The 536,095-nt window shown below is 34.1% G+C and overlaps 24 protein-coding genes, 1 long non-coding RNA gene and 1 other non-coding gene across 35 annotated transcripts; 14 read left to right on the forward strand and 12 right to left on the reverse strand.

Annotated features, from left to right (window-relative positions):
- Window positions 1-14,156: 14,156 nt before the first annotated feature.
- spri (Src homology 2 domain-containing protein sprint) lies at window positions 14,157-134,654 on the forward strand. Its single transcript, XM_077446544.1, has 24 exons — window positions 14,157-14,411; window positions 27,611-28,131; window positions 98,633-99,080; window positions 114,810-115,016; window positions 115,105-115,289; window positions 115,390-115,649; window positions 115,727-115,986; window positions 116,752-117,102; window positions 118,485-119,069; window positions 119,821-120,046; window positions 120,127-120,557; window positions 120,630-120,768; window positions 120,844-120,996; window positions 121,167-121,341; window positions 121,684-121,831; window positions 121,910-122,020; window positions 122,099-122,222; window positions 130,736-130,920; window positions 131,028-131,132; window positions 131,215-131,406; window positions 131,491-131,622; window positions 132,894-133,127; window positions 133,203-133,437; window positions 133,517-134,654. The coding sequence occupies exons 2-24, from the start codon at window positions 27,722-27,724 to the stop codon at window positions 133,642-133,644; spliced, it is 5,424 nt and encodes a 1,807-aa protein (XP_077302670.1). The 5' UTR covers window positions 14,157-14,411; window positions 27,611-27,721; the 3' UTR covers window positions 133,645-134,654.
- Window positions 134,655-144,688: 10,034 nt separating this feature from the next.
- On the forward strand, window positions 144,689-156,740 carry LOC143909100 (uncharacterized). Its single transcript, XM_077427002.1, has 17 exons — window positions 144,689-144,724; window positions 144,769-144,861; window positions 144,942-145,121; window positions 145,186-145,296; window positions 146,353-146,523; window positions 146,604-146,743; window positions 146,823-146,922; window positions 147,638-147,809; window positions 153,563-153,633; window positions 154,144-154,227; window positions 154,302-154,393; window positions 154,611-154,681; window positions 154,757-154,873; window positions 154,945-155,053; window positions 155,124-155,305; window positions 155,438-155,721; window positions 156,627-156,740. The coding sequence occupies exons 1-17, from the start codon at window positions 144,689-144,691 to the stop codon at window positions 156,738-156,740; spliced, it is 2,127 nt and encodes a 708-aa protein (XP_077283128.1).
- A 1,467-nt stretch (window positions 156,741-158,207) lies between these two features.
- Window positions 158,208-160,604, forward strand: LOC143923056 (uncharacterized). The gene is made up of 4 exons (XM_077446545.1): window positions 158,208-158,466; window positions 158,639-158,737; window positions 159,530-159,684; window positions 159,756-160,604. The coding sequence occupies exons 1-4, from the start codon at window positions 158,328-158,330 to the stop codon at window positions 160,299-160,301; spliced, it is 939 nt and encodes a 312-aa protein (XP_077302671.1). The 5' UTR covers window positions 158,208-158,327; the 3' UTR covers window positions 160,302-160,604.
- Window positions 160,605-160,620: 16 nt separating this feature from the next.
- On the reverse strand, window positions 160,621-189,597 carry LOC143923057 (interference hedgehog-like). Of its 2 annotated transcripts, none has more exons than XM_077446546.1 (16): window positions 189,392-189,597; window positions 169,037-169,141; window positions 167,870-168,141; window positions 167,610-167,788; window positions 165,871-166,059; window positions 165,607-165,793; window positions 165,305-165,533; window positions 163,723-163,853; window positions 163,554-163,638; window positions 163,349-163,476; window positions 163,158-163,273; window positions 162,650-162,812; window positions 162,336-162,564; window positions 162,073-162,255; window positions 161,844-161,992; window positions 160,621-161,713 (listed from the first exon to the last, which is right to left on the reverse strand). In XM_077446546.1, exons 2-16 carry the CDS (start codon window positions 169,101-169,103, stop codon window positions 161,543-161,545), a joined length of 2,478 nt encoding a protein of 825 aa, XP_077302672.1. In that variant the 5' UTR covers window positions 169,104-169,141; window positions 189,392-189,597; the 3' UTR covers window positions 160,621-161,542. The 2 variants fall into 2 exon arrangements, with proteins under 2 accessions (XP_077302672.1, XP_077302673.1); XM_077446547.1 differs by having other exon boundaries at window positions 161,363-161,713; window positions 161,839-161,992.
- An 11,347-nt stretch (window positions 189,598-200,944) lies between these two features.
- LOC143923059 (uncharacterized) lies at window positions 200,945-227,178 on the reverse strand. 2 transcript variants are annotated; one of them, XM_077446552.1, is made up of 11 exons: window positions 226,890-227,178; window positions 204,899-204,982; window positions 204,502-204,802; window positions 204,341-204,405; window positions 204,072-204,252; window positions 203,737-203,999; window positions 203,482-203,639; window positions 203,269-203,382; window positions 203,053-203,192; window positions 202,868-202,971; window positions 200,945-202,741 (listed from the first exon to the last, which is right to left on the reverse strand). In XM_077446552.1, exons 2-11 carry the CDS (start codon window positions 204,965-204,967, stop codon window positions 202,577-202,579), a joined length of 1,560 nt encoding a protein of 519 aa, XP_077302678.1. In that variant the 5' UTR covers window positions 204,968-204,982; window positions 226,890-227,178; the 3' UTR covers window positions 200,945-202,576. The 2 variants fall into 2 exon arrangements, with proteins under 2 accessions (XP_077302678.1, XP_077302677.1); XM_077446551.1 differs by having other exon boundaries at window positions 203,269-203,391.
- Window positions 227,179-229,042: 1,864 nt separating this feature from the next.
- Window positions 229,043-235,919, reverse strand: LOC143923058 (zinc finger FYVE domain-containing protein 1-like). 2 transcript variants are annotated; one of them, XM_077446549.1, is made up of 16 exons: window positions 235,573-235,919; window positions 232,085-232,494; window positions 231,855-232,007; window positions 231,651-231,761; window positions 231,467-231,578; window positions 231,216-231,393; window positions 231,020-231,124; window positions 230,887-230,949; window positions 230,751-230,805; window positions 230,572-230,672; window positions 230,409-230,487; window positions 230,193-230,327; window positions 229,929-230,106; window positions 229,759-229,857; window positions 229,417-229,576; window positions 229,043-229,337 (listed from the first exon to the last, which is right to left on the reverse strand). In XM_077446549.1, exons 2-16 carry the CDS (start codon window positions 232,445-232,447, stop codon window positions 229,268-229,270), a joined length of 1,962 nt encoding a protein of 653 aa, XP_077302675.1. In that variant the 5' UTR covers window positions 232,448-232,494; window positions 235,573-235,919; the 3' UTR covers window positions 229,043-229,267. The 2 variants fall into 2 exon arrangements, with proteins under 2 accessions (XP_077302675.1, XP_077302674.1); XM_077446548.1 differs by having other exon boundaries at window positions 229,044-229,337; window positions 230,193-230,330; window positions 235,573-235,806.
- Window positions 235,920-239,896: 3,977 nt separating this feature from the next.
- Window positions 239,897-244,128, reverse strand: LOC143909057 (kelch-like protein 4). Its single transcript, XM_077426948.1, has 10 exons — window positions 243,553-244,128; window positions 243,287-243,450; window positions 243,009-243,211; window positions 242,737-242,934; window positions 242,488-242,664; window positions 242,107-242,259; window positions 241,873-242,027; window positions 240,484-240,691; window positions 240,230-240,407; window positions 239,897-240,144 (listed from the first exon to the last, which is right to left on the reverse strand). The coding sequence occupies exons 1-10, from the start codon at window positions 243,684-243,686 to the stop codon at window positions 240,005-240,007; spliced, it is 1,710 nt and encodes a 569-aa protein (XP_077283074.1). The 5' UTR covers window positions 243,687-244,128; the 3' UTR covers window positions 239,897-240,004.
- A 1,288-nt stretch (window positions 244,129-245,416) lies between these two features.
- Window positions 245,417-247,570, forward strand: LOC143909693 (uncharacterized). Its single transcript, XM_077427792.1, has 3 exons — window positions 245,417-245,484; window positions 246,783-246,892; window positions 246,967-247,570. The coding sequence occupies exons 2-3, from the start codon at window positions 246,890-246,892 to the stop codon at window positions 247,501-247,503; spliced, it is 540 nt and encodes a 179-aa protein (XP_077283918.1). The 5' UTR covers window positions 245,417-245,484; window positions 246,783-246,889; the 3' UTR covers window positions 247,504-247,570.
- A 3,679-nt stretch (window positions 247,571-251,249) lies between these two features.
- On the reverse strand, window positions 251,250-264,614 carry XNP (ATRX chromatin remodeler XNP). The gene is made up of 29 exons (XM_077428110.1): window positions 263,172-264,614; window positions 262,580-263,111; window positions 261,304-261,353; window positions 261,152-261,231; window positions 260,827-260,999; window positions 260,724-260,749; window positions 260,413-260,649; window positions 260,091-260,316; window positions 259,867-260,010; window positions 259,671-259,787; window positions 259,269-259,435; window positions 259,024-259,184; window positions 258,800-258,937; window positions 257,604-257,779; window positions 257,400-257,521; window positions 257,193-257,319; window positions 257,042-257,113; window positions 256,843-256,969; window positions 256,602-256,773; window positions 256,417-256,529; window positions 256,226-256,334; window positions 255,971-256,142; window positions 255,678-255,890; window positions 255,472-255,598; window positions 253,164-253,318; window positions 252,797-252,887; window positions 252,626-252,714; window positions 252,278-252,557; window positions 251,250-252,195 (listed from the first exon to the last, which is right to left on the reverse strand). The coding sequence occupies exons 1-28, from the start codon at window positions 264,515-264,517 to the stop codon at window positions 252,315-252,317; spliced, it is 5,505 nt and encodes a 1,834-aa protein (XP_077284236.1). The 5' UTR covers window positions 264,518-264,614; the 3' UTR covers window positions 251,250-252,195; window positions 252,278-252,314.
- A 6,025-nt stretch (window positions 264,615-270,639) lies between these two features.
- Phb2 (prohibitin 2) lies at window positions 270,640-271,716 on the forward strand. The gene has a single exon (XM_077428111.1). It carries the CDS (start codon window positions 270,820-270,822, stop codon window positions 271,714-271,716), a length of 897 nt encoding a protein of 298 aa, XP_077284237.1. The 5' UTR covers window positions 270,640-270,819.
- A 521-nt stretch (window positions 271,717-272,237) lies between these two features.
- Window positions 272,238-272,614, reverse strand: NdufV3 (NADH:ubiquinone oxidoreductase subunit V3). Its single transcript, XM_077428112.1, has one exon. The coding sequence runs from the start codon at window positions 272,541-272,543 to the stop codon at window positions 272,238-272,240; it is 306 nt and encodes a 101-aa protein (XP_077284238.1). The 5' UTR covers window positions 272,544-272,614.
- An 885-nt stretch (window positions 272,615-273,499) lies between these two features.
- Window positions 273,500-276,915, forward strand: Rpn2 (Regulatory particle non-ATPase 2). Its single transcript, XM_077428076.1, has 2 exons — window positions 273,500-273,625; window positions 273,800-276,915. The coding sequence occupies exon 2, from the start codon at window positions 273,809-273,811 to the stop codon at window positions 276,800-276,802; it is 2,994 nt and encodes a 997-aa protein (XP_077284202.1). The 5' UTR covers window positions 273,500-273,625; window positions 273,800-273,808; the 3' UTR covers window positions 276,803-276,915.
- A 396-nt stretch (window positions 276,916-277,311) lies between these two features.
- LOC143909101 (protein maelstrom homolog) lies at window positions 277,312-283,470 on the reverse strand. Its single transcript, XM_077427003.1, has 10 exons — window positions 283,201-283,470; window positions 281,576-281,774; window positions 281,356-281,499; window positions 281,025-281,267; window positions 280,682-280,839; window positions 280,451-280,594; window positions 280,314-280,361; window positions 280,190-280,226; window positions 279,093-279,191; window positions 277,312-279,011 (listed from the first exon to the last, which is right to left on the reverse strand). The coding sequence occupies exons 1-10, from the start codon at window positions 283,468-283,470 to the stop codon at window positions 278,986-278,988; spliced, it is 1,368 nt and encodes a 455-aa protein (XP_077283129.1). The 3' UTR covers window positions 277,312-278,985.
- A 6,518-nt stretch (window positions 283,471-289,988) lies between these two features.
- Window positions 289,989-293,033, forward strand: LOC143909558 (uncharacterized). The gene has a single exon (XM_077427601.1). It carries the CDS (start codon window positions 290,132-290,134, stop codon window positions 290,486-290,488), a length of 357 nt encoding a protein of 118 aa, XP_077283727.1. The 5' UTR covers window positions 289,989-290,131; the 3' UTR covers window positions 290,489-293,033.
- Window positions 293,034-325,635: 32,602 nt separating this feature from the next.
- Window positions 325,636-325,707, reverse strand: TRNAE-CUC (transfer RNA glutamic acid (anticodon CUC)). Its single transcript has one exon. It is a non-coding gene; the product is annotated as a tRNA-Glu (tRNA).
- Window positions 325,708-349,532: 23,825 nt separating this feature from the next.
- LOC143909102 (uncharacterized) lies at window positions 349,533-351,278 on the forward strand. The gene is made up of 2 exons (XM_077427004.1): window positions 349,533-349,538; window positions 349,635-351,278. Exons 1-2 carry the CDS (start codon window positions 349,533-349,535, stop codon window positions 351,276-351,278), a joined length of 1,650 nt encoding a protein of 549 aa, XP_077283130.1.
- A 404-nt stretch (window positions 351,279-351,682) lies between these two features.
- On the reverse strand, window positions 351,683-354,203 carry LOC143923152 (nonsense-mediated mRNA decay factor SMG9). The gene is made up of 7 exons (XM_077446685.1): window positions 354,051-354,203; window positions 353,708-353,975; window positions 353,504-353,638; window positions 353,123-353,416; window positions 352,748-352,949; window positions 352,291-352,670; window positions 351,683-352,216 (listed from the first exon to the last, which is right to left on the reverse strand). The coding sequence occupies exons 1-7, from the start codon at window positions 354,102-354,104 to the stop codon at window positions 352,020-352,022; spliced, it is 1,530 nt and encodes a 509-aa protein (XP_077302811.1). The 5' UTR covers window positions 354,105-354,203; the 3' UTR covers window positions 351,683-352,019.
- A 5,477-nt stretch (window positions 354,204-359,680) lies between these two features.
- Window positions 359,681-363,814, forward strand: LOC143909071 (uncharacterized). 3 transcript variants are annotated; one of them, XM_077426966.1, is made up of 6 exons: window positions 359,681-360,090; window positions 360,175-360,320; window positions 360,595-360,673; window positions 360,746-360,958; window positions 361,033-361,181; window positions 361,927-363,814. In XM_077426966.1, exons 1-5 carry the CDS (start codon window positions 359,794-359,796, stop codon window positions 361,132-361,134), a joined length of 837 nt encoding a protein of 278 aa, XP_077283092.1. In that variant the 5' UTR covers window positions 359,681-359,793; the 3' UTR covers window positions 361,135-361,181; window positions 361,927-363,814. The 3 variants fall into 3 exon arrangements, with proteins under 3 accessions (XP_077283092.1, XP_077283094.1, XP_077283093.1); XM_077426968.1 differs by having other exon boundaries at window positions 361,033-361,148; window positions 361,927-362,308; XM_077426967.1 differs by having other exon boundaries at window positions 361,033-361,177; window positions 361,927-362,052.
- Window positions 363,815-366,414: 2,600 nt separating this feature from the next.
- LOC143909104 (rotatin-like) lies at window positions 366,415-374,980 on the forward strand. Its single transcript, XM_077427005.1, has 20 exons — window positions 366,415-366,558; window positions 367,724-367,911; window positions 367,989-368,155; window positions 368,236-368,328; window positions 368,410-368,602; window positions 368,676-368,801; window positions 368,884-369,090; window positions 369,172-369,335; window positions 369,443-369,653; window positions 370,896-371,372; window positions 371,456-371,600; window positions 372,217-372,378; window positions 372,464-372,585; window positions 372,656-372,852; window positions 372,927-373,072; window positions 373,143-373,370; window positions 373,447-373,717; window positions 373,799-373,971; window positions 374,340-374,615; window positions 374,691-374,980. The coding sequence occupies exons 1-20, from the start codon at window positions 366,522-366,524 to the stop codon at window positions 374,978-374,980; spliced, it is 3,873 nt and encodes a 1,290-aa protein (XP_077283131.1). The 5' UTR covers window positions 366,415-366,521.
- Window positions 374,981-375,427: 447 nt separating this feature from the next.
- Window positions 375,428-378,250, forward strand: LOC143923060 (rotatin-like). The gene is made up of 9 exons (XM_077446553.1): window positions 375,428-375,539; window positions 375,618-375,843; window positions 375,918-376,276; window positions 376,398-376,754; window positions 376,829-377,206; window positions 377,273-377,451; window positions 377,534-377,786; window positions 377,861-377,967; window positions 378,042-378,250. The coding sequence occupies exons 2-9, from the start codon at window positions 375,683-375,685 to the stop codon at window positions 378,177-378,179; spliced, it is 1,932 nt and encodes a 643-aa protein (XP_077302679.1). The 5' UTR covers window positions 375,428-375,539; window positions 375,618-375,682; the 3' UTR covers window positions 378,180-378,250.
- Window positions 378,251-383,308: 5,058 nt separating this feature from the next.
- On the forward strand, window positions 383,309-439,491 carry IP3K1 (inositol-trisphosphate 3-kinase-like protein). 4 transcript variants are annotated; one of them, XM_077446554.1, is made up of 6 exons: window positions 383,309-384,476; window positions 386,016-386,096; window positions 437,818-437,991; window positions 438,079-438,351; window positions 438,476-439,051; window positions 439,139-439,480. In XM_077446554.1, exons 1-6 carry the CDS (start codon window positions 384,402-384,404, stop codon window positions 439,199-439,201), a joined length of 1,242 nt encoding a protein of 413 aa, XP_077302680.1. In that variant the 5' UTR covers window positions 383,309-384,401; the 3' UTR covers window positions 439,202-439,480. The 4 variants fall into 4 exon arrangements, with proteins under 4 accessions (XP_077302680.1, XP_077302681.1, XP_077302683.1 ...); XM_077446555.1 differs by lacking the exons at window positions 383,309-384,476; window positions 386,016-386,096 and adding an exon at window positions 423,880-425,141 and having other exon boundaries at window positions 439,139-439,491; XM_077446557.1 differs by lacking the exons at window positions 383,309-384,476; window positions 386,016-386,096 and adding an exon at window positions 436,224-436,500 and having other exon boundaries at window positions 439,139-439,489.
- Window positions 424,786-426,610, reverse strand: LOC143923062 (uncharacterized). The gene is made up of 3 exons (XR_013261692.1): window positions 426,549-426,610; window positions 426,310-426,486; window positions 424,786-426,242 (listed from the first exon to the last, which is right to left on the reverse strand). It is a non-coding gene; the product is annotated as an uncharacterized LOC143923062 (long non-coding RNA).
- Window positions 439,492-443,081: 3,590 nt separating the features above from the next.
- LOC143909689 (CD63 antigen-like) lies at window positions 443,082-448,600 on the forward strand. The gene is made up of 5 exons (XM_077427786.1): window positions 443,082-443,389; window positions 446,095-446,283; window positions 446,404-446,580; window positions 447,258-447,485; window positions 447,913-448,600. The coding sequence occupies exons 1-5, from the start codon at window positions 443,315-443,317 to the stop codon at window positions 447,973-447,975; spliced, it is 732 nt and encodes a 243-aa protein (XP_077283912.1). The 5' UTR covers window positions 443,082-443,314; the 3' UTR covers window positions 447,976-448,600.
- A 1,312-nt stretch (window positions 448,601-449,912) lies between these two features.
- Tsp29Fb (Tetraspanin 29Fb) lies at window positions 449,913-452,116 on the forward strand. The gene is made up of 5 exons (XM_077427790.1): window positions 449,913-450,664; window positions 450,768-450,956; window positions 451,024-451,194; window positions 451,259-451,486; window positions 451,618-452,116. Exons 1-5 carry the CDS (start codon window positions 450,596-450,598, stop codon window positions 451,810-451,812), a joined length of 852 nt encoding a protein of 283 aa, XP_077283916.1. The 5' UTR covers window positions 449,913-450,595; the 3' UTR covers window positions 451,813-452,116.
- Window positions 451,863-453,828, reverse strand: LOC143909690 (alpha-ketoglutarate-dependent dioxygenase alkB homolog 4). 2 transcript variants are annotated; one of them, XM_077427789.1, is made up of 4 exons: window positions 453,372-453,828; window positions 453,080-453,298; window positions 452,400-452,821; window positions 451,863-452,325 (listed from the first exon to the last, which is right to left on the reverse strand). In XM_077427789.1, the coding sequence occupies exons 1-4, from the start codon at window positions 453,513-453,515 to the stop codon at window positions 452,112-452,114; spliced, it is 999 nt and encodes a 332-aa protein (XP_077283915.1). In that variant the 5' UTR covers window positions 453,516-453,828; the 3' UTR covers window positions 451,863-452,111. The 2 variants fall into 2 exon arrangements, with proteins under 2 accessions (XP_077283915.1, XP_077283914.1); XM_077427788.1 differs by having other exon boundaries at window positions 453,080-453,292; window positions 453,339-453,556.
- A 4,188-nt stretch (window positions 453,829-458,016) lies between these two features.
- DCX-EMAP (Doublecortin-domain-containing echinoderm-microtubule-associated protein) lies at window positions 458,017-493,277 on the reverse strand. The gene is made up of 18 exons (XM_077427006.1): window positions 493,248-493,277; window positions 492,638-493,186; window positions 464,586-464,807; window positions 464,359-464,475; window positions 463,234-463,489; window positions 462,571-462,709; window positions 462,325-462,474; window positions 462,081-462,252; window positions 460,614-460,709; window positions 460,401-460,538; window positions 459,697-459,828; window positions 459,489-459,617; window positions 459,291-459,419; window positions 458,915-459,206; window positions 458,655-458,837; window positions 458,480-458,575; window positions 458,298-458,412; window positions 458,017-458,170 (listed from the first exon to the last, which is right to left on the reverse strand). The coding sequence occupies exons 1-18, from the start codon at window positions 493,275-493,277 to the stop codon at window positions 458,017-458,019; spliced, it is 3,099 nt and encodes a 1,032-aa protein (XP_077283132.1).
- Window positions 493,278-536,095: the final 42,818 nt, after the last annotated feature.

Below are 536,095 nucleotides of genomic sequence, written 5' to 3' on the forward strand. Positions count from 1 at the left end.
AAAAAATAAGAGAAAAAAATAGAGAACGGCACGAAATTTCGCTCTTAAAGTGCTCTACCTTTCCGTGGATAATCAACGGTGGATGAAAAATGGGCAAAATTTTCCCTATGAATAATTGTTGGAGAATTTTCAAGACAATTATTGCCGTTTCCACTTGTATGCATTTCACAGCAGATTTAAAAACGCTTGAAATTCCCCCGATGGGAACGTTTCGAAATTACTTTCCAATTTGCATTCGAAAATCCCGACACAAGATTGCCTTTTTATTCCGGAGGCCGAACTTAAATTAATATAAAATCGCTGCAGATACGACTATAATTCAAAATATCGATCGTATACTCGAATATGTGGCTAGTTTCCAAATGTGAAGTTAATCTAACAACTATCCAACAAACTATCCGCAAAGTTAAAGCGAAGGGTTCACGTTTCTAAGTCTTCGTTTATTTCCATGAAAATTATCTTCAAATACTACGTACGTAGTTTCAATAACGTTTTACCCATTAAATAAATCAAAATGACTGAAAACATATATCAAAACTTCCTACGCTTTTCTTTTTTGGTGCTAAACATATATTATGCTATGTAAATAGCATACAACAATAAAAATAAAACACTTTCTAAACATTCATAAAAAATAATTCACATAAATCTACTTATAATTTGATGCATATATTAATTAAATTATATTTATTGTTTCAGGTAAATGTCTTCTTACTGTTATGGAAATTCCATCATTTGTATTTATGCATGAAATACTATTATAAGGTATGCTAATCTTTTTATATTATATATGTACATATACATACGTGAATGATTTTAAAAGGATGTTGTTGAGCACATTTTGGAATTGACTTAATTTTTAGATATCACAAGGTTGAGAATAAATTTTTTTGTAACATGATAAAATCAAGATTCCATTAGAATGCTACGCCAAACATTTATTTATTCAGTTGATGGAATGGTTTTATTTTTTGGCAACCGAATCTTAATAAAAAATATCTTTGTGTCTTATCTTTGTGGAATCCCGCTTTATCTACTCTCAGTCTTGACAGACTTCTTTCATTACAATTTTTTGTGTTAAGTCAAGGTCGTTTCGATATCTCATACTTCGGCTAGGATCGTATTTGAAAATCATATATTAGACATATGTACGTATGTATGTCTGATCCAGTGGCGTACTGTCATTAAACTAGAGGGACCAGGTTCGTTCCCTAAATTCTTTTACCTAAAATTAAAAAATATCAACAATCCAATTACAAAAAATTCAAATCGCTCTACATATTGATACTGTTCACTCTGATTAGCGAAGTTCAGAAACCGGAATCGGCCCAACCTTAGGTAGAGGTAATGGTAGTGGTAGTTAATTGTTATGGTGTGGTCCGCTGCGTCGTTCTCTTGCACGTCTCAATTCTATTCCCTTCGTGGTACTGACGATTTGTTATGTCTGGGAGTGCCGTCGAAGACAAAATATTTTTTAATGTACTCGTATCTTCTAGCATTTATGGAATTTTCACTAAGAATGTTCTGATTTGTGTGAAACAAATATGGCAAGGGATTCCCTCAGAAATCAGTGCAGATCGCGCGGAAACAAATAACGAGTCCTTGGAATATTGCATTCTCGATCGATTATTCGACAAATCATCAGAAGATTAAGTTTTGAAGACAAACAAGATGTTATTAAGAAATTTTGGCTACTTTGGATATTTCTGTTAGCACAATGATGGAATTTTATATTCATCACAAGACAGATTATTATAATTGAAAATTTTTTTTTTGTCCATACTTAGTCCCCTGTTTTAAAATTCACGGCAAGCCACTGGTCTGATCATATGGTAACAGAAAACGACTGAAGTCGCCATAATACGCATAATGAGTAAGGGCAATTCCAAATAACAATACACGTTCCAATATTACTTTAACAAGAAAGTATTGAAGAAAAGGTTTTCTATGAAATTAACAATAGCTAGCCACAACGGCAAAAAACCATATTGCCCTATAATCATTCTCCGCTGTTTCATGAGTAGTGGCCGGATCCACAGCGCGCCGTTTAATGTTCAATTGTTGTAAATGCTATTGTTCAAGTGTTGTAAAAGGTTTGCCCAATCTTTTTTTTTTGTACTCTAGCTTTGTAAATAGAGCCAAACGGTCCCGATTCCTGGAAAAAGCACGGTCTCTATCCGCAGTCTAATCATGAGTCCGAATTTCGATGTAATTTTACCAGTTTTAGCCCTGGTTCTAATAAACCTTTACGTTTAATCACTTGTAGGCTTACGAAAGATGCAAACTTTGAGAAAAAACATGTTTGATTTGCAGACGAAATTACTCTTAAAATCATCCATTATTTAAGTCTCTGTTTTTAAAAACATGAGCAGTTTATAAAAATGATCATTATTTAAGTTTATCTTTAGCTATTCATTCGAACGTTTATATTTTAAAACTAGTGTACATATATGTATTTCTATCATTATCTTCTTTATGGTATGTCCGGTGAATGGATTATTCCGCACAAGTATTGCCTGTAGTTTTCCATGAGTTTTATTTTTATTTATTATTGGTCACATGAGTCATTTAACCTATAGAAGGTAACATAAAAGAATAGTAAAATATCATGGTCTTTTTAAACACACTACTTTGTAGAGAGCAGCAAAAAACTATGGTTTAAATTTGAAAAGGCACCTTTTTAAATCAACCACATCACTTATACATATGTACAATACATACATATATAAACAGCATCCGCTTTAAATTTAAAATTGCTCAATTTCCACATACATAAGAACTATGTATTGCATTCTTCATTTTGTAAGGACAATGTAAAGCATGAGAACCATTCAACACACAATCATTAATAAATGAAACATTGTACACGTGTAATATAATATCTTAGTCGAAATTAAAACATACATGCAGGTAGGTGGTCCACACTAATGACTATACCTCAGCGTAATCTACACGTATCTCAACCGCTGATGCGTAATTGCCGTGATTAATGAGACCGTGCATTGGAGTAGGCGGTCTACGGCGGATGCGTGCGAAAAATTCGAGAAATCGCGGTCCACATAAATCTCGGAATCTATTCGATCACACAATATTGACGACCTCGTTCGTTGCAATTTATGTGTCACCGTCGATTCGATTTATAAAATATCATCTCTCGTGGGCAGACTGATCGGCAAGGTCGCCCATCGACTCCAATTACGACTTCAGAAGCTGAGACGAACGAAACTGGCATTAATTAGTGTGACGTCTCGCGTTCAATTTGCTCCCCGGAGGGTGCTTAACCCTCTCCAAGCCAGAGAGTAAAAGGACCGAAGATCTGCATACACTATTATAACCGGTTATTATTACTATGACGTGGGGACTCTTCTGTGCCCCTCTTCTGGTTGAATATATTCAATTATGTCTAATAAAGACAAGTTGCGCGTTGCACATTTGATGTCAAAGTCTATAGTGGTTGGGTGTTGTGGGGGTGGTAATTAACCCCCCCCCCCCTCTCATTCCCGGTGGGGTTGTGTCTGACTTTTATCGCCAGCTTCTGCAATTATATATTTGCTAATTGATTATTGCTGTAGGTAGGTTGGTGTATCATGCAAATTAGTTGAACAGTTTTCAGTTGAATACCCTTCATGTTCGACGTGAATATAACATTTGCATCATTTATCAATATATACGTAGACACCCATTTAAAATTTGATAATAGAAGTCACCAATATATTAGATCTATTTCTATACATATGTATGTATGTATGTATGTACATTATATCTATTTCGTTGCTGATGCAAGTTAATTTTTACGTAGTAAATTAGGGTTCATCGAAAATGACGAATTTTGGAATTAGGAAGCAGTTCGAGTCAAAAAAACTAATCTATATATGTATATAAAAAAAACACCTACATATATGTATATAAAAAAAAGTTTTTTAAAAACATACCTCTTCTATAATTTGTATATAAAATTATTATTTTGAATAAAAATATCAATAATTTTATTTTACTACCGCCATCTATGTTTAAAACTAATAAACAAACGGTGGATAAACGTCAACAACTATTTCGCCGGGCAGATTTAAAACGCGTCTTACGCGATATTTTTGCACCATAGTAATGGCGGAGGATCCATTTACTTATATTGATGACCAAAATGAGCAATATGGCAAAGTATGAAAACGATCGGATAAGAGGCAAACTTTTTCCTGAATTGTAATCGGAAGTGAAACGTAAAGGAGGTATATAAAAAGATGTTTTGTTTATATAAAAATAATATAAACATTCTAAAATATATATTTGCAGGCATTTACACCATTTTTAGGTTTTTATTTTAATTTAAGCTTGGTTTTAGTAGTTTTAGTAGAATAATTTTACATAAAAAACTTAACATGGGATGTTTCGTTACATTGCTAAGATACGTAAAATAGTCTGAAACTTTATCACGGGTACCATAAACGTCAGTATTGGCGCGTCTCCAGACCATTATTGGTGTTCTTTAAACATAATTTCTTACGTCTTATTAAAAATTAACGAAGCTTGATAATTGGAAAATACAATGATGTCTTATTTGCAAAAAGTTTCACGTTAAAAATTACCATCGTAGGACCACGCGAGCTTTTCAAAAATCGGAGAATCGTCTATTAATATTACTCCTATTAATCCTACTCGAGTGCAAAAAGAATTGTGAAATTAGTTTGTTTTAAAATTTAAAATTAATAATAGTTAGTTTCGGACTATTATTAATGCCTACATACTAATACAATTGATGTTACGAGTTCGATTCCCCGCTAAGTCTAGTTGCTGGCCAGCCCTTGATTTGTCTAGGTCGATCGTTTCTTATCAGAATTTGCCAATTTTTCTGATTTTCATTGAAACGATTTCTGTAAAATTGGCGTTTCCTTCCCAATTTTCTGTTGCGAACCTTTAGTTATTGTTATATCTTAGGTTTCGCCATATTGCTCACCATAGATGTCTCTGTGGTTGTTTATCGAATATAAAATTCGTATTGTTACATGAAAGTTATTCATCGTTATTTATCGTATTAATACGATGTTTGTAATATATGTATACTGACCATAGATGTCAGATATTTAGATTTACTTGTATCTATGTAATAATTATGTGGACCAGGAAGGCGCATTTGGGGTTTACCTGTTACGCCTTCCTGGTATATTTGTATATATGTATGTATGTAAAAAATAAAAATAAAATAAAAAATAAAGGCTTAACAGAAACAGTAAGCTGATTGCAATCATTTGTGTAGAAGCGGAACGAGTTTTCAATTTAATGAATTTAATAGTTACAAAGTAAGAAATAGTCTCACTGTGGTATTAAGTTTATATCAAATATAATCAAACGAAAGGAAATCGTTAAAATAAATATGTACATACATGCATTTGAATTCAATAAATTTAATGCACTTGTTTATTTTTATTTATTTTATTTAAGTCGACGCATATCGGACGAGACTCACTGGGCAAAAATTGTACGCGAATATTTCACGTTTCAATTAGTTAGTTTCAATATCGATCAACACAATGATATCGTTCGCGAATAAGATCAAAATTTTGAAGAAAATCAATCGCAAGTGTAGACTATAGTTTTTTTTAATATTATCGACCGTTGAATGCGTACATACTTCGTACACAGCATCCGATAATCTCATTTTGCTCAGATAATCATCATTCGCAACAGTTACTAGTGACTATTAGCTACGTATTGTGATTTCAGTGCGTGTTTTTCGTAATAATTTTAATTGTTTAATTGTGTTGAAATTTTCTTTCGCGTGTGAAAAATAAATTCATTTGTTTTTGTATGAAGTGAATTTGAATTTTAAAAATAATTAATTTAATTCGAAATGATATCAAAAGTAAATATCAGTGTGTGTTAAATTCTGTGCAATCTTTTCAAATGTATGCTGCAGAAGAATATTGACAAAGATGCTTAAAATATTGTCTTGGAGACTATATACAGCTGGTGAATATTCATTTTGTTTTGTATTGCTGTGCAACTTCACTTAATAATACAAGTATGTTGATTTTAATTATTATATTATACTTTTTAGGGTGCATTGGAGATGTATTTACATACCTGTAAGCATGTTTTATTTATTTTTATTGATACATGCATACATATTTGTACTGTTTACATTTTGATTTGAATATTTCAAAGTGACGTTGTTTTAGCCTGGTCAAATAAGAATTAGAAGAAAGTGTCGTCCCGTTTTAATTCGAAATACGCTTAATTGCGTCAAAACCATTTCGCTCGCACGTCACGCGTCACGACCTTGTGTCCCCGGTGTCGAACGTGTTAAAACGTTCCAATTGAGTAATGAAAGCAATTTTCTTGGCCAATTCGTATCGATGGGTCGACATTAAACGGAGGAGGATGGGGAGGTAGGCCGAGAACACGGCTCCGATTAATTCAATTTGTGCCCCGATACCCAGAACTGGAATGGGACGGGTGACTACCCCCCCCCCGGATCCGCCCCTTCTCGGACCCCTAGGTCTCCCTCCCATCCCGCAGGACTCGCCCTGTCGAAATTGGATATCTCAATCCAGACGAAGACGAAAGTTTCGTGACTTTTGGGAAACTCGTACGGACGTTTGTATTTTGGAGCTCGACGGATGTGTAGTAATTTCGGGATGGTTTTCGCGGTCTCTGTATATGTACGTACATACGTATGTGTATGTGTACGAATGAGTGTAACGATAACGATAAGTGTCGATGCAATGACGGTGGTGTTAAAACTGTGTTTCGCGACAGTTGAGTATAGTTGAAGTTGAATAGTATATATCCGCGAGTCGCGTTTATTGCCGCCATATCCACGGGGCAATTCGGTTTTATTACAGCGACGTTACGCACCCCGCTAAAGCGACCGGCTTCTGAAATATTACGCTTATTTTTATTACTGAATAAAAATTTATTTAAGTTTTTATTATTATTTCGAAGTAGAAATGTTGTGTATTTTTATTTGCGAAAATTTAAATCATCGACATCTTGGCGTATTTCGGTCTGTAGGTTGATTAAATACTAGTACGTCTTCAATTGCTTATATGTATGTATAGTTAGCCAGCAGTATAGCTCAGTGTTTGCGTTTATGTTTAACACCAAGAGATTATTGGGTTCCATCCCGGGCTCATTTTTATTACACTGCTGGTTAGACTTGGATGTTTGTGAGTCCAAGTCAATCGTTTATTATCAGAGTTCGCCAATTTTATCTGATCATTGTTGAAACGGTTCCTTAAAATTGTCAAAAAAATCATCCTACCTCCTGTCACAAATCTTCTGTATTAATGTATGTACAATTTGTAAAAATTTATGTTTAAGTCTAAAAGTCCATAGATGTCCCAATGGATTAATTAATTAATTAATTATTGATGTAATTAAATGGTGCATTGGTTGTCATTAATTGTCCAAGACGGCGCATTAGGGTGTTTTTGCCAAGCCTTCCTGGTATATATGTACATATCTATGTAAAAAAAATAAAAAATAATAAAATAAAATGTATGTATGTATGATTCAATTTTGGAGTGTGTATATTGGATCTTGATGGTAGATCAATAGAGATAGGACCGGAAGCGTGCTTTTTACAGGAAACAGGTCGTTTTGGGTCTATTTACCAGGAAATAGAGCAAACTACAAAGCTCAAGTGCAAAAAAAAGGTTAATCATAAAAATGAACAATGCACGGCGAACAATAAACAAAGAACGGCGCAATCTTGGTCCGCTCTTTACTGATTAGAGTTGCAAGAATCATTTCGACTCTAGATTCCTACTCCGTCTTTGTCTCTTTTTATCCAATTTTGCTTCGACTTATATATTTCTCTTTTTCAAAGCTAAAATCCACGCAGGGATTTCCATTTACCGTCAAATTACGAATTTTTAGCTCGAAATTTTACTGATTTAAAATTCAGCACACTTCCAATTAACCGTTTTAAACGAAAACAAAAAATAGTGTGGCTAGAACACTATTCCAATCAACATGATTCAATAGAAATTACTCAATATAAAATAGTATTAACAGTGGGAAAAAATTCCAAGTGAAAATACGTACTTTTGACTTTTGATTTGAACTGGACGATTACTTAGAGAGATTTAAAAGCAGAAAAGTACTACAAAAGAAAGATAAAATACCCGTATATAGAATCCAATATTCATTTTGAACAGAAAATTGTCAGATTTTAAGACATCGACCGAACAACACCAAGATATAGAAAAATCGCGCGATTTAAAAAACATATATGTACATATATCTCCGAATCTCGAGCCAATCAACATTTTTTATTACCAGATTCGTATTTACTGGGCATATATCTATAAGAAAAGTCATATCTCGTCTCTACAACATTTTTCGTGTCGAACAGTGTTATTAATCATATATTTTTTATGGCTCCAAATGCATCGCCCCGCTACAAATCGCTGCAAAAAATGCAGCTGCATGCTCATCCCGATTTCGGTATTTTTCGTCTCGACGAAATTCGCGACTGTTTAGCCGCATGTTCACTCGAACTTGTATCGATGTCGAACGTATGGATGCCTCTTTCGCACGCATATATTTAGCCGCGAGTACTGCTCGCACTTATGCGAACTCCAAGTCAGATTCCCAATACATACATATATGCACCTCTCCACTCGTCTTATGATCCTGATACTTTCGTCTCGACTTTTGCCTTTTTAAACTTACCAGAAAGATCCAACTCAATTTTAATAATTGCCAATCATTAATGCACATGTCATCTGCGCGACCCAATGAATATCTCGTCTTTCGTACATGCTTAAATTCAAACAGTTGCGAATTTTATCGAGACGTCAAATAACGAAATGGAAATGAGCATACAGCCGCGTGGCTTGCAGCGATTTGTAGCAAACATGTACGTATTTATGTACATGTAAACGGTTCGGTTATAAGCTTATCCGATGTGACTGACTATATTCATATAATATCTTCATGTTTTGAGGAAAATGAACATTGACCTATTTAAAATTTAACTACATACATAATGTTTTTAGAGTGACAGCCACTATGTTTGTTCAAAGTATTACTTTCGATACCAAAATACATACCGAACGTGTAAATTGTCAAGTTCAATTAAAACTAATGCGTTATTAACTATCAGCATTGTTTACACGTTACGACTAAATAACCGTCCGTTCGGTAATTCGGTAAAATTTAGCCTCATTGCGTTGTGTACTGACTGGTATGCGGGTACTCCTATTGACTTTCTAAACTATGTACGTACGTATTTCGATCTTAGATATCCTGTGGATAGAATTGAATTTGAAACTTTGAGATGCTCCCATAGTGTTACAGTCGCCCGTTTGCAATTTACCCTATACGAGAAGATCGCTTTTATTACTTTACGACTTTATGGTCTTTGCGACGTTTTATTGCTGAAAACTAACGCTCAGATGCGCTGAAAACGTCCCCGTATTTTTTTTCTGCAAATTCGACACTATTATTATTCGCGTACAAAACTTATCAACCGGTCGGAATGTTGCACGGAACCGTATATTGAGGAAATTTAGGGAATTCGGTATTTTGCATGACAATTTCGGCAATCGATCCGTCGAAAAATGCACCGAGTTGCGCAACGACTATTGCACCATATGTTCGACACACATAACTATTCCACAAATTGATAACAACTTAATAGGAGTTATCTTATTGAGTTCACGATTCAAAAGCAAAGGCGATTTTCGACTCGTTATCTTAATATGTAGGTATGAAATTCCAAAAATAATTCGATACGGAAAATTTCGGATGAAAGTGCTAGAGATAAGCGGCTAGATTGATTCGGCGAAATATATTTGCTATTTCTACTAGGAACAATATTGTCATCATCATCATCATCATTTACAGCCATTCGCCATCCACTGCTGGATGAAGGCCTCTCCAACACGCTTCCACTCGTCTCTGTTTTGCGCAACACTCATCCATCTCATTCCGCACATTTTCCTAATTTCGTTCACCTATCTTCCTTGCGGTCTTCCTTTTACTCTTTTGCTTTCTCTCGGGTACCATTCAAGCACTTCTTTTGCCCACCTTTCGTCCATCCTCCTAGCTACGTGACCCGCCCATTGCCATTTCAATCTCTTCACTCTATCCACTATGTCCACTACCCTTGTCATATTTTTCACCCACGTGTTCCGCTTTCTGTCTTTCCTCGTTATGCCAAGCATACAGCGTTCCATACTTCTTTGAGTGCATTGGATTTTATTTAGCATCTTGGCGTTCAGTGTCCAAGTTTCACATCCATACGTCATCACTGGCAAAACGCATTGATCAAAGATCCTTTTCTTCAGGCAGAGTGGCATTTTTGATTTAAAAACAGCATTCATCCGTCCAAATGCACTCCATCCTAATTTCATACGTCTCTTTATCTCTTCATTTTTACTACCAGACATGTCAATTATTTGACCTAAATATAAATAATTATTTACTACTTCTACTGGTTTATCATCTAAGGGGATGCTATCAGGCATGCAATAACTATTGAACATTAGTTTAGTCTTATCTACGAACAATATTGTATCGCGACGAAAATACAATTACTGCACCGATGCGTATCTATCGAGCGGATGCTGTCGTTTTCAGTGTTTAACTTCGATCATAATAATAAACGAGTTTGGTGGTGAGTTAAATTTGCGAATTAACGAAATACGATTCATGTACGTACGCAAAACCGGATACGGTGGTCCAGCGGTAATTGCATTCGCATGTGCAATATTAATTCGGTGACAATCGACGTGGTTTTGCGAGCCGTTAAAACGTGCGCTTTTTATAGAGTTGCATTTTGTTGGCCAGGATACGCTCTTTAAATAGAAATTTCGTTTAATGAATGCACGTTACACGAGATCGTTATTTGTTTTACGAATATATGTATGTATGTATGTTAATATAAATATTTGAATGTACAATGTATGTGGTTATTTTTTCACAGTACAATTTATATATGTAATTTAATTCGCCTTTCTGTGTTTTTCTTTTGTGTTTTGTAGTCTTTGATTTGTTATTCGGTGGATTTATTAGATTTTCTTGAATGATAAACGAAGGGTTCGTATGTACATATGTATATATGTATGTATGTATGTACCTATATGTTCGTGTGTAAGTACGTAAGAGAGGTTCTTCAAAAGGATTCAAATCTCTGTTTAACGAGCTACTCAATGGAAATCCGTGTGTATTTTATATGTATTACATATGTACATATGAACGTATATATAATATATCATCAAGCCTATTTGGATGTGAATAAAATTATTGGAAATGTTTTGAAATGAATTAAATTCCGCTGTAAATATTTAATACCTTATATTCTAGTATTTTTCATAGCAGCTGCATTGTATTTATTGTACTAATATTTTTGATCTGGGACTAAATTAATTTACGTACATACATATGTACATATTTCGTTCATCATTAGTAATGATCAAATTTTATCTTGCGACATCTATTGATTAAAATAAAAACTTTTTTTATATAATAATAATGAATACTTTATATAAATATAGATACGTAATAGTATTTTTCTGACAATCTTTAAAGGTTAATACATTCTAATAGATGCATGTTTTTAGACATTAGTACATATATATTCTTATGATTGATATCTACCGCTTTGTTAAATTCATTTTATTCATTTTTATTATATGTACATACATACATACACTTTCGGATGTATTCATAATATTAATATTTAGAAGTTTTGGTTCCAAAAAAATATCTCAAAGATTTAATATTTATATATTATGTACATATGTACATACATAGGTACTGAAACATTTTACGTTTATTGTACATACGAAAACATTTTCGGTTTTTTGTCATATGTAGATCCCGTTCATAATCGACAAAAATTTTGTTTGCTTTCGTCATTTATTATCTCCACGAAAAATATGAAATAAATTAAGCTAGATTTTAACTCATCATGGACCGCCCGAATTTTCCGAAAACTCGGCGTAAACAATAAAAATAGTTGGTTTTGTAAATTAAGCAACTCCTAAACCTTTCTATCAATTAAATGGATAATAATTAGAATACAGTTTCTTTACAGTTGTATGAATTATCAGATCAGTATTTCTCAAACTGTGGTGATTGCTGTTTTCAGTTGTGTATAAAATTTATATATATATATATATATATATATATATATATATATATATATATATATATATATATATTTTTATATACATAGATCAACATGTTATTCATTCTAATGAAAGATTCAATTTGAAAAGTATGTATGCCAAGCGAGAAAAAACTAGTGAATTTCGATAACTGAATACATACATATATTATTTTGGCATACAATCGATACATTTCTTGAAGAAAAAATATATGTTTTTAATATTTTTTATCGATATTTTGGATAAAAGTATTCTGGTATGATATCTATGAATGGAGTTTTAAAACAAAATCTTTTAATAACACCTTTTTTAATGAAGTTTTGAAGATTTAAAAACACACTCTGTGTTGACGGCCTTTCAGTGAAGTTTTATTAAAAACCCAGTTTATCTGTTTACGGCCCCATATTGAGTTAACACTAATGTAATTTTTTTCAAATGCTTAAATTTATACTTTCTTTTAACAATAAATCGGAAACTTTCTATATAGCACGTGGTAGGTACATTGGTACCATGTCGACAACTTGATGCTTGTATTTTGATTGTAAAATACAACGGATAATCATGTTTACAATTACAAAACATTATATATTTAAATGGGATTAACCAAATATGATTTACATATATTTTGATACTATTCGATAAAATAAACGAAATAAGTACTTGGAATGTTCCAAGTAAAATAAAGAAAAAACAGAGTTTTCCAACACAAATTGTAATTTTCGGTTATTAAGGCGACTTACATAATTATTTACTAACCTCTTCTTAGTTCAGAATCAATTTTGTCGTCTGACGAAGTTTGGGTTCTCATCCGATCGTTTTCAAAATTTGCCATTTTACTCGGTTTGGTCATCAATATAAGTGGAAATGACATCCGCCCATTACCATGGTGATAAATAATCGTAATAGACACGTTTGAAAATACGGCATCTTCCTTCACGATGACTTCTATCGTCCACACTGTCCCATTTGTCCACACTGTTCTTTTTTTCCCTTTTCACCCCCCTCTCGCTATGGCAGATTGAGCGCTTTGCCATACTCATGATCAAAGTTTACGGAGAGAATTGGTGATTTCTCAATTAGGTTTTTTAAGCAGCAAAATATACTAGTGGTTAGCATATAATGCTTTGAACAGAGTGGTCACGGGTTCAAATCCCACTGATGTCTGCTGGCCAGACCTCGGATTTGTGACTCCAGGTCAATTGTTTCCTATCAGAGTTTGCCAATTTATCTGATTTTCATTGAAACAGTTCCAACAAATTGGCAACCTTACCCATTTTCTCGCAAAATCTCAAGTTTTCAGCAATCTCGATTTTCGCTGAATTGTTTAAAATGCTGCAAATTTACAAATTTGACCATAGATGTCTCTGTGGATATTAATTGATATATATTTATGTACTTTGTTTGATACCAATAGTATTTGTATCAAATGTACAATGTTTCTGGCCAGGAAGGCGCATTAGGGCTACCTGTTAGACCTTCCTGGTATAAATTATAGATAAAATAAAATATATTGTCTTAATTTTATAAACAAAATATAGAAGAGGTTAGTTTTCAAAAAATATTTATTTTATATATATATATATTTGTATTTTGGATTTGTTTTATTTTTGCAGCTTCATACTTTTAAGAAAAATAATTAAAAATTAAGAATGTGGTCCGCAGAAAATGCATTATTACATTTTTATATTTTTTTAATATCTACCCATTCATTCATTGCATCAGATAACAACTTTCAGATATAATAATACACGCATATAAATGTGACATAAAATTTTAGATAACAAACAACAATAAAACAAATCACGCACATAGACATAATTTCCACCTGCAAAAACCGACCGCATTATAAAATGCAATAAAATTGCACCGAATTTTCCTCACACGTACACACACCAAGCGCATCGAACATGCACCGGCGTCTCTCATCTCCCTCGCACACCTCACACGCCGCATACAACCGCCTCTACGCGCACCATATCTCCGTCTCTCTCTTCTGAAGTCGTGCGCAATCGGCGCACATGCAACTCTTGACAGAAGGACAGTCGAGTTCCGGTTATCGCGTTGGGAGGTCGCTTCGTTCTCTCGCCGAAAATACAAGTTCGAAACGGTCAGTTCGTAATATCGGAAACCGCCACTAATTCCCAACATGTCCACGTCGAATCCTATTTAAATTATTCGCACGTTCTCGACTCGTTCGCGCGTCGCTCTTGCTATGTAATTTTATTTTTTTAAATTTCGGTTGAAATTTGTTGTGTGTGTGTGTGTGTGCGTGTTGTTTCGTAAAGTGTCGTACAGGTAAATATTAGGATGTGTTTTATATACATGTACATATGTATGCATATTCGAGATGGTTTTTTTTTCGACTTGTTGCAATGCCTTATCTAATCGAACACGTCGGTTTCGATTTGACAGATATTGTTTTGTACATTATATGCCTATAGATTGAGAAATGTTTACTATTGTGCAATACTTTATTTGTTGATTTTAATTGGTTTGTTGTTTGAAGATTGTTCTTGATGAGTAAATTGTGTGTATGGTGTAATTTTTGTTTTGAGTTTTCACATATAGTTATGGTGGCTGTATTTTTTTGGAGAAAATAAAGGACATATTGCCCTAGCAATACTAGATTTTGAGTTAAATGCGGCAAAAGTCAAAAAACTGTAAAAGTTGAGCATTTTTTTAAACAAAAACATTGTCATATTCGAATTCAGTGGGTCAAATTTAGTTTGATTAGTCTCCGCTCCGGTTATTATTTTTTTGTTGCAATCAATACAGGTTTGATCAAATGTATGAATTGCATCTTTAAATATTTCGACGATAGTATTTTTAGCGATATTCGATATTATAAAATAATAGTCAATTTTAGAATATAAATTAATCTAAGGGACATAAAGGACTGTTCGCTTAAATAAAGGACGTATGGCCAGTGAATGTACGTATGTATAGTGGATATCACTCGTCTTGATGTGTCAGATTCAATGAAAATCACATAATTACTATTCATTCAAATGTTAAGAATTTGATTTCGGTGACTCAATATTGATTTGCATATGTATGAATGAAAAAAATACGTTTATTTTATTTTATTAGTATTATTATTCTTGAAAAATTATGCGTGTCTGTTGATGTTTTGTTGAGATATTTAAAAACAGCGTGTATGTAATTTCTAATATGTTACGTGAGAATTCTACAAATGTATTTTGTATGTACATATATGTATGTAATAAAGTTCTGCGAGTAAGTTTTGATTAATGGACCGTTCTAAAAATTTGCTTTACTAATTTAATATACAGTTTATTCCATGTAATTTTCAACACATTATTGAATAATTTAAATAACATCATAAATGGAAATGTATGTAAATCCGAGGCGAAACGCTCACATGATCATTGAAATCGCCTTTTTGTATTGGATATGTGGTTATATGCACTTGCGAAATAATGTGATATACAATATTGTACATTTATGTACATATGTGTGTATACTGCACGTCAATCGAATTGTCGCTTTGACTCGAACGAAAGCGTTAAAGCAAGGTCAAATTCTTAGACATTTCGCAAAGTGTGGACAATTAGGGTTTACGTAATGCGACTATTAGCGAACATCTGTCCACCATATTGTGTATCTGTGCGTGACATCGCTACCGAAGTCCTTGGTATCCGAGTAGAAGGAAAAAATTTGGGACACGAATTTTGCCGGCCGACGAAATTTGATATGTGTATTCTTCTATATTTTGCGGATATGTACGTGACGCGATTTTGTGCCGATTTTGAAAGTTTTCACATTACGAATACGAAATTTTCACTGAATTTTTCCCGTGTGGATTTCCCGATGCTTCATCGGAAAGTCTTCATGAGACTCATTCATTTATCATACGATGGGTCGTAACGAATCGGATCACACTCTGAAACAACTACCGAACCTGTTTGTGGTGTATTTGTTACGTTAACGGCAATGACGATAGTTCTCAATAAATCGATAATCAGATGAGTGCTGGAAAACTTATCTGATTTACATACGTTCACACTGGGGAGTCCATTAACGGTAAATGGGCCGAAAAATAACTCGGTAATCTATCGGTAAATTATTACTTTTACCGGTAAACGAACAAGACATGTTCGCTGCATTTTATCACATGACCCTTTTTTATTTTATATTCTTACTCTGTTATTGTAACACTGGTCAGACCCAGTGCTTCATCCAGGGGAAAAAATATGCAATAATAAAAAAAATGTTGAAGTTATAGAACGGATTTATAAGGAAGATGTAGTAATCAGTTTCAGATTCCGATTATGATATTGCAGTAGTTCCATCTACGACTAAATGTATGTTATCAGTAAAAGAAAGGTTTCAGTTGGCTATTAAAAATAAAACTGAAATCAGTTTGTTAAGTTTTGAAGTCAGAAAAAATAAACCTTGTAAAAAAATAGAGAAATTGTGAGAAATTAAATAAGAGTTCACGACTATGACATCACAAAAAGATCATAACATCGGACGATAGTGTGAATACATTATGCATTAGCGAAGAAAACTTCGCTGCTATTTTCTTAAATGATTAATAAAAAAATGAATATTTTTGAGCCCTTTATGAATCATCGTTATTATAAAGAAATCATTACCATTCATACCTTTTTTTTTGGGCAGAATATTTTAGTATATAATAAATAATTATATACTAAATTATTAACGTAATTATATACTATTTTATTAACGTTTGGTTAAATATATTTAGTACAAAAAATAGTTTATGTTAGAGATTGAAAATCTGGTCATTTATCGGTAAACCGAAAATTCATAAAAAAAATCATCGGATTACCGGTAAATTGGACTCCCTAATACACACGTACATATTTATACATACAAAATAGTTAAATATTTGTGTATTTTTCATGGAAAATAAATGCTATTTTTTTAATTTCTCATATTATACAAGATTTACCGTTTTTCTTAGCTTTATGTGTCTAGACATTTTATAGGTTCTGAGATTATAAACATTTCCGGTAACATATATGTATGTATATATTTTAGCGTTTTGTCACAGTCTGTTTGCTGTGCGTAACGAATGCTTCGTCTGTTCGAGCTGACAACGCGATCGAACAAGAAAGAAGAGAAAAAAAATCAGATAAAATAAAGAAGAAGTACTCAGAAGCGAAGACAGACAACCGATCAGTATGCCATCGTTGTTATTGCACGCCAAAACGTGATTCGAATCTGCCAAACTCGACTCCAATTGATCTCGCGTGTATCTATGTGGTACTCCCAAGTCTTGGGTCTATGCATGTCGAACAGGTCTTTCAACCCATGCGACTCTCTGATTACACCGTGCGTGGGTATCCAGTACCTTACAACACGGATGGTATTCCCTTATCAAGGTCGTACAACTTTCAAACATCGTCCTAACTGTTCAGAATTGATTCGAGATGGTTTCAGTGCAGGAACCGCGTCATAAATCAACTCCAACGTTGATATTCTCGTCTAGATTCATATCTCGTAATAATATCTTGTTCAAACACGCTTAAGAGAAATTTTATGATCGTAACCGTATCTTTCGTCGAAAATGTTATATTTGTTCTTAACTTTTGTCCACTTTAGTGTTGCTGTTTTGATTGTTTCGTCGAAACTTGTTTTACATCAAATCCATTTATCATACCAACTGTTTCGCAATATTCCATTCAAGCTTTACATGAATTAAAGTTCGAACTTCAGTAGAGGACCAGTCACAACTTTCAGTGCTCCAATTGTCATTTACTTTTAATTCCAAGCTCGGCTCCAATACCTTGTTAGCTCATTTAAAACTTAAATTGATAATTTTGAAGAGCTTTCTTCTTATTGTTTTTTTTTCTCACGAAGATCGGCAACCATTTAGTCTGTGTTAGATTTTGAAATCGCAAATATGAATAGTTAAAATACTGAAAATCTTAAAATACTGCCACAGGCTATTTCTGCATATTATATGTATGCCTTATCTTCCACATAATCATGTTTTTTATACGTTCCTTAATTTTCCATTGTATTGTACATATTATCTGTTTTATTGATCTGTATTACTTTTGTTGATATTCCCTGGTCAGACTGTGATATTATCAATTCAAATGTACTCAAATAAAAATAAAAATAAATGATCTGATTCAGAATCAATACTACATATATGTATGTATGTAGTCAAGTACACACACTTAGAAGAAGAATGGACAAGTTCGATTGAAATAATCAATAATGCACCCACAATTGCCGTACAAAAGATTAAGCTTGAGAAGGAAGCGTTTTCCCTAACAAAACAAACGCGAAACGAAAACCAAATATTGTCTTTTCTCATCACGGCCACTTTCCTTTCTTTTCCTCGTTTTATTTTGATCTTTTTTTTTGTTCCTGAGAATGTATCCATCGTCGCTTCCGCAACCCACCCTCCTAAGCAAATATATCTCTTCATTGTTTCGTGCCTTTAGCGGCCTGTTGAGCAACTCCATTACCGTTTCGCTCGCAATTTATTAGTTGATTTGAACTGTTCTTTTCGTATGAATCATTCGCATTTGGCGCAGTATTGTGTTTGTGAATCGGTACGTAGTGGTTTGTAACCTACTGCGACTAAAGATACATTCTGAATTTGCTCTCGTAGATACTCTGCGTAGCTAGCTGTTTGTAAATAAAATGTGAGTATACACACATATAAGGTATGTATGTATAATATCGGCAAAAAACAAACCTGTCGAACCGCTATTCAAATTCGAGCCGATCAACAATTCGCACGAGATGAATCCGTACCATATGTTATCCAATACCATTTTTATCGTTGAATGTGCACATCGATAACCGCGCAGTGTGTAATCACTGTAATCAGTCATCTTCTTTGACGCTAATGGATTCCTGTGTAATTATCCCTTATTCACCTCCTCGAAGGGGAAGTTCTGTATTTTTTTTACATATATCTTGTTCTACCCCTAACCTTCATATGTACTATTACATTACTCAGAAATTCGTTTTATTTTCTTTTGTATGTAATTTCAAGGATTTTCTTGAGGTTTTGATACAATTTTTCGCATATGCTCTTCTTTTTCTTGATGATTTATTACGCATTCTCCAAACAAGTTTAATAAACTTTAGATGAATCTTCTTGGGACTTTGTGCCTCTTTAGATTTGATACTCCTTCCTTTTTTATTTTACCCATTGTCGAGAGAAGGCGTTAATTGCACTATTGTTAAAGGGCATTCACATCGGTGGACATTGGCATGAAAATCTATCTTGATATTATACAAAAATTGATTAAAGTTTTACTTGAACATTCCAAATTAGTACTTAGAAGTGGTTTGTCACTGGCTTTTCAGAAAGGTGCTTTAAATCTTTTATTTTAATAATTTCGTCTTCATTATTTGGACTAAATTTTAATCTATTATTTTGATTCAGTATTTTCTATAATAGTTGCTTCCTTGATTTTACATAATTCATATAACAAAGAGCAAAATACATATGAATAGACATTTAATTTATACATAAAGAATATTCTCCTTGCGACTTATCTGAAATGAACTAACTAAAATGAGCAATATTGGTATACATCTTCTACTTATTTAAACTTTTGACGAACACCATCGAGTCGACGATTAATCATTTCCTCTCCATCCAACTACATTTTCAATATTCTCTCCACTTGTGTCAGACAATAAAAACAATTCTTCTCTAACATAATGCTGATTTGACCTTTGAATGTGGTTTAAATGCGACCTTGAACTGAAATATTTTCAAATACAACAAAATCATTCTGTTTCTTCAATGCAGTCGTACCATAAGCATTCTCCGATTCACTGACCGCATATCAGCACTTTGTTTGTAATTTATTACTCTTATCTCATTTGTATTTTAATTGGGATATTATGATTCACACAATGAGCGGAATTGTAGAGACAGAGCGGCGGAAGTCGAACGATAGCAATATGTAATGTAAGTTCGTTATAGGTCGCCAAATCCGGATTCTAAATCGAAATAGTATCTCGTTACTTTGAAATGACCTTGCGTTGCCCAAAAAATATATGTATGTATGTATATATTTCTGATTCTCATTCATTCAGAGTCTGAAGTGTGAAAAAATTCTATAATAATTTTGATCGCGTCTAGGCGCTATGGGGCATGATGGACAAAAAGAAAAGTGCAAAAAGTCCACATGTTTTATATTATACTTGGCGATCGGATTCCGAGACCATATACGAGTTTCAATGTCCTGAAGAGAGACATGTTAAAAAATAAATAAATAAAAACGCTTCAAGGTATTCTGGTCTTGGAGTATCGACGATACGAAGATGGCGATAGGATATTAAAATACCTGTAGTTCAAGATCACATTATCTTCGAATTAGACATTTGGAATGGTCACATGAAAATGATCCAAAAAAATTGTTCGAATACGTTTTTCAATATATGCTAGATATTTATAGAGAAACACGACCAAGATTGGCGCACATAGCCAGAACAAGCAAACAGACAAAACGTCAGCGATGACAGTTAATAAGGTCTCATTGTAAAACTGACAGATTGTTATTACATGTATGATAAATCGGACCCATTTTATCCGCCGTTTACCGATCATTTAAAAATTGAAGACGTGCGAAATAATTAATTCGACCGTCTTCGGTTAACATACGATCGGTAATCAGTTGATGGATTGAATCCGAATTACCATTTATAATTGAGCTCGATAATAGCATTAGTACCGCGACGGCCTCTCTCGGATAATATCGATATGAAAACTCAAAACATATGTATGTATGTAGTAATATTGCATATTGATTCATCTTATCACAAAAGCATGTTATCAACGGCTTTTAATCGTTGTATGTAGTATAATATGTTCATATGTACATACATTCTATGAGTAATGTTGATTCTCGCCCTTAATTCAAATTTTAATTTAGTGTTTCGTGCAAGTTTCCAGTTCAAGATCGTTTCGCATTACAAAACCTATAGGTTAATACGTTCCCAATGCGATCGAACCGGTCCATTGCATTCGTATCTATCTATCTCAAGATATGATAAGAGCAAAAGCCGACGCCGCTGTTGAAGATTATGATAATTGGTCCCGTCTTTCCAAATAGGGGCAAATGCGGTTTATCCCCGTCGTATGTCGGTTGACTTCTTTGCCGCCCTGTATACTATATGTATATGCATGTATGTATGTATGTGGGGAGATATAATCTAATATTGACCCGCCCACAGTTCCTCGGGGGCCTTCAGTGCCTTGAACTTGGGCGATATATTGCATTTCGGTTCGTCGTGGTCTAAGGCCTCACGATCACGTAACAGTACATTTTTGCGGTCTTGAAAAAAACGCCATTAAGTCATATGCTCTTCTAATGTGTAATTGAACATGTTCTAGTCGAAAATACACGAAGAACCGTAAAAAAAGTCGACATTGATTAAAATCTTCACGATTCAAGATACGTGTGATGCTAACTTTAATTGAATATTGCACCGCGTCCAAAGTTGAGTCATTGAACTAGAAGTACTAGGCTAGTACCCAGAAATATTTTACCTAAAATTAAATGTATCAACGATTCAAATCATTGTTTATATTGATATTGTTCATTCGGATTAGCGAAGCTTAGAAACTGAAATCGGCCCTGCCAGAGGTAGTAGATTGTTATGGTATGGTCCGTCGCGTCGTTCACTTGCACGTTGCACGGACTCGCCGACTCAATACTGTTCCCTTCACGGTACTGGCAAATTGTTATGTATAGGCGTTTTGTCGAAGACAAAATATGTTTTAATTTACTTGTCTCTTCATGCATTTATGTAATTTTCACTAAGAATGTTTTTATTTGTGTCTATCAACCATATTTCTGAACTATTTTTCTGTTTTTAAAATAACACATTTATACAAAACTTCTTGAGTACAAATATGACAAGGGACTCGGCTCTCGAAACGATTTCCTCAGAACAAATCAGGGCGCAGCGCGTGGAAACAAATTTCGAGGTCTTGGAATGTTGCATTCTCGATCGATTATTCAACAATTCATTCATAAGATTAAGTTTTGAAGACAAACAAGATGTTATTAAGAAGTGGGCTACTTAGGATATTTTTGCTAGCACAAAAATTAAAAATTAAACTCATTACTTCCAAGACAGATAATTAAAATTCAAAATATATTTTTTCCATACCTAGTTCTGACGGCACGCCACTGGTCTAAATTAAGAGACACTGAAATGGAGATAGGATAGGAGGACAAGATTCGTGTGTGGCCTAATTTGGACGCTGCCATTATTTAATTATTCGATTGTTCATCTCGTATAATTTGTAAGGAAGTGAGCATTCGTTATTCTACGTATTTGCGTTGAAGATTTGACGGAAACTTGGGAATTTTGAAGTATCATTGAATGTAATGCGTCATTTTCGTTCGCGCATTTTCGAAATAACTCTCAAAAGTAAACGGCGAAACGGGATGAAATTTCGCATTTGAGGTGTTCGTTATACTGAGAGACGATTTTGGCGGAAATCTCGAGACCGGAAGTGAACGTTTTCTCCACGTCGATTTCGAAAACGGTCCATCATTATGTTCATCTTCGTAAAATCGACAGGAAATCGAGTCGTAAATGATTTTTTTATTTAATATTTATGAATCGAAATCATTACCGGATATCGATTTGCGTATTTTGAATGTTGCATATGTGTGTAGTATTGATGATTGTCTGATATATTATCATTCAAATTCTATCTGTATGTATATTTTGAACAATGCTCATGTATTGTTATGTATTTTTTATTAAAATTATTATCAATATACATATCTACCTATTCATATAATAGTTGATATCCGTAAAAATTGACGACCTAAATTCACTTCTATATACAATTTCAAAGATAATATTTGATTTATAAGGCATACGTTTCGTTTTATTAAAATTACACAGTTTCAATCTACATATTTTAAATTAAAATTTAATTAATCGTTCAGTATTTTAACCCAGCTTCTTTGGGTGAATTCAGTGAGCCAAATTGTACATAAGAGGAAGTGGTTTCGACTCTTACATCTGGCAAACACAAACAGTTAGACAGTGAAAAGTTGCCACTTTGCCCATTGTCTGATCGAACCAAAAGTGCTTCTGTCGTCTTATCACGAGCTTTTATTGCACATAACGTCCTGCATACGAATTAAATAACCAGTTCGAAGTCCTTTCCTCAATAAAAAACCGACTACCTACCGTTTTTAGTATTCATACTCGTAAAAGACAAAGTTTTCAACAAAACGACCGTGTGTTTGTTTCATTAGTGCAAACGAGATTTTCCGCACACGCACCTCTCTGTATACGTTGAGAATATCACTTTTCCGATAATGCGATGTGCGTAAACGGGTCAAACACGTTTCGTAGTAGACTTTCTTGAAAATTTCACCGTTTTAAATGCTTCATTCAAGGCACAGATAGCGCACGAAAAAAGTACCATATTCGTTCTAACAATAATAAACAAAGAGCAGTAATGCTAATAACGTATGTGACCGGCGTACAACTTACAACGTTCACAAGTCAGGTGTGTGACCTTCACCAGGTGCATCAACCGATTCTACGTGTATATGTTTGTTTAGTCATACATTCCTGAACCGCATTACGTATCATATATTTAAAGTTTGACTAAACTAATTCAGCTCGAGGTATTAAATTACAATATGTACAATATACCATATGTATGTGTGTATGTAAGATACAGATTTGAGGCGCATTCTTCACCCGGGAACTTCCGTACAATAACGGGTTCCTTACACAATTGAATTCTTTGTCGGCGCAAATGAACCATTGAGTCACATTTGTAATATGTCTGACTATGTGTGTGTCTAATTTTTTTTTAATCCACTGAGTGGTTTTTGAAAAAAATCATGTTTTTTTGAAATGTGATTCATCTTTAGAAAGTAGACTGAAAAACTTTGATTTTATTTCAATTTACTTATGTTGATTTATCGTTGGTATTAAATTACGAATATAGGTATACGAATATACATATGTAGTTTAGGGCTGTTATTTTTTGTCGAGATGCCAACCGGGAAGGGACATTCAACTGATGAGGGTTACTGAAAAATTCTAAATACTATCTTAATTTTTTTTTTATTTGCTGTTGAATATTTGCTGTCGAATCAATCATGCACACTCGTCTTTACAGATTTCTGCAAAGCCACGAGTGTGGTATACAGATTAATTATACATATATGTAATACGTAATACGTATATACAGATTTAAACCCATATATTTACATTAAACCCGACATCTATGGTCAAAAATTGTACAGAAGTATTGTAACTCAATTAATAACTTCAATTAATTACCATCGATTAATCATTAAACATCGATCCACAGAGACATGTATTGACCAATTTGCAGCATTTACACAAATAAGCGAAATTCGAGATGCTGAAAATCTCGAAATTTTGCGAGAAAATGCGTAAAGGTTGCCAATCTGTTAGAACCGTTTCAATGAAAATCAAATAAATTGGCAAACTCTGATAGGAAACGGTCGACCTCGAGTCATATATTCAAGGTCTAGCCAGCAGCAACCCCGTGACCACTTTGATCGAAAGCATTATATACTAAGCACTAATCTATGCTGCTGGTAACTTAAATGTACAAAAAAATTAAATCTATCGATTTATACAATAACTTCAAAATGATAATTTTTTTAATGTTTTCATTCAATGCATGGACGATATCTTTGTATTTATTTTTTCACTTGAAAATTCGGGAATTTGTTACGTTCATTAAAAAATTTGTGACAATGATCTTGGCGCCCCTAGATTTTGAATCCCGGGACCGTTGCTCCCTTCGCACGGCTAATGTGTATACGACTTAGTAATTACATGACCAAGCTTAGAAACGAGGTTTGCTTTGGCCACTCACATTAGACTTAAAATTCGCACTTGTCCTTTAACCCTTGTGGCCCTTTCACCTTTTATTCTCACATTTACTTGTTTATCTTTAGTTGTATTTGTCTGAATAACTAGATACATAGAATACCGGGGCAATTGACTCGTGGAATGGGACACGGGGACTTAGATCTTTAAACCGGGACATGTGGCAGCCTTAATTTAGTGCCTATTTTAATGTTTCTACAATTTTAGATTCAATCTTCCAAGCTCGTTAAGTGGATCACTTGCTGAATCATTTCAATTTCACGATCTCGTGACGTTCTTCCGCCTAATTAATTGACCGCAATGAAAATGTTTATTAAACATGTGTATCTATTTATACTTATTGATAAAAGGTCGCAAGTCAAGATGCGCAACAGTCGGTTATATAATAAGCACATACAATAGTGAAAGTAGGGAAATCACACATATCGATGATAGACATGCGCGTGCCTATTGTTTCCGTCGTTAGAACATCACTGTCCGGAAAGCGATTTGAATGAATAATTAATGAATTAATTACGTTTTATTAACCCTTTGCGCGTCATGCTCCGGCCGGCTAGTGTGACGACATGAACGCGTCGTTGCACATTTGACCCAGATTTTCCGACATTTTCGCATTTTTTTCGTACTGGGTGCGCGTGCGCACAACTAACCGGTGCTTCCAGTATTAGTGACTCATTTACACCAGATTTCTATTGAATAGCTGCGCTTTCCTACTAACTGAGAACTCGGCATTGCAATGCATCGAGTCTGCTTCGCATTTGCTGGAAGATTTCATCTCGACAAATTTTCGACAAACTCTCCGGAAAAAGTATCCTCAATAACGGATGTCGTACATACCTTCAGAAGAAATAAAATGGAAGAAAGCGAAAACCGCGCATTAAAAGTAATGGTTTCCTGTCGACGCACGGCATCGTTGTTTTTGTGTATATGTATGTTCGAAATTGTTTCTAGAAAATTCGACGGAAAATTTCTTTCTCGCATTTCCGGCTCTCGGGTGTTCTAGTAAGATTTGGATACGAGGAAAATGCAAATTCGTTGGGTTTCGGTTATGACCCACTATTTTGGCGTGTTGACATGAATAATCGTATGCAACAGTGAAACCGCACTTGGGAAGTGTTTTTGCAAAAGTAGGCAAATGTTTAGTTTATCAATCCCGATAAAACTTTATCGATATGCTATAAAAACCCGTGCAAAAATATAAATCAGGCTTGAACGAATTTTTATAGGCTATATAATACCTATCATATTATACATATAATATAATGTATGTATATGTATACGAATGGATTGATGTATGATTTATTTTTAAAATTTGTTTAACTCAATGTTTAGTATTAATTAACTCATTATGGACCGCCTGAATTTTCCGAAAACTCGTATCCGCGTATTTTTTGTAAAGTTACGCTACGAGTAATAAGTTTTATAAATTAAACGTAGCTCCTAAACCTTTCAACCATTTATATTATATATAGGAATACAGCTTCTTTTTACGTTTGTGTTCGATCGTATGAATTATCAGTTCATTATTACTCAAATTGTAGTGATTAGTGTATTGAATTTTGTATAAAATCTATATCATAATACATTTCAATATATTTTCACGTAATAAACGATATCTTATTAATCATTGTGTAAGTCATTTGAATGAACTATTCAATTTTTTGAAATATGTATGCTGCTCGAAAAAAAAACACAGTCAAATTTAATTTCTGGACATTGGAAGTCTTTTCTGAATATTATTGATCAATTCCTTGGAAAAAAAGATAAATACATGTTTTTAATATGTATATAAATGAAGGTTTGAAACAAAATCTTTGAAAAAATACTTTTTTTTACGAAGTTTGGAGGATTTAATAAAAACTTTTTAGTGTTGTTTGTTTGACGGCTTTTGAATGAAGTTTTACTTAAAACACAGCGCATGTGTTTACGGCCCATAGTGAGCTAATTCAGTATTTTATACCAGTTTTGAATATTAACTTATTATATGGACAAAAAACATAAAATCTTTGTTCATAAAAACATAAACCTGTTTACAAGCATTTACTGCATACGTCAGGTATCATACATATATTCTTCTAAATAGGACTTAAATAGACATTTCTGGTCAATTAAATATCCAATTTTATTCATAGGGCTATTGAGAATGACTGAAATGTTTGATCTTGATAAATCGAAGTACAGGAATGTGTTTTAATAGGATGAACAAACATGTTTCCAATACTTACAATTTTTATCTAGTTAGTTATGTAACAACTATAGAAATGTCCTTGTGTTCTAAAATTATCTCAAATATTTTATATAATATAAAATACATTACCTTAAAATAATGAAGAAACATTTTCATGATGTAAACCGCACAGTCATATTTCAACCGATAGGCAATATCATGTTTTAGCCTTTTGCATACATATGTACATATGTTCATCTAATCAGCCAGTCTTAACTAGACAAGGTCTCTGCAACACACTTCCACTCAATCATATCATGAACAAGTTGCATCCACGTGACCCAATTCAGTTAATACTTGTATCGTATAAACCACACACACACACACACACACACAAATATAAAAACCGAAAGTTACATAGCTACATTACGTCGTGTTCAATTAGTAATATTGTGTTTCCAGTGCTACCCATAATAAAATGTGAACAACGGTGCATTTATAAAAGCATGAGTGAGTGTTGAATTCATTAATATAAATTTATAAAAACAAGGCAGAAATGTCTTTGGGTCAACCGGCGCTGGTGGCGATCACGCCCCAGAATCCTCACCAAGGACCGACGACCTTTGTCAAGAACATCACGACGAGGAGTAGCTTCTGCGGAACTCCCACCAACACCAGCCGGTCCTTCTTGAGCAATCGCAAGAGCTGGAACGGCACCGGCACTCTGCCTCTCCAGGTGACGCCCATCGAGGACTCAACTCCATCCCTGGCCACGTTCAGGTCCAGGATCGGCGGTGTCCTGTCGCCTCAAATCGAGGACAGGGCCATGCCCAACCATCAGAGGGACTCGTACGAGGGCGCAGATGAGTTATTGAGCCCCAACGGTAGGGCAGGAAATGAGACGAGAAGGAGCCCCGGAAATGGCCACGGCAGGAGGTACGCTGAAATCGGAAACTGGGCCGCTAGGTGAGTTCGCAAAATGATATTGTTTTCAACCCTCGAATCTCAATTTTAGCTCAAATTTGCATACTTTAATCATGTCAAACAAAGCGCGCTCCGGGCGATTTTCGAACGTACCGTTTGAAACTCCGACAGCATGCTATTGTATAACCTTTGAGCTTCAATAATGTTAAAATGCTATTATACATACGTAATTACGACCGAGCTTCCCGTTGATTTTGCGATAGCTAAATTCATTTTGTAATATTTCTGAAATTACTAAAAATTATTATTCAAAATTGAACAAGCATTTATAATGTATAAACAAATCCTAAAAAAATAGCGTGTTGTATGCTAATTTTCTTATATCGATTTCGTATTCAAATATTTTTCTGTAATTTTGACTGATTGTAAGATAAATATCAGATATTTAAATAGCTATTGTTTGATTAATTTTTGCATCGTGTATAAATATAATATATCAAAAAAACTTGTTTTCGTCACATACGTACTACGTTCTTTGTGAGATGTATTTTCAATAGAGTCTTCTTATTACCTTGTTGATTTACTGCTTTGCTATATTGAAAACTTAATTTATTCATAAATTACAAGCATAGAGTTTTGCTGTTTTATTATAGCGTACTTATGTATTTTTATACGATTTCATGCAAGAGAAAATTCTCCCAGTTTATATTCAATTTTGAGACTAAGATTATGGTAAATTTTCTATCATTATTTTGATACAAATTGGCACGTAGATTTATACGAATACTGTAGAAAGTTTTATTATTAAAAAAAAAATTGTGTTTGAAAATTTCATTTTTAGGTTCATTTTTGACGCAACGGTGTTCGCCTTATCTAATATTGCCCAATAATTAAGCATTATTCATGGTTATTTGCAATAGAAGCCTTATCTACGAGACACCATTAATATTGCCCATATAGGTAAAATAGCTCACGTGTGTATATTAATATAGGTATAAGCTGAAGAATAATATACGACCGTGATAAATTGAAGTTGTTAAGAAGTGGATTGTTTTGCATAATTTGTGGACACTAATAAAGACAAATGTCCCCTAGAGCGGGCGAGCGTTTCAATCCGAAATAATTATTTGTCAAACGTTATTATAAAATTAATAATAAGGCACTTTGGACATTAATTTGAATTAATTTCCAAGCTGGAAAATATGACGTCGACGACGTTCAATTAATTTGCATAAATTTGATATTTTATATACAAAGTCAACGAGTACAAGTCGACTTACGACATTTAATTAAATATCGGTGGTGATTATTTTATACATTTTCTTTCGAATATCAATACCAGGCATGTCAAACCTTTTATGTCTATACAAAAAATTTAACAAAATTTGTTTATATATGTAAATCTGCTTGTTATTTAAATTCGTCGATTTTTAAATCTATTTTTTTAAATAATTTATTCTTATAATTAGGCACAATTATGTATGTTATATTTAAAAGGGATCGAATTTAATTTGACTACATGATTCTCACAATTTCAACTGGATTTTTTACATTGACCTTTCAAACCTAAATCTGCAGTGTCTCGGTTATAATCACTAACCAAGATTAGATTTAATACAGTATCGTTTATGTACACACTCGAATTAAGTCATCAAAGACTTTCGACATTAAGTCGAATACATTCGTATATGTTCTTTAAATGCACATGCGTTATATCCAAGACTGCGACCTACACTCTGAGGTTGTTGAAACTCAAGAGCCTCAGTTGTTATGTGAGCTAACGTACATACATACATATGTACTTGTGGAGAGGTTCGTCGTCCCCGATTGAGTCATCCTATCCACACTAATTTGGTACTGTTCAATTTGCACAACAATGACATTGGCACATCTAGCGTGCCAACAGGGTCGAGTGTTGCAATAGAATCACTCGAGTTCAAGCTGGACAACGTTCGTCGGCTATTTTCGGACTCGGGGTGGAAACCAGTGGCGCCAGAGCAACTCCCCCCCTCTTGTATTTATGGCCATTATATTTTATCCTCTTCCAGATGCCTCCGGTGTCCCGCTTATAGCCAGCTCTAGTTAGTCTCCCGTATCTCTTATCTCGTTAGCCGGCGCAAACTTGTTACCCCAGACTGCTTGCTCGTCTTGCTCGTTTTGCTCTGTCTCTCGTTTGCGGTAGCCTACGTTTGCTCCAATCAAGAGCGACACAATATTCTCTCAAACTGTCCGATTTTTATCGATTTTTTGTCCTCGGCACTTCTATATTGACTCGTTATATTCCCTGAATAGTTGACTTTGATTAAGTGGACGCTTTCCCCGTTCGTGACAATGGCCACTGTTTATATTATTATGATACGTTTGTCGGAAATACGATGAAGATAACACGATTGAAGCATCCTTCGTTAGTGCAATGTCACATTTCCAACATCTCCCCTTATTGTCGTCTTGAGAGTTTGGGGGGGTTCAAGTGTCAGTGCAACGTTGATGGTTTCGTCGTTGGGTGTTTGCGGGGCAATATCGTACTCCGCGTCGTACATTTAAGCCTTTTTGCCCTTCATATCTCATTATAGATCCTCGTCTTTCTGTTTATATATTACATACATACATATATGAGGTGTATTTATGTGGTACATATCGGAAAAACTTCGTGCACAAACAGCGAGCGTCTAGTCTCGTTTTCCCCTCTGCGACGACATTATCGCGACGAACGAACTTTTCCGAAGCTCTCGGTGAAAAATAGCCAACCATTAATAACTGAGACGATGTACTATGAAATTCAAAGAAAGTGCAATTTATATTCTTAATTAACTTTGACTAATTTTATTTTATTCGATTTCTCAAAATTTAATACTTGATACTTAGTATTTGATTAAAATGAATTTTCTTATGTAAATTTGCAAGTCTGGTTTCAATTATTAAAAAATAAGTTTCGTTTAATATCAATAGCACTTTTGTTATCAAAACTACATCGTCTGTTTATTATTCTTAAAATGGTGTGCTTGGAGCAAGCATTGCCACTTGACTTTTTGGCAACTCGTACTGTCTGTAATAAAAAAACAACAACAACTCTCTTGAGATTTTATACAGCATGCTTTTCCTCGCATCATTAAGTAAACAGCAATTAAGATAAAAATTTAATTTTAAATTATGAATTATCATTTTAGTCATTGAGACATAAATACATACATACATAGCTTTTATAAAAAGCATAAAGAAAACAGACACGTACCAATTTAAACCAACCCTCTTAGTTCAGATTAATAATAAATTCTTCAGTGCATTTTAAAATAGAGGTTTGGAGACTCTTCAAAATCTATCAACTCCGACTCCGACTCTGACTTCTACCTTATGCTTCGTCTCCCACTCCGACTCTAACTTCGACTCTGATTTGAACGATTTTATTGACGTCGATTTTTCTTGCGAATGTTTAAAATTGTTGATTTTTAAAATATAAGAAATTAAAGGTATTTTAAAAAATCAATAAAAATTGACATGTAAACTTATTTATTGAATTATTTGAAATGTAATGGGTATAAATAAAAAGTAAGTACAGCATAGTGTATGTGTTTGAACTTCATATACAGACAATTCATTGAATAAAAAAATACGTGCAATTCAACGCTTTTATTGATAATATAATTCATGATTTTTATAAATACATTATTAAATTTCAATTATTATTGGATTTATGTACTTCAATAAAATCGGAAACTCTAATAATAAATCTAGTAATAATATATGAGAGATAGTCGGAGTCGGTTGTTTTTTTACGACTCTGACTCCGACTCCACAGCTCTGCTTTTAATCGAATTTTAAGTCACAGCAAATACATATGCAAATCACGGAACAATCTTGTTCGTCTGGAAAACTTTGCAATATATGTACATATGTACATATGTTTTTACAACTGCAAAAACCCAAAGTAACATTTCATCGGGATACATTCTCGTATGTGAAGTTTAAACGTTTCATTGTGGGACTTTATTTACTTTTGGTTGTTTCATAATAATAAAAATTTCCCATCAAAAGAGACAAGCATAAAAATTGCACACTATGTCGCCGAACGTGTATAAACTACTGCACATTATTCACACCATAAATACAATTTATCCTTGAAAACGGAAAACTTTTTTCATTTTACAACGTGAATAATTTTCGGCTCATTTTCATATTTTAGCACGCAGTTATGATTTTTTTTGTTCATATTCTTAAATTTTCGCTCCCGGTATTCATTCACCTACACTGGTTGGTATTCATACTGGATAATTTATCGCCTTTTTAATGAAAGTTTCGAACTCGTAAAAACTTTCGCGCGCACTATTAATCACGACCATTATAACGAATACTATACGTATTTTTTAATGTCATTATGTCACATATTCTTATAAATTGAATCTCTGTGAGATACAAGTACTTGTTGTATCAAATGGGACGTACCTTGCCGAACTGTTGCATTTTGTCATCTGTGTATGTTCGTACTCAAAATTATGATTTTGAAATATGTATTTATATGATGTGTTCGTTTTGAAATCATCTCTGATAACAATACCCGATTATTGTTATTATCCAAAACTATTCGAAATTCGGCCGTGGACTAATCGGACGTTCAGGCGTTATTAAAAGTCCATTACGTCCCCACAGTAATGTCCCCTAATGGTGGCCATTTAAGGCAGATACTGATTTAAAACGTTTCTGTTGTAATCTGTCGTGCTACTTGCGTAACATTTTACATCCCCTTCCCTCCCCCCCCTTCATTTTTTCATCCGATTCCCCTCTTCGTACCACCTGCATGCGAGTGTAAAGTTCGTGTGAGATATTGTGACGTTTGACAATATATTGGGGAAATAAATAGAAACTTTTGAAAAGTCTCCCAATATTAACTGCATTATAGCCTGTCATATTTTTATTTAATTTTTTTTATATATACACATCATATAAATATATGTGTCATGATAGGAATTACCCCAAGGCGATTATTTTTGTACGTGCGTACTAAAAAATTTTCAAACATAACAGTACATATACAAATAGAGACATCTATGGACAGTCAAAAACTTTTTGATAGACATAAAATTTGCCAGAAATACATTTTGTCGATAGCATTTATAAGATTCAACAAATTCGATATGCTAATAACCCGAATGATACCGATTTTTGGGTAAGTTATAACAATTAAGCCAGAAAAATCGGGAAATTCTAACAGGAGACTGTCGATCTGTGTTTTTTTTTAATAATTACAAGATCTCGTCAGCAGCGTATTTGGTCGGAACTTGAACTCACGACCTCTCTACTGGTATACAATAGCTCTATCTATGCACTACGTTTTGGCTCATTTCTATAATGAACTTATTGTATGTATACTAAATCTTTAAATGCCAATATATGTACATATTAATGCTGATGATTATAGTTGTATTTGACTTTTACTGATTTCTTATCAGCATCGGTCCGCAATCATATTTTTATGGTTTTTAAAAAAATATGTTTTTTTGTGTGTATCTTTTTCGTGTGCTTCATTGTAGTTCTGAAAACTTTTTTTCGGTTTTGCAAATAACATGGATGTACATGTTCAGAGTCTCGTACATATAGGAATTCATTTATTTAATAATAGCGAATATATAAATATAACAAAAATGCCTTACTTCCTTCTGCCATACGTTCTTTTTGGTATCTCTTTGAGCATCTACATTATGCATATTCCATCCAATCGAGTAGATACATACATACATACATATCCCATCTCATTTCCATTTCAACCTATCTTTCTTCGTTGTATTCCGTATCTGCTACCTTGTTATACTTATTACCAAGTGTTTCTCTTTTAACATTTTCTCGCTACGCAAAACGTGCATATTCTTCGGGATATTCTCGTACCTATGGAATGATTCGTATTTCATACATACATATAATATACTAGAAATTTTATATTGTGTGGGAAATTAATTCAAATCAAATAATAATTTTGTCGAAAACCTGACTGTTTGACGCATACTTCATACAATTTATATTTCACATTGTACGTCATGGTAAATTAATCCCCTATTCGTTGTGCTCGTTTCCAATTGGCTGTTTGCGAGACTTTTCGTGTATGCGTGTCGCTCACGCACAAAGTGCTAATGTATAACACTTTTCAGCCAAATTTTTATTGTTTTCAATGGGAACTCACATTAATAGGGTTGATGTTCGTTTGAAGGGGCTTCCCAGCTCTCGAAGCACAATGGAAATCGATCGATACTGGACCACCCCCCCATTAGTAATCCATAATTGAAAATTCGCCAAAGATTCACGAGCAATTACCGAATACGAGTGGGGTCGTTTTTGCGTAAAGACCCTTCTACTCTGGGGGGGGGGGGGGGTGTTTCTGGTGTGTAGGGGGCTAGTAAGGGACGTGCCCTTAAACCGATAGCTCTCAAATGTCCCTTTTTTAGCTGCGCCACATCCGAATGAGGGATTGCGCGTAACGAGGAAAATTCACTCCCGGTTCAAAAAGAGAGGAAGCCCGCGATTATTTTTTCCTGTGGAAAGCGCGTCGAGGGGTGGAAAACGCGTTATTAAAGATCGAGACTGCAGATAAAACCGGGGGGGGGGGGGGGGGGGGTGAACGAACCAAGAGCACGCGAACTTGTGAAAAATCACAACAATCACAATAACATATTTCTTCGGTGTTTAATATTGATATTTTCACTTCCCCCATGTTATAATATAATATTTGTAGAAAATTTTGCGCCATTTTAGCATATTGAAAATTATTTTTTATACAAGGTTACACAGTATACCTTACCTAAAATTAGATGAATATTTCATGTTGGAAATTTACTCATTTTTACCAGCGACATATTGTTTGAGCTATGTATATACTTTACCACGTCAAAATTAAAAGTGTTATTTCTTTATTTATACGGTATATAAATCAAACATATCCATCTCATTACCCAGTCTGTGCAATCTTGAAATGGCTGAGTTCGAAGAATAATTGTTGGTAAACTATCAAGAAGATAGTTCTAATTATCTAATTGATTTGCTCGGTACATGGAATCTGATTAAGCCCACCAATTCAGAGCAATCGACGATGCCATTAAGAATTCCAAATAAACCTATCAATTTTTCTTCTGTCACACAATTTTGATAATCTCATTTGTTTATAAATGATAATGCTACTGACATGATTGTTATATATTGAAAAAAAATTGAACTTAACAAATTTTATGAACTTTTTTGGACAGACTCTATTAAATTAATATATTTTAGTGAATGAGATCAAACGGTAGAATTGATTTCTTACTATAACAGTGTATACAATTTTTACTGTATTTATATATTTATAGTGGGTAGAGTTTCTTATTAGGAAGTACGGTGATTTGATTGAATTTTTTGTAATATGATTTATATGAGAGTCGAATGTTAATTTTTCATTAAAAACAGCTCTCGGATCTTTGATTTGCGATGATATCGGTAAAGTTTCATTACTTATATTATAATTACATAACTATCATGATATGCCGTGTGATATTTTGGAAAGGAATCAGCAAGTTATTTAAAATTGAGTTGATGCTATTGAACTGTTTTTCTTCGTTAGAAAAAATCACGTACTATCAATAATATTGGAGCGTGGACATGTAGAGGAGTTTCCGAGATCGGAATGAAATACGCAGCAGTGTAGTGATCGAGGTAGCGTATTGTTCTTGATCGGTCGGCTTGCCAGCTTCAAATGAAGCACGGAACAAAACCGCTGAGTATTTATAGCCATCGGGTACTCTCCGCACAGAGATCATTGGTCGATGGTCGCGAGATCTCATTGGTCGATAGGTCGCGATAACAATCTCATTGGTTGTTATATGCGATTCGATTATACGCTGAGTCCTTTTTGGCACGAACGCGAGATCAGGTAATAAACGTTAGTAAACCAGTGATCGACGAGCACCAACCACCCAATCTCTACATACGTTACAATATTAATACCGCAATGGGAACTAAAAATATACATACATCGATGGCGATAATATTGGTTGTATGGATTTTTTCTTTTAATAGACCCAAAAATTTAATTGAAAAAGTATTAACATACATACATGTATAAGCAAATATTATAAAAATTCATACAAATGTGCTATGCTTATTTTCTCCATATTATTAATTGCATGTATTTTATCTAGTTTGAATTAAAACACATATACATATGTATTTTTTTCCAACTAAATATTACACTGAATCCATTATATTATACATATGTATGTATATATGTACATAGGTATTTTCTAATGGGAGAATTCCGATAGAGCTTTACCTCTAATCTAAATGGCAGTCATTCGAATCAACGATTCAAGTTAATTAAGATAAACCCAACAACAACAAACACCTTACGTTTACGACCACACTGAATCTTCATTTGGCGTTGCGTTTCGCGCTAACCGAACAGTTAACCCATTCGCCGCCATTGTTACCGAGAGTCAAGTTCGAGTGTTTCGTGTAGTTTTTCCTTTTAATTAACCCAGATTTTCGCGAGCAAACGACCGTGAAAGTCAACTTTTTCGTTGTTCGCTTTTATTATTATTATTGTGAGCCCGTGACCCGCGCTTCGGTTTCACTCGCTTTCTTTAATTTGTCCCCACACTTTTTGGGCCGCACGATTGTTAGTACCTTTGACATTGTTATATTATTATTGTACCGTATAATCAGACGTGGCACATACGACGCTTCTCAAATGCACACCGAAACGCTTGAGCGTCGGTTCGTCACCTTAATTGATCAATTTTCCGAGACCCACTTGCAGCATCTACGATGTTCAATTTGGTATATAATAACCTCGTATACTGTTTCATGACCCGATGAAAAACTAGCTTGACTGATTGAAGGTCTTTTTTCAAATTAAATAACAATAATATGTAACAATAATATTTCGCTTCAGTTTTATCGATTGACTGACTATATGTGAATATGGAAGAGTAGTTAAATTAAACTACATACATATTGTATACCTTAATGTAATAAATTATTGACCAATACGTGTGGCTTCTTCGACAATTGGTTCTACATATATGAAATTTATCGAAGACGTGACCCACTTTCAGTCTTTCATGTATTGAATATCAATTAATGTATACAATTGTGATACTTCAATATATGTATGTAATATGTATAGCTAATATCAAATCTAAAGTACATACACGTTTATTACTTACAATATGCGTGATATTCGAATGGAAATTCGCTTACTTACTTAAGCTTCAGGCTTTGTGTTTGACATGTGATATATTGTATAAAGTATTATTTACATTTTGCTTACTAAAATGAAAACGGCTTAGTCTCTTACATAGTTACAATGCTGCTATATTATCTAATTGAGTTACTGATTCACAATTCTGAATACTGTGCCAAATTAATAGTAATTATAATTATAATAATTTTTTATTTCGGATGATAGGGAGAATAGTACAATCCCTATTGTATATACATATAAACAATATCTCGATAATATAAATGATAAAACAAATATAATAATATAATTTAATAGTAATAAATAACTAATTAATCAATTGACGAATAATGTATGGTGGTAGGTAAAGCTGTTCCATCCATCGAATATACTGGAATGAACGATAATGAGTAGTCGCGGCTGCAGGAATATACTTAATTTGACGATACAGAGACACGATAACGTAGGGAGGCCGCTCTCATCCTTAAAATGGCAAAGTGAGGCACGTAGCGTAAACAGTAGCCTAAAGAGAGCATGATAATAGTTGGTGTATTGTACCCTTATCCCCTTCGTTGTCTCCTGTTTGTATTTTGACCATAGTTCCCCAGTATAGAGAATAGTACAACAGGTATAGTACCAGTGGGCCTGGTTTCACCAATTCTCGTTAAACGTACTCTTCCTTGCTATACTTATTCAAGCCAGCGTGATAAGTAGAGGTAGGATAGTCACAGTGCTATCTATTGTTCCATTGTTGTAAATCCTTTGTAAAAAGGTTCGGCAAACCTTTAACAATGCATTTACAACCTTTGAACAATACGCGGCACCTTCTGGGTCCGGTGACTAGTGATAAGTATAGAAACGGAGAGTTCATTTAACAAGAATTGATGATTCGATTCATTTGATTGTATTACATACTATCTAATCTTACCGCTAATTCAAGTATCTAGACTCTTTCTTACATATATTATCCAAAAAACGGCAAAAAGTTCCTTATTAGTATCGTTTGTTTAATTGTAATAAACATTTAAAAAGTTCTTCCAAAATGAAAATCACCCAAAGCATCTGATCAGCAATTTATTTTCTCTTTTATAACCTTTTCAACAAGTGAGTAGAATGTTGTCTAAAGATTGTTTTCTTGGGGATTTCACTTTGGAAAAGAATAATGAAAATACAGCACGCAAACCATTCTATAAAATTTGTATAGAAACATTAAATTGTAACTCAATTGCATCGTAAAAAATCTTCAATAAAAAATATCGTATCAAAACGTTCACACATCGAGCAGTTAACTTGTCAGTCACGACTGCCGAGCAAAATAGGATCAGAACACAGACAATGATGATGATTCCTAGAGATACTGCCAATCGAATAACGACACGTCCATATCAAAAGACACGTGTCTCGTTGTCAGATGGCAACGTAGTGCTAAACCCTTACGCGACCGACTCGGGGCACTTTCCACCCCGGATACTTTTAACGCCGCGTTTCCTTTCAGCCATGGGGTGGGTTCGAAAGACGTGTTGCGCACTTATTTTTAGCTTTTCGCCACTCCGTGGGTATGCCCATAGCTGGAGGCTGGATTGGGATTGTTTCCCTTGAACGTAATCTCGCCTATCCACCCCCTGGCCGTCCACCCGCCCTCCCACCGCGCCGAACTTAATCCCCATCCTCTGACAGGCTGTAATCCCATCCCGATCCCTGCGAGACGCGGTACGAACAGGGAGGGATGGGGAGGAATGGCAGAAGCAACAAATAACGGCCACCCTCTACAGGAAACACCTGAACGCACCTGACCTTTTCCGAAATCGCCGCTACCATGTCGAAACTTTCCCTTCTGTATCGACGTTCAGTTTTTTTTTTTTTTTAAGTTATTGCTTTTTACTTTGAAAAGCGTATCTCTTCATACATTTTGCAATTGAATAAGTTCACGTTAGTTACTTACATACATATGCATTTAGTACGTGAATGTAGGAAGCGAGCGTTTATTAATGTTTGTCTTGTGGTTCGATGCTGAAATTTAAGTATATAAAATTATCAAGATGAAGTTCAGTTGTTAATGATACATATATCTATGACACAGCAAGCAGTATAACTCGGTGATTGCGGTAATGCTAACCGCCGAGAGGTTCACGAATTTAAGCCCTGGGTTGACCTTGATTAAAAAGAATTTATTCGGAAGTATTTCTGTAGTTCTTTTGGTCAGACTTTTCCATCAGAGTTTGCTAATTTATCTGACTTCATTGTTGAAACGGTTCCTCATAATTTTGGTAAAATCATCCTACCTACTATTTGAATACGATTTCAAATTTATAATTTATAAATTTACATATGTAGAAGTTTGTAGCATATGTGTCGCTCAGGGGCAACACCTAGTGGAATCATGGGAAAACACAAAATTTAACTAAACCAAACTACAAAATATTGAATAATATATAACAAGTTTTAAATCAATATTAAGATGAAACTTTTTTTGGTGTGAATGCGTTATTTTTATTTGATTAAATTTCCACTAGGTTTTTACATTTAAATAGACATATACAATATATGTATGTTATAAAATGGTGGATCTCATTTTGCATATTATGTATGCCTCTCTGTTCATATATCGTCTCCCCAAACTTGTATCCCTACTGTTGGCCAAAAACATTATTTTTATGTTTTCTTTTATAACTGTTCCGAACCCACCTCTGCGTTGAGCTTTTTGAATCATAAAAATGAGGTTAAAAAAGTGCGATGAAAGTGATGCAATATAATGTTCGAACTCAAAAAAAATGTAACTTTGGATTTACAAAATTTACAAAAGTTGGTTTCACAATACAAATTGTTTTGCATAATATTTATATAAGAATACCGCTTTTACATATAAATATGAGCCGTTATATTTGAAAATGTCATACATATTTAAAAACCCTGGTGGCATGTAATACGTTTATTCTGCTTTTCCAAGATTCTGGACATATCGAATTAAAATAAGTGATAACAATTTATGAATTCAGTCAAACAGAACGTGTTTTTGGAACTGAAAATTGGACTCCCGCCACTTTCAAATATAACGGCTCATATATGTATGTCCGTTTGTATACAAAAAGGAAACACTATCGAGGATGTTGAGTGTGAACGGTACTTGCAGGGATAACCGTTATGCACTTTAGCCAATTGCACTTCTTAATCTGCAGATTGTACGAACACTTTCCGGCGAATTAATCTCTGATAGGAAATTGTACGTAGGATAGAATGACATGTTCAAACACAACGTAATGAATCAATCGAATTTATCACATTATTAATTAAAAAGCTACTAATGGTGCGCATTACGTATTTTTTACGAACCGGAACATCGTTTTACGCTTATCTAAACGGCAAACGTTTTAATAAACGACCGCGTATATCGAAACGTGGGCCGTGACCGACCAGAAAAGGTAAAATTAACTTACCATAAAAATTACATTGTAATTGATCCGATGACCGGTTACACAATTTCAACTCGAAACTAATGCACGAGACTTGTTTTCCGTATGAGATTAACGTCAAGTATCCCACGCGCATTATATAAATAATTGTAATGATAAAATGAAATAAAAAGCGGTAAAAATAATAATGGAATGAAATTCACTTTTCATTGCATCGCCTTGTATGCATGCCTATACTATACTTGTACATATGTATGTATGTATGTAGATACATATAATATTTACGTACATACATATGTACGTATACTGGTTCGATTTGCAACTTGTAATTGAATTACTTCTTTTTGTTTTTTTACGGTGTCTATTATTTTTAATCAACGTATTTTTTCGCATGTGTGTTGTGAGAGTTTCTTTTTTACTAAAAAAAGAGGTGAGCAATAAAAACACTAATGGCCAATATAGAAATGCCGACACAAAGGAAAAACTAAATTATACCATTAAGGGTATTGGAGCAGTGGAGCGAATCCTTACTGTTTTCCAAGACGTATCCCAAGATTTCAGAGGTCGCCAACCTCAATGTTTTGAATGGAGAAAGCAACTATGTATGTATGTAGATGAATAGAATGTGACATAAGGATAATGTAGCTATGACTATGCTAAATAAATTCATACATATCCAATACCAATGCATTTTCTATTCAATATTTAGCTCAATGCACTTAAGCTGATAACAATAAGTGTTCATAAAAATGTAGGAAATGGATTATTGGATGGAATGATAAGAACACAGATACAAAAATACTCAAACACACATACGTACATATGTACACATGCCTTTTTAAGCTCCATTTATACTATCTAGCAGTTCACGGCAACAGCACAGCATAGCAACTCACGTAAACGACAGCTTCTATTCATACTATATTCAGTAGCACACGTTTCGAAACGTTTAGTGCCAGGCAAAATCGCCTTACATATGCATTATAGATCGCGCAATATTGCTCGCGTCACTATTGTCACAGTATGTTCCCGTAAATATTCATATGCTAATAAATGCAAATAAAATACAAATAGGGAATGTCACGAAGAGAGAAGATCAAAATTCCGCTCATACATCTCATTCATTTATGAAAATAATGATGAGCGCAGGCTAACAGACAAATTGGTTCAAATAATCTCCGATAACCTGCGATCATAAGTGGAAAATATCACATTCAGGCTCAGCAGCCACGATTTCATTGAGAAGTCGGATAGATCTTGGAATAGGAGCCATTCGATAAAGCACTGTGCGAGCTGGAGGTACAACTGATGATGTCTACCACGCACATAATTACGTGGTACCCATATATTATACATATTTACTTTATCTATTCACGTGGTAACATTAGATGAAGTTTTGTGATCATGCAAAAATTTGAAAGATTTTGACTGATTTGAACTCAGAATCGATCTCTGATCACGTTTTCCTGATCTAAAAAAAATGTGTGAATGTCTGTGTGTCTTGTGTATTTTGGGGATTTTTTGAACACCGTTAGTCCTATCGAACTGAAACTTAGTACTGAAATTCTTATCGATACGACGTCAATTTTTAAGTTCACTGGAAATGGTGCCTCTCCTTATAGGTGTCCTCTTTTTTAAGTTTTTGAATTAAATCATCTCCCAAACCGCTAACCAAATCAGACTGAAATTTCTTTCATGTAATAGAAATTATAATTTTTTTTATCTGAACCGAAAGTAGTACTTTTACTCTAGAGAATCGGGTTTTTTTATGTTTTTCTCAGAAACCTTTTAGTTTATTGAACTGAAATTTCATATCTAGTTTTTTTAATATTACTTATCTTTGTTACAATCTTCTAGAGATCAAGATTATCTGTCATAGAGGTACTGCACACATACATAAATCTGCAGTAGATATGCACTATCTGAAAATCTCACCATGACACATCAGTTGTTATCGCGAACTGCATTCTAAAATAAATCAAAACAAACTTCGATATAGCGTAAATCGAACACACCTATTATTACAAGCAGAAAACGCACAAATAAACAAAACAGGTAAGTTCGAACCGAACGAGACCGGTTCCGAACCTACAACTACCATATAATTAATTCGTACGTGCGAACTGGTTCAATTTCACAATGAGCAACCAGTCTCCTTTGTTATCGAAAAAAATCCCATACTTTTCAGCGGAATTGGTTTCACTTTTGATACTATCCCATTAAATACCTGCCAGGTGATCGTTTTTTTACAGTTTTTCCGACGTTTTCATTCCCCCCCCTCCCCACCCACCCCCTACATCTCACTTTCCACTGTCGAATAATGTATACCGGCAGTGCTTAACCCCCTCGGTGCCAACAATGGGTCCTGCGATGCCATAACTCGCCGAGACTGTCACCAGCCACAAAAGGAAGAGTAATAATATCTAAACTCGGCATCGATAGCCTGAGCCCTAAGCCCTGCACCTTTTGTCGACCCTTAAGCCTTCGAGGGTCCGCGACACCCCCTCGCCTTCTTCGGATTCCAATATTGAAAATCGATCGAACTTTCAAATGCGAAGTCGTATATTGTGTGGGTCACACATACAGTACCGCCGTGCGAAATTATTGCGACATTTGAAATTTTCCCAATAATTGTTATTTAATTGCGCAATTGTTGAAATTAACGCTGGAACTATCGGCGGCGATGATATCTCGTTCGTTTTGAGTAATTGTTGCGCTTGTGAATTGTATGGGTGTGTTTACAAATTTTCTATGATTAATCGGTCGATTTGACAGTTGTGTAGTGTGTGTGTAAAAATGGTGTAATGATAATTTTGATACGTTACAAAAAATTATCTAAAAATCGAATGTGTATATCCTAACCTAGTGCGTTCTGTTTGTTTAACGTTTCGGTAATAAGTGAAAGTGTGTTTTTATATAAGTATCAATCTATTATAATGTAAATATATCAATCTGATTAAATTAAGTGGTGTTTTTATTGGTATGATCTTTTGATATGTATTTATGTATATTTTCTTAGTCATTATGTAACCCATGTACATATGTATATATATATATATATATATATATATATATATATATATATATATATATGTGTATATATATATATATATATATATATATATATATATATATATATATATATATATATATATATATATGTATATGTACATATGTACAAACATATTTATATATGTGGGTATATGAGTATATAAAAATGTGTTGTATCATCTAAATATTTTTATTGTAATTATTGTCTCTTTATTACCTACGTGATCATAACTATTTTTCAATATAAATAATTAAAAAATATATACATAATTTATATCCGGATCACTAATAATTAATTTTGCATATATTTATATATTATTGTATGTATGTTAATTTGTATGTACGAGTATATCAGTATTGTTATCAATTGATACTATCCTAAGATAACGTGAATAATTATTCTATGTATGTATGTACGTACATATGATGTCCCATTACTGACCCTGGCTATTAAACTATGTACATAAATGTGAAATTATGTACATAAATGCGTGAAATTATGTACATAAATGCGTGAAGTTATGTACGTAAATGCATGTCTCGACACTTCATCGCAGGACCATTTCATCGCGGCGGCTTTTAGTCGCACTACCATTTCATCGTGCGAATGTTTCATCGCGGGAACAACTCGCTGACAGATTTCATGGAAATATTTTTTAACTATGTATATTATACGACAGTAAGTTTCAAACAAAGTATTTTAATTTATTCCGTTTTGTTGATAAAAGAATGTTTGGAAGTTTTTAATTATTTTTGTTTAAAAATAATTATAATTCAGAACATTGCTTCAAATATTTGAATAACGGTCAGAGATCTCAATACGCGGTGAAACGGTCATGCGATGAAAAGCCATCCCGATGAAAGCCACTGCGATGAAATGCTCGAGCGATGAAATGCCTCTGCGATGAATTTGTCCACTATGTAATGCCGTGCGATTAATTGTCATGAAATGTCGTTAAATCCATAAAACCTTCAAACTTGCCCGGTCTTTATGAGCAGAGATCGGCGTTGGGACGATGGTTTTTGCACAAACATATATTCAGCCTTGCTTTTTTGCACTCTTACTTTGTTAACTAATGGAACGGTCTATTGTTATTTGACAAGCACCCAGCCAACGCCGAAAACTCTATGAGAAATTTGAGAAAATTCTTTAGAAATTAACCGAAGTAAAGAATTTATTATTTTCCTCAGATTTTTTTCAATATGTTATAAATAGGCATTGATATGATGTGCATTCATATTTCAATCGCTTCTTAAAGTAGCTATGGAAAAATAGTTTACGACATTCGCCATTCTTCGCGCTTGACCGACGACGTTCGCTCTATAAAATGTGAAATTTCCATCGACTGCACTTTAATGCACTCTATTATCTGTCTCCGGGTGCATCCGCTGCAGTTTTCTTCTATTTCTGTCTGCACGGGCCTCGGTTCGACCGCGTATATTCCAAACTTGCGAATTTTCATCCAATTAACAATAAATATCAGTATTTAGACCCAGATATACATATAAATACTTAAACGCTAGAGCAGCCACTTGGTATACAGTTACTGTTTTTTTTTCAAATGTGCATTAAAATCAATACAAAATTGGGAAGCTGCGAGCCATGTTTATATACGCGTGGGAATATAATCAGTACGTGGTTACCCTTAAATAAATCCCGACCGGTTAATTTGCGAGTGCATCGATAGATGCAACGATGCACCGCACTGCACTGTGTGTGAATAATATTACCGAAAGCGGGGAAATGCGATCGGCAAACAGTACTGTGTGTACGCATTGAATATTTGAAATACATTGGTATAATACATGTGATGTATAAAAGCTCGATCGTCAACCCTTAACGACCCAACGATCATTTCGCGTAGCGTTGAAAAGGGTTAGGATTTGCATGACAATACTGGGAACGTTTATCCCTTCGATTGAAATGTCCGATTCAATAGTCGTTATCGTTGTTGAATAGATTGTTGTCAAACTGGTGTATAAATTTTGTTGGGTGCATTTTAAGTTAATTTTCGTGTATTGAGAAAGTCTATTCGTAGCAAGTTTAGTTAAGAAGTATTAAATTTAACCCAAATGTAATATTCGAACTTTGTGGATTAAGCTTAGTGCTGCGCGATTAAGCAAGATGAATCTTGAATAAATGTTTACATAAAACGACGATGTTACATTTATATTACTATTTTGTGTATTGCATGTGGCTTAAAACGATTTTTCAATCGAAAAATCTCGAACTAAAATTTTTGCATGATGTCAAAACTTCATCTATTGTTACTACGTGTGTACATATGTATGTATGTAGATAAAGTCAACATTTGTATCAATGAATGTATATTTGTACTTATAATATAAATCGGCCATTGACGTTATTGACTCGATTTTTTTTAAATAATGCATTATTGTTTAAACAAATCAGTTAGATTGCTTGGTATCAATTCTATATACATAACAACATTGAACAACTATTGACAACAATAACCATCTTTTTGATTTTTCTTCAAGTACATATGTATGCATGTATATACAGCCGTGTACAAATATATTAGGCCACTTATAAAAAATGATTTTAACCTGGGTTGCTTCCATAAGACGTCAGACAAAATTTTATATTTAATTGCCTTTTAAATTTTCTCGCTAGCTCGAAAGGTCCGTTTTTGGAATTTTGAAAGATATAGTCGCTAAAGAGAGATCATGACACAGTGTTTTCTTCCTTATTTTTCCTGTTTTTCATCTTTTTTTTTCGAGTTTTTGTGGAACCAATCTTACTGTATCATTTTAATGTCGTTTGAACCGCACATCGCATAATTTAAGTTATTTGAGATTTTTATCTATTTTTGATATAACCCTTGAAAACGTATTCAAATAATCTGAGCCCTGTTTCCTTCACTCGATTCCCGTGGTTTTAGCATTATTCTCAATTCTAACTGAAACCAAAACGATAAAAACAACGCAAAAAACTACACTTGAAACACTGATTTGCGTAAAATGGACAATTTTGTTGTTTTTTTTTAATACTAAGGAACCCAAAGAAGAAAACCTATGGCCAAACAATGGAGGAATTTGCTTGTAAGATGCAATGCAGGTAGTGATTGTTTCAATATAAGTATTTTCGGTTAAAACCATTTTTTACGAGTGGCCTTATACATTTGTCCGCGGCTGTATATGTCATACATAATTTAACAATAATAACAACCATAAAATTGACTGGCGGATCATTTGTGTATTTATAGGCATTTACTTTTAATTAATGGCATGGACGAACGGTCATTGATGTCAACTTCCATTATTTCCATTCAAAGAAATCAATTTTCGGAATTGTTTTACCTGGAAGTCGTGTACATTAAATTCGCGCTTTACGTACATTCGGATCATAACAAGAAGTTCGAGGAAACACAGCGCTTCGGAATTTTCGCGATAACTTCACAATCGCTATTCCAATTACTACAAAGTTAAGGAATTCAACTAAATGAGATTTCGAGAATGTGCGACAAAAATATTAAGATTTTCGTTCAAAGCTTTCCCGAGTTGGAAAACTCGAAAGTTTCATATGTACGTGGTTAGGTTACACCGCGCGGTGCGGTCACAAAGGTACAAGACTGAATGTCGGTGATTAATGGTTCGGACGATAGTCCAGGGCCCCGCGCTGGCCATTGTCCCCGTCAATCGGGGGCCCTAATTGCATTGTGATCCGACAGACTGGAAATATTTGATAATTGTAATGAACGCGCGCCATTTTGTATGTAGGTGGTAGGTAGTACAAGCCGGGGCTGTCGCCAGGGCCCGATAGACCCGTCAAAACCGATCCGAATGACGTTAACAAAAATGGCACGTGTACATGTGTGTATTTTTTAGTTGTAATTAATCATTGTCATTGAGTATCCCATTCACACCCCTTTCCATTCATCGTACATCGTGCATCATTGAGTTGGACTCACTTTATACCAGTCGAGTAGACGCTTCAAAGGAACAATGAGACATATGCTTAATACAAAAATATATTTCAACATTATTTTTTAATAAAATAAAATTACTCTCACATTTTTGAAGTGTCACTTTCTATTGGGTGGAGTCGAATTAGAGATCTGAAAAATACCGAATTTGTCAGTATCGATACTACCGTTTTTGTGTCAGTATTGATTTATTTAAAAAAAATAGTTAAATAAAATTTAATCAACTACCAATAAGATATTTATTAATTAATTATAATCTTATCGAAAAATTGTCAAGTGAAAAAATAGATTTCCAAAAAAATCGGAAGGCATTATTAACAGTCAGTCATAAATCAATATATGTATGTATTCGGCAATAGTTTCGAGTATAAGTCTGATATTTTCGCAACACTTTATCTTTGATTTAAAATTTATGATACACTTAACGTCTCCTTTGAATAGCAGGTCACAAAGAAGGTGACCCGATATTGCCGCGCCGACAAATCCACGTACATATTTACATATATCTATTCCGCGCAAAACAAAACTACAAATTTTAATTTAATTTATCATTATAAAGTAAATTCTCATAGGATAGGAGAATAATGGTCTATTTGAAAAAAATTTGAGAAGCACAGCACAGATACGGGAGATTCGTTATCTTTAACTTTTTGCAAAAATGTAACTATTTTAAGAAATTAAAATATTCAACGAAGCATTAAAAATACTGGGCTAAATCTGCAAACGTCATAAAGCTTTATGACGTTCTCGCGGAAGTTCATTTTTACTAGCCTCTTATTTTACCTTTTGTCGGCATTTACTTTATATTCCGTATTGTTCGGCGTATTTGATACCCTTGAAAAAAAATATTTTTAATTATTTTCATTTCAATTGGCGACTTCCCCAAAATAAATATTATTTTATAATTTTCTGAAATGTATGAAGCTTCCACTTAGGCAAAAACTTTTTTTATTATGATGTTACGTGACTGATGTCTAATTATGAGTATATTTTAATTTTTATTTGATAATAACATATGATATATAGTATTTTACTTTTTGCTCTATGCGGCAATGGCTGCGCGGAATTGTCGTTCGTGGCGTTGTCTGCGCTATATTGTCATGCGCGACTTTGTCGAGATGCCCAAAAATAATGTTGGGTGTTGATTCATTCTTCGACTAATCCATACAAACTAGCCGATTCAACATTTTCTTCCAAATTCAAAACTATTCAACCAACATAAAATTGGAATTATCATATGAAGGTTGAATTTTGACCTACACCCGCTAGAACTGGTTTCTGTAGTACCGGTATTTAAATCCCTAAATCGTATGAATACAATGAGGTAAAAACATTTTTATTATATTGTTAATGTCAAACATTCGTGCAGCTTTCTTACTTCTAATTCTGAACTTCTGTATCACAACTCGGTCAATATTTACCGGTTTCAACTTGAATAAGAAGCCAGAGTGAGCAAAGAGTCGTTTTAGGGGGGGAGGGGGGGGGAGGGTTGTAGGTGGGTTAGGTTAGTGGTCTCTCTGCACAGCACCCTTGATGAAAGCATGAATAATTGATGTCATTTGTGATGAAGCACCCCGAAGTTGGTCTTCGGCGAGCTGTTTGCCAGGAGCCCGGGGTGAGTTTTACCCCGCGCGTTTCAAATTAACCGGTCGCTTTTCGTGTGCCCAACCCTCTAATTTTCCGACCGCTCGCTAATAATTTAATATCGTATCGCCAAAACGGACGATCGTAGCCGAGGACAAATATTCCCTTGTTGTCGTATGACTGAACACGCTTCTGTCATTTCGGGGTTTGAACTCTTCAACGAAACCTTGCATCCATCATCCGATTCAGACTTACGGTGCAATTGAATATCTGTATTTTTTTTAAATGGCATTCATTGATATTAATAATTGCTTCTGAATTTTTCTTAATTAATTGTTTTTTTCATCGGATATATGTTTATCTTTGTATGAAAATTGTTATTTAAAACTAATATAAGAAATCGATATCATTTCGATGATTCATATTCATACAAAAAGCCAGACTTCAAAATAGGAATGGTCGTATAATTTTAACAGGTTATATGACTGCCCACGCTAGTAAGTGGGAATGTTTCCATTGCCTCACTCACTGATGGTCAGAGCAAATATATTAAATGGACAGTCATATAGCATCTCAAAACTAATATGATGCTTTGTATATGTTGTTCGTAAAAGTCCATATTTGATCTGTTATTAATTTTTGTTTTGTTTTTTTATTGTTTCAGGTATGTATCTTCTTCATTCTTCAGAAAACTTCTCATCCTAAGAGTACAAGTATGTTTATTATAGAACTTTTCTTTATTTTGCTTAGACTGGAAAGTTTACGTCTGAGCATACCGATGTTGGCTTTCTCGTTATTTTTAATCGAATCGTTAAACGTGACGTTAAAAGCTAGAATAAGTTTAAGCTGTCATTCGACAACTAGGAAGCGATCTTCGACTCAAATAATAAAAAACACAGTTTTGTTTCAAAAGCGACGTTAAAGTTAACCAAACACACTTCAGCTCCATTGTAACACAGGATTATCGATTTGGGTCGTGTTAATGCCATTAAGCTTTATCTTATCACACTTTCACGCGTGTTTCAAGTAAAATATAAAAAAAAATTATCTAGTGCATGAGAAATAATAGCCTGGATTAATATTATCTTATTGAAAATTTTTGAAGAGATATTATTGATTGTATTTGATGTTAGCTCATTATAATTTGTTAACTTGATTGATAGTAAAAATAGCAACTTCCTCTTTTGCGTTATCCGTTATCGAAGGTTTGCTTGGAGTTCCAACATTTTGATAATGTTCCATGAATGGATCCTTTTCGTGTTGGTGGAGAATTCACGCTTCTCTGGTTTATTTTTCATTGAATAAAACTAACTTAATCTCTCTTTCAATAGAAAGTATCTCTTAGATTCATGTGTGGATCTAAGGGGGGTGCCATGCCCCATATTGGACGAATTTAATTTCGTTTATATATACATATATTACTAGCGTTGTGCTCGTTGATATTTCAACTGGTGCTTTCTGAAAAATAATTGATGCATAAAGTTATATATATAATAATAATAACAAACAACAACAACTATTGGAATCTAAACTGAAATCGGAACCGGAAATCAGTACTGAAATAGGAACCGGGAATCGGAACTGAAATCGGAATCCGTAATCAGAACTGAAATAGGAATCGGGAATCGGAATTTAAATCAATATCGCATCATAGAAAATGTCAAAATTTGCATACAAAATCTCTTTCGAGAGTATGTATCACATAATTTTTCACATTTTTTATTTTTCACTACATATTTCGATTTTTATAAATATACTATTGGTGCTACCTGGCTTTGCTCGGTTCCACTTTTGAGAAATTCTTCCGTTTGAGCACGGATATAATAAAAGTAACTTGAAATAGAAATGCAGTCTAGTAGTGAGAATACCGTCAAACCATAAAAAAATCTTCATTTTTTTTTTATTCAATTATTTGGATCGAAAAGAAATCTCATTATTATATAACGACAATCATAAGCGACTTTGACGTCAGCCAATAAGAAACGAATTACAGACGTCATTTCGGTTTTACATATATGTAGGTATATATAAGATATATGTATATCTACATACATACATATATATAAGATTTTAGTTCCGTCTAGATCTTTAATTTTATATATGTAGTTGTACGATTGTTTTTATGCAGGATGAAAGTGACCGTTCGCGCAAGTATCAAAAAATAATTCCTTATATTTTGTTTTTGTGTATTATTTTTTCAATTTGAATTGGCTCCTCCCTTGACCATTTTCTGGATCTGCTATTGCTTACATCATATAATCAAATTTATGCAAGGACAGATCAGATAAACCCCTCAGGGTGATCTCCTTACCACTGATCCAAAACACAAATGTGATTTCTGTTTCAATTTATTTGAAAGTAGTATTCCGTATGGTCATCAAAGGGCTGATTTTTGCTTGATGCTTACGATGAATATTATATGTATGTACTTTGTGATTCGAACTTCTCCTTTTGTTCTGAAATGTTGCTACCATAGTTATCGCTATGGCTTGATTTATACGTAATGTACATGCATACATATACATATCTAACAATGTATAATAAATTAGGGGCTTTCGTACACGAAACACTTTGTACTATAAATTTACGATAAATACTTTCACCGACGTGATTATTTTGGTCGGCATCATTATTATTTAGTTGGAAAATAACATCAACAACAACAACAACATCCCAAAAATTCCAAGGTCTCGCTTTATTATCTAGGGCGTTTTTCTTAACGATCAAAGTTTGCCTATATAGAGAGCTCGAACGATACAAAAGTGAAACTTGAAACAATACGAACATACAGCTCGCTTTCCTCAAGGGGTTGAACAGTTTTCCTTCCGCGTCAAAGTTTTTTCATTTTTCCCAAGTGTTTTGATGGCTTCGGGTCAATAGAGCGTTCATCCCCCTCCCCCCTATCCCGGTGTTCTGCGGTGATAAACGATTTTTGTGACGCGCTTTTCAACCCTCTCGCTGTCTTCCACGCGTCAGAATTGAATTCGCACCGTCGTTAAATTTAACGGTGTTTATCGCTGAATAGACACTTTATCGTCTAGCAGGAAACGGTCTTGGCCGATGATGACCAAAGCCACGGTCGACCGGCTCCATCATCAGCGCCAACTGTTACTTTCGTGCGGAGGCTGTTGAACTCGTCGTTTTTATTTCGGCCTCTCTTGTTCCAACCGGACAGAACCTTCAAGATCTGTCGAATTGGCCGTTTTATAACAATGCCTCAATCGATCGAACAATTTTAACTTTCTCGAATTCCAACACGGTTTATATGATCGAAAGCGTAGATATATGTATGTATACATACATACAGCAGACATTCTTTATATATTTTTTTTATTATTTATAACTATTACTGCAGTTTTGTATTGAATTTTAATCAAAATAAACCAGACCTGTTGGTAGAGCTGTCAAATTATAAATCATATGATAAATCGGACGTGCTCCATCAGCTGATGGCCGATCAGATGGTAACCGGAACTTTAGAACATGCACATAAAGCAGCGATTTATACAGTGGCGTAAATACCTCATAGCAAAGTCATGCAAATCATGAGCCCAGATTGACAAGGGGTCCAAATTTATATATACATTGGTAAATTCAATATAATTTAACATCGTCGAAAATATCGAAATATCGATAGTAAGAAAAAATGACTCAAGTCGATTTTGCTTCACCTTTATTTTACGACGCAGAAATGTGAAAACGTCCAAAGCAACTATGTATTTGGGCTTGTATCGTTGCAGACCATAAAAATCCAATGGGGTATATTACTTTATCAACATCATCACGCGTTGAATGCGTATCGCAATCCCTATTGATAGTGTTGTAGGTCAGTATCGTGCTAATCAGTAGCAAATCCAGGTTGTTTGAAATCCGTGTTACTAGAATCATGATGTGTATTGATAGTGTAATACCCCCCCATATGAGTCCAAGTGAGATAATTAATCACGTAACGCCATTATAAAAAAAAAAACTTTATTGGGAACATATCCATAAGACTCATCATAAAATTTTAAATTGATAAAGATGAATTTATAAAATCAGTGAGCTTAGTTAAATTTTTTTTGTAGAATTATACTAATAGTCATATGTATCAACAAAAAAATGTAATGATTTCATTTCATAATTTAAAAAATCAGGTTAAGGTTAAGGGGGGGTGAGGGGTTTTGGATAAATTTTGCACGAAGGAACAAAATTTCTAGCTACGCCACTGAAGTTCTATATGTACCATCTTCCGTTATCAAATGATCAGCAATCAGATAGTGGAAGGAGGGCGTATATTCTTTCAGCCTATTCATTTACTGTTCTTTCTTTGTTCTGATTAATATGATATTCGATGAAAATGAAGACGACATCATATTGAAGACCATTCGCAATCAAATATTAAGTTTGTGTGTACTTTGCGATATAGTGACTCGATTTAAAAGACAAACGGTTTCAATTTCCATACACAATCTTTTGCTGTCGTCTCGCAATGTTGACTTCATTATGCTCCGTGAATTTATTCAGCTGAAATGACGAGGCGGCAACTCGGAACGATATTTCTGCACGCTTTGACAGTATCCGTTTGCGCTCCGACAATTCGACAGCTCGAACGGATGACAGATATCGCCTTCAATTTCCATCCTTTTGTGTAACGAAGTGCGTCGTTTTCGAAATTGATTTCCGAAATACAAACGTGGACCACTCGGTGAATCTTTGTCCTGATTATACATACATATATCACACATAAGTACAATTGCCTTTCTTGGCCATTTTAACCCACTTCAATTTACGCTCACGGTTTGGGGTGAGGAAGTTTCTAATTATTTTAAATTCAAAGGGGTGAAAACACCGAGTTAAAACACTCACCTCACTAAATGTACCCCAAAATTTCAATTCCAAATTTATTACTCCACTTAATTTTTTTCCGGACCATTGCCTTATGTTGATGTCTTTTCGAACCCTCAATTTGTATTGTATAGAAAGGGTCAACTTGATGAATCAGACACTCAATCGAATTCAGTGTGATCATTCTTACTCAAAATGGAATTGTTTGATCATCATTATTATCATCATCTACAGCCATTCGCCATCCACTGCTGGATGAAGGCCTCTCCAACACGCTTCCACTCATCTCTGTTTTACGCAACTCTCATCCATCTCTCCCCACACCTTTTCCTAATTTTGCTCTTTTGCTCTTTTGCATTCTTTCGAGTACCATTCTAGCACTTCTTTCGTCCACCTTTCGTTCATTCTTCGAGCCAAGTAGCCCGCCCATTTCAAATATTTTCACTCTATCCATGATATTCACCACCTTTGTCATATTTCTCACCCACGTATTCCGTTTCCTGTCTTTCCTCGTTATGCTAAGCATACAACGTTCCATACTTCTTTGAGTGCATTGTACTTTGTGTGGCAACTTGGCTTTCAATGTCCAAGTTTCACACCCATACGTCGTAACTGGTAAAACACATTGATTGAAGATCTTTTTCTTCTGATATGATCTACTTTTTGATATGATCCAAAAATTATATTATCACATCGGCAAAGATTCGATGACAGGCAGGAGGAGACCGAATAATTTGTACAGCCGCTCGCTTTCGGAAAGGTCACGCTTCGTTAAACGACCCTAAAACTGGGATCGGATTGTGGGGATTCGAACTGGAAGCGCTTAAAAGGTCAAACTATAGTATGGAAAGGGAAAAGGGAGCGAGAGAGAGGGAAGGGGAGGATCGTGTAAAACAGGGACAAGAGTAGAACTGTTAAAACGGTTTAGTGCCGCCAACTTCCTTTTGATGTTTGCCCGCCGGCACGCTAAGTGAATTCCCTGAATTTCATACGCTTTCTATAACTAAATGTAATACAAGTTCTTCCATAATATCTACATATACATACATACATACATATATACGCACAATGCATACAATGCGTCATTTTGGTTCCAAAACTTTATAATAGAGGAGAAATCATCAAAACCAGCCACGATGAAAACATTCCTATTCATTCATCCCTTCCATTCATTCATTTTTTGAAGCATAAATACATACATATACTAATATTTCGTGGCCATCGTTTTTTTTTTACTAGGTCTGATTGTAGATGATAATCATATAATGAATCGTGACTTGGTATCTTTTCCCTATACTATTATTCATCTGACACCTTTACGACCAGATAGATACATACATAGATATACCTAATTGTCAATCTAATTCCGCAACTTTTATTTCATCAGCCCACCTTCTTCATTGAGTGTATTTATTTACATTCTCTTGAGTACTATTTAAGTGTCTTCTTCATTCATGTTGCATCTATCGTTCATCCTAATTTCACTCATTTATGTATGATACTTCAAACAAAGTGCTTTAACCCTTTGATCAGTATGAACGTACCGGTACGTCGCGTGTCCACTGAGTCGCGAGCGTCGTCTTGACTCTTTCGATCACTTAAAATGTTCTACTTCTTTTGTTTTTTAAACAATTTGCATCTCGTTTTGTTTCATATATAGCTGGGAGTTTTCCTTTACTCTTATGTATATTTTTTTCTGCATTCGAAGAACGAAACATAGTTTTATGAAGCGTGAAAGTCAATAAAAATTTTACAACTGGTATATGAAGACTAGTGTTTTTCAAAAATATTTCTTTCCATATATCAACATTGTAAAACATGTTCCAAGCTAATAACATTGAAATTTGGACTAAAATTAGTTCATATAAATATCAAATAGTTACTTCTCAAGAATGTCGATTTTTTCAAAGGGTCCTAAAATCAATCATAATGCGTACGAAATATATCAATTTTATGACTTCCCACTCAGAAAATCAGTATATATGTAAATAAAAAATTGAGAACCACAGACATTCAAAAAAAAATTGAGAACTTCAAACCAAAAAACAAATTCTGGATTTGAAGCAACAGAACTTACAGACAATCAAATAGCTTGCTGGGTTTGCAATACGTACTACGCTATCGAATTGTTTTCTCTTCTATCTTTCATTCTTGTTTCAAGCTTAATGCTTTCCATACTTCCCTGTCTTATTTTCTAGAATTTAATGTCCAATTATAGAAGAATATAAAAAATCCGAAGTAAAATTCGAACGATTCTCTCCGGTCGTGACGCGAAGGGCACATAACGAACGGAACAAATCGGGATAGTTAATGGGTCAAAAGGTGTCCATTACACGTACGTTAACGACGGAATTAAGTGGGCAAACAATCTTGCTTTCGGCCCAGACACGACCCAACCCAACCCCGGTAAACAACTAATTAGCTTTAATTACAGGTGTGTGCTTGGAACGCGCGCACGCATCGTGATTTGAACGACACGAACCCAACAAGGGACCACTTTTTATTTTCACGTCTCATACGACAGTTGCATGTGTATTCTGATTACTTTTAGATTGGACACCAATTAATATTATGTTTACCTACAGCACAGATGAATCAAGACATTGATTCGGTGCTGTTTGATCAATTAAATTTCGAAGGTTAGCTCTCGTTGCCGCTGGCAAGGTTTAAGTGTTTGAGGCCACAAAATTGGCCAGTTCGGAGTTCAAACTATGCTTATCGTAATAAATATGTAGGATTGTGTAGCATTTTTAGCTCTTCTATAATATTTTAAATTTTATACGTAATATGGGTTGTAGGATGCATCTACGTACATATATTCATACATACTCTAGATGCGTATCTCTAAGCATACATATACAAAACCTATTATTTTCATTTGTAAATGAAAGCTAGTATATTAAGCTTAACTATGAACTAATAAACACCTTGTAAACAATGCCTAATTGCCGAAATCAAGCTTTACGAAGAATTAGCTCTCGACTTTTTTCACCTCTTTTTTAAACTTTTAACTTCCTTATATATGTTGTGGGTTTGTCCATACTAAACTTCCAAATTTGAATTTTTAATACTTATATATGTATATACATAGGTCCAGTGCACTCAAAGAAGTATAGAACGCTGTATGCTTCGCATAACGAAGAAATATAGGAAACGGAGTAGGTGGGTTAGAACTTGTAACCCACGTATTCCGTTTCCTAACTTAGAAGTATGACAAGGTGGTTGATAAAATGGTGAGAGTAAAGAATTTGAAATTGTATTGGGCAGGTCACGTAGCTAGAATAACAGACGAAAGTAGTGCTCGAAAGGTACCCGAAAGAATGTAAAAAGATGCAAGGAAGGCCACAGGAGAGATGGGTACATGAAATCAAAAATGTGTTTGGGATGAGATGGATGAGAGTTGCTCAAAACAAAGTGAAAACGAAAGTATAACGTATCGAATTTGTACAGTTAATATACATTTATATAATCATTATTAATGGAAATTATAAAAATTTCCCCATCACTATTTTTGTTATTGATATGGTTCCATATATGTATTATAAAATTAGTTAATCCATCATTATTTTCTCTCCTTTCGAAAAGACAACGAGATAACACTGGGTAGTGTCAATATTTCCCAAGAGGTAAAAACATTCTTCAAATGAATGGGCAGCGCTCGAAATCAAGTAGTCCACTTGAAGTTGAATGATCGTTTACTGTTGCTCGAAAATGTATTCAAAAAGTTCTAAGAAAAAACGTATCGAGTTGATACGCGTTTCTAGTAAACATATGTACGTATCTTCGTTTTGTTTACAACTGCATTTTATGATATAGCTCGTTAAAAGCTTTACTATTATTTTATCGCAGTATCTTTTCGACGTGCATGGCTGCACTGGGACCCTCGTGACCCATTTCCAAGTTTACATTCTGGATTTTTTCCTCCAACGACGACGTATAAAAACAAACCCGAGAAGATACACACACACACACATCGCTAGTTTAGCAACGTGCAGTTGTTTGATCAAGCCAACTAAACTACATATGTACACAATCTAGGCGCGACGTAAACATTTACATAGCTCTCTGACTTACCAGCTAGATTTCACACATTGTTCAAATGGTAAATCTAAATTTATGCGCTGCGCTATTTGTGAACGCAATTAATCGCATTATTAAAATCCAAATCAGTTCTGTTCCTCGTTCTTTCGCTGCGGAGTTTTAAGACAAATTTTAGTTGTCTGGTAGGAATTAGTATATCTTTGTGTATTATGTGCTGTAATATTTCTCATTTCTGTCTATTTTTTGGTGAGATACTACTCTTCATCTGCGCGGAGGGGTCGCTTGATTAATGCGAGCGGTCCGCAAACGACCCGCAAATCCCTCCCCGCAAAACCAGCATACGCCCACTGGTCAATGTCAAAGTCAGCGAAGGGTTAACAAATAAGAAGAAGAGGTCGAAACGACAAAGGATTGCAACCGCGTATATATCCTTAGGACGAAACTCCAACGAACTGAAAACGATTCGTACAGCTCGACGCACACTAAACTTGGCGACTCCGAGAATCCGATTCCTTCCCATTTAATATTTTTATTTGAATACTTACGAGATTCTATTTGCCGTGGGTCGTTTTAGTTCCTTCGCTTTTGATCTCGATTGTATCTCGTCTGCTGAGTAAAAAAATTACGTCGGATTTAACCGACGTTTTAATGTCTTCAAAGCAGTTTGCGAGTTTAATTTAAATTTACTCAGAGATTTACCATTAGCCTTAGTCTGGCAAAACCCATTTTCAACTCGAAACCGCCTCATTTTAATTTTCGCTCGAATCAACTGTTGAAACTCTGCAAGTGCTAGAATGTGCTAATTATAATAATTATTATTTACGTAATTACTTCGTTAAGGCACTTTAATTATGACGAAAATATTGTTATTACAATTTTCCATTACTTTGAGAATTTCTTATATAATTTCTATGATGGTACAAAAAATAATAAATGTCAAAAATTAGCATTTAGAGTAAGATTATTTTTTATTGAAAATATGCGATGCTGTCGCAATGATATGTACTATTAAGTACCATGCTGGGGATAGATCTATCTAGTTTTGTGATCATATGATTTTTGATGACCTTCGTGATGATTTTATATTACTTTCTCACTCGCTATGTTAACATACATACATATGTATCATCATCATCATCATCATTTACAGCCATTCGCCATCCACTGCTGGATGAAGGCCTCTCCAACACGCTTCCACTCGTCTCTGTTTTGCGCAACACTCATCCATCTCATTCCGCACATTTTCCTAATTTCGTTCACCCATCTTCCTTGCGGTCTTCCTTTTACTCTTTTGCCTTCTCTCGGGTACCATTCAAGCACTTCTTTTGTCCACCTTTCGTCCATCCTCCTAGCTACGTGACCCGCCCATTGCCATTTCAATCTCTTCACTCTATCCACTATGTCCACTACCCTTGTCATATTTCTCACCCACGTGTTCCGCTTCCTGTCTTTCCTCGTTATGCCAAGCATACAGCGTTCCATACTTCTTTGAGTGCATTGGATTTTATTTTGCATCTTGGCGTTCAGTGTCCAAGTTTCACATCCATACGTCATCACTGGCAAAACGCATTGATCAAAGATCCTTTTCTTCAGGCAGAGTGGCATTTTTGATTTAAAAACAGCATTCATCCGTCCAAATGCACTCCACCCCAATTTCATACGTCTCTTTATCTCTTCATTTTTACTACCAGACATGTCAATTATTTGACCTAAATATAAATAATTATTTACTACTTCTACTGGTTTATCATCTAAGGGGATGCTATCAGGCATGCAATAACTATTGAACATTAGTTTAGTCTTATCTACGTTAATTTTTAATCCTACTTTTCTACTTTCCCTGTCCAGCTGTGTTAGTCTGATAAGTAGGTCAGCTGAATCACGAGCTACTAAAACTATATCGTCTGCGAACCGAAGGTGACTCAAAAAGCGACCATTGATGCTTACTCCGGCTGTATCCCAATCCAATTTCCTGAAAACTCCCTCAAGCACCGCATTGAATAACTTGGGCGAGATTGTATCTCCTTGTCTTACTCCTTTTCCTATGCTAAATCTATCTGTACCTGAAAAAATTTTAACTGAAGCTGTGGCATTTTTATATATTGTAGCTAACAGTCCCACATAGGGTTCCGGCACTCCCTGTGTTTTTAGAGCGTTAAGTACTGCATTATGACTAACTGTATCGAAGGCTTTCTCATAATCGACGAAACCTAGGCACAGTGGCCGTTGATATTCGTTGGCGCGCTCGATTAGTTCGCCAACTACTTGGAGGTGGTCCATTGTGCTGAAATTTGCCCTAAACCCTGCCTGCTCTATAGGTTGGTTCTCGTCGAGGATATTCTTCAGCCTTTCTGTAATAACCTTCGTGAAGAGCTTGTAGACCGCTGAAAGTAGACTAATGGGTCGGTAGTTCTTGATATCGCTTTTGTCGCCTTTTTTGTGTATTAAAATGATAGTTGCGTTATTCCATCCTTCTGGTATAGCTTGGTTCTGGATGCATTTGCTGAAAAGCCTAGCTAAGATATTAATTAGGGGGGGGCCGCCACATTTTAGTAAGTCGATGGGAATATTATCTTCCCCTGGGGTTTTACCATTCTTTGCAGTTTTTAGCGCGGCCTCTACTTCGCTAGGCAATACTGCAGGAACCCTTTGGCCGTGTGTCGATTCCAGAGTGGGGAATTGGCCGTTGTCGTTTTCGTATAGTTTTGCATAGAACGTGTAAACTCTGTCTATGATTTCTTCTCTATTCCTAATTATTACTCCGCTCTCTGATCTGATTGCGATCATTTGGTTTTTGCCTAAGAAAAGATCCTGTTTGCACTTTTTCAGGCTACGGTTATTCTTAATGGTATTTTCTATTAGCTTGCTGTTAAAATCCCTGACATCCCTGACTATTCTCTTCTTAATTTCCTTATTTACTAGATTGTATTCTTGCTTATTATTATCCCTATCTAAATTCCTTTTATGCTTAATTAGGTTTTTTGTTTCCGCTGAAATTTTGCTTAATTTAATCTGTTTCCTGAAACCACCTAATTTCTTACCTGTTGAGGTTAGAACCGAACTAATTACAGTGTTCAATTCCTCGATGTCTGCTTCTGGGTTTAATTTCCCGTATCGATTTCCAAGTTCGAGTTCGAATTCCTTTTTCCTAGACCTTAGTTGAGCGAAATCTGGAGAGTTACTGCATCCTTTTATTAATTTCCTACGTTCGCAATTTATATTAATGGCCATCTTGGCACGGACTAATCTGTGATCGCTGCCTATATCTACTTTACTTAAAACACTAACGTCTTTAACGGAGTGCAGGGCATTTGTTAGGATGAAATCGATCTCGTTTCTGTCTCCTTTAGGACTCTCCCAAGTCCACTTATTGTTGGTGTTTTTCCTGAAAAATGAATTAGTGATGAAGAGCCTGTTGTGTTCTGCGAATTCTATGAGGCGATCGCCTCTGTCGTTTCTTTGGCCGGTACCAAAATTGCCTACTGCTCTTTCTGTGTTTGCCTTTTGTCCTATTTTTGCGTTAAAGTCGCCCATGATTATTTTAAAGTGGTGGCGGCTATTATCGTATGCGCCCTGTAGTTTTTCGTAGAAGTCTTCTATTTCCTCGTCTGGGTGGCTAGATGTGGGGGCGTACACTTGGAAGATTTGACAAGTGTACCTGCTCGAGATTCTTAATACTACATAGCATATACGTTCCGATATGTCGTTTATTTCTATAATATTTCTTTCTATTCTCTTATTGATAAGAAACCCTACTCCTCCTATTCTACCATTTGGTAGCCCTCTCCAGTAGAGACAGTTACCACTTTTTAGGATTATTTGGTTTTCCTGTTTTCGTCTTACTTCGCTAAGTCCTACTAAATCCCATTTGATACTTTCTAGTTCATTCTCTAATGCAAGCACACTTCCTTCACTCGATAACGTTCTTACATTGTACGTGGCTAAATACAGGTTTCTATTAGCTAAGCTATCATCCATCGTCACTCTTACCTTGTTGGAGGTTTGGATATTATTTTTCTCGCATTTATCCAAGATGTGTTGAGAAAAAGGCGGTACTTGAGAGAGATTTCCATTCAAGGAGTGAGTTCTTACCGCCATAAACTCTTCTCTGTGGTCAGCTTTGACATATAGTCATCCTAGGTATCACTTGGATCACTTATGAGTTACTACATGCCATTTAACAGGGTTACTTTGTAAGTGAAAGTAGTTAGTTATGATAATAATAGATTAGCAATTGTTATACTACTTTTTTACAGATCTTTATCGTGAGACGCCTCTTTGGAGACAACGGATTTATATATGTGAGTGCGGTTTGCAATTTAATATTTTAATAATAACTTTAGTAAAGTATATAAAATTACACGAATTACTTTAATATAATTTAAATATGAAAAAGAACTGATAGACAGTTGGGAAACACCGTTTCTGTTTGCTATTATTCTATTAAGTAAAGTTCGTTAAAGATTTTTGGCTGGAAGCAATTATGTGGAAGATTTATTGCTTCTGTGGGGCCGACTTGGCTGGCGAAGGACCCTTTTTTTGTATTCAGGTAGGGAGATGTATCTCGTTTGACACCGATTTGACACAAAAATTAGCACAAAATTTTTCGAAATAACTGATATAAAACCGCTTTTTACGACCGATTTGCTGTTTATTTTTACACTTAAATTATTAAATTATACTAGGATGCAATTAGTAAAATAAGTGATTAGATGGTTAAGTTAAATTTCGTGCAATAGCCGGGTTTAAGCGAGTAATAGCGGGAGGAACGCAGAAGCACGTCCTCCTCACATGACACGAAAGACCGAACTCCATACATATGTATAAGACACCGGAAATACATACTATTATTTGTTGACGTGGGCTGTCCTATGACCTCCCCTTATCACTCACTCTGGCTCATTTTTTTTTAGTCGGTTTTCGAAAGAATGTCTGATGACGGCATAAATGAAATTCGTTTTGGTAGAAATTCTGCTTACGTATTTTTCATTCGCAAAATATCATTGTTGCACTTTCGTTTGGATGATTTGAATTCGCCGATCAATTTCCAATATCGTTTAAATTTTGCATATCATACCTCCGTGCGTAATTATGTATTTCTAAAGTGGTATAGTAATAGCGAGCGAAAGTGAAGAAAGTCGCAATTGTGAAGAAAGTGGTCGGTTGAAGTAAAGATTGATAACCACTGGATGCACAGTAATCGTTCAATGTCGCTCTTGATTCGCACTTAGAAATTTACACTATCATCTCAAAATGATTATTTACACCACTTTCCATTGTGACTTTTCAAACTCCAATTCATCACTCGAACTGAGAAATTCGATTTTAATTGGACCTCGACATCGATCGATGAATTTCCCTGATATTTTATGACATTCGAAATGAAGTTTTATCGGTTTAATATTATTTTCGGCATGTATTTTGGTGTGCCGGAACTCGCGCTAATAATATTACAGTGCTGTGTCAACGGTGGGAACTAAATGGGCGCGCCTCTTATATTTAGAAACACTTGGACTGTAGCCAAACACAACGTGACTAAACCGTTCTTTTATCGACCAAGTTGACAGATTTTTTTTGTCAGTGTCACTAAAACTATGGTCCGAACGACTTTTTACTTTTAATTTTATACCACACTTTCGAATTAACCTAAAATAAAACAAAAAAAAAATAATGAAATACATCTATATTACGAATGGCTAAGATTTTACACATTTGACATTATTTATATTCTATATAATATATTTCAACAATATTTAAAAAAAAAAGTTCGATCAAAATTTGAAAGGATATAGAGTAAGAGCAAAATCCTTGAATGAAACGACTTTTTTTACTCTATAGACTTTTCTGTTCCTCACTCCACAGAGGATACAGGATTCAAAAATCATGAAAACCATTAGTAATTTGTCATATTAGAATTTTACACTTTTAGTATTCTAATATTCTTAAACATGTGAGCCAAAGAAAGCAAGATGCAGTATTACTGTGTTGGAGTGAATCCTTGTGACTGTTGTCGTAAAAGAAATAAGGGGAATAGACAACACCCAATATGCTCGACTTGTTTTTCATAATATACACATGTGTATGAATGTTGTGTGCTAAAAAAATTCATAGAAAATTAAGACCCCACCTTCAGAAATCTTGATAATCGCTCGTTTTACACAATTAAAAAAATGTATAAGTATGTACATACATATGTCATACCAGTGTCGTGCTGAGATTTTTAAAACTTGGTATGGACAGAAATATGTATATTTTTAATTTTTAAATTATAATACTTTATCTTGAAATGATCAGTATAATTTTACATTTTTGTGCTAACAGAAATATCTTGAGTAGCTTAACTCTCTTAATAGCATCTTGTTTGTCTTCAAAACATAATCTTCCGAATGATTCGTCGATTAATCGATCGAGAATGCTACATTCCAAGACCACGTTATTTGTTTCCGCGCGCTCCGCACTGATCTGTTCTGAGGGAATCGTTTCGCGAGTCAACTACCTTGTCATATTTGTAATGAAAAACTTGTGTGTATGTTTTATTTTAACAAAAACAAAATAGTTCAGAATGATGTTTGATGGACATAAATCAGAATATTCCATAAATGCTTGAAGAAACGAGTAAATCAAAAAATGTTTTGTCTTCGACGGAACGCCTATATGTACATACATAACAATAACTGCAAAGGGAAGAGAATTGAGACAGCGAGTCCTTGCAAGCGAACGACGCGGCGGACCATACCATAACAATCCACTACCTCTGGTAGGGCCGATTCCGGTTTCTGAACTTCGCTAATCCGAATGAACAATATCAATATGGACAGCGAATTGTTGATATTTTGAAATTTTAGGGTACTTGTCTAGTCCAATGACGGCATGTATGTATGTACATTCTTTCTATTTTCTTCTTTTGCTTAGCCATGTTAACGACTTGGAATTACACACTATGTAATGTCGCTACGGCAAAATTGCATTAAATAAATACATACATCGAGTGAGAATGACTACTTCAATATACATACATAGTTGTGCTAATAACTTGTTTCTTTTGCTTTTCTACTTTATTTTCTCTTCAGAAAGCATTAACGGCATTACAATATTCTCCGTAAATAATATGTTGGTCCACAATAAGTGATTTGACGCGTCTATTGCATCAAACAAATATGAAAAATCATACAGAATATTTAAAGCCATCATTTAATGCATATGTATTTTAAATGAACATAATACTTTTTTTTTTCTCCAAAGCCCCTAAAGAGCTATTTTTCCTTTTTCGTGAAAAGTCTATTCGCGTTGCGGTTAAGTCGTCGACGCGGTTGCCATAGCAACACCGATTTCCGCGTTGCACCTATTGCAGTCTCTCTCGCACTCGTACGTTTATTCGCTTCTCGCGTCTCTGTCTGCCGGCGTGCATCCCTTTATTAATTCACAACACTGCGATCTAAAACGGAAAACGTCTTAACGCTTCAGCTGTAAATAATGAAAATCTTTCGTTACATTGTTGTATTTGTTCCCAGCTTTGAGTCGATAAGAACCAAATGCACTCTCGTCTCTATATCTCTAAATAGAATTTTCAGATACCGACGTCGCCGTCTTCTAGTTACGTCGGCGAATTTTCCGACTCTTCTGGGACGTGTTTACATCCCCGGTGAATGGAGAAGAATGAAAGGAAACAAGCGGGAGCACTCCCGACCCCATTACGCCTCATCTTATATGTATTTTTCTCGGAGTTCACTACATATTTATATCCATTTATATGTATACGTAAATGTCGTGTTAGTTCTTATAATTTTCCGCTTCGGTGAACGCGTCATATGGTTTTCCAATGTCAAATGAAATCTATTGTTGGTGTTTGTATGTATATATGTGTGTACATACGTGTATGCGATGGTTCGGATTAATATTCACGAATCGCTAATTCAAAGTGGGTCAATTGTGTCGATTCAACTGAAACGTTACCTTTGATGTTGTCATTGGACAGATGAAATCGTACTAGAATGCTATTTTTGCATCAATAATTATTCGATAAAAGTGTATAATACAGTAATGGAAACGATCAGTACTATCATATCAAGATCACTACGATATCAAGATCAGCTTAATTTTTCTGTTTTTTTTTTTTTCAAAAAATTTTGCATTGTGCATTTTCCGATGGCCATTTTATATTTGTATGTTTGGTACAATTTATTCGATACAAAGCGTTTGACAGTCACGCGTGGATGAACGCGCACCGAACCGCGAGGCCCTATTTTATGACCGTAGTTTATAAACATACATCTATGATATGGTTATTTATTTATCAATTTTGTTCTTTTTTATTGAATGCATCGTATTTAGTTATTTACGTGTATTGCAATCACTTTACAAAATTACCCATTGATTTGTTTAAAGTTTGGACCATTGTGACATTATAAATGTAGGTATTCCTAATGCGCCACAATGGTCGGAAATATAACAGAGAAAAACGTACATATGTATATGTATATGCAGAAAAAAACACAATTTTACATCAAAATATTACATATACATCAAAAATAATAAGCAGCAAAAGTTCAAACAATAATATAAGTAGTAATAAAACATATAATAATGGTTTAATATAAGGAGAAAATTACGGAATGTCTTGCATCAACAGTCAGCACCAATATACTCGTATGTACATAAAAGAACCAACCGTGAATACAAAACATCCCCGTGAGGCCCGAATGGAAGAGAGACGATCAAAATCCACTCATTCATCACATCCAGTTATGAAAATAGTGATGAGCGCAGGCTAACAGACAAATAGGTTAAATTAATCTCTGATAACCTACGCTTACTAAGGTGTAAAATATCACATTCGGGCACGGCAGCAACGATTTCATTAAGAAGTTGGATAACTCTTGGTACCTCGAGTTGAGTGCAAGAGACAAAAGTGCCCCATCGTAATCACCCCGACATAACCGCGAGACGATTATTTTAATATTTTCATATATTACGGCACATTTCAGGTATTGTTTCCTAACGCATGCGCGCTTTATGTGTTCATGCGTTGTTGTTAATTTTGTACTTGGTTATGTACAGTGTGGTTTTTTATTAGAACAGTGATGTGCGGTTGTTCTTGTGCGATATTCATGAACAACCGTCTCGTTCTCCGACGAAAGGGTCTCTTGGACTGTATTCGTTGGGGGGTGGCCTCATGTTGAGGGCTTTAAGGGTCAAATTCCGTGACCTTTAAAGCGGGCTTAGAATATTATGGCGCGGTTTTGTCGCCGAGTGCTTTTTACTGGAGCGGTTTTGTCGGCGCTCGGTTTTGAATGCTTCGCGGTTATGTCGGGGCAGTTACGTTGGAGCGCTTTTATACCGAACGATTTTGTCTGGATACCCTTGGGGGTAGGAGCCGATAAATAACTGTGTGTGCAGGATACACAACCATCAAATGATGATATCACCACGCATATATTATTGTTATATCAACGGACACCACACTTTAGATTTTTTAAATATATTCTTTGATAAGGAGGTGTTTAATATTTCCATTTTAAATTTATGAGTATGATTACATATGTAGACACTTAGAACAAACTTCTTCCTACTAATTCTTCTCGTATTTTTAGAACATATTTTACTTTTCCTTTTAAAGCATTATCTTTTATGTATAGAGATGTAACAAAGTGAATGAAAAGCTTCACAGTTGTATAAAATTCTAAAGGCTTGTTCTGATCCAAGTGTATTTAGCGAATTTTCATAAATTTGATGAGCACATTCAACTGCAGACTAAAACAGGCTCCTCTGAATACATCAACGCTCCTCTCTAGGATAAATGGTCCTTAATTCAACCGTCAACGACCGACTCCAGGCCGCATTGCAACGTCACTGAAATCCGCTTTCGACAACACCTAGCATTACAATGCGCCAAAATAATGCGACGGAATTGTGATTTGATCCCCTTTCGGCGTACGTTTAATATCCTCTCCATTTCCGTGCGTATGCAAATGTCCTTTTGGCGCCCTCGAACTTGCTCCTTCCAGCACAAAGCCCCATCCTAGCGAAGACTTCGACTCCTGGCCGTCTCGTCGTCAAGTTCTCCAATAAATCAAAAGTGCCTTTAAACACCCAGAGGCGCCTAGACCGACCCCTCCACACCGATATCGCGCTAGTCATTTATTAAACTGCAATACTTTCTTAATTAAAACCAGGGAGGTCTAAATCTAAAGGATGTAGAGGGGGGGGGAGCTCTTAATCGCACCGATAATTCACTTGTCCCATTGTGTATATGCTCAAAAGGGGGCCATGTCTCAATTTTATCAAGTTATCGCATGAAGTCAATTCGCGCTGCTAAAACTAAAGCCAAAGATTATACCTCCCCTATTCCAGAGATATGATCGATTGTTCGAGCTCATGGTATTTTACACTATCCTACTATCAATATCCGTAATCCACCATAACCAATCGATGGCTATGTGAATTATATTCCCCGTTGTCGTTGTACCCTAGCCTAGGTTGTCGCTAAGTTTTGCCCTTCGTGCGAATTGAATGAGCTCGAATGGGTTTTTACACATCAAAAGGGTCCCGGAAGGGGAGACGACTCTGGCGATTGAAACGCCCTCTTTTATGCAATATATTATATGTGTTATGTTTATGTATTATAATGCCTGTGTACAAAGAGTGAACCCTTCTTAAACGATAATTAAGAAAACACGGTGCTATGGGTATTTAATTTTCTCGGACAAGGCAACGTTCACTCTTTTCAGTCAGCACTTCAACCCTTTGAGTGAGTCAATCTGTTCTATCATAATAGAAGGGCTTTGGAATACATATGTATGTATATAATCATAGAAGCATTGAAAAATCAATGCTAAACATGGGCTAGACTGTTAGAGTATGAATAAATAAATAAAGCTATCCAAAATCAACTTGATTTGTGCAATTTGAGACGAATTATTAATTATGTATTTATTTGTACAGGTAAAAACCCATTTAATTTATCCTAATATAAAACTGTCATCCAATAGAAAAATCTATGTACGCTTATTACTTCTCCAAAATAACAGATTTAAGCAGATACGTCAAACCCTTCGAATAAAGGTCTATTCATACTGGAACACCACAGACCGGCAACTGCACGTAAACAGCCGCACGAAAAGTATTATTAGTTCCATTTTATATAGGCGCGTAGACGTATCAGCAGTAGCCGACAAAATCTAATCATACTAACAGTAGTACATGTCACAGTAACATATCAAGCAAAACTGTTTTCTTTAGCCACTGTGGAAATATTCACACAACGTGACGTCATAGTAGTGGGTGCACGCGTACTGACGAAAGTACGCATGCGCATATAAATATTTTCAGAAAAGTCATATTGTGACAATGTTTACTCAATGATACGACGCAAGCAATATTGCGCCGTGTCGTCGTAAGCAATATTGCGCCGTGTCGTCGCACTGTGTAATATATATGTAAGCCGATTTTGCCTTACACTCGTCTATGAAAAGTATGAACATGTTGAAAACGGGTGGTGCTGTATATTATGAATAGAATTAGTCTTTGCCGTGCACTACTGTGACGTACTGTTGCCTTGCAGTGTTTGGAAAAGACTATTTCGACCCATAAAGCCCTCAATATGCAGCCTCCCCAACGAAATTCTTTTCGTCAGAGAACGAGACGGTTGTCCAAGATAGTATAGATAGTATAGACCTTTAAGAGTATATCGTAGGTCCATTACTAAGCATTCTCGCTTGACCCAATTGATAAGGAGTATTATCGCAAGACTGGTGCACCACTATCCTAGGAACGATCTTCTAGTCCCCTAGGGAAGACGTCTGCAAAAAGTCCCTTCTCAACTAGGAGGAGAGTGGTCCTTTCGAACAATGAAAAGAGAGACCCCTCCGACTTCACCCAGCGAATGCGATGAAAAGGGGCCAACAACGGCTACAGGAGAGGAGAAAAAACATACACAGAGCCTAATGATGACTCACTCCGAAGACTTCCCGTCTTCGTCATGACATTCCCCTCTACTTCATACTTGGACAAATTTATGACCGCACACAATAATCCTAAAGCCCTTGCATTCAATAGGCGTTCGGTCGATATCAAAATCCTTGTATATATACGTATGTTTGTGTTAGCGAACGAATATTGGGTATTTATGTTTTTTTATAAACTTGTCCATAAATTGTCAACACTCGAGAAAAACCCCAATGATATATACATATACACAGATGAAAGGACGTGAACCCCAATTTCATTTTTTATTCCTCCTCATTCATCATCATCGCCGCATCAAAAGAATATATGTATTTTTCTGCTCTGTTGACAAGACCAAACAAACACATCACTCAAAACTTAAGATAATAAAAAAAAACAAACACTGCAAGAGTCATTTAAAAATTAAATATACAAAACGATAATATTAATCGCGCGACATGTATTGACGATTTGGTACACACAGCAGCATTTCTCAAACTGTAATATACTGAATAATAAACTACAATATTTATCATTAAAAATGTATATTTACCATGGTGCCAATACGGGCTTAACTCCAAAGCGGCACCTATGGCCAAATTTGTATATATCTACTTTTTATACATTTACATAAAACATTATTATTTTAAATTTGAAATTATATTCAAATAATAGTAACAAATAGTAATAAATTACCAATTCATTGGGAACCGTTTTAATAGTGAAACCAGATAAATTGGCAGACTGTGATAGGAAGCAATCGACCTAATATGATTATGTTAGTTTTTATATACTTACATATATGTATGTACATATGTATATACCAGAAGGCCTAACAGGTGCGCCTACCTGGCCAATTATAAATATAGATAAACAGTGTATAGAGTATCATAGAGACATCTATCTATACAGTTTTGCAGCATTTTATATAACACCAAATTCAAGATGCTGAAAACTCAAATTTTGCGAGAAACAGGACAAGGTTGCCGATTTGTTGGAACAGTTTCAATGAAATCAGATAAATTGGCAAACTCTGATTGGAAACGATCTACCTGAAGTCACATATCCAAGGTCTGGCCAGCAGCACCGGGACAGGTATTGAACCCGTGATCACTCTTTACGAGCTATCCACTGATCTATGCTGCAGATTATACCTATACATATGCAAACCTGGCAAGAAAAAAATTGAGAAACATTTTATATAAAATTTTATTTAATTTATAAAACTATTTATTTTGAATAAATAGTATTCCAGTCAGAAAAGTGTTCATCTCAAAGCTATTCTAATTTAAATTTATAACCAACCGTAATCAGCAAATATTTAAACTGAGAATTGTGGTGAACCATTGAAATCTTTCACATTAGTAGGATTTAAAATAAGAATATATCTTTATAGTTTTTAATACAAGTTGTTTATGTATTGTTTTTTTTGTGCATTCATGTGCAACGCCTGCAAAACGTTACATTTATTTTTTATTGTTGAAATTAGAACACTGTACCATAATATCAAAATTCAATTTGCTCGCTTATCTGGTGGTTATGATCAGTTTTTATGAGTTCAAATCTCAATTCTCAAGCACCGGATAGATACGTCGGCGACGTGACGTGAAATTTTAAACGGCGCAAAAACACATCCAATTCTCTTCCTCTAACCACAAACCCCCGAAAGAAAACCCCTCAAACCTCAAAAGTAATTTCTTAAACCGGGAACGTTACGCATGAACAGAGCAAAGGGGGGGAGTGGAAACGATTTGACGAACCGTTAAAAAATAAATTTCCCTCGCATACAAAAAGTTTTATCTCTCTCGCTTTTGCTAAATGTAACCCTTGTATTAGGCATCCTTTGAGCACGTCAAATCTCTCGAGGATCACGCTTGGGTTATTTTAATTTCTTTCTAAATTTTTCGTATGTCGCTTTTGGGGGGAGGGGGGATTTCTTCTGAGCCGAATGTACATACATACATATGTTATGTACATAAAACAGTTTCGCAAACACTCGCTTCGTTTCGACTTTGCTGATCTTTTAGGACACTCTCCACATACGACAGTAGTTGGAGCAATCGGACTGAATGACAATGGATGGTGTTAACCCACGTGGAAGTAATGCAGTCGCGACTGCCTCATATCGAATGCAGCTCGCTCGCACTGGGCAAACAATTCGCTCACAGCTCGACAACTCCTAGTCGACTAAATGAACCATTGACTGATTTTGTTTTGTACTTTTGACAGAATCGGATTATGTAGAATTTGTCAAAACCTACTCGCATCCACGCTTCAAGTCCAAAAGGACTGATGAACCGTTTAGGGTGGCTTGGGCAAAAAACTTGTGGGTATCTACATACTTATTAGGATAAATATGTCTACAATATTTTAAAGTAATTGCTATTTTGCACTTGATTTCTCCATAAAGGACTATTCATACTATCACAGCACAGCAGCTCACGTAAACGACAGGCACGTTCATACAAGTTTTTGGTTACTACAAATTTGAATACATAAACATATTACCACTAAAAGTCTTTTCATACTATCCAGCACTGCAAAGGAACACCAAGTCACAGTAGTGCACGGAAAAGACTACTACTATTCACACTATATAGCAGCGCACGTTTCGGCACGTTTAGACTTATTTTGCCGAGTACAAGGCAAAATCGGCTTACATATACCTTACAAAGCGGGACGATACGGCGCAATATTGCTTGCGTCGAGTCAACATTGTCACAATATGACGTTTCCGAAAATATTCATATGCGCATGCGCACTTTCGTTAGTACGCGTAAATTCACTACTATGACCACTGTGAATATTTCCACAGTGGCTAAATAAAATCAGTTTTGCTTGATACGTTACTGTGACAGGTATTTACTGCTGTATAGTATGAATAGATTTTGTCAGCTACTGCTGTTACTTGCTGTTACGTCTACGCCACGTTAGACATGAATGTGTCTATGTTACAGTGAAAGCATATTTCAAGTGAAAATATATTTTCACTAGTAAAAATATATTTTCACCAATTCAAGCAGGGAAAATGTATCAAACAATGAATTTACAACGTTTAACTCTATAAATTTAACCCTAACAACCCAATCTTAAATGAATAGGGTCAACCCTTACTTAACCTAACCTATCCTAACCCTTAAATAATACCAACACTGACAATCTAATCTTAAATGAATAACATCAACCCTGAAAATGTAACTGGTTATGATTTCACTGAAACGTCAGTGAAAATATATTTTCACTTAAAATATAATTTCACTGTGACATCTTTACAAAATGCATCAAAGAATGATTTTCGTACTGCTGCTTACGCGCTGTGCTAGTATAAATAGACCTTAATACAACTACCAAATTTTCGTAAAAATATATATATCAAATTAAAATGCCCTATCCAACTAACCTGTATAAGCATGATTTCGATCTCTATTTTAACATCAGTCCTTAATACCCAGCCACCACATCATTAGAGCAGAATTGAGCTAGCGGTAGTTGATACATTCTCATATTGACTTAACTACCAGCAAACCTCGTTTGGATCCTGTGTACTATGCATGCTCTCTCGTAGCACTAATTGCTTCAATGTATGGAGTAAGTATACCATCAAATTATGAAAACGTTTATGCACCCACGTATCTCCACAACGGCTTTTATTTGTACACAATGTGTGGCGGTGAATACAAATTTCAACGAGCACCTGATTATCGTATCACTCTATAATTTCGCCCAGACTGGGTAGAGACGGAAAATTTACGGAGCGTCTTTGATCTCGAACGTACGTATAGATTATGCACCGAGTATGGGTTGTCTGTGCTGGGTCAAAATTGGCAATGGGAGGTTTAATTTGAACAATTGCCAGTGTGCTGCCGTAGTGAAATATCTCGGCAACTGCTGCAGCTAGCACTCTTGGGTGGTGCAAAAAGGGTGATTCGAGGGGAGGGTGTTTTGGAGCTGTTCCAAGACGTGCAGTTTCCCTTTCGTCCGACTGTAGTGTTGTAGGTGTGTGTGTGTGTGTGTGTGTGTGTGTGGTGAAAGCGAAACCTCTTTTACGATTTTCCCGGTTGCCGTATTAAATTTTCAGACCGCTTTCCATACCGAATCCCCGAGCGAAACGCATTTTTCTTTTTATTTTTATTAAAAAAAGAATAAAATAAAAAAAATAGGCGAAAGGGAATTGCAGGCAGCGTGGATATATGCGGATGCGTTTACACACAAAGCCGTCTTGCAGCTTATTGCTCTCTATTAATCATTCATTTTTGCTTTCAAGTAGATGAAATTTCTTATGCAAAACTAATTTTCAAACTTTTTCTAAGGCGATTTAAGTGCTGGACTGTATTCAACTTATTAGTTTTTTGATTAATTGACTTTTTATTTAATCTTCCTTCTTCCTGACATTCTTTCATTTTTTTGCTACTTCTAACTACATAGTTATATATTTTCATTCTTCATTTATGAACTTCTTTTACCAAAAATGTAGTCGATTATCATAAATCTTAACAACCTACATACACATACATATGTACATATGAGCCGCTATATTTGAAAGTGTCAAAAACACTATTTCAATTTGACTTAATTACAAATTTTTATCACTACTTTTAATTCGATATGACCAGAATATCGGAAAAGAAGAACTTTTTACAAGTCACCATTATTTTTAAATATTGTTAAACGTAAAACATTATATTATATTTAATGTTTTACGAGATATTTCTTGAAATGAAGAAAAGTGGACTTATGCCACTTACAAATATAACAGCTCATATGTGCATACATATCTACATACACACAAACTTGAATCTAACATGCATATATGAATATTGCCTATATTGAATATTGAATATTGCCTATGAAATATGAATATTGCTTATTTTGCATTACCATTATCGCTCAATGTTTCTTTACCCCATTGTGCTTTAATCTGTCGTTAAGCACTCTTAGGCGGTCGATGGATGCTTTTCGCACGAAAAATGGTTCACTATTGTCAATTTCTTCGAAAAGCCTGGCTTTCTTTCTTAGAACACTAATGGTCTATGATTGTTTGAAAATCATCCTTACAACGTCGATCCTTTATCACGAGTATCGTTCAATATGAAGTTTTCGTGTAGATTAATATAATTTTTCTAAATTTCACTTGTTTCTAAAAATTGGTAGATGACTTTCGTCACGTTCGACATTTTGACATAATATGTATTATAGCGTAGACGTGAAGAGGAGTGAAAGACGAAATGAGTAGAGGTTTGCTTAAAGTTGATTCGTCGACCACCCAGCTCCAAATAAATGCACGGAACAAATCCAAATATTTATTACAGCGTGTACTCTCAGCACATAGAGATCATTGGTTCATGAATCGCGAGACCTTATTGGCTGTTATATACAGTTTACAGATACAGCGAGGCCTTTTTGGTGCAATCGCGTGATCAGGCGATCAGTGCTGATCAAGCAGTGGTCAACATGCATAAATTACCCAATCTTTAAGTTACAAAATTTACAAAATTTTTAAAAGTTAAAGTTTAAACATTTAATTATAATTTCCGCGGTCTTTCGGGGTCTCCCTTCCCCCCCCCCCCTACCCATTCCTGGGGGGCCCTAGAATAGTGCCTAGTGCGCTTTTTGCTATTATTACAATATTAATAATTTTTATTATGCATATAATAATAAAACAAGGTTTAAGATAAATGTATCGATACATTGTCATTATCTAGGTTTATCATACATATTTATTTAACGCTACTGACGTATTTACTTGCCATAGTTGCTAGTAATTCATTTACATACATACATTAACAAATAATACCGTTTATGTTTTAACTATATGTAATTATATGTAGTAGAGAAAATATAGAAAAAGAGTGTATACTTTCAACGTTCACCATTTTTCTATTTTGTATATAACGGATCTGTACGTATAGTACACTTACGGAACAATCAACTTAATTAAATGATCATAACGATATTCAAAATATATTGTTCGAACATTTCATCCGTATCAACTATCAAACCATGAACTACCAAATCATCAATTCGGTACTTCGCCCACTTAAATATTCAATGAATATCAAAACCTTAAGCAAAATTAAACGATACATAACAAAATCAAATACATTTCTGGCTTTTCTCGAAATGAAATTAAACATTAAACGTATTGCACAGACTTCCAAGTACCGTCTACTTAAAACTGTATCGTTTCTTAAGCACAGACCCACTCTAGTTGACAAATTTCCCATCGACCAGTGGAAGATAGACGAAAATCTTCATTTTATTGAGACAAATGCTCTCGTTATTCCCGGCAGTAAAGGATTAAAACGGTTCTACGATCGTGGACTTAATCCGAGGATTAAATCCTTGGCCCTACACCGCAATAAAAGTCCCATTAAATGGAACAAACATACGCGGTATTTATTACACACATTTGTCACTCACTAATTGGATGTATCGCATATACAGACCCATACATACCCCGAAGCTTTTCGATCGATTTCTTGGGACTTTTCCGGCTTTTTTCCGAAGGATTTTCCCGCACCATGTGCAGGTGCAGTAAATTGCAGTCATTGATATGCAAAGCGAATCTGTCGGCTCAAACTCATCGGCTCATTCCACCCCTTGTTTGACGAGGTGCATAACCACCCACCTATGTACCTACACTCTTTGCCGTTCAGATTACCAATTTTTTACCGCTTTTTACCCGCCTATTTTCCGGGTAATATTCCGCACATGCCCCCCTCTCTCCAGAGTTTTCTTAAGTGCTCAAAATACACGTACATACATTACACCAGTGGCGTCTCTAGATTATTTGGCAAACAGATCTGATCCTCATTTTGACGAACCCAAGCAATCTCTCCCACCTTACAAAAATACAACCCTAACAATTTACATATGCACACCAACTTTTTAAATTTCAACTATTATATAAATGTAGGAGTAGCTTAACGTCGGGCAAGTGTCTACTTCACACCATACACGTTCGCTTACCACACACTCGTACATTCAAAAATCTTTCATACATATGTATATAAATATATGATTTTCATTATTTCAGATAATTAACCTCTAAACATAGTTCAGAGCCACATAAAGATAGTTGTAAACATAGGTTACTTACCACATAAAGATAGTTGCTTTATCAATTCAGAGATTTGTCAGCAAACAGACTCGTTTGATTTGTCAACAGACTAATAGAAATCGCGTATTTTTTCTCACTATTGCAAACAGCCATAAAAAATAAATTATAGAATCATCTTACCAATTGTCTTGTATTGTGATCAAAATCTTTCTATTGGCTGAAAATTTGATAAGTCTTTGAAAAATTGCTATGACGGACAAATTGCCACAATTGACAAATTGACTTATCTGCAAACTAATCTCTACCTTAACAATCATACTACTTAAGAATTCAAAAATTCACCTGAACTTTTCAACAAACTCCATAATCTTTTCAACTTGTTTTCTGCGTGTATTATTTCAAAGATCTAAAAAATCATACTTGAAGAGTGATTCTAAACAATTGATTTTAATTTATTTTCACGATTTGATACTATGTACATATGTTACATCCGACTGTTGAATATTTGATAGCCGTTCTTGCAAGATGGTAGCCACCCTTACGACGCCACTGTACGACCCAGAAAGTGCATACTTGATTCAGAAGCAAGGTGCACGTGCTGCTTACGCGTTCCGGATTTAATTTACGCGCTCGGTCGTTCGCCCGCGTCCAGATTGCCGCTTTATTCCAATTTTTTTTCAGGTAATATCTGGCAATGGCGGAGAGGTTGATGGGTGGGAGGGTGGGTTAGTTCGGATGGGGAGTTGGAACATTGCGCATCCCCAGGGCTGTAGGTAGCCCTCGGCGAAATCCCTTTATGGCTAATTCATGCTAAGTGTCCACGCGGCGAGTCGATTTTTTCCCCGGCGCACTTATGTAAATTTACAGATTTAATAAGCTGATTTACATCGGCTTATTAAAATTTATATGCCGCCGAGAGAGCATCTTGTCTACTGCTTGCTGCCAGCTGCTTATTCACCTTCCGTTTCGTTTCAGGACGCTTCTCTGAAACGCCACTTCCGTTTGTGGAAATTTATCTTTCTCCATATTTTCCTAGCATACATATGTATGGTTTATTCAAATGCTAGATTCGTTCAGTCATTAGATTTCAAGAAAAGATTCGACAACGCAAATATTTATTTATTTATTTTATTTTATTCTAAACAGACCATTGTGGCATAACAGGAATTCCTAAAGCGCCACAATGGTCAAAAAATATAACACAAAAAAAAACAAAATAACAATTAATACATAACGAAAATAATATACTCATCAATTATACATAAAAAAATACATTTGAACATAAACATAAATATGTGACAATTTTTATTATTCTTGGTAAAATAGGACAACTCAATTTTGATTTGTTTTAGGTTTGGTTTTGTAATCATGAAAATAAAAATTTGTATAAATATACATCACCTTACAAAGAAATTTCATATTGCCTTCAACTACCTTATGAAATTTACATATAACACTATTCTTATCTGTACTCTTGTTTCTTTTACGGATTTCATCTAGTAAAGTGTCTTTTCGGATTCAACAACTCATGTACATATCAGCGGCGTGGACTAGTAGTTAGCATATTATGCTTTCGAGCAGAGTGATCACGGATTCGAGTGCTACACCTTAGTTTGTGACTCCAGGTCCATCGTATCTATCAGAGTTTGCCAATTTTTCTGATTTTAATCGAAACGGTTTCTTTTAAAATTTGCGTTTCTTTTCGTTTCCTTTGCTATCTTTCTTTCTAATCTCAAGTTATTAAGCGTCTTGAGGTTCGCCAATTGTATTATAAAATGCTGCAAAAATTTCTCCATGGATGACACTCTGGATGTTTGTATGAATTCGCATTGTATAAAATGCTTATGTACATACATACTATATTGACTATATTATATCTGTTAACTCGCCGCTTTGGAGCGATATGCGAGTGTTCATGTTCATGTTTTATGAAATAAATAAATATGCTGTATGATCATTTTTAGAATTCTTCAAATATTGATTCCGAAAGAAATATAATAATTCAGTTTCATTTATATGGCAGAAGTGCATACATAGTTTGAAGACTCTAAACAAATTGATAAAAATTAAATTTTATATAATAGATATGTACATAGTATGTATTATCAAAATTCAAATATGACCGTATCATATTCTCATACGTATAACTGGATTAATTAAACTTAAGATTTCACACATCGTTTTTGAGGATTCTTTCAATCTTATTAGTAGAATGAGATTATAATGGTAGTTTTTGGCAAGAAACTCAAATTCTTATTCTTTTCTCGAATATACTACTATTTTCGCTTTTTTTTAAATAAATGTGTACGAAAACGGGAAAAATAGTAAACAAACATAAGCAATGCCAATACAAGCATAATATTATATTAAATTTCATGACAATATATAATATTACATATATTATACATGTTAAGCCAGCAACATCATTGCATTATTGCTAACCACCGAGAGGTTGCCGGGTTCGACGCCGTGGGTTGACCTCAATTGAAAATAATTTATTCCGACTATTATCTGTAGTGCTGCTGGTCAGACTTGGATATTTGCGACTCCAAATCGATCGTTTAATATCGTAGTTGGCCAATTTATCTGATTTTATTGTTTTAAGGGTTCCTTATTAAATTGGCAAAGCCATCCTACCCACTACATCACCACTATTAGAATATGATTTCAAAATTTATAATCTATAAATTTATATACGCATAAGTTTAATACCGCTCGGGGGCAACCCGATAACGGCATCATGGGAAAATATAAAATTCGATCCATCAGCTATGTTGGCTTTCCCAAAGTATAAATAAATATGTATAATACAACGAAATTGAAAACGTAAATATAAATATGTTGGTTTTACGCTTAGCTTTTATCATATCAACCAGAAGTGATATAAATGTTTGTAACACGTTTCAGTACATATGTATGTATACATACATACATATTTAAGAGAATGCTACGTTGTTTGCACAGATTTAAACATGCAAAATGTCACTCTTCGGTCGTTCTGGGACTTTTCGTATTTTTTTCCATCGGTGGCGATATTACATACATGCGCGAAATTTAAGCGCAACATCTCGTAAATTATTCGCATACACTGAATGTGCATATCGCACATTGCAACGAGTACTCCCCGGCGTTCGCTATTTCATCACCGGAACGGTTTTAGTAGCGCACGGAGACACCGGCTCGTGTATGTATACATACATATGTACATATGCTTAACCCTAAACGACCCGACAAATAATGCGAATTTTCGCAAAAATATAAGGCCGAGGATGTCACGCGGCATATTTATCGCTAGGGAGGGAAGCCTACGGGATTTATTTGAATGGCTTCATCGCAACCGCAGACATTGATTTAAAGTTTCGTTTCTTAAATTTTATCCTAATGAAAATACATTAAATAAACGTTGCACTTAAAAGGTTGCGTGCTAAGTGGATCATTCATTATCGGACAAAATGCCGATAAACCGTATTCTATGAATTTTTATGTTATTTTTTAAGTTTTTCCTTTTTGTAGTAAGGGGAGTGTGTGAGTCAAGGCGGAATGTGAAACGTGACGATTTGAGTTAGTGAGTCGCATTGGCGATGCCTATCGGTTGTTTTTCCATTTGGCCTCTGATGTTTCGATGCGCATGCTGTATTCATGTGTTGCTCTCTTGTGGCGGGTAAGGATTGTTCTGTGTCGTAAAGGAGGAGGAAGGTCTCGATATGGGGAACACACGTGTACATTAATGGGCTAACTAGAGTTTTTATAACTTAATACTTAAAATAATTTAATACTGAAACTAATTTCTGGGCCAATGCCGCGTGTAAATATGCTGGAGAAAATTGAAACTGATCAAAGTAATCAGAATCTGTAAAAACAGATCGATTTACAAATTTGAGGTTATGTATTCACCGATGACTGTCAAACGAAATCGATGACACAATATTAAAAATAATTCCTGGGTCTGGTTTGGATAGCATTTTTTTGTACATATGGTTGTTATTGATTTTATCAACTATAAATGTCAAGCACGTACATATGTTTTAAATACCTTTATTTGTGTTGTGATTGTGTAATGTCACTGTGGCTATGTTAAAAATAAAATTACTATATAATGTATCAGTGAAGTAAAAATATATATGAGACATAATGAGAGCCTATAATGTAATTAAAATTTACATCATAAATTTTAGAGAGTCAAACATGTATGGGCAATCACCCGAACTTAGTCGACAGTTGTCATCGGCTCGAAAATTTTTGAATTTTTAAACATGTTTATGACGATTATATTTCACTATCGACTAAGCGGAAACAGTTGAAATCTCTTTCGGGGGCCAAACTTCGCAAAATGGCAAAGTTTCAAAGCGATCGGAAGTGTTTAGGGAGGGACCACGTACATATATTTGAACGAAGTGAAACTAATACGAACATTGTAAAAATGATGGCAAGAATTCTGCCCCTCTCAGCAGATTTATCATGTTTTATAAAATATTTATAAATGTGTACATCTATTATCATATTCGTACCAGTGGGGATACACATATCTAAGAGATTTGAATCCGTATTTTTGAGTTTACTATCTAGTCCAGATTCATGTCGTAAATTTGATTTTTAATAAAATAAGCTGAAGAGGGTTTTCCGAGGGATTCGGTTGGGACGAGCCGCTTATAAAAACAAATCCGGCAGACCGCGAACCTTTGATCTTCACCCCTGACGTACAAATATTTGTACAAAACACATCCTCTATATGCGTGTATGCACGTCGGACCATTTGGAAAATATTTTATGTTATTTTTTCCGGTGAAAAGTTTGTCGGAATGCAGTTGAAACATTTTCACGTTGAAAACTTCCACTTTTGCTGTTCACTGTATTATATTTATTACAGACTACAACAGCTAGCTGTTGTCTGGTTGCTGCGTTAGTAAAGCTATTATGCTGTCAGGAAGATGTTTTTTTTTTCTATAGAAAAGCTCTAAAGTTCTCATCTCGATTAATTTTATATCCGATTTTTATAAAAGTGCATACATTTTGTGGAAAAGTTGGAAATTCCATAAATAAAAATATATATATTCACACTTACAGGTATATAATCTGTCATGTTTTACAACCCAACTATTTTTCAATCATGGCCTACCTTACCCAATTTATCGAATCCAACTCCTGATTTTGAAAGAATGTAATGTCGTGTGATTTATTTACTACAAACCCTCTTCCCAACACAAAAAACAGAATCTTTTTAAATGAAAGACAGTAGATTTGAAAAAAATGAAATCTCAGATTAATTTGTCATCAATTTTGAATAAGTTTACTACAGCTAACTGCACGTGTATATCGTATGTATGTACATATTATGTATTTAATTCATTTCAATTAATTAAACATTTTAAACATTAAACATAAATTTCACATTTCAAATAAATATTGTATATAAATAATATAGAAAATAATTGAGAGTGAAAAAAAAAAATATATATATACATATATATATATGTACATATATACATATGTACATATGTACATACATATTTGACTATCAATTAAATTTGACGTTGAATTATAAATGTAAGTGTTGCGACTAGAAAATATGCGTAAATACATAACTGAATATTGAGATTTGTATAAATAATTGAAATATTTAATATATTTCATTCTTATTACATATAAAAAACAAGAGTGAAAAAAGTAACTTTTACCACTGTTTAATTGAGTTGCTAAGTGGTGGTAGAAAGCCGCGTATAAATTAGCTAGCTGTCATCGGTGCGATCTGATATAAGATTCCGATATAAATTTTTATATTTGCTTTGATGATTAAACACCTCTAGCATCATGTTGGAAACAATAGCCTACTGTAATGCTAGTTAACCCCGTATGTCGGTAAAATATAAAGCGACCTAAAGTGGTTCAAAAACAGATCAAAATTTTGACGGGTAGGAAATTCACTGAACTAACAGAGTAAAAGCTTGTAAAAATAGTCCGAACTCAACGCCAGGTCGATCGAGCTAAGTCTTTACAAGTTCGTTAAATTATAAAAAATAATAATATACATACATATATAATACATGGTGACATAAAATATTGTTCGAAAAAATGTTTGAAGTATCGCCTTCGTAAATTTTTCAATAACAATATAAAATGTATGGTTGTAAATTAAAATAAGCAGTCATACAACGTCAAAACTAATTTATTTTAATCACATTCATTGTTAATTGATAACAATGCATAAATTACATACACTTGCAAGTCTGACGTACCAAAAAGCATCCATCAAAATGACACACGACGGATGCAGTTCTGACCGAGCGAGCGGCTTTCCAACTTTAACCAAAGCCGGGCACATTGGATAGTTTTTCACCATTTTCCACCACGTATCCAACATGTAAAACGTATACTCGTATATGTGCGGGAATATTTCATGAATAAATATGGAGTGGTGTTTGCAACGGGAAGCCTTTCGTAGCTGTCGGTCGCATACCGCGCCGGATTAACGTTTCGGCATGGGGCAACCAACCAACCCCATCCCTTAGTCAGGGGCTCGTAACTCACAATAACGCCACGAAGCCCTCCTCGTTGTCCTGCCAATGACTACCCCTGCTATGATATCCACCTTCCATTTAAATATGCATTTTTCATCCGTGAAATCCGCTTGAAAATTTCCAAAATGAAAATCACAGGTATCGAATACTCATATGAAATGTGTTGGTACAATTTTAATTTATTTTTTCGATAAACATACATACATGTGTGTGTTGTGAATGTGCTTCGCAACCAGATGGAGGTATTGCGTATTTTTTTATTTTTTTTTACTTCATCAATCAGTTTTTTGCTCTCTCCCTAATACGTCTCTGTCTACCGGAAAACTCTCGTTCTTTTGCTAGTCTTTGTATGCATGTATGTTCGTTTACGGGCACTATTCGTTTTTCGAGATTAAAAGCGAATAAAACATAGAATACGTACGATTCGTACGCGTCGTCAGTCTTTGAACGGTCTGACAGTTATTGTCAATCGGCGTCACGTTTTCAATTTTTTATTATATGCGTAAAATTCTTCAAATAAGTCCAAAATTTTATATAACACTGGCGTTATTCAAGCGAATTTTAGTTCGAAAAAAACCTTTTCAAGGTCTCCAACTTGTGCCAAAACTCGTAGACGATCTAAGTTAAGATACTGTGAAATTTTACATCCCAAATCTGGTGGTCCCGAGTTGAATTTGGTCTGATTTTCATAACAGACAAATAAAAAAAATCAGCCTCACGATCTTTTGAAATGAAAATCAAATCACCATTAAATGAGATGAAATTGCATTTTTCATGTCAATTTTTTTCTAAAAAAAAAGTGCAGTTACTTTCATTAATATCATTAAGGGCGAAAACACAATGAATCAAACGGCACGGGCACGTTCTTGGACTCCCGTTGTGAAAAATCCGCATGAGTTCTTTTTTTTCGACAAGTTTCACACACATTTCTTCAAATATGGAATCTACCGTTATCGATCACTGTCAAACATACATATGTATGTTAATACAAGGATTTAAGCCTGGGTGCCATTACATGTGCCTCACGCCTCTGTGTGTCTGCGCCCTAACTGTCTCTGATATTGATGAAGTATACGTAAAATTGATCCATGATACTTTTCATTGATTTGTTACTGATTTGCCTTTTTTATTTATAGCCAAATAACGTAGAACACGACACACTCCAAATAAAGTAAACATTAATCGAAAATGTCCTCTCAGCTTAAAATCTCATATTCTATCCTTGTGTTGACATACATACATATATAGGTTTGACAGTGGCCGATAACGGTGATTCCCATATTTGAAGAAATGTAGGAGAAACTCGTCGAAATAATAAGATCGTACGAATTAACAATGATGTATATAACGACTATCACAGCTTGAGTAAGTTCCACTTCAAAACGCATATTGTACAATATTTAACCTCTTTAGGTTAAGATTTACGATTGCATAGGAAACTTTAATCCATACACTAGTACTATTTGAATCAACCCCGTGAGAAATAATGTTCATTATACAAATCTTGTATAGTAATAAATTATATGAGGATACGCCCATCACAGCTGGAGTCTACTTAGACAAGCTATGCCGTACGGTTCAACAACAATTACAACAAATCTTCTTTTCTCACGCCTTTCTCTTGTGTGCTTTAAGTTCTAGTCGAACCTATTACAGCAATTTTGGCGACTGTGACGTGCTGTGCCGTACGATTCAGTGTATCTGCTCCTTAAAAAGTTAGACCACACATGTTGCTCCTACCGCCAATTCACTTTAGAATTGTTCTACAAACCAACTGTAGTAATGAATGTTGATAATGAACACCATTGATAACGACACTGGCGTATATGATTGACGATGCACTAAATTGCACTGAATAGTGGCGCAGTTTCGAGAAGTCATAATTTAAAAGGCGCTCAAACTGAACTTGCGCAATAGAATTCCACAAAAAAAGGGTTAGCACCCTCGGATAACACCCAAATACCCCTTGTCGCTTTTTTATGGAATTCTATTGCGTTAGTTCTCCTTAAACATCTTTGAAAGTTTGGATGTCTCGAGAGTGCAACTAACTCGAGTGCATTTTTCCGGTCACCATGACTAACATGGCTAAAATGGCAATTTGAAAGGTACCGAATTGGGGGACCGATTTTAAGTTTCTACGCAACATAATTATATTTATAGACTCTACAGAGATATATGTATAATACATTATTCAAAATTATATATAAAACCCTTTTTAAATAGTCAATGTGTATTATCTGTTGTTCTGTTATACTAAGTTCCTGTTTGTTTTGTTTCAGGTGAGTCAAACCCCGGCCATCAATTTGAAAGCTTCACCGGTGTAAATATCTTTCAAGTTCCGCAGTATATGTATACATACATACACAAGTACCTGTATTAGATAGATAATATACATTGTGCGGTATAGTGACACATGACACCGCAACGGTCGGTTTCGAATCCGGCCTCAGACAGGATCCGTTCCTTCTGCCACCCTTCCCCCCACATCCCCATTGGTTCTATCCTCCCTTTGGCATCATGATCCCCGTGTAGGGTCTTTCCAAGGACCGACCATCGATCTGCGGGCCCCGGCTTGCAAATACCTGACCGCTCGGACCGCCCACTTCATAACAAGTGTCAAAAACAGCTGGCCGCCGACCCGTCGCTATTATTATTCCGTATGCCGACACGGATTTTCCCAAAACGGGGTTGAAGAGTTAGGATGGGAGGGAAATAGCACGCATTCCGATCTGAATATTTTGCAAAAATTGTATAATTTTTTTTTTATATTTTGAGATTGAACTAGAGTTGAATCTTTATTTACATATGTATGTTTATGTATCCACATATTTGAAATATTTAATGGTGAGAAGTCACGTCCAATTTTAAGTATTTCATGCCAGCCGAATTAGGTGTATTCATACTATCCAGTAGTTCACGGCTACAGCACAACACTGCAGTTCACGTAAACGACAATTTATATTTATACTACTATAGAGCAGCGCACGTTTAGACAAGTTTTGGCCGAGTGCAAAGCAAAATTGGATTATTTATACATTACAGAGCGCAATAGTACATATTGATGGCTTGGTGCACAAATAGTGTATGTCCATTTTTGAATTTGTATCAAATTTTAAGTTTAAAAAAATTCGATACACATTCAAATATGTATCGAATGTACAAAGCTGGCCAAAGGTATCGTCTTGAGGCTACCTCGTAATGATATTATGGTGAAAATTAAAAAATAAAATTTATATGTATGTACGTACATATGTACATACAAACATCCATTTATATTAACTTTACTCTGTTTGTTCGGTGACATTCCTGCCCGTCAAAAATTCGTGATCTGATTTTGAACTACTTTCACTATTTATATCTTTGATATTTTACCGACATACGGTTAGCTAACATTGAAGTAAGCTCATGTCTAGTCTCAGTTATTTCTACAAATCTCGATATTCAGTTATGCATTTATGCATGTGTTCTAGTCGCAATACTTACATGCATTTATAATCAAACGTCAATTTTAATTGATAATTAAATATATACATATGTCCAATATACCGAATGGTTTTTATATTAACAGCTCTGTCATTGTTAATTTGTCACCACAACTTTTTAGTCGAATTTAATCGTTTAGAAGTAATAAACTTTTATGCAACTGCGCCAATTCATACCTAGTGATTATGTACGTGCTTCAAAGCGATACATTGCCATTTTACCAGTCGATTTTACGAGCCGTGACGTTCATAAATTAATTGCTATAAATTGTTACCGAGCTTTTGATATTGTTTTCATAAAATTAAATCTGTCGCGCCGTCCCTGAACGTCCAGTCTGCGGTCAGGGGCGCCCCGCGGGGCCTAATCGATTTATGCGAATCCTACTATATATGTAGTATATTGGTCCGGCTTAAAAGCGCCGCCACTGGACTCAACCCTTTGGACGCCTCGTGTTTATTTACGAGTCCGCAAATGCACCTGCACTAGCGTAATAGACCAGACTGCAGTCTCCATCATTCCCCACCCCCCCCCCCCCCACCTCCCCCCTACAATCGCATATGAAACGCACCGTGTTTATTTTCAAATCAAATTGTCTGTTTAGTCGGTGGCAATACAATGACCGTCATCTGATTTAATAGTGTCGCTCTAATTCACCTGCTTCCCATTAGCGGTTTTTCTACTTCTCTTCCTGTGCACTTCTTCTTGCCGTGGTTCTTTTGTCGTCGAAACGAGGTCGGGTAATAAATGAGTGCCATTTGAATAATTATCACTTGGGCAAATGCATCCGTCCCCTCAGTGGCTGATGGCTCTAGTATCAGGGGTTCTCAATGCCAGACACACCATTTGCAATCTCAACTGACTCGTAATGCATGTGCCGTCAAGCGATAGTGAAACAGGTGCTCCCAATGCACTTGCGTAGCTGGAAATATTTTTTAAATTACCCTATCCATGTGGATAACTGCTATAGACGTCGTGCGAATAATACCAGTAGCGCGTATGGCGTGACTCACTATGTACACAAAATACTTCAGACGTGATTCACAATTTAAAAAAATACTTAATAAAATATATAGGTGTCAATTGACATATTTGGTCAATATATAAGTATGGTAAATACAGAATTTTTTCAACTTTTTTAGAAGTAAAAATGTTGATGATGTCTTGTGAAGACACCGAAATTAATTTAGCTTCATTTGAGGTGTAGTGACATGTGCCCACGGGCGGGTGCTTGGTGATTTCGAACCTAGCTTAAGAGGTCTGGACAGCAGCGCCTTGTCCATACAAACGTACTATACTTCTCCCTTCCTCAATTATGGCACTAGAGAAATTATTTTTTAATATGCTATGGATATTCACCATTGGGGTGCATCTATCGTTTTATTTTTTTGATTAATTATTTTTTATAGGAGCTAGGAGCCGCCAAACATCTATAAAATCGCCTCTTTTTTACACCCACGAAACGAGTCCAGCGTGCTTATTTAGCGGTCGATTTTAAAAAAGATACGCCGATAGATGCACAGAAAGTATCTTTCTCATACCGATGATGAAATTTTTTTAAAAATTGGTCAAGTTTTGGAGGAGAAAATAGGAGAATACGAAACCTCGATTTTGTCAATTTAAAATACGTTTTATCTGGTCGAAGCGCAACTGTCGCATTCACTCAATATATATATATTGATATAATTTGTCGCATTCACTCAATATATACATACACTTAATATATATATCGAAGAAAGGAACGGTAACAAAATTAAGGTTTCGGCTGTACAGCCCTCTTAAGCGCCCACCGGTGGTCACACGTCAACCAAGTCGTTAAGTGTAAAACTAGATGAATGGTACGGAAACTAAGATGAAAAAATGCAATTGAAGTATAAATATCTAAATTGTTCATGTAATTCACTGTAAATAAAATAGTTTGCAGATGTGTTACTGACATTAAGAGAAAAATTGAGTGGATGTGATTTGTAACTATGGTGCTTATGGTGATGGGACAGATATGTTATTAATTTAAAGGATGTTTAAAAGCAACACTACTACAATGATACCCAAAAAAAGATCCTTTTACTTTTTCCAAGGAAGCTTTTTTTCTAACAAGTCTTTCATTCAAAATTTGATAGTAAATGATTGCCAATGATGACCAAAGATCCATGTTGGGACGATGCTTTTTGCACAAAAATGGTTCACTATTGTTAATTACTACTGTCAACAATTATTTTTTGCTCTCTTGCTTTGTATACTAATGGAGCGGTCTATTGGTATTTAACGAGCACCCAGCTAACGCCAAAGATTAATGATGACTTTATAATTAGGCCGTCTTAGTTGAACATCTTACTTAGAAATTAGAATCGATGGAATCAAAGTGTATGCCGTGAACAATATACTGCATATAAACAACTCTACTGTATGTAATAATATTATTATACTACGAAAAAAGAGAACATTTGCAAGAAAATGTCGTGAAATACGTTAAATCATTTATTTATTTAGATATATATTTCAATGGACTGTTAGAACAAGTGCCACTTTGTATGTATACCGCAAATCAGTTGAGCATCCCTTTACCGTCCATCCCTCGCCACGTCATCCCCCAACTACGGTGGTCCACGGCCGCAGACCCGCCTTATCTACCCCTTACTCCGTTATCTGCATGCCTCCGATTCAATTAATACCCACTCCGGCACCATTATTGGCCATTTCGTCGTCGCTGTTAACTTTCTGCAGCTAACTGACCCCATCCAGACGCTTTCGAACGGCTTCTCTCTGCAAAGAACATTTTTAACCGCATTCGAGCTGTCCGATATATGTATATCCCCAACCAGTTAAACTGCCCCAGTATATACTTACATATCTCCTTCGAGAGTGTCGCTTAATTTGCATGCAACTCAACCCACGCATGTCCCATCCCTTGTTTTCATCCCCCATCCCCTCGCCGAAGACGTGACTTTCATATTTATATGGACCCTATTAAAAATTGTAAGCGGATCAAGTGTAAGCCAACAAAAGCTTATCTGCACTTTATCGCTGCATACAATACATTTGTATTAATACTCCAGTAAGTACTTACATAATTTAGAATTCGATTGCAATTTATATGAAAAGTGCTACCCACTATTAAACTGTAGTATAAATACGAACAAATCGCTTACTCGACTCAAGTAATCTATTCAAGTTTTTATATTTTTTTGGAAACATCATGAGCATTTATTATGACAACTGAAAACGGACCATTTGCATGTATGGATATTTGATGTACAAATCATGTGCACATCTCACAAGAAACATTTCCCGCAAATTTTATTTTATTTCAATCGAAGTACATATGTATGTACACTCGCCATTACAAATCGCTCCAAAGCGATAAGTATACTAATACAGAAACAAAACAATTAATACAAGCATTTTATACAATGCGAATTCATACAAACATCATCCACAGTGTCATTTCTGGAGAAATTTTGCAGCATTTTATTATAAAAATCGGCGAACCTCAAGACGCTGAATAAATTGATATTTGCAAAAGAGATTGGAGAAGAGATGCCAAAAATTGATAGGAAACGATCGGCCTGGAGACACAAACCAAGGTCTGGCCAACAGCTACTAGTAGTAGAATTTCTGAAATAATCCGGCGACGCACAGACACACAGGGATCGACGCGTGGAGGAATTACGCTGTGAACAGCCATGAGGGGTCGAAAGGGTTTGCAAAGTATACAAGGTCACTACCCCAACCCGATCAGTGGGTACAAATTCATCACTATCATAACGTCGACCTCTGTTTGTTTGTGCCTTAATTTAAAAAAAATATATATGTTCATATTTATATTTTCCATGATGCCATTACCTGAGTGATATTAAATGATATTAAACTTGAACATACATATGTATATAAATTTGAAATCATATTCAAATAATAGGTAGGATGGTTTTGCCAATGTTATGCAAAACTCTGATAGGAAACTATTAACTTGAAGTCACAATTATCCAACTGACAAGTCTGACCAGCAGCTCTGTAGAAATATACTCGGAATAAATTAATTTTAATTGAGGTTAACTCAGCGTTCGAACCTGGAAACCTCACGGTGGTTAGCATTAACGCAACCACCGAGATATTCTGCTGGCTAAATAAATAAATTGTCTATTATTTTTCAAAACACTCGTTGATATATCAATGTTAGAATCACTAGTATAATATAATGTTTTATTTACAAATTAAACTTTTGTACTAAAATCCTCTACTTTGTTTGCAAAATGTTAAAGGAGGCGTATTTAATTTGAGCACGGAACCGCTTTTTTACCGAATAATTTGTTTCGAACCTTAAAAAAATAAATAAATATACGATTAAAGAGAAAAACGGTCTCGGGGAGTGTGAGGTCGATGTTTATTTCCATTTTTTGCTAATAAAAAGAGCCGATGGATTAATGAGCGCCGACCGTGATGTATGGCTCGAATCCCGAGGGTCGAAATTAAAACTAGGAAAGATCGCGTTTCACCCCCCCCTCCCCATTCCATCCACCCATCCCTGAAAAAACCACCCCCCCTGTTCACGACCGTAAAAAACGCGGACGAAATCCGGATTTAATTAATTATTGTCGGCATTTTCGGATGTGACGCGCCGCAGAGTTTTAATTCGCACATTATGGCAAACCCTCTGCCGATTTTAAATTCGTCAGTATTCGTGCATCCTCCCCCTTCGGCGAAATCCTTTCCTGAGGACTAGAAGAGGGTCCTTTCAATATTTTTATCTGTCCGTGGCAGGCTACTGTCATCGTTCGCGGCAATTAGAGCGTTAAATTATAAGAGGATTAATTTTTCGCAGCAATGCGTTCGATTTTCGACTGCCGGCTACTAAAGATTAAAAATTGAATTGGTTTTAAATCGGCGCAAATTTATATTTGTCAGTGTTTTATTTAATTCGCCGAATATGTTCGTATTTAATAGCGTTTTAAATGGAATTTTTATTGAGCTATTAAACTTTGTGTGGGTGCACGTTGTCACGTTTGTAAACAAACGGGTGCCTCAAACTGACAGTCTAAGAATTATTATAAGATTAAAATTCCGCAAAGTCCTTGTCGTTCGCAATCTAAATTTCAAATTAACGTAATTTATGCACACTTAAAATTAACCCATTCAAATCCGACCTAATTCCTTATACAATATACTTATAATACGACTGTGGTTCAGAAATGTCATTAAATTTGCAATATAGGCAATTTGACTCGATATTATGTGCATACATAGATGTATTTGAACGATACATATATACCAGTGGCGTGCGGTGACTTTTCAAACAAGGGATGCTGTCTCTTGTTTGAAAAAAAAAACCGACCAATTTATTTTTTTAAATTTTATTTTATTCTTCGTTCCTTTTTACAAAATTCATCGATAACCGCATCATAGAATTTTTTATTGTTTTTTAAATTTGACATTATTTTCTTTTCGATTGCAATTTTAGTAAGACCAGAGAGTCTTTCTTCACTTTGACTACTTCTGGTGAACGTTTTAATTCTTTTCATAGTCGAAAATGATCGTTCAGCCGATGCGCTCGTGGAAGGTATCGTACAAATTAATTGTATTAAACTAAATACTTGTTCCAAAACTTCTATTAGATCATCTTTCACAATTAATTCCTTTACGTCATTTATAGATTTCAAATGAAAATCTTGCGTTGAGTACATGTAAATTAATTCGCTTTTTAATTTCATCAAATCAAATTATTTTCCATAAGTTAGGTGGAGTGATTTAAATAGGATATCTGGAAAATTATTTTCATATTCTTTAAATTTTTTGACGTTAAAAAAAATTAAAAGAAATTTTAAATTTTCGATATCTCGAAATCGATTGGTTGTATTTACTGAAAGAGTTTCTAAAATTTCAGAATAGTGAAGTTTATACGTTGTTTTCACATCTTCTTCACATTCAGCATATTTTCTGTTTCTATTAAAATTTTTAGTTATTACTTTGTTCCACAATGAATCAAAATCGTCTTTTTTGTTATCTAAATATTTTACAAATTTTTTAATTTCACTTACGCAATACGATATGTCAAAGGTTTTTTTTTGTAAAATTTCAAATAAAAAATCTGCCGAATTAAATATTGCAGAAAATAAATGCAAATTGAAATTGAATTCAAACTCTTTTAAATAACGATGAAGGACTTCAGCATTTATGACAGCATCAGTATCCCATTCGTCTTCATCATTAATTATTTGATTAAATATTTCCATTAATTCTGTTTGATATTATAATACCATATTTAAAATTTTGCTATTGTAGTTCCATCGTGTAGGGGCAGCAGTGGGAAATCGTTTTTTTATTTGACAATCGAGAAGGGAAATTCTTCTTGAAGACTTACAAAAAAAAGTTGAAAATGACAACATACGGCTGAAAAAACGTTTGCATCCGGATATATGGTTAACAGATTGCGACAAAACTAAATTCAATCTCTGAGCGTAACAATGGACAAATAAAGAATTAGGACAAATATCTCGAATTTTTCGTTGCACTCCATTATGCTCCCCGGACATTACAGCCGCTCCATCATACGTTTGTGCAATTAATTTGTCCAAACAACCAAATTCTTCCAAGGTCTCACGTATGTGCTGAAAAAGAGAATTAGCTGTTCTATTGGGACTAACATCGACAAATCCAACTAATCTCTCCTGAATTTCATTGTTTTCATCTACATATCTAAAAATAGTAGATAGCTGAGCTTTGCGACTGATATCTGTAGATTCGTCCACAATTATGGAAACAAATTTTGGTGCACGTATTTCAGTTTTAATCTCATCTAGCAAGACTTTTGATATTGCGGATACCAAGTCATTTTGTATATGGTTCGATAATCCAGTAAACACCGTAGAGTTATCTAAATGAGTTTTCAATTTTATGTCTGATTCACTCAACAGATACAGCAATTCAATATAATTCCCTCTATTTTACGATTCCTGGTGTTCAAAATGTCCTCGTAAAGGTTGTTCTTGTTTTGCTAAAAAACAGATCGCGCTTATTAATTTCGACAAAATGTATCTATTTGCAGTAACTTCTTTGTTGTGCATTTCAATATTTGCTTTAAATTGAGCACTTAAAAAATTTTCTATACGAGGTCCCTTTCCAAATTTTTTAAATTGAGCAGCAGAACATATGTGAGCTTGAGAACATTCATGTCTCTTGCGCGATTTACTTAAATTGTTTAGGTCAGAAAATCCAAATTTACTCCAGACATTCACTTCTTGAGAAAATAAAATACATGGCCAACAGAATAATTTCGTTAAGTGAGCACATCCACAAATCCATGAAATTTTTTCGTATGTTTCTGTGTTAAAATACCTTTTAAATGTTTTTGTTTTAGACTGAATATTTAATATTGGTGTGGGTTTGGGGCTCTTAACAATAATCTCCTTTTCATTAAATGGGAGAGAAGCAAATCTTCTTTTCAGCACATTTTCAATTAAACAATTGCAATTATTATTGATCTCGACGACAAGTCCACTCTCATTGTTATTTTCGATATCCATATTAAAGGCAATAATGAAAACTCGCAAGTAGTGGAACAGTAAACTAAAAATAAAGTTAGACGAAACTAATTAAAATGAAAACTTAATTCAAAAGTAAAAAATAACCAACTTACAGTATAAATGATTAACTTCGTCTAAAGAAATGAATCGGCTAGCTTTTTGATAAATAACTTGGGGCGTAGCGTGCGGAAATATCGATCAACAGCGGCTTCCAAGTGAAACTCAATAGATAAGCAAACAGAGAAACCGAATCCACCGTAGAGGTTAAACAAGTGTCAACGCGTCCGCGCGAATAAGACAGCCTCATAGTGCGCATGCGCAAATGGGATCGGTATCGACTCCGAATCCATGACGCGGGCGCACTTCACTCAGCGTCTACTCGCCAGCGTCACTCGCCTGTGGCCGGCCGGCCGCCCGCCCGCCTATGCGAATCCTTAATAAAAATTATCAAAAGATCCTATATAATGCATCATGTAACAAAAAACACGTGATATGTGAAATATATATATATATATATACTCATAAACTACATCATAATCACGTACATCACTAAGAATACATCGAAGCGAAATTCAAATATTTATTAAAAATACTCTTGGCTTTTTAAAGTTATAGGGGATGCGCCGCATCCACCGCATCCATGGACCGCACGCCACTGATATATACATACATAGTTTAATTAAGGTCTCATTTCATTTATTTTCCTTTCTACATAATTATTTATTTATTTATCCATTTAGTCAGCAGCGTGGCTCGGTTTTTGCGTTGATATTAAGTACCGAGAGGGCGCTGGGTACGATCCCGTGAGCTGACCTCGATTGAAAAGAATTTATTTTCAGTATAATCTTAAATGTTGCTGTTCAGACCTGAATATTTGTGACTCCAAGTCGATCTTTTTCTATCAGAGTTTGCCAATTTATTTTATTTCACTGTTGAAAAGGTTCCTCCATCAAATTGACAAAAACCATCCTACCCACCATGTCACCACTACTTGAATATGATTTCAAAAATTTATTTATCTATACATAGATGTCTCTCTAATTCTTATATATATATATACATATAGTATTTGTATTATGCTTATTAAAATCAAAAAATTAATTAATCAAAAAAAAATAGAACCATGCCTACATATGGTGGATATCCATAGCATATTAAAAAAGTTGTGGCTATTTGCAGGTATACGTTGTATATGATAATAATTTTCTAAGAATTAATAATATTAACTAATTTGGATTATATTTTTTACTCTACGTCACTTTACGAGTTCGAACTAAATTTTAAGAGGTTTAAAACAAAATTTTAACAGTAAACACGCTGACAGTGACAGTTCACGCGCATGTGCAGAAGGCTTTGCGCCTGCCGCAGATATAGTACCTGCAAATAGCCACAACCTAATAAAAAATAATTTTTCTAGTGCCGTAATTGAGGAAGGGAGAAGTCTAATAAGTTTGTATGGACAAGGCGCTGGGGTCCAGCCCTCTTAAGGTCTGAATTTGATAGTGTTTGACTTCACGCATCACTCATTTCTTATCAGAATTTTCAGACTATTCGCGTTCTCTCTTCGTAACTTTCCTCCCTTCCAAATATAAAACCAATAAAATAAAAGTACTAAAAACAATATTCTATCCGAATTACTTCATGGCTTGAAATTCTTCAACAAACCAAAAACATAAATGAAAATTTATATCAAAATTTTCATAACACAAAGTTGTTCGAATATGTACACATGTATGTCTCATGTTGCATACCTAAGCGTTCTCCAGTGAGAGTTATCCAAGCACAAAGTACTCCGCAAAGAGTTTCCGTTAGTGCCCGATTGAATTTTAATTCGTACCGCAGTTCACAATCAAAGTACTTTTATGTATTTGTACATTCGAATCGTTTCTCCAATTATTATTATCGTTCTATATTTACGAACCTTTCTGCCCCGGGGGGGCTGTGAACTAATACTACACATGTGTAATATGCGCATAGATTTTGCAGATACTATGCATACTAGGTACCTATGCGAAATACCATTTTGTTTCAAGTAGCTGCGCTTCGGCGCATTCGGGTACGTTAACCGAAACACCCGCGAAGTTCGCTTAACAACGTTTCACGGTAACTTGGCCGAGCGTTAACGCGATTACGTCGCTCTCGGAGTACGTATCCCAAGGTACTTTATACGAATAAATATGCAAAGCACCTTGTTTCCTTTGCAATTTCACGATTTGTAATTTTTGTAAACGCATCACAAAAACCAAATGTATGAAATTATGATGACGTCACATTTATGTGGGTACCTATGTATATTTCAAACTGCCGTATTTTTCATTCAAACTAAGTATTGTCACGACTGATAATAAGTAGTATATGTGCAGTCAAGTTGAGCTTTATATAACACAAAGTTAACATTGATACCAGTTTGACAGGATACGAGTACACTTGGACCGAGTCCGGCAGTTTGGTCACTCGGACGTTACTCGTACCTTACGCGGACGTTGCCACGTTACTCGTACCTAATGCGGACATTGCCACGTTACTCGTATCTCAAAGCGAAAACACACTTAAGGGAACGGCACGGCACGTCTTTGTAGCTTCCAGCCAAGGAAAGGCATTCTCAACTCATTGTAAATTGTCATTGACAATTTTCTCCTACATTTGTACAAATATGGAAATCACCCTTATCGATACAACGATAAAATATCATCGAAAACACTCCAGGGTGTGATTTTGAGACTGTGTGCCTCAGAATGGATATGCGTGCTTACGTTTTATTTACACGTACAAAAGTATCTAAAACTTGTGCCACGTGCCACTCAGTGTATTTTCGCCCTTACGCGGATGTTGCCACGTTACAATTAACATACGAGTGACGTGGCAATGTTCGCGTAAGGTACAAATAACGTGCAAATGACCAAATTGGCGGACTTGGTCCGAGTGCACTCGTATTGTGTCAATCTGGTATAAGTTTTCTTCGCACATACGCCACCTTAAAAAGACAACTGGAAACATTAAAATGAACCAGTGATTATTATTTTCAAAATTCAAATGCACATATGTATGTACATACATACATACATACATGTACAATAGGAAAGGTTAAGCTTAAGTCGTATCCGCAATTTATCCAATTTTCCACAAAAGATCCTACTTATAAAATTTTGAAGTGCATATACCTAGTTAAATCCTCATTCTACTTGTATTAAGGCTCATTTATCTCAGAAAGCAGAATTTAAAATGGTGAGGGAAAGCTTATTTTCATCCGGTACAAAATGAAATTTCCATGGCGTTCTACTTGGGGGTGCTTAGAATTTTCAGGAAATTCTGAAATTGAGCTGGCGCATTGCACAAATGCAGTTAGGCTTTTGAGCATGACCGGCACAACTTTGATCCGGTAAAACTTTCTCACCCCCAGACTCCTTCTTCTTTCCTTTCCCCACTCCCCCTTTCCACCCTTCGCATTACTTACGCACGACGGGACAATGCACTCCTCCAGCCAGACGATCTGTAGTCTACTTTTGGGTAGGTAATTTGCTAAACAGCCTCTTAGTGCCGTTGATGCCGCTAACCAGGGGTGGTAAATACTCAGCCCGCTTACCTCCCGTGACGTTCAGGGGTTGACAATATTCCAAAAAAAAAAAAATCAAATACACACATACATATACACAGCTCACAGTTTTTTAACTTACTGAACGGTGCTTTGAGCGTCGAGCTTAGAATACCTTAGAGGCATTGCATTGCTCCTAGTAAACGCGATATGCAGTAATTAATTTTGCCGGCTATCTCTGGTGAATTCCTGTAATTGCATCGACATCCTCCAGTGTCTACCCCTGTCTATCCTACGAAAGCGAGTACCACTTTATCAAACTGTGTGCGTCTCATTATACGGTAGCTTGTCTGGATTTATACTGCAGCTACCACTAACTGCTTTAATACCCGTCGTTACTTTCCTTCATTTGTTAAGTTCAGTTTGTTTTATTTTTTCAGGAGCTCGACTTTCTTGGAGCCGCACATCCAAGGAGTCGGCTGGAGGACTGCTCCAGACTCGGACAGGGGTCAAGATGATCATAGTACTGAAGACGATGAGCAGAGTCTCATAAGGGAAGAAAGAACTTCCCTGTCGTTTAGAAAGTCGAACGTATTCCAGAAGGACGCTGTAACTACCGAAAAATCTAGGACCGAACAGCTGAGGGAAAAGTTTGAGATAAAACAAGCGCGTAGGGATGAGATCGATGCTAAGAAGAATCCCGAAAATGAACGACTCATCAAGTCTAAGGATTTCTTTGAGAATCTTCAGGACGACAGCCGAAGGAGCGACGAGAGCAATCAGAGGAGTTCCGGAGGGAAATTTGAAGGGGAGGTACCACTTCCGGCCCCCGAGCAGAGGGAGGACTTCCACTTCCCGACCGCCGGATATCGGGACAGCCTCAGTCAAGTTTGTATTATACTTCTTTCTGTTTCCTCATTATCGTGTGTTTGCACTCTCGCTTCCTCATTATACATACTTTGTATATGGGGTGTGGGTGTAAACACGGCCAATAATAATGCAGTCGAATAATTCCGTTAGTTCCAAATTTAATTGAATTCTATATCAAAAGTATAAAAAAATGGATAAGTAGTGTGTGTTTTTTCTCTTGAAAAAAACTAGGGGTGGTGAGCTATGATTTGTTTGCGGAGACAATGGGAGGGTTGGGTGAGGTTCATACATCAAGTTCACATTTTTCTAACAAAGTCTTTTTCGATATATACCTATGTACTCTCTCTTTTTCTCTCTGCCTACTTTTATGCGTATTGTTCACTTCGAAAGGGGGTGTAAAATCGGCGGAGGGATGCTGGAACGGTTCATAATATTATTGTGTCACATATAAAATCCATGCCTTCTCAGACTGCAAATGAAATCACATGTTTTTAATATTATAATTACATAAATTATCAATATTCTACATATATGTATATATTTAAAATTGAACTTAGATAAGCTAAGGCTAAGACAAACATTCTCGTAATGACCAGTTTCCAGGCCATAATATCACTGGTAGTTTGATAACCATATTAAATACTATGTATATTTTCAAACATTGCAGCATTTATAAAAATCAGCGACAAATTAAGATGCTAAATAACTCTATTTTTTGCGAGATAGGACAGTAATGCCAATTTATAGAAACCGTTCCGATAAAAACCAGATAAATTGGCAAATTCTGATAGGAAACGATTGACTTGGAGTCACATATCTAAGGTCTGGCTATTAGGAACCAGTGGGACTCGAACCTGTGACCATTTTGTTCGAAAGCATTATATGCTAACCACTAGTCAATTCAGTTGTTGACTGGAAGGGCTAAATTTAATTATAATAATCAACGAATACAGTGCTGAATATCGATACTATTGGCTTTGACTTATATTATAGAACTAACTGATTTGTTGATAGGATGACCAATCGAGTATATATTTGTACATGTTACAGTTTCTAAAATCATTAAATGATTCTTTGAATAAAAACACTTCAACTTAAAAAAAACATCTGGGATTTTTACGATGGTAAATTTTAACCTAAAAAAAAGGCAAACAACTTCCTTCGATTCATCTGAATTACACACACATTGAATGTGCCACTTTAAGACCTCTTCATAATATCAAAGTTCAAACACGATCTTCCAGAGACGAGCAGAAGATGAACGACGCACGTCCGGTCGATGTCAACTTCAGCAATATGCTAATACACCCAAAACGTTTACAAGTACATTAAGCTAATGTTTTTCAAGGCTTAAAAGAGGCCCCCGAGTTCGAGTATTTTCTTTTCTTTTGGGTATTGATCCAACGCGATACATTGTGAGCAACGTTTGATATGACTCCGAGTCTCGATTAGTCCTGTACGATCAAAGGAACATTGAGATAGACATGGAAAGGATGGGGGGGGAGGGTGAGAATGCTTTTGCATATCACCCCTTGAGATGTGACCATCTAAAGATCGTTATCACCCCTCTGTATCGGGCTCGCATACACCCTCTCTCCAGTATCCGATATCAATAAACCCACCCACACATACACAATCGACCAGACGCGGATGTAAAAGTAACGAATTAAATTAATTTTTGGCAACGACACTAATCCTGGCCATGTGCAACGCAACAAAATCGATGTGTGCAACCTACAAGATGTGGGTATGGGGGGGGAGGGATGGTGGGCTAGTTTTGGCCGACACCATAACAAATTTCAGAGGAGAGGGTGAACCCAACAGTGACTCATCACTTCTGGATTGTGCTCAGTTCTAGTAACCGGCATCTGCGAGGGGAGATCAGACATCGTCTCGATAAATGCTGACTACTACGATATTCTTTTACTTGCTATATTATTGTCTCTTCGGCACTTTTGCTGTGATGAATTTATTAAATTGACACCCCTTACTAATTTAATTGTTTCGCACTTGTTTACCGACCTAAAATATCTTATGATTTTAAATTATTCATATTTAAAAATCAGGGTTGTGGAATTACAATTAAATAAATATTGTAACGTAGAGATTAGGTGATTGGTACTAATCGACTACTGGTTTACTATACCTTATCATCTGATCTCGCATTCGCGCCAAAAAGGCATCGACGTATGAACAAGCTGTATACAACAGCCAATAAGGTCTCGCGACCCATCGACCAATGAAATATCTGTGTTGAGAGCCCGATATTAATATGGCTTGTATTTTATTGCTAAGTGTTTTAGTATATTTTCGTCAGTATTTAATTATGAAAGGTCAGTATTTATTTTAAGTGGCCAGTATTTATTTTAAACGTCAGTATCCATCGTTTAATACACAAATAGTCAGTATAAATAATACATAAAGTCCAGTATTTATATTAAATTGTATTATTTATACTAAATAGTCAGTATTAGTATAAAATTATAAGTTTTATTTTGATGAATGGCCAGTATATGTTAGGCACATATGAGGCGAAATGTGTTAAAAAAGTTGAAGAATTAGTAAATATTGACATACTTCAGTTATCTTCAAAACACATATTTTGTCCGACTGGCGGGAAACCGGGAAACAATATTATTGACAACAATCAAAATAGAAAATAAAATTTCAAACATTTTAAAAATAAAGCATTCAAAATGTAGATAGCAATATGGCTTTGTCAGATTGAACAAGTTGTCGGGTGCACCTGTTTAAAGCATTTTTGAAATAATTATATATGGGGCTATGAGTCTATTATAAAATGGGTTTAATACGTTTATTGTTTATACTGGCCCTTAATTATTTTATACTGACTATTTACTATTTATATACTGTCCATCCGTTACTTATACTGACATTTAATAATATAATACTGACCATTTTGTTAATAAAATATTTACCGAAAACTGATATATCTACACATATATATGTTCTTACCAAAAATTGATTAAAACACTGGCCATTTAATTTGGTTTTGTCCGTGCTTCATTCGGAACTGGCAGGCTGACAGATCAAGAGCAACAAATTATGTACCTTTACCACGAATCTCAGAAACCCATCTACACGTCCACGCTACAATATTGCACAGTGGAAGCGACTCCATATAACAAATTATGCATTTTACGTCAATCTTACAAGCCGTATTACATTTTGGCGAATAGGGGTGGGTAATATCGTAGCAATAAGTCGATTTACCCGAAATGTAAATAAAATTTCCATCGATTCTAAACTTATCCTACTCCTAGAGATCAGTTTAGAAACCATTAATCCAAATCAAACTAGTGGCATCCTACACTAGGTATGTTTTCATCTTGGATATAGCCTGGTATTGTACTGTCCTGGTACTGAACTGTCCTCAACAGACCCTTTTAAAAACATGACAACATACTTCTACTATATTAAACATACTAGGCTTATATTGTATCCATTATTTACCATAGCAACCAATACAATCGGATTACTTGTACTCGTACGTACTCTTCAAATCCCAATAGGTAACCACTCGATTTACAAGTGACGAAATATTATACATCTCAGTTTCGCATCTTGCATAGCGTCTCACTAATTGCGACAATGTTTCCAATCTCACCGTCATTTACATGAAGGCGATTTGAACGTTTATAAAGACCCTATTTCCGTATGAACCTGTTTCCTTCCCACGTCGAGTGTACAGCTCACCCCTCGTCAAAACAGTAATGATCCAAACACAAATAAGCGGTGACTAACGAACCCGTCAAACCCACCCACAATGCCCACCCCATCACTATCCACATCAAATTCCCCAAATCCCCCGGACATAGTAAGTATATTCGCCTGAAATTTAAGCTGTGCCAAGAAAGAATCCGCATTTAACTTTTCGCCGTTATATTATTAATTATGATTACACACACACACACTCAGGGCGTGACTTATCTGTCGGTAGTCGGCTCAGTGGATTATTATTAGCGGCTTCGTAATCAATATGTGCCAAGGGAGATTAATCTCCTTTCTTCTTAGCTACGTGTAGTCCTATCTATCACCAATAACGCCCTTAACACGCTAACGTCCACGTCAATCTGGACGATGGAACGGCATCAGCTTAAGCACGTGTCTAAGATCCACTTCATTTAACACGTTTTAAAATTGATCGAGGGACCCTTGGAAGTACAGAAATACACTCTCATTATGAAATCCATCAAAGCAACTATCGGATTAGTTAATAATTTGGATCTACTGGCTCAACAGTCGCCAAAGAGGTTCAACTAGAACTTAAGCATACAAGAAAATATAAAGTGGTGAGAAAAGAAGAAATGTTGTAATTGTTGAACCGTACGGCACGGCACGGCTTGCGTAGGTAGACTCCAGTTGTTATGGGCGTAATGTAATTTACAAGATTTGTATAATGAATATTATTTATCACGGGGTTGATTCCAATAGTACTAGTGTATGGATTTACCTCTCCCTAAAAGGCGCGATTTGTACAATATGTACAAAATTTTGTACAAAATCTAACCACGTACTACGTTAACCGTCACATGGATAGTAAGAACACAATCAAACGTGCGGCACGGGATGCGCTCGTGGACTCCAGTTGTGAATTGATGTGTCTTGTTTCATTGTTAATTCGTGCGATCTTATTATTTCAACAAGTTTCTCCTATATTCCTTCAAATATGGGAAACACCGTTATCGATCACTTCAAACCTTTCACAGAACAAGAATAACATATCACCAAAAACACTCCAGAGAGTGACTTTTGGCCTAGATTCCATAGCATAAATCAGGCGTGCTAGGGTTTTTTTTACATGTGTAAAACTATCTTTAAAAACACGTACCGCGTACCATTTTGTGTGTCTGCGCCCTAATCCGAGTGATCCTTATTCAAAATGGCGATTGATAAGGTTATAAAGTAAGTGTGAATATACATAGTACTTTAGGAAGATTAACAAATTGAGAATTCCACGTCTATAAATCATACCATTGATCAGATGGTATGATTTATAGACGCATCAATTAATCATAATAAAAGTGTATACATATCTACATATGTATGTATATATACGGCAAGGCCAAGTCCAAGCCGAACTTTCACAACACAATGAGTACTCATTCAGACAAAAACTTAAAACTTTTCCATTCATATTTAGGAAACTTAATAATTCGAACTTTCAAAAGCTCAAACGCAACGATCATGATGTTTTATTTTAATTTTTAGGGAAAATCTATTATGACCTTGTATTTTATTTTATTTTTATACATATGCACATATGTATATATCTAGAAGGCCTAACAGATAAACCCCAATACGCTTTCGTAGCCAATTTCAAACATCGATAAACAATTATGTTTATATACAGTACATAGAGACATCTATTGACAAATTTGATGATATTTCGATAATTTTACAGAAAAGGTAGCATATTTATAACATCAGCAAATTCTAGATACTATAAACTCGAATTCGCGAGAGACAGGAAATAATCGTTTCAATGAAATCAAATAAATTGACAAACTCTGATAGGAAACGTACGACCCGATGTCACATACACATATTTAAGATTTGGCCAGCAACACTGGGACAGGGAATGAACCCATGATCGATCAGTTGAAAGCATTATACGCTAACCACTGAGCTACATATGTATGTTGCTGGTTAATAGTACTCAATGTATGTACATAAAATAACTTATTATAATTGCTTTGAAACTTATAGCTATGTTTAAAAAAAAAATAGCCGCAATTGCAACTAGCATAGAGAAACTACAGAACGATTTCAAAAGTTTTTGACGTCACGTTGCAGTTGCATCTAACGAGCGTTGCGCTCACGTACCTGCAAAGTGCGCCAGTGAACTTTTATTACGATCCCAGTTTACTACGCGTTGCGTGGAAAATATATAAAAAATACCACGAAACCATCAGATCGTACAGTGCTAGATTTTGAGATTATTTTTTTTATTTTAGATATACAGATGTACGCATGCGTTCGCTTGCATATTTATGGTGCAGCGAGCGAGTGCCACCGTATGCATTTTACGTGTCGCACTCCGCGTACGTGACGCGTTTAACAATCGAATTTTTCCGAGGCATTTTCATAAAGCCAACGTATGCCATTTTAATAACGCGAAAAGCTCTCCACGCCAAATATACAAATTTAACGCGGCTAGTGCATGTGCACGTATACACGTCTGACAGTCGTTGTCTATTGAAATGCTTAATATATTTTAGTGTCGTGGAGGAAAATCCACGCTGAAAATACTTAAATTCCATTTTTATATGAAACCTCCAGCTTAATGGTGATAAATTTGAAACTAGACCTGCAAATATGATATGAATCACAATATCTGAATGTTATTGATATTTGTTTCGAGCATTCTCTGGTGATTATATGCTTGCACAAAGGCCTACCCCCACTCCTCGGAAAAGGTGCGCAAAAGCATCAATTTGCACACGATTCTAGCTCTGCGCATCTTTTCCGTGCAGTAGATGTGAGCCTTTGTGATATTTTGCGACCTTGCTTTTGTTAAAATCGCCATAACTAGAAGTGAGTTCAAATTATCAAAGTTTGGCTTTCAAATTTTGACGCTTTTTTGATGACAATTAGAATTTCTCTCTGTGTGTCGTTACTTCCTATAAGCCCACATCATTTTTTGATATGTAGAAGCAGGGCTGTGGAGTCGGATCAAAATTTACCGACCCCAACTTTTGTCTATGATTCGACTCCGTCTCCGACTCTTTTGAACTTGAATGATTTTAGTGAGGTCGACTTTTCTTGCTCACGTAAATTAAAATAATTGCGATATTCAAAATATACTAAAAATTCGGAATTAAAAAAATACACTAAAAATTACTTGGCTAATCAGTCAAACATTATTTCCTACATTCTTCCGATCGCTTTAAAACTTTGCCATTTTGCGAGGTTTGGCCGCGAATAGATATTTAAATTTCTTCCGTTATTTCGATGGTGAAATATAATCGTAATAAACACGTTGAAGAATCCGAAAATTTTGGCGACCAGGATTAGACTTATGTATATGTACATATGTTTGACATATGTCAAATTTTAATTATTTAAACGCCTATTAACTTCATCTTTTTCACACTATATCTGATAAAATTTATATTATAGGCTCTCATTAATATATTTTCTTTACTAATAGATTATTTCAATAAAATTGGGAATGGAATCGAAAGAAAATAATATGAAGGAGTCGGAGTCGGTTGATTTTTTATGACTCCGACTCCAATTCTACAGCCCTGCATAGAAGAGCGTTTTGTAATGTGTCAGTCACTTCAATTGCAAAACAACGGCATTTCGTATGATAGATTGTCTTGTGTCGGCAACCTTTTCAATTATTTTTATTTGATATAATCAATTATAAAGCATATAGCACTCGTCGCCAACGGACCGAAGCGCCCCACTGGAATACCCTAGTGAGGGTTTTTTGTTACTTATTTTATTATTTTTAAGAACAAAGACAAAAGAAAGAAGAGAAAGCTCCCTACGCCCTAGTCTCGAGGGACATTTCACACTTAAAACTTTTGTGTTTAAATTATTTTTTATGTAGTCACTTTGCGAAATTGTGCATTATATCCGCGAAACGGGAGGAAGAGAGATGGGAGGAGGGTTTGGGGGTAGAGTGGCACGCGGAGCACCCACCCCTCCCCATTTTTATTCTCTGGTGCGGTTATTTTTTTCCTCTGTGGATATGATTTATAATGGCCTCGGGCTTATTTAAAGCCTTATCCTCGCAGGAGTCTCCTGTGCGTTATCATCCTTGCTTCGGTGTTTTCGTTTAAGAGATGAAAGCGCCATATCTTCATTATGTTCTAGCGAAACGTCACAGCGACATCTAGCGTTTAAAGCTTTAAAAATTTTCATATTATTTATCGCTTATGTGGTAACCATAAAATATGATTCATTTGAGAACAGCTCGGTGTTGACTTGCAACCACCTTACTCGTTAACACCAAATCTTAACTGTCTATGAAGTTGATATTCCATTTCACATTACTGTAAAAACTTTATAGACCTCGCTAGTTGTTTTACCCGGCTTCGCTCAGTATTTGTAATATAAACAGCTTAAACATGGCGAATCTAATAGCAAATATTCATTTTGATTGTGTTAACATATCGATGCAACTTAACAGCTCCAATACAGGAAATCGGTATATTTACCGTTTACTGTATAATAGTAAACTTATACACTTTTCGTACTATTAAAGTGAGCGTATTTTCTTTTCTCATAAAAAGCGTCCATAAATTTACTCAGTACCTATGTATATAAAATATGTATATTTACAATTATTGATCACTACATAATGCAGTTATAATGTACACAAGTTTGCTTTTAAATTTTGATTTGATAATAAAGTGATGATTTGATTGAAAAATATAGACTATATTTTAGACCCACATCGAAGCCTCAAAAATTTCCTTGCGCCTCTATCTTATAGTTGATTCGTCCTTTTGTATTGAGAATTTTTTTTTTTTTACATCCTTAGCCATCTAGTGTTTTTATTTTATTTTATTTTTACTCAATCAATCATGCACACTCGTCACAGATTACACCAATGCGACGAATGTGCTATACATATTAAGAATGATTATTATTTATATATAAGGTACATAATTATTAATTATATCTATCTATTAATATATATACATATGGTCAAACATTGTACAAAAGTATTGTAAGTATTATACAAGGCAAATACAAACAACGATTAACATCCACAGATACATATATGGACAAATTAGCAGCATTAACACAAATCACCGAAAATCAACATGCTGAATAACTCGTATTTTTCGAGAGAGATAGGACCGGGATGCCAATTTGTTGGAACTCTGATAGGAAATGATTGACCCTAGAGTTACATAGCCAAGATCTGGCCAGCAGCACACACCAGGGATAGAACCCGTGACCACAAAATTGAAAGCATTACATGCTTAACCTTTGATCTATGCTGATGGTTCTATATTCTATATATTGCATTTCGAACATTATTATTGCTCAGTGGCACTTGTTCCAGAAGAATTGATACATGTGTAGGTTTAAGTTAATCCTCCCCTATAGTACGATTTTTTCCAAATTTAGATATGAAAAGAGAAATATCATAACTAGCTTCAAGATTACGATTTTTGCTAGCATTTTGTAGAACAATGAAATTACTGTTGATCCTTCTTCAAATTTCTTAAATTGATTCAAAATATGGTTCTACATTTCGTCTTGAATTGCTTTTCAAGATGATCTTTTTTCATAGATTCGTTGGTGAAACAGTATTCGCTCAACAGACAGAATGGTAAACGAACATCATGATTAGTAAACGAAATGAATGATTTGTTAATTGTCCCCCGGTGGGGCGTGCGTCCCACGTTGGGAACCACTGTTTTAGATTATATGCTTGGGATTAAAATTTAAGTGATATTCCTTCGATTTTGTTCCATTAAACAAATATTTAGTAATCTGACAAAGCTTTCTAAAACGCATTCTTCCTCTCCCCGTATTATGTAGCAGTTTACTTTTCTCTTCTGGGAACAAAAAAAATGGTTAAAGGAATAAAAAAGACCCGGATTGCGGTGTTGAAATGGAATGTGGCACCATTAACCTCTCACCGGTTAGAAATAAAACAAAATAAAAACCACAAAGTAGAAGAAAATAGAGAGAACGAATGTGGTGCGTGCTATGTTGAAGAAAAGCGACAAAAAATGTATCGCCCATAAAAGGTTACCGAACCTGAAGAATTGTTACGTTACAAGAAACGCTTCCCTGAAAATCAATTACGCGCCTGAAATAATATTACCCACACAACACCTTTCAGCGGCTCTCAAACGGTACTTCTCAAAACTGCATTATCGTTGTGTGAATACAGAACAGTTGTCAGACGGCAACAGTCTCTTCCGGGAATTCCGAGAGTCCGATTTCAGTAACGTCTGAAAGCATACCCAGTTATACAACATTCGAAATAGCCGGGAACGTCTCGTTCCAAAATCGTGTCACCAGTGAAAACTCTACTTTAGTAGTCTCCATTTGAAAACGACGCAACTATTTTTAACCTCAAGAACCCGAGGTTTAATTTAACACCTTCGTTGCCATTTGTCAAAACGCTGTGCTGTTTTGGGCACCTAAGGGAGAACCACTCGAAAATAACTCACATTACGTACAAACACTCTTTAGCTTTATTATGACAAATATTTAGTACACATATGAGATTTCATAAACCAATCATACTTAATATCGTGGGAAGTGTCTTCTCTCAGAATGTCGCAGGTCAAAGAAGACAGTCACATCAACTTATATTTTATTTTATTTTAAAAACTAACAGTCTTAAACGTATGAAGAGTAAATCTAATAGCTATTTCTCCACTTGTTAATTTTTCGTGCAACTTCAGGCGCATGCGCTTGTCGAACGTATCGCATCCGCTTTAGAGTTGAACGGACACGTTTTTACATACCTCTTTTACGTTTCACTTACGATTACAATTCAGGAAAAAGTTTGCCTCTTAGTCGATCGTTTTCATACTTTGCCATATTGCTCATTTTGGTCATCAATATAAGTAAATGAATCCTCCACCATTACGATGTTGCAAAAATATCGTGTAAGACGCGTTTGATATCTGCCCAACGAGATAGTCGTTGACGTTTATCTATCGTTTGTTTATTAGTTTTAAACATAGATGGCGGTAGTAAAATAAAATTATTGTTTTTATTCAAAATAATAATTTTATATACAAATTATAGAGGTATGTTTATAAAAAACTTTTTTTAAATGAATTTTTATCAGATTGCACGGGAAAGCGCATGCACTCCTGAGCCAGTCGGGTGTTCTTGCAACTTTGCAACTTTTCGTGCGTCAAGTTTAGTCTTCGGCTGGATGCTCGTCAAATAACAGTAGACAGCTACAAAGTAAGAGAGCGAAAAATCATGGTTGACAATAATGAACCATTTTTTGTGCATCCCTTTAGTCATGTCACAAACTCAAGTCCGAGGAAATAATAAATTTTATAGACGCTTTAAAAGTTTTGGTAACAAAATATAATATAACCCCCGAAGAAGTCAAGAAAAAATTACATAACTGTCTTCGGTCATATTATTGTGAAGAGATAACAAAGACAGTATAAACAAAAAAGTGGCATTAGCACTAATGAAACATTCAATGTTCAGTCCACGATATTGAACAAGTGTGGACGGTTGATTGCAGCGCACGTAGGAATACGCCCGTTGAAATGAAAATTGAAAGCGAACGTTGAAGACGAAAACGACAAGCAGAGACTTAGCTAATGACTGTTTTCATGTCATTAACAACACTGATATACAAAAATGTTTAAATGAATCTCATGAACTGATTGGAACGAATTGGAAATAGTAATGTGCTCCAATGTTAGCTCAGTTGATGCTCGTACCTTGCGTGGTATGCACATTGCAAATCTTTCATTCAATTATTTTAACGTTTAATACTTATTAAAATGTCTAATTTTTTATTTATTACAATCGAAACCCCATACTTGCAATTTAACCTGTTTTCAGAACCATTTTCCGACTATTTCACGCCATTGTTGAATAATTTACAACCCGCTCTTTTGTAATTGGAACTATTGTCTAAAATAGGAACCCCTATTCGAACTGAATTCCGAACACTTTCACACCAAGAATTTCGAACTGTGACCCTCTTTCACACCACTGTAACTCATCTTTCCTCCGTTTATGAATATTATTATTATTTGAATGTGAAAAAAGCAGCCTCCATTTAAGGTTCCATTGTGCGCCCATTGGGATTTCGAATGAGTCACACGAATGCACGGTTTTGAAAACGCAGTTTCCTCATCTTCGCAGAATTGTGAATAAACCTACTCGATGAGGAAAATCGTAAATATAACATTTCATCACAGCTAACCTCGTATATTCGTATGCTACGTATACGTATGTAATTTCGATGATTAATTGACGCAGTTTGAGAGTGCATGTACCGTCCATAATCGACGAAATGCCCGGAATGGATCCGAAAGGGAGGATGGGAAATGGGGAACGTCGATTTATAGTCGCTGATATTATTGCGCAAATTATTATCATCGACGGTGTCGTATGCAGTCTACCCCAACCCATTCACCGCCACGATTACCCCTAAATATAACCCATAATGACATATAATGCGTTAATGCCAACCACCGAGAAGTTGCCGGATTCAAGCCCTCGGTGGACCTCAATTGAAAATATATTTATTTATTTAAGCTTGAACCATTGTTTCATTACAGGAATCCCTAATGAACCACAATGGTCAAAAATACAGATAGACATTTATACATAATCATAAAAAAAAAACTTAAGTATTATAATAATAGCAGATAAAGTAAAAATATTTAAAAAAAATAAAATACAAAGTATGGAATGTCTTGCACCTACAGGCAGTGCCAATAAATAAGAAACCAGCTGTAAATACAAAACATCCCTGTGAGCCACAAATGGAAGAGAGAAGATCAAAATTCCACTCAAACATCAAATTCAATTATGAAAATAGGGGTGAGCACAGGCTACCAGACGGATAGGTTAAAATAATCTCCGATAATGTATGCTCACTAAATATCACAATCAGGCTCAGGAGCAATGATTTCATTGAGAAGTCGGATAGCTCGTGGAATAGAAGCCATTCGATAAAGAATTGTGCGAGCAGGAGGTACAAACATCAAATGATAATGTCCACCACGCACGTAATTATTAGGGACATAAACTCTCAACTGTTCCAGCAACGACGGGCATGACATAATATCACGTAGAAGCTGGAGAACAAAACAAAAGTTCTCCGAATTTCAAGGGAATTTACTCAATAATTTTACAAAATAATTTTATTTCGAGTATTTCTACAGTGCTGATGGTTATATTTGGATATTTGTGACTCCAAATTGGTTGTTTCCTATCAGAGTTTGCCAATTTATCTGATTTCATTGTTGAAACGACTCCTCATCAAATTGGAAAAACCATCCTACCTATATTTAAATTTAGTTTAATATTTCGTAGATCACAACACAACCATACAAATCAATCACACAAATCGATCGTTTCTCTATCAGAGTTTGCCAATTTTATCTGATCATTGTTGAAACGGTTCCTGAAAAATTGATATTAGATCATTTCCTGTTGTCACAAAATCTGTGTGTATAATTTGTAAAAATTATGCACAGTAATCTGAAATCTATAGACATCTCTATAATTTTGTGTTTATTATGCGTATAAAAATTGTAATAATAATTGTGCACAAAATCTAAAAATAATAATACATAGATGTCTCTATGATTATTATTTCTGTACTGATTAATTGTTATATGCTATATATTCTGATTGTATTCTATGTATTATTGTATTTCTGACCGTCATCGTACACTCGTCGCATTGGAGCGATCTGTAATGACGAGTGTACATTGATTGTAACAATAAAATAAAAATAAAATACCCATCAGTGCTGGGCCAGCACTAAAAAACATTACACTAGTTAATTTAAATAATTCAATATGCACTCAGACGACACTATTTTACTCTATGTGCTGTGTAAAGTACTGCGGCGGGGAATCTCGCTGTTAACCCGTCAAGTGCCCTTTAATTAGAAACCAGCATAGTCCTAGAGATTCCGGTGCTCATCCGGAATTCCGGCTATCCCCAGGAATGCCAATCGTCCACATTGATACGAGCCATTGCAACACATTATAAATATAACAAAAATCAACGCAGACAGCGCTTCTGGCGTCAACTTACAATGATAAACTCTATTTTCCGTATTAATAATATAATACTAGCGTATATTTGAAAGCGTTCGCTTCTTGTATATCGTATCTAAAATCGTCTGGCATGGCTGTAGCCCTCCAGCTGTCACGGTTTGTCCACCGAGCTGGTCTCCGGGCCATCGACGGTCATCAATCTTGTCAGCCAGACCGGTGGACAGACGCTATCACCGATGCTTTCCATCGCCATTGGAATTTCATCGTTTAATCTGATCACAAAAATACGCTTTAGAAGTTGAGGCACAAACGTGCCGAGCATTCTACATCATCGCTTCCTTTAAACCTTGAAATCTCGTGAATGGTTCCATGTCTGTATCGTGCTACTTTTTTCACTCCCGTCATTCAATTTAAATGTGAACAAAAAATGGTTAATCCGTATTTCATATGCATTATGATATTTGTGCACGCGGATGCATTCGCAGTTTGTCAACGCATCGTCTCGACACGTTCGCAAACAAACGAACGAACGCAGACGCGACAAGCATTAATTCCCTCCCCTTCAGTGTTTTTTTTTTTATGTTCGTTTTGTCTCTTTTATTTGGGTGGAAATTAGTTTTTAAAAAATGGCGAGAAAATGAATTATTTCCCGCCAACTCTGTGTTGCTATTATGCATTATTCATGTGCCATTTTAACGCATTGCCTCCCCTGTCTCAATGTCGTTGTGCATGTAAATGATTACTTGTTTTTTATTATTATTTTAATCACGGTTGTTATCTGTTGTAAAATATATTATACTGAGTGTTGAAAGTTTGACAGATGACATTTAAATTCGGTTGTATTAGATTTTTTTCTAGTCATTTTTGTTGTCATCCAAATTGAGGAACGCTACGTGTTTTCCCCATCAAGCAATTAAGTGTAATGAATCACGTTTAAGGTCTTTCATACGTACGCCGATTTAATTTCGAAAAATTACAATTTATATCCCTGTCGTTATGACTCAAATTGAACGATGGGTCGTAAAGGGTAATCGCTGCTTGGCAAAAGTGTGACATTTTGGCGTTCGAAGTTTTAATGACATAACTCGTCCAATTTAATGATGATTTCGATTTCATTTATAATGTTTGTTCTTTTATGTATTATTTATGGGATTCAATTTTATTTTTAACAACGCTCACCCATTTCAATGCTGTCTTATTTTGTTTAAATTCAATAATAATTTTATGACTTTTTTGTTCAATGCTCGTAAATTTGGCGTTTACGAATCAAAATATTTTGACAGTTGTTGAGGTCTGCGCATGCGCACTTTAAATTGACAGTTGGTCTCCGTATTTAAACATACGTATTCTAATTCAACTGCTACAATTCCTAAATTTGATTTTAACATATTAATGGTACGTATTAAAATTTTTACACATGGATTAAATCACGTGAAACATTATCTTAATTTTATACTTGATTCATTTTTATCTATGAATCTATATTTTTGAACTCTAACCGTACCAGAATATATGTGTATATAATATTGACAGTGTTCTACGATTATCACGGGTTTTTAAGAACAGAACCTGATTTCTATCACAATAACTTAAAATTTTTGTTACAACGAAACTCATTACGGAATTTGGGCAATATATGCATATACATAATATACTAGTGATTTTACCCGGCTTCGCTTAGTATTTAATAGTAAACATTGATTTGTTTTTTTATTAAATTTATTTCGATCGAAAAATCCTGATACAGAACTGAAACAGGAATCTGGATCCGGAACTGAAAAAGAAATCCGGATCCGGAACTGAAACAAGAATCCGATCTGGAACTGAAAAAGGAATCGGGATCCGGAATTGAAACGTGAATCGGAATCGAAATCGATATCGATATTGTCGTAATAGAAAACTAAATGATTTCGATAACGTCACAGATTCTACCACCCAAACCTTACAAAGTCCCTTTCGAAAGATGTATGTATCAAGAAATTATTCTATAATATATTAAAAGTAAATTCTGTATCTTCAACAGAGCCGTGAAAGCCTATCATCCTGTGAAACTGATGCCAGTGACGGTGAAGGTGCACGTGGAGACTGCGAAGGCAGTGGAAGCTCATCGGAGAGTATACCTTGTCAAGTTGGTCTTCTAGAACGTCTCGTTCGGACTCATCCAGTATGGTTCTTGCCCGGTATACAACGAGCTGGTGCCTTTCATTTACTCCAAGGAAAAGAAGAAGGGGTATTTATTCCTTATGAATTGATAAAATCACTTTAACTGTTTTAACAACCAAAACTGTTTTATTCAATATATCTTGTTGTCTTTTCAGAACTTTGTAGTGAGACAATCAAGTCAAACCGATACGATGGCTCTAAGTGTGAGACTTCCGCCTCATGCCGGTCCTTATATAGAACACTACCTCATCCATGCCGGCGGTGGGCGTATAGGTCTAGAGACCTCTCAGAACAAATTCGATAACATACCTGATCTGATTGCTCACTACTCTCAGTGTTGGTAAGACCTCCGTACATATTACATTAATCAACTTATAGTACGTGTATATATGTCATTATACTTTAATTTATTTTTCAATATATTTTACTTATATTCTCAGCGACGAACTTCCCGTTCAGCTCACTTTGCCTCGTGCTCTACGCGAAGCTAAGAACCGGCAGCAGCTCTCATCGTTGGCATTACTCGGACAAGAGTTTTGGCGCTATCCAATGGCGAACCCAAAACAGATTCCGAACTTAAACGGTGACATCATCAATCAAGCGAAAACTAATTTACCAAATCAACAATGCACTCCTACACCACTGTCGCAAACTCCGTCCGATACTGGATCGAGCTTTGGCAGTTTTAGCATAAACGGTGGTCTGTAATTTTATATGAACAAGTTATTAAACACTATCTTTACTCAATGTGTAAATATTTCATGTCGTAATTTTCAGGCAATCCACTCAATACGCAGTCTACGATGAGCCCTGATATGGCCGAGGCTAATATTGTACTTAATCTGACACCGTTAGACGGCAGTTCAACGGCGCAACCTTCCAACTGCACTATGAGCACTTTCAAAGGCATTGGACCACCATCACCACCGAGCTTATCAAACACAAAGGTTTCAGGATCAATCCATACAGATTTTGGCAATTTTATTAGAGCACCAAGGCCTACACCGCCAAATACACTTAACCTTGCTTCGAGCACTGTAAGTTGTTCTAACACCTAATCACGCTGCAGCTTCTATATTGGCACAAATTAATAATGTAAAATAGTACTAATTTTGTTTAAGTCTTAAAAAAATTATAATTGTACATAAATTTAATAAATTGTACCAATATAGTAGCTGATAAACATTACATATTATATATACTATCCTTATGATGTGTGTAGAATTGTTTGGCTAAGTAATGGTCAAATTAGCAAAATCTCTTCTTTGACTAGTCTGCATATCTAAAATTAGATACTGGAACCAACACTTCTGCCATAAGTATTATATTTAAATTTGATATAATAATACTTACATTAAATCACACATCATAATGATTTATATATGTATGTAGTTTGTAATTCTATACTAATTTTCCTTATAATATTCATTTAAATATTGCTTTATTCATTCAATGTAATATTACATTAAATCATATCATAACATTTTGATTACCAAACCAATATATACATATAACATTGTAATGATTTAATTATATTTATTAATAAATGTATTAATTTTATATCATAAATTTGTAAGCACTGTAAAATTCACACTAATGCTATCATACCCGTTAATCAATGCCACCAATGTTTGAGTGAGCTGTTTTTAATTTGAATTTAAACTAATCCAAGTACATATTAGCGTATTTTAAAAGCGTTGAATGAAACTGACGTCACACGCCATTCATCATCGACGGACCGTCGATTGAATCGAAAATTTTGTGTTGATTATTTCATTTCAAGAGTTTATTGTGTATTGCAGGCGCATATCACACAACAGCAAGTGTGTCCGGTACAATCTCAAACGCCGCAATCTCAATCTGGCAAAAACGTACCACCACCGCCTCCTCCGAGATGGGCCAAACCGCCGTTTTCCAATTCCTCTAATGAAATTCAATGCTTGAGTCCACTCGGTGTGCTGGCCAACAAGTCTGGCAGCGCTAATATCACAGTGACGACCACCGTCACTTTCAGTGTCAATAACCAATCGAGTCATCAACTAACCGATGAGGACTCGGCGTCGCAATGCGGCAATCACAGCGTCAAAAGCGACAGTTGCATTAACAAAATTCATAGCAACAGTTTTGATGGGTCTTCCACTAACACTTGCCAGGTGATAATATACTATATTGTACTACATATATACGCATTTTGTTCGCTAATGTGAGTTAATAAGTAACCAATGTATGAACTAAGTGATTAAAATTATATTAAAAAAAATACATATACAGCTATGGACAAATATATTAGGCCACTTGTAAAAAATGTCTATGATCGAAAATACTCGGGTATTTAAAACAGTCACTACCTGCAACGCATCTTATTAGGAATCCCTCTATTGTTTAATCCTACTTTCTCTTCCTTGGGTTACTTATTATTTATGAAAATACGAATTTGTCCATTTTACACAAATCAGTGTTTCGAGAGTAGTGACTTTGTAGCGTTGTTTTTATCGTTTCCATTATTTATTTTTTGTTTTTTTTTTAAGTTAAGTGCATCTTCTTTTATTGATAAGTGCCAAAAATACGGAAATCAAGTGAAGAGGTTCAGATTATTTTAATACGTTTTCAAGGGTCGGTATACATAGATAAAATTTTCAAACAACTTAAATTATTGCGATGTATGATCCAAACAACATTAAAAGGATACTATGAGATTGGTTCTATAAAAACTCGATCAAAAACGGAAAGAATAAGGAAGAGGGCACTGTGTCATGATCAAAGATCAGCATTCGATGGATACTTCTCGCACAAAAAATGGTTCACTGTTGCAATTTTTTTAAAAAAACCCATGCTTTTTTGCTGTCTCCACTAATGGAGCGGTATATTTTTATTTGAAAAGCATCCATCAACCGTCTAAGACTAGTCATGATCTCATTTTAGTGACTGTGTCTTTCAAAATCCCAAATACGGACCTTCTGAATTAGCTGGAAAATTGAAAAGGGAATTAGATATAAAATTTTCTTCGCGAATCGTAGGACGTCTTATGGAAACAACCCGAGGAAGAGAAAGTAGAATTATAAAATAGAGAAACTTCTAGTAAGATACGTTGAAAGCAGTGACTGTTTCAAACACCACCAGAGTATTTTCATTCAAAAGCATTTTTTACAATGACCTAATAAATTTGTCCATGGCTGTATGTAACTACATAGACAAAATCATGAAAACCAAATTGATTGCCTGTCATATGAATGTAATTATTCCTAGTCATACTTACACACATATACACATTTAAAACTAACAAAAAGTAAGCAAGTGAGACAATATTACATGATGGCAAAATTAATATATGTATATGTAGATCAAATATTCCTTTTTGTAATATATGAGCTTGTTGATTTTATTATACATTGAAAATAATTATTGACTCACTTCCATATCATCATCATCCTGACTAATATGATAGTTACAACTAACTCACTTTATAACTTGCTTCATGTTATATTATGTTTTTAAAGTCAAATTAAAATAATAATCGTATAAAATATAATTTCAGGATTCTTCCTCAAAACGACTCTCACCAGATGGTGAATGTATGAATACGCCATCTTCGATCCACGGAAGCCTGCGCAAACGAAACCACGCAGACCCGTCGCTCGACCTCATGTCTCCGTCGAGTCAAATCTCCCCCTTTTCCCCCGAAGCTATAATAACGAACTTTTCTTCCAAGGGTGGGGTCTTTTCACCGACAAATCAAGCACCCTCGCCGGCCGGCTCCAACTCAATCACTAGTGGCATATTTTCACCGAGTCAAATCAACTCGCCGCTCTCCAACACAACGATGTCGTCGAAGAGTGGTGTGTTTTCTCCAGTCAGTCAAGTCACCAGTCCGGCTATGAACAAGAGCGATATGTTCTCGCCACTCAGCCGAAGCTCCCCCGTGTCAGGGAAGAGTTCAGTGTTTTCGCCGGTGTCAAACCAAAGTAGTTTTGCAAACAATTCCGCTCTCAACTCTCCTTTGATTGGAAAAGAGCATGACAAAATACTATCACCCACCTCTAATTCTAATAGTATGACGCCTTCGACTGGAAGATCAAAACGTAGCAAACATTCCCAGCGAAAAGAATCTAGGCATTATCAGGTAATTTGATATTTTTTTATATTATATGTATAACTTAATTTAATTAATAAAATATAATAAGCGATAACTCATTTGATGTAGTTATTGACTCATAGCTGTAGTAAAAGTCAAAGAACTTTTTGATTTTCTTGATAATACGAAAAGTGTTCTACCATTAGAATTTGTAAATTTTATCTAATTTTGTTATGACAGTTTCAAATACTCATTCTAGTAACCAAATCCATTGTTTAATTCATTTTTTCCCTTCTTGGAAGCTATCAAAAAAACTTCTGAAATTATACTCGTACCAGATGCTTTACTACTATTCAAAAAAATAGTTAAATTTACACAAAAGAGATGGAAAATTTTGTTAAGTACAAATAACATGTAATACATACGTTACAGCTACATTTTCAGTGTTTTGTTATTTAGATAGAGAGCATGGCTTTGAGCCAAATACACATACTAAAAAAATATATATAATATGTGCCAAACAAACATGAGTTCCTTTTTGCTAAATTTACAGAACAAAGTGGTATTTCTTAGCTTTCATTTCGCACTGTTTGCTCGTAGTATACATTGTTGTTTTAAAGTCATGGATCTTTTTCAAGATCTGTTACTTCAAATAAAATTTGCCGATGGTTCGTCAATTTCAGAAATCGTCGTAAGTAATAATACTGAGTGGTTATATGTCTATGTGCTTACTATTCACTTCACACGGATTAGGTTATGTTTTCCAAACGCTTTATTTGATTTCTTTGAATATTTTTAGGAGAGTGATATATTGGAATCTCCGGGAGTCTATTACCGAAGCTCTCTCGGCGATAAAGTATCCGATTATGAAGACATATGGGGTCCAGATCATGTTAGCGGAAGATCCAATCCTCCATCTTCCACGTGTTCGACATTTAAACCTATTCACAGCCGTCAAGACCGTGACGCTTTAGGTAGTGGAATATTGATAAGTAAAAGACCCGATCTCTTGCCGGATACACTTCGTAAGTCTCATCAATGATTTTACTTAAACTTTAAACATAAACAGCACAAAGTGATGATTATTTTCATTGTATCGTTTCAGCAAAAGTGACTTCCCTCAATGGAAACGTTCTCAGTCCTAGTTCGCCCACTGCAGATATCGATTCCGACAAAGACCTTAAACATAAAAAGCATCAATACATTGATAATAAATCGTCGGAAAAGATCAATATGATCATTGCAACTACGAACAGTAGGGGAGAAACTGTAGCTAAACGACCTGACAAACTAAACCTGCTCAGAAACGTAAACGAACAGATGACGCTAGAAAATAACGAAAGACTAAAAGTGAAAGATTCGCCCGCTCTCAACAGAATTACAGACGAAGAAATCGAAAGAGAAAATCATAAAAAAAATATGATTCACGATGAATGTTCATTGCTCACTAGTGATTTTTGTAATAATACAGATGAAGAACAGGCCGACAAACAAGGCAGTCCATTTTACGCCGATCCTGTGGACGCCATTAAAGAAGTGCTTACATTTTTCACTTATAAATGTATTTCTTCCGATGAGAATGCTTACTATGTCCTGTTTTAATTTCAGGCTGTGGCTCCTCTAGTACAACGAAGACGCATCAACCGAGTTCCAGGTGTTTCAGTAGCTCAACGATATTCGGAGCCTCCTGGACACTCTCATCCGTACTATCCACTGCGCGATATGCACAGCATAGAAGAATTATCTCGTAAGACATATTATTAAGTTATATTTTTATGTATGAAATAAAAGGCATTGCTTTATGAGACCACTTTTATAATAGCATCGTCGCCAAACACTTCTAATTCCGTGGACAATTTGGCTGTGCTGAAATCTGGTCGACTACGAGGAAAAGCCGTACAACCCCCAAGAATCAAACAAACACCAGCTAAACAAGATCAAACTTGGACTGTAGATTCCAGTTGGGAGTTTATAAGTATGAACCTGTGTGCATCGTATTACTTTTAGTAGTCGGCTAAATATAAGGACGAATTTTACAATTCGAGATTGTGATAAACTAGGCTAAAAATTTTTTACGAATAAAACCCAAAAGTATCCCAACTTGAATGAAAATCTGTATAATGCTCAATTTATGATTTATTTCAGGTAAGCAAGTTGAAAATGGATCATGCGGTGAGAGTCGTTTGAAAAGTGATACAACAACACCTGTCAATAATTCTGGTGGTGCTTTTCCATCACTCGCCGAACAGCAATCAAAACTTGAAGCATCGACATCTCTACCGAATGATACTTTAACCATTCATCAAATTTTAGCTCAAAAGTAAAACACCCTTCCTTTACTCTACATATGAGCCGTTGTATTTGAAAGTAGTGGGAGTCCAATTTTCAGTTCCAAAAACACTTTCTCTTTGACTTAATTCACAAATTGTTATCTCTTATTTTAATTCGATATGTCCAAAATCTCGTAAAAGCACAATAAACGTATTACAGAGCACCAGTAATTTTTTAAATATTGTTAAACGCTTGACATTATATTTAATGCGAGATATTTATCGAAGAAAAGTGGAATTATGCCACTTTCAATTATAACGGCTCATGTGTGCCATTTACTTATATATGTATGTATGGCTTTTTTGCATGTTGTATTCATATGTATTTTTAGATTCCCAGAATTGAACTTGTCTCCATATCCAACGCTATTAAGAACTGAAGGCCCCGTAAATTCCACTATCGATCCTCTCGATGAATCTAAAGGTTGCCGAACATCATGTTACGACAATGTAGAAGCAAGACTAGGAATCAGTTCACAAGTATTGAATCATTTCATCGTTTCAACCATAGGAAGTTTAACTTATTTATATTATTAATGTCTTCTATGCATTTTGCAGGAAAGTGATGACGGTACAGTTTTCAGCGAACCATGGGACAGCTCAAATTGGGACAGTCTATTGCCCAGTGATGAACCTCTATCTTTACAATCGTGTCAAACCTACGACGCTGTTAGTATTTCATTTATTTTTTGAATGTTCTGTAATTTCTGTATTGAAATGATTTAAATTGTTGAATATCTATAACAGGAGGATGATGATAGTTCAACCGCCCGAGAACAGTCAATGACACCACCGCCAGGTGAACCTCCATTACGGCTGGCTACTATATCGAGAGCTAAAAGCTTTCGAGATCGACTTGATCCCTTACTAGGTGAGATATTTTATCAGAATAATAATTTTCAATCATAAATATGTACATATATCCCTTGATGAAGATTTATTTGATTTTCTGGCTAATTTTGAATGTTATACTTTGTTATCTATCATATTGTAACGTAAAAACTGGGTGATCGCTGGCTTACCATCACTAATCGCCTGATTTTGCGTTCGTGCCAAAAAGGCGTCGACGTATGAACAAGCTGTATACAACAGCCAATACGGTATCGCGACCCATCGACCAATGAGAGTACACGCTGTATATAAATTTCTGGCGGTTTTGTTTCGTGCTTCATTCGGAGCTGGCTGATCGACGATTCAAGAACAATAAGGGCAAAAACACACTTAGTAGTGTGGGACGTCATGTGTCCTTGACTTCCCGCTGTGACTGTAGACAGTGGGTGTTCCCCAAACCGAATTCGAGTTTTTTTTTTTTTAAAGAAATTTATTCATTTTAAACACACATATTACAAATATATAAATAAATCCGCCAAACTATAACAAATAGTGTGTGGCGGAGTGTACTTGCACGTGCAGAATGCATATGTTTGGGAACTCATATACAACTGACAAGTTTCTCCCACATTTCTTCAAATATGGGATTCACTGTTATCGATCACTGTCAAGCAAGGATAAATACAACGATAAAATATCACCGAAAACACTCCAGGGGGTGATTTTTGGGACCATTTGAGCCCATGTATATGGGCTAGGGGTGCTGTGTTTTTCTCGCATGCTTAAAGTATCTAAAAAAAAACACGTCCCACTCAGTTTGTTTTCGCCCTAAACGATATCTACCACTTACATACTGTGTCTTTCACTCCGATCTCGGAAACCCCTCTACACGTCCCCACAATAGTATCAAAATTTACAAAAATCACATGCATTACATAAACGCAATTTCCAAATTATAAATTTAGGTAAATAGTATTTTATTTTATAGATTCGTATTCTACCATCATGCACTTTACATATTTTGTCTTAAAAAACAAGCGTTTCACTTTTTGTTACGCTTCCATTTCATATAATGAAAACTTACACTATTGTAACTAAACAAGTCACACTTCAAAATTTTGTATTATAGATAGGAATTATTCTAGTTTAATTATCATTTTTGCTATACATACTTATATAATACTATATATATTTTAATATTACTCTTATAATATTTACATTTGCATAATAGATGGCCTTTAAAGAGTATTTGCCGTTCTCAGAATCGATTTTAATCGTCTACTTCTATTTACATGCATACATGTAATGACATAATTGTATTGTTTATGATTATTTAATACCTCTCGTTGTATTGAGCATTCTCAATACATTTTCAAAGTTCTTTATTGGATTTGAATTATGTATCCTTGATGTTTCACTGCATTTCTTTATTAAAAATAAAAATAGTGCAATTCGATGCATTTTAACAATCTACATATGTATGTATGTATTTTGAGACCTTCCATCAAATTGAATTGAAATAATACGCATAAATACCTCACCTAACAACAGGTCAACGCTTATCTAACAATCCTTTTGGTGTCGCACAATCTACGATGACATATTTTCGATACTTTCATTTTCACCAGTTTGGTACAATTAGGAAGTTCGATTACAAATCAATTTGCATCCAGTAAAAAAGCTGTATATGTGCATAACTATGAATGAACAAACGCAATAATAAATTAAATTTAGAATAATAATAATGCACTTTTAAAATTGTAGAGCAAAGTCCCGCAGACGATAAATACCTATCTGGTTTAGTTTGATTTTATATAAAATTTATAACTGGATTGTACCAGTATAATGTGCGATGTAGACAAACAATTAATTCCCAGCACACTTCTTAGAGCGTCATCTGTCATGTTTTGAATTATCATCACACTGTCAACAATGCAGCTCCAAAATCATAATGAAATATTTGAAGTACTGTCCGTAGGAGGAAAAATAAGTCGCAAATTTCAACTTGTTATTTCAAAACAAATCAATCGTTTCTTTAAATCATATCGATAATTGAACTCTACTTAATCTACACAAATCGTTCATCTTGATTTGCACACATAATTAACCTTTATATCAATTTAAATCAATCCGATTAATATTATAAGTTTTATTTTGAGATACACCAATTGCTCAACTACTATACATATTATGTTTACATTTTATATTAGCTCAATTATATATGTACTACAACTTTTCATTGTTCAAATATGATATCATAATGATGTAATCCTAATGTTATTACAACCTAAATGTATTTTAAAAAGCTTGTCAAATCATTGACATGCATTCTATTCAACTTAATATTATATTAATTTCAAACGGAGACAGCCATGACCCAAGTCAGGTTTTCGCGCTGATGATGATACTTACATATGCTAATATTTCGATCATACATAATCATGTCGTTAAATAAATTTATTATGATTTCAAATACTAGTTTATTACAGATAACCATTTTTATTAATACTTAACGTTTGAACTGCCGTTTACTGCATTGCCTTTGATTTTCAATTGAAAACTTACCGCCTTATTTACTTAATCGTTGCTGCTGAGCCTGAATGTGATATTTTCCACCTACGTGTAGATTATCGGAGATTATTTTAACCTATCTGTCTGGTAGCCTGCGCTCATCCTTATTTTCATAATTGAATGTGATGTATGAGTGGAATTTTGATCTTCTCTCTTCCATTTGTGGCTCACAGGGATGTTTTGTATTTACAGCTGGTTTCTTATTTATTGGCACTGCCTGTAGGTGCAAGACATTCCATACTTTGTATTTTATTACTTGAAATTTTTATTTTATCTGCTACTATTATAATACATACATTGGTTTTTTTTATGTTTGTGTATACGTTTATATTTTTATTTTTCTCATCTCTGTGTATTTTTTCGACTATTGTGGTGCATTAGGGGTTTCTGTAATGCCACAACAGTCCAAACATAAATAAATTTACATCTATTATACAAGGAAACGTGTAATATTGTTTATTGATTATTATTAAATTCATTCAATAATAGTATTTGCACACTAAAGATCGATCGCGAGGACTGTTAAAATGTTGTGAATTAATTTTAAATAGTTACGTTTGTAAATTGTGTTCTAAATGATAAATTCGGTACACATGTTCTTTGTTTCCACTATATAAATTGTATATGTACATTGCGATAAAAGACATTCAAATTTCCTGTGCAGATAAATTGCATTACGTATTGGATAAGCAAATATAATTCATGGCCGATTTGGTTCACGAACCACATATACATATTTGATATGTAATTATTTTTTAACATTTAAAAAAAACTTTGGAAATATAAACAAACGTGATAATATATGTATTTATTGGATCTGAAAAGATATTATTTTACAAAATGTACGCCGCATTTACTTTTACTCATCTTGACCTGTTTGACAGTCGCGTCAATTGATTGATTTGTATATAATATTACGACTTGACATTGGCATACATATATGACTGTATTCAAAATCTGTAGATTTAAATAAATAGATGATAACTAGAGCTATAAAACATATGAATGCAATATTGCCTACATATATATTTATACGTATATATCAAGTGTTCCAAAAAGTTAAATTATATCATTGAAAGGTCTAAAAAATAATTACCATCGTCTTCGATATGTTGAAAATCTCAGATTTGCCTCAAATAGGTCATAAAAACTGGATAGACAGATTCAGATGGCCTCAAATTAAAAGATGATGAAACTTCAATTCCAGTTGCGCCAGCTATGACTTTTATATGATTGTTGATAATATCAATGTACATAGGTGCAATTTTGCAACCCTTTAATAACATAACAACAATGAAAAATTATACTTGAAACTTTCTATAATAATATAATAGATGTTGTGTTTTTTTATGTATCTAATTTCACTTTTAATGTTCGTCTCCAAATTGTACTTGAATATTGTCAAACTATCGACAGCTATCAATTACTTTATTTACATATATACGAAGTATTAATAGATAAAGTATCGTGATCGTGAGAAAATTCGACCTTGTGATTCTTTTTATTATCGTCTAATATGACACACAACGTCATCAAATTTATATCAATGTCCAAAACAATGTCTAATAAATATCACATATAAATATTATTCACAATCCAAATATTTTTAACTTCAAATTTGAAAGTTGATGCAATCACAAATTACAATTGCGTTTTTCGATAAATAGTTTTATCAATTTGTATTTGTTGTTAAATATTTTATCTGATGAAACAGCGTTAGACGTTCATCAGACATTGGGTGACAATTTCATCTAAATAATACACAAATGCATGGAACAATAGGTGATTAATTCGACTTGTGCAATGTCTTATTTGAATAAATTAACAGTGCATTAATTTGAGAAACAATATTTGTACTTAATTCATAATAGGGCTGTGTCAAATCAACTTCATTTGTTTTTTTAAACATTTCAAAGAATTATTTGGTATAAAATTAGAATTTGAAGATAAAACTAAATTTAATCAAAATATAATATTTATTAAAAATTATTATAAAATTTTGAATTTGTAGATTTATTTTCGACATACATACATATGTACATAGGTCCATTTTTCGACAATGACACTGCTTTTGAATATCATATCCAATCAGAATACATAACTATTGGGCGTGTCCCATAGCTTGCTCAGTATTTTCTTTTTTAAACTATTGTATATGAAATTTCAAATCAATTTATCTTAATAACACTGAGCAACAAAAAAAAATACCAGAGCGGAGACTAGCCAATCTTTACTAAGTTTGACCCACTGAATTCGAATATGATATTGATTTTTGTTGGTGGGCGATCGTTTACGAGATATGAGCCCTCACGTGCTTATACTTGTCTCCCTTTTGGCGCATGCAAAATACATGGCGCATGCACAGTTTCTCTTAGTAAGTCGGTACCGATGCGTCGTAGGGAAAAAAACCCAACTTCCCCGGTAGTTAAACCCCCCGCACCCCTCAGTTAGTGAAGACAAGATCTCCGACCAAAATAACACGTCTGGGCCCATCTAGTGTATTATACATCAATGTATGTATGTCAATAAGTATGTACATTTGTACACAGACGAGAACAGAAAAAATAGTCACATAATAATCCGCAGGAATCACAGTTATTAAAATATATTGATTAGATGCAATTACAGAAATTACATTTTGATTTAAATGAAAAAATATATACAAACATAACAGTTTTATTAAAATTATATTTCCGAGTTTTTAGCTTGTAATCAAAATTTTGTTTGATTATAAATTCAGCTTCTACGTTTTTTAATAATAATCTGTTTCTCTCCTTACTACAGGCTGCACTCGTTAAATTAAATATTCTTTCTCAAATTATATTGGAATGTGGAATTGAGAGTACATGGGCTGGAATTTTATACAAATTATTGCAAGTCTTCCTATAGAATTATAGAATATTAATTAATTTCGGATTCACTCGGATTCAGCTGATTCGATCACTTTCAGCCAACGTTGACAATTTCAAATTTTATTCATAAAAGGTACGCTAGGCTGTCTACAAAAATTAAGCGAGCCTCTTTAACTAAATGTGTAAATTTTTGTACATATAAAAAAAGTCGGGATTTTCAGAGGCATGCATGACTCGGGATTTGTCTTTTGAACTCGGGACAGTCCCGCTCAAATAGGGCCGTCTGACAATATGACCCTGTCTGTTACCCAAATGTGCCGCTAGGCGCATTTACAAAATTTTGCCAAAAGCAAAAGATTTGAAACCGCATGCAAACAATTTAGAAAGGCCTTCTTGTATTTTTTGTTAAGAAAATGAAATTGCTAAACTAACAAATTTCTAACGTCCTTTTTTTCCATCAAAGTCATTGATTTTACCAATTCGGCGCCCTATAATCGAGTATTCAAACGATGAAAATTAGAAAACATGTAATATTTATAGTTGATCATTGTTTCGAGATCGATGAACTGCGTATTCAAGGTGTTCGGCCTTTTATTTAATATGCGCATCAAAACCCCGCTTTTCTTCTTTATCTAAATAGTCGGTTCGATTCGTTTGTCTGACAATTCAATATCACTGTGATGACATGTGCTAGTCTCGAACTTTTGACCCGATCAACGTGATGCAACAATTTCAATTTCCATACTGATTTAATACTACAACGACTTTTATCCCTGAACTTAATTTGGCACAAGACTTACATATACTCCAACTTTTGACTTAAAATTTAAATTTGTTGGCACGATTTTTTCTGCAAGGTTTTTCATATGAAATAAGACTTCTAAACTATCAAAATTGATCTATTTTCCCCACAATCGATTTTACTTTCTATAATGATTTGTTGGGTATTTATTTTATGTAAATGTTTTGTACAAGTGCCAAAGTATCATAAAAAATTTGTACTAAATGTTTTCGCTCTTTATCCCAATGCTAACTTAATTGTTTTTACTATAAATAAAATATTTTTATAAATGTGCAGACCCTACTATACGCTTCCACTAGAATTATCAAAGGCGCGTGTCTCATTTCCGAAAACTACATTTATCATCTTTTGTCCCACTCGCACACATTGCGAATTATACCCGTTTTAATGTAAGAGTATATCGCATGGTTTTGATTTGACACAGTTTATGATATGTACTGGGGTGATATATATACGTCCCAATTGAAGGAGTGCTAACTTCAGCTTTGATCTTGATATCAGTATAAGAAAAATAAGTCTATAAATAGTCATCAGGAGTAGCGTAGCTACTATGACGCGGGGATATGCGGTGCATGCGAGCCCTTTGGGTCGGGAGGCCCTTCGGGAGAATCCCCAAATATTAATACATATGAGCCGTTATATATGAAAGTGGCAGAAGTCCAATTTTCAGTTCCAGAAACACTTTCTCCTTGACTTAATTCACAAGTTGTTATCACTTATTTTAATTCGATATGTCCAGAATCTCGGACAAGCAGAATAAACGTATTACAGGCCACCAGTATTTTTAAATATTGTTAAACGCAAAACATTATATTTAATGTTTTGCGAAATATTTCTCGAAATGAAGAAAAGTGGACTTAAACCACTTTCAAATATATCGGCTTATATATCAAAAAAATATAAAAGAAAATCAATTAACACTAACTGAAAATTGTCAAAAGTATGTATAAAAAATTCTGACCTGGCGAACTTGCAATATTAACATGAAGAAGTTCAGAAAATGTATTTAAAATGGTAAACGGATTATTTGCGCAAATTGCGATTGCGCGCATGACAATCGTTACGAATACGCAATATCTGGCACTCGAGTTCTCGTTAGTACTAAATTTGATGGAGTTTTTGGGTGCCAGATGTTCCGTGATCGAGATGTGCGAATCACCGAAACTTTTAAATGTGTTAATTTCAATTAATAAACATGTAGGCTAAGAAGGAAATTTGAAGGCAAGTTTATTAATTTCATTGAAAAAAACAAAGCATGCGTACCAAATTTTTCTAGTTACATCACTGGTCATCAGTCACACTACTGTTGTGCATACTGTACTTATCGTGGAGTGGGTATAGTTTATAGTTCACTACCATTATCCGATATTTCCGTATATAAATATGTCGGACATTGCTTGACTAATCAGTCGTTCTCTATCTGCCGGACCATTTTGTCTTCCGTGACGCGTTGGGGTTTCAAGTCGCAAGCCGCATGTCGGCTCCCAAACCAATATTTTAGCAGTTGCTCGTGTTCTTGTTGAATGAGAAACTTCCGATTCAAGACATTCATCCACGCGGGCAAGAACCGCAAAGCAATTAGTCACGATGTGGTCCAGAAAGTCGTGCAACAAAAACCTCGCGAACCCCCCACGTGAAATGAAAACCTTCTGTGCCCACGAATCCGTGGAAAGCTTACTCAAAACCCACGAGAAGCTGTCGAAGCAAGCCGACCTGCTGGAAAGATTGATAGACCCTCTACTCAACCAACCAGCAAGGTTCGTCTCCAGAACGGAGCGCTTGCTGGGCGAAGACTACGTAATCGTAGACGACCAGCGCGAAACACCCGACAATTATAAAAAAGCAACATGTGTAGACGTGCCGAGACGCATGACAAAGTCCTCGCCGTTGCAGCTAGCATTTCCCAAGATAGAAATGGGTATAAAATGCCCCAAAAAGTCACGTTTAGAATTCCAGCACTTTTCCACCGACAGTTCTATTGGATACCGATCGTTGCGAAGTTACTTCGGACTTACGGAAGCCGAGGACATCATCATCAGGTTCAATATAGTCGAACATCACGAGACGGAATTCCATCCCAGATTCACAAGAAGCGTAAGCTTGCTAGGCAGAAGACTTCATAAACCCAAGCCCATCTCACACGGAGTGGAGGCTAAAGAAGTGATACCCGGGTCTTTCATCACGTTCATGGAATGCGTCTGCGATCGCATTAAATGGATGTTCGAATCAGCCAAATATAATTTTACTGGTACTATTACCAAAATGCTCACTGCTAGTTCGGGTGAATTTTGAAGTGTATGCTTACATATTGTCCTCGGATTGTTTCAGCTCCGCCGAGACTTCAAGCTCTTCGTGGTGCAAGAAGAAACGGCCATGCCGGAGGAGCTAACACTCCTGGTGAAGGCGTCCGAGCTTATGCCTTACTTCTAGCCAGCGATAAGACGACGACGTTTGCCCAAAATGTTGATAATTTCATCGCTTGTACCACTGAATCCAAAGAAACGTGTCCTCACGTATGTACATATATCACAATTATCATAGTTTTTACTGATGTTTTTTTTAACTTTAAAATAAGTATTAAATACTCTACTAAATTTAATATTTACATATTTCTTTATAGATTGTAATGAGGAATATGAGACAATTCATGTCTGGCATGAAAAATTATCTTGTAAAGCACGGAGAAAGAGAATTTGAAAAGGAAGTTGAAAAAGAACGATTGAAGGTACATTAATATTACTTAATAGTACTCTGCTAAGATGTGTTTAATGAAAGTGTTTTTTAATGATTATTGTCTTTCGTTTCAGTTGAGATCCAATGAATTTCTGAATTTAGACACCATATTGGAAGGTGTGTTGCACGGAGCCGTGGTTACACCATTGCGTTCACACGTGTATGGACTCTTAGCCAATAAGTTTGCTCGTCGTGGTGATGTAGCACTGCTGGCTTCGGGCATGCGGATTGCTCGTACGTTACCGCCGTTGCGTCTTGGAATCAGGGTACTTACATATATTGATTGTTAAATGTTTAGTGTGTATACGTATACATATATATAATTAAAGTGTTTTTTTCATTTTTCGCAGCCATCTGTAAGAGTTCCTTCAGATTCAGATATGACAATTATTTCTCAGTATTTAGTCAAAATGCAGGAAGCTGACTCGCCGTTGGATAAATTAGAAAATTTACTATCAGCCATATCAGCAATATTCAATGCGGTAAATTTAATCAATATGCGTATTTATGATATACATATGTGTAGAGAAGGTTAACTTATTTAATATTTTAATTTGTTTGATCTATCCACCTGTAAGATGTATTAATTTTAGAAATTTCAAAAAAATTGTTATATAAACAAAATCAAAAAAAAATGCCTAAACAATCTATTCATATATAATAACACTGAGCAACAAAAAAAAATTTAACAGAGCGGAGACTATTCAATCTATACCAAATTTGACTCATTCAATACGAATATGACAATGATGTTTGTTGGCTTTACCGTTTAAAAAAATTGAGCAAATTCTACAGATGTTTTTAGTGTTGATTGTGATTTTTTTATTGCTTTAAAATACTTATAATTAATTATCTAGTCAAAACAAGTCAAAAACTTACTTTTTTTATACCTTTCTTCCGTAATATTGTGAGACTTTTTTTTTTCAGTTTATCGCGTTTATAAGGATTAGTTTCTTATGTCAATATTTTTTGTTTTACCGAAACGTACTAATTCTAGTGGTAAATGATTTTAAATTGAGTTAAAAATGCTGTTGTATAGGATGATGCAAAGCGCGATAAAGAATGGAGAGCGCATCACTCCATCTCACTCGCTCACTTTCGATCGATGCGCTCCCGCTTCGCCTAGAACACTTCATAATGTAATTTAAAATCATTTACCACTCGAATCAATAAGTTCAGATAAAATAAAAAAATATTGTGATTGAAAACCAACCCTTATCAACGTGGAAAAGTCAAAAATTAGCGAAATTAGTTCATAATACTTCGAAAACAAAATATTTTTGTCTTTGAAAATTTGCTAGATACGTATTTTGAAGCATTTAAAAATTACAATCAATAGAATAAACATCTGACTATTGATTTCAATACTCACATTTGATACGGCAATACTAGATTTTGAATTAAAGACCGCAAAAGCCAAAAATTTGTAAAAAAAATGCACATTTTACTAAACGCTTATATCTCTTAAACGAGAGGAAGTCAACAAAAATCATTGTCATATTCGAATTCATTGATTCAAACTTAGTAAAGATTGATTAGTCTCTGCTCCGGTAAGTAAAAAACGTGATTTTTTTTTTGTTGCTCAGTATATTAAGTCACTTTTGTTTAGGTAATTATTTCAGATAATCGATATATGTATAAAAAAAAATCATTTTGCTTTCACATACCTATACATATGTACTAGTAATGGTTATATATAAAATTGGATATTTGATTAGTTATCAAATTGTAATACTATTTTTAATGTGTACAGATGAAAAGCAACGGATCGACCGGACCTTTAGGCGCTGACGACTTCTTGCCCGTTTTAGTTTTGACGTTAGCTCGTTGCTCGGTCGCTGGTGCCGAGCTCGAGGCAGAACTGATGGCCGGTTTGTTACCACCACCTCTTCTCGCTGGCGAAGGAGGCTACTATCTCACTACTCTCTTCGGTGCCGTAGCGGTATTGAAGAAACTAGCATCGTCGGAGCAGGATAAGACATTAGACGTAAGCTACCACTCAATATTATAACCATTTATTTGCTGAAAGAAACAACTTCTAAAAGTATTTGATGCTTTACAGTGGCGTACTGGATCATTGTCTTCAGCTACAAACTCGAACGGATCCAGCACTAATTTGGGAGCCGGGGGTGTGGCTCGGGTGCTCGTGCCCGACGAGGCAGCCGGCGCATTGAGGAGAGTCACACTTCCATGGCGATCTGGAGCTCGCGCTCGAGATCTCTGCAGAGCCATAGCTCACAGGGCTCGCATCACGAATCCTCAAGACTATGCACTATTCGCTCTACGAGACGGCGAAGGTCAGTTTCTCAGTTGTCGGCTTTATTCAATACGACTTGTCTGTGTGCTTTTTATTAAGGGCTTCCTTTTAATTTACAGAAACTTTACTCGGAGACGGTGATTGTCCGCAAGACTTCGTCACGGATAATAAAAATTGTATGCTGGCATACAAACGTATCGACGCTAAGATAGCTTGGCCGAAACAAGCACTCCAATCTTTTCCGTAAACAAAATCGTAATGATGACTTAATCTAACATGACATTTTTTTTTTTTGTTTTTTGTTCATTGTAATATTTTTTTCGAAGACTGTAAATTTTATTGTAAAGATTATTTTAATATTTATTTCATAGATCTGATCTGATTTGCGTGACGTTTTAATTTATTCATTGTAATTTGTAATCAAGCCGTTCAAATGCCGTTCGAACTATCGCTTTAACGCCAAAGATTTGTGCACCTTGCGTTTTTATTCGAAAGCAAAATCTGATGTTGAGATATTTCAACCGCAAATGCATCTACGGTTGACCATGCTAACGATGCAAGTGGTGTGATAGCTCTTGAATTGCATTTGGACGGTTCATTCGAATTCGTATCATCGCGACATTTAATCTAGTGCATAATTGCATATATATTATTTATTAAAATAGTATTAAACATAGGCGATCGTTCTTAAATTCATCGTCGTATACAAATAGTGCATTCAAAAAAACCATATTCTATTCAGTATTACATTGTATCCTTTTTGTACTAATCAACTATAATATTTTTATATATTGAATAATACTCAAATTTCATTATTTATATTTATACGATCAGTATCTTACGACAATATATTTCCTTAAAGTATTATACGGCAACGAACTGTGCATCAATTTTAATTATTCTTCATGTTAAATATATTCTAAATCAAATGGCTTATAGGATAGCTAAATATTTAATCTTTTTCTTGTGCCTACATAATAATTAATACTATATATTATTACATATATGCGATATTTAGTGGAAAACATTTTTTTTTATGTAAGTTTTTACTTCATAATAGATGCATATCACCATGTAAATTAATTACATTGAATATTTCATCATTGTTTATGGATTTAATGCCTGTGCAAATACATAATTAGCATTACTTGTTGCCTAAATGATGGATCTCATAATTGTATCATTTTTTTATAGTAACTTCTTTTCAACTTGTATTATGAAAAGAAATGTCAAATTTTTCAAATTAAACGTAATATCTACGTTCTATTGTTTTTAATACTACAAATACATAGCATATTAGCATCGTGCTTACAATTTGAATTTTGTATTGTTTATATTATTTGTCATCACACACTGCAGAATCAATAATTGGAATCTTTAACCCGGGAAACGAAAGATCAATAGGTGAGACTCGTGTATATGTAATGATTGTCAATTGATGAAAGTAGCGTGTATGATATTAAAAACAGCTATGATACTTTCGTATTATGATATGATTGATATTGTTTTCTTATTTTGGTTTTTATAAATTACTATTTTTATATACAATGAGTATTTTTCCACAAATGCACTATGAAATTTTGTATTTGTAAAATGAATTATTGACGCAACGATAGTGATCGTTAAATGTACACCATTGTAATGATGCAATCGCATTTTTCGTACGTAGAATGCGATACTATGTAGTATGAATTAATACATCAGTATTAATTTGAACGCATTAACGATAACCCAATTGTGATTATACATACATAATATTACTATAAAATTTAATTAGAAGATCTTGAAACATCCTGAATGAGTATTTTTAATATTAAATCTTTTCTATTAATATTTTAAATTTTTAACATACACACATAGGGTAACGATTTATTACATTAGATGCAATTAAAATGTATGATATAGTTTTATATGTTTTTTGTACTATGTGTCGCGTAGATTGTTATCACCTTTCTTGCATATGTATGTATATCGTAACATGAATGTATAAAGTGTACAAGATTTTTTTTCTAAAGAAGCTTCTTTCAACGTAGACTTTATCGAATAAGAAAGAATCATAGTCATTAATTGTAAAACTTATTTTTATTCACAGAACCATTTTATTATTAAATGTAACCGATACGCAAACGGGCGGCGTATAGTGTGGCAATTACCATGTATTGGATAATTAGCGCATAAGACTAATTAATTGTAATCACCTATGTTAATTTATTATTATTTTTTAACTATGTGATGTTTTATATTTACATATATATATAAATATTGTAATGCGCTTTCCCCCCACCCTATCCCCGTTCCCTCATCCTACCGCATTAATTATTGCTAGTTTGTATTTTGCTAGTCCTCAATTTTACTAATTTTTATTATTATTATAAATTTTTAATATATTATATTATATATCGATATCGTGTGTTATGAATACTTTGTACTTACTCCGAACTCGGGTACGACACATTGTATGTTTATTCATCGAGGATATTTATTTCCTCGTCAATCAATTAAAATAAATGAAAAAAGCATTTTATATTACAATTTTAGTTTTATTCATTCTTGTTTGACCTCTTTAAAAATTTTTTTCGTATATTTTATACCTATGTATGTATATGCCATAGTGACGTGACAGGTCACCCTAAATCAAATTTAACTAGGTGTGTACATATCTAAACGCATAAAGGTTTATGCATACTATCCAGCACTGCAAGGCAACAGCACGGCACAGCAGTGCACGGAAAAGACTATTCATACAATACAGCAGCTCACGCTCAGACTAGTTTTGACCGAGTGCAAGGCAAAATCGGCTTACATATAGATTACAGAGTGAGACGATACAGTGCAATATTGCTTGCGTCGTTTCGTCGAGGGGTTTGGTGCAAACGATCGACAAGCGCCAGACAGACTGAACAACAGATTAACTAGATGGCTGCTTTAAACGCAATTCTCGTCTTCACGAATGATAGATTGCACATCAGATGACGAATAACCTTTCGATGTGCACAGATGCAATTATTAAAATTGAGTTGGGTCTTTCTAGCGAGATTAATAAGGCAAAATTCGGAACTAAAGTATCAGAAGCACAGAACGTATACAGGGTAGGTATGTCGGGACTTCGGGTAGACTTCGCTTAGTGTAAGTGCGAGCAGTGCGCACGCATAAGGTACACGTGTCGTTAATCTGAGGTTCAGTCTGTCTGGCGCTTGTCGATCGTTTGCACCGCATCTACATTCTACATATATGGATACATTCATATGTTCCGTTATGTGTACGATGCGTAAACGATCGAAAAGCGCCAGACAGACTGAACCACAGATTAACGACACGTGGACCTTATGCGTGCGCACTGCTCGCACTTACACTAAGCGAAATCTACCCGAAGTCCTGACATACCTACCCTGTATACGTTCTGTGCTTCTGATACTTAAGTTCCGAATTTTTCCTTATTAAATTATTAAAAACTCGCCAGAAAGATCCAACTCAATTTTAATAATTACCATTTTAATAATTGCATCTGTGCTCATCGAAAGGTTACTCGTCATCTGATGTGCAATTTTTCATTCGTGAAGTCGAGAATTGCGTTTAAAGCAGCCATCCAGTTAATCTGAGGTTCAATCTGTCTGGCGCTTTTCGATCGTTTGCACCAAACCCGTAGAATGTGCCAAAGAATACTTTTCCTACTGCTGTTTGTCCAGTTGCCGGTCTGTGCTGTGGTAATGAGTAGACCTTTATATATGCATTCACTGTAGGTATACAGATATTAATTAGGGGTCTACCTGACGAGCCCGAATTAGTTCTTAGTGAATGTTAAATGCCTGAAAAAGGCGTGGTCAGGGGCGTTATCATCGGTGGAGTCAACGAATCCCCCCTCATACCCCAATACCCCCCCCCCCCCCCAGTTCGAAAATTAATTAATTAATTCGAAAAATATTTTCCATTCTCCTAGGACAGTGTTTCTTAACCTGGGTTCGATCGAACCCCAGGGGTTCGGTAAATTAGTCTCAGGGGTTCGGCGGAAGTCAAGACACACACCCGAATCATATGATTCGGGTGCCAATTAAGAAGGATTCCAATTAAGAAGGGTTCGGTGAATGCGCATATGTTGGGTTCAGTACCTCCAGCAAGTTTAAGAACCACTGTCCTAGGAGTACACGTAAAGGAAAGAGATGGATACGATAGCGAGAAAAATACTACGTGTAGTATTTAAACTACGCATTCAACATTCGAAATTCGTTGTGAATGTATCCGGATCGCAGAATAGTAGAAGAGATAAATAACTCGGATATTCTCTTCGCACGCATGTCGTGAGCTCAAATCGGTTATTTATCTCTTCTACTATTCTGCGATCCGGATACATTCACAACGAATTTCGAATGTTAAAATACTGTTAAAAAATATGTAAATAATATTCGAATGTTAAAAATTCTACACGTAGTATTTTTCTCGTTATCGTATCCATCTCTTTCCTTTACGTGTACTCCTAGGAGAATGGAAAATAATTTTCAAAATGATTAATTAATTTTCGAACTGGGGGGGGGGTTTGAGGGGGAATACTATATATAAAAACGGACTGTCGCTAAATATAATATATATAAAAACGGACTGTCGCTAAATATATTTGTATATTTGTATGTGACGGACGATCAACCATCAACCAGTATGGGGAACAAAATTTTTTTTTTTCATATTTTTCATTTTTTTCATATTTTTCATTTTTTTCATTTTTTCAGTTTTTTCATTTTTTTCATTTTTTCAGTTTTTTCATTTTTTTCAGTTTTTCAGTTTTTTCATTTTTTTCATTTTTTTCATTTTTTTCATTTTTTCAGTTTTTTCATTTTTTCAGTTTTTTCATTTTTTTTATTTTTTCAGTTTTTTCATTTTTTTCATTTTTTTCATTTTTTCAGTTTTTTCATTTTTTCAGTTTTTTCATTTTTTTCATTTTTTCATTTTTTTCATTTTTTTCATTTTTTCAGTTTTTTCATTTTTTCAGTTTTTTCATTTTTTTCATTTTTTCAGTTTTTTCATTTTTTTCATTTTTTCAGTTTTTTCATTTTTTTCATTTTTTCAGTTTTTTCATTTTTTTCATTTTTGCATCGGGGCGCTGGGGGCGAAGCCCTCGGGATGCCGAAGGCATCGGGGGCGCTGGGGGCGAAGCCCCCAGGGTGCCGAAGGCATCCGGGGTGCTGGGGGCGCCGGAGGCGTCGGCGGCGCTGGGGGCGAAGCCCCCGGGGTGCCGAAGGCATCGGGGGCGCTGGGGGCGCCGGAGGCGTCGGCGGCGCTGGGGGCGAAGCCCCCGGGGTGCCGAAGGCATCGGGGCGCTGGGGGCGAAGCCCCCGGGATGCCGAAGGCATCGGGGGCGCTGGGGGCGAAGCCCCCGGGGTGCCGAAGGCATCGGGGACGCTGGGGGCGAAGCCCCCGGGGTGCCGAAGGCATCGGGGGGGCTGGGGGCGCCGGAGGCGTCGGCGGCGCTGGGGGCGAAGCCCCCGGGGTGCCGAAGGCATCGGGGGTGCTGGGGGCGCCGGAGGCGTCGGCGGCGCTGGGGGCGAAGCCCCCGGGGTGCCGAAGGCGTCGGGGGCGCCGGAGGCGCCGGCGGCGCTGGGGCCGAAGGCCCCGGAGCGACGGAGGCATCGGGGGCAAAGGCGTCAGGAGGTCGGCGATGCACAAAACGTAGTTCGTAATTCGTAATCACTTCGTAATTCGTGCATCAATTTCTTTCCGAAACCAGTCGATTCAATATCTTTAACTTTATTTTTATTCGAGTTTCAATTCCTTTTCGAAACCACCCGTTGAAATCAACGGGTCCAACACTAGTATTTGTATATTTGTATATTTGTATATTTGTATATTTGTATGTGACGGACGATCAACCATCAACCAGTATGGGGAACAAATTTTTTTTTTTTTTCATATTTTTCAGTTTTTTAATTTTTTTCATTTTTTCAGTTTTTTCATTTTTTTCATTTTTTCAGTTTTTTCATTTTTTTCATTTTTGCATCGGGGCGCTGGGGGCGAAGCCCTCGGGATGCCGAAGGCATCGGGGGCGCTGGGGGCGAAGCCCCCAGGGTGCCGAAGGCATCCGGGGTGCTGGGGGCGCCGGAGGCGTCGGCGGCGCTGGGGGCGAAGCCCCCGGGGTGCCGAAGGCATCGGGGGCGCTGGGGGCGCCGGAGGCGTCGGCGGCGCTGGGGGCGAAGCCCCCGGGGTGCCGAAGGCATCGGGGCGCTGGGGGCGAAGCCCCCGGGATGCCGAAGGCATCGGGGGCGCTGGGGGCGAAGCCCCCGGGGTGCCGAAGGCATCGGGGACGCTGGGGGCGAAGCCCCCGGGGTGCCGAAGGCATCGGGGGGGCTGGGGGCGCCGGAGGCGTCGGCGGCGCTGGGGGCGAAGCCCCCGGGGTGCCGAAGGCATCGGGGGTGCTGGGGGCGCCGGAGGCGTCGGCGGCGCTGGGGGCGAAGCCCCCGGGGTGCCGAAGGCGTCGGGGGCGCCGGAGGCGCCGGCGGCGCTGGGGCCGAAGGCCCCGGAGCGACGGAGGCATCGGGGGCAAAGGCGTCAGGAGGTCGGCGATGCACAAAACGTAGTTCGTAATTCGTAATCACTTCGTAATTCGTGCATCAATTTCTTTCCGAAACCAGTCGATTCAATATCTTTAACTTTATTTTTATTCGAGTTTCAATTCCTTTTCGAAACCACCCGTTGAAATCAACGGGTCCAACACTAGTATTTGTATATTTGTATATTTGTATATTTGTATATTTGTATGTGACGGACGATCAACCATCAACCAGTATGGGGAACAAAATTTTTTTTTTTCATATTTTTCATTTTTTTCATATTTTTCATTTTTTTCATTTTTTCAGTTTTTTCATTTTTTTCATTTTTTCAGTTTTTTCATTTTTTTCAGTTTTTCAGTTTTTTCATTTTTTTCATTTTTTTCATTTTTTTCATTTTTTCAGTTTTTTCATTTTTTCAGTTTTTTCATTTTTTTTATTTTTTCAGTTTTTTCATTTTTTTCATTTTTTTCATTTTTTCAGTTTTTTCATTTTTTCAGTTTTCATTTTTTTCATTTTTTCATTTTTTTCATTTTTTTCATTTTTTCAGTTTTTTCATTTTTTCAGTTTTTTCATTTTTTTCATTTTTTCAGTTTTTTCATTTTTTTCATTTTTTCAGTTTTTTCATTTTTTTCATTTTTTCAGTTTTTTCATTTTTTTCATTTTTGCATCGGGGCGCTGGGGGCGAAGCCCTCGGGATGCCGAAGGCATCGGGGGCGCTGGGGGCGAAGCCCCCAGGGTGCCGAAGGCATCCGGGGTGCTGGGGGCGCCGGAGGCGTCGGCGGCGCTGGGGGCGAAGCCCCCGGGGTGCCGAAGGCATCGGGGGCGCTGGGGGCGCCGGAGGCGTCGGCGGCGCTGGGGGCGAAGCCCCCGGGGTGCCGAAGGCATCGGGGCGCTGGGGGCGAAGCCCCCGGGATGCCGAAGGCATCGGGGGCGCTGGGGGCGAAGCCCCCGGGGTGCCGAAGGCATCGGGGACGCTGGGGGCGAAGCCCCCGGGGTGCCGAAGGCATCGGGGGGGCTGGGGGCGCCGGAGGCGTCGGCGGCGCTGGGGGCGAAGCCCCCGGGGTGCCGAAGGCATCGGGGGTGCTGGGGGCGCCGGAGGCGTCGGCGGCGCTGGGGGCGAAGCCCCCGGGGTGCCGAAGGCGTCGGGGGCGCCGGAGGCGCCGGCGGCGCTGGGGCCGAAGGCCCCGGAGCGACGGAGGCATCGGGGGCAAAGGCGTCAGGAGGTCGGCGATGCACAAAACGTAGTTCGTAATTCGTAATCACTTCGTAATTCGTGCATCAATTTCTTTCCGAAACCAGTCGATTCAATATCTTTAACTTTATTTTTATTCGAGTTTCAATTCCTTTTCGAAACCACCCGTTGAAATCAACGGGTCCAACACTAGTATTTGTATATTTGTATATTTGTATATTTGTATATTTGTATGTGACGGACGATCAACCATCAACCAGTATGGGGAACAAATTTTTTTTTTTTTTCATATTTTTCAGTTTTTTAATTTTTTTCATTTTTTCAGTTTTTTCATTTTTTTCATTTTTTCAGTTTTTTCATTTTTTTCATTTTTTCAGTTTTTTCATTTTTTTCATTTTTTTCATTTTTTCAGTTTTTTCATTTTTTTCATTTTTTCAGTTTTTTCATTTTTTTCATTTTTTTCATTTTTTCAGTTTTTTCATTTTTTTCATTTTTTCAGTTTTTTCATTTTTTTCATTTTTTTCATTTTTTCAGTTTTTTCATTTTTTTCATTTTTTCAGTTTTTTCATTTTTTTCATTTTTTCAGTTTTTTCATTTTTTTCATTTTTTCAGTTTTTTCATTTTTTCAGTTTTTTCATTTTTTTCATTGTCGGGGGCACTGGCGGCGCCGAAGGCGTCAGCGGCGCTGGAGGCGAAGCCCCCGGGGTGCCGAAGGCATCGGGGCGCTGGGGGCGCCGGAGGCGTCGGCGGCGCTGGGGGCGAAGCCCCCGGGATGCCGAAGGCATCGGGGACGCTGGGGGCGAAGCCCCCGGGGTGCCGAAGGCATCGGGGCGCTGGGGGCGCCGGAGGCGTCGGCGGCGCTGGGGGCGAAGCCCCCGGGATGCCGAAGGCATCGGGGACGCTGGGGGCGAAGCCCCCGGGGTGCCGAAGGCATCGGGGGGGCTGGGGGCGCCGGAGGCGTCGGCGGCGCTGGGGGCGAAGCCCCCGGGGTGCCGAAGGCATCGGGGACGCTGGGGGCGAAGCCCCCGGGGTGCCGAAGGCATCGGGGGGGCTGGGGGCGCCGGAGGCGTCGGCGGCGCTGGGGGCGAAGCCCCCGGGGTGCCGAAGGCATCGGGGACGCTGGGGGCGAAGCCCCCGGGGTGCCGAAGGCATCGGGGGGGCTGGGGGCGCCGGAGGCGTCGGCGGCGCTGGGGGCGAAGCCCCCGGGGTGCCGAAGGCATCGGGGACGCTGGGGGCGAAGCCCCCGGGGTGCCGAAGGCATCGGGGGTCTGGGGGCGCCGGAGGCGTCGGCGGCGCTGGGGGCGAAGCCCCCGGGGTGCCGAAGGCATCGGGGACGCTGGGGGCGAAGCCCCCGGGGTGCCGAAGGCATCGGGGGTCTGGGGGCGCCGGAGGCGTCGGCGGCGCTGGGGGCGAAGCCCCCGGGGTGCCGAAGGCATCGGGGACGCTGGGGGCGAAGCCCCCGGGGTGCCGAAGGCATCGGGGGGGCTGGGGGCGCCGGAGGCGTCGGCGGCGCTGGGGCCGAAGGCCCCGGAGCGACGGAGGCATCGGGGGCAAAGGCGTCAGGAGGTCGGCGATGCACAAAACGTAGTTCGTAATTCGTAATCACTTCGTAATTCGTGCATCTATTTCTTTCCGAAACCAGTCGATTCAATATCTTTAACTTTATTTTTATTCGAGTTTCAATTCCTTTTCGAAACCACCCGTTGAAATCAACGGGTCCAACACTAGTACTATATATAAAAACGGACTGTCGCTAAATATATATATTTGTATATTTGTATATATGTGACGGACGATCAACCGTCAACCAGTATGGGGAACAAAAATTTTTTTTTTTCATATTTTTCATTTTTTTCATATTTTTCATTTTTTCAGTTTTTTCATTTTTTTCATTTTTTCAGTTTTTTCATTTTTTTCAGTTTTTCAGTTTTTTCATTTTTTTCATTTTTTCAGTTTTTTCATTTTTTTCATTTTTTTCATTTTATTCAGTTTTTTTATTTTTTCAGTTTTTTCATTTTTTTCATTTTTTCAGTTTTTTCGTTTTTTTTCATTTTTTCAGTTTTTTCATTTTTTTCAGTTTTTTCATTTTTTTCATTTTTTTAGTTTTTTCATTTTTTCCATTTTTTTAGTTTTTTCATTTTTTCCATTTTTTCAGTTTTTTCAGGCCCCGGGGTGCCGAAGGCATCGGGGGCGTTAGGGGCCCCGGAGCGATGGAAGCGCCGGGGGCGAAGGCCCCGCGGTGCCGGAGGCGTCGGCGATGCACAAAACGTAATTCGTAATCACTTCGTAATTTGTCATTCGTAATTCGTGCATCAATTTCTTTCCGAAACCAGTCGATTCAATATCTTTAACTTTATTTTTATTCGAGTTTCAATTCCTTTTCGAAACCACCCGTTGAAATCAACGGGTCCAACACTAGTAAAAATATAAACACAGATTACCTAAACACAATCTGCTTTAGGTCATCGTCTTTAGAGAGTCTTTAATTAATATTATGTATTAGATGTATTATGAGCATTTATAAGGATTTTAAATAGGTTTTTGAGCTATTTTTCTTATTATGCTGCCATTAACATTAGAATTATATAATACTATGATTACTAGAGGTAGGATAGCCAAGGTGCCGCTTATTGTTCCATTGTTGTAAATCCTTTGTAAAAAAGGTTCGGCAAACCTTTAACAATGCATTTACAACATTTGAACAATACGCGGCACCTTCTGGGTCCGGGCTTTAATGATTACTAACCAAATTAAATCAAATTGTAAAATTAGATTTTTTGATTTTGATTTTTAAATGCTTTTTATTATTACGAAATTATGTTCACAATACATCTTATATCTATTTTAATAGCTACTGATCTACTGATGATTTTCTATTTTACAATTTAATTTAATTTGGTTAGTAATCATAGAATTATATTATTCTAATGTTAATCTACCGCATAATAGGAAAAAGAGCTCAAAAACCTATTTACATTCCTTATAAATGTTCATAATACATCTAATACATAATATTAATTAAAGAGTTTCTAAAGTCGATGACTTAAAAATTGTAAAATAGAAAATGATCAGTAGATCAGTAGCTATTAAAATAGATATAAGATGTATTGTGAACATAATTTCGTAATAATAAAAAGCATTTAAAAATCAAAATCAAACCAGTTACCAATCCTATGACTATATTTTATACCTTAATATAAATGTTTATTTGTTGGAATCCGCAGCAAATTTAATGATCTTTTTTAATTATACCTTGTATCTACATATATGTGTTGTAATATTTAACTAATCCATTACAAACTAGGACAATATTACATTCAATAATGATCAGCTGCCCCAGTTACTTCTACCATACGTACCCATATGCATACATACACATTTATGTAAATACATATGTACAATCAATACCTATCTATGTAAATCAAAGCTGACACAAATGTTTCCTTCCTTGTGAAATATGGACATATCATGTCATATGTATGTTATTCAAAAAATCGGACACATTCGACCAAACAAATTAATTCAAAAAAACTGCTCAGAACTGTTTGCACATTTTTTTTAGTATGAATAAGGAACCACTTGGAAACCCTGTGTTTAGAGTGGGTTACCATAACGATCACTTACTTGAATAACACTTTTCGAGGTGAATCAAACCGAATGGAAGATGTTGGACAGCTCCACCTCTTACCGTGTAGCCCACAGATACACCGTGGCCCACCGTCGACCATGTATACGAGTGAGTAGCTATTACAAACACATCAATCACACCGGAGATTACCTGTTTGGTGTAATATTATACATGTACAATCCACGTAGAAGCCAAACGTGACTGCCCCGAGGTCTCTTATGGGTACAGAGCATACTGTGACCAGTCAGACGTATCGAACATCATCAGCTGTACATGCTAAGCTGCCTCGTTCCAGACCGTTTTCCAGTTTCTATCAACTGCATCCTAGCAGCTCTGGTGTGCATTATATGGCACACGTTGACGAATCTGTAAGTGTGTAACTGACGTTCAATTCAATTTTTTATATATTGTCAGTAAAATGCATTGCTATAGATGGAGTCGCACTCTCATGGAGCTAGAAGACAGCCAGTTTCAGAAACTAAAAGCAATTATAACCATCGAATTGGAGTACAACCTCGTCGATTAGCTCGTTCTGCAGTCGAGGTATGAAACGTAACTTGAAATATGTCATATTTAAGCACTTCAGACATCAACAATTGACCTCGAAATAAAAAAAAATAGTTCATTAACCCATTGCATTTCGAATTAATAAAGTTTATCCCAATCGAAAGCTTTAATCCAACAGAATACACTAGTGGTTAGCATATAATGCTTTTGAACAAAAGTGATCACGGGTTCGATCCCACTGGTTTCTGTTTGCCAGATCTTGAATTTGTGACTCCAGGTCGATCGTTTCCTATCAGAGTTTGCCAATTTATCTGATTTTCATTGAAACGGTTCCAACAAATTGGCAACCCAACCCATTTCGTCGCAAATTTCGAGTTTTCAACAATCTGGAATTTCGCTGAATTGTATAAAATGCTGCAAATTTGACCATAAATGTCTCTGTGGATGTTAATTGATATGTATTTACTGACCATAGATGTCTCTGTGAATACTTTGTATACTTGTATCAACGTACAATGTTTCGGGCAAGGAAGGCGCATTGGGATTACCTGTTAGACCTTGCTGGTATAAATTAGAAGAAAAATAAATAAATTATATGTTGATGTTAACCAAAGGCAATAAAATAAAATCTATGTTTATATTTACATACATATGTACATAATTCTAATGTATTTCGGCTTTCGAATTGCTTCTCTTCGATATGAAATCAACGACAAAGTCTGAATTTATTTTGCTAAATACTTCTTCCTAAAACTACGCATATAGAGACTTTTCATTATCTGAAATTTACATATGTACATCGCAGCTTAGAAAGATCTATACTCAAATAATTGATTTTTTTGGAAATATTGCAAGCTTAATCATAATAAAACAGTATCAGATTTAATATCAAACATAATACAAATTGCAGTTTGTATTTAAATACGGGCAATTTTCCTTTGGAAATCGCTTGAAATCATCCTTGGTCACGACAAAATGACATGAACGCTTAGGGTTAGACACATTCTCAAATAAGGAATACATAATATACACACCTGAAACTGATTTAATACATAAATATATGGAACAACTTAAAATATTGTTAAATTTCAGCATGTGGGAAGATATTCTGATCAAAGAGAAACACATCATCAAGCCAATAATTATACATGTGCCACCGATGACCCATATCGTAGTACAATGAAGTGTACACATATAAATTTTCCTTGTGACGCATCATCTTCTAATGATGTTACTTTCTGGTCTAAAAATACTTATCCTAAGGTGGCATTTTATAATATTCGTAACTATGTATGTGTGTATTAAGTGTAATAGTGAATTAATATGATATGCTAATTACATAGATTGTTGGATTTGATTCCTACAAACGAAATGCTTGGATGCCTTTGACTGTCGATATTAAGCACTCATTTTGGGGCGATGAACGATATAATATTCAAAAGCATGATAAATATGTGCCAAAACCTCAATATGTATTTCCAAGGTATGAATTTTATCACTTTGATTAAATGCTCAAAATCTGGCGTGCACGTTATATCAATAATAATTTGAATCTTTTCCAGAAATTTCTTATCGGAGACTAAGAAAGCTTTTGTACCCCAATGCTCAGCATATATGACTCCTATACCAAGAAACTTGTCTTGTGCATCAAACCTTTTCCCAGTTTGTGTCTAAAGATATGTAAATTCTTATTTTAATGTATTATATTGTATACTAGATAGATTAAAATATGATCTCATTGATATTAAAAATATTTATTTTAATTAAATTATTTGTTAATATGCGATTGTTTGCATTAAAACTTTGAATTTCCAATACACATATGTAATTGCTGTGACCTCTGATTTTGAATTTCAATATTGAAGGTCTCGTCAACGATCCGTTAAATGACATATTCTCGGTACACATTTCCAAATTTGAATAATATTCTAATATGATCCGACAGTAATGACTGCACTATAAATACGAAATATAAAATGCATCATTACAATAGGCATACATATGTATATTTACATACAAATTATACACAATGATAACAATAGATGCATGATTACGTCACGTGTAATTTTTCCCAGTTATTCCAATGGATATTATCAATATAAATAGACCTACATGTGTGCGCGTGATTATCAAATCAGGGTTGTCAGAAATCATTGATATATTTTGAGCGGTCAACATTTAAATAAAGACTTATCCGATTAACTACCGTCAATACCTAATAATTTTATACCAATTTATTACTAGGTTGCTATGTATTTAAGATAAATCACACCTGAAAATTTATCATTTATTGATCATCGAATTGCACAATTGTATCAATTTTTTTTATATTAAAAAAATGATATGAACTAGTCCAATGTTTTTATTTTATATGTAGTTTAGGTATTGTGCATCAACAATTATTGTGTTCGGTCATTATGGTGGATTTGACAATGAGAATGGTGACAATGGAGAACGATTATCCGGCTCTCCGGATGTAGTCACGACGGAAAATGTGCAAATTTATAGGCATTCGTTGACAGGCAAGCGATCGACTCACGCTACATCCGGTTTTCCGAGCTTTTCCTGCACGCAATACTATTCATAATTTTCTCATTTCTTTCTACCTGTATATTTCCTGAAATGAAAAGAATAAAATTGCTCTTGAAGTATTCTGAATAATTTCTTATTAATTGAATATACATACAAGTGAATTTATTTCTTATTTAAAATGCTATATAATGAAGCATAAAATAAATAATAATTTTAAATATATATAACATTTTCAAAATAAATTCTCCAACATTATTAAAGCCTGTGAATTTGTGAAAGTTTAACATGCAACTGATCGCCTTCTCTTTATTGCTAATATTACCAAAATGCTGCCATTCTATAAACAGAACATCAAGTCAAAAGGGTGAGTTCACTATTTATTTTATTTTTGATTTTGGTTTTTAAATGCTATTACTAAATTATGTTCACAACTCATCTTATATCTATTTTAATAGCTACTGATCTACTGATCATTTTCGATTTTACAATTTTGTTTTATTTGTGTTAGTAATTAAACTATTATAATCTTAATGTACAGCATAATAGGAAAAAGAGCTCAAAAACCAATTCTTATCAGTGGCGTATATTGGGTGTGTGCTAGGTGTGCGGCGCACACCCGTGAAAACCAAAGACCACATAAAGTAGTATTTTAATACAAAATAATGTGTTGTTGTATAAACAGGCATTGATGTGTATGGTGTATTTACCGCGTGCGCTAAATGTATGGTGTGGTGTATGGTGTGGTGTGCAGTCTGCAGCGTGTTGTGTGTATGTAGTTTGTGCGCCGCGACGAGAGAATACCTATGCCGTGCAGCAAATTGGTGGGTTTGGTTGGAGTGTGCAGGCGGATATTCGCTTGTATAGGTTTGTTCGCGATATTAAGACGTACGGTGTGCTACGACTTCAGAGCACCGCGCACCGCACCGCACCGCACCGCACCGCACCGCACCGCACCGCACCGCACCGCACCGCACCGCACCGCACCGCACCGCACCGCACCGCACCGCACCGCACCGCACCGCACCGCACCGCACCGCACCGCACCGCACCGCACCGCACCGCACCGCACCGCACCGCACCGCACCGCACCGCACCGCACCGCACCGCACCGCACCGCACCGCACCGCACCGCACCGCACCACTCGGCAATTGACCGAATGCGATGCGACACGTGGTCTCGTACTTTTTCGCACATTCGTATTTTTATGGTCATATCTCAGTCATACCTCTAATAACTAATAATGGCTAACAGTGTTCAAGACATTTTAACTATTCCGTTTTCAAATAGAAGTTTTGAGATAAAATTAAAAATAATTAAAGATGGGAAACCGTGTCCGTCTCTTCCAAATTTATCCAGTTTGCATAAAGAAAAAACAAAAGTTTACACTAGACATTTTTGCGTTTCAAATTATAAAAAATTCGAATGGATTACAGGCTGTGAAATTCGATCCAAACTTTTCTGCTGGCCATGTTTATTGTTCTCCAAAGATATTAATGTGTGGAACAAAGAAGGATTTGCTGATCTCAACCATTTGACAGCAGCACTGAAGAAACACGAAGGATCGCAGGCACACGTTCAATCATTTCTTTCCATACAAATGTTTGGCAAACAACGAATCGACGTATTAATTGACAGTCAACGTAAAGCCGAAATAAGTCGACATAATGGCGTTCCCCAAGGATCTCACATGGGACCAGTCCTATTCAATATTTTTATAAATGATATTATAAATATATTTAATGATGTTAAAGTGCTCTTATTTGCAGACGATTTAAAAATATTTAAATGTATAAAAGACACTAACGATTGTGCTACTTTACAAACTAATTTAAACTCATTAAACGATTGGTGTTCTTTTAATAAATTATATTTAAACATTAAGAAGTGTTCTGTTGTCAGGTTCAGTAGGTCAAATAACAAAATTATTTATAATTATCATATAAATAATGAATCATTACCATCATCATCGCTAATTATAGATCTAGGAGTTATTTTTGACGACAAATTAACTTTTAATTCTCATATAAATTTTATCACAAAAAATGCCATCAAAACACTTGGTTTCTTAATAAGAAATAGTACTCACTTCAAAAATGTAAATACGATTAAAATTTTATACACCACTCTGGTTAGAAACCAATTAGAGTACAATTCTACCATTTGGTCTCCTTATTTAATGAAACAAATTAACATAATAGAGTCAGTGCAAATAAAGTTCACTAGATTCATCAAATTTAAATTTTTTAAAAGTCATAATCACTATGTCAGTAACGTTATTATTTATAGGAAACTTAATTTGCTAAAATTATATGACAGAAGGAAAATTAACGATATTTCAGTTCTGTGTGGTCTTCTTAATGGCACTATTAAATGCTCTGACTTGGTGAGTTTAGTGTGCTTCCATGTGCCGGGTAGATCAATTAGATGTAACCATCTTTTTGATATGCCCAGATTTACCACTAATTACTCATTGAACTCAGCTATGTTGAGACTGCACAGAGTTGGAAACGAATTATCCATGGTCGATTTATTCATTGTTAGTAAATATAACATGAAATCTATTTTATTTAAATATTTTTTTAATATAATGTAATTTATTTTGTAGTATATGAATGTATGTGTATTTTTCTTTTATATTTCATTTTAATTTTTTTTTCTTTTTCTTTCTCTATTTCCAACATGTAAAATGGTCAATTTTTTCTTGACCGTAAAATAAAATAAAATAAAATAAAATAAAAAAATAAAAAAATAATGAACAAGTAATTAAAAATAGAGATGTTTTAAAACGAATTATTAACGCAATAATCTATCTAGGAAAACAAGAACTGTCCCTGCGAGGTCACGACGAGTCATGTAATTCCGTAAACAAAGGCAATTACATTGAATATCTAAATGCTCTTCGAGAATATGATTCTGTTTTAGATACTCATTTAAATACTGCTACTACCTTTCGTGGTACTTCTCCAAGTATACAAAATGACATAATCGAAGCAATCGCTCATGTTATTAAAGTTCATATAAAAAATGAAGTAGAGTCAGCAAGTTTTGTTGCTATTATTCTCGATGAAACTTCAGATATAATGACAAAATCACAGCTCTCAACAGTTTTACGTTTTGTATGTAAAGGCAATGTACATGAACGGTTTATTAGTTTTACAGACGTTAGTGCTGATAAAACATCTAATGGTCTATTCCGTCACGTGGTGAACATAGTTGAAGAATTTAAAATTCAAGACAAATTGGTTGGACAGACTTATGATGGAGCAAGTGTAATGAGTGGACACGTAAATGGTTTGCAATCCAAAGTCCTCAATGCTTATCCTTTTGCTCTTTTTACACACTGTTATGCTCATGTATTGAATTTAGTATTGCAGCAAGGTCTTTCTGATATTAAAGAAAGTAAATCATTTTTTCAAACTTTAAATGGATTGTCTACATACTTTTCAAAATCTTCCAAAAGAGTATTCGCTTTACAGGAATTTGTGACAAAAAGACTTCCCTCTGTAGCACCCACAAGGTGGAATTTTACATCTCGTTTAAGTAGCACAGTACAACAATACAGAAGTCAATTTACAGATTTTTTTCGACATGTTATAGAAAATTGTGAATTATGGGACACAGATACTGTTATAAAAGCACGAGGGTTTTTAGGCTTTTTAGAGGATTTTCAAACAATTAAACTTCTTCAAATTTTTTCAAAACTGTTTGGAATAACTGATGTTTTGTATAACATTCTTCAATCTAAATCTTCGGACGTTTTATATTGTTGTAAAAAAATTAATGATGTTTTGCAGCAACTGAAATACGAAAGGGATAATAATTTTGAAATGTTATGGAATAATTATTTAAATGAAAAAAATGATGATCATGATCGTAGGCCACAAAGATTAAAAAATTATTCAGAAGTAGAAGATAAAACTTCATTTCGTCAATTATATTTCAAAATAGTTGATAGCATAATCGCACAAGTCGAACGTAGATATTCTTCACTTTCCAAATTAGAATATTTCCACCTTCTTTGTAATGATAAATATGACGAATATAAAGAAAATTTTCCAAATGTTTTAATTAATAAATTAAAAGATTTTTATGGATCACTGTTTGATTATATTCGATTGAAAAACGAACTCATTGTGCTATATTCCAGCTCTGAATTTCCAGAGAAACCTGTTCATGAATTAATACAATTCATGACAAAAAATAACCTCGAATCTGGTTTTAAAGAGGTGTTTAAGCTGGGAGAATTAATATTAACGATACCAAGCAGTACAGCTTCAGCAGAACGTTCTTTTTCGGCGCTGAAAAGAATAAAAACTTGCTATAGAGGTACGCAAGGTCAAGATAGATTATGTGGCCTTAGCTTAATTTCAATAGAAAAAAAGTTATTGGTGGAATTAAAACAGAAAGACACATTCTATGCAGACGTGATTGAAAAGTTTATGTCTCAGAAACGTCGCATTGAACTTATGTATAAATAACTAATAAATTAAACATTTTTGTAATGCAAAACGAGTATTTTTTTTTAATTGCTAATTTTATACCCTACGCCCTACGGCATACACAGCACACCCGGTATTAACACCCACCGTCCGCCACTGATTCTTATAAATGCTCAAATAAATTTTTATAAATCTTATACATAATAACAACTAAAGACTCTCCAAAGTCAACAATCTAAAGCAGATTGTGTTTAGGTAATCTGTGTTTATACCTGACATTTTGTTGTAATCACCGAGACTCTTTACAAATGTGTTAGTATGGTTATTACTGATTCTATCATAGAATCTACTGGTTAGTTTGTTAGTCTGTGACTAACGGAATATTATTTATGGCATACAGTTTTTTCAGGTTAGTGGGTGTGTTATAAATTATTTTAAGGGATTTATTATTTATTTTATTTAATTAATGTCCGTTTTAAATAAATTTAACTACACGATTCAAAAAAACTGAAATATAAACTTAATTTAGTTATTAAAAATACAATTATACTAAAGCACCTGCTTCTTTTGAAAGCTGTTTTTCGCTAATATCTCAATACAAATGTATTCTATCATCCTCTATTTTATTCCAATAAAATTTCAAGCACTTCAATAACCAGATTTCTAAATTGTACATATATTGTTTATTTTGACCATACCACATATACCTCATAGTAGCTTTTGCTGTTTAAATTCAAATAAAATTGAGGTTTCTCATTTATAAATGTATCTACATCCTCATCATGCCATACATCTCGTACTACTTTTCTATTTAACTAATGTTTTTTAATTAATTGTTTGTAACAAGCATTCGCATATTTCCTAATCAACGTCAATTGTCATGTTAATCAGAGCGCATTTCGAAACAGTACGCTCTCTGGCAGAAAAAATCAAGTTCAAACAAACAAATCCTCTTTTTTTTTTGGCAAAGAACAAAAGTGTAGCGCCATTGTTGAAACCAACCCAACCAGAAAATTCAGTCGGATTAGCAAACAACTATAATTTTTTTAATTGTATATATTTTTACGTGGGAATAACGAACGGAAGGGGGTTGATTCACATCGTCGATTGTCGCAAAGTCACATTGCCCTTTACAATTGTTTCGAATTGCATTTAGATCATCAGGGCAACGATTCAGATGAGTTCATGTATACTAAATTTATTTAAATCAGAATGCTTAGTTACATAAGAATATATACAACATTTTAATAAACAATACGGGATAAATTTATAAGAACAATTTTATTTAATTTGCATTATTAATTTAATTCAAAATGTATGTTTATTTCAGAAGCACTCATTGTATTAGAAGAGAGTGAAGTAGAAGAAACTAGACCGGAGAATAGAGCCGGCTTTGAAGAAGTATGCCTTTTTAATCATCCATTTAAAAAACTTTATTCATATTAATACTTATATTTCCTTGGTGCATTATTATGCATCGTGTATAGAAATGATCACAAAACTTCATCTATTGTTACTATGTACATAGATAAAGTAAAAAGTATTAAAAAATACGTATTTCAATCTATATATGATATTATATTATATATAATTCAATTTATATGTCTACATCAATAAAAAGAATCGTTTTTTACTGTTAGTTTCTGCTAATGGTGAGATTCCAATATAAAAACAACAAATTATTTCTGTTCAAATTTTTTTAGAAACTTTATATTAACTTAATCTTAAATATGACTTTTCCATTATCATTTATTTATAGTAATTATATTTGTGCAAATATGATGTAATACAATTTTACGCTCATATTCTACATCCATATGCGAGTGAATCCATCTCATAAAATTTAATAATCTAAATATGTACATACTACGCACTCTCAATATTTTATGTTTGAAATATTCTTATATTTAGACTCAACATAAGCAACTTAGTTCCCTAAAAAGGAGACATAGCCGCTCAAAAAGCAGCCCCGAGGGTCTAACTGTTCTATATTATGTATTTCCCATATGAAATTTAATTGTGTATGTAGAATGTATCTATAATATAATAAAGCTAAATATAATTTTCAGGATGTCTGCGCTCCTCAAAGTATATGTATGCCAATCACTTCATGTCCTCTCCTGGATGATTTGCTAGACAAGTCTTGCCTAGCCTCAGACAAGTAATATTTTCATAAATTCATAGCACAAACTTGTTCGTTGGTTGAAGCCTGTCTGTCATACATTTATATTCAATTCCTTCATTCAGTATTGATTTATATATTCTTTCATTTCAGTCAATGACATTTACATTTCAATTCATTGACACTCAGATACATTTCCATTCCATTATACCAGTACCATTAATCAGTTGATCAGTTAAAAATCAACATTGTTCAGGTACTTCCGTAGGTTGACGGCACTCACATGCGGATGGACCAACGGAGAAGCTCGCATCTGTTGTCCCCCTGGTGGAATGACTTCTATAGGATCTCCCAGATATCCAGGGGGACAAGGATCTCCTCCAGGAGTCCAGTCAGATGAAGGAGACACTGGTTCCAATCCCCAGCCAAGAGCTGAATCGTGTGGCAGACCCATGGTGCAAGCCCGAAACTATGATGGAATCGGCTCACATCCTTGGGTTGTCAGAATCGGCTTTAAAAGTAAATATTTAAAGAGAAATAAATTAATAATATCATCGCAAACTTTATAAGAAACGATATGTATGTTTTAGACCAAGCGTCAGGTCAAATGAGATATCCGTGTAGTGGATCTATAATTTCCAGGAGAGTTGTGCTTACAGCTGCGCATTGTGCGCTTGCCAAAGCAGATGGTTTCAAACTGTGAGATGCAATTTTTAATTGGAATGAAATTCATTATACTTGTGGAAAAATAATTTGAACTGTGCTCCAGGTCCTCGGTTTCCATAGGGGAGTGGAACACAGAAGCTGACCCCGACTGTGGAGACATGTTCTGCGGTAACTCTGTTCAGGTTGTACCGATCAGTCATGTTATCGTCCATCCAGGATATGATAAAAAGATTTATCGTCATGATATTGCTCTTGTGGTGCTCCGAGAAGACATGAAATACACCTGTACGTTCGAAAAAATTTACTTTTAGTATATGTATATGTACATCCTAATTTCTGTATGATTTTTACGTTTTGTAAGAATCATTTTACAATACTTAAAAAAAATGCTAAAATACAACAATCATTATATTGTAGTGACAAGTCTTCCGGTGTGCGTGACGGAGTCGTCCCCTCCAGCAGAAGGAACTCGCGCTCTTCTATCAGGTTGGGGACGTTTACCAGGACAAAGGGTAGCAAGATCGGAGCGCCAACTGTTATCAGTTCCACTATTATCACTAAGAGATTGTGCCGCAATTTATTCAGCGGCTGCACCCCTTTCCACGGCACAACTGTGCGCCGGTGCTGAAGCTGGACAGGATGCTTGTGCCGGCTTTGGTGGAGCACCCCTTGTTGTTCTCGTGGACGGCAAATATACCCAAGTACCCAATTAATGTGCATTATTAAAATTTCCATAAACTACTGTAACATAGAGATTAGGTGGGTGGCGCTCGTGGACCGATGGCTTACGAGCGCTAATCACCTGATCTCTTTTTCGCGCCAAAATGTCCTCGCCGAATGATTGAGCCATATGCAACGGCCAATGGGATCGCCCCACTCATCGACCAATAGTTTACATGTGTATGTATGTATGTATGTGTGTTGTGCCCAACGGGTATAAATATGGGGCACTCTCAGCCTGGAGACCATTCCGACCTGGAGCTCCGACGGGAGCACACGAATAAACACCTTCTACAACCCTCCTGTGTCTTTCTCTCCGGTTCTGGAAGCCCCCTCTTCACGTCCACGCAACATTGGTGTCAGTCAAGTGGAATCGGAGATGAGCAGAGCAACGAAGATGTAGAAATCGACGATCGAGGACATTTTGGCGCGAACGAGAGATCAGGGGATTAGCACTCGTAAGCCATCGGTCCACGAGCGCCAGCCACCTAATCTCTAAGTTACACTACATATCAAATGTAACTAGTGCATACTACACATATGTATATGTATACAGAGGGCTTTTTCCCATGTAACACGGTGGAACGGCGTTCCGGAACCTTTTTTCTCGGCATTTTCAAACGAATATTCTATATGATACAATTTAGCTTCGGTTTACCTGCTACTCTGGCACTTTGTGCAGAGTGTAGACAGTTAGTCGAAACGTTTTTCGACATTTCAACTATATTTTAGAAGGTATGCTAAAATTGTCGATCACAATATGACAATTTTATCATTAAAATTATTTTTAAAAACTGCTGAAGGGTTGCATTGTATCATACATATTCATTGGGATGTTATCTTTGGGATGAAAGTATAATTAACATAAACTTTATTTGATTTTCAGATTGGCATTGTGTCTTTTGGTTCTGAAAAGTGTGGCAATGCAGGTGTGCCTAGTGTATATACTAATGTATACAGCTATGCCAAATGGATCACAGAGAACTCTCCACCAGCTTGAATCATGATTCTGAATTGTATTAAAACCATTCAAAATAAATAATAATAATATTACTGGACTAGTTTCATTAACATAAAAAATTGTGTATAATTCGAAATTTCAACTATAGAATTATTTTTCTCCATATAAAATAAATATGAAATCAATGCAATAGCTGTATATCAAAATCTCAACAGGCACATTCCATACATGTATCAAAGAAACAGAAATACTGATCGGTATCTAAGGACTGTCACAAACCACAAATAATAAGCCTACAAATAATCATCCTCCAATATAGTTCATTTTAGCCAGTAGGAATTAATGTGGAATTAATCATAATTTAAATTTCATTTGTGATTGGTTTTTGAAATCATTTATTTAAAAATAATCGCAAGAAAATCGCAATCAATAATTTGATGCCAAAAATGATTTCGAAGATTTTTTAAATATTCATTAATACTGTTAATCCAAAGATGAAGACTGTTTGATCCAAAAATAGAGAGCATATACGTATGTACATCTACACTCAATATATGTACTCCTAATAATTATGTGATCTAATGTTGGAGACGAGGAGTACAGATAATTGAAGAACTCAGATAATCTAAATTATCTATATATTATATAAACAGTTATTATATAATTTTTCTAACATATACGATATGTTCGCGCTTTTAATATATTATTTTAAGAAATTATATGATTATTTATTCCGAGGATGATTTTTTACTTTATAGTTTCCTAAGATAATTTATACTGCTATATTAAAAACTCTATTAGTCAATTAATTAAAATCAATTGTGAACAGAAGTCTGCCATGTGCCAATTCAATTGATATTTGTACTTAGTAACAATAGATGAAGTTTTATGATCATGCGAAAATTCAAACTCGTGATTTTGACTGACTCGAACCCAGAATCGATCACTGATCACATTTCAATGATCTAGAAAAAATGTTAACACCGTTAGTCCTATCGAATTGAAACTTAATATTAGTTACTGAAATTCTTATCGACACGACGTAAATTTTTTTCAAATTTTAAGTTGACCGAAAATGGTACCTCCCTATATAGGTGTCCTTTTTTTAAGTTTTTGAATTCAATTATCTCCCGAACCGCTAATTAAATGGGATTGCAAGTAATAGAAATTATAAATTTTATAACCTAATATTTTTACCTTAAGCGAAAGTACTTTTACTTTTACTCTAGAGAATCGAGGTTTTTTACGCTTTTCTCGGAAACCTTTTGGTTTATAGAACTAAAATTTCATAAACAGAAGTTTAAGCTTAATACCAAGTTATGTATAAAATTTGGTAACTCTTGTTCGATTTTTCTTCCACTATTTTTTTTGACCTCTTAAAATATGACTCTTCACGAAAAAAATTTTCTATAATTCTTGCATCAATGTGATGAAAATAAAAAAAAATCACTAAATTTATTTTAATCATTGAGCATATCACCTATATACAAAGTTTGATAAGATTACACATTTATTCGTTACATATGTATGCATGTGCTTATCTAATGTATGTATGTATGATCATCGACCACTAATTTTAAACCAGTCATTCTGCAGAGTTGCCACACCCAATAACCATCACTGAATATGGAGAAAAATCTGACCCATGAATTACCGAACCTTACGGGTAGATGTAATAATTCAAATATAATACCATTAGAATATATATTTTATAAGAATTGTGATAATCGTGGATTTGCTTACATATTAAACAATATGAATACAGGTGAGTCTTAGGCTACTTATTTACATATATTTAATTTATAGAACAAGATTTTTCATTGAATATTATGGAGGATGAACGAATGAGACGACTGGCATGTTAATGCACGTGTTTATTATATGACAGCTGAAGACAGCCGAGAAGACAGCGAGCCGCCACAATATATTATATTTAGTTTCAGATACAACTGTACTTCAAAGTCATTTAAAAGAACTTGGATTTGAATCAAAACATTTCATAGATCCAGAAGAATTTAAAAACGAATTAACAAAAGGTAAAAATGATTTTATGGAAGCCCTTCTCCCACAGTCCTTCCACAACACGTCTACAGCCTAAATCAAAGTACTATGACTGTGACTATACCAAAGTTGGTGGTCCTAATGAAAACTGGAATTGCATAGTCGACAAATACGTTTGCTCGACATTGCCTAGACATTTTTTAATGGAAACCGCCTAGGGACTAAGTTGAGATACCATGAGATAGTATCCCAAATTTGTTGATTCTTAATTGACAAACATACTCGTCAAGTGTCATCCAAGCGATTTTGTCAGAGAGTCCTTCGATGCAGAGCTCTGAGCCCTGCCGAAACCGGTATAGGGTCTAAACCGGGTCTAGCAGTCCTTAATCGAAAAACTGCAAATAAACCACTCTAAAAAACTGCAGTCAGCTTTGCAAATCAAACATTAATTTTATTTATTTTTGTACGAAGTAACAATAGATGAAGTTTTCAAGACAATCATGCGATATTCCCCAATTTTTATATTCCCCAAATACATAGATAAATTCATGGATTGATCAAACCCAAATTTTCATATACTTTTCATATATATTTTCATATTCTTATGTATATAGACTAAGACTAGACTACTTAATAGCTATACTATATGGAATTCAATTCATTAACCAACAGCTCACCTTCAAAACACCCGTTAATATATCAATAGGCAAAACACTAGTGATTTTCGTAATCAACTTAAATCATTGAATACTATTTGTATATGTAATATATGTACATATATACATAAAATCTATATAATTAATTTTACATTAAGTTTTAACTTGCAGATACCAACGACAAAGCAAAATATATTCATGACGACTGTGTAGCTATTATTACAATTACTGAAAATAAGTTTTCTGAAGAAGAGCTAATAAAACAGTTTTTTAGTAATAAGTGTGAGCAATTAAAATGCAAACCCAAGCTGTTTTTTTTCCTGCAGGTAATATTTCTATTGAAAATTTAAAATCAATTGATTATAATGAATTTCTAGTATCATCGATTCACTTTCAGATTTCAAATGGAATTGAACCTGATTCAATTCACCAAGGAACAACAGATTACATCATTGCAGAACAAGCTGATATTCTCATATACAAAGAATCATCTAATCATGCCTTGAAAAACTTATGTTCTTTCCTCGAATCACTAAATACACATGAAGAAGTAGATTTCATTAAGAAACTAGTTCCATTATTCAAAAAGAACAGTGAAAGAAAATCTTCTGATAAAGAAATCGAAAAATTAACCGTATATAACACGTTCACCAGGCATTTGATGCTCAAAAAAAAATGTATAAACGAAAATGAAGAAATTAAAAAACGGGAAAAATGTAATACAGACATAATTTATTTGATGAATTCAATCAAAAGCTGGGACATAGCTTGTTACAATGATTTGAACAATAAATATAATCTGATTGACTTAATGACTAAAATAAGGACGGATTCACAAGCAGATCACGATAAAAGACTGTCCATTGCAAAGCAGCTCTTTATGAGATATAAAGAATTGCTGTCAATTCAGTATGAAGATTATTTCACAACAGAGCCCTCCTAAGGGGTGAGCGGTGCAGGTTGTCACCTCTTCAGCACTGAAGGGCCGGTACGGGCCCTTGTTAAAAATAATTTCATTATGTTAATTTGAGTTTTTTTTATTTATATTGTATTTTATTAAATTATATTGTGTAGCGTGTGCTAATAAACATGGGGGGCGCAAATTTTAGCTTTTGCCCGGGGCACTCAAAATCCTCGGGCCATAACGAATTATTAAACTAAGACTTAAAAGTCGTATACATACTGGATTGTTTTAAATTTCACTTAGTTTCTAAATTATTGTAAATTATACACTCTTTTCATACGCAATAAAAAATAATATTAAAAATTGGTATTATTTATTATAAATATATTCATTTTTTATATAAAAATATGTTAAGTACATACAATCGTAAGCAGAAACTATACACAATATCATACAACCCACTCAATTTAATTCAGTCATATTGATCAGTCAGCATACAATAAATAAAAATTATACAAAACTAGATTAGTTCTATAATACATTCTACTTTGTGACAGTTTCATTGATCACAAATCAAATTAAAAAAAAAGGACGGAAACAAATACAATGGTCCAAAATACTCGAGTAAATAAATTTACCTTACATTATATAATAATATTATAAAATTTCAGCTAAACCATACTGAGCAGACATTGTTCAATGTTGCAACAGTTTTCAAATTACTCGTGATACACAGTATCAAATTTAATAGTATAAAATTTAAGATACAACCGTAGAATGAAGAAATTGCCCAATGATTTAATTTTATCTTATGTACACCTAATTAGCCTATTTACATATCTACAAAACAAAACTAATCAGTTAAAATTCACAACGCAACTAACTTAATCGATAAGATTAAAGTGTTTTTATTTATATATAACAGAATGAAAAACTACTATTGAAGTCATATGTAAGTGGATGAGAAGAAAATAAAAAGAGAAACTAAAATTGAAATATAAAATTATTAGGTTTTGGTTGTTGTACCGTAAGACTGTATTAGATTAGATTCAATGTATCTTGTGTTAGGAACTATGTTTTTAAAACCATTTGAACTTTTTGTGGATAATGTTACAATAAAAACTAACCGATAATTTTTTTATGAGGTCACGATGACAATTTACATACATATAAAAATTATGTACAAAATACAAATAAAATAAATAATAACTTCACTTAATGTTTATAAAGTGCTTGGCACGAATCAATCAGAGGGCACTTTCACATTATTTTTCACTGTTTTACACATAATTTTCTCTGGCTGGCACTGACAATGGCATTTGCTTCCGTAATTCATCTCGACATGAGGATGGCAACGTTACAGATAACTCAGCCGAACTGCGCTGAGAAGGTGTCGAACAATTATTATTCTGCGCTGATATATAAGACATTTCTAAATCTATGTTTTCACTCTGAAAAATAAATCAATTTTTATAGAAACAAAAAAAAATGATACAAATCTCATTTAAGTAAAAAAAAAAAAACTTAATTCACTCATAAGATAAAAGATAATTAAAAGAAGTAAAAATAAACGAACCTCACCTCAGGATGCAACGGATTTGCAGTAATGGTAATTATGGATTTATTAGTCGCAGATGGGGGTGAAGCCAAATACCCATTCATACCTTCCGTTAAAGAGCCACCTACACCTCCACCGCCAATAGTTCCATCTTGTTTTTCTGGGGTGCATCCTTTAAAAAACTTCATCCATAGTATTCAAATTGATCAAATATTTACTAAATATATGTAAATCTTAATTAATAAAAATCACCTCTACGTTTTTTACACAGTACAAGGGCGAGTATTATACCAGCAAGCAGAACCGTTCCTCCAACAGCTCCACCAGCTATACCATACAAACGCAAATTGTTACTAGCAGCTCCACTAGTAACACTTGTACTTGGCACTCCATTCATCATCGTCAATTCAGTATTCTTTTCGACTACCACCGGTTCTGCGAAAAACCAAACACGGCAATCAAAACCCATGCAATTCGTAAACTTTTCAAATAAAAATCAAGTTTTTAACACTAACTCAACGTCCTTTGGGTGACAATAGCAGAAAAATCGCTAGCAGCTGTAGGCGTAAATGACTGCAGTTTAATTTCATACGAAGTTCCAGGCTGTAAATACTGAAGTAGTTGTGAACGTGCTTTTCCACCTTCTACGGCAGCTTTTGTATACTCCGCTGCACTAGTTGCGAGACGATAGTATACATAGTAACCGTCTGGCTCCGGAACATCGTCACTTACATTCGCTGATAACTGAAAGCAACAAAATTACACTCAAAATACGAAAGTAACACAAAATAATTAAACAAGTTCAATTATGTTATAAAATTAAGTCTACCTTCCAGTGTAGAAGTATTTCAGTCGGTGAAACAGCTTCAGCATGAGTGAAAATAGGCGATTGTGGAGCCTTGGGAAGTTGTGCACCTCGTTGTAATAAAAATCGAAAAGAATTAGGGCCTTGTTTATTATCATCATTCCTGTAAACGGCAGCTATTCGAAATCTGAAAAAAACATTTTTACATAAGTTAGATTATAAGTTACGGATTATACAATAAGAAATAGTGATATCCATAGTTATTATACTAGAAATAAGAACAATTTAGCTGTAGGTAAAAAAAAGACAGCTGGTGGTGTCTTTCACAGGGGTGTGCTCATGTACAATGCCCTGCTTGAGTGTGTCAGGTCTTCTAAGACATTGGATGCATTCTTGCAAAGTGCAAGGAGACACCTCTGGCTATTGGCTATCTGCGACAGGCGCAAAGCCTTCTGCGTAATAGGCACAATAGGCCTAATAAGTGAGATAGAAAAATAAAATTTTTACATAATTATATTATTATCATATTTACCTATAAACGTGGTCAGGTATAAGACCATCGACAGCGTAAGATCGTACATGTGAATCTATAATTTCTGGAGCCGTTTTCCATCTTGAGCCACGTCCACGATCACCTCTCGCCTGAGTCTGAAAAACACAAAAAGGTATTCAAAATTATGTATAATATAAATTACTATAAATATGTGTACATATTAGACATACATGGTTTAAGTCTCTGTATTGGACTTTGAAGAATTTTATCGGCAATCCTTCATTTTGGGTCGACCAACGTACCATTACACTCTCGTCGGAAAGTCGAGTAACGTTTGGTTGAGATGGAGGAATCATGGCTATAAATCAATTACATATTGTTACAAATCAAAATTCAATGGTTATATTATTACTTAAAATAAGTTTCGAAACATACTATTTGGTCTGTGTCCCTTAGATTTGTGTTTTCGGTTAGACATATCGTTTCCTCCTATATTTAAATCCATGTCATTTCCACTGTGCTGTAATACATAAAATAAATTGAAATAAAAAACAGCATTATAATATAATTGCAATATAATTGATACATGCATATCTTAAATAACCTGTGACATGTGCTGCTTTGGAATGACCTGCAGGAGACTAGCAGTAAATACGCTACCGAGAGAGTTTGTAGCAAAACACTGGACCAAACCAGCATGTCGCTTTTCGACAGGATTGATTTCCAGCTCTTGTTCTACAATAAATGAATATATGAGTCAATAAGGTGAGATGATGTATCTAAGATGAAAACAATAATTACATCTGGGTTTGTCATGGATATAATCTTTCATAAAAAAATATTGGTATTTTATATCGAAAAAAGCAAATTTTATAAGAAATTTGTTGGTATATTTAGACTCAACCAATGAAAAATAAGCAAATTTTATAAGAAATTTGTTGGTATATTTAGACTCAACCAATGAAAAATAAGAATGAAATAAACATAATTATTACATACTTACTTATGTATTACATAAGTCTACAATAAACTACTATGTGATAATGTCAAGATTCAAAACATGGAATTTGTTCGTTTGAAACATTTCTACATACATACGTGCTCTTCTAAAAGAGAGTAAACATTGACAATGAAATTGAATATAAGTATTAGGGGGACCAAGCAGAAATCGCGCATTTTATGAACCGGTGTTCGAGCTTAGTTTGTGTTCAGATACGGTCAGGTAAAAATCTCTGTAAGTTTTTTTTTGTAGAACTATTCTTTTACATTACTTTCGTTTAATATACATATTGTATTTTATTGACAAGGATAAAATGTCGAAGCCCGAAACTGACGAAGAACACGTAAGGCATCATATACTGCTTTATTTTTATCAGGGCTTAAACGCCAGCAAAGCCACTAAAACAATTAGAAACGTGTATGGTGAAGTAATAACTGTTCGAAGATGTCAATTTTGGTTTCAAAGATTTAAATCAGGAAGCAGATGCTAGAAGGACTCATGTAAATCGGGACGACCCTCAAATTTCGATGAACATATGCTCAAATCGTTAATCGAATCGGATCCCCGTCAAAGTATTGAAGAATTATCGCAGAAACTCAAATCTCTATGGTCAACAGTGCAATTACATTAAAAAAGCATCGGAAAGATAAATAGGATGGGTATTTGGATGCCGCAAGAACTTTCTGCGGATAAGACGTGCAGAGAAACACTTTGAGTTCTTTGTTGTCAAGACAAAAAACCGTCCCTTTTTACACCAGGTAGTATCCGGAGACGAAAAATGATAATAAAAATTATTATCATCTTTAGATCGATGGAGCACAGTCTGAAAGACAAAGGTTTCAGAAATATGGCAGACGTTGAAAAACACTTAGTGGAGTATTTCAATTCAAAACCAACCAATTTTTTCAAAGAGGGAATCGAAAAGTTGGTAGAGAGATGGGAGATAGTTAGTAATAATGAAGGTAATTATATTTTGTAAATTTGTGTTTAGAATTAAGAAAAAATTATATTGTTCATAAAATACGCGATTTCTTCTTGGTCTATTATTATAACGTCCCGGGTCAGGTCTTGAGCAGTGATAGTCTTTTCCATCTTGGGCCAGTACACTGACCATTATTAGATCTTCGAATATCGAGGATTCATTTGCGACAAACACTTATTTAATTAAACATTAAAAAATCATTACCTGAAACTTTAACGCTAGCATCGTGGGACACTTCGCCTCCATTGATCAGCCAGTGAAGAGACGGAGACGGAATACCATGCACCCTACCACAAAGCAGATGCACAGAACCACCTTCTTGTACCGTTTTGTTATAAGCTTCGGGTATTAGCTGCGGTGGTTCCAGCACACGTAGCTTAACACTTTTCTTTGCGACACCGACTTCGTTATTCGCGTGACACACATACTCTCCCTGTAAAATTAACACCCACATTAACTATGAATGACTATTTGAAACACATTTACATGGCGACTAGTTTAAGTACCTGATCGTGCGTTTGCAAATGTGATATGTGTAATAGTGGCGATTTCATTGAAACGTGTTTAGGTAAAGAGCCGCCTCCAGCACGTTTCCACACTATGCGAGGTGCTGGGAATCCAATTGCGGCACAACCCAATGTGATCGATTCGCCCTCTTTCCCTGTCACCTCATCCAGCATATCAACAGTAAACCTATGAAGCATACATGAAATTATTTTTTTGATAAAAGATAATTTCAAAGTATTAAAATATATATTCAAATAACTTACGTAGGAATTTCGTGTTGTTTCTTTCGAACTTCTACAGTGATACGATGATGATATATGTGCGATTCATTGACAAAAGAATTTTCAGCAGCACAAGCGTACACCGTTTTCGTACCAAGAGCAGCGCGTACAATTAATGCACCTCCAGAATCTATTTCACTATCGATTACTGAATGTCTTCCATCGATAACCCTAGAAAAAATTATTTCATATGAGAATACATTCCAATAAGATAAAAAATAACAAAAAAACTAGAATCAACACAGGATCTTATGCTAAATAATAATGGGAATAAAAAAAAGTTTTTTAAAAACATACCTCTTGTATAATTTGTATATAAAATTATTATTTTGAATAAAAACACCAAATTTTTTTACTACCTCCATCTATGTATAAAATTAATGACTATCAACTGTCACCGAGATTAAAAATTTTCGGACCTGAAATGCTTCTTATACGATATTTTATCTCTATCGTAATGGCGGAAGCTCCATTTACTTATATTGATGATAAGAGGTAAACTTTTTCCTGAATTGTAATAGTAAGTGAAACGTAAAGGAGGTATGTAATAAAAATTAAACAAATTCTTTTTTTCTATTTTGATTTAATGCAGTCTGACTGCAATTTTTTTTAGGTTTATTATAGCGTGATCGTAACTATTGTATGTCTCGTTATCAATAATCATATCAGGAAAGAGAAATAGCATGGTTCGGTGGTTGCGCTTTTGCCTAGCACTGAGAGGCGCCGGGTTCGATCCTGTGAATTGACCTCGATTGAAAATGATTTATTCTGAGTATATCTGTAATGCTGCTGGTTAGACTTGGATATTGGGACTCCAGGTCGATCTTTTCCTATCAGAGTTTCCCAACCGTTTCCCAAGAAACGGTTCCTCGATTAAATTGGCAAAATACCTTCTTACCTACTATGTGAGTATGATTAATGTACAATAAATTGTGTCTCGTAATTCAGCGACTTATGTAATAAAATTGCTGCATTGTTTGTAATTGCCCAGGAAGGCGCATTGGGATTTACCTGTTAGGTCTTCCTGGTATATGTGTATATAATAAAAATAAATAAATTGTAAAAAAATCAAGGCAAGAAAATGTTTGATCTTATTAAAAACAATTAAATTGAAAATAATAAGAAATTTTCGCCTTCTCAATCAATTAAAAAACGTAAAGGAGGTATATAAAAAACCCACAATTTTCCTATTTTCTATATATTTGTCTTATATGATTACCATATTTTTAAGAATTAAACCCCATGTAAAGATAAAATCAGATAAATTGCAGTTTACTTATTTTATTTTATTTTTAGATAGATATATACCAGGAAGGCCTAACAGGTAGACGCCAATGCGCCTTCCTAGACAATTAATTACAAACATTGCAGCATTTTTATTACATAAATCGCTGTATTTCGAGAGGCTGAAGAACACCAAATTAACAATTAATTAATCCATAGAGACATCTATGGATTTAGACTTCAGATATTTGTGACAGCGGGTAGGATGATTTTTGCCAATTTGATGGAGGAACCGTTTCAACAATGAAATCAGATAAATTGACAAACACTGATGAGAAACGATCGACTTGGAGCACAAATACACAAGTCTGTATTAAAGATTAGAACGGGATCGAATCCGGTAACCTCTCGATGCTAAACATAAATGCAACCACCGAGCCATACTACGTCCATTTAAAAAGAAAATTTAATACATAATAAACAAAATGGCAACTTACTTGTAATACACCATGGTTGCCGGTGGTTCCGATACAGGCGGAGGACAACGTAATAAAACTAAAGAATCCGGAGCCACAACGAGGTGTCGATCGTTTAAATGCGGTGCGGCACCTAATTTTGGTACAGTCAATTTTGCAACCACTGATGCCAGACCCGACGCTCCAAACCATGATACACACTGAAAACAATGTAAAATATATCACATAACAGAAGCCATTGTGTAAATTATAAGCATACATATCAAAACGGTCAAAATTACTCTGTATTCTCCGGCTAATGAATGATTTTTGAGATTCACTGTGAGCTTGGAGAGATTGGGCTTGGCGTTGACTCGATGAGGAGAAGAGTTACGAGTGTTGGCACCAAGCAACTTAACCTCGGTCCAAGCAGGTAGAGAATGACCCGCCGGAACTGAACGACGATGCCACCACACCACACGTTCGGCAGTTATGTTCGTTTGACATGTGAACACAACTTCGTCTCCTAGCGGTGCAGTGACAGACTCCGGACTCTTGGTATAAGTCCATAATTCTGAAAAAGAAAACAAAAAGTTTTTTAAAGATATACCTCTTCTATAATTTGTATATAAAATGATTATTTTGAATAAAAATACCAATAATTTTATTTTACTACCGCCATCTATGTTTAAAACTAAAAACTGGATAGATGTCAGGCACTTTTCAGAAATTCAAATTTCAAACGCGACTTACACGATATTTTTGCACCATTTTAATGGCGGAGGATCCATTTACTTATATTGATGACCAAAATGAGCAATATGGCAAAGTATGAAAACGATCGGATAAGAGGCAAACTTTTTCGGTAAGTGAAACGTAAAGGAGGTATGTAATAAAAAAATACATATGATCCAACCTATGTATAAGCACTGAAACACGGGTGATCTGATTTTTGGCACAATTTCTGCAAATCACAAATATTTACACGATTATATAGACAGTTTAAACTTCGCACGATTTATTTTCACAATACAGGCGCGGTAACAAATCGACTTATACGCCATGTGAATATCAAAAGTGAAGGGTCAATTTATCTGCATGAATTCCTGAAATATTTACGCTTGTTATCTCGAATAAATTTTCACGTTTTAATACAGAGTAAATAAATACTGTGTCACAAACGGGTGATAAAATTGTGGGAATATTCTTGTTCTGTATCAAAATCTTTGAACTGTCACCTATATCAATATTTATTTTTACACTCTTTTTTTTTATAAGTAATGTCTACGTTATCTGTATCTACGTTATAGTAATGTCTACGTTATCTATATACATGTACATATATATATATATATATATATAAATGTACGTTTATGTGTAAATAATATAGATACGTTAATATCGAAGAACGACAGAATGCATGCCGTTTGTTATATTTTTTTATAATGTTTTGGCAGATGAAATATTACCTGCGAAATCGGCAACCGGGAACAATATCATGAACAGCAAATACGACAAGCATATGCAGTACGCCATTCCGCAACCATCCAAGTGCCCATCACCTGCACCTTTAGCTGCAAAAAAAAAACACAAACCAATTAATAAGGGCAATCGTTTAAACAAGAAAGCATATTAGAAATCAACAACTTTTGTTGAAAAACTTAATCTTTACTTAGAACATTTTAATTCATTAAGAGGGCTGTACACCCGAAACCTTAATTTTGTTGCCGTTCCTTTCTTCGATATATATATTGAGTGAATGCGACAGTTGCGCTTCGACCAGATAATACGTATTTTAAATCGACAAAATGGAGGTTTCGTATTCTCCAATTTTCTCCTCCGAAACTGGCCAATTTAAAAAAAAAATCATCATCGGTATGAGAAAGATATTTTCTATGCAATTGTGCGCGTATTTTTTTTAAATCGGCCGTTAAATAAGCACGCTGGACTCTTTTCGTGGGTGTAAAAAAGGGGCGATTTTATAGATGTTTGGCGGTTCCTAGCTCCTATAAAAAATAACTAATCAAAAAAATAAAAGCACAGATGCATGCCAATGGTGGATATCCATAGCATATTAAAAAATAATTTCTCTAGTGCCATAATTGAGGAAGGGAGAAGTCTAATACGTTTGTATGGACAAGGCGCTGGTGTCCAGCCCTCTTAAGCATACTTATATGATATTAAAACTATGAATTTTATTTCAAATATTTATTCATTCATTCATTTATTTATTTAAATCGAACTACACATACACAAAATGTTTCGTATTAAATAATTTAAGCTTACAAATCATCAAATATACTATCAGATTTTTTTTAAAAGATTACACAGAATATCTCGAGATTTTTCTATTAAATATTTTAATTTTTCTAACATATGCCATTATAGTATGTATGTATAGCAAATTTTCTACTAAAATACATTATGTAGATATCATAACGCGAGTGTGTGGGCGACTCTGCCAAAGTAATTTGGTTTTATTGTTTGAAAAATGATTCAAAATTTATTCTTTACATATATTTTATTGTTTAAGTAGTTTGAGATAAATGCTTGAGTGCCTACATAATTCAAAAAATAAAAATACATAATGAAATATGCTTAAAATAAAGTGGAGTGAAAAAGGATTGGGGAAGACTTCATCCAACAGTGAATGGTAAAATACTGATGATGATGATGATGATGATACTAATCAATGCTAGAAGTGGGGAGATAATATCAGATATATTTCGCAAATCTAACGAATTTCTATTTCATTGCTTCTTTGTTTAGATTCAAGTAAGACCAAACAAATATACGTATTTAAGCCAGCAGTATAGCTCGGTGGTTAGTTAAATGCTAACCATCGAGAGGTTCCAGGTTCCAACCCTGGTTTGAAAAAAAAATATTGAGAGTATTTCTGCAGTGCTGCTGGTCAGATTTGTCACTCTATCTGTGAAGTCGATCGTTTCTATTGGAGTTTGCCAACTTATCAGACTTCATTGTTGAAACGGTTCCTCTCCAAATTGGTTCCTATCTTTATTACATAAATCGCTGTATTTCGAGAGGCCGAAGAACACGAAATAAACAATTAATTAATCCATAGACATGTATGGATTTAGACTTGTAACATAGCGGGTAGAATGGTTTTTGCCTATTTAATAGAGGAACCGTTTCAACAATTAAATCAGATACATTGGCAAACTCTGATAGGAAGCGATCGACTTGGAGTCACAAATATCCAAATCTGAACAGCAGCACTAAAGATTAGCAGGTAACCTCTCGTTGCTAAACATAAACGCAACCACCGAGCCATACTGCTGGCTAATTACACCATGAGACAAATCTAAAGGTTTAAAAAAAATCAGATAAATGTACATACACGTTAAAGAAATATTTACTTATACTGAAAGCATTAAAATAATGGAAAAAATTCCCATCATATTTCTCTTGGTGATAAAATCATATAAAATATAATTAAAAATTAAAAGAAAATTATTTTCTTAAAATTTTTACCTAAGTATATGTCATACATAATTATTTGGAAGTCAAGTTTTATAGAAAATATTGTAAAATTGTGTAAATACGATAAAAATAATAAATCAGCCTTTATCTCACACTTCATTAAAGACGCAACATTTCGATATTGACAATATAATTCCAAGGAATATTATTTGATGTCACAACTTCACGATAAACCAAAAACACATCATATTACAAGAGCACGATTACAACACACCCACGAGTACTACCACTCAACGTACGTACGCGACATCGACAAGAGCGCTCGTATCGATAAGAGCAAAATACAACAGACCAGAACCAAACTAACCCAAGACAAGACAACGTTCTTCAACCGAATAGCAGCAGCACAGAAAAGACCCACGAGCGGAGAAAGGTGGAAACGTCGATCAATCGACAATTTGTTGAATGGCCAGATTTTCGTAATCGTCACTTTGCAGCGCCTACGCCGAGGGCTCGCCCACGAAACCCCCCCAAAGTACCCAGAATCCCTCCTTCCGCCGACACAGAGATGATCGCCCACGTGGAGTGTTACCTCACGTGCCAGCTAGTTCCCTCGCCGCCTCTCCTAGCCCTTCCAAATGGTAATTAACAACTTGGGTGGCCGACTTGGATCATTTCTCACGAACGCCACTTCAAATCGACCCTTTTGTCTACCGCTCTACTGCGACAAACCCTCGATTTGCTCGCGTAACTAGATTCCACCGCATCCGTCTACGTGACAAATATAGGGGTGGTTGCAAGTCCTGAACAAGATATTCAAATTACAATTCAAAAGAAATTTATCAAAGTCTTGTGAAAGGACATCTTTCGATAATCATCTATGTAATCAATAATATAACCAAGGGCGGCTCGTTTTTAAGGGCAACCAGGGCACTGCCCCACACACATTTCTCCTAACCAGAAAATAAAATAAAATTTGTATATTATTTCTTTATCCTGCTCACCACCCGGTGAGCAGAGCCGGTTCACAATTCAGTTTGGGGCAGTCGCTTATCTGCCGTAGTCCCGTGGTAGCCAGCTTCAGTTTACCAGCTACTCTGGCACTGTGTGCAAAGTGTAGACAGTCAGTCCAAGCAGAGAAAAGAAAGCTAATAAGAGGCTTGAAAAAAAGATCCGTATTACCGAATTACAGAAGGTCAGTTTTAGTTGGTTGCGTTAAGGTCTCTTATGCTTAGGGCAGAATAAGCCAGCACCGGTCGTCTATATTCTCTATAAATTCGAAAAAAACATGACACTCGAGGTTTTTCGACATTTCAACTATATTATGCTTTAAATTTCAATCACAGTATGTCAATTCATTCATTTTTATCATTAATTATTTTTTATTAATCACATTTTTGTTTTTTTAGAACACATAATGAACAAATAATTTTCAAATATATTAAGTTTATTTTTTTGGAGAAAATATATGTGGAGGGGGCGGATTTAGCTTACTCGTGCCCCACCTGTTTTTAAAGTCACGAGCCGCTCCAGAATATAACCATGAAATTTGACTCAAACTCTGATAAGGAGCAAGTATAGATTAGTCCTATTATTGCCGAATTGCAGTGTTCTTTTGTCTACGATCTTTACCATTTTAAACACCGAAGGTATTGAGTACTATTTATTCATCGACGAAACAATGTCAACGATGTTTTGTGGTAGCAAGAACCTGAATGAAATACAGTGCCTTTCGGTCTACTGTCTCGCCTTGTTTGGAGATGGTCGCCTCTGTTTTGGATCTGGAGTGCTTGTTATCGACATTGATATAATTTTTTCGTTGAATTTATTGGCTTTAATTTTCAACACTATCAACTACTATCTACTACTACTTTTTACTATCACATATACACTAACTTATTTTTTGTCTAAAATAATATCATTTTTATCTATAATAATATCTTTATTAGATAAAAAAATTAATAATTGTTTAGAAAAATACATACATACATATATTATATGTAGGTATTTACAGAAGGTAAAAATATTCACAGAGACAAAAAAAAACATTCTTCTGGTGCACAATACCGTCGGTTGAAGATGGAAAAGCAAAAGATAATGAAACACTTTTTCGTGACTAAGTTTCTAAATATTTGAAACATGAAGGTGTCAATATGGCCAGGTCAGCGTGTAATGCTTTCAACTGAGTGTTCATTCTCTGGCCTGTGTTGCAGCCCAGATCTTGGATATATGTATGTGACTCCAGGTCGATCGTTTCCTATCAGAGTTTGTCAGTTTATCTGATTTCATTGAAACGGTTCCACCAAATTGGCAAACGTTTCCTATCTCTCGCGAAAACTCGAGTTTATGACATCTCGAATTTACTGATATTATAAATGCTACCCACTCTGTAAAATTCTTGATATTACCTTGTCAATTACACACATCGATAAACATTTATGTTTATCGATATTTGTGATTGGCCAGGAAAGCGTATTGGGGTCTACCTGTTAGACATTCATGGTACATACATACATATGTATCTATAGGTTTTTAATTCCAAAGCAACCCTTTTTCATTTCAAATTGACCCATTTTCATTTCCAATTGACACTTGTTCATTTTAAATTGATCGTTTTTCATTTCAAATTGATCTTTTTTAATTCAAATTGACATTGAAAACGGGTTAATTTGAAATGAAAAAGGCTCAATTTGAAATGAAAAAAGGTAAATTTGAAATGAAAAAGGGTCAATTTGTAATGAAAAAGGGTCAATTTGGAATGAAACACCTGTATCATCAACATTAACTGCTTTATCTTCCGGAAATACTGTATGCAAAACACCAATATTATCCAACATAAGAAAACTTGAAAGAAAAATACAAGAATACAACTAGGATCACTCAACCGATTTTATCATGTTATGAACAAAAACCTTTCTATTGGCCGACAAGTTGCTGGTCTCTATAATCATTTATACGTGTGGATTTTTTGTCGACTTCACGAAACTTCTTGCCTTTTTGCATGAGTAGATTTGCCTGGTCTAAATTTACCAATGGACTCTTTATTAAATAACTACTTTTTGATAAATCTATGTATCTGTGAAGAATCGTGACTAGCTCATTATTTCCTAGAATTATTCCCAATAATCCTGTCATTACAGTTCAACGTATGTAGTATACGAAAACAATGGGGCATTTTCTTTTCCGGTAGCTATTGAATTATTTATTTATGGCCACCATTCAAAATTTATTTACTTTTATTAAACAATCTTAGTTCTCAAAGAATGTTTTCAAAACTAATTCATTTTAAAATATGCTTTGTAAGAAATTAAAGTACTTTTTAATTGAATGTCAAAGAAATGGTAAGAATGTAGCTAATGACATGTGTATTGTTGATCAAATCACATTTGAACAGGTCAACTGTTGCCTAGTAGGATCTTTTTATTGAATATGTACTGACAATGAGACAAAAGTTAGATATCAATGATCCATGAAGCGTTTTCCTGACATTGTTTCGATTACTAACTACTTCAAGACACGCCTTTTGACTATCTGAAGATTTGTACGCTTTTTTTTAGGACGCCTTAGGATTGAATCAGCATCCTCCAATTTGCAAACCGTTGCTATGCCAAATTAGCGTACGTTGTGTTCGCTCTAATTGGAATGCGGATATACAGGTTGCAAAAATGTGCTTAGATGTGTGAGTATAAAGCTAGTTGGAATTGGACTATGAAGTCCAAATTTAGCGTTAGAGACGGTCGATTTTTAGTACAACCTTTAATAGTGCAGAACTTTTTTTATATTTTGATCTGTTATTGACATTTAGCCATAGTAATAGAACTGCTTTGTCAAAATTTTCTTGGATATGAAAGATTCTTTCGCTTGTTGGTTTCTATTGTGAGACACTACAATGCATGAGTTTCAACTTCCTGTCCTAACGAAAGGATTTGTAAGCAGGAATCGGCAGCTGGTCCAGCTCATGCTCCGGGTTGGCGACCCCGGAGCTGCTGTCCTTGCCACCTGCCGTTGCCATTTTGCGACCAGCGCCAGGTTTGATTCATCGACTTCTACTCACCAGATCCGATTCATCAATCTTGCGTGTATGTGAAGCGAAACCAGTTCCGTTCGACTGCGCCAGAACCGGTGCCGGGTATTTTCGAAATTCGTCCAAGTTCTTTTCTGTCCGTCTTTTTTTTCGTTTGTCGTCACATTCCTCTCTCGGACTATGTTACTTTTGGACTATGTCCGTATTTGGCCCCTCCCGCACTTCCAGAAGTAATTTTATGACATTGTAATAATGAGTCACGTGGCTCGAATGACATGTCATTTTCACCGTTTGTGGTTGACGATTGGTTTACAAAAATATCTAACCACTTGTGTGGTTTATTCAGGCACGTACTTTTGAATCAAATTTCATTGAGGTTATTGAATAAATAAATTTCACTTGTTTTGCACAATTATGTACATACATTATGATACCATACTAAGTAGGACATTAATTGGGTATGGATTTCATCTTTTCCGAGCAAAATCCAACAACCAAAAGAAGGTTCTATACGATGCATTGTGTAGTTGTAATGTTTTTGTTCTTATCTTGCAGACACCAATCCGCGATATGCGCCTGAACACAAACAAAAAGAAAAAAGGCACAGGAACCGGTTCCAAGTAGTGGAAGAATCGGTCGATGGAAGAATGCACCCGATCTGCACTGAACGATCCAGACGAGTTGATTTGCTCAAACCGTTCGCAAAGTACTCCACAGGGCTCACAGATCTAGAGATTCATCACAATGAGATAGAAGTTGTCACCAACTCAATTTGATTATTACGCCGAGTGAGGTAACACCGGATACGCAACTTGAGTAAAAAAAAATGCGCGGGAGACAATCAGAAATGGTTAAAAACAAACCAATCTGAAAGATCCTTATAAGGTGGCTGTATACTGCCGCGATTCTAGACCAGCGATACCAAAATGGGAGGCACAAACCAGCTCCCACATGCACCTATCAACGGGAGAACGATTAAAACGAGAACAAGACGGATCTGAGCGGACTTACATAGTATGTTGAATAATTTCGAGATGATTGATTGCATTATCTATAATAAGACCTTAGCAAGTAACAAGACAATATTAAAAAGCTACCCAGGTGGAAATAGCATTGGTGAAGGCGAAGAAAAAGGCATGAACAAAATTTGCAAAGTGTAAAATCTGTAGAGCTAAAGTAATACATAGCCCGCAATATGGACTAGTGATTAGCATATAATGCTTTCGAACAAAGTGCTCACGGGTTCGAGTCCCACTGGTTGCAGCTGACCAGACCTTGGTTTGTGACTCCAGGTCGATCAGAGTTTGCCTTTTTATCTGATTTTCATTGAAATGGTTCCTGCAAAATTGGCATTCCTGACCCTAATCTATCTCGCAAACCTGTCCCTACCTATTGAGCATCTCGATGTTTCGCTGGTTTTATAAATGCTGCAAATTTCTCCATATATGTCTTTGTAGATGTTGATCGTATTTGCATTGTATTTACTGTATAAATTGTACTTATGTACAATGTTTGACCATTGTATTATTCAAGGCCTATTACAAACATCGATCATCAAACATTATGGAAAAAATTTTGTAGCATTTTTAATGAAACGCTGTAAACTCAAATTTTGCGAGAAATTGGACAGGATTGTCAGTTTGTTGGAACCGTTTACAAAGATGAGATAAATTGGCAAACTCTGAAAGGAAACGAAACCTCGTTAGACTGGCCAGACTTTGGAGTCACATATCCAAAGTCTGGCCAGCAACAAAGCCAGGGATAGAACCCGTGACTACACAATCGAAAGCAATACATGCTAACCACTCATTTATGTTGTTGGTTAACATGTAACATTTATCCGACATGTAATCACTTCATCGCCATAAGCGCACCGGTGCGCGCTCCTTCGTATTTGCTATAGGTATGACTAGAAATTAATTGTAGTTTTTTCACAGTGACATCTAAAAATATCCTGTGATACCAATGAAATTGAAAAAAGTTAATATTTTTCGTTAGTTTGTGATATATTCACATAGTAAAATAACCGAATCGGTTTCTACAAACGCGTAGCGATTATGTGGTTAAGGAGGATAAATTTCCAGACTTGCCAAATTTGGATATTGCGTCAATTGCACAATTGACTGAAGAGTATCACCGATCCAATAGCAACCACTATGACAGAGTGACTCCTCGGTGTGACTAGAAATGGTTGAGCATCACCTTGTTTGGTCAACGTACGCGATCTGCAACCGAGTGCAAGCTGCAACGGCGAAAGAACCGGCACTTTTGAACTTCGGAGAAACTGGATCTGTACGGTTTTTCGGAACTCGAATTCCCGAGAGGTGCAGAAGAACACAATTAGACAGTAATTAGGCCACGGCTAACGATATACCGGAGGAGAGTTGGCACAAGTCGAACCGACCTGAAAATATTTACAGACCTATTTATTATTTCCTAAAGCAATTTTTAACAAGCGAAAGCAGGTTGATCAGAGACGACCGTATTATAAAAAAATAGATCTCATTGTCTCGAGTGCTGAAGTCGTCGTCGTAAAACGGGTCGCTGACATCATACGAGCACACTACCCACGTTCGACAACAATTAGACCCATAATTGGATAATAAAAGTGGAAAAGAGCACCGCATCGGCAATCAATTAGTCCGAGAGCCCACAAACTATTCCCACATACCAACAACTACTATCTCGCGTAGGAGTTTAAACTCGACTTTTAGATTGAAAGGTTTAAGCGATTGCGTTGACGGTACAGAATATGCGACACGCCAATTGCCAGAATTCAATGATTAATCGAAGATATCCATTAAACATAGATGATAACGTGGCGCCAATTGAACAATAAACGTTATCGAATCCTCCACTAAATCCTTTCAGTGTCGGTTGTTGTGACAAGCATTCGAGGCGCCAAAAACTAATGGGACACCGGTTGACAAAGCGCCACTTCTATTTGTGGTCCTGCGATGGATCTGAGTTTCTCAAATCCATGCAGAATTTAAGGCTTCAACAATAAGTTTACATTTGCTAAAACAATGTCAGCACAGCGGTGTACTATGACGCGGGGGTATGCGGTGCATGCGAGCCCTTAGGGTCGGAAGGGCCATCGGAAGGATATCCAAATATTAAAAATAAATAAAAAAGAAAGTTATAAATAAAAAATATAAGAAAATCAATTCACCCTCATTGAAAACAGGTAGATGCATGTATAAAAAAATTCTGCGTGTTCTGCGAACTTGCAATATTAGCATGAAGAAGTTCATAAAATGTCTTTAAAAGATGCAATTGCAGAATTTTTAAATTTAAATATAGGCTAAGAAGGACATTTACAATTCGCAAGTTTATTTATTTCATGGAAAAAAAAATGGAGGGCCTTTGGTAAATTTTGCATGCGGGACAATTTTTTCTAGTTATGCCACTGTGTCAATATCTACTTTTACTTCACTGTACTCAACCATTCACAATTCTAAACACTAGTTCAGACCTAAGCAGTGCCGGTTTTAGAAGGGGGCTGGGTCGGGCGGCACCCGAGGGCGCCAAATAAGATAGGGCGCCGCATGATGCGCCAAAGGTGCTTTAAAATTTAAAATTAGAGCGCCAAAAGCCATACAAAATATTCGATTAGAGCGCCAAAGGCAAAAGTTTTTGCTAGGGGTGTTTAGAAAAAATTGCCCTAGGGCGCCATTGGGTGTAAGGCCGGCACTGAACCTAGGTTACATTATTTCATAATCATTTACAACCATTCACCATCCACTGTTTGATGGTCCACACTCCTCCATTCGTCTCTGTTTTGCGCAGCTCTCATCCATCTCACCCCAGCCAATTTTAATTAATTAAGCTTTTTATGAGCTTCAGACATTCCTGTCCGTCCACTTCCACTCTTTAATTCGCTCTGATATCTTACCGACATAGGAGGTTAGCTAGCATTGAAGTAAGCTAATGTCCACGACACGAAGCTAGAGGAGTTTAATCATTAACGAACTCATTGGCTACGTCCACACTACCGATATCTACACCCGATATTTTCGAATTTTCCATATCCAGTTCCCATATTGCAACCTGTGTGGACGTAGCCATTTAAATTTACAGCAGAATCTTATGTCAGATTGAAGCGATGGCAGATAGCTATCCATACGCCTCTTTCTACCACCCCTTTGCGAATCATTAACACAGTTGTAAAGCTACTTTTTTCACTCTCATCTCATATCAATTTAATATTAGAAGTTTTTATACTTTCTCATATTCCTTTGTTAATTCAATAATATATTATTTATATTTACTATTCAAGGCGTCACAGATTCCACTCCATACATATGTATATATGTAAACTCGTATAATATAATCGAATCTGGTTAGCTTGAGTCCTTCGTTTTGACCGATTGTATAATAAAATGATTCAAAGCATGAGAAAAAACAATGATGGGTACCTTCAAAACAATACTACAAACAAAAGTTTTGTCTCCGACATGAAGCTAGAGAAGTTTAATCATTAACGAACTCATTAAAATTTACATCGGAATCATGTGTCAGATCGGAGCGATGACAGCTCGCTTTTCATACGCCTCTTTTTACCACCCATTTACAACTCATTGAAACTACTTTTTTCACTCTCAAGTCCACCCATCTTTCTTGCGGCCTTCCTTTCACCATATTAATTGTATTGAGAAAGTTCAACTTAAATTTATTAAATCCTTACGCTACCTTTTTCCTACCTATACCCATTCTACTGTTTCCGACATTTTAAAAATCCTTTCTTGTAACAATCTTTCTGTCAGGCGACGACATACTGATGCTATATTCTTCTTAAGCTCATAAATGGTTTCCTTGATTGTTCTGATTTACTGAATAAGGTTAATTTCAGAATCCCAGTTCGGTACTCTAGACGCGTTGCACTCTTTTCACTTGATCCCTTCAATACTAATTCCCAAAAATATTTTTATCTGCAGCGCGTTTATCGTATGTTTAACGGAGAGCTGAATGAGGTTGATCTATTTGGTATTTCCCTACATCAATGCAGGTCTAACATCAAGAGAATCTTGACCGATTGATTCATTTCTTCTCCTATTCTATTTTTCCAATATTTCCAATATTTTTATACTTTAGTTTAGTTATGTAATGTGCTATTTAATCATATTATAGCTTTCATTCTTTTCCTTTTCATTTGTTTATTTTGTATTTACCTTTTTCATTTGGTTTATATTTGTAAATTTCAATTTCTTCTTATATTCTATTTTATAACCTTTTCCAAATATTTTAATACTATAGTTTAATTATGCAATGTTCTACATATTTTGTCATGCCTTTATTCTTTACTTTTTAATTTGTTTTCCTTATATTTATCTTTTTCATTTTTGTAAAAATCTATTATTGGACTCGGATGTTACATATATTATTTATTTACTATTTGTTTTTTTTATACATATCTATGTACATCCTGTCTGTTGATTTTTCAATTAATAAAATAAAATAAAATAAAATAAAAAATTATACATTCTCTTGGGTACCATTTCAGCACTTATTTTGTCCACCTTTGGTTCATTCTTCTAACCATTGTCATTTCAATGTCTTTGCTTATTAATACATTGTCTCAACCGTTATAGTTGGTCCGCTGTAGGAAGATACTTAGGAAAAACGTAAGACATGCTGTCCATTACATCGCCTCTCGACCAATAGCATTTCGTACAACTAATAGAACATTTTACGTGCGAAATGCTATTGGTCGAGGTGGGGTGTAGGGGACATGCGTTTTACCTAAAATGCCTTAGATAAAATGCGTTTTACCTAAGTGTGTTTCTACAGCGGATGGACAAGAAGTAAAAACTCACTGCGTGCACAGTGAAACGGACCGATGTGGCAGAAAGCAATGAAGCGTGCATACTAACGCGATAAAGATATCCCAATTTGAGTGGTAGCATCGCTAAATCGTGTTGCGCCGCTTCACTGTGCACACAGTCGGAATTTTTGTTAACAACGGCGTTATATGTATGTACTTACGTTTTAAATACATATGTACATATACTTATACCGATGTCGACATGTCGAAAAGTTTCCTAATATTCAAAATGCATGAAAACGTTTTTGTTTTCACAATTTGCATGTATAAAATATGTGATTTTCTCTTCGTTCGTCTACTGACGCAAAAGCGAGAAGCGTTGCACGGTTTATTTTTGCTTTAGCGTGAAAATTCTCAACAAAACAAGCGACTCTGATATAGTACAGGTGTTCGTGGCACTGTTCAACATGGACAACTTCTTCCATTATACAAGAAGAATATTCTTGAATGATTTTTTTTATGCATTGAAGACCAGTGTTCGAGGAGTGGAGTCTTGTGCCAGCGGATGACACCTGTCACGAGATGACAACAGATGAACGCCTCCGCTCCCCGTGGAATTTCATAGTTTTTTTCGCATACTATTCAATAAATCCCGACACACATAATATAATAGCGCTGCCATGTAAAATTAAACAGTCGGAAAATTTACGGGAAAAGCGCCGGGGCGCCACATTATCGTCCATCACCTGCCAAACATCTTCAGTCTCCGCTTCGACTTTGGAACTTCTTATCGTTCTTTATGACGATGTTTAGGTACTTAGCAAAAGCAATAGCATCATATCTTCCAAAAAACGAGTATCGATCAATTTTATTCAGTTTTTTGTACGACAAAATGCACTTAGCAAAGTCAAATGAGCCACATGCATAATGTAAAAACAAAATATGTAAAGATACGCATCTTTTTACATTATTTAATTGTTTTTACAAGATTTTTATTAGTTTCACTGTTAGTTCTGTGACATTCCTGCCCGTAAAAAAATTGTCATCTGATTTTGAGCCACTTCCATTCTTCTGGTCGCTTTGGTATATCTTACCGACATGGGAGGTTAGCTAGCATTGAAGTAAGCTAATCTCCACGACACGAAGCTAGAGGAGTTTAATCATTAACGAACTCGTTGAAATTTACATCAGAATCTAATGCCAGATTGGAGCGATGGCAGTAGCTAAACATACGCTTCTTTCTACCATCCGTTTGCAACTCATTAAAACAGTGGTTAAGCTACATTTTTCACTCATTTACTCTTATCTCATATAAAAAAATAGTATTAGAGGCTTTTAGTCTGTCTCATATTCCTTTTATTAATTCAACAATAGATTATTTATATTTACTATTCAAGGCGTCACAGATTCCATTATGTATACCCGTATAATATAATCAAAAAGTTAGCTTGGGTCCTTTTGACCAGATTTTATAGTAAGATGGTTAAAAGCCTGAGAAAAAACATTAATGGGTACCTTCAAAACAATACTGCGAGCAAAAGTTTAATAATGGTATAGTTATAAATGCAACCCATACATATATATGTATGTCCTTGTATATTCCTAGTTCCTCCCAAGAATAAAAAAGCCCAAACTCCGGCGAACGAACCCTATTAAAGAAAACGTGACGCAAAGAAGCAAGACGTAGTTCTCAATAACTTTATAAAAAATGTTTCCAGCCTAATGCTATTAGAAGTTTATTTTTGCATTGTTCAAAAAAGGATAATTACATTGAGGCGGTCAAAATCCCTTTTACGAAAGTAATACAAAAATTTTGAACAAAATTAGAAGCACATATAATAAAAGCCATTGATTGAATAAATGTATGGAAACCGATCGATTGTTCCAAACCAAAATAGTAACCATGGAAACAACACAAATTTAACGTACATATGTATAATATGTGATTGTTTTGTATTGCATGTCGAGTATAAAAATATGCGGCAGAATAACAGGCGATTGTAAAATCTCCATAACTTGCATAGGCATTACATTTAAAAATACATGAGAGTACTAATTCAAAGAGCTGGCCATAGCATTAGTCAATTTTAGGATTGAGTCGTCTGCGTCGGTTGGTTTGGGTCACATTCGTGTCGGAAGTGGACGAGAATGCAGCCGGGAACGAACGTCTCGAAATAGTCGAGCGGTGCAGTTGCAGGAACGTGCCACTGTGCAACAGAAGCGGGGGCGGAGGCCCGACAAGGGGGGTGTGCCCCCGGCCACAAATAAATACATAAAAATTTGGAAAATTCAAAACCAACATGCGGCGAAAGTACCTAGTATACGGTCTACTGTAGATTCTACTTGACTTTCTATGCCAAATGAAAGCGATGCAACGAGGAGTCCTCCATCTAGTACAAGATTTTATATAAGCAAGCAAAAAAATAAATTCTACATATGTACATATGTATTTACGTTAAGTAATTGTTTTTTTTTTTATTTCGATTCCGATTCCCGATTCCTATTTCAGTTCCGCTTCCCAATTCCTATTTCAGTTCCGATTCCCGATTGCTATTCCAGTTCCGATTCCCGATTACTATTTCAGTTCCGGTTCCGATTCTGAATCCTATTCCGGCTCTTATTTCAGTTCGGATTCCCGATTCCTATTTCAGTTTAGATTGATTCAAAATCCTATTTCCGATTCAGTTCCGATTAAAGACTTCAGTTCCGATTAAAATTACGATGACAATTGTTGTTTGTTGTAATGTTGTAATGTTGTACAATATATAATGTTTAACACTAATGTTGTACCCGATGAAATATCATCGCATGAATGCTGGCACATTAAGTTATTAAATAAAAGAAAATTAAAATAAATGTGTCGGTTCTGTGTTCATTTTTTTTCAAATATATTTAATTTAATATCTATACATATTAATATCAATTAATACAATTTAATATTAATAAATAATTAATACAATTTAATATTAATAAATAATTAATACAATTTAATATCTATATATTGTAATTGCTTAATATGAAAAAATGGTAAAACTACCTACCTAGGTACATATAAACAATATAAAACACCAATAGAAAAATTAATTAATTAAATTTTCAAGAGATGGCGTTAAACGCTCAGAGACTTAGCGCCGTCTATTTGCCTAAAGGAAACATTGCTAGCAAACGGTATATACAGAAGTGTTTTTCTTTTGTTATTATATTCGTATTATATGTATATGATACGTTTTGTTGAAAGTGGTTTAGCTGTGACGTACATATGTATGTCGAATCGAAACGACTATTATAGTACGGCGAGCGTTATCTGAGACAGACAGACAGACACACAGAATAGCGATATTATATACATTGTATATGATATAACTTTATTTTAATGCATGTATCAATTATTTTCTCCAAAACTACCCGTTGAAATATCAACCATCATATTACTAGAAGTAAATACAAACAAAACCAATAGTTTTAATAATAAAAAATAAAGCCAATATAAAACCACAGGTAACACTGGTGTGGGCAATCCTCATGTGGGAAATAATCCGTTCAACATTTCGAACACATATACCGTAACTATCAGTTATTATTTATTAAACTTTAAGGGGTCTGAAGATTGAGTCTTCAGGGAGATTATTAAAAAAAGTTCACTTGTAGTACATTTTTTCAGTTAGTTAAAAATAATTCGAAAATCATTATTGTAGTTAAAAGATAGTCGTCCTAATTTAAATTTGTTTTTCATTTTTAAGGTGGTATTTCAACAGTTGATCTGCAGTTTTTGACCATATATAAAAGCAAAGGTATTCTTAAATCAACAAACGATTAAGAACCACTAATATATGTACATAGAACAAGCATAGACGTAGTCTTTAATATTTCTGTATAGATCGAAAATCACCAGTGGCGGCTCGTCCTAATGGGCTGCCGGGCTGCAGCCCCTCCTATAAAATTCTAAGATATATATTTAATAATACATTTAATATTTTATTTATTAATGATATTTTTTTTATTAGTTGGATGGACTTAACTATTGGGGCCTTCGACAGAGTAAATACTACTTACAATATCACCCATATCCAAAAGGGTGATATTGTAAGTAATGTTGACCGTTTCGAAGACCCCACTAACTTGTATGGTGACAGATGAATTAAAATGTTGCTGTACTGGCTGTAAAGTGTTACAGCGCCGAGCTGAACGCTGCCCAGCCCGGAGTTTCGGAACGTGAAAGAGAAGGAGCTATTTGCAACTGCAGATAGCTCTTTCTCTTTCACTCACTCTTCCATTTTGGGCTGGACAGTCGGCAGCCTTCGCCTGTTAAACGACATTCATCTGTCAGTTTGTTTAAGATTTCGCGCGCTTGATCTTACATTTGATTAGTTGAATCGCACGATCACAGCTTTATTCGTTTTCGTTACTCTTAATTGGTTGCGTATGAGCCCTCATCAAATCTTCGGTGAGTCGTTTTCATTTTGATAACAGCAAACTTTTTTCAAATCTTTTAACTTTTTCTCGTAATTTTTATTTAAATATATTAAGATTTTTTTTCTTTTAAAAATGGAAGAACAAAAGAAGTCAGTAAAATATTTACAAAATTTGCACTTTTCGCGACTAGAACTTACCGAAAAAGTCGCTATAAAAGCATTAGGCTGCCTCACGCCCAATTTAATTATTTCACAGCCTGCAACTAGTAGATCTTTTAATTACTCGCGAAAATTTAATCCAGACATTTATAAAAAATACAATTGGTTAACGAGATGTACAGAAAAAAACGCGTTATTTTGTTATCCGTGTCTTTTGTTTGGAGGCGAGTCGCCAGGCGAAACATCTTGGACGAAAACAGGAGTTATTGACTTAAAACATTTAAACGATTAATTTAAAAACACGAGGGAAGTGTCGACCACTTAAAAAATGTGTGTAATCTCACGATTTTGGGAAGCTTGTCGGCGGGAAATAGATAAGCATAACGAAAACGTCAAAAAAAAATCGGGATGTTTTATTTAAAATTATTGATTGCGTTAAATTTTGCGGTAAATTTGAAATGCCAATGAGGGGACATGATGAAACAGATAATTCAAAAAATCCAGGAGTTTTTCGGGGGCTTCTAGAATATTCACAAAATTTCGACGATTCTTTAAAAAAACATTTTCAAACTTCTTCGGTTTTTAAAGGGACATCAAAAACTATTCAAAATTAACTTTTAGATTGTATTTTGAACGTGTGTAGGGAACAAATAAGTGCTGAAATAAAAAAAAGCAACTTATCTAGCTGTTATGGCAGATGAAACAACCGATGTATCGATGCATTGTCAACAGGTTAATGTTTTTCGTTACGAATTAGGGGGTTAAGTTTTTGAAAGGTTTTGGGGTTTTTTTTAATCCGCGTCGCGAAACCAGCAAGAACGAATTTTTTTTAGCAATCTTACTGGAGTACCAGCGTATTTTTCGAAATCTTCATCGCGTTTGGACGCACCCCTTTAATGGGTGGTGAATTTTGCTAGTTTTTTTTTCAATAATACTTAAATCCACATGTAAGTGGTCGTACGCCAAAAATTGTGCTTATTTTGTCCTGTTATGACATGATAGAATAATTATGGTGACATTTTTTAGACATCTTTTCAGTGCAGCCCCGCCACTAAAAATTATCACGAGCCGCCACTGAAAATCACATATACATATGTACTTATTTATGCATGTTTTTCGCAACTAGGATAGATTTGAGTTAGATATATCTAGGTAAAAGGAAGACCGCATACTACAATCATTCCGATTGATTCGCAAGCCAATTAATTAATAATATATTTACTTACTAACAGTGTTGAGAGATGCAGTAACAATGAGAAAGGAATGACAAATATGATGCATGAACCATAACAATAAAAAAAAAAGATATGATTCTTTTATAAAATATTTACAGACCCGTCACAAAAAGGTAACCAAAAGGTAGGGGCCTAAATCCGACGTTCAGGTAGAAGAAAGAGGCCTCCAAACTACCAAAAATCGACCATAACAACCAGAACCCACGTCTGTATCACCTCATTAACACTTTTTTTTCTCCCCAGTTCGATAGCACGGTTTACATAAACTTTAAAAATATCATTCCAACACGAATATGTACATAAATACGGAGGGTTTTCGAATCTTATCGATGACGTCTTCTCTTGTGCAACATCAAAATTACCAACACTCGATAAATTCAGATGATACAGATATAATTTTAACTGGATTCGCACGTAATCAGATAACTCGGGACTTCATAGTACATATTTTTTTAAGATGTTTTGCTGAGATTCAGCCTACTGTATGTAATCATACCGAGAATTCGGTAATCACACGTACCACGATACACATATTTATTTGATTTTTTTGTAGTTACATCATCAATATCGTCATCTCGACTCTTTACGATAGACGAATTTGGGTTGTGATTTTTTTCTCATATCATCAAACAATCGCACAAATCAAAATTTAGCCACTTCCTGCCCGCAAAAGCTGTGCCGAAATGACTCTGACAAAAATCACGTTTTGACAAATTGCCAACACAGATCGATCAAACAATAATACTATCGCAAAATAACGCCAACAACAAATTTCGCTTACTCGATGAAGACACAACACGTGCATGTATTTATAAGAGTGGGGAATCCATACGTTTCGGTAATTCAATCCTCGATAGAGGAAAAAGGGTATCGAAATATTATAATTGAATACGCACACGTGCTTCATACCCAAGGTACAAAGTGTACGTATTCAGAGGGGTGCGATATCGAAGAATTGTTATAAAAAATATATCCAAAACAAACAAATAAATAACAAACGAATACGTTAACATAAATATGTGTGATAAGAAATGGAATCTAAGAAGACTTCGAAGACTTGCGAAATCGGAAGAAACGCGGCACAAGGTTTTTTTTTAGATACTTTTAAACGTGTGGCATGCCTTGAACATATTCATGGCACGCCCAGCACACACCGTCCCAAAATCACCCCCTGGAGTGTTTTCTGTCAAATTTTATCCTTGTATTTATCCTTGCTTGACAGTGATCGATAACGATGTATCCTATATTTGAAGAAATGTAGGAGACCCCCCCACAGCGGGGAGTCAAGCATACGACGTGCCGTTCTTCCGTGTGATTTCGCCCTTAAGCGAAAAAGTGCACTTTCGATCTGATAAGGTTGGTATTATTTTGGTTACAAGGCTCTGGTTAACAAATGAAAACTGTAAAATTGAGATAAATATCCAAAAAAATTAACAGTTTTAAAATGAGGCACATATGTATGTGCTGAAAATCTCATACATTGATTAATAATACAATGAAAGTGAAATATTTATAGAAAATAAATGAATGGAATTCTACGATAGTGTAATTCCACAATTTAAACTTTTCTGTTTTCATTAATATTTTTAGATCAAATAGTACCTAGTCTATGGACTAGTTTATAATTTGAAATTAGCTGATGAATCATTTGTCAAAATTTAGAGAGAGAACCTTAATTAAAAAAATCTAAGTTTTCCATTGGAACATATTTCTTCCACTAGGTATAATTGAAAATGTAGCATAGACCTGCAATACAGATCCAACCCTTATGAATAAAATTTTTACAACTGCAATTTCACAAATATTTTTCATACAATTTAATTAGAGTGCGCAACACTATATTTTTTTAACTATTCCATACTACATATTTGTAGATTGTGTAAGTTTTCTTTTAAATGGTACTAGTGATTTTACCCGACTTCACTCGGTATTTAATATAAACCGCTCAAACATGGTTAATCTAATAGTAAAAATTCATTTCTTTTAATTATTAAATTTATTTGAATCGAAAATAAATATTGTTCAACGATATTGATATCGTCGTCATAGAAACTTTGATTTGCTTTCGATGCTTCCACCCAAAACTTACATACATACAAAGTATCTTTTGAAATTAGATATGTAGATATGTACAAAAAAAAAATCAAAAAGCCAAAAATACAAATTGGATCGATTACGAATTACACGTGAAGTGTTATCATCTCACAATGGCGTATTTTATCTTAAAAATGGGGTATATTTTCTATAGTCTCAAACAATTCATATAAGATGTTTGAAATCATTAGTCACTTATACAATTTTAATGCACAATTTCTGCCAACTGATTTTGTAAAAATTTCGTCAAACGAAATCATACGTAAAAATCAAAAGCGAAGTAAGAAGGGGCTAGTAAAAACCTAAAAAAAATTACGACCTCCATTTGAACATCTACTAATTTTCACAACAAAGTAATTGCAGAACAAAATCAGATTGTATCACTTTAATATAGAGTGACTATGTGACGTAAATTTATACTGAAAAATATAGTAACATAATAAATGTTGCGATAAGGAGCTGCGTATGTTTTGAAACGCGATCTGAGTTCGCGGAATATTTGGAAGACTTGGAAGAAGTTGTAAGTTGCGAGTACGAATGGCCGAGTTGTGAGCATGAGCATGAGTTGTGGTAAGTTGTAAGCATAAGTTGTGAGTTGTGAGTTGTGAGTCAGCGTCCACTAGCACTAGCAGGAACTCAGCCGAGGAAGTTCGGGTAGGAAGCGGCCGGGCCGCATTCCTCAACTTGGGACTTACCTCAGAAACACCGCACCAATAACTGGAAACTGTCTCAGCACTCTGTCTCACACACACATGATATTAAACAGCGACACTAATTTCCCAAACGAAACTCAGCAATCCCAACAAGAAACCCTCAATCAATCGAGAGCTGGATTAACGCGAACAAGCGGCGTGAACAAGTAACAAGCACAACAAGACCGAATGCGCGTCTGCGACCGACTGGTGACTTTTTGTCTTGTTCTTGAGACGCATGTTGACAATAACCAGTGGCGTACGAACTCGTCTGACGTATCTACACGCATTGGAGTAATCAACTGGTATTGTTTATAGCTCCATGTACGCCTACGTGCTCGTTTTTCTTAGCGATTGTTTTGTCAGTGATAAACAAAGTAATTGATATAAACTCGTGGGTGAGATGTATAATAAAACTTGTGAGCTTAAGTGTGAGAAAATTTGCTAGTTTACAATTATGAAAAAATAAACTTTAGTATACAAAAACAAGCCTGAAATTCAATTTTTGTATATATAAACTAAAAAATATTTTTTTTTTTAATATATTTCGTTCTCTAAAGAATGAAATTATAACTAAACATATCTTTTTTATTCAAGTGTTCACTTGCTAAATCAACCTATATAAATCTCAGAAGATAAGACACATACAGGTCATATATAATATGTTCATAATGTCCACAATTATAAATAAAAAAGTTAATGCCATATGCTCATTCATACGTAAACGAGCAAAACAATCGGTGGCGTCTCAAATTTATTTGCTGCCTTTAGACGAAATTCAAAGAAAAAAATAATATTATAATATTTTAGATTACATTTTATATCATATTTATTTATAGTTTTGGACCATTGTAGCATTACAGGAAGAACCTAAGGCCCACATAGAAACAAACAACAAGAGAAAAAAATAGAATAAATAGAAAAAAGGAAATCAGAATTATATGATAAAAAAAAAACAAAAAAACAATAATAGATACATATAAATAAACATAAGGAAAAAATAAAATATAATACACAGTAAAAAAATATCAAATAACAAAATCCAGAGTAAGAGAACCATCTTGGATGGTTCGGTGATTTTTACAAACCTCCTTTATGTTTCACTTACAATTACAATTCAGGAAAATTTTGCCTCTTATCCGATCGTTTTCATACTTTGCCATGTTGCTCATTTTTTTAGAAATACATTATTAATTAACAAGGCGACAAATTACTAAATGAATTATATATTCAAATTTAATTTATTTTTTAGGGAGTAGAATACGAAGAATTTAAAAATTCAAAATGATTGTGTTTAATGAAAAGGATTTACTAACCAAAAAGAATCATGCAACAAGTTAAATTAAAGAAAGAAAAATATGACGAATTTGTCTCTTCTCTTCTTCTTTTATCTCTTCTCTAATTTCTTCTTTAATCTCTTCTTTTAACTATAAATTACATATGTATGTATAACTAAATTTATTTCATCATATTAGTCTAGCACATGCGGAATATATTCCGCTTTTGGCTATATTTTACAATTAATAAAAATGAAAGAAGAAAATAAGAGATCCGACGCGTTTTGAGGAAAAGTTTTGGGCAGGAAATAAAATTTTAATGTTATAATTTTATGAGAAACTCATATTCAAACCTAAACCAAAATATTGGAACAGAATATTAGTCAAATAATTTCATTTGGACATATATATGTACAAATATAATATAGTGTAGTGATATGATCACTTCTCAAAACCGACACTATACGAGATATTGCATTTACCATTATTTTGACATGAAACATCCGAACAGGTGAATAGGATAAAAGGTATACCATCCCTGCAATCGGACACGCTGTCGGGATTGCATTCCTCGGACAAATATCTCCGTCTCGCTCGAACATCGCGCGCTCCATCAATGTCAGAAAGAGACAGCAACACCGATTCAAAGCACCAATCATCGTAAATGTTTATATTGTCGTTAGGGTTATCCCTTGTTTACATGCATCGCACCTACTGAATTTAAAAATAAACAGTTTCACATCAAATTATGCACTCGATACGCGGCGCACACGTTTCGAGCTATTTTTATCCCGAACACGTAATAACTCCGTGAATGAAATTGCTGGCGCATTTCCGAGAATATCGTTGTGCGGAATTTCGGTGGCAGCCCTGGTCGGAGGATGCGGCAGGTCGCACTGCATCTCGATGCAACCCCAGACGCATCCTCTCGAGATATACTCTAGGACTCGTACAGGCGCCATCCCTTCATTGTTAACTAATCATGTCCCTGTCAACGAGGCTTTTGAATTTCCAAGTATTTCTTGAATTCCTGTACGTGTAAAGTCCAGTTCTACATATTTACAACAACGCTACTTGTACGTGGATTGTGGCATTGAAGATTTTTCCACGGGCTATTGAAACGTCCGCCTGATTTACCGGCGGATTATTTTGCCGACATAAAAATAATAATAAAAGAAATAATATGAAATATTTCGGCGATGAGTGGCGAACCGACGCCGAAAAACCTGTTCGCAAGACCGTTTTTATTTTTTATTTCATGCAACAAAAACCATTTTATATGACTTAATAAGGTGAGGCGATACGGCTTTTTTACAAATGTAAGCGCCACATATAGGAAAACGTGGGAAAACTTAACACTTACGACGAAAATGTCTCATCAAATTGGACTAGGATTACCCAGTGACCGCGTATATGTATAATAAACGTAGTTAGAGATTCGTTAGCCATGTGTATGATTTTATTTTTTTGGGCCATATAATGACTAAAGGCCGGATAACTAAGGTGCCGTCTTGAAAAAAACGGACCTGAGGGTACTGTGTATTGTTCATTGCATTGTTAAAGGTTCGCCGAACGTTTTTTTTTTTTTTGACTCTAGCTTTGTAAATACCACTAAACCGCCTCGATTCCTAGAAAAAGCACTGTGACTATCCGGTGTCTAATAATGACTAGAGGTCGGAATCTGAAGGGGCCGGAAACGTGACGCCTATTGTTCCATTGTTGTAAATCCTTTGTAAAAAAGGTTCGGCAAACCTTTAACAATGCATTTACAATCTTTGAACAATAAACAGCCCCTTCAGATTCCGGGCTCTAATAATGACACCTGCCTAGTTAGTCTCACAGTACGACTTAAGGTCTGTTCATAGTTTCATACCTATACAGCACGACCCGTATCCTGCAGGTGTCATGCAAGTGCGGATAGTATTCTTTGGTACATTATATGGACGTATTCATACTCCATTCGCACATGCGCATTTACGATTTCATGCGCGTCCATATAGAATGTACCAAACAATACTATCCGCACTTGCATGACACATGCAAGATACGGGTCGTGCTGGATAGGTATGAACAGACCTTTATAATCATTAATCATCATCATTTGCAACCATTCACTACCCACTGCTGGATGAAGATCTCTACATTCATCTCTGTGCTGAACATTCATCCATCTAATTCTTATTTCTTAGTTGTGGTCTTCCTCGAGCCCTTTTACACTTTCTTGAATACCATTCGAGCACTTATATCATACCCAGGGCCGCGCCTACCATATGTACAAATGTGTGCAACGCATACAGGCGGCTGAAATATAAAGGCGGCCGAAAAAAATGAGTTAAAAAATTTATATTCTTTAAAAATACGAAACAATAAATCGTACTTTTCAAAATGCATTTAGGTTGTCATGTTGATTGCTGTTGCAAGTTAACACACCTGAACTATAATTCAGGGAAATAACAGGATAGCAGGTATAGCTTCGGTCCGCATTAGGGCTTCCAAGCCGGCTTAAACCGAAACCGAAAAACCAGCTTTTTGACCATCTTTCAAAAAACCGAAAACCAACTTTTTTGGCTAGATCAACCGGCTTTTTAAGGTTTCCTTTAATTAATGTTTTTTTTCCTCAAAACTAACAATTATGAATTTCAAATTTCTATGAAAGATCAAAAAAATGTGTATTGGATTCAAACTTTCTTTGAACAACAAAAAAAAAAGTATGGCACTTTGCGGTAGTTTTAAGATATAGTAATGGACGAAGTCGTAAACCTATAAAATATTATTGGAAGTAGTTTCAATAACCTATACAAGGCTTTTCAGCATTTCGGAAAATTGGGTTTTTCCATAATTTGTGATTTTTGCGCATTATTCTTCTTGATAGTAAGTTGATTGAAATTATTTAATTATTTGTGCGTATTCAGGATCTGCTATTTTACGACTGTGATTTTTGTAATAATGTAATAATGTACATATGTATATATTTGTAATAATGTATGTATGTATATATTTGTAATAATGTATGTATATGTAATAATGTATGTATATATATGTAATAATGTATGTATATATATGTAATAATGTATGTATATATATGTAATAATGATCTTATGAACGTTCATAATGTTTTTAACTTAATTTAATTTATAAGCAATCATTGTTTTGCAAAATAAAATATATATTTACAATTTTTTTCGCTATAAAAATTTAAAACTTCAAAAATCTTAATTTTCTGAAACCGGTGAAAGTTAGTCAACCGGCTTTTTCTTTCGGGCGGTTTTTTGGAATCCATAGAGCTAGGTATTTTATGTTCTATTGTCTATGCGACTTCCAGATGTATTGCTTCAAGAATGTTGAGTATTGGTTGTTCATCGAAAGAGCAATGTCCTAGATTTGGGATTGGGGGTAAAAACACTATATTATCATGAATGAACTTGAAAACGTTCAGTCTCTCTTGTCGACTGGTACTGTTCAGAACTAAACGTTTTGGTTTTCTGTGTTTTTCTGGTTAATTTTTCTAGTGATTAAAATTTTCAGCACTATTTTTATCACAAGGTTGTTGCATTACTCGCATGCACTTAATTTTTTATTTTATTTTATACAAATGCTGATAAAATTAAAGAGCGGCCAATTTAAGTTTGCACACAGGCGGCCGAACTCCTAGGCGCGGCCCTGCTCATACCTTTCATCCCTTTTTCTAGAAACATGACCTGCCCTTTGGCATTTCAATCTCTTCTCTCGCCCAACAAGTCTCTTCTCTATTCTATTCACTCAACATTGAGCATCGTGGTCTTATGGAACGTCTGGGACCTGACGGACGATTAATTTCCACTCCTCCCGGTCCTGGGACAAGCTGATTTTGCGGTATCATTGATACCGCACAAAGAAGATCCGCTGACTTTCTGATTTGATCCGTTCATCGGATGAGGGATCTTCGGATCTTCCTCTTGCACTCTTGCACTCCAGTGATGCAGTTACTATCAGCTTCTCTAGACTTTCATCTAAAACTATTCTATACAACTAACTGAAAAGTATTCTCCTTCGGCACGCTGTGAAGATTTTTTCTGATAGTTTAAGCTCTTGAAGGATGGAGACGATCGTCCGCCTCGTAGCCTATGGAATGCGGAGCATTCGCCTTCACATTTCAAAGGCATCCAGGGTGTTTCTCTCCTTCCTCTTCATCGTTCAAGTTTTGTTTCCTATAAGTATACAAGGCTTCATACTTTTTTGAGCACATTAATAAACCAAACATATGTAGGTACACCGAAACTTGGCAAGTTCAAGACTGAAGCAGAGGAAAATTGAAAAGTTTTAGAGCTGAGACGACCTCGATAAGATGAACCTGTGCGATTTTGAGCTCGGAGTTCGGCCCAATTAAGTAAGACGTTAGCTAAGGGCAATGTCCCAACAGGTATGCAGCGGCACAAGAGTTAAGAGAATTCGCAATGCGGTCATCCCGGCACGTACAAGTGGAAGAACAACATAATACAACCACTTTATGAATATTGTACCACGGGAGTATGTATTTAATTTCTCGCGAAGGGACCCAGAACCGGATGCTCGAGTTGGAAGCGCAGCGGAAACCAAAACAATTGTTATTAATTGAATCGGTCGTTTTTGTTTTCGTCTCTCGACGCACACCTGAACTGGTGCACCTGTCTCTCCGCAGCAACACGATGACATTCTCCGACGGTTGAAACAATGAAGTCCAGTTTTTACCGTTAAACAAGTCCACGAATCTCTATCGAAGACAGATTCGAAGCCTTTGAAAACTGGATCGAAGTGCAGAAAGACTAAAAGTGTAATAATTTATCATAAACCTCACAACCATTCTATGCTTTTAAGTAATACAGTACTAAAACCAAAACTCGTCCTACGTACTTCTTCATAATATTTATTAGACATGTCAATAAAATACGCCATGGACGACTTTTTGGTTAACAATCGAGAAGTTCAACAAAAAAAGTTTTTTAAAAACATACCTCTTCTATAATTTGTATATAAAATTATTATTTTGAATAAAAATACCAATAATTTTATTTTACTACCGCCATCTATGTTTAAAACTAAAAACTGGATAGACGTCAGGCACTTTTCAGAAATTTTACACGATATTACAAACGCATCTTACACGATATTTTTGCACCATCGTTATGGCGGAGTATCCATTTACTTATATTGATGACCAAAATGAGCAATATGGCAAAGTATGAAAACGATCGGATAAGAGGCAATTTTTTACCTGAATTGTAATCGTAAGTGAAACGTAAAGGAGGTATGTAAAAAAAGAGTAAAGCGTAAATAGTCACGATGCTAGCCCCTTTCTTCAAAAAAAAAACATTTTGTTTTCTACTTTCCTCCTTTGGTTTCGATTACCTCCCAGAAAAAGCATTGTAAGAAAGGATGCTTTTGAAAACGAAGACATTTTTCGTTTGTTTTCGCCACTTTGTTTCCATATACATAAAACATTGCCGTCGTAATGACTAGAGACCGGAATCTGAAGGGGCTGTTTATTGTTCAAAGATTGTAAATGCATTGTTAAAGGTTTGCCGAACCTTTTTTACAAAGGATTTACAACAATGGAACAATAGGCGGCGCGTTTCCGGCCCCTTCAGATTCCGACCTCTAGTAATGACATTTAAGATCTTCTCTTACTCCTAAAGGCGCAGACATAGATCTTCTCTTGATCCTAAAGGCGCAGACACAGAGTTAGGGCGAAAACACACAGTTATGAACGTGGCACATGGTTTTTTTAGATAGTTCTAAACGTGCGAAAAAAATGTGGTGTGCCTTGCACAGATTCATGGCACACCGTCCCAAAATTACCCCCTGGAGTATTTGCGGTAAAATTGTATCCTTGTATTTATCCTTGCTTGAGTGGTCGATAACGGTGTACTCGAATTTTCCATATCCAGTTCCCATATTGCAACCTGTGGTTGCTATTTAGGAACTAGTTATGGAAAAATTCGCAAATATCGGGTGTAGATATCGGTAGTGTGGACGTAGCCAAACAGGCCTTGTTGTAGAGCTGTCAATCCGTCAATAGTAAACTGAGTCCACCAGATCTTTGTATCATAGGAACCCAATGCGCATCTTCACAGCACAAACACAGTATATCTTGCCAGTCTAATCTTGGCATACATTTTAGAATTGGATTCCATGGATATATTCCACTTTTTTTCACATACTTAATCTGTTCCTTTTTTTTTAATTTCATTGCGTTCAGTTCGGATTTTCAGGACTAAATGAGCTACTCCGTTTTGTATTTAGGTTTCAGAATCTAATATATAATTTCGAAAGAGACTTTATATGTAACTATTGTCGGTTCGTAAATCCGTGACGTCATCGAAAAAATGAATATAAAAATAACTTTAAATAAAATATAACTATTCAAATAAATTTAATAAAATGTTTACTATTAGACTGGCCATGTTTAAGCGGTTTATATCACAAATACCGAGCGAAGCCGGGTAAAAACACTAGTTGATTATATAGTAATAAACCAATATCCTGCGGAATACATAAACGTTTATATAGCACACCGTAGTACTTGTATTAAATCGCATCTTGTCTACTTAACGTCTCCATATCCATGATCAGAGTTCAGGATGCACCCTAGCAGATTTTTATTGTATAATGTGCATATAATTACACTGCATCCTTTCACTCATTGAAGCCGAAGCGCAGATTCGTCTGGTCGAACGGACTACACTGCATGATATTATCGAAAAAATTTGCATATCAACTAATGGACATTGTCATCGTGGCCGTAAAATTTGGCGGTGAGATCAGCGCGCGTTCAACAAAAACATTTGTGTCCGACATGAGACATGTTCGTGTTGGTCAGCAGCAGGTTGGGGCGCATTCTTGCACCCGTTGGCGCCACCGGCTCCTCCACTTTTTGAACATCCGGTCTCGCTTTCGACATTTCAAAAAGGCATCAAACAGACGTGAATCCTATAAAACGACGATTACATTTTAACATCATTCGAAAATTCAAATGAAGCTCATATGCATATAATAATAATAATACATTAATAAGGAAATAATTTTCGTGATCATCATAATGCACGTCCAAAATAACATATCCTGTATACATATTTTTCATTGATATTGGTAATTATATTTTAATATATAAAATACAAAATTTAACATTAAATCATCAACTTTTCAATTGTATAGATGTTTTCATTCAAATGTCGCTTATTAACGTACCTGGGAACATGTTATATAAAAACCGCAATGATGTCATTCTAATCACCATAATCAATTGGCACGAACGTGTAGAATCATAGGAATGGATCAAAAAGTTCTGATAGGTGGGTATATGTATACATTATATAAAAAATAAAACTGTTTTGTCCATAATTTATTATCTCTCGATATGTACAATGTTTTTTTTATTTTAAAGGTAACGAAATTAAAATCATATGGAGATGGTTTTTAACAGTGAAATTTGTGAGACCCTAATATCTGCTCACTGGACCCGATATATAACAATATAACAAATAACAAGATAAGTTAAGAAGACAACAGCCGACCAAAAGGCTCTACATACCAGAATTCAGAGCGCAGAAGGCAATTGTCCAATTTTTTTTTAAATTACAGATTTGTAGCCTAATTAAGAATTCCCGCTGTGGATGGGAATTGACGATTGAATGCCTAAAGCATCATTAAATTTTCAATATATATATATATATATATATATATATATATATATATATATATATATATATATATATATATATAATATATAATATATATTATTTATTGCTATAATTGTAATTTCTATTGAAAACAAAGCTATGTATGAATGTGTAATATATTAGTATGTTCGATAGAGTGGTGATCCCAAAGAAAAACAAACAATGAAATTCAGTTTGACTGAATTCAAAGATAGGTTAGACTTAATTTATTCAATTTTAACATTCCCGAATAGATGAAGATGCCGAACATAATGAGTTGAGAAACACCACCTATTCAATAAGTTTTAAATGAGTATGTATATTGAACAATACAGAACATTACTTATTATCATGCACACTTACACCTAGAAAGGTGTTCAAAACACAATTGAACATCTACAATTGACAATGTGAGTATCAATAACATTTCTCGATAGTACAATAGAATCAAACAGTGTTAGAAATATTTGTTGATATTAAAAATGCATTGCTGTGTAACAAATACATACTTCGGATGAATATTTACTAATTCTGTATTGTCAAATATACATATAATATACACAAAATATAATAATACAAATATATTTGAAGGTTGTTTTGTTGGAAGACGATGCTAATCGGGGAAGAAACTATTTTTACTTCATATATTATTAATTCTAATGATATCTCTTCTTTACAATAGAATTTATATAAAATAGTTAACATTTGGCACAAGAGAAGCCATCGGCGATGGTTGTTCATTAACTTCCGTCAGAATAATACAAATGACAATTGATTTGAAACACACAACGACAGCCTAGTAGATTCATCTCAGTTTTATTACGATTGAAGAAGCACAAAATTAATATTCCGGCAGAATTTACTCAACCTTCACCTCAATGAATCAAATTATTTAACTCGGCGATTGTTTTGAATAACAATGCAATTTATTCTGAATCAAAAATAGTAACAATGTTTATAAATTGCTCCCATGTTTCTGTGGTCAATGTAAAACATCAACGTACCATGCGATGCAAAAAACTCATAGCATATCAAACCGACGCAGTTTAAAATGTCGTATTATCTATGACCACTCTTTAAAAGATAAATGGTATATACCAGCTTGAAGCCGAAATATCACTCACGGTAAACCTATATTTTTCAAAATATTACAAATTTACATTATTATTGAGACATTTTAAACAAAATCACACTATTAAATATACTAAATTCAACAATATATATATAAATATGTATTATATATAACAAATTGGGTCAATAAAAGATTCCACAACTACATTATATCGTAGGAAGTTACGATTATATCAATTTATGCGAATACGTACGGAATTTCAATGCAAAATGCAGTTGTATTTAGTTTGCAGTTATGTAATGGGGAATCGTAAATAAACAAATGTTAATTCGTAAGTAAATTTGAGTAACAAATCATACAACGTGTATATATCCACAAATATATAATATGCATGTATTATAAATTCAATATGTTTTTTTTTTTTAATATCTAGAAATGGCAATATATTCCATGTGAAATTAGAAGAAGCACCTGGGGGCTTCGTTAAACTTTGAATATAAATACATTATAATATCACTATTTTTTTCCCAGGCATTTGTAGTATTGCTGTACAGTTTTTAGAATAATTTGAAAAGACAGTTTATGTGTCGCACAATCGACATACCATCACATGGAGAAACGATTTTCCATATCATGCACAACTCTCGAAGACTCACCGTACTAAACTATTTCAATTAAATTGAAAAGTTCGGGTGCATAGTACAAAATATAAATTAAGACTTAGCTCACTTAATTTACATACACTAACATCATTTAGAATTCTAGTGCAGACATCTGTTGCATAATTCTGTTCCCTGAAAAATTATCTTGTACTATTTTGTAAACCGCCTCAGAAACGTACATATGAAAATTTAAAATCGGAAACCGACAGAAAGAATTTAGTTCATTAAAATTTAAAAGAAAAATCACAGTTTTGAGAAAATCGATGCAATATTTCTAATTAGTATTTGTAAACAATATTTGCGAATATACGGCAGTTTTCACGTAATTTTTTTTATAATGTAAGAATTCAAATTTACTCGATATATTCTCAAAGTGACTGATCTTATTTTTACTGGGTATTTATAAAAATTGAATCTCTAAGTTCTTTTAAAATGTAAATTCATTATTTGAATTAGAATGAGATGGTTATATATCATAAATTCTGGAACAAAAATATGTTGAAAGTTGAAGTGTAGGAGTGTTTAACTTTAACGTACAATACATATAATATTATTGAACAATGATTGTTGAGGATGGATTATCACCATCTCTTTCTAATTCTACTTATCATATATGTTATTTTTTTTACTTGCATCATTAAACTAATGATTGTTTCTGTATCCTTATTCACTAAAAAAATTATTACTTTTAAATCTTGAAAGCAGTGTGGCACCTTTAGATTAAAGAAACCGATGATTTAGTAATAATATTAATAAATACATAAATAAATTTAAAAAACAATAATTTGCAGTAATAAATAATTCAAATTGTCACAACTTATTGAACGGTTTAAAAACAGATTTTTCTATTATTTCCTTTAAATCTTAAAATATGCAAAACAAAAACGAAGTGAACTGTTATAAATATCATATCATCGCAATTAATATCATAACGAAGTCATAATGATGCTTCATACACATGTATGTATATTAATTGTGTTAACATGTTAGATTCGAAAGATATATCTAATTGTAAGTGGATAAAAAAAATATTGCAATAAAATCAATATCACTTCTTTGGCTAAAAGAGGTAATTATAAAAAGTAAACCTATTTCAAAAAAAATCGTGTAAATAACAAACATTGTGAACAAAAATCGTTTTTAAAGTTAAATGTGGAAAGTTATAATTAAGACTGCAATTTAAATTGAAATATTAATAAAAATATATCAATTTTAATAATTTAGATGATAACTATGATAGTGCCATGTTATTAGTAAAAAAACATTCATGAAGGCACATCATTACTACGTAAATAAAGTCTACTACGATTCCGAAGTTTAAAATATAAAGCAAATTCAGTTAATTGTTGATTTTATCAAGGATATAATAAATATATATACATAAAAAAAATATTTCTAACACAATCATGCCGCAATCATACAATTTAACATTCAAGTTGTAAATAAAATATTGCTTATCTCATCACTCACAATTCCTTCAATATGTAAATATCTTTGTCGGGTGAAACTGGTCTCATTTTTTAAAGATGTAACATTTATCAATCTTCCAATCAAAATGCAAAATGTTTAAAAAAAATGATTAAATTTCTAATGGTAAAACACGCTAAACACAGAAGGTCCTTGGGACTATTTTTTACACAAGAGGATGATTTATTGCATGCGCAACAAACATATTGATGTAACAATAAGTATTGAATTTGGTCACTCTGAACATCAATGAAGGTATGAATTTTTTTGCATACCTCAGGACAATTAAAATCTATAAAATATTCAATTATGCATTCATGCTACATAATTTAGTATAAAAATTCTATTAATTTAAAATATATAACATTAAAAACACAAGGATATTGGTTTTTCCAAACAAACACCAATTATTCCAGCATAAAAAAAAAACCATCAAAAAGTTACATATATAGTTGTTTGAAAATCGTTCAAATAGAATTCACATTTCGTAACAATTAGTATTCATTCCTTTATAAATACTGTTTTCATGAGCTTTGTGGATGCATAAAATACTTCAATATACAAATTAGCAAGTCTTATAAAGTCATTGTAGTTGAATTTGACGAGACCACTCCACAAAAACTATTGCACATGAAATAAAAATTGATGTATGACAGAAGCTCTACAAAATAATATTATATACGTATGTATTGAAATATTATATTATATATCTATGTATGTATGTATATTAATCTGCATAGAAAACTCGAAAGAAGTGATTTTGGGGCTCTTTAAATGCCATAGTCATACCATCGCATTTTTTTTTACCACAGCCTTTGGATTTGACATTGTCATAATTTTTTGGAAGATTGCATAAGTTGCTTAATAAAATTTAGGCAATTAGGTAGAAATCATCAATTGAGTTCTTATATATAAAAGTATAAACTACCAATAGGAAATTTCCCATTCGTTTACTTTGTTCTTTTACTGATTTACACTACAGATTTTAATTCAACACTTACAAGAAATTCCCTAACTGGTGTTTACTAAATATTGTGTTAGAAATGTTGCTGGCGACTCCTTTTAACTCTAATTAAATTTCGATCGGCTTGACTCCCACAGTTATTATTTATTATTGCTTGATGTTCCGATGCAACGCCTATAAAACTTGTTGGTGCCGCTCTCTTTGGAGCCTTCCTCAACAGCCTTGGCCTATGTGCTGCCTGAAATAAATAAAAATTCTAAATAAATATCTATAATACAATTACACAAATACAAAAATACATACATAATAAAAAATATGTACGTACACACATCCCAAAAAAATACATTTAATATAAAACTCATACTTCAGTGAATTCTTCGGGCGCAGGTGGCAAACCAGCTAAATGCAACAGTGCCTCGGCCGTTCTTCGCTGTTCTTCATCACTACCATAGCCCGCTTCAGGAGATCCTAACAATGTTCAAATTGTTAACATCTCATATGTAAATTATAGCTTGAATTAGGTGTTGACAATTTGTTCAAATTAGTTACCAGTAGCGGCACTGTAAGTATGATCCTGAGTGGGACAACTAGAAATGAGAGGAGGTGGTAAAACACCAGGTCCATGTTTTAACGCTAATACCATTGCTGCTGCCACTACTTCATCCAACGAATCGCAGCTGTCATGATCACTGTAAAATAAACGCACATACAGTCCAACGAACTTGTAAATAGAAATGTGAACGAGACAAAAATTATATGTCGTACCTCAAAGCATCAGCAGTCAGTTCTGAAGACTTAGTTGTAGATTCGGCTAAACGTCGAGATAAAAATGGAAACAGCTCTGGATTGGGAGCTCCCTTTACCCCATTATTCTCCATACTAGGTACCCTTAAAATAATTTTATATAAATAATTTGTTCGAAATTATTTTGAATATGAAACGTGTTAAAAAAATATTGCACATTAAAAAAATTATCACCTGTCTTGTACATCTGAATTCATAGGAGATGAAGGACGTGAAGGCGATGGCGAATGAGCAGTGGGACAACATGGATGGAATGGTGAGCGACTGAAGGCTTGTAATAAATTATTTCTGTAATGATCGTCAACCATCCATAAAGAACCCTTTCCCAAGCTCTAGAAACAATAATTACAATAAAAAATTTGAACATGTAAACAAAAACAATACAATGAAAAATAATATTGCATTGTTATTAAAATAATAATAACACACCTGAACTTTTTCTACTTTCAAAAAACATTTATTTAAAGATAGATTATGCCGAACGCTATTTTTCCAACCAGTCGGTGCATTGCGAAAATATGGAAAGTGCTCCAATATCCACGAATATATATCTTTTACTGGTAATGCCTTTTTAGGACTATTCTCAATTGCCATAAAAATAAGACAGCTAAATGAATATGGTGGTTTGTTTTGGATGTGTACCAAAGGATTGTACGGCACGTTATGGGGATGTTTCAATTTTAGCGATGAACCTAAAATGAACACAACATTACAAACTAAACACAGAAAAAAAGTTTAATAAAATATGATAAATCTCATCTTACCATTACTTTTACTTGAGTGTAGAAAACCATTGGGTATTACCGCCTTAATCGGCGTATGGGGAGCTGGAGATATGCATGGTGAAATAAGAAGCTGATCACCACTGCTGTTTGAATCTGCCGGTTCTGAAGTGAACGAATCTTCCAGATAGTCTGAAGTTGGAGAAGCACCGGACATACCACTCTAAATTTGTATGCATTGAAAAGTATTACATTATAACCCACACTATTAAAAAAACTGCACACCTGTACAAGAGTAGTGAAAAACAAACCTGTGGAGATATTTGTACAGTTACGGGTCGCATTTCATCGCCATCGCCTTTCGCTAAGTTTATACCTATAAATAAAATAAAGCAATATTTATAAACGTAATACGATAAATTTAGAAGTATTGTTGCCTCTTTTTTTTAAATCGAACAATTTAAATTCTCACTTCTAAGCAAATTGCTATCCTGCAGCCACGTTAAATTGGTGAGATCATTGTCTTCAACGAGTCCGTCGACACCGTTATTTCCATTGCTCGAATCAACATTTACTTCCTCGTAGTATTCGTGTTCTTTTTTCACCGTTGCAATGATGGATTGGTGGTGAGGACTCGGTGGAGAGAGTGGACCTAGAGAATCGAAATTGTCTATAATCGTACCCTGCACTTCCAACCGTTGTAGAGAACGACCAGCCCGCGCTACCTGCCGTTGTATTTGTCGAACGACACGTGCCGGCAACGGCCACTCAGCCTGAAAAATAATTAAAAAAAAAAAACAATTCATATATATGTAAAACATTAACAGACAAATAAGAGTCAAACTACAACGAGAAATGGCAATAATTACCTCAATGTGCGGAATTTCTTTCGGCGTATGAGCTCGGCTCAAAGTCGCAGTCGGTCTTTCAGGAGCCATCACATGCAGATTTATCTATGAATCAGAAAAAAAAATCATTACTAATAGACGAAAGAAGAAGGACATACAACATATGAAGGTATGCACAATATAATTTATATACGCAAATTAGCAAGGCTGTGGGGTCAGATCAAAATTTACCGACTCTGACTTAATTTTATGATTTCGACTCAGATTCCAATTTGAACGATTTTAGTAACATCGACTTTTCTTGCCAATGTACAAAAAATTTTAGTAATAAAAATAATAGCGATTTTCAAAATATAAAAAAAATTAAGGAAATTAAAAAATAATTAAAAATTGACATGTAATCCAATTTATTGAATTATTGGTAATGAAATGGTTATAAATAAAAAATAAGTACATTAATAATGTGTGTGTATGAATTTCATAAACAAATAAATCAATGAAAATAAAAAAAGGATAAAAAGATTATTAAATTTAAATTTATTACTGAATTTACTTCAATAAAATTGGAGACTATAATAACACATACCGTAATACTATTAATTAAAGAAAATAATTAACAGGAGTCAGAGTCGGTTAATTTTTTACGACTCCGACTCTACAGTCCTGCAAATTAGGTCTACCGGAAAGCTGTGTCTAATGTCATATCGAGTTTCAACCATATGAATGTGTTCGTTTGAAACGTATATGGCTCTCTTTTTATTACCATTGCATTTCTACATACATATGTATATACATAAGTGTTTTTCTAAATTAACTGAAAATGATATCATCTCAGTATAAAGTAAGATTCATTCATGTAAACATGTTATCGATAAAGGTCATTTACGACATTGCACATTCTAACAAGATAGAAATGCTACAGAAGCGAAGAGAAATTTTGTGAACATTTTGGCAAAGATATAGTTTCCAACAGAACGTGCAGGAGATGAGCAACGTTATGAGAGACCGTCTCTCGTCAATTAGAACAATTATGCAGGAAAAGCTCAACTCAATACAAACCATTTCGAATTAAATTCAAAAACAGACAGAAAATATCGATGCTTCTTATGTATATATCACAAAATTTTATGTATGCCCACACACTGTACAAAAACGGTTCAAAATAATTTTTTGCTAAATTACGCACACAGTATGATGCACCGATTCAAACAAGAACGGACTGATATTAGACAAAATATACATATTCATATCTAATATTGACTCGGCTTATCCATCAGCCAATCGGCCAAATAAATGTACCAGATATATTGCAAACAGAAAATCCATTGCAATAAAACGCAGAGACTTTGTTTTGTCGAAACGAAAGAAACTATGTATGTAGAATAAGGTGACCATTTTTTCCAAAAAACATATTTCTAAATACTTCAATTATTTAAAACGAAGATTAACCCATTTTTGGCCAGTGTTCCAATATTGGAACATTTAGTATTTTTACCGCCACTCCATTATGCATAACGCAATAAAAGTTTAGATTGCATCAGTCTACAGTTAGCAAGTGTGGGGATCGTTTCGTGTAGTATTTTTTTAGGTTGTAACCTGTGGGAGTGAGCAATGTTTTTTTATTTGCATCAAATACGTTCAATAGAAAATGTCATATGACAAGTAAGTTTACACATTTTTATAACACATTTATTACATATTGACCATATTTATTATAATCTCTAATTGATATAGATTCGTTGTGTAGTACTTTTTTTAATTTTTCCATATGTAACTTTTTTATTCACAATATTATCCATGTTCCTAATTTGGAACACTGGGATTATAGCAACATTGAATTTTTTTTTCCTCAGATTTTTAACAACATCAGAGATGGAAGAAATTGTTGAAGAATTGTTGGGTACGGCTATAGAGGAACAATAATGAAAAAATCCAGAAAATATAAAGTTCGATTACTTGCAATTTAGAAGAAATATAGTACAACTGTACTTAAAAATTTACGGAAATCCCGTAAAAGGGGGAGGAAAGCCAAAATCTTCAAAAGAATTATCTAGCAGGGTGCCTTTTAATATTCGATATGATCGGCTAGATCATTGGACGATTCCAGCTGATAAAGAAAATCGATGTGCACTTTGTAAAAAAACATGCCACAAAATGTTGTGAACAATGTGGTGTAAATTTGTATGAAGGATGTTTTAAAACCTTCCATTTTCATTAATTCATGTATATATATTCTATTTATATAACTTGACTATCTATGTACACTATTTTATAATGTTGCTTGTGTTGAAATAAACTTTATTTTTTAACGCTACCTCGTTGTATTCCCAGTGTTCCAAATTTGGAACATCTCGAAAAACTCGTATAAAACCAATACGAATGCAATAAAAAAAAAATGATATGTATCATATAACATTATGATTTGTTGAAATTATTATAAATTTTGAGGAAAAAAAAATTCGGGCAAAAATGGGTTAAAGAATCATATGGACGCACATTTATGAAAAAAATGAATTCATTTTTCTGAAATTCTACACACGGCAGGTTAAAATTATACCAAGTGATGACCAAACTTTTTTAAGTTTCAACATTTGACAAATTTTTGTAGGAGATATTAATCTATTAGGTAAAAAAAAAAATATTACTTAAAATAGTGTACCAGTTTTATCTCACGACTAAAAAACAGTACTATCCTGGGAAAACCAGTACGAATGGTCACCTTAATGTAGAACCACAGTTTATCAAAACAATCTCAATCCCTCATATAAAATACATCATCAACATTTATGTACTATCAGCAGAATTACACCGTGTTGTCGTTCGGAAAATTTAACACACGATAAGATTGTTGTCAACAGTTGTAAAGAAGAAAAAAAAACATTATTTTTTGTATAGATACAGGCAATGACAACCATTGGATTGTACCAATTGAGCAATTTTATCAGCAAGCGGCCAAGGTAAAGTACGCGCGATACCGGAAGGGAGCTTACCTTCGAAGGTGCGAAGTGCGTGACGGTGTGACGAAGGGTTACAAGAGGGCAGAAAGGGGAAGGGGGGCAGAGGGCTACCCGGGGGCGCAGGCGCGGTTCCCCACCGAGCGCTTGTCCCCATAGCAACGCGTCTCCCCTCCGCGCGTCACCATGGCGACGGACGAGAGCGGCTGACGTCATCGGGATGCTGCAGCCTCGATGACGTCACCGCGGCCAAATCGATCCGATTCGCTGACGACGATCTAGGATGCTCCCGGAGAAACGGGTGCAGCCCGCCTAGCAACAGTGACTCTGCCCAAACAGTCGATGCAGTTAGATAACTCTGCAAAGTCAGTTACGTGTCTCGAGCGCGAAGGTCAGCCGCGAACCAGTCCAGAACACTTGCAACAACTCGTTAAAAGCAACTCAAAGTAAGCCACCACTGCACTGCAATAGAGCATGGAAGGTAAAACGTTTCCAAAACTTGCACTTTTGACTTCCATAGGTAAAGTATCGGTCTCCGTGACGAGCCAGAATGTTAAATTACAGAAAACGCAAATATCGGAAGGCAAAGATCGAAAATCGAAAGATCTTAAGTCGAAAGATAAAAAAAGGGTGCATGGTAAACGGTACACACTCACTTAATTTGCGCGAGCAGGATACAACAGGAACAAGAGGAACAGGCTTTTCCTCTCGTATTAATGTGCGCGCGCAGAATACGGGAGGAAAAGCCTGTTCCTCTTGTTCCTGTTGTACCCTGCTCGCGCAAATTAAGTGAGTATGTACCGTTTACCATGCACCCTTTTTTTTGATCTTTCGACTTAAGATCTTTCGATTTTCGATCTTTGCCTTCCGATATTTGTGTTTTCTGCAATTTAACATTCTGGCTCGTCACGTAGACCCGTAAAGTATGTATGTATGTAGACAAAGTTGTATTACTATAAGACGGATGACGCAAGCTGAATCGCGTACGCCATGCACATGCTCGTAGTTACCACGTGGGAAGGACGTGTCTTCAGGTAATTGTTAATTTGTGCGATCTTATTATTTCGACAAGTTTCCCCCACATTTATTTAATTACAGGAATCATCGTTATCGATCACTGTCAAAACTATGTCAATACGGTAAACGGACTACTAGTCATATGTGAACCAGTCACAGGACAACCGGTCGCTCTAGATCGGTCACACGTGATCACCCGTCAAACTAAAACTGGTCACACCTAAAAATTCGACCAATTTTTAATTTTTATTGACCAGTTCTAGGGTGTGACCAGTTTTAGTGTGACGGGTGATCAGGTGTGACCGATCTAGAGCGACCGGTTGTCCTGTGACTGATTCACATATGACTAGTAGTCCGTTTACCGTATTGACAGTGATCGATAACGACGATTCCTGTAATTGAAGAAATGTATGAAAAATATAAAGCAGTTGCCCAGTTCGACCCGCGAAATGCCATTCGGTTCCCACGTGGCTCTGACCTTTACTTGTGACTAGACTCAGGCTAGGGATTGGTGCACTATTGTTAATTTCTTAGAAAAACCATGCATTTTTGCTCTCTTTGATTTGAACACTGATAGAACAGTCAATTGTTATTTATAATCGCACCGATCCCTAGCAAAATTTACTTGTGACTATAGGGCGGATGATCATTAGGACAATGACTAATAACAATACACTTTACAACAGTGATGAATGCAAAAGAGCAAAAAAAAAAGATTTACTACGACTACTTACGACTATAACAGTATTGTGATTCTTAAGATAGACAGGAACAGGCTTTTCCTCCCGTATTAATGTGCGCGCACAGAATACGGGAGGAAAAGCATGTTCCTGTTGTACCCTGCTCGCGTAAATCAAGTGAGTATGTACCGTTTACCATGCACCCTTTTTTTTGATCTTTCGACATAAGATCTTTCGATTTTCGATATTTGCCTTCCGATATTTGTGTTTTCTGTAATTTAACATTCTGTCTCGTCACATAGATCCCATATGTACATAGTTTGAGAAAGTACAAACTAAAATTTATGCTCGCTGTTCTCATAAAATGTATAAAAAGTTCTGTGAACATCTTCATAATGCTTACTTACACAAGACTTCTAGTATAACTTCCTCAGTCTATTTAAACTTTTAAATGAAAAGACATGTGTAAATCAATTCTCCTGAAGCTTCCCTTTGCCTTCTGATAAGTAGATAGAAGAAAAATCAAGGAAAGGTACAATGATAATGATTCAATAGACATTCAATTTGAACAATTAACGCATCGAAACCACATTAAAATTTTCGACGCATCACTTGAAGTTACAACTGTCACATTCTAACTAGATAATTGATCTAGATTTCGTTCTCAAATCTTACCATCCATCATAAAAGCGATTAAACCAAGATTTGAACCAGAATCTAAGAAATATACGTATAATACAAGCAAAAGTTCAACAGATTGAGCTATCGCCGTAGCTTATCAAACTAAAAAAATAAATAAAAATTATTATGACGCAACAAAAGTTCAGATTATAATGTAACGTAACTATTTCGTTGACATCGTCAATTATTGATAATAATAATGATTCAAAACTGTCTACATCGCATGGAGAAAAATTAGTGCCTTTACTTACATATACCTCACATTTCTGGTAGACGTAAAATTCACCTGACTCTTAATGCTACAGTCGAAGTGTATTTTCAGTTGTATTATATTTCAACTTGTGTTTTAGATCATTCATATTCGAATACAATTCAACTAGTAAATTATATCTCTACAAGCGCAAATACACTTTTAACAATGTGCGCCAGTTGTAATATAACAGTAGAGTTTTGACAATGCTTTATAATTCAATAATGCGTTAATATTCGCTAGATATTACGAATAAAATAATGATTACCGTATTAAGACAACTCTAAGAATGTGTTCAAAACAAAAATGTGACTTTCTAACTCAATTCGCTAGTCGAGTGATGTTTTTACGAAAACCTAACCTCTCCATTTTACCTGGTACCAACTTATATTTAAACTGTATTTTCAGCTTTAATATATTTTGACCAGTTGGAATCTAATTCCCTTATGAATCAACTAAGGTGGGTTAGACGAAGTACGTATATTCCAACTAGTCAAAATATAATATATAACTAGTCACCGGAGCCTGAGGGGGCCGTGTATTGTTCAAAGGTTGTAAATGCATTGTTAAAGGTTTGCCGAACAATGGATAGCACTGTGACTATCCTACCTCTATATATAACAACTGAAAATACACTTCAACTAAAACGGTAGTTGGTATCAGATTAAATGGAATATATTCCAACTAGTCAAAATATATTACAACCGAAAGATACACTTCAACTGTAACATATACATAATAATTGTAAGTATAATATTATATCCCATACAAGCTGGATACTGAGGAGTACTAAATCACTATATGTATGTACATTCAACTTGACAAATCAATTCACACACCTAGTCATGTTCATTAATTTTATTCTATCTGTAAATAGCACCTCCTATCAGCTGGCACAACAAAACACCACAAATCATCAATTATCCCGAACACAACGGTGACGTCAATTCCACGCGAAATATCCACCCAAAAGTAAGGCGTGCAGATACCCAATACAAAATTGCACAAATCCAAAATGGAATCGTTCATTTGATTGTGAGAGCCTAACCATCGATGATTTATCCCTAACCATATACGTAGCACTTTCCTGATAAGGACACCCATGGTACAAGGGTGCCACAATGGCGCGTGTTCACATTCCGTTGCTATGGTGTTGAGCCCCGTCCCATGGCCAAATCCCTGGTCAATATGTGCATTTCTGTTCCATGATTGAAATGCAAATTAAAATCGAAGCAGCGATACTATTTTTTTAATCGAGTATTACAACTTTCACTCAGATGATTAAAAAAAAAAATCACACATGACTAGATCGGTGTTTGTCAAACTGCGATACGCGTACCCAGGGTGGTGTACGCAATGAACTTATTCAATTGAAGAAAAACCAACAAAAGATTTTAGAAAATATATATATATATATATATATATATATATATATATATATATATATATATATATATATATATATATATATATATGGAGTTCGGTCTTTCGTGTCATGCGGGGAAGACGTGCTTCTGCGTTCTCCCCGCTATTACTCGCTTAAACCCGGCTATTGCACGAAATTTAATCTAAAAACTTAACCATATACTCACTTATTTTACTAATTGCATCCTAGTATAATTTAAGTGTAAAAATAAACAGCAAATCGGTCGTAAAAAGCGGTTTTATATCAGTTATTTCGAAAAATTTTGTGCTAATTTTTGTGTCGAATCTGAACAAAAGCATATACGAACGAGATACATCTCCTTACCTGAATACAAAAAAAAGGGTCCTTCGTCAACCAGGGTTCGGTCCCACAGAAGCAATAAATCTTCCACATAATTGCTTCCAGCCAAAAAATCTTTAACGAACTTTACTTAATAGAATAATAGCAAACAGAAACGGTGTTTCCCAACTGTCTATCAGTTCTTTTCATATTTAAATTATATTAAAGTAATTCGTGTAATTTTATATTCTTTACTAAAGTTATTATTAAAATATTAAATTGCAAACCGCACTCACATATATAAATCCGTTGTCTCCAAAGAGGCGTCTCACGATAAAGATCTGTAAAAAAGTAGTATAACAATTGCTAATCTATTATTATCATAACTAACTACTTTCACTTACAAAGTAACCCTGTTAAATGGCTTGTAATAACTCATAAGTGATCCAAGTGATACCTAGGATGACTATCTGTCAAAGCTGACCACAGAGAAGAGTCTATGGCGGTAAGAACTCACTCCTTGAATGGAAATCTCTCTCAAGTGCCGCCTTTTTCTCAACACATCTTGGATAAATGCGAGAAAAATAATATCCAAACCTCCAACAAGGTAAGAGTGACGATGGATGATAGCTTAGCTAATAGAAACCTGTATTTAGCCACGTACAATGTAAGAACGTTATCGAGTGAAGGAAGTGTGCTTGCATTAGAGAATGAATTAGAAAATATCAAATGGGATATAGTAGGACTTAGTGAAGTAAGACGAAAACAGCAAAACCAAATAATCCTAAAAAGTGGTAACTGTCTCTACTGGAGAGGGCTACCAAATGGTAGAATAGGAGGAGTAGGGTTTCTTATCAATAAGAGAATAGAAAGAAATATTATAGAAATAAGCGACATATCGGAACGTATATGCTATATAGTATTAAGAATCTCGAGCAGGTACACTTGTCAAATCTTCCAAGTGTACGCCCCCACATCTAGCCACCCAGACGAGGAAATAGAAGACTTCTACGAAAAAATACAGGGCGCATACGATAATAGCCGTCACCACTTTAAAATAATCATGGGCGACTTTAACGCAAAAATAGGACAAAAGGCAAATACAGAAAGAGCAGTAGGCAATTTTGGTACCGGCCAAAGAAACGACAGAGGCGATCGCCTCATAGAATTCGCAGAACACAACAGGCTCTTTATCACTAATTCATTTTTCAGGAAAAACACCAACAATAAGTGGACTTGGGAGAGTCCTAAAGGAGACAGAAACGAGATCGATTTCATCCTAAAAAATGCCCTGCACTCCGTTAAAGACGTTAGTGTTTTAAGTAAAGTAGATATAGGTAGCGATCACAGATTAGTCCGTGCCAAGATGGCCATTAATATAAATTGCGAACGTAGGAAATTAATAAAAGGATGCAGTAACTCTCCAGATTTCGCCCAACTAAGGTCTAGGAAAAAGGAATTCGAACTCGAACTTGGAAATCGATACGGGAAATTAAACCCAGAAGCAGACATCGAGGAATTGAACACTGTAATTAGTTCGGTTCTAACCTCAACAGGTAAGAAATTAGGTGGATTCAGGAAACAGATTAAATTAAGCAAAATTTCAGCGGAAACAAAAAACCTAATTAAGCATAAAAGGAATTTAGATAGGGATAATAATAAGCAAGAATACAATCTAGTAAATAAGGAAATTAAAAAGAGAATAGTCAGGGATGTCAGGGATTTTAACAGCAAGCTAATAGAAAATACCATTAAGAATAACCGTAGCCTGAAAAAGTGCAAACAGGATCTTTTCTTAGGCAAAAACCAAATGATCGCAATCAGATCAGAGAGCGGAGTAATAATTAGGAATAGAGAAGAAATCATAGACAGAGTTTACACGTTCTATGCAAAACTATACGAGAACGACAACGGCCAATTCCCCGCTCTGGAATCGACACACGGCCAAAGGGTTCCTGCAGTATTGCCTAGCGAAGTAGAGGCCGCGCTAAAAACTGCAAAGAACGGTAAAACCCCAGGGGAAGATAATATTCCCATTGACTTACTAAAATGTGGCGGCCCCCCCCTAATTAATATCTTAGCTAGGCTTTTCAGCAAATGCATCCAGAACCAAGCTATACCAGAAGGATGGAATAACGCAACTATCATTTTAATACACAAAAAAGGCGACAAAAGCGATATCAAGAACTACCGACCCATTAGTCTACTTTCAGCGGTCTACAAGCTCTTCACGAAGGTTATTACAGAAAGGCTGAAAAATATCCTCGACGAGAACCAACCTATAGAGCAGGCAGGGTTTAGGGCAAATTTCAGCACAATGGACCACCTCCAAGTAGTTGGCGAACTAATCGAGCGCGCCAACGAATATCAACGGCCATTGTGCCTAGGTTTCGTCGATTATGAGAAAGCCTTCGATACAGTTAGTCATAATGCAGTACTTAACGCTCTAAAAACACAGGGAGTGCCGGAACCCTATGTGGGACTGTTAGCTGCAATATATAAGAATGCCACAGCTTCGGTTAAAATTTTCTCAGGTACAGATAGATTTAGCATAGGAAAAGGAGTAAGACAAGGAGATACAATCTCGCCCAAGTTATTCAATGCGGTGCTTGAGGGAGTTTTCAGGAAATTGGATTGGGATACAGCCGGAGTAAACATCAATGGTCGCTTTTTGAGTCACCTTCGGTTCGCAGACGATATAGTTTTAGTAGCTCGTGATTCAGCTGACCTACTTATCAGACTAACACAGCTGGACAGGGAAAGTAGAAAAGTAGGATTAAAAATTAACGTAGATAAGACTAAACTAATGTTCAATAGTTATTGCATGCCTGATAGCATCCCCTTAGATGATAAACCAGTAGAAGTAGTAAATAATTATTTATATTTAGGTCAAATAATTGACATGTCTGGTAGTAAAAATGAAGAGATAAAGAGACGTATGAAATTAGGGTGGAGTGCATTTGGACGGATGAATGCTGTTTTTAAATCAAAAATGCCACTCTGCCTGAAGAAAAGGATCTTTGATCAATGCGTTTTGCCAGTGATGACGTATGGATGTGAAACTTGGACACTGAACGCCAAGATGCAAAATAAAATCCAATGCACTCAAAGAAGTATGGAACGCTGTATGCTTGGCATAACGAGGAAAGACAGGAAGCGGAACACGTGGGTGAGAAATATGACAAGGGTAGTGGACATAGTGGATAGAGTGAAGAGATTGAAATGGCAATGGGCGGGTCACGTAGCTAGGAGGATGGACGAAAGGTGGACAAAAGAAGTGCTTGAATGGTACCCGAGAGAAGGCAAAAGAGTAAAAGGAAGACCGCAAGGAAGATGGGTGAACGAAATTAGGAAAATGTGCGGAATGAGATGGATGAGTGTTGCGCAAAACAGAGACGAGTGGAAGCGTGTTGGAGAGGCCTTCATCCAGCAGTGGATGGCGAATGGCTGTAAATGATGATGATGATGATGATGATGATATATATATATATATATATATATTGGATTCAGGAAACAGATTAAATTAAGCAAAATTTCAGCGGAAACAAAAAACCTAATTAAGCATAAAAGGAATTTAGATAGGGATAATAATAAGCAAGAATACAATCTAGTAAATAAGGAAATTAAAAAGAGAATAGTCAGGGATGTCAGGGATTTTAACAGCAAGCTAATAGAAAATACCATTAAGAATAACCGTAGCCTGAAAAAGTGCAAACAGGATCTTTTCTTAGGCAAAAACCAAATGATCGCAATCAGATCAGAGAGCGGAGTAATAATTAGGAATAGAGAAGAAATCATAGACAGAGTTTACACGTTCTATGCAAAACTATACGAGAACGACAACGGCCAATTCCCCGCTCTGGAATCGACACACGGCCAAAGGGTTCCTGCAGTATTGCCTAGCGAAGTAGAGGCCGCGCTAAAAACTGCAAAGAACGGTAAAACCCCAGGGGAAGATAATATTCCCATTGACTTACTAAAATGTGGCGGCCCCCCCCTAATTAATATCTTAGCTAGGCTTTTCAGCAAATGCATCCAGAACCAAGCTATACCAGAAGGATGGAATAACGCAACTATCATTTTAATACACAAAAAAGGCGACAAAAGCGATATCAAGAACTACCGACCCATTAGTCTACTTTCAGCGGTCTACAAGCTCTTCACGAAGGTTATTACAGAAAGGCTGAAGAATATCCTCGACGAGAACCAACCTATAGAGCAGGCAGGGTTTAGGGCAAATTTCAGCACAATGGACCACCTCCAAGTAGTTGGCGAACTAATCGAGCGCGCCAACGAATATCAACGGCCATTGTGCCTAGGTTTCGTCGATTATGAGAAAGCCTTCGATACAGTTAGTCATAATGCAGTACTTAACGCTCTAAAAACACAGGGAGTGCCGGAACCCTATGTGGGACTGTTAGCTGCAATATATAAGAATGCCACAGCTTCGGTTAAAATTTTTTCAGGTACAGATAGATTTAGCATAGGAAAAGGAGTAAGACAAGGAGATACAATCTCGCCCAAGTTATTCAATGCGGTGCTTGAGGGAGTTTTCAGGAAATTGGATTGGGATACAGCCGGAGTAAGCATCAATGGTCGCTTTTTGAGTCACCTTCGGTTCGCAGACGATATAGTTTTAGTAGCTCGTGATTCAGCTGACCTACTTATCAGACTAACACAGCTGGACAGGGAAAGTAGAAAAGTAGGATTAAAAATTAACGTAGATAAGACTAAACTAATGTTCAATAGTTATTGCATGCCTGATAGCATCCCCTTAGATGATAAACCAGTAGAAGTAGTAAATAATTATTTATATTTAGGTCAAATAATTGACATGTCTGGTAGTAAAAATGAAGAGATAAAGAGACGTATGAAATTAGGGTGGAGTGCATTTGGACGGATGAATGCTGTTTTTAAATCAAAAATGCCACTCTGCCTGAAGAAAAGGATCTTTGATCAATGCGTTTTGCCAGTGATGACGTATGGATGTGAAACTTGGACACTGAACGCCAAGATGCAAAATAAAATCCAATGCACTCAAAGAAGTATGGAACGCTGTATGCTTGGCATAACGAGGAAAGACAGGAAGCGGAACACGTGGGTGAGAAATATGACAAGGGTAGTGGACATAGTGGATAGAGTGAAGAGATTGAAATGGCAATGGGCGGGTCACGTAGCTAGGAGGATGGACGAAAGGTGGACAAAAGAAGTGCTTGAATGGTACCCGAGAGAAGGCAAAAGAGTAAAAGGAAGACCGCAAGGAAGATGGGTGAACGAAATTAGGAAAATGTGCGGAATGAGATGGATGAGTGTTGCGCAAAACAGAGACGAGTGGAAGCGTGTTGGAGAGGCCTTCATCCAGCAGTGGATGGCGAATGGCTGTAAATGATGATGATGATATATATATTACATAGTGAATAAAAGTGAAACTATCTATAATAGCAGCATGGACTAGCGGTTAGCATATAATGTCACGGGTTCGATTCCCACTAGTTGCTGCTGGCCAGACCTTAGATATGAGTCTCCAAGTCGATCGTTTCCCATCTGATTTTCATTCAAACGGTTTTTACAAATTGGCATTTCCACTATCGCGCAAAAATTCGAGTTATTCAACATTTCAATTTTCGCTGATTTCTATAAATTTTGAAAATTTCTCCATATACATATGTCACTGTGAATGTTGATTGTATTTGTCTTGTATAATGTTTAGAATGTTTCTGTACTATGTTTGGCCATATATGTCGTATTTAATGTAAAATCTAATATATAATTTCGAAAGAGACTTTGTACGTTTGTATGTAAGTGTTTTTGGTTGGGAACTTCGAAAACAAAACAAAGTTTCTATGACGACGATTCGATATTTCTTTTTTTCGATTCAAATAAATTTAATAATAAAAACAAATGAATATTTACTAGTAGATTCGCCATGTTTACGCTGTTTTTATTACAAATATTGAGAGAAGCCGGGTAAAACAACTAGTATATAATAATTATGTACTAATAATTGATATTTCTTGATCCGTATAGTACACTCGTCGCATTGGAGCGATCTGTAATAATGAGTGTGCATGATTGATTAAAAATAAAATAAATAAAATTTGAATAAAATAAGACCTGGTGCCTGATTCGGTAGTGCAGCGTTGTATCGCGCTATGTCATTTGTTTCGATGACCATTTTTTATATGCATATATATTTTTACCATGATGCCCCTGAGCAACAAATATATTATTATTTGTATTAAACTTGTACATATACATAAACATTTTGATCATATTCAAATAGTGGGTAAGAAAGGAAACAAACAAGGAAAGTGAGTAAGAGAAAAAATAAATTGACAAACTCTAATAAGGAAACAATCGACTCGGAGACACAAGTTTTCACGTGTGACCAGCAGGACTGCAGACATACTTCAAATAAATTAATCGAGGTCAACTTGAACCCGGTAACCTCTCGGTGGTTAGCATTAACGCAACCACCGAGCTATACTGCTGGCTAATAATAAATATATATACATATTATAGAAAGTTCGCGAAGAAAAATAATTGACGTCAATATGTTTTGCCAATGATGATGTCTGGATTTAAAACGTGGCACTCAAAGCAGTATGAAACGCTGTATATTCGGCATAGCCAAAATAATACGTGGGTATTATACGTACGTATAATAAATACCCATGTTCGGCATAAACAAAATAATACGTGGGTGGTAAGTATGATAAGGGTAGCAGATTTAGTGGAGCAATTGAAGAGATTGAAATGATAATGGGTGTGTCACGTATGGAATGAAATTAGAAAAATACGTGGGGACAAGAGTTGCTCAAAATAGAGACGAATGGAAGCGTGTTGGAGAGGCCTTCATTCAGCAGTGGATGGTGAATGACTAAGTGATGACGACGATTATGATATACATACAAGGTATCGGTAGATTGAGTTTTGTGATCGCGAGAAAATTAAACATCGAGACTTGTACTCAATATCGATCCCTGATTATATTTGAACATTTATTTATTTTTTGCACTGCACCCATTTATCATTATAGACATCTCACACCTCTGAACAGTAATGCAAAAGAAGATTCTTGGAAACGAGGAAAGATTTATAATATAATACGACGTCAAACCGCAGAATCTGGAACCAGACCATAAAATGTAGAATAATACATTAGTGAATAAAAAATGTATATGAGAAAGTGTGAGAGCTTGTAATATTAAGTTTATATGAGGCTGAAAAAAGTAACTGTTTAGCCGGTGAATTGCTAAGGGGTGGTAGAAAGGCACATTTTTATAACTAGTTGTCATCACGTCGATCTGACAGATGATTCTGATGAAATTTTTAAAGATTTCAATAATGATTAATTCCTCTAGCCATTTGCTTACTTTATGGGGAGCATCGGTAAAATATCAAAGCGATCGAAAGAGTAAAAGTGGTTCAAAATCAACTCACAAATTTCGGACGGCTAGGAATTTTATTTAACTAACCGAGTGAAACTAATAAATAAAAAGCTTGTAATAAAAATAACAACCCATAGAGCAAACAGGATTTTTTTTACGTAAATGAAATTTAAACACGAAGAGCTTCCTATCAGTCACGCATTCATTCGACTTCGGTCAGATAAAGCCCCTAACTATATACATTTTGTCGATAAGTTACAATTTAAACCAAAATCCAATGTAATCAGTGGCGTGCGGTGAAATTCTCTGTTTTTGTCGCACAGCCTTACTTACGTGTACGCGAGCAGGATTTAAGATCCCGGCTGTATTCTGTATCCTGCTCGCGCACACGGAAGGCTGTGTGACAAAAATAGAGAGAATTTCACCGCACGCCACTGGTAACTATATATGTATGTACATACATATATACAGCCACAGCGTAGTGCACTAGAGCTATTGCATACCATTAGAGAGGTCGTGAGATAAAGTCCCGGCCAAACACGCTGCTGGAGAGACCTTATGGTTATTAAAAACACAGTTCGACCGCCTCCTGTTAGAATTTTCCAATTTTTCTAGCTTAACTGTTGTGACGGATCCAATAAATCATTATCCTGCTCTTGGTTTCTCGCAAATTCGAGTTATTAGCATCTTATACTTGGTCCTCTCTAGGGAGAGACTTAGGAAAGACGTACATGCTATCTCCCTCACCGCCTCTCGACCAATAGCATTTCGTGTAGACAGTAGAACATTTGTACGTGGAAATGATATTGGTCGAGAGGCGGTGAAGGGGATAGCATGTACGTTTTACCTAAGTGTCATCCTACACCGGATATACAATATAAAATGCTACTGATTTAATACTCAGTTCCAGTGAATAATTAGTGCACTAGCCACAGCGTATAGCTATTCCATACTAGTAGAGAGGTCATGGGTTCAAGTCCAGGCATACGTTGCTGGCGAGATCTGCCCTCAAATTCAAGTTATTGGCATCTCGAGATTATTGAATCTTATAAATGCTACCCTACATTATGTATTTCTCGCAAATTTGCTGTGTATCAAAATTTGTGTGTCTACTGTATTCTACAAATGTCCTGTTATGCTTGTCTGAAAAACTGTTAGTACTGTTACGTACGCCGTGGATTGAGCGAGTTGTACTTAGATCAACGGATATCTGTTATCGGTTGACTAAATGCATGCACTTACTTCCAAAGATTATATCTGGACTCTAAGTGCATTTAGGCTAAACAATGACCGTTATTAGTTAGTTCTCAGAATCGATACGGGAAGACCCAATGTCTTGGAAATACATATCCGAATACGTGACTATACAACAGGTAAACAGATTAGGCGTCCTGAGAGATCTACCCTTTATAAGGCGGTACGTAGGCGATATAATTCATTCTGGACGGAGCAGTGACAGTGTGTGTAACTCCTGAATCATCAATAAATGCTGTGAAACGAACGTTGGCCTTTTACTTGGATCCTCCACCCACCCCTACGCAACAGTACTTATGTACAAAAATAATCTAACCATATGTGTCGCCTTGGAGTAATTCCTGGCATCGCACATATGATATGCAATAAAATATATTTGTATTTTCAATAAACTGGAGACGATGTCTTTAAAAAAGTACGAACAAACGACATGTAATAAGCTTGGGAACCACCGTACCAGACACACGTAAGTATGTATGTAAGGTACCAAAATCGTAACGAGACAACCGAACCAATTTCCGATTCCGGTTCTGGTAAAAGTGCGATCGAATTAGGAACGTGATTTCATATCGTCTCGTCTGGCAAAATACATATGCACGTATAAAGAATTCGCACAGCAGGGGTTATCAAGTGACGAGCGTATCGCCAATTGTGCCTGACCTACAATTAAACCGTATACGTAGGTATTTACATACATACTAGAATACGTGTATGGCGCACATGCATACGTTCGTAATTGGACGTTCCGTTTGCATTCCGATGCACTTTTCAGTTACGTCATGTCCGCTCGTCCGTGCAACGACGATCGGCTATGATTGAGTGTCCTGGGACGTCCTACATTTTCCCCGGTTGGTCATTAGGGCAATCCCAAAATAAAATACTTGTTAAGTAAAAAAAAAAGAGATTTTTAAACAAGTTAACAATAACCATAATGCTTCTAAAACGTATCGCCAAATCACCTTCTGCAGTCTACTCCTAGAGATGGTTCACACCGTTGCATCGATTCGAAACGGCTGGAAAAATCTGCCTCTCATACTCTTAAAAGAAAAAAACTGATTCCATATATGAATATGGGTACGGTTTAACTGTACATAGAGAAAAATACTTTTTGTCTTAAAAAAAATGTTTGTGCATTAAAAAGTTGCATTATTTTCGGTGCAATAAACAATCTCGTATAGTACATCGAATAAAATATGTTGGCATTATAAAGTGACCATTAAAAAATATGAAACGATAATTCGAAAAAAAAAAAAAAACAGATTTTAGCAGTAGATAGATACAACAAAAAAAGTGGCAACGTCGCAGTCTTCTGCTATTGACAACTGTCAACTGTCAAAAGTGTTTACTTTTTTACGTATGAATATGAATGATGATGTCAGGTTGTACAGTCGAAGCCAAGGTCGTAGGTCGCAAGCCGAAGAGTAAAAAAAAAGGAATCCAGTAGAAAGAAGCGTTGGTCGTTATCGGTTCGTATTTTGGTCATTGTAATGCACATTTAAGTAGCAAACCTCCACTTTTTAGGTAGCAAATATTTTTTTCAATGATCAAATGATCAAAGTTTCTAATGCAATCTGTATACGTCATTTAAAAATGCACAATTTTTTTTTGTAATATACAGAAACTTTATTTAATGTACAATTTTTTTTTAAATTCACATTTATTTTATAAAATGGACGTTTAAATATGAATATGTACATAACATAACAGAAAAGGTGTTATTGTATAGATATTCGTGGGGACTGATAAGATTTAGTTCATATCTTGTACATAAATATAAATACTTCATAAATGTTACTTTAGTCATTGAAAATGTGACTGCAGCATACTGGCTTCCATTTTATTGCTCGATTTGTGTAACCTTCGTAATATTAATGTCTTGATAAAATCGACTTCATCTAAGTATTATACATATATGAATGTGGGATTTACGTAGTTTTATGTCGAGAAGATTGCATGTATGAGTTGAAGAATGGTTGAGTTGTCATCTTGTCATCTGCCGCGTGAGCGATCAGTTCGCTGTGGCTCTCCGTCAAATAAACTCTTGTCTCATTTCATACCACCGCCCATGTCTCCCAACAACAAGATTCTACATTAAGGCTGTCATGACTCATGATTGTCGACATGCCGACCGGGAAGTTTGGAAATTGAATTATAGACGTTGATTCAACTACAATCAACAAACTTGCAGTTTATTTCAATATTCTAAGCTGTTTAGACATATCTATGGGAGCACTTTTGTATGAGTGCTGAAGTGGTGCCCAAAATATAAACGGGCGAAAGGAAAACGGGCGGACAAAATTATAAAAAAAATTTTGACTAGTAAGTGAAAGTAATAAGTAGTCACCGGACCCAGAAGGAGCCGCGTATTGTTCAAAGGTTGTAAATGCATTGTTAAAGGTTTGCCGAACCTTTTTTTACAAAGGATTTACAACAATGGAACAATGGATAGCACTGTGACTATCCTACCTCTAGTAATAAGAGGTTAGTAATAACGTGTGAGGTGAGATGGATAGATGAGCAAATGTGTGATGACTAGACTAAGGATACAGACCGTGCTTTTTCCAGGAATCGGGGCGGTTTAGCTCTATTTACAAAGCTAGAGTGCAAAAAAAAAGGTTCGGCGAACCTTTAACAAAGCATTTACAACAATTGAACAATGTACGGCGCGCTATGAGTCCGGTGTCTAGTGATGACCAGAAATCGGCGTTGGACGGATGCTTTTCAAACAACAATAGACCCTTCCATTGCTATTCAAAGTAAAAGAACAAAAAAGCATGGTTTTTCTAAGAAATTAACAATAGTGAACCATTTTTTTTGCAAAAGGCATCCATCCAAAAAGACGCTCCCTTCGCACGGCTGTGTATACGATTAAGTAATTGCTGGTCACGTCATTTACCTGTTTTTCTGACTAAGTTTTTTTGTGTGACTAGCTGATTGCTAGATAGAAAATCGGGATATTTCCCGGTCTACCAGGATGGGCAGCCCTATCCTACATATAATAGATATGTTCCAATCAAAATTTGTAAGGTCACAATATTTGGACACTTGAAGTTCAAACTTCAAAGTACATATGTAAGTGATACCCTAACATAAAATTCCATGAGTGAATACTGTCTGTCCTATTAAATCCTAATCAAAATTTATATTTTTGAAGATATTCAAAATTAGTGTTGTGCCCGTTGATATATCAACTGGTGGTTTTAGAAAGGAATCGACGAACCCCTCTTGTTGACCCCACCCATTCTATCCCCGCACACTAGCCCGGCTGTCGACGTACAAATGAGCATGTTAATGTGTGTGCTGTTGTGTATGCGTTCTAGCATTATTATGAAATTCTGATAATTGTAATATTTATTTTTGGAAATCTCCATGCTTGCCCATACAAAAAAATATACACACTTACATACATTAATTACGTTTTTTTATATATACAATTATTATAAAGAATTTTAAAAACAAACATTTAGATTAGCAATTGATTTGTTTGCTGACCGATCATACATTAGTACATTTTAATCAATGTGTACAGAGTATGTAATGACGAATAAAAAAACATTTTCATTGTGTTTGTGCAATGTTTTTCCAAAAATTGCAACAGAACAAAGAGAACTTCAGAATCACTGTAATATGAATGATTCAAGTGTGAATTAATTCAGTTAACGTCCAGTATTTGGCGAGTTTCATGATTGCACATTCCTGTATATACGCCAACTTCATCCAAATTATATATTAAAAAAATAGCCAGTTTACGACAGGATAAAAGAGATGAACTCAACGAGCTACTGCTTTTCAAAGGAAGAGGTATAAAGAAATCATGGGTTCCTTCAAAAAATTTGGAGGTGTGTTGATCAATTTGCACAACTGGGAACATTAATGAAAGGCATTTGCGCTTAATTCTGTTATCTAAATATTTCATTATCCATATATATGTACACACACATGTATTTCAGTTCCAAAAACATGTGTTAAATCAGACTCGAACTGATTGTTTTGTCAGAATAACCATCGTTTCTAAAGTCTGTGACGTTCATAGAAGTAGAATGCATAGAATCGCTCTCAGCCTCCAAAAATGTTGCTACAAAAACTCTGCGCGGCATAGTTTGTTTATTGTTTTCTAAACTTCGTCTCTCTCTTGTCTCTCTTCTGACTTTCCGTCTCTCTCTTCGATGGCTCGCTTTTAGACGATACTTTTGTTAACAATGACCATTCTATGCATTCTACTTCTATGGCGACGTTATATCGCAAGATTGTACCATAAATCTTTTAGGGCGAAAATACGCTGAGCGATACGTGTTTTTTTTAGATACTTTTAACCATGCGAAAAAAACGCAGCACCACTAGCCCATATACATGGAACACAGTCCCAAAAATCACCCCCTGGAGTGTTTTCGATGATATTTTATCCTTGAAAATGATCGATAACGGTGAATCCCATATTAGAAGAAATGTAGGAGAAACTTGTCGGTTGCATATGGGTGCACACGTGCGACCTCCCAAACGGGTCTACGTGACTTGACAGAATGTTAAATGACAGAAAACGCAAATATCGGAAGGCAAAGATCGAAAATCGAAAGATCTTAAGTCGAAAGATCAAAAAAAAAAAATGGTGCATGGTAAACGGTACATACTCACTTAATTTGCGCGAGCAGGATACAACAGGAACAAGAGGAACAGGCTTTTCCTCCCGTATTAATGTGCGCGCGCAGAATACGGGAGGAAAAGCCTGTTCCTCTTGTTCCTGTTGTATCCTGCTCGCGCAAATTAAGTGAGTATGTACCGTTTACCATGCACCCTTTTTTTTGATCTTTCGATTTTCGATCTTTGCCTTCTGATATTTGCGTTTTCGGGCGTTTCACATTCGGGCCCGTGAGGTAGACCCGCATTCTGCACGTGCAGCTACCCCCGAATTCGATTTTGGGGAGCACCCACTGTTAAGTCAGGGCGGAAAGCTAAGGACGTAACGTCCCATACCACACAGTGTGTTTTCGCCCTTAGTTAATGCAATATGCATGTGTACATGAAAGTAAAAAACAAAAATGCGATTTATTAAATACGAAATCAGAATCGGAATCGTTCGAATTTGCGACGACTCCCGACTCCAGCCGAAAAGCCACGACTCCACAACCCTGCAAAATACTTGCAATAATAGACAGGGTAGTAAATCTGACGACATTAGTTTCCAGCACGTGGAAAATAAAAACGCACACCCAGCCGAAACAGCGCAAGAAATCGACCTTGACCCAACGTGTTTGTAAACACACATGCTGCATGGAAACACCACCATATTGCCGCCGTCACTGTTGCGAAACATAAATTTGCACATCCCATACGAATGGTCGATGGCGAGAAGCAATCTTTACGACATTTTCGAAAAGAAGCCGGCGAGTTTGCGATTTTGGCCGCCAGGGGCGCTAGCGCTGCAACAGCTGTGCGGTCACTTCCAAATCGACAGCCGCGATGGCTGAAGTTACGGCCAACAAAAAATAAATACAAAAAATAAAATGGCGACACGGCCGCTGCGAAACGAGGAATACGGCTCACTATTAGCACCACACCACTCCACTCCAAGCTCGCTCGGACGAATGACATGCATCCGTTTGCGAGTGTTTAAATCGGCCACGTTTAGCGTTGCGTCCGTGCGATATATTTACGCGCGTCGCCAGCGCACTTGCGCGTCCTACGTTTATGGTATTTTGGTAACATAACCTGCACGGATTACGTAAGCGCGTGGGGCTCGGGCTTCGCCCCGCATCACTTGCACACATCTGAAGTGATCGAGCGGGCGAGGATTCGACGGCGACGTACACGTGCGCCATGGCGACGCAGCGGTGCCACGTCTCACCTCGCGAGGATACGAAGACGACTTGCTCACACTTGTCAAATTAAAAAAGAAAAACAGTCAATCACGCGCACACGGATTACCGAATGAATTCAAAAGTTCCAAGAATAGAATCAGAGTCGAATTTCCATGTGTGCAATAAGATGGCACGATTTGTTTACGTTGAGGTTATGGTAAGTAGGGGTAGAAGTAGAGGGGGGAGGGGGCTCGAGCTAAACCGGGGGCTTCTCCAGGTGCTCACCTGTAATGATGTTGGTGTTGGCGAAGGATGAGGTGTGCGTGTGGGTTTGCGTTTTCGTTGAGTGTGTGAAGAGGCGAGTGTGGAGCCGAGCAGAGTTGGGTTGACTTTGGCGAAGACGAGTTTCCAACCAACCAACCAACCAACTCAGCCAGTAGCCAGTAGCCAGGAGCCAAGAGCCAAGAGCCAGTCAGCTAGTAAGCAGCAGGCAGCAGCCAGCAGCCAACCAGCCACTCAGCCAGACGAGCTGCGGCCCCACCGACACTCGCACTTACAAACGTCTCATAACGACAATTTATTCGGCCAGCATCACTTTGCCGACACGCAAACAACCTAGACGCTATACATTTCTTTATATTTCAACTTGATTCAAATAAAAATACCAATGTTCTTCTATAAAAAAGCTTTGCTTTATTTTATTTATGAATATCTGCTTATAAGACATAAATATGATCTTGGTAATACATTTAAGGTATGTTCATACCTATCCAGCACGACCCGTATCCGGCAGGTGTCCTGCAAGTGCGGATAGTATTATTTGGTACATTATACGGACGTATTCATATTCCATTCGCGCATGCGCATTTACTCAATCATGCGCGTATACTGTCCGTACTTGCAGGATTCGGGTCGTGCTGGATAGGTATGAACAAACCTATAAACAGATGGAAAATTACCGTCCACATTTCTGAAACAACAATGATGCTGGGTTTGCGCAAAAATCAGCAATTTGATGATGTAAAAGTTCTGCGCATGTTATTTAGAGTTTTAATCCCCAGCAATCTGGAGTCTCGTTGCAATTGGAGAAGATCCAGAGATAATTTTTCTCACAAATTTAAGATTATTGCTCACAAAGTGCTCGCCGAAAAGTCACTAAAATCTCTATAACGAAACATCTGGCAGCCGAAAAGTCCATCATACTAACGAGCATTTAAATTAAAATCACCGCTCGAGTTAGTACGTTTAGATAAAAAAAAAAAAAAATTGAGATAGAAAACCAATCCTTATAAACATGGTGAAATAATAAAATATAATATTTTTGACTTTTAAAATTAATTATAAGTATTTTAAAGCAATGAAATATCACAATCAATAGGAAAAACATGTGACTATTGATTCCAATACTCACTTTGAGCACAGCAATACTAGATTTTAAGTTAAAGGCCGCAAAAGCCAAAAAACCGTAAAAATCACACATTTTTTTAAACGCTCATATCTCGTAAACGATCACTAACCAACAAAAATCAATATCATATTCGAATTCAGTGGGTCAAATTTAGTAAAGATTGGCTAGTCTCCGCTCTGGTAATATTTTTTGTTGCTCAGTGTAATCCAATTACCATTTGTATATGTGGGAGTACTATCCTAAATAATATCCCAGTGCTTGTTATGGTAGCATTGGGGTGAGATATTCAATAAATTAATTTTGTTTGTTTTCGTAATTTTCGTTATCATCAATTCTTTCGGTCTAAAATGCTGCATTTTACACGAGGCCAATAATTGTTAAGACATTCCACTAAGCCAATGAAATTTCAAATTTCAGACATTTTTTCTGCGGATGTTTTAATATTCCTCATATTTATAGTTTTAAACATTTAGTCTCATTTAAAGTTGCACATATTAGATGAAAAATTTTTATGGTACAACTTATAATCGTATGCAAAAAAAAAACATTATTTCGTAATCGCAAGTAAACTCCATATAAGTATGCCAAATTTGAAAAGGGATTATTTGGCATAATTTTTCACTTGAAATTTATTATTATATTCAGAATTAACGAAATGAACCTTACAAAAATTCAAGCTTTGTCACTAAAAATATTTCTTACACAATTATATTATTATGGAAGAAATAATATAATTATACACAATCATATATTGAAATTTTATTTTTGGTAAACGATGTATCACAGTTTTCCACTATTTTTAGTATTTTAACCAATGAAATCCTGTTATTTTATTTCATAGAAAATTTCAATAGGCTATTTGAGTCCAACCACTTGCCTGTTACAATGTCAGTAATTGGGCTATGTGGATGTGAAATAGTCAGTATGGTAGTTTTATTTAAAAATAAATCTAATAATTTTAAATAACATCAATATATATATATATATATATATATATGCAATAAAAAATGGTATAAAATAAAACAAATAGGTACGTTAAAAAAATTCATATAACTTTATTTAAAAATTTGTCTATGCTGCTAATATTAAAAAATCAGTATAAAATTATGACAAATACGTAACATTAGCATAATTATTGCTTAGTTTTAAAAATAATAGAATTTCCTTTAAAAATAATTGTCTTTAATTAATCACAGATTTTTTCAGTAATTTCCAAGCATTCTATTTTTGGCACTTCAGCTTTATGGAAAAAATATCACGTATTCCGAGCACACTTTTTACAAACTCTTACAGGCGAATTCCAACCTCTTTCTGGTACAGGTTGTCTGAAATTTAAATAAATTTCATAAATTATATCTACATATATAATTAAAGACATGTTGTGAATAAAATAAATCTACAAACCTATAGGGAGAACATATGGTACATATAGATTGACCACATTGTCGACAGTGGTGTCGGGATCTTTCTGAACTTGTTCCAAACTTGAAATCGCATACAGCGCATATTGGCGCTTCTTCATCAGGAATCCAATATGCAGGACGTGCTAATTCAGTCAATACCCCTGCAAAAATCGACAACTTTTAATTTAAAAAGCAACATAAAAAGTCAACCATAGATTCTATGCATTGGCAATAATAATACTGATTTAACTCCTTGATTAAAAACCAAAAATAAAGAAATATTATATTTGTGGTTTCAAATTTGGGAGCATATAAAATGTGAAATTTTGTTGTTCGGCGTTACCTTTTGGATAACTCAATACCATGCTTAATGGACTCAAAGTATTTGCAACTACTTCAGTAACTCTTCTTGGCGTTACACTGACAGCATCGTCTGAGTTTTCTAAAATTAACAAATGCTTTTACATTCTTGACGATTAATTTAGTGAAATATTTTTAATGTTAAAAAATTACCTGCATGTCCATTCATTTCTCGGCATATATCACAAACTCGTACAGGATCGTTCCAACCAAATTTGGGGACTGGAGCTCGATGTGTACTGCATTTCCCACAAACTCCTTTACCACAAGCTCGACAATGATGAATTTCTCCCCAACTATTGTTTAATTTACATTTACATGCCACACAATTCTGAGTAACAAAATAATTATCAATGAAACAATACGTTTGAAAACATTTACATGAAGTATAAATTATTGAAATAAATCAATACTAACTGTAATTTCAGAATTGGGTTGCCAATATGAGGGTGCAATATAATCAGCTGATAAATTATAAGCAGTACCAACAAGATTACCGACTCCTTCTAAAGCCCTTCGTGCACCAACGCTGAACCTTCCACAAACTTCATTCTGCTGAGAAACATTAAAATCACAATAAAATTGGCTCAAGGAAACGTAGATATTTAAAAAAAATACATAATTGAAACATACCCCTGACCACACATGAATATAGTTTGTATGAACAACCGTGTCTTCTGGAGATTTATTTCCAAACCAGTATTGCTTACTTCTGTATAAGAAAATAAAACAAAAAATGAATGAAACCTTCACATTCACATACTTAAACACAATTTATGAGTTAAATGTGTCATACTTATAAATAGGACCACATTTAGGGCAATGCAATTCGTAGGAATCCCAAACAGGACGTGCAATGCTAAGCCACGATTCTTCTGTTGGTTCTATCCATTTTACCTACATTATAATAACTTTTGAATGATTTCAGTCTGTTTATAAAAAAAAATTAAAATACCAATATGAAGAAAAAATAACCTTTTGTTGACATGTTCTACAAATTAATTCTTTGTTGTTGAATTGTCGCTGATATCTAAAAAACAGAATTAGCATTCAATTGGAGACTAAAACACAATATCGAATACTGACAAAATTAAAGACAAAAAAAACCCACCTGCACTTTTCGTTTGATGTATGTTTCAATCCATCAGATTCATGTCCCATTGGTAATGAGCACCTTCAAAAAATATATATATATACGTAATTGTATAAAAAATTGTAAATTGAAAACAGATTAAAAATCTTACGGAGATTGACATGCTTCACATGAAACATCACAGGTCAGTCTTGATTTGAATCGTTCTGTTAGAGATTTCAAAGCATTCAATACGGCACCAGGACTCCTTGCCAATCTAAAAAAATATAAATATATATATATAAATTTAAGACCAACAAAGTAAACAAAATCATAGAAGAAATTAAAAAAAATAATAAATATTTTACCTAACGGCAGTATTTTCTAAGTATTTATTTAGAGCATTTGGTAACTGAGAAGTAGAAATTAAAGAAGTGTGAGCTGGAGGTGTAGAAATATAATATAGGGAGCCAAGTCCCTCAGTATTTAAATTCATAGATTTGAATTTGTTTATTATTTGTTCCTCTGGTTTTTGGCCATCACTGTCTAAAAAATTAATATTATAAAAATAAAATAAAATGAAGTATCAAGAAAATCTTTCAGAAAACTTTATATTTACTAATTGTCAATGGAAAGGAATGCAATGGCTCGTGATTGATTAGAATTGCGGGACCCTGTGTGCTTAATGCACTTCCGAGATCGGTACGTTGACTTGTTTTTTGAAGCACATTCTAAATTGCACAAAAATATTAAATTAAAAATGTTATTGCACACATAAAAAAATATTATAAAACAAAAATTACCTGAAAGATGTCTGTGTAGACTTTTGACGCTTCTCCAAGAAATTTGAAAAGCTCTTCTGAAAGTCGCTCGGAACGAGTTCTATAGATTACTAGATCAGATATTGCAAAAATCTGCATGTATGTAAGTAATTTTTTTTAGTTACATGTATACATATACATATATTGATAATTTATGTATGATTTAAATAGAAATTTTTGAATGACCTTCATCAGTAGGATCGACGAGTTTGAATGATGAAGTGGTGGTGTATCCAAACATAAGAGACGACGTGCGGGTTGATAAGCTGCCCAAACTCCGCGAGTACCTTCATCAGCGTATTTGCCCGTTTTAAATATTTCTTGGCCTCTGAATAACAACTGCAATGTTAAATTACGAATTAGGAAATATTGTGTGATCTATTATATTTACTGAATTACGTAAGTGAAATATGTACATGATTAAGGGTGTGCGATTTCCCATCTCCAGAATTTCCAACTATGGAAATAACTTTTAATTTGCAGTCATTTGGGCAATCTAAATGCTGAATAAACTCATCTGCGCTATTGATTTTAAGATTCCCTTCCTGATCCATAAGAAGAAAACTTTCACCCTTTAGGCCCAGTGGCAATGAGTGAAAATGTGTTTCCAATTTGACATCGTCATCTTTGATCATATCAGAACTGATATCAAGTAGAGTATCATCGTCGATTACTAGAAATTCAATGGGTTGCATAATGGAAGAATTTGGTCTTGCTCTATGGTAATTTCCTCCCATCTTCGCTTTTTTGTCGCTCGCTTCTTTTGTACGATCAGTCATAATATTTCACATTCTACTATGATACGTACTGGAAAAATAATGTCTATCTGAAAAAACAAAATAATTATTTATATTATAAACACTTTCATACATATGTACATATGTAGCTTATCACAAAAACGACCTTGACACAACTGGTGACATTTTAAATATAAATCTATGTACTAATACACTGTTGAAGCATGATTTAGGATCTAAGCTAGTGTTTGTTGTTGTAACTTTACTTCTAATCAGGGCCGCGCTTAGGAGTTTGGCCACCTTTGCATTTGTATAAATCATATTAATAAAAAAAGTGCATATTAGTACAAAAATCTTACCTTGTGTTGAAAATTTTAAAATAAAATTAAATAAACAAAAATTAACCAGAAAAACAAAACGTTTAGTTCTGAACAGAACCAGACGACAAGAGAGATCGAACGTTTTCAAGTTCATTCATGAAAATATATTGTTTTTACCAGAGAAATGTAATATTAATAGAAGTGGCTTTAGGTGTTATATTGTTGTCAAGTGACATTCTGTCCACGGACAGATCTAAATAATTTTAGCATCAGCCGTATTTGACGCTTGGTGCTCGATGTATGTCTGATAGAAACTTCTCGGTTTGTTTATATCATTCGCAAGATGGGCAAGCATCGGTAAAAATTGCACAATACATTCAAAAACACACAATAAACAATATGGGATACATTTTTATAAGTAAATTGATCCGATTGTATTCCGTGCGATGGAGCATATTTATAGAGACGTACCGCGTAAAATTGACAATTATTTATTCGTAAGGGCCTCTCTATTCTTATTACATCTTTCTGGTTTTTACCCCCCAATCCCACATCTAGGACATTGTTTTTTCGATGACCAACTAATACTCAACATCCTTTAAGAAATATATCTGGCAGTCGCAAAGATATAATAGAATATAAAAGACCTATGTAGCTCTATGCGGACCGAAGCTATCCCTGCTATCCCATTATTTCCCCTAATTATAGTTCGGGTGTAGGGCTTCCAAGCCGGTTTAAACCGAAAAGCTGGCTTTTTGACCATTTTTCAAACAACCGAAAACCGGCTTTTTGGCTTGATCAACCGGCTTTTTAAGGTTTTCTATAATATATTTTTAATGTTTTTTTCCTCAAAATTAACAATTATGAATTTTAAATTTCAATGAAAGATCAAAATAAATGTGTATAAACGCTCTTAGGTAATAGGCGTATATTTCTTTGAACAAAAAAAAAAGCTACATTACTTTATTTCTTGAGCGGTTTCTTTGAGATTTAGTAATGGACCAGGTCATAAACCAATAAAATATTATTGAAAGTATGTAGTTTCAATGACCTACCCAACTTCAGGTATAGAAAGTATCCTTATCTATCGCAAATCCCACACTATCGTAAATCCTTGTACTTGAAAACATCAAAAAAAGTAGTCAAATGATTTATGGCAAAATGCATAGGAATTTCCGAAATATAATTGATTTTTCTTCGAAGGAATTGCCCTTTAAATATTAAGGCCACATACTTTTATTATGGATTTAAAATGATCAAATGAATTTGCCGTTTCAAATGAATTTGTTTCCGAAATTTGCAACGGTTGCTTTCGGATTTTTTAAGCTAAAACAGATGCGTAAAAACAACTTTGAAATCTCTTTATCTATAATATATCATTGAATCTCAGCAGTTCTTAATATTAAGTTCACGATTCCACAATTATAGTTTTTCTGCGAGGTTACACATTATTTTTTAAATAATATATTCTTGATAGTAGCTTATTTAAATCATTTAATTATATGTGCGTATTTAGGATCTGCCATTTTACGACTGTGATATATGTACATATAATACAAATTGTATTATTTGTAATATTTGTAATAATAATATAAAGTAATGATCTTATGAAAGTTCATAATGTTTACATATAACTTAATTTAATTTATAAATAACTATTTTTTTGCATAATATAGATATATATTATGCAAATATATACATATTTACAATTTTTTTTTCGATATAAAAATTTTAAACTTAAAAAAAAAAGTATTTTTCTAAAACCGGTGAAAGCCGAAAACCGGCTTTTTATTTCGGGCGGTTTTTTGGAAACCCTAGTTCGGGTGTGTTACAAGTTGTAATTTGCAACAGCAATCCACAAGTATACAACAAGACAACCGAAATGTATTTTAAAAAGTACTTTGTCTTTATTCGTATTTTAAGGAATATAATTTTTTCGACTCTCATTTCTTTCGGCTGCCTGTGTGTTGCACACATTTGTACATACGGTAGGCACAGCCCTATTTCTAATAGTTATTACTACAATGTATGTAAAATAATTATTTTTACAATGTATGTAAAAAATTATTATGTATCTAATATTAATACTGAAAAATCTTTCTTCGTATATGTACATAGGTGACAATTATTTATACGCATGTACAAAATATGCAATACTTTATTTCACTGCCATTTAAGATAAGATTTATGTACACATGTATAATTTAAAACTATTATAACATTTGACGCGTCAACACAACTTACTTCAGTATATTGTTTATGAAGCAGGATATTTATTTTACACAGTATCAACTAAAACCACACGATTATCTTCATGTTCAGATGCAACCAGAATCACAAAGGCTTATTATTTCATATGCTAATCGTGAGATATGTAAATATGTTTTTTTCTGCATTAGTAATCAACTTTCAATAACAATCACGCGTAGTCAGCAGAATTAAATATATCCTAAAAATAATGAACAAAGGAAAAGATTGTATTCCATCGATTTTTTATTATTTATGAAATAGTAGAATTTCGAAGTGTAAATATGTACTGAAATTTGTAGAATCGTATTGAGCATGATAATAGCGCGCGCTATATCCATTGACTTTCTCCAATGCAACAATACCCAATGGAAATACAGAAAGATAACCTTGAGTATATTATTAATTATTCACATGCATTAGGGAATGGTAATCGTCTATGAATAAAAATTTATGCAAAGTAACGATAATGACGGTCATCGGCTAGGAACAAAAGGTTGTGCAAATGCATGTGACGGGTGGGTGTAAGTGTGTACTAAAATGATGTTGCAATAAATGCACATCGGGTGCATTTTCATGATGGATGCACGAGTCGCTCACCTGCAGTGGTGCACTCCAAATAGAATCTTCATGCAATTAATGGTAGAGGATGAAGGATGAGACTGAGTTCGTGTTTGTGTGTGTATTTGCAATAATATAGACGAGAAGGTCACGAATAGTCAATGGGGGCCACGTGCGACAGACACTACCCGCTCATACGAAATTCGAAATCTGTATGACATTTCGTTCCGGGCTGCCAACGTGATGGCTTATTTATTTTTTCGTTCCAAATACACCATGGCGCGAAGTCGTCGCGATGTCTCGTATATTGACAAACATGGGTATCTTATAAGCTTACTGGACTCGACAGTAGATAAAAACCAAAGCCATCGCGATACACCAGGCCTGAACAATTTTTTTGGGTCAAGGGCAAGACACAAATATTTATTTTTAGAAATACATTATTTCCTATCATGAAAGTGTAATTTCAATATAAAAGTGATTATTCAATGAGACGAATGGAATGATAAAACAATTAATAATATTGTAGGCGGGGTACTGGGTGTTGACAGCGCTGTTGAATGATCAGAAGGTTGCGTAGATCACGTCGGGGTAGCGATGTGTTGACCGTATCCCAGCCTAACGAAACACTGTTGTGCTAGTTTTATAAAGTTTTATTGTTTGCCTATGGTTGTACAAAGGTATTATATTTGTGGGCAAAAGTATGTCGTTCAGCGGTCTCTGGATATGGTAGAGTGTCGCTGGCTCGGCATTCAGCTATGTTCAGAAGGTCTCTGGATGCGGCAGTGTGTTGCTGGCTCGTTGTTCGGCTATGTTCGGAAGGTCTCTGGATACGGCAGTGTGTTGCTGGCTCGTCCGGCTGGTTGATCTTCCAAGTCCGCGTAGTGTAGTGGTGGCTGGTCAGGAGCTGTATGTTGACTGGTCTGCTGCTGTGTGTCGAAGCTTGCTGCTGTGGGTCGACTGGCGTTGTTTGGGTTGTACCTCCTTTTATAGTGTTTCTGGAATCACCTGATCGATGGTGGGGTTGTTGATGCGTAAGCGAGGAATTTGCTTTTGTCGAGGGGTAGAATTTTCTGGAATGATTGGCGCACGTTCCGCTCGATGTAGTTTAATGGTGGCGGCGTGTTTCGACCGTTTTGGTTCCACTCGACTGGTAGGGGCGTTCCGCTTGAGTTTAATATAATGACTGCAGGTGTGCGTCGTCTGGGTTTCGTTCCGCTTGTTTACGTGTGTGAGTTCTGCAAGGAATGTGGTTTGTTGTTGCGGAATATTCTCGAATGTTTCGATGACGATGACGATGACGAGATTCCTACAATATAATAAGTTATTAAATTAATTATATATTCAAATTTTATTTATTTTTTATTTAGGAGGAAAAACAAAAACTTTTTTTAGAAATACGAATATAACTCGCAGTCTGCACAAAAATATGCGTCGGTTTGCATACGGCCCGCGGGCGCTAGTTTGCCCAGATCTATAATACTCATGTGCGCCCGCAGGGGGGGGGGGCAAGGGGGGGGGCAAGGGGGGGGCACTATGTTACTTTTATTTTAAATCACTTCGTGCTAGCATAAATAAAGTTTGGAGAACGTTGGCCAGCCTGGAGCAACATCATCGCATGGATAACAGTAAGTTTTAAACGGTAAACGGACTACTAGTCATATGTAAACCAGTCACAGAACAACCGGTCGCACTAGATCGGTCACACGTGATCACCCGTCACACTAAAACTGGTCACGAGAAAACTGGTCACGAGAAAACTGGTCAAACCCTAAAACTGGTCACAACCTAAAATCGGTCACGAGAAGACTGATTGACCGATTTTAAGATGTGACCAGTTTTCTCGTGACCAATTTTAGGTTGTGACAAGTTTTCGCGTGACCAGTTTTAGTGTGATGAGTGATCACGTGTGACCGATCTAGAGCGACCGGTTGTCTTGTGACCAGTTCACATTTGACTAGTAATCACCGAACCGTTTTAAACAAAAGTAGTAGTTTAGTAGTCGAAAAAAAAAGGTTCAAGAGTAATTGATATTTCAGATGTCAGAGTATTATTAATATGTAAAATGAAATTATAAAAACATCATATGAGCTAGGAGCTGCCAAACATCTATAAAATCGTCTCATTTTTACACCCATGAAAAAAATCCAGCGTGCTTATTTCACGGTCGATTTAAAAAAAAATACGCACAGTTGCATAGAAAATATCTTTCTCATACTGATGATGAAATTTTTTTAAAAATTGGTCCAGTTTCGGAGAATACGAAACCTCGATTTTTTCGATTTAAAATACGTATTATCTGGTCGAAGCGAAACTGTCGCATTCACTCAATATATTCATTCACTAAATATATATATCGAAGAAAGGAACGACAACAAAATTAAGGTTTCGGGTGTACAGCCCTCTTAAGGTCTTCAGACTTGAGGAATTCAACAATTTCATCCAGCTCTAGATTAAGAAAGTCTTCTTGGTGTATAACCTTCAAATTTTAATGTTACATATTTTTTAATAAAAAAACGTAAATATGTATGATATTGTAATTAATTATTTATATTTATATCCGGGAAATTTTCATTTGCACACAAAAAGGCTTTCTTTTGAATGTTATCGTTGAAATACGTTTTACCTAGCTTGATATTACGTAAACAGTTATCTGGACGAATATTTTTTTCGAGAAATTTTAAGCAATCCTCGAAAATTTCAGTTAGAAGCAAAGCAGACGCCGTCGATAGTATATCATCGATATTATCTTCATCTACATCTAAAGCAGAAATTTTAAATTATTTATCTAATATGTGGTGACAAAATTGTATGTATTGTCAGTATTTCACCTAATTTACTAGTGTAAAAAAAGTTCATCAAGCGCTCCATAGCTATTGGACTCGCTTTATCAGAAAAGCCCTTCATTTTCTCATAAACAGTTGTTGAAACATTAGAGAGAATGCCTTCATAATATTCACTGCAAGCAGCCAAAAAAAAAGTATTCGTAGAAAAACTAAAATTAAGTACAAAAATGACAAAAAAAAATTAATTGAAAATTATACTAACCTTTTGTCTTTCAGAAGCACTTCCAAGTTACAAAAACGATTATTTTTGGCGAATTCATGCATTCGTTCAATAATAGAAGCACCATGATTTGGATACTCCAATATTTCTCTATTTTTTGCTACTTTTTTTTATTCCTCCATGATGAGTAGAATGTAATAGTGTTACTGAATTATTGTAATTGTGTAACTAATAATAACTTAGAATGTACATATGTAGATTCAAAATGCATACTGTTTTTTATCATTTATTTATCAACAACTTTAAACCACAGCGCATCCTTCGGTGTAAGATTAAAAACATACCAAAATAAGGCAAAAAAAATTATTTACACGATGCTGTATCTCCAAAGAAAATAATTTTTAACAATAACATTGTAGATTGATAATACATCTTATTTTGTATAATTTATTTTTTAACAACTTCAAACCACAGCACATCCTTTGATGTAAGATTAAAAACTTACCAACACATGTATGTAAGACAAACAAAATTGTTTACATGATCCTTAATCTCATAAGAAAATTATTCTCCCGATTAAAATGTTAATTTTAAAATTTTAGATATGTATGTACTGGAGAAATTGATTTAAATACCTATCGTTGACCAAACCGCGCAAAATGACAAAGTTTCAAAATTATCGGAATAAGGTAGGATATAAAATAATATGTTGTCAGACCAATGAGCGAAATGAAATATAGAACCTTGTAATATAGAAATATAGAACCTTGTAATAATAATAATAAAAAGCTTGTAAAAATGGCAAGAATCTTACAGGAGAAAACTGGCCACTGATATTCAGACCCGAATAAGATGGCCAAATATCTATATATGTATGTATGTACATGTGCATTTAAAAACTAAAACTTTTTTAATGTTTTATAATTTATATTATAATGGTTCATTATAATTTGATTTAATTTAACATATTTATTTTAAAAATTTCATATTAAAGGTATTGTGTGTACTCTACGACATGACCGAAACTATATATGTACATAGATTGCCATCCTGCAAGTTGACACCGATTAAAGCATTTTGATAGATCCCACTTAACTTTCTTCCAAAGATCAGCGTTCGATGGATGCTTTTCGCGTAAAAAATCACTATTATCAATTTCTTATAAAAACCATTATTTTTGGATTTCTTGCATTGAACACTGATAGAATGGTCTATCGTTATTTGAAAAGCATCCATCGAAAACCTATATTTACTGCCTTCCCACCCTCCATATTAAATTTCGTGTCTAAAACCACACCATCGTTTCACTCCTCCCCCAATTGTATTATGTATGTATTGTAATAAAAATAGGTATATTATTCTGAATGAATTTATTTAAAGTTTATATCTTATATGCATAATAATAAAAAAATACTTAAAACTAATTTTCATTTTATCGTTGTTGCTGTGATTTTTTGGAAGTATTCTATATAGCAAGCAAATCTCTGGCAATGGTCAAAAGACGAACATGAGCCCTATTAGCGAGAGTTGGCGCCAAATATTTCCAAGTATTTTTTTTAGTATCATATTCTTGCACGTGGTTGAAAATTGCCGATTCATAGCCACCTGAAAATGGATATACCTGTCCATAAATAATTATGTTGTAACGAGGAGAATCTTTACAAAATATGTAAACTGTATTATCACATACCGACGCAAATCACTTTATCAGATAGGACGCAATTTCCAATACCGTCCCCAGCATAAATGAGATTTTCAATATTTGTCCATTTTTTGAGCTTTGTATCAAACTTTTCAGCAGTTTTCAGACGAGGACCGCCAGTATCATCACCTCCAAACACGTATATGAATTCATTTACGGCGACCGCCTTTAAAAAATTTTAAAAGATTAATTTATTTCCCTGCTTACTTTTAATTTTTTTGTGATATGTGATATGTATTTACTGAAATCCATTTTCTCTTTTCAACCATCGGTATTCCAACTTCCCATGTATTTGTGGCTGGATCGTATATTTCAACAGACGAAAATGTTTTACCATCACTAGAACCACCCATAACAAAAATGTTACCGTTTATGGCAACAGCACTAGTACCGAAGCGAGGAGTTTGCAATGGAGCTATATTGTTCCATTTTTGTGTATTTGGATCCCATCTGTTTAATAATGAATAACATTGTTTATATTCAATTTGATAATTTAATTTTAGAGGAAAATATTTTAACACTATCAATTGACGGGCTGAAAACCAGACTGGTACAAGTGACATTTAATAAAAAGCTGGTTTAAATGCCAAAATAATAGCACATATGAAATGCCATTGTTGCGTAGGGGTGGGTGGAGGATCCAAGTAAAAGGCCAATGTCGTTTCACAGCATTTATTGGTGATTAAGGAGATACACGCACTGGCAGTGCTCCATCCAGAATGTCTTGATATCGCCTAAGTACCTCCTCATAACGGGTCGGTTGCTCAAGGCATCTTCCGATTTGTTGACCTATTGTTATGGTCACGTACTAGATGTGCCACGGAAGTATCCCACGCTACCGCTGTTAGTTCTAAGAACTTCACGGGAATGGGACCGAGTACCGATATTTTGTATTAATTAATTATATATGTATATATAAATTAAAAATAAACCATAAAACTTTAAGTTAACAAATAAACTATTAATTTTCAAAATTAATTATAAAGATAAAAATTATCCCACGCTACCGCTGCTAGTTCTAAGAACTTTACGGGAATGCGACCGAGTACCGCTATCGCCGCTAAGTGCATTCGGGGGAGATAATCCTCGAAACCAATTATAACGGTCACATAGTCTCTGGGATGCTACTCGGCCTAATCCGATTATTATTTAACACTATTATTTTAGCACTTAAACCAGCTTTTTTTTTTAAATGTCAATTGTACCAGTTTGGTTTTCAGCCCGTCAATTAGAATCCTAAACTGCCATTAATATGTTAGTAATGGTATATATAGTAATTTGAAGATGGTTACAGAATATACATATACATACATAGTACAATTTTGAGTAAAAGGAGATATGTATGCATATTATCAATGGGAGTGGTGGTTACAACGAGGAAAAAAGGGTATACAAAAACTGAATGTAAGTATTTATAAAGAAACCCTCGCATGAATAACGTTGCAAAAACGATGGGACGATGAAAAATGACTAGTGGAATGATTCAAATGAATTTCGAGTTGTATTTAAATATGTACATACATATATGTGCGAAAAGGGGCTGAATTTACATCCACCCTCTTTTCACACATATGATTCAGAAGTTACGTAGAATAGATTAAACTATGAATAAAAAATATTTAATTACGTACTTCTCAACCACACTCAATGCTTTTCCAGTAGACAAGTCGATTCCACCAATTGCATAAATATAATTGTCAAGTTCTACCGCTACAGGACATGATCTTGCATGATTAAGTGAAGATAGTAAAATCGTCGACTTTGTTTTTAAATCTGTCAAATGAACCTAAGTAATTAAAAAACATAAATAGTAAAAAAAAGTAATAGGTTTCATGAAAATACATTTTTTAATTAAAAAAAATTACCGTATTTAAAGGTTCCTTGCCTACGTCTCCACCAAACGTAAGCAATTTATTGTCAATAAGGGCAGAACCAAATCTTTGTTTGTTAAGATTTAAATCCATGTAATGTGTCCAAATGTTTGTAACTGGATCATAAATATCCAACATTTTAGATTGCTGCAAATTGATTTTATTGGATTTTAGAAAATTTAATATTGTCTTTTTGTTACATTACTAATTACAGATCTACCATTATATCTCTAGTAAAAAAAAATCGAATTTTTGTTAATCACTGGTGTTGCCATACATCGCACGACTTCTAATACGTGTTTGAGAAAGGGAAATATTTACAGTAAAAACTTTACATACATTCGATTTTTTTATAGTGTATATGCAAATATTTACATTTAATTCCCAATCTCCGGCCGCGAGTATAACTTGAGTAGATTTTCGAGGTATTGTCCAATACGGACGCAAATCTGACTTCCGTTTTGATAAAATTTGCCACCGCAAAGCTTCGTTCAACAGCTGATTGCATTCAGGATCTAAGTAGACAAGTGGGCTGACTGCATCAAACAGATACTAAAAGAAATATTTCCAAACTTGAAAGAAAATTTGCTTTTAGGACTAACTTATAATCTATATGATGCTTACCTGAGTAGGTAGCAAGGGAAGCTTAATTAGATTAAATAATTTTTTTATGTGCTGAATTCTATTAGTTTTGTTGTAAAGTATCCACATTTTTAAGCTTTCAAAAACAACTTTTTCCGAGTAAACATTAAGATCACTATGTTTTAGTAGCTCATAAATTTCTTCTTGTTCCAACTTCAGGAAGTCTTCTTGATGTCTAATCTGAAATTTAAAACAGTTTTATTTTAATAAATTGATAAATTGTCTTGATATATTAAAGCACTGAGAAGTTTTACTTCCGAAAAATGTTCAACGATATATAATAACGCTTTTTTATGAAGATTCTCATCCAAATACTTTTTTCCCAACTTCATATTACGGATGCAATTATCTGAACGAATATTTTTCTCGAGAAATATTAAGCATTCGTCGAAAATATCAGTTAAATTTAGAACAAATGATGTAGTTAAGATTTCGTCTATCTTATCCTCGTCAATGTCTGAAATTTAATTATCAAATGAGTTGCATAACATTTTATTCTACTTTTTTTTATTTGATATTATCTTATTTTCACCCAATTTATTTGTGTTGAAATAGTTATCTAAGACTTCTATTGCTGCAGGACTGACTTTTTCATAACATTCCTTCATTTTCTTCATTATATCTTCTGGTTTTCCAAGGATTGATTCTTCAAAATAGTCGTAACATACAGCAAGCAGCAAAGCATTTGCAGAAAAACTAAAATAAGAACAATAAACCAAATATGTATTATAATTCCATAGCAAACGTTCATTAATTATAACTTTCAAAATCAAATGTGTATGTGTATGTTCTACTAACCTGCTATTTTGGATGTCAATATTACAAAATCGATTTATTTTTTTGAAACTTTGTAATCGTTCCAAAATACGAGCACTACGTTCGGAGTCTACGACAGTTTCTTTACATTTTGTCGTACTCTTTGATTCAACCATTCTTCAATATGTTATATGGATGGCAATTCTAACTATGAAAAGAAAAAAACTTAAACTTCCTTTGAAGTCTTTCTCTAATGAAATTTTAAATTGCACTAAATACAAATGTGAAACTTTGAATTTATCTTCGCATTAAAATTTATCTGTATTATGCAAATGCGGTTTAAAGCCGTCTGCTTATTATAGATAAACTGAATAACAAGTGTGGATAGCGAAACATTGTGGTGTATCATTTCAAACATGTATAAACATGTATACATTGCAAAATTAATTATGTGATTGCAGGGGCGGCTCGTGATTTTAAAAACAGGTGGGGCACGAGGAGGCTAAACCCCCCCCCCCTACATATTGTTTTTTCCAAAAAAATGAATATATTTTTAGTAACTTTTTTTGCAAGGAAGATGACTTTTTTTAACAAATTATCGATTTCGTTCATTGTGTTCTAAAAAAGTAAAAACATGATTAGTAAAGAAATATTTAATGATAAAAATGAAGGCTTAATATGTTTAATATGCAAAATATGTTTGAAATGTCGAATAACGTTAACGGTGTCGTGTATTTTTCGAATCGAATCTAGAATATAAACGATCGAGGCACACGTATTCTGCCCCAAAGAGAGCTTTACACAGTGAACTAAAAGCGACCTTCTGAATACGGCAATACGGTTCTTTTCTCTTTACCTCCACTGACCGACCAATCAGACCACTTGCTAGTGTTAAAGTAGCAGTTAAGGTCTGACCGCACTATGCGTCAAACGAATGATCCGACACTTCACAACAGTGTGCGACAATATTAGGTAAACCCCACTTATTGTCGCACAACGATGCGACACTACGCAGTAACTTATGTCAACCATTCGTTCGGTACCTCGGAGCAAGATGGACGAAACGGACGCTATTATAGTATCTTTGATATGCGGGAAAGAAGAACAATCGAGAAAAACCAAAAGATTATGGCTACATGATATTTCAAAGTCACGATATGAAGAAGGAGAATAATTGTCGCAAGGCAACTCCCACTCAACGACACTTGCGTCACGTCGCGAACGACACCTTGCGTCAAAGTTGGTCGGAAAGTCAACTTTGACGCACGGTGTCGTTCTACGTCATGCGACTGTCGCGCAGTGCGTTATGTCTCATACAATTTCATACAAAAAATATTTGGTCACGTACTGTTGTGAAGTGTCGAATCATTCGGTTGTCGCATAGTGCGGCCAGACCTTTAAACTGACGCTGGCGACCACGAGACCGTGGCAAATAGGCGACTGCCCCAAGCTTCATTACGAACCGGTTCTGTTCACTCCATATTGTTCGTATATGACGAATGCGACACAATAGTGAGCAGTATAAATAAAACATTTCTTAAATCTTGACTATCAATCAATTTAATTGAATCATCGAAAATATACTTTTTTTATCAGCACAAATGTGTGTTGGTTTTTTTATCAGCACAAATTGGCTCAGTTGCTCTGGGTGATTGTAAAAAAATACGAGCCGCCACTGTAAAAAAATATTTAAAAAATAAAATCTCGCTTTTTCTTTTTATTAAAAAGTTCCTAGTTTTTGGAAAAATAGTATTTATTTTTATTTTTATTCGGTTTTTAAAGTGAGGGTGAGGGGGGGGGGGGGGGTAGATGCGCCACTGCAATAATTTCCATTTTAGAATAAAATTTGTTGTATTGAATGACTGGCTGAGCATGTGCTTCACTCGACAGCCTCACTCAACCGTCACTCACTAAACGTCAAACAGTTTCAAATCTCTTGGTGCTAAGTTGGATATTAAGAGCTTTTATTTTGTGGTAATTGTAACAGATATATTTAACGCATTGCATTAACACGTTGCCAAAAATCATGATGGTTGAATACTATAATCTTATTATTTCCTCGTATCCGCAATTGAGTCTCTGCAGATTTGATAGCTTGCTACTATTGAAGTTGTAATATATTGAGCTCATTTTTATTCCCGAACCCCTTTTTTTTACCTACGAGTACTGTAAAGAGAATACTTTTCTTTAACCTTTCATCAAGCGTTTTTTAGAACATAATGATTTTTGATTTATTAAAGAAATACATTTCGGAAATTTAATTTTTGTCAATACCAAGTTGCTAATATTGAGATCCCTACATATAAGTTGTGTTACGGGGACAAGTAGGAGATGGTGTAGAATATTATAGTCACAGATTTTGTCAAATGATTATATTCTTTAATTAGCAGTAAATATAAACGAGATTAATGTACAAGTTTGTATTACAAGTTACTAGTCTCGAAGTGCTAGTTAGGCAGTTTAATCACAAGTGCCTTGTGAGACTGTTTGATCGCAAGTAACTATGTAGTAATCACAAGTTACTAGTAAGGCAGTTTAATCACAAGACTGTTTTATCGCAAGTGATCAGTTAGAGTGTTTGATCGCAAGTGATCAGTTAGAGTGTTTGATCGCAAGTGAGGTTCAATAGATCTAACATGAGCATTTATACACAAAAGAATGATAAGTTTTAACCAATCACAGAATGTTGGTAAATAACAAAGTGATTAGGATACAGAGCAACATCCGTGTGTAAGACAGTTTTAATATTTGATTTATGTATCCTTTGAGAGTATCGAGACATTATTGAGTAGAAACACAATTTATCATAGAGATAAATAATGATAATAATATTTTTAGGGTTTACACGTATCGTGGGACAAAATGCAGCTATAGCAATAAAGATTATAAAAAGTAATACTTTGGATTTCAACAGGTCATTAACTATGTCGTCTTATATAACAATCGTGTTAGAAACTCGCATAAATTATAATAGATAAAAGTTAAGTAGATAGGATTGAACAGAATAGTTGATTGTACAGTGTGGAAGCAATAAAGATATTGAAAGTCATAAATAATGAGGGATAACTTTAAGAGATAACATCATAAGTAGTTAAAAATGAAACAGATGTTCAAACTTAAGGTTAAAGGGTATTATACATAAGTATATACATAGGTTGTAAGATCGTACCACATAACAGTTGCAATAAAAATATAATAACTTTAAGGCAAGGCATTCTAACGGAAATCTAAATTTTTATTAATGTTAATTTTTGATTTATTTTTTTATGCAGGTGTTAAAAAGGCCAATATAAATTGCTGAGGCATAGGATTATTATGAATCTGTAATACAAAACTCAGAACTGTGAGATTTTCATCTTTCACGTCGTAGACTTCTGCTATGGTTATGATCAAATTTTTTTGACTTTTTATTTATTTTCCTATATATTTATAATTAAAATGTATCTTAAACTTTAGGCTAAGATTCATAAACTTGGATGGGCAGGACCGAGCTGCGCCCGGCCATCATTATCGATGTTAGTCGTTGCAATAGATCGAGTACAAGGAAACCAACTGGCCGAAGCCATTCAGCGAGCACCTCGCTGGAATCAATGGGGATGCACGCCGGTGGTACACGTGGCTACAGACATATCTTTGGTAGCAGAACATGCAGCTAGCTTCCCGCTCTCGATAGAAATGGTTGTGTTGATGCTGGAGCCGGAGCGGACGCACGGGCTGCAGTGGGCGCGCAATACTATCAAGTATTTGCAATTGGAGATGCGACTCTCGCACTTGGTGCTCGTCGACGCTTCCGACACCCCACCCCTGGAGAAAGCCGTGCCACAATATCAAATAAATAACTTTTGCCGAGAGCACAAATTGTATCTGTTGCGTGGAAGTTTGAAAGAGCATGGCGATTGTGAGTGTTTGGCTGATAGAGTCAGTCTGATGTTCGAACAACTTATGGGACTGGAAACCGGCATACCAAATATTCTCCATTGTATGGCTATATGAATTAGCATTTATTGCTCACACTCGAGCTATTATATCTGACTTTAACATACGCATGTACATATCTAGTGATTGTTTTTAAGTGAATTGGAAAATTTTCAATGTTTATTCTTCAAAAATTGTCAAGCTATGTGGGTGAAATACTCAAAACTATGCCAATACTATGTATTACTAGATGGGAATGTTTCTGGTTCTGATTTCAAGACAGAAGATAATAATTGAGCGATTGTACAGCTGTTACGATTGTCACGATGAAAATAAACGTTAATCATGTGGTAAATTTTGCAATGATGGCTGATTACATGGTTTGTGAGAGTCTGAAATGGAAAATTTAGTCAACATTGAACAATATTTTTTTATATAAATCAAAATAATTTTTTATGCAACATTTTAGGCACTTAATCTATTATCTGGAGGCATTTTTTTTATTGAAAACAAAACCTAACTTATTGTTTCGGTAATTACATTAATAAACCTATGTATGTAAGTAATATTGCATGTAATTATAATTCAGATTCTGGAGGCCAAAAATCCACCATTGAGGAAATACTTTGCCAGCACTATTCTTTCTCTTTTTACAAGGCTTTTCTTTGTTTCATTTCGCAAACGATTGAAATATAACTCCTACAGTATTCCGATCGTTTTGAAACTTTGCCATTTTTACAAGCTTCTTCTATGTTTGCCTTCTTAACAAGCTTTAGTCAAATCTGACGAAATTTGTTTTTGGCACAGATTTCTCTCTGTGTAGTCATATCCAGTTATTGATTGTGCCTAATTCTTCCGTGTACAATTAGATCAGGACGCAAAGATTCCGTCAGATCTGAACTAAGTAGTAAGAAGGCAAACATAGACGACGCTTGCTGAAAGGCCAAGTTTCCAACGTCGGAATATGTGGGTAACTTTAATCGTTTGCGACTGAAGAAGCATGTAAGAGCCTCAGTGTGGCAAGTTTCTTGCACATGGTATGCACCTTGGCTGCAAGATTCTGAATCTTACTGCAATAACTACACTGCATCTTCGGTTTATTAATGTAATACGAATAAGTTCATTTTTGAATGCGAAAAAAAAATGCCTTCAGATAATGAGTACCACATTTTAAATTTATCAAGCAAGCTTTAAAGCATGCACCTAAAAAATTAAATTAAAATTTTATATTAAATCCACTTTCTTATAGGATTTTTTCTATTTATTACATTTAAAAATTTAAGCTATGAAATATGAAATTCGTATTAAGAAATGCATGAATTAGTTATTTGTAACTTTTTTAACAATAAAAAATTTACTTTAAAACGTTATTATTTTCTTTTCAAACTCCACAGATGTACAGGCAATTCAATGTAACGTGGGATCATGGGAGACTATCCACCGTTTAAGTCCATTCATGGTTGAACAATAGAGACCCTAGATTAGGCTAACGGGAATCGTCAATCAATAAGTGCCCGAACAAAGGATACGCTGGAGTTATCACAGACCTGGGCGAGTGCGTGCATAAACCATAGACTCGCCAGAGTAGACAAGAATTATTGATGGATCGGGGAAGCTGTGCTGGGCAACTTGTCCTTTATAAGGAGGTATACACGGTAGATCAAATTATTCTGGAGTGAGCGGTGATTCCGTGTGGACCTCTGGGATCGTTGAATATATACTATGAGGCGACTTTGGCCTTTCATTTTTTATTTTTTACACATACCAGGAAGGCCTTACAGGCAACCCCAATGCACCTTCCTGGCCAATTACAAATATTGCAGCATTTTTTTATTAATTTATAAGTCACTGAATTACGAGACACTGAAAAACTCGCAAATCAATGAGACATCTATGAAATTGTACACAAACTTATTTATTGCACATTAATCAAACACAAATATTGGTGACATATTGTATATAGGAAGGATTTTTAGCCAATTTTTACCGGGAACCGTTTCAACAATGAAATCAGAGAAAATTGGCAAACTCTGATAGGAAACGATCAACCTGGATCAATTTGGATCCTGAACTCACTCCTACACAACAATATTGTACTTAATCTATACATAGGCCAACTATACATCATATATGTAGTATATAGATAATTTAATAACGCTCGCCGTACTATAAATCGTTTCAATTCGACATATGTACGTCACAGCTAAACTACTGTCAACAAAATGTACGAATATTATTAAGAAAAAACTTCTATATATACTGTTTGCTACAAATGTTTCCTCTAGGCAAATTAGTCTTTGAGCATTTAGCGCCATCTATTAAAAATATATTTAATTCATCGGTTTTTTATATTGTTTATATGTAGGTAGGTAGGCAGTTTTTACCAATTTTTTTTCATATTAAACAATTAAATATAAATATTAAATGAAATATATTTAAAAGGTATTTGGAAAACATACGACCGTATGCGGATCGACACATTTCTTTTAATTTGTTTTTAGTTAACAGTTTGCCCGCGGCCATTTTCTGTGGAAGCTGTAGGCGACAAGTCTGTAGCGCGGCTGTCTTCCATAGAATTTCTGAACTTTGCACGGGATTTTGAGCCTTATATGCGCCTATTTCAACTGTTTTAAGGTTCAAAATTGGTTGAATATATTACTGAGAGTTGAATGCCATCTATTAAATTTGCTTAAAATGCATATATACCAGTCAAAATTAGTTTTTTGTGGAACCATACTGAAACCTCGTTTATGTGACGTCACGTCTCAATTGTATGAAGAATGATTATTTGACAATTAAGCCAAAACTACGAGATATATTATGCGTTTTATTGTTTAAAATAATACTTTGTGTTAATTAACATATCTGGTTACTTGAGTAAATATCAAAATCTGTAATTAAGGTCGAAAACTCGATTGCAAAATTCGCGAAAAAGGTGCCGCGTACAGGGCTTGTTCGCTATATTTATTTCCGTGGGCAAAGGGTTAATAACATAATATGCCAACACACATGCGATGATATTTCATCGGGTATATAAAAAGTTTCAAAAAATAAGTATCGTAATACATAAAATAAAACAAAAGAATATAATTTCATATTACTTTATTTGTAAATAATTAAATTACATATACATAATTATAAACAATTATCCGCTTCTGCAGATCTATTATCGACTCCTCGCACATCAGAATCAGCATCCTTGTCACAAAACATAAAAGAATTACACCATTAAAATTGTCACCGCGTGAGATTAGCTAAGCCAAATATGGCGGTCACAGAGACGCCTTCATCGAATGAGATCGGCACGCGCGCGCAGAAGTCGAGCCTACCTATATAGGAACAGCATTTCACAAATGGGGATTATTTAATTGAACGGACCTAAATTACGCAACAGAGAGCCATTATAAATTATTGATAAGTTGCAATACATATTACACTAAAGTCGTATACGAATATTACGGAGCCGGAACAAACACAACATACTGATTTAGCCATTTAAAACCTTACTGGCAGAACCAAGCGGTAAATTATACATTCGCTCGGTGCGCACATAACACTATTGATATGTTAAACCTAGTAGTTTTAATATAGATCAATAAAATACTGTTGAGTCGTTTATGCTATTCAATAATCACTATACTTGAGAATATTTAATTATAATAATTGGTTATGTCTTCTATTTCAATCTATAATATCGTTTAATACGCAAGTAATTATGCTTTATATTAAAAAAAAGTTCTTTTGGTCAGATTTCATCGACATGGTTTCGGATTTGATGTGGTCAGCAGAGGTGGCATGATTTGCAATATAAATCGGTACGAAAGTGATTTTGATTTGTGTTATGTCGATTCTCTGCTGATCATTCACTTGTACAAGTTTGACAAATGCGATAAAATTATAATCATTAAAATACATAACACAAAATAAATGTTGCAACACGTTTTTCAATTAAACATGAAAATTTGTGTAACTCTCTAAATAAAATATAAATCAAAACAGAATTTTTTCCGTTCATAGCCAAAATTATGCAGATATGTTATTTAAAAAACGTCCGACCACAAAAACAAGCATCTTATTTGTGTTTGTGGAGAAAACAATTTAATTTTAGGTCAACAAAATTCACTATCCACCATCCTTATCACAATTTTACTCCATATACGAAAATATATACAATTATTTGCTAGCACATAAAAAATAGCTTAAAACCTAAACAATTAGTTGTTTAAAGCAGAATTTTGTTTTTCAATACGTATATATTCAGCTTAAAAAAATTTTTGTGTTATTTTTAAATATACATGAATAATTTAGTTAAATGAAACTAATTGTCTCTTTCCTGTATTATTACAAAGTTTCCATATTAGTTTACGATACACACATATTAGAAATAAGTGCTGAATTACATGTAATGAAATCTATTGTTTCGTTCAAATACTTAAATGTGAATAGTCTAACATTTTGGCATTAATATTTTGCTTTGATATACTGTCAAACAAATATCACCGAACTAAAAAAAAAAAAAACACAGACATTCTAAACCTGCCACAACACATTGAAAAGAATCGCAAATTTTCTCAATCAGCACAATAATCAGATAATGCACGGAACCAAAACATTAATTTGTATTTTATACTACAAACTACACTTGTAAAAAAATAGTGGAACGAACTTATGAATTGATTACGTTAATTAACGTGTATTGACACAAGCTCTTTAGTTCAGAAATCTTTTGATTTTTATAGTTATTCATAATAACCACGAAAAAATCTCCGTCTGCAAGAGAAAAACAAAAGTTTTACACACATGTATATAAATTCAAATGATTAAATAAAAACAATTCAACGCAAAACATTACTTCTAATATCACAACTAATGGATACGCTTCATTTCCGTTACTCCGAATCGAGATCTACAATATCACCCGTGGCCACAGGTGGTTCGGTCGCAGCTGGTGCCATCATCGACGGCAACATTGGATATTGCATCAAGTTGGAATTCTTGGGAGGTCTACCTCTCTGCGGAACATTAGCAGAAGTTCCCACTAACATTGCGCGTTGTCTTTGTTGCAGAGCGGCCATGTCTACCGTATCTCGGCTTCCCAAACCACCCGCGTAATATTTCAAGTTTGCTTGCATCTAAAACAAATTTCAATCATTTTATACACCGCCACTTAACTACACATTAAATAAGCGTAAATAATTACAGCTTGCTGTTGCTGCAAACGCTGCAATTGTATTTGTTGTTGCTGCTGCCAAGTTGATGTTTGGAAATTAGCACTACCAGCACCGGTGCCTAAAAAGTACAATATTATATATAAATATAGTTTCCATTAAAATTCCATTATATATATATATGTATACTATAAATAACAAACCAGCGTTTAAAAGCGAGTTATTCATCATTCCACTCTGAGGATATTTGAAGCCCATTTGCGCATTTAGCATAGCATTCATTTTCTGCATCAGCTATAATTAAATTTCATTGAACGTTCATCAATATTGTTATAAAATAATTATTAAGTTTATTACTATTTTAGACAAAAGTATTTTAAATTCAACAGCATTCCTTATTCGGCAAATGATCAGGAAAACTTACATTTAAGTCATATCCTGGATACATTTGTTGCGAGAGCTTTATAAACAACAGCACTTATTATTAATCAAAATCAAAAAGAAACGAGACTGAAATTTTCAATGAGTTGATACATAAATGTAAATACAAAAAAATAATGGACAACAAACCGCTTGATCGCCATTTTGATACATCGTTTGCAGAATGCTCGGAATCATAGAGGCCAGCTGTTGCTCGCTCATAGTTGGGAACTCCTTCTGAAGAACGGCACTCATAGCGAGGTGGTGCTGTTGTTGCTGTTGGAAACCAGCAAATGCTTGGTTACCTACGAGAACGGCAAAAATGATCGATTGATTAAATTAATATATTTAAACTGGTGTTGTGCCGTTGATATTTCAACGGGAGGTTTCGGAAACGAATTGATGCATTGAAATTGAAATCACAGCCGAAATCGATATACCTAGCCCAGGCAAAAGTTCTGTCACAAACGTTTGTGATCGCTTTATTCGTAAATATGAATTTCCAGGAATTCCAAAGGTTAAGATGGAGTGGGGCGACTACGAAAACCGTGTGGCTGTGATTGCATTGCATAACACACTGAAAAAACTTAAAATTTCGCGAATGTTTGTACACTGAACAATCAAACGATTCACCACATTATTTGACGCTGAAAGAAGTGACCATCCGGGATCAATTCGAACGTCAAATGCAATTCATGCAGTTCGAAAACAGAAAATCTTAGCATGAGAGATGGGAATATCACCGAGATCAATGTCTAGGATAATTAAAAGTGACCTCGGTCTCGGTGCTCGGTAGATGTGCTTACATCGTCTCTGAAAACAATGAGACTCATTAAATCAAAAAGAGCTCATTCGTAATCACGGTGCTGGAAACTACCGAAAAATTTTGTTTATTGGTGAAAAAATTCTACAAACAAAATGATAGGGTATATGCCAAATTGCCCGAGAAGCTGATCAGGTAGTCGACCGAGTGCAGCGTGGACATCAACCGTTTTCGGTGATGGTGTGGTGGAGAGTGTCCTACGAAGAGATGATAAAGCTGCATTTCTGCGAAAAGGGGCTGAAAACTTCGGCCAAAGTTTACCAAGAAGATGTCCTGGAACGCGTTGTGAAGCCCCTCAACTCAGCATTGGACTTAATAATAATCAGCATTGGATTTTTCAACAAGATTCGGCAAAGCAAACACTACGCAAGCACGGCTGACTGCGAACGTTCCGGCGTTTATCAGTACAACGGAATGGCTTTCTGAGAGCCCCGACCTTAATTCCCTAGATTATAAATTATGGTCACATCTGGAGGGCATGACATGCTCTAAACGTCATCATTCATTAGAATCGTTAAAGCTGTCCCTGAACAAAGTAGTCGACGAATTTCCAATGGAAGTGGTGCGTGAATCGATAAGACGTGTGGCCCATTAGGTTATGGGAGTGCATTAAAAATAAGCGTGGAAATTTCGAATAATTTTTAGTTTTATATTATGTGTATCTATTAAATAAAATTTGTTTCGTGTCAATATATCTTTTAGTTTTTGTTCTATGATAAAACACATTTGTAACAGAACTTATGGCAGGACTATGTATAATAACTCTTGATAATTCTAAATTTTGAAATCTCCATACATACTTGTCGATACTTCTATTTTTTTTATATATTACTTTCATACATACATATGGGTCCACCTTACGGCACAAACTTTTGAGTTGATGAAGACTCGAAAAATTAATTCGTATCAAAGCATTAAGGTTTACTGGACAAGTGAGTCGACGAAATTGTCTACCCCCGAATTGAAGACTCGAAAAAAAATGAACTCGTACCAAAGAATTAAGATTACCCCCACTCCTAATCTTAATTCTTTGGTACGAGTTCCTTTTTTTTCCGAGTCTTCATCAACTTGGGAGTTTATGCCGTAAGGACCACCGGTACATATATATATATATATATATATATGTATATATACCAGGAAGGCCGAACAGGTAAACCCCAATGCATTGACAATGCTTTTTCCTGGCCAATCATAAACATGGATACACAATTTACAGAGCATCATACAGACGTTAATAAATTTCAAAGCAAATTCAAGATGCTGAAAAGTTAAATTTTTGCGATAAATAGGACAAGGTTGTCAATTTGTTGGAACCATTTCAATGAAATCAAATAAATTGACAAACTATGATAGGAAACAATCGACTTGTCACATATCCAAGGTCGGACCAGGGATTGAACCCATGACCACTAAGTTGTAAGCATTACACGTTAACCACGGATCTACACTGTTGGTTATATTTGAAAGTGGCATAAGTCCACTTTTCTTCATTTTGAGAAATATTTCGCAAAACATTGAATATAATGTTATGCGTTTAACAATATTTTAAAATACTGATGGCTTGTAAGTGTTTTTGGAACTGAAATTGGGCTTTCAAATTAAACCGCTCATATATTATTAAGATTGAAAGTATACCGAAAGTCGGCGGAGGACGAGTCTTTTCATTTTCATAATCTTCCCAAGCAGCTTTACGTTCTTCTTCAGTAAGCGTCTCCTCTTCCTTATTTTCCAATAGAGAATCGTGTTCATGGTATTTGTATATCTAACAAATAATATTCAATATATATTACACGTGACTAACAAAAGAATATATTATATTATATATAAATAATAATACCAACCATAGTATCGTGTTGTTTTAATAAATCGGCGAAAAGTCGGTCTTTTGGTAATTTTGGTACTTCTCGTGGACCTTCAGGAACTGGGCAAAATGTGTACAATTCGGCAAGATCGCTTTCAGCATAATGCCTATCGATTTGTTGCTCGTCAATTACACGTTTTGATATAGCCTGTTTGGTTACTTGCCTTTCATAAATTTTCTCTTCCATTGTGCCCTAATACAAATTAAAAAATAAATTGTATTCATAAAGAAAAGAATGTATGCAAAGATATGTATAATAAAACATATACTCACTAAAGCTAAAAATCGATAAACATAACAGGGTTTTTTTTGCCCGAATCGATAAACCCTGAATATGCTCTGTACATCATGAGACGGATTCCAAGACATGTCAAATATTATAACGCGATTTGCCGCCACTAAATTGATACCTAAACCACCAGCCCGAGTCGAAATCAAAAACAATCTGAAAGTATTTAAATGTAGCATCAATAATAGGTAATAAGAATTGAAATTAGTTACAAACAAAATATGTATCGATAAACTTACCTGGCTCTAGGATTGCCTTCACTGTTGAAGTTTTTGCACCAAATTGCTCTATTTTCACATGACGTGGAGCCGTCTAGCCGAAAATAGTCCAATCCTGCAGCCCATGAACCTAAAATACAATAAAAATAAAAGTTTTAAACACGATTTTATCATTTTTTAAAAGCAAAAGCAAAATTAAGCTTCAAACTGACCAACGTGACCCGCAAGATTTTCATTGGTTTCATTTTTCTGCGTGGCCTCGTCTATTTTCCATAAAAACTGCTCTATTAAATCCAGTGAATAGAGAGATTGCGAAAATACCAATCTGAAAAAACGAATTAATTAATAATATAATAATTTGAATACACAAATTATTCACGATGAATGAAAAACTCACAATTTATCTCCAATAGCTTCACATTGTTTTAGAATATCGAGCAAAATTATTAATTTATTAGAATGCCGAACATTTTCCAACTCATCTTCGGAACACAGCGCCTTCCACCATTCGGTTGGATTTTCCTGACGAGGTTCTTCAGTTTTCACTTCGATCACCTCATCCTCTACATCTAAGATTAAAATGTTTTACTTAATGTTTTTACCATTGAAACGAATGTCAAAATGGCCAAAGTTTTAACCTGATACTGCAGTAGCTCTCGTACGACGTTTCTGAGGAGCTTTCTTGGGTTTGCCTTTTTTATTCTTTTTATTTTTGCGCTCACTACCATCACTATCTTCTGTGCTTTCGTCTGATGCAGAAGATTCCTAAAAATTGATTATAAATACATAAATACTGAATCATTACTAGTTACTTGGACTAAAATTTTTAAAGCAGACCTCAGTTGTAGTAGAATCATCATCAATGAAATCTGCCAAGGACCCTTCGGAATCTTCATCTTCTCTTTCTCTCTAATAATAAATAATAATATGAATGCTCAGTGAGTGTAGAAACATACGTATTTAAATAAATTTAAAAAAAATATCATACTTTCTTCTGTTGTAAATATTCATATCTTTCTGAATTAGCTTTTAGTACAAGTGGGTGAGTCCATATTCGTTGCATGGCTTGAAAGTCCGGAAATAGGAAACCAGTGTTTTTACGATCAGGTTGAGGTCTAAACAACAATAATACGCAATAAATTATATACACATGTAAAATCAATAATTCTGATAAGAATCGCATAATAAATCACACCTCCGTGAAAAATTCTCCATATAGTAGGAATATAATTTTATTTGTATTTCAGTCAACGAGATAAACAGCACGTATTCATGTTTTGGTGGGAGAAATGGTGCAAGTACAGCATAGTCTCGCCGCTAAAATATATACATATACATTTGAATAATACTGCCAAATACAATTGACTAATATGTACATCGAGTGAAAGCATTATAATACCTGTACACCGCCATCGAGCATTTTATGCAATACGTGAGATCTACGTTTCATTATACGTATGTCATGTTCCGTAGAATCTGTGTACTGTCCGTTGGTGATGGGATTGACGAATCTGTTCAAATACTCGTTATACTTTCCGAGCAAATTTGGTTTTACGAATTGCACCATGCAATAGTCTAAAAATTCGAATGAAATACGTCTACATAATTTTACTATAATTTATATTCAGTAGAAAATAGGTTTTTGAGCTCTTTTTCCTATTATGCTGTAGATTAACATTACAATAATATAATACTATGATTACTAACCAAATTAAATTAAATTGTAAAATAGAAAATTATCAGTATATCAGTAGCTATTAAAATAGATATGATGTATTGTGAACATAATTTCGTAATAATAAAAAGCATTTAAAAATCAAAAAAATATTCAGTAGAACCTTGATTATCCAGATTGTTAAAAACAAACACAAATTTTACGATTTTGGTGCTTTGAAATGGATAACATAAAATTTCGAAAATAAGACAGAGAAAAGACTCAGTTGTCTTCAAAATTCAATACTCAAACAACGTTTGTTTCTTGAAAAAGTTATCGCGATTTAAATATTTATTTTTAATATTACCAACATGGAAAAGAAAACGTGTTGTATCATCATTAAAAGACAAATTAAATACAATCAATGTTTTAAAAAGCCGTGTCTTAGGACGTTTTTTTGTCAAATAAATATGGTGTTGGAATGTCAGTGATCTCGGATATAAAAAAAATTTATGAAGTTTACTGATTATTTAATGTCAGAAGATGGAAGCTCAGATCGTAAGGTTATGAAAAAATCAGGAAATGAAGAAGTTGAAGAGTGTATTTTTATGTGGTTCATTCAAAGACGACGAGCTGGACAGCCAATATCTGACTAACTTTAAGCAAAAATCTATAATTGAATTTCTTAATAAAGAAATACATATATAATAACTTGTAGATCAATAAATTTATTGATCTAAAAGTTATTATATATGTAAATGTAGACAAATAAAAATTATTCATACTGAATGTAAACGTCTTTCCCTGTCAATTGTGATTTTTTCGATTATCCGGACTACCTTTATCCCCAATTAGTCCGGATAATCGAGGTTCTACTGTACGTATCAATGTTGATGTTTCTAACTTAACAAAGCAAACATTAACGTCAATTGTGTGCTTACACTCTTTTAAATTATTTTGCAGCGGAGTTCCCGTCAATACGATGCGCCGCAAAGTTTTAATTCGGTTCATCGCCTGGGATAACCTAGTTTTTTCATTTTTTAGCAAGTGACCCTCATCGCAAACAACTAAATCCGGTCCTGGAATTAAAATAATTCATAATTTCAATGAAAATGATAAAGTTTAACAAGAATTAGGCACTCGTAAGCTTATCATGGAAACAAACCTGGATCAACAAGTGCATTTTGAAAAGCAGTCAACTGAGCTTTACGGAATTTTTTGTTTTCGGCAGAAAGATTACGGAACATGTCATATCCAAGAACACAAACACCGCCACTCTCCAACCAGTCCGTCAACTTGCTGGACCTTTCATAGTTCTGTTTACATCTGAAATTGTTATAAACACTTCCATTAAAAATTCCAATTCGACCACAAACTTTCAACGATAAAAATCATATGTAAGACACTAACTTTGATATTTCAAAAATCTCAATATCAGACTTGCGTTTCGCATGCTTTAACCACATCTTATATTCGTTCACCCAATTATGCACCGTGCTCAATGGGCAAACTACTAACACTCGTTCCACTTTAGTTAATTTCTTATGGGTTAACAATGTGTGCGTTAAAGTTACAACCTGAAACAAAACTCATATTATTCATCTTTATACAATATATAACATATGAAATGTAAACACAGTTGAAAAGTATCAGAAGTTTCGCTTAAATGGATATAATCAAATGAACGCAAAAAAATGATTCAGGAATAGAATACTCGACTGTTTAATTTTTTTACACATCATATCGGCCTGGTTTTTCATCATACATATGTTAAGTCAACGTAAAAATAATCGAAAACTTTTAATAGCTTACTTGTAGAGTTTTACCCAATCCCATACAATGTGCTAAAATGCAACCAGAGCCTTTGCTATCTTTAATCTGCTTGACGCTTTCAAAGCAAGCATCCCACATGAATTTTACACCATTTCCCTATAAAAGAAGAAACAAATAAAGTATAAAATATTAGAAATACAAAATCGAACAATGAGTAATTTAATTAGAAAGTAACCTGATGAGGTTTCAGCTTCGCTACAAGTCCCAAGTCGACGCTGATACGAGGCTCTTTAGTTTCTGGGTGGAAATCTAATATTACTTTATCAAGTTTCACTACCTCATCCGGCCGACCCGACTCATCAAACATACTCTCATTGTACTAAAAATCACACAAAAAAAAAAATGAAATAAAATCATTGCCTTCAGCTATAAAATTATAGCCGTAAATATTTTCAATACCAATTTTTGTCTGTCGGCAATACGCTGAAGACGGTTCCGTTCATTGCGAGCGGCAATCTTTGTAGCCTCATCTAAATTATCGGAGCGTTTCACTTTACGTATATTCTTACGTCCCCTTTTATTCCCGTCACCTTCGTCATCACTGCCGTCAGAGCCATCACTTCCATCATCACTCTTATCACTGTCATCGCCGGAAATGTTTTTAATACGTCGACGTTTCTTTGTGCTAAAAAATATATATAAAACATTTTTAAAAGTTCAAAAACATTAGATATATAATATTGAAAATTCACTTTTCAAGTTATGTATATAAATAGCTTACGTATTCCGTTCTACTGGAGAATCATCACTCGACGCATCGCCTCCTTTTTTCCGTTTCTTTTTTATCGGTGCACGTATTTCGGAATCATCAGAATCTGTGTCCACCAAAGGTTCCATAGCTCCAGCAGAATTATCACTGTTTTCATCTTTGACGCTGTTTTTAGCATCGTCATCATCACACATCTTGTCCGAGTCAGAACCAGGATCTTCCAATTTATCGGATTTCTTACTTTTTGATCTACAAATTAATTTCATTGCATTATAGCCGAATACACAAATAACACTTCATTGAAAGATAAAAAAATAACATACTTAGCACTGCTATCGGTGCCGTTACCCTAAAAAAATACAAAATAATTAAAAAATAATACAAAATATTTTATTTTATTAAAATACATATTGCTAGTAAAATAACCTCTTTATCGCTATTCATGACTGCCTTTTGAGATTTTTTAATTTTTCCGTTTACTTTCGGGGACTCGTCATCGCTACTCGACGTATCTCCGTTTAAAAGATCAGACGTGAGATGAGACATGGCTTTTTCGTTTGCGGACTTTAAGAACTCAGTTATCATTTCATTCCCGTCAGCTAAAAAATACATATTTTAAACAACCATCATGTTAACAGATAGAAATACACATCCATCAAATAGATGATAACCTCTATTAATTTTTAAACAGCACTGTCATATTTATACCAGACTAATTGCTGAAAATTATTAAAACAATTATCATACTAACCACAAGGTGTTGCATTTGAAATCGGTAACTCTGTTGAATTATTAACATCTTCTGTGTCATCTCTTTCGGGTGTCAAATTACTGCAAAATTTAACATGAAATAATATTAAATTATTAGATTCGTATAAGTATATATACAAAAAAAAAACATACCCATCAGCTGATTCTGCTTCATCACTTTTTTTTTTTGGTTTGTCAACGATCTGTAAAAATTACAAAATAAGTGTTAATTAACTAATGACGATAACTTATTTTTTTTTCTTTAATTAAATATATATTCATACATATGTGTAAATAAGGACTTATGGTCTCGACAAATGTATTTATGTTAAATTAAATTGAAATGGGACAATAATTAATAAACACAACGTAAAAACAGACAATTCTTTATTCAATTTGATTTGAATACAAATCTAAAATAAATTAAATGAAGCTGAACAATAAAATAATACGACATTGTGATATATGTATTTTATATATCAATATATTTTTTAGATTTAAATCGACCGAGCAATTTAAATCGATATAATATGTATGTGACAGCTGAGCTACTCAAATGAGTGAAAGTTAAAAGAAAAATAAGTAAAAAATGCTATGGGGCCCTTTTCGAAAATCATTACATATTGTCCAAGTTAGAAGATGTATACTAAGGTTGGCAGATTTAAACTGAGAATTGTATTTTTTTTAAACTTATTTAAAAAAAATATAATACACTTTTTTTTTTTAAAGAATGATATCAAAATTTTTTCTGCACCCTCTTAAATTAAATTTTTTTATACATACAAAATTAGTCCACCAAAATGATTTATTGCATTTTAATAACATGCATATATTGATAAACAAAAAAAAACATGATCAGAGACCACAAGAACTTTTTTTACAGGAAAAAAAACATTATATTGTTAATCATACATATATTTTTTCAATTTTACATATATAAAATGCTGGCTTTTCAGCGCTTTTGGGGAAGGCATCTTATTTCGTTTTCTTTTTTACCTAATGAGTAAAAGAATAATTCACAAGTTTTTATCATTATAAAATGAAATTTTTTATTAATATGTAGAGTATACACTCGACCACATCCTCAACGATGATAAATATTAAAATTATTTAATCGACATCTAGTCTAATATATAATTTGGAAAGAGACTTTGTATTTACATATGTATGTATCTTTCGGTCATAGGCGCTGATTCGATTTTTTTCAATTCAAAGGATTCGAAGTCCCTGCAGGGTGCGCCGCCTCATGGGGCGCAGCCGCCGGATTCTAGACTTACTATATATATTTTTTAATTTAAAAAAAATATATTTTTTTTTTTTTTTAAAATAAAATGTTTACTATTAGATTGTTAATGTTTAAGCTGTTTATATTACAAATGCCGAGCGAAGCCGGGTAATACAGCTAGTGTGATATAATTTTAAAACAAACCTTTTTGTTTGAAGATTTACATTTTTCACCTGCAGCATCACTAGAATCGTCACCAGAAGCTACAACTTTTTTTGTTTTCTTCTGCACTGTCGTCAACTTGCGGATTTCTTCATCTGAAGAATTGGAGCACTTCCTATGAGACTTTTTAATCAACTTTTTCCTCTTCGCCGACGATTCCGAACCTTTAAAATCGTTTCCTGAAGAACTTGATGACTTTATAAGGGCTCTCTTCACACTAACATCGGAACATTTCTTAGCAGATTTTTCAGTCGACTTTTTCTTCTTCGTCGCCGACTGCGTGTTTTTTTTAAACTCATCCTCCGAAGAACTCGACGATTTAGTAAGGACCTTGTCCACCGACGATTCCGTGTTCTTAAGCTCATCCTCCGAAGAGTTCGATGATTTATTGACTTTATCCACCGACGATTTAGTGTTCTTAAGCTCATCCTCCGAAGAACTCGACTTATTAAAGACCTCGTTCACTGACAATTTCTTTTTCTCAAGCTTATCCTTTGAAGAACTCGATGACTTACTGACTTTGTCCACCGACGATTTAATATTCTTAAGCTCATCCTCCGAAGAACTCGACGACTTATTAAAGAAATCGTTCACTGCCAATTCTTTTTCCTTAAGCTTCTCCTTTGAAGAACTCGACGACTTATTGACTTTGTCCACCGACGATTTAGTCTTCTTAAGCTCATCCTCCGAAGAACTCGACGACTTATTAAACTCGACGACCTCGTTCACTGACGATTTCGTCTTCTTAAGCTCACCCTCTGAAGAACTCGACAACTTATCAAAGACCTCATCCACCGACAATTTCTTTTCCTTAAGCTCATTCTTCGAAGAAGTCGACGACTTATCGGACACCTTATTCCCCGACGATTTCGTATTCTTAGGCTCATCCTCCGACGAACTCGACGACTGAATAAGGGCCCGCTTCACCTTGTCAATGTCAATTTCACTGTCGACATTATTTCCAAGTACCAAACGAAGTTTTTCATCGTAGAGCTTAGTGACACCGTTGAGCGTCAACAACTCCCGCAGCTTATCCTTATCCTTGGGATACGCGTTGAGACCCACCCGACACTTGCAACGCTCCTGCAAAATGTCCGACTTGATCTTATCGGCGAGACTCTCACTCAACTGACCCGACTCGGGTTCGGACTCAGACGAGTCGCTGATCACGCACACTCTCGACTCTTTTCGAACTCTTTTCGAATGACGGTCCCGTCTCGCATCAGACTTGGACGAAGATTTGGGGCTCGATTTTTTTAACTTTTTGAGGACAGTCGGCTTCAGCAGAGTCTCGATGTTGACACACTTCAACAGCGGCTTGGGCTTATCTTCGTCCGTGTCGTCGGCACACTTCGACGGCTCGGGGGCCGCTTCCACGTCGTCGGGGGTTTTTGGCGCGCAACTTTGGATATTCACGTCATTTGCGGGACTCAAAGGGGGCTGGTCGCGGTTTGGAGATTGGCGCGAAATCGGTTGGCAGGCCTGCGTTGACAGTGGCACTGGCGGTGATGACGTTCGGTCTTCTTCGGCTGCCGGTCGGGTTTCTTCGGCGGGCGCGGGTTCGGAAGCGGGGGCGGAGGGGGGGTCGGGGTCGGGGTGGGGTGAGGGGTGAGGGTGGGAGTGGGATCGGAGCAGCCGTCTCAGGGTTCGGAGTTGGTTGGCGGCCTCGTCGCAAGTGCGCGCGAGCTTTTTGTGCAACTTGGCGGGAGGGCAATGGCGATCGGCTTGGGATTGGAGCCGGTCTTTGGCCGAGCCGAGATCAGCGGTGATGCGCTCCAGCTGGAGGAGGAGCGCGTCGAAGGGCGGAATGGCCGCGGCCGACATGATGCCGCGACGCGCGCACAGCGCCGACTGACCGACGTTCGAGACTGCGCGAGTATGCGAGTGTGCGAGTGTGCGAGTGTGCGAGCGTTCGAGCATTCGAGCGTTCGACTTCTCGACTGGTGAAATGACAGTGCGGGACTCACCTATGCCAGCCACCTGGAGGCTGCTTTTCCTCGCCAGAAGACCGGTCACCGGTCACAGTGGTCAGCAGGGGCCGCAGCCGAGCTCCGCACGAGAGACGCCGAGGGTCTGGTGTGGGGTGGGGTGGGGTGGAGGGTGGGGGGACGGGGGGGGGGGGTCGGGTCGGGTCGGGTCGGAGTCGGGGTGTACCGAACCGAATGTACCGAAAGAGCCGAATCCAGGAGTGGTGTTCGCCGGTGTGCGGCCGCAACCCCTCTACGATATCATCACGCCCGCGCGGCCGGCCGGCGAAAAGCGCCTCTGCCCCCACCGCACACGGTCCACTTTCGCGTGTCGACCGACGAAAACATTGCAACGCTCCCGGTACCGTTGCTTTTTCTCTGCAGCGTACCTGACCGCGGCGCTTTCTATTCTGCCGGCTTTTCATCGCTCGTCGTCTCTTTGCGCCCTGGATGCGATTTTAATTTACGATTCGAGTCGTCAATTAGCCCAGCGGCTTGGCTCGGCGGTTGCGTTTATATTGATTGAAAAGCATTTCTTCGTTTCCTATATAGGAAAGAATATGGGTATTACCCATATCTCTACCCCACTCCTTTCCTTTTGGGCATGCTTGGGTATAATTCCCTTGAACTTCGGAGAAACTTCTCATTAATTCGTTTCGTTCTCCTGCTCTTACGTGGTAATACGTCATGCCCGTTGTTGCTGGAGCAGTTGGGACTTTATGTCCCTAATCACTATGTGCGTGGTAGACATCATCATTTGCTGGCTGTACCTCCTGCCCGCACAGTCCTTTTTCGAATGGCTCCTATTCCAAGAGCTATTCGACTTCTTAATGAAATCGTTGCTGCCGAGACTGAATGTGATATTTTCCACCTTAGTGAGCGTAAATTGTCGGAAATTACTCTAACCCATTTATCTGGTAGTCTGCGCTCATCATTGTTTTCGTGATTGATTGTGATTTATGAGTGAAATTTTGATTAACTCTCTTCCATTTGGGCCTTACAGGGATGTTTTGTATTTGTAGTTGTTTCTTACATATTTATTGAAACTGGCTGTAGGTGCAAGGCATTCCTTATGCTATATTTTATTTGATATTTTTACTTTATCTGTTATTATTAAATGCTATTTTTTATGTTTATGTATGGATGTATTTATATTTATGTTTATTTTTAATTGTTATTTTTTTTTTTTTTTTTTTTTTTGTGTTATATTTTTTGACCATTGTGGCGCTTTAGGAATTCCTGTTATGCCACAATGGTCTGTTTAGAATAAATAAATAAATAAATAAATATTAAGCACCGAGAGGACGCCGGATTCGATCTCGTGACTGAAAAAAAATTATTTCGAGTATATATTTAATGCTGCTGGTCTCAGACTTGGGTATTTCGATCGTTTCCTATCAAAGTTTGCCAATTTATCTGATTTCATTGTTGAAGCGGCTCCTACATCAAATTGGCTAAAATCATCCTGGCCACTGGTTCGGTGATTATTCCTCGTCACTAAAATCTTGATCACGGAACATCTAGCACTAAAAAACTCCATCAATCGAAAGCTGCACAAGCGAAATATTATTCCTGATATTCCGTATTCACCATTGTCGTGCGAAATGTGCAATGTGCGAAATAATCCGTTTATCCTAGCCACTATGTCACCACAAGTGGTGGATCAAGTAAATGAGGGGCCCCAGGCGCATTTGAAATTTGAAGAGTATGGTATACTGAAGTATAAGGATTTTCATTAGAATTTTACAAAACCATATTTTTTTATTTATTTATTACTCTATTTACTTGAAACACGTATTTTTAATTTATTATTTTGTTTAAAATGGCGGCTTCCGTTGTTCCGAATGCACAAGTATGTGCACACAGGCCACTAGTATGTGAATAAATAAATATAAATGCGACGGTCTTGATTTATAATTTTGATCCCTGTATAGTTTTGTAATAGTAATCTTAATCAAAAGTAACCTTAAGATTACTTTCGTAAAAGTAATCTTAAAACCGTCAAGTACCTGAGGCAACTGCTGACACCGAAAGGTAAATAAGAGCAATATAAAATCAAATATGCTAGCAAGACGGTTTTACCACTCCAATATAGAGGTAAATAGACATTTATTTATGTCCTTTTGTACTAGCCTCTATACTGGTGAACTATGGATAAAATAAAATAAAAACAGGAGACAATGAAGAAGATAAAGGCGAAAACACACTGAAGGGAATGGCACGGCACTTCATGGCTTTCCGAGTTCATTTTTAATTCGTTACCTTATTATTTTGACAAATTTCTTCTACATTTCTTCAAATATGGGAATAACCGTAATCGATCACTGTCAGGCCTATGTCAATACAAGGATAAAATATCACTGAAAACACTCCGGGAGATGGTTTTTGGGACTATGTGCCTCAGGAACGGTTATACGTGTTTGTGTTTTTGTTTGCATGTGTATCTAAAAAAGGCATGCTGTGCCCTACATATCTTTTTTAAGATGAACCAACTTACTAGAAAGAAAATTGTTTATGTCTTTCAAGATGCGGCAATTTCAGTCGAGCTGTAACTGAAAAAAAAATATATATATGTAGAATATTTTAATGGTGTTGGTCAAGTTCCATTGCAGAGTGTGTGTAATATTTACGTATTTTAATAATATTCACTACATGATTTTGAAATAGTATTTTGTTATGCTTGATGTTGAAACCAAGGGCTCTTCCGTTTCTTCTTCAAAAATAAACTCCTTTTCCTTTTCTTTTCAAAAATAAATGTTCTATATAATACCACAATTTTGATTTGTATATTTGATCGGTCGAAGCACCCGATGCCATAGATCCTTGAACTTTCTTTAATTCTGGTATGGTGCGTCAACGATCTTCGTTCAGTGCGTTTTACTTTGCGCATATTGAAAAACCAATAAAAGTAATATTTCCATACAAAAAGCCTAATATGAATCAACATTCCAAAGTTACGATTTTTTGCAATCGATTCCAAAGATCTCGGATCCCAGACCCCACACCGTGCGACTTGGTAGAGTGCGACCAGACCAATGTATACAGTTACATAGATGAGGCATGCCACACCCGTCAACTTCTTTGTCGCTCACATTTCCATACATTTTTTCTGGACAAAGTTGCACGGTGTGGCCCGAGTCTTGTTGCATTGTCCTTCAGGTAGTAGCTTATCGCCTTTGGTACTAGTGAACTCCCAATGTAATTTATTGTTCATTAGCCGCCAATAGAGATAGGACTGGAAGCGTGCTTTTTCCAGGTAACGGGGCGTTTTGGGTCCATTTCCAGGAAACAGGGCAAACTACAAACCTAGAGAGCATAAAAAAAGATTAATCATAAAAATGAACAAAGTACGGTGAACAATGAACAATGAACTGTGCAAAATTGGTCCGCTCTTTAGCCGCCACTGTTGACAAAAACTTAAACTAACTGATGAAAAATGCATAACGCATTCACACACGTCCAAGTATGCATGACGCTCAAAGCTGGATCCAGTTGCATAAAAAACTCACCAATGAAATGAAACTCAACGATTTAATGACTGATGACTATTTTGTTTCTCTTATTTTCATAAGACTGTCTTGGAGTTGCGTTGAAATTTGACTATTGAGAATATGTTAATAATATATCAGTTTATAATAAACCAAAAGGCTGCCTGATCGAGCCAACACTAATCTAATATAACTTATTTCATATGACAGTAGTATTATTTAGAGTGAAACTGACACTCTAATTTTCCGGGAAAAAAACTTTGAATTCGCGATACATATATTTCTTCTGAATATTACGTACATTTATCTTCTAAAGAAAAATTTGAAATATTTCAGGTAGTTTCAAAAATTTGTATCGTTCATTCCATGCGAATTATATATGCATTCTCACAAATAAGTAAAAATGAAACTTTTTAAAATAACACCGAACTACGATTTATCAAGTTAAATTCTCTCATTGGTGCTAATGAACTCTAACCTATTAGCATAATGATAGTACAAAAAGTGTTATTGTATGTATATTTAAACTTTTTTGCTTTCGTGTTCTTTTTTTGATATCACTCCTTTTGTTAATCTAATTGACAAATTTTAAAGTTTGTAACTGGTAGTTTTCAAAATTTTCTTGAATACGTTCGAGATAGACTCGATCAATAAAAATATTAAAATTAATTGGCTCGCCAACCATCAGTTTCCCATAACGTTCAAGCACAGCCTCTCGAATATCTTCATCTCGCTCGTAGGCATCGGTGTTGCGAACCTTGCGGCATTCGAGAACAAATAAATAATCAATGATCTGCATGCATCAGCAATTAGTATACGTAAACTGGAAAAGCTGGAGAAGAAATGTCATTGCATTCACGTGTTGATTTTTCAGCGGGAACGAACGACTACCCCTCAACCCCCCCTGCCTATTCTTTTCATGCGCGCCGTCCTGCGGAAAAAACCTGAAAACATTTTCGTAACACGTACATTTTCGACCATCACGAAAATTTTTTTCATAATTATAATTTTTTTTATATTTTTAATGATTTTAATTTATTAAATAAGTATTATATCGAACGGATCTAATCCAATATAAAATATTGACATCCAACTTATCAAAAAAAAATAAATGCGACTAATAGCGTGCAATATAAAAACCATCAAAATATTTACAAGCAAATGCAACACCAGCTCTTTACGAAACATCAAGAGCAAATAATTATGCCACGCGTTCTCATTCATCAAAAACTGCTCTGGTAAGTAATGTGATAAAACCAGCGCACGTCTTAACATAATATAACTTTTTTATTACCTAATAATACCTAATACATAGATGGATTAAAATCTTCAATACCTTCATTTTGATTTTTAAATGCTTTTTATTATTACTAAATTATGTCCACAATATATCTTATATCTACATATTTTAAGAGCTACTAATCTACTTATAATTTTCTATTGTACATTTTTTTTTGGTAGTAATTATTAGAGCCCGGACCCAGAGGGTGCCGCGTATTGTTCAAATGTTGTAAATTATAGTTTTATATTATTCTAATGTTAATGTACAGCATAATAAGAAAAATAGCTCACCAAACCTATCAAAGCCTTTACCGAAAATTGTGTCTACTACAAAAATATCGGCAAATTAGTCGAATATTGTCACTAAAAACACGATCACGGAATATCTGATACTTGAAAACACGCGATCTGTAATACTAACGAGACTTGGAGTGCCAGATCTGTGATATTCGTGGAAATAATCCGATTATAAAATCAAAGATGTTGGTAGGTAGATATTATAGAACTATGTTTATGGTTCGGTTATTCGCAACAAAACAATGTGATACACGTCACTGAAATCTCGATCACGGAACACCTAGAACCTAAAAAAAATATTATGTATCAAGAGTTATCCACGCGAACTATCATACTAACGTGAACTGGAAAGCCAGATATTCTGTATTCATGATTTTCGTGTTTTGTCGGTAAACGGACTACTAGTCATATGTGAACCAGTCACAGGACAACCGGTCGCTCTAGATCGGTCACATGTGTCACGAGAAAAATCGGTCAGGAGAAAACTGGTCAAACCCTAAAACTGGTCACGAGAAAACTGGCCACACCCTAAAATCGAGTCACGAGAAAACTGGTTGACAGATTTTAGGGTGTGACCAGTTTTAGTGTGATCACGTGTGACCGTTCTAGAGCGACCGGTTGTCCTGTGACCGGTTCACATTTGACTAGTAATCACCGAACCGTTTTGTCGACAATGTTTGTCGTGTGCGCGATCGCAATGCACGAAATAGTCCATTTACCCTACTGTACATATGTATATAGATTTCGCATTTTTTTATTTATTTATTTTCTAAAACCATAGAAATATTAAGAATAGAGTCTCAACATTTATATATTAAAATGAAATAAATAGTAGAAATAACGATTACGTAATGATTTACGACGTGACATTACTTTGAGGTTATTGATAAAAATGATTACAATATGAGTTAGGTTCGTTTGAAATTTGCGAAAATTTTATATGTTTTAAACAAGCGTAATAGTTATATTGATACTGTGTATTGAAGAGCCAAATTTACCGATTGCACAATGTGTCGTCTTTTATTTGAAGATGACCAGTGGTGGCGAGCAGTGTCGACCAGCAAGCGATCGCTGGCAGCGTGCTAGTGCTACTACGAACCGGTCGAATTGGGTTCGCAAGGTTCAACCTCAAACCTGATACTACGTACTGTGTGGTGTACGATCGGAATCGAAATCGCAATCGCACAGCATGTCTCAGAAATTCGGTGAGATGGCTGGCAAATTCGGGGGCGGAGCACCCCCCGGCCTCTCCATTGCACTGAAACTGGCAGCCGTCGCCGGGTCGGCCGCTTACGCCATCTCCCAATCTATGTACACCGTCGAGGGTGGTCACCGCGCCATCATCTTCTCCAGACTCACCGGCGTCCAACAGGAAGTATTAGCCGAAGGTCTACATTTCCGCATACCCTGGTTCCAATACCCTATCATCTACGACATCCGGTCCAGGCCCAGGAAGATATCTTCACCCACCGGTTCTAAAGATTTGCAGATGGTCAACATTTCCCTTAGAGTACTATCCAGGCCCAACGCCTCAACCTTACCCATCATGTATAGACAGCTCGGATTAGACTATGATGAAAAAGTATTGCCTTCCATCTGCAATGAAGTTCTCAAAAGTGTCGTCGCCAAGTTCAATGCCTCTCAATTGATCACACAACGACAACAAGTCTCCTTGTTGATCCGAAGAGAATTGGTCGAGCGCGCTGCTGATTTCAACATCATCTTGGACGACGTATCTTTGACTGAACTCAGTTTCGGTAAGGAATATACTGCTGCCGTTGAAGCTAAACAGGTCGCACAACAGGAGGCGCAGAGAGCCGCCTTCGTCGTCGAAAGAGCTAAGCAGGAAAGACAGCAGAAGATTGTACAGGCCGAGGGAGAAGCCAAGTCAGCCGAGATGTTGGGTAAAGCCATGGGAATGAGTCCTGGATATCTTAAATTGAGGAAGATCCGCGCCGCTCAAAGTATATCTAGAATGATCGCCCAATCTCAAAATAGAGTGTTCCTGTCAAACAGTGGACTCATGATCAACTTGCAGGATCCTAGCTTTGACGACCTCTCTGAAAAGTTGACGAAAAAAAAGTAATATTTAATGCAGGAGATGCTGAGTGATGACCCGTCTGAAGAGGTTCCCATAGGTTCGGTCGATAGTAATGTGCCGGTTGATGATTCAGAGTTGGAATTCCTCAGACTCCTGACTGAGAGTAATGCTTTACCTATGTAGTTATGATTGAGTTAGTTGTATACTGTTGGGCATTTAATTACTGTCGATATGTAAGAATGATTTTTCTGTTATGCTGTAAAGATTTTTTTTTATAAATGAAAAACTATTTTTTTTATTTGATAATTTAATAATTCACATGTACATTAAGCCTCGTTATCAATAAATAAAAAATAAATAAAACGTACATTCTTTTATTTTATTTTTGTCCTGTTCTACAAACGAGTTCAATTTTGTAAACATAAAGTTCCAATGAAAATAATGTATGTACGTGTACACTGAATATTTTAACTACATTTATAAAATGTTATTTGCATTAAATAATATTGCAAAGCAATATACACAAGTGATTTCATGGTAAGCTAAAATTTAAACATCGAAGGCATTCAGCAGCTGCTAGGTTGGGGCAGCCTGAATTTGGACATTTCGACTTCTGCCTCGTAGTAGCTCATTGCGTGGTAGCAAAAATATTCGGGTACTTTGTAGGGTCCCGCTTTATCTTTGTCGACGTTGGGGCCCACCGGACCAGAGGCAGATTTCAGTACACTGCTTGACAATCCCGGGACGGAAGGTGGTTGTTTTGGGGCTGTTGGTGGTTGAGCGCCCCCCGTTTGTTGGCCGCCTCCGGCTCCCGCCTGCTGCGTCAGACGCCTCACTAGCCCCCGTGCGACGCTGTTGCCCCGTCCCAACATCTTTACTAATTCTAACCTCTTTTCGATTCACTGACGTAACTTGCTTTTCTTAGCTGTCAAAATCAATTGAAGGCAATAACGACAATATGCATGTGCATGCACAGAATTTTATTTAAAAATCTCTAGTCACCAAAAATTCATATTTATAAACTGGAACCGGTAAAATACTTCAAATTTAAATGTTAAGTTTTTGATATGATTCGGTGATAATTCGGCAAAAAGCGATCACGCGCACGTCACAAAAACTACATCCAGCGAAATATTGTACTGACGAGAAATCGAGTGCCAAATATTCTGTATTTAAGATTTTTGTGATAACGATTGTTGTGCGCGCGATCGCAATAATCCGTTTACTATATGTACATAAATTGAAATGGAAATACTAGTTATTGACCTCTTGGATTAAAACAATACATTATATATTCAATAACGATAAATGAATAAACGTACATATTGCTATCAGTTAATAATATCTCATTAGTACAATATTTCGATTGATAGAGTTTTTGGGTGCCAGATGTTCCGTGATCGAGATTTTAGTGACGTGTACGAGATCGCTTTTTTGCGAATAATCACTGAACCCATACATATATGTATATAAAACAGTAAACAGAAGTACCACTAACGGTACAAAAGATTTTCAGCATAGTCGCAAGGTTCTCTTTAGATATAAAATTCGCAGTTAATAATTATACGATAGCTGTATTATTTCACCTATCTTCGAAAGTTCGGTGATTATTTCGCACAAACTGATCTCGCACACGTCACTAAAATCTCGATCACGGAATATCTGGCACTCAAAAAACCACCCACCGTGAGTAGTCCAAGCGAGTCATCACAATATCGAGAATTCGAGTGCCAGATATTCCGTATTCGCGATTTTCATGGTCATGCGCGAGATCACCATGTGCGTAATTGTCCGTTTACTCTTTGAAATACATCATTCAATTTTGCACAATCACTATTGAGTTGGCTGTGCAGGGAATGCGAGCAGCGTCTCCCCCAATTGTCAACTCACGGTGTGCCGCTTCATACAACGATTACCAGTCGGTTTTTACTTCTGCGAACTGCTCGTCCTTTTGGTGAGATTTCTTCAACTAATTACAATTTATTTCATTATTAACCACATGAAACCTGACTGTGAGCGTCAATACATATCGAAAAGAACAACTCCAAATATGTAGTGTGTATTGTGGTTGGGTTTCATGGGGTCGAATGTTCCACATGTACTAAAACAAGGAATGCTTGGCTTGCAGCAGTGATAAATGATGGCGGGCGGAGTGCGCGTATCGTCATGCGCCGGCCTCATCTCCCTGTTGGAGGAACCGCGCCGAGAACTGCGAACCCTCGGCCTGCGCAGGCTCGTTGCTGTCGTCGACGAATTCTGGCCGGAGATCTCCGAGTCCGTGGAGAAACTCGAGCTGATGTGGGATTCAGCTGGTGACCAACTAGCAGCACTCGTAGCCTCCAAAGTCTACTACCATTTGGGAGAGTTCAGAGACTCCTTCGCGTACGCTCTCAAAGCTGGAGATGCATTCGACGTACACGACCGGTGTGAGTACGTGGACACTACCATCGCCAAGTGTATCGATCATTACATACAACAGAGGAATTCTTTCTCTGAAGATGTCGACCCCAAACTGGTCAACATCGTCGAGCGTATGTTCGAACGTTGCTTGAAAGACGGCCAACACCGACAGGCCGTAGGTCTCGCTTTAGAGACTCGTAGGATGGACGTATTCGAAGCTGCCATTCGAAAGGCCGATGATGTCGGTGCTATGTTGCAATATGCCTTCTCTGTAGTCATGAGCCTCATACAGAACAGAGCCTTCAGGAACACGGTGCTTCGTACGCTGGTGGAATTATACCGTGGACTTGCAACGCCCGATTATGTCAGTATGTGTCAATGTCTCATCTTTTTGGAAGATCCGCTGGCCGTTGCTGAAATTTTGGAAAAGCTGACTAAAGGGTCTGAAGAATCGATACTGATGGCCTATCAGATTGCTTTTGATTTGTATGATTCTGCTACTCAACAGTTCTTGGGTCAAGTCTTGCAGGCGTTGAGGACAGCGGCTCCCGTTCCGAGCGCTTTAGGTGGTAAACCAAAGCCACAAGGCGGTCCGTTTACTCCTTCAGAATCGGACACACCGCCACCTCCGGAACCACCCAAAGGAAACGAAAAGGATTTAGAAAGCTTAACCGAAGAGGAGAAGCATCACCAGATGCAGTTCGAAAAACTAGTATCCATTTTAGGAGGCGATGTATCGATCGGTTTACAATTGCAATTTTTGATTAGGTCAAATCATGCCGATATGCTCATACTTAAAAACACAAAGGACGCTATTCGCGTGTCTATCTGCCATACTGCTACGGTAATCGCTAATGCTTTCATGCACTCGGGTACAACGAGTGATCAATTCTTGAGGGATAACCTCGAGTGGCTGGCTCGAGCTACGAACTGGGCTAAACTCACCGCTACAGCTTCGTTGGGTGTGATTCATCGAGGTCACGAGACAGAGTCGTTGGCTCTCATGCAATCTTATCTACCAAAAGAGGCCGGTCCCAGCTCGGGATACTCCGAAGGAGGCGGTTTGTACGCTTTGGGATTGATACATGCCAATCACGGCGCTAATATCATAGATTATTTATTGGGACAACTGAAGGACGCTCAGAACGAGATGGTTCGACATGGAGGTTGCTTAGGATTGGGACTCGCCGCTATGGGCACACATAGACAAGATGTCTACGAACAACTTAAGTTCAATTTGTATCAAGACGATGCCGTCACCGGTGAGGCCGCTGGAATTGCAATGGGAATGGTAATGTTGGGATCTAGACACGCTGCTGCTATCGAAGATATGGTAGCCTACGCTCAAGAGACCCAACATGAGAAGATTTTACGCGGGTTGGCCGTCGGAATCGCACTCACAATGTATGGACGTTTGGAAGAAGCGGATGCGTTGGTAGATTTACTATTGAGAGACAAAGATCCTTTGTTGAGAAGAGCCGGCTGTTATACTTTGGCGACGGCTTACTGCGGCACTGGAAACAATGAAGCTATTAGAAAGTTGCTTCACGTTGCCGTTTCAGACGTTAACGACGATGTTAGACGAGCGGCAGTTACAGGTTTGGGTTTCCTTTTGTTCCGTACTCCGGAACAATGTCCGTCTGTTGTTTCGCTGTTAGCTGAATCTTACAATCCACATGTTAGGTACGGCGCGGCAATGGCACTCGGTATAGCGTGTGCTGGAACCGGCCAACGAGAAGCGATCGCCTTATTGGAGCCAATGTTGAAGTTTGATCCGGTCAACTTCGTCCGTCAAGGAGCCCTCATCGCTTCGGCTATGATTTTAATACAGCAGACAGAGGCTACGTGTCCCAAAGTCACCTTCTTCCGACAGTTGTACGCACAAGTCATATCAAACAAGCACGAGGATGTGATGGCTAAGTTTGGTGCTATCTTAGCGCAAGGTATCATCGATGCTGGCGGTCGTAACGTAACAGTTTCTCTGCTCTCAAGGACTGGTCACACGAATATGGTAGCCGTCGTAGGCATGTTAGCATTCACACAGTACTGGTACTGGTTCCCATTAGCTCATTGTCTCGCTTTAGCTTTTACTCCGACTTGTCTATTAGCTCTAAATTCTGACTTGAAGATGCCACAAATAGATATAAAGTCGAACGCTAAGCCATCGCTTTACGCTTATCCGGCACCTTTAGAAGAGAAGAAACGTGAGGAGAGGGAACGAGTTACGACTGCCGTACTGAGTATATCAGCTGCCAGGGCTAGAAGGCGTGCTCACGCTTCTGACAACAGTGGCATTACCAAAATGGAAGTGGATGAAGATGAGAAGAAACCCGAGAAGAAAACTAGCTCCAGCGTCGCCGTTGTCAAAAGCGAAACTGCCAGTACGTCCAAAGGGGATTCGAAAGACGCAAAGAAGGACGAGACCGCATCTGATGATAAGGAAAACAAGGATAGCAAAGAAGCCAAGGAGAAGAAAGAACCCGAGCCCGCATTTGAAATTTTGAACAATCCCACCCGCGTTTTAAGGCAACAGTTAAAGGTTATTTCTATGGAAGAAGATTCTGGATATACACCATTAAAAGATATTTCTATAGGTGGCATTGTAATGGTTCATCATAAAGCAGGCGGTGATCAAATTCTCGTCGAGCCTGTTGCGGCCTTCGGTCCTAAACCCGATGAAGATAAAGAACCCGAGCCTCCTGAACCTTTCGAATACACCGATTTAATTTAGAATGCTGATTTTCAATCCTAATAAAATGCATATTCATTTTGAAAGCTAAAATTTTATAATACTTTAAATTTTTGTTTACTGTCTAAATAAAATACTATTGAAATATAAATGTTTATAATTTTTTTTTCTGTCATATATATGTATATGTATAATATGTATAATGTCTGTGTAAGATAACGCTCGCCATGTCACAGCTAAACACTCAACAAAACAGATCAACAAAAACTTCCATATATACTGTTTGCTACCAAAGTCCTCTAGGGAAATCAGTCTGAGAATTTAGCGCCATCTATTGAAAATTTATTTTATTAATTTTTCTATTATGTTTTGTGTTGTTTATATGTAGGTAGGTAGGTATTTTTGCCAATTTTTTTCATATTGAACAATTAAATAAATACATTACATCTAATATATAATTTCTGTATGTTTGTGTTTTTGGTTCGTAGAATCTGTGACGTTCAATTTAATAAAAGAACATTAATATTTAAAAAGACTAAAACTATTCAAATAAATTTAATACAATGTTTACTATTAGATTGGCTATGTTTCAGTGGATTATATTACAAATATCCGAGCTAAACCGGGTAAAAACACTAAAAGGTATTGACACATTTCTTTTAATTTAATAACTTGATATGCCATAACCCATGCGATGATATTTCATCGGGCACAACACTAGTTTTAAAATAATTTCGTTCCATCCATGAGGTTGGTAAATCAAAAAGGAGGGAAGTACGTAGTAAGTATAGAACGAAACAAAGATTTGCAAATTCGTATTTTTTTTTTATTGATCACTTTTAGAGGTTTTTAACCATGGCAATTCCATATAAAATATATAAATAAACATCTGTCTCGTACATTAAAAATGATAAAATTCATTCATGATATAAACAATATAATCAAACAAAGATCTATCAATGTATTTGGTTGCCCTAAATATGTACATTAATCTTATTTTAACATCCATGTCAGAAAACACTAAATTGAAATTGTGATTCACAAATACTTATGGACTAACATTCATTAGTGGCCCAAGATACTTAGTTTCCCTCGAGATAATTAATTTAATTTTACTTTGCTTTTCTATATATAATAAAACACGGAACATCAATTGAAAAAGTTTTAAGATGATGAGAATATTCGACTTTGTTTATATGTATGTTGTTACCTTCCAATATGATGTGAGGTAAAATAATTATTTTGTATATATTATATTGATTGTTGGTTGTATGTTAGTTGAATTTCCCAGGCGATTGGAATTTTTAGGCCAGAAAAAAGTAGTTTTCGAGAAAAATAACGACAAATATACATTATACATGTTCAATAATATATAGGATGCTTAAACAAAACAGATGCGACAAGATTCATATATAAAAGTGATGTTAACAATACGTATCTCTAATCATGTCATGTAAAAATAATAAAAACGTATATCATTTAAAATTAGACTTAATTAAAAATGGTTGGTTGGAAAATCATTAACAATTGGAGAGAAGAAAAGTGCATACATACGTATGTATATCGCTATTCAGTCAATAATGTGCGTTTTGAGTTACATATATTATTTATAAAATAATAAGTCAAGGAATGTAAATATATGTAATATTTCATACAATTAACACGATTAATTAAAATTGACAAAAATCACTTTCAACCAGTCACTCGAAATATAAAAAATATATATGTATCTATCTACATATGTATATTTGAATAGTTTTTTTTATGAATAAGTGTATCGAATTTCGAAAAATAAATTTTTTGTCCAATCTAAGACGCATACATACATACATACATCCCATAGTCATACAATCTATAGTCAAAGACAATAAATCTATTGATCAACATAGTTTTTACACTAAGATAATAAAATATAATATGTTTAAATGGTCAGTATTGTTCACATAATACCAGCATCTTATCATTTATGGTAAATGGCAAGTGAGTGCAAATGTGACATTTGGTATCAGGCCGCTTAAAACTTACATTTAGTCATCACAATTATGTATGTACAAACTATAGTTTGTAACTTTTATCAACGAATAATTGAACAATTTCATCAATGAATTTCAATATCTTATCACAAAATATACCTATTATATAAGTTAGTTTGTCAGTATATTAAAAATATACTAAAGAAAACTATTAACTTAATTAGAGACATTTACAAGCGTCTTTTTGTAGATTTAATCTTTTTTCAGTAGCTGGTTACCTAAATAAAGAACACATAAGATGTTATCCAACAATATATGTAAATGCATACAATATGAAAAATATCATTTTAGAATTAAACCTCGGCCACGGCCTCGTCGAGATTTTGAAACTACAGGTTCAAAATCATTCGTTCCTGAATTTGGCGGAGCGGCAGATGCAGCTGCTTGATCATGTGGATCTAAAAACAAAAAAAAGTATTTTCACTGGGATGGTATTTCAAAGTGTTTGATTGAATTTTTGACTGAAAAAGTAATAGGTTTTGTAAATAAACACACATAACTCCCAAACCTTTCTATCAATTAAATTAAAAATTGGAATACAGCTTCTTTACAATTGTTTTTGAATGTATGAATAATCATAGTGTCATTAAGGTCAATTTCAATATCTGGAGATTTGAAATCGTTTCCGAAATTTGGAATATTATCGATCAATTCCTTGGAATGAAAGTCAAGCTTTAAACCATAGAAATATGTTTTTTTTTTTTAGATTTATACATCGATATTTTGGATAAAGACTGGTATGACATCAATGAATTGAAGTTTGAAACTAGATCTTTAACCGTTCGCCCGCGGCCATCTTCTATGGAAGCTTTGGGCGACAAGTCTGTAGCGCGGCTGTCTTCCATAGAATTTCTGAACTTTGCACGGGATTTTGAGGCTTATATGCGCCTATTTCAACTGTTAAGGTTCAAAATTGGTTGAATATATTACTAAGTTGAATGCCATCTATTCAATGGTTTAAAATGAATATATACCAGTCAAAAATTAGTTTTTTGTGGAACCATACTGAAACCTCGTCTATGTGACGTCACGTCTTCATACAATTATGAAGAATGATTATTTGACAATTAATCCAAATCTACGAGATATATTATGTATTTTATTGTTTAAAATAATACTTTATGTGTTAATTAACATATCTGGTTACTTGAGTAAATATTAAAATCTGTATTTAAGGTCGAAAACTCGATTGCCAAATTCGCGAAAAAGGTGCCGCATACAGGGCTTGTTCGCTATATTTATTGCCGCGGGCAAAGGGTTAAAGCAATACTTTTTTTACAGACATATATGTCTGTGTTCAGCAAACACTAAATTATAGGAAAAGTGACAATTCATTGATAATTCTTTTTTTTTGTTATTATTATTTAAGATTACAATGGATCCGAAATAAACTTACCATTTGCTGCATTTCCACGACTAGGACCTGGATTATTCTGAAATTCATTTTTTAAAACATTATAATAAGATATAATAAACGTACAGAAAGTATTGTAAAAAATATACACATAAAAATAACTTACAAATCTTCCTCGGCCAGTATTGTTGACTAGTCTTGTAGATCCAGGACCCTGAAGTTATAAAATAATATGAAACTAACATTTTTAAGCTACATACATACATAAATACGTGTAAATTAAATTAAAACGTTTATAATTACCACAGGATTAATTGTGATGGGGATGTGTCTACCGGGGATTAGCATTATACCGAGGTGATTGGCGCAGTGATCGCACACCATATAGCAAAGTTTTTTCACTCGTAACAAGCTGCAATTGTTGAACTCTTCAGCGTCCGTATGAAACTGAAAAGTATCAACAGAATTAACACACACGGAAATAGTAATTTAAGAATAAAACAGAATACATTTAGGACTTCATTGATCGGTTACCTCACATGCCAACTCTTTGATATATGCGAATGTGTTCAGAGACAACTCCTCACTAGCTACAGATAGCGGGTACTCGATATCTTCCAACGACACCTTATTCCGAAGTTTGTGGAAAAGTTTTGGCAGCAGATATACTTTAAACATCGATGAATCTTCTCCTGTAAATATACGTTAATATTATGACTATTAGTGAGATGAAACAGGCGATGTCGAGAGTCTGAAATAAGGAAGGTATGCTGGAAGTTTCGGTGGTTTAATACAGATCAGTTTGGAGACGCTTGATTAATTGTATAACAGCAGTGGTTAAAACTATGCATTTCATTTATCGATGTACAATAGATACCTGCTGCTTCACAAAGCTGGGCCAAAAAGCTGTTGACAGGTTTTACATCCTCTGATACTACATACAACGGCGGAAATGAGCCCTTGTTCTTGGGATTTTCAGTTGTGCAATTGTTCAAGAAATCTTTGATATCAGATAGCATTTTGACGTAATCGTTTTCCGCACCATCCACAGGCGGCATTGGGATGCCTATTGCTGCTGAAAACGCCATGGCATCGGATGCATATCCCAAAGGAATAACAGCTGAAATATTTATTTTAAGCTCGAGAGTATTTTTGAAATGTGTACGTACATATTTAAGCGAAATGTTAAATTGATTTGTAATACTAACACCCTACAATTGTGTGATAGGTTAAATCCACCCCTGTCTCCAGACAAAACATTGCAATTGCCACTTCACAGGTTACATACATCTGGTCTTTTGTAACGCAGTAATAGTTGGTGTTCATTACAAAGAATTGCTTTTTCAAAATATCTGAAATGAGATGAAAAAAAGTGTGAAACAATTACAACGGATTTCCCAAATTTATTATGAAGAAAAAACAAGTTACCGGTCTCAGCCGCCTGGTCTACACTATCGTTAATATCCAAGGTTTCTCTTTCCACCGCATTCTTAATGGCAGAAATCTCTTTGGCGATAACATCACAACTTACACCAGTGGATGTATACTTAGTTGTGGAACCTTTGGCGCCCTCTTTCTCCCGACGAGCCTTGTCCGTATAAATTTTCCTATCTTCGGGAGAGAGGCTCTAAAGTGTGCAATAAAAATATGTTTTTAAAATTTTGTAGAATTTAATCAAAGTCAAAAATATTCTCTAGAACTAATAATGCATCAGATCATCATTCATTCAAATCAAATACACCATCCACTGCTCTTCAATACGCTTTCACTCGTCTCAGTTTTGTGCAACTCTCATCGATCTCACTCCATACATTTTCCTAATTTCGTTTACTCATCTTCCTTTTACTCTTTTAAATTCTATTGGGTACAATTTTAACACTTATTTTGTCCATTCTTTTAGCCGGCCGTTGCCATTTCAATCTCTTCACTCTATCCACTCCTATCTTTACGAATAGTACATACATCTTATATTTGGAACAAACATCCCTTTCTCATCTGCAATAATTTTTTTTGTATTAATATTTACTAATTTTTATCAACTAAATTTTAAAGCTAGAATTAACAGGATAAATAATTCACCGATGTTGAAAATGTATGTAAATAATAGTTTTATCATTTCTTCCGAATGAAACATCCGGTTTTTGCCCCTTGTATAAATAAAATAGATAACACACACAGATAAGTTCTTTGCGTCTTGATTCAGAAACGTTTTGTGTACCAGAGGAGGCTTTAGCCGATTGAAAATTCTACTACAAAATATAGTCATTTACAATTTAATTTAAATCTACCTACTGATATTAATATGGTGAAATATTTGTTAATTATACTTATCGTTATTAACCTTTCCCTATTCATTACATAATTAGTAATTCCACAATTCTTCATATGTTCTGCCTTTCTTATCCACATACTCGGATCAAATTCAAACAGTTATTTTTCATCCAGACTTCAGCATATTGATTATTTCAACTATTCCTGCTCTCTCGGTAGCATGTCTTAAGCGTATGTTCCAATTTAGATCTGTTTGTGGATTTGGCAACCGTACATCCAAGCCAGAAAGGCTATTTTCTTCAAAATATACATCAATTTTAAATCGTAAATTTTCAAGAATTTATTTTTTATATTGATGAGCCGAGTTGTTCAGCATTGCTCATTGTGGGTTGAGTTTTTTTTATTAAAAAACGCAACTTTTTCAGAAAAATTTGAATCGAGGCTCCTCGATGTTGAGCCCTTCCACAACTTGCCGACAATCTAAGTCAGAGTACCATAATATAGTATACCAAATTTTTTTAAATTGTAGATTGAGAGGATACACACATAGTAGAAGTATTTTTTACTACATCTATGATCATGTTCAATTCTCGAGATATGTAACCTGGTTTCTGAAAGGTTTATACAATAATTAATAAGTAGGTGGAAATAATATAACAATAGGTGGACTGACGATGAGCTGAACGTATGGATCCGGTCATTCGTGGGGAAAATGAAAATGAGAGTGAGAGGTAAATAATTACAGGTTAGAATTACGATTAATAAGATAGTAGGAGCCGAACCTGCCAAACGTGAGAGAGTTCCTGACTGGCTTCATGCCACTCTCTGTCTCCGCGGTTCATGTTGACGAAATGCCAATATGCGTTGTGAGTGACGGTTCGTCTGCGGTTGTCTCCTTGGCCTCGGCCCGCGCCCCCGCCACCGCCCCCGCCCCCGCCCCAACCTCCGCCCCCGGCGCCCCCACCCGCGCCCCCGCCCTGGTTCGGCCCCCTTCCGCGCCCCCAGTCGCCCACTCCCTTGCTGTGGCCCTTTCTGGGGATCTTGTCGCCCATTTTTAGTTCACCGCGACTGATTTACACGCGCGTGCGGCCACTCCAAACCTCGAATGCCAGCTTGCGCTTAAATAGGCGCGCGATAACGAAATCCGCCCAAACCTGACCAAATACAGCCATTTTTTTATACATATTTTTTTTCCACTTTCGATTTGTAATTTAACGATTGGGCGCTTAAAAATATCCGCATTGCATATTTCATTTACTCTATCTCGTTAATTATTTTAAACCGTAAAATAGGATGTTGTGCAATTTTATGATTCGACGATTTCGTTGGCGGTGGCATATTTAAACATTTGCCAAATTCGATAAATAAATAAAAGTATAATACAAATATAAGTTTTAAATGTGTGAGATTGGTTTCGATTTAAATGTTGTGCAATTTTCTAACACGGAATCTGACGTTTGTGCAATGTTTTTTTGGAAATTAGATTATTACATACATACAGTGGTGGACTGGGACCGAAATCAGTGCATGCCAGGAGTCAAAGGGGGCCCACCCAGGGTTAAAAAAATTTGTCCCTCCCCATATAATAAAATTTTCTTCTTTCCATCACGCTAAAAATCAAGGGAAAAAAAAAATTTAAAAAATGGGAATAAAGAAATTTAGGTACAAGAAAAATGGCAAAAGCAAAATAGATCCATAAATTACATTGTATTTTTCGTTTTAAGCCTTGTCCTAGGTAAATAGAATGCATCATAAAAGAATGCGGCATAATCAGGGACGTCATTTCAGCGTTTTCTTGGGGGGCAGGCAAAGATTGGTCAAATATAATTTTTTTTCCAAAAATCTTTTTTATATCGGAATAAAAATGGAAAATATTCTTTGCATACAACTTTTTCATATTCATATTTGAGTTATAAAATATGAAAAAAATAAGCTTATTTTTGGAAAAATAATTATAAAAAAATATTATGTAAAAAGTGAAAATTTTTTCCACAATTCTTCACATGGTCAACAAAAATCCACCATCAAACTGAGTCACTAAAAAACTATCAATTAATTTAATTTCTACCGACTGTCTTTTCACTTTATCTATGTACATATGTACGTAATAACAATTGATCAAGTTTTGTGATCATGTGAAAATTCGAACTCAGAATCAGTTCAATCAGTTTTCTCGTGACCAATTTTAGGGTGTGACCAGTTTTCTCGTGACCAGTTTTAGTGTGACGGGTGATCACGTGTGACCGATCTAGAGCGACCGGTTGTCCTGTGACTGGTTTACTTATGACTAGTAGTCCGTTTACTACAAATATACCAGGAAGGCTTAACATGTAAACCCCAAATGCGCCTTCCTGGTCCACATAATTATTACATAGATACATGTAAATCTAAACAATATCTGACATCTATGGTCAGATATTACAAACATCGTATTAATAAGATAAATAATGATGAATAACTTTCATGTAACAATACGAATTTTATATTCGATAAACAACCACAGAGACATCTATGGTGAGCAATATGGCGAAACCTAAGATATAACAATAACTAAAGGTTCGCAACAGAAAATTGGGAAGGAAACGCCAATTTTACAGGAATCGTTTCAATGAAAATCAGAAAAATTGGCAAATTCTGATAAGAAACGATCGGCCTTGACAAACCAAGGTCTGACCAACAGCGAGACTTGGCGGGAATCGAACTCGTAACAACAAGTACGAAATAATTCAACATTCACCACTAGATCACGCTGCTGGTTAATCACATTGCGGTGGTCACAAAGACAATTTTTTCCATTAAAATCGCGAATACGCAATATTTCGCTCTCAAGTTCTCGTTAGTATGATAGTTATCGTTAGTATGATGGATTTTTCGGCTGCCAGATGTTCAATTATAGAGATTTTAGGGACTTTGTGACCAGTAATCACCGAACGGTTTTTTTTTGGCTATTTTTCTATAAGGGTAATATTCAATTGTTAAATAATGAAAGTGTATTGGCAGTACAATTAGATTTCTCGTTGTTAAATCCGCTATAGAGGAATCTAGCACTTTAATTATGGAAAAATACGCTGCAAAAATTTTCAGCCCAATAACACGATTTACATTCTTTCCTAAAGTTTTTGTAGTGGCAGTTAAGCATTTTAGAAGCATGTTATCCTTATTAATGTCACAGGCAATTTTTTTTTCGAAAAACTACACTTTATTTTATTTTTCATGTGTAAGATAAAACCTGTTGATCCTGTAAATTAATTTTTCTTTATGTATGTATGTACATATATCTGAGATTCATGAATATTTCAATTCACATTCGTCTACCTACTTATTCCATGGAATCGTTTAGGATAAAAATTTGCTTGTTTATCCGCCACCGAATAGTTCGGTGATTAATTATTATTCCGCACAAAACGATCTCGCGCACGTTACTAAAATCTCGATTACGGAACATCTGGCACCCGAAAATTCCATTCATCGAGATTTACCCACATGAAATATCATACTACCCAGAACACGAGTGCTAGATAATCCGTATTCGCGATTTTCGTGGCAAAGATTTTCGTTTGCGCGATCGTGAATGTGCGAAATAATCCATTTACCCCACTGAACAGATGTAAATATGTACTCGTATGCTGGGCCGCTGAGAGGAATCCCGGGCCCTGGGAAAAATTGATTTAAGATCCTATGACAAACTAAAAATAAAAGATCTTATAGATATATTTTTAATAATCAAAAAATCTATCAGAACTAAAAATAGAAAAATACCTATGTATATGTTGGTTGTTATTTTTTAAAATAATTGAATAAGAAAGTATGAACATATTATGATATAACAGGTAAGAAAAAAATAAACACTTAGCATAAAATAAATACATGTATTTTTATGTAGAATTCCCGTTTCTGTTCCCGTTCCCGTTCCCACTCCCGTTCCCGTTACAGTTTCCGTTCCCGTTCCCGTTTTCTGACATATTTGTTGACGTGGGCCATCCGCTGTGTGTTTGTGGTACAGCCCTGAATGGTAAGTACATTGGAGTGCGAGGTAGGCGTGGCGCGATTTTTGTTACACTCGCGGAGTGATGCGTTGAAGGCGGGATAACTTTACTTTCGCGTCAGCAAAATTGTAATTACGAATATTATTATTAAGAGGTTTTTTCCCGTTTTTTTTGTTCAAAATAATCTTCCCGGACATGCATGCAACAAATCCTGAAAGTTCCATCGTAATCGGTTCAGTGGTTTAGGAGCCAATTTTTTAGGACATTCAACTTTATATATATGTATACATAGAAGATAATATAAAATATCAATATAGGTCTGTCCTATATGCCCCTCGAGTAGTCCGGGCTCTGGAACTTTACCCTGGCACCACCCCCTCCCCTCTTGTCGGTCCTGTATATGTATGTATGTACATATGTACATACATACTGGTTAGCACAAAGTTTTAAAGAATGTCGTGTATTTTTATTGAATTAGAGGACGTGTATATGTTGTCTTGTCTTAATTTTTTGGCATTTGATTCACTTTAAGATTTTGCTGTACTTATTTGTACAAAATGAACACGTAGTTCGATGTTTGCCATAAAGAGTAATTTATCGAGATCCTCGGTTTAGTTAACTAAGGAATGGTTTATATGTACACACATACATACATATGTATATGTATATTATATCCAAGTACTATATATGTATATACATACATATAACATTCAAATATGTATATTATATAATACTAATAGCAAAATATGATTTCTACCTACCTACATATTACTTAAAGGTAATCAAAATTAGTTATCAATCAGTAGTAATCAAAATTTAAAAAAAAGTTGTGTTTTTTTATTAAAATACGTTTGTGTGAAAAACTAACGATATTATATCTATAATAATAGATAGCAGTAATTAAATGACAAGGAAGAATTTTGGGATTATTACTAAGAATACTATATGTAGGTATGAATCTTAATTGAGCATGAATTTCTGTTTATTTTATCTCATATTTTATCTCGTATGTGTCCTTCAATTTTTCAAAAATCTTGTTTTAATTGGTATAGTATTGTTTTTATTTCCTGAAGGATACCTGATAATTCTAACGATAATTACGAGTGAGAATGATTATTAATATTCAGTAGTAACTTTTTAATTAACTCTAATAATGTAGTTTACTCGATGAAATGCCGTATTCGCAAGCGTCTTATTAGCTTTCTTTCGAGCTAATTTAATCTAAGTATTTATAATTTATATACATATGTACATATGTGTAAATATTATGTATGCAATATACTATAATACAATTTTGTATGAATTATAAGCGTGTAAACCCGAATAGATTTCAGTAGTTAGAACCATACGAATACACTTTTTAATTTTGAATATTTGATCTGAAATTAAACTTTGATTCAATTATTATTAATGAAATGCTAAGAATTGATAATAAACTGCATAAAATAACAATCAAACGATGACCAAAGAAGAGCTGTATCTACATTAAAGTGACCACTTTTTTCAAATTGAAAACCAGGACATTTTTCCTAAAATATATTTCTAAATACTTAAATTACTTAAAACGTCGATGAACGTTAAAGAATTATGGACGCACATAAATGATAGTAAGAAATCGATTTCAATATTTATATGAGGAGGTTGTCGGCCGGCTGCGTGCGAAACTTTCGTAAAAATGTCGAAAAAATTAATTAATTTCCTTGAATGCTCTTACAAATTTCTACACAAGACTGGTTAAAGTTATACTAGTGTTATCAATAGTATAATTGCTAATGCAAACATTTTAAAGTTTCAGCATTCAAATGCGTTTTATTACTGGACCACTAATAGTTCCTGGTAAACAGAGAATATTTTCGACTAATTTTAAGTAAATGGCTTTGAATATTTAAATAAAATAGTATTATTGGATGAAAAAATCTACTGGTTTTATTTCACGATTAGGCATGACAGTTTTTTAAAACCAGTACGAGCGGTCACCTTTATTTTAACATAATTTTGTAAATAGTTTTTTGATCTCTTTTTCATATTATGCTGGACATTAACATTAGAATTATATAATACTATGATTACTTTAAAAATTAAATCATAATTATAAAATAGAAAATGATCAGTAGATCAGTAGCTATTAAAAAATATATATGATGTATTGTGAACATAAGTTAGTAATAAAATAGCATTTCAAAATCAAAATCAAATTTTAACATAATATAAGGTATATCATCAACTATACATCAACTTTGACTTTGAAATTTCGCATTGGTTTTGAATTTAAAAAATTAATGTGTGACATCATTTTGAATATAGATATCGATGCAATATATTTGAAGCCATTACGTTCGAAAGTGGCGGAAGTCCAATTTTCAGTTCCAAAAACACTATGTTTGACTGTATTCACAAAATTGTTATCACTTATTTTAATTCGATATGTGTAGAATCTCGGAAAAGCAGAATAAACGTATTACAGGCCACCAGTATTTTTAAATATTTTTAAATGCATAACATTATATCTAATGTTTTGCGAAATATTTGCCACTTTCAAAGATAACGGCTCATATTATATACTATTAGATAAAAAAAAGTACTGGTTATCTGTCCTAATAAGTTGTGAGACATAATCAGTACACAGTACATCTGTCCTGTATACTTTTTTATTTAATAGATGGATACAAATACAAATTGTTCAGCGAAAATATTGGCAAATTAGTCAAATGTTGTTTCCATTTATCAGGAACAAATGCATAAGCTGAAGGATTTTTACTTTGATGAACAATATATACTGCAGTGATAAAACGAAATTGAATGTTGAAACCTTAAAAGGTTTGCTAATCACTTAGAATAATTTAAACCAGTCTTTTGTAGAATTTTATAAGCGCATTAAAGAAAATTAATTAATTTTTTCATAAATGTGCGTCCACGATTCTTTAATCTTATTAATTCCCTATCGTCTGGAATAAAAAAGTTATTATTATTATTATAAGTCTTCGTTTTAAATAAACTATTTAGAAATACGTTTTTGGAAAAAAAGTTTTATTTAATTTTTAAATACTAAACAAATCTAGAAAAAGAAATATTTGAAAAAAAGTACTTTTTCGAAATTTTTGTCGAAATAAATCGATTGGTCGCAGGCACAGGACTTGATCTTGAATACGTGGAAAGTTTTCCACTATGTCCATCGATGGAAATATAAAAATTCGCGTTTTTCACCGTACATACATTATTGGGTGTACTTTTATATTGTACAAAACATATTACTCATATAATATTCAACGTGTTGCAAAATATTTATCAACACTGCCCTCACGACTCGGCACGTGTCGAACGATGCATCGAACACAAACAGAATTTTTCATCGAACTCTGGAAAAGCGTCGGTCATTTTCCAAACACAGAAACGTCATATACAGATAAATTTCGAATCAAGTTCAAACGACACAGTTGCATCACGGTTACGAATCGAACACACACATTCATATGTAGTGGCACGCTGAGTCACGTTTGTTGACAGACCGAGCATCGCACCTAACCGAAAACTGTTTGCGATCCCTGACCGAATAAAAATAGCCGAAACACGCAGTCCTCGTCTCAGTCGACATCAGACGCTCTACGAAGTAGGTTCTGGCTTTGAAAGCTCGACGAGATTGCATACGAGTCGAATCCACAGCAGTTCGCAGTCTGATCCGAGTCGTCACGGAGTTCGCACGCGCGTTGATAATACCCTCAAAGCAAACATGGCCTTCATGATGCCGGTGATGAAGAACGACTGGGACATATACAAGAGCAACCGGTCGAGGAAAACTTCGGAAAACACTCGATCTCGCAAAGTGTCCGAGTCCAAGTCGGAGTCTTTGGGACATGCGAGTCCCGTCACCGGGTCCCTGGGGGCTTCCCCCGCCCACCGCAGTGTACCCTCAATGATGGGGGTCCCCCAGAGGGCGATGCGCCCCCCGAGACCCGCTCGCTCACTATCCTGCTCCCCCCCGGCGCCCCCCCAGGAAAAGTTCCACACCCGGCTGGTAGACAAGTTGAGGCGTACGCTGCTGCGCAAGGACAAGAGTGTTGCAGCAGATGACGAGAGGTCCTCCTGAGGCGAGCCCCCCGAGCCCCCGGAGACGCCGCCCCTGCCGGAGCCCCGGCGGGATCTTGCGCGGTCTGCGTGACCGTAGGCCCTCTGCAACCTCCTCCTCGCGTTCTAAATCGCATTCTTTGAAAATCGCAACATTTCAAGCAGCTCAAGACGATGCGTTTAGATCCATCATTGTATCTCGAGAGCCACAAGGAAAACCTTGGAAAACCAAAATGAAAATGTTCACTTTCACCGTCTTTCGAGATACAATGGTAGGTTTACAGTCGACGAGGGGTGTTTGACGGTCACATCAAGCGTTGACCCAATTCAGAATTCATTCGCAAGGGAACGTCTGTTCGTTCTTGGCACTAATCTCTTAAATTACCTATAGACAACTTTCGCATTTTTTTTAAGCAAATGTGCGCAAATTCGTGACATCTACTATATGTGGGCTTTGGTTGTTTCACATATTCAGTTACACGGTTGGTAACACACGAGCCGTTATATTTGAAAGTGGCCAAGTCCACTTTTCTTCATTTCGATATATGTCTGTCTATTCTTAATCTAGAAATCGAGACATTCTATCATCGTTATTTCGAGACATTCTGGACATTATTCTTAATCTAGAAATCGAGAAATATCTGTCTATATATTCGTCAGTTCGAGACATTCTGGACATATCGAATTAAAATAAGTGAACAATTAGTGAATTAAGTCAGAAAGAAATGGAGTTTTTGGAATTGAAAATTGGACTTCAAATATAACGGCTCATATATGCAAATCTGATCATTCAACCACGTAAACAGTTCAGTTAATCAAAAATATTCTGAGGCTTTTAGTAATAAAGATGTTTTTATATGAATCGAATCAAGAATGGGATGGGGGTAATCTTATTCGATTTGTTATCTGTATTATAATATAAATAACGGTCAAAATTTAACGAAAATGCATATATATAGCTTTACGCAATAATTAGTCACTATTGTGCAAAAACGATTATTTTCGTTTTAAATCGACGTGACGTTTCTCATTTATACATTTGTATTGTTTACATTTAACTGAAAATAAACAAACAATACGCTTACAATTTGTACAGTTGAAAAAAAATGCAAGCACATAATTGCAGATACGAAGGTCGCAGTGATTTAGAATTATGCATAGTTACGATCATAATATGTAATATATTGTAATTTGAATAGTATTATTGTATAATTTGATTTTATATTATTGGGAATAGTATGAAAGTGCTGCCTTTAATTTGATTAAGTTTATATTGATTTTTTGTTTAATTGTTCACATGTATGAATGTGCGTATTTAATACACATGTCAGTGTACATATGTGTGTACGTGAAACGGTGATGAATAGATTGAAATTGTGTCGAAATTTAGTACGTAATCTTATCGATGGGAAAAGTGTGGAAATTACACACGTAGGCATCGTATTTTCTTGTCGGCAGCTCACATAAGAACAATTCTATGTAGATTTGAAATTAAATTTATTATAATTATAATGACGCATATCGATCATATTCTATGAATATGCTTGTGATTTTGGCGAGAAAATATGTGTTTATTGTGATAATAGTTGAAGATTTGATCATTTGTTTGATATTCGTGCTAACGAATGTTCAATGCGTTGCAAAAATAGTGCAGTGTAATTTTTTTTATTATTTATTTAAATATCGAATCTGAGTGGCCTTAACCACATCGCCAGTGTTCCTCAATTGTCTGTAACACAATATGTATGTATCTTTAAAACCAAATCGAAAACAATAATTTTTCCATAGTGAGAATTTAGCTATCATCAAATCATTAAGTATTTCATCGATTTTTTATTAATAATAATTTATCATTTCGATTTAATAGTTCTGTTATCGCCTTATAATAACACACTCGCATACTATGTATTATACATTTTGTATTATATGTATTATTATCGATGAAATGATAAGACTGCAATTTACTTTAAGGCATATGAATATATGTAAATTATATGTAGTTGAAATTTTCGCTTTAAATTGACTATTTAAATGTAATACATTTGTTATATATTAATAGTGTTGTCTATTTCGTACGCTCTTGTGCGTCTCAAAAAATATAATATATTTATTTATTGTTAAGAAAATGTATGAAACTTGCACTTTTTATTTTTATTTAAATTATTCTTCATTTACATCTGATTTTTAACTGCACTTTTTTCATTTATTATTGTACCAGAAAAAGTAATTATATTTCTCCAATACAAAATACAAAGTGTTCATTGTATTATTATTATTATACGTATTTATGTGTAGCGCAATTGATGTAAAATTGGTATTTTTATATTGTATCTAAATACGATGTACAATATTACTATACACAGTCGTCATATAAAATTGGTTTTGTTGCATCGTTTATGATATGTAGATTCAGACATAATTTTTTACAATTTTATACCATTTAAAAAAGTGTATTATGTATGTACATTTTTATTTTAAAAGGCTTGCTGTGAACGATAATAGTGTTTATTGTTATAACATAAAAATAATTTATTTTGTGGCGTTGGAAATACATGTGGAGTTTACAAAGCTTAATATTTTGTTTTATTCAATTATTTATTTTTATAATTATTTTCCCCTTATTTTGTATTATATTCATACTATACAGCAATGAACGGAAAACACTACTTCTATTCATACTATAAAGCAACGCAAGTTATGGCCGGGTGTACGGCAAAATCGGCTTACATTTACATTATAGAACGCGTCGATACGGCGCAATATTGCTTTCGTTGAGTCAATATTGTCACAATATGACGTTTCAGAGAATATTCATATGCACATGCGCATTTTCGTTAGGCGTACTCGCTATTATGACGTCACGCCGTGCGATAATATTTCTCTAGTCACAGAGCCAAATAAAACCGGTTTTGCTTGATACGTTAGGGCGGTTTCAGACTAGCGTATTTTTCTGCGCGTATATCGTCGTTTCGGCATACGCGCTTACACGCGCGCTACATCTCGCGTTTCAAAAAACCGGACTCGCGTACACGGGCTTATTCCAGCGTGTTCGCTCCAACCGGTAGTGGTGATTTAGTATCAACATGGATAATACGAGCTTATAAGCGCGTCTACGCTCGTACGAGTTGCGCGTATGGAAAACGACGCGCCTATACGCGCCTACATGCACTTCAACAAACGAGATTATACGCGCGTATAAAACGCTAGTCTGAAACCGCCCTTACGGTGTACTGCTGTATAAAATGAATAGATTTTGTCGGCTACTGCTGTTACATCTACGCCACCTATACAGTACGGAATATATGAATGCGTCCATATCAGTGGCGTAACTAGAAAAATTGGGCCCGCATGCAAATATTAGCAAAAGGCCCCCCATTAATATTTTTACTTTATTAAAATTAAATTGATAATCAACTTACAAAACTTAAATGTTCTTAGTTCCCGCCTTCAAAGTTATAAATTCTGCAATTACATCTTACAAAGACATTTTAGAAGCCTCTTCATGATCAATCGATAATATTGCTAATTCACTGAGCCTGAGCTGACTCATCAAATTTATTTTAGTCTTTTATTAATTTGAAAAAAAAAAAAAACTATAGTAAATCACGTTATCGAATATTTAATTTAAAATAAAATAAGACATCAAATGCGATTTGTGATTATTTAACCATTATTTTTTTAATCTTACATCGGGTTTGCAGATCATGTACTATAATGGAAAACTATTAAATATCATGAGAAGGAGTACAAAATCGTGAAAATTCAACACGCAATTTGGAGTATAAACTTTTAACAAGTACTTCCATATTTACGACTTTTATTTTTAAAAATGTGTAATATTTTAAAACACTTTTGGGCCCCTTAATCTAAAAGGCCTGCATGCACCGCATGCCTGTGCGGCATAATAGTTACGCGCCTGGTCCATATATAATGTAGTAAATGATACTTTTCGTACTGCTGTTTACGTGCAGTTGCTGGTCTGTGCTGTGTCAGTTTGAATATAACTTTATACAGATCATCATTGACTTGCATTTTATATTATACATGTGTTCTATGTAGACTAAAATTCTGCTAAATTTGGACAGTTTTATCTATGGATGTGACGGCTCTCATTTCGATTTTTTATTTCGCTCTCGTTGTTTTTCACTTTCACATGGCTGTACGCCAAAATTTCGCGCCTATCCCAAATTACTCAACTGAAAAAATGAGCTCAACGAAACGTCAACAGTAGAAAATAGCGTAAAGGATTAACGATCATTTTCAAGTCGACATCGGAAGGTCAAGTTCGAATGTGTACCTATTGTATGTATGTACATACATATAACGTGTTGCATTGGTTTAAGGGTTAAAATATGTATTATATAACTTCGTTGCACGAAAGTAACGAATTTTGCATTGAAATTTTTGCAGTAATTTGCATACGTGCAAATGTTTTAGTTAGCGTGATTGCTATAATCGAAAAAAATTTGCACACCACTGCTAATTAATTTATTATTACATCGATCGGCGATAGTGAAAAATTTTCCATCACTTGAACTGGTTTATGGGTAATTACGGCGAATCAGCGCTAATAATTATAACGTCAAACGTCGTGAAATAATTACACACATAGACAAGAATAAAATAATATGTATATTTATTTATATACCTATATAATATTATCCGCACTATATTAATTATTACACTGTGAAATCGTTATAATTATTTATTCTCATATCCTGTAAGAAACCTCTGAAGAAATTATATGTATATGTATGTAATTTGCAGACTTTAAAGGTGCAAACACGCAGAATCGTTGTGTTTTTTGATTAGATAGTTTTGCACATGCAAAAAAAAACGCTGACATGCTTAGTATGTGCTGTCGCGGTCTTCCAAAAATTCATCCCATAGAGTGATTTCGGTGATATTGACAGTGATCTATAACGGTGATTCTCATATCTGAAGAAATGTAGGATAAACTTGTAGAAATTATAAGATTGTACGAATTAATAATGATCTGAAGAAACGCCTTCTGGAAACCACGAGAACGTGCATGCCGTACGATTCAGTGTGTTTGTGCCTCAAAACTAATACTCGAAGTTGGGCATATATTCATATTTTTAATTAAAAGGAGACTTTGATCAAACCTTTAAGAGTTTTTAATCTATATATTTCTGGAAATATGAAGACTTACTTATTACATGCGAATATATTCATACATATTATACATACATGCGAATAGTGCCCAGAATATAGCGGATTAATGTTTCACCAACTCCATATCGAATTATACATTATTTATAAACATAAAAGTTTATCAAATCTACATTCACTTATGTATGTATGTACATACGAGTATGTGTGTACGATATGAAGATTAAAAATATATTTAATTGTTTTTGTTATTTTTGTTTTTAAAAAATATTTATTATCATAATATGTAACTGAATAGACCGATAATATTTCTTCTAATATTCATATCTACGTATGTATGTATTTACTTATGTACATATTTCCTTATCAGTGATGTGCTGTCATTGGTATAATGGGATAGTCCCCTAAAATCTATTATATAAAATTAAAAAAAAATCAAAAATTTAACTACATACAATAAATTCAAGTCTTTGTCCATATTGATGATATTCACTCGGATCAGCGAAGTTCAGAAACGGATGGGCTCTATCTGAGGTTGTAGTAGTGGTAGTGGATTGTTATGGTATGGTCCGTCGCGTTGTTCGCTTGCACGGACTCCTCGTCTCAATTCTGTTCTCTTCGCGGTACCGGTGAATTGTTATGTATTGGCTTATTATTCATTTCTTCAAGCATTTATGAAATTTTCACCAAGAATATCCTGATTTGTGTCTATCAAACGGCATTCTGAACTTTTGTTTTTAAATAACACATATTTACACAGGATTTTTGATTACAATTATGGTAAATTCTCGGCTCACGAAATGATTCCCTCGGAATAAATCAGTGCGGAGCGCGCGGAAACGAATAAAGAGGCCTCGGAATGCTGTGTTTTCGATAGATTGTTCTACAAATCAGTCAAAAGATCAAGTTTTCAAGACAAACACGATGTTATTAAGAAAGATAGGCTACTTAAGATATTTCTGTTGACACAAAAATCAAAAATTATACTCATCACTTCAAGACAGATTGTTATAATTAAAAAGTTAAAAATGTATTTCTTGTCTATACCTAGTCCCCTGTTTTAAAAGTTAAAAGATACTTATGTATATATATTTATTTGTATTTACATACATATATACATTTATGTGGATAAGCTTTAGCCATAACCAAATGAAGATTTCTTATAAGCAAACCTAGCCTACTACATTATTAATTTTCAAAATCTCATTCAAACAATTAAAAACATATGAATAAAACTAAATAGTAGTTAATTTGAACATGTAATGAAAAAAAAACAAAAAAACTTTCAACATTTTAAATACACACAGAAATACAGACAGTTTATATAGTAAGTTCTTTATAAAATGTTTCGTAAAAAAAATGCTCGCAATCAATGTCTAAATTGAATGACAAGATGATTCAAGCGATTCGATAATGCCAATTTCGACTTTTAGCCAATCTGCGACGCGGGTTCGATCATCCACGTCGCCATTGTAACAAATTGTGCAGTCATGTGATAACCCTTTAAGCGACGTCACATTACATCCACTATTTCCTGCTATGTATTTCCTAAGCAACATCGATAACTGCGCTGTCTGTGTCTGGCATCATAACATTAGTCATTTTAGCAATGCAATCATCTGATATTTCGTTACGTCGATATATGTATGCAATTAACGGGTTGAACGAAACATTTGTACACCTGCTTGAAATTCTTCGAGCTCCATTTGGGTTTCCGGCTTGAAGCAATTATAAACTCATCTTATGCAATTAAGAGCGACACATTAACTATTTTGAATACAACTTGCGTAAACTTGACTTCTTTGTACAGTCATAGTTTATAGACAATGCGTTATTCAGCGGAAAACCTGTTTTATTTTATACCAGGAAGGCCTACCAGGTAACCCAAATGCGGCTTTCTGGCCAGAAACATTGTACATTTGATACAAGTATTATTAGTATTATACAAAGTAAATACATATCAATTAACATCCAAGAGACATTTATGGTTAAATTTAGGGCTTCCAAGCCGGCTTAAACAGAAACCGTAAATCCGGCTTTTTGATTATTTTTTAATAAACCGAAAACCGTATTTTTTGGCTCGATTAACCGGCTTTTTATGGCTTTGTTTAATTAGTGTTTTTTTCATCAAAATTAACAATTATGAATTTCAAATTTCTATGAAAGATCAAAAAAAATAATGTGTACATATGTACATATATTCAAACATTCTTAGGGAATAGGATTTGAACAACGAAAAGAGGTGCAGCACTTAGCGTTGGATTAGATTTAGTAATGGACGAAGACCAGGTCATAAACCAATAAAATATTATTGAAAGTAGTTTTAATAACCTACACAAGGCCTCCATAATTTGTAGTTTTTGCATGATCAGGAATAAAAGTATAGAAAACGTTATCGTAAGTTGTTATGAATTCGTTTTCGAAAATTGCAAGTGAAAGTGAAAATTTCGACAAGCTTTTGCTGTTTGCTAAAACAAATAAATAACTTTGAAAGTAACTTTGAAAGATGGAAATATTTCAGAGTTCATCACGTTTTCGAACAAAAACTCATCTCAGAAGTGTTCTTATTCACGATTAAAGTTTTTTTTATGAGGTTAGACATTGTTTTTTTAATATATTCTTAATAGTAGCTTATTTAAATCATTTAATTATTTGTGCATATATAATACCAATTTTATTATTTGTAATATTTCTAATAATAATGTTACGTACGCCGCGGATTGAGCGAATTGCATTTAGACCAACCGATATCTGTTATTGGATTAACTAAGTGCATGCACTTACTTCCAAGGATTATATCTGGACTCTAAGTGCATTTAGGCTAAACAATGACCGTTATTAGTTATTTCTCAGAATCGGTACGGGGAGACCCAATGTCGTGGAAATACATATCCGAATACGTGACTATACAACATGTAAACAGATTAGGCGTCCGGAGAGATCTACCCTTTATAAGGCGGTACGTAGGCGATATCATGTCATTCTGGACTGAGCACTGCCAGTGCGTGTATCTCCTTAATCATCAATAAATGCTGTGAAACGACTTCGGCCTTTTACTTGGATCCTCCACCCACCCCTACGCAACAATAATATATAATATCTTATGAAAGTTCATAATGTTTATAACTCAATTTAATTTATAAGAGTTTTTTTGCATAATATAATATGTATGTATTTTTACATTTTTTTTTCGATATACCCGTGCGCGCGCACGTATTAATACGCACCTATAAACTACCTTAAATTATATTTATGTACGACATATAACTTTATTTTAATTCGTGTATCATTTCCATTCTGAAACCACCCATTGAAATCAAGGGGCACAACACTAGTTTTATTATAAAATGCAACTAAGCATTAGAGGTCGGAATCTGAAGGGGCCGGAAACGCGCCACCTATTGTTCCATTGTTGTAAATCCTTTGTAAAAAAGGTTCGGCAAACCTTTAACAATGCATTTACAATCTTTGAACAATAAACAGCCCCTTCAGATTCCGGTCTCTACTAAGGATATTCATATACTCGTCAGTTGACTGAAATTTTGTTTATCAAATCCATACATTCGTTTCGAGCACCACCAAACTTGGCATGCTTTCTGTTTGAAGCGAATGGAGATCGTAGGTGGAATGTTTATTTCAAACGTATACAATTTAATACAAGTATCTCAATTCGTTCTCTGAGTGGGTATACTAAAAATGCAGTAGGCAGTTCGTTTATTGATTAATCGATGCTGTACAGTTCTGGTATATGCTTGTTAACGCATGTTAAGTCTCTTGAATGACTTTTCGCACTTCCGAAGTTTTTGGCGTTGATTTGGTCGCAAACGAGCATCGTAGTTTCTTGGCTTCGCTTTGTGGCTTGCCCACGTCAGTCGAAGAGTCTAATTTCAGACTTTTGCAGACACAATTTTGCATGTCGTTATTTTTGGACGCTCATCTTATAGCAAAGTTGTGATTCACACGCCAGGTATTTATTCAATTATTCAGGTTTACGCATATTCATGTCTCTTCGAGTAGGTGGGTACTATCAGATAAATACATGTACTACATATACATAAAATTTCTTTACTACTCTCTGAGGAACATCTATGTGTAATATATAATTTCGAAAGAAACTTCGTAACTATATAAGTATGTATGTAATGTTGGTTGGTAACATCGAAAACAAATCAAAGTTTCTATGACGACGATTCGATATATATTTTTTTCGATTTAAATAAATTTAATAAAAAACAAATGAATATTTACCATGTTTAAGCTGTTTATATTACAAATACTGAGCGAAGCCGGGTAAAACAACTAGTGTAATATAAATAAAACGACGAAAAAAATGAGCAAAGTTTTCCGGTCGTGGTTTTTTTGTTGTGTATTTTTTTTATTCAACACTGCCAGAGGTGACTCAACAATACCACTGCCAACAATACTACTCGTGAGTATTATAGCAAAATCCGACAATGCGACTATTCACTGCTTAAAAAAATAAAATAGTCAAATGATGGCGCCAATTCACATGTGAAACCAATTTTAAATTAGATTAATCAAATTAAGCCGTTATTATACTTCTTTATCCGTTATCATCGCGGTTGAGCGAGCTCGGTGCGGACGTGTGTTTGTGTGTTGTTCCCGATAAGTATGTAGAATTTTGTGTTAAATTGGAGCTAAAGAGGAGGTGCTGGGATGAGTATGTAGCTCTTCTGGCGCCTCGCAAGTTAGTACATATTCAGAATCATTACCTATGCTTGATTTCATATTTTTTAAATGGAATTTAAATTTATAATATTTTCATATTTACATAATTACCCACATAATTTCGATCACATTTCTTTTGATAATAATTTACTATTAACGTCGATTGATTTATTAATGATAGTATTGATAATATTTAACGTTGAATTATTTCATATTTAATATTGAGTGAATGGTTTGATATTTAATGTTGAATTATTTCATAATTGATTATTTAATGTTGAGTGTTGAATTATTTCATAATTGATTATTTAATATTGAGTGTTGAATTATTTAATATTTAGTTTTGATAATTTAATATTTGATATTGGATACTTGTACTCAACGTTAACGTTATTGTTTGGTACTAATTTCATAAATATTATGATTGTGAATAAACTGTCTATATATGTAAATATATCATAAATGGAAACACACGTCCGTCCGCACGGAGTAATTAATAAGCTCAGAGCAGAGCTCCATGCAACCGCTCAGGTCCCCAAGTTGCAAATAGGGGAACGACTCTTGCAGTCAACTGCCATGGCGACATGGTGGTCCTGGACAAGGAGCGCTGAGATAAGAGTGGTGATGAGTGAATCCGTGGTAAGTTTCACTCTATAAAATGTCACACAACACTATGACGGTCTCAGGTCAGCGGCGAGTAAGTGCCGCCGCTTAACAAAAGCACAACCCGGTTTTCAAAGGTACCGTATCATCTTTGACAGAGAAGGAAACTCTATAATAAATCCCTGGTAGTGGGCAGCAGCTCTGCCAGTATAAGATGTCAAAACATTTACTGCGCTGTAGAAGGAAGTGGGAATCCACTGCAGTATTCTCCCAAGATAACTATGATGTACAAAAATAAAAGTGTGAAGAAGTCTGACTCTCCGGCTGACACCCGGCGCCTTCGAGGTTCCGGGTCTCACGGTGTGAAATTGGCTACTGGCCACATGCATGTGACTCACCAGGCATCATGTGGAAAATATGCGACTGGAGAAACTTTACGGAACAAATCCAAAATAGGTACTTGGAACGTTAGAGGACTCCTGAATCCTGGGAAAACACTGGTTGTTGAGAAAGAGATGTACACTCATGGGCTAGATATACTCGGAATCTCGGAAACGCACTGGAAGAACAACGGCCATTATAAAACTTCAAATGGAAATACGATATATTTTTCTGGTAACCAAGATTCGTCACATAGCGGTGTCGCGGTGATCTTAGCATCTAAATTAACCAGTGCACTAATTGGCTACAACCCCATAAGTGACAGACTTATACACTTAAAACTCAACACGCATCCGTATAAACTAAACATCCTTCAAATATATGCTCCTACTGCAGATGCCGAAGATATTAAAATAAATGCGTTCTATGCTTCACTACTCGATACATTGTCAAATATCTCAAACAAAGAAATGACCATCATTCTTGGTGATTTTAATGCCAAAGTCGGTAATAATAGCAACATTGATAACATAGTAGGTAAATATGGATTGGGTATTCAAAATGAGAGAGGAGAGAAACTTATAAGTTTCTGCATTGAAAATAAAATGTCCATTATGAATACTTGGTTTCAACATCATCCTAGGCGATTGTACACTTGGATATCTCCTGGGGATCGTCACCGCAACCAAATCGATTATGTATTAATAAATTCTAGATGGAAATCATCGATACATAACGTCAAAACATATCCAGGTGCAGATTGCGGATCGGACCATAACTTACTTGTTGCTAAATTTCGACTGAAATTGAAAATGATTAAAAGACATCAAAATAAAGCAATTAAACTCACCAATGATGATGTAATTAATTTTGGCAATGTAATCAGAGAAAAAGATGCAGAATTCCAAATAAATCCTAATGTAGATGTAGAAGAGTCTTGGAAAATTTTTAAAGATCTCATAATTCGGTATGCCAGAAAACATCAAACACCGCAAAATGAACATCGTAAGTCTTTTATCTCTGATTCAACTTGGGTTAAGATAAAAGAACGTAAAAGACTTAAACAAACTGGCATAACATCGACAGAATATCTTGAAAGGTATGCAATATTACATAAAGATATTCAAAGGAGTTGTAGGCGGGATAAAGCTAAATATATAAATGACATATGTGAGGAGATAGAAAAACACGCATTAAAGAATCAGGCAAGGGATATTTTTCACAAAGTAAAAATCGTCACTCAAAAATTTTCACCCAAAACTTGGACAATAGATGATCAATTTGGAAACACGCTTACAGATATTGATGTGATACTCAACCGATGGAAAGAATACTGTTCGGAATTGTACAGTGGTAGTTCGTCGACCTCAATTGTTTCCCTAATTGATGATGTCAGGGAGCCTGACATCTTGACATCTGAAGTTGTAAATGCCATAAAGAAACTGAAATGTAAAAAGTCTCCTGGCAGCGATGGTATACAAGCTGAACTTCTGAAAGAGCTTGGTGAAACTGCGATAAAGGCGCTATGTAATATGTGCAACAAGATCTGGGTAAACGGAGTATGGCCGAAAGATTGGGTCAATTCAATATTCATTCCCTTACACAAGAAAGGATCTACAAAAAAATGCGAGAATTACAGGACCTTAGCCTTAATATCGCACTCTAGTAAAGTATTGCTGTATATAATTAAAGATCGTTTGAGCAGTTACCTTGGATGGCAAATACCGAACGAACAAGCAGGGTTTGTAAAAGGCAAAGGGATGAGGGAACAAATACTGAATATACGTCAACTCATTGAAAAATGTCGGGAGTTTCAAACTCCAGCCGTTCTTTGTTTTATAGACTATAAAAAAGCTTTTGACTTTGTGAACTGGGACTATCTGTGGAAAGTTCTACTGGACATGGGGGTCCCCATGCATCTTGTAAAGATAATACATAACTTGTATAATGATAACAATGCAGTAGTTCGAATCAATTCGCTAAACTCGACAAATTTTCGAGTACAACGTGGAGTAAGGCAAGGGTGTATATTATCTCCAGACCTATTTAACATATATGGAGAGTATATAATGCGTAGAGCACTGGATGGTTGGAAGGGTGGAGTGTCCATTGGTGGAAAAAAACTATCCAATCTTCGGTATGCGGATGACACAACGCTCATAGCTAATAATCATGAAGAAATGGCCGAACTGATCCGTCGTGTTGAGACAGAGAGTAATGTGCTTGGCCTCCAGATAAACCGCCCCAAAACAAAAATTATGATAATTGACCGTCACCAACAGCTGCAAAACAACAACTCAGCTTTAAACGGTATAGATGTGGTTGATAATTTTGTCTATCTGGGGTCACTCATATCTAACAACGGCGGCAGCGAATTGGAAATACGGCGCCGGATTACATTAGCAAAATCGGCAATGTCACAACTAACGAAGATTTGGAAGAATAGAGCCATTACAACTGCTGTCAAAATCCGTCTCGTGAAGAGTCTCGTTTTTTCTGTCTGCCTTTATGGTGTCGAGACGTGGACCATGAAGGCGGCGGATAGACGGAGAATCGATGCCTTCGAGATGTGGTCCTGGAGACGGCTACTGCGCGTGCCTTGGACCGACAAACGCACGAATGTGAAGAATTGAAAATCAAGGATAGATTGTCAACAATATGCCTGAAACGTATATTGCAGTTCTTCGGCCACATTGCACGAAGAGGTGAGGAGAGCCTGGAGCGGTTGGTTGTGGTTGGTAGCGTCGAAGGCAGAAGAGCCAGAGGCAGATCCCCCGCACGCTGGACTGACCAAGTATCTGCAGCGACGGGCGCTTCCACGGTAGCAAGTCTTCGCCTGGCCGAATTTAGAACTGAATGGAGGCAGCTGGTTGACCGCACATCATAGTCACGATCCTCAGTGATGAGGGAACCGACAGCAATATATACTTCTTTACAGGTCAGAGCACATGAAAAGACTCCAATGTTTTAAATGTCGTGGTTGTTTTCAAAGTGATCTAAAATTATCACCATCATCGTCGTCATTTAATTTTTCAATTGTCAGTTGGATACATACATACATATACATATGTATGTATGTATGTATGTAATTACATACGAATACATGTTAACAACACATTCGTCATCGAAGTTAAAAAAAAAAATTGCAGAATAATCATCAGCATATAACCATCGCTGTTTCTCCAATGCTCTTCAACTCCCACGATTCATCGTATTTCATTAATTTACATTACTTTAATATCCATTTGACATTTGCAATGTTTTCGTAAAGATCTGAATATCCTCTTGGATTTAGAATTTTTTATTTGAATGTTTTTACTTTTATGTGGCGGGTGAAACATACGTAGAAACAAGTAAATAATTGAACTTTTTATAAAAAAAAATAAAGTCTACGGTAGACCTGAGGAAATTGTGGCTCGCGGGCCGCATGTGGCCCGATTCGAATTTTTGTGCCGCCCGCCCAATTGTTGATTATTAGAGGATCACTTTTTTATGTTGAAATTCTTTCTCATGACAGTAAATAATGTATGTATATGTATAAATAGTATTTTACTTGCGGCCCGACGTTCATTTTTAATTCCTAATGCGGCCTTTCATTCGAAAAGTTTGCCCACGCCTCGTCTACGGTAAATACCACAAGATAAGTACACAATGTTTGTTAGCTCTAAATTGAAAACTATTAATTTTAATACGGATAAAAAAAACAAACAGACAAGCAAACATTAATCTTCATGCATATGTATGTATGTACGTATCAGTGGTGTACCGTGACATTTGATACAAGGGACTACATATGTATGTATGTACATACGGGTCTACGTGACGAGACAGAATGTTAAATTACAGAAAACACAAATATCGCAAGGTAAAGATCGAAAATCGAAAGATCTTAAGTCGAAAGATCAAAAAAAAATGGGGCATGGTAAACGGTACATACTCACGTACATACTCACTTAATTTGCGCGAGCAGGATACAACAGGAACAAGAGGAACATGTTTTTCCTCCCGTATTCTGCGCGCGCACCTTAACACGGGAGGAAAAGCCTGTTCCTCTTGTTCCTGTTGTATCCTGCTCGCGCAAATTAAGTGAGTATGTACCGTTTACCATGTACCATTTTATTTTGATCTCTCGACTTAAGATTTGCCTTCCAATATTTGCGTTTTCTGTAATCTGACATTCTATCTCGTCACGGAGACCGTTACATACATACATACATATGTAGGTATGGACAAAAACATATTTTTTTAATTTTTGAATTATAATAATCTGTCTCGAAGTGATGAGTATAATTTTTAATTTTTGTGCTAACAGATACATATATCCATATATGGCGTACGGTGTTTAAACCGAACTTTATTATTATTTATAAATTAATTTGATTCTTCGCTCTTTAGACATGATTTTTTCAATTACGCTTTCATAAAATCAATTTTTCATACACAGCACACCCACCGTACGCCGCTGGTATACCTATGTATCATAAGTAGAGATAGGACCGGAGGCGTGCCGTTTATTGTTCAATTGTTGTAAATTCTTTGTAAAAAAGGTTCGGCAAACCTTTAACAATGCATTTACAACATTTGAACAATATACAGCCTCCTCAGGGTCCGGGCTTTAATCATAAGTCTGGTGATATGTATCATAAGTATCCAACTTTTCTTAGTAACATCTTGTTAGATGCTTTTAAAATCAGATGATCATGAAATCGCAATAGAGACAAGATTGGCAGAGGTTGAGCAAAAGAGGTTGGCAGGGGCGCAAACAAGAGACGCTGAACTCACAGATGAAAGTAAAAGGGCGATGTTTGAATGCATTGACCGTTTTTATTCTGAACTCCAGATCGGATCAAGAAACATTAAGGAAGTAGCAACCATGTTTCAGGTTATTCAAGCCAAGAGTTTCATATCTGCCAATGAAGAAGGCTTTTTTAATTTTTTTCCTTTGTAAATTTATGACTTTGGGTTGGGGGGACGGAAGAAGGTGACACCCTGACTTTCCGCACCAGGAGCCACCAACCCTAGCAACGCCACTGGTCTTGATTTTTCCGTGCACTCGGCTGAAACTTGCTTGAACGTGTGCTGCTGTATAATATTATATGAATAGAAGTAGTCTCTTCCGTGCACTGCTGTTCCGGGCTGTTGCCTTGCAGTGCTGGATAGTATAAATATACCTATAGTGTTAAATTGATTATGTATTACAATAGGATTATATTTTTGGCACAGCTGTAAAATAAATTATACGACAAATGTCAAAACGACATTTAATGTCAAATTAATATCTCTAAAATAGCTCGCACGACAGAATCGGCGTTCGCCCGGCAAATCAAACGTCAAAAGGGTTGTCAGTGACAAAAATAAAATTTTACGTTTTGATGAAATCATAACCAGTTACATTTTCATTGGGTAATCGTAATATCTTAGCAGCCAACATTTATTTATTTAAGGGCTAGGTTAAGTTAGGGTTGGCCCTATTCATTTAAGATTATGTTGTTAGGGTCGGTATTTATTTTTGTCAAATTTTATATTTGTTACTGGCAGCCCATTTGACGTTTGATTGACAAACCGGGCGAAAACCGAATCTGTCGTGCGAGCGATTTTAGAGAGGGGCATTCTTTTTATTTGCCGGGCCGATAAATGGTACCCTATTACAATTGGTAGTGACCAAAAATATTGTTACAAATTATAACAACTTTCTGTTCAGACTGGAATAATCAATTGTAGGTATGATACACCGTACATCGATTTAATGCAATGTACAGAGTATTCCAGACGTATTCAAGGAAAGTTTTTTCTAAAATTGTAGGTCTTTTTTTAAATTAATTACCGCACGACTTGATGGAATTTGTTGATTGTCAAGGCATGACTATCTTGAAAACTATTTTGTGTATTATGTCTGAAGATTAAATTAATTTAAAACTACCCCATGGAGCTGAGAAATAATGACTCGGATTATATTATACATATTTCGAAGTTTCATTTTTGGAGTTTCGATCTTCTTGTCACGAAACATATGTATAAGAATGAATGCAGTGGATATTTGACCCGGTCTGGAACAATGGCCGCGCATGCGCCATTCTAAACCCGAGCGGAAATTTCCACTGCTCGCAATCTTAGTACATGGACAGGGATCGTCAACCATTGTTCATTGACCGATTTCATACATTTTTGTCCGGAAAAAATCCAGAAAAACCCTTCCAAAATCAAAATGGCGACCGACTCAAGTACCCTACTAATTACTAACAATCTATATTTGATCCTAGAGAAGATGAATCATATGTATATAGTTCAAGCATAATCCTTTTCTTACAGTAAATACGTTCATTGCATACTTTTAATCAACTAATACTGATTCAAGTTCAACACGCATACTGTTGTGAAACTAAGCAGTTAGAAAATTGTTGGAAAAGCCTGGGAAAAGCGGAAAATAGAGAGGGGGAGGGTGTCGGTTGCCGAATCGGTTTATTGACCGGTGGGCGTGGCTGTTTGGGTTTGCTGTTGCTACTGTCGTACCTGACCCGACTTACTAAAATTACACACGAGGACTTATTTTTAACCCGGACCTGCCGTTGATGCAACTGAACGACCCTTGCACGTTTCATTTGTTCTTGCTGACGTCATAGTATGTAATTATCCTGAGATAAATCATCTAATATATAATTTCAAAAGAGACTGTGTATGTTTGTTTGGTTCGTAAACTGCGTGACGTCATCGAACAAATGAATATTCAAATAAATTTTAATAACATAAAGCTATTCAAATAAATTTAATAAAATGTTTACTATTGATTAGCTATAATTATAATGTATAATTATACTTTCGAAAGAGACTTTGCATATACATATGTATGCAACATTGGTTGGTTGGCTGGTTGGGAACGACACATTCGATTTATATATTTTTTCAATTAAAAGTATTCGAAGTCCCCGGGAGCGAAGCCCTAGGTGGCGAATTCGCTGGGGGTGCAGGTGCCGGATTCTGGTATACATATAATTTTGAAAGAGACAGTATATATGTTTGTTTGTTCGTGACAGTCAATTTAATAAAAAAAAAACAGATGAGTATTCAAATAAAATTATATATGTATGTAATATAAAACTATTCAAATGAATTTATATAAAATAAAAGTATTCAAATAAATTTAATAAAATGTTTACTATTGATTAGGTATAATTATAATGTATAATTATACTTTCGAAAGAGACTTTGCATAAATGTATGTAGCATTGGTTGGTTGGCTGGTTGGGAACGACACATTCGATTTATATATTTTTTCGATTCAAAGGATTCGAAGTCCCCGGGAGCGAAGGCTCCGGGGGCGCAGGCACCGGATTCTGGTATACATATAATTTTGAAAGAGATAGTATATATGTTTGTTTTTTCGTGACAGTCAATTTAATAAAAAAAACTGATGCGTATTCAATCAAATTTATATATGTAATATAAAACTATTCAAATGAATTTATATAAAATAAAACTATTCAAATAAATTTAATAAAATGTTTACTATTACATCAGTCATGTTTAAGCGGTTTATATTACAAATACCGAGCGAAGCCGCGTAAAACCACTAGTGTCCTATATATACCGAATAAGGTGACGAGTGTCTGAAATTATATGTACTTTGCATTAATTTCTATTTCATAAATGTTGTCGATATTATATCATCAAAAGTACACACTACTGAATGAATGCTAAGTATTTTTGTAAGTAAGTATTTTGGTTGGGAACATCGAAAACAAGTCAAAGTTTCTATGACGACGATTCGATTGGTTGAATATTATTTTTTTTCGATTCAAATAAATTTAATAATAAAACAAATGAATATTTACTATTAGATTCGCCATGTTTAAGCTGTTTACATTACAAATACTGAGCGAAGCCGGGTAAAACAACTAGTTCAATATGCATAGTATAAATCAGAACCATTTTTATTTAGAACTAACAGTATTTTTTTTGTTGTTTAGAAAGCTACACATCATCTTCTGATAAAATATGTATGTACTTTCCGCTACTGTGTCATGGTCATTTACATACATAGGATGTCGAAAATAGTCAAAATAAAGAGTTTTCTTGAAAATGTGATTCTTCGAAGTCGAAGTGTATTTTCAATTGTAATATATTCCAACTGGTGTTTTAGGTCATTCATATTCGAATAAAATTCAAATAGTAAATTATATATCTATGTACATACATACAAGCGCAAATACACTTTCAACAATGTGAGTCAGTTGTAATATAACAGTTGATTTTTGACAACTCTGATGTTTTTAAAAATACTTTAGAATTCAATAATGCGTTAATATTAGCTAGATATTACGAATAAAGGTTATGAGTACCGTATTACGATAAGTCGAAGAATGTGTTGAATTTCTAATTCAATTTACTAGTCGATTAACTTTTTCGCGAAAACCTAACCTTTCCATCTTACTTAGTATCAACTAATAGTTGAAGTGTATTTTCAGTTGTAATATATTTTGCCATATGAATCAACTTATGTAGATTAGACGGAATATATTCCAACTAGTCAAAATATATTACAGCTGGAATATACACTTCAACTGTAACATATAGAAAAATCTTGACCTGTGTATGTACGTATGAAACTAGTCTTCGTGTGTAAAAAGTTTAAGAGAAATCCAATTCTGAAAAGTACTGGCTGCATTTTGACTTTTATTATAGCTTGAATAATATCTTCGTGTATTATATTATAGAATAGATTTTCAAAAAAAAAAAAACCAATTAGTAAATATCACGCAGTTTGGATGTGCGTTGTGGGTGCAATGTATGACGCTTTTCATTACAACGAAAATGGTTATTTATGATTATGTTTACAAAGAGAGTAGATAAAAAAATATTTCCCGTTTACATCATCGATACAATGAGTTTGTTATTCAAAACGGTTATAACGAAACAATGGACTTGACACTGAAAGGTTTTCAGTGCTGGGAAGTTATCGCAATGCAATATCAACGTTTCATTTACTGTGTTTTTAGTATTATACATATAGGTACATACATATGTATGTAAGTAGAATACATAAAATCGAACATTATGTTTCTCAATATGCAATGTAATAAAAATAAAATAAAATAATGAAAAGCTATCGTAAACATTTTTAGATATGAACGTCGAATAATGAGAAATGAATACACGAAGGTATGTAATTGTTTCGGTAGCCGGAAAAATGAACTCGAGATGGTTGCACTTTCGAGAGATCCAGACTTTCAAAGATGCTGAGGGAGAACTAAAGCAATAGAATTCCACAAAAAAGCGTCAACGGGTATTTGTATGTGATCCGAGTGTGCTAGCCTTTTTTGTGGAATTCTATTTCGTAAGTTCTTTTTGAGCGACTTCTCGACACTGCGCCACTATTCAGTGCAATTTATTGTATTTTTCCGGGAACCAATTGTTTCATTGCATTTTTTTATATTTTCGTATCGCTTGCATAGCTTGAATTTAACTAAAGGCAAATTGAAAATAAATCAATAAGTTTTCATCTATTAATAAATTATTCAGATCAATGCGATTCGGTACAAAGTTTGTTTAAGTTCAGGCGGAAAACTCGGAAAAATCAATTTGTAATATGTTTGTATATATATATATACATATATCTTTATATTTAAGATATTCAATATTAATTGTTTTTGAATCAATAAATTTTATTTATATTAGACTAGCGGCTTTACCCGGCTTCGCTCGGCATTTATAATATAAACCGCTTAAACATGACTAATGTAATAGTAAACATTTTATTCAATTTATTTGAATAGTTTTATTTTATATACATTTATTTGAATACTCATTTGTTTTTTTTATTAAATTGACTGTCACGAACAAACAATCATATATACTGTCTCTTTCAAAATTATATGTATACCAGAATCCGGTGCCTGCGCCCCCGGAGCCTTCGCTCCTGGGGACTTCGAATCCTTTGAATCGAAAAAATATATAAATCGAATGTGTCGTTCCCAACCAGCCAACCAACCAATGCTACATACATTTATGCAAAGTCTCTTTCGAAATTATATATTAGATACAAATTTCAATGCAATATTTTCATTTGATAAACCACCTTATATTACATAGTTTTCTTATTAAATGTGAAATAAATTCACACAGAATAATTGAGAGACTATTTTGTGATGCAAATTTGTTGAAAGTATCCGCAAATCAGATTTGAAATAGAAATGATGATTTAAAAAATGTAATTTGATTGAATTTATAATAAAAAAATCGGGTAAATATTTTGAAGCTGTTCGAGTATTATCCTAAAACATTTTCTTGAAAAAAACTTATGTATATGAAGGATATTAATAATTGTCGTGAATTCAAAATTACATTTCTTTTCATTTACAGGGAATTATTAAAACTGTTCAATTGATTCTTATTTTTTTATTTAATTATATTAAATACCTAAATCATATGTGCCATGACAGGAATTACCCCAAGGCGACACATATGGTTAGAATATTTTTGTACATAAGTACTAATAATTTTTCAAATAAACAGTACATAGAATACAATAGAGACATCTATGGGCAAACAACAATTTTTTTGATACACAGCAAATTTGTGAGAAACACATTATGTAAGTAGCATTTTATAAGATTTAACAAATTCGAGATCTCGAATTTACGAGATCCTTCACAACAATGAAGCTAGAAAAATTGGAAAATTCTAACAGGAGATGGCCGACCTGGTTTTTAATGACAACAAGATTTCGCCAGCAACGTATTTGGCCGGGACTTGAACCCACGACCTTTCTACTGGTATGCAATAGCTCTACCAGCGCACTACGCTGTGGCTTTATTATCGTTTCTATCGAAATTGTTCGACCTCATTTCTACAGCTTTAAATGTTGTACATACAAATAACAAGCATAGCTCAGTGGGTAGTGTATAATGGCGGTTCACGGCTTGAAATGGTTCCTCACTAAAATGACCACCGAACATTTCTATGCCATCTTTATAATACATACGTACATTTTTGGCCATACACCATTTGTAACCATGGTAAATATATAAAAAACAAAGGATTTATAATATGATATAATATAAAGTATAACATAATATAAGGATTTTGATGAAAAGCGGCTTTAAGAGGTTCACAAGTTCATGGACATCAAGAGTATGGAAGTTCATACATAGTACCTATTGTACGTTGTTCAATTCAATACGGTCATTTTTAAAAGAGCCCAGACTATAAATAGAAGCTCGTCTCGGAGCAAGATCGATTTATCCAATCACATATCAGTTGAACATCTATTGAACTTAATAACACATCAGTCGCCAGGAAACGTGACAATCGATGGAAAGGCAATCGCCATATATAATATGTATGTACCGTGCCTAATTGATATTTGGCTTCGAGACGAACCGGAATAAACCGGTCGGACCCAAAGGAATAAATTGAAAGAGCGTCCACACTATTCAGAATTTTTTCTGCACAAGACGTTACGGCCAATTGAGTTTTATTGTTGTAAAATTGTGACGCGAGAGACACCAATTGATAATATCGGCTGAAAAACAAAATGGTGACGCACGCAACCGAACGGTACGCAGTGCTCGATTGAATTTAGATTTTTTCAATATGCATATTCGACAAATACGCGTTTGAAATTCGAGAGACGCCATCGCATGTGTGATGTACTCTGCCAAATATTTTCAACCCTAACATCAATGTATGTATAAGATAAAGACTTTTTCTGATTGAGTTTCCTCGTAGGCGTGTCTATGTATGTACATATGCGTAATATATTAGATCGGAGCGAAAAACGTGAATATCGGATTTTCCTCGATGGACCCGAGAGAATACTTTCGTCGTATCAAGGGAACGTTAAGTAAAAAAAAATCATTGATTTTAAACAATTTTCTGTTCTTACAATCAATCAATTTATCTCAACAAAAATTTCGAAAAAGTAAGCTTCTTTCATATACATATTTCATATACATATTTCATGTTTGACCGATTTTAGGGTGTGACCAGTTTTCTCGTGACCAGTTTTAGGGTGTGACCAGTTTTCTCGTGACCAGTTTTAGTGTGACGGGTGATCACGTGTGATCGATCTAGAGCGACTGGTTGTCCTGTGACCGGTTCACATTTGACTAGTAATCACCGAACCATATTTCATATACACATTTCATATACATATTTTATATACATATTTCATATCATATCATCATATATATAATATCGCTATTTTGTCTGGCTGTGTGTCTGTCTATGTGTCTGTGTGTCTGTCTGTCTGAGATAACGCTCGCCGTACTATAATAGTCGTTTCGATTCGACATACATATGTACGTCACAGCTAAACCACTGCCAAAACGTATATGAATACAATAACAAAAGAAAAATACTTCTATATATACTGTTCGATACCAATGTTACCTCTAGGCAAATATACGATGCTAAATCTCTGAGAATTTACCGCCACATATTGAAAATTTATTTAATTAATTAATTAATTTTTCTATCGGTATTTTATATTGTTTATACATATGTAGGTATGTAGATTGCTTTAACCATTTTTTCATATTAAATATAAATATTAAATTAAATATATTTAAAAGGTATTTGAAAAAAATTCTACCGCGTGCGGATCGAAGACATGACCAACGACACATTTCTTTTTTATTTTATAACTTAATAAACCAATTCCCATGCGATGATATGTCATCGGGTACAACACTAGTCTTTAGATAATAAACTAGTCAATATTATTTTTATTATTAAAAAAAAAAAAGTTCAATATTCAAGAATTCTCATACAAAGTGCGCCTCAATGGGTGTTTGTCTGGGGGAATCGATATTTTTAGAAAATCGTCATTTTTTTATGTTTGTGTGATTATTTTCAAAACAAAAGCCGCTGATAGTATATTAATTTGAACACTAATTTGAAAAAAAAATCTAAAAAATTACGAATTTTATGAAATGCGAGGCCAAAATTTTTATTTTATTTCAATAAATCATGCACACTCATTTAACAGATTGCTCCAAAGCGACGAGTGTGGTATAAATATGTACATATTAAGAATTATCCGATATATATACAGGTATACACCCATATATTTATATTAACCATGACATCTATGGTCAAACATTGTACAGAAGTATAATACAACTCAAATACAAACATCGATTAACATTCACAGATACATCTATGGACAAATTTGCAGCATTTATAGAAATCAGTGAAATTCGAGATACCGAGAAAATGGGTAAAGATTGAAATAAAATGACCTATTTTGACGTATATATGTATATACAAAGTATCTTTCGAAATGATATAGTAGATAGTATGTACATCTAAATACGATTGATAGGAATCGCGTAAATTTCTTCGTATTGGCAAAGAAACTGAGATATAGCCTTTTGTAATCGACACGGTCGGCTCTATCGAGAAATGCTAACCTTATCGTAACGTGATTTTCCATTGCTCTTGGCTGAAGGTCTACCGCAAAGGTAAATCGAGCTATTTTCATAACGGAAATGCAACTATCGATATGCATACGTATATATGTAGTTTCGTTATCAGTAAAGAAGACTTAATCGCAATTTTATATGAACACGTATTGCGGTTACATTATTTTATTTTGTAAACTTTGCAGTTTCTCATCATATTTGTAGGTATAGATGTGTATAAAATTAACCATACGAGTAATTTTATTTGAAAGTGGCGGAAGTTCAATTTTGAGTTCCAATAACCATTATTTCTGTTTGACTTAATTCAGGCCATCAGAATTTTTAATATTATTAAATATTGTTTAAACGAAATGAAGAAAAGTGGAATTATGCCACTTTCAAATATATCGACTCACATATTAAACATTAATCATATGTTTAAATCTGTTCTGCTGTTCGAGCTGCTAGTGTTCAATCTGTTCGCCTTTTTGATCAGCTCAATACCATCGGTGAACATGTTTGGGTTGATTTTCGCCAAAATAATTTTCTTCTTTTAATATGATTTTTATATTTTCCTCCGAACGAATCTCCTCGTATAATTAATTTATTTTTCAAACTTGTAAAAGAACCTATGTAAATGTTTACTAGTGTAAAACCCGGCTTCGCTCGGTATTTTTAATATAATATAAACCGCTTAAACATGGCCAATCTAATAATAAACATTTTATTAAATTTATTTGAGCGTCATGGATTTACGAACCAAACAAACAAACATACATACATGCATACATACATACATACATACACACAAATTACATATTATGTGTATCAATTAAATATTTATCAATTAAATGTATATTTGTGTGTACGTGTATACCAATATATTTGTGTATGTATAAATATGTGTATATATAATTGTTATTGGCCAGGAAGGCGCATTGGGTTTACCTGTTAAGCTTTCCTGGTATAAATAAAAAAAATGTATGTATGTACTATATGTACTTAAAAAAATTAGGATTCTAGATATTATATTTAAGTCGTAGACTACGACTCGTAGTATATTCAAATTTTTAATTACAGTAAATGAAGTGTTCAGTTCTAATAAAAAAAAATTACTATCGCATACTATTGTTTTCACGGTCATCCGAATTTTCCACCTTGAAATTCGCATGTTATAAAAATGCGTCGCAGTTAAGTATAATCAAAAGTTTATCACTACTACTAATCGTGAATGAATCATGAACATCGCAATTTGTATTCATTCACAGAGGAAAGTTTTTGCAAGGAAAAGTACAAAAATAAACACCATATTCTTTTGTCGGATGGAAAAACTCGCACAACATAACCGGTGTGAGCAACAGAGCGTACCGGAAAATGTGGCGAAGAAAATATAAATAAAGTCAAGAAAAGATACGTGCAAATAATGACGAAACTAATGCCAATTTTTGCGCTTAAATGTTTGTACGTCGTTTAAATAATTCATAGTATGTGCTTTTCAAAAGAAAATGTACGAAAATACATACATACATACATGTATCTTTTGTTTATGCCCGAAAATATTATGACGCTCGATACAAGTGGGTGGTATTTATCGTGTTGATAAAAATGGCAAAAAATTCGCGTGATACAAGTATTATATATGTATAGGTACGACAAAAAAAAATTTCACGCAATACAAAGTAAATTCAACAGTTAAGGTCTATTCATGATATCCAGCACAACAAGACTACGCAATGGCACAGCAGTGCACGGAAAATACTACTTATATTCAAACAATACAGCAGCTCACGTTAAGACAAGTTTTGGCCGAATGCAAGGCGAAATCGGCTTATGTATATATACATTACAGAGCGCGACGATACGGTGCAATATTGCTTTCGTCGATTCAATATTGTCACAATATTGGCGCATATGAATATTCAGAGTAGATTCATATGCGTATGCGCATTTTCATCAATATGATGTTTTCGAATATATTCATATGCGCATGCGCACTTTCGTTAGTACGTGTGCACTCGCTACTATAACATCACGTCGTGCGTGAATATTTCCACAGTGGCCAAAGAAAACCGGCTTTGCTTGATATGTTAAGGTGACGTATTGCTGTATAATATGAATAGATTGTGTCGGCTACAGCTGTTAATTTACGCCATATACAAATTTCGGAACATATGTTTCCATGTAGAATGTTTTTCGTACAGCTGTTTACGTGCAGTGCCGGTCTGTGATATGCCAATATGAATAGACCTTTAAACGTAATATTGAATATCATATAATAAATTTACATGTTATAAATACCCAGTTATCATATTTGCTTTGTAAATTTTCAATTTAGACTCGTCAAATTTTGCATATTATTTCATGATATTCCAATTTATGTCTATCTCAAATTTTGCTGAAAAAGTTTTATTTTTTATTATTTCTTTTGCAATTTATTTTCATACGCCCTAACAACGCTGAATAATTTAGCTGGTATTTCATTAACGAGAAATATATAAATAAATTTTATTATTCAGTACAACGCACAATATCAGAATTCCTACGTTTTCATCTTCATCTTTGGGTCTATCGGATTTGCCGCCTCCCCCAAGTGTATTATTAAATAAATCTTAGGTGGTTTCACTACGTAAAAATTTCAATCATCTACATAGTTTGGCGTACGCGAATATTTTTATTTTTTTCGGAATCAAATTTATCAGGAGGCTAGTTGGTAAAACAGAGTGGTTGATTTTTACGAACTTTGAGATATAAATTCAACAATGAAAATGAAACAACAAAAGAGATATAAATTAGCGAAATTTCCCAGCAAAAACGTTGGAAAAAATATTCTTTTCAGAAAATTTTATACGGGAGCCCGTTAGCCCTTTTTGATTTTGATTTTTAAATGCTTTTTATTATTACGAAATTATGTTCACAATACATCATATATATTTTAATAGCTACTGATCTACTGATCATTTTCTATTTTACAGTTTTAATTTAATCTTGTTAGTAATCATATTATTATATTATTATAATGGTTATATGTACAGCAAAAGAGCTCAAAAACCTATTTACAATTCTTATAAATGCTCATAATACATCTAATACATAATATTAATTAAAGACTCTCTAAAGTCGATGACCTAAAGCAGATTGTGTTTAGGTAATCTGTGTTTATACCTGAAGGGTACTTTAGCCCTTTTCAACAACTATCTACATATGATAGAAGATTGTAGAGCCAATTCGGTGATTTTGAACTGAAAAATGTAATTTGTATAGTAGACAAATAAATATTCATTTATTATTTTTCTTTGTCTTTTTTTTATTTTTATTTACCAATGTATTGCATTTTATGTACGTAGATTTAAAAACACGTTTGTAATGATGAAACGCAACATATATGTAATATCTAAATCAATTCAATGAAAAACTAACCTAGCCTAACTGTAATTGAGATATCCAAACCAGTATCTTGAGTTGAGATAGATTTCACATGATAGCGTGTGCAATTATTGCGAATGAATTCATGCATGTATAATAATATTGACAGAATAGACTATAGAGGCACAGATATGTTAAGTGGGTTCGTTTTAATTGAACCATACATTGTACATTTCTTCTTGTTCATATCCATTACAGAAATATTTATGTACGTGACGTTTTCTGTGTAAGTCATAATGAAGATAACTAATCTATATGTATGTATATGTAGATATAATCAATCTATTCGAGGATACGCCTATTAATTAATCACTTCCGAGAAAAATCATTATCGTTTGATTTATGCCAGCCCCATTTCCTTCAGCAGCTTTTTCGCATGCTAATAAATCTCGCAAAACACACTGAGTCCGCTAAAAATTTAATAAACGAAAGCAAAGCAGCATCTTACAATATATGTATATCATACGAGTAGGTGAAAATAGATCGCATTCGCTAGAAATCAGGAAGCTCTTTACGTTCATTTTATTAATATAATATTTGCTGCGTATATTTTCTTAACACATTACTAGCATTGCATTCTTGGACAAATTCCTCGTTACTTGAAATAATCCGGATCGAAGGTAATGACAAAATTTATACGATGCAGCTTTGGCAAGACCTTTACTTTTAAATCGGGCAAAGCTCCAAAGGTTCGCTTTCACTGATAATTATTGTTGTTATATTTGTATAAATATCCGCAACACCTTGTATTTCGTATCCGAGTAATTGGCATGCACTCGGTGGTTCACCGCATCGGAATCCGATCGAGGTAATGGAGATCCTAGTCCGGCATTGAAAGGGTTAATCACGTGCGATGAAACACCTACCATTATAAACATAAACCGTTTAAGATCTACTATAAGCCGAATAACATCTCACCAAAAATAAGTACCCATATTTAGAGGGTGGACGTGACGTCTGGCACGTCAGCCGTGTCTGAGTACAGTGTGTCTCATAAAATTAGGATCATTTTATCAAAGGATGCAAAACAGAATAATTTTATAATGTTTCTTTCCGGTCGCATTCATTATTGTTGACGATCGTGACCGGTATGGCAAATCGGACTGTACTCTACTGTCTGACTATTTGCAGCTGTTTATCATCTACAGCTGGATGATGACCTCTCTAATACTGATTTTTTATTATTTTACGTTTTAATTTATACCAGGAAGCCTAACAGGTAACCCCAATGCGCTTTCCTGGCCAGAAACATTGTACATTTGATACAAATAACCAGGTAAACCCAATGCGCTTTCAGCAGCATAGCTCGGTCGTTAAGCTTCTGCCTAACACCGAGGGAACGATCCCATGAGCTATCGATGGATTGAAAAGATTTTTTCTGAGTATATCTGTAGTGCTGTTGGTCAGGCCTGGATATTTGTGACCCCAGGTCGATCGCTTCCTATCAGAGTTTGCCAATTTTTCTGATTTCATTGTTGAAACAGTTCCCGATTAAAATTGGTTAAAAACCTTCCTACCTACTACTATGTCACCACTATTCGAGTATGATTAATGTACAATAAAATTTGTATACAATTCATAGATGTATCGTTAATTTGCGAGTTTTTCAGTTTCTGGTAATTCAGCGACTTGTGCAATTAAAAAAATGCTGCATTGTTTGTAATTGGCCAGAAAGGCGCATTGGGGTTTACCTGTAAGGCCTTCCTGGTATAAAATGTAAAAAAAAATTATTAGTGTAGAGTTCGAAGATATAGGGAGGATTGCGGGAAAGATAATCAAAGACGATCTTTGTCCATCAATGTACGTTTATTGTACATAAGTATACACACGTGCGCGTACGCACCTACCGGTGGCCGTCCGGCCAGCGGCTCTACTACCAACTGTCAGTTGGCGTCACACTTCTGCGAACTCCCAAACAGTGTACACTCATATGTACCACTGTTTGTACATCACTCCTCAACATTACTCATTACATAATTCACTCACACACATAAAATCCCACATTAGTATTATACAAAGTACATAGTACGTCACAGATGTTTGTGGAAAGGCATGTACCTCACGTTGAGGTCATTTTCAGGATGAGAGTGGCCTCCCTACGTTATCGACAAATTGTATTCTTGCTGGCGCGATTACCCATTTCAATTCATCATTATATATTCGATGGATGGAACTGATTCACCGACCACCACCAATTATTTATCAATTGATTAATTAATTGTATATTTTTAATTTATAATTTATACCAGGAAGACCAACAGGTAACCCCAATGCGCTTTTCTAGCCAGAAACATTGTGCATTTCATACAAGTATTATTAGTATTATGCAAATTAAATACATATGAATTAATATCCACAGAGACATCTATGGTCAAGTTTGTAAATATGCAGCATTTTAAACAATTCAGCGAAATTCAGTAAATACATATCAATTAACATCCACAGAGACATTAATGGTCAAATTTGTAAATTTAGAGATTTTGCGAGAAAATGGGAAAGGTTGCCAATTTGTTGGAACCGTTTAAATGAAAATCAGGTAATTTGGCAAACTCTGATTGGAAACGATCGACCTGGAGTCACAAATCCAAATTCTGGCCAGCAGAAACCAGTGGGATTTGAACCCATGACCACTTTTAAAAGCATTATATGCTTACCACTAGTCTATTCTGCTGGTTATTTATTTACATACCTTGATACCTTTTACACTCTCTTTAAAACTCTTGCAGATATATTTCGTACGTTTCCCTAATCATATGACGCACCCGTTAACTGAATTTCAATTCATTTAAAACGTTTTGAATTTATTTATAATTAATATCAATGAACAACGAAAAACATAAGGATTTTCCTGAACCGGTGATGTCATTTGTGTTCATTGTCAATGTCGTTGAATCATTACATTGTGATCAATTGTCGTTGTAGCGTTATTGAACGTTTTATTGGCTTTATTAACTCGTCATAATAGTTCTAATTGGTTCATTATGGACCTTCATAAATCTATTTCATAATTTATTAGTGGCTAGTAGCTAAAAATATACGCCAATAAAAATAAATTAAATTGAAAGCAAACCAGAAGCACAGATCATTGGTTAGCATGTAATGCTTTAACTTGTGTGGTCACGGGTTCAATACCTGGCTTTGTGCTGCTGGCCAGACCTTAGATATATGATTCCAAGGTCGATCGTTTCCTATCAGAGTTTGCCAATTTATCTGTTTTCATCGAAACGGTTCCAACAAATTGGAAAGCCTGTCCTATTTATACCAAAATTCCAGTTTACAGCATCTCGAATTTGATGATTTATAAAATTCTGTAAATTTTTAAATATATTTCTCTATGATTGTTTTAATCAATGTTTTGTGAATAATACTAACAATACTTATGTACAATGTTTGACCATAGATGTCGTGTAAAATAAAATAAATGTGTATACCTGTATAAAAAAAGTTATATGGATGCACGTATTATTAAAGCCGTTTTAAAGGTCAACGAATAAAGTCTAAGACCCTTTCGACAGAAAATCAAACGAATCGTCACCAGAACAACCGTACATTACTGCTCTATTTTTAGAAAACCACAATTGAAAATATCCATCAATGTCACTTTGATAAAAACGCAATTGAAAAATCCGCATACGAAGAAACCACACAGAAAAATATGAACAAGAAGTAAACGCACTCCGGAAATGTCTTCTTATGGAATAAAATCTTTGGGTGCACGAGAGCCTAATAGAATTTCGCTCCAGAACTCTGTTTCTACCAATTCTGGCTGGAATCAATGTGTTTGTGGACTAGACTCGTTCAACGGCCATTCGACTGCTAAACATGCTGTCTGAGCATCTTGGTATTTTCACTGCATCATACAGTTCTATATTTACACTGCATCATTAGTTTCACTTCGCTTTTTGGTGCGACACTATTTCCTACATTTTTCCGATCAGTTTGAAACTTCGCCATTTTGCACGGTTTGAATAGGTCACTGATAGAAATTTATTACTGTAATTATTATAATATATATTTTTTAATTGGCCCGGAAAGGGGTTTGGGTTTGCCTGTTAGGTCTTCTGTCTAGTTAGTTTAGGTCTGGTATAGTTTTTAAATAAAATCTAATATATAATTTCGAAAGAGAATTTGTATGTATGTTTGTTTGGGTCGTAGATTCCGTGACAAATGAATATTCAAATAAATTTAAATAAAATAAAACTATTCAAATAAAATCAATAAAATGTTTACTATTAGATTGGCCATGTTTAAGCGGTTTATATTACAAATACCGAGCAAAGCCGGGTAACAACACTAGTAATTAATAAATAAAACCTGCCCACAGCAGAACAAGTACATATTAAAACAAAAACACTACAAATGTATGTACATATATGAGGCCCATTGCAACCAACTCTTTAGTTTTGCTCGGTGAATTGAGAAGAGGAACATCTACATTTGACGGAGCTGCTATAGCGGCTTCCGCAGTGGAAGAGTTGAGTAGCAGAGGTTATCGCTAATTGTTTTCAAATCTTATTTTGTGTAATTATGGTATTTGGTACTTATGTACAAAAGTTTGATCATAGGTGTTGCCTTGGGAAACCTGTAGTGACTGTGTATGGTCGGGGTAACATATTTATTTATTTATTTACTTTACATATACGGCCGTAAGGACCATTGAATAATAATATTATAAATAGAACAATAAAACAAAAACACAATATTACTATAAGAAAAGAAAAGAAAAAATATGAGTTTTAAAACTAATTGAATAAATAAATGAATGAATTAAAACAATAAAATAAAATGCATTTAGCATTTGTATAAATCAGAAAAATTATGATGTTACAATTTTTTTAAACTATGTTTACTAATATTAAAAAAATCAAATTTGCTAAATTCGTTTCCCAGTTTATGAAGTCGGGGTAACGTTGAAATTTTGTTATAACTAGTGGCATAATTTTTGATGTGGAATAAATAGTAAATCTCCCCGGTGTATAAAAATTTATGAGGTCCACTAATTCACTACAGTCCATAACTCCGCTGAAAACACCAACCAGACATATATAAATCATTGATTATTCTCCTGTCACAAAGTTTGATCATATTCAATTTAATATACTTGTTGGTGAAAGGGATTTTGTAAGAAATTTATAATCAATAAATCTATTCTGAATCCTCTCAATGGAATTACTTTGTACCTGTGAACTAGGGGACCGTATTGGCGAATTATATTCAAGTCGATTCCTTACCAATGAGAAAAATAATAATATTGTTAAAATGAATTGAATTTCTTATAAAAAAGCCTAGGATTTTTGAAGAACTTTTAGTGACATAATCAATATGAGGAATAAATGTAAGTTTTTCATCGAAAAAAATGCTTATAGGTCTTTAATAATGGCTTGAGACTACAATACAATATTATTAATTTTATAGTCAAAAACAAAATTAGTAGATTTTCTACTAAATCTAACAATACTGAATTTATCAATATTTAAAAAAAGCCTGTTAATTTCACACCATGCATGCAGATTGTTTAAATGGATAAATAAATAAAGAAATACATATATGTACATGTAGAAACTATTTTGGTGTCTATGTTTCGAAAAAATATTGTAATACTGTATGTTTCTGTTTTTTAATAAATAAATTCTGTTCTTTGAATATTGCACCTTATAGGAAAATATTTATTCATTTTTTGTTAGTCGGGATTTCTCAATGTCCAAGTTTTTTACAAATTAGTTAGATACAGTGCCGGTTTTAGGGGGGTCTGGGTCGGGCGGCACCCGTGGGCGCCAAATAAGTTAGGGCGCCACTCGATGCGTCAAAGACGCTTTAAATTTTAAAATTAGAGCACCAAAAGCCATACAAAATTTTAGATTAGATTAGAACGCCAAAGGCGAAATTTTTTTCTTAAAGTGTTTAGAAAAAATTGCACGAGGGCGCCATTTGGTGTATAGCCGGCACTGGTTAGATATATTGATATAATTGTATAATATATGCAATATATATATGTATGTACATAAATACATATAATATTAAAGCTGGATGAATTGTGAACCACATTGTTTTGCAGTCTGCCTCAATCGCCATGACCCGGTTGTTCAGCTATCGATTTTACCCTACGGCGAAACGGAAAGAGCGGACGAGGGGAAGGATGTTACTATGTAGAAGGGGGTGTGTTCCTACTATCGAGACATCCTGTATGTCTGGCTACGTAGACACGTTTCGGGAAAAGCAACCGGTGGTACAACTTACGCTGAAGCAGGGATTTACAACAGTTTTTCGCGACAGAAGGGATTGTTTAGGACAAATTTGGAACGAGATGCGCAGTTGCAGACTGTAAATTTATCGATTTTTATGGTAGCGTGTAAAAATAGCGGCGAATCGCAAGTGCAAACTTATTTTTAAATTAACTGGATTTTTGGCAGGCAAAGTTGTTTTTGTAAATTTTGTTGTATTGCAAAAAAGTTATTGGTCCACGTGAATGTCTCAACCTTGTCAGATCTTATGTAAATCTGTTGCTTGGCGCCGGGAAGACATGTTCACTGTCTGCGAGTATTTTGAGAGCATTTTGGAACAAGGCACGAGGATACAGTCCTAAATACCATACTTTATAATTATTTGTTCGATGTTAGTCAAAATTTGAATCATACATAGAAAGTACTTGCGTGATATGTGCTACTCACTTTATACAATAAAATGATTGTAAATATAATGATAAAAATCTATGGTATATAACAGTAATCAAAATAAATCGAATTTAATGTGTTGACTCAATTGTATTGTTTAGCTTTAATAACTCACGTTCAAAGAATTCGATTATGGATTGATGCATTATGGTTTTTTTTTTATTATCTGAAGTGAGTAATTCTTGCAGTGTAGCCAAAAATTAGGTACATGTTTGGAATCATTGCGCACTTTTCTATTAGGTTGAGTCCCAGTACTAATACAGATGTTTTTAATATGATTGTAAATTTTGAATTATATTATGTACATGGTACAATTTGATTATATAGTAAATAAAACCTTACAAAAACGAAATTGAATGTTGGTTACGAAGTGTTATGCATTCGTATGGCTTTGTTTTTTTTTTTATCAGTGTGGAAACTCTTACAATATTCTTTGTATATGTGAATTAAATTTTAGTCGGTTTTTTTTTGTTTTTTGAGTCTATGCCAACTATTTTGGAGATGTTTATGTTAATTGTGCACGTTGCCAGAACCAAGATAGAATCTTGTTCGTGTAGTTTGCCAACGTTTTAAATTGCGTGTGTAACATCATTGTATGTAAAAAGCTAGGTTTTATTTGAATTTCGTAAGGATTTTTTGTTGAACAAATAATGGCTTTACCGTACTTTTTAGACATATTCATATAAATAATTTATGTATGTACGTATTTACATACATATGTATATATATATACTGAATGTAGATATTAATAATCACGGAGTTTTTGAAAAATATCAATTTTTGTAATGTATAATATTTATTTTTTTTAATTTTAGGTATAGATTTATTTGCAAGATAAAATGGGTATTAAAAAAATGACAAAAACAAATTTCCGGTACCGGGAATCGAACCCGAGCCTCCTGGGTGAGAGCCAGGTATCCTAGCCACTAGACCATACCGGATATATTGGCAGTGGCTCTAAAATATGTATAAGAAGTAAAATGATTTTTATAGATATCTAATATATAATTTCGAAATTGACTTTGTATGTAAATATATATGTATGTTTATAAGTTTCTTTGGTTGGGAATCGTAAAAAAGTAAAAATTTCTATGACAACGAGTCAATTTTTTTTTCGATTAAAATAAATTTAATAAAAAAAAAAATGAATATTTACTATTAAATTCGCCATGTTTACGCTGTTTATATTACAAATACTGAGCGAAGCCGGTTAAAACAACTAGTAATAAATAAAATGAATCGAGCTATTTTCTTTTGTTTAATTGATTTAATTCCTTTATTTTTTTTTAAATTGATGAATTTATAATTAAAATTCCTTTGTTTGATTGGATACAAACTGAATGTAAAAAATTTGGATGTGATCAACCCATGACTGTATTTGAGGAATATAAGAAGGAAAAGAAAATTCGATATTGAACCGTACCAGACACGTTCACAAATACTGGCAGCATTATGAAATATTAATAGCTATGACAGCATTTTCGATACAAATTGAGCGCAAATGTATGGAAACTTGCACAAGACAAAAGTTATACTTCTGGTTGTCGGATTTTGTTCAAATTTTTTTATTACTTAAAATCACTATCAGTGTTATACACAATAAATATCAAGAAGATTAAAATAATTTAAAGGTCAAAATAAAATAATGAAATATCGGTTAAAAAAAAATATATTTCCGGTTTACGAACTCTGACCAAAACCTTATCAGATCTAAGTTAGTACATAAATAATACAAATATAAATTTTTAGCTTGATACGTTCAGGTGTGTGACAAACTCGTGGTCGCAACATTTTTGACCTTTCTAAGAGGAAAAAATTCCACTTCCGGTTTATAAAATTTGGTGATTTTTTTTTTATTTTCATCACATTGATACAATAATAATACTTGAATTTTTTTTGTGAAGTGCACGTATCTTTAAGGGGTCGAAAAAAATAGTGGAAGAAAAATCGAACAAGAGTAAACTGCCACTTTCAGTGGACGGATGCTTACCAAATTTTATACATAACTTGGTATTAAACTTAAATTTCTAGATATGAAATTTCAGTTCAATAAACAAAACGGTTTCTGACAAAAACATAAAAAACCTCGATTCTCTAGAGTAAAAGTACTACTTCCGGTTTAGGAAAAAATATTGGTGTCTAAAATTTATAATTTCTATTACAAGTTAAAAAACTTTCAATCCGATTCAATTAGCCGTTTGGGAGATAACTGAATTCATAAACTTAAAAAAAGAGGACACCTATAAGGGGAGGTACCATTTCCGGTCAACTTCAAAATTTAAAAAAAATTTACTTCGTATCGATAAAAATTTCAGTAACCGATTCTAAGTTTCAGTTCGATAGGACTAACGGTGTTCAAAAAATCCCCAAAAACACACATTTTTTCTAGATCATGAAAACGTGATCAGTGATCGATTCTGAGTTTTAATCAGTCAAAATCTGAATTTTCGCAAGATCACAAAACTTCATCTATTGTTCCTACGTACATACATACATAAAGTAAAAATACAATTTGAAATATACCAAGATGCCGACATACATATGTATGTTGGTTGTTAAAAAAAGAAAAAGCATTTGCATATAGCTGTTGATATTAATTAATTAGAATCTAAAAAGAATTCATGTTGACCTTTTAAGTAAAAAAAAAAAAAATTTAAAATAGCATTAAATAATTAATGTTTGCACATTTCGATACATGCATATATTACGGATTACATAATACTGTTGCATTTCCTTAAGTCATAAATGTCAGAAGGTCAATGCTTGTGCAGCCTTTCATTACAATCTATGGATTTCCTTCTTTGAATTAATTTGTATTCTTTCGGCTTAAAGAGGAAATGTCTAACATAATCAATCACACTCTTTTGAGCTTTGACTCAACTAAGAAAATCTAGATAGTTAATACTATTAATTTATAGGATGCTCTGACCACAGTGATTTCATATTGGTAGTTGAACATTGAGAGATGCCTGATATTATGTGATTTGCAAATGAAATTATAGGTTGGCGTTGGTTGTTATTTTTTCTCGTGATAAAGGTCAACATACAATAGATCTATGGAGTACGTAGTAAACAAATCAATTATTCTATGTTTTCATTGATAGAATCTTATAATTTGATGAGGAAAACCATTTTAATATTAAAATTATAACTTTTGTCGAACACATCAGAATTAAAAACAAAAGTTTTGAATATGTTCATATTTCTATTATTTAGGTTTTAGAATATGGTCGTGAAATTTAGTGTTTGAAAACCTGAATTACTTTATTATCTTTAATTTCAAGTGTTGATGGATTCAGCTTTCACTTTTGCGATAATATCATACATTTTTAGGCGCCATTGTGACGATATTGAACTGATGAAATTTCACAATATTGCGCAAGTCTATAATAATAAAAAAAAAATAGATAAAATTGTGTTGTCAATTGTCGATTACTAAATATGTATATTGCAAAAGTTTAAAAATATCATTACATGCGCAGGAAGAGATAAGGATATTAATATCAGGTAAAGTATTGGGGTTGAAAATTGAAGCTAATTAACATTGACATTGACGTTAACTTTTGTCGATAACGAAAGAAATGTTATCAAAGTCTGAATTTTGTTTAGTATTCTTAGGCTAGGAATTGATGAGAGATAGATGAATCTATTGATAACGATTTAAATGTAAATAAAGAACATTGTTTCTAGAATTTTCTAAAAAATTTTTTCAAATATTTTATTTCCTTTAATGCATAGACATCTATGTATATTTAATGTAAGTCTTTTATTTATCTTGTTAAATTATCATTGTTTTTATTATAAGAATTCCTAGATGTCTCATGCCATAAAATTATACACAAATGCAGGGACCCGAACCGTTAATTTTTTCGTTCCTGTTCATTAAAAAAATAAATAAAAAGGTTCAGTTCCGGCTTTCAGTTTTCGGTTCTGTTGTATTTAAATATTATCAAGTTAATGTAAATATGTACACCCACACCGTCTTTACCTCTGTTTATACGGCTTTTCGCTATAACTTATTGTGATCATATACATATGTAATTAAAATGTCAAAGGAGAACATTTCCTAGCGTGTGCAGCTTGCCACTGGTGCACTGCGGAATAGAGGGCAGATTCTGATGTAGTTAAAATGCAATAGTTTAAAAAGAATCTAGTAGTTTGTTTTATTCTAGAATATATATTATATTTTTATATATATATTATATTTTATATATATTATATTTTATATATATTATATTATATTTTTACAGGTATGCATGTACATATTTCCTCCTGCTTTTCCGTTCACAGGTGTTTGAATCGCGCACTTTTGATAACCAATTTATATTGTTCATTGATATCTATGATATCATTATACATGTGTATGTATAATGATTTCATTGCCAACTCGCGAGCTTCACATATAATTGTATTTAAATCTCAATCGTTAATAGAATCTTTGATTGCTAATTGTAAAGTTTGTGCCACACATTTTATTCTGATGAGATGAGAGAAAGAACAGTTCCCAATGGAAGGTAGCATAATTACTTCATAATCTCTTTCATAATTAATATTCTGGTTTTCTTCGTTTATTTCGGTTTCTAACAAGTTAACAAATTTGATCATATTAGCTCCATTATCTGTTGTGGATATCGATTATTATTATTATTATTATTATTATTATTATTATTATTATTATTAATTCTATCATTTCCAAAGTATGTATATTAATTTTACCGAACCGAAAAAAAATATCGGTTCGGTTTCGGTTCTCAGTTCGGTTCCGGTTTGGGTCCCTGTTTTAAATAAAAATCAGTATATACAATATAAATAAATACGATTTCTTTCAATGGTATTTGTATTATAAATAAGGAAAAAATTCTAATTGAAACAAGTACATTTTGAATTGATTAAATTAGAACAACATAATTCATCTTTTGGCAAGTATTGAGATGCCAAATATACGACCCACTTTAACTTTACATATATCAACAATAACCGAATAAAACGTGGGGCTTTACGTCGTGGTAGCGCACGTGTCTTTAGATGGATGACGGTGATGATTATCATCCAGGGAAATCAGACTGATCCCTAGTAATATCTCGGTCACAGTCAAATCTGCATCCAATCATTGTATGATACAAGGGGGGGAACGTTCACAGCTTCACACCTCTCAATTTCAGTACATAATTGATAATTTCGATGCAGATACGGTCAACTTTTACTAATCATCGAAAATATTATGCATACATATCAATAAATTCACACACATTTTATTGATACAATTTTTCAAATCACATGATTTTATCATGCAGAAATTTTCGATAGTATTGTAATATACAATCCTATTCACTGTGAGCTTTTTTTATGACTGTACCTAATAATTATGGGGTGCTGGTTATTTGTTGGGGTATGTATTATAGGGATTGGACATGTTAAAGGGAGGGGAGATAAGGGATTACACGCTTGTTACATCACGCCTAATCGACACAGTTTTGATGAAAAATGTAATTAGATCAATTAGGATGAATGATGTATGTGTGAATATTTTTGATGACACAGCCCTATCAGTGCTTATGTGAATACATATGTATATATAAGAAATCGGGAAAGAAACTAAATTTAACTATGTAAATGCATTTTTGATTTGAACCTACATATGTATGTACTAGTTCATAGGGCTTCCAAGCCGGTTTAAACCGAAACCGAAAAGCCGGCTTTTTGACCATTTTTCAAAAAACCGAAAACCGACTTTTTGGCTCGATCGACCGGCTTTTTAAGGTTTTCTTTGATTAATGCTTTTTTCCTCAAAATTAACAATTATGAATTTCAAATTTCTATGCAAGATCAAAATAAATGTATACATATATCTAAACTCTCTTAGGTAAAAGGCGGCTTGGAACATAAAAAAAGGTACTTAGCGGTGTCTTTGAGATTTTTAATGGACGAAGATATTATTGTAAAATATTATTGAAAGTATGTAGTTTCAATGACCTACCCCAACTTCAGGTAGAAAACATTATTATCGTGTTTGTGATATGCCATTTCAAACGAAATTTGCAACGGTTTGTAAAGCTTTTGGAATTTTAAGCTAAAACAGATGAGTAAAAACAACTCAGAGCGAATCTCAACAGTTCTTAATATCCATTCACGATTCCACAATTATAATTTTTCTGCGAGGTTACACATTATTTTTTTCATAATACATTATTGATAGTAGCTTATTTAAATCATTTAATTATTAGTGCGTATTTAGGATTTGCCATTTTACGGCTGTGATATACATACATACATATATGACAAATTGTGTTATTTGTAATAATAATATATAATAATGATCTTATGAAAGTTAATAATGTTTATAACTCAATTTAATTTATAAAAAAAACTATTTTTTTGCATAATATAATACATATTTACATTTTTTTTTCCATTTAAATTTTTTTTACTTAAAAAAAATCTTAATTGTCTAAAACCGGTGAAAGCCGGCCAACCGGCTTTTTAATTATGAAAAAACCGGAAACCGGCTTTTTCTTTCGGGCGGTTTTTTGGAACCCCTAGTACTAGTATATAAAGTTTTTCTTTGATACAACTGCAATTAGATATGTATGTTCAATTTTCATTTCAGTATATATACATATGTATTAGAAATTGAAAATTCTAAGATTCTCTCGTCTGATTGACAAAATTAATAATCGGATATTCATGCAATCTTACCGAATAGCGCTTGTTAAGTTCGCATTTATAGAGTTTCTATATAACAAGCCAAGTCAATCAAATAGTTATCATGTTTCAATTGCGTTATCCCCATTATAATAGCCATCGAAAAGTACCTACTGCGCTCGTTACAATTATCACGGTTCAACACCCCTCTCCCTCAAACTTTGGCTATTCAAAGTACCCCATTCTCATCCTATTATCCATGTAGGTACATACTTACATCATTTTGTTGATACGTATTCATTTTTTTTATCGATTTGATTTTTTTTTCGATTTTCACGTATGAGTTTACCTTTGAGAAGTGTTGGATGTATCCTCGCCATGTCTCCTGGGAGTGCGAATGGTGTGAGGAAGGTGGTACAGACGCAGGTGGTCTTCGTCGAACCACCCCATAAGCACACCCAGTTTGAGATGAAACCAGAAGCGACCACAATCATCCCTCGTCGACTGGATGCGAATTTAACGTTTCAGTAAAATTGTCGAAAGATTTTTTTATGCATACATTGTGATCACACCTTATTCTAGGAAATATTAATAAAATGGCCAAAAGTTTAATATAAATAATTTATTTGATACATACATATAAATGCTTATAATAATGTATGCACCTAGAAAAACAAATAATAAAATTTATTTAATTTTATAATATTACATATATACGTCATGAATACAAGTAAATTATCTATGTAATGCAGTGTTTGTTCGAATTGCTTAGCTACTACTTTAGTACATACATATATGTAATTAGTTTGAGATTTAGAGATGACTGAGCCACAGAAAAACGGAAATTTCTGGGTGAATATAATTGAATAGGTTCATTTGTCTAATAATGTGTGAAAGAACAATAAAGATACAGTATTTTTGACAGCCCCCCATAAGAATTTTCTCCAGCATCCCGATGGCTCAGTTTGTTCTAGTTTTGGACTGGTTATAAAGAAAATACACAAATACATTTGGTTCAATTTTGTAAGTATAATATAACAATCAAAATTCACATACATATGTATAATAATATATAACCTGGGAAACCCAGACGACAAGAATGTGTAATTGAAAGCTAAATTGAGGAAAAAATCTTGATATAAAATTTATACACCTATACATAGGAACTAGAATAGAAATAGAGAGAACATAAACACCTGAGTCATGAGATAATAACAATAATAATGATAATAAAAATAAAACAAAAACCTGAGTCGTTGACAGATTTGAGTCTCTAGTCCAAAGTTCAATACTTTAAAAAACTGAAGTACTCAACGATTTTATTTGCCTAGATTCATTGATTTCAAAAGTAGGAGGATGCCAATCAGAAATCCGCAGAAGAATAAGAATGGCGAAAACGGCGATGGTCAATAATTCAAAGATGTGGAAGACCTGTTTTATAACTAGAAAAACGAAAATCCGTCTAGTGCGATCTTCGTGCTGATCCCTACCGCATTTTATGGAGTAGAGACATTGAGTAAAAGCGACATGTTAGATACCTTCGAAAAGTTGTGCTGAAGACGAACGCTGCGCATTCTATGGACCACAACACGAAAGAAAATCTTCACACTCAAAGAGTCGACTTTCTGCAACACGTAGAAAAAGGATTCTTTCCTACTTTGGCCATATTACCAGGAAGGATGTGGAGAATCCAGTAACCATTACTGGAACACTAGAGGGAAGGCGAGCGAGAGAACTGTCTTCCATAAGATGATCAGATCAAATTAAAGAACTGACGTGATTGTCCCGGAAAGCTGCTTTCAACTTGGTACAGTATGGCGGCAGATTGTCCACCAGATCCCAGTTGATAGAAATGACCACGACGATCAGCATTGAGCATTGTTTGTTATTATGCCGTCGATTTTACAAATTAATACCAAAAAATATTTTAAGGATATGCATATGTGTGTAGAATCTGATTGTTAGGAGACACAGGCGGTAGAGTAAAGACTCTATGGGCCGGGCCGCACCGCTCAACTCGCGAACAACTTGGTTGAGGGCGACCACACCAATGGATACAGGTAGATGGGACATGCCACACTCGTCAACTTGTTTGTCGCACACATTTCCATGCATTTTTTCGTGTCACGCAACAAGTCGGCCGACAAAGTTGCACGGTGCGGCCCGGTCCTTTGGGTGGTTTACAACATTGTTTATTCTTTGGAGAGCCGCAACGAATTAATTCGTTGGCCGCGTTACACGTTACCAACCTCACCATTCTTTCAACTCAAGCATGCCAACCTAATCATTCATACATGCATTCTTAGATAATTAATTCCCACATATGTACATCATTTACATATGTATATGCTTAAAAACAGTAATTCACCATAATTGAAAAAATACAACATTATTCTATAGTGATTTAATTTTAATTTGATTTTTTTATTACGGAACGACGAAATTTGGCCTAATTTTCATGACTAAGAAATATTTCGAAAAACATTTTACGCAGCGCATAAAAATTAAGTTTGGTTTATATAAAAAATTATAGATACGTCTGTCACGAAATGAGATTCACTTTACGAGCGATCCCGTTCTGAATTTATACCTAATATATAATGTTTCACAAGGATTCGTTTATGCAAATATCAATGGAATCGTTTTTGTCTTTCTTCAGTCGACTCTTCGGTGCACGCACGGCCATATTGGACACGCGATACCGTCGTAATTTAACCATCGTAATTAATAAATTACGCAAACTTTACAATCGGAAATTGCGCTTCAGAGATCTTAAACGGTGAATTCGATATCGTATTGAATTTCAATATGTTCGCGCAAGAGTCCCGTAAGATCGGTTGTAATTTACTAAGTTGCAAGAGTAAGGGTAAAGAGATTGAATTGTTAAATTTCATGATCGTTGCTATTTCCGTTTCGAATTATATGATACCTGCGGCACGCTATTCGTATATCAAAGTACGAAAAAGCTGTGGCCATTTCAGCCGGAAAATATGCTTCGGGGAAAAAAAGACTAGACATAAATTATTATACCTCTTCGGGCAGAGTAAGTCTTCAAAGTTTTATTTGTTTTTGATGAGATTTGAGCGTGCAGATTGTTATGAAGACTGTCTTAGTATGTACTTGTACTAAAATTGTAGGTCATATCAAACGTGGTTTCAATTTTATTTTTAGACATTTTTAATTTTTAATACCTACTGCTGAAAATTGATTATTGTAGGTTTATTTAAGGGGAGAATACATTTAGCACAACTGAAAATGAACATTTTTTAATGAAAACATTAAAACAAATGAATTATAAGCTCATAAGACAAATGAATGCACAAAAAGTAAGGTTAGGATATTTCATCATCGAATCCACCTTAAAATTGTCGGTCATAATATACGTGATTTCAATTTTCTTTTATTGTGGTTTTATTTAAAGGCAGAATAGATTAAGCACGCAGAAAACGAATTTTTTTTTGATGAAAACATTACAATAAATGAATTAGAAGATAATACGACAAATGAACGGACAAAAAGTTAGGTTAGGATATTTTGTAATTGAGTCCACTTTAAAATTGTAAGTCGTATCAAACGTGATTTCAATTTTCTTTTGAGACATATTTTTTATTTAGGTTAATTTAAGGGGATAAAAAAACATGAATGAAAATTAACGTTTTTAATAAAACATTTAAACAAATGAATAAAACAATAAAACAAATGAATGCACAAAAAGATAGGTTGAGATATTTCGTTACTTAATTTACCATATTTTTTTAGGTTATTTAATGCAAATTTATAATAGACATATTAAGTCATTTCCTGCCATATTATAGCCCATTTGTTTGGTTGAATATCCATATTTTGTGGTACATGCATTAAGATACATATGTATGTATGTATGTGAGTGGCTCAATGAAAATCCCATAGAAAGCATGCATACATACATACATATGCACATATTCACAATGTACCATACATATCTATACCTCAAATATTGTGAATATGTAATATTTAAAACCAATACATATATGTTTGTATATTGTATATATATTTACAAATATTCTAAACATTTTAATAACTAACCATTTCCAGGTAAATGATTTAAATACAGAATTTATTGAAAAGATAGTTTTATAATAATTATTTTGCCTTTTAAAGTTTTGATATACAACTAAGCATCCAGAACATGGTTGAGGTAGGCGATATAGCAGATAGCCAGTCTGAGGATTTCTATTTTGGATAGTTTTTTGTCCGGTGGTAAAGTTGGTAGCAGTCTCCTCAACTCGAGAAAAGCTGCATTGAAAGCTTCGACACGCACTCTTTCTCGGCACGCATGAGCTGTTCGATACTTTTGGGTGGCACGACGACGTCGACGACGTTCTTCTCGAGATAAACCACCCCCACCACCCTCCACCCCCCTGGAAAATCACGAAAAAAGCATACATATATAAGTAACATAAAGAAAAGGACGTGAAGAAGAACAAATGCGTCTATTAGACAAGATTACATACATACATATGTATATTAATAAGCCAAATTAGGAATATTGGACACTACATATACATATATAATAGCGGTCTCCGTGACGGGCCGGAATGTGAAATTACCGAAAACGCAAATATCGGAAGGCAAAGATCATACTCACATGGTAAAAGGTACATACTCACTTAACTTGTGCGAGCAGGATACAACAGGAACAAGAGGAACAGGCTTTTCCTCCCGTATTAATGTGCGCGCGCAGAATACGGGAGGAAAAGCCTGTTCCTCTTGTTCCTGTTGTATCCTGCTCGCGCAAATTAAGTGAGTATCTACCGTTTACCATGCACCCTTTTTTTATCTTTCGACTTAAGATCTTTCGATTTTCGATCTTTGCCTTCCGATATTTGCGTTTTCGGTAATTTCACATTCCGGCCCGTGAGGTAGACCCATATAATAGATCAATAATTCATCTAATAAGGATGGTTAATACTGATGAGTAATTAGTGCACTAGCCACAGCGTATAGCTATTGTATAGTAGTAGAGAAGTCATGGGTTCTCCTGCTAGAATTTTCCGAATTTTCTAGCTAAATTATTACGACGGATACAATAAATCAGTATCCCAGGAAATTCAAGTTATTAGCATCTCGAGGTTATTGAATCGTATAAATTCTTCATACATAATGTAATGTATCAAAAAAATTGTTGTTTGCCCATAGATTTCTGTATTGTATTCTATGTACTGTTATGCTTGGAAAATTGTAAGTACTTACGGACAAAACTAATCAAACTATATGTATCACCTTGGGGTAATTCCTGACATTGCACATATGATGTATGTGTGTGTAATAAAATATCTTGTGACTATTGCTTGTGTCCATTGTTGGACGATCACCATTAGATGAATGATGGAATAAGACTCATTTTAAGGCATTTCTCAGGACAAGCACAGTCTCATCTTATTAATATGTTTGCCTATTTGACAAATATTTCAGATCCAACTTACAAAACTGCATTCACTTATTATTGTCGATATTACTTTTAAAATATTCTGTCTTTGTTAAATAGAGCTACTTTTTATGTCACCATGATTTATTCTTAAAAATTCAATCAGCAAATTCTGATAAGTAATAGTTTCCGAAAATACCCATGAATCATTGTTTTATTTTGGGTACTATGTATATATACCCCGGGTTCCTTATAAAGTATGAACTAAAAAACTCTATACTGACTGAGCTACCTGGCATATGCTGAGAGAAATTGTGAATTTTTGCGAGGTCGCCAATCCGCATGAGTGTATTCGAATAGTCGATTTGTCGAGCGACTTCTTTTATAGGACGGGCACCCTTATTTACGATTCGACTCCATCATAAAATACAGAGTGCGTCTCGAAAATGTCACATGTTATACGTTTTGGCGATATTTGAATCCCGTATCAGTCAAATGACGTTCTCTTTTCGATAATGTGAGATGCGTGAGCGCGGCCAAGAGGCGATATGACACGCACGTTTTTTTTTTTTGAAATTCGTAAATGCATATATTGTATGATATTGAACTTAAGTTTACTAACCTTCGTCTGTTGAGCTGAAGGGCGGGTTCCCTGGCGGGGGGCGCTCGTTGCATGGCCACCCCGCCGCCCGCCCGCAGCAGCCCCGTGCTGCCGCTAAGGACTTCTGTTGCACAACTGCTGCTCCACACTCAATCTGATAAATAGGTAAAATTTTATAAATTTATGATTAAATTTAAATAAAATTGATTAAATTTTTATCGAAATAACTATTTCAATGAAATAATATTTGGAATTAAATCTAATTTAGGTATTTTCTGCTTCGAATGTACATATGTACATATACATAAGTGATATGTAAATTAGGATGAAGTGCATTCGAGCGAATGAATGCCGTTTTCAAATCTAAAATGTCACTTTGCCCGAAGAAAATGTGTCTTGCCAGTAATGACGTATGAATTCGAAATTTGGGCATTGAATGCCAGAATGCTGCAGAATGTTCAGTACGTTATATGCTCGGTATGACGAAGAGAGAAAACGGAATGCGTGGGTGATAATTATGACAAAGGTGGTTGATATAATGGTGAGAGTAAAGTGTAGAGAGTTATGGCAATGCGCGATTTACGTAGCTGGAAGAATGGACGGTAGATGGACGAAAGAAGTGCTCAAATGGTACCCGAGAGTGTAAAAGGGTACAAGGAATTTCATACACCCATGTCCCATGTGACCACGTGGGAGATGAGTGTATGAAATCAGATGTGTAGGATACGATGCGAAATCACACAGCGGTGAAAGTGGCACGTGGTTTTTTTTAGATAGTTTTCAACATATAGAAAAAATGTGGCGTTCATGGGAAACGTGCATGGGATAGTCCTTTCAAAACGACACATTTGACCTATGTCGTTGGAATTCTATGGTAGTATTTATCCTTGCTTGACAGTGATCTATACCAAAACGACCCTTTGGACCATTTTCGGTAAAATTGTATCCTTGATTGATAGTGATCGAGAACGGTGTATCCCATATTTGCGTCCCATGAACGCCACATTTTTTCTATATGTTTAAACTATCTAAAAATACCACGTGCCACATTCACCGCTGTCTGACTTCGCCTTAAGAGTTGCCCAAAACAGAGATTAATGGATGGCGAATGGCTGTAAATTATAGTGATGATGTACATACATATATTTACATGAAGATTTATCTACAAATATACATATGATGAAAAGAAAAAAATAAGAAATACAATTCCGTGTTTATCTATATGTATTTTCATTTTTTAAATTTATTTTTAAATTATGTTTAATATTTTACGACATTTTATTTATTAAAACGAACTACCATATTATATTTATTTGAATCCAAAAAAAATAATAATATTCAACGACAGCCAATCAGAAACGAAAGGTTTTTTTATATATGTATAAGGGCATCGGAACTGAAATTCGAACAGGGAATCGGAACTGAAATCAGAATTGGAACTGAAAAAGGAATCAGGATCCGGAACTGAAAAAGGAATCCGGATCCGGAACTGAAAAAGGAATCGAAATCGAAAACGGAATCGAAATCGATATCAATATCGTCTTCATAAAAAATTAGATTTTTTCGATATCGTCACTGATTCTACGAACCAAAACTTATATGTACATATATGTATTTTTCGAAATTATATATGAGATGTACATATGTATGTATGTATAATTATTAGTTTGGAATAAATATTACAAAATTAGGATTATTCAACTAGGCTAGTCATTGTCAACTAGTTAATCATTGTCTATTACAAATATATATTTAATTTTTAAATGCATGAATAGAAACTGGAAACGTTGAAACGTCTCATGATTTTGTTCATAATTTTACTAGAACAAAAATGTAATCTCTTCAAATTAGATTTCTGAAAGCTTTCAAACAAAATTTCACAATATACAATACATAAATGATATATATAATAGAATACGAACGCATATATTTATATTTAAAAAATTATCATATTTCCGTGAAATAATAAAATAACCCAATTTCGTACTAACCGTAAATAAACTAACCCAATAACGATAATAATGAACAACTACTGTATGTATTTATTTTATTTATTACAAAAGGGGACGAACCCTTTCTTTGTAAGTACCTATTGACTACTAAATTAGATTATGATATATTTTATAACAATCGTCATTGTTTCTTCACGAAATTACGTACCGTCGCCTACCTTTGTATATTTGATTTTAAATATTTATAAAAACACGAGAATTTTACATCACACGTACGGATATAAAAAATAGATCTTCACAAAATTAGAGTTGAATAAGCGATCGAAAGAGCCACCTGCACAAATAGGGTGCGTCGAATTGATTACATTAGAAATCCCCTGAGGGCCGTTTGATAGTGCGAAAATGCATGTAAGTTCATTTTAGTTTTAAGATTCACAATATAATTATTTTCATCCCTTTGAGCTATCTACGAGTATGTATTATTACGGTCAGAACACATTCACTTCATATCCTATTCTTTAAATCGAACTATGGGACATTTTTTGAATACAAATAGAAGTGTTTATTGGGGGATAACATCAATCGAAATGTGGATATAAAAAAAGCAGTTCGACACAATCTTGTCCCAATGGAATAGCTATTTCGTAAATAATTGATACATTTCAGGGGACTGAAGGATTTCTACTTAAAATCTAATATTAATACGTATCATATGTACATACATATTGGCCGCAAAAAAATTGCAAAACATTAAATAAATATTTATATTTAGATTTAATATATACATGGATAATCAAAAAAATATATTACCTGATTTATAGAACGAATCAGTCTTGAAGAGTACACGAATAATTCATTTTGAATTTTCCTTACAGAAATTAAAAATATGAATTCTAATATAATACATCACTTTTCAATCTTATTACAAATAATAATTTTTATTTGAAAATATGTATTGCCAAATATATACGGAAAAACCAAACACACTGTATCACTTCTGATGGTATGGTCCACAGTGACACCCTCTCAGCATCCCTTTGGCTTTTATGCGTTCAATCTCACCCTCCACTTCGGATAGCACGAGAAATCCCAAAGCTTTTCACCGTATTGTTTTTTATATATTTTTTAAGCATTCCTACGCTTGATTTTATTAGTAATAATTAAAATTAAATTTTCAGGAATAGTGCACAGTTTATCACAGTATACTTTCTGTGGAAATCCTTTCTTATATATATGTATTTCTTGTAATAATACACAGTGGCGGACTGGGATTGAAATCAGTGCATGCCAGGAGTCAAAGGGGGCCCCCCCAGGGTTAAAAAAATTTGTCCCCCCCCCCATATAACAAAATTTTCTTCTTTCCACCACGCTAAAAATCAAGGGAAAAAAATAAATGAAATTTTCAAAAATGGGAATAAACAAATTCAGGTACAAGAAAAATGGTAAAAGCAAAATAGATCCACAAATTTCATTGTGCAGATATTTCGTTTTAACCCTTGTCCTGGGTAAATATAATGCGGCATAAAAGCGGCTTTTACTTTCGGTAGAAAACAATCAGGGACGTCATTTCAGCTTTTTCTTGGGGGGGGGGCAGGCAAAGATTGGTCAAATTGAATTTTTTTTCAAAAAATCTTTTTTATATCAGAATAAAAATGGAAAATATCCTTTACCTTATTGACTTATAAAATATAAAAAAAAGGAACTTATTTTTGAAAAAGTAATTATAAAAAAATATTATGTAAAAAGAGAAAAAAGCGCCGCAGGCGAAAATTTTTTTCCACAAATCTTCACATGGTCAACATTAATCGACCATCAAACTGAGTCATCAAAAAACTATCAATTAACTTAATTTCTACCAACTGTCTTTTCACTTTGTCTATGTACATATGTAAGTACGTAATAACAATAGATAAATTTTTGTTTTGTTTTTCTTCAAAGCACATAACAGCGATTATTTTATTAGTTACCCAAAAATAACATATGTACATAAGAAATAAACGTAGCATTCATAGATCCATAGTATCTCATTAATCATTAAATTCATAATATTTTCTAAATTCACACTGTTCCTTAATTTAGGGGGGCAAGTGCCCCCCTATGGCCCCCCCAAATTACGTCCCTGAAAAAAATGCATAATATTTTCAATTAATGTTAATCGAAAATCGGGATTTTGGGGAGGGGGCCCCTATCCTATATTTCTATTTACATGGATGTGTCTAGATTAAGAATAGATTTTATATTCGGAAACTGTTTAAAATTGTGTATTTAAATCTTACTATATCATCGAAGTATAATCAAATGTTATTTTGAAAGTATGGAGTAATTTTAAATCTTGTTTGATGATTAATCGTCTTATCAAAATTCCTTTAAGCAGTTCTGTTTATATTATTCACGAAAATTTGTTTATTCCCATTTATATTTCAGTAGTTAGTTGTTACATAGGTATTGGTATATACATAATATTGACGTTGGAAATGGGCCCACGCAAATTTTGAAACTTACACGATTCGAGCCTAATAAAAAAAGTTAACCGATCCTTGGGCTGTTAAAGCAGGTATTAGTTGTTTGTGTATATAGTAAGAAATTTGTTTTGTTGAAATACCCAAACTTTAGGTCCCAAAGTTGCAATATACTATAAATAGTTAAAAAGTTATTTACTTTTACTGAGGGCCCATATTTTCTAACTGATAGTGGGGCCCACATGCCATCGGGCATGTTCGCTTGTATGGCCAGTCCGCCACTGATAATACATATATTAGCCAGCAGTATGGCTCATTGGTTGCGGTTATGTTTAGCACCCAGAGGTTACCGAGTTCAATCCTGTGCTAATATTTAATGCTGCTGGTCAGATTTGAATATCTGTGACTCCAAGTCGATCATTTTCTATCAGAGTTTGCCAATTTATCTGATTTCATTGTTGAAACGGTTCCTCCATCAAATTGGCAAAAACCATCCTACCGGCTAAGTCACAAATATCTGATTTTGAAGTCTAAATCCATAGATTAATTCATTAATTGGATTAGTTCATTAATTGTTAATTTCGTGTACTTCAGCCTCTCAAAATACAGTAATTTGTGAAATAAAAAATGCTGCAATGTTTGTAATTAATTGTCTAGGAAGGCGCATTGATATATCTATCTATATATATAAAATTGAATGTCTGTGTGTGTGTCTCGAATAAGCTGCTAAACCACTGAACCGATTACGATTGAACTTTCAGGATTTGTTGTATGCATGTCCGGGAAGATTACTGTGAAAAAAAAAACGGGAAAAAACCTCTTAATAATATAATATTCGTAATTACGATTTTACTGACGCGAAAGTATAGCCTTCAACGCATCACGCGGATGTGACAATAATCGCGCCACGCCTACCTCGCACTCGAATGTACTGACCATTCAGGGCTGTACCAAAAACACACAGCGGATGGCCCACGTCAACAAATATATCTATAACTATATATAAAATTGAATGTCTGTGGAAGGGGAACGAGAACTGGAACGGGAACGGGAACGAGAACGGGAACGGGAATTGCACGCGTTATTGTGGCATTGCAACGCATGTCAGGTTCAGCTATTGTAAAAATAAAAATAAATATCAATATATCATATTTCTATTCGTGAATAATTTGAAAATATATATGTAGTTTAGTTTAAAGTTGAATTGATAGCTTGAACTTAACTAAGAAAATCCTATGCTGTGGTATCTACATATGGACATGTGTACATATGTATGTACGAAAAATATACGTTTTTGGATTTTTGATACATTTTTACTCTTCATAATCATTTAAGAATAAAAATACAAATTTTCAAATATCGAAGAAATAATATAATATAAATTTTTGGGAAGCAAGGGTTGAGATAAATTGTTCTCGTTTATAAGGGATGGATTTAAAATGGGCGTGGCTTGAAGATACGTCTCTGTGATTGGTCGTTGTGTTTCTCCCTGGGCGGGCTCACATCCTCTTATTATATTTTCATAAATTTATATTGTGTTATAAGTATACTAATATAAATAATTTGCTTTTTTTTTACCAACGTAACACATTTGTATGGTAGATTAAAAAAATCTAAACGTTTGATAATTTACAATAAAATCTATTGAAATCCACATATGCATATTTATGTGCATATATGTGTTATGTCGTTTGATACTACCTACATGAGCTTTTACATAAAATTGCAAAACAAACAAGGAAAAATGTATATGCTCTGGTGACTCTATGTTGTCTCTTGTCACGCGATTGCGACAAGTGTACCGTTTACAATGTTTTCGATTTAAAAATTTTAATCGAATATTAGAAATAGCACAGAAATGCATTTTGCGAATAAGAAACCGGTATAGGAAAAGTTTTTTAATTTATTTAAATTGAAATTTCAAATATGTATACACATAAACGTGTGCTTTAATGCGGTAGGGTCAAGGGCGATTGACTATTCACTATTCTTTTTCAGTTATTGGATACAAAGAAGTGGGTTTCCTATTTATAAAATACAATCGTACCGAAGAAGAAAGAGTTCATCGCATTCCATACAAAGCTCTTTATAGCGAGTTTTGTATTGTATTACCTAACCATTCTACTTGGTTCGAAATTCATCTCGATGCAACGAACGTACATACACAATATCATAGTTTCGACGTACAAAATCAAATAATAGCTCGTCATTCACGTCTTTCATCGGCGAAACGCGAAGCTTTTAGCTAAATTGTATTGGAAAGCTTTGACGTGGAAAATACAGCGTATGCGTGCCGTCTCGGAAAATTCAATCGATCCGACGAAGCGTCCACGTGCAAAGAAACACGAGGCGAAGTCCTGAGAATTTCCTGGAAATCGGGAAAACAAGGAGGAGTATCCATAGTAGCGGTCGTTGTTTGACCGATACGCTCCTTTAACATTTTTCAGTGATTTTCCTCTGTGCCAATGTGTAACACGTTCGGTGTGATTGAACTCGTGTTCCTCTGAATTTTTTTATTCTCAATATTTAATTATTTCAACTCGGTTTCATTTGTTTTTTTTTATTATTATTTAGAAATTAAAGTGTCATCATGTCGATCAATTTCAAAGCTGGACAGGTGAGTCTAATTTTCAATTTATTTCTATGTATTTGATAGCGCACGCGATAAAGTCGCTTTATTATAGTCAAATGCTAATTTTTGGATTTATAATGCGAGCCATATTTTCGTTAATTGTTTTTGTTCTATAAATCATATAAATGTCGTATTCTGCTCGTGAAAATGTAGCATAAACAAATGAAATACTGTAACGAGCTAACGAAAATTATACATAAATAAATCAATACAAAACAAAATCGAAATTGGAACAAAATTTCGACGAAATAAATATAGCTTTAAGTTCCGTATTTTTTTTTGGTCAGTAACTTTGTTTAATTTGGTCAGTAAATCGATGAACAGTAAGTTATATAATCAGTCACTGGCTGCTTGACCATTGTCTTAAAAATACTTAAAACAATAAGGGATTTACGGATCGATCATTATTTATTTATATATAGTTTTGGACCATTGTTGCATTACAGGAAGAACCTAATGCGCCACAATGGCCGACATTTGATAAAGAAAAAACAAAGATGAAATAAGTAAAATACAAAGATAAAACAAGTAAAATATAAAATAAAAAGAAAAAAGCAATAAGCAGAAAAACATGATAAAATAAAATTAAAACAAAGTATTATATAGGTACATACATACATAAATTATATTTATGTATATACCTATATAATGCAAGTATATTATAATCAATAAATTTTCGTAAAAGTTACTGATTCTTTATTGAAAAAAACTTTCCATTTTGATTGTTGCCTACCTTTCTTCAGTGCCTTTCAATCTGGAGATACTGCTGTTAGGCCTTATTTAAATGGCTTAAAGTTTCAATACTTTTCTCCAATACATTTTTGCGACCTTTTCAATATGTGTGCTCTTCGGTTTCCGGAAAGATGCACTAAATTGGACTGAATAGTGGCGCAGTTTCGAGAAGTCCTATTTTTCAAAGACGCTCAAAGAGAACTTACGCAATAGAATTCCACAAAATAGGTTATGCACCCTCGGATAACAAACAAATACCCCTTACCACTTTTTTGTGGAATTCTATTGCGTTAGTTATCTTTGAAAGTTTGGATGTCTAGAGAGTGCAACCATCTCGAGTGCATTTTTCCGATCACCGTTCTCTTCAAAAGAAAATTTTAAGTATAATCCTTGTATCAATGTAATGAAAATAAATAAAAAATCATTAAATTGAATAGACCGGAAGTGGGATTTTTTATTCTAAAAAAAGTAAAAAATGTTGTGAAAATACGATTTTTTACACACCACTGAACGTATCAGGCTGAAAATTTATATTTGTATTCTTTATGTACGAATTAAGAGTTGATAAGGTTTTTGCTAGAATTCGTAAAAATACAAATTTTTTTTAATTATTTTTTAACAATATTTCTTTTTAAAAAACTTCTTGATATTATATGTTTATAATATGTATAGTGATGCTAATTAATAAATAAATTTTGTACAAAATCCCACAGCCGGAAGTATAAATGTAGACATTTTTTCTTGTGTAAGTTTCCCTATATTTGTATCGAAAATGCTCACATAGCCGGAATGTGTGAGCATGTATTATGCATATATACATACATATGTTTCATTATCGATTTTTTTTAATTTAATTTCAAAAATGTATTTTAACTTGGATTTACAAAAATTTCAATTGATTTTTTAATATAAAAATTTAAAGATAAAACAATCGAGTCAAAAATAGAAATATGACATTTGTATAATTTTTTTTCTTTTGTTTCTTTTATACGTACATAAGAAAACTAAATTTGAAAAAAATAATATAAATTTTACATACATAGATTAAACATTAAACAATTTGTTAAACGTATTCATTTATAAATACTAGTGTTTTTACCCGGCTTCGCTCGGCATTTTTAATATAAAACGCTTAAACATGGCTAATAGTAAACATTTTTTTAAATTTATTTGAATAGTTTTATTTTATTTAAATTTATTTGAATATTCATTTGTTTTTTTATTAAATCGAACGTCACAGATTCTATGAACTAAACAAACATACATATAAAGTCTCTTTCGAAATTATATACAATATTTACATATTGTAAATATACTCACCGAGTAAATATAAATTTGTAGATGAAGTATGACACTCTATGAGTCAATTTTAAATAAATCGTTTGTGTCGTTGTTTTAGCATATTCGATAAGCAATAATGTGTCTATTTTCTTGCGATTGATATTTCCTATATTTAGATACGCTATTTTATAACATATTTTGAACTTATCTATGTTATTTTATGCTTAATCCCGACAATAAATCAGTCGGCAATAACAACAATGGTGCACTTGTCAAACGAGCAAATCCCCGTTCATACATATGCACATCCCCCAATAGAAAGATCCGGTGTACATATAAACAAACAATTGCCATTTTTTGTCCCTCTTTAGGGGTAAAATGACGTATTTTTGGGGGCAGTTGCGAATAAAAAAATATATATAAAAGAGGTCAACAAACTGCAGCACGCGACACGTACAATTTTATTGCCATTAAGATCGATCACAATTGCCCAAAGCAAGTTGTTACAACCGTATGCTAAATTTCCTATCGACTTGACTAACACAAATGAAAAAATGTTGATTTTTACATGGACTGTGTATCTTAACGGAGATAGTCAGAAGGAGTCATCACGCTAAATAAGGGTTGTATGTATGAAAGTCAGAGGGGTGGATGACTACAGATGCTCCACCATACCATATTTCACGCCTAATCGTATAATCCTATTTAGACACTTTCAGTTAAGGGCTTTGCTGGCGCAATTTGACAATTAATTTCTTGACCATATGGTCGTCTAAAAATTCTTCACGTGTATCTTCTATCTATAATACATAGATATCACTCGGATTAATGCATATTTTATAGCATCCGTACTTAAATTATGATCGTTTGATAGGTGCGTGACGGAAACGGTTTCGTTTCAGTCTACGATTAGGTAAAAAGACAAATATCCGATATTCATCGGAATGCGTGTTCCGATTCTTTCTTTTGTTCTTATTTTATTGGCCGATCGGCGACATTTTCGTGTCATACTATAATATCTTCAAACACGATACTTCTGCGTAGTAAAAAATATCATCGGGAAAGTGTTATTCAAAAAAAAAAAAATGCATCACAACTCATTCAACGAGAATCAAAGTGCATGTACATACATACATACATATGCATTGTGAGAGTTCATCATTCAATATATGTACCTACTGTTTTCGGGAGCGTGTCGAAAGGGTTGATCGACGGTTTAATTTTTTGATAATCAACGTGCGGTTGTCGAAAATTGGATGGGCGGTTCTGAATCGTATTCTAAATAATATGTACGTCATAGTAATAATATATAATTTGTTATGAACAAACGTGTTTAGTCTCGTGGGTATGTATGTATTTATGTAAGCGATAGATATATTTGCCATAGGGAAAATATAAGTTCATAATGGAAATGAGTTAATAATAGATACACGGCGAGGCACGAAAGCCTTTTGTTCGACATCTCGTCAACCATTTTCTGCGTTTGAGTCGATGTACGTACAAGAAATCAACGGGTTACATGGTTACATGTAACAAGTTAACAAGGTTACATGTTTATTTATAAAATGGTTAAATATAAAAGGCCAGAAATAATTCGCTTCTATTGATTATTTCGATTTTTATTTAAAAATTTGCACATAACAAAATTGGCTGTGAGCTATATACATAAATCAGTACATGTCGGCGTGTGTAGTTCTGCAAAAAAGATTCCATCCACTCGAGTAAAATTTCGACCAGTCAAAGCAAACTTTTAATACTAGTAGGCAATGATATGTTTGTTACTAAATTTGGCTTTACAAATTTATCAAAGAAAAACGATTTATACATTATGTGTGTGAATTGGATCATTTTTGTAGAATGTACGCTTGAATTTAATATATAATACATTGAAATGAAACATAAAGGAGGTATGTAAAAATCTAAACAAAAAAGGACTACGATGAAAGAAAATGTTTGCGAGCAATGAAAGGAACAGTGGTCGCAACATGCAATAAACTTTAGACAGTTCCGCAAAAACCTTCGAATCGAGAGCAGCAAGCTCGCTAAGCTCGTAAAGTTTTTCAATTTAGAATACATATTTTATATCGAAATTTTAATATAATGAATGGTCGTTGATACATTATTGAAATCTTAAGGCATTTCTTATTATGTATGGTTTTTGCTATACAATTATATATATATATATATATATATATATATATATATATATATATATATATATATATATATATATATGTATGTGTGTGTATTTATATATATATACATAGTGATGAAAATATAATATTTTTGTGTTGCAGTTCGAAGATGCGTTTTTAGCGAAGCGACTGCGTAATTGGGAGGTATCTAATCGACAACCGAGGCGCCCCCGGGGGGCGGAAGCTCGAGCTCCTGCCGCTTCCTCGTTAGCAGATATTCGAGGTCGTCTTCTGTGTCCACCTGTCTCCTTGCCTTCGCCTCCGCCCCCACCTCATCTCACAGCTTGGGACTATCCTTTGCGTATCACTCAACAGACAGGTTTTTCTTAAATTATAAGTTTCTATCTACATAGTATGTATGTACATTGCAGGTAAACAAAATAAAAGTGCAATGACTTTTTTCAGCTGCTGAATTGAGGAAGATTCCTCCTCTGCTTGAAAAAACTACTCAGCGGAATGATGCCGACATTACTAATGTTACACTTGTAAGATTGATAATTGATAATATTTCATTTGATTTATAAATTTTCTATGTATTTTTTTTTGTTTTGCTTACGAATAAGATTGCGATTTATTTTTATTTTTGTTGCAGAGTTGAATCTTTATATGTAATTATAGAAAAGGCGTGATATTCAAAATTTTTATATGAAATAATATGTGATAATATTCAAAATTTCTATTATATCTGTATGTTTTGTATTGTAAAATTCATGTCAGTCAGTATATACATACATACACATCACACGACTCTCCATTGCTTTTTATGATTTAATAAGTATATAAACATGTACATACTTTAAAATTTTGCTATGTTAAAATAAATATTTATCTCAGTATTTTTTTTATTTATTTTTAAGTATGAAAGATGCAAGTTTTTTATGTTTTAATTTTATTTCTTTTATTGAATATTTTAATACCAATAAAAATTATGATTAATTTGTATTTAAGTCGATTTGTTTTATTTTAGGATCAAGAAGATATACAAAACAATGTAAAAGAATACACACCAGGTAATTTGTCAAACCCCAAAGATAAAGTGGAAAATGTTCAAGTAGAAGAACTTGATTTGTCGAGAGCAATAGAGCCGGAAGTCGATCTGCACGAATCGGACGAGTCGGAGAATAATAAAGTGAAGGAAGACACTATGTTACAATATAGTGAAAATAATAACGGAAATACGCATACAAAGAGGAAGCAACTACCTGCTGTCGATCCGTTTTCGGGTTTTTATTACGCTCGCAAAATGCACATGGATAATCTTTTGCATCATCCTCTTCCAGACACTATGGGACCAAGAGAAACTAGAAGCGATCCAACTAAAGATCTCGATGTGAAACCGTACTCTGCAGCGTTGAATATAATTGGACAGCGCCCCGTCACATGTGTTGGTACTAAGAAGCACACTGCCAGGTTCAATAATTATGATTTAATGCGACCTGCCACGTCCGGAGGAGAAAAGCTGCAACCGTCACTAAAACAACAGATGAGCCCGATGGATTTGGCTATATGTTGGGATTTTCGAACGGCCGATCCTCGTGATGAGCCTAAAAGATCGAAGCACATAGATGGTTCTAATGGATCGTTGGCTCCGGCAGTGTTTTCAATGGTGCATACTCCTACTAAAAATGCTGATTTCATTCCAGATACTGGAAGATCAAACGCAATATTTTCACAGAATATATTACCACACAACTTTGAAGATGATAAAGTTGTGCCTTGTTTTCAAAAGGATATGTCGAAAAATAGGAACAAAAATGCTTGTGATGTTCCGAAATGTCCGCAACATTCCTGTTATGAAAGCAGCAAGCCGACGAAAAAGAATGGGGAACAAAACTCAAATAAAAAAACAGATAGAGGTAAAAGTGCGCCTAATAAAAGCGAATGTGATGGAATACATGGATGTGGAACTGAAAGTGGTTCTTCTAAAACGTCTACACATTCATCGACAAAAAACACCTATTCAAAACGAAAGTTTATAAAAAATGCTTGGGAAGACAATGTTGGTTGTAATAACGAATCAAAGGAAAATCGTTCCACTAATGTAATGCAAAAGGAAGACATTAGAAAGTACACTACGAGGCAAAGAGGAGGATCATTAGATCATTTAAATAATAATTCTGAAGGTTCAATACAATCGATACAAAAGAAAGATAAGATTTGTCGTAGTTCTCCCAATGTATCCAAAGATAGTTCTGATAGATTTAAAGATGACACGCTATCTCCGTGCAGTGTTATGTGTCCCAAGCACAAAAAGAAGCAAAAATTTGATCGAAATTGTCACGCATGTGAAGGAAATAAGAAGAAACAGAACGAAGTGCACCCAAAGCATGAGTACAAATCTGCATTCAAGGCTGGTAATCCAAATTCGATCAGTTCCGATTCTAAAAATGAATGCTCCAGCAACTCCACGAAAAACTCTTTAAAAATACCCAAAATGAGGGATCCTTATAGTAAGAAATCGTATGCTATTCCGACACTACATCCACCATTCAGTCGTTGGAATGACACTAGTGGATATCCAGAACATTGGAGATTGGCGAGCGTTTACCAACATGCGTACAAAACCCCAGGTCCTAAACGTCGTCCACTTTTGCCAGCAGTTTATCAATAAATCTGGAATTACAAAATGAATTGGCTACGAAGCATTTTCATTTTAATTTAATTATAAAAATCCAATTTTCCATATATACATACAATACAGTACTGATCACTCGGTTGAAATGAACTTTTTCGAGAATAGTTTGCAAGATGACAAAAGAAGATAAAACAACTTTGTATTCTCCAAATCCTTTTCAAAAGACAATTTTAATTGTATATTAAGATCAAAATATAGATATTTTAACCAGATCTGCAATAGGTTGACTGAATTCGAAATTACTTACATATGTAGTTGAAAAATATATTTTTATAATTTAAGAACACACTTAAAGGTTTAGAAAATTCAATTTTAACAAATAGTTTTAATACAAACATATTTTCTATAAGTTAAGCATCAATGAATAATAATTTATTTTATAAGAATTTTATGTATTCCATATAATAAATACATTAATAAAAAAATATTTAATGTGCTGCTTTTTTTTTATTTTGTTTTTTGTTCTTAAGTTTAAGTTTAAGAACTTCAAATTTTACATGACTCCAAATATTTGCTTTATCAATAAAAGCAATTGTACAACAATCGTGAATTGTGCGATATTTTATATAAAAATATTCAACATCTTGCGCCATTGGAAATGCATCAGTTTTCAAATGCATAAGGATCATAATCAGTGATGATTTACTGATAGAATATAGTGCCAGTTACTGGCAGAGATTTATTCCATTTATAATCCCAAATTTCTTCCAGACTGTATCATGGTAACAATCTATTATATTCAATAAAAAATGTACTCTTTTTAATATTGTCCCAAGTTTTACAGCAATACTGAAGCCAATTCTTTTCATTGAGTTGCACATTTGTCAATTGATTCTTTGACACACCAAAAATTGTCCATCGAAGTCGTTCGGCTATTTCTTCCACAGTTGGGTGACCTTTAAACGTGTCATTATCTAGAAATAAAAACTGCATGTCATGATTGTAAATAAATAAATATATATGTACATGGTATTGAACGAAGATTTACCATCGTCCTCAGACAGTGCAGGCATCAAGAATAAATTTAAGGGTTTTCCACATTTTTCAGCATTCAAATTATGAAACATTCCATCGGTGATACGGTGTGTAGATTCATTAGGATCGGAATCGTATAAAAACATGCCACTTTCTATATGCATTTTTGATTTGCTAAATGCCTTTCTATATAAATCTTGCATGGTCTTGACAGATTGCGGTTTGAAATCATCCATTGTACATTTGTTTTGAAAGAAAAGCAAATGTGGATGGTGATCTTTTGGTGAATCGGTGTCTTGAGACGACACACCTGTTCCAGATGATTGATGGGTAGTGGTTTGATTTGAAGATGCTGGTATTGAAGGTTTAACCATTTCAGCAGACTGGATAAACCTATGGATTGCATAAAAATATTGAATTCCATGTTTTTTATTTCATTAAGTATTTACAATATTAAGTAAAAGTAATACCTTAAGATATTAAAGTCCACGAACCAATCTTGAACCAATATAACTACATGACATACAGCAAGCAAAAAAGCAGACACTTCAAGACCTCCTTTTCCAATCGTATTAGATCCGATTCCACTCATTGTACGTGTGCTTCCTGCTCCACCTACAGCTCCGGTATCCAAAAGTATTATGCGTGAATTGGTCACATAAATATCCACTCCTATTGAATAATTAATTAATTAATTAAAAATGAATTAATTCTCACAATATACCATGTTGGTTTTAATCATTGATGTGACATTTTTTTTCGCATTTTACAGTGTAATTAAGTATAATACTTTGGGATCGGTACTAAATTAATTTAAAATTATGTCAGTGTATAAAATTGGGTACCTGATGAACAAGCTTGTCCTGTTTCAATTTGTTCTATATCTTGACACTTAAATACTAGTGGTGTGGATTTGACTTCATCGTTTACTTTTGAATTAAGCGATACTTTTATATTGTTTTCAATTGGTTGTAAAATATTATTATCTTCTGATTCTGTATCGTGAGTCGAATTTTCATTTTTTGAATGATTTGCATTATTTATTTCATGAGATTTAAGTATTTCATTACTTATGTTTGATAAATCACTCGCATGTGCAAGAATATTCATGATTGTTGATTTGCCAACGCTTTGACCACCTAAATATTTGATTGAATAAATAAATACATTAATAATTTTTTAAAATTAGTTGCACTTTTTTTATATTACGCATAGTTTTGACTAACCAATGATTCCGACCACTAAAAAATTTGTATTTGTGTCTTGCAAATATTCAGAAACTGTTGGTAGAAACTCCATATAATCGTCGATCAACTTCGTAGGACATGGCATCGGGGTGGGTGGAATCAAATATTTATTTTCTAAAATGAAAAAAAAATTACATCAACGTTATGTAGAAATTATAGGGATGCAAATATCCAATGACTTACCGGCAGTTTTTTTCCCCTTGCTTTCATTCTGAGCAATTTTCGTCGGATGAATTATTTGGTCGATGTCATTTTCTTTTCCCGTATTTTTTTTTGGACTTTGAGGTCTATTTTCAGTGTCTTTTGTAGTAGACGGTTCACGAACTTTGATCATAATAATAGGAGGTTTTTCTTTTTCTGTCGGCATCGCCTTTTCGCGTTTATCTTTATCACTTTCTCTATTTTCCCTGTCGTTTTTCGCGAGAATGACAGGCTTACGAGGAGTGAACTCCTATTTGGTGAAATAATTTTACATTATAAAATATAACTGTTGAATCTAAATGCATCGTTTAAGAATTAAACTTACCCGTGGTGTCACAAAGTACTTCTTTTTTCTTATATTTTTATCATACTCGGACATTTTCAAGACGTTAAAGAGATAAAAGACCCAATATGCAACACGCTTGACAATTTGACAGCAGTTGTCAGTTGTATCAGTGACGGGTTATAAACATAATACGACCTTTAATGTGCATACTCATGTGGCGGCTCGCTTATACGACATGGTCGAGTTTGGTTGCCTTCCTGCGAGTGGGAACCAACTCGGCTGGGTTCGGAGAGCTACTACTCACTCTGTCTTCAGCTGTCATATAATAAACACGTGCATTAACATGCCAGTCGTCTCATTCGTTCATCCTCCATACTGGTGACCCCCGACATCGAGCCACGCAGCCTCGATCAATTTCAACATGCCGCTCATCCCTGCCTCGCCGAGCCAGGCGGGGAAGCTACCCGCCGCGCCCCCATCGCCATCAACACGCGTCGCGGCCCGCGGGTGACAATAAACGAGCAGACACGGCTACCTACCTACCTACCGACGTCCAGCCACAACGTCGATGACAGGTGCTTAAAAAAATGGGGGAGCGAATGAGACGACGATCTTGACAGCTGGATGTGGAGTCATGCGCGATCCACTACACATAGAACGGTCATCCAGCACCACAAGACATACACCACCTCAGCACCATCATCATCATCATCATCATCATCAAGGCCCCGTCCGTCCCCACGAGCGTCGTCACGCCGAGACGGGCGGTAGCGCTACAACACCTCCACGAGCCACAACGACTCACAGTCCAGCTCGGAGTATCATCAACCACATCGATGCCCCTGCCGCCCCCGCCGCCCCACCAACCGACATCAGCCTCGGAAGAGCGGCGCCGCCGCAGCATCGCATCGCATCGGCGCGACCATCGGACCAGCCACCGTCCTGCTCGCGACGTCACCGCCCTCGAATCTACCGACCATTCAGGGCGGTACACCTATGTACACAGCGGATGACCCACGTCAACAATTTTTTTTCTCCCCACGTAATAATTTTTTCTCTTTGTGTAACAATAATTTTTTTTCTATTGTAAAATTTGTTTCTTTGTAATTTTGGTATCGCTGATGCTGGGGGGGGAGTGATGTGGCGGCTCGCTTATACGACATGGTCGAGTTTGGTTGCCTTCCTGCGAGTGGGAACCAACTCGGCTGGGTTCGGAGAGCTACTACTCACTCTGTCTTCAGCTGTCATATAATAAACACGTGCATTAACATGCCAGTCGTCTCATTCGTTCATCCTCCATACTCAAAACATTTCAAAATTAAAATATTAACTTATTTCACTATGATTTAATAATTGATATGTTAAAATTACAGTACTAACGAGGTTAATATAAATAAAACGGCTCTAAGATATTACGAAAAAATCCTTTTTTTTTTTACTAATTATGGTCTGTTCATACCTATCCAGCACGACCCGTATCCTGCAGGTGTCGTGCAAGTGCGAATAGTATTCTTTGGTACATTCTATATGGACGCGCATGAATGCGTAAATGGGCATGCGCGAATGAAGTATGAATACGTCCATATAATGTACCAAAGAATACTATCCGCACTTGCATGACACCTGCAGGATACGGGTCGTGCTGGATAGGTATGAACAAACATTTAGTTAGTGTAAACTATTATTATTATAATCTAGAGCTGTTAGGTTATTGAAAAACCTGCCTATGACTTCAATTGCAATTCGTTAGTAATTCTGTACTCCATTTAAGATTCTGTGCAATCTCATTAAAAGAAATTATCTCGTCTTCTATTTAGAATAATACATCATAGATTTCGCAATGTTGAAATCATAAAGGTCTGTTCATACTTAACAGCACTGCACGGCTTCAGCACTGCACGACTCCGTTTCAAATATGTCATTTTATTACATTTCTATTCATATCTACCTACACGTCGCGGTCACGTCACGCTTACGGCACTTTGGCCGAGTGCAAGGCAAAATCGGCTTACTTATACATTACAGGCCATGACGATACGGCGCAATATTGCTTACGTTGTATTGTCGAGTACTTACAATATGAATGCATACACGTGCATTCGTAGCTACGCGTCAGAATACTGTTGCGTAGGGGTGGGTGGAGGATCCAAGTAAAAGGCCAACAGTCGTTTCACAGCATTTATTGATGATTCAGGAGATACACGTATTGCCAGCGCTCCGTCCAGAATGCCCTGATATCGCCTACGTACCGCCTTATAAGGGGTAGATCTCTCAGGACGTCTAATCTGTTTACCTACTGTATAGTCACGTATTCGGATATGTATTCCCACGGTATGAGAAGTGCAATCATTGTTTCATGCACTTAGCTTGTCGCTAATCCTTAAAACCCACTTATACCAGTCGCACGGTATGCATTTAGTTAATCCGTTAACAGATATCCGTTACAGATAATCTTTGAACGGTCACACAGTCTCTGGGATTCTATTCGCTTAATCCGCGGCGTACGTTATATTGCCTCCCTAGTAGGTCGAATCGTCCCGATTGACCAACAAATTCGAACTGATAAATCTACAGTAGTTACATTTATCTCTGATATCAGTTATGGAGGATGAACTGGTGAGACGACTGGCATGTTAATGCACGTGTTTATTATATGACAGCTGAAGACAGAGTGGGTAGCAGCTCTCCGAACCCAGCCGGGTTGGTCCCCACTCGCAGGAAGGCAACCAAACTCGACCATGTCGTATAAGCGAGCCGCCACATCACTCCCCCCCCAGCATCAGCGATACCAAAATTACAAAGAAACAAATTTTACAAAAGAAAAAAATTATTGTTACACAAAGAGAAAAAATTATTACGTGGGGAGAAAAAAAATTGTTGACGTGGGTCATCCGCTGTGTACATAGGTGTACCGCCCTGAATGGTCGGTAGATTCGAGGGCGGTGACGTCGCGAGCAGGACGGTGGGTGGTCCGATGGTCGCGCCGATCAATGCGATGCTGCGGCGGCGCCGCTCTTCCGAGGCTGATGTCGGTTGGTGGGGCGGCGGGGGCGGCAGGGGGATCGATGTGGTTGATGATACTCCGAGCTGGACTGTGAGTCGTTGTGGCTCGTGGAGGTGTTGTAGCGCTACCGCCCGTCTCGGCGTGACGACGCTCGTGGGGACGGACGGGGCCTTGATGATGATGATGATGATGATGGTGCTGAGGTGGTGTATGTCTTGTGGTGCTGGATGACCGTTCTATGTGTAGTGGATCGCGCATGACTCCACATCCAGCTGTCAAGATCGTCGTCTCATTCGCTCCCCCATTTTTTAAAAACACCTGTCGTCGACGTTGTGGCTGGACTCCAGTCGATAGGTAGATAGGTAGGTAGCCGTGTCTGCTCGTTTATTGTCACCCGCGGGCCGCGACGCGTGTTGATGGCGATGGGGGCGCGGCGGGTAGCTTCCCCGCCTGGCTCGGCGAGGCAGGGATGAGCGGCATGTTGAAATTGATCGAGGCTGCGTGGCTCGATGTCGGGGGTCACCAGTATGGAGGATGAACTGGTGAGACGACTGGCATGTTAATGCACGTGTTTATTATATGACAGCTGAAGACAGAGTGGGTAGCAGCTCTCCGAACCCAGCCGGGTTGGTCCCCACTCGCAGGAAGGCAACCAAACTCGACCATGTCGTATAAGCGAGCCGCCACACAGTCACAGTTATATTTACAATTACAGTCGTTATCTTTACAGTTACAATGGAAACAATGACATTTAAATTATATTACCGTTACATTAACGTTACCTTTACAATTTAAATTCTGTTACAGTTAGATTAACGTCACCTTTACAATGGAAACAATTGCATTAAGCTTTCGTTACATTTCAATTTACGTCACCTTTACAATGGAAACAATTACAGTAAACTTTCGTTACACTTCAATTTACGTCACCTTTACAATGGAAACAATTACATTAAACTTTCGTTACACTTCAATTTACGTCACCTTTACAATGGAACGTCGTCCCCAACAGCCGCTAATTCTTGGTACTTGCGGCCAGTGGCGGACTGGCCATACAAGCGAACATGCCCGATGGTATGTGGGCCCCATTATCTGTTAGAAAATATGGGCCCTCAGTAAAATTAAATAACTTTTTAACTATTTATAGGATATTGCAACTTTGGGACCTAAAGTTTGGGTATTTCAACAAAATAAATTTCTTACGATATACACAAACAACTAATACCTGCTTTAACAGCCCGAGGATCGGTTAACTTTTTTTATTAGGCTCGAAATGTAAGTTTCAACATTTGCGTGGGCCCTTTTGCCGGGCCCATTTCCAACGTCAATATTATGTATATACCAATACCTATGTAACAACTAACTACTGAAATAAAAATGGGAATAAACAAATTTTCGTGAATAATATAAACAGAATTGCTTAAAACAATTTTGATACGACGATTCATCATCAACCAGCGATTTAAATTTACTTCATATTTTCAAAATAACATTTGATTATACTTCGATGATATAGTAAGATTTAAATACACAATTGTAAACAGTTTCCGAATATAAAATCTATTCCTAATCTAGACACATCCATGTAAATATAAATATAGGATAGGGGCCCCCTCCCAAAAATCCCGATTTTCGATTGACATTAATTGAAAGTATTATGCATTTTTTTGAATTTAATGATTAATGAGATACTAAGGATCTATGAGTGCTACGTTTATTTCTTATGTATGTTACTTTTGGGTAACTAATAAAATAGTCGCTGCTATGTGCTTTGAAGAAAAACAAAAAAAAACTTTATCTATTGTTACTACGTATGTACATACATAGATAAAGTGAAAAGACAGTTGGTAGAAATTAAGTTTATTGATAGTTTTTTGATGACTCAGTTTGATGGTCGATTAATGTTGACCATGTGAAGATTTGTGGAAAAATTTTTTTTAAATATTTGCGCCAAAACCATGTCGAAAGATTGAACAGCTGTCAACTGTCACTATTGATAATTGGTCCAAAACAGCAAAGCGGCAGACTCATGGCACGTAATTCGCGTGTATATTTCCACGATGGCCAAAAAAACGGATACGATACGTTGACGGATGTTGCTGTCAGGTATGAACAGGAAATGTCGGGTACTGCTGTAAGCCTGCCGTGGCGTAAACGTGACGGTTGGTATGAATATACCCATACAAAATGTACCAAAGAATACTTTTCGTACGGCCGGATACCTGCTGAAGTCGGTACGTGCTGACTAGGTATGAACAGACCTTAAAGGTTTTAACGCATCTACTTTAATTGACCACCTAGTAGCGCTCATTGGTTTTAGAGTTAATTGTGAAATAAATTTTTTTAGCGCTTCCCAGCGTTTTGTAGAACTAGAAAAAAATTGTAATATTCTTGTAAAATAGAAAAATCGCATGTGATAAATCATAAATCATATACATTAATATCGGAATAATATAAACCAAAATAGAGAAGCGTTGATTGTATTTTGATTTTGCTGCTTATGCCGCCCCCATTAAGATGCCGCCTGATGCGGCCGCATCACTATATTATAGCAAGGAACGGCCCTGTTTGTGATTTTCTTATTTTGACGGGAAACTGAAAATTGAATGATAAATTTAAATTTATCAAGGTAGTATTAATCGGTGCTATGGCCGCGAGTGGGTAGTTGAGCGGCAGTGGGTGGTGGGTGGCGGCCGGGCGACTGTCAGTTATTGTCATCGACAAACGACGAACGACGAACGACGGAGATCGAGAGACGAGAGACGAGAGACGAGGATAATGGCACTTCCTAGTCTGTGGATGTGGACGTTCGCGATGGCCTTCAGCCTCGTTTCAGGTCTCGAGGGAGAGTCGTGCTCGGCCCTCGGATCCTGTCATTGCACGTTGGGGGTTGACGGCGAGCTGGATTTGAAGCCGCAAGACATTGCCGACCCCAAGCGGTCATACTCCGCGCAGACCTTCAATTCGAACAAGAACGCCACCGAGTGGTCGCTCGACACCTACTTCTTCCATCCTTGTCGAGACATTCAGCTCGGAGATCCGACTAACCCGATCAATAATTGCAAAGCTGCGTCTGTTAGTCACATTTCTTATTCACAAACACTCCATTTTCCACCAGTAATCTCTCCATTCACAAGTGTGTGTATATATTTTTTTCAGTTATGCAGACATACCATTCAATTTAAGAAAAACGGTACAGATATCACCATGTCCGACTTGGGAAACAATCCGCTCGGTCAATTTGAAGATTCCAAAATAATCGGAAATAAGAATAAGGTTTCGCTTCAATACAGCAAAAATTCTATGTGAGTAATGATACGTTTCTTATAATTTAAACCTCGATGGTCAGAGTTATATCATAGTTAAATGTATGTATATTGGTATTATACATTGTAAATCAGCATTGTTGACTGCGGAGAACAACGAAACGATAGCAATTAAATATATGACGATATTAATATTTTGAAATGTTTCTCTTTTCAATAATAATAAATTTATCAATATTGTAGTGATTCTTTTTTAATACATTACTATTTTTATTTTAATATTAATGACTCGTTATTGTAAATTTAATTTCAGTGTAAGTACGGTGATTCTCTCTTGTATCACAGACGGAGAGAGCATTCTTCAAATTTCTAGCGGTGACCCTGATGCACCTGTAAGTATTTTATTAATGTTGTTATCACCTTTGAAAAAATACGCTGTCTAATCCTCATTGGTTATTTTTTAGATTCTTGGGTTTTATTCGCCAAACGCTTGTATTAAAAGCATACCGGAGCCCACTCATCACTCGCTCGGAACGACCCTACTTATTATATTCTTTGTATTGGCGTTAGTTTATTTACTGGCCGGTTATTGTGTTAAACGTTTCTCAACGGGGGCCAGAGGTATTGAATTGATTCCAAATATCAATTTTTGGAAAGAACTTCCCTCACTAGTCAGGGTATGTATAAATTTATTCTATATCTTTGGAACAAAGTTACTGTTGAATTGTTTGATTAAACGTATATTTTTCAGGATGGAGTTGTTTTTGTACAAAATGGTTTTAAGCCTCCCGCGAGCACCTCGTCACCAGGACCAAATCCAAATCCAAATCCAAACAGCTATGACAGTATATAATATCAGGTTTAAAGGTTTCATTTTAACTATGGCCTTCAAACATGTATGTAAGCGTCCAAAAACATACTTATTTGATTATTATCAGTGTTGAAAATATTTCATATCCGTTTATATTATCATTTTAATTATATTGAAAAGCTAATAATGACATTTGTTTCCTTTATGTTTGAAAACTATACTTTAAAATATGTATTGTCAGAGTCGACTCGTAGATTTTTGCGCCTGTGTACATGGCGCAAAAGCACTAAAATAGATGTATTCAAATACACAATAAAATACAAAATAAAAATGCACAATACGATACAAAATAATAATGCACAATACGAATCAAATAAAAATGCAATAAAATATAAAAATACACAATACATACACAAAGGAAAATTGACAACTAACAAAATTTTGTAAATTTCTAAAATTATAAAAGTTACAAAAGTTTTAAACTTTTGGTAAAATGAATTCGACTTACATATAAATATCAGATCGTTAATCTCATATAAGGCGAAAATATGACAGCCGATGAGAATTTTTGTATATCGATGTTTCATTTTTCAGTCATCGGAAAATTTATAGCATTTTTTAAAATATTTTAGGCGCCTGTGTATGCCAAACACTTCGCACACGCCTCGAGCCGACTCTGTGTATAAGTTAACATATTTTTGCAAAGTCAATAGAGGAAAATAATTCATAACAGTACCTTGTTAAACGGAAGTCATCACCAAATTTTATTTTTATTTTAAGTTCCTCGTAAGTATAGAGGATATCATTTTCATTCTGTTTATATGCTCTTTCCAGATGAAACTGGAAGAGTAGGCAATTCACTGATTAATACATAATGAGTCACACCTGTAAGTGCATGTGATAACGAGTTTTCTGTCTCAAGAATAAAATCATTCATTTGTTGCACATTATTTGTCTTCCACATATAGAAATTGTGAAATTAATTTGATTCTCTTCTTTATATAAAATACAAATACAAATTATTGACAGCATGTTTACTGGTCAATATTTATATTTTTTGTACATTAAATATTTAACATGTTTATTTAAATGTTTGATTATTGTCATAAAAATGTTACTTAAAATGATAAAATATTTTCCTGAAATCTCACTTTTGTATAAATATATATGTACTCAACAATATATTTTTAGAAATCAACTAATCCATTATATTATTAAAAAAATAAAAATAAACCGATACATATTTACATTGACTAAATTTTAAATCATGTGCTTAGTTTTATGTAAATATGTACTCTTAATATCGCTTGCTAATATAATGCGTTTTCTGTGATAGTCTTCTAGTATGTATGTTGATCATCATACACTTATATTTATCATTGAAATCCTGAAGGCTCTCAAATTTCATAATCTTTTCTTTGTAAAACATATTTTTCTGAATAACATGTAAATCTATATTTTTATGCTGTAAAATTTGCCTTTATGTGTAAAATAAATATATAGGTAAATACATACCATATTGGTCCGAACTTAGATGTTACATATTTTAAGACAACATTTTTTTTTTATTTCAATTTCTGAACAAAAATAATTACATATATTCTCATGTTGTTTTGAGGTTGAGACATAACCCGATATTTTTGTGTTACATTAAGAAAAATATAAATTTGTCTTATATTTGGGACAATACTGTACATGTGTTATAAATATGTCGTCTGATGAAATTCAAATATAAATTTATATTTTAAGTATATTTAATGGTAGGTTTTGTAATTGGATTTATAAAAAAAAAATAAGACTGTTTTCTACTTTTTGAACAAATCATATATCAAAATGAAATTGTTAATTACACCTTTCACGTTTTTCCCCATTTTTTCTTTGAAAATTAGCACAATAAATACACTTTTGTATTAAGATTGGGCAACAGGTGTTTATAGATAAAGTTGTGTTACTCTGTATCTCTAATTTTAATATTATAGATTAATTGTTTATGATCTTACTGTAAAAATTGACACATTTATCAAATGTCTTTTTAAAATTATGAATATATATATAAAATAATAAATTTAACATTGACATAGATGTACATACTACATACATATTTCTGCATATGTATGTATGTAAACACACAATGTTGCCTTTCTGGGATGATAGTGATGAGTCATTATTCATGATTGCAGATTATTATATCCAGTGCTTTTTTTCTGGTGCAATGCGCCGGCACTATGTTCCTATACCTATTTTTGATGGATTTTCAGTGTTTAAAAACTAATTTTTGCACCAGTTTAGCTTTTCCTTTTATACTAGTTCTTCAGTTGAATATTTTAATTTGTTCGCTTTATTTTACATTCGATCATGTCTATAATAAATACCCTAAAGATAAATTATATTTAATTGATTTAAACTTCATTTAAATAAAGATTTGAACATGGTTTCTTTTATAAAAAGCTTAACAAAATGTGAGTTTCGGAACCTTATGCCCTGGAAAAAAGCACTGATTACATTAATATATACATACATATATCTCATACAATAGTCAGCATATTAAATCATGTTTTCAATAATTACATTTATGCTGAAATGATATTAGTGTGGAATATCCAAGTGTGATACGTGTTTGTAAATGTAATTTTTGTTGTTGTTAATAAATGTAAATTCCAATGTTTAGTGTATAATATGTTTTCTTTTTGTATATATGTAATCTCGAATAAAGGTTTTTGTGTATTATTTGTATTTAAATATGGTATATTTCTTATTTTATTTGGGGTGTTATGGGTCAAGAAAGTCTACAAAAAATTATTGAGATCAGTTTATCCATTCTTATTCTGATGCTTTTATAATCCATGATACACACATTACATAAAGCTAGTGCGTCGTGTTTTTCTTGTGTACGATTGGTGGACATACCCACCCCCTCTCCTTCCAAATCTTTAGGGATGTAGAACACTATAAGAAATCATTAAAAATGTGCATTATTCTCAAATATTAGCGACATTGCCGATTTTTTTCTAAATTTTGTTATTTGAATGTAGGATGTTATAAAAATTGAATGATATGGGTATCGGGCTAATTAATAAAAACCTACCAACCGCTTTTTTTAGTGTTTCAATTGCAATGGTTTTCATCGACTTCCATGTAACAAATAAATATAATAAAATAATGGAAATTGACAGTGAATTAATTTGTTTATTGGCACAAGAGGTACTAACTAATATATAATATTCATGCTTTTTTATTTTAAAATCAATGTGGCCTATGGCTACGTCCACACTACCGATATCTACACCCGATATTTGCGAATTTTTCCATAACCAGTTCCTAAATAGCAACCACAGGTTGCAATATAGGAACTGGATATGGAAAATTCGAGAATATCGGGGTTAGATATCGGTAGTGTGGACGTAGCCTATGACTACTTTTCTACGGGTTTGGTGCAAACGATCGACAAGTGCCAGACAGACTGAACCACAGATTAACTGGATGGCTGCTTTAAAAGCAATTTTCGACTTCACGAATGAAAAATTGCACATCACATGACGAGTAACCTTTCGATGTGCACAGATGCAATTATTACAATTGAGTTGGATCTTTCTGGCGAGTTTTTAATAATTTAATAAGGAAAAATTCGGAACTAAAGTATCAGAAGCACAGATCGTATACAGGGTAGGTATGTCGGGACTTCGGGTAGATTTCGCTTAGTGTAAGTGCGAGCAGTGCGCACGCATAAGGTACACGTGTCGTTAATCTGTGGTTCAGTCTTTCTGGCGCTTTTCGATTGCTTACACCGCATCGCTTTTCTACCTACCTGTCAAAAAAACTTATTTTCTAAAAATGGTAAACGGGTTACATCCCAAATGTGCCATCCCAAAAACAAATCCTTGTTTTCTACGAGATTTGGGCAATTTTGAGCAATATTTGGGAAATTTTCTATACGGCAATTTTCTTTTGCGACGAATTTTCGTGTGACAGGAAACCCATGCGAGCGATTTTCATAGCGGCGATTATCCTGATAGCGATTCACATTTGGGATGTAATCACCGAACCCTTAAAAATATAATGGAGAAAGTTTAAAATTGCGAATCTATGCCATAGAAACAATTGTTGCCACGAAAATCATGAATACGGAATATCTGGCACTCGAATTCTTGTTATTATGATAGATGGAATTTTCGAATGCCAGATATTTCGTGATCGAGATTTCAGTGACTTGTGCGAGATCGCTTTGTGTGAAATAGTCACTATACTGTTGCGTGGGGGCTTCCAGAATCGGAGAGAAAGACGCAGGAGCATTGTAGTAGCGGTTTATACGTGTGCTCTCGTTGGCGCTCCAGGTCCGAATGGTTTCCAGACCGAGAGCGCCCCATATTTATACCCGTTGGGCACAACATATATACACATGTAAACTATTGGTCAATGAGTGGGGTGATCCCATTGGCCGTTGCATACGGCTCAATCATACGGTGAGGTCATTTTGGCGTGAACGAGAGATCAGGTGATTAGCGCTCGTAAGCCACCCACCTAATTTCTACGTTACAATACTGTTGCGTAGGGGTGGGTGGAGGATCCAAGTAAAAGGCCAACAGTCGTTTCACAGCATTTATTGATGATTCAGGAGATACACGCACGGTCACTGCTCCGTCCAGAATGACATGATATCGCCTACGTACTGCCTTATAAGGGGTAGATCTCTCAGGACGTCTAATCTGTTTACCTACAGTATAGTCACGTATTCGGATATGTATTCCCACGGTATGAGAAGTGCAATCATTGTTTAGCTTTCATGCACTTAGCTTGTCGCTAATCCCTAAAACCACTTACACCGGTCTCACGGTCTCCCAGGACGTCTAATCTGTTTACCTACTGTATAGTCACGTATTCGGATATGTATTCCTACGGTATGAAAAGTGCAATCATTGTTTCATGCACTTAGCTTGTCGCTAATCCTTAAAACCCACTTATACCAGTCGCACGGTATGCATTTAGTTAATCCGTTAACAGATATCCGTTACAGATAATCTTTGAACGGTCACAGTCTCTGGGCTTCTATTCGCTTAATCCGCGGCGTACGTTACAATACCATAGAATTTATATAAATAATAAATAAAATCTATTCTACATAAAATTAAAAATGTATTATTTATCAATTTGTGTTAATAAATACTTGATAAACATATTTTTTTCAATTTTCCCGGGTATTTATTTCGTCTCGAAACTCATCGGGAATTTTTCATTACTACAAGTAATCAAATATTAGATTCTACAATAAGAGTAGCAGGTCGGAAAGTGCTTTTTGTTTCGGCCAGATCCGTATGTGTTGGCGCCATTGAGCGGTTGACGTTCTTTCGCGTCGCACCATGGCTCGATCGATCGTTATTTTATTGTTGATATAATCATTTTTTTGTTTGTTTAGTAACCGAATATCATTCATTATGGGTTTCATCAGAGTGAAGGACGTCAAAAAGATAGGTATACACAACATTTATTTCATAAAAATATAATTTAAAACTATGTATCATAACATATTGCGAATGAGCTCATTGAAATTTGCAATACGTAATGAATAGAAAAAAACTCATCCCGTCTTCTTTCTATACTACATTATATATATCTTTTTATTTTATTTCTATATATCTTGACAAAAAGGATTCACATTAATTATTAAATAACAGAAAATTGTGAAATATCAATACGCATTTTATTCTTGTTTTAACAAATTTATATGAAATATTAATTGTTTGCGTATCCTCAGGTATCCTATTCGAGCAAAGCAATAAAAGAAAATGTACCGTATTAATATATTCTTTGCAAAACATGCGCAACAGGTGCCATATTTTTACATAACTGGACAAATCAATAGTTATCTGAATGTAGTTAAGTATATGATTTTGTTTTTTATATTTGCGAATGGTAAATTTTTCATTTAGTAAAAGTAACAAAATATATGCAAATAGAAAATGTATCGATCTATTGCGCATTTTCTTTCATTATGATTCCTAATGACAGGAATCATACATCCTTTTCTTTATTTTTAAAATCAATTTGAATTTGTATTGTTCTATAATTGAGGACAGTACAATCTATGACCTTTACTTTTGTGAAAAGAAATTTGACAACCTTATTGATTGATGGTTGTTGCATAAGTTAATGTTTTTTTTTTTTGTTTGTTTAATATAATATATGTATTGATTTTTAAATGCTTTTTATTGTTACTAAATTATGTTCACAATACATCTTATATATATTTTAATAGCTAATGATCTACTGATCATTGTCTACTTTACAATTTTAAATTAATTTTGTTAGTAATCATATTATTATATTATTATAATGTTAATATGTACAGCGTAATAGGAAAAAGAGCTCAAAAACCTATTTACAATTCTTATAAATGCTCATAATACATCTAATACATAATATTAATTAAAGACTCTCTAAAGTCGATGACCTACAGATAATATATGTATGTATATTTACATTGTTATTGCTTTTAATCCTCCGACGGTAATGACTCTATGTATATGTAATGCAACTTTCACATTTTTGTGCTTATAAATGTAAAAGTCTATGTGTCTATAATTCACTTCTCTATTATATTACTTTGTTATTTATTTTCACACAATAAAATTTACAGGACATAATTTAGAAGAAATCCGAGAGAGAGCTTTGCTACAAGTATATTCCAAAATAAAACTTGGATATATTTTTGATCATGATTTCAAAAGTATCAAAGAGTTGTTGTTTAATCTATTCAAATGGTTTGAATATGACAATCCCAAACATCAAGGAGTTGCTATCAAAATGTTGTTTGGTGTTTTAAGCGTAAAGAAATATGAGAGTTTTGTTTTATGATTTTATTTATATAGGTATGTACTTCATCTAACACTTTTTTTTTTCAGTCACCGTTGGGTTATATTATAATAGATATCATTGGGGCGCCAAAACTTGAAAATGATTTAGTATATTTGAAAGCCAAAGTTCAATCAGATTTATCTGAAAAAGTAGATATTATAATTGAACTAGTTCAAAATAAAGTAGACAAAACTGAGGTGACTTTAAGGCGATGGTATACATTTTACACTGTTTAAGTTCTCTATTAAAATTTAACACAGTATATATATAATCTTTCACATGCATATTATTCAGGTCGGATTATATCAAATCTGATAATGAGGCAAGCGAAAGAAGCAATGGCTCAAACCAATCAGACGACGAACTAAGCGAAATAAGTGATAATTTGTAAGTGCTAAAATAATAATAAAAAAGCTTGTAAAAGTGAGATATATTTCTATTTTATGTTTTATATTGAATTTATTTTAGACTCGGTCCAGGCATTCAAATTTATCTTATGCCGTGGGTGCAATTGTGTAAGTCGGATCTTCGTAAAATTGCTTTAAACGAAGAATGTGTAAGTACGAGCAATTCAGTCGAACGAGCAACATTTTTCTTCAACCATGTGTTATTGATTGATTTTCCAGCAGACGTGTTCCTCAATAGACCGACCACTATAAAAGTATACATATGATTTGAAAGTAGTCTTTATGAAATATTTCAACTATTTGTACTTCTTATTTGATTCCTTTTAGACATTTCAAGCTATGATTAGTAATTCCAAACACAGCATTCTATCCATGGAAGCGATTTCGTTGTTTTGTGATCGTATAAATGTGAGAATACAACAGATGCACGATCCTGCTTTAATGCATTCTAAAGTAATTACTATTTTTTGCAATTACACACGTATTGTTGTAATATTTATTTGTATGAGTCTTGTATTATATTTGTATGTTTTAGATATATCCTTTCATTAACTTCGAGGATTGGAAGATGTATGGTGATCAAAAACAGTATATAAATAGCGCTGCTTCGTATTGTGATCCTCCGACTGCGTTAAATCAATTACCGTTGCCTGTGTTTTGTCTCGACACAATGTACACAATTGTGAATTTGTTTAATTTAAATATTTCACAGTCATCTCAAGAAAAGATGGATCTTTCAATGGTTATTATTTCAGTTGACGTGTAATGAATGTAGAGATAGAATACAATTTCATTTCATTTTGTTTTGCGTTTTGATTTTCAGGAACAAATGAATATTGCATTCTCATTATTATTTAAGTTGCTTGATATTTTTCAACGAACAATCAACAAAAACATTAAGACAGATCAAGATCAAAATACCCAGGAGGTTATACAAAAAATGGTTCAACTCCTTCGCTCATGTGGAGATGTATTAAACAAATTCAAGTATGTTATCAATCTCAATACTTCGGTTTCCAATTCTTTTTTTTGTCTTAAAAATATTGTATATTGGAATATAAAAAATAAATACATTCTTTACTATTTAATTTTAGGTTGATTTGTTATATGAATGAAACTAAAGATCCAATTTATCGAATGTGCTATATGCGAATGTTGATCTTTTGCATTTCTTTCGCAAAATGGTGTGATTATGCACCATTTCTTCCACTGACGTTCATCTCAAATTTATATAATTGCCTGGACGATATCTCTTTTTCCTTAATATATCCAAAATATCATGAAAGACTTCAATCATTTTTAAAGGTATATTGTCGGATATTTTTATTTATTTATTGTTTAATTTATACCAGGAAAGCCTAACAGGTAACCCCAATGCGCCTTCCTGGCCAGAAATATTGTACATTTGATACAAATACTATTAATATTATACAAAGTACATAAATACATATCAATTAATATCCACAGGTCAAATGTGTAAATTTGCAGCATTTTAACACGATGGCGGCCGCTGACTCATATTTGTATCATGTTGGGTGCACAACGCTTAGTGGCCGATGGTACATATATGATTTACGACTGCGCGAACTTTATCACTCCGCTGATATATTTTTGTATCACGTTTACGTCAATCGTTTGTGGTCGATGATACAAATATATATATATATATATATATATATCAGCGGACTGAAAAATATATTAGGCACGGCAAATATATATGCGCAGTCGTGAATCATATATGTATCAGCGGCCAGTAAGCGTTGTGCACCCAACATGATACAAATATGAATCTATGATATAGTGTTAAACAATTCAGCGAAATTCAGTAAATACATATCAATTAACAACCATAGAGACATTTTTGGTCAAATTTGTAAATTTGCAGCATTTTAAACAATTCAGCGAAATTCGAGATTCCTGAAAACTCGAGATTTTGCTAGAAATTAGGTAAGGTTGTCAATTTGTTAGAACCGTTTTAATAAAAATCGGATAAATTGGCAAACTCTGATAGGAAACAATCGACCGGGAGTCACAAATCCAAGGTCTGGCCAGCAGAAACCAGTGGGATTTGAACCCGTGACCACTCTGTTCAAAGCATTATATGCTAAACACTAGTCTATTCTATGTATGCAGCGGCGGTTTATCATACATTAAAAATTAGCGCGCACTTGGGGCCCCAAAATGGACCTTTGCTACCAAAATTTACAACTTATAAATTATTATTGTCCACAATATGTTCGTAAGCCAAGAATAAATGAAATTAAGACCTATTTTACATAGTATTTTAAAATAGTACCTATTTTATCCCAAAAACTGTTAGTGTTTCAAGTACATATAGTAAACAAATAAAAACATGGTTTTGTAAAATTCTAATGAAAAACCATATACTGAAGAGCATAGTTAAAAACAATGATAGCATTGTTTTTTTTTTACTGAAGTGGGGACTTCAAACCTCATATTTCCATTTAATTGATCCGTCACTGTATGTATGTACATATGTATCACACAGAAAAATGTAACTTTTTACTTATATTTTTAATATTACAGCAACATGGTAGTTCGGAAGAACGAAATAAATTGAAAATATATAAGGACATCAAAGATATCTCGGATAGCATGAATTCAGCCATTATCCTTCTTCAAAATGTCGATGCACAAATTGAAAGTATTGACATAATAGATATAATTAAAAAATCACTCGTTTCACTGGAGTTCCACAAGAATGCTAGATTTATTACAATTGTTGTGGATATCTTTTGTTTGAAATTGTCAAAATGGAATCTGTCGTCAGGACAATGGCAAGATATTAAAAATATAACATTAACTTTGCTGGCTCACAGTTGTGTGTGGATTCAAGAAGCGTTTTATGCACGAGTCCATTCTGCTGTTGTTAAAGTTCTGGGAGGATTGATCAAAACTAGCGATGAATTGAAAATGTATGACGAATCATCTCTCAAATTTTTAATCGATCCGTGTGTGTTGATGGAAATGTGTAGTTTTGGCGTGGCATCTAAATCAAAACAGGTTATAAACTTACATATGTATATATTAATTGATATTTATTTTTATTTAAGTGAAATCTCTATATAATTTTTAATTGAACTCAGGTGGGAGATTATGCAAGGGATATAATACAACATTTGATTCGAGGCAAGCTGTTAATGTCTGAGGCAATGTGGAGAACTTTTTTGGAAGCTATTTTGCCGGCCTTGCCAATATTACACACGTATGCTGCTCACGAAGATGAATTTGGTATATTTAAATACACACTTTTATATTTTGATTGGTTGATAACACTGAGTAACAAAAAAAATCAAGTTTTTTACTTACCGGATTGGAGACCAATCAATCTTTACTAAATTTGACCCATTAAATTCGAATATGACAATTTTTTTTTGGTTTCTTCTCGTTTATGAGATATAAGCGGCGTTTAAAAAATGCATAATTTTTACCGATTTTCCATAATGTAATTTAAAATCATTTACCGCTCGAATTTGTATGTTTAGGTTAAAAAAATATTGAGATCGATAATCAATCCTTGTAACCTTAGTGAAATATAAAACTGTCTTAAAATTCGATAAAATTTTGACTTGGCAAGATATATTATAATATTGCAAAGCAATAAAAAATCACAATCAATACAAAAAAATCTGACTATTGATTCCAATACTTAGATTTGGCACAGCAGTACTATATTTTGAGTTAAATACTGCAAATTGGGCATTTTTTTAAACGCTCATACCTCATTAACGAGAAGAAACCAACAAAAATCATTGTCATATTTGAATTAAGTGGGTCAACCTTAGTAACGATTGACTAGTAATTTTTTTTGTTTGCTCAGTGTAATTATTATATACTTTATTTGCAGGTAAATCTGTTATTAAAATGTTGGATTTGAAAATCGGAGAATGTATGTTGATTCCTAAAATTGAACTAATAAAAGGGAATATTCGATTGCTGTATTCTAAATGTTTTACTGCTCAAATGGAGGGCTCAAAGAATCTCGTGAAATTTTTGTATCTTGATGAAGGTGGTTATCAAATTTTGCTTTTATTTTTTGATAAATTTTGTATTTTATTATTTTTATAAAATATATTTTAATTTCACTTCGATAGAAAATGATAAAATGTTACCAAAGAGTGATTGTATCCGGTCTGATATACTTTGTTCTGCCGTTAAATTAGTCGGTATGAAAAATTTCAACGTGAACAAACCCAAAGATCCAAATTTTTACGAAGTAAGTTTATTAATGATTGATCTTTTAATTAAATATAAGACAGTGCAATAAATGTTTTTTTTCTTTGTAGCAAGGTGGGTTTTTACAAGTGATTAATTTATTGAAAAACAATATAAACACTGCGGAAAAAGATAACGAATTCTCCCGTGTTGATCCATCGTTCGGCAGATCAGCTCTAGCCCAGTTAGCTGTGATGCTGCAGCAAACTAATTTACACGAAGTATTCTATAATGAGAATGGTTGTGACATAATAAAACATTATTTGAGGTGATGCATTTTAAATCTTGAAAAGTATTTATTTGCTATCTAACAGAATAAAATATTGTATTATGTAATTGCAGGGCATCACTTACATCATCGGAATACACAACGTTCCCCGAATCTGCAATGAGTTGTATATCAATATTGAATAGTCTGTGTTATAATAGTACAACAATTAGACAATGGGCTTCGGAAGATCAAGACATTCTCCTTAACATAATCAGAGGTATGAATTCGTATTTGTATTTATATTATTATTTTTGTAGTAACTATACAGGATTTTACAATTGTTTCAGCAATATTATTGTTTCCAAGTGAAGAAAATTTTATCGGGATGGCATCTCAACTATTGAGCTTGTTAAGCTTCTCCCATCACATTGTAACCTCTGAAAATCCTCTCAGTACAGATGAATATTGGACCGATAATTTGTCGTTGCACAATATAATCGTTTTGAAAATGAATTTACCGTTCAAATGTGCCACACATTCTAAGATAAGCCAGTACCAGTCGGAGTCTAAAGAAGGTCTTGTATTTTAAACAAATTTGATCAGTTATATGTATATATGTAGTTCATATTAATATGTATTTTTTTTTTACAGATTGGATGATGAAACAAACGACACTAAGTGAATATCTTAGAATATATTGGAGCGTAGTTTGGTTCGGAGGCTTGGACAAATTACTCAGGTGGCCCTACTTGCCGGAGATTAGTGAAAATGATGATTTCAACGAATCTCTCATGATTACTACTGCTGATTTGTCAATATTGAAAGCCTCCAGTCCAATTCAAGGATGCGTTTCTGCTTTATATCAAATTCAGAATGCAACAACACATAAAGCTGTTAATAATGGAATCAATACGCTTATTGGGTTTATATAATGCTTTTATTATTTTCAATTTTTTATTAATTAATCCTATTAGTCAAATAATACGAAGTGTATGATTTTTAGATATATTTTATTGAGTCGTGATGGTGAATCGTATATGTTGAATTTTGATGATTTACCATGGCGTAACACGTTGCAGCGTTTTCTTTCTGCACCACCAGCTAGTCCGAAAGATTTGATCCTGCTATTGAAATTCTTGGATTTTGTTTCATTGTATTTAGAGTTGTTTGAAAGAAGTGAGTTTCATTTTAGTCAGCAGCATAGCTTGGTGGTTACGTTAATGCTGGTCAGACTTGGATATTTGTGACTGCAAGTCGATCGTTTCCTATCAGAGTTTGCCAATCTATCTGATTTTATTGTTGAAACGGTTCCTCATCAAATTGGCAAAAACCATTCTACCCCCTATGTCAGCACTATTTGAAAATGATTTCTAAATTTATTAATTTATAAATGTACAAGTTTAATACTATAGATGTTGCTAAGGGGCAACCTTAAAACGGCATTATGGAAAAATATAAAATTGTGTCCATCGGCTATGCTGCCCTTCCCAAGTATAAAATAATATTTCAATTTAAATCTTATTAAAAAAAAATGCTTTTTATAGATGCTGATAAAGTCGCGGAAGCCTTATGGGTGATTGAATCAACATTAGAAGCACCATTTGGTATATGCGCTTTGCTAGAAAAAGACGATGCTAATGATTGGGTTGACGATTGTGAATTATTTTCATTCAAGTTAAAGCAGAAAATAATAGAATTCATTTGCGAGTGTTGCAAATTTTGCAATGAATTCAATCAAAACAATATAGTATGGAATAATACCATTCATCATTTGAGCAACTGTCTTTCTAATCTGCAAATAAATAATATGAATAGCTTAGGTTAGTCGAAATTTTATATAATGTATTTAAATATACAATGTTGTATGATATTTATATATTTTATTATATTTATAGCGTACGCGGGTCAAATATTAGAGTGTTTGACGCATCTTTTGAATTCTCAGACTCATGGTCTCAATACTGAAGCCGATTGTAAACAGCTGGAGAAACTTGTATACACCTTGATAAATTTGTGTGAATCTTTGTATGTGAAGGACGACCTCTCTAGTCACAAAGGATTTTCTCTTGTATTTAATTCTTTGATGATACTTTCCCGTCTGTTAGATATACTTCCGAGTGGTATTAAAAAGGTGTTGATTGAATTACATATTGATTGTTCGTATGTTGGTAAACAGTGTTTATAGAGTTGATTTTCAATTTGCAGGTTAACATCCAGTATTGGGTTGACAACCCTAATGGTGATGTGTTGTTTATTTGTCTAATGTGGGAAAAGTCTTATCATCTCTTGCTGAGAACTTTGTCTTTAAAAGTTTTGGGTGGAATGGTGGCAGCTGGTCTCGGCGCTCCTATATATAAAAGTACAATGTATTTATTATGTGTGTGCATTGAATTAAACCTATTCGTTCATATATTTATGGGATTTGTTGTGCTTAGGATTTCAAGACGATGATAACAATATTTTAGAGCTTGCAGTTAAAATTTTGTTAGATCCGGAAGAGGCCAGTTTGTTACGAGAACAGACAGCGAATCTTTTATGTAATTTAACTTCTGAGGTACGAATTGTATGATTTTTTTTTGTCGTTTCATTTATTATAATCATTGTGAGAACTATTTATGCATTTCAGAAAAGTGGTTTGGATATAAAACAAGAATTTTTGTCATTTTTGACTGATGATTTCTTTATTGCCATTACTGATAATCTTGTATTTGTGCATCTTGATAATAATAATGAATTAAATGCAGGTTGTTAAAAAATAAATTGTGTTATATATGTTATATATGTCTTCTGTGAAATATAATGATTATATATTCATGTTTTAGGTGTAAATTTTGGTTCGGACTATCTCGCTGAGAATGAAATATGTAATGTTGCTTTTGCAAAGAATATGATCAATAATATTCCATTGAAGCTGTCTGTTGTAAATGCACCTAATTGTACTGTGGGACTGCTTATAAACATATCGAACATGTTATATAATTCTTTGATTCTTTGCAATGAAGTTTCTGCTGGCATGTATGAGTCGGAAACATTTAAAATACTATTTAGGTAAATTTAATTTTGAAAATCTCATTTTGACATGTTGCATTTAATGGTTTTTTCATACTGTTTGTTTTTTGCAGTTGTTTGTCTTTGGAAATTTATCCACTGGTGACCAAGTATTCGATGTGTGCTAGTATTTGTAGAACCTTATGCAAAGCCACTGAACTTTCAAAGAAAATAATAAAAGTACTAGTGAAGCAGCACAACTTTATCGAAGACTTTATAGAATTGTTCACGAATCAATATATATATTTAAACATTCAGTCTCCAGAAATAGTAGCAGTATACGTCGATATGTGGTATTGGGGTTTCCTTTTGTTGGGATCATTGCTGAATGCTCATGGGGGGTATTCTATTGTTTGGGACACTATATCAGATTTTGGACCAATAGATTTTTTTCACAGTTCAATTATAACATTGAGTGATAGTAGATTTAAAGGTGAGTTTGTTAAGATTTGGACTGCACTTATAATTTTAATCACAATTAAGCATTCGAAACCATTTTCATATTCTGTTTGCAAAAATAAAGGTGCTTATGTATTTTTTTACGTTATTTTCAGATGTTATTCCATCAAGTCTGTATTTTTTAGTGAATTTTTTTAATTTATCCTATTCATATTCCTCGGATATGAGTGTGAGATTGGCACATATACTTGATTATACTGGCGTTTCCAAGAAAAAGTTGAATAATTATAATGATCTATTTTATGATATTGATGATATTGATATCGATGATCCTGATATTGATGAATTTTCTAAATTAAACATAAAGGAAATTAAATCTAATGTAAACCACAATTCAAATAGTGATTTTTTGGAGAAATCAAAAAATGCTCTTTTAGGTGAAGAGTTTTGTTTTCACCTATTACAATTATATTACAAATATAATACTAGTAATATAGAAAACAAGATCTATGGTAATATATTATAATAATAATTGGGGTTTAAATCCAAAGGGACTTGTTTAAAATTTAGTTTTGTTTATTTTCAGGTCTGAATTTGGAATCCGTGACTACGGGATTGATCACTATCTTTGGAATCAGCAGTAAAGCCAGAATATTGGCTGTAAATTTGAAATTTACACAACATCTCATAGAAAATTTGAATGAAATTTATAACATTTTAATAATGTCTATTAAACCACAGGATGTGAGAAGTGGAAATAAATCACATATTATAGATTATTTGTCTTGGACTGTAGCGATGATTTGCAATCTGTTGAATAATTGCGACGCTGCCAAAGAGGCATGTATCGAAAGCAATTTGGTTTCTCCAATTAATAAATTATGGCCATGGATTTTACCCGATAACAAACTCCTTAACCACGTTTTAGAAATGCTACAAACCTTCACTAATTCGTGCCCTAAAGGTATATTGCTTTAGAATGAAAATTTGTTGATATAATGCTTTGAATAATTTACCGAATTTATTTTAGCGTGTAATACCATGTGTGCAACAGTTGGAAAAAAATCATTGCTGGTAGAAATAATAAACGTAGCATTGAGAGAAATGAATTTAGTCAGTCGAAGTCATTCTACTGCTTTGTTACAAGATTCTTTAAAGATTCTTTGCACAGTCAGTTGTCACATACACTGTCGAACTATTATTGTGAAGGTAAAAGATTCGATCGCTAAATGTATAATAATTCTATTTTCTTTTGTACAGTTTAGAAAAATCATATTTATTTATTTGTCAGAGTGAGATATTTGCTTGCCTTAACAAGATTCATCCTACAATAACCAGAGGACAGCGTCATTATCAAAAAGTGGTAAGGATATGGGACGACTTTTGCGGTAACATGTCTAAGTATCCCGAATGTCAAATAAAAATATCTGAATATTTAGGAGTGTTATGTGCACTTTGTAACCAAACTGCAAATAGACTAATGCTTACGGCTATAAGAAACTGTTCGTTCAATTCTATGAATCGGCCCAGATATTTAGCTTCAGGTATTAAATGGCTTGTATAATTTTTAACATAATACGTTAATCAACCATTATAATGAGTTTCATTTCTTTTTCAGCTGAATTATTACATTTGTTTTCTATAATACTAACAACTCCAAATATAATACCTGAAAAAATTTATGTGTGCACTGCAATCTGGGCTCTATGTGCTAATAACCATAAGGTGTTGTAGTTTTCAAATTAACGTTAAAATCGTAGTGTTGTCTAAAGTTACTTATTTATGATTTTTAATTGTAGGGTAAATTGACGATGAAAGCTTTGGGAATAACATCCAAGTTAGCAGATTGTCTACATCGTTTGGAGTGTGAAGCTAACGAAAATGAATTCGAAATACAATTTATGACATATGTGTTGAATGTGATAAAAGCTGATTGAATTTGCATGTGTCGTTTTATTTGAGAGAGGAATTAAAAAAATTAACATGCATGTATGCACATATGTATTATACATAGTGTATTATTTTATTTCCTTGTAGCCATTACCAATGAACTCATTCCATTTTAATCTTTCAACATGATGGCTATTATGGTAATCAAAATTAGATGTTCATAATAAGTGTTATTATTTTAAAAAAATGCACGATCTGTAATGTTTAATTTATTTAATCTAAATTAATATATGTATGTAATTGATGTTTATATGTAATACAATATGTGCACGATCTCATTAGTAATTGTTATATTAATCCAAAATATAATACTTAGGGTTGAATTTAAAATCAGGGCTGTGGAGTTGTGATATTTTTGGCAGAGTTGGAATCGTAAAAATCAAACCACTCCTGACTCCTTTTTAAAATTGAATTTTAACAACCGAGAAAAGTACTCGAAAATGTGTGTATACATTTGATAAGTGACGAATTTGTGTGGTTACATACATATCTGTGAGAATGAATTATCAATGCCGATGTTATAGATTTCGAAATTTGAAAGTTAGCTTATTCGTCGCATTGTTTGGTGAAATTGAGACTGTATGTGCCTGGAAATGGCTTTAAACATATATAGTAAAAAAAGTGATATTTTTGAAATTGGAGTCTAAATCGGAGCTGGATTCGGGGTCGGAATGGAAGTTGGGTTTTTTTTAACCGACTCCAAGCTCTTATAATGAATGTCAAACTATAATCCAGTGTTTATTTCCGTGTATAATAAAAATAGGATATATTAAATGTTAAAATAAAAGATTATACATATCTGAGGGCTATTTCTTAAGTGTTTATTGTATTTTTTATATTTATGATTCAAAATTTATTTGTATTTTATGTATTTTAACATAATTTTCGTTAATATATAGGCATTTTTGAGGTCGGGAAACGAGCTTGCCGTTCTCTTCATTGAAAAACTAGTCAGTGACAGTTTAGCAGGTGTCCTTTAATCTCTGGAAGATGTGAAGACACCCTTTTTTTCAGCAGATTTATCGTAATTGACGATCGGCATGGGGAATGAAATGCTAATTAGCCCGGGTGCACAGTAAAGACGCTAAAGAATCTTTCAAGAAATATTTATTATTTCCATGTATTTTCGTACATTTATTATTCCCATGTATTTGCGGCCGGGCTTAAGGCATATTCCTGTTCAGATTGCATTCCAAAGTATCAATTTGCGTTGTTAATCCATACAAAGGATTCTTATTTAAAAATGATCCTGATATTTACATATATTTTATTTATTTAACATTTTGGACCATTGTGGCATTACAGGAAGAACCTAATGCGCCACAATGACCTATATAATAAAATAATATGTAATATGCATGTGAGTGATCAGTGTAGTTTTCAATGTTGAACTTTATTGAATGTCAAACTTTAATATATATATACATGTGCATTAGAGTAGTTTTAATCTATAACTTTATCACGTTATTTCTTCCTTTTCGGATTTTCAGTTATATAAACTTAATCAACAGGGAAATAATTTTAAAATAGTGATGTTTGGACTATTTGTATTTCATTACATAAAAATAAATACTAAGTGTGTTTAATAATAAATATATATTCAAGTTATAATAAATGAAACAAAATCATATTTCTTATACGAAAAAATGTTTAGGAATTTAAAACAAAGATTGAAAGCAGAGAAATGTTATAATAATAAAAGTTGCTTTAGGCGTTATATTGTTGCCATACATACATTTTTATAAGTAAATTGATCATTTAAGTAACATATTATTCAATTAACATCGTATATGAAAGCGTTTTGGCGACAGCTAGCATACGAATGCGCGTACAATATTGCGTACTTACGGAAACGGCACGCGTGTATTGAAACATGAAATGTATTCCAAAGGGCGCTTCTATTATTATAACATTTCTCTGTGTATGTATAATATATTAGTGGTTTCACCTGGCTTTGCTCGGTATTTGTAATATAAACCGCTTAAACATGGCTAGTCTAATAGTAAACATTTTATTAAATTTATTTGAATAGTTTTAACCAATTTACTACATATGTATGTACAGAGAAATGTTATAATAATATAAGTGGGTTTAGGCGTTATAATATTGTCAAGTGACGATTGTCCACAGACAATCCTAAATAATTTTAGCATCAGTCGTATTTGATGCTTGGTGGTCAACGTATGTCCGATAAAAACTTCTCTAGGCAAGGGCAACGGGCAAGTGCATCGTTAAAAATTGCACGATGCATTCAAAAACACACAATAAACAACATGGGATACATTTTTATAAGTAAATTGATCATTTAAGTAATATATTATTTAATTAACATCGTATATGAAAGTTTTCATGAAAGCGTCGGCATTCGGCAATAGCATACGCGTAAAATATTGCGTAGTTATGGAAACGGTACGCGTGTATTGAAACAAGAAATGTATTCGAAAGGACCCTTCTGTTATTATAACATTTCTCCGATTGAAAGTGTCAAAAAATAGCTCTCATATATTTTTGTAAAATATAATTGATGGCTATCAACTGCAAACGGTTCCCGGAAAACTGTACTAAATTGCACTAAATAGTGGCGCAGTTTCGAGAAGTCCTAATTTTTAAAGGCGCTCAAAAAGGACTTACGCAATAAAATTGAAAGTTTGGATGTCTCTAGAGTGCATTATTCCGGAGACCACTGCAAACACAGACAGTATTACTAAAAAGGCCACTCTAAATTTAAAAACACATTGTGTAATACTTAATATACATAAACTAGGATACAATACATGTGCATGCTCGGTGTAATATATGTTATCTATACTAAAAATGGACCATATACAATTCATTATAAACTATGATACAATGCATCTGCACGATCTGTGTAATAATTGTCATCTCCAATCCACTATAAAAACCTACAACTTGTGACATTTATTTATTTATTCATTTATCTTTAGTCCATGATATAAATTAACTTTACAATATTTATGATGTGTGACTTAAAATAAAATCCAATTTGTGAAAAATTATTATCTTGTCTTTTATTTATTAAACATAGAAACTTGAAAGTATAAAATATTCAATGAATAAAGATAGACAGATATGAAATAAATTTTTAATAATTTGTTCAACTTGTTATGCAACAACATCTCTTAAATGCTTTTCCCCATTTTCTTTCACAAATTTAAAACTCAAATTGTTCTGCATGATTGGATGCAAAGTTTAATGTAAGCCACAAACATTTTTTGATATTTAATGATACGTAAGTACAAGTAACCCAATAAGAAGGATTCAGGGTCTCTAAAACTTATTGATCCGTAAATTTAAATGAAATCAGCATTTTAATTTACAAATAGTTCACTCAAATGCTCCAAAGTTGCTCCGGTAGTATTCTCGGCGACAGAATACTGTTGGAATCAGGGTTGCTGGTGAATTAGGAGACGATCAGCCACGATCAGACGACGGTGAGTAGATCCTCACAGTAGAGATTGCCATCGATTCCAAATATTTCCAAACAGGCTGACTGAAACAGTTGAAGCAATAAATCATTCATATGCATTGGAAAATTCTATAAGCTTGACACATTCTTAAACATTAAATGTATGCTCAAAGTAATAAAATTATTAATAATACTAAAATAAAAGAAACATTTTCACTTCTTTGTCTTAGTTGGAAATCTCTGCAGAATCAACAACTTTGAATCATACATTTATTCGTTATTTTACAAGCTTTTTTTTTTTGGTAAACTTGAAGACAAACTTGTCAATGTTTTTTAATCAACATTTCAAAAGCAATCGTTTCAGAGGTAGATCTTCATAATGTATCATGTAAAAACTACAATTTTTACAACCTTTTCAATCGTTTGTTATGAATCGCATTTATTTTTCGCAAGATATTAAAATCACTTAATATAAAACTACAACATACTGTAATTAATGTAAATTATACATATGTAGTTCTATGAAATAAATTCTCAAAAATATATTATACTAGTGGTTTTACCCGGCTTCGCTCGGTATTTGTAATATAAACCGCTTAAACATGGCTAATCTAATAGTAAACATTTTATTAAATTTATTTCAAACAAAACTTACATACATACATACAAATTCTCTTTCGAAATTATATATTGGATGAAAATTAAATCTTTAAAATGAACAATAATATAACAAAACACATCTAATTCTGTTTTTACTAGATTTTGATTTGGCATGTTCTAAAAAATTATCAATTTTTTATATTCTCAGGACATAAATTGATTTTTTTTAATTTCAACGAATCATTAATTAATCATTGTAAATCCTTTTTACTAGCCTCTTCTTACTTTTTTCGCGAATGATACAAGGAATTAACGAACAATAAAAATAAGTTTATTTTAAAAATATTTTTTTCATTTGTTTTCACCACCATTTTAACATTTTCTTATGCTAGGAAACAAATCCACAAATTTTCCCACATATACATACATATGTAGGTATCTTTTTCCACGCTGTTTTTTCACACGGAACTTTCCAGAACATATCCAAAATGTAAAAATAGAATTAGGTGTACATGTATTTAATAAAATAATCAATTTACTACATATGTATGTACAGAGAAATGTTATAATAATAGAAGTGGCTTTAGGCGTTACATTGTTGTCAAGTGACGATTGTCCACAGACAATCCTAAATAATTTTAGCATCAGTCGTATTTGATGCTTGGTGGTCGACGTACATATGTATGTTCGATAAAAACTTATCTGGGCAAGGGCAACGGACAAGTGCATCGTTAAAAATTGCACGATGCATTCAAAAACACACAATAAACAACATGGGATACATTTTTATAAGTAAATTGATCATTTAAGTAATATATTATTCAATTAACATCGTATATGAAAGTTTTCATGAAAGCGTCGGCATTCGGCAATAGCATACGCATACGCGTACAATATTGCGTAGTTATGGTAACGGCACGCGTGTATTGAAACAAGAAATGTATTCCAAAGGGCGCTTCTATTATTATAACATTTATCTGTGTATGTACATATAATATATTAGTGGTTTTACCTGGCTTCGCTCGGTATTTGTAATATAAACCGCTTAAACATGGCTAGTCTAATAGTAAACATTATTTTTTTAATTTAAATTTTTATTCAATTTTACGTCACGGATTCTACCACCCAGACCTTACATACTTACATTTTATTTTATTTTTACAAATATATATGTATACCAGGAAGGCCTTACAGGTAAATCCCAATGCGCCTTCCTGGCCAATTATAAATTACAATTACAATTACAAATGCAGCATTTTTATTACAAGTCGTTGAATTACGAGACACTGAAAAACTCGCAAATTAACGAGACATCTATGAATTGTACATACATTTTATGTTACATCAATCATACTTCAAATAGTGGTGACATACATAGTAGGTAGGAAGGATTTTTAGCAGTGGCGGCTCGTCCATATGGGCTGCAGGACTGCAGCCTTCCAATACAGTACAAATGCATGCTATTTTTGTCGTCTACAAGGGCTGCAGGGCTGCAGAACTCACAATATAGTACATATTCAAGCTATTTCTGTTTTCATTCGATCACCGTTTTGGTTAACGAGCTACTACAGCCTGAATAATATCTGCAGCCCCTCCACTATGAAATCTCACGAGCCGCTACTGATTTTTAGCCAATTTTTTTTCCGGGAACCGTTTCAACAATGAAATCAGAGAAAATTAGCAAACTCTGATAGGAAACGATCAACCTGGAGTCACAAATCCAGGTCTGACCAACAGCATACTCGGAAAAATTCATTTTCATTCGAGGCCCGGGCCCAGGGATCGAACCCGGCGCCTCTCGACGCTAAGCAGAAGCTTAACGACCGAGCTATGCTGCTGGCGTGTACATACAAAGTCTCTTTCGAAATTATATATTAGATGTAGTGTAGTGGTATTGTACGGAATTCGACGATCACACATTTTCTCAAACACAACTAATAATAATTAGACGAATCTTTGAAACTGGTTTCCTAAAATTAACATATATTTAGGTCCACGATGAGTCGTTGTCGTCGTCAACCGATCGACCGATCTGCGTTTGCAAATCGTGTTAAATTGGCCGCCGGGTCAGTTGCGGCTACACCGCGTCGCAGTCGCTCGTCTCCGCATTTTCCTCGAAATCCTGTCGAATCCTCGTCATCTGATCGGCTCCACGTAGATCTTGAAGTGTCTTGAAGTGAGGATGGCGTCGGCGGCTACCCGCTTTCCTCCCAGGAAGTACTCCGTGTTGCCATTCTTCGACTCCAGCATCATCAATGTAAAAACAATGTTGAATTTTAATTGCAAACTTAAATTATACTAAAATATATACATGTATAAATATATGCAACATTGAGGGTATTTCCTTCAACTAGTGTCATTTTATTCTTTGCACAGATGGAGTGGTATATTTTAGTAATTCTAATTGTAAGTAAATTTATACGAAGGTTTGTTTCAGTACGTGGAAATCGAACATCTGTGCAATGAAATAAAAAGTTTTTAAATTGTATTTTTAAATACTACTTGTATACTTAACCCTTTGGCTGCTACGAGGTTTTTCAATGTCCAAGCGAAAAATGCTAACATTTGTAATTATTTTGAAAAAAAATAAATATAATATTTTTTTTTACATACTTACTTCGCCGAACACTCGTAATTTTTATAATACTTTATATACATTTTTAAGAAGCAGTCGTGGACTCGTGCTCTCTCTTTCTGTCTTGCTTTTACATGCGTGCGTGCGAAAGAGATACCTACATATATACACTAAATAAATTTTGACGATTGTTTTCCGAGGCTTTATTCTTTTCAATAATCTATTTTTAGATATCGATGTATCCTTACAACATGCGATATATTCGAAACAGGTAGCGGTCTCTCTCTCTTTCTTTCTTGGTTTTAATTGTGTACGTATGAGCGAGACACACAAGGATGCGAAGTTTCTAATAATCAAATAATTTTTCAACATGTATCATAAACATTTTGTATGCATTTCAGTTGCATTTGATTGATTGCATGAATTCGTGACCTATATAATTGAAAGCGGATTTCTATTGTTTTTTGCCATTTATTTTAACTCTGCAAAATGATATCGAACAGTGAAAGTGATGAAAGCGAAATAATAGCTCCTCGCCGAGGAACTCGACAAATCAGCAGCTCTACTGATTCTGAAAATGAATTTATCGATAATAATCAATTCCCAAGTAATAACTCCTTATATGACATTTACAACGAACCCGAAATTTACTTTGATGATGAACCCGAAATTGAAGAGCTTTTATTTAAAAAATTGATAAATATTTATAAAGCTTGATTGAAAAATAAATATAAATACGTATATAAAAAAAATGTTTCGTGCCACTGATGCGCTGGTGGCTCAAAGAAAGTATTGAAATACGACAATTAATGACGTCAACAACGATCGTCGTAGCAATCTTCGCCGATTTCAAAACAACGATTTATCGTTGTTGTAGCAGTCAAAGGGTTAAAAAAAACCCCACAGTTGATTCTTTTGACTTGACCTAACCTATGGCAGAATTTTAGATCTCATCTACAATACAAAACAGTTGATATCTCTAAGCATGCTTTTTAATAGTATTCTGTGCTAAAACTACAAATGATGTATTTTTCATTCAATAAAATGTACATGTGTAAATTCCATTATATTGCGTGGCAAAAAACGTTTTCGCAAATGATTGCTATCTCTTATTTGAATAATAAAAATGTAAACAAATTCACACTTGAACCAGGGTTGTCGCAATGCGATTCCTAAAATTGAATGATTTTATAATATAATGGGGTTGAATTTAAATTTCAGATAAAAGCTTTGGGTCATTCTTCAAAGGACGAATGCGAAAGCAAGAATAGTGGCAACGTCCTTCTTCGCTGTTGTGCATTTGTAAGTTATATACATTAATTTTAATTTTGTATTATATTTAATAATGTACAATAATTAAAATAACAGATAAAGTAAAAAGAGCTTTCCAAAGCCATTGTGATAAAATACAATCTCACATCTAGGCAATTGATGTGAATTATCAGAGTTTTTATAATTGGTGAATCGATTGGGTTTATAGGAAAATAATTGCGATTGAAATTTTAACTGTTTTAAGTGATCTAGAATTGTTGGATTCTCTAAGGGCGAAAACACAGAGATGAACGGAACGGCAAGCGATCAAGAAAGGGCAGGGCGTACTCAGTTCATTTTTAATTCGTACGATCTTATTATTTCGACAATTTTCTCCCACATTTCTTCATATATGGGATTTGCCGTTATTAATCACTGTCAAGCTTATATCAATACAAGGACAAAATATCACTGAAAACACTCCAGGGGCTGATTTTGGGGCGGTGTGCTTTGAATATGTGCTAGGCGTGCCGTATTTTTTCGCATGTTTCGCAAAAGTATCTAAAAAAAACCATGTGCCGCGTTCTTTTCTGTGTGATTACACTTTAACACACTTCCAGCTGTTTCTGTTTTAAGCAACTCTCATCCATCTCATTCCATGTATTATATATTATTAAAAAATCTGTGTTATAAACAAGGTTCGTAGAAGTTGCATGATGTGATGCAAATCGTCTGAAGTTTTTTTTTTACTTTTCATTAACATTTGTAGAACTTTAAAAAGGGTTGGACACCAGTACCTTGTCCATACAAACATATTACACTTCTCCCTTCCTCAATTATGGCACTAGAGAAATTATTTTTTAATATGCTATGGATATCTACTATTGAGATGCATCTATCATTTTATTTTTTTGATTAGTTATTTTTCATAGGAGCTAGGAGCCGCCAAACATCTATAAAATCGCCTCTTTTTTACACCCACGAAAAGAGTCCAGCGTGCTTATTTAACGGTCGATTTAAAAAAAAATACGCGCAAGGTTACACAGAAAATATCTTTCTCATACTGATGATGCATTTTTTTTTTAAATTGGTCCGGTTTTGGGGGAGAAAATAAAAGAACACGAAACCTCGATTTTGTCGATTTAAAATACGTATTATATGGTCGAAGCGCAATTGTCGCATTCACTCAATATATACATTGATATATATTGTCGCATTCACTCAATATATACATTCACTATATCGAAGAAAGGAACGGCAACAAAATTAAGGTTTCGGGTGTACAGCCCTCTTAACGAGAAGAAACGAACAAAAATCATTGTCATATTCGAATTAAGTGGGTCAACCTTAGTAAAGATTGAAAAAATCATATTTCGACTATTCTTGTGGATTAATAACAAAAATTCTATTGATAACTGGCTTACCTCGATAAAATAAACGAATTTTTGTTATTAATCCACAAGAATAGTCGAAATATGATTTTTTTAAGTGGAATTTTATTTAATTCTCATATAAAGATAATTTAATATATTATCCCTATTAATTCAATTCAGATTCGTGTAAATACGAGTAAATACTAGTACGAGCTTTTTGCTCGCAATTTTACCGATTTAAAGTTCAGCACACTTCCAATTAACCCTTTTAAACGAAAAAAAAAATAGTGTGGTCAGAACACTATCTCAATAAACATGTTTCAATAGAAAATACTCAATATAAAATAGTAGACTCAGTAAAAAAATCCCAAGTGAAAATACGTACTTTTGATTTGAACTGGATGACTACTTAGAGAGATTTGAAAGCTGAAAAGTGCTACAAATGGAAGATAAAATACCTGAATATAGATTCCAATATTCATTTTGAACAGAAAATTGACAGATTTTGAGACATCGACCGAACAACACCAAGATATAGAAAAATCGCGCGATTTAAAAAACACATATACATATTTCTGAATCTCGAGCCAATCAACATTTTTTATTACCAGATTCGTGTTTACTGGGCATATATCTATAAGAAAAGTCATATCTCGTCTCTGAACCATTTTTCGTGTCGAACAGTGTAATCAGCCACTAAATAGATACTGTTGAAAAATAAAGGATTTACAAAGCTTATAAATTAAATATTGGTTAGTTTCAAAAGATCCGGAATTGAATTTCCTTCTGTAAATGGTCTGAATTTTTTTACATTTTGTTTTTGCGTCACCGAGAAGCCATATTTAACTGTGGCTGGATAAACGTTGCACCGATTTAGTATTAAAGCGTTTCAACCACTTGCCGGAAACATTGGCTAGGCTTCCCCTATTATTGATTCGCCAACCGCGTGAACAATCATTGTTTCATTTATCTAAATATTTGATCCTTAGAATAGCTGTCTAATGTCAAGGTTGCTTCGTAGGCAAACAGGAAAAACTCTGACGTACATACCGACATATGTATGTATGTATGTATGGCTGAAAACGACGTTTACTATTCGCGGCCAAGCCCTGCTGGAGATAATCTTAAAATTTGACATCCATTCTAAGCGACTGTGAATTGAAAAAACTCGTCGAAAGTTTATCTACCCCATTAGGTTTTATCGACGGAACAAATGTTCTTATCGGATAATATGTACATATTCGTTCAACGATCGATTTAAAACTCAATATATTTCTTTTTACGACTTCAAATTGCTGCATGCATGAATGTATTATATATATACATATGTATATACTTACTATTAGGTATTCTTATTATTCTAATTTAGTAAATACTTATGGGTTTATTAGTTCCAGTATAGTAAAATAGATCTTTTCGAAAGTATTACATATATAGCAAGGCGATTATTCAGATACATATTTTATTTTATTTTATTTTATTAATTGAAAAATCAACAGACAGGATGTACATAGATATGTATAAAAAAAACAAATAGTAAATAAATAATATATGTAACATCCGAGTCCAATAATAGATTTTTACAAAAATGAAAAAGATAAATATAAGGAAAACAAATTAAAAAGTAAAGAATAAAGGCATGACAAAATATGTAGAACATTGCATAATTAAACTATAGTATTAAAATATTTGGAAAAGGTTATAAAATAGAATATAAGAAGAAATTGAAATTTACAAATATAAAACAAATGAAAAAGGTAAATACAAAATAAACATATGAACCTTTATATATAAAAGTGTCGGAAGTCCAATTTTCAATTCCAAAAACACTATTTCTGTGTGACTTAATTCACAAATTGTTATCACTTATTTTAATTCAATATGTCTAGGACCTCAGAAAAGCAGAATTAACGTATTACAGGCCATCAGTATTTTTAAATATTGTTAAACTTGATATTTTTTGTTTTGCGAATTTTTTCTCGAAATGAAGAAAAAGACTTCTGCCACTATCAAATATAGCGGCTCATATGTTTGAAGCAGAATGTTTTCTATTGTGATGTGAAGCTTTGATAATAAACGCAAAAATGTTTAATAAATCAGTGGCATGCAAATGGGAATGGATTTATGTATGCATGTTATTATAATAAGTGATAAAATTAAAAAGCTATGGTTGAGAATATGTCCAAGACGAAAGACATGAAGACATACGAGTAAAAAATGCTTGTAATAGTTTAAAATGAGTGAAACATGTTAGATGAATGGACGGAAGATTAAGAAAATAAGTGCTTAAATATATTTAAGAGGATACAGAAGAAAGCAAGAAAGACTAAAAGGACGTTGGGTGGATGAACCAAGGAAAATGTGTAAAATAGATTAAGAGGGCTGGACACCAGCGCCTTGTCCATACAAACGTATTAGACTTCTCCCTTCCTCAATTATGGTACTAGAGAAATTATTTTTTAATATGCTATGGATATCCACCATTGGGATGCATCTATTGCTTTATTTTTTTGATTAGTTATTTTTTATAGCAGCTAGGAGCCGCCAAACATCTTAAAATCACCTCTTTTTTACACCCACGAAAAGAGTCCAGCGTGCTTATTTAACGCTCGATTTAAAAAAAAATACGCACATAGTTGCACAGAAAATATCTTTCTCATACCGATGATGATTTTTTTTTAAAAATTGGTCCAGTTTCGGAGGATAAAATAGGAGAATACGAAACCTCGATTTTGTCGATTTAAAATACGGTTTATCTGGTTGAAGCGCAATTGTCGCATTCACTCAATATATATATTGACATATATTGTCGCATTCACTCAATATATGTATGTATATATCGAAGAAAGGAACGGCAACAAAATTAAGGTTTCGGGTGTACAGCCCTCTTAAGGTTTGCAAGTGGCTGAAAATGTAGATGATAATTTAAGTAAGTTTTGAAAATATAAAAACAAAAGCAACATTTTCATAATTTGTTTTTAAGTTTAAAGTGTCTATCATTAGGTTATTTAATTTAATTGGTTTCTTAGAATACTATTTTGAAATGCAGGTAATAAAATCATTTTATCAATGAAAATTTAATCAAAGATAATCTTCTTCTATTGAATGTGGCTCGTTCATTAAAATTGACAGGCCAGTCTTGTCACAACAGTCGTAAAGCCATCAAATCAAAAAGGTCGATCAGATAGCGACGAGGAAGTCTCGTAGCATCGTGTAATTGGATCAATTCTAGACTTATCTGGTTCCATTATGAGACGACTGGAATCGGAACCTGGCAATGATTGCGATTGCTAATTGTCAAAACAACTTTGCATATCAGGAGCCCGGGCCTCGTGTGCGTTTTCGTGAAATTTGAAAACAATATTTCGTGCCAGAGGCCATTAACATGTGGTTGATTCCACGACTGGAGCACGTGCCCATAGCCCAGGAGTGTGATATATCGTCTGTCAACTGGTAATAACTTTCAATTGAATGTGAAACACTGCATACAAAACTAGCTTCGGGCATAATATCACACATACAATTGGTCGGCTAAATATTGTCAGACCTCTTTTGAAATTATTTTTTTGGTAATTTAGAATGACAAATTAATAGGAATTTGGACGTTAATTTTATGCTTTTTCAATGGACTTTCATCGATTGAAGTGGACTTTGCAAACAATTAAATGTATACACGTTGACCTCTGAAGGCCGCATAAGATAATAAATTATCAATAAACCAAACACTTTGATGTACATATTTAATTATTTATAAATCACTGAGATTGGAATTGGTACACATATGGATGCAAAAAAATATATGTACTCTTCCGGTTTGTAATGAACTTTTTTATTTATCAGATAGTCTATCTGAATAGATTAACATCTAAAACTAAGTAATGTTTTTGTAAAAAATCTTTGGTCTACAATTGGATGAAAAAAAATGGGAAAATTCACGAATAATGTGTTAATAAAATTTCACGTACAATTTGAGTGGCGAAGCTGCGTTTTTCAACGTACAAATTAATTTTCAAATTATTGGGATAGAAAATTTTTATTGATAACTCATGTACTGAAACAAATGAAGTTATTCGAGAAATAAAAGTACGTAAATTAATTTTGAAAAATATCTGAAAATAATTAGTTCTATATTTAGATATATATTTATATATTTACATAAAAAAAGTGAGTATGTAAAAGCCAGGGCTGTGGAGTCGGAGTCAGAGTCGTGAAGTCAGAGTATTTTAAGCGGAGTCGGAGTCGTAAAAAAACAACCGACTATTTATTATTATTATTTTTTGTATTAATAATATTGCGATATGCGTCAGCTAGAGTCTCTAATTTTACTAAAGTAAATTGACTAATAAATTTAAATTAAATAATTTAATTTAGTTTAATTATCATGAATTTAAATTAGATTATAAATAACAATAATGGTTGAATTGCACATATTTTGATGCGTTTTAGCCAAACCGATGTTTCTTCCGTCACATACTTTTTATACTTCATTTTTTATTATTAAATTGATTTGTTTGTGTATGAAATTCATACCTGTATAATATGAATGGACTTCATTTTTATTTATGCCTATTAAATTACCAATACTTAAATAAATTGGGTTACAAGTTCATTTTTATTGATTTGTTTTTTAATTCCTTTATTTTTATGTATTTTCAAATCATTATTATTTTTAAAACTAATAATTTTACACGTTGGCAAGAAAAGTTTAACTTACTGAAATCTTTCAAGTTGGAGTCAGAGTCAGAGTCAGTAAATTTTTACTCCACAGCCCTAGTATAAACACTTTCTAATATAAATGTTATAAAGTAATTTTTGTAGTCTTTGGAAAAACTATCCCGGAAAATCAAGTGTGTTGTAATCGAAAAGTAAGAATTTTTTCAATACAACTGTTATGATTTATTAGATACGTGTGCTGATTGTGGTTTAAAATTTTCTTATGTAACATGAAGAGTTGAGTATACATAACTGCTTTTATTTTTATAAAAGAAAAATATAAAATTAAATCTAGTGACATCTGTGTTCATTTTTTTTAATCAATTTAATTTTAATTTCAAAACAAAGGGGTCTTATCTATTTTGTTCGTGAATCGTAATCAATTCATATAACGTGTCTAATGTTATGACTGCATAATATGTAGTTCGTAGTGTCGATGGTAGCTATTTATAATTTGTTTTTGTTATTTATAATCAGCGTCTATTAAAAGCAATAACAATCAGCATTATCTTACAATGAGACGTCGATAGATATTTCTTAGACTTTGATTGTGTACATACATTCAGATTGGCAGTAGTATTTAGCATTTTGCCATAGATGCTGAAAATTCACAATAGATGCTGATTTTTACGATTTTTGTAAAATTTCCCGATAACTTGTTCTATTAGCTTTCAATAAATTGTAAGTATTAAAGATCAATATCTTTATTTTGAAAATTATGTCTAAAAGATATGTACATATAAAAGCTAAGACTAAATCTAGCTGTCAGTATGAATGGTTTTGACTTTTCAACAATTAAACATGAAATGTGATTTTTTTTAACTAAACTAACGATAGTTGTATTTTTTTGCTGGTGTTTTAGTCGACGACCGCAATAGTAAACAAATCAACGATTTAAGTTAGCTTCATTAAAAGTTCATACTGCAATTTAAGGTTCGGTTGGGTAGTTTGTCAATGGTTGCCGGCAATGCAGTTTCCTGCAAGCATGTCAAACTATCGGAAATGTCGTTTGGTGCAGTTATAACATATGATAATATATAATAGAAGTCCCTATATAGTAGTGTAGGAAGTTCGCATAATGGTAAGTGGAATAACAACCACCCGCAGTTAAGTATAAATACAGTTTAGCTAATCGGTATTTTTTATTTACATACATACATTGTTTTTAATTCGCAGAAAGAGATTAATAAAAGGATTAACTGTGTTTTTAAAGTTTGCTTGTTTTGAAATGAGAATGTTTTGATCGGTCTCGTTGTTTATTAGCTTAGCTCGCCGTGAGAATTTACTTAGAGGAATTTAAATGCGTTCAATTTTGATTACATTATATTATAATGACGTGAAAGTAATCAAACACAAGCACTATTTATAGACGTTAGTTTGAAAACATCACCGATTTAACAACTTATAATATTAATAAGTGTTAATGATTATTTATTTATATTATTATACTGAAAATGTCTATACATAGACACATAAGCGTACACTATTTTTGAAGATTTTATAATACATACATACATAGGTAGGTACATAAATATAACATTCGTACAGTATTTCACAATGTTTGCAGTAGTTAGAAAAATCTGCGGTTAGCTTACTGAATAATACAATCGCGTATTTTGAGTTTCGCATATATGTACATATATATTTATTTATTTCATTAAATTTAGACCGCAGTGACTTAATAGGTTGACCAAGCATCATTAAAGATTGTTACATATGTATGTTCGTCATCTATGTGTCGATCAAATTTCCATCCGGCTTCAAATGTAATTCCCAAATATTTAGTTCAGAGAACTCTATTTAGACCACGCGAGCCTTCTTGCCCATCTCTGCAAATAATTGAGATCCTCGAAAATAATGACAGTCAGAAATCGCTCTAATAGTTCTGAAGAATTTTATAAGAAATTAAGAAATATTGTGAATACTTAAGAAAGGATGAAATATCATTAATAAAGAGACTAAATTAAAGAAGCCCAAGGTTTGAGACTTGTGGGACTCCAGGACTAGTTGGAGTAGCAGTCGCAGAAAAAATTACCACAGCTAACGTATTGCCTGCGGGAATGCAAATAGGTAGTACATAAATAGCTTGATAAGATCGTCAGAAAACTGGTTGATTTTATTGAAGGCTTTTGCAAAATTAGTATAGATTACATTTACCTGAATTCCGATATCAAGATTCTTAGCAATAAAATTAGTAAAACAAAGTAAATTCGTGATTGTGAATCTCAAATGCCGAAAGCCATTGTGATGATCATACACACATATTAGAGGTTCATACTTGAGTTTTTCAACTAATAGTAATCGATATTTAGGGCGCAGGCACACTAAAGCGTATGGAACGGCATGGTAAGTTAGACTCCACCAGTGAAGGGTGTATCCTCATTTCAATGTTAATTCGTAAAATTTTACTATTTCGATAATTTTCTTCTACATTTATTCAAATGTGGGAATCACTGTTAAACCTATGTATGTCAATACAAGGATAACATGTAACTGAAAACACTCCAGGGGGTGAGTTTTGGCCTGGGTCGCCATATAATAGATTTGAAGTTTTTTTACATGTGTAAAACTATCTAAAAAAAAAAAAAAACACGTGCCGCGTACCACTCTGTGTGTCTCCGCCCTTAGAGTTTGCTTATTGCAAAGTCTACAGAAATGAATTACATATACTTGAAACATATTCTAATACAGAGTCGGCATATGAAGTTGGATTAACTAATTTTTTTCCAATTTTAATGATTTCTAATTTTTTCTTAGATATTTACAGAATCATTTAATAAATTTAGTTTTAGAAAAAAGTTTAAAACACAAAATTTTGGCATAATTATACATATATGATGTGTATTCAACATTTTGTTTGTTTTCTTGGTAAATATAATTTTAATCTTTTATTTTCTTATATTGGTTATGTACTCTTATAAGCCCTTTACGATTATTAAACCAACATCGACTACTACGATAATTATTACACAGTTGAAATGTAACACCCGCTTGGATAAATTCAATTTGCGAATAACTTACGTACATATATATATGTATATCTATGTATATACATTTCTCATATCTTTATTTAGCTACTGTATATTTTAAACGTTTTATGCAAAGCACGGAGAATGTCTATATCGGTGAATGGAGATCTGATGTTTCTCATTAATATAAATTGTTTTAAAATCTGATATAAAACTTCACAACACAACTGAAGGACAATCTTGCAGTGAATATGAATGTAAAGTGGATTAAATTGAGGAAATTGAGAAGTGGGAAGTTTTGAATTTGCAACGAGCGATATAAAATTCCGCGTCGGTCCATTCAGAGATCTTTGACCGCGGCGTCGGATCAAGTAGCCCAAGGCGTCACCGCGTCCCAATTGATCGGCTTTTTGGTAAACGATTGTAGTTCATTTTTGGAAACGTCTAAACTCCAAACTATCCATCTGGACGGGTCGAGGTCGAGCAATCCTCTCGACCCGTTTTGACTCGCCGATTCATCGATCGGTGCAAATCTCGAACGAGGTCGGGTCGTAATTTCCAAGGTACCAGAGCGATTCGTCCCGAATTTGGACAGACGTAATCAATACAAGTGCTTAAACTCACCTAAGGTGGTTTGACCTCTCGGAAAGTGTTTGTTTTCAGTACCGCACTATATTTGGCGTTTGGAGGGGGAGCTCGCTCAATCCCAATATCGAATTTGTTTACGTCGCCGTAATTAACCGGCAGGTATTGTGGTCACGATCTGTCCGTTTTAATGAGTGCATTAAGCATATCGTGCTATCTGGCGACCACCGGCGACCATCGCAGAATGTGATCGATTTGCGTCACAAGAAATGCGATACGTGTTCTGAATCTACGCTTGTGGTTTTTCATCTGGAGATATGTCTGTGAATGCGTGCCGAACGATACAGGTGTAAAGTTTAGCGCGTGTGCGCACATTCTGCTATACTTTACGTGATATCGATGGGTTCATTTCGTATACTGAACAGGGGAGATTATACAAATGTATTAATGACGTTTTGCGGAAGTAATACATTTACATGTATTGAAGCTATGGACACGTATTCCTTTACTATCTTGTTGTAAACAACATACAAATGTATGTTTGTGGACGAGGAAAACAAGAGTAACTAAATGCAAAACGATACATATATCGGTTTTACAAACCAAATTTGAGCATATTTTGTACCCGGTACTATGTACATGTTAATTCAGTAGAATGTCGCATTTGCCTCGTTGTTTACGATTTTATTTCCCTTGGGAATTGAGCGATTCGCAACAATTCGGATTACGATGAATTGTTTATGAAACGTAATAATTCAAAAATGCAGCGGAAAAATTAAAAATAATTACAGTTGTTTTTTGGTAAGCTCATCAAGAGTAGTTATCAATATGCTAGAGCAAAATACGACAGAAATATTCAGAATGGATTGCTTTTTGGAACGATTCTACAACTACATATTATATATAATATGTTTAAACATAAGGTTGTAAATATTTTAATATTTTGTATTTTTTACGTGTGCCCTAGAGAATGTAAAAGGGTGCAAGCAGGGCTGAATTTATGTACATATGCAGATGAAGTGGGGTCCAGGGCTATTTTTTTTACATGTGAAGCTCAAAACGAGACATGTCCAAAATAAAAATGAAAATTTGATAGATTTGATGAAAAAAATGATAAATTTTAGTATGGTTGCATTTTTTGTTTCTACGGTAGTCTTAAATTTAATGATAAAATGTTTTTCGTGATTAGTATAAAATTATGAAAATGGATTTTTTGGGTTTTTAAATGTTACGTATAGTATTCGGAATTATCGTGAACTTCGTTGAGATCTTAAAAAATGAAAATTTAAAGAATACATTTTCTATGGTTGAATTTGATTTGTAAAATGTTGAATTTAATTTTAAAAGTCTAGAATTTGATTTGTAAAATGTTGACTTTGGAGTGTTATAATACGTACTATGTATGATAATTATTGCCCGAATTATTATTTATAATGAACATATATTTTTAAACAATCCCCACGTAAATTCCAATTATGTTTAATCAGTCAATTAAATTACATTATTGCTGTTTTATAATTTGTTTCTTTAATTTATTTATTGAAAAATCAACAGACAACAAATGTAGAAATGCATAAAAATAAAGAATGAATGTAACAAAATAACATCTGAGCCCAATTATAGATTTAGCAAATTACATAAAATGGAAAGTAGAGACAAAAAAATGAAAAATAAAATAATTTATACTAAAATATGACTAAATAGAACAGTGCATAATTAAACATTATAATATTGGAGAAAGATTATATAATAGAAATAGAAATGGACAATCAATCAAGACTCTCCTGATGGCAGTCCCGAATTGATGCAAGGAAATACCGAGGTTTCGGACTATACATTTTTTTAAATCAGAGTGTACTAGTAAAACAAATATTTTTTAAGAACTATTTTGATTTACAAATATTTGATTATTAATTTAATACACCTCGTTTGAAAGCCCCCCTATATCTACGCTGAAGCCAATTTAGTACATACGGAAATCCGGTACTGGGTGCAAGGAAGGCTACAGGGGATATGAGAAATGGAGCACGTGGGTGAGAAGTATGACAAGGGTAGTAAACAAAATGGAGAGAACGAGGCAATTTAAATGGCAATGGGTAGATCACGTAGCTAGAAGAATGGACGAAAACTGTACAAAATAAGTGCTGGATTAAGTACCGGAGAGAATGTAAAATGGTTAAAGGATAGTAAAGTAAGATGGGTGGATGAAATCAGAATTATTACGATTATTTTCACCATCGAACTATAAAAATCGATTGAAATATCCATTGTTGACCAAACCGGGCAAAATCGCAAAGTTTCAAAAGGATTTGAAGACTAGGAATTTTAGCTCAATATTTTGCGAAAGCAAACTAAAAAGAGGCTTGTAAAAATGGACGCCAGAATGCTGCATAAGTTTCAGTGCACTCAAAGAAGACTAGAACTCTGTATGCATGGCATAACGAAGAGAAATACAAAACGGAATACGTGGGAGAAAAGTATGCCAAAGGTGGTTGAATGGTGATAGAAAACAGTTTGAATTGGCAATGGGTGGTTGACGTAGTTAGAAGAATGGACGAAAGGTGGACAAAATGCGTGCTGGATTAAGTACTGGAGAGAATGTAAAAGTGTGAAAGGAAGACGGCAAGTAAGATGGGTTGATGAAATCAGAAAAATTGACGCCAGAATGCTGCATAAGCTACAGTGCACTGAAAGAAGACTAGAACGCTGTATGCTTGGCATACATAACGAGGATAGATAGAAAACGGAATACGTGGGAGATCAGTATGACAAAGGTGGTTGATATAATGGCGAGAGTAAAGAGTTTGAAATGACAATAGGCGGGTCACGTAGTTAGAAGAACGTACGATAAATGGACGAAGGAAGTGCTCGAATGGTACCCGAGAGAATGTAAAAGAGTGAAGTGAAAACCGCAAGGATGATGGGTGGATGAAATCAGTAAAATGTGTGGGATGAGATGGGTGAGATCATTTTGATTAGTCTCATGTGAGTGTCTTCTCTAATGTCGGAAAAGACAAAGACAAAAACACTGCCTCTCAGAAATGAATACATCGGACATCTTGAAATTATCACTGTGAGGATTTGATAAAAATTAATACCCAAATCTGAAAAACATATATATATGTTGGTTCTTAATCAAAATGGCAAATCAAACCGTGTTAGTGGATCCAGTGTAATTAATTACACGCATCGTGTAAATGTTCAGATGTTAAATTTAACCTGCTACATCGATACCAGCAACCAAAAACGAATACTTTGAATCTATTTCAGGTTCATTGCTAAATTCGGGGCTTTGGAGTGTGGGTGAGGATGATGAAAGTATGTTTGATGATATTTGGAACCTGAGCCTCCATTCTATGGAATATTTTGAATGTTGTTTTGTTTCGTCAAAGTGGTGGGTCTTTGTACTTTGTGGAAGCGACAGAAAGGCCAGGTTCCGGTTGGTGCCCTGCTGGCATCTTTGTGGAGCGCCACTTGACAAGAATGTGTGGTGTCGGTCGTCGGAGGTCACCATTGACGTCAATGGGCAGGGGCACAATCCAATCGACCAGCGAGACGAGTGTGGCGATTGGATTGTACCACCAACGACAACCTCAACGACGTACAATGCGACCCACGCACGCTGCCATTCGTCGTCCTTTCCTTTTTATTATGTTTCGTTTCGTTCGTAAATATGATTTCGTAGCGAAATATGCACTTTTAATAGACTTTTCGGTCGTAAATACCCTACATCCGTCGATCTGTTGATAAACTGATCGACGTGTGTTGGTTGCATGTTTTACGTTAACGACTCGGATTTGATGAGAGAAGATATATCCGTTGCTATAGATAGATTCAACATCAGATTCAGTTATGTGTAGTGAAAAATTACAAATAGTCCGTCATGTTTTTTGGTGAGCTCATCGTGAGTGTTATTAAAGACGAATGTTAGTATGAAATATCTGGAAGATATGGAGCGTAGATATGGAGTTCAGGCAAGTTAGATTTGTATACAGCAGTATAGGTCGATAGTTGCGTTGATGCTAACCACAAAGAGATTCTTTAGTTGAACTTTAGTTGAACTCGATTTAAGAGTATTTCTGCAATACCGTAATACTGCTGGTCGGACTTAGATATGTGTGACTCAAAATCGATCGTTTCCTACCAGAGTTTGCCAATTTATTGTTGAAACGGTTCCTCATCAAATTGACAAAACCATCCTATCTACTGTTTGAATATGATTTCAAATTAATAATCTATAAATTTATATATATACAAGTTTAATACCAAGGTGTTGCTAAGGGGGCAAGGGTAAAATATAAATTTATTTAAAAAAAATGCATGCATTTTACTTACATTCATACTCATATAGTTAAAGCAGGTCTAAACATAGGAACATAGGAATAATAAAATGATTTTTTAAGGGTATAGTATTGCTTCTTTGCCTTACATGTGATTTTTTTTGATAGCTGAAAAAATATAACTTGTTTCGGAATTATTTTTATTGAAGTTGTAGATTGGAAAGGTATTGAAAGTTGTAGATTTTTATCATAGATATATTATAGAATAACATTGGTGAGGTATTGCAAACAAATTTGCCTGGAAAAAGCGGGGAGGTGCGGGGGAATTAATGAGAAAAGGGGGAGGAAGGCAAAAATGACCATCGACATGGAAGCCAGCTGCCTTCTGAAAGAGTGCACTTTTTTGTGTGCATTCTTCAATTTTTCGAGCGTCAGGCCCCATCTATGTACATATGTTATTCTATATTTATGATTTGTATGCATTATGTGAAATGGGTAATCCTTTGGCATACATGAATGTCATTATGGTTAAAACAGTCAGACATATGTACTTCGGAAAGGTATTGTTTTCATTAAAAATTGGATAAAATTTCAACTCAACCCGTGTAGGGGCTACACAATGGCCGCTTATCATTTTGATATTGTCATTCACGTCATCGGCTATTGGCATAGTCAATTATTTAAATATCTGCTTGCACTTTTGAAAGTGTGGATTTAAGTTAATAATACGTCTTTCATGCGTCGGTTATTTTTCTGCGATACATTACAATACAACGTCAAAGTTAAAAAATGTATTTTGCAAAATGTATCCCCGTATTTGCAAAATGTATCCCCGTATTTCTTTTATTTTCTATGTATGTACATGTTATTTATTTTCAGAGTTTTATCGGAGGTTTATGTTACGGTTATAATATAAAATTAATCATCATACCATTTGACGTCAGTAACATGCAATCATTACCGATGGAAATTTCCGTGTAACTTCCAAAATTCTAAATTATCCTCAAATTATTTATTTATTGAAAGGTTAAATTGACGCACGAACGTGCAAGTGGGTACTTATGTTGTAAGAACGCTAAAATTCAATTTAACGTATATTTCAACTGTTTTGCTGTGTAAAATTTGTCGATTTTGTGTGGTTTTATATTTTACAAGTAAATACGTATGCACCTTCATTCCAATTTTTAACCAACATGCCGTTTAATTTTAAAATATCCAAAAAAATATAAAGAGATGATTGCGCCGCAGGTAAATTTTGTCGAAAAAGCAATCGTATATATGTACATGAACGTTTTTTTTTTATCTCAAGTAGGCTTTTTTTATAAATTTTAAGGGTTTCAGGAAAAAAATATGTACATGTGCATGTGTATATATGCACATACATATGTGCATTCAAACTTCATTTTTGAATAATAATTGTAAAATTTTATACATATGCATGTATGCATACGTTAATTTTTCCAATAAAAATATATTTCCTTTTTATTATTAGTGCACATTGTGATATAAAAAACGCCATCATGAGATAAAAACACTGTATACACCCATCTCCGATAGAAAATGTTACAGTAAATGATTTAGTACATACGGTTAGGTGACTAAAATCTCGATCATTGGATATCTGGCACTCTGAAATTCCCCCCACCGAGAGCGATCCACGTGAACTATTATATATTAACGACAATTCGATTTCCAGATATTCCATATTTACGATTTTCGTGGCACCGACTGTCGTGTGCGAAATTGCCATGTGCAGAATTGTGCGTTTATAAGTAAATACATGTCAGTGGCGTGCCATGAGAATTTCCCCGTTTTTGTCGCGCAGCCTTACTTACACGTGTACACGAGCAAGATATGACGATACAAGGGAGTAGGAGACTTCATACACTTGTATCCTGCTAGAGCACACGTAAGGCTGTGCAATAGTAAATGATAGTGAAAAAAGTAACTTTTACCACTGTTTAATTGTGAGTTGTGAAGGGGCGCTAGAAAGCCGCGTTTGGATACCTAGCTGTCATCGCTTGTATATGTATGTATGTTATTTTTCCGATCTAATTTTTATTGAGTTCGTTAGTGATTAAACTTCTCTAGCTTCATGTCGGAGATATTAGCTTACTTCATTGTTAGCTAATCCCCGTATGTCGGTAAAATAAAATAACAATAAGCGATATAAAGAGTGGAAGTAGTTCAGAATCAGATCATAAATTTTTGACGGGCAGGAATTTCACAGAGTGAAGCTAATACAAAGCTTTTATAAAAACAGAGAGATTTCAATGGCACGCCTCTGATACATATGTATGTATGTACATATTTCGGCATTAAAAATTGTATATTTATCATGAGTCAACTTGATTTTTTTCTATTATTATTCAACAATATGTACATTTCAATTAAAATTTAGAACTAATAGTATACATAGGTATAATCTTCAACTAAAATAAAATATGTACATACATATGTAGACACTACAATAATATTATTTACATATAGAATGACTATTTTTATTTTAATGTTCTTTATATAAATATTTATAATGTTACTTTTCTGACGTAGGTGGTTCGCGTGTTTTTCGTCGGATTTCGCTTTATCTGTTCTACATATTTTTTTCAAATATAATATTTATTGACTACGCACACATGGGAAATATCAAGGAGCTCATATATTAAAAAAAAAAAAAAAAAAAAACTAAAAAAGGCGGTTAAATCATGCGATATTTAGAACGTAAATAATTATCTCGACATATTAGCTAACGCGATGACGCAAGTTCCGATCGTATAACTCACCCTGTTTTGCACACAGATAATAATTCTTCATTAACGGTATAAAAATACACGTCGTTCGATTTCAAAAATTGAAATACCTTTTATATATGTACATAAATGTACATACATATATCGAGTGATTAAAATGTATCTAGAAGCGTCCAATTCGAGTTGATTCGTTCGTTTGTGATTATTTATTGACGGATGGATAGACGGGCGTGTGTGATGTGCCATAGAATTGAATGAATCAATTGGTCAAACGATTCGATTTAAATTCGTTTAATCGGTTCCGACGCAATTTATTGTCGTCCATATGTGGGACGGCTTTTGAAGACTCGGCTCCGCCAAAGAGGCTTCGGCGACGTGCATTGTTTACGTTTTGGATGCAGATCGTACCGTTGACGCTGTCATTCTACATATGTAATCTTTTTCTATCTAAATCTAAATGTAGTAATAACAATGGTTGGAAATTAAGTAGACATTGATTTTTGCCCCTTGAGCCATATCGAACGTAATGTAATGTTGCATCATTTCAAAATGTCCATATGTATGTATGTAAATACTTACACCGATATTACAATTCGGTATGTGTGTACAAACATTTCAGTTCAGGGTTCAGATTTGAGTTCGATACATCGAATTCTACATACATACATATGTATTTATTCATAACTAGCGGCTTTATCCGGCTTCTCTCGGTATTTGTAATATAGACCGCTTAAACATGGCTAATCTAATAGTAAACATTTTATTAAATTTATTTCAATAGTTTTATTTTATTTTATTTTATTTGAGTATTTATTTGTTTTCTTTTTATTAAATTTAACGTCACGGATTCTACGAACCAAAACTTACATACATACGTACAAAGTCTCTTTCGAAATTATATATTAGATTGTGCAATGTTTACTTCATAAATTACGAAATGAAAGGTTTTGTAATTGGATATTAACAGTGTTTAGTTTTATTTATATATTTATTTTATAGTTTTGGACCATTGTGGCATTACAGGAAGAATCTGATACGCCACAGTGGCCCACATAAGAAAACAAGAGAAAAAATTAATACATAGACCAAAAAGAAATAAAAAGCAAAAGCAGAAAAATATGATAAAAAAAGAAAAAAGAGAGATAGTTCTTCTGTATAAATGAGCATAAGGAAAAAGATAAAAATGTAATAAAAAAAATATCAAATAACAGGATACATCTTAGGGAATGTCTTTGATCTATAGCCAACATATGCAGATATACATATATTCACAATTCAAGTAAAAAATTATCTTGAATATTTTTTTGACATTCGCAACTTAATATCATTTGTAGAACATATATGTATATATTTTTGTATGTACATATATCTGTTACTGAGAGTTGGCGCGTTCTCGTACTCACAGAAGCACGCGAAAGGGACAGAGCATCTTTTTACAAGGCTATTCTATGTTTTAACCTATTCACCGACACAACACAAGCGCATTTGTTGGCGCCAACTCTCGGTAACAGACCTGTACATATGTATACTAGGTATTGCATTACTGGTTTATTGATTTACCGGTAAATCGCCAAGGTTTCACCATCGTAATTCAGTACATATAAAAGCTTTTAATTATTGCATTACAAATTGATTCAAATAGAGTATTGTGGATTAGCTAGTCTGGTATATATTAATTTTCAGTATTAAATGTCGAAAAAAAAATTTTTTTTTGAGCTGGATAGGAGGTATGCAAGGCAGTAAACTTTTCGTATTTTTTTTTTGTTATGGTTTAATTTTTTTACAGTGATAACAGCAGGAATAGTAACACATTGTAATATTAGCAGCGATTAGCGAGCTTTCTGTCAGTTTGACAGCTCTGTTGTAGCACCTAGTGTGGCTATAATGTTGCATGTTTAAGATTGGCAACACAGAACAACCAAGACGTAATAAATGCAATCAGACGGTTGTTTCAATTATGATTAATAATTGTTACGAATAAGCCTTATGTGTTTGTATGACGTTTTTAATGTTTTTAGGAAAAGCAAGCACATCCAGATACCTAATCCACGCTATTTTTTTTTCATTCATCGGTATAAACGGTAAAACTGTATACCGGTAATTAAATTTGAAGGTAATTTGTAATTCCCAATATGTATATACATATATGACACACAAAATATATACATATGTTTGTTAGATTTACTCGTGTGGGTTGGTTCTGTAAGGTAAAACTGTTATATATCTGTACGTATGTACATACATATGTACTGTGAAAGTTTTTTAAGACCGCCTTCGAAGAACTAAACAGATGACAATAACAATTTTTCATTCACGTCAGATCATTCAAATAAAGTTTTGATTAATATTTAATCATATGTTGATATTGTACCAATCAATTACTTGACAACAATCACCGGATGATAGGAATCACACTTTGGCTTTGGCAAATTTGCACTTAGTACTCATATGGTAATAGTATGATTGTGAAGTTAATCTTGAGATTGGATCGATACACTTAATTTTAATTTGAGTTCTTGGCCTCTCTATGTATAGTAGTAAATATAATATATGTACATATATGAAATTGCGAATTTATATTACGCGTTATACTTATTGTAATTAGAATGTTCAACTTAGTAAAAAAAATATTGCATCAATTGATGGAACGCCTGATGAATCGATGAACTAGTATTTTGAGGTCATCAATTGCATTTGTTTTGCATTAAATGGACATTGCAACGCTTCGTCGCATTGTGTTTCATATAATGGGTTATGTAAAAATTGAATGATCGGTAAACCGGTAACGGTATTTAAATTTGTTTAGTGATATTTTGACTTGTGATGCGAGAAAACGGTGACGGTTGCTAAAATGCTAATGTAGTAATTTCATAATTTCGCTTTGTCGGTATCATGTGTTGCAGAAATTTTTGCGTAAGATTTTCCTGTTCGACGTTATTATTGTTTTGTTTTTTATTTCGTTTTGTTCTTTGTTGAAACAACAAAAATATAAATCATAAAGATTTGAATGGCAACATTAACGTCATTAGATCTATTTTTAGCTCAAACGACTTATGTATGTTTTTATCAATTGCGAAAAAAAATGGGCAAAAACCTAAGCGAATACAAAAGCGGTCCAATAAGCGTATTCAAAATTAGTTTTTTTACGCGTAAAAAAAGGAAATTGAGTTTTTGTTGACATACCTACGCATTTAGTGCGAATTCTAAGCGGTCGTTCGAAGTCTAAACGTAATAATTCAGCGAAAATTTGACGCCACGCGCCATTTTGATTTTAAGATGGCCGACGCAAGCTTCTCTTATCGGACGCCAATTGTTTATTTATTTGTTCAATCAAGGCTATTGACGACTTCTTTTTTTCATTTTTTTTTTGCAAATGCAGAATCTCCGTCGGTTTGTTAATCGTCACGTTTTTGATCTACGACATGGTACTGTTTTTTAAGATAAACGGGTGGCCCTTCACTTTAGAAGGTATTCGATGCATATTCAAGGCTATTTTAAAGATGGCATATTACTTGTTAAACCATAATAATTTAAAAAAATTTCTATTGTAGTCTATTCGCAAAGTATCGAACTTATAAAAGAGCGTCCATATCGTAAAATGTCAATTTTTAAAACCGGCTACTTGCATAATGTATATATAAATAATATGTACGTATAGACAATTCAATTGCTTCCTATAATAATTAATATTAATGGATTTTTGAAAACCGATAGTATGTAGATAGGTTTCGACTATACACTAATTTTATGCATACAAATACAGACATGTTATATGTATATATGTGTACAGAAACAATTTTGAATTTTGATACTTATTGCTTTACGACTCTTATCACAATCTACAATCTGGTCTGATTACTAATTCTTCGAAGTGTATATAAAACAACGAAAAACCATTGAAGAGTTACTATATTAAAGGACGAATAACAAAGCCTTAATAATAAGTCGAATCTATGTATTTATGCATGTACATACATTAGGGTACATAAAAAAGAGCAAAAATTTTGGAATTTAGAAACAGCTTAAATTTGAAAAGACATTCTGTATCATGGTAAATCTGTAAAAAATAGTATGAGTATAAAAAATATATATGTATATATCTGCATTGCTGCCAGTCCATTATAGCTTTTTTTTAAATTTAAGCTCCGTTTTATTAGTTTATTTTTTGTAATTCACCTCACATTATAAATGGAATAATTATAATCAATTAAAAAAAATCTACATATGTAGTATGGGTTACCGTAGTTGTTTTTGACAAGTGTGTAGAAAAATTAAAATGATTGTAAGTACTGTAGCGAGGATAAGTAGAGGCGCTTCCTAGATTGGAGTAAAAGACGCCACAGTGTGGTAGAGGTAATTTGTTGTTCTCAATCCGTCGGCTTGCCAGCTCCGAATGAAGCACAGACCAAAACCACCTAATATTTATACAAATCAGATACTCTCCGCACAGAGAGATCGTTGGTCGATGGGTCACGAGACCTTATTGGCTGTTGTATACAGCTTATTCATACGTCGAGGCTTTTTTGGCGAAAATCCGAGATCAGGTGATCAGCGCTCGTAAGCCAGTGGTCGACGAGCGAAAATCACCTAATCTATACGTTACAATTCTAACTTCATTGGTAATGTGTCAATTTTACAAAGATATATTTTTTATATGATTCATAACTTTTGATAGTAATAATAGATGAAGTTTTGTGATCATACTTAAATTCGAACTCGAGATTTTGAAAGATTCGAACTCAGAATCCATCACTAATCACGTTTTCATATTGTAGAAATCTTGAATTTGCAATTAAAACAATGACTGAACACTTCACTAAGTGGAAAATTCAAATTAATCAAACCAAAACAGACACCATATTCTTTAGTGTTAGAAAGCATAAGCCAAGTTCAGATCTGAAAATCCCCTCTGGAGAAAGTCTGAAATGGCAGTCAGTAATAAAATATTTAGGAGTAACGTTTCATAAAAGAATGAGATGGGCACCTCACATTGAGGCAGCGAAATGCAAGGCGATGCGGGGTATATCCTCAATATATCCAATATTTAATCGCCATAGTTCTTTATCAACGCTAAATAAAATAAAATTATATCGCGCGCTCATATTACCACTATTAACCTATGCTTCACCTGTATGGAATAACGCCTCGAATACTAACCTTTCCAAGCTCCAAGTAATACAAAATAAATCCCTAAAAATAATTTATAATACACCCATATATACTAAACTGAAAAAACTGCATGCCATATATATGTTTTACACCCTGTCGTTCCACTACCACTAATCTCGCCTGCTTCACACATTTGATCATGTCTAAAGTTGACGTTGGTCAGCAAGTTGATGTAGCCTACTTTGACTTTCGTAAAGCCTTTGATCAAGTCAATAATGACGCTCTTTTGATCAGGTTAGCTGAAGTGGGTTTTTCAACGCGTCTTCTTAAACACTTTGCTTCTTATCTTAGTGATAGGAAGCAATTTGTTAGATATGGTCTTTATGAATCTCCTTCATTTTTTACTCGATCTGGTGTTACTCAGGGGTCCACTTTAGGCCCATTGCTATTTACAATTCTTATTAATAACCTCCCTAGAGTTTTATGTAATGCATCATGTCTCTTGTTTGCTGACGACGTTAAATTATTTTTTGCTGTCAAGGATGAGAGGCAAGCCTCTCTCCTTCAAGCTGATATTAACGCTGTCTTGGAGTTCAGTTCTAGTTTAGGCCTTGAACTTAATTTAAACAAATGTGCAATTATGAGCTATGGACGTGCACATTCACTCTATTGTCACGGATATTCCATTAGATCCGTCTTGTTGAAGCGTGTGGAATCTATTGTCGATTTGGGTATCACTTTTGATCCTCAGCTCACCTTTCACAACCATATCAAAAAAGTCGCAGACGTTTCCTTTAGTCGACTTGGATTTGTTTTGAGATATGCAAGATTATTCTCCAATCCTTTGTCTTCTCGCTTGCTTTTCAATTCGCTTGTGAGAAGTAAGCTAGAGTATAATGCGATTGTGTGGAATCCGCATGAAGCAAATTACTCTCTGATGATTGAGAAAGTGCAAAAAGCATTTCTTCGTTTCCTATATAGGAAAGAATATGGGTATTACCCATATCTCTACCCCACTCCTTTCCTTTTGGGCATGCTTGGGTATAATTCCCTTGAACTTCGGAGAAACTTCTCATTAATTCGTTTCGTTCTCCTGCTCTTACGTGGTAATACGTCATGCCCGTTGTTGCTGGAGCAGTTGGGGCTTTATGTCCCTAATCACTATGTGCGTGGTAGACATCATCATTTGCTGGCTGTACCTCCTGCCCGCACAGTCCTTTTTCGAATGGCTCCTATTCCAAGAGCTATCCGACTTCTTAATGAAATCGTTGCTGCCGAGACTGAATGTGATATTTTCCACCTTAGTGAGCGTAAATTGTCGGAAATTACTCTAACCCATTTATCTGGTAGTCTGCGCTCATCATTGTTTTCATGATTGATTGTGATTTATGAGTGAAATTTTGATTAACTCTCTTCCATTTGGGCCTTACAGGGATGTTTTGTATTTGTAGTTGTTTCTTACATATTTATTGAAACTGGCTGTAGGTGCAAGGCATTCCTTATGCTATATTTTACTTTATCTGTTATTATAAATGCTATTTTTAATGTATGTATGGATGTATTTATGTTTATGTTTAATTGTTATTTTGTTTTTTTTTCTTTTTTGTGTTATATTTTTTGACCATTGTGGCGCTTTAGGAATTCCTGTTATGCCACAATGGTCTGTTTAAAAATAAATAAATATAATATTCCGTTTGTTACAGACATTACTAACAAACTACTAACACACTTGTGAAGAGTCTCGGTGATTACAACAAAATGTCTATACCCTTCAGGTATAAACACAGATTACCTAAACACAATCTGCTTTAGGTCATCGACTTTAGAGAGTCTTTAATTAATATTATGTATTAGATGTATTATGAACATTTATAAGGATTGTAAATAGGTTTTTGAGCTCTTTTTCCTATTATGCTTTAGATTAACATTAGAATAATATAATACTGTGATTACTAACCAAATTAAATTAAATTGTAAAATAGAAAATGATCAGTAGATCAGTAGCTATTAAAATAGATATAAGATGTATTGTGAACATAATTTCGTAGTAATAAAAAGCATTTAAAAATAAAAAAAATATTGTAGAAAAAATGTGTAGGTGTATTTTGGGAATTTTTTGAATACCGATAGTCCTATCGAACTGAAACTTAGTATCGGTTACTGAAATGCATATCGATATGACGTAAGTTTTTTTCAAATTTTTAAGTTGACCGGAAATGGTACCTTATATGTAGGTGTATTTTTTTTAAAGTTTTTGGGTTCAATTATTATTTTTTTTAATAATTCAATTTCTTTTATAAAATTTTCCGTCAATTATTATATGTACAAAGAAACTACCTACTTGACATTTTACAATATAGCCATTTTTTACTTTATACGGATGTCCCATAAAAGTTTATGGAAATCGTTGTGAAAAAAGATGAAAATGTATGTCGTGCGTCATTTGTCCAATCGGTTCATCGGGTGTGTAGCGAGCTTCTCAAACTTTGTTGTTATATTATTATCTAACTTGCTTTTTATAAGCCGTCGGCACGTCACGATCGATTGACATGATATATTCGTGATATTATCACATGTCACACATATTTAGCTTGCAAAGTTTACGTACATAGGCTGAAGCACAGCGTTGACCTCTTTCCATATCGGTCATTATTTTAAAACATGCACCGTGACGCTGAAATAATATTTTTTAATTAAGATTTGAGTACTGACACTATTTCTATTGGTGGAAAATATCACGTGGAATTTTCATTAGTCGCGTGTCATTCACACTTGATCTATGCACATATGTGGGAGCGTGAGATTCAGTGCTATTTTTTTCGGTTGGGTTTATGACGACAATGGGGCATATGTTTGGTCTATTGGCAATTTATTGTTTCTTTGATTGTTTTTGCCGATGCACTAAAGACAGATTGAATCGCCTTAGTCATGTATGGTACTCGTGATCAATGAGCGATTTCTGATTGACCGTAATTTACACATCGACAGTTTCGATCTTGTTTATCGACGGATCAATTTTTTACACTGTAGTTTTATGGTCGTGTAGTTTTAGGATTGGAAAACTATCGGATTATCCTCCAACGTAAGTAAGAGGAAAACGTGGAAAAACTCGATACCGATTATACTGCATCCGTAATTTATTGAATATAAATTTTTCCTGTAGGTATTGCTTCACAATTTTATCATGGTTTTGGTGATTGATAAGTTTGAATTAATGGCATACACGACTTTAGACACTAAATAATAATATAAAAAAAAATGATACTTTTTTCAAGCAAAGGATATATTTGATTTAAATATAAAGATATATAAAGACAATTGTTTAGTATTCAGAATTTGTTTGAACAAATACTGTGCAGTATTTGTTCAAACAAATACTGCACATTAAAATGGTTCATTTTTCAAATTAGTTCGGCAATTTTTATATATTACATTATTAGAAGAAGAAAAACATTAGTTTTAGTTACGATTTTTTGATGAAGATGAGAATGTTCTGAACAATAGAAATCGATTTAAAGTTTATCCAATGTAACGAATGCAACGTAATGAAGTATAAAATAATAAACAAACGATATTTTAATATGCAGTATAACAAAATAATAACAAAAAAATATTTAGATTAGAAACAAATTATCTAACAATGAAATCAAAATTTTACACTTTTTTGTAATATTTTTAATAATGGTTTGTTGCGTGACCATTTTAATTTGATAAATTTCCAATAAGCAAAATAAAATGAATATATAATCGGCTCAATATTTTATTTAGTTTGCTTGGTATCGTCCAGTCAATATTGTCACAATATGACGTTTCCGAAAATAGTCATATGCGCATGCGCACTTTAGTTAGTACGGGCCCACTCGCCACTATGACGTCACGTCATGCGTGAATATTTACATGTAAAGAAAACCGGTTCTGCTTGATACGTTTCGGTGACATGTACTGCTGTATAATACGAATAGATCGTGTCTGTTGTTTATCATAATATTTAATTTTACATATTTTTTGTAATTAAAATAATCCAAGAATATCCTTTTGGAAAATTTATAGTTATTTTATTGGCTAATTTTTTATACAGAAAAAAAATCAGTCTGCGGTGTACGATCATCAAATATTATTATTTATTTTTTTATCTTGTCTCAATTTTCGGTACACACAGAAATTTTACATTCTGAAAAAAAAAAAAAAATAATTTGGTTATATTTGAGGGAAAAATTATAAAATTTTTGTACGTGGAACACATTTTTTTACACGGGGGGGGGGGGGAGGGGTGACGACTTTTTCTGTGGACCGTTCCGCTTTAAGCACTGGGAAATATGATCATCGAAACTGATATAAACGAACCTTTAAAGGTATATTTATACACCGACTGAAATCTTTACCGGAAATGTTTGTCTTCAACGCGACGCGACGTAGATATGTATGTACATATATGTATACATGTATACGTTCCTTTCGACGTATAAACATAAGTCCAATTTTAAATTGAGATAATTTTAACTTTGTTGATGTTTTTTTTATTGATACAACAACATATTGCGTATGTATGAAGCACATTGTATTGTAGTGTTTCGAGTTCAACGTAACATTTTTCCTGTTATGGCTAAGTTCGCATGGCAATTTCACCGATTATGTCATATATTAGTCTCGTGTGTTATATTCTTATCAGAAAATTAATTTTATTATTATTATACAAGGCTGTCGTCGGTAGAAATTAAAAACAGTGCTGAGGCGACTCTAAACAGTTTTCTCTTTCGCGAGCAAATACAGACGATGCAATAATACGATAATATATATAATAAATAAACGGGGACAAAAAATGTTTTTCAGATTTCAGCCGACGTTGAACGTTGATCGTAAGGGAAATTTCCACGGTCCCAATTAGTACGCGTATCGGCCTCAATTGGCGGTCTCGAGATACGACCCTTTGCACACGGATTACGTTGTTATTGCCGTTGTGATCTTGTTTGTTCTCTGATTAACCCGTAATCAGTCGGCAAACTCGATGCACCTTGGAAAATTACCGATCAACACTCTCGTTTTCACCGCACGTCGACAACGAAACGCATCTGAAATTCATATCGATCTAGTTTTTCCGAGACGAGCTGTCTGCGTTCGTGATGTGATGACACATTTCAAGGTGTGCGATCATCATCATCGTCATCATAATCATCGTAATCGCATCGCACGATTATTTTAATTCAGCATAATCCACTTGTCGTTGGTGTGAATCATAGTTGTAGTGCGTATCTGTCTTTTTTTCTATCCTTTTGAAGATTGAGCCTAACGAAGGAAATTCTACGATTCAAATTAAACATCAATGTGCCGTTTTTTCCCCCAGTGAATCACTTCAAGGTTATTGAAATGTTCGATTTATCAAATTTATACGACAGATTAGTATTAAATGTAATGTATATATGGATTACCTTGACAAAGAAAATATCATTCTGGGAGGTGGATTTTTCCCGGAATAATATTATTATGTGGAAATACCGTGTGTGTAATTGAAATTTATACTGTTTAATGTAAAAAGTCTTCTGTTCTGTATAATTTTATGATCACTAGTCATCATCAACATTCGATGTTACATAATACATACATATATACACATGAATACGAAAACTTTAAAAATATTTTCCATTTATGTCGATTTTCCGCACACTTACTTTTTGAAAACATAATTTGTCCACCCTGAAATATAATGTTAAAATTAATACAGTTACATATTATACACGAATAGGAAGCTGCAAAATTTCATTGATGAAATAAGTGATAACGATCACCTATGTATTTTCTGTAAGAGAAGATTTCATATGTATGTAATACGTTCTATACAAATTGTGATCATCTGAAAACAGAATTTGATCACAGAAAACGATACAAAAGCATACGATAACATTTTGCAAAATGGAAAAAGTCAGCAAAACTGAAAAACAGTCAGAAAATGAAAAATATGATGCATTAACAACCTCAAAGAAATTTATGAGAATGATATCAATAATTATAAATTCGAAGATGAAATCGAGCAATTTATTTTTTAATACTGTTGGTACATTAAGTAGAATACATAAAGTAGTGTCAGCTTTGATAGAAACATTTCACAATGTGAAAATTATTTTATGAATATTTCAAACATTACCTATGTATATCAAATGCTTCGGCAGAACGATTTTTTCCCAGTCTAAAAATAATTAAAAACCATGTAGGAAAGAAAATGAAGGAGGACCGGTTAAATTTGGTGACAATTCTGTATATTGAATATGAATTATTAAATAAAATCAACTGCGGTTACATTTTTGATAAATTTACAAGAAAAAAATCTTACATACATATGTATGTTAGAAAAAAATAGTATAGTATAGTATAGAAAATATATACATACATATGTATGTTAGAAAAAAATTGAACTGATAACTGATGTAACCACGAGTAGTAATTGTGATATACATATGTACATACACAAATAAATAAATACATAAAATTATAATTGTTATTTTTTCATTATTTGTCTTAATCAGTAATTAAAAAATGAATACTAAAATCGCCTAATAATTAGCCTAATAATATAGGGCCATTTCAATTTTACCGCCTAGGACCGCCAAGGAACTTACTAATTCGCTACTGCTCTACATTATTAGAAAATACGGCCATGCAGAAAAATACACTCGCTTTGTATGCAATAATACGATTCAATTTTATTTTTAGCTTCACTTTGTTATTATATTGGATTTTAGGTTGGCGACGATTTTTATTGTATGTAACTTTCAGTAGACAAAATCTGGTCATGGCATGGTAGGCAATTAGGCAATCAGGCCGTTGTTTATGATAGAATTTTGATTGGAGCATTTCCAAAATGATCGGCATTTCGAAAATTTACAATAAAAATACGTTTTTTAGTAGCTTCTTATAAAATTTCATTTAAATGTATTTTTAAGATTTTAAAATGTTTGGGTAGTGTACGGATAAGATAAAATCCCGATGATGAAATACGAGTTAATATTGCAAATATGTATCTTTGAATGAATGAATGTTTGTCAATTTTATCTCGAAAAGTGTCGTAACGATTTTGACTACCTTTCTTATTTCACATATGTTACTTCTGGCCCGAAACAAATTTGTACATTAAAATGGATCTCGATTTTGGTCTTTGGGAAAATCAATTGGGGGTTAAATGTAAAGTTGGTTACGCGACCATCTTTGATAAAGTAAACCAAAGTTTATCAACCTTATAGACGTTAAACATATAATGAAAAAATTCGATTTACGAAATACATATATTGTTAAATCTATGTATGTAATAAAGCCTGTTTACTTGAACTGATATTGAAAAAAATTAATTTATATTATGGGGTTGATTTGAAAATCGAATAAACAATTAAAAAACAAAAACAAAAGAAGAAATTTTCATTTAAATAATAAAAAAAAAAACATTTTCGAATTACCCATTGCTCGCGAGGGTAAAATTTGAAGAAAAAAAAGTAAAATCATTTTTGCTGTTTCTTCGTAGATTTTATTTAAACTATAAAGCGTCTTTTCTAACACTAAAAATTTGGGGTACTTCAACATAACATTCTCACACTTGCAATACTCTATTTCGCGACTTTTTCGGTGTATTTCGTCGTCGATTTTGTATATATACAAAAAACATCTACAAAAATGTTTTACATAGTGAAATACTTATTTTACCAGATAAAAATTAGCTATTAAAAAAATACATAGTAAAAATTAATTTTTAAACGGTTTTTTAAACATTTTAAGGGTGTGTTAATAGCTTAAAAATCTATGAACGATCACAATATGTCTCGTATATTAAAGATATTACATACACGTATTAAAAAAATATTTTTGTATACAAAATATGTACATATAATCTCCTGCTTAAGCAGACGAAAAGTTGAGAAAATGAGTTCCGAGATATTGCGAGTTGGTAGAACGGAGCGCACCGCATTCTCACTGTGAATTATTCTGATTTGGATCACAGATTCAGACGTTCTATATACGGAATTAAATTAAATTCCTATCTCGTCCTTGTCACTCAACAATTTTGCGACACAATAAATCACGACATGATAAGTTCAGGTCTAAGTCCGTTGCATAACGGCCGATTTTTAGTGCCATGGCCATGGCCGTGCCGCAACATTAATTGCAGCATCTTTTTCCACCATTGGAACCGGTATTATCGGGTTTAGCCAGACTGGCATTTGACCCTTTCGGTTCCGACCGCGTGTCGAGCAATAATAACAAGTGTACATTTGTATATTTGGATGGCTCGCGAGATATACCCATATTGCTTGTATGTACGTATGTTTGTACTTCCCGTTGATAAAGATTTCGCACGCTTCTGTCAATTAGGTACACATGTACGTACTTGCCGCGCAAATTATTTTTAGGATTACTCGAGGATATTTTTGAATTTAATTGCTCATTGTTCGACAATGGAGAACAATGGATGCCACTTAAAATCAATTGGTTTCCTTTTTTTTCGCGTCTCTCTCTCCGGGAAGCGCGATCGTAGTACTCGTAGCAATGTATGTAATTGTCGATTGTCTCAATTTGGACGTGTCGTATGTACCTACTCTTATTAATTTTGAATGGTTTTGATTTTTGGTTGGTATAAACAGTTCGGTCCTTTGGGAAATGTAGCAAGATTTATTTATTTATTTATTTTTATTTTACAAATATACCAGGGAGGCTTAACAGGTAAACCCCAAAGGCGCCTTCCTGGTCCACGTAATTATTACATAGATACATGTAAATATAACAATATCTGACATATATGGTCAGTATACATATGTATATTACAAACATCGTATTAATACGATCAATAACGATGAATAACTTTCATGTAACAATACGAATTTTATATCCGATAAACAACCACAGAGACATCTATGGTGAGCAATATGGCGAAACCTAAGATATAACAATAACTAAAGGTTCGTAATAGAAAATTGGGAAGGAAACGCCAATTTTACAGGAATCGTTTCAATGAAAATCAGAAAAATTGGCAAATTCTGATAAGAAACGATCGACCTAGACAAATCAAGGTCTGGCCAACAGCGAGACTTAGCGGGGAATCGAACTCGTAACATCAAGTACGAAATAATTCAACATTCACCACTAGACCACGCTGCTGGTGATGTGTGTGTGCACGTGTATTTTTGGTAAAATTAAATGTATGAATGGTTTGTTGCGTCAAATTATGTATATGGAAAGATTTTTTTTATTATTTAGAGGTTCTTAAAAAAAGTGTTGTATACATACATGTTTACTATTCAAAATCCATACATATGAAAAAATACATACATATGTTTAGTATAAAAAAAGTTCAATGCTGTCAAGAGAAGATGCATCAAATGCGTAAAACATACATAAACATTACACTTTTTATAGTGCTTTCAACAAATTTAAATGTAGGTGTAAAATAAATTACCTTTATAATATTTTTATAATGGTGCAATCAACGGTTTTTCAATTGACGTCATAGAAAACCTATTAAATTTAAATTTTGGAATTAATTGATTTCTAGAAATCAAAATGGTAATGAATTCCGAAAAACTATTTAATGTTATAAAACATCAATCCGAAGATTATACAGCGAACAAATTCGACGTTTGAACGATGAATGAAAAAAGTAATAAATACAAAAAATATGTATTTATTATTTTCGTTTGGGGTTTCAGTAAATAGTGAGCGTGAAATCCATTCGTTTAATGTGTTCCAGATTAGAGTTCGTTTCAGAATCGAACAAATACGTATGTTTTGCACCGAAGATAACCCACCCTGAAAGAAACGGAGATTATTCACATTAACCGAGCTGAAAAGACAGTCGAAAGCTGTCAAATTTGACAGACAAAGCTGTGCTTAAAAACCATTCATAATCACGGCAAACTGTCATCGCGTTTACGAACAATGCGATTTGGTGTTAAATTTTATTATTCTTTTTGATTAATGCGCAAAATCAATTGAGATTTAAATAAGGTATGTACGTTGTGTGAAAATTTTCGATTTAGGTGTACATACACATCGTAGGTAAAGTTATCTACGTAGTTATGAATCGAAAGCAATCTTCAAGGACAATACGTACGTTTTTTCCGAGTACTAAAGTATGTAAGTTAAGTATAATACAATTTTTTTATACTTTGTTCATCTCTTATCACATTATCTTTTTTTAATATTCAATTTCTGAGAATTATTATCGTATTTTTTTGAAAATTTCCCCTTGTAGTATTCTTGTTAACGGGAAAATATATGTACATACATATGTATGTTGATAGTTTTTATAGTTGTTTTTATGCTATATAAGGTATTTATTTGTATATCATTGTCATACAGAATAAATCTTATAAATTGTAAATAGACGTTGTAAATTGTAAATATCTCTGCACACTCTTTTAACTATCGTAATTGTTTTAGAACTCTTTTAAGAGCTGAAAATCTTTTTCACTACTTCTTGTCCTTTATTCAGTTTACTTCAAAATTAATCTACATATTTATTTATTTAATTTTGGACCATTATGACATTACAGGAATTCCTAAAATATAACAGAGAAAAATATATACATATATACATAAAAAATACCGGTCTCCGTGAAGAGCCAGAATGTTAAATTACAGAAAACACAAATATCGGAAGGCAAAGATCGAAAATCGAAAGATCTAAAGTCGAAAGATCAAAAAAAAAGGGTGCATGGTAAACGGTATATACTCACGTACATACTCACTTAATTTGCGCGAGCAGGATACAACAGGAACAAGAGGAACAGACTTTTCCTCCCGTATTAATGTGCGCGCGCAGAATACATAGCATCCAATTTTGAAAATAATGATGAGCGCAGGCTACCATACAAATATGTTAAAATAGTCTTTGATAATCTATGCTCACTGAGGTGGAAAATATCACATAAAGGCATTAAGCCGGATACCTCTTGGAGTAGTAGCCATCCGATAAAGGACTGTGCGGTCATTGGGTACAACCATCAAATGAATAATTTATATAAACACATAACTACTAGGGACATGATGTAATTGATATAATTAAATAATTAATAATTTGACCTAGTTGATATATTTAATTATACACATACATACATAATTACTAGGGACATGAAGAGCATGATGTATTACCACGTAGAAGCTTGGAGAACAAAACGAATTATTGAGAAGATTCTCCCAAGCATGACAGAAAGGAAAAGAGTAGGGTAGAAATATGGGTAATATCCATAATCTTTCCTGTATAGGCAATAAAGAAATGCTTTTTGCTCTTTCTCAATCACTAGAGAGTAATTTTCTTCATGTGGATTCCACACAATAGCATTATAGTCTAGCTTGCTTCTCACAAGAGAGTTGAAAATAGCCTTGCGCATCTTCAGAGATATTTATTTAAGTTTGAATCTTATGGCATTATAGGAATCCCTAATGTATACAAACAAAAATACATTAATAAATTATCATTAAAATCAATACCATTAATAATAGTAGATATAATAAAAATATCAAATAAACAGAATATTTGTATGGAATGTCTTGCATTTACAGCCAGCACCAATGAAATAAGAACTAACCGTAAATACAAAACGAGAGAGAAGATCCAAAATTTCATCCAAATATCACATACAATTATAAAAATAAGGATGAGCGCAGGCTACCAGATAGATATGTTAAAATAATCTCCAATAATCTACGCTCACTAAGGTGGAAAATATCATATTCAGGCTCAACAGTAACGATTTTTGAGAAGTGAGTCTTGGAAAAGGAGCCATTCAATAAAGAACCAGGTGGTACAACCAATGATGATGTCTACCACGCAAATAATTATAAAGGGGATGATTAGAATTTCTGTCACAGTATTACAAGAGGGGTTGAATTCAATCATACTGATTTCATTAAATTTCCAATGCAATGTTCAAATATCAAATGATGTTTTCAAAATTTTAGAGATATTATATGAAATCAAACATTAGTGTATATTATATAAAGCTTTACATCAAATTTTACCGGTCACAAAGTGTCCTCAATTCCGATACAAAAATCTATAATAACGATTCCTATAAATATGGTTTCATTTTTAGCGTGTGGTTTACTTTATAATTACGAATGATCTCGTGTATAAAAGTAATTAATCCAGCAACTATTTACGACGTATTGCGTGCGATGTTCATTTTAATTACAGGTTGAATAACAGAGTTCAAGTATGCCTGAGACGCCGCGAAAAACAATTTTTTATCATTGAAACACAACCACTTGATTATCTGTTTTCAATGGAAATGAAGGCGTCGATCTATTGAAAATGTTTAATTAAACGTAACAGAATATTTGAGTGCGATGTACATATGTAGTATTTTTTCATATTTAGAAAAAAACAAGTGAAACTCTTTTGTTTTTTATTTGAAAAAAAAGCGTTGTTTGCGTCGATAGTTACGAGAAAACCTTGGACTAAAATGTAGGCTGAGCGGAACCGTGCACTCGAAGCTTCATATTTAAATATCCATATGTTAGTTCTGACAGGTGAGATCTTCTAGCATTATATGATAAAGCCGAACTAGTGAGCAATTTCTCTTATCATAATCTACTAATTATTCCTACAGAAGGCGATAAGCATTATTACATTTCAGTATTCGAAGATCTCATAGGAATTATATATACAATGTGGGACTTTTTGGCAGGTGAGTCGACCGAATTCGTAATTTGCGTCGGTAATCAGTCCAATATTGTAATTCGCTTAATTATCTAGTTTTTCGTTTATGTATTTATGTATATATGTATGTATGTATTACGCAGCTACCGTTCAAATCGTTAGTCAGCGCCCGAAAACAGTGCTATGTATGATAATAATGGACGATCATCAAATTCGATTGTGTTTTCGCCGATGAGCAAATTAGTCAGCGTTAATTCTACGTGAGTAATATCATATGCACACGTATGTATATTGCGCAGTGAATCAGTTAAAAATGAAAGTTGGGCGAGTTAATTTATAATATACAAATACATATACAATGTATGTATGTGTAACGGGGAGATAATTATGAATGCGTTTTCACATTTTCACGTCACATGGTAAAAGTGATCGGAAATTTGCCGTTTGCCAGATGCTTCTTTGAATGTTTGTGAAAATTTGGTATTTATATATCGACTGTATCTAAACATAGCTTGTCTATAAATATGTTTAAACTATTCGTTGAATTTAATTTGGAATTTATATCAAAAGGATACGAAACAATTGATTTTTTAATATTTGATCGTTTATTTTACATAGTACTGTAGCTTACGAGCCTTGTAGGATTTGATACCCCCCCCCCCCACCTATTTCAGCTTTCATAAGATGTTTTCTTTCGGTTTCCGGAGAAAATTTTTAAATTTCATTCCCATTGCGCTTCTCCAGCTAGCTCAGAAGATCAGTTTTTGGAATTTTGAAAGATACGCTCGGTTAGATAAAATCTTGACACAGTATTTTCTTCCCGTTTTTAATCGATTTTTTATAAAACCAATCTCGCTGCATTCTTTTAATGTCATTTTGATTGCACATCATCATAATTTAAGTTGTTTGAAATTGTTTTTTATCGCAACCCTTGAAAATTCATTAAAATAATTTGAGACCTTTCACTCAATTTCCGTATTTTTGGCATAATATATGTATATAAAAACGGACGGGATATATGAATGTTTGTATGGGCGAGACGCGAGGAAGTGGAGGGTATGGAGCGTCTGACATGTGCTCCTGATACTGAGCGCCGAGCGAGCGTTGCAACGGGTGACGTCAGCGTCAGATGTGCGGGAGCGTACACAAATACACATACACGAAGAAACACACACACATACACATATTCATTCATCATTTCGAATGGGTTATAACGCGCGCGCGCCTTATACTAAATTTATATATGTATAACATATAACTTTACTTTCATTCGTGTGTCAATTCCTTTCCGAATCTATCCATTGAAATCAACGGGCACAGCACTAGTTTTTCAATAAAATCTCGAGTTCGAATTTTCGCATGATCACAAAACTTCATCTATTGTTACTACGTACATAGATAAAGTAAAAATAACAGAAGCGGAAACGATAAAAACGACGCGATTTCTTTCGAAACACTGATTTGCGTAAAATGCCTAATTTTGTTTTTTTTTTTAAATAATAGGCTACCCTAGGAAGAAACAGTTAGGTTAATAAAAACAAGAGGAATTCATACTAAGATGCGATCCAGATATTGGCTGTTTCCAATACTCGAGTATTTTCGGTTAAAACATTTAAAACCATTTTCTAATGGTGGCCAATTTGTCCACGGCTGTTACATATGTATATTCAAGATGGGTAATATAAAGTTTCACGTCTAAATACAAAATTTAATCGATTAATCTAATAATATAAAATACATATTTACATAAACTTACTATCTTTCATTGTGTGTGTACATACATATATGTAATATATTTAATCGTGAATGTCAATTTCTTGGGTGCCTTCCGATTTGAACTTTAACCGGAAATTCCGACGCGAAATTTCTTGACACCTCGACACAATTCGATAGAAGTGGGTGACTCAGAAGCGATACACTTGCATGTGCCGACAGACCTATTTGTGTACCGGCATACATATTTTTTTGCCGGTCCCCTTTGCGAGTCGGGTGTTGAGACAATCCGGCTCTCTTAACCCGTATGCAACCAACTGGGTTGGGTCGTACTCTACATTAGCCAAATATTAGCTACACGTGTACACGAGTCTCATTGCAGCTAGATTCCAATTAGATTCCGTGGAAAATCCGTGAAAATTTGCGAACCTTTTCGTGTTCGAGTAGAGTTTAGAAAGCGGTTTGAATCGAAGTATACGTCAATATATACATATACATACGTCAACGATTCATTTGACTCGTGCAATTGTATAAGCCTTACGTTTTGATTGTAGTTATCGTTTTCTTGTATAAATTAAATAAATACAGTTCAAATATTATTTGAATAGGCGTTTTGTGTAAATTGAACGATATTTGTAATATATGACGAATTATTTTATAATATTGACCCGATGTAATTGGCCAAATTATCGATAAAATAGGTAGTCACAACGACAGAATTGATGACTGCACGACTGATGTTAGCACGGCCGATTATGTGATTGCACTACAGATTTAGTCATTGCAAGATAGAGATAAACCATGTCCGGAAAACTGAAACGTCCAAAATGGAATTGCCATTAATAAAAATGAAATTTTCAATCTTAAATAATAGTAACTGAATTATAAGATTCAGCTTTTAATATGAAGTTGTAAAAAATCAAAGTGATTACTGCAACGTTTTAGTTATGTAATATGTGAGAAAGATTTTTGATATTGCAGTGAACCGTAAACATCAAACTCAATCTGTAGGTGTGAAGTTTTTGTGAAAATCTTTTTGTTCAGGAAATTGATTGAAAACCGAATAAAGAAATAAATACCTTCAGAAAATCAAAAGCGTAAAGTGCCAAGTGTAGATTGACAGAATTATTAGACAAAACGGATGTTTTGTCTAAGAATTGCCAGTTGCCAGTACTCCAATTTATCGTGCAAAGACGGCTTCTGTCGGGCGTACGATACTTTGATGTCTGAATTATATTTTGTCGTTTACTGTTTGTCGAGAAAATAAACAATTTTGAAGTGCAAAAAATATTATATGAAAAAATGGATTTAATTCAAGGTTTTATGCGTAGCCATTGATTTAATGCAAAAGATTATTTATTGATTTAATGCAAAAAATTTATTTATTTAATTGACGAACAGACTAAACGAAAAAAAATAATAACAGTAAAAAAATAAAAATAAATTAAAAGATGATTGCCTGTCTTCCAAATACATGTACATAATATGTACCACGTGTTTAAGTATACACTAATAAAACTGAAACACGAAGAATAAAAAAACAACAAAACGATATCGTTTTTTCTATACCATGAAAATGTGATCAGTGATCGATTCTAAGTTCGAATCTTTAATCGAAAAGCTTTATATCTTGTTACTACGTACATAGATAAAGCATTTTTTTTCTTTTTTAAGACATTCACTTTATTGTTTTTTTTTTATAATTTGTAATTACTATTATTATCCGCTATTATATAGCATATTATTTTTATGATTGTGTTAAATGTGTTGTTTGTGTATATATGTTTAGTTTTACTCATGTCTAATTTCTTTAGTTATTATTTTGTTTATTTTCTGTTATATTTTTGACCATTGTGGCACATTAGGAATTCCTGTAGTGCTATAATTGTCTAAACTTTAAATAAATAAATAATAAAAAGCAAAAAGAAAAAAATTATAACAGAAATCTAAAATTAGAATATTATGAAACTATTAATTATGATATACATATACATATGTATATGTATATAAAAATCAATGTCTGTCTGTCTGTGTGTCTCGAATAGGCTCCTAAGCCACTGAACCGATTACGATGGAACTTTCAGGATTTGTTGTACGCATGTCCGGGACGATTACTGTGAATAAAAACGGTAACGGAAACGGAAAAAACGGGAATGAGTGTCATTGCAACGCAATAATTTCAAATGTGTTCGCTGCCTGCGTTTTTCCGACAAATGGGAACGGGAACGGGAACGGAAATTGCATGCGTTAATGTGGCATTGCAATGCATCCCGATTTCAGCTAGTTAATTATGAAAACCAGAAATCTCCATCTTCAATTTATCATTGAATGGTTTTTTTGTTACTAGGTACGATATAGTCAATCCTTCTATAACACGATATATCGAATTAATAATGAAAAAAAAAAAGAAATATATTCAAGATAAGAAAACTATCTTTTTGATTTTAGCTTACAGTCAACACTGTAAGCTACAACTTTACAAAGAAAATTTGAAAATAAGAAAAAATAAAATTGATAGCGATAATCCACTGAAATAAAAATTGCGTGTTTTTTATTATATGTACATGCATACGTACATATGTATGTGATGATTGAGAGTGATTATTTTTTTCTATGTGTGGTTTGAGAAGGGTTAACGTGTAATGAACCGGTGAGCGTGGATGCCATAGCTTTTCCCTCAGTGGCCGTCTAGCCGTTGCGTGGTGAGCTTTGTGGTCGAAGATAGTGTGCCCGACTCGGCAGTAGTGTGACCACGCGTTTCGCGCAAAAAACTACACTCGAAACCACAGTGTGCTCCAAATTCACTTCAAATTGAACCGATTCGCAACTATTTTCGCCAACATGAGCGGCGGCCTGTGTGAGCCTCCGGCTCGCCTCCAAAAATTGACAGCTCGCTTTTGTTTGCGTGCCCTCGACCAGTACGACAAAATTTTGCACTTCAAGAACTACAAAGCCAAAAACAACAATGTAAGATTTTTTTATTTTGATTCGATCCATTATGTATGTATGAAATGAGGCTTTTATAAGCCGAAATTGCGAAGTATAACAACGGCTGCACAAAAGTATACGGAATGCAGTAAGAAACATTTGCTAGTAAACCGTATCTTTACGGACAATACCTACCGAGTCATTAAATGAAATAAATTTGTTTCAATTCACAATTTAAATAAGAAATCGTATCCAAAAATAAAATTTACTGAATTTAAATAAAAATACATGTTTAATGTAAAATTTATTTACCTATACCCATACATATGTAATTGCCCGGTTTCGCGTGGATTGATTTAAGAATTGTACTAAATTTGAGTAACAACAGTTGATTTCTTTGCAAATTACGTTTTAATTTGTACAAAATTTCATTATTTTATTTAGAAATATATGTATGAGATTAGAATTTCATCACTTAATTTGGAAAGGAAATGACTCTTCCACGTTTGGTTCTAAATACAACGAATTTTTAATCGCATTTGTGTGACACGAATATAATACATTCTGATGTTTGTGTTGTATTTATTTATGTATATGTACATATGTAGATTGAGAAATGTATATCAACAATAGTTAAAAGCGTATTTGTAAATATTATTATACGTACATGAATGTTTTTGTATATATTACTTTCGAATATAATATTACATATGATATGTGCTCGTCAAATTGTCGAAATTCTACATTTAAATGGATGGTAATTATTTCGTTTGTGCAGTCGATTTTATATGAAAATTAGACAAAAAAGAGATGTCTTCGATTTCAACAACAAATAAAACTTTCCGTCATGAATATTATTAAGGCTCGATTTTTTCAAAAGAAATAATCTAATGACGTCAATCGTTCTTTTTTTTACTTTATTGAGATAGGAGATAATGTGTATGATTGACAGTTTTCTGCACTTTTCAATATCTAATATTATATTTAGTTTTTTCTTGTATTTACTTGTATTTTTCTTTCTTATATATATTTATAAGTATTTTTTTTCTTTGTATTCTTAATCTGTATAGCACACTCGTCGCGTTGGAGAAATCTGTTGTGTGCATGATTGATTGAAATTAAATAAATAAATAAATATACCTGTAATTAAATAAATTGTCTTTATATATGTAGTTAGCACATATTAATAAAAATGATAAAAGCTTACATTGAACTAGTTTCAAAATTGAATTTATAAAATTGCGGCCTAATTTCCAGCATCGCAAAAATACTAGAGCAATTTTTTAAAACGCGTTCGCTGCAATTGCCGAAGGTTTTCCAAATGGAACCTTGAATGCGACATCGGCCTTTACTTTCGGCTTCAGTTAAAGAGATGAGCAAACAGCTAAAAATGACAATACATTAAAAAAACATTTAATTTATTGTCTACTGACCCGAGTGACTTACCTGACGTTTTCGGTCCGTCTGCGCCGGGAAACAACAATACATAGATTTTGCATAGGATGTCTATCTTTTATACCGATTTGCAAAACGAATGTACGTATGCACAAACAATCGTTTTGCACGTGTTCAAATAAACGGTGCGTTGAAATTAAATATTTATTCGGTCTCAATGTATCGTGGGGGACTTTTTAACCTTTAAAATTGCTTCGTGAATGTAATTAATTTAAATGCATGTAGTTGAAAATGGATAAAACAATGGGCAACGCATGGTCACTGCGCGATAGAAACAAGTTTTGTTAAAATGAGGTGCATTCTTCGCTGACGTTTATGCAACGCGCTATAAAGGGTTTTGACCTATTTACCTACTATTTCAATCTCGTGCAATTTTAATTGTGTTTTTTTGTAATATAATGTTTCATACACACTGGAGGCAATGTAATTGTATTGCATGTAATTTTTCAGTCAAAACTGCGATTATTTCAATCGTTCATTACAATTTATAATTCAAGAATCACTTTCGATTGCGATTTTGGTTTTGTTTTGATTCTTATCTGTCTTATATTCTCTCTTACATGAAAAGCTATACAGTTTATGTTTGTCAATTAATTTAACTAATTAAATTTTTCTATTAATTTTTCATACAATAATTGAAATTTTTTTTCCTCCAATAATGAGAAAAAAATATATAATTTTCATACAATAAATATAAAATTGAAATGGGAATGGGCAAGTAGCTAGAAGAACGGACAATAAATGGATGAAAGAAGTGCTCGAATGGCACCTGAAAGAATGTAATAGTCAGCAAGAAAGGCTGAGAGAGAGATATGGGTGGATGAGATGGATGAAAGTTGTTATATGTACATATATACTTACTTTTTCTTTAATTTATTTACATTTAAATACACAATTCACAACAGATTTCGATTTGTATAAATATATTTTAGATCTTTACATACATAATTACACGATTGTTTCTATTAGAACCCTTTCATGTAGATGGACAGTTTAATTCAAGATGAAAGATGACCTTTCGCGCTTTTGTATATGCTAAAAATAAGTTTTTTTATGGCAATTTTTTTGACAATTTATGGCTTTTAACAAGATATTTTATGCATATATTTTTTTAATTTGAATGGCCCACCGCTTGGCCATTTTCTGAATCCGCTAGTGCAGTAGTGGATGGCGAGTGGTTGTGAATGATGATGATGAAATATGTAGAATTCGCTCTACATTTTCATATATTTTTTTAGTTTTTAATGGAAAATATCAAGATGAAAGTATATACATACATATATTTAAGTCAAATTTTGTCAAAAAATCAGAAATTTGACCCACATTTTATATTAAATCGATATTATACATCACTTTTGATTGATAAGCTTTTTGCTGATTGATTGTTGTTGGTATACATATGTATGTTACTTTACTAACCTAAGATATTTGCGAAACTTTGGCTTCTCATTGTATGTAGAAGATGTCGTCATTGAAACTTTTACCAAATGAATATAGTCCGTTTGACGCAAGTCCCATTAGGGTCAAAAGGGTCACTTTTCAATGCAAACAACAAGTGTCTTATCGAATTGTCGCTTAGGCACGCGACAATGGCTTTTCCAAATAGCCTTCACCTATCGGAAAATACTTCCACACAAAGCATTTTCATTTTTTTTCCATAGACCTTATTATATGTATGATGGCCCCTAAATATGTACAAACAACAGGTAGATGGTGTGTTTGATTTCGGATCGACATGTGTACTAACAAAAGTTGACACAAGTGTGCTAAATTGAATACATTGTACTGAAAAACACATCAAAATTATTAGTTTCTGATCCTCACTTTTTTTGTAACTTATTTATGCACATAATATTACTGATTTATGTACGTGTAAGTAAATCAGACATCATCTCCTAATCACGCTTTTAAACATATTTGTATTCTTATTACGTTTTTATTTTATTGTTAGTATAGAATAGATGCATTAAAAACGGTTTAGTAAATCGTACACATTTGATTATATGACAATACATTTTATCTACACTGTATATATGTACATAGATTTTTCCAATAGAATCCAATCATGCATTATGGCATGTATTTATTGCATTTGAATTTTAAATCGTTGTTTGTAAATTTTTATAGAATTTCTAAACATTCGTAATCTATAATTTTTCGATTTTTTTTTTCACTGAGTTTATTTTTAGTTTGCCTTATTTATCTCGAGGCATTGTTCTTTTAGTACGCTATTTTTTCGCATATGCATGAGTATTAATACTTTTGTTATTTTTGTTCCAAATAGTTTCAAAGCATGAAACAAACCGCACGAAACGTCTCTAATCAACTTATGTACATATTTATGTACTTATATGTTACAAAGGGCAGGATGTTGGCAGTTACCCTTTTCCCTTATTTTTCGGGTACATTGAATAATTAATTAGAAAACCTTTTCAGTGCGAGTGACCCATTAACGAATGCACAATGCATTCTTGGAAATTCGTTGACGTCAATCGTTAACGCACTGTCAACACTAAACTGTTGAATTGCAAAAATCCCATTACCAATTTAAATTTAATAGCACGTGTATTATGGAAAACTTTAAATCTCGCTTTCAGCTCGTGGCCTCGATGATTGGAATCAGTCGAAGTCTCCTCACGCGTTGTTGCAACCGGGGACAGATCAGAATCGGCACTTGCTCTGAAAGATCAAGTGCTGTTCCATATTGCATATTGCAACTTTGCGCATGGTTTGCATCCGTGTTTCACCTTGAAAGATCATCTTCAGTGTTTTGCGTACGTGTGTTTATGAACAATTCCTATCTACTTACCGATGCACTGATCGTCTATTATATTGTCAAGGTAAAAGTGGAATGACGTTTTCAGTCCGTCGTGTATGTATTTGCTAATTAGCCATTTTCGACACAATGCTACTGTGCAAATCAATTTGTAGCCTCCGGGAAATGAGGAGATGACTTCCGTCGCGATGAATCATTTCGACGGATGCCGGTCAACATTGTTCTGATTGAGTGAAATTATGTTTCCGCACGATTAAATATAATAGCATTGTTATGGCGTACATACATATACTGCAATTTTTCTTATTTTTTTACCGTTGAATATAATCGACTGTTTTTACAAAAGTATGAAATTCGTTTTTGCATTAATATGTAATATTAGTAAAGTTTTGAGCAGATTATTTGTCTTTTAGTGTCTTTGATGACTTCTCCGTGATTTTTCTTTTGATGATAATACAGTAGTCTTTTATACAGTGCTTTAAACAGAAACAACAATGGTTTACCAAACTAAATAAAGTAAAAATCCCCTTCGTTGACAGATTCGAGTCTCTATTACAGTTCAATGCATTAAAATATTATGATTGGAAACCAACGATTTTATTTACCTAGGTGCCATTATCTCAAGGGGAGGATGCCAATCTGAAATCATCAGTTTGAAAATATATGAAAAAACCGTTCTATAGCGGGAAAATGAAAATCTGTCTGGTGTGATCTCTGCTGATCCCCGTTGTATTATTTATTTATTTATTGAAAAATCAACAGACAACACATGTAGAAATGCATAAGAATAAAGAATAAATGTAACAAAATAAAATAACATCTGAGCTCAATTATAGATTTTACAAATTACATAAAATGGTACACAAAGACAAACAAACGAAAAAGAAAAGAATAAATCTAAAACATGACTAAATATAATAGTACATAACTAAACATAAAGTGATATGATATTGGATAAAGATTATATAATAGAAATAGAAAATGGATCAATCAGTCAAGACTCTCCTGATGGCAGTCCTGAATTGATGCAAAGAAATATCGAATAGATCAATGTCATTCAGCTCCCCGTTAAATATATAGATAAGAATATTTTAGCGAATTGGTTTTGAAAGGATTAAGTGAAAAGAGTGCAACGTGTATATAATACCTACATAACTAGGATGCTGAAACCAACCTTACTCAGTAAATCGGGACAATCAAGGAAACCATTTATAGGAGCTTAAAAATTATGTAGCATCAGTGAGTCGTCGCCTGACAGAAAGATTGTTAAAGGATAGGAGTTTTAAAATATCGGGAATAGTAGTATGGTATGGTATTGTAGTATTATATGTATATAAGGAAGTCGACGACTTTATCTACCTAAGTGCCTTAATCTCTAGGGAAAGAGGATGCCAATTCGGATATCCGTCTGATAAAAATATGGAAGAACCGCTCTCTCGAGAGAAGAACGAAAATACAGCTGGTGCAATCTTTGGTGTTCCCATTGCATTGTATAGACTCGAAACATGGACCCTGAAAAAGAGAGAAAAGGACATTGAAATGTGGTGTTGGAAGCGAATACTGCGCAAGCGCACGAACATCCCCATCCTCAAAGAGCTGACAGCCTTTGATAGACTCTCCACAACATGTAGGAAAAGGGTTCTGTCCTACTTACTCTATATGACCAGGAAGGATGTTAAGAGTCTGGATAGGTTGGTGGTCACCAGAACGCTGAAGGGAAGGTGAGCGAGAGGACGGTCCCCCAAGAGATGGTCAGACCAAATCAAAGAACTGACGGGATCGACCCTTCAACTGGCACAGAACTGGCAGGAGTGGAGGCAGATCGTCAATCAAATGCAAGAAGACATCAATGACCACGACGAAGAAGAAGTTTGCATTGAGCAAACGAAGAAGAAGAATACATATGCTTATGTATGTATGTATGTAGGTATGCAATAAGCAAACATACACATTTGAAATTTACACATCAGATGAAAATTTCACACGGTTTAAACGTAAAAAAAAATCTGGCAGGTACCTGTAGTAAAATTCAATCAATATTGACTTTTGGTATTGGATTCACCGTGGTATCTAAACACTTTTGAGTAAACAGACTCCTACTCACAACGAAACCAGCTCCTTCACAACAACTGACCAATTCTGACCAATTACGAGCATTCTTGTCTTTTTTTAGCGTTCGCTAATTGTTGGTTTACACAGAGCTACTCGATTTCATCACGTGGATATATTTTTTTCTATTTGACGTTTCACTAACTGAGCGCGTAAACAAAGTCCCGCGTGCTAATTCGCCATCGAGTTTAATCGGCAGATGAGAATGGCAAAACGTGCCGTGTTTTCGATCGAGCCAGTTTCCTTTTGATCCAAGTCCTCAAGGTGCCTCAGATCACGATCTCCTCGCGCTGACGTCACGCGGACACCGGTTTAGTTTCTGTGACGCAAATTAGGCACATGTAAATCGGCGGTGGAAGTCTTTCACCGCTTCCACGACCGGTCCAATCTGCCAATTTGGTTTTATCAAGTGCCTCTGCAGGATCTTCTGCATAATCCGCGTGACGCACATGCTATCATCTGCGATATCAGAAGTTTTATCGCATCCTGGATTTTTACTGAAATTGGCCAACTTTCCACGTATGCGCGCTTAAACCACGTCAACGCGACGCTCCATTCATCTTCGTGACGAATTTCCTATGATGACTAACCATCACGGTTTTCATAAAACCTTATTCGCAAGCGATGACTCTTCGCGGTGAGTCTTCCTCTTTCTGAATATTTTCTTTTCAAAGTCTTGCATACATACTTATTCGTTTAAGTTTAAGTTTGGACCATTGTGAAGCATTACATAAGTCCTTAATTCGCCTCAACGGTCAAAAATATACAGAGATTTATACATAATCATTAAAAACAATATTAAATAGCAGAAAAAGTAAAAATATCAAATAACAAAATAGATAGTAGGGAATTTCTTGCATCTACGGCTAGCACCAATATACATAGATATAAGAAGCAGCAGGAAATACAAAACATCCCCGCGAGGCCCAAATGGCAGAGAGAGAAGTTTAAAATTCTATTCATACATCATATCCAATTATCAAAATAATGATGAGCGTAGACTATCAGACAAATAGTTTAGAATAATCTCCGATAACTTACGCTCATTGTGGAAAATATCACATTCAGGCACAGCAGCAACAATTTCATTTAGAAGTCGGATAGCTCTTGGAATAGGAGCCATCCGACAAGGAAGTGTGCGGCAGGAGTTAACCATCTAATGATGATGACTACTACGCATATAATTATTAGGGATATAAAGTCCCAACTGTACCAGCAATGACAGGCATGACGTATTCCCACGTAGATGCTGGAGAACAAAACGAATCAATGAGAAGTTCAAGGGAATTATACCCAAGCATGCCTAAAAGGAAAGACTTAGGGTAGAGATATGGGTAATGCTCATACGTTTTTCTATATAGGAAATGAAGAAATGCTTTTTGAACTTTCTCAATCACTAGATATCAATTTGCTCCATGTGGATTCCACATAATTGCATTATACTAATTATAATTATTAAAGTGATTCAAATAACGGTATTGCCGCGCGAGAGCTTATGGCTTCAATTGCATTCTTGAATAGTATTGCATTGATGTATCGTTGCAATGATTGATTCAATTCAAATTAAATACAGTGATGTTTCTTTTTAATTACGTTGCTGTATATTTAGTTTTTATTGATATTGAGTCATTTATATTGTACATTTCAGTGGACTCAGTGGTATGCATGTATGTATGTGCGAAGGAGTTTGAATAAAATCTTGTCAATTTCGTTAGTTCAACCAGTCTGATTTTCACTGATAAGAATTTGCTGATTAAAATTTGTCTAGTGTATACTCGTAGTGAAAATACGTCACACTTCCGTCATTTTAAAGTTGTCAGAAGTGATTGGCGCAAGGTGAAACTGTGTACGTACATACGTACTGGGAAAATTCGTGTCTCAGAAAACTGCGTTCGTTTCTAAAATCAGATCAAATCTTACCATTAATAAAATTGTTGAATTGAATATTTGTCATCTATAAATGTTCGTTGAAAAGTGCTTCATGTTAAATTCTAGCAAAACGCCACACGAATGCGTTGCTTATCTTAGTAATAGACGATTACCTTTTTATCTACATATGTAGAGTCGTGATTGCTCGTCCGTATATGTATGCATGTTTTATATATTTTCATTTTTCTATCTATAAAATATTTAGACATTATAAAAAATCAGATTCCTCGTATTCTCCTTTTGAATATTTGAATATGTTTTTTGACTTTTTTTAGGATTTGTACCCGAACTTTTTGATCATAAGTAGAACACTACCGATTGAGCTATTCGTGTTTCAATCTTAAATGTGTGTACACATTTTAGACAGCGTTTACACTGTGAGTTATTTTTATGAGGGATTTTATCTCTTATCACAGAATATTAATTCAACGAGTTCTGCTTAATAGATCTAGTCAAAATGATTTCATTTTGGAAAACCAATATTATAATTCACGTATACGTACGTATGGTTTTTTCAGCTGTTTGCATTATATTATAATAAATTTGAATGACATGTGCATACATATCCTAAACATTAGTATTGTGGAAATACTGTTACACAGTTGTTTGTCGGTATACCTGTCATTTAATGTGTACTTTTTTCGGTGTTTAATGACGTGCCTTCAGTAAATACTATCCGCGTGTGCGATCCAAATGTGCGTTTGTTACTAATTACATTCGCAGAGTATTACAATGTTTCCACTTACGCGTATAATTTGCAATTATAAAATGTTTATAATTAGAAAATTTCACATTTGGATCTTGCAGCTGTTAATGTTAGAGGAAAAGTGCATGTAAGTTTAGCCCGTAGGCTTCTCGATTCTTGTTGAATTTTCGATAAATTAAAAGGCAAAAATATTATTCTGTTCTTATCGCGATTAAAAATAAAAATTTAAATGCAAATTTAATTTTAAACTGGTAAGTGCGCACGTAATGTGGCTTGTGAGCGTGTCTTTTGAATAATAATAAAAATATATGTAAAATAAATATAAATATATAAGTATTTACAGTCCGTAGCGTATATTGGTTTGGAATTTGTAGAAATTCTGTCATACATATCTATGCAAGTGCGTATTATGATTGTAAAATTCTATTCAAATTTATATATGCGGTTTAACGTGAATACGACTTGATTAAATGCAAGTAAGCGTGAAGGAGAAAATATTGAAGTAATATTTAAAGTTGAAAATTCTTTGAGTTCAAAAAGTCAATGGAATCTTTTTTATCTCTTTTTTTTTATAAATTTTACGGTTTTATTATTATGAATAGTATCATTGTTGATAACTAATCTGTTCACCGCAAAACCAATGTGGGTACGGCTGTAACTGATATAGCTCGAAGTTAACATATCTATATTTGTTTTTAAATAAATAATTTATCGATAAATGTAAAATATATGTACCTAAACATATCCCTATAAGTCTGGAATATTCTTTTGGTTGTGGTTTGTGGAAATTTATCTTTTTATAACATATGTATGTATAAGGTTTACATTACCAATACCTACGCTGACCATATTATGTACGTCCGCTATTTAAGAGGACAGTCCTTTATTTCACTGCCCTGTCCTTTAGATTTATTTATTTTCCAAATTTGCCCCTTCGCCCTTTATTATGTTATATCGACTATCGTTAAAAATTTTTAAATAACGCTGAAATTTTTAATAAAAGATGCAACTCATAAATTTTATGAAACCTGTATTGATTACACTGAGCAACAACAAAAAAAAATTACCAGAGGGGAGGCTTATCAATCTTTACTAAGTTTGATTCACTAAATTCGAATATGACAATGATTTTTCTATGTTTCATTTTGTTGATGAGATATAACTTATATAAGCGTTAAAAAAATCGCAATTTTAACAGTTTTTTGGCTTTTACAGTATTTTGACTCAAAATCTAGTATTACTATGCCAAAAGTGAGTATTGGAATCAATAGTCAGATGTTTTTCGTATTGATTGTAATTTTTAAATGCTTTAAAACACGTACGTATGATTATTTAGCGAATTTTAAAAGTCAAAAATATACGTTTTTTCCGTGATGATATTTCGCAAAATTTTCACTTTATAAGGTTTGGTTTTCTGAATTATTAATTTGGTTTTCTAAATTTAATTATCTGAATTATATTTATCTAAACGTACTAATTCTTTTAAATTTCAATAATCTAATATATAATTTCGAAAGAAACTTTATATGTAAGTATGTAAGTATATAAATAGGTAACATCGAAAACAAATCGAAGTTTCTATGACGATTCGATATATATTTTTTTCGATTCTAATACATAAATAAACAAATGAATATTCGCCATGTTTAAACTGTTTATATTACAAATACTGAGCGAAGCCGGGTAAAACAACTAGTGTGTAATAAATATAATTGTTTAAAATTCTAAATTGTGTATGCTGATATTTTATAATACATAAATATCATTAACTTATAAAGCATTTTTATACTTATAAAGCAATTTAATACTTATAAAGCAAACTTTTAAAATGATTCTTTATATGTTTGTCCTTCATTTACTCCAAAAACATATAGTAAACTGGAATGATCAGTTCAATACGTATTCATTGTTTTATTAAAAAAAAAAATAAACATACAATTACATTATTTATTATGATTTGAGCGTTTTTAATATTATATGTGGATCGCATTTTAGCCGTGTTGCAATTTTATTATTCATCGTGTGTGTGTGTGTGTGACTATGGAATTTGATTGTTGTTTTAGGAAGACTTTTTACGTCAATTTTTGTGTACCCGTCTGTTTCAAACAATTGAAAGTCCCTGCACGTTTGTGGTTGTGGAGGCGATACAGGCCTGGTTGGCGATTGACGTCATTGCTTGCGTTGTGGGAAAGTGGCTTTTGGCTTATAAGTAAGAATCGCACAACATGGCGACCAGTCGCCATTTGTGTGCCGAAGTGTTGGGTCGTACTAGCAAACTGCAAACATAGTGTTTCCTTCGATTGTGTTATTATCGGAGTTGAATTTTTTACTCGATCGGAATACCTGCTCGTCTTCGTTTGATCATCATGACTGTCAGCAGTGCCGTGTCTGCCCTGGTGCGCCGTTTGCCCTACAGAAGCTTGGTACGGATCTAACACGACGATTATTTTCATTTTAATTTCGATTATATAGTCAGTGATAGGAAAAACGCACAAAGTGAAACTTTTGACGGGGCGTTTTGTTGTTGGGTTCACCAGGAAGCTGGTTCGTTTGACCCTGCGTTAATTTTTAATTCGGAGGTCGCGCTGTGCGTCGGTTTTTAGAAAGCTTGCGTTTATAAAGCGATCAATTTACCCATTCATAACATTGCAAAAAAGTGTCCTTTTTATATTAACAAATAAGAACTCAATGAAATTCGCGCCCGAAAGTATTCAAATTTGAATGCCGCCATCTTTATATACCATTTTTTTTATTTCAAATGGAATTATAGCTAATTGTGTGCAGTTTATAATGTCACATCATTTTGATTTAATAAATTAAAATCATATAAAAATAAATGTAAGTTTATGTTTATTGTATACTAGTAGTTTTACCCGGCTTCGCTCGGTATTTGTAATATAAACAGCTTAAACATGTAATAGTAAAAATTAATTTGTTTTTTTATTAAATTTATTTGAATCGAAACAAATATAATAATCAACGATATCGATATCATCGTCATAGAAGCTTTGATTTGTTTTCGATGCTCCCACCCAAAACTTACATAGTTACAAAGTCTCTTTCGAAATTATATATTAGATGAATTATCATATTCAACATTATTCATCGAAATTTTATTATTAAAAATATTTATGCACATTTTTTTAGTAAATATAATTATAATATTGATATTTGAATATTAAAAAAAAATTAAGCAAGTCCTATCGACAAAAGATATGACAATAAAATTATGTTAAGAGTATGTTAATCAGCATTTAAGGGTTAAGGGTGCGCGCATGCGCACAATGTCATTTCATTGTGACACGTGTTTTCGCGCACTGACGTTTCAACTGTCAAATTGACTATCGAGTAAATTTTTTCGCGCAAAAAGGATTAATATTATCAGAAAGTATTGAAGCAATCCTTAAATTGTGCACTTTAATAATAAATCGCCATACTTTCATCGTCGCGTCATTCACATTTGGAAAAAGTTTCCATTGTGTATTTATTCCATTGTTAGCACATTATAACACCTATTTATGAATGTATGTAATTTTATCGCATTGCCGGCTATTTTCAACCTATTAACACTACTCGTACAAGGATATTTGGTGTTGTTTGCATTTCTAACACTGACAATGGTATAATTTTCATTTTTGCTCAAACACTCCAACGTATTGTAATATTGTCACGTTAGAGAAGTATTACAATTGAAGTCATTGATTTTACTCATTACTTATTGATTTATTTTTTCTTTGCAGACTACTCCAGCACCCGAGAAGTGCGATGAAAAATGGAAATCACAAAGTGGTCTTTCGGTGTCACGCAACGATGGTACTACAATATCAGCATTGAAACGTTGGAAGAACGGCTCTGGACTAGTCAACTCTGCCCCGTCAAATCTACCGTCAGAAAGACTGCAATATTTAGCAATTGTAAGTTATTAACATACCTATTAACAAATACTATTAGAACAATTTATGTTATATTTGTACTAATTTTTTATTTTTTTCTAAATATAGAATGCTTTGGAACTGACCGCTCCGGCGAGTGACGTATTGTTGAAAGGCCGAGCGCAATGGTTTCAATTATCTGGACATCCTGACAGTTTGGCTCCGGCCGGCCCCGGAACCGTATGGAAAAGGCGTGTCGGCAGTGAAGATGCCGAGCGATGTGCATACGAGGCCCTTTCAGCTTGTCCACACATGCAAAATGCTATTCCTCGTTATTATAGGGAAGTGGAATATCGAGGAGATAAATTCATTGAATTGCAGGATCTCTTGCATGGTTTTGAGGTAATTAAAATTCTTTCATAAAATCTATGTATATATTTCCTAATTGTAAATATTTGTACTGTATTATAATTTATTTGTTTCGTTTCGTTTTTCAATACTTATCATATTCTTTTGATTTTTTCAGGATCCTCACGTAATGGATATCAAAATGGGAGCTAGAACATTTTTAGAGACTGAAGTGTCTAAAACCACCGCTCGTTCAGATCTGTATGAGAAGATGATAGCTGTTGATCCCAATGCGCCTACCGAGCTGGAGCATGCTGCACGTGCTGTTACGAAACTTCGCTATATGCAATTTAGAGAGCAGCAATCTTCCACAAACAGTGAAGGATTTCGCATTGAGGGTATCAAAATGCCGGGAGAACCACCTATCAACGATCTGAAGAGGATTAAAAGTGAAGAACAAGTCATGGCAACTATGGCTAAGTTCTTAGGTGGTCGTAGTCATATTAGACAAAAAATTGTGAAGAGATTGAAGGAGATCAGATCGTACTTTGAACAGTGTGAATATTTCAAGACTCACGAAGTTATTGGAAGTAGTATATTTTTAATATTTGATGAGAATTCCATTGGAGCGTGGTTGATTGATTTTGCAAAGACACAAGCTGTACCTGAAGGCATTTTTGTCACTCACAGAACCCCTTGGAAGCAAGGCAACTATGAAGAAGGGTTTCTTTTCGGAATGGACAGACTCATTAAGGTAATTTTTATTTTATATTGACATTTACTCATTTGTTATTTATTTATATTTTTATGTGATTATTAATGTGTGCATTTTATTTTACAGATAATGGAAACTGTAAAGTTAGATAGTCCAATGGAAAATGCATCACCGATTGTGGAACGTTGAATATATTTCAACACGGTTTTAAATCTGTGTGAAGCTGAAGACTTCCAAATTTCGAAGTTGACTCTGAAACCGGTCTTCAAGAATGTCGAAGACTTCTTTCGAAGGAACGGAAAAGAACGTTGTGTGTCGGGAGGTTTATCAGGAGAATCTCATAACCATCGATCTTTTTGTATAAAGAGGAGAAATTGCATTTATGTGTTATATTAAAAGTAATTATAATTTTTGTATGTAATCGAAAATTCTAGTCCTATTTTTAATCTAAACTGAAATAAAATTGTGAAAGAAATTACTGTTTCGTTTTATTATTACACAATATTGTCATCCAAACACACAAAGTATGAAATTTAAATTCAATTCAACTGTTTTGTTATAATGAAATATTAATATTGAATTAAAAAAGCATAAAAAGAATGATTTTTTGACAAACACATAAAAATAGATGATGTTTGGTAAAAAGGATCCAATCTGTACAGATAATATATTGAAACTTGAATTGCAAATATGTATAACTTCACATATTTTTTAAAAACAAATTTCAATAATAAAATAAAAAGAAGTCATAGCAACAATATACTGTTTGCTGTTATTAGGGTTGCCATAAATCATATTTCGAAATAATATAAAATAATATTCGGTGAAAACATAGGAATGCGCAATGTTTTATCCAATTTTTTCAGCAGGCAAATCAAGCGATTTAATGAAGGAATCATATTTTTTTAAAAAGGCAGTCATATCATCATAATTTATCAGCATCTAATTCTACATTTACATATTTTGCAGCATCTAAAAAATCTTGATATTTCAAATTTTCGTTCGTAAGATTAATTACTGAAAAAAATTTGAATGCGCTGTTTTCAAAATTTTACCAAGTAATCAATAGCCTTTATGTACATATACCTTCTTCATATCAGTAACACGATATTGTCGAACATTTCGTACACGAGATATGCGCCCAAGATTCCTTTAGTTCTTAAAGATTAAATTCGCTAAGTTAAAGTAATGAATTTCTAATATACAAAATTTTGTGGGGGTTTTACTATACAACCGGAGAAATAACACTCAAACCCAGAGTCCAGATACGATTAGCTGAAACCTGGAGACTCCGGGTCGAAACCTTAGAGGTAGCAACACTAGATGCTATGAATTTAATAGATTCCAAAATTTTTATATTATACAAAGATACCAAGTCTAGCCTAGTACCTATTTGTAGTAATCAAAATATCCTCGTATGGGATTGAATTACTTTTGCAGAACTTACATAGGTAGGTAGGTCTACGAAAAAGTAATCAGCTAAATACATTTAGAGTTTCGTTGTTAGATCTGCTCATAAACTATTTAAATATATATGAACTGATCAAAAACACCAAATGTGTATTTAAATTGTTTTAAAATAAGTAAAAGTTTGATTTGTGTTGCCATACTAACTGATTTATATTTTCGTTAATTTACTAAATAAAAAAAAATTTAAAGTTACACATACATACATATATTGTACATTGGTGGATTTCAACTGCATGTCTGCAAAAATTTACCTATTGGGTATGACGAATAACATAGTGAAGGTGTTGTTTGAAATTTGTAGTTGAGCTATGAATATTAAGTGTTCTTAATATTCTTAATGTTTTTGCACAAATATTTTTCCACCAGACTTGCGTTAAAATAGAAGCTGGCTCTTTGGGTCAATCACGTACAAGAGATAGAAAATCACGTACAAGATGTAGAAATTTTTCCAAATTTCAGTAAGTAATTTAATGTTGCTGACGTCAACTGGAAATACACAAAATTTTCAACGGTTCACAGGTGTAAAAAAAAAGGTCAAAAATCTCTGTTATACATAATAATAAATGTCTGTTTGCATTCAGTTCGTCTAAGATATGTAAATTTTGTATGAGAGCACTGTTATGTACATTACATCATTTTTGTGAAGAAACCTAATTGCTATTCAACTAACACGCGTACATACATCAGAATTCTTATAAAATAAGTAATTTCTATTAAATCAACCATCTTTTTTCAAACAATAACATATCGAATACTTTGCATACTGACATATATATATTTTTTTTAATTGTACATTTTGTACTCCGGTTGGCTATCCTTTTATATGGTATTTTTTCGTGGATACATTCAATTTGCTCAGATAAGATATTACTATTCCTATGATTCGCCCTGGAGTGTGCTTTCCTGGCCAATTACAAACAGTGCAGCACAGAGAGATGTAATAAGAATAGAGGGGCCCTTACGAATAAATAATTGTTGTCAATTTTACGCGGTACGTCTCTATAAATACGCTACATCGCACGGAATACAATCGGATCAATTTACTTATAAAAATGTATCCCATGTTGTTTATTGTGTGTTTTTGAATGTATTGTGCAATTTTTACCGATGTTTTCCCATCTTGCGAGTAATATAAACAAACAGAGAAGTTTTTATCGGACATACGTCGAGCACCAAGCGTCAAATACGACTGATGCTAAAATTATTTAGATCTGTCCGTGGACAGAATGTCACTTGACAACAAAAGAACACCTAAAGCCACTTCTATTAATATTACATTTCTCTGGTGCAGGATTTTTATTACATAAGTCGCTGAATTACTCAAAGTTAACGAGACATGTCTGAATTTCAAACCTGTACATAAATTTTATTATACATTAATCATACTCAGCTGGTGTAGACATGGTAGGTAGGATTGTTTTTAGCCAATTTAATGCAGGAACCGTTTCAACAATGAAATCAGAAAAATTGGCAAACTCTGATAGGAAACGATCGACCTGGAATCAAAGATATCCACGTGTGACCAGCAGCATTACAGATATACTCAGAATATATTCTTTTCAATCGATGTCAATTCACGGGATCGAACCGGCGCCTCTCGGTAATAGGAAAAAGCCCAATCACCGAGCCATGCTGCTGGCTAAATAAATACCGGTTTTAACCACATAAAATTACTTAGAAACCTAAATAACAAAAAAGGAAAAGCGTAGGAGGAGTAGTAAGTGTTGGGTATACGATATAGAAGATTTGTAGCAGTGGCGTAGTGTGAATTCCTGGTGCCCCCCCGCAAAATATTTTAAGACACCCCCCCCCCCTTATATTCATATTAGCAAAATAACTTTCCAAATTAATAATTTATACCTTTTTTACGTATCGGTATATGTACCTATGTATATATCGAAGTGCATTAATAGTTTAATCTTTTTTTTGCTTTTTAAATGCTTTTTATTATTACGAAATTAAGTTTACAATACATCCTATATCTATTTTAATAGCTACTGATCTAATGACCATTTTCTATTTTACAATTTAATTTAATTTGGTTAGTAATCATAGTATTATATTATTCTAATGTTAATCTACAGCATAATAGGAAAAAGAGCTCAAAACCTATTTATAATATAGTTTAATCTGGACGATCAACAAGCAGTGCACAATCTGTTTAAAGTAACTGATGGTGAATTTTCCTTAAAAACTTCCCATCTATTAATGGTGACAGCGAAAAATTTATAAATATATAAATTTTATTGGTTTAATCGTATAATTTTGTTTTATTGTTTACACATTGAAAAAATATATACAAGAATAAGAGAATTCTCAGCAAATAGGTTGAAGTGGCACTGACGTTCAAAAGATGGAAAAAGACGGCAGTCTTCTAGCCCTATTGGCATATATCAATTACACAATGAGGATGAATTCAAAATATGTATAATAATGTATGTATGTACATACACATATAGTACAAATAGGTTGAAATATAAGAGAAGTTTTTAAAAATGTTATTTCAAAAAAATTACGGAACAAATTAAAAAATCTGTGAAAAAGGCGCGCTTCGTGGCGCCCCCCAGGTCTCGGCGCCCCCTCGCATTGCGGGGTCTGCGGGCGCGGTAGCTACGCCACTGAAGAGTAGGTATCACATTATCAGCAACAGGTGTGGAAGTGGTAGTATATATGTAGTAGTGGCAAGTTGGTTATCAACGAGAGCGTCGGTCGGTCATGAGTTCGATTCTCAGTAGTCGGCAGTAGTACCTAGAATTGAGTCTGTGCTCGGTGCTCCTCGGCTGGTCTTGGCTTAATATTCAATCGGATAATCGCCATTTACGACCACCTATCATGGCTCTGGACTTCATCTCCACCATCGCCTCTTGCGTCAAGTATTCCTTGTTCGCATTCAACTTGGTCTTCGTGGTGAGTCCGCTGTTCGCACACGTGTACCTACTACCTAGGTGCTAACCAGCTTGTCATTTAATTACTCAACTGTTGTTATTTGCCCTTGTATGAATGAATAATAATGAACAATACCAAACTCAAGTGCCACTGTAAAAAACGTCAACCTGTGCAATATTTAGCTAAACTGATCAGAACATTCGATAATCACTCATACGCAGTACGACAGTTCGTCAGAGGTAAAAAACCTTTTCCGCGGTTAAAAGTTTTCCCTGAGCGTTTCATTGTTGATTTTTGGGCTCTAGAAAAAGTATACTCGTTGATTTATGTCTGGCAATTTACACTGATTGTCGTCTAAAATTAGCGTGACATTGAATGAGTAACAAGACAAATCTGAGCAATTGTACATAGAACGTGAACTTTTGGACGCATTGATAAAAAATCGTTTCCTCTTCCATAACATATGATTTTTTTTTATTCTACATTATAATTAAAATTGGAACCTCCATTATCAAACTTGTTTATGGAATAATTTCAGTTGTGTCAATAAATGTATCGATTTTGAAATATAAATCAAACTATACATATTCGCATGGTGTCATATTATATTTCTGTCTAATTACTAAGAGCCGAACGATTGCCATTAAAAATGATCACTTAAACGTGTTATCTAATGAATTACTTTCACATCGATACTGCGGAAAAAGTTGTATAATATCCATTGACAATTATTATGAACTAGTGTTATACCTGATGAAATATTATGGCATGAGTGCTGGCATATTAAGTTATTAAATAAAATAAAATTAACAAAAATGTGTAGGTCCTGTGTTCTGCGGTCGAATTTTTTTCGAATACCTTTAAAATATATTTAATTTAATATTCATATTTAGTTGTTTAATATGAAAAATGGTATAAACTACCTACATATAAACAATATAAAATACCCATAGAAAAATTAATTAATTAATTAAATAAACTTTCAATAGATGACGCTTAATACTCAGAGACATGCCTAGAGGAAACATTGGTAGTAAATAGTTTATATATATATATATATATATATATATATATATATATATATATATATATATATATATATATATATATATATATATATATATACATATATAGAAGCTTTTTCTTTTGTTATTATATTCGTACATTTTCTTGGCAGTGACTATTATAGTCAGAGAGATATAATAAGAATAGAGGGGCCCTTACGAATAAATAGTTGTTGTCAATTTTACGCGGCACGTCTCTTTAAATACGCTACATCGCACGGAATACAATCGGATCAATTTACATATAAAAATGTATCCCATGTTGTTTATTGTGTGTTTTTGAATGTATTGTGCAATTTTTACCGATGCTTGCCCATCTTGCGAGTAATATGAACAAACCGAGAAGTTTTTATCGGACGTACGTCGAGCACCAAGCGTCAAATATGACTCATGCCAAAATTATTTAGATCTGTCCGTGGACAGAATGTCACTTGACAACAAAAAAACACCTAAAGCCACTTCTATTAATATTACATTTCTCTGATTATAGTACAGCGAGCGTTATCTTACACAGGCAGAATAGCGATATTATATATATGTATGTATATGATGGTAGATATTTGTTGTATGTTTTAGAAATCTTCGGGTGAAATGATGCTAAATCGACAGATTGCTCATCATTAATTTATTAAATGAAAGTAAAAAAAACAATATGATGGAATGTGAACTAAAGATGAATTTTAATTATGATGTATTGCTCAGCATTTTTTTTTATATGTATTTGAGAGTGCTGACATTTATCTTACATGCATCTCATATTTTATGCTGATGTGCTTATATTTCTATTCTACGCTTGCCTTAAGAACACCATAGTGTATGCAATTTAATTTTTTTGGTTAAATGTACAATTTGTATGTAATTTTAGCATTTTACAATACTGTTATATAGTATTCTCACGCTGTTTTCTATTATAAATACACCTTGATCAAGTATGCATGCATAGTGAGTAAAACAAACAGTTAATACTATTTAACTTATCGCATGAACTGCGCCTTGTGCATTTCCATTTTATTTGACCCCAATAGTTTCAGTTGATAATTTTAATGAGTACGCAAAGAACAAGTTTTTTCTTTCTGGATATCATTATGTACGCCAAAGGTTTTATTTTCTGAATGAAATCAAATATTATTTAATTTTTCGTGTTTTAAGACAGCTCTGCAGGTTTCAGTGATATTATTATACTTACAATATGCTATTTAGTAATAAGTATATGCTTAAATTGATATTTTATAGAATTATTGCTTCTGATTTACTCCGATTCCTATATTTATCAAAAAATCGTTATTGCCCATTTGGTTCCTATTTACAATGTACATAACGGTTCATATATTCAATATTGAAGTATTTCGCATTGTGCTGTGATATTATTTGTATCTATATCCTTTTAAATCGATCTAAACAGAAAATATATCTTATCTTTGAGATTTTGGGACATGAGATTTTTTAAACAATAGTTTTATTATTTTATTTGTGTATAATTAATGTATTTGCTTTGTGACTAATAAAATGTTACCATTTTTTATATCAAATATTAAAATAGTAATGAAATTATGAAATAAAAATGTTATTTTTACATACCTCTTATGCATTTCACATGGTTTTCGTGTAAGTGGTAATTTTTTATATCTCTTATTAATACAATGTTAATTATACATATTTCAGGTAACTGGTATTATTTTGATATCGGTGGGTGCTGGTGTACAAGCTAAATACCATGTTTATTCATCGTTATTAGATACACCTTACACATCAGTGCCAGCATTATTGATTGCTATTGGAGTTATCATTTTCATTGTTGCCTTCTTTGGATGCTGTGGAGCAATCAAGGAGAACTATTGTATGACTCTTACTGTAAGTTTCACATAAATTCTCATATTTAATATACATACATACAATATATCAACACATAATCATTCAACTTATTCGATTTATACTTCTAAAGTGTTTCTAATGTTTTTAATTCCATTTCAGTTTTCAATCCTTTTGATTTTGGTATTCATTTTGGAATTGGCAGCTGGAATTAGTGGATATGTGCTTCGAGATAGAACGAATGCAATAATCACAAATAATCTTCGCGCTTCACTTAACAAGTATAATACAACGGACAATGAAGATTTAACTAGAATTTGGGACGATATGCAGAGAGGGGTAAGTGTCTATAATATAGATAAATATGTATATTTGAAATTCAATTTTTAACATTATCATTCTCAATTTTGGAAACTATCAGTTAAGCTCCATTTTCTGAATTTGGTTGGCACATATTTTTATTTTTGTATATAAATATTCACATTTGATCATTGAAGTAGAATGCATAGAATCGCTCTCAGCCTCCAAAAATGTTGCTACAAAAACTCTGTGCGGCAGAGTTTGTTCATTGTTTGCTAAACTTCGTCTCTATCTTGTCTTTCTTCTGACTTTCCGTCTCTCTCTTCGATGGCTCGCTTTTAGACGATACCTTTGTTAACAAAGACCATTCTATGCATTCTACTTCAATGCATTTGATTAATAAATATGGAAATAAACAAATAATGATAGGTAGGATACATGAAAAGTGCAGTTTATCTGAACATATGTTGCAGTAAATAATGAAATAAATTGAGATTGTTACACATTGTTTCAAATAAATAATGTAAGCTATGGTTAACTAAATTTTTTAACCGAATTATGAACCCGGGTTAAACATAAACTTAATTGTAGCCGGAAATGTAATTTTCTAAATCTCTGTATTTATTATGCATATTTCATTTAAATGTGTAAAAATTAATGGGCCCTTAGTCATGGATAAATACAACTGTAAAAATAATAAATGCTTCTTCTTTCAGTTTGGTTGTTGTGGTGTGGAAAAACCTGAAGATTGGAATGAAATAATAAACAAGACATATCCAATCAGTTGCTGTGAAATAGAATCTGGTATGATAGGTACATTATTATGCAACAAGGAACATCATCCCAGCCTGTACAATAACGGATGTGGATCCAAAATGGTGGGCATAATCAAGTCTCACGCAGGAAGTTTGGGTGCCGCTGCAGTTTGCATAGCTGTCCTTCAGGTGTGTTATATTTTGGAATGAAGCTATGTTTACTATGATTTTTATTTTAATAATACGCACACACACACACACACACACACACACATATATATATATATATATATATATATATATATATATATATAAAATATATACATATACATATATAAAGTGACTTCCTTATTTTCACACTATTTTTTTAATAAAAGTTTCATCTTTCAATAACATACATATATAATAAAATCATTATTTTAATGAAAATATTAATATGAATGAACAAAATAATATTGCAAACGAATAATATTACTTGGTATCAATGTTGAGATTAGATAAAAATCAAAAATACTTGGCAAAATGCGTCATTGATAACAGAAAAACCTGAATCTAAAAGGATTTTGGTTAGATGAAATAAAAATGGATAAAATACTTAATATTTTTATTGTTTCAGTTTGTAGGCATCATCGGTGCTTGTTATCTTGCCAAGAGGTCCAAAAACGAGTACATACCATAGTGATAAATTCTGACCGATCCCGGAGTGCCATGGCCCTCTCATAGTCATATATAAAATAATTAATACCTGAATTTCGTTATATTAACTAGGTTGTTTTTTATTATTATTTTAATGTACATATTGTTATGTTTATGTAATAAAAGCGACTTGTGAAATCTGAACAAGTGAAAAGTGTAAATAATGTATTTATGTTAAAAGTCTTCTACATACTTAGTAGCAGTCGTAGAAACCGTTTTGTGAGAATAAACATTTATTTAAATAAATTTGGTTTCAAAGTCAACATCATTTTAATTCTTTATACAAATGTATTTTCAATGCTACAATTTAATATAAATATACATATACATATATGAATGAAATATCTTTGTAGAATTCTATAATACATAATATTTAAAATGAGGGTCCAAACTATTGAGTTGAAGAGACTTGAAAAATGAACTCGTACCATAGCATTAAGATTAGGAATGGGGGTAGACGGTTTATGGGATAAGTGTATGCGTGTGATCCATGGTAGGAGCTGAAGAAACCGTCTACCTTTACTCCTACTCTCAATGCTTGGTAAGAGTTCATTTTTCGAGTCTTCATCAACCCATAAGGGCCACCGTTAAATTGATTATATAAATTGAACATGTTTTTAATTGCTACACTTCAGCTAGTAATTTCATATTGTACATATATTACTGATGGGAGGAAGAGGTAAGGGTTGATAATGTGGTTACTTTTATTCTCTGATTCCACAGCATACTTCTCGATGTAAGTTAGTGCGTTAGTGAGATTACTTATGCTTCTCGATGTAAGGTAGTGATGCGTATGACGTTTCATATAGAATATTTATAGTTTTTCTAAAAACACCTCTTAACTTATTCATAGAAGTATTAATGTACCATATATTGATTTGTGTTATCGAAGAAGTGGCGCATACATGCAATATTCATTATAACTAGTGTGGAGATATTAAAAATACATGATAAAATACGATTTAATATTCAGCGATTTTCAAACGTTTCACGTATTACTTTTAGTCTTAATGTCTAAATATTCAGATATGCTAAGAAACAACTAGGTACATCCTGATTTACTTATTATGTAGAGGATATCTACACTTGACTCATCTGGCAAGTGATTATAAATACTGAAAATATTATTTTGTAGATTCTTATTGTGTCGATTTGTATTTCAATTGTTTAGATGTCGACATTATTCAGATTCTGAGGTTTATATTTATTAAACCTAAATGTATGCTATAAATTTATATACACACATATGTGGTTTTATGTTGCAAAATAGTACAAAAGCAGTACTTTTGTACATTTTAGTTTATAAAATCATATATATATATATATATATATATATATATATATATATATATATATATATATATATATATATATATATACATATATATATATATATATATATATATATATATATATATATATATATATATATATATATATATATATATATATATATACATATAGTAGCGTTATTCTGTGTGTCTGTGTATCTGTGTGCGATCACACTCGCTGTACTATAATAGTCGTTTCGATTTGACATGTAAAACAGTGTCAACAAAACGTACGAACATAATAACACATCAACAAAATACTTCTATGTATACTGTTTGCTGCCAATGTTTCCTATAGGCTTATAAGTTTTAATTATTTAATTTTTTTATTGGTGTTTTATATTGTTTATATGTAGGTAGGTAGGTAGTTTTTACCATTTTGTATTCATATTAAACAATTAAATATAAATATATTAAAAAAAAAATACGACCGCGTGCGGGTCGAACACAGGACCGACAATTTTTTTAAAAATTAATATAGCTTAATATGCCATAACCCATGCGATGATATTTCATCGGGTACAACACTAGTTACATATAATATGAAAGAGTTTGTCAATCAATTTCTAATAATTGAAATGATAAAGATACAAATGAAATATCGAGAATTTTCCAGTACACTTCCCTAAATGTTTCAAACTACTTGTTAAAGTGCTAAATTTAAATCTTATTAAAAATATGTGACCATCTTAAGACTTTTTGTTTGTACGTGAATTATACATACATTATAAATAATATTTTTGTTTATTTTTTTATTCATATTGGGTACGATGAGGATTCCTACAAGAATGTTTTCAGGAAACGTATTGTATAAGAAAGTCGGCAACTGTTTTTATTATAGTTTGAAGATCAATGTGAAACTTATTTATAATTCACATTGCCTATATTTATCATACTTGAGTAATTATTTCTCAAGTTCAGCCATACATTTACTCACTGTTAGTCAAAGGTGATCGATATAAAACTGATATTAAAAATAAATATAAAACCTTCATACTAGTCATATTATTTTTATAATTCAACATTTGGTGACAAAGAATTAAAATTTTCGATGATAACGATCAAAATTTTTGGATATATAGTCATTGTATATTTATATAAAAAAAAATAATACGTCAGAGTATAAAACTATAATCCACTTGTTATCGGGGACAAATTGCGCCTTATCAACAATTCTTATCAACAGATAGACGTAGTTGATCACAGCCATTGTTTAAGGTTGCTGCATACGTGTTTTTTCTCTTGCGTTTCAACGAAAAATTCTCATCCAGGATGGCCGACCTAAATTTGGGCATGAAATGCATCAAATATATGCTTCTCACCGTCAACGCTATGTTTTTGGTTAGTAAAAAATTAACATATTGAATATGTTACACTATTGCGCTATTTCCAACGATTTCGCAATAGAAAATGTCCCATTACCTTGTTAAACTTTAATTTTCAGTTGACGGCAACGCTGATAATAATGATTGGCGTAACCATTCATTCACTATATGGTAATTTCACCTATTTCATAGAGGCTGCATATTTTTCTCCAGCTTCATTGCTCATCGCTATTGGAATCATCATGCTTATTGTTTCCCTCTTCGGATGCTTCGGCGCTGCGAAGGAGAGCACATGCTTGATAAACATAGTTAGAATCATTACATTGAAGCACCGTCATTAAATTAATTGTGCATTAATTTAGATGTGATTTTCAGTTTTCACTCCTTCTTTCACTGGTATTCATAATGGAAATCTCTGCGGCTATAGCAGCATACAGTTTGCCAAGTGGATTGAATGAAATGATCTCAGGAAATTTGAACGATTCTATGCAATTATACGGGGAAAATACTATGGCTACTAAAGAACTAGATGTTCTGCAATCAAAGGTATCAATTCAATTGTGAAAATTTGACATATGTTGACGGATTTTATAGTGATAATATTTTACAGTGGATTTGCTGCGGAGTGAATGATTATAAAGAATGGGAGAATACTCCATACGGGAATAAATTAGGAGATGATTTTGTTCCTAAATCTTGCTGCGGTCACAGTGAGCACGGCGAATCCTGCGATATCACCGATGTCGCCAAATCAGGATGCCTGCGTCAAATGAAAGATATCATTAGTAATAGCGCCATTTTGTTAGGAACTGGATCCTTGACAGTTGCTTTTATACAAGTATGCACCTATAAACTTATGTGTTTTTCTATATATATATATATATATATATATATATATATATATATATATATATATATATATGTATATGTACATACATAAGTTCATCATTGACAACTATTTCTTTTCAGTTTATCGGTATCGTTTTCTCTATAATGTTGGCTAAAGCTATCCGACAAGCTAAAACTGAAAGGGAGAGGCGTCGATGGGAAATTCGAGAGCAGATGGCAAATGCTTATTCACAAATGGAACGTCATCACGGAAAAACATTGGATAATACTACACCTGTAATTTATGTTCCAAGTATTGGTCAAACGCAGGCGTAAAGTTGTATGAAATGATATAATAATAATAATTTTATTGAACTACGTACATTCTGATTAGAAAAATTGTATTGAATCAGTATTGCACATATATACATAGTACATAGATAAATTTATCATGAGTTATAACTTATTTAAATACACATACATACATAGAATGTAAATAGGAAGAAAATAAATATATCCAGAAAGTGTTTAATTAAATTTATTTTGGTTTAAATATTGATTGTATAAAATTAAAATGAAACATTTGTGCCATCTTCATAAAGGTTAATTGAAAATTAAATAAATACATAGCAAGTTTACGAATTGACTTTTTCTACATACAAATGATTCCAGAAGGAGTTGGCGGCATCTAAAATTTCACTACCTTCATTTTCCCAATTTCCTCCAGGTAAAAACGGCGGGGTAAATTCTCTATAAGCTAAGCATACTCTCCTCTCAGTTATATCTTCGCGCAGGATTCGATGTTCCCACATATAACGAGCTGGTCCGTACAACACCATGAGTGAGCGTCTAAAAATATTAATGGTTTTTCATAAAATTAAATCATAAGTACAGATAGTGTTTAAAAATAATATGATTCATACTTTGGCATAGGCAATCTGACGATTATATCGGTTCTATCATCGTTTTTACATTCAAAAGGAGCAAGACTAAAATCGTCTACAAATTGACCATCTTCGTTTACTATTCGATTGTATAATGAGCAGTCTTCTAAGTTATATTTCTTGACGTCGCCGAGGTATGGAGTCATCGTAAGTACAGATTCAGCGAGACAATTCACCGTGATGATTCTCTCGCCCCATACCCAACAGTCGTCGATGTGAGGATCGATTGACGCTCCTCTTGCCGGATCGTATTCTAAAGAGCACTGTTCGATCGTTCGATAATTGTTTAATAATGAAACATGTTGAAACTTTTCTTGCACAAATCGAGAAAATTCAGGGAATCCTTTAAAGTCACCTATCCGGAGACGTTTCTTCTTGAAATTTGTTTTTGGTCCAAAGTTCTAAAATTCGTGGAAATGTTAAATTTATATATTGTAACATACAAATAAACTTTCAATATAATATGTATAGATATCATCATTTAGCTATAAGGACTTTCAACGTTGTGATAAATATGTTCATATCATTGAACATATAAACTATTGTCGCATAATAAATTTATCTTAATATTTTAGGCATAAAATATTATTTTTCATTATTTATAAAAAAAAAAATTGTATTGAAAGTTTTATAACATTTCAATAATGACATTAAATCACCTGTTTTCTTCTTCCGCTTTGCGAAAGGTCCCATGGCATTTCGTCTATGCCTTTCATGAGAGCATTTTCTTCTAGTTCAGATATAAAATCTAATTGGATATAAACACCGGGAAAACTTATGGACTCCCCAGAGTGATTTGGATGCTCTTTGTAAATATTTTCGTTCCAGCCCTTCCATGCCAAGTTGCATTGTGGACAATACACGTAACAATTCTCCACCTATTGAGAATGAAAGCCGTTATGAAGAGGGTTTTGGAACTACTTTTTCAAGTAATGGTGAGGAATTTGATACCTGAAGATCATGAAGAGGGGCAGCGGTTTCACACAATAGGCAAGAGCGACATCCTTTGCAGCCACAGGGTCTGACTGCTTCATCAGCTGCTCCCTCGGCAGCCCCCCCTTCCACCTGCCCCTCGTCCGGCTCTCCGCCACCCATCTGACAGATACCGCTATATGTCTAAACCTAACCTGCACGCGTTCTCACTTTTATCTGGCTCTAACCGTCCATAGTACGACCATGCTAGTGAATACAAAGTGACTAACACAAACAATATTATTCGTCACGCACCTTCATTTAGACAATATACAATTAAAACTATTTCAAAAATTACAATAAAATAAAAGGGAAAATTTTCTACTTCAATATTTTTCACTTGGATTATACTGTTCTTTCTACTATCTTTATAAATTTACAATTGAAGGCCTCGGGGCAAGAGAGTGCCAACCCTCATTTTGGTCAAAATTGAACTGAGTATGCCATCTATTTAAATTAATCATAAGCTTTATTTTGACCCAAACACATTTTATTTTTGACCAATAGACGACTTTATAGCCCTTATGCATTTTTTTACGGAATTAATGTTTTATGAATAACGTATGACAACAAAGTGTCAACCTCAAATAAGGTCTGTTCATACTTAACAGCACTGCACGGCTTCAGCACTGCACGACTCCGTTTCAAATATGTCATTTTATTACATTTCTATTCATATCTACCTACACGTCGCGGTCACGTCAGACTTACAGCAATTTGGCCGAGTGCTAGGCAAAATCGGCTTACTTATACATTACAGGCCATGACGATACGGCGCAATATTGCTTACGTCGTATTGTCGAGTACTTACAATATGAATGCATACACGTGTATTCGTAGCTACGCGTCAGAATACAAGTCAACAAAAATGTTTCGACGTTTATTGAACGAAAAATTATGTATAATCGCGCTGTTGTTGGAAGAAGAAGCTCAAGAAGGCAACAAAAAAGCACGGAGGCGTTTTGATGTGCATCCCATGTTAAAAAAAATAGAAAAACCAAAGGAGAGTTTTGGACACTGTATAAGGAGCTTGTGGATGATGGACAAATTTTTTTTAAATATTTCCGTAAAAAATTAAAAAATTTTTTTAAATATTTGCGCCAAAACCATGTCAAAATATTGAACAGCTGTCAACTGTCACTATCGATAATTGGTCCAAAACAGCAAAGCGGCAGACTCATGGCACGTAATTCGCGTGTATATTTCCACGATGGCCAAAAAAAGGATACGATACGTTGACGGATGTTGCTGTAAGGTATGAACAGGAAATGTCGGGTACTGCTGTAAGCCTGCCGTGACGTAAACGTGACGGTTGGTATGAATATACCCATACAAAATGTACCAAAGAATACTTTTCGTACGGCCGGATACCTGCTGAAGTCGGTACGTGCTGACTAGGTATGAACAGACCTTAAGTAAGTGACGAAATGTTTGACGGTGCCGAACTTGATTGTGATAACATCAGTATTGCTGAGGATTTTAATGATTCTGTACTTGATCCAGATTATGTTCCGATGTCTTGTAACTCTTCAGGAAGTTAAAATGAGGTATGCAGTTTGACACTATATTCTCCAATATTTAAACAAAAGATTTGTGAGGTTAGGTTTGTAACATAGTGTCAACCCACAATTTTTGATATGCACCATTTTATTTTTTCATTTTATGTTTAATATATTAATGTTTTGATATTTTTTTGTTACAGGTATTGTTAAGGATATATCATTAAAGCAAATAAAAATAAAAAGTATTAAAAAAAGTACGTGTTTGATTTATGGATTTGAACAAAGTTTAAAATTGATTTATCTCAAAACTACCAAAATGAGGGTTGACACTATCTTGCCCTGAGGTCTTCAATTAAAGTTTTTTCGAGAGATAACATAAATTTAGTTCGGTGATTACTAGTCAAATATGAATCGGACAAGACAACCGGTCGCTCTAGATCGGTCTCACGTAATCACCCGTCACACTAAAACTGGTCATGAGAAAACTGATCACGAGAAAACTGGTCACACCCTAAAATCGGTCAACCAGTTTTATCGTGACCGATTTTATTATTTAATTTGGGTGCCCCCCCCACCCCACTGAACATTTTTTGGATCCGCTAGTGGTGATATTACAGAACTCTTTGTATCCTCGTTGGTGATCTTCTACAGTATTAACTGGAGGATGAACGAATGAGACGACTGGCATGTTAATGCACGTGTTTATTATATGACAGCTAAAGGCAGAGTGAGTAGTGGCTCTCCGAACCCAGCCGAGTTGGTTCCCACTCGCAGGAAGGCAACCAAACTCGACCATGTCGTATAAGCGAGCCGCCACAGATACATATATTGTTTTATCCACAATTGACACCGGTTTATTGTTTTAATTTAAATTGATAACAATAGTGAAGAGGTTGAATGGGCAGATCAAGTAGTAAGAACAATTAATGAAAATAATAATGTAAAAGGTAGAGCCACCAGGAAGATGAGTGGACGAAATTAAAAAAAAGTGTGGGGTAAGACGGAGGAGAGTTGCGCAAAACAGAAACGAATGGAAGTGTGTCAGAGAGGCTTTCATCCAGCACTGAATGGTGAATAGCTGTAAAAGATTATGATGAATAATTGCCAACAAATTGGCCAACAGCTTGCGTAGCGTTCTTCTTACTTACATATTTAACTGTGTAATCGTAAAATAAAATATTCATTGTTGTAAAGATAATATATATTTTTTTATTTTATTTGGTTACATTTTTATTTTAAAATGTGAATTTTGTTATTTTCTATACTTGCATGTAGTTTTTTTTGTGATAGAGCAAAATTCTTATGTGCTTATAAGTGATATTTTGTCGTATATGAACGTATTTATTTATTAAATATAGCCAAGAATTGATCTAATTACAAGTTCTTTTTTTTTTTGAAACATTAAAATTTATAAATACATATTGTATGCAGCGATAACTTGAAATAATTAAAATCTACTATTAAAAAAAAAACAAATAAAATTACAATATTTTATTTCAATGTATCACTGCATAATTATGTAGGTTTTATAATATTATGTACCCACCAAAAAAATGTATATATATATGTATATATTAGTATTTCAAAAGAAATATAATCTGTAGACCAACAAAAATTACATTTTAAGAAAGCTTGTAAATTCCCAATTGTTTGAGTCAAATGAAATAAATATAGGTAATTAAGTAGGCACATACATCATCATATATTGCTAATCAAAATTTTGTAATATTATATATTAAGAATATTTTTAGTATTTTTATATATGTACTTAGTTAAGTTTAAGTACCTTATTCAGATAGTCAACAAAATTATATAAAATTTTTGATATGTTTTCCATATTGTTTCACCAGTCGTTCATCATTCATTTTCATTTGGATACACACATGCATAGATACATACATACACAAAACACCTACAGTTAAAAAGGCACAATACATCTATTTTTATGATTTTTTTTCACTTTAATGTTTATTACATGAAATTAATTCCTTCTTGACGGAATAAAAAATATTACAATCATCATTTTATTACAAATAAATCCATTTGAAATTGAATATTTTCATTGAATTGAGAAATATATATTTAATTAAAAATGAATCATGATATGATGCAATGATTGCAAAATTATTACAAGTAATTAAATAAGATTAGTATTTTAAATAGGGTATGTCGATGAGATATGTATGTAAGTTATGGTTACCGATATCCTCATTATAAAAGATATAATTTCTACAAAATACTAGTCTATTGGCAGTTTTTTTTCATAACTAAATTCTAAATAATGAAAATTTGTCCAGCAAATTTTGAAAAAACTTTTTAGATACACATAATAAATATTTTTAATTTAGAAAAATAAGTTTAATAAAAGTTTTTCTAAATGCAACATAATTATCTACATATGTATATTAAAAATTGAAATATTTAAATGTAGCAGCAGGATAAAATTTTGTAAAATAATAATTTTAGCGAAGAATGAAATTTATAGAAATCACCAAAAATTAAAATAACACAGTAACTGCACAAAAGATGATTAATTGGACAATCGACAAATAAAATTCAATTTTGGCTTTATTTTTAAAAAAGTTTTTAATAATATTATTTATCAAGCTTTCTACACGTGCTGAATTACTAATGAAATTTTGATATTTTTAATGTATAATAATATATTGTGTGTGTCTACACACGATAACGATGGAAGAGATGTACAAAAATACAAAAGAAACCATTTTCTTTTGAGTGTTGCTTTTGTACCTACTAATTGGGCCCAACACGTTGTCCTGGGACAATTGAATTGAAAGAACTGTGTCATCAATGAAATCAACGGAAACTCGGTCGGATTCAACGGTGTGTGATTGATTTGGTCAATATTGTGGGTATATTATTATTTTCGGATTAAGATTTTGCTTATACCTGGTAAAGCGAACCTTAAACCATCAGTGAAATTTTCATAGTAAATAAACCATTCTCTGATTGCTCGCTAGGACAATCAGCACAGGGGGTAATTGTATTGCATAGGACGTGCCCTTCGATTGGTGATAGCACATTTTTCAAAAGGTAAGATGCAGCACAGTGAAGGCTGATTCGTCCCAGGACAGGCGCGGGCGGCGCCTAGCAACTGACTGCTAATCCTCGACCAGCTCCCACAGCATCAGCGCAGCATCACTTCCTCCACTGGTCACGATGCACCTATCATTATACAGGAATCTAGCACTGGCCACTTGTCCGCTATAAACTTTCTGCTCTGTGTACTCAGCTTTGGGGCTCACGCAAGGATATCTGAAATTCAACGATATAATGCAGATTTCGTTCTATGTAGTACATTTTCAATTCCATTTCAAACACGTATTTTTATTCTTAATAGGTAATAATATCATAATAGTAGTTATTTCCTCATAAAACAAACCTGAATAGTCGAAGATGACCGTCTGCATCACCACTGATTACTAAATCGTGTGAAGAAGAACGACTTGCTGTAGTTATAAGTGAAGTCATAGGATAGTATCTATTATTCCACATACCTAAAATGAAAATAAAAACATTAGAAAATGAAACAAAAAACACAACGGAAGATTCTATCTAACATACCAGATACTAAAAATCCAACAGTGGCAAAATTAGTATACCACTTAGCGTCCTTCATAGCAACTGGACTCTTTTCAGGTGAAAGCGATTTCACATCCCCTAAGTATGCGCAAATGATTGATATTAATATTTTAGTTAATATTTAAAATAATGAAAAATTGTCTTAATATAAACTAACAGAAAGCCAAATCATAATCTGCCGTCACAGTTTGTAAGTAGTTTCCATCTGAGCTCCAATCAAGTTGAACAAGCGGTTGATTGCCTCTGATTTTATTGCATTTCTTATAAGAGAATCCATCTCTGGTGACGCGGAAGAGATAAACACTACCATTTTGAGAACCTATTGCAATCATATCTCCGGCTAAAATGAAAACATACATACAATATGATCAAGATGGGGTTGGTAAAAGTAATTCTAGGCATTGAATTGCTATTCACTTGGACTGTATCCGACGCAATTGAGTGGCGATCCACAGACACGAAGAGTGGCAGCAGCTGCTCCAGTCTCAGCTGCAAGTACTACGAGATGTCCTTCAGAGCTACCGGCAGCTAAAGCTACTCCAAGTGGATGGAAAGCTAGAGAAACACATTCATATCCAGCTAGTGTGGACCACACCAGCTGATGACGACGCCATAGTGCAATACTCTTGTCGTGGCCGGCTGATGCGAACAATTCATCATCAGGATGCACTGCCAGTCCAGGCAGCTGACGACCATGACCGAATACAACCTAAAACAATATACAAATTTAGGAATTAAAACCGTTACAACTCATTTAGAAATTGTGAACTATAAAATAATATTTTCAAAGCACCTGATTGAATCTCCTTTGCAAGGAGCCTTCCATGATATTATTCCTAGTGGTTCCTACATAAATATTTCCATCATTCCTTCCAGGTCTTTGTGGATAGATGCTTCGCACACCTCCAGCAGATTCGGGTAGCTGAAATATAATTATATTTATATTACTTCAAATTATAATTGATTTGATTTATACTTTTATTATATCTACCTTAGTGTCTGTAATTCTTTTATAGTTTTGTAAGGAGTCCCAGGCGGCTATTTTCCTATCCTTTTCACCTCCTGAAAGTAGTGTACCTTCAGATAGCATAATCAACGAACTGATACCCTTGTTGTGAGCCTGTATAAAATTTAAAATGACGTCAAGTAAATATTAAATCATGTACATATATTAAAATTTAAAATTACATAACACGTACTTCAAATTCCATTCTGACAAAGTATGCACCATCACTGTCTACGCTGTATATAGTGATAAAACCATCACTATCTGCCGTTACAACGTCTCCATCTTGTTCAAACTGTAGGCTGGTGACGTTTGTTCGAGACGGCTGAAGATAAAGTAAAAAAAATAATAAGAATATACATATATTATTATCATTATATATTTTTTTCATTTTTAAATAATTTAATAGTATAATTTAAAAATAAGTGATAGTGAAAGGTCTATACAACAGATTGAATAAAATCTTTAGTGTTTCGCAATTGCATCAACGATCTCAACATTTTACGGTGTAATGTCAGGATAGTCGACTTTCTTGGTTGAATTGAGTGAAGCAGCAGCAATATTGAGGCGTACTGCAATCAACTCTTTAGTTTTGCTCGATGAATTGGGAAGAGGACCATCTACATATGACGGAGCTGCTATAGTGGCTTCCGCAGTTGAAGAATTGAGTGGCAGGGGTTGTCGCAAAGTGTTTTCAAGTCATGTTTTGTGTATAATCATTATGTGCAATGATGCTATTTGGTAATGTACAAAAATTTGACTATATGTGTCACTTTGTAGCCTATTATTGTGGTTAAATTTTTTGGTGTCAATATTGTGAAAAAATATTGAAATCCTGTGGTTTCTTTTGTTAAATTGTTCCTCTTGTTAAAAAATAAATATTGAAATGATAGTTACTGGTTTTATAATATCGGTGCGTTCAAAGAAACCATCTTTTCGTCTATTCCAGAAGGCTAAATGTCCTTTTCCGTGTGTGATTAGAAGATTGTCATCCAGGGGATGGAAAGCGGCTCCTGCCATTTCTTCTTGCAAGGTCTGAAAAATAATTGTTATTGTTTGAACCGTTTCTTATAAAACCTATAATAAATGTTTGATTAATATAACACTTACAGCAACTTTTCCTAGTAAGTGTCCCCATTGCCATTGCCAAACTGAAAGTATACTCTCTCGACCACCATCAACAGCTAAAACGTAACTACCGCCATTCTGAAAGACATTAGACATAAATCATTTTCGAATATTAGTTAGTTCTTGCCCAACTACAGAAGCATATTTGTCACGAAAATAGTTACAAAATTGGAGTATGCTTCTATACCTATTGTAAAATCAAAACCATTAATTATAATTTTAAAAATTAATCGAGCGTTGACTAGAGGGGCAACTACAATAATTGGCCAATTGGATTATAATGTTAAAAAAGCCAATGTATATAAAAGAAAATATTTGCCGAAACAAATGGAACATTAGTGATAAAAAATATAAATATGGAAAGTCATCGCGCTGACCGATTTTCCGTTTCCACAGACCGACAGGGAAATATGTAAATTTTCCTTTGTGAAAAAAATTTGTGCGGAATTACAATGTGTAGCATTTTTATTACTTTCGTTTAGGTTTTAATCGATATCATTAAGAATTATACGATTTTCTGCCCCAGTTTTCCCGGGGATTCCGGTCAGACGTCATACACGTCACGTTTCCAGAATTTATAGCGACGCGTGTTGTTGCTATTCTCATAAAAAAGTCTCAACGTTAGTATGTATAATACATATATATGTATATATATATATATATATATATATATATATATATATATATTATATTTTAATAAATGCAACTCGAAAGTTTTACGGTGATATATACCATTCAAATCGCCCTTTTTGTACACGCAAACAAAAATGCAGCCGCATACACAAACGTACAAGTTTCAATTTTTCATTTTTTGTACAGTAATAATATTAAAAAAACTTATACTTAATGAGTAGATATATGCAAAAAGCGAACCGTAGATTGAATACCGTTTAGGAAAATCACGTAGGGTTGAAATATAAAAATTAGTCTGCGTGATATAAAGAAATTTCACGACATTCGGGCCACAATGCCACGCCCCTCACCCTCCAACCCTTTCCGTTCGTATTAACCTCAATTTTTTAACAACAAAAGCCTCCATTGACCAAATTTCTCAATTATTTGTTGAATTTTAATAGGAAATGTAGATTTATATATTTAATTGAAATTTAACTTAAAAATTAAATTAATCTCTCTTAAAAAATATGACATTACCCATTTGTTAAACGTACATATATTTTTATATTATATAAAAGTATTTACTTTGCGCACATATGATGGATAGACAAATTAATATAAAGTGTATTAGGTAGGTATCAAATTTCATCAACGGCAAAAACTCGCATACATCGTTGATGGTAGAACACGTGAAACCACAATTAAGGTCTACGAATTAAACACACGGACCAGGTAGGAGGCTTTGACCCGCATTCGGATTGTTACAAGCGAAACAATTTCACTAAAAATAAACTTAAGAACCGCGTGCGCTTTTTAATGGAGATTGTTTATTACCAATTGTGAAAAAGCCACGGCTGCAACGCCGACTTCGAATTCGCCCATTCCGAACACATAAAGGGTTTGAAGGGTTTCAGTGCTCCAGATTCTGATGTGAGCTTGGGTCTTTCTACCGCGACCTGCCCTCTGTCCTGAAGCTACGAGCTCTCGAGAAGGATGCAATTCCATACTGCAAAAGAAAACATGTAAAAATATAAATATGTATATTATAATAATGTATTGATTATTATTTTCAACATACCATTGTATATCTTCTGTATGTCCAATATAATGACGTTGGGTCTCCTCGTCTCTGTCGTACATGACAGCAACGGCAGCAACGAAATATAGCAGCTCTCCCGTGGGTAAAACCCATAGATTTCTTCTGGTGTCTGTCCCTCTATAGCCATAGCTGTGAGTTTCGTATTGGTCAAGGATATATTTGAAATATGGTTAAAAGAGTTATTATTTATAGATTATGTTCATATGCTATTTTAAAAAAGGATACACCCAATCTAATTGCATTTTTTTATCCGGGGGTGAGTTTTCTACTGGAGCGTGATGGATCGGAGGGTAGAACGTCCTTCGCAGCCCTCTGATCGTTATTCTTATTGGTTCCTCTTTCAGTACTTCTAGAAGAGTGTAATCTGAAATTATTAGGTTGTTCTGTACCCGAATTTAGTATACAAATCTAAAATTTTCTAAAAACAAACGCGAAGCAAGTGTCGCAGATGATATCGCGATTGGGAAACACGAATGAGTGGTGAAGCGTTAAAACCGGATATCGCATATTATTATACACATACATAGATCACAATCTATGCAGATTACATAATACAACATAATTCAAGTAAAAATTAATGCTGTGACCCTTTTCTAGAATGGTTTAAATTTAATCTCTTTCTGAATTGCCGTAATTACGTCATATCACGTACATGGATATTAAACATGATAATTTAGTACACATCAGTGATGAAAATTATTAAAATATGATCGCGATTTTCTTTCACGGTCTGATAAAAATACGTATGGATAAACGTACGACCTAACTTATAGGTATTTTTAAACGAAAATGAAAGTCTCATCTAAGCTGTATGTATGTATGTATGTATTGTATGTAATATCAAATGTTATTAGTCTTCTATGAATTGAATTCAATAGTGAGTCTCACCTGAACTTCTGAGAATTTCACTCTCTGGCGCGTATAGTACTCTGGGCCTGCTTTTGCTTCGGGCCCTCCTGGCTCGCGGGGGGTCCTCCACCACCACCGGCGCCCCCGCCCTCGACCGGGAGCGCCTCAGGGGGGATTCGCCCCCTCCCCCGCCTACACCGCCTCCACCCCCACCCCCACCGCCTATACTTCCCACACCCAAGTAAAACGTCTCGACGTCGGCGAACTCGTTTCTCAATTGCGAAAAACTCCTAACCTGTGAATAAATAATAAAAAGCTTGTAATAATATATGAATTTTCCCTCAAAATTAAATCACAAAAAAATAGTGAAAGGTCGAACACGTGCGTCGCAGTCGGCTCATTCAAGTCCGTATCGCGAGATACGATCTTGAACAAACTCAAAACCTGCTGAAGTCAACTGCCCTTCATACGAGAACGATTAATTAATATAATATAATGAAAACACTCGCTTTTGGTTTTAATTCTACAATTTTCAGTGTTTGTGATCCTACACGATTAATTCAAAATATAATTTATGTTCCACTTGAAATATAAGAATATGTGGATTTATTTTTTATTGTATTGGAAGCATTTTGCAATTTTGTATTCAAAATAATATTTTTATTTATTTATTTTTATACATATACCAGGAAGGCTAGCAGGAAAAATTGCCAAGCAGGTAAAGTTGCCAATTCAAAAATTAAACCTCTAAATTAAGCACCGTTTATTACACGCTAACTTTAAAGCTTATATAGGTAGTATTATTAAAAGCTATACATGAAAAAATATTAAATAAATAATTTTTTTGAATAAATAAATAAACATAAAGAAAGATAAAGCTTTCAATAAAAAATATATGTAATATTGGATTTAAAATTGCTTGCAATTTCTTTGTAAATGACTATGTGATTTAGTCAGTAAGCTATCTACCTATAGTACATATGTACAATGTGTTATCTATCAGCTTCTAACTGTTGATTATTATTTGTTCATTGCCATTATTTCTGATTAAGCATATTTAAAAAACAAATTGAGCATTTAATTTGTTGCCAATCTTAGTTGACGAATCTTAGTTGAAAATTACTGTCGTTTTTAAATAAAATAAATACATATAATAAAACAAACCTCTTGTCCATTGACTGCGAACATCCTTTTGGCGCCGCTCATTTTTAACACTTGCCCTAAATCTTCTAAGACTTCTTCAAATGGCTGTGTCGTTCTCAAATTCAATAAAACTCGACACTAAATTCATACAATCAAATTAGATTTTCATTGTATATCGAATTACATGTTTGTTAGATACATATAGATATATCTACGTATGTACATGCAAAAGAAATGAAATAACTCACTTGAACGGAATGGTCCATATTATTTATTATTCGAATGACCCTTCCTGCTCCAGGTTTGGCCCCGGGGGCTGGCAGGTCTGTCTCCACGACTGAGGGTTTCCTAGAGGTGTTGCGTCCACCCCATCCCTGACCACCTCCTCCTCCTCCTCCTCCTCCTCCTCCCCCTCCTCCTCCGCTGGGTGCTCCGTACCACACGCCGTTTTTCTTGCCATAGCTGGCAGGCTGAAAGTTCCGAAAAATCAAGTGAAAATTATGCTTATCGGTTTCGACAAAGATCAAATTAAGCGCGGAACTGAAAAAGGGGTCCGTGGTAATGTATTCAAAGTTAATTGTGTTCGAGCAATATTCGTCCAAGGTTCGCGATAACAACTGGTACGAAATGGGCTAAACGTAGTTCTCTTCTACGTCGGAAAATTTTCCGAGGCGTATATATCAGAAACGGTCAATTTTAGGTATATTAAATTTTTCTGCGATATAAAAATAGATTTTTGAAGCGTTTCCCTTTATATTATATTTGGCTTATTTATTACCGTCACAATAATGCGGATACTGATTTCAACAGTCATTAGGCGTAATTGGATAATTATTTTTGAAAAAAAATACACTCATTGTATTCAATTTCAATCACGATCATAAAAATGCAACTTTTTTATTTAAATATACATATATATGTAATCATTAAATTTTGTAACAAAATCTGGAAAATGTATTGAACGTTTTTAGAAATACGAGTATATGCTTTTGCTAAATTATATTTTCACATACATTTACACAGTAAAGTTACTATATACATATGTACTTTTTTAAACAATGGACATGAATTAAGTGTAAAAATACCCTTCTAAAGAGCAAATGTTAAATATTGAACTATGTAAGTTAAAGGTAAAGTAGTACGAAAAAAAATACTATCCATTTAAATTAGTCAGTATTATAACTTATTATACAGGATTGATCAAACAAACTTGCTAAATTTTTATTACAATGTGTATTGACAAAATTTCAGGAACGAAAATAAGCTTTATAGAAACTTTAGATGTCAATGCGTAATACTATAGGTACATACATATATCAATACTTTCTCTATTATTGTTATTTCGTCACATTTATATACCAACTTCCACGAGTTTCGCCATAAGTTTTTCGCTTCTATATAACTATGTATGTATATATGTACATACATATCAACAATATGCTCATTCTCCTTCTTTCGATATTGTCAGATCTAACATATGTATTAATGTGCGCGCGCAGAATACGGGAGGAAAAGCCTGTTCCTCTTGTTCCTGTTGTATCCTGCTCGCCCAAATTAAGTGAGTATGTACCGTTTACCATGCACCCTTTTTTTTGATCTTTCGACTTAAGATCTTTCGATTTTCGATCTTTGCCTTCCGATATTTGCGTTTTCGGGCGTTTCACATTCGGGACCGCGAGTTAGACCCGTATCACCGATATTCAATAAAAACCTGAATTATTAAGAAAAACCAAATAATATCCATCGCCTTGGAGCTTGTGATATATTTCTCACCTGAGGTTGCATAGTGGGCAGCGAAACCACAACAAATGCGGTCTCTTCTTCGCTGTCTATCATGAAGTCCTCGACCTGGGGCTCTGGCGAGCGCCAGCCGACAACCTCTCCCCGACGCCACAGGATGCTTGTCGAATATCGACAGCAACGTCACAAATACGACTCAAATATCACAATATGTCACTGAGATTAATTTAACGCACAATCTTTGATAGATTTATATAAATTTATAGTATACCAATCCTATTAAATAAACTTCAATTGACTATACCGATGTTTGTGAACTATAAATAAAACATATACAATATTTATTTTAATATTACTCAGTACATAGTACATGAGTAATATTAAAATAAATATGTATATTCCTATAGTAGTAGATTAATATACCTGAATTAGCTTATTTAAAACAGCTTTTTAATTAAGAAACGCTTTCTATTATTGTTTTAAAATGATCAGTATATCAGTAACTTTAAAAATATATATAAAATGTATAATTTAGTAATAACTAGCTGAACCCGGCATGCGTTGCAATGCCACAATAACGCATGCAATTCTCGTTCCCGTTCCCGTTCTCGTTCCCGTTCCCGTTCCCATTTGTCGGAATAAAAACGCAGGCAGCAAAAACGTTGATCGCGACGCGAAAAAATTTTAAATTATAGCTTTGCAATGACACTCATTCCCGTTTTACCTGTTTCCATTCCCGTTTGTCGGAACAACGCAGGCAGCGAACACTCTGGTCGCGACGCGAAAACATTTGACATTATAGCGAATGACACTCATTTTTCCCGTTTCCGTTCCCGTTTATTCCCGAATTTTTTTTTCACAGTAATCTTCCCGGACATACTTACAACAAATCCTGAAAGTTCCATCGTAATCGGCTGAGTGGTTTAGGAGTCTATTCGAGACACACACACACAGACATTCATTTATATATATATATAGATAAAAAGCATTTATAAAATCAAAAATCAAATTATTGTTTGAAATATATGCATTTAAATGTATTTCTGTAGACGTTAAAATCTTGTACACATGTATTTTTTAATAATTAAAAAAATATAATTCAGATTTAATTTTCTTTCTATCTTTCCATCTTTATAGTTATAGCATTAATGTATGCACTGTAGACGATTTCTTTTGTTAAAACTTGGATTGATTATAAATTCCTATACGATGAATTAAAGTAATGGTACCGTTCGTCCGTTCGTCGACACCATCCTTATCTTCATTAGAATGCAAATTTAACTATTTATTTCCAACTTCATTTTAAATATTCAATCTTTAGCTTACTTTCGGGCTTGATTTTCTTGGCTATCTACTTGGTAATAAGCAGAGGCAGTGCTTTTTTTCCCATGTAACGTGGTGGAACGGCGTTCCGACACCTTTTTTCTCAGAATTTTTTACGTTTCAAACGAATATTCTATATTAATATAATTTGAATATTATCTCTTCCAATAAAAAACTTGACAAGAAATGACATCCGGTACCTTTTTTTTTAAAAAAAGCCCCGAGCAAATGTATGCGTTCGGTCGATGTTTTCGCACATAAAATTGTTCACTATTTTCAACCATGCTTTTTTGCTCTCTTGCTTTGAAAACTAATGGAGCGGTCTATTGTTATTTGAAAAGTATTCAGCCAAACTAGTAGTAATGAAGACTAGTAATAAGTGTTCGGTAGTAAGATAAATGGCATTTTAAGTTGTGAAAATAATTTATGAGTGTCATTTTCGTTAAAAGCTTAAAGTTCCAAACTTAAACCCTTTTTTAAGCCTTTGTTCCTTTTTTAAACCTTTGTTAAGCTTTAAAACTTTGTTAAGCTTTAAACCTTTGTTAAGCTTTTAACCTTTGTTAGCTTTAAAGCTTTGTTAAGCTTAACCCTTTGTTCCTAATTTAAATAAAATAGCTGGTTAGTATTAGGTCACGATGAATACATAGTGATGTATCTTATGTATTCTTCTATTTTTTTTATTTTTTTAAATTTATATTTACCATGGTGCCATTATAGGATTTGCCCCAAGGTGACACCTATAGGCAAATTTTAAAAAGATTTAGGTACTTTATATAAATTTATAACATTATTATTATGAAATTTAGAAATTATATTCAAATAATGCTGATAAATGAGGGTAGGTTGTTAATTTGTTTTGAACCGTTTCAACGATGAAATCAGATAAATTGATAAACTCTGGTAAACTCTCTCAGATATATCCATGTTCTGGCTAGGAACACCGGATCAGGGATTGAACCCATTACCTTTCAGTTGATACGTTTTTTTTATTATTTTAAATTTTTAATAAATATACATTTCACCATGAAGGGTTTGCCCCTGGGCGACACATATGTAATTAAAATTATTCATATATAAATTTGAAGATTATAAATATTAAAATCATATTCAAATAGTGGTGACATAGTGGGTAGAATGGTTTTTGCCAATTTGATGGAGAAACCGCGTCAACAATGAAATCTGATAAAGGATCGACTTGGAGTCACAAATATTTAAGTCTGACCAGCAGCACTACATTTTATACTCGAAATACAGTATTTTCAATGGACGTCAACCCACGGGATCAAATCCGACAACCACTAAGCTATGTTGTTGGTTATTTGAATTGGTTTACTACATATCTATCCACAACCTACATATAGAATACTAGAATTTCACCAAAACGGTATAAAGAATGCTAATATTACGTACGTCGTATAACTGTTGGATTTTCCAAAGGGTCAAATAATCTAATAGGGAATCTCCGCGACCTTTTGAACTCGGCATCGTACGTAGTGTTATAAGGACGAATCGATTAAGTCGGCCGTTGATTAGCAATGATAATTCATATTGGCGTGCCGACCGCAGAAACCGCTACGATTTCACTACGAAACTTCTACGATTTCGTAGTCCAGAACGAAACAATGTCAGACATCAAAGAAATAAATTTCGCCAGAGATCGCAGCCTTGCGATAAATACGGAGTTTGTGTGGAAAACGAAATGGGTGGGTGTAATCGACATTAATGTGGCAGAAATGTATAGTAAAAGTGTTACGTTAACAAGAAATATTCGCCTAATAAATTTCTCCAATACAACTCACATCTCAAACGTTTTCGATCAACACGTTTTGTACAAAAATTACATAAACCAAAACGTTTTGTACATAAAGTGAAAGTATTGAACGTGACTTTTGATAGGACCTATTCTAAAACAAAGAAAAGTAATCAAACCAAATATGTACGTACATATATAATAATGGTACGTACATATATACATAGACATAAAAAGTAATTATATGTTTCGTAAAAAGCTGCAGACTTTTAACTATCGATCATTTTTTAAGGTTTTGTTTTTTTATTTATTTATTTTTATTATGAAAGCACTCTACGTACTTCTTGGAACGTTTTATAAATAGAGAAAATGAAATATCTTTTATTTCATTGGTTTGTGAAAAGTTTTTTAATGCGCAATATCAGACATAAGTAACTACGACCGATACAGATCGCGCAAACTTGGAACACGTTTCATTTCGTTTTATCATCACGCAAAAAAATAACAAAATTCTTTCATAAAAGACATCGTCAATATACATACATATAATTTTCCATTCGTAAAACATTTCTAAATGCTGAAAAGTTTTGTACGTGTATAAAATTATCAGCACAGGGTCATATAAGCGTTTATAAACCGAGTACTACACGATGGCAATTAAGAAATCGTTTGATTTTCACACAAAATAAAATAAGGTGTGTTCATTAAGTAGTAGGAATTTATTGAAAAACACAACAGTTATTGAACTATAAGTAATCCACAACTTGTATTAAAATTAATTTTTTATGCACTTGAATTTATATGTATGTTTGTGTTAAGTATAAATAATTAAATTTTAACTATGCGCTTGTTGTATAAATTTGTTTACACTTTTGAAACAGAAACCTGCAATTTAAAAAGGTATAATTACGCTAAAGCAATACATATATTATTATATTTTTACATTTTAAGACCCAAACTAATGTAACTGTATGCTTAATGATATAACCATCGTGAATGTAAAGCTCTCTGAAGATGGTTTCAAGAGGAAAATGATATAAATAAAATGGTGGCGGAAAAAATGAAAATCAAATTCCCACTAATTATTAAACACACTTAAACCTACACGAATATTAAATAATGCTTCAATAGCGTTTCGCATACACGCAAATATCGACCATGCATTTAAAACATAATTTATAGTACACAAACACGATTGTTGATTGCGTTTCTAGTCAAAATATATTTTTTTTACGAGTATCTCAATATCAAGATTGTCCTTCACATGTGTATGCTGAATTAACATTTATGTACATACATATTTTAAATTACAAACAAATTCTATGTACCGTTATTGCTCGAGTGGCTACAATTTGTATAGAAAATATTACACAAATGAAACTAATAGAAATAAAAATACTAAACGACACCTTTTCCATCAATACGATTCATAATACATACTCCAGAAGCTTTACAAGTACTTTAAATCAAACAGACTACCTGATTTATCAATTTTGGACTACCTGAATGTATTATTCCCATCATGTCCATTTTATGTTAGACGAAAAGGACTGTTTTGTTTGAAAATTTAGATTGTAGGTAATGCTTAGTATGGCAAAAACTCTACACATATTAAAATTTCAATTTTGATTACTTTTGGTCTATACATACGCATATTATATCTATGTATATGTTACAATGAAAGCATATTTCAAGTGAAAAAATATTTTCACCTATTAAAGCAGTCAAAATGTGTCAAACAATGAATTTACAACGTTTAACTCTATAAATTTAACCATAACAACCCAATCTTAAATGAATAGGGCCAACCCTTACTTAACCTAACCTATCCTAACCCTTAAATAATACCAACCCTAAAAATCTAATTTTAAATGAATACAACGAACCCTGAAAATGTGACTGGTTATGATTTCATTGAAACGTCAGTGAAAATACATATATTTACACTTGAAATTTTCACTGTGACGTATATATGTACATATGTCACAAGAAAATAAAACAAACTGAGAATGTTTCAGTAATATTAACCAAAACGAATTTAGCATGTATATTTACTTCACAATACAACTTATCTTACATATGCACATATGTATATGAGAAAATCTGTGTACGAACTCAGATAACAGTAGCCATATCGTGAAGTAAAATTTATCATACCTACACTTGTGAACAACGACAATAAAAGGACACGTTTTAAATAAGCTCGGAAGGAAATTTCAAATAAAATATATTACACTAGGATTGTTATTAACACTTTGCACGACAGATTGTATCGAGTATTATTATTCAGTGTCAATGCACCGATATGGTTAGTTTTCGATTGGCGAAACTTGGGTCGCGGTGTGTGACAGGGCGCGTGCTATCGGCCACTTGACACCCTTATGACTGGCGGTCGAGCAACGTCTCAACCCGTTGGGGGTGGTAGAGAAACCCTCCTCCACCCCTTCCAAGCCTTAATAATCCCCTGCTGTTGACCCTGAGGTTGCGGCACGCGACTTTAGCCCCTGCCGACTGCTGGTCGAGAGTTCACCGTCGCTCCCCCGCCACCTGCGATTTTAATAATGCATGGACTTCGGGGGGTGATGGGTGGGCGGGTGGGGTGGACTAGAGGGTGGTCGGGGTCTGAAGGTCGCCTAAGTAAGAATGCGCCTCGGCCGTTTACTTTCATTAATGGGGAGAGCGGCGCTCCCGAATTTTACGTTGGCAAGGTCAATATGTGAAAATTTCCCGAGAAATCGCATGAATAATCTCGGTTTTGATTTTCGATTGCTAACCGTCTCGAATACGAAGTGAAAGATAATTAAAAAAATATTTCACTGTCTGATATACATATGTTAATAGTTGAGTCATCTTGGAAATAGTATACATTATACATACCTACATATATTCAATGTCTTCTTTTGGTGAGGACATATGTATGTACATGCATAACGTACATTTGTATAGTGAGAAGAGTCAATAGTGAATAAAGCGAATACACGATAGTATTAATATTTTCGACACTTAGACAATCTGAAGAAGAAAAATTTCATGCCAAACGTGACAATATTGGGAATATTTTAAAACATTAAGTAGAGTTTGTAGCATAAAGCAGAACTATTACTTTAGTACATACAGTCGAAACAAATTCAATGTTCATATGTATGAGCCGTTATAATTGAAATTGGCATAAGTTCATTTTTCATCATTTCGAGAAATAATGTTTTGCGTTTAACAATATTTAACAATACTGGTGGCCTGTAATACGTTTATTCTTCTTTTCTGTGATTCTGGACATATCGAATTAAAAGAAGTGATAACAATTTATGGATTCAGTCAAACAGAAATAGTGTTTTTGGAATTGAAAATTGGACTTCCACGTCTTTCAAATATAACGGTTCATATTTATCTAAAAATTACCTTTTGCTGATCTAAAGCCAACTTTGCATTTTTAGCAAGCTTGCGGTCATATGGTCATACAGTGCTCAGTGTGATTATAGGATTGATACATTTTGAATTAAAATATATTAATAATAAGTTTACATAAGATGAGAGTGAAAAAAGTAACTGTTACCACTGTTCACGTGAGTTGTGAAGTGGTGGTAGAAAGTCGGGTTTGGATAGCTGGCTGACATCGCTTCAATATGACACAATATGCCGATGTAAATTTGGAAGTGCTAGAATGGTACCCGAGAGAATGTAAAAGAGTGAAAGGATGACTTAAAAGAAGATGGGTGGACGAAATTAAGAAAACGTGTGAGGTGAGACAGACGAGAGTTTACTTGAATAATACAAATTTTATAAGATATGGTGTGAAAAAGATAAAATTACAGGTTACTGGTCATTGGCGGTCTTAAACATATTTATTACGATTATTTTTCCACATCGAACTAGCGGAAGCAATTTAAATCTCTATCGGTGACTAAACCGCGTAAAATGGCAAAGTTTCAAACCGATTGGAAGAATGTAGAAAATATTGTCAGACCGATAGGCGAAGTAGAACTAAGAAAGTCTTGTAAAAAAGTAGCTGTTATAATTGTTTAGTCTGTGATTTGTGAAGGGGTGGTACAAAGCCGCGTTTGGATGCTAGCTGTTATCGCTTCAATCTGACACAAGATTCTGATGTAATTTTTAATGAGTTTGTTAATGATTTAACCCATTTAACTTCATGTCGGAGACATAAGATTACTTCAATGTTAGCTAACCACCGTATGTTGGTAAAATATCAAAGTGGTTCAAAATCAAATCAGAAACTTTTGACGGGCAGGAATTTCATGGAACTAACCGATTGAAACTAATAAGCGCAAGGTCTTATCCCTTATGTTTGTTAAATCCAGATTATAATCAAAACTTTCTACATGTATCAATTAAGTATAAAGTGTAGGTAAAATGTCGTCTCATTGAGAAGGATTGAAAAGGAGCTTTTAAAAGTTGGTAAATATATTTTTTTTATTTATTACTAAATAAATTTTAGTTAATAGATGATTGTTTAATAATTTTTAAATAACAAAGTAGTACGACTATATAGTTTTGATACTTTTTTGATGTTGAAATGTTGAGGTTACCGACAACTTTTATTACCAACGCTTTGTGAAAATCGTAATCGCGGCGCGAGAATCTTTCTTAGTTTGATTTATTTGACATTAAATGTCACGATTAATATTCTTGTTCCGTTAGCCTTTTTTATATTAATATTATTATTAATATGACGTGGAGGGGTTGTAAAACGTATTGTGCCTCGTATGTTTTATTTTGTTGTTACTCACGGTGAACCACTGCCCCAATTATTGTGTTGCTGTTTAAGCCCCACATTCGGATGCAAATTTTCAGTGTGCCCTAATTTGAGTAAAATTTCAATACAAATTCATGAGGTGAATTTCACTTTCGCCAAAAGGAAATGTTAATTTAATCCAAATTAATAAAACAAATGATGTAAACAATGGACGATATCAAGTGTGAATTTGCGTGTCATTGTGACATATTTTCATTTCATACTGTAGAATAATAGGTCAAATATCTAAAAATTAACTATAAATTTATTCCGAGAAAATTTCTTGACGGATTTTCTCGTTGAAGGACGGATAAGGGCTAATGCAAATTTAACGGAAGATATTTTTTCGTTAAGTATTCTATGGAGGCTATTAACTTTTTTCACATGAAGAAAAGAGCTTTTCTTTTGTTTCAAAGTCGTAAATTTTCGATTCAAAAATATATACGTTTTATTGTGCGGTATAATAAACGGAAAATTTTAAAATCGGTTTAGTTTGCGAAAAGGTCATTTGCTAAAATCAATTCCGCTCAAAATTAACAACACTTTCCAAATAAATGCTTTTAACGCCATTAAAAAAACGTATACAATTTAATCTTTCTTAAAAAAATAACGTGAAAAATAATTAATATAGAAGTGTTTTAGTATTAATTGAGTGCCTTGGTCTCTAAATGCAATCGCGTGCAGCTTAAGTTTTAATTACTTTAATAAAAAATTTCATTATTCATTTAAAAGTTGCACTTAATTTTACATTTATATGCATATTTTTGAGTAATTGTCAATGGTTAGAACATGTTGGACTACAACTGTAAGCCTCTTCTGCATTTAATCAAATTTGGGATTCACCATAATTAAAGCCATGTCAATACAAGGATAAAATATCACCGAAAACACTCCAGGGGGGTAAGTTTTGCTAAGGATTGCGATGGCATAGATCAGGCGTACATGTGCAAAATACGTAACAATCTGGGTGTCTGAGACTTTAATGTACCACTTAAAGATTGACTGACTATTGGCCAATGGATACTTGGCTGACGGACGTTTGGCCGAACGGACATTAAACCGACGGAAATTAGGCCGAATGAAATTTTTAATTATTTAAATTTATGAAAAATATCAAATTTTAATAAAGTCAAAATGATTTCTGAATAATGCATCTGGTTTTAGTGAGTTTTGGGTAATTTAAATACATAATCGGCCAAATGTCCGTTTGTATGTACACTCACCTTTACAGATCGCACCAAAGCGATGAGTGCACTAATACAGATACAATACAATAATAAATTTAATACAAACATTTTAATACAATGCAAATTAATACAAACATAATCCACAGTGACATATACGGAGACATTTTTGCAGCATTTTATTATAGAAATTCACGAACCTTAAAACTACTGAATAACTTGAGATTTTTAAGAGAGATTAGAAAGGAGGAATTGGAACCGTTTCAATGAAAATCAGAAAAATTGGCAAAATCGATCAACCTGGAGTCACAAACCAAGGTCTGGCCAACAGCTACTAGTGGGAATCGAACCGTGACCATTCCGCTTGAAAGCATGATATGCTAACCACTAGTCGACGCTTCTGGTTATTATATAATATTGTATAACAATGAAATCCTTTCTTGAAATGATACATTTTCAACAAAATCTGTATGTATGTACATAAAAAAGATTCGCAAATGACTAAGTGTATTGAAAAGAGGTAGATTTAAATGAGTACTATTCAAAGACAAACTTAAGTTGAATTTTCATAATGAACATACGATATTAGATACATAAATTGTAATATATCGTTTCAGTAATACACTTAAGCGGTTATGAAAGAAGCTTTCAGCTGGCCAGGTGGTCCGATTAGGATTAATGATGGTTCATCGGTTGGTTGCGCATCGCTTCAAGGCAATTGACACACCCTCTGCAGCAGGAAGCCGGAAGTTTTCATACAGGACTGGTCAATTAGAGGGCCTCGAACCTTCATAATGACTTTGCATTGATTTCTGACGGTCGCGTGCCGCCACTGCATTAGGAAATGGTCTCGAACTTTTGGCCACTTTGTGACGCCCACGAAGCCACTTCGAAATCGTGCGGAAAAAATAATAATAAATAAATAAAACGGAACCCGTAAACAGTGATAATGGAAGTGGTTTACGACCAGAATGACTGATGATTACGTGTTAACTTCAGCGAAGTGAAAAAAAATGACAATCGGAAAATTGCAGAGGGTCGCTTTGGTTGAAGGCCGGTCAAAGACATCGCACTAACTATAATATAGTAGTCAGATATGTATATGTACAGTAAAATATATTTAACTTTTAATAACAATTCCATATTATAGTAAAACATTGATTTAGTATATGAATTTGCAAAGGATAGGTTTATTATATAAAATAAATTTTATTGCATTTGTATGTACATATGTTTGTGTCACATGTCCTATATGTAAGTGTATTAGAAAAATATTTGCTACGATAAAATTTTCTGCATTCTTGTTGACGAGTTACTATACATAATACAATGTCTGTATGTATGTGTGAATAATTATGAGTATATGTAGTATGCGCGTTAAACGTTTGCATTCCTCGCATATCGCTCTCTTCCGTTCTCGTGGAAATGTGAATAAAATGGCGTGACGATGCGATTATTTCGACGGACGAGTGGTGAGAGGAGGTTATAAAATAAATATTTTTAAGGTTGATTAAGTACTTCATAAAGTGTGTGTTATATTTTTATTGGCGTTTTCCTTAATGGCGGGCCACGCAACTGCCCCTCCCGAGTCATATGCGCGTACAAAAGTCGATCAATCACTCACCCTGTGTGTGAGATTTTTTCCACGTGGAAAATTGTTTAAAAATAATTTTCTTACATTTAATTTCTTTCATCGTCTCGGAGCTTTAACAAGATTCGAAAAATAATTAATATAAAAATTCCTGTATGAATATATTTTGTATTGCAGTGAATTTTCTTTATAGTATGTACTCAAATATCGACAAACCAACAATGTAATATACTAAATTTATAAAAATGATACAATTATTAAAATTATTTTTTTTCATTCAAAAATTTTGATACTAAGACAATATATAAAAAACCTAATTAAGAAATCGCCAATTCTCTACGTAAACGTTGATCATGAGTATGGCAAAGTGCTCAATCTGCCATAGCGAGAGGGGGACAAAAAAGGAAAAATATTCAGAACAGTGTGGACGATAGACGTCACCGTGATGGAAGATGCAGTATTTTCAAACGTGTCTATTACGATTATTTTTCACCATGGTAATGGCGGACGTCATTTCCACTTATATTGATGGCCAAACCGAGCAAAATGGCAAAGTTTGAAAACGATTGGATAAGAACCCAAACTTTGTCAGACAACAAAATCAAAATCGAACCAAGTAAAATGGTGTTTAGTTAAATTTATAAGAACGAAAATTACTACCAAATAGATAGTTGTGAACAAATCAACACTAGATATTTTATCAGATCAGTGGTTAGCGTGTAAAGCTTTTAACTGAGTGGTCACGGGTTCAATCACTGGTCCGGTGCTGCTGGTCAGACCTTGGATATGTGACTCCACGTCGGTCGTTTTCTATCAAAGTTTGCTAATTTATCTGATTTCATTGAAAAGGTTCTAAAAGTAAGAAAAATTGTCCTTTTTCCGGCAAATTTTGAATTTTCAGGATCTCCTAAGTTTCAGGCCTAGCAGGTAAACCCCAATACGTCTTCTTGGTCAATTATAAACATCTTTAAGACATAGAGCATTATTAAGACATCTATAGATAAATTTGACAAACATTTTTGCAGCAAAATCGAGATCCTGAAAATTCATTCAAAATTCACAAAAAGACGTATTGGGGTTGACCTGCTAGGCCTGAAACTTGGGAGATCCTGAAAATTCAAAATTTTCCAGAAAAAGGACAATTTTGCTAATTTTTGGAACCTTTTCAATGAATTCAGATAAATTAGCAAATTTTGTTGCAAAAATGTTTGTCAAATTTATCTACAGACGGTTTAATGATGCTCTATGTCTTAGAGATCTTTATAATTGGCCAAGAAGACGCATTGGAGTTTATCTGTTAGGCTTTCCTGGTATATAATTATGTATAAGATAAATTAATATTTACCTCTACAGGAATTTTCTCAAGGCGAAAAATATGGTTAGATTATTTTTTTGTACATACGTACGTAAGTACTAACAATTTTTCAAAGATATAATACGAAATAGAATACCTACAAAACATCTATGGAAAATTGAATTTGCGAGAAACTAAAGAGAAGGATACCGATTTATTGAATCCATCACAACAATTTAGCTACGAAAATCGGAAAATTGTAACAGGAGATGGTTTATCTGTGTTTTCAACAACCACAAGATCTTACCAGCAGCGTTTTTGAAACCACTATCTCTCTACTGGTATGCAATAGCTCCACTACGCTGTTAATGTACTACATTGTATGGGTTTATATACTTGAATGTGTATATATATTGGAAATAAAAATATTTCACTTCCATTTTTTTTATAATATTAGTAAATTAGTAAGCATACATTGGAAACCGCAAGTTATCAAGAATCAATAAGAAATCTTTGAATCCGACACTTTCTATTTTTTTTTTCAATAACTATGTATGTATGTACATATTGTATAAATCATATGTATGTATGTATAATATATGTACGTACATATATGTAATTTCGGTTCGTAATATTACATATATCAGAATATAGTAAAAGTTCTTTATTATGTACATATTTTATCTATTTGTTTATTTATTTGATAATGTAAATAGCTCCACTTATTAAACCATTTTAATTTGTGGACAAGTACACACACTCCTTTTATTTGTCCAGAAAGTAATTCGTGCGTCTTATAAAAACCTATTTAAAATATTCATAGTTTTGGCAAGAATATGTGAAAATATATAAAACCGTAACTTCACGCATTTGAAAAATATATACATATAATATATAACATTAACTTAAGTGTCGATATTAATTTTCCATACACATTCAAAATGATTTTTTGGGTCAAGTACCACAACGGAATTTCCTACAAATCTACTATCTTCGAATCTAATGTGCGCAAATACAATACCGACCTCAACGCGCGGCGTGACGTCAATGCTGACGGAAAATCGCACGTTCGCAAAAATGGGTGATACAAATTCGCGATGAAACATTGCATTCAATATAATATTATGAAACAAACAAACCAAGGCTTTGCCAACCTTGAACCGAGGAAACGGCGAGGCCACAACCGATGGGGGGTAGCATGGCGTAGGGAGGCTACCAACCCCATACCACACAACTATCCACCCTTAGCGTGCTGAATATGCGTGGACCATTCGCATGCTGTTTTGCTTTCTTGCAACATATACTCATTTTAATTATTATTATTCTCAAACCGAATGATTTTATAAAAAAAATCGTAGTGTGCGATTTTTAATGGTTAAAAGTTATTAAAATTTTGGCACAGATGGATATTATCAAATTTGATGGCAAAGTAATAATTTTTATATAATTTAACAAAACTCTTTTAATTTAAATTAAATTAATTAAACAAAAGTGAACGTTTGTATATACATATGTTTATATATTGGATTTTTCTTTGTATTAGTGGGAGTAAAACTGAGATTGGAATCTGCTATACATAATTTCAAAAAAAGCGCCTGTTTTAAATACGTCACGCAATCACACATCCAATTTTATATTATGCATACCCTTCAGCTGTCGGCCAGATTATATGAAGCTTTTACAGATCGAGTAGTTCAAAATGAAAACAATAAATCATAGCGAGCGCACGAAATGTGACTTTCGTTCAATTGGCCACTAATACGGTTAATAAATCAAGTGCGAATATTAGCAATTAGGTTGGATACGCCTACGTATACTTAGGTGGCCTTGTTTTGCGGAAAAAATAAATATCGGGAGAAGAACGATGAAAATTGCCGAGAAAAACGGAAAATGTGTGATAAAATCTACACGTCAATGAAACAATGGAAAACCGGAGAAAACTTTCCGATGTTTGCATTATTCAAACTTTTTTATTATTATTCATCACTGGAAGATTGTTCATTTATTTGATCAGCTGATAAACAAGCTCATTTAAGATATGAAAAAATAAAATCTTAAAAGATTATGAATCAAGTTGAACAAAAACTTCTTACTACTAATTATTTTCCAAATATAATATACATATTATTAATAATAGCAAGTTTTATTATTATATTATATTCAGGTGAAATGTATTGTGTGTAATTAAATTAAAGGGATTATGGTTGGAATAAAAATAATACTATACGATCGTGCTTAAAGGTTGTTTACATTTATACAAAATTGGGTGATCATTAAACGCCTGAGCTAGCGGAAAGTTTATCTCAATAATATTTATAAAGAGTGCGTGAAATTTTCAAGGCTTTCCACGAAAAGAAAACGAAATAACAAAGGTCATTTTTAATTATGCACCCATCAACTTGCAGATTAGTTTCTTTGTTTTATTAAAAAAAAAAAGTATATACACGAGGGAGTGTGTTATTATTCGTATACCATTCAGGAGCAGATATCCTTGAGCTCGGGGACTAATAGAGCTGGTGATTAAGGGCCTGTGACCTTCCGGTCGCTGAAGGTACAAGAAGGGAGGGTACATTAAAAGGCACGCCGATCGGGGTCAGTACACAAAAATTTTAATATTTCGATCTGGAAAAAACCGGTATTTGTCGATTAATTGATATTAGACGAACGTATGGCGTCGGTATCGCGAGCGGCTATCGCTCAATTTCCGAACCGGAATATTAGAAACATTGCGTTTTTCACGGACGCCTATGTGGCAGGTAAATAACAATAAAAAATATGCTCGATCACAATCAAAATATTATAGGATTTGCATAAAGAATATATGTACAATATGCAAATATACAAATACGTTTCAATATTTACCAACTCAGTGAGTGTAGTACTATTGGTCTGGTAGCCTGTGCTCATCATTGTTTTCATAATTGGATGTGATGTATGAGTAGAATTTTGATCTCCTCTCTTCCATTTGGACCTCGTGGTGATGTTTTGTATTTATGTCTGGATCTTATATTTGCTGTAGATGCAATACATTCCCTACTATGTATTCTGTTTATTTGATATTTTTTCTTTATTTGATATTATTATAATGCTATTATGTATTTTTGTCTGTATATACATTTTTCTCTTCTCTCTTTTATATTTTCGACCATTGTGGCGCATAAGGTATTCCTGTAATGCCACAATTAGTCCAAACTTAAATAAATAAATAATAAATATCTAATGTATGATTTGGTTTATATTCTAGAAAAGTTAGTTTCGTAAAAATCAGCGTAGATAAAATAGTATTGTTGGAGTAATATGAAGAAGATACAAAGAAAATGACATGTGAATAAAAATGTAAGTTAAAAATGGAAACAACGCGCGTTTATAAAATTGATGATACATAGATAAAGGAAGTACTTTAATGGTATTCAAGAAGATGCTGAAGAAAGCAAGGAAAAGTTAGTAATGGACAAACGATCTATGGAAAATGTGTGTAGCAAAATACATACATGATGGATATAATAAGATTCGAATAAAAATGGATAAAAAAATAATGGTTAACACAAAAGTAATATAATTAGATGCAGTGTATGAAAAAAACAATGTTTCCTGAGGAAATTTTACTGGATTTTCCAAAATGGAAAGAAGTCAGTGTATTAGGTAATTTAATGGAACTTACATACCAGTTCAAAAAGGTTAAACATTTATGGGTTGTTTCAGATATATTTAGATTCTGGAGATGCGAAGGAGAGTTCTGATTTTGATATGAAATGACTTTATAATAGAATACTGAAATTTGCAGTAAATTTTTTTCATCATTTTAAAAACAACTTGGCTAATCATTTTATTTAAGCCCCACACTTTCGTGTCGCAAAAGATTAGAAAGTTAACTTGTTTTCGAACACTTCATATAGCACAAGAAAATTGTGATTTTTTTATTTTGTTTTTCCATATATTATTACAACGAAACAATTACCGTCTTGTTCAAATTTGAATATTTTACTTTAAAAATAAACGGTCATGCAAATTCGCTTAAATCGTATGCAGATTTTTAATTCAAATTAAGACTTTAAAAAGAGTTTTGTTAATTTTTTAATATTAAAAATTGCATCGGTCGATATTGAAAATTTTATTTAAAACGGTTCATAGAATGTATCCTAATAGTAATATAGGTATATATCTACCGATATTCATATGAATTTTGGACAAAAATATATCAATTCGTCCTTTAACCATACTTCAACATAACGATTTAAATAAAAACGATTTCTTATGAATTTAATTATGTATGTACATAAGTTGTATATTTGAGAAATATAAAACAATCTAGCGGTAGTTCCCAAAAGTTATTCTATTGCGATTACATTGCCCAAATCCATTGTTCCGTCATTATAAGCGTGCAAATAGTTTTCCTTAACACATTTTTTCCTTGTAAGCCCCATAATTATTACGTTTCGACATATTTTGATTATGTATTTGGGTCGGGTCGCCGCTATTGTTTCTCTATTTTTTGGTTATATTACTCCCAAATTGTTGAATTTTTAATATAGCGATTTTGCGTTGTTTCCATTTTGAGCTTTTTTAATTCTCGGTGAATTATGCGAGACTTGCATGGCATTTTCGTGTGTGCCGAAATTCAAATTCTCGAGTAGAGGACACGCGTGAAATTTTCCGGTGTTTTTCTTCCACATTATATACTTATATTGTTGGCGAATTTATTTATTTGACACACATAGATGTCGTCGTGATAAAATACAATACATTTTTACTAGACCAGTCTAAAAATGTTAAATGTTCTAACAATAAAAGGTCGAAAAATTTACGAGACCCATATAAATATATGTACATATTAGGGTAGTATCATTTAAACAATGACTCAGAATAAATTACAATTCATTTCAGGGCTTATCATGAAATTAGATTTATATACTAAATATAAACTTTTTATTTTATTAATGTATTAGATTAAAATGTAACGAGGACAAATTATATTTTATATGCCATTATTAATAATTTCTATCTATGACTGCGAAACCTCCATACAAGGCGAATTTCTATAGTACATATGTATATTAATATTGGAAAGATATGGCGCAAGTGACTAGACAGATAAATAAGTAACCTTAATGGTTTAAATCAGTATCTTAAAATATTAAATAAAACAATCTTTGATTCGAATTGCATTCATTTAAAAAATTGTATAATTTTGAAGAACATATCGGATATTTTTCGACATTGTATGAATATACATACATACGTTTGAATAGTATTTTGTAATACGTATGAATAGTGTTCCCTTAAAAAATACAGTTCGCAATTATTATAAGCAATAAATCAGTATCAATTGTAATGTTTTGATTGTGCACTTCAAGGGCTCCATCTCACGCGACACACTCAAATTTTCGACAAAGCACGCACATTACGATCGTATATCGGTTACTTTACAATTGGAACTCATTAACGTTACGGCGTACTTGATCTCATTTTTTACTTTCGTTTTTTTTGACGAAAATAAAACGTAATTCGTCGCCGTCCAGTCGCGTCTGGCTTAGATCGAGTTCGTGTCCTTTTTCGTCATTTTTCTAGGTGAATATCGAATGTATAATATACATACATATACATATAATATGTGCAAAATGTGATGACCTGCTGTGGCGCACCTTAACGACCATTAATATTGGTATCGAAACCCCTTGACTGGCTAGCCTGCATTCGGGCCATAAGGCTAATGTAATAATGCGGTAAAACCATTTGGTAAATTGACCAACTCGAATCTGCAACACCACTCCCTGCAATGCCGCATACATCAATCAATTAAAAAAGCTTTGAATTAATTAATACATTACAATCTGATTGCCGTGGCCATCCTCTGAATTCAGTAACAAGGCTATCTGATTATCTGGATACAGCCTTTCAGTGAATTAAACTGAAATAAATTTAAAAAATAACGAAATATATGTATTTTTTTTCTCCACATTTTTTACGGAATCAAATTTAGCCTTCGAGTAAAAATATATTATAATTTATAAGTCGGACCAAAACCAAATAATGAGTAATGAGTATATGAACATAAAGTTTATGGTTCAATTTCCGATAGGCTTTAAAGATTTATTCGACTATTAATATGGTCAATTTTAACAAGGTTGTCATGTCTGATCTAAATTGATCATTTTTTTTTCAGAAGATACGAATTCTATATCAACTTGACAACATTCCGTAAAAGAACATCAATTATTATGCTTCTTATGTATCTCTCATTATACGTATGTACATATACATATGTACATAAATACATATGGTATACATAGGTACATAATTATCATTTTCTTTTTATCTAACTTTCTAGTTTTCTATCCCTGCTGTCTTTCTAATAGATCAACAATTTTCTTCAAGCAAGGCAAATGATAATGATCATATTTGCTTTGAGTTTTTCTTCCTGCATAAAGAATTACATAGAATAATGAAAAAGTTTATAATTTAAGAATGTTTTAAAACGAGTCTGAACAACGCGGCTAGTTTTAACCAATATAATAAGTTCATAACCAATGTAATGAATATATATATGTACATATGTATATGTATAATAAGTTCGCCCAAATTTTACTACATATGTAGGTATGTATATAAATTGTTAATGGATATAGTGGAGTAAAGATTGAAATGGCAATTGGTGGGACACGTAGTTCTACGAAAGTAAGAATCTACGAAAGGTGGACACAGGAAGTGCTGGAATGGTACCCGAGAAAATGTAAAAGAATGAAAGGAAGGTTGCAAGAAAGATAGGAGGCCGAAAGCAAGAAAATGTGTGTGGTGTGATGGATGAGAGTTGTGTGAACTTTTACTTACATAGAATGAGGATGAAAAAAGTAACTGATTAATTGTTTAATTAACCAGTGAATTTTAGAAACACATATTTGGATAGCTAGCTGCCATCGCTTCAATCTGACACAAAATTCCGATGAAGTTTTCAAGTTCGTTAATGATTAAACTCTAGCTTCATATCGGAGACATTAGATAACTTCAATGTTAGCTAACCGCCGTATGTCGGTAAAATATCAAAGTGGTTCAAAATCAGATCACAATTTTTTGACGGGCAGGAATGTCGCTTAACTAACAGAGTGAAGCTAATAAAAATATTATAAAAATACAAAATATTCCAAAAATAAGTAATTTTTTTCCTACTTTCATTTTTCCAAGCAATGTTATGAAATATTCACATATTAGAATTATTAATACGTTTTTGGGCTTGTCCCATTATATATTAGGTACCAACATTAAAGCAAGATACATTTTTAAATACCAAAAAGAAATCGATCAGTAGCTGATAAAATATACTTTAAAATTGTGAACAAAATATGTTTGAATATAACAATAAAAATCAAAATCAAATATTTGAATATTTAATTGCACTTCAAAAAATAAAATTTCAATATATACATAGTACCACCAGTAAGTTTTGAGACTTTTTTGAAATGTATCAGTCACGTCGCAGACTTTAAAAATGGCATGTAACATTGTGGCGAACCTTTCGTTTTGAGATTGCATTTAAATTAATATGCGTATATTTGTAATGTGAAAGTTACGTTCGTTTGATTGATCTCGCTAACTGACCGATTGCCATCTATCGTAGTACTTATAAACGTTGACCTTTCCAAACTGTGGTCCGTGACTGGGATAATTTAGGCCTCGGGGGCAGTGCTGACGAAAGAAACCGGTGCAAGTGTCGTGACACATAATGTCACAAACGAGACACGAAACCTAAGAAAGGTATGGCGTGCGCCCCTGTATATAGGCCAGGAAAACAATGCAGCGTAACCGGGACACGGCGAAAGGGCTAAATGTGTGTACGTGACCCTAAAAATACCAGTAAAATCCGTGGCCCGAATTTTTTTCGATATATTTAGATACTCAAATATACATACATATTTGCTGTTGCAAACAGCATGCTATCTTAATGTTACGGTTCAACATGCACTGGTTTGGAAACGCTGTCGGATTTTTAGCGTTTGTTTTGATCGCATTAGAAGGTCTCAATGTTGAAGTTTTTGACGTGAGAATTTCTTGGAAATTCGTACGCATTTATTGTAATGTTATCTCGAATAATTTCTATGAAATTTGCTGTGATTTAGCAGCGGCTCGTGACTCATGAGCATGGCATGGTGACGTTGAACTCAATTATAAGTCAATGCTAATGTGTTTCAAAGAAAATTCAATAATTCGGAGCTTTTCAAACTTTTCCAGTATTGAATTAATAGTGTTGTTTCAAAGTACTAGTTTCAGACTGCCGAAAATGATGACTCAATCTTTAAACCGAATGTAATTTGCTTAGCCACTTGTGTGTATGTACCTATACAGTTCGGAAAGTTCTTTGAACTCGCAAAGTTTGATTCGAATCTTTTAGAAAAGGAACATTTTACATAGCGATTAAAATCAATATAAACTTACTTTTAGGGGCAATTTTTTGACATATGCAACTTCATTGATATTTTTTGTACAGCATTATAATATGGGAACATGGGAGAGAGAATCCACTGTCTAAGTGCATCGATTAGTCTAACGGGACTCAGTAGATAGACAGACAAAAATTGATTTTTATATATATACATATGTATATATAATATAAAGATATATTTAATATTTAAAAAAATATCATACTACTGCTGACAGTTCAACGAAGAAAAAGCGTATTTTTAATTGTCAACAAAAATATAATATTATATCTAACTAAATAAATTCTGTCATTCACAATGGCCACTAAAATGCATATGAAATAAAATTCAATCAATAAAATTAATGTATTTTAATTTAAAAAATATCACCACACCATTTTATAAAAAGTTGCGTTAAAATCTACAAGTCGCGTTCACAAACTATGTTCATCGATCGTCTTATGTACGAGTATATGGGCGCGTCCACTTTTGCCGACCAAGATGCAAATTTGTCCATCACGCGCATTCTCAAACAGTCGCTCATCCCATTCAATAAATAAAACATATCATAAAGAACAATGTAAATCAAAACTACGGTATATACGAGTCTTGAAACAATTTTTAAAATATTTTTTTTTGTGTATACAATTTGTATCGCATATGAACGAAATAAAAATCATACTAGGGATGAAACGAATAATATTATATTTAATACGGATGACGTTTAAGAATCACTGATGTCAGTAATATATGTTTTTCAATGCGGTGATAATGGTCTTGTGGACGATATTGAGGGTTGGAAAATCAAGTTTAATCTGAATAGGCGATCCTATGTGGCACGCCGAAGGGGAAAAGTGTGTCTCGATGGCACGCGATCCCAACGAACGTAATCTATATGTTGTGTAAGAAAACGTTGCTACTGAGTATTGCCAATATCGAATGCACTTGATCTTCAACACGTTCAAGGTTCGCAAAAAAATTGTTGGCGTTCTTATCGCAAACAATTGATTCGCAGAATGGTATTAATCGCATGCGATCAATTAATGTTGTTTTAATTACGTTCGTTAATTTCAAAGAAAACAACGACATTGTGAAAAAGGTATGAGAAAAACGTTTTTCGAGAATGTCATTAAAATTCATGAGGTGAAACGTGAAAACCTCGTTTATGTTCGATAGCAGGTACATATGTACATATATACATACGTACATAAGTCTTCAGTTGTACCGTAAAAATTTATGCTAAAAGCTAGTTATAATAAAACACTCGATTGACGTTAACAAGCTACAGGAGATGAGGTATAACCATTACCATTATTTACCTCCACGAAAAGGTACTTAGTATTTGTTTTCAAATTAGAATATTGTTTTGACCTCATATTTACATACATAGTTCTTTCACATGGATTACCTACATTTGTACATATACATATACATATATAGCTGTTACGATATACGCATGTATACATGCATATATGAGCCGCGATATTTGAAAGTGGCATAAGTCCACTTTTCTTTATTTCGAGAAATATCTCGCAAAACATTAAATATAATGTTTTACATTAAACAATATTTAAAATACTGGAGACCTGTAATACGTTTATTCTGCTTTTTCAAGATTCTGAACATATCGAATTAAGTCAAACAGAAATTGTGTTTTTGGAACTGAAAATTGGACTTTCAAATTTTATTATTTTGTATACACATATGTATGTATATCTGAATGTACATATATGTGTAGAAATAATAATTACGGCGAACGAATTATTTCCCACAAAATGATTGCCTACACGAGTATTGACTATCGTTTTCTATCGGTTTTAATTTCAATTTTTATTATTTTTCTAGTATTGTTTTCAGTGTGCGCAATATTCGTGTGGGTAATCCCCTTGTGACAAGTAATCATAGAACCAATAAATACTTATGAAAACATTTCTTTATTTACATGTATGTATATGTACATACAAATTAATTTAAATGACATTTTATATTATAGAACTTGCTTTGGGTTTACATATATTATCCATTACTCCACGTCAATAGTTCGGCACAACACTGCATGGAAAATTCTACTTATATTAATACTATACAGCACCTCCCGTTTTCGGCACGTTAATACTTGTTTTGAACCCGGAAAAGGCAGAATCGGCTTACATATACATATATACATTACATATACATTGTATTTATAGCGTGACGATATGGTGCAATATTACTTGCGTGGTATCATTGGGTCAATATTCCCACAATATGACATTTCCGAAAATATTCATATGCGGATGACAGCACTTTCGTTAGTTCGGGCGCACTCGCCACTGTGACGTCACGTCATTTGTGAATATTTCCACAGCGGCCAAAAGAAACCGGTTCTGCTTGATACGATTCAGTCATATGTTCTACTGTTTAATACAATGGTTCTTAACCTGGGTTCGATCGAACCCCAGGTGTTCGGTGAGTCAGTCTCAGGGATTCGGCGGAAGTCAAGACACACACCCGACTCATATGATTCGGGTGCCAATTAAGAAAGATTTCATTAAGAAGGGTTCGATGAATGCGCATATGAAACTGGTGGGGGCCAGTACCTCCAACAAGGTTGAGAGCCACTGGTTTAATATGAATAAATCGTGTCGGTTGCTGCTGTTAAGGATACGCCACGTACATATTACGGAACATATGAATGTGTCCATATAGAATGTAATATAATAAATAATGTTTTTCGTACTGGCGTTTACGTGCAGTTACCGGCTTGAACTTTAGTGGTATAAATGAACCTTTAATTATACAATTTAATATTTATAATGCCAGTTATATGTTAGACCCAGTTCTACTAAAGGAACTTACATGTGAATTTTTTATCATACATGACTTTATTGTTGATTTTTGTTCAATTTTCACATAAAACTTACTTTCATATCTTAAAAGCATATATGTATGTACATATGTAAGTACATACATAAATATATAACGTGTACATATCGTATAATATTTATGTACATAGGAAATTGCATTTTTCATTGTTGTTTTAAGTTGGCGTGAGAATGCATTTTCCGTTTACAAACATTACAGCACCCAGAATATACAACATATATTTCGAATACATGAAATATAAGTTATCGCGAAAGCTCTATTTTCCAAAAGGGGCTGGTTAATTTTTTGGGACGTCGTTTTTCCACACGGTCGACAGTCACCGGTATAATTTAGCGATAATGTGTGTGTTTGGCACGTCAAATATGAAATTCATTTATGCAAATTCGGCACGTATCGTGTGTCCAACCGGAAAATACATGCATGAAATAACGATTTTCCGACTGAATGCCGCGAAAGTACGCGTCGCACCCGAGATTCGTCACTTTTCAAAAGAAAACTCCTAATCATTTACAGCCGAAACGTGTAATATAATTGACCCAGTCGCCTGCACTACTTTCTCCCCTTTTTTTTAGTAATCGTATTATATCGTTCGTGATAGAAACAGAGCGAAATAAAATCGTAATGAAATATGCAAACTTTGCTACGGTGAATTTCCAACGGGCGTAATTCATACGACGTTTAATTGCAATGCGGAAAATGCAATACTTATGCGGTTTACGAACCGTTTCTTTATATCCACATACACTATGTGCTATTTTGTAGTACTTTAATATTTTTCTTTCAAACTGAGGAAGCTGATGGAATATTTCGTTTTTCATTCCATAGTGAAAGCAAAGTACTAGGACATTGTACGATAACGTTTTCCATAAAATTTACGGAATGTATCATAAAATAATGTATTTTATGAGAAATAATAAAGAGTATAAATATGTATTAAAATTGAAGCATAATAACAATGATAATTAAATAATTTTTGAACACAAACGGTAACGGTGGGTTCCTTGGACCCTCGCTTATATTGGTCTGCTTTTATTGTTTTTTTATCGTTTTATATGAAAGATAATTAATTGATGACTCAAGTCATAATATAATTTGTATTGATTAAATAAAATAAATTTTAATTCAAAATAATAAATTGCATTTGAAAAGATATGTAAGTAAAGTAGTTGACTTAGTTCTACATTATACGGGTTACCAGAGCATCATTTACCGCTCGAATTAGTACGTTTAGATAAAATAATCGATAATAATAATAATTTTTAATATATATGGGGAATACAAAATGAGGAGAGTTCTCGACAAATGGGAAGCTGGAATAACAACAGATAGCAGAAAAAAATTCAACATAAGATTCGCGGATGACACGACGTTAATGGCCAACAATGAGGATGAAAAACTACTTAATAAAATAGATATATAGAGAGAAGACATCTGGGTCTAGATATAAACAAATACCTGTTCGATGACGATTGACAGACATTTAAAGCGTTGGACTCTTTTATAGAGTCCAACGCTTTAAAAGACTATGAGGAAGTCGATGGCTTTATCTACCTAGGTGCCTTGATCACAAGGGAAGGAGGATGCCAATCGGAAATTTGCAGAAAAGTAGGAATGGTGATGGCAAGTCTGATAAAAATAAGGAAGATCTATTATGAGAACCTGTCCAATGCGATCTCTGGTGGTCCCCATTGCCTTGTATGGAGTTGAAACATGGACCCTTAAAAATAAAGAAAGGGATATTCTAGATGCATTCGAAATGTGGCGTTGCAGACGGATGCTGTACATTCTATGGACCGCAAGACGCATGAACATCTCTCAAGAAGTAGGAAAAGGGTTCTTTCCTACTTTGAAAATATGGCCAGGAAGAATGTGAAGAATCTGGAGAAGCTGGTAGTCATCGAAACGCTGGAGGGAAGGTGAGCGTGAGGACAGTCTCCCAATAGATAGTCTAACTAAATCAAATAACTGGCGGGATTGTTTCTTAACGCTCCCTTTAACTTAGCAAAGAACTGGGAGGAGTGGAGGCGGATCGTCAAACAAATCCAAGATGACACCAAATACCACGACGCTCAGCATTGAGCAAGTGAAAGAAGAAGATCTGAAATAGTGATAATTTTGTATTTTTTTTTCATTTACATTTACTATTTTTTATCATTGAATATAATAAAATGGCAGCAGAACTTTGAAAATGCATAATTCCATAGTAATTTCCTTAGCGGGTTCAATTGAACTTTATCCGGTTGCGTAGCAAAATTTTGTTTTTTATTAAATTATGTATGTATAAGTTTTTAAATGTTTTATTATAATAAATAAATATTTTGTTGTTTATGAAATTGCGCTTAAGAATCCCGCGCTCCTATGTATGGTCGGTGTTGCTGTACGGATGCGAAACATCCTTTGAAATATGGTATTAGCGGACGATGTTAAATATCTCATGGAAGGAGCATGTAAGGATCAAAACGGTCCTCCAGCTTCTTCAAAAAAGTGAGAGCTTCTTGACACGGTAAAGCGCCGTAAGATGAAATATTTTGGCCACGTTATTCGCGGCCCCAAATATCGCCTTCTACAAACAATCATAGAGGGGAAAATATAAGGCGAACGGTGGCTTGGAAGAAAGAAGCTTTCTGGGCTCCGGACCATCAGGTCATGGATGGGACATATACTCGAAAAATTGTTTTGGCTTGCCCACGATAGGGTGGAATTCGCAATGGCCATAAACGATGTCTGCCCATGGTAGTCGCCTACGCCCGAATACGGATTCGGCATTCCGAGTAGAAGAAGAACATCGAATTAAAAAAATATATATGTATATACCTATATATTATAGAATATTTTAAATTAATGAAATAATAATTGTTCGTATTTCAATATACCGATAAAATTATCTAACACTTGAAACGAAGTGTGTGTACATATCGAAGTATTGTACCATGCAGTAGTATCGGAAAATTCCTATAGATGTCACTAGTTCGAACGGCGGAAAATTCAAATAAAGTGACCTGTAAATAAATTTAATTAAAAATAATACTGAATCCAATAAATTAAATTTATATCTGTTTTTAAAATATGCTACATATTATTTAAGTATTTATATATAATATAATACATACATTCGAAAGATGCAAATGTGTATAACAAACATTTGTAAATTCATAAAATGTTAATAATTATTGTAGAATTGATAACAACTAAAGTTGTTATGCTAGTTTTCAGTTTGAACAAACAAAAGCTTTTAAATCCAAAGTGATCTAATAAAGGATACGCTAGGACATTAAGCTTAGCGAATATTGCTCGAAACTTTTACGACCTGGCGATTTATTTAGATCGAGTTTGTTTACGATGTGGTATGGGGTGGGGTACCTATGTATAAAATGGCGAGGTGAAAATCTGACCTTGAACTGTTTGTACGACGAGACGACATACGAAGCTCCGTCCTCGAGTTCGTCCAGCCTCATCTTGCGGTCGCCGTCGAGCGAGAAGAGATAGCGGGCGCCCCTGGGCAGCTCGATGCGGGTAGAGAGCCGGTCGAGGAGGGCGCCGAGGGAGCTGAGATCTCTTCCGGGCCGGAAACGGAACTCGACCCCGGGAGAGAAGGGATCTCCGTTTCGGTAGAAGGTGACCCGGCGAGCGCGCCAGTAGGAGAGGTTGGCGTAGCGGCTGGAGGGCTCCACGTGGGCGGGTGGGGGCGCAGGCGCCGACGCGGGGCTTCCGGGGCGGGAGGGGCGCCAGCCGCCCCCGCCGCCTCCGCCCCCGCCGCCGCCGCCGCCCACCCCGCGCTCCTCCTCCTCCGTGTCGGGCGTGCGCCGCGCCGCGTCCGAGGCGACACTAACGCCTGCCGCTGGCGGCGCCCCCTCCTCGCCGCTGCCGCCCTCCGCCCCTGGGCCGCCGCCCCCTATGCCGCCCTCCTCGCCCAAACGGGACGGCGCGCGCGACGCCACCACCTGCAACACAACAACCAACAACTCACAATCCAACTACTCGTACAATCATTGCATCTCAAACCGGGGTGCGCGAAGCACGTCCACTTGCCATCCCCAATTTCGACAAATCCACTTGTACATAAATCGACCGGAACGTATCCGAGCTGACCTACCTACATTTTTACAGCCGTGAATGAAAATAATCTAATTGTGGAAAAGGGTTGCATATATCCAATCCCGAGATCCCGTAAACCTTGGAAAGCTCGGATTTTTTCATATAATTTTATTTTACATAGATATATATTTTTATCAGCAGCATAGCTCGGTCGTTTAGCTTCTACTTAACACCGAGAGGCGCCGGGCTCGATCTCATGAGCTGACCTCGATTGGAAAAGATTTTTTCTGTGTAGGTATATCTGTAGTTCTGTTGATCAGACTTCGATATTGTGACTCCAGGTCGATCGTTTCCTACCAGAGTTTGCCAATTTTCTCTGATTTCAATGCTATAAATCCTTCCTACCTACTATGTCACTACTATTTGAAGTATGATTAATATACAATTCATAGATTTCTCGTTAATTTGCGAGTTTTTCAGTGTCTCGTAATTATCCAAGTTAATATTGTGTAAATAATGCGAAGCCATTCCATTGCCATATTTTACGATTTCTTTATATACGATAATTATACAAATATCCAAGTCTGACCAGCAGTATTTAAGATTAGCACGGGATCAACCCGGTAACCTCTCGGTGCAAACGCTACCACCGAGCCTTACTGCTGACCATACTAAAGTATAATGTATCCGAACTGATTCCTATATTAAAAACAGCTGTAAACTTAACGAAAAGAGTCTAAAAAACTTAATTTTTAGTCCTTCAACAATTTTCTCGTAAAGGGTTGCATGTATTGCATCCAATCCTGGGATCCCGGAAACCTCAGAAAGCCCAGAACTTTTTTCATATGTTGGCAGTATTCCAATGAATGGAAACCGTTGTAGAGATTAAATAAACTACATTATTTGATTTACTTATTTATTATTTATTTATTTACTACTACTTCTTTTTATTTGTCAGAAAGTCAAGCTGTATGCAAACAAACAATTTCAAGAATGCATGACAAAAATACCAATATGAGAGTATTATTGGGTGTAATATCGAGAGAGTTTACCAAATGCGAAATATGTAGAATGGTTGGAAAATCAACAAACGGCTTTCAGTTTATTATGTATATTTTTTACATGTATTTTATTATCATGAAAAAATTCAGATTTCTAGTGCCAATACCCAGTTTTCAGTATCGAAAATTTCCAATAACGTAATTCCAGTTCTGAAAAAATATTTCGGGATTGGAATCACTAGTTGAATCTACAAAATAACGTAATTCACTTTTGGGTTTTCTGGTATAGATATGTAAGTATTTAAAAGATTGACCGTTTCCGTTATCATATACATATGTATGTACATACATACGTAACAGTTAAGGATTGGAAAGATATAATAAAAAAGTTGCGAAGGACATCAAATATTTCTGATTTCCTGTTAGTTAAAAACTTCTAATCTGAACATTTTTTTTATGATTTTGATAGGGAAAGGGAAAAAAATCGAAAAAAACGAGAGCACAATGATACAAAATTTGTGAACGTAATATTTAAGATTAAAATGGTTAGAAACTAACAAGATTTTATAAAAATATATGTATGCATATAAAGTAACTACATATATAGTATAGAGTACATAGTCTTTAACATTTTTCATGTAATAAATCAGTCAAAATTTCCGAATTAATGAATTTGAATACGTCGAATTTTATCAAGATCACAATACATCTTTTGATACTTCAAAGACATCTTTTGATACTTCAAAGACATCTTTTGATACTTCAAAGACATCTTTTGATACTTTAAATTCAATTCCAAATAAATCATCATCAGAATTTCATAGCACACTATTAACACACTTCACGAAACATATGATTGGCGAAAAAGTTGAGAATCAGTGCCACGTTATCAGATTGACCAATAGCCACAATGCGGCCGCAGTACCCTTTAGTAGGCCGCGTGAAAATCATGTCTCAAACTTTTCCGCATGTTCCACAACTGAAAACCCCTCTCATTGTATTATTCCAAGACGATATCACATTCAGATCAATTCCGCAACGTGCAACAAAGAATTAAAGTATATTTCGCATACATTTTAGCCCCGCAATTTGTCACTGATACGCCGAGTTTACGAACCCCCAGTGACCTACTTACTCGCGAAGGTAAATCAACGTGTGTAACTTCAACACACATACACAAAGCCTTTTCCTGTTGCATTGCACATATACACACACACTCACATGCATGCACCCACTTATGTATACATTATCATTATCAGAATGATAGTACGTTCGGTTTTGGTTCATACTCACCAAAGCCATGTTGTCGAAAGTCCACACTTATATCCTTATGTGGTGTGTCTCGGTGCTGCACGTTGGTGACACTATTGAGTTCTGGGGTGGTTCGGGGAAGTTTGACGTCTCATGGCGTTCCGGCCAGGGGTTGCCAAGTGACCACAGGGGTGGTGGACAAGCGGTCGAACTGGTCGACGGTCGCCGGTCGAGTGCCGCCGGTCATGCCGTCGATAAGGGTGCCGACCCGCACACAGCGGTCGACAACATTTGCCCTCTTTCAAAGCCAAACATGCGTACTAATTAATCCAATAATTTATTCTAAGGTGTAAAATTACCTCTGAAAAATATCCGGTATATTTTTCAAAATTTTCCTTTGAAAAATGCCAAAGAAAATCGCAATATATGTACGATAGTACATCCCGAAATTACAACTTGTTAAAGTTGGGTCAAGTTTTATTTGAATGAAAAATAAAATAACCTTATTTTTTATAATCAATAATTGCATAAGTATAATATATTTAAAAGCAATGCTATTTGTCAGCAATTTAAAAAAATAATAAGAAAATATTATGGGAATAATTAAATTGAATCTAAAAATATTATATAAAGTAAGATAGAAAATCCCGGGTTTGAGATCTGGTTTGACTTCGATTGAAAAGGATTTGTTTGTAGTATTTCGGCATTGCTGCTCGTCAGGCTTGCATGTTTGTGACTCCAAGTCAATCGTTTCCTATCAGAGTTTGCCAATGTTTGTTTTATGTTGAAACTGTTCATCACCAAATTAGCAACTAACCTACTATTTGTCAATATAAATTAATATTTAAAACCATAGGTGTAACTTTGGGGCAACCTGTAATGTCACCATGGTAAAAATATAAATTTATTATTTAAATTTAAAAAAATATAGACAAAACATAAATGTACATATATAATATTGGATTTAGGAGATCTACAAGTAAATGTTTACTTTACAATATGTATTCATTTAAATAAAATATGTAATATACATATTTTAAATAAAATATGTATGTACATTAAATTATATTTGAAAGTGGCGAAAGTCCAATTTTCGGTTCCAAAAACACTATGTCTGTTTGACTTAATCTATAAATTGTTATCAATTATTTTAATTCGATATGTCCAGAATCTTGGAAAAGCAGTGTAAACGTATTACAGGCCACGAGTATTTTTAAATATTGTTAAACGTGAAACATTATATTTAATATTTTGCGAAATATTTCTCGGAATGAAGAAAAGTTAAGTTTTTCCACTTTCAAAGATAACGGGTCATATTTAAACAGGAAAGTTTTCGTGACGCTGATAAATAATCAATATGTTTTTCTCACATATGAGCTAATATAATAGTTGTAAAAGCGTATTATTGCGTCGGAGACATTTTTCTGATTGACGATCGCTGTTAGTAAACCTTCAACCTACTTATTGCCCCCGAACTTTCGTGATTGTTTTGAGTTTAGCATTATTTTCGTTCCAGAAACTATTTTTCGCCGTGTTGGGTTTAATTATTGAATGTATTCGTTAAAATAAACGATCGCTCAAAATTATCCACGGTCAAACGTAATTATATAGACAGACTAAATACACCCAAATGCGACAATTCAATAACGATAAAACTCGGTTGGGGATATTTTTATCCGTCTAAATAGTTATAAATATGCAACGGATTAGACGTCACGGAAGATTTCCATTCGAAATAGACTTCAATAAATTCACTACACGACGACTATTTTTATAATCATTCACAATCAGTATCGCGAGTCATCTTGTTAAGGCTTCGAAGGTCTGAAATATTAATCGAAGTATGTTATCTTTCGATCGCCAGAGCAACGCAGCCTATACTTAGTCTGCCGACATTCTGCCGAATTTATTATTAGTAAATTATATCGATTCGCTTTGCGTAAAAGATGTTTAGGAAATTTGATCTCATTTGTGCTTATACTATTTTTTATTTAGTTATTTATCGAAATAATTAAAATTCTACGTTATTTATGTATGTATGTATGTCAGAACAATACATTAACATAATATGAATTTTAATTATTGTATATCGCCCACTAATTGTAGTCGAAAAATAATTTTTAAGTTAAGAAATGAAATAATTTTGGTGTGTCTACATTATACATTTAGCACGAACTCCAATACTAACAAAATCCAAAGTTTTTTGTACGAAATTTAGTACATAATCAATAAACACAAATACCGGTCGCAACACGAATTCGATTATATCAATCAAAAAATGGAATAAATATTCCGTATGTGGAACAAAAATATGGTGCTAGTAACACACGCATTTTAGCTATATATATTTTAACAAATATATACGGTTAAATTGAATATGCAAATGACAAGATATATGCATGTATGTATATGTAGTCTCAAAATATATATTCTGTATGAACATTGTACGTATACGTATAGACGATAGATATTGAATTGCAAAATAAAATAAAAAAAGTGCTCGGATCCATTAACTTGGAAATTTATTATACATTGACCATTGTCTCAACGAGAAAAAAATAGATTTAACGTTTGCTTTGTTCTGGTTTAACGGCGAACGCCGTTAACCTAGCGAAACGTCTGTAACGAAAAGCTCAACAGGCACTAAGCGAGCTTTTATTGCGTGGTAACTACTAGCAAACACGCACCAATTTTTACACACAAATATTTCAATAATAATAAACACACACACACATACATATAAATATGAATGTTAACCCAGTTTTCGGATTGAAAAAAAATACCAGCAATTATCGAGAGAAAAAACGATTAACATATTAAAAAAATCCATCAAGAGAGTGGTATAGTATAATAAATTTATAATTTCATTACTACGCTTTCATTATATTTTTTAGTGTTTACAGCTGTCGTGAAAATTATTCGAATTTGTCGTGTTATTCCTGTATACGTCTACTTATTGCACACGTTATGTAGGTTTATAGAGAACGACCAAATTGTTTTTTTTTATTGCTGAAAAAGTTCCAAAAATGTACGTATCAAAATTTGTATGGAACAAAATGACGATCAGCACGTTTCAGCACTAAAAAACTCAGTGAAATAATTAATTTTAAAATGCAAAAACCACACCGATAAGTCAGTCAGTATAACATTCCTCTCATGACTATAAGGGACTTACTTAATGGTGAAAATTAAAATATTTTAAATTTAATTAAAAAATTTTATTTCCCCATTATGTCATTTCGAATTTCCCCTGAGTGAAATCTATGTTATTAATCTTGACCATATATAAATTTATAGATTATAAATTTTGAAATCATATTCAAATTGTGGTGACATAGTGGGTAGGATGGTTTTAGCCAATTTGATGGAAGAACCGTTTCAACACTGAAATCAGCTAAATTGGTAAACTCTGATAGGAAACGATCGAATTGGAGTCACAAATATCCAAGTCTGACCAGCAGCACTACAGATTATCCTCGGAATAAATTATTTTCAATTCTGGTCCACCTCGTTTTCTATAAACCTGGCAATCTACCGGTGGTTAGCATTTACGCGACCACCGAGTTATGCTGCTAGCTTTTGACAATCCATATTTATTTATTTATTTTTAAATACATATATACCAGGAAGGCTTAACAGGTAAACCCCAATGTGTCTTCATGGCAAATAACAAACATTGCAGCATTTTTTATTACATAAATCGCTAGAGACATCTATGGATTTAAACTTGTACATACATTATATTCAAATAGTGGTGACTTAGTGGGTAGATTGGTTTTTAGCCAATTTGATGGAGGAACTGTTTCAACAATTAAATCAGATAAATTTCCAATTTGATTGTTGGATTGTTCTCTGATTGGAAACCATCGAATTTAAATCACAAATATTCAAGTCTGATCAGCAGCAGTAAGGACTATACTCAGAATAAATTATTTTCAATCGAGGTCAGCTCACGAGATTGAATCCGGCGACTTTTCGGTGCTTAGCATAAACGCAACCATGGAACCATGCTGCTGGCTTGCACAGCACAGCACTGCACAGAGAATACTAGTTCTATTCATATTATGCGGTATCGTTTTCGATACGTTCATAAATTAATAGATCGTAAATCATGCATGTTTATGCAGTGACGTAGCTAGAAATTTTGGGCCCTGATGCAAAAATTACGTAAGGGCACCTTGATATTTTATTTTAAATACGAAATGAAATAAGTTTATGTATGTACCTACATATTTTACATAATAAATATTCATATAATAGAAAAAAAATTTGAAATAAGCTCACCAATTTTAACTTTTTTTCTTTCTTGCTTTCATATTCACTAAGTAAATTTTTAACTTCTAATTTTGCCGCTTGTTTATATTTAATAGCCAAAAATGTAAGATTATTTAACCTTGATTGTCCGATAGAGTTTGTTTTGTAGTTTTTAATCATTTTTAATTTACTGAAAGATCTTAGTTGTGATAAGTAGAGGTAGGATAGTCACAGTGCTATCCATTGTTCGGCAAACCTTTAACAATGCATTTACAACCTTTGAACAATACACGGCCCCCTCAGGCTCCGGTGACTAGTGATAAGTAATTGTGAAAGATAAGTAATTGTGCAAATTGCTTTACGGCCATGTTTTCAGTGAAATCGTATTCCAATAATGAAATAACTTGAATAACTTGGTCATCAAATTGATCTGAGAAAACTTCTGGATATTTTTGAAAACTATTGGAATACGTGAGAAAGTATTTTGTCATTTTCTGTTCTGTTCAGTTCATTGATGTATAATACACATAGATGGGCCCTGACGTGTGATTTTGGTCGGAGATCTTGTCTTCACTAACTGAGGGGTGCGGGGGGTTTAACTAGTGGGGAAGTTGGGAAAAAATGGTTTTTTTCCCTACGACGCAGCGGTACCTACTGTGCATGGTACCTACTGTGCAAGTGGAAACGGTGTTTAAGACTACGCCACTATGTTTAAGACTATGGTTGGGTACATATTATACAAATTTCTTTGATTCGTTTTCAATCCAAATCTGTATCAAACAAAATAGATCACATAAAAATTCGACTGGATATTTGGTTAAAATAAATTGATTGAGAAATTTTTCATATGACATTCGATCAGTCAATAGGAAGATGATGTACCGGAAACGGGTTTTCGATTGGTTTCCGGAAGCTCTGAAATTGGTATGTGTGTGTGCGATGAGCCAATCGAGTGACAGAGGCGTGGCCGCTCGCTCTCCAATGGTGGGTCGCGTGACTTCGCGACGAGCCTTGTTTACTGTCATAACGACATGTAATTTAATCGATATTTGACACTACACATACATATGTGTGTGTGTATACATATACCCAAAGCCGTAATTGATCTATTATTTTGAGGATTTAGGCTGAAGAATTTTAGACACTCATTTATTACTTTTCTGTATTGTATGGATATAAAAACCAAAATAATAACATATGTACATACATCTAATATATAATTTCGAAAGAGACTTTGTATGTTACTATGTACATACATACATACATTTAACTATTGTTGGTTCGTAGAAAAACAAATGAATATTCAAACAAATTTAATAAATTTAATAGCCAGCAGCATAGCTCGGACGTTAAGCTTCTGCTTACCGTCAAGAAGGTGCCGGGTTCAATCCCTGAATGAAAATGAATTTTTCAGAGTATGCTGTTGGTCAGACCTGAGTTTGTGACTCCAGGTTGATCGTTTCCTATCAGAGTTTGCCAATTTTCTCTGATTTCATTGTTGAAACGGTTCCCGGAAAAAAAATTGGCTAAAAATCCTTCCTACCTACTATGTCACCACTATTTGAAATTTGATTGATGTACAATAAAAATTTATGTACAATTCATAGATGTCTCGTTAATTTGCGAGTTTTTTCAGTGTCTCGCAATTCAACGACTTATAATTAAAATGCTGCATTTGTATTTGTAATTGGCCAGGAAGGCGCATCGGGATTTACCTGTAAGGCCTTCCTGGTATATATGTAAAATAAAAATAAAATAAAATAAATAAAATAAATAAAATAAATAAAATAAATAAAATAAATAAAATAAATAAAATAAATAAAATAAATAAAATAAATAAAATAAATAAAATAAATAAAATAAATAAAATAAATAAAATAAATAAAATAAATAAAATATTTACATACTATTAGATCGATGCGGTGCAAACGATCGAAAAGCGCCAGACAGACTGAACCATAGATTAACGACACGTGTACCTTATGCGTGCGCACTGCTCGCACTTACACTAAGCGAACTATACCCTGTATACGTTCTGTGCTTCTGATACTTTAGTTCCGAGTTTTCCCTTATTAAATTATTAAAAACTCGCCAGAGAGATCCAACTCAATTTTAATAATTACCATTTTAATAATTTCATCTGTGCACATCGAAAGGTTACTCGTCATCTGATGTGCAATTTTTCATTCGTGAAGTCGAGAATTGCGTTTAAAGCAGTCATCCAGTTAATCTGTGATTCAATCTGTCTGGCGCTTTTCGATCGTTTGCACCAAACCCTATTAGATTGGTCATGTTTAAGCGGTTTATATTACAAATAACTAGCGAAGCCGGGTAAAAACACTAGTCTATTATATAATTTCGAAAGAGACTTTGTATGTTTGTAACTATAGTTGGATGGGAACCTTGAATACAAACAAATTCGATTTATTTTTTTTCGATTCATAGGCGCCGATTTTATTTTTTTCGATTCAAAGGATTCGAAGTCTCCGGGGGAAGACGCCGAGGGTGCAGGCGCAACCGGGGGCGAAGGCTTCGGGGGGCGTCGAGAGTGCAGGCGCCACCGGGGGCGAAGGCTTCGGGGGGCGTCGAGAGTGCAGGCGCCACCGGGGGCGAAGGCTTCGGGTGGCGTCGAGGGTGCAGGTGCCACCGGGGGCGAAGGCTTCGGGGGGCGTCGAGGGTGCAGGACCCACCGAGGGCAAAGGCTTCAGGAGGTGTCGAGGGTGCAGACGAAGGCTGTGTCGAGGGTGCAGGCACCCACCGGAGGCGAAGGCTCCGGGGGGCGCCGTGGCGACGCACAGTGCTGCGTTTTCAAAAATCATGGAAAACAATTACTTTCCCTGAACGTATCATACTGAAAATTTATATTTGTATTCTTTATGTACTAACTCAGAGTTAATAAGATTTTGGTCAAAATTTGTAAACCGGAAGTAGTATTTTTTTTTTAAAACAATATTTCATTATTTTATTTTGACCTTTTAAATTATTTTAATCTTCATAATATCTATTGTGTATAATACTGATAGGGTTTGATAAAAAAAATTGAACAAAATCCGACAACCAGAAGTAGAACTTTTTTCTTGTGCAAGTTTCCATACATTTGCGCTCAATTTGTAACAAAAATGCTGTCATAGCTATTAGTATTTAATTATGCTGCCGGTATGTGTGAATGTGTCTGTGCGGTTCAATATCGAATTTTGTTTTGTGACCTTCTTATATTCCTCAAATACATAGATAAAGTCATGAATTGGTCACATTCGAATTTTTACTATATCTATATTTTAATGGTAGTGGACGTACAAAGGATATACGCGGGTCTGAAGATATTAATAAAATATTGATTAAATCAGCATTGGTATATTTTTGAGATATTTACTTTATCTATGTACGTAGTAACAATAGATGAAGTTTTGTGATCATGCGAAAATTCGAACTCGAGATTTTGACTGATTCGAACTCAGAATCAATTACTGATCACGTTTTCATGAACTAGAAAAAAATGTGTGTGTGTGTGTGTGTGTGTCTGTGTGTGTGTCTGTGTGTGTGTCTGTGTGTGTGTGTCTGTGTGTCTGTGTGTCCGTGTATTTTGGGGATTTTTTGAACACCGTTAGTCCTATCGAACCGAAACTTAGTATCGGTTACTGAAATTCTTATCGACACGACGTAAATTTTTTTCAAATTTTTAAGTGGTACGGAAATGGTACCTCTCCTTATAGGTGTCCTCTTTTTTTTAAGTTTTTGAATTCGATTATCTTCCAAACCGCTAACTTAATCGGATTAAATTTTTTTTACATGTAATAGAAATAATTATAACCTTATATTTTTTAAATATTTTTATCTGAACCGGAAGTAGTTTTTTTACTCTAGAGAATCGAGGTTTTTTATGTTTTTCTCAGAAACCTTTTGGTTTATCAAACTTAAATTTCATATCTAGAAGTTTAAGCGTAATACAATGTATAAAATTTAGTAAGCATCCCTCAACCGGAAGTGGCAGTTTACTCTTGTTCGATTTTTCTTCCACTATTTTTTCGACCCCTTATACACGTGTGATCTTCACGAAAAAAATCAAGTATAATTCTTCTATGAATGTGATGAAAATAAAAAAAGCACAAAATTTAATAAACCGAAAGTGCGATTTTTATCTCCTAGAAAGGTCAAAAATGTTGTCGCCTGGATCCTGTCCACACCCCTGAACGTATTAAGCTGAAAATTTATATTTGTATTCTTTATGTACTAACTTAGATTTGGTAACGTTTTGGTCAGAATTCGTAAACCGGAAGTAGTATCTTTTTTTAAAACAATATTTCATTATTTTTTCATTATTTTATTTTGACCTTTTAAATTATCTTAAGCGTCTTGATACTTATTGAGTATAATAAAGATAGTGATTTGAAGTAAAAATAAATAATAAAATCATCAAATCTAATGAACCGGAAGTGGGATTTTCTCCTCTTAGAAAGGTCAAAAATGTTGTCGCCTGGATCCTGTCCACACCCCTGGACGTATTAAGCTGAAAATTTATATTTGTATTCTTTATGTACTAACTTAGATTTGGTAATGTTTTGGTCAGAATTCGTAAACCGGAAGTAGTATTTTTTTTTAAAACAAGATTTAATTGTTTTTTCACTATTTTATTTTGACCTTTTAAATTATTTTAATCTTCTTGATATTTATTGAGTATAATAAAGATATTGATTTTAAGTAAAAATAAAAATAAAATCACCAAATTTAATGAACCGGAAGTGGGATATTCTCCTCTTAGAAAGGTCAAAAATGTTGTCGCCTGGATCCTGTCCACACCCCTGAACGTATTAAGCTGAAAAATTATATTTATATTATTTATGTACTAACTGAGATTTGGTAATGGTTTGGTCTGAATTCGTAAACCGGAAGTAGTATTTTTTTTTAAAACAATATTTCATTATTTTATTTTGACCTTTTAAATTATTTTTATTTTCTTGATATTTAATAAGTATAATACTGATAGTGATATTAAGTAATAAAAAAATTTGAACAAAATCTGACAACCGGAAGTAGAACTTTTGTCTTGTGCAAGTTTCCATACATTTCCATCATAGTTATTAGTATTTGATAATTTGTCTGTACGGTTCAATATCGAATTTTGTTTAGTAACCTTCTTATATTCCTCAAATACATAGATAAAGTCATGGGTTGGTTACACACGAATTTTTTTTTGTGTTATGCTCTCTGAATCTTTTGATTTCACTCAATTGTCCAATTGGAAGCAATAAATATGGCATCACTTATGCACCATGTATTATTGCAGTTCTTCAGAGTTGCGTGATTCCATTAACTTAATAATTGCCTTCGAGATAAAATATTTACTATTAGATTATTAAGCGGTATATATTACAAATACCGAGCGAAGCCGGTTAAAAACACTAGAATATTATATTTTAATTTCTGTTAGGTGGCTTAATATAATAAGGTAAGGTTCGAAATTCTACTATTAAACACGTCAATCTCGTATATTTTTTTACAACATTTATTTTAAAACGTCAAATTTTTCCTTTTAAGTTTGATATTCTTTCCAAAGTAATTGAATTCATCGATATACTATGTATGTATGTACATATACAGGTCCGCTTATACATATTATCCAGCACTGCACGTCAATAGCTTGGCATAACACAGTACAACACTGCACGGAAAAGACTAGTTCTGTTCATACAGTACCATTCGTTCTCGGCACGTTCTTGCTTGTGCAAGGCAAATTAGCTTACACACATATATGTACATTACAGATCATTACGATACGGTGCAATGTTCAATATCGTCATCGCAATATGACGTTTCTTAAAATATTCACATTCACAAAATATTCATAACACTTTCGTTAGTATGGGTGCACTTCACAGAATGGCTCATGTTACACATGTGTGAATATTTCCACAATGGCCAAAGAAAACCGGTTCTTCTTGATACGTTTCGGTGGCATGCACTGCTGTATAATAGGAATACATCGTCTCGGTTGCTGCTGTTTCGGCCACATGACATACGAAATACGGAACATATGAATGTATCCATACAGAATGTACTAAATAATATTTTTCACGTGCAGTTGCCGGCTTTGAATGTGCTGGTATAAACGAACCTTGAGACATTCATTTTTATATCGATGGATATTAAATTATAAAATATAAAATTTTTATATATGATTTAAATCGAAAATCGGCCAAAGTTGTAAATATTTTCAAAACTAATCTTGCATAGGAGTGCGTGTATGTCGAAGGCAATTATCAAGGGCTTTCAGAAATATTTTTTTCGTAAAATATACTCGGCCTTAGTGTTTGAGAACAACCTATTGCAAATTATTAGATATCGATCGACACTAATATAACATAACAAAAGCGTTACGGGTCAACTGTTACCTGACCGACTAATGTTTACAGCCGCTGAATTCAGAATTCGCATAAATCGCAATTAAAAAAACAGAGGCGAGAATTACACCCGACAATATAAAAGCTTTTTTCCGGTCACGGCTTTGATTCGATGACGTTTTCAGTACTGTCGTAAAATAATGTGGGGGAAACAGTATTTTACACTTGTACTCGTATACCAAGTACACGTTTACATTGGATTTCGCATTTTAAACTTTTTACTGAGGGCCGTATGACGTTATGTCATAAAAAATTTGCATAAGCGATTTATAAATGACCTTATTTCGAAAAAGGTGAACTCTAAACCTTTCGTACCTAATATGTATATAAACCCCGATCCCCATCACGTGTTTTATTACAAAAGCTTTCATTAATTTTACGACACTTGCTGATTATAAACGTAATTTTTTAAGATTGATTTCACGGAAAATATGCTAACTTTTGATTTAGAACAATTATAAATTATACATTTTGTAAAATTAATCACTTTTTGAATTAAATTCAATTTCGTTGATTTTTTCTTTTTTAAAATGTATGATAAAATCTCGCTTCGGTTAAAAATTTGTGATTTGCTATCATTAAATGGGCATGCGTTCATTTCCTAACCCAGTGTTGCTGGCCAGACCTTGGATATATGTGACTCCAAGTCGATCGTTTCGAATCAGCGTTTGCCAATTTATATGATTTCATTGAAACGGTTTCACCATATTGGTAGCCTTTCCTATCTCTCGCAAATTCGAGTTTATACCTTATTGAATATGTTGATTATTATATAAATATGCTAACCGCTCTGTAAAATATATGTATTTCTCGAAATATTAGTATAATCGAATTTGTCCATAGGTGTCTCTATGATACTGTATAAATATAATTATTTATCGATGTTTATAATTGGCTACAAAAAGCGCAGTGGGTTAACCTATTAGGCCTTTCTGTTATATAGTAAAAATATAAATTATAAATCTTTAAAAAAAATTCATATAAAAAACACAAATAAAATTTACAATTCCAATATAAAATTTTTCATACGATTATAAGTTTTTATTTATTTATTTAATATACTTGGGGGAGGCGGCAAAGCCGATAGGCCCAAGGGGTTTGAATAAACATATTTTACAAATTATACATATATGCAATAAAAAAATGAGAAAAATTAAAATACATTAAAAAAAACAATGTTAAAATAAAATAAAATAAAAGAAAAAAAATATATATAAACAAAAAAGATAAAAATACAGAAATATGATTATGGGAAAGAAGAATCACAAAAATCCTTTGGTTTAAAAAAAAGTATCAAGTTTATTCTTAAAAATATTAATATTAATAGAGGTTACAATATCGTTGGGAAGACTATTCCAAACTGAAACCACTCTGTTAGAAAAGAAAGTTTATATTTAGATTAATTTTACTCATACAGTAAATTTGTACTTTACCGTTAAAATTTATTTAAACTTTTTAGTACCCGTTTTATCAAATGAAAGAAGAAAAAAGAACTACATATAATCGTGACTATGAAAAGTCAAAGCTAAAAAAAATTGCCCATGCTACCAACGTTAACCAAGTTTTATTTACACAATAAGAATCAGGTTGTTAGAAATGGTAAAAAAGCATCTCACGACACACATGCTAGAAAAGAGTCGTCGAAGAGCACGAAGAAAAATATATAAGAAGGGGGCGCCACTTGCAATAAAATGTAGAACCAGTGAAGGCGTAGTAGGTATATCGTGAACTCGGTTTATTTGTATGAGAAAATGCGATAACGTATCGCAAGGACTCGTTTCGTTTATTGTCGATGTTTTTCTTACGGGAAAAAGAAAAGAAAAACCAAGCAATGTGTCGACCTCAAATCAAATTAACAATCAGATTTTTAGCATAGTTTCAGTCGCTTTACACAATGACTTAACGATTACGCTAATTGTGAATTGTTTATCTGAACGCAAAGAACGTACCGAATAAATCCTTCGAAACAAATTAGACCACAACGTCGACAATAAAGATATCGAATGTGTGTAATATAAACGATCGTTTTATACGGAGTTTATTTTCGGGAATGTTATTCCGGATTATTTTGGCCTAATTGCAAAACAGTTTTAACGAATTTTACGACGAATTCCTCGTTTGACCTCCATTAATAATTTCATATGCGACAAATACTTAATATGCCTATTTAATCAAATACTACTCTATTATTTTTGACCTTAAACCAAGCCGTAAGGCAAATTTTTACGATACTTCGAAGAAAACTTATCAATAAACCCAAATTATGTATTGAACTTTAATATGACTGGTGATTTAATAAAATTTCAAATAAAGAATCCTATATATTTGGATTAAGTTTTATGTATAGCCTAGAAGAATGCATGTATGAATAATTAGGCTGGCATGCATGAGTTAAAGAAGTTGGGTTGTCATCTTGTCATGTTTCGCGCGAGCGGTTAGTTCGTTGTGGCTCTCCGACAATGTTGTAAACCGACCAGCGAGTCTCATTCTCGACCGCCCATATCTGCTAACAACCAGATCCTACATATTTATTGTTACATTACAGGAAGAACTTAATGCGCCATAATGCTCTACATAAGAAAACAAAAACATTAAATAAAAAGAAAAAAGCAGTAGCAAAAAATACGATAAAAAAATAATAATACATACATAAAAATTAACATAAGGAAAAAATAAAATAAAGTACACCATAAATAATGAGAACCTATAAAGCAAATTTTATAAAAAATATGTAGAGTGAAAAAAGAAAAAGTTATGGGCGTTTAAACAATTAAAATCTGAATTAGCGAGATGGTTGCGAAAAGGGATATAAAGTAAGAAGAGGCAAAAACGAACAAACTGGACGAACAGATCAATTCGGACAGACTGGACTGAACGATCAATTCGGACGATAGACGTCAAGAAGAAATATGACGGAGTATTTTCAAACGTGTCTATTACGATTTTTTTTCATCATCGTAATGGCGGACGTCATTTCCACTTATATTGATGACCAAACCGAACAAAATGGCAAAGTATGAAAACGATCGGATAAGAACCCAAACTTCGTCAGACGAGAAAATCGTTGCTGAACTAAAAAGAGGTTTGTAAAAAAAAATATATATATATATATATATATTAAATAACAAAATACATTGTAAGAAATTTCTTTCATCCACAGCCAGCACCAATATACGTGTAATAACTAGTCACCGGACCCAGAAGGTGCCGCGTATTGTTCAAAGGTTGTAAATGCATTGTTAAAGGTTTGCCGAACCTTTTTTACAAAGGATTTAAAACAATGGAACAATGGATAGCACTGTGACTATCCTACCTCTAGTAATAACTAAGCTGCAGCACGACTCTGCGCACCATTGTTCATTTTTATGATGAACCTTTTTTTTGCTCTCTTGCTTTGTAGTTTGCCCTCTTTCCTGGAAAAAAGTCCCAAAAGTCCCATTTTTTGTCCAAAAAGCACGCTCCCCCACCTATCTCTAGTAATAACTAGAGGTAGGACCGGAAGCGTGCTTTTTCCATGAAACAGGGCATTTTGGGTCTATTTTCCAGGAAATAGGGCAAACTACAAAGCTAGAGTGCAAAAAAAAGTTCATCATAAGAATGAACAATGCACGGCGAACAATAAACAAAGAACGGCACGCTTTCGGTCCCACCTCTAGTAATAACTAGCCGTAACATCCCCACGAGGTCCGAATGGAAGAGAGAAGATCAAAATTCCACTTATACATCACATAAATGATGAAAATAAGGGTAAGCGCAGGCTATCCTACAAATATGTTAAAATAATCTCTGATACATCTATGATAAAACTGAGGTGGAAAATATCACATTCAGGCACGGCAGCAACGATTTCATTAAGAAGTCAGATATCTCTAGGAATAAGAGCCATCCAATAAATAGCTGTGCGTGTAGGAGGTAACCATCAAATGATGATTACCTCCACGCTCCAGTCTACCACACACAAAACTATTGAAAGCTTTGACTTACTATAAAAAATAAAAACCTTAAATTATATAAAAAATATATACATTTGTGATAGTTTTTGTGATTAGATGATTGTGATAGTGATAGTTTTACACTGGCTACATTTTTTTTGAAAAAATAATAAAAAAAACTTAAAATTAACTTTTGGGTTCCAAATAGATAATAGTGAGTCTTAGGCTATGAATCTGAGAATTCGCAAATAAAAATAGTTCCAATAGGGTCAAAACAAGATAGCAAAAAATAGTTTTTCTAAGAAATTAACAAAGGTGTCTCGATCCCGAGCCTAAAGGTACTACCCAAGTGCAAAAAAACACTCATTACACTGTTCGTCATTTGTCGAACAGTGTAATGAGTAATGAGCAGTAAATTCTCTAAAAGCTATAAATTCGTCTTTCAAACAATTTTCATTTATAATAATAAAACTGACTTCTTTTTAAATCACCGCCATTTTAATTGCATTAGTATTCGTGTTTGTTCACAAATAAAGTTGTCGTAATGAGTAACAAATTTTCAAATTAAATGCAAATTACAATGCTAACCAAAAAAGTACTTTAATCGACACATGTACCGCCTTATATGTACGTTAAAACTAAAAATACCTAGTATTAGCACACTTATGTACAAGACGTTGTTTTGGCATTTAGAATTTTCGGTGTCCGAAAATGAGGAAAACGAAAAGTGGACGGATGTTGTAGTATCGTTTCGTGCCATATTGGCACACATTTCACGCTGACGCAATTATAAAGTACTGCGAACCACTTTCTTGGCACGAAACCGAATTACATAAATCAAGAGAATACCATATAACACATATTATATACCCGAAATTAAAGTCACCGTTGGAAAGGCTGACGATTCGAGATAATAGAATCGAAGACACCGCCGACACGGCACATTGGATTTATTGCAGTGTCGTTTCAAGGAAAGAAAAAAACAATGGGTTTTGTGCACTCGGCTTGGATCGTTAGCTGAAACGAAACGTCGCGTTTTTCAGGAAATAAATCAAAACAGGGCCGAAGTAGGTTAAGAACCTCTCGCACGCAGATTTGTAAATATTCATACCTATTGTGGACAATGTATTTTTAATGGAAATTTTCTTATTAAATATTAATATGAGGAGAAATTTCGAATGTTTAACACACTTAAGTGAAGTTGAGCAATGTACAATGGAGGACGATTCCGTGAAAATTGCGGTCAAAAGTCGAAACAATCGTTCACTTCGAAACGACATATGAAAAAGGTACGTTATAATAAAAACACGTTTCAACACCATATTTCATAATATATGAGAAATTTTTATATAAAATTGGTTTTCAAACCCTTCTTAAAACTGTCTACGATTTCAGTTGAACACAAGATTTTATTTGTATTAGTTACTCTATTAAATTTTCTGCGAATTTGTTTAGTAGTAAATAAGCTCACTTACCGCTGTGTACATTTGTCACTGTGCTTAGCAGTCGTGTATCCTCTTGCCATGTGTTCAGTTGTCTAGTCAATATATTATACCTATATATTGTATGTATGTATATAAAAAGCACCCATTGAAACAACATGCAATCCCTAATCATATACCGCTCAAATCCATAACACTAATCATCATATAACACTAAATCATATACCGTTCAAATTGATACATTTAGATTTTTAAAAAATTTAATCAAAAATCCGAACACGATTATGATGTATGTTGGCTTGCTCTTGTATACAAGATATGAGCGCTTAAAAAATGTCTTTAATTCAAAATCTAGTATTGTTGTGCTCAAAGTGAGTATAGAAATCAATAGTCAGATGTTTTTTCTATTGATTTTATTTATTTATTTGATTGCTTTAAATACATATCACTAATTATCTAGTTAATTTTACATACATATATTGATGAAGTCGAAAATTAGCAAAATTATGTAGATCATAATATTATGAAAAAAAAAAAAGCTATATATGTAATTAAATATACATATTTTAAAGCAATGAAAAATTAAAATCACAAGAAAAACCATCTGACTATTGATTTCGATACTCACTTTGACCACAAGAAAACTAGATTTTGAATTCAAAACTGCAAAAGCCAAAAATCTGTAAAAAATTGCAGATTTTATAAACGCTATCTCTTAAACGGGAATAAACCAACAAATATATTGTCATATTCGAACACAATGGGGTCAAATATTGATAAATCTCCGCTCGAGTAAATAAACAACTGGATATTTTGTTGCTCAATGATGATTATTTTAAGGCAATCAAAAATCATAATCAATGGAAAAACCATCGGGCTATTGATTCCAATACTCACTTTAAGCGCAGCAATACTAGATTATGATTAAAAGACCGCAACAGCCAAAAAACTGTACTTCTTTTTAAACGCTCATATCTAAAGAAAGAAAGCGAATTAATAATAATAATAATAATAAATTAATAATAATAATAATAAAGAGTGTAATTAATAATAATGTTAAATTTTTTTAAGAACCACGAATGAAATTATTTTTTTACAAAATTAAATGATTGCACACTTTACGTTCTCTAATTTTTGTCACGGAACGAACACGCATGTATGCAGTATTAAATTGGGTCATCGAGGAGTGACTAGTTATTGTCGCAATATTTTAATGGCCATTTCTTCCTATATCAAAAAATTCGTTTAATAATCATAATTGTTAATATTATTCCATCGAGGTATAATGTGTTAGTGTGGCAATATAATGGTCGGTTACAAAAGCGGAATTAGGATTTCTATCAAGATCGTCTCCTATCTTGCCGCTAAAGTGAATCAAAATATATATGATTAGAACCAGAATGGTTAAAGTTTTAGAAGCAGAAGTGCGTGGTGATAATAGACGAGGGTTTCTACATAATTATCATAAGAAATGAATATGGCCGTGTGGTGGCGTAACGCGAAACCACCCCAGATTTTTATCAAGTAATTAGTACTATACTATACGAACAAACTATTGTTCTATGCAACTACCTATAGTTTTATTACTCTACTTAATAATGTGATATCAAAACTAAACCCACTTCCAAAAACAACTCTTAATATAAACAGCGATCCATTTAATGTTTCACATTTATCGATTTTATAATATGGAAAAGGCAAAATTTAATTTAATTGCATTGCATTTAATTTAATTGCATACATTGCACATACATAATATATGACTAAATATATACATACATATATAAAAGTACGTGTATATATTGAAGATTAATACAGAGGTCTAATTCACTCTTCAAATATTGAACATAACCACAATTATGAATACATTAATATCATCAAACCAAATAATTTATGAATACATCAAATCATTGACCAATCAGGTAACAAAGAAGAGGATATAAGGAGACGTATGGAACTAGGATGAAGTGCTTTTGGGCAAATGAACTGCCACTTTGCCTGAACAAATAGATCTTCGATCAATATGTCTACCCAGTAATGACGTATGAATGCGATACTTGGGCATTGAATGCCAGAATGCTGCATAAGGTCCTGTGCACTCAAAATAAGTAAATAACGAGGAGAGAAAACGGAATAGATAGGTTAGAATTCGGCAATTTGGCAATGGGCAGGTCACGTAGCTAGAAGAACTGACGATATATGGACGAAAGTGCTCGAATGGTAAAAGAGTGATGAAGGTTACAGGGACGATGGGTGGATGAGATCAGAAAAATGTGTGAAATGAGATGGATGAGAGTTGCTCTAAGTGTTTGTTAGTGAGGCCTTCATTCAGCAGGGAACGGCGAATGGCTGTGAATGATGATGATAACTCAAAAATGGTAAACCTCTTGGTAAACTCTCCTTGAAGATAAAAATAAACTTTGGTTCGGTGTTTGCAAAAAGTTTTGTAAATATTAAATGCAGCAAATTTCATAAATGAAAAATTAAAAACTTGTCATCGTTATTTCTCGATAACTTGTAATTATTAATTGTGGTTAAAAATGTGGAAGGATGGAAAAAAGGGCAGATCCCTAAACGATTAACGTGGTAAATATATGTACGTATAAATCAGATGAAGGAAGCGATCGGTCTCTCTTTATTTCTTTAACTTTAGAATATAGATACATGTGTTTTGTTTTTTTCATGTTTTGTGATATGATTTTCAGTCAAAAAGAATTAAGATACATTATAAATATGTACTTATAATTATGTATGCATTCATGTATCTTACAAAAAATCAAATTAAAATATGAAATTTGGAGTTGTTTATTTACATTTCATTTTTACTACATTAGGTATATGCATAGGTTTCGTGTGAATAATTGAAGAAAATATTTTATGCATGTACTTCAATTAATTTCATTGAAAATTTGTATAAGCAAGCGTGAGTCAATTCCATGAAAGGATATATGTACTTTCAAACGTAACAAACAACCGTGAACAAAGTATTTATGCCTTCATAATTTGCTAACAGACCTTTGAAATATTACACATAAATCATTCCGCGAAAGTTTACGAATTTTCCGAGAATTTCCTCTGAACGCGGTTCTCGTATCGATGCAATGAGTATTCGAGTTTTCCCACGAAGCATAATAAATAAATCGACTTGGCCAACACGCTAGAAAGCTATCAATGATGTGTTTAGGAAAAATCTTAGAAATCTCGGCGATACATTAAAGCTCAAGCTCGCTATTAATTTGAAACGGCATTGAGAAAGGCTCGTATCGATCGATCGTAATAAACTCGGTTAATTTTTCTCATTTCGTGTTTGTATTTAATAAGACGGATTTCATTCACGCAATCCTTTATTTTATACCCATTGAAATTAAAAATCGTAGTGAAAACTCGATTATACACAAATAAATTACAAAATTACCGTGATTTTTTAATTATAAGCTTTCCGAAACGGTAGGCACTGTAAGCATAATCAAACGTCAAAGTTTGAAACGTACCGTATCCTTTCACACGTAACGAACATAGTGACGGGGAATGATTTTCCAGTGTCAACAATGAATTTGCTCTTTTCTATGAAATCGACTCGACCTCAATAAACAGCGGTTCAATGGCGAATTGTCGTTAATCTAATGACCGACAAACTGTGACTCACTTGAATTTGTTCATTTTACTGGGAAAAGTAAGGAAAAACGAGAGAATATAATGCTATAAATTACATTATATACTCTACATACGACCATGAAATATCGTAACAAAAATCTACGTTCGATTTTAAACGATAAATTAAATGTGTATCGCATTTCAATTTATATAATCGTTCTAAAAAAAATTCCGCCCCTGTGTAAAAATTTTACTTGAAACATAATAAACGTTATGGTTAAAAGTTATGCGAAAAAATACAACCGGTAATAAAATTAATAGGAATAATGAAAGCTTTATCTGAAAATCTTTAGATTTAGATTAATGCCTTTTTCAATACATTTATATACAATAATTGTTTTAATAAAATGAGACATCTTTCATTCTCATTAGTAACTAAAAAAATTAATTCTAAAAACATCGGTTTGGTTACTAGATAAACATTTTCTCAAAATGTAATTAATTAGTATACTAAATTTTCACTAGATGTCAATATTAAAATTCAAAATTGAATGTAATTATTTTTTTAACAAAATTGTATGAAATTTGATCAAAGAGCAAACTATTGTATTGCATATATACATGTTTCAACAAATAAGATAGGACGATTTGATTCCACAATACTTCCATATAAGTATAAATTTTCCGACCATTTTCATCGAGCAACCTTTGGCGAACCACAAATTACTATCGTATGACCTAATTTATCCTAACGAGATACACTTTATAACACACGCCTTACGATTTAAGCTACAAGTAGATATAAAGCACGCCAGCTTATAAGTTAATGCCTGGGGTAAACCTTAAAATACGCAAGGCCGAATAACAAAATTGGATAATTAAGTCTAGGATGTTTACTAGGCGTTTAACCAGCTCCAATACACAAAGGCTTAACTTGGAATTAAGTACGGGAAGGGGGGGTATTACAAAGGTTTATCAAAAACTTGCAACTGAGAATACGGGAGACTAAGCCATTAAAGGAACTTTTATATACTGCTAATTAGGCAATAATTAGAATACTTACAGGTTTTTTTTCGTCGAATTATTACATCATCGTGTGCGGGCGTTGTTGTAAATATCAATTTACGAGTTGAACGACCAGTCCAGGTGAGCTTTGAGAGCAGATAAGCCCACGACAGCTCATCAAATTATCTAGACTTCGCGTATGATATTTGTTGGAAGCGCAGACTGTATAGGTGATGTATGGCTCATTAATAATAACCGAAAAACAATGGGCGCAAATAAGCCCACGAATCATCTCTATTTGGAAGCACGCAGATTCTCGTTCATTGAACTTGGCATAGGATGAAATTTTAAGTGCAATGTACTCTTGCGAATATCAATGATCAAAGTCGATGGTGAAAGTCCATAAAGATAAATAATCACAGTGCATGCGAGTCGTTTCATTTTAAACTATATTTAGATAATAATAATAATACATAAGCACGAGTTAACACTTACAGCACTGTGATGGATAGTGAGTGATCAGGACTTACGTTTTATTTTATTTTTCCAAATATACAGAAGGAAGGGTCTTCATATTTTGTGAATTCCTCATCAAAACGTCTATGATTTGAATTATGTCATTACGAAATAAAAACATTGATCAACAGATATAATTATTTTCACAGGAAGTCTCTTGTACACGTGCTTCACAGATATGAGAGAGAGGGGGAACTAAGTACGCGTCGCACTTCACGGTCAGTGTGAGAATGATATCCGCCTTGGAATGACATCTTTACTTCGGCCGTAATATTTTTCAATTTTTGCATTTATTTTACATATATTATTCGACGTTTAATACACGATAAAATTATTTTTATGGCTAATTACAATAATTAACCTCGCAGACTTTTCATTATTTTAATTTAAAACACACATTTTTAACTCAACGCTTGGCGTCCAGAACAGTGGATAGCGGATTTTATTAGCGTAGTAAGGCAAGTATTAAAAATGGTAGGCAAAAAGATTTACAAACATTCATAAGAGCGTCACTGAATATGTTGAATTATACATACATATATGTAATATGTAGACATAGCTTACGATTTATATAAACATAATATATTGGAAATATTCTAATATTGAAAAAAAATATTATAAAAATTATTCATACTAAATTATAATTTCCATACATTTGTATTATCATATTTAAATATTTTTATTTTAAATAAATGACCTACATATTGTAGCAGATAAAATTGTTAGAGAGCTCATATGTTATATATTTAATACAACACATATGTACATACATTCACGCATGACTTAAATTGAAGTTGTATAACGCCTACAGCATTCGAAAGACATCTTATTCAAATCGTAACCTATTTTCGATGCGATTTGACTTGGAACGGAAATGCGATATACCTAGGCAGATTGCGACACTTAGCACATACGACTTCAATCGTATGTAATAAATAATTGCGCAACCGAACGCCTAAAATTAAAGGGAGCGAACTAATCGACAAGACACGTGCAATTAGTCAAAGGGACACCAATAATTATTATACTATTCACACTTAACCTTAATTAGAATCAGATGAAAGTCGATTCTGTCGACGCTTGAATCAATTGCGACCCTTTTCTCTGATAACCGACAGATTCGTAGCATTGTTACACAGAATCGTTTAATATTTCTAAGGACACTGACATTCCCGACAACCGACTGTTTGTAATTCGATATGTCTGTCTCACAACGGAGTAATTACGACCCTCATCACATCCCTTTCGAGTTCCCCTCGTGGATCTATAGTGGTGGCGTAAGACTGAGGTATCCCGTCGCGTAGGCTTTTAATCAAATTTCGAAGACGATTCTTACGGGTCCAAATGGGAAAATTAACGCTCGAACGCCCAAAATACGCTCGAGAACATTACCCGAGCGATTTCAATGTGATTGAATGTTAAATTTAGCGTAAAAATCAAGTAAATCGACGAGTCGGGATAGGTTCGGGAAATTTTCGATGTACATACATACATATGCGTACCTATGCATTCCGCAATATGGAAAATCATCACAAAGCATTTAAAGATTGTGTGACTTTATGTTGGGGGTTCATTTTAGGTTAATTGTTGAAGAATAGTTTCACAAAATCGATGATAAAGCAATCACGAGCATTGCAAATGTTCTTGTAGAGAAAAAAAAACTACTCGTATAGAGAAAATTGCACATGGTGTTAAACATGCCAAAGAACATTAAAAGAAAATTTCACACCTTCTGCTCATATGTACGATAACATTAAAGTGAAAATAATAAAACTTTTTCACATGGCAAATTAAATTTATCACATAATGTTAACATGGATCTATTTTTTAAATAGCATGAAGTTTAATTTAATAATGTTATAATATTTTTAAAAATCTTCGAAAATTCAACTCAAATACATGAATGTATGTACATACATATATGTATGTACATATATATATAAAAATAATAACCTCGATCTGTATATGAATTTGAGAAAGGATGTTAAGCAAATTAAGGAAAAGCATAGCCTAAATTCGTCTAGTCTAATTTCAGCATACCTATTTTTAACATACGATCGTCTTACAAATGACCTTATGGAAATAACTATTTTAAGAAAAATTTTGGTGTTAAAAATAATATTTTACGTCCAGCAAGATTAAAGCTAAAAATATATACATAAGTTTATAAAAATATACATATGTATAATCAGGATAATATTTTTTTTTCAATTATAATCAAATTAACGATATGATTTAATATAAATGGTATAATTTTATTTATTCTTTACAAATAAACAGACCCGGCTCAAAGGTGCAGCAGACTAGGCAAGCGCCTAGGGGCGCAATAGGCAAATAAATAAAATTGAAAATAAAATGTGTTTCATTGAAACTAATTTTTCTACATACTCTATGTAAAAATACTGACTATAAAATATTACAATTTACGTGGAACGCAGGTAGTCGACTATCAAATATCAACGATTCACGAATAAAATATGCTAAACAATAAACGTCGGTACAAATGGTAGCTTGGAATTGTATTTTAATAAAATACTGTTGAAACGTGACGTTAAACGAAATATTGAAAGTATTGCCTATTGAAAATTTGTAATCAATTCTTCCATATTCGATTGATTAATTTTCAAATTTTGATTCAGCAAAGCCGAAAAAACTTTCATTTGAAATCTTTTTTGAATATTTAATTGTAATGTATTTTTAAAATATGTTCCTTTTGCTAATTTTATTTTATTCATTTTCATTAATATTATATTACATATATATTAAACACAGAAACGTGCCTATTTTTAATAAAAAATTGTAAATTTAATTTTGTTTTTGTCTTAATATATTTTTCTTCAACTTAAATTTTACAAAATTTATTGTTTAAATAAAAATTAAGAAGGGGGGGGGGGGGCTGAAAACCAATGTACCTAGGGGCACCATATACACTCAGGCCGGGCCTACAAATAAATAATAAATGTTTTTTTTTTCAAAACTATTAAATTTGTATCGGTGCTAGCAAATATATTTCATCCAAACATCTATGTTTGTAGTAGCAGAATAAATTATGACACACTTTCGCTTTTCCAGGAATATGTGGTAAAGAATTTCGATTTCTAAAATGCAATCAAAATAAATACATAGGTATATATCGAGTATCAAAATATTAAAAATATAGTCAATTCATATAAACATGAAACACGCTATCTTATTAAAATTAATTAAGTAATTATATATGTACTTACGAGTATATATGTAATTATTTACTATTATGATTACTTACGAGTAATTATAATTAATAATAATAAAAGACAATTACATCGATTCTGACTACATATATTACAACCAACAAATCCCACAAGTAGCTTCAGACCACAAGCTATGATATCACCTAAACATAAGCGCCATAAAAATATTAATAACAATAAAAAATAATTATCGCATTATACGACAAAATTGAGATTGCAACGAACGACAAACCTGTACGAATATGACCTGTATTATACAAAGAATACCCACATCACACATCGAGGCTAACATTTACGAAACGTAAAATAAAACCAGCTTAGTTTGACAACGTCACAGTGAGCTTGCGAATAGTTTTGTGAATGAAAAGCGCGAGTTTTCCCGCGGTTCAGCTTCAGTTGAGCCGAAATCGGCCGATAGATCGGTCGTCCGCGTCGGTCTGGGCAACAAACAGCTCAAAAACATCGCAACTGCTCGAACAAATCCAAAAGATTAAACCGAAACTAAAAACCCATTACATTATAGCTTCTAAACAACTGAAATGTAGAGATTATATCGAAAATTTGCGTCGATGTGACTTTTGTGAACTTCGTTTGAAATAAAACACAACTTACATCTTATCTAGTCTATAAAGGGTGAGCATTTTAAATAAATACAATACATAAAAATAAAATTTTATATGGAAAGTGATATATGTATTCGTCTGTTGGTAAATATATACATATACGATTCTGACTGATGGGTCGATTCGTACGTGCAAATAAAAAATATTGGTTCGGCCATCAGTATTATATTTCACTTCGTTAAATACGAAAGCTCTTGTTTATATTATAAATGTAACGCTACATATTATTTATGTAACGTTTGTATTATTTTTTTTAATAAAAAGCCCACAATCCGACTTATCGAGTTTCGTCGCTTCACTTAGCATTTATTCATCGTCTCGAAGAATTAAGCTCCGCCACTCAAAGTTAATGTGCGAATCTGCTCCGATGGACGAATTTGATGTTTGTGCGGATAAAGCCGGCTATTTTTATACTAACGTCGATTATATTATGTTGTCAATCGATGTGTGTGTGTGCTTTTAGTCGAAACTGACTGCTCACTATTGTGATACAAACGAGTTTGTTAAATCCGGGCCCCGACGATTGACGAGCTCTGTGACAAACTCGAGTGATAATTATAGGCTTATCGTTTGACGAAACGGGAATTTGGCGTAATGCGAAAATTATCTTATCGAAAAAATTAGTTTAGCCTGATACCAAAGCTCACTTTCACTTTTATTAAATCCACCTACTCCATAAAATTAGTGTGCCCATCTAGACATGCATATGTACATTTACAACTATGTGTATAAAATTTACCTTTTAAACGCAATATCAACATACTTATAAGTGTCTGTCTTATTGGAAGAAAAACAGGAAAATTCAGTGTAGTGAATCTTTTTTAAATGATTCTATATTTCATAATACAAAAATGTATTATACAGATTTATAATACATAAATATTATATGTTTGCATAAGTTCATGTCTGTCTATCGTTAAAAAATGCTTACCGCTCTACGTGAAAATCGGGCATGAACTTATGCAATCTTGCTATATATGTAATAAAAAATTATATTTTATATATAAAATACAAATTGAATGAAAAAAACTGTTTTTGCACAGCCTTAAATAAATTTTGATATCTTTAAATCTTAAAAATTAAATTATTATATTTAAATCTACATATAGGCTTTGTGGTATTTACCTATATTATAGCACTAAGAAAATAATGAAATTACTTCTGATGGCTACATCCTTTTGTTTTTAAACCAATCTTAAGCAAGGTAGAGGCTACGTAAGTACTCACATTAGAACTACTAGAATAGTATTCATGAAATAAAAATAATCTCAATCATTCTCATAATAATGTACATTAGGGTACATCGAAAACAATGAATTTTGGAATTTGTAAGCACCTCTAATTGGAAAAGCTGTTCTGTATCATGTGAAATCCGTAAACAAAATATAAAAATTAAAAAATAATTATTTGCCCTGCCGCCAGCCCATTGAAATTTGAGAACATCTTAAATTTTTCCGATTTTCGAAGGTTTTTTTTTTAATTTAAGCTCAGTTTTAGTAGTTTATTCCTTTCAATTCACATAATTATTTAAATAATTTTACATTGAAAAAACTTCATTTGGGATGTTTATTCACATTGCTAAGGTACTAAAGAAATTCGGAAACAATTTATTCGACTATAATTTTATGAAAAAATCTAAAATATAAATTCTCATGCATGAAATTTTCTTCCTAGAAAAGCATTTCAATTTTTCTTCCATCTTTGATAGAAGATTCCTCCAATGAGAAAATTTTATAATAGCCACAGCGTGGTGATATTGCACACCGGTAGAGAAGTCGTGGGATCAAGTCCCGGCCAAATACGCTGCAAGCGAGATCTTGCGGTAATTAAAGAACAGATCAACCGTCGCCTGTTAGAGTTTTTTTTAGATATTTCTGGCTTAATTGTTGTGATGGATCCAATAAATCAGTATCCTCTCCTTTAGTATTTTGCAAATTCGAGTTATTAGCATCTCGAATTTGTTGAATCTAATAAAAATATGCTACCTACAATGGATTTCTCGCTAGTTTGCCGTGTATCAAAAAAAAATGTTGATTGTCCATAGATGTCTCTAATGTATTTTTGTATTCCATGTACTGTCATGTTTGAAAAAATTGTAAGTACTTATTTTTGTACATATGTAAAAAAATAATCTAATCATATGTGTCACCTTGGGGTAATTCCTGTCATGGCACATATGATGTGTATATTAAAAAATATATATTATATCCAAATAATGATGAGAAATGAGGATAGGTTACTAATTTGTTTGAAGCCGTTTGAACAATGAAATCGAAACGATAAACCTGGAGTCACATGCATAAAACCAAAGTCTGACCAGCAATACCGGGTTCAGGATTAAACCCATGACCCTTCAGTTGATAGCACTGTACTACTGATCTATGGCTATCAAATTAAATTTAAAAAATAATTATTTTCGTGTATGTCACAATGGTACTCATGTACCTATGTACAATGGTACAAATTTAAACTCAAATAAATAATCAAATATCTCATTAGAATATTCAATATATGAGCAGCTACATTTGAAAGTGGCGAAAGTCCAATTTTCAGTCCCAAAAACACGATTTCTGTTTGACTTAATTCACTTTTTATGTAATTCGATAGATATATCCAGAATCTTGAAAAAGCAGAATAAAAGTATTACAGGCCAACAGTATTTTCAAATATTGTTATATTTAATGTTTTGCGAGATATTTCTCGAAATTAAAAAAAGTGGACTTATGCCACTTTCAATTATTTCGACTCATATAATAAAATGTACATGTGTACAACATACAACATACATAGAGTAAAAATAGATATTGATAAATTGCTTTAAACAAATTAACATACAACACTTTTTTCAACTACACAAACAAAGACAGACAAATTAGTGTATTGAAAGCTCAACTTCCAATCGAGCGATTCTAAAAATGTGTTGCGCGAGCCTCCAATCGACACTACCGGCTAACAAACGATCGAGATTACACTTCGCACAATACAACTTCACGAAAAAAAAGCGGACAAATCACCGAACGTCACATTTCGATTTAATTGACGATCAATCTTGACCCGTATCTCCGATTAAGGCTTTAGCGGCATAAAAGGCACGCGAATACGTCTCTATTCACACGTACATATGTGTATACATATAATATTATATTATATACACACACGCTAAATACAGACACGATTCGAATTGATCGAAATCTTCACCGGTTAACCGCAACCGGGCACGGTTATCAATCAACGTTTGCGGATGATCGATAGTGTGATCATCAGATATTATCTTCGTTCAGAAGTGCCCTTGATTCGACACTTTTTGATTGTGAGTGTATTCATTCATCTTACTAACCACTAGTAAAAATCACATTTATACATTGTTCGGATGAGAATGGATCCAAACACTGATACAATAGATTCAAATAAAAAAAAAACACTTTCAATAAATTTCAAGCCATACTTTATTTGAATCCATTCAAATTTAATTAAAATAAATTTCCATCCGATCAAATCATCCGTTCTTCTAACTTCTATACACTTTAGAACATTTTCCCCCTAAAGAGATGCTGGAGATAGGTAACTTCGGAGAAGCATCCTTTTCAAAATCCATCATGTATAATCATCATCATCTACAGCCATTCGCCATCCACTGCCGGATGAAGGCCTCTCCAATACGCTTCCACTCGTATCTATTTTGCGCAACTCTCATCCATCTCACTTCACACATTTTCCTAATTTCGTCTACCCATCTTCCCTGCGGTCTCCCTTTTACCTTTTTGCTCTCTCTCGGATACCATTTTAGCATTTCTATTGTCCACCTTTCATCCATTATTCTAGCCACGTCACCCACCTATTGTCATTTCAATCTCTTCACTCCATCCACTATATACATAACCCTTGTAATATGTACTTCTCACAAACGTATTGCGTTACCTGTCTTTCCTCGTTATACCAAGCATACAACATTCTATACTTTTTTTAGTGCATTGGACTTTGTGTAGCAACTTGGCGTTCAATGTCCAAGTTTCACATACATATATACGTCACTGGCAAAACATATTGATCGAAGATATTTTTCTTCAGGCAGTGGCATTTTTAATTTAAAAGCCGTATTCATTCATCCAAATGCACTCCATCCTAATTTCATACGTCTCTTTATTTCTTCTTTTTTACTACCGGACATGTCAATTATTTGACCTAAATATAAATAATATTTACTACTTCTACTCCATCATGTAAAAAAAAAACAAATGTCAGCATGCTTGCTTCAAATTATCGAAAAAATATGTTCCATGAATATATCGCTTTACATAAAATACATATATGAATATGTTATGTATAAAAATGCCTTCATGAACACATACGTCTACCAAATATAATATAGAATAATATATTAATAGTCCATTCCAATACATTTGACAAGGATGCAACGAATAGATCTATTATTTACAAATGGTATACATATATAATTGCTAACTCGGCTCCGAAAGCACCAGATTTCAAACACATACATATATTGCAAATTAATTAATAATTTTGATTGGATTTTACATATCTACATATGCATATGTAATCATCATCATGCCGTCGATCACGGTTCAGAACTAGTTTCCGTTTGATCGGCGATAAATGGGTACATTTAGCAAACGTCAGTGTGCTGTATTTGTAATAATAGCGCCATCAATGATAACGCATTCGATTAATTTACTTCGATTCCAGATTTGAAGATCGTCAACTCTATCCACATTCCTAAAGATCGAGATGTCACATTTGTTTCCTTTTGGAATTTGACGCGAACGGTACTTCTGCGAAATTAATTTCGACGATTTGTATTGAGTGTTTTATCGGCTAATATATACATAATACTACCGTAGCCATATATTATAACGTCGGGAATGATTAAAGTAAATTTGTGTCGAATCATTATAATGTTGATTAATTTACATCTTCTTTATAAATTCATTTTGTTTATCAAGGAAAAATTAATGAAACAAGCAATGCACAAATATACTCGTATAGTGAATAGGAATTAAAACGTTCATGCTAAATTTGTATTCCACTGTCTCGTCAACAGCTGTCAAGTAAATTCGGTAAATTCGACAAGAGACGAGTGATCTGGATTTTTATTACCATCAAAATGTTGCCAGAAGCTTTGGACGCACTTGAGACGTTCGAAAATATCGCATAAATCTTTTAAGTGTATGCTTTTGGGAATCCAACCACAGACTTTCAACTTACGGGCACAATGCTCTGTTGTTTTACACAACGACAATAAAAGATTCTTAAAGTAACTATTGTAGAAAAATATTCTAAAAAAAATTTTTAAATCATTAATTTTCATAATACATAAATTAAAATTATTAGAGCGTTACATCGATTGGCACATTTCAAGTTGTTGTTCAATTACAGATGAAAGAGTTATATATATAACGTATCTCGACGTTAATTAAAGAAGTAAACGACGCCATTTTATTGCTGTAATAATTATTTTATAGTATCAATAAACATAAAGTAAATATGTTTCAAAACTTTCGGATCTTTACTGATTATTATGATTTATGAGAGTCTTCTTTTCGATTCTTTTTTCTTTCGATAATGCAATTCTTTCGATACTTATGTATGAATATATTCTTCACGATTTATCCCCATTTGGCAGGAGAATTATTTACACATTTAAAAAAAATCCACACACAATATTTACTCATCATGGACCGCCCGAATATTCCGAAATCTCTATGAGAGTCCGCGTATTTTTCAAAAAGTAACGGTGAAAATAAAAGGTTTTTTAAATTAAGCATAATTCCCAAATTTTTCAATCAATTAAATAGAAAATTACAATACAGCTTCTTTTTAGTTGTCTCAAGCTTATAAATTATCATATCAGTATTTCTCAAACTGTGGTGATTGACGTATTCAATCGTATACATTATTTATATACATTTCTGTTATTTATTTGAATGATAGATACAATTTTAGAAGTGTCCAAAGCGAGAAAAACTCTGGAAACTTTGGAATATTATCGAAAAATTCCATGGAAAAAAAGTCAAGCTTTATACCATCGAAATGCATATGAACTTGTATATGTTTTTTTTTAAATTAATTATTGATATTTTGGATAAAGATATGCTGGTATGATATCTATGAGTGGAAGTTTGAAACAATCTTTTACATTACATACACATTTTTAAAAGTTAGTATAAGAAATATTGAAATATTATCATTCAAAACATGGTGGATTAAAAAACTCAGTAAAACTAGCATCCCTTACGAGATGTGAACAATGGATTACAATTTTTTTTAACCATCAAAGAGTCCTCTTGCCTCATTTCTTTGAGAAAAATATTACAATGAGTCACCGTTCGTACTCAAGTCTCCCGTCACACCCAAAACTACACCAACAGAGTTGCAGACATATCTTTCATATATTTGCTACACAATGAACTGTGTCTTTATGCATACATACATATGTACATATTAATTTGATGTATTGATTTTACATGTGGCACGTGCATCGATTTCAATACACTATTTTTTTTTTTTACTTGATAATGAACCGTACAAAATCAAGTTTCCGTATTTGGTGGGTGGTCACATTAACCGTATGCATGCCCACTTGCACACCCAGATGTGCGTATGAAACAATTTCGCACGTGATTTAGTCGATCTCGCAAAAACTGTAATGTGCCTGTTTTACGAGTCCAATCCGATCGACCGAATTCGGCGAAAGCAACAATTTATTTAATTATATTTATTGATCTGCCAAAATTTTATTATTATTGTCAGCACTTTTCGGAATACTCGTAACGTAAAGACGACGAGCGACCACAGAGATGCTAGTCTGCGGGTGCGCGAGGGGTTAAAATTGAGATGAGACGCAGATGCATTAATTGAGATTAATTCTACCGAGCGTTTATAATAATTTGCGGTTAATTAATACGTATGTACATACATGTCATTTGGCAAAAAACAATCAAGTGTATTCTTAGTATGTTTGAGGTATGTAATTATAATGTGACTCACTGCTTTAATAGATCAATTTCGTTCTGTCGAAAGATAATTGAAATGGAAAATCTGATAGGTACGTGTACGTATGTATGAATTTTTTATTCGCATAAGCTAACTGTATCTGGCGTAACATTCGCCATTGCCAGAACGAATTGCCGAAAGAAATTCGAATTATCATTTCCGATCAAGTTATCAATCAGTTTGTTTGACAATAATGGACCGACATTGCTTCGCAACAGATCGTTGCAGACGTACATGTAATAAATAGCCGGGTTGTTGTTGTGATATTTTAGGCAATTAAAATAAATATATTACTTTAACACTTCTCTAATACGAAAGGTTTGTAATATTAGTTGTTTTCATTAGTTCATGCCCGTTTATCGTTTTACTATATATGAAAATCGGGCATGAACTTATGCAATCAACCAAAACAAAGCCTCGCGGTACTAAAAAGTAACATTTATTTTAACAAAACGTTAATTCAAGTTGATCGACGCATCAATTATATTTATTTGACACGTGCCAAAAAAATATGAGTCGTTAGTTTAAGGCCATTCATCTAGATATTTATTTGCAGACAAATCGTCAAATCATCTCTAGAGACTTCTGTCGTAGAGTTTTTTCATAAACCAACTTGTCTATCAACAGATAAGACTTTATTCGCAACTATCCTAATCGTGTTTGTCGATTTCTTTCAAAGATTCAAAATATTATTACATAATGAATCGAATATTATAACAATGAGTTTACATAACGATGAGTTTGGGTTTTTGTTGCCAATATAATCCCAAAATCGCACTTGTCAACAAATTTTTGTCCGACAAAAAGTTCTCAAAAACTAATTTGATATATAATATAATATTTGTCTCTAACTACGACAGATATTGTATCCAAATATCTCACGAAAGACTTGTCTGCTAACGAATATGACAACAAAATGACCTTGGATATATGTGACACCAAGTCGATCGTTTCCTATCAGAGATTGCCAATTGATTGATTTTATTGTTGAATCGGTTCTTCACCAAATTGGCCACGTACCTACCCTCTATTTGTCACGTATATAGTCCACATGTACAACTTTGGCTATAGATATCCTATTTTATTTGTATCTTATTACAGTAAAACCATTTTTACATTACAAACATTACAAATACAATCATATATTCTTACAACATCATCTATGGACAATTGAACAAACTATGAACCGTTTCAACAATTAAATCAGATTAATTGGCAAACTCTTTTATGAAACGATCGACCTGGAGTTACATACATTTTTACATATGTATATACATATATCCAAGGCCAGGCCAGCAATAATGGGCCAGGAAATGAACCCATGACCGCTCAGTTGAAAGCATTGTAAGTTAATCACTGAACTATGTTGTTGGTTATCTATCGCATAATACTACTAAGGGAAACCTGTACTATGGTGCTATACCATGATATAATATACATGTATGTATATGTTACAGCCAAAGTGTGTTTTCAGTTGTAATATAATCCAGCTGGTGTTTAGGTCTTTCATATTCGAATACAATTCAACTAATAAATTATACAAGCGCAAATACACTTTCAACGATGTGCGCCAGTTGTAATATAACCGTGAGTTTTGACAGCTCTGATGTTTTTACGAATGCTTAAGAATTCAATAATGCGTTGATATTTGCTAGGTATTACGAATAAAGGTAATGAATACCATATTATGATAACTGTAAGAATGTGTTCAAAACAAAAAATGCGACTTTTCAACTCAACTTACTAGTCGAGTGACTTTTCCACGAAAATCTTATCGACATAGTCCCAACTTATAATTGATCTGTATTTTAGTTGTACTATATTTTGAACAGTTAGAATGTAATTTCCCATATGAATCAACTTACGTGGGTTAGACGGAATATATTCCAACTAGTAGAAATACGTTACAACTGAAAATACACTTCAACTATAACGGTAGTTGGTACCATATTAGATGGAAAATATTTCAACTTATCAAAATATGTTACAACTGAAAGATAAACTTCAATTGTAACATACATATATGTACATATATACTATATTATCTAGATGAAAAGCCACATTTAAAGTCAGTCAATTGCACGTGCTACACAGGGCACACCTTTCGGCCAACCAAATGACAAAAAGCGGCTAAATCCTTTGAAAACAATGGCTCGTTTATAAGGGACGACTTCAGAGACACTCCAATCATTATGGAATGCGAAGAGTGGAGTCCCAATTTTTTTCCCATTCCGCTTTACTTTAAATTGAACTCGACCGACTCGCGCAGCGGCACATGCTTTTAACCCTATCGAGTCTGAAAAAAATATCCAACCGACTTTCTAAGACAAACGCAAAATTTAAAAACAGACATGTGTATAAAAAGGCTTTGAATAATTCTTCTCGATGTCGTCGGGGGGGGTCACACGTGATATGAAAACGTTCCGCGTGAAACACTCGGAGCTTGACCCAGTTGATGATGGCGCGTTTTCTAGTCGATCGGTTTGGTATTGTCAAAAACCAAATTACCCGTGCCCACGCACTCCACTTTTGCGAAAGCGGAGTGCAAATTTGCGCCGCCCGGTCACTTGTTTGTTTATTTATTTTTTCGAAAGGTAAAAATGTCGGCTAATTACGGTGACGTGTCACATCATTTGGCCGTCACTACAACGACGACCGCAAATTTTGAAGGCTGTCATTAGCGAGGTTCGAGTCGGGGATAATAACGGCAGATTGTTTTGATTTACCCCTTTTTGTGTGTCGCTTGTGTATGCTTAATGCCGCTTTTCGCCAAATTTCGCATACTTTTTATTTCGATGCGAATTGACGTTAATTGCACGCAGGTCGTGACGGATTCCGAAAAAATGCGAATGATTACAATTTTATTGCACTTTCTCCCTTATATGCTTACAAATCACATTGATCAACTATACATACACCGACTAAGTCAGTAAAAAACAGCAAGCTTACGCTTTTCATGGACTGAAAGTTTTTTTGACAATTTCATGAAATGATCGATTTCACGAATTGCATGTAACAATTAATTCAATATATATAGTATTCTTACTTAGATTATAAAACTTTTTCCATACCAAAGCAACGCAGGGCAATTCGGATAGTATTTTATATAAATATATTAAAATATAAAAGCAATGTTGATTTTTGATAAATGTGAAAATATATTATATGTCACATTGCCTCAGAGAAGATATCAATAGAACAATGAGAGGGATAAACATGCGGTTGCCCTATTTCATTACGTATTGCTTTGTCTATTATACGGGTTCAAAGCCTTTTTGATATCCTTTGTACTCGAATATGATTTAGTACCCTCATGAAGATTATTTACATTTTTTTAATCATTATTATACAGCAAAAATCCCACCCATTAGGAAACCCATCTGGCACTGGCCTCAAAATGCTAATTATATAGATCAACCTGGTTTAAATTGCAAATAAAGCGATGCATACGAAATTTTCATTCCAGTTTAAATCGAAAAATTTCATTGTGGTGATGCAAAAAAAAAACAAGCAATATTCATATTTTGATTTAAAAATTTGAAAAATGTGTACGCCAGGTAAAATTCTTTTATGGAAGTCCATTTTCTAAAAATTTTTTTTTTTTATTTTACAGTTTAAAAATTCGACAATATTGTAAAAATATAAATATAACTCAAACTACACAGCGTAATTAGGTTTTGTTAAAATAGATTTGATGCTATAGAGTTTACGTTATTTTTTTATAGTTACTTAATGGCTGATACATACATACATTCAATTCAGTAAAATCAATTTCCTATGAAGCAGCATCAAAAATTATTTATTTATTTAAAAAAAGGAAAAAAAAACAACATTCAAAATTTGTATAACATAACATTGATACAAATTTATATAACATTACATTAAATTATAAAAAATTTATATAACATAACATTAAATTATAAAAAAATTATATAACATAACATTGATACAAATTTATATAACATGTTAAGAGAAGAGCGAGATCTGTATAAAAAGGAATTACAGGAATAGTTAGTTGAATTAAGATTCACAAGGAATTAGATCACTGTATAGGTAGATTTAGTTACTACCAATTTCAGCATCGTATTATATACCTTTACTATTGTAATATTGAAATATTTGAAGAATATTAAAAGAGTCTTCCGATAGGATCAGCTCGGATCATAAATCAAATACTCCACCAACATACAATATACGATGTGACTAAATATTCAATATAAAGAATTTTACTATGTGAATAATCCTTTGACGAAAGGATCAGGTTCAAAATATCGAATATTACTTTTTGTACGATGCTGTACGTTCTGGATTAGATTATGCATATCGGTGCTCGTACAAGTTGAAAATTAGCATGGTTTCTTCCCTATATCTGAATAATACGCTGGATACACCCCCTACTCCGGGAATGATGTACAGCATCATAAATCTAGGCGATGTCCTTCCATGTCGGAAACTAACCTCCTACTCATATCCTAGCATTCCCTCCTTCGCAGTATTGTTCATAGTACTTTCGGAAAAAAGAAGTGCTGTCAAAAAAAAACCTAATAAAATCTACCCTTCTCGACTGCGATTTACATATTATTGACGGTTAACTGAACTTTCTTACTGGATTGTTATTTACCAAATAAACAGTCATATAAATTCAAAATGGTAGCATAAAGTTAATATATTACCGCGATAGAAACATTATATATTTTTTCTTCCTAGTGCAAAACGATTAAATTAATTAAATGTAATATATTATAGAACTTCGTCTACAATATTAGATACTGTTTTTTATAATTACAAGTATATATGTATATTCAAAACAATTTAACTAACCTAGTTGAAAGATTTTACAACTGGTCCCTATGCACCCTAAAGGTTTTTTAGGACACCTGGAACATGTAGAACATTTTTTTAATTCAACATCAAATTCTACATAATTATGTCTACGTAAACAATTTAACAGTACCAAATATAATATTATTTTTGTGGTCCATCGCTACATTTTATTATATTAAATCTTAAGATTGCTGTAACTCTTTTGACAAACTGTTATCGTGTAAACTGAAAAAGTATTATTCCAAAATATTTCGTAATTGAAAAATAAAAGTCGTAATCTATTCTTCTAGTAGTCATATTTTCATGCAAATCTTTCTTTTTTATATAAAATTTTCGCTTTGCACGCAATTTTTTATGGAAATTGTTTTCTTACGAGTCAGAAATATTAATATTCTAATTTTATTAATACCCCCCCCCCCCAACCCAGACAGCAAATAAAAACCGCTTGAAACATCCTTCCCAAAACGTTTTATTAATTGATAATAATAAAATGATGAATCAGCTACTTTCAAAATCTAGTACATATGTATGTACATATACTACTTAAAAAAAAGTAAATTCTAATAATCACTATTTCATACGAAAAAGTATTATTAGAATTACAAGCTAATTTTAAGCAGTTATTACACAATCGTAACCAATTTCACCCGCTACAACCTTTTTCTACCCGCATATTGGTGTATAAAAACGTCATAAATTTAATACCAATTTTATTTTTAGATAATCTTGCTATGAAATTAGCAGCCAAAATAAATGACGTGTGACCGATCGATAAAATAATTAAAAAATTTACATACAAAATACATCCTCTCGATGCTCGCAATCTCTCACCAATGGCATCTCTATCGAAACAAAAAAGAAACACGTCTAACACGGAAAAAACGGCTTTATTTGACAGCCGCGATTTGACAAGTGACATTTGAAACGCTTCCGCGAATTGCCGTGCATCGATTTGAGATTAAAATCTCGAGATTTCGCTTAATCTCATCACCCCACATTTGCAGATACTGCTTAGGTACATACAGACATAGTTTGCTAAATCGAGTGTCGCCGAACGTGCCCAAGAACCCCCCAAGGTAGCGGATCGGCCCCCTCGAGAGACCGCGAGATAGTTGCGGGACCCCTTTTCAGATAATAGCCCTTATCTAAACTATACCCGAGCGACATCAGATTTATTATTTTCAAATTCCAATATCCTCCCCCTTGGTCCCGATGCAGTGTATTGTGCGTCGAGTTTCCTCCACATTAACCTTTAAATGGGCCGTGTTTGGATTACATGTCGTAAATATGAATCTATCTCAATATAACCTACATTACATGGAACCTACCTATAAACTAAAAATTATACATACATAACTAGATAATAGCAAGTATTCGTCAGCATATTCTGTCATGAAAAATGTGTTCGTATAACTACATAGTTCGTATAAATATACATACATATATACATACTACCAGCGGAAACCTATAATTGGTCTTTTGTTATGTACTTTATTATTTGTTCTGTTTTGTAATTAAGACTGTTGGTTTTCCTTAAATAAAATAAAAATTATATACATATATGTATGTATGTATATATATTATTCTTACCTTACTCTTAGAGATGCATTAGGATAACCTATACATACATATATACCACATAAACCGTAGCCAGGATTTTCACTAGGGGGGGGGAGGCTGAAACACTAGTACCTCCCCCTCCCCCCCCCAAAATGAAACTTTTGATAAAAAAAAAACTCGTTCGAAATTTGGAAAAGGCATTGAATTAAAATAAAAATATATAATACTTTTAAAAATAGTGGCGAGTTCTGAAAAACAAACTGGCCTAGGGATGCCATATACCCTTCGTCCAGGGGCTGGTATGTAATAAATATATCAATTACTTAATTAAAAAATCAAGTCGTCATCCTAAGAGTTGGGACCGATTCGACCATGTTGGTCGCTACCACTTTACTTCCTTCCCGACCGTAATATTAAATAGTTGTGCATTAAACCACACCGTGTTTTATACAAAAATTGTATGCATCATATTGCGAATTAACAGAAATAAGTTTACTTTTTCATATTTTTTAAGTATTTATTTATTTAAAAAACTTTTACCTGAGGCATTGTATTAAAATAAAATTGTATGAATTTGATTTAATGTTTTTTTTTCTAAATATGTGCTGGCTTCAACTGTGATATTACACATAATATGTAGATGTTTCTCAAATTTTCTGAGCTACAACTGTCGTTGAAATGACCTACCTTCGAGACTTAATCTGAGAATTATGCAATATTATAGCATGCTCAGAGTAGGCTCTGAGCACTTTTTAGCGTGCAGCGTACTAACGTAATCTCAACCCTTCCGCCTATCCGATAAGAGGCTTTCAGTAGACTCAAAAGCTTCGAAAGTTATTTTTAATTAGTTTAGTCTCGATTTAAACGACCTCCCCGTTCTCACCCTACGATCAACTCAACCGCCGAATTCGATTAATAAATTCTGTTCGGAAAATTGCTTATGGATTTCTGAAGTCTCTGCAGTCGACAATATTCTCCATCCTACTGCATATTTATAAGACCACGCCGTGGTCTAAGACATGCGCCTTTTATATCTAGCATTTAAATGATTCCGATCCCCTTTAATTTATTTTCTAGAATTTTTTTCCTTATCGCTAATACCAAAGCCGAATTTAAGTCACGAAAGTAAATGTCTCCACTGACCGGTATTTTAGTACGTACTCACCGCAGATCACAGATCTAGATCGCCATTTCCTGGAAAGGTATTTCGAGACATCGTTGAAAATAATGGAAATAATTTATAAAGGTTAAAAGTACACAAAGTAAAAACTGACAGGTGAACATTGATAATGGTTTTTGATGCGGGTCACAAACCATCTCGAATCATCCAGCACAAGCGGGTCATCAATATGAATGAAGACTAAAAATATCCTATAAAACTTAATAGCAAGTTCCATTTAATATATCCTCGAAATTATTACTCCGACATCAAAGCAGAATATTAATAAAATCGATAATCCTCGACGTACAAAATTTGATTTATTCAATATTCCTTCTCCCATTTTATGGAATTTTAGACATTTTGAACAAATGTGTACATTGTATATTAACAAATAAAATGCGGGTGAATTTTATTTTCTGAAACTTTTAACACACATGGTGTGGGCGTGAAGTCAACACTGAAACATTTCATTTCGGCAGAAATGTGCGAAACGGTCAACATTGAAAAAATCAGAAATCGCAAAAAGGTCGACCTAGCGGGTCATGAGTTTTTCTATCAATATAAAAATAACACTTTCTGGTAATAATTTCGCAACACGTCGCACAATTGTCGTTCTCGTAACGCGTTTCGAATTAGCAATAGAGTGTTGGTTTTTTTTTCGGGTCAGACGACCCGCTCGCGTTTTAATTCATGTATTTGGGCTCGAAACAACGACCATCATCCATTGTTACAACATTGTAAAATAGTTTGTCACACATAAGAGTACCCGCTCAATTTTCAGAAGCTCTTTGAGAAACGGGCACAATAAAGGCACATCTAATGCATATAACACACGCAAACAGTACTACTAATTTTAAAGTGGAACCTTGATTTCCAATGTCGCTCATTCACCTTTTGATTTTTATAATTAGAGTCTATTATACAAAAATAAATAATCATTAAATAATTTTCTTCTAGTAGTACCTACTTGAGAGAGAGAGAGAGAGAGAGAGATTGTGTAAAAAAAAATTAA

The sequence above is a fragment of the Arctopsyche grandis genome, chromosome 3 (assembly GCF_051622035.1).
Source record: "Arctopsyche grandis isolate Sample6627 chromosome 3, ASM5162203v2, whole genome shotgun sequence".
NCBI classification, from domain to species: Eukaryota; Metazoa; Arthropoda; class Insecta; order Trichoptera; family Hydropsychidae; genus Arctopsyche; species Arctopsyche grandis.

Coding starts and splice junctions, on each gene's coding strand:
- IP3K1 (XM_077446554.1), top strand. CDS start 384,402: ATGGCGTCGGCGGCTACCCGCTTTCCTCCCAGGAAGTACTCCGTGTTG. Junction 384,477..386,015: donor TCGACTCCAGCATCATCAAT/GTAAAAACAATG, acceptor TTTAAATTTCAG/ATAAAAGCTTTGGGTCATTC. Junction 437,992..438,078: donor GACTGCAATATTTAGCAATT/GTAAGTTATTAA, acceptor TTCTAAATATAG/AATGCTTTGGAACTGACCGC.
- LOC143909071 (XM_077426966.1), top strand. CDS start 359,794: ATGGCACTTCCTAGTCTGTGGATGTGGACGTTCGCGATGGCCTTCAGC. Junction 360,674..360,745: donor GCGGTGACCCTGATGCACCT/GTAAGTATTTTA, acceptor GTTATTTTTTAG/ATTCTTGGGTTTTATTCGCC. Junction 360,959..361,032: donor AACTTCCCTCACTAGTCAGG/GTATGTATAAAT, acceptor TATATTTTTCAG/GATGGAGTTGTTTTTGTACA.
- Phb2 (XM_077428111.1), top strand. CDS start 270,820: ATGTCTCAGAAATTCGGTGAGATGGCTGGCAAATTCGGGGGCGGAGCA.
- DCX-EMAP (XM_077427006.1), bottom strand. CDS start 493,277: ATGGCAAGTGGACGTGCTTCGCGCACCCCG. Junction 462,475..462,570: donor AAAATGCAATTAGATTGGGT/GTATCCTTTTTT, acceptor CGAAACTCACAG/CTATGGCTATAGAGGGACAG. Junction 460,539..460,613: donor ACTTACTAGGAAAAGTTGCT/GTAAGTGTTATA, acceptor ATTATTTTTCAG/ACCTTGCAAGAAGAAATGGC.
- LOC143923152 (XM_077446685.1), bottom strand. CDS start 354,104: ATGTCCGAGTATGATAAAAATATAAGAAAAAAGAAGTACTTTGTGACA. Junction 353,639..353,707: donor CAAGGGGAAAAAAACTGCCG/GTAAGTCATTGG, acceptor TTTTCATTTTAG/AAAATAAATATTTGATTCCA. Junction 352,217..352,290: donor TGCACTGTCTGAGGACGATG/GTAAATCTTCGT, acceptor TTTTATTTCTAG/ATAATGACACGTTTAAAGGT.
- LOC143909100 (XM_077427002.1), top strand. CDS start 144,689: ATGAATAAGGAACCACTTGGAAACCCTGTGTTTAGA. Junction 144,725..144,768: donor TTGGAAACCCTGTGTTTAGA/GTGGGTTACCAT, acceptor ACACTTTTCGAG/GTGAATCAAACCGAATGGAA. Junction 155,306..155,437: donor AGAAGACATGAAATACACCT/GTACGTTCGAAA, acceptor ATTATATTGTAG/TGACAAGTCTTCCGGTGTGC.
- LOC143923059 (XM_077446551.1), bottom strand. CDS start 204,967: ATGGCTCCTGAAAGACCGACTGCGACTTTGAGCCGAGCTCATACGCCG. Junction 204,000..204,071: donor ACACTCAAGTAAAAGTAATG/GTAAGATGAGAT, acceptor TGTTCATTTTAG/GTTCATCGCTAAAATTGAAA. Junction 202,972..203,052: donor TACTTACAGTGCCGCTACTG/GTAACTAATTTG, acceptor GAACATTGTTAG/GATCTCCTGAAGCGGGCTAT.
- LOC143909689 (XM_077427786.1), top strand. CDS start 443,315: ATGGCTCTGGACTTCATCTCCACCATCGCCTCTTGCGTCAAGTATTCC. Junction 443,390..446,094: donor CATTCAACTTGGTCTTCGTG/GTGAGTCCGCTG, acceptor TACATATTTCAG/GTAACTGGTATTATTTTGAT. Junction 446,284..446,403: donor ACTATTGTATGACTCTTACT/GTAAGTTTCACA, acceptor ATTCCATTTCAG/TTTTCAATCCTTTTGATTTT.
- LOC143909558 (XM_077427601.1), top strand. CDS start 290,132: ATGGCCTTCATGATGCCGGTGATGAAGAACGACTGGGACATATACAAG.
- spri (XM_077446544.1), top strand. CDS start 27,722: ATGTCTTTGGGTCAACCGGCGCTGGTGGCGATCACGCCCCAGAATCCT. Junction 99,081..114,809: donor ATCGGGACAGCCTCAGTCAA/GTTTGTATTATA, acceptor TATCTTCAACAG/AGCCGTGAAAGCCTATCATC. Junction 115,017..115,104: donor TCCAAGGAAAAGAAGAAGGG/GTATTTATTCCT, acceptor TTGTCTTTTCAG/AACTTTGTAGTGAGACAATC.
- LOC143923060 (XM_077446553.1), top strand. CDS start 375,683: ATGATCAATAATATTCCATTGAAGCTGTCTGTTGTAAATGCACCTAAT. Junction 376,277..376,397: donor GAGTGATAGTAGATTTAAAG/GTGAGTTTGTTA, acceptor CGTTATTTTCAG/ATGTTATTCCATCAAGTCTG. Junction 377,968..378,041: donor TATGTGCTAATAACCATAAG/GTGTTGTAGTTT, acceptor TTTTAATTGTAG/GGTAAATTGACGATGAAAGC.
- LOC143909690 (XM_077427788.1), bottom strand. CDS start 453,515: ATGGGTGGCGGAGAGCCGGACGAGGGGCAGGTGGAAGGGGGGGCTGCC. Junction 452,822..453,079: donor AAAGCGGAAGAAGAAAACAG/GTGATTTAATGT, acceptor CACGAATTTTAG/AACTTTGGACCAAAAACAAA. Junction 452,326..452,399: donor GTCAGATTGCCTATGCCAAA/GTATGAATCATA, acceptor TAATATTTTTAG/ACGCTCACTCATGGTGTTGT.
- LOC143923057 (XM_077446546.1), bottom strand. CDS start 169,103: ATGGCGTACTGCATATGCTTGTCGTATTTGCTGTTCATGATATTGTTC. Junction 167,789..167,869: donor CATTAGCCGGAGAATACAGA/GTAATTTTGACC, acceptor CATTGTTTTCAG/TGTGTATCATGGTTTGGAGC. Junction 163,639..163,722: donor CAAAGCAGCACATGTCACAG/GTTATTTAAGAT, acceptor TATGTATTACAG/CACAGTGGAAATGACATGGA.
- NdufV3 (XM_077428112.1), bottom strand. CDS start 272,543: ATGTTGGGACGGGGCAACAGCGTCGCACGGGGGCTAGTGAGGCGTCTG.
- LOC143909104 (XM_077427005.1), top strand. CDS start 366,522: ATGGGTTTCATCAGAGTGAAGGACGTCAAAAAGATAG. Junction 367,912..367,988: donor TGTTGTTTGGTGTTTTAAGC/GTAAAGAAATAT, acceptor TTTTTTTTTCAG/TCACCGTTGGGTTATATTAT. Junction 368,802..368,883: donor CTGCTTTAATGCATTCTAAA/GTAATTACTATT, acceptor TGTATGTTTTAG/ATATATCCTTTCATTAACTT.
- LOC143909057 (XM_077426948.1), bottom strand. CDS start 243,686: ATGGTTGAATCAAAGAGTACGACAAAATGTAAAGAAACTGTCGTAGAC. Junction 242,028..242,106: donor GCAAGGAACCTTTAAATACG/GTAATTTTTTTT, acceptor TTAATTACTTAG/GTTCATTTGACAGATTTAAA. Junction 240,145..240,229: donor TGATAAAGTGATTTGCGTCG/GTATGTGATAAT, acceptor ATCCATTTTCAG/GTGGCTATGAATCGGCAATT.
- LOC143923058 (XM_077446548.1), bottom strand. CDS start 232,447: ATGACTGATCGTACAAAAGAAGCGAGCGACAAAAAAGCGAAGATGGGA. Junction 231,125..231,215: donor TTAGAAAATACTGCCGTTAG/GTAAAATATTTA, acceptor ATATTTTTTTAG/ATTGGCAAGGAGTCCTGGTG. Junction 229,577..229,758: donor GGTATTGAGTTATCCAAAAG/GTAACGCCGAAC, acceptor CGATTTTTGCAG/GGGTATTGACTGAATTAGCA.
- LOC143909101 (XM_077427003.1), bottom strand. CDS start 283,470: ATGGGCGACAAGATCCCCAGAAAGGGCCACAGCAAGGGAGTGGGCGAC. Junction 281,775..283,200: donor AACTCTCTCACGTTTGGCAG/GTTCGGCTCCTA, acceptor TGCACACTTTAG/AGCCTCTCTCCCGAAGATAG. Junction 279,192..280,189: donor TCGTGGAAATGCAGCAAATG/GTAAGTTTATTT, acceptor TTTTGTTTTTAG/ATCCACATGATCAAGCAGCT.
- Rpn2 (XM_077428076.1), top strand. CDS start 273,809: ATGATGGCGGGCGGAGTGCGCGTATCGTCATGCGCCGGCCTCATCTCC.
- LOC143923056 (XM_077446545.1), top strand. CDS start 158,328: ATGGAGAAAAATCTGACCCATGAATTACCGAACCTTACGGGTAGATGT. Junction 158,467..158,638: donor ATTAAACAATATGAATACAG/GTGAGTCTTAGG, acceptor TATTATATTTAG/TTTCAGATACAACTGTACTT. Junction 159,685..159,755: donor AGCTGTTTTTTTTCCTGCAG/GTAATATTTCTA, acceptor ATTCACTTTCAG/ATTTCAAATGGAATTGAACC.
- XNP (XM_077428110.1), bottom strand. CDS start 264,517: ATGCTCGAACGCTCGCACACTCGCACACTCGCACACTCGCATACTCGC. Junction 256,774..256,842: donor GAGAGCTACTGCAGTATCAG/GTTAAAACTTTG, acceptor TTTTAATCTTAG/ATGTAGAGGATGAGGTGATC. Junction 256,530..256,601: donor GAAGCTATTGGAGATAAATT/GTGAGTTTTTCA, acceptor TCGTTTTTTCAG/ATTGGTATTTTCGCAATCTC.
- Tsp29Fb (XM_077427790.1), top strand. CDS start 450,596: ATGGCCGACCTAAATTTGGGCATGAAATGCATCAAATATATGCTTCTC. Junction 450,957..451,023: donor GCACATGCTTGATAAACATA/GTTAGAATCATT, acceptor TGTGATTTTCAG/TTTTCACTCCTTCTTTCACT. Junction 451,195..451,258: donor TAGATGTTCTGCAATCAAAG/GTATCAATTCAA, acceptor AATATTTTACAG/TGGATTTGCTGCGGAGTGAA.